We start from the raw sequence: 543,083 nt of genomic DNA on the forward strand, positions 1-543,083 counted from the left end.
CAAGTACAAGATCTGAGTACTTATACTTTTACTCAAGTACAAGATCTGAGTTCTTCTACTTTACTCAAGTACAAGATCTGAGTACTTATACTTTACTCAAGTACAAGATCTGAGTACTTCTACTTTACTCAAGTACAAGATCTGAGTACTTATACTTTTACTCAAGTACAAGATCTGAATACTTATACTTTTACTCAAGTACAAGATCTGAGTACTTATACTTTGACTCAAGTACAAGATCTGAGTACTTCTACTTTACTCAAGTACAAGATCTGAGTACTTATACTTTTACTCAAGTACAAGATCTGAGTACTTATACTTTGACTCAAGTACAAGATCTGAGTACTTCTACTTTACTCAAGTACAAGATCTGAGTACTTATACTTTTACTCAAGTACAAGATCTGAGTACTTATACTTTGACTCAAGTACAAGATCTGAGTACTTATACTTTTACTCAAGTACAAGATCTGAGTACTTCTCCCACCTCTCAGCAAGTGGGATCACTATGTGTGAAATCGCTTAACAAGTTGACGCGCTGCATGATTAAACAAGAGCAGGCACAATCTTTAATTACGCACGAACCTAGCCGACCTCATGATGTGAAATGATGAGTCATGTTGTTTTCTCCGACATACGATCATAAGGGCGAAGAAACCTTAAAATAGGTACCACCTCCAGGGATGTTTTTTTTCAATCATTTATTTTTCTAGACACCACAGCAGCGGCTCATAGGCCTGCAGACTGAGGTAATGCCCTGTGAGAGATTCCTGATGCCTTACCTCATGCCTGTCTGACTTAGAAACGCCTCAGCTATCTCAGCCACTTCCTTCTCTTGACCACATGCATATCAGCTGAGGTAAGGATGGAGTGGCCTGGCTGTGCTGACCTGATTAGATAGGGCCTGGGAGTCAGGTGGCACATGGGGTAAAGTGGATCACATGTACAGACAACATTCTATTTTAATAAGAATATGCTCATTTGCTCCTTATCGCAAAGGCCTTCGGTAAGAGAGGAAAGTTGAGCAGGGAAAACATGTCATATGTCTGTCTGTGTTTAATGGCTGAAGAGCTGCTTCATTGCGTATGTTTTTATTTCAGGACATCATCACTGTGTTTATTTAAGGACAACTTTACATGTTCTGTTAGTGGTTAATTCCCAAACGGTAACAATGTAATTTATTTACTATGAAAGACTATAAACAAAGTAACTTATGCAGCGTTATTTGCCTTAAAATGTTGCTGAACATGTAATAAAGAACTAAATGAAACAACTAAACGTCCATCCTGCAACTTGAATCTGCTCAAACAAGCAGTGCCTCTTTTTGTAATTTTGTATTTTTTACCCTTATTTTTATTTCAAGCACATCCTTTACTCTTTTTTATCAGAAATGTTCTGGTGGCTGTACCTCAGTCTGTCAGGACTTGGCTAGGGAACCTGAGGGCTGCTGGTTAAAATCCCCAAAAACCAATATTTAGTGTAAACTGGTACCTGGAGATATGCAAGTCTGCCTCCTGTGCACTGCTGAAGTGACCTAGAGCAAGGCACGGGACGCTATTTTTACAAAAGCTGCACATAATACTAGGATGGGTTGAAGCAGAGTATACATTTCTGTGTGTGTGCTGGGTACATGTTGTCACACGCTGTTCAATACATAGGGGGGGCAGTGTCTCAGTAGGGCCTTGGCTTGGGAACTGGAATGTCACCTGTCCAAGTCTACAAACTAACCAGGTATGGGGTTTAGATTGGTTCATGGAAAAGTACCAGTTCCTCTCCTGAGACGCCTTTAGCAACACACTGCTTGATTTCCATTTTCTTGATTTCCATTAACGCGTGTTGTAACTAAACCTATAAAATGTTGGGGTAGTAGTGCTTTGATAATTCAATCTATAATTCTAGACTTTCAACATGTTATCTGACCACAATTATCAGAGTCTTGAACAGAAGCTTCAAAGTAGGGGAGACTATGACATAAGCACACGTTTAAAATACTTGCTTGTGATTGGCTAGCGAGCCCATCCATACCTGAATGACAGGCAAATTGCTGCTAAAGAAACAGGGCCGGAGGAACGGATTACATGTGATGGATTTTTTGACATTTAAAGGCTAACCATTGAGTGACAGGTCCAAGAAATCCATATTATCAGCACTTATGTCCTTCCCTTTTTACTTTTAGCAAACCCTATTTTTGTCCTTTTTTGCCTCCTTGTGCCACCAGTGTCCTTACCTGTCCCCTTTTCAGTCTTTGTTTTCCTCCCAGGTGTTTTTCATCCAAGTGTTGCATATAGGACCAGCAGGATTATCCACGGTGAGTAATAGGGTTCTTGCCGGGACAGACCCAGAGGCTTTGCATGCTTTCCCAACACCAACAGGATCAGCGGTAACTGTAGCCCTATTGCGGTAGGCTTCATTGACAATCCCTTGCAATAACAGGGAAGGGTTGTGTTTAAGTCTAACCAAGCGGGAGTAAAGCCACAGGGATTTAACAGAAAACCCACACAAGGGGTATCATCAACATATTAAGCAGCAGCAGTAAGAGAACACCCTCTAACAAATCACAGAGTGGACCTGTTTGGAATGTCCCGGTACTCCTCCGCTGTTGAAGTTAGACCTCTGCACATGAAACTATTATTTTATCTCATTTATATTGAACATATTAATAGCCCTGGTGGTGTGTGTAATTGAGGTCATCCATTGGACATAACTGAAAAAAATAAGTCTTTAAATAGCTTTGAGATATTTACTGGTTTTGATGCTTTCCTGAACCATCCTCATTCTTAGTGTTGACCTTCGACAAAATAAAGTAAGAAACTAAAATGACATAATCTATTATCTATCTTTATCTAAATCTATATATATTGATTTTGTAAAGATACTTTGAGTAACTTGTTTTTCTTTGTTATAAATTGGTTATGATGCGACCCCCAACAACTTCAAAGACCATTCAGACTAGATGTGGTGCTTCCTGTCATATTTGACAGAACTCTGATCCTATTTGTTTTTAAACATTTATTTCTAGGCTCACCTAAATTCACATTTAATCTTTTATGAATCATGTATGCAAATATGTTAGTTGAACTTTAAGTCCTCTTCGTCAAACCCCTAGTCATTGGATTCATACAGTAAGTCATTCCAGACATCAACCATGTTTTGAGTTGAAGTCCTTAAGTGCAAGGATTAAATCGAATCAGAAGTTTTTTAAACTGAAAGTCATCCGAGTCAGGTCTCCTGTCTTCAACTGACAAGCCAAAAAATTCTAGTCTCCAAGTCATCTGAGACACAAGTCATCCAGGTAAAGTCTCAAGTAATAAAGACAAGTCTCTGGTCAAGTCAGTTGTGTCATCTCAATCAATCAATCAATCAATCAATCAATCAATCAATCAATCAATCAATCAATCAATCAATCAAAGTTTATTTATACAGCCCTATATCACAATTGTTTCATTTGTCTCAGTGGACTTTACAGTTTGTGCAGAATATGAATATGACACCCTCTATCCCTGGACCCTCACATCGGACAAGGAACAACGTCCTCAGAAACCCCAGAGTTACGGGGGAAAAATGGAAGAGACCTTGGGGAGAGCAACAGAGGAGGGATCCCTCTCCCAGGACGGACAGAAGTGCAATAGATGTCGTGTTTAAATTAAAGAGATAATACATTTAGCCCAAAATGCTGGAGAATGAATGTGTCTAACTAAGAAGACGATGGATCCATGTGGATGTCAGCAATCCTATGGCAGCCATCAAGGAAGTAGTAAGGTGGGCATCAGGCAGGACCATAGCAACAGAAAGTGCCACGACTCAGGATCCTGGGGTAGACAGACCAAAACTACATTTTGGGGAAGCTGGGTTATTTGGAACATGAGGGTACACAGGTTCAGAGCGAGAGAAGAAAGAAGTAAGGTGTCCCCCGACAATCTAAGCCTATAGAGCAGAACAACTATGGGCTGAATCTAATCATCCATAACTATAAGCTTTTTCAAAAAGGAAAGTGTTAAGCGCACTCTTAAAAACAGTTAGGGTGTCTGCCGAATCTAACTCATGTCAAGTGCTAGGACTTTAAGGGCATGTCCAAATCGAGTCCCAGGTCATCATAAGCAATGTGCCAGCCAATATGCAAGTCTTTCAGGTCTTTATTTGCTAACCATGATCATAAAGTCACGTTTTAAACCATTTCATGCAGGTCCTTTTGATGTACAGTATATGCTGGATAATTATATATTAAAGACTGGCATGTCATTGTTCTGTTGATTTTCTGTTGTTATTATTTTACCAGGTAGAAGTCACAATCAAGGTTTATTATTTAGACTAACAAAGCGAGTATACTTGAGATTGTCTCAAACTGAATTTAAAAGTGATTTCATTATTTTGGTGATTATCTTAAACACACAGTGACTCAGATAACTAGTTGTAATCCCAAGGCTAGACAATCTACAGTGTGTGTATATATGTAGAAGTGCTTGTGTGTGTGAATGAGTAAGTTGGCCTGCAGGTGCTCCACCTCATCGCTTGGAGCAGCTGGCCTCAGACATTTGTCTGGCTGCACACACACACACACCCACACACACACAGAGCATATGAGGTTGCAATGTGGAAACCACTTCACTAACTTGAGCAAAAAGTATGCGTCGGGGAAAGGGAGGGGTTTTGAACAATTAAACCTTATGCTGACAACTCGCAGACAGTCATTTCATAACTCATGCGCGCGGGAGGTCGGCCGGAACGTCTCGTAACGCCAAGGGCACATGGGAAGCAGTCCTTATAAGGTTATACACACACCGCACTGACACACGCCTGGCACAAGACAAAGGTGTGGCCCATTTGGTATTAGCCATATGTTCAGGACCCAGACAGCTGTGGATAAAACACACCTGGATGACATGCTAGTAATAACCTCACCAATGGTTTTTCATTGCAGTGACTGTATGGAGTCTCTGCATGCAAGCTGATTTCACACACTACAATAACCCGCTGATGTCATTTTCTGTGAGTGATGGAAACTATGCTTGGTCCGAATATGAACATCTGTGTAAAAAGTACAGAACATACTTTATATAACAGTATTGTGTAATAAATGCCTTGACCTGATAGATAACTGATGAAGAATGAAGCAAGGCTGGTTATAAGGTGAGAGATCTAACTTTATGGTGGGACAGGATGTACGCCACACATGGGCTTTGACCAATGGAACAATGTCTATCATCTCCTGGGGGCTACTGGGTGGTTTTTCAAGAGGGTTGAACCAGTGGGAGGACAGGGAAAATGTTCAGAAATGGATTATTAAAAGCTGCATGAGACAACTTCTTTCACAAAACACTCACAGTCCATCTGTTAAAAGTAAGAAGAAGAACAAGACCCTTTATTTATCCGCAAGGGGAAATTCAGTTGTTCACCCAGTTGTGATTACACACCATCCAATTCCAATCCACCACACAATACACACAGATACACAGGACCTATATACATTAGGTCTGAATACTAAACAAACACATGGGCTTTTTTGTAGAAGATGAACCTTTATTGATCCTCTTTGGGGGTAATTCAGTTTTCCACTCTGTTTTTATACATTGGTTTTGTTCTAAAGTTACAGACAAATAAACACAGTTATATGAGTGCACACTTTTGTGTACTTTTTTGAGGTACACATACAACACACACAGATGCACACAAGCACATGTATTGAGAGGAGCCTGAGCGGAGCGGCAGCCAGTCTAGCCAGCGCCAGGGAGCAGTTGGGGGTTTGATGCCTTTCTCAAGGGCACTTCAGCAGTGGCCCAGGAGATGAACTGGCTCCCCTCCAGTACCAGTCCACACTTCGTATTCCTTTGGTCCGATCAGGACGTGAACTGGCGACCCTTCGGTCCATAGTCCAAGTCCCTACAGACTGAACCCCTGGAGAGATATCAGAGCAGACAGGCTGTTTTCAGGCGCCAGGATAAACCCCGGTTAAAGGGTTTGGTACCTTTCGAGCTACCAGTCCACACTATCTATTATTTTCGTCTGATTGGGACTTGAACTGGCAACCCTGAGGTTCCCAAGCCATGTCCCTACAGACTGGGAAAGTCAGAGGACAACATCAAGAAATGTAACCATGGTGAACTGTTCAAGGACATTTTATTTTTCTCTTGCAAATCATTTTTGTAAGATTTCTTGTTCCAACCAAGTCCGTATTTGCCATTAGGTTAAATCTTTTCATACAGAACTTAGCTACAGCTCAAGAAAAACAAGAGGAAGCAGAACGGTAATCCAACATGAATGTCAAATTGACCTTCTGCAAGCCAAAAGAGCATGCTAAGTGCTATGCTCTTAGCATCTATCTTTAAACATATGATGTTGTGCATGCACAAGTGGCGTGTTATTATATAGAAATGTAATTCCATCAGTCTTCCTTTTAGCTTTTGTTCAGGAGCCCACTCACAATGCCTCTGAAACAAGGAGAATGGCTAAAGCCTGACTGATGTGTTTATATGCAGTTGGAATGCTTGTAAGCAGCAGGCTTGTTTGCGCCTTTACAGGAGGTCGCACTAGAAAGCCTGCTTGGAAATAAGGCTTTTACGTGTCGCATTATGTTTCCTCGAGTGCTGTGTTTTCTTAGCCTTGCATGTATTAAACTGAGAGGTCAGCAATCACCCCTGTGAGTAAGTCGGTGTGTACCAGCCACCTGAAGATTATCTTGACATTCTTGTTGGAGTCAAGGGGGAGGACAGGCATCCCACCTGATTCATACTTCTCAACACAAATGTAGGTATGGCAGTGAAGAATGGAAAGAGGGAGGGAGGGATGAAAGGGATGGAGAGGTGGAGAGTGGCGGAGCTAGCTGCTACATGTCGAGGCACGTCCATCATGGGTACATTACAGAGAACCTCTGCCATTTAGAGGTGTAAGGCCTCTCTGCAGCCGGCTAATCCGCTGGTTTGAGTGACTTTGTCAGTCAAGGAGGCAAGCATAGGCAGACTGTACGGCGCATTATCAGTAAGGGGCTTATACAAACCCGTGGTGGTGGGAATGGGAATGCGTTTTGAAGACTTACAATGACCCCCTTCCATTCTCTGATCCCCCTGCAGCTTGCTTTAATGTGTGTTTTTAAAACTTCTGTAAGTCACTTTCTAAAGCAAGGCACTTAAGGGACCTTTTAGATAAGGTTGTCAAGGTTCGCCACATCTTGTAAAAAGTTAGCAGCGAGAGTAACGTGTCCTGACACCCGTGGCTTTAAAGGAGCTGCCGGAGAATGCGGTGAATGCCAAGTTTGCGGTGTGTCCTTAAAGTGCCTTAGGTTTCCATGGCCAGAAGCTTCCCCGAAGTTTCTGGGCTTAAGATTGCCAAGCACGATGTCTGGGCCCAGATCCCGTCGTCCTCTCACACTGGCAGGTCAGACTGGATAGGATATATAATAGTATACTATACTCTTTATATAAACTGATTAGTGTAAAGTTCTTTTCAAATCAAATGAAAGCAAACAAAGGTAACACAATGTTTGCTGGTTCCAGACGTCTGAATCCCTGCTTACAGATAATTCAAATAATGAAGTGAAACAAAATAACAATTGAGTCCCTGGACAGAAGGACCTTTGATTCGAGGCTATTTTACAAAGCAGTCAAATCAATTGAGTTTTGATGCTGAACTGTGATACACTTTAAATGATTTGCCTCACCAGTTATAAATCTACCTTATTTGAACTTTTGGAATCAGCAAACTGAATCTCTTGAAGAATGAATCTCCTGGGATAAGCTCTGACAGACAACTCCTTGAGACCTGAGTGAGACTGGCTGCCACGGATGAAGCGAAACAATTAAAGGTGTCTCCTGTAATCTGTGGCGCGGCTGGTCTCATTAGAAGAAGCCAGCCGCTAAAGGTCAATGGACCTGGACAGAGATCTTTGTGTTAAGGTTTGAGTCCTGCTGACATAAAGCAGCTTCAACCAGTCGCCATGATTCCAAAATCTACATACAATACATCCCTTGTAGGTAAAGATTCATTCTATCCTGCTCTTTCATGACTGAAAAGCAGCAGCTGCTCAAAATGTAACTATTACCTCAACATCACACTTTTAAAATTGGTAAACGGAAAACAGGAAAAAATAAATAAAAATGTTGCTTGCTGGTTGGTTTTTAATTTACCTTTATCGTCATGGTTGAAGATGGTTATGATACAATAATACTTTGTATGAATCACAGCAGCTCCACTTACAACATTAAAACACAAATACCAAGACATGATACAGACATTTAACTAAATATTACAATCACTGAAAAAAATGCTCAAGAACATCTAACGTACATTTGATAGGATTTACCTCTGCATTTAATTTGAGGATCAGAATCAATCAGGATTGTTTTATTAGTCCCACAGCAGGGACATTTACAGTGTTACAGCAAAAGTGGAATAGCAGATACAAAAGGAAAAAGCAGACCTTAGTAATAAAATCAAAGACAAATAAGTACACAACCATGGCTCAAGAAATGTGAAGCAGCAATTTAAGAAACAGTAAGGGACATACATTGTTGCGGCCTCAAAATGAGTTTTGGGCATGCATGAAATATGTTGTTGTTTTTTTTACATACATTGATTATAGCACTGTACAATTGCAAACAATTGAATTGTTTAATTCCACATTGCAGGTTTATTACATATCCAGGTTTAGATAGGGACATAATAGGGACTTAAAAATGTACAGTAGAAAGGAAATAGACTGCATGACAGATTTACACTGAACCCCTAATCCAATGTCATGTCAACAAAATACCTCTTCCACCTTTACAAGGTTGACATATGACCCATTTGTGTGTCACCATGCACCAATTCTGCTAAAATTTGGAGATGGCTTGGCTCCCCTTGTGCTTTCTCGACCTGAGCTACTGCAGAGCTTGCCATGAAATAAGCCAGCCCTCCAGTCATGCTTTATTGACTTCAGCAGAGGATAATACAGTGGAAGACAGCAAACATGGCTCAGTTAGGTAATAAACCCTGTTCTCGAAAATGTCAGAGTAGCGTACGTCTCTCAATCCTGGAGGACACTAGAACGTTTCCTGGCAGTGTGTGTGTATGTAGTCATCTGGACATAAAGCACAGCTTTATTTTTCTCCATTCAAAGGTGAGGGGGGCGGGAACCTGAAAAGCACCTCTCAACGAAACCCTTCCTTCTAATGGCTACACTTGACATGCAGGGGACAATTCCCCAGGCAAAGAGTGAAAAGGTGCTGGCCAGCTGAGCGGGACACTCAGCGAAAAGGAAGGAGAGACAGAGAGAGAGGCCTGAGAGAGGAAGCATGAAAGAAAGAGAGGAAGAGAGAGGGAGATATTTGGAGAAGGTGGAAAAGAGGGTGTGATGAAAACATATATAATAATCCAGGAGGAGCGCTGTGGTTTTTGTTGCTACGTCGTTTCTTTGAATAACCTCACTTTCTGTTTGGAGGTAAAAGATAGAGAAAGTAAGTTCAAGGGGTGTGTTTGTTAAAAAAGTGTGGGTTGGGGAGGTGAGTGGGGCCATTAGGAGGGCCTGGGATCTTTAAAAGCATATCCTCTAGAGCCTGGGGCATGCTATGAGAGGAATACCAAGCTCTGGAAACAATGAGGAGAGGGCCGAGTCACGCCTGCCCACCAGCCTTTCACCGCACTGGCCACACAGAGGGCAGCTATACCCACACTGCACTGCTGCTACTGCAAGCTGTCTCTCCGTCGCACTCACTCTGCAACAATTCACATCCTCAGCTAAAGGTCCAATATACATATGTGCAACCAGATTGCTTCTAAGCCTTCTCTGCAAACACTTTAAAATTAACAATTTAGACATGGTACAGGCTACCTGCTGAGATACAGCATACAAAGAGAGCCAATAAAGAAAGTCATTGGTCCCCTTTTCCCACCAAAACAAGCCTGACCTGCTCGATCAAACACACATTTTGAGTTACACTATTGGAAGGAGGATTTTAACTTTCCAATGATTTCCTTATTGTTTTTGTTCTCCACATATTCAGCTTATTATTTCACATGACACAATGACTGTGATCAAGACACAACGATGAGGAAAGGCCTCAAATGTCTGCATGTTTTTAGCCAATATTTAAGAGCGGGCTCCAAGCTTAATATTTTGGGGGCATAGTACCCCTTGCCTTAGGACCGCCATTGCATTTGCTATGATTCTGAAATTGGTTTTATCTCTAGAAAAAAAACCTGGCTGTCCCTCTCAGAGATACATTTGTCATCTGGTATAGGCTAACTCATTTTGAAGTTAGTAGCCTTGAGGGTGTTTTTTTTATAATTGAATGAGTCGTGCGTACGACAGTAGGTGAGTGTGTGTGTTCAGTGTCTATTTTTCCGAGGAAACACACACATCTGTTAAGCTGCTGTTAAGTTGCTTGATTCGTCATCGTACTTTCACAACCGTTGCTGAAATTGTCAAGTCCATCTTTACACACTTCAGAAACAAATGTATCATATTCTGAAAGCCAACACTTTGTTGGTAAACCAACCAAAACACCAGTTTTTACACAACGGACTTATTTGGCAGGTTTTTTGTTGGCTTGTTTTGTCGGCAAGAAATACTGTACAGCTCCATATGAAAGATCATGTCTGTCACTGCTAGATATGTAAGTAGGCCATAATCTGCTTACACGTTAAGCACATGGGCACTTTATAATCCAGTGATAGTGAATAGCCAGGACGGGAAGTCGCTTCATGTGGTCATGCTCAAATTTCCTTTTATGTGACATCATTATGCTTGTGACAAAGGATGCAAGTCATTCAAACTAATTCCACAGCAGTTCAGCGGTTAACAATAAAAACAAGATTTCTGTGAGCAAACAATAGAAAAGTGTTATTGAGAGTGGTTAGAAGAGTTTCAGAAATGATTCACTCTAATGAGAAAGTAGCTTGGATTATTTTTACGTTTGCAATGAGATGGGGAGCAGTCCTCAGGTCTTTTACAAACTGATAACTATCAGGAACTCGTATGTTTTCTTCTCTTAAATGCTTTATCGTCTTCTATACAGTATAGCCAGTGGTGTATACAAATTTAAGGGACTTGTTCCTTACTTGAGTGTTTCAATTTGTAACTACTTTGTCTTCTACCTGACTACAGGAAGTTTAACTTGTACTTTTACTCCACTACATTTATGTAATCCCTGTAGTTACTTTACAGATCTGGATTAATGATGGTAAATATAATCAGCCCTTAAATCAGACTTCAGTTCACCTGCAGTAAATCCAGCAGCTACCCTGCAGTATACAAAGCCATTCAAACTAGCTGCACCTTTACCAGCTCTGAGAACACTTTAATGATCAATCATTATAAAACATATCAGAGATATTATTCTGAAATGGACCAATCAAACAATGACTACTTTTACTGTCGCTACTTTAAGTACATTTAGATGAGAGTACTTTCTACTTTCACTGAGGAACATTTAGAATGCAGGACTTTTACTGTGACAGAGTATTCCTACACTCTGGTACTTCTACTTTACTCAAGTACAAGATCTGAGTACTTCTACTTTTACTCAAGTACAAGATCTGAGTACTTCTCCCACCTCTGAGTGTAACTGAACAGTATCACTTTAATGTTCCCGCTGTCAGTGAAATACATCTGTCTCCTGCTTACTTGTTCTCTTTCCCCTTCATTCTAAACCAAAGACACCATCTCTTTACATTTCCTGAATCCCATGCTGCTTAAAAAGATAAGAGACGCACACAGACAAGCTCTCTGCTGCTCACCAGTACAAAGGGCTCATATTTACATACAAGCCTCTTTATCTCAGCTATGGGCTTGTTTTTTCGATTTGTGGTTAACTCCTCAAAGCCTCCGCAGAGATCCAAGGCTTGTACAGCTTGTACCTAATGAGTGTAATTTCCAACATTAAAAGCTTATGGGTTGCCACTGCAATAATAAAAAGCGTGCTTTGTCAGTCAAGCCTTTTGATCTTGACACTTTTAAAAACCAGCCCCCTAGGATGTTGACAATGAAGCCAATTGACAGCCTGTTTGTAGGCAGCAGAGAAAAGAAGAGTATTGCTCTTTGTAGACACATGACCCCTTTTGTCTTTTGGAGAGGTTTGAGACGTCTAACAGGAATTTGGGGGATGTAAAGTTCTACCCATGTTTTAGATGAAAAAGAACATGCTTTTAACTAAACCCACACATAAAAACACGTCTTTTTTTATTCGGAAGTGATAAAATGAGAGGCCCTCTAGACAATAATCAAAGTGGAAACAAAGCAAAAATGTCAAGTACATTTTACAAGCACTGTTTAAAAGAACGATTTACAAGTTAACATATGTAACAACTTGGAATTATTTTTAACACATCCCCTCTGTCACTGCACGAGAACACAGCATTTCCGAGGCCTGCAGCACAGAATATCTGGACTCAGCAGCTGTCCTTTCGCTCATTGACATTATGCATGCTCGATATTTGCCATGCTGTTTTTTCCCTCTCCACGGGGGTAATTTGGGGCACAAAAAAGCACTCCAGTGGGTAACAGAGCTCTCTTTGTGGCATGGGCCCCTGGGGGCCGCTAATCTCTGCCAAGGAAAACAATGGCTCACTGCTGCACCAGGGCTCGCTCCTGTCAGTTATGCATCAGGTTCAAAAGCATGCACACACACACACACACACACACACACACACACACACACACACACACCCATCCTCGTCCTGACAACCCACAAGAAGCGAGATCCTGGCTCAGAACCACTCTCTTTGGCAGATATCAACGCTTCGTAAACGGGAAAAAAGCAACAGATAGTACAATAAATGTACCCTAACTACCTACGGCCGTGTACAAACAGAGGGCGTTACCCTGTCAGAGCGAAATCAAATTTAAAGCTTGTTACCTAACAAATCTTATTGTCGACACATCAGCCTTTAATGTATAGTGTATGTATCAAATCAATCATACAGCACTGAATTCACACTGCCAACACTCAAAGTCAATCTACAACAGTAAGTTGCTGCCATGTTTCTGAATCGGGAACTAATTAAATACCAGTTTAGAAATAACTGTTTGTCCCACTGCATATACAAGGGGAACTATTATTCAACCTTTTGGCCTTAAAGCAAAAAAATGCCATTAGTGTGAATGAGCATGTCGGAAAACATCTCTCATCCAGACAACTGTCGCAAATCGTTTACAGTAGAGAGATCATATCAATGATGACTCAGGGGTAGAGAAAGTCAACAGTGCTGAAGCCGCTGAGTCATGAATGCAGAGGCATTGTGCAGTTTGAGACTCATCAGCAGACAAACAACTCCAAACCTGTGACCTGAGTTATCATTTCCTACACTCAGGTTCCTCTGAGCTTTTACTTATTCATGTTAAATGGACTGCACTTATAGTTCTTCTCTACCATAGTGGACATAGTGCTTTCCAATGTACTTCTCATTTATCATTCACACACACAAGTTGTTTGCTGATATAAACTCTGAATTATGTTTAGAGTTAAGTCCAGACTTTGTTCAGTCTGCAGGAGGACGGACATGACTCCAATAAATGGTGATCACATAACTGGTTTGTTATTTGGTCCTGAACAGTCTCTTGCTTTTCTCAAAACAAATCAGATTGAAAGTTCAAAAATCCTGTAGTCTACACAGTTTCCATTGGCGTCTTTGTGCAAATGACCCTCTTACTCCTCGGATGTTGGCTTTCTTCATGTTTCACAACGCAAACGTCATGCCCACTCGCTATCTGTGAACTTTCCAGACCATGAACGGCTCTATTCACACATGGGCATAATCAGACATTACATGGACTTTGTACTCCGGAGCTGGCAGGGTAAGATCCGTTTGATATCCGGTTCCAGAAATTCGGATATTTGTGTTCTCACATACAGCTCCTAAGGGGAATGTCTGGATAATTTCAGGGTTGCAGTGCATATGTGAAAGGGGCTACAGCTACTCAATGGCAGCACTGGACTGCCAACTGTGATGTATTTGGGATTCATTGTCCTGCTCAAGGACATTTGACATGTGGACAGGAGGAGAACCAAACTGCCAACCTTGTGATAAGTACATGACCGGCTTTACTTCCTTACTGTCCCGATCATTGTCATATGCATTACCAAACTTTATTAAATCAAACCTTCTTACAACGGGGACCCTCACATTATCACCAGATATTAAATGTTTTTTTAAGTAGTTCAAATAGCTGAGGTGTTATATGGCAGCTGTTTTCTCATTTCAAAAAACAACTGAGTAAATCAGAGCTTAGATAGCAGGGTTAAGAATGGGAACCTGCCCTCTGACAAAGCCAGAAAATTGTGCCAGAAACTAGCAATGACAATGGAAACAAGCATGGGTGCAAAGTATCCCAATTGTTTCATAAATGAATGCCTCTCCAACTTCCACGTTTACTGGAAATGATGCTGCTCTCAATATATTTATATTGTCACATATAACTTATAGAAACCAAAAAGTAAAGAAAAGTGTATGTTATTTCAGTCGGAGGCATATATGAAATGATAAGCAGAATGGAAGCCAAGTCCCTGGGATGTGTCCACAAAGGTTGTTCCTATTTTGAGCTTCATGCCGTGGCTGCTATTAGCAACAGGTAACTGTTTCATCAACAACCAATCCAAAGATTGAATTAACAAGTAGCAGTGTTCTTTAGTCAAGTCCCTTGTCTAATATAGTGTAATACAGAATTGTCTGATATCAGTCTAGATATCAGACAATTATACTTTTGCCACCTTCTCCCATCGTGCTTCTATGTGATCACTAATACTCCTTCATAGAGAAAGCTATTGCTCCTATCTTGTAGATAGAGCTGTGTATGAACAGAGACTTTAGGATCAAACAGCTGCGTCTACACATTATGTTGTAATGGTGCACACAATGATGCAGTGCACTCTTGGATTCAGATACAAGTGGTCCTCAACAACACAAAAGCTTCTCTTTGCAGGTTCAAGATGTCAGTTGAGTTGAAGTGTTTAGCCATCAAATATGACAGAGCAGGGGTAGGTTCTACTAATTAGTAGAATTCTAGCGCTTGGCATAACGGTAAGAAGGTCAACTCTGAAGAGTCTTCACAACTAGTGACTAAAAGCAGCACCCAAAAGAAGTGGTGTCTCTTCAGCCTACAGCCATGGTTTAGTCTAGTTTCCTTCTCCTTTTTGTTCTATTATACTTTATTGATTACGACTTCAGTCATATTTTAAACTGGGGTGTTCGCATTAACCTTTATGGTAAACCACCAAAAAAACTGCTATTGAGGCAATTTTTGGCATATTGGCCTCAGCTGGTAATGCATGCCATGTGACCCACACTGGCCCAAACAATCCAACCTGTAAAGGGTATGTACAAACAAAGTTTCCCATTGATCACCAAACACCCAGAAATTAATTTTATTATCCGATTTCATCTGTTTGGTCCATGAAAAATTATCAAAAAGGACTTATCAGTTACCTATGCAAGTGGTTTCTAGAAGGTTTCTAGACAGATGCTCTTTGATCCCAAACGCAGAAGCCCATAGATCATTGTTGAGCAAATTTCATTGAGAATTATTCAATGAAACATGGCAACTGCAGAGTTGGTTCAAGTATAATTATATTTTGTCTTATTATACTTGAAAAAACTTGAACAAACTCTGCACTCTGCTGTTTTGCACTCCTGGTTACATGCTAACTACATTGTGTTGTCTTAAGTACTTGGACTCTGTGCAAGGACAATAAAGTCACAAAAAAACAAAGTAATCTTATTTAAAACTGGATGCAATCCAATTTTTCCCACGGCACACTGCAATGAAGTTTTTATAATTTTACTGTTGAATGCCTCTCTTTCACATACGTATGTGCCTGTTATAAGAAAGTGCTCTGATCATGTGACTGCTTTCTTACTCTTCTTTAAGAGTTGTTGCTGTGTTCCAAGACTTAGCGATAGCTTTTGATCGCATATATTGGGACTTTACTAGCAAGAAGACCACTGGTAGAATGAATAACATTAACATTGGCTCAGTTCCATTAAATGTCCCAGTACGCTTTTCCAGGAAAACCAGCTCACACAATGGACCTCTGTGTAATGCAGCCATTGTTAAGGTTATTAAATACACCTGCAATTTCCCTGCTATGACACGTCAAAATCTTCTCTGTGAAGAACCTCTTTTCTTTTGGTTTTATTATCACCAATAAGAATGATGGCTAAAGCCAGTAAATAAGAAAACAATTTGTTAAATAAAAATGTCCATTAACGAGCAACTTTCTAAGTGGTTTTGAACACTTGCTGTTGATCATGAGAACTTCAATTTTGAAGACATGCAGCATGACAGCAAACCTATTTAAAAACATCTTAGGTACAATAATGACAGACTAAAAAAATAGCTGTCCACTTCACCAGCCGATGGTAGTGCAGTAAGTTGCATTGGAACAGGATCCGCAGCCTGTAATCTGGATGTCCTTTTTGCATCCAACCTAGATTTGTTTTTTATTGGTTAACCACATGTTCTACAATGGCCAAACCACATGTGAGGGATTGTATCAATAAGAGCAGGTCATCAATCAAGCCAAAGCTCTCAGCATTGTATTTGCTGAGGTTTCCCTGCCTCTAAGTGAAAGGCGGTATCACTGCCTGTCAAACCAGTGGTGGCTTGAAAAACATCAGAGCTTTCTATCATGCATGAAAGGGAGGGATGAGCAGCCAACTGTGACACAATATTTTGGCTCATTTTTCAGATGTATTTCTTAAGTGTCAGAATAAATCTTCCAAGCTAAAAATCAATTAGTTGCTATACTATTTCATTTATTTTATTATCCGTTGAAATCTAAGTTGACAGATTTGATGAGATATGTAATCTTATAGCCAAAAGGGATTCAAAGAGAGGACAGCTATGAAGGGTAGATGAAGTGAGACGGTTATGGATGAAGGAAGAAAAAAAGACAAACCATTCTCCAATTTTCTATTCATCAGGGACAGGCCTAGACAATTGGGCTATGCAAGTACCATAGTAGTCAGAAAGTGATAGGTAGTTTGCTTATTAGCATCATAGATAGATTACTAAACAGGCCTGCCAGTACAGGCTCAGGCCCCTGGTCCATTAACCTCTCTATGAAGAACTGACAAAGGAAACACAAATCATCACAAAAAGAAACTAAATAACAAACAGTTATTTGCAAAACAGCATATAACAAACAAAGGGATGAGTAGCGACACAAAGAAACACAAAACGATTACAAAGAAATACGAAAAAGTGATGAACAACCACAAAGAGACAAAAGACAAAACAACTTCTTCTTTTATAGTAACTTTTTATGGAAACAGTCATTTATAACCAGTGGTGGAAGAAGTACTCAGATGTTTTACTTAAGTGCAAGTAGCAATACTAATAAAACGAAAAGTCCTTCATTCAAAATCATACGTAAAAGCACAAAAGTATCGGCATCAGGTTATATTTAAGTATTAGTAGAATAAGTACTCCTTATGTGTAATGGCCCATTTCAGAACGGTATACACAGCTGCAGAGAAAATTAAGAGACCACTTCCGCATTATCACTTTCACTCATTTTATTATTTATAGGTATGTTTGTGAGTTAAATGATTTTGTTAAATTGTATTATTGCATTCTATAAACTACTGACCATTTGTCTCTGTGCTGGAATTCAACAGACACTGGAATGGCGGCCATACTGTTGTGGTCACAGCAGTCTGCTGTGTTTTTCCTCCTCCTGGGTTTGCCACTCCCCCTGTCGGTCTCACTTCACACCTGGCCGTCATCTGCAATCATGCTCACCTGGTCGTCATCTCCAATCAACTCCCCTTCATAAACCCTTGGATTCCCTGCTGTCGGTGCCAGATCGTACTTCGCTCTACAGTGGTAATGATACGTACCCGGCTCCAGTTTACCTTGTTACCTTGTTACCTTGTTACCTTGTTACCTCGCTACCGAACTCTCGTCTCTTGTTGCCTTTGACCACAACCTAACTCTGTTTCCCTCTGCCTGCAGTTATCCGGATCACGCACTCCAGCTCGCCTGCCTCACCCTCCCCCCGGTTTCCGCGTCCTCTACCTGCTCCTCCACCTCACTCAATAAACCCCCTTGCATCAATTCAACACCGTCTCTTGTCTGCTCTTGGGTTCAGAATCGTTATCTTAACAGAACGATCTGGCCAAGATGGACCCAGCGGACATTGACAGCATCCGCGGAGCTCTCGCCGCCCAAGGCACTCAGGTTGCTGAGCACAGCCAAGCCCTCCGGGAAGCTATGGAAGCCTTTAGGAATCTCGCTACCCGTGTCACTCAGATGGGTGCGCAATTGGACTTACTAGCCCCCCTTACCACAGCGCCTCCACCGTCAGCTTCACCTCCGCCGGCCCCCACTCTCCCGACACACCTGCCACGAGCTCGTGAGCCTCTCATTCCTGCGCCTGAGCGCTACGCTGGGGACATGGGTATGTGCAGAGCCTTTTTGATCCAGTGTTCACTAGTTTTCAGTCAGCAGCCCCTCACCTATCCCACTGAAAAGGCTAAGATCGCCTACATTATGGGGTCACTTAAGGGTAACGCATTAGAGTGGGCTTCAGCATTATGGGACAGTGATTCCCCAGTCAACGATAATTTTGAGCTTTTTGTAGCCGAAATGAGGAAGGTTTTTGATCATCCAGTAGAGGGAGGGGACGCCGCCAAGCGGCTTATTTCCCTTCGTCAGAGCTCCCGCAGTGTAGCTGAGTTCTCCGTCGAGTTCCGGACCCATGCAGCCAGGTCGGGCTGGAACGACAGGTCACTATGTGGGCTTTTTCTTTCCGCTCTCAGCGAGTCAATTAAGGATGAGCTGGCTACTAGGGAGGAGTCTAACACTCTCGATGAACTGATCTCCCTTTCCATCCGGCTGGATAATCGTCTACGCGAGCGGCGTAGGGAGAGGACAGGCAGTTCCGTACCCCCGGCACTCGCTGCTTCCTATTCTCCTCACTTCCCGAGAGCTGCTCTCTCTGCCCCCGTGACACATGCAGTCACTGAAGAGGAGCCCATGCAGCTGGGGCGCACTCGTCTTACCCAAGCGGAGCGGCTTCATCGGATCAAGACCGGAGTGTGTCTGTACTGTGCGCTGCCCGGGCATCTCATCTCCACCTGTCCGTCACGACCAAAAGACAGGGCTCGGCAGTGAGACTCGGGGCCCTGCTGAGCCACGCCCCCTCCGTCCCCGTTCCTCACTATGCACGCTCACCGCTGGATGCCACTCTGCTGTCCCTCGGTCATCCCTTTCCGGTATCGGCCCTTGTGGATTCGGGAGCGGATGAGAACTTCATCGACGCCGGCTTCGCGTCTCAGGTTGGCATTCAGTTGGAACAATTACCCTCTCCATTAAACGCTAATGCCTTAGATGGCCGCCACCTGGCCCTTGTTACTCACTGTACTAAGCCCCTGGAGTTAATTGTTTCTGGTAATCACCACGAGATGCTTCAGTTTCACGTCATCCGGTCTCCCCTTATTCCCCTGGTTCTGGGCCACCCCTGGCTCAAGCGGCACAATCCCCAATTTGACTGGTCTTCTGGCAAGGTGGTGAGTTGGAGCACTTTTTGTCACTCCACCTGCTTACAGTCTGCCCTGTTTCCAACAGAGGGAGGTGTCCCCTTGCCCCAGGAAACCCCCGACCTCTCCTTGGTCCCCCCCATCTATCATGACCTGGGAGAGGTGTTTAGTAAGTGTCGTGCACTCACCCTGCCTCCCCATCGCCCCTATGACTGTGCCATTGATCTCCTCCCCGGCGCCCCTTTGCCCAGTAGTCGCCTGTATAACTTGTCCCGTCCTGAGAGGGAGGCCATGGAGAAGTATATTAAGGATTCTCTTTCGGCTGGCCTCATGAGACCCTCCTCTTCTCCTGTTGGTGCAGGATTTTTTTTTGTTGCCAAGAAGGACAAGTCTCTTCGTCCATGTATTGATTTCAGGGGACTCAATAACATTACAGTCAAAAACAAGTATGCCTTGCCCCTCATCAGTTCCGCATTTGAGCCGCTGCAGGGTGCTACAGTCTTCTCCAAGTTGGATCTACGCAATGCCTACCACCTGGTGCGTATCCGGGAGGGCGATGAGTGGAAGACTGCTTTTAACACCCCCCTCGGCCACTTTGAGTACCTGGTCATGCCCTTCGGCCTCACTAACGCCCCTGCCGTGTTCCAGAACCTGGTAAACGATGTCCTCCGGGATTTTCTCAACCGCTCAGTTTTTGTCTATTTAGACGACATCCTTATTTTCTCTCGCAACCAGGAGGAACACTTCCAGCATGTCAGGCAAGTTCTTCAGCGGCTGTTGGAGAACAAATTATATGTGAAGGCCGAGAAGTGTGAGTTCAGTGTCACCTCTGTATCCTTCCTTGGGTTCATCATTGAGAGCGGGCAAGTGAGGACCTGTCCCGAGAAGGTCAGTGCAGTGACAGACTGGCCCATTCCCGATTCCCGCAAGAAACTGCAGCAGTTCCTGGGATTTGCCAATTTCTACCGGAGGTTCATCCGTGATTACAGTAGGGTTGCAGCACCTCTCACCCGTCTCACCTCTCCTGCCCGCCCATTTGCCTGGACGCCTGAGGCGGAGACTGCCTTCTCTGGTCTTAAAAGACTTTTCTCGTCTGCCCCCATTCTTATCCAACCTGACCCCTCCAGGCAGTTCATCGTGGAGGTCGATGCGTCTGACACGGGGGTGGGGGCGGTCCTGTCCCAGCGCTCAGCTTCTGATGAGAAGATTCACCCCTGCGCCTTTTTCTCTCGCCGGCTGGTACCTGCTGAACGTAACTATGATGTTGGTAACCGCGAGCTGCTGGCTGTGAAACTGGCATTGGAGGAATGGCGGCACTGGCTTGAGGGGGCAGAACAGCCGTTCGTGGTTTGGACCGACCACAAGAATTTGTCATACATCCAGACAGCTAAGCGCTTGAATTCCCACCAAGCCCGGTGGTCCCTGTTTTTTGGGCGGTTTAATTTCTCCCTCACCTACCGTCCCGGATCCCGTAACGTCAAACCTGACGCCCTCTCCCGTCAGTTTAACACTATGAACACACCGGCCTCCCCTGACACTATCCTCTCTCCTTCCTGCCTCAAGGTTGCTGCTGTCACCTGGGAGATAGAGTCCCTCATCCGGAAGGCCCAAGTCACCGAACCAGATCCGGGCAACGGCCCTCCTAACCGTTTCTTTGTCCCCAGTTCGGTTCGCTCTCAAGTTCTGGTGTGGGGCCACACATCGCGCTTTGCCTGTCACCCTGGCGTGGGCCGCACCCTGTCCCTCCTGAAGAGGCACTTTTGGTGGCCAGCGATGGACGCTGACACCCGGGCATTCGTGCTTGCCTGCACGGTGTGTGCTCGGGCCAAGTCCTCCCATCAACCTCCTGCTGGTCTGTTACGCCCTCTCCCTGTTCCTGGTCGGCCCTGGTCCCACATTGGCCTGGATTTTGTGACTGGTCTTCCCCCCTCTAAGGGCCACACTGTAATACTCACCGTTGTGGACAGATTTTCGAAGGCGGTTCACTTCATTGCGCTTCCTAAGCTCCCCACTGCCACAGAGACTGCCCAGCTGCTTGTGCAGCATGTCGTTCGCCTCCACGGGATTCCCGCTGACCTCGTCTCCGACCGTGGTCCCCAGTTCGTTTCCCAAGTGTGGAAGGCCTTCTGCCGAGCGCTGGGGGCCTCTGTCAGCCTGTCATCAGGGTACCAGCCGCAGACTAATGGGCAGGCTGAGAGAGCCAATCAGGACCTCGGAACCGCGCTGCGTTGTGTGGCTGCGCGCAACCCCTCGGCTTGGAGTGACCATCTCTCTTGGATCGAGTATGCCCACAATTCCATGTCCTGTGCTGCCACCGGCATGTCCCCGTTCGAATGCTCCCTGGGATACCAGCCACCCTTGTTTCCTGCTCAGGAGGATTACATCTCCGTCCCCTCGGTCCAGCACCATCTCCGCCGTTGTCGCAGGACGTGGAGGGACGCACGCACCGCTCTGCTGCGCTCCGCAGAGCAGAACCGGCGCATTGCTGATCGCCACCGGGCTCCCGCTCCTGCCTATCGGGTGGGTCAACAGGTGTGGTTGTCCTCTAGGGATCTCCCCTTACGAACTGGCTCCAAGAAGTTAACCCCTCGTTTTGTTGGCCCTTTCCCTATTATTTCCGTCATCAATCCCTCAGCGGTCACACTCAAGCTGCCTCCAGCCATGCACGTCCACCCCACCTTCCATGTCTCTCGTTTAAAGCCAGTCTCCACCAGTCCCCTCTCCCCCCCGGACGTTCCCCCCCCACCTCCCCGTTTGACTGACAACCACCCAGATTACACCGTCCGGCAGTTGCTGGACATTCGTCGTCGGGGCAGGGGGTATCAGTACCTCGTGGATTGGGAGGGTTATGGGCCAGAGGAAAGGAGCTGGGTTTCGCGGGGCCTCATCCTCGACCCCTCCCTCATCCGGGATTTTCATCGGGCTCACCCAGAGAGGCCTAGGCCGCCTGGAGGCGTCCATTGAGGGGAGGGTACTGTTGTGGTCACAGCAGTCTGCTGTGTTTTTCCTCCTCCTGGGTTTGCCACTCCCCCTGTCGGTCTCACTTCACACCTGGCCGTCATCTGCAATCATGCTCACCTGGTCGTCATCTCCAATCAACTCCCCTTCATAAACCCTTGGATTCCCTGCTGTCGGTGCCAGATCGTACTTCGCTCTACAGTGGTAATGATACGTACCCGGCTCCAGTTTACCTTGTTACCTTGTTACCTTGTTACCTTGTTACCTCGCTACCGAACTCTCGTCTCTTGTTGCCTTTGACCACAACCTAACTCTGTTTCCCTCTGCCTGCAGTTATCCGGATCACGCACTCCAGCTCGCCTGCCTCACCCTCCCCCCGGTTTCCGCGTCCTCTACCTGCTCCTCCACCTCACTCAATAAACCCCCTTGCATCAATTCAACACCGTCTCTTGTCTGCTCTTGGGTTCAGAATCGTTATCTTAACACATACATGTAGAGATAAAGATTTAATTCATGTATTTAATAATTGATTTATAATTCGTATAAGCTAATAACCAAAAGCTAAAAAGTAACCAGTAACTTAAAGCTTTCAAATAAATGTAGTGGAGTAAAAAGTACAATTTTGGCTTCTAAATTGTAGTGTCGAATTATGAAGTAAATTGTACTTAAGTAGATGTACTTTGTTACGATAGTTTAAAACATTGAATGAACTATGTAAATAGACCTTAAATTCAGTATTTATGTCAAAAATATTATTTTATACTTTCACGTTACTTTTAAATGTCCCCCTTACTTCAGACGGTGCCATCGTCTGTCCCATTTCCCCAAGTCTCCAAACTCCCCTCTTCTCAAACACACATGTTTCAAATGTGCATTAATGTGGATGTCATGAGTGAGCTTTAAAATTGAAGCGTATTTTTGTAAAAGTCTCCAATGAGATTTGAACATCTTAACACCCTCCCCCATCCGCTGAGCAACTTGAAGTCTTTCATACCCGTATCCCCTCCCTCCTTTTCTATTCTTATCCAAACGGAGAGCTCTGCAGTGTATGGAAAATGTTGATGTATGCAGATCCACCCAGGTCAGGGGCAAATAATAATCTACCCTCATTACCCACATCTAACACACACTTTAGACCCTTGTATGTGTTGTCAACGAACGTTCAATGGAAGGGATTAAACCCCTTTTTCATCCCCTTCTTACGGGTTTTGTGTTGATTCTACGGGTCGTCAAAGCCAGCTGGGAGTCCTCAGTTTGCTTATAACGGCTCCCTGTGTTATGACACAGGCAAAGTACAGACTGAGGAATCAAACTGTTGAATTACTTTGAAGCTCAGCCGCTATTATTCCTCAAGTACCCACATTGTTCTACGCTTGAATTAGTGCACCTGAATCCACTAATCGATGGTTGTTAGTTCTCTGTGCACATGAATGGCATGTGAGGGCTGTTAAGTGATGTTTGAGTGTTTCACGAGGAACGGCTGCCGGCGGTTCAGCAGACCCAGAGGCCTCTGTGAGGGTCGTGAATCCATCACGAGCTAATTTGCAAGCCGTCTCACTCAATGTCAAAAACTGTCCAGTGTAGACGAAATGTAGGAAAAAGAGCAAATGTGATCTTTTAAAAGCGGGGTTGTATTTCTGGGTACTGTTTTCATTCATTGGCGGGTGGATTGTACAATGACCAAACACATTTAATATGACATCACTGCGTGGGCTATTTAACATGTCTTTGCCAATCATATTACCAAATATGCATTAACACCCCCACTCAAAGACATGTTCATAGCTCTCTATAGTGGTAAACAAAAATACATAACTCCAAAATAAAACATTTGGATACTGGCAGTGTTTTAAAAACTTCAAAAACATTTACATCTGCAAGTTCACATTACTCTTCAAACAAATACCCTTTGAACCTCTCAAACTTTACCTTTGTCACTGGCTTGGTAAGGAGGGCAATATTCTATTGATATTTCCCCTTCTGCGTGTGCAGACTGTACAAAGTGATACTTTATGTCTATGTGTTTGCTTCTCTGTCTGCATACTCGGTTCTTTGATAATGCTATCGCCCCCTGGTTGTCCTCATATATCCTGACTGGTACCTGCTGGTTACCATTATCTATCCTTTTTAGTAGTTGTACAAGATACTTTCTAGAGTAGTGGCTGCTAGTGCCATATACTCAGCTTCGCAGGTTGATAGTGCCACAGTTGGCTGTTTCCTACTTTTCCATTAAATAACTGGACCATTCTCAGTTAGGCTGAAACAGTACCCAGTTGTGCTCCTCCTATCATCTGTATCGGCTGCCCAGTCTGCATCGCTATAACCCTCAAGCTGTAGGCTTTCCTCACATTTCTGATAATGTAGTTCTTGATCTATAGTACCCTGTAAGTACCTCAGTAGGTGATTTGCTGTAGCCCAATGTTGTTGTTTTGGTTCTGCTAGGTGTTATGATAGCTTACTTACAACCCAGCTCAGGTCAGGTCTAGTACATGTCATAATGTAAATTAAGCTACCTACTATCTCTCTATATCCTGTTGAGTCAATAACTTCACCCTCACTGTCAAAGTTTAATTTTTGCTCACATGGGGTGGATTTCGGTTTGCATTCCGACATTCCGAACTTTGCTAACATCTTCTCTATGTGTCTCTTTTGAGTCATTTGATCTCTCCCTCACTCTGTGTAAAATCGATACCCAGGAAGTGTTTAAGTGGACCCATATCTTTCATCTTGAACCTTTTCTTCAACATTTCTTTTACATCAATGAGTAAGGTGTTGTTACTTGCCGCTATGATTAAGTCATCTACCCATACTAACAGAATCACTTTCTGGTTCTCAGATTCTCTGCTGTAGACACAATGATCAGCATCATTTGGTACGAAACCATTCCCTGTAAGGTGATCATGCAGTAACATGTTCCAGTTAGGCCCGGACTGTTTTAAACCATACAATGACTTATTGAGTTTACACACTAAGTGTTCTCCTGTTTTTGTGTACTAGCTCTAGTACGGTTGTAGCTTTAGCTTCTGCCTGTCTGTTTCTGCTTTGTGTGAATTTGCCCTGTGTGCATACTTCACAGTTTTGATTGGACTTGTCCCTTTTATCGACATCCCTTTAACCATCTTTTCTAATTTTGCAACATCATCAAAATTACAATGACCAAGTATCCTATGCCACGTTTGAATGTCATGACAACCATACAATTCATCAACATTTTCATCTTCTACTGTGCTAAGGTAATACAGCCTACCATACACATCCATTTTGAACTAGGTACCGCCCTTGTGGACCAGCCAGTCATCACCGTCCCTGAAGCGGGTCTCGGCTCCGTTGGCTGTCGCTGCTTTGACTGAAAATGTGTTTTGTGGAAACGTTGGGATGTAGAGTGCTTGCTTGTCGTCCCTCGCTGTCCAGCAAGTACACTTCGGTGTCTCCCCTCATCTTGGCCATCCCGCTCACCTTTGTTCCGTCGGCAAGCTTGATCATGTGGTCCTCGGGTCTGAAGCTCTTGTTAACTGTTTTGAACTTTGTGGCGTCGTTGATTATGTGTGTTGTAGCGCCGCAGTCGACCATGAGACCCTTCTTGTTTACTCTTTGAGTAGGACAGTCACTCAACTTGAAGAAACAGAAAGATGTAGGCTCTGCCTCCGCCGCTCCGTCAGCTTTCTTCAGTTGGTCACAGCCTCGTCCTCGACCGCGCCCCCTTACTCGCTGTGGTGTGTCCCATTTTCATTCCTCTCTTCTCGACTGGAATTCGTCAGGACATGTCCTGGCCATGTGTCCCTTTTTACCACACATGTAACACTCGACATCAGCCAGCACCATTTTATTTCCTCTTCCACAAAACCTCGTTGCCCTGCTAGTCTTCATCATGTTGTCTTCTTCTACATCACGTCACTCTTCCCATATTTTTCAGTACTCTTATAACTTCGCAGTTTTGTTTTAAACTCGCCGAACGTTACACTGTCATTTGTCTGGGTGATGTGTTCCCATTTCATTGTTAGCCTTATGGAGTGAGGAAAGCTGACAATACAAACTCACAACGCCGGGTTTGTCCTTTCCCGCATAGCGCTCGCGAAGAATCTCCATTGCTTTTCTTCCGTCACGCTTCGCGTCTCTCATTATCAATGACAAAAGCTTGTTGTCTAAACATTGCACTAGCTCTGCATAGGCTATGCGTCGCCGTTCTTTACCTCATTCCGCGCGAGCTGCTTCGTCCTCAACTTCGTCTATCTGGGGGTCTTGCAAGATAACTTCCCTGAGGCCGCGTAACTCCATATGCGCAAGGAACCTCGTTTCCCAGAGTTCGTAATTTTTCTCATCACCGTCGAATAGAAGTCTAAACCATCTTTGTCCTGCATGAGTGGGCCCATAACCTGTAGCATTACATATTTCTGCAGCAGTCTAATGTTATAACAGTCACCAAAGTGGTTAGCTCTCACCTTCTAGTGGCTAATATTCATGGGACAATAATTACAGACCACCATTGTCTCTTTGGTCTTAGAACTCACAGACCTTTTATTCTGCGCATGCTCACGTAGCATCCTAGTGCACGCAGGCACACAAGTTAATTTATCTTTGGTACTTTGTTCTGACAGCTGAACCTGCTGCTCCTCAGTGAGAAGGGGAAAGAGGAGAGAGGCTTTCGTTATTATATATATTCTAAAAAATGGTAAATGACATGGATGTATAAAGAGTAGTTATACCGCAAAATGATTCTCCATGGGGACTTGCAGCAACATGCCGTAATATTGATTCTGATTGGCCAGAAGACTCAAAAAGCATCAGCAAAGGTGTGTTATTGAGAAGATGATCACTACGTGACAGCAGTTTTTTTTTTTAAATCTGTTCTCCGACATTTCCAGTCAAACCACTAATGCACATGCAGCATTAGACATTTCAGCCTTCAAGATAAAAGTGGGCTTCAAAATAAAAGTTAGACTTTTTTCCGTGATTCTTTTTTTCTTTTCGGGATTTTTTTTTTCACTCGCATAACTGCAACCCACTCAAAATGGATCCGCGACCCACTTTTGGGTCGCGACCCACCAGTTCAGAACCACTGCTTTAGAGTATGTACAAAATAACAATATATAGTATTGTTCAGAAATACCATTGGGCCAAAACATTTCCCATTGGACCAAAAGCCTTTTGGTGTGTTAGAATAGTGGGTCGTCAAAAGAAACGAATGGCAGCTTTACATCACAGAAATTAAAATTCAAAATCTTTGCACTATTCATTAGTACTGTTACACCTTTTTAGCGTGCAATGCTTTTCAACCAAACCAATCAATCTCAATGGAAACATACCTAAAATGTATGTTTTATTGGCTTATTTTACCAATGAGATCACATGATTCAGATATTATTGCAGATCTGCTGTAAGCTAGCTAGCTAATATAGCTAAACGTATTTATCTCCACAATAAAAGTACATAAAAATGTAAAAAAAAATGGTCTTGCTTCGCCAAACCAGTGATACCAGTGATATAGTGATGTCATGTTCCATCTTTGGTAAACCATCGCTTCAGTGGTCTTGTTTGAGATTAATAAATGATGCGGCTGTTTTTTTCTGGTGAAGACCATTTTCATCACCACAAACATTATCTGATCATTAAAAAATCTCTAGTCTGAAAAACATGTACTACATGGTAGGGAATATTAGCTGTAAACTACATCATTTGATGTTTAGAAGAGTGAACGTTAAAGCATTCATAAATGTGTTAAATTATAAATTGGAGAGGCAACAGTCGTCTCTAATCCCCGTTCAGTGCAGGATATCATCTACCTTTAAGCTAATATGTCAGCATGGGAGGCGGGGAATGACACATTTCCCTGAGCCGCTGATGAATGTTGTGACAGCTGTCCCCTCGAAGCAACATACTGAGGTGTCTGCAGCCGGACGGTGGGCAGGGCCCAGTAAAGGCTTTACAGGGATCAGCAGGCAGGACCCCGCAGTCTCGCTGAGTAATGACAGTTACACACCTGCTCCATTGGGATCTGATGAGGAGGGGAGGGAGACAGACAGAGGTTGGAATGGAAGAATGATGTGTACTGAGATTCAGCTGCACACCTGCACCAGGGCTGGATTGTGGTTGATGTGACACGGCTGCGGTCATCCTGAGGGGATGATAGATAGACCTTTGGATAGACGCACTGTCAATGGCTGCTTCCAGTGGGAGGTCTGAAGAAGTGGCACAAGTGATAAACTGTGTCATGCTATAAAACAATGACACAACAGATATGAGGTGTCAGCACTGAGAGAGGTCAGACAGGTTAAGGTCTTATGTAATCCTGATCCTTCCACTGTCCCATTTACTGTAGACTACACTCTTTGATGCATAGGGTTTTACAGATTTGATTTGATTTTTGCTGATTCATCTTGTTGGCAATTTCCAGCAGCAGCGGCAGATGTCTTTTTTGTTAAGCTTATAAGGTATAATGTGTAGGTTTTATCACTTGGCGTGAGGGTTGCTGAGGAGGGAGAGCAGTGAAGTGTAGGAAGTTGTTTGGATCAGCAGTTCTGTAGAAAGCTACAAAACCTGGCCTGCCTCTCCGGACTTTAGTTACCAGATGTGTAATAGACGAGCATAAAAATGCAAACAAGAGCATGAGTTTTCTTTTTCACAAAAGGACGTTGTGTGAGAAATGTTGCATTTGCTAGTCAGATTTCGACTAGGAAATGTGAACTCTCCTTCCTAACAGACTGCAAAAGGGAAGGCCCAGAAAAGGGAATTTATGTCAGTATTAATTGATGAAAAAAAAATCTGTATTACATTGGTAAATTTGCTAGGAAATACATGAGTGAAAGTTTACAATCTTTAAAAGACATTTCTTAAGAGCAACCACAATAATTGAAAGGATGTATTGGGCATCATACCCTGGGCATTAAAGGTCTCCTATCATGCTATATTTGAACAATATATTTTAGGGCAATATATACAAAACATGTCTGTGAAGAATTTTGCTCAAAATAGCAAACAGATCCCCCATTGTAGCATGCCTCATCCCCCTCTGTCTCAGCCCTGTTCCTGAAGTGCTGATTCTGTGACTGTAGCTTTAAATGAACTAGCTGCTGCTGGCCACGCCCCTTTGAAGCCGCCACTGGCCACGCCCCTTCGGAGCTGCTGCTGGCCACGCCCCTTTGGAGCGTCATGATCTCCTACCGGGAGAAACTCAGCTAAACGCTGCCGTGATTAAACGCCATATTATGTGCCAAACCACATCCAGCATTATTTCTGAAACACTTCTCAGTGTTTACCACTAGAACAGAGACATTATATGTATTATATATACAGTGATGGGCAAGTTACTTCCAAAATGTAATACAGTACATATTACTTATTACTGTCTTTTTAAAGTAATAAGTTACATTACATTATTACTGTCACTGAACTGTAATGCGTTACACTACTTTTGCATTACTTTGAGTTACTTTCACCAAAATCACCGCAAAAGTATGGCTTTAAATGCTCAAATGTAGTTTATTGCAGCTCATTAATTACAGCTATCTATCTAGCTGGCAGTACATGCTGAAATTAAACGTATGCTCCATTTAAGTGGGCTGAATAATATGTGATACCGGTAACATGACGTCTCTGTGTGTTATTAATAACATGTTAGTGAAGCCTCTGCACGGCCCTGTGACCTGCTGTATATGAACGAGTCTCTATTCAACGTTAGCTCACCTTGGTGTGTTAACGGGGATTTGGCTGACAAGCTTTCTAAAAGCCGGCGATTCCACAGAGGACAGAGGCTGCAGATCTTCAACACTCTGCCACTAGTCTCTGAACTACTTGGGGTTCAAGAGGCAGCCCGAGAGAAAGTGACCCTCTGGTGCTTTGGCCTGCGTGCACTCCTGTCTTTCTCTTTTCTTTTCTCCGAGTCTGCAGCTCTGCATTGTGAGCCTGCAGCTCTGCATTGTGAGCCTGCAGCTCTCAATCACGAATCTGTTTCTGCAGCCCTCTTAACCAATAGTAAACAGGCTTACTGAGTTACTATATTCTACCTGCACAATTATTTCTCTGGTGTCGGAATGTCTCGCGATGTTTGTGAATTCTTAGAAACAAAACACCACATCATTTCAAGTTAAAATGTATTGTAACTGCGTTACTGAGAATTGTAACGGGTATTATATTACCCACATTTCAGAAGTAATGCGTTATATTACTGCGTTACAGCAAAAAGTAATACATTACTGTAACTCCGTTACTTTTGTAACGCGTTAAACCCAACACTGATTATATATACAACAACTCTAAGTCCCTCCTGCAGACATCCTGCTGAACACACAGAGGTGCTACGGAGGGGATTCAGCCTGGGACTGTACATTGCGTACGATAGGTTGGGACGTGTCACGTGGGCGGGACGTTGCCAAGATTCAATGTAAAGCCAGCCCACATTTCTGATATGATGTCGTAACCAAAGCAAATCTGGATCAGCTCGTTTGTACCCCCGTTTTTAGAGATGTGGGTAAGGAGGAAAAGAGAGAGGGTTGTATTTTCTGACACTTTGTGCGTCTCCTTACACACCGGGGACACATATTTATGTATAAAAGACAGCAAAAAGTGCATTGTGCATAATAGGGAACCTTTAACATTTAATGGGGCTTAGACTTTATTGAGGACGTTACTAATGTATCTTAACATAGTGATAAGAAACATATCTCTGAAACGTTTTACTCAAAAGTTCGAGCAGTGGTTATAGAGAAAGATTTCTGATTTACGGTAAACTTTTAACCAAAAATGTCCCCCCATCACATGTTCCCTTTACCTCAGTCCTCTCATCTGTAATGCCTGTGCAACTGCTCGGTTGTTTGTCTTTTTGTGTGTAGATGGTTCTGTAATGTGATTCTGTGTTTTATGAGCTGCAGAACAGGAGTTGCTGTAAACCAGTTTTATCTGATTTAGGCCAGTTTAAATGTCACTTTTACTTTTAATCTTATTTTGCTATCGCAACACACAAAAATAGATCAACTGACAAACCGCCTGCCCCACCCCCACCTGATGTCATTGTGTAGCAGACAAAAAAATTAAGGATTTAAGGGTGATTGATACTAGAGTGCCAGTTTAATCAATAAAATGTGAACGTGACATTTTTCCGTGTGTGTGTGTGTGTGTGTGTGTGTGTGTGTGTGTGTGTGTGTGTGTGTGTGTGTGTGTGTGTGTGTGTGTGTGTGTGTTTTGAAAACTTGCATGAATTACCCTTCAATTCGACAACTCAAATTCTAAATCAACACATATTAATTATCCATTGGTGCGTTTATATACTTGGGTTTAATGATAGACCATCTGCAGTCATGGAAAGACCACATAGCAAAATAATCATAAAATGGTAAAAGATTTTCTGATTTCAGAATTTTTTATTTTTTTGATGCTGTAATTAAAGCGATCCAATGTAGCATTTGTACCTTAAAATAACAGCTTGAAAAAAATTGAGCGGCTAGAATGACTTTTAATATGACGATTTGCCTCTCTTTCATGCCCATCGGGGGTCTGAGGTGAGATAACTGCGCTATGTAACTTTGCTAGACCGGGCCGGGAGATGAGCGGAAGTACATCGACTTGCTTTCTGGCACACCTACCGCAATAACAAATAGACCCCCTCCACGCACCCAGGTATAAGGAGAAGCAAGCGCAGCATTGTCAGTACATCATCATGGCAGAGGCACCGAAGAAAAAGAAGACGTTGACTGATGAAGCAAGGAAGAGAAAGAGAGAGGCCGACAGTGTCGTAAACGTACATTACCTCCAAGCCTGTAGGGGGAGCTCCATAATGGGCTTTTTGACAAGTTCCGTTGGATCGCTTTAAGCTTGTGTTGAGATCAGCGATGAAAGAAACCTGACACAATCTTCCCTTTTACTGCTGCTGTGATGAGGTCTTACAAACAACCCTTGTGAGTTTCACGCTGCTCTTAAAATAAAAATAGAAAAAACAATAGATAGTTTATTCCTTTCATGTGGGATATTGAAGCAGAGTGAGAACTGTGTGGCAGTTCTCCTTAAAAGGGTAATCTGATGAAATAACATTTAGGGATTATCTTTAATTTGAGGCTGTGCCGGGCTCACAGCAGAGTCTGTCATCAGAGTCTCTGGCCTTAGATCAGCTCCTGCTCCCCACTGCCATTACAGGATGAAAGCATGTCTCTTTTTAGATACTCCTTAACTCATCGTGATGCTTCAATACAACATGCAGACTACATCTGCTGACTGCCTTTCAATTTTCCACACCATTTCCCCGGTGATGGGGATGGGGATATCATAGTTAAACGTGTGTTAGTGCTACATTTCAGTTCAAGAACTCAAAAGGGTGTGTTTAGTTCAAGGACATGTTCATTTCTGTCGGCATTTGGCAAAGCAGAAACAAATATTTGGCTTACTTTTTAACACAGCATTAAATCATTTGCAGTATTTAAATAACATGTTGCTGTTAGGAAAGTATGCTGAGATATAAGGTGGGACTGATATGTCAAACGTGGAGCTAAAAGTGGTTCCCAACAAACACACAGTTTGGCTGTTGGCATTGCCTGTTATTATAAATTATGATAAAAGAATCAATGTTTAAGGATCAAAAACAGTTATTAACCGTAGCTTTGAGTTTGAATCCTTAAAATGTTCGATCCATGATGTATTATTTCTGTAAAACATGCCTCTTTTCATCACAATTTATTATCAAAATTCTTTAAATGCAGTCAATTCTGACAATCTCTTAGCCTATCACGTTTGAGCGCTAGCCAACAGAAGCGAAAGTGTTGCATACTGATGTCACTACGTTACCGAAGTAAATAAAGGAGTCCAATGGAGGTGTTTCAAGGAAAGTGGGGAGGGTGGGAGAGAAGCTCACTCTGGAGGGAACTTTGGCTTTTCAGACCATTTATATGCACTTAAACCTATATAACACACTTCAGGAAAGGGAAAACTCCAAAAGCAGATACGGCCTCTTTAATGTCATGTTTACTTTTCTTGGTTTTTTGTTAAAAGTCCATGTAAACACAAATTGATCCAGAACTAAAATGAAACATTATATATTTTTTTCCAAATGTCCCATTTATTTGAACCTTGAATAGTTGATTCATGTACTGGTTCAGATATTGAGTCAAACATATCTTAAGTAAAAACTATGTCAAAAAGAGGATTCTGCATCTACATCAATGGAACATCAACTGGAACATTATTCTTTTCTGTCCGGTTAGTTAAGGGCCTTTTTTTTTAAGCTATGTCAATTTCACAGAGCGTCTATCTTCCCAGGGAATGTGAGAACAACTGTGACACTTTGCGTGCAACAGAAGAAAAACACTGAAAGCCCCCACAAAAAACATACTTTCTCCAAAGACATGCAATGTAATGGGTAAACAGTAACAGTCATATACAATACCAACAGTTAAAACGGTTGAGTGGATGAGTGTGTACACAGCTAAAGGACAGTGTGTGAGGTGTTCTCTAAAGCCCTAAAGCTCTGTAAACAGCTATTAGAAAATAACAATGACTAACCCAAACAGGGCCTGAGATTTAAACAGAAATTAACTGGAACACCCTTCTCCTGCGATGACGTGACGTTATCGATGGCTGAGAGCAGGAATCTTTTTCATATAAACTATAAACATTGAAATTGAGGAGCGTGTTCGCAGTGATGTTGCAATAGCTTGTGTATCATCCGCGTCAAATGAGAAAGCTTCGACATTTGACACCCAATCTTACGCAAGGCAGTAAAGTGTAAAGTTCAAGGGGACAATCGACAATGGACTGCTGAAGAATACTCACTAATGATACATCAGCAGTATCATTTCCAAACCTGTTTAACTGAATTTGTCATCTAATTTATCCCATAAAATAATCCATTGAATTCTTTTGACATCTTCACACGACAAAGGCTGGCACAGAGGCAGAGCAGACTGTACTACATTATATTACTTTGAATGATATCACCTTAATACAGTATGAACAAACAAAATATGTTACATGAAAGTTTGCCCGATCCACTATATCCTGACGGGAGCTCATTGGTTTTCTATAAACATATTTTATTGTATTAACCTTTTTTTGTTCCTGACACTTGACCTTAATCCCGGGATCATCATATGATTGCTTTAAACTTGCAAGGCGAAAGAAAGCAGCGGATATAAAGAGGTATACAAACTTTGAATGAACACTTTGATGGCTATTTCCTGTTTCCCCTCTGACACCCCTCTCATACCAATACATTGTACAGCTCTACCCATAGCCCCACACTTCCTGCTCACACACACATACACACACAACTATGCTTAACATCTGCACAGGTTAGGACATTGAAAGCTCAGTAATCTGCTGTATAATGGTGCTGTACCGAGACAGCTCACAGAAGACAGTGTGAAGAGGGAATGCTCTCACATGCACCTGACAGGTCAGTAACAGTAGTATATCTGCAGTATGAAATCAATTCTATTGAAGTTGGGCTTTCATTTTACACTGATGTTTCATTTCTTTATTTGTTCGCTGAAATTCAATAATAACAACTCAAACCTATAGAGACTTTTCCACATTATCTAAAGGCTCTCACAACAGTGGAGGAGACCAAAATCAGAGCTATTAGAAATACTATTGGACCTGCATTAGTCAGGTGGAAACAAACCTAACGCTAATGCTAATATTGCTAGCTACTGTAGCTACTGCTGGTTAACAAGTTCCCCATATGTGTCCTCAAAGCGTCTTTTTAAGATTAGATGGAAGTGCTAGTGCTCCCCAAGAGCATTTCATTTCACGTTCTTTCATGTCAGCTGAAGAAAATTTACTTAGGTTGTTACTCAAATGATCTTCATGATGTTAGATGACAGAACTCCATTCTACGAGATCCTGATCATTGAGGCCAGGCTGACGACACATTGATTACACTTTAGTGACATTATTTTATCAAGCTGTTATTGAATAATTGTTGTCTTATTGTCATGGCATTGTAACATGACCCTGAAAAACAAAATGATGCAGCATTACTTTTGTTCCTGCAGCTATTGCACTACTAAACACAGCTAGGACACTGTAATAAATCATAATCTGTATTACATTTTCTCTTATTTGTATTGGAACCTTGAAGATACATTTTTTCAATTTTTTATCAGAGTATTTCTGTGTAATTTAAACACACCAGTGCTTGTGTTTTTTATTCATATTTAATACATCATTTTTTATTGTTTCATAGATGCACCTATTTGCAGAAGGTTTATGATGTGGAAGTTTTCCAGTGTCCCGGAAACAAATTCACCAAAGAAGACACAAGCCAGTCTCCAGCAGACCCTGATGGATCCAAACACACAGACACACAGACACAGACACAGACACAGACACACACACACACACACACACACACACACACACACACACACACACACACACACACACACACACACACACACACACACACACACACACACACACACACACACACACACACACACACACACACACACTCATCCTGTGAAGTAATCATGAAGAGGTCCTGACTATAATTGTAGGGTATGAGGATTCTGATCTGTTTTATTACAGTTGCATTTTGTCTTTGTACAGAACTATTCTCATTGCACAGACTTTGTATGAACTTTTTTATCCTTTGCCGCATTCTCTCATTTCCTTGTTGTTTCCTCCCTCTGGCAATGTTCTCTATTGATCACAGTGTTTGGTTCAGTTGCTACAATTGCTTTGAAAAATAAGTGATATTAAACTTTGCTTTATGTTAATAAAACCTTCTCAACCTGCTGTACAGGGTTGGTGAAGGTTGTAAAAAAGTTGAGCAGATTAAATGAACATTGTTCAGAGTTGGTAGTATTTTGCTATATAAAACAACTTGCTCTGAGCGCCCCTAATTCTCATTAACTTGTCAGGTAGGTTTTCTGGTATTGTAATTGTTGTTTGATCATTTTGTATCATGGCATAGCGTCAGTGAATACCTGCAGACAGCTGCTGACTTATGCCAAAGCCAGATGGCTGGTCAGAACCTGTTTGAAGCGCATTGCTGTTTTGCCTATAGATTTAATTTCTAAAAACCCGGCACTCACTAAGTGCAAATAATGCTAATCTTCCCATTCTGTTATGAGCACAGTGGGGTGTTCCTTTCTGCTGTAAACACTGATCAAAAGAAAAGCAGCGGTGAGGGACTCTGAGCGGACATTCAGCCTCAGGGATTCCATCATTTGGCAGGAGCAGCGCTGCCTGGGAGATTGTCCACAGGGAGACATAAACCACACTGAGGAGAACAAAGGTCACGACTCAGAGACCAAGGTCTAAGCCCCCCCACACTATTCAGCCATGGTCATCGTCTTGCTCACTCTTTGGCACCCACTGATCCCAACAAGCTCCCAGCTACAAGTTAGTAACTGAACTCCGTCCTGTGGTGCTGCTCCTGCAAAAAACTCCCAACGCAGGCCTCCCCATTCACATGTCACTGCCCGGTCCCTAAGTGGTGCAACAATGCCAAATGTATGCCAAATGTTTCTCTTTAAAGGCGGGTAATTTATAGACACTGGCACAAGCAAATTTGGACTTGTGGCCAGAGGTGTTGATTACCCTTTTTATCTGGCCGTTTGTTTGGGAGCATGATCAAAGCCATCACCCGTTAGCGATCATGTGTTTTCTCCCCCCCCTCCACTGCTCCCTGCTAAAAACTTTGGCACACAGCCATGCATCGGCCTACTTTTCTTTGTTTTATTACTTCAAAAGGTTGTGGCTCACCCCATTCATCACAGAACACTGCTCCCGTCAAAGCTGTAACAGAGTCAAATTGTTCAGGCATTCCGGCATCTAACAAAGCCCGGTGAGCATCTCCATATCTGATGTAACTCAAGGAGGGATAATTCAACACTCGCAGCCGGCTTTGATCTCTGATCTGTGCCGTATCTGCACCCACGCTCACCTCTTCATCACGCCTCTTGCTTTTGATATCTCATCTGCCCATTGGAACATATCACCGCTAATTAGCATTGTGATGTGGAATACCCCCCAATAACACCTTTGGTTTTCACTGACTGAGAGGCCACTTTGATATGTTTGTTTTTTAGAATTGCTTTTACGTGATATCCTTCTTTTTTTTGTGGTTTTATTATTTTGCTATCAGTTTTACTCTGTGTTTTTAGGTTTATATGCTGTTGTTTAGGTCCCTTGCTCCCTGTGTATTTTTTATGTGAATGTACTTTGTAACTATGTTTTGAAAGGTGCAATATAAATAAAGTTTATTATTATTATTATGATTTACTCTTTACGCACCTCTCTGTTTTGAAGGGCTCATATTTTCACAGGAAAATCATAGAATGGATGGTATCCAGAAGGGCTCATTTACAGGGTTTGAATGACTAATTAATTATTCAAATAAATAATAATTATTTTGTGTTTGTTACTTAAAGAACAACTGCTGCACTTAAAGAAATGCCCCTAACCCTTAGATGACATTGTTCTGGAAACATGTTGAAGCAGTGTGTGCTCTACAATTCAAATATATGTTTTAATGATACATTTTTGATATTACTGAATTTGGGCTGTCATTTTATGGTAATTAAATTGTATTATTTCATTTTCTTAATTCACTGAAATTCTATAATTCTAATTCCATTTTTTGGTTTGACCCTTTTCTACTTTTTTTGATAATGCTAACTGGTGTGTATGATAAAACCAAAGCGCTTTTGTTTTTCCGATCACAGCTGATTTACGGCTGACAGCCATAAAGATCAATCTTTTTCTACACAAAATTATGTTTGGTAAATTCACATGACCAAACTGGAAACAACCCTGTAAAGGATAAGTGTTCACAGATAATGGATGGATGAAATTCACACCTGTTGCTCCCTAAATATAACATTGTGTTGTGATCATCCTCATAATCAGAATAAATGACCATTTTAATTTTACTTTAAGCGGCAATAAACAATATATATATATATATATATATATATATATATATATAACAATATGAAAAGGGTTGCTTGTATATGAACCGAAAGAGAATCATCCACATAATCAAACTTTACTTGGTTCACTTTCCTAACGGTGGAGGAGACCAAACTCAGAGCTATTAGAAATACTATTGGACCTGCATTAGTCAGGTGGAAATAACTGTGAATGAATGCTAATGTTGCTCTGAAAATGCTGGACTTGTGAATTAGCTGCTGTTTGTAATAACATTGTGTCCGATTACGATATAAAAGATGCCTATAAAGTAGGCAGTTATAGAAATCCCCTAACCCTAAGATGACTCTGTTCAGGAGATATGTTGTGTGCTTTCCTGCAGGTTCTTTGAAAGCGGCGTTGCGGCTGGATGGATTTGAGCTTATTTATCTTCCTGTTCTGCCGGCTTTGTGCAAATGTTGGCTGTGAAGGAGAGGAACATGAGGCGGAGGAAGCAACACCGGCTCTGGAGGCTCCCTGCCCCTATCTTGAAGCCTAATCCGATGAGCTCACACTCAGCATGTTCCTCTCGTGAGTTCTGCATGACTTGCGCTGCCCCCAGAGATAAAGGACGGATGGGGTGCTGCTGTCCGCATGGAGAGGCGGGTGGCGTGGTCGGGGAGGGATGGGTGGGGGGGTTGTTAGAAGGAGGTGGGAGGGAACGGGTGGAGAGTCTTGGTAAGGCTGTGGGGAAAGGGGCGGAGAGTGGACATACTAAGGCCTCTGTGTGCATGTGTGGGGGAGTCTCATCATCCACCATCTCTCCCGCCCTCGGACTCTGACCTCTTTGTAGGATTCATATTAAAAACTCTGGCCCTGTGAAGATGACCCCCCGAGACTAATCCTGTGACCTCCAGCGCATTAAAGTGACCGTTAGTGGACATGGCAAGGACAGTCTGTCATTTGGGACTCCCAGTGGAAGCATTGGTGGTGTGTGCGTGTGGTCAGTGTTTGTATGTGAGCGAGTGCAAGGTGGCGTGCAGGGTCTGTTTGTCATGGGGGTGGGGGTTGCATGCAGCATAACAGGACGAGTGTGGGTGAAGCCTGATGTTAGTGAAGGGGAAGGTTTGGGACATGTGATAAATGTAGAAATAGTAATGCAGCAGTTCCAATCTGTCAGCATTGTATGTTTGACCAGTCTGTTTTAACTGCTCTTACATTAACACAAAAACCATGAATCAAAATTTGTATTTAACATCCTTTTAAACTGTTAACAATAAGTTAGAATACTGGTTTATTTGATTCACTCCAGAACATGTATTCTAAAACTAACATTTTGTCAAATTCTGTGCTTTCTGATGGATGAGAACATACATTCATTTCCTATGGCGGTCATTTTTGCCTGGGAACACCATAGTTATTATATATTCAAACGCCTACTGTGGAGGATACCATAATCAAATGTAAACCACAGAGATTATGATTGATGAAAGTAGTAAACCGGTCAGATTTGTCCCGAACACAGGAGGGTTCAAAGAGCACTCTGCACATAAATGCTTAAACTCAGTTCATCATAGTCTCAGAGTCATCCATAAATGTGACTTTCCAGCATGCAACAGCAATCGGGGAACAACAACAACCTTGCTATCTGGAGAATCAAACAATCTTAGTCGGTATAGCTTACAGGCTTTTAAAAAAGTGCTCAGATCTGAGGGAATCCTTTATAGCTTCCGAAGTCTGTAACCGGCCGGCCATTTGCTCGGTAATGTTCAATGACAGCTCAAAGCACCGACTTGTTGTCTCTGGGACCTGTGGACATCTTCTGAGGCTTTCCGAAGCCACTTTATGTGGTGATAAAAAAGAGCCCAATAAAGCCTGCTCACCAGCGGCAGATCCTCCCAACGCAGCAGTCCTTGTTAATCACAGCAAACAGTTGGAGATCCTTTCAAAGGGGATTATATCAGGGTCAGGAGCATTTGGACTTTAATTACCCTTGACATAATGTTTGACCATTCTGTTACCACCGGGGAGGGCAACACTTATTAAGGGGACATGGGCCTGGGGGTCACTAGGGTTACCCGGGTCAACAGTGCAAGCACAGCCCAATCCCAACCATCCCCACCCCAAACTGCACTTTAAAGCAATGCATGTTAGTGTCATACATGTCCTCAGTGGACATTTTTAAACTGCAGCTGAAGACATATCTTTTTAGCTTTTTATCAGCGACAGCCCCCCATTTAAATAGTCTTTTAATCTTTATTATTTATTTTAAATATAAATTGTATAGGTTTTTATTATTATTATTATTATTATTATTATTATTATTATTATTATTATTATTATTATTATTATTAGCTGCATTCTCTTTTAAGTGGGTATTTTAAATTGTATTATTCCTTTAATTTATTTTATTTGTATTATTATAAAGTGGAAAGTGAATTTTCTATAGCTTCCTGTTAGAGAAATGGATCCAGGAGATCCCACTTCACTGTCCCCTTACATAATCCTCCATGTAGATGTACACCAGTGCAACTCCTTTTATTAGACTATTTCACTAGATTTATGATAAGACTGCATTAATAGTCAGGAGACAACATTAATCGTTAACATTTAACATTAACATTTGAGGATATTTATGGAAATTCTGATGTATTTCTCTTTAAAAAGAAGTGGCAGAAGTTTTTTTTATGATGATGACTGTACATGCCATGCTCTCCAAACTGTGCTACTCTTAAAATACCTCTCATAAAAAAAATCTAAAATATGTATTCTCCTTACAGCTGGATTCTGGAAAACCTCTAGATATACAGTATAAAATATGTCTTTCTATGGGTATGGGTGGGTGTGGTGGTCATAGGGACAATATTATTTGATGTTTTTGTAATGTGTCATACTGCCAATGTTATTATATTATGCTTTGGTTCTATCTAAAGCAATACAACAGTTGATCATTAAGAAAGGAAGTGGCGTTAACACTAAAATCACCAAGACACAAATTGTTGACTCACTGAGAGAACATGTGTACTTCTTGTTCAGTCCAGTCAGCAGGATTCTACATACCAACAAGTGTGCAAACTGTTTCAGTGTGATACTTGTAATTTCAGGTGCTTGCTAATTACCTCTTCCTGTGGAGGAAGTCAAACAATGAAACCATTTCAATCACTAATCAATAAGACATTTTCTTAATAATGTGTTCAGTGCACAGCCTCCATGCACAGGACGGAGTGAGAGGTGGGATGCAATCAACAGATGGGAAAGCATTAGCCCCCCCACCCCATTCCACACCCAGAAAACATGTTTCCTCTCTAATCACTGGTCTGTATCTGACACCTTCATTTTGGCAAAGAGCTTCGGTTCAGATATTCAAATGTCAAGCAAACCCTCACCAGCCTGTAAAATACTACTCAGTGTCATCACAGAGGATGCAAAAAAATACCATCTCTCAGTCTATTATCTCCACACACAATAGATAACACAGAAAATAGAATTAGGCTCATACAACCTCAGTCTTGTATCTCTGACAGTGTGAGTTTACAGCATGTACAGAGCAGATACCAAGGAATGAGAGGATAGATGGAATGCAGTCACAACATCCAGTCTCTGGGCGGCTTCACACTGTATACATTCTGTCTGCAGAACAGCACACGTTCTAATGTAAACACATTGCTGTGCTGTGCAACAGAGGAGATTCTCTTTGACTGTTATATTGCAGTTAAATCAGCTTCAAAAAAATGTCTGTGGTCATCGGAAGTGAAAGAAAAAATATTTGATTGTCACGGCTCACCTTTCCTGCTACATTCCAGCACAGTTGGAATGGGTAATGTCATGACTATTGTCTATTATTACCTTTAATCATCAACAAAACAAAAATCCAAGCATTTAAAGATATCGAAATTGCTGTACCTTACAACTATAATATAAAGCAAGTGTTTTATCTAGATACGTGATAAAACACTATATCGTCCCCTCTCGAAATGGGTCTATTTGAAAAATGGTTCACAAAATAATTAAAAGTTAAACTGAAAAACCTAAATCTTTGCCCTTAATTAAATGTATTATCTCATCAAATGTAACATAACTGTATTAGGTTAGTTGAAAACAATAATATTAAGTTGAACCTACAACCTTTTTATTTTAACTTAATATTATTGCTTTCAACTAACCTAATACTATTTAATTAAAGTCATTTTTTTTTTGTTTTTCGTTGTGTGATCAAGACAGCATTATGTCTAATATAAACCCGACCACTCTGCAGCTGCACTAGCCACATGCACTCTCACACACTGAAGTCACAACTGATAGGATAAAAAGCAATGCCCTTACTGCGTGTTGCTGTTTGCCTCCCAAGGTAGAGTGTCTTCAATTATCTTATGGGGCCAAATAGCCTTTGCACATGCTCAATAATTTACCCAGAGTAAACAGTCTTTTGTTCAGTGTCATGCTCCACTAGGCAAGCTCAATATCTCCATCAACACACGCACACAACACAAAATCCCCAGCACCACAACATGTTGTCCGCCTGTCAACGTCATGCTCTCGTGTGTCAAACTAAAAAAGTGTGTGACAACGTGAATCTCTAAATACAAAATAAAAACAACCCCTGCCCCGCCCCCCAACATAAGTGGGAGCACATAATTGGAGGAGTTACTGTAGCTGTAGGGGAGGATTGAGAAAGGATTATGGAAAGGTAGGGAGGGCTGGGAGGAGGAGAATGGAGAGATGGTAATCTGTAATTAGTTCGTAATTGCATCTTAAATGGTTCACTTTGCCATTATTCTGCGATTCATGACTGACAGAGGACTTAAAGCTGCTTTCTGAGGTATGATTTTCACATAAACATGGAAAAAACATGACATATGATTTAAGACCCATTAAGTCCTGTCCTTTAACACCTGCTCATGAGTCTACAATTATTAACATGACCTCATGGTTTGCCTTTTATCTTTTTTTCAGTTGTTGCTACTTAAATGTTCTCACTATCTTTCAAGAACAAAGCGCTGACGTAGCAATAAAAACAAAACTTATAAGAGCAATGAAAAAAAAGATTAACTGTGTAGCTAACCCTATTTACATCTTCAGGGTTGGTCTTAGTTCAACAAGTCGGCGTACTGACCAACAGATTACATTATTTCTCAATACCTTCAAAAATGACATAACCAGCCTAACTGATTGTAGATTTTTGAGGCCAATACTGATTTTGCTATTTGGTAGATTTTAGTTTGTGTTGGTTTTTACTAACTTCCTATGGGGTCATATCAGTCTCATAATACACAAATGCACAAAGAAGGATTCACACTTGTATTTCAGGATCCGCAAAAGCATTCACACTTGTATTTTCAATGCACATACAAATGTGTTCCGTTTCACATACATGTAAATAAAATCCAAATACAGAAAAAAGTTTAACATGTATATTTTTGATCCACACATTTGTTTTCCGTTTCAAACCGCTGAACCTGCAAACACAAACCACTCTCTGTGCATGGATCGCTGTGCATTCGTATGTGGGTTTTTTCAGACTCACCTGACGGTCAACCGATACGTACTTGTAATTTTTTCCATCTGTAGCCAATCAGATGTCTCCTCCATTCTAAGCCAATCACATGAGCGTGCCCCCACGAGGGTATGATTTCTTGCGTTCATGACGTAATGCTTCATATACGCATTTTGCGCTGTCCGGAGCTGACAGGTCAACTTCAACATGGCGTATAAGTCTAACTGATAAGTGTCTGCGTCAGGCCTGGCGCCAGGATAAAATGACTGAGGGGGCTATTAGGCCTATTACTTTTAATGTACCCATGCAAAACGGCTGAACAAATAGAACATACTGTTTCAACATTTAAAACATGTATTAACCAAATTACAAAGACAGTGCTAAATACAATATTGAAAAATCAACGTCAATGTAAATGTGTCAAAGCGGCAGAAAGCAGAATTCATGCAGTTAAGTGGGACAGTGAAGTGCTCTCAGGTACGTGTGTGGGCGATCAAGAAAAGCGAGCGGCGCATTAGAGTTTACCGAGCAGATGAATAGAAACAGAACGACACAAGTAAAAGAACAAGTAGATATATATTTATTTGTCCTTTTACTTTGTAAGTTAACGACAGTTCCAAGAAAATTAAGGCCCCTTAGAATTGGGGGAAGTAATAATGTATAGTTATTTAATAATTGTGACATATTTTGTACTTTTTGATGGATGTACGAGGATCAAACTGAGGGGGCAAAAAAATCAACTGAGGGGCAAAAGGGCGCTGGTCCGCTCTGAGTGAATTATTAAATATATTATAGGTATGAATTCTTGTGACATTAGTTATGTGTTACTGTTAGCATGGAAGTCATATGGGTGGCAAGTTAGCTATATAATGCTAATAGACTACCTAGGACCTTAACCGCTTAATCCTATTTAATGTCAGCTCTAAATGTTCAATTCCACTCCATCATTAAACACAATGGAATATATTTTTGAATAATAATTTGAGCAGGAAACTTTGGATTCATTCTTGCTAAGCTGTCACTAAAAAAGAAAACAAGAGAATGAAAGAAATTCAAACATTTATGGCTAATGTTAGCTATTTAAGGCAATAATCCTAGGTAGTCTATTAGCATTATATAGCTAACTTGCCAGCAAATGCTAGCATTACATGCCACCCATATCCATGCTAACAGTAACACACCACTAACGTCACAATAATTCATACATAAAGCATATTGAATCATTCACGCAGAGACATCACTTAGGCTAGACGCCATGTTGAAGTTGACCTGTCAGCTCCGGACAGCGCAAAATGTGTATATGAAGCGCTACGTCATGAACGCAAGAAATATTACCCCTCGTGGGGGTGCGCTGATGTGATTGGCTTAGAATGGAGGGGACATCTGATTGGCTTTAGATGGAAACAATTACAAGTACGAATCCGGTGAGCGTCAGGGGAGTCTCAAAAAACCCACACATGAATGCACAGCGATCCATGCACAGAGAGGGGTTTGTGTATGCAGGTTCAAAATACACATGTAAAACTTTTTTCTGTATTTTGATTTTATTTACATCCAACACATTTGTGTGTGCATTGAAAATACAAGTGTGAATGCTTTTTTTCGGATCATGAATTACAAGTGTGAATCCTTCTGTGTGCATTCGTGAATTATATTGAACACATTCGAAGGGATATACTGGCTTCTACATCAACATGCAAAGTCGTCCAAATGAAACGCACAACATTTTGTGAATGCTCTCTACAACAACATATATTTTGATAAATATCTCCCAGATTTGTGTTTTTAAATAAGATACATTCTGATCAGGACATTTTACAGTACAAATGTCACTTAACATGTGGGAAAACTCTATCGTTGGTATGGTTTCTAAACACCTAGTTTTGCATTTATGTACTGTAATTACATTTGACCTCCGCTAACACATAATAATACTAAATACCTTTATACGAAATCTCTGCAACCCTAACCCTAAGTCATTAACTGAGTCAATGTTGTTTTTCAGCCGTGACTTGATTGTTCCTTAACTTTAAGCAAGTCTTTATTATTATAGTCATGCCAAATAATCAATTAGTAATAATGTTTATCTAGACTTAACAATATACTTATTTAAACCCAAACCACTATCTTTACCTAGCCAGTGTAGTGACATCATATGAACAGATTTTTCAAGGGTCATTTTTAGAAAGGCATACACCAGATGTTGCTGTCCTGGTGATATGACTCAGATCAGAAAACATTCGATGTGTGGTTCTAGAAAGCATGGACAAAATGTTGTGTTGTTTCATTTGGGCGACTTTGCATGTTGATGTAGAAGCCGGTATATACCTCAGAATGTGTTAAATTGATGTAGTTATATTTGTCTTTTTCATATATTTTTCCATCAAACACAACATCTTTCAACAACCAGACCTGCCGGACCAAACACTTGAATCCTTGGGACAACACTCAAGATCAAAATTGACCCAGGAAGTTGGTCTATAAACTTTGATGGACTGTTTGAGAAATAATTAAACCATGTCAGGTTTATCTGAGCTGGCATTTCAGTATTAACAGAGGTAGTTTTCCTTTGAGAAGTGCCAACATTGACTTGTAGGGTAATGGAAAACAAACAAAAGGCTTCCAGGTCAAAGTCCCAAGCCTTGGTGTCATCTTCAACCCAAGCTCATCACTTACTAAGAAGGTCAAAATTGTTTCTGCAGAACCCTCGCTCACGTTAATTGCCAATGCTTTAACGCAAAGTGGGCTTTCTACAACATCCAAAGTTGGACATCCCTGCATTATCTTACTTCTTATGAGGCTCTCTACTTAATACATTGGCACAGAACGATGGCATTACACCATGTTTACTGAGGTATGGCATGTCGGTATGTTAGCAGTTTCAGTGCTGTATTTGCACCTAGACAGGAAGTGTTCACACGCAGTATTGAGTTTGGTCAACACATAACTTCTCTAGTTACCATCACCTAGCTCACTATGTTTTTTTCCAGTTTTTTGTTAGTCTGTTTGTCAGCAGATTTACTTAAAGGTCTACTTATGCTCATTTATGGCATATACAGTGGGGCAAAAAAGTATTTAGTCAGCCATCAATTGTGCAAGTTTTCCCATTTAAAAAGATGAGAGAGGCCTGTAATTTTTATCATAGGTATACTTCAACTATGAGAGACAGAATGAGAAAACAAATCCAGGAAATCACATTGTAGGATTTTTAATGAATTTATTTTCAAATGATTGTGGAAAATAAGTATTTGGTCAATAACAAAAGTTCATCTCAATCCTTTGTTATATACCCTTTGTTGGCAATGACAGAGGTCAAACGTTTTCTGTAAGTCTTCACAAGGTTTTCACACACTGTTGCTGGTATTTTGGCCCATTCCTCCATGCAGATCTCCTCTAAAGCAGTGATGTTTTGGGGCTGTCACTGGACAACACAGACTTCAACTCCCTCCAAAGATTTTCTATGGGGTTGAAATCTGGAGACTGGCTAGGCCACTCCAGGACCTTGAAATGCTTCTTACGGAGCCACTCCTTCGTTGCTCTGGCGGTGTGTTTGGGATCATTGTCATGCTGAAAGACCCAGCCACGCTTCATCTTCAGTGCCCTTGCTGATGGAAGGAGGTTTTCACTCAAAATCTCACGATACATGGCCCCATTCATTCTTTCCTTTACACGGATCAGTCGTCCTGGTCCCTTTGCAGAAAAACAGCCCCAAAGCATGATGTTTCCACCCCCATGCTTCACAGTAGGTATGGTGTTCTTTGGATGCAACTCTGCATTCTTTCTCCTCCAAACACCACGAGTTGAGTTTTTATCAAAAAGTTCTATTTTGGTTTCATCTGACCATATGACATTCTCCCAATCCTCTTCTGGATCATCCAAATGCCCTCTAGCAAACTTCAGACGGGCCTGGACATGTACTGGCTTAAGCAGGGGGACACGTCTGGAACTGCAGGATGTAAGTCCCTGGCGGCGTAGTGTGTTACTGATGGTAGCCTCTGTTACTTTGGTCCCAGCTCTCTGCAGGTCATTCACTAGGTCCCCCCGTGTGGTTCTGTGGAGATTTTTGCTCACCGTTCTTGTGATCATTTTGACCCCACGGGGTGAGATCTTGCGTGGAGCCCCAGATGGAGGGAGATTAGCAGTGGTCTTGTATGTCTTCCATTTTCTATTAATTGCTCCCACAGTTGATTTCTTCACACCAAGCTGCTTACCTATTGCAGATTCAGTTTTCCCAGCCTGGTGCAGGTCTACAATTTTGTCTCTGGTCTCCTTTGACAGCTCTTTGGTCTTGGCCATAGTGGAGTTTGGAGTATGACTGTTTGAGGTTGTGGACAGGTGTCTTTTATACTGATAACGAGTTCAAAAAGGTGCCATTAATACAGGTAACGAGTGGAGGACAGAGGAGCCTCTTAAAGAAGAAGTTACAGGTCTGTGAGAGCCAGAAATCTTGCTTGTTTGTAGGTGACCAAATACTTATTCTACCGAGGAATTTACCAATTAATTTATTAAAAATCCTACAATGTGATTTTCCTGGATTTTTTTTTCTCATTCTGTCTCTCGTAGTTGAGGTATACCTATGATAAAAATTACAGGCCTCTCTCATCTTTTTAAATGGGAGAACTTGCACAATTGGTGGCTGACTAAATACTTTTTTGCCCCACTGTATTATAGGTCTCAAATATATTTAAAAAAAAAACATGTCTGAGTTGTTTTGCTCAAAATACCAAACAGATAATTGATTTTAGCATGTGCGCTGTCCCTCTGTTTCAGCCCTGTTTTCGAAAGTGCTGATTCTGTGACTATCGCTTTCATGCAAATGAGCTGAAGCTGGCCACGTCCCTTTGGATCGCAGATCTCTGTCTGAAGAGAGAAGTTTCTAATGGAGAAACTCATTTAAACGCTGCCGTGATTAAACGCCATATTATGTTCCAAACCACATCCAGCATTATTTCTGAAACACTTCTCAGAGTTTACCACTAGAACAGAGACATTATATGTATTATATACAACAACTCTAAGTCCCTCCTGCAGACATCCTGCTGAACACACAGACACACAGAGGTGCTGCGGAGGGGAATTCAGCTCGCAGACTGTATATTGCGCTTGATAGGTTGAGACGTGTCACGTGGGCGGGACGTTGCCAGGAGTTCAATGTAAAGCCAGTCCACATTTTGGTTATGACGTCAAGTCTGCAGAAAATCTGGATCAGCTCGTTTGTACCCCCATTTTTAGAGATGTGGGTAAGGAGGAAAAGAGAGAGGGTTGTATTTTCTGACACTCTGTAAGTCTCCTTACACAACGGGGACACATGTAAAAGACAGAAAAAAGTGCATTTTGCATAACAGGGGACCTTTAAAAAACTACCAGCCCATGCTACACACTCAGCAGGTAATGTACAAACTGAAAAAACTGAAACGTTGACTTTAATTAAATGTATTATGTCAACAGATTTAAAATAACTGTGTTAGGTTAGTTTAAAGCAATAATATGAAGTTATACATATTAAATATTAAGTTTAATAAAACATTTGGTTCAACTTTATATTATTGCTTTAAACTAACCTGATACAGTTACAGTATGTGAAATCTGTTGGCATAAATACCTTCAATTACTTCAACGTTTCAGTTCTTTTAGTTTGTACATTACCTGCTGAGTGTGTAGCATGGGCCAAGAAAAAAACTCATTAAATTCTGAATATGATCTGAATCACAGAGCAGATTCACTATTCTTATCCAGTCCTGGAAAAACCTTGGCGAAGGTCTACCAGACCTCCTACCCATGAAGATTTGTGGCTCCATAGAAAAATGTCATTTTACTTTCACCTTTGCTCCAGACAGACAGCAGTCATAATTCACAGAACTGCTAGAGGTCCATGTCAGTTAAACACAAACATTGATCATACTTCAGCATCTGACAGATGATTGACACCGTTGTTTTTTTGGGAACTCCATGTCCTCAGCAGAACGTAGGCCCGTCAATCCATACAACAACAGCTGCCTTTAATCCCACTTTAAGAAAGGCTGTCCTTCTCCTACAGATGGAGGTTATGACCTGATTTATGATAATGATACTTGAGGTGCAGTAACAACACACGTCTGTAACTCTACACTGTATGTACACATGGTAATTTATTGATAGTGCCACATTTGAGGGACACAGTGTATGTCCAGTCATTCCTTAGTCAGTCTTTTGGGAGCAGCCAGCATGTCACATTAATACATTTAAATGAGTGCTGTCACAAATTGCAAACAGCACATAGCGTACTGTTGTTAAAGAAGCTTGATGTTGGAATGCCCTTCCAGACATTTGTCAGGGAATCAAAATGAATAAACGTTTGTATAAACCTAGCAATCAGGGACGGGAAAACACTTGTAACTTTTATGACGGTGCCGGGGGGGACATCGCCCAACATACAAGGCATTCATCACAGCCTCAGGAGCAGTTGCAGAAAAACATTTTCCCCTAGTGAAAATGACAAAAGTGCTAAATGTGTACAGTGTGGTGCTGTTTTAGACGCTGCTTTATGGCCTCCCCTGAGATTAACATGAGACATGGTGGCTACAGGGCACAATGAAATAATGAACAGATACTCGGGCTGCGTTCAACTGAAGCATTTATTTCCACAAATGGCAAGACAAGAAGAGTGGAGCTTTGACTCTTGTCCTCATAAATCTATCACTAGATATGTTAAGTGATCCTAAAACAGGCATGTTGGTGTGCTTTACGGTAGTTGGTGATGCTAGCAAGAAGCAATTTGAGAGGCGGCTAAATTGAGGATTTTATGGACTCTGGTCTGCATGGTTTTATTGCAACAGTGAAAATAAGCATGCTAATGTTTCCAGTGCCACATTCCTTACAGGTTCACAATGGAACAAACCAAATTAGAAATATTAATCTGTGTATTATAAATTCCTTATGGGTTTTTGAGCTAGTGAGGCCAGAACAAAATCACATTTTGTCTTCAGGTTTTCCTTGTAAGTTCACGGGCCAAGAAAACGTAAGCGTGTTAGTGAGAATGGACTTATTGTCCGCCTGCTTGGCATAGCCAGTAATAAATATTTGTCAGGAAAATCCCTCTTTAGGTAGAGTTCAACACTTGTTGTAAGTCAAACATTGAACAGCTAATCCGAGGTAGATGTACTTGATACTACACAGGCAGCACTTTGTAGGCCACAAAGGTCTGAGCATAATGCATCTCTGCAAGAGCACTTCATCACATTATCTTGCTGTTGTACTGTACAGAACCAATAAACAATACCTTACATACTTTCATCTCATCTTTATTTCTGTGCATGTCGGAGTTAAAAGAACATAAATGGATCTTTTGTGCATGCAACCGCAATCACACACACGTGTCCAAACCTCTCCAAAATAAACACAGTGAGTTCATTCAAGCGAGTAACTCCAGTCAAATGTAAAATGATTCTTGAGCTGTTGCCATTTGAATAATTTTAGACACTTTTATGTACTCCTATAAATGGATCGAAACCCTATTGTGATAGTATACTCACCATATTAATATACTTTTTCCTTATATATATGGATAACAAACTGTGAACACACACGTAATTTGTACTGCTCTAACAGTGGAAAAAACGTACCAGTACAAGTACATATCTCTTCACCCACAGTGTAGGGTTCAGCATCTGTTCGGGATTTTTATATTTTTTCTTAGTCTGTGTTCCAGTCTGACATGTGCACCTTTTTACCTTTTTCAGTCAGCAAACTCAGTGAGAAACATAACGTCTGTTACTGACAGCTTTTTAAGGGTTCTCTTAAACATCAAAACTCATCCACTTGGTAAATACTGACAGACATAAAATGAATACATCAGGTAAGGCAAGTTGAGGCAAGATTATTTGTATAGGATTTCAACACAAGGCAGTTCAAAGTGCTTTACAAAAAGAATGCAAACATTAGGATATAGCGCAATAGAAACACATTCGAAAAATACATTAAAGTACATTAAAAAGTCATTAAAAAGCCAAGAGACCTAAAATAGAATAAGGCAGGTATACAATCCAAGAATAAAAGTTTCAGTGCAGTGTAAGATATGAATAGTTATTTGATTTAATCGAAAGCAACGGCAAAAACAAAAGTCTTCCGTCTGGATTTAAAAGTAGTAAGAGTTGCTGCTTTTGAGAGTTTTTTCCAGATATTTGGAGCATTATAGCTGAATGCTGCTTCCCATGTGAAGTTCTGACTCTGGGGACCGAAAGCAAACCCATCCCAGAAGACCTGAGAGTTAGGGATGGTTCATAATGTAGCAGGGGATCCGAAATGTGTTTTACTTAACTGGGCTGATGTGATCACAAGAAAGTGTTCTTAGTGTATTTAGTCTCACTGATGAGATGGTCGTGGCAGATCCCGTCTCAGGAGCTGATTTTGCTGAAGGTCAATGCGACTCCAAGAAGGCCCTGCAAACAGCTTCTCTGATGAGCACACACAAGCAGGAAATAAGGTCTCTAAAGGTTAATGTTCCATTCCATTACTTTCTAGGCTGTTTCTCCCTCAGGTTTTCCTAGTTGTGAGACATGAAATAGGATTACAGCACATCAACACTGAAAAAACAGAAACGTTGAATTTAATTAAATGTATAACTGCATTAGGTTAGTCAAAAGCAATAACATTAAAAGAAGAATATTATTGCTTTAAGCTAACCTAATATACTGTAGTGATATCTCTTGACATAATACATTTAATTAAAGTCAACGTTTCAGGTTTTTGACTTCAGTCAGAGATCCATGATTTTGAAGGCTTATCGGACACCAGTTTAATTTCTTGAGCCAGGTTCAACCATTTCTGTGGATGACCCTGTGGAAACTTTTTGTGGGAAAATCTGAGATGGAAACCTCGCTGGTATTTGCATCAACAGTGAGGAGAACCACAAGAAATACGTTTTCAATGTCAGTTGTCATGCCGACCTCTGCCAAGGTGGTAATATGTTCAGCTTGGTTTGAACATATGTCATGGAATGAAGTCAACATGTTAGACAGTGGGATGGATGGTTAAACCTTTTTATATGTTGTGATTTTTGATGGTTGTTGTGCGCTATTTAGCGATGAACTGTTTTTATTTATAAACCTATGCATGCTTTGTTTAACCTCCCTAACGAACTGTCACAACAAAGACACAGACACTGCAAATTGACACACCAGAAACCAGTGAAAATCAGCGATCCAATTCGCCAGTTGGCAAATCCACTCCCCCATAAATACGCCGATTACCTGTTAGACGGGGCATTTTATTTTCTCCTCACAGTTACTGCCTCAGATCAGATCGGACCGGACCGGATCCCTTAACTGCTACTCTCAAAGGACGGACCCCCCGCAGTTCCTCTTCGCCACTGGACCAGACTGTCGTTCGACCCTTGCGATCCAACGCTTGCAGACTCCAGATTAAGGGAAGTAGCTATTTCTCCTGCTCTCGGCTGTTGGTTTTAAGTAATCAAAGTTATATTGGTGTACACTGAGTCTTTCTCTTATTTGTATATCGAGGGCTCTGCGACCAGAAGCTGACGGACGGTGTGGCAGGCTGGCAAAGTGCAAACTCTGGCACTGGATTAACCGGACTTGAACAGTGAAAGACACTTTCTTCCGGCAAAAAGGGAACCAGAGTGGAGTTCGGTATTAACCGGATTGGACTTTTTAGTATGGTTGAACCCCTTGTCTGAACTGCATTTTGTATTTGAGTAGTTTAGATAAATTGAACATCATTCTAACCATATCTTATTTAAATATCTATACATGGAATGTTTTAAAGTAACTTCGAATTATAAATAAATCATTTTATACACATATTGGTGTCCTTCTCACTGCGTTGGTGTGTCCAGGAATCCGAATCTTTTAATATAAATTTGATGTTAATAGGCCTTAGTAGGCCATTACATTAGTGGCGTTGTCGGCAGGATTCCTTTTCCACACCATACAGTGTAGAATGGCAGATGATGAATATGACGTTGCAAGGCCCAGTGTGTCATCAGAAAATGGGGGCAGGCTAGGAAATAGTCAGCCTGTGGTAAATGCAATGATGATGCCTTGGTTTATGGGTGTTCCATGGATCCCAAAGTTTAATGGTGACAGAGGTGAAATGTGTTTTTCAGAATGGCATGGGCAGGTTCAGGCGATGCTGAGGGCACAGGGATTAAATGAGGAACAGAAAATAGATTTTATTTTTGGGGCACTTGAGGGTAATGCAAAAAGGGAGATGCGGCTTCTTGACCCCACCAAACTCTCAAGTAGCATAGCCATGCTGCAGGAGTTAAAGAGACTGTATGGACGTGTAAGCCCAGTAGCCCAGCTTCGGACACAGTTTTTCAAATGTTACCATCAGGAAGAGGAGACTGCTGCTTCTTTCCTTCTTCGGCTCCGTGAATTATTCCACAAATGGAAAGAAGTGGAACCAGCTGGCTCCGCTCAGGATGAGTTGACTATTCAAGACCAGCTTGTCCTTGGTTTGAGGTCCGGTATGGTACAGCAGGAACTTCAAAGGCAGGTGCGTAGAAATCCTACAATGTCCTTCAGTGAGGTGTGTAGTGAAGTTAGAGCTTTAGAAACTGAACTAAGGATGGAGTCTGCATGTGCATCACGTGTTTCAGTATCACAGCCACGGTCGGCCATGGCATCACCTAGCCTGGAAGAATGGAGAGACACAGTGAGAGCTGAACTCAGGAATGAAATGAAAGACCAACTGTCTATCATTAAAGAAACCCTCACAGAAGAGATCAGACGCCAACTCTCCCCTCAAAATGCCCCAGTTGGGCACAGAGACTCCACCCCACCCTTTAGCAGACTAGTTCAGAGAGGACATAACGCAACAAAGGTCTGAGTGGGACCAACGTGGCCAACCTATTTGCAGAGGCTGTGGGCAGGCTGGTCATATCCAGAGAAACTGCCAGCATGTAAGGGGACAGTTAAAATAACAGCCCCAGTCACTGAGAGCCAAGTGGTTGGGGAGGGGAATAAGGGGAACCAAACAGATAGGCCCTCTATGGTTGGGGAGTGTCCAGGGGTTGAAATACTAGTCTCAGGAGTAAAATTACCCTGCTTGCTCGATACCGGCTCACAAGTTACGCTGTTTAGCGAAAACTACTTTCAGAAATGGTTGAGTGGAGAACAAAAAAGGAGCCCACAAGACCTGCACTGGCTAACTCTCAAGGCAGCCAATGGACTACAGATCCCCTACACCGGGTACGCCATCCTGGATTTCTCAGTGGGAGGAGTCACTGTGCAAGGTAAAGGAGTCATTATTGTCAAAGATGAGTGTCTGAAGGCTGAAAGAGGTATACTAGGGATGAATGTGATTTCACACTGCTGGAAAGAACTGTTTCAGGGAGTCCACCCCGGGCTGACTGCATTCGGAGCCACCATGTCCAAACAAGCTAAAGGAGAGGAGGAACGTGCCTTTGCTGTCTGCCAAAAGGTGTCACAAACAGATTCCTCAGACGTACCGGTGGGAGTGGCCAGGTTGACCCGCCAAGAATCAGTTGTTGTGCCTCCAAACAGCCAGATGGTGCTCTGGACACAGCTGTATGGGGCGAAGACCAAGTCAGATTTTTGTGCCCTAGTGGAAGGACCAGAAAGAGATGACGAGTGGCAGGTAGCCCGCACCGTCGCCTGGGTGGTGAAAGGACGGCTCCCCATAAGGGTATGTAACCTAAATCCTTACCCAGTCGTAATACCCCAACGGCGCCCGCTTGCTAATATCTTCCAGGTTGAACCGAGCCAGATTCGGGGAGAAAGGGACCTTGTGCTGAAAACCTCAGACCCAGGTGTAATAGAGGTGGATGTCCAGGTGAACCGGGTCACCTGTGAAGGCCAGCATCCAGTGAACTTGCTAAAAGGAGAGGGATTGTCGACCGAACAACAGCAGAAAATGGACTCAACGTTGCAACGATGGAGGGATGTCTTTGCAGCAGGGAATGAGGATTTTGGCCAAACAAATGCTGTCCTCCACTCCATCCCCACAGGCTCTGCACCACCTAGCTGGGAGCGCTACAGACCAATCCCACCAAGCCTCTACCCTGAGTTGAGGAGCCTTATCCAAAACATGTTGGACAAAGATGTTATTAAGGAAAGCTCTAGCCCTTGGGCAGCACCCATCGTACTGGTGAAAAAGAAAGATGGATCCTGGCGCTTCTGTGTCGATTACAGAAAGCTCAATGCCCTGACTCACAAAGACGCCTACCCCCTGCCCAGAATTGAAGAATCCCTCAAGTCTAAAACAGGCCACTTGGTACTCCACTCTAGACCTCGCCAGTGGATTTTGGCAGGTGGAAGTGGATCCAAGGGATCGGGAGAAGACGGCCTTCACCACTCCCATGGGCCTCTACGAGTTCCAGAAGATGCCTTTTGGGCTTTGTAATGCCCCTGCCACTTTCCAAAGACTAATGCAGCGCTGCTTGGGAGGACAGGTAAACGAGTCTCTACTGATCTATTTGGATGACGTAGTAATATACTCCCCTGATTTCGATACCCACATTGAACACCTGGAGCAGGTCTTCAAAAAGTTGTCTATCCATGGCCTGAAGTTACAGCCTCATAAGTGCCACTTGTTTCGGAAAAAGGTCAACTACCTTGGACACGTCATCTCAAAGGATGGAGTATCCACAGACCCTGAAAAGACCAATGCTGTAAAGAACTGGACAACCCCTTCAACCGTCAAACAGGTACGGTCATTCCTTGGATTTGTGGGATATTACCGTAGATTTATGAAGGGTTTCTCCAAAATTGCTGCACCCCTTAACGCTCTCCTAGTAGGTTCTGCCAGTATGCGACAAGGGAAGAATGCTGTTGATTGGACTACAGACTGCCAAGTGGCATTCGATGCTCTGAAGACTGCTTTGGTGAGTGCCCCAGTTTTGGCATATGCCGATTTTGCAAAGCCATTCCATCTCTACACTGATGCTAGCCTAGGAGGATTGGGGGCAGTGCTATCACAAGTACAGGATGACAGGGAGAGGGTAATTGCTTATGCCAGCAGAAGCTTACACCCCACTGAAAGGAATGACCAAAACTACAGTTCATTCAAACTGGAGTTTTTGGCCCTCAAGTGGGCTGTCACTGAAAAGTTTAAAGATTATTTGTGGGGCAACAAATTCCTTGCTTTTACAGACAATAACCCACTTGTCCATCTGAATACAGCACACTTGGGTGCCACTGAACAGCTGGGCAGCCCAGCTGGCAAACTTTGACTTTGAATTGAAATATCGCCCTGGCTCTGCAAACAAGAATGCTGATCTTTTGTCCAGGTTATCACAAGATGCAGAACCCACCCAGCAGGTCCAAGCAGAGACCGCAGCGGTGGAATCGGAGAGCACCCCTGAAACTGAAGATCATTGGAAGCACTGTCAAGACGGAGACCAAACACTGGTTCAAATAAAAAGTGGGTGGCAAGAGGACACTTCCCACTAGCTGAGGAAAGCCAGTCAGCCTGCAGTAAAACGCCTCTTGCGAGAATGGAGCCGGTTACACATCCAAGAAGGTGCGTTGAAGTTGAGAACCAAAGAACGCCATACTGGGCTGAACCTCTCCCAAATTGTGGTGCCCGCTAACAAAACGAAGGAGCTGTGGGACAAGTATCACCAAGCCTCAGGGCACATGGGCTTAGCCAAGATCGATGCCCTGCTGAGGAAGACTTTCTACTGGGCAGGGATGGGAACTGACCTACAGACATGGGCATCCAATTGTGCAAGCTGCACCCAACAGAAAAGGGGCCCAGAGGTAAGAGCACCTTTAGTTCCTATCCTAACATCATACCCTTTGGAAATTGTCGCAATTGACTACCTGTCTCTTGGCCGGCCTGGTGACACTTACCCTTATCTATTGGTTATGACTGACCTTTTCACAAAGTATGGATGGGCCATCCCTACAAAGGACCAGACGGCAGCCACCACAGCTCGTGTTCTCTGGCAACACCTCCTCCAACCATGGGGTTGCTCGGAATGTATCCTGTCTGACCAAGGTGCAGCCTTTGAGTCAAACCTAGTGGCACAGCTGTGCAGCCTTTATGGGTGTTACAAAGGTCCGAACCACACCCTACAGGCCCCAAGGAAACGGGGCCTGTGAAAGATTTAACAAGACTCTGCTGTCCCTTCTAGGATCATTGAGCTTGGAAGACCAAGTACACTGGCAAAACCACTTGCCTTCTCTGCTCCAGATGTATAACAATACCACTCATGAGACGACTGGAATGACCCCACATTTTGTAATGTTTGGCCGACATGCCCGTCTGCCTGTTGAAAATGCTGTGGGTGCACCACCACTGACCCAGAGACTTGACCTGGTAGGCTGGGTTCTCCAACATAACCTGACCTTGCATAGAGTCTATAAACAAGTGGCAACAAAGACCAAAGCAAACAGACTGCGAGACAAGGACAGGTATGATCAGAAAGCAAAGCACCTCCCCTTGCTACCCGGAGAGCGGGTGCTGTTGCGAAATTTCCGCCGCAGAGGGCAGGGCAAGTTGGTGCCCCATTGGCAGCCCCAACTCTATGTTGTTCTGGATCAACTACGCCCTGGCCTGCCAGTTTTCTAGATCAGGCCAGAAGGAAAGGAAGGCCCTATTAAGACAATCCATCGTAACCATCTTAGGCCTTGCCCTTTCGATCCACCCCAAGTACCACAAAATGCCCCAGATATCGAAACGAACCCCATCTTCCCCAATGCGCTACTTCATAGGCCCCTGTTGTTGCCTTTGACCCTTGTGCCCACAGTAATTGCCCCTCCCACAGGTCCTGTGGGAGAGGACCCTGTGGCCCCACAAGACCCAAGAAATGCATCACTCCTGCGAAGGTCTCAAAGAAAAAATAGGGGTAGGCCTCCAGACAGGTATGGACAGTAAGATTGTCGGGACGACAACTGTTAAAGGGGGGAGGAGTGTCATGGAATGAAGTCAACATGTTAGACAGTGGGATGGATGGTTAAACCTTTTTATATGTTGTGATTTTTGATGGTTGTTGTGCGCTATTTAGCGATGAACTTTTTTTATTTATAAACCTATGCATGCTTTGTTTAACCTCCCTAACGAACTGTCACAACAAAGACACAGACACTGCAAATTGACACACCAGAAACCAGTGAAAATCAGCGATCCAATTCGCCAGTTGGCAAATCCACTCTCCCATAAATACGCCGATTACCTGTTAGACGGGGCGTTTTTATTTTCTCCAGTTACTGCCTCAGATCAGATCGGACCGGACCGGACCGGATCCCTTAACAGCTACTCTCAAAGGACGGACCCTCCGCAGTTCCTCTTCGCCACTGGACCAGACTGTCGTTCGACCCTTGCGATCCAACGCTTGCAGACTCCAGATTAAGGGAAGTAGCTATTTCTCCTGCTCTCGGCTGTTGGTTTTAAGTAATCAAAGTTATATTGGTGTACACTGAGTCTTTCTCTTATTTGTATATCGAGGGCTCTGCGACCAGAAGCTGACGGACTGTGTGGCAGGCCGGCAAAGTGCAAACTCTGGCACTGGATTAACCGGACTTGAACAGTGAAAGACACTTTCTTCCGGCAAAAAGGGAACCAGAGTAGAGTTCGGTATTAACCGGATTGGACTTTGTAGTATGGTTGAACCCCTTGTCTGAACTGCATTTTGTATTTGAGTAGTTTAGATAAATTGAACATCATTCTAACCATATGTTATTTAAATATCTATACATGGAATGTTTTAAAGTAACTTCGAATTATAAATAAATCATTTTATACACATATTGGTGTCCTTCTCACTGTGTTGGTGTGGCCAGGAATCCAAATCTTTTAATATAAATTTGATATTAATAGGCCTTAGTAGGCCATTACACATATTACCAACTTGGTTTTCACCAGGATTACAAATAATAACTGGCTGGAAGGACGTAGCATGGTCCACAGAATCCATAACATTATGGAGCAGATTCTAATCCTAAGGCGGTGTATACTTACTTTATACATTTCCCACTCACTGATGTCTTTTCTGGAAAACACCACATCTTATCACTGAATAGATGTCAAAGTGTCTGTTAATACAGTAGCCCACATCAGTTTCAAATACCATTCTGCTGCTTCCATGTGACAACCCCTGGACAGAACACTCAGGTCTGGACGTCCACAGCCTTCAACATGTCACATCAGGCACAGGTGAGCCGAGAGACAAAAGGCCGGGGGAGGAATGTAGAATCGGAGAGTGAGCGGGAAAGAGGGAGAGATTGAGAGAAAGCCCTATTTTTTCTCTGTATGCTTTTCATAAAGGCAAGCTCTCTGATTGCCAGCGTCAAAGTGACAGGGTCTTTTATGAGCTCTCGGTGGGTCCCCGCCCTGGTTTGTGTAGCCAGGCAGTGATAGCAGTGCCCATTGTTGGGCTACGGGGAGAGGAGCGGCCCTGTGCTATTGAGAGGGGAGGGGCCCGGACCTGCTTGCCCGCCCTGAGCACTGTGTTGGCTGAATAGGGAGCTAAGGTGTCCATGCCCCCCAGTGCCCTTCAGTGTGGGAAAGCTGGTGCACCTGCAACATCTTGACAGCGGCTGACACAGGATCGCGTGCTAGCATTGGACGCACAGGGCAGCACGAGGTGACACAGCACACTGACGGGGGTGGGGGGGCAGGCGTGTCATACTCCCATGCTGTGTGAACATCTCCTGTCAGAGATCAAATGGATCAGGTTCACATGCACCGTAACGTACAGTACATGCTTCATTGTGCATGCTCGCGCTGAGCACACAGACACCTGGGATAAGGAACACTGAGTGTATATCGGTGCAATATGATGCTCTGCACAGGACAACCAGACTACAATCATAATCACAATCAGGGCCCATGTGTACATGCTATACAACAAATCACAGCACATAAAGCAACCAGCCCATAATGCTTTTGTAAAGTAACACACATACACATACAAATCAGATACGATTATGTTCCCAAAGCTCTTGGGATCAATATAAACAGTTTATACCTGATATATGCATATATATTTAACCGTGCTCACACAGCTGCATATACAGCTCCGGAAAAAATGAAGAGACCACTCCAAATGTTTCTTTAATCTTTATCTCTACATGTATGGTAGCCATTCCAGTGTATGTTGAATTCAAACACAGAGAAATGTTGTCAGCAGTTTATAGAATACAAAAATTAATTTAACTCAAAGACACACCTATGAGTAGCAAAACCAGAGAAACTGATAATGCTGCAGCGGTCTCTTAATCTTTTCCGGAGCTATATGTACATTCACGGATCAGAATTTAATTAATTTTTTTTTTGTTATTTCTATTCATCCTGTTAATACATGTTTATTGTTATTTGATTTACATTTTTTTTTTAAACTTTTATTATTATTATATTGCATGTGTACTATCTGTGTTTCTTTCTTATTCTGTTGCTGCTATGAGACCTGATTTTCCCTATGGGATAAATAAAGGTCCTCTATCTTATCTCATCTTTTTTCTGATTACAAAAATAAAGAAAGCTGAAGATAATATTCTTAATCAAACAATACTCAACCAATACTTTAATCATGGTGTGTCAACCCTTTGACCAGGTTCAGCAACTTAATAAAATGCCATCATCGCTCTTTAATACTGACTGTGGTGCATCAACAGTCTCTCATTTATTGCCTGGCATGTCCCATGTGATGTGTCTGTGTTGCAACGCTGCCATTCCTGGCATTCCTCCGTGGAATGCACAAAAAGGACCCCACAGAATGGGATCAACACTGCAAAACAAGATGGCATTCCTGAGGCAAGTTTTAACAAAAAACACTGTGCTGCTTTACATACTGTAAGTAGCACGTGCATGGGAGACGTGCACGATACTATTCTAGTAAACAGAGGTCAATACAGCTTGAGCTTCTACAGGGGAGCAGCCTTTGTTTTCTAATCTTGTTTAAAGCAGCATCTGTCTTGTGTTCCATTAGCAGTGCAAAGAATCTGCAATAAGTGTTGGAAGAAGAATCCACAAGCTTGACTTCAGTAAGTTACTAATACATTATTGTCAACATTTTTAGTTAAGTCCTGCATTCAAAATCTCACTTAAGTAAAAGTGCAGAAGTATTACCAGCAAAATGTACTTCAAGTATAAAAAGTAAGTAATCATTGAGCCTTTATGTGTGGATATAATTAAATGTATATATATGACCATTCTAGATAATATCGTTGCATCAAGAGCCTTTTACTGTTTTAGACAAACACAGTTCTGATTGATTTAAATAGTTAGACTGTTTTGTGTTACATTTTAAGAGATGCGTATGTTAAAAGAAGTTAATAAAAGCTGTTAATAAATGGAATAAAATGACATAATTTCCCTTTTAAATGTAGTGGAGTAGAAGTACAAAGAGGCATAAAATGGAAATACTTAATGTAATGCATCTCAAAATGTAATTAAGTACAGTACTTGAGTAAAAGTACTGAGTTGCTTCCCAACATAGTGAAGTTATCCTTCACCATGCTGTCAGAGAAAGCCAAAAAGACAACAATATTTCAGTTGACATTTATTTATTCCTCAGTTGCTCAGGTATGATTGTAATCTGTCCGACGACATGCTGAGATGACTCCTGATTAACACTGATTGGCCGCTGCTGTTTCCAGGGACAACAAGTGAGCGGCAAAGCCACTCGACACATGACAAGCAGCTTGAACTAACTTGTTCACTGGGAGGGGGGGGGGTTCCACTGGGTTCACCACAGTGTGGCTGTTGTTCCAGCGCCCAACGATTACAATTAACCAGCCACTCCTGTCGGGGCTTAATGACTGAACACAGCAAAAGCCAGCAGCAGGGACACTTCCTGAACAGCGCCGGGTTAGCCCTAATTGGTTCTGGCACAGCAATCCTTACTGCTTATCTCATAGCCAGCTGAGAAAAATCAGCAGTGAAGTGTAAATCAAAACATGTTGATTACAGGAAATAACATACCCGATGAAAAGGATTATTCTTGTGCTATCAGGCTCTGCCCTTTCATATTGTATTATCCTGTTCTTCATCAGGTCATTATTTTATCGTTTTAAATGTATATTATACTGCTGGACAGATCAATAGTTAGAACATTCGTTAGAAAAAACTGAAATTTTTACTTTGACGAAATGTATTATTTCAACAAATTTCACATAACTGTATTAGGTTAGTTGAAAGCAATTATATTAAGTTGAAGCAAATATTTTTTTAATTAAACGTAATGTTAATGCTTTAAACTAACCTGATACAGTCATGTGAAATCTGTTTACAGAATACATTTAATTAAAGTCAAGGGTTCAGTTTTTTCAGTGTATATTTGTAAATAAATAAATAAGAGGGAATCATGGAATCTCCTTTTTTTTATAATAAGACTGACGCAAGTTCAAGCTCAGAGTCAAATGGGGCAGGTGGGGGGGTTGGATGGGAGGTCCAGCGGATTTGGGTAAACCATCTGTTGACCAAAGCTTTTGGGAAAGAGCACTAATATGGGTTTAGGATATTATTCTCTCTGCAGGTGGGATGGTCAAAACCCCTGTGGATTTCTCTGTGAGGAGGGGGCGAGCCTTAGGAATAGAAAAAGATTTCAAAAGAGGGACAAGGCAAAATAGACGGAACAAAGATGCTGCATTATTAAGCTTTTCCCTAATCTCTCATTTGCGCAGTCAGGTATGAGGGTTCAACAATGGGCGGAACAAGAAAAGGAAAAACTCATCAGAGAAACCATTTTTCCGCATTCCATATAGACACACATGTTTGTGGTGGCATTTCCTTCCTGCCACATTCCAAGCCCAGTCAGAACAGAATAAGAGATGTGAGACCTGGGTGGCTCTCCGCATGAACTCGGACACCATGCAGTGTGGACTTTGGTAAGCCCAGACGCTGACCCTGTGCTGGGAAGAGAAAGAAGGGACTCCGGGAGTAAGAGCACTCTTTGTCTCACTAGCCGCCAGGGTTTATTCCAACAGCAGCCGTCTTTACTGGGCTTAACTGTGATTTGCCCCCTTTTGCTTACTTGTTTGTTTATCGGGATTGTACAACAGAGCTTTAAGCTGCCAGGTGCTTTCACTGCATTACTAGGGGAAGATGCACAGCTGCTCGCATCTGCATCAAGAACAGCGAGTGGCTACCAACAGGCTGGATGGATGTTACAAGTTTTTATTAAAATAATAATCTGCTTAAAGTCCCAGACTAAAGGAAACTGACTACCCTGTGACAGTCAGTTCAAACCGTACCTACAGCAAGCATGCCAAAACAAACCATTTACGGAATTTCTCAAAACAGTTTGGCCCAGGTTTGATTTTACAAATGCAGATCTAAAGCTCAGAATAAGGCATTTGTTATGGAGGCAAATTTTCAGATTTATGTCACATCATGCCCGACAGATGCCCAAAACAACAACTAAACGTTGTATGGAGTCAGGTGAGGAGTGCTCACACTGATAGGTATTCAGGGCCTATAGCACAATAGTATTATCCTGAGACAGATGTTGAGCAACTGTAAATGTATAGAAGCCCATAAAACAGTTATGAGCCATCAAAGCACCATAATGTCAAGTAGACACCCATACAATAGGTGGTGATGATTGGAAGCTCTTTCCCAGCAGTGAATTACATCTTCCCTCTAATCCGGCTCTGAGCCCCCCTCCCACCACTCCATTTCCCAATCTGAGATACTGAGTGAATTTATTCCAGGAAAATGTGTATTAGGAGGATTGTGACATGGTTGTTGACACAGAGCATTGCGGGAATAGAGATGGCTGTCCCACTGTTGGTTAGCTACTGTTTACATCAGAGAACAACACATGTTGCCCTTTCATGATGCTTTTAAATATAGAATATTTTTCCTCACATCTGCACATATACAGATGTTAAAAAGGCTTTACTGAGGCAGCATTGCAGCTAAATGCTCACAGTCGCATTACTGAGTTTGGCGTGCAAACAGTTGCTTTCAGCGCTAAACAAGGTTAAGGTTTGCAGGTACTAAAACCAGATCACTGGAAACATTCGAGTTTGGGGGTGAGGGTGGCGCTAAATGAGAATTCAGGGAATCACCAGAGCTAAAGAAAATTAACAATCGGGCAATATGAATGTCTGTAGAAACCTTCATGAAGATCCATATCAATCGAGATGTTTCACTAAAACCTTCAACTTCATGCTGGTGCTGAAGGAAAACTCCGGGGATCAACATGAGATATGGTTCTAAAACCCAGTATTTCTGATACAAATCTACCGCTAGAGGAAGAGTCACACCCTCTACAAAGTCTGTATGTTTTGTCCTTTAGTGACGATGAATGTCTGCTGTGGGGCGGATGTAGATCAGGTCGTCCACCAATAGAAAAATTGGCGGTTCAAACTCCAGTTCTCACGTTGAAGTGTTCTTACACCGGGTTGCTAAGGCTGATTGGCTGGAAGATTGGAAAGGCTCTACATTAATCCAAGTCATTTACAATTTCCAAGGTTGATATGTAGATATACCAACCTGACTATCAATGTTTGTGCATTGTTGAAATTTAAAATATAAATTGAGGGATAATGTGGGTTACATTCAGCGTTGGAGAAAGAAAGCTCCTGGACGTTTAATGGGTTAATGTTCGAGCAATTAATCTGTCTATATCGGTCAAGTTGTTTGTGGGGGGTCCTTGGAATTAATTCATAGTCAATAAAGACGACTTAAAGCCTGATTAGTGGACTTTGCTCCTATTAGATACAGGATCTGGCTGGGGTGATCCCATGCATAAGGATATGTGAATCCGGCCACTTAAGGGGCTCTGTGGTTTTGGGTTGATTAGTTTCGCGGATGTCCTTCCTGATGCTGTTGGGATATCCTGCTGCTTTCCAGTAAACCACACATATCTGCTCATGTGCTAAAAGAAAGAAAAAGATTGCTTATCCAAGCAAGAGGTTTTAAACAGATTTAACAAGTTTTTAAAATACTTTGTATACTTAAGAATGAAATAAATTCCAGAGATGTTCACTGAAATCTTTTAGTTGATCACAAATTGTATTGCATTTTCGTTCATTTGGATTTTTTGGCAAATTATTAGATGGAATGTTAGCCGTGAAAGACGTACGTTAGACTAGAATGTGAGCTTGATTTAAAGAGATGTGTTGATCAGCGACACATAGGTCACAATTCTTACTGAGAGCCCAGTTCTCATGAAACAAGACAAGGAAATTCAATCTCTCAAACTGTAATTCAGAATAATAGGCCAGCTTCCTCCAGGAACGGTTCCTTTAGATTCTTTAATTGTTTGCAGGCAAGCGGGTGAACTAACTGGAATCTGGTTAGATTTTTCTCCTGGGGATTAATGAGGAGCACGTTGGGAGGAAACCAGAGAAGGCTTTTACAACCTGCACGGAAGAACAGCTTGCTATTGCAGCAGAAAAAAAGATTGACATTGTGTTCAACTGAAGTTTACAGGCACTATATTGGGGAGTATTAGGTATGCATCATTTAATGTAACAGATTGTTAGGTTTTTTCCTTAGGCTTTACACGTTTTAAACTGCACATACCGGCCCTCCATTGGCATATTCTCTTAATATTTCCAGACCGTACATTTTAAATTTCAATCTTAGGGTGATTAAAAGCAGGGAACAGGACTTGCTTGGGTAGCTTGGCTGTTGGGGGGATAGATATCTCAAGCCAGACAGATGCCATTTTTAAATTAAGAAATAACACATTGTTCGTCTCACAAATCAAAAGCTGAATAGAATTAAAATGCACCCTAGACCTATTTTCTCCTTTCTTTTTCTGATGATGAAAAAAATGCATTAAGCCAAAAATAGGTGCAAATGTTTCCTTAGTTAAAAATATGTAAAATTAACACACATGAAACCGAAGCCATTATCAATGCTCTCTTCATCACCACCAAACTCACACAGTAATTTTAAAACTAAATAACACTAATGTAAGCCTTAGCTTTCAAATGTTATTACTCACCATGCGTTCACCATAAGAACAGCAATTGAAAACGATTTTACTAAATGCAAACAGGTTGCACAACTACTACATTTCATGAATCAAAATTAGTGGGGACACAAGAATACATCGAAACTAAATGTCAATTATCTTACTTGAAACAGATTTTTGAACGCTGGCCTTTAATTGGACCATGTTAGTGACTTTGCAGCTGTGTTCAGAGAGTGACATCATGGTCAGCTCAGAACACCACCCTCCTCCTTCATGAGGAAAACACCTGGTGTGTCTCTGTGCTAAACAACATCACCCTGTAAATGTGGTCATCTGACTGCATCAGACCAGCCAGGCTAACATACAGAGCCGAGGGCCTCTGTAATGTGTCATACACAGTGTTCAGTGACTTCATCTACAGACCAACCACAACCATTAGCATAGATACAGGGAATTATTGACTCATTGTTTGTTGCTTTGTGACCAACTTTTTATTGTTTACAGCGGGGCATATATACACTGTAAAACATTTTCCTGTAAAATGACAGTAAAGGGCTGGTGTCTTTGCTGCCAGCCCTTTACTGTTACTTTACGGTACGCTTCTGTCATATTACACTATGTTTCTGTAGTTTAAAATGTAAGAGTAAAAAGCTGGGAGCACAGACGCCAGCTTTATACGGTTAGTTTTTACAGTATATATACAGATACAATGTAAAGGAGAGTACAAAATGAAAGAGAAAGAAAATCAAAGATCAAATAAAAAGATAGGGAGTCCCTTTCCCACACCACCCCATCCCTCATCCCCAATGTTTTGTGCATTGTCACAGGGACTCACATCACATGGGCTTGATTGAGTCATGTGTTTGTCCATGAGGACATCACCTGGATCTCCCTGCTCTCTGACGGGACGTGTCCACACACGTCAGCTCTCCCCTGAGTTTGGGTTACACCAATGCGGCTCTATCTGCGAGTGTTTCCTTGCTTTGAGGTCTCAGGGAGTAAACAGTCAAATGTACAGTTTGAAGGAAGAGAGCAAACCACAGTGCTGGGCGTTTATTAAGTCATATGATGAAAATGAGAGCGCTCAGCCCAGACGCCTGCGTTCTGCTCAGAAAAATATTCCAAAACAGTAAATACTCCTGCCTGACTACAGTCCACCACACTTCCAAATAGAACATGCTTCCACCTAGCAACACTGAGAGATAAGCATTTTGCTATGCAGAAGGTATTTTGTGTATGTGTTATGTACATACTGCTGGATTTAAGCAGACACAAATAGCAGGGCCTCAGGCAGCAGGTTTTGACATTTTGCCATAACCTGTAGACTCTGCTAATTCCTGAGGTTCGCTCATCACATGCCATCACGACACACACACTTAAACACTCCTGATAGAGTGCACAAGTCTCTGTGCTTTAAATCTTTATCATCCCTAAGTGATGTTTGCTGCAGCTCCTGTATGTCTGTGCAACCCAGTCTCACTCAACTGCATTATGAAGTACAGAAAGATAAGAACACAAAATAAATACAGAGATGATTGTGAGTAAAGGTTGACTGAATAAGCGGTTGTAGTATAAAAAACACAACATTCAAAAACAGGGCAAAAAATTGGTAAAAAACAGTGTCCTGAGCTCCCGCTCGTATTGTTATTGTTGACTGAATATCATTTTGTGGTTAAAAAGGAATAACAAATTAAAAGGAAAAAAACAAATTTTGTTAGCCTGGACTTTCACTGATGGCAAATAGACCAACATAATACAATTAAAATATATACTGTAAGTAAAAACGTGAATAACTCTAGCTTGATATTGATTGAGAAAAAGTTGATAAACCACCCTGCTTCCGGGCTCCGGACACCTGACAAAAAGACGTGGGGCAGGAAGGACACTTCCAATAGATATACTTTTTTTTTTATTGTTCTCCATGACACGAAGAAAAAAGTGGGAGTTGGTGTCCGTGTACACGAATAAATAAATTAAATTTTGTGACTAAAACACGACCTGCTGTGAGACTGGGTTGGTCTGTGGCACCGGTGAGAAGCTGTGCTGTGACACTGGATATAGGCAGGAATGTGCATGCTGAAGATTCCTGTCAGCCTCACTGTCATGCACCATTTTCACAAGCTTCTTTCACCATCAGTGTATGATTCGCAATTCAGGAAAATGTCAGTCGCTGACTATGCTTTTTTTGACTCCGGTAGCTCAGCAGCCAACTCAGTATCTAGTAAAAGATAAGCATTGGATAGCCCTCCGATTGTCAACAAAACCTGTGAAAATACAAAAAAGCAAAAGATCTACTAACAACCATCCAAAATCTGATATACTATATCTGTTTCCCCTGTGTCATGGAGCTTCGCTTTCTAATAAGGATTAAAATCACAATGAGGCAGGCTGATGACATGTTCCTTCAAACCATAGTTTATTTTGACTCAATCCCATACACACGCTTCTGCACACACTCACGAAAGCACCACATGTGGATTATTCCCCGAATAATGAACTATTCACTTCTAACTTTATTCTTAAATCCCTCTTTGAATTGTTCTGAAATCCCCCCCCCCCCAAAAAAGATGTAAGTGTACATTATACAATATGTAAACAATCCACAGTTGGTGTTCTGGTTAGTATTTGCTTAGGAGGCCGGTGTATGTTGGATTGAAATCATCACTCATACATACACTCGTGTTTTGAGGCCTATATTCTACAGAAAATCAGATAAAAGGAGTAATAACTGTGTCATTTTCATATAAAAATTAGCTATATGGGTGTAACATAGGTGTAACACGTGTTGTGATACAGGTGTAATAAAGGTGTACAATGTAACATGGATGTAACAGGGTGGAACAAGTATGGACTTATTTTGGGTGTAATATTAGGGGGAAATAAAGGTTAAAGATGGATGTAATATAGGGATAATTTGGGTATAACATTGCTGTATGATGGGGGTTCAGTTTTTCTGTGTATTATTTGTGTAATACACAGAGTCTGAGCCAGGACAGATTAGACAGTCTGTATAATGAACGAGTTAATTAGCATCATCATGAATGCTCCTCTCATGTGAGGGTGATATGGGTGTGTAATGGGAGTAATAAAGGTGTAATATGGGTTGAATATTCAATAAAATGTATACCCTAAATTGGCAATGTATCTTGTGAGATTTAGAGTGTAAGTTGGAGAAAAACGGTCTCAATTTGAATGAAAATATGAATTTTCATTTGTCGCCCATTGAGGTGTTTAAATTAACTGCAGTGTGTGTGTGCAACAGCGTGGCTTACTGTGTTTAGCCCGCTTCTGTCACTCAGACAAACACATTTGGTGTGGTTGCCACCTGAGCAGATAATCTCCCATTATCCTTCCTGGTATCTGCGTTCATACAGTTCACACCTGGAGATAATGTTTCACCACGCACCGTGAAGAGCACAGATGTAATTCAGCACGGAACATGTTTCTGGTCAAAGCCAACTGATCATAATCACCATTTATTGTCATTATATCACTTCGACTAAACATAGAAAGGCTGTGATAATAGGAAACATTTTCCCAGAACTCTAAGAAATAGACGCCTTTTTCCAAGGAATCATCTTTCGGAACAAAGGAGGAGTCTGTGTGTCTGGATGACGTTTAATAGGTTTATTCGGAAGTGACATACTCATGAGATGTGTATCACACTTTCAAATTCAGTTGAAATACTGACTTGACTAGAATAAAAATGTCACAAGGTAATAATAATCAGTTCAAGATTATGGTCCAAAGGTTTGTTTTGCTTTTAGGTATTTCACTTTGGAAGCTGTTACGATGTACAGGGCTGCTACTTGTCTTCTTGGCAACTATTAGAGAGGTCACAGGGTCACCACACGCTGTCACTTTGGCAAATACTCTCAGCACAGGCAACAGCCCAGAAGATGCATGAGTAAGGCACTTTTAATCTCCCAAAATGAAACCTTTTCTCTTTTTTTGACAGGCAAGCTCATAAACAAGAGCACTCTTAGAACGTAAATATAATGGTTATACTCACTCAAAGCTTACATTTACGACTTTATGAATTCATTTGCTCTGGGCACATTTTCCCTCTGCTTTAAAGTGGGAAACAATATAATTTTTTGTGCATTTTTTATACCATCACTTCTAGTTTGGTGAGTATGCATAAAAGGGGTATGTGTAAACAGCGCTGTGCAGTAGGAGGCCCTTTTTAACAATGGAATAAAACAGCTTTGGCCTTCATGTTTTTTTACAGCTGAGGAGGCTGATCCTGAACCCGTGTTTCAAGGCTTCTTGAGTCCCGAACAATCCTCTACCCGCAAAACCCCACCCCCGCTCCTCTGCAGAGTTGCTTACAATAGGCCCTCACTCCCCCTATCTGCTTTTAAACACCAATAAAATCTTTTACATTTCCTCAGAAAGGCAGTTAAAATTGGGCTGACTACCGTGCATTCCCCCTGTACTGTGATCTCAGGACCTCTGCATGTCAAGTTTTGTTGTTCTGTTGATGTTGTTATCGTTACCTTAGATTTAACTTGAGATAAACTTGAGGAGATAAAGCAAGAGAAGAAGAGGCTTATTTTACAATAAGCTTTGGGGGCCTTGTTTGTTTTCCCGTGTCACCTTTTGGCGCTAGGGGGATTCTTTTTGACAACTGAGAAGGATGCCAGAACTAAAATATTTCACAGCTTAGCGGCCATTCGTAAAAAGTTGTTCTGAACACACTTTCCGACTGCCTGGAAGTGTGTTCATCTCATCCTTCCTCACTCGTAACATTGATTCCTTTCGCTGTCCCTTTTTCCATCCCCTTTGTCATGCCCTTCTCTCCCATCTGCCCACTCCTCTTCACCCTCTTTCCTTCACGCTTCCAACTTTCGATTGTCTCTTTGTTGGCACATCTGCCTTGCTTCCTGTCTCCTCACTTCTCTCCTTCTTTTCCTACCTTTTTTTTTTGTTTCTTTGAGTCCCTAAATGTCCCAATCCTAAACCTTCGACTTCTTCCATATAGTTTCCTTAGCTACTTTATTCCTTCCATTTAATCTGATTCCCTTTGTGGTTCTTCCACGTCTATTATGTTCAACTTTATATGCCTTCAACTAACCTAATACAGTTATGTGAAATCATACATTTAATTCAAGTCAACGGTTCAGTTTTTTCAGTGTTCCTCTTTTCCTTCCTTTGCTGTCTTCCTACCTCCTTCCTTTCCTCACACCCTGCATGCTTCCCTCCCCTCCCTTCCTGACTCTCCTCCTTTCCTGGGATGACTTCAGTCTTCACCTCCACCCTCCAGTGCAACACTCCTTTCTTTCCTACATCCTCCCTGCCCTCTTTCGTACTTCCAAATGTTTTATCCTTCAATTTAGGCCTCCACACCCACGGGACCGACATCATGAGATAACTCTCATGACGGTACATTCTGCCTGCTCTGCCATGTGGACTCTTAAAAGGCAGGAGCAAGGAAGTGGTTCAGCACACAGCTCCTCAGGAAGGCCTTATATCTCCCTGCTCAGTTTACTCTGAACCACATATTGACCACTTCCATAGGAAAGTTTCCACATACCTAATAAGATACTTTCTTTAGTATCTTAGGAACTTTCGCTAAGAAATCATATTTCATTTGGACAATTATTGGTATTAATAAAATGACCGCATCAAATCAAAGTTAAATTATATAGCCCAATATCACAAAATACATATGTGTAGAAGACAGTGTTAAATGATAAATTAAATACAAAAATGGCACAGAAAATGTATAAAATAGGACGTGAAATACAAATAAAATAGATACAAATAAAATTAGATAAAAAACACAGTAAAAATACAATAAAAACAACAGACAAAATACCATAGAACGTAGAACAAACATAAGGTGATCTTAAACCAGCTCTAACTATAGGATTTAATGAAAAAGGAAGGTCTTCAGCGCACTCTTTGATGTAAGGATACTCTGGATGTGGCATTTTACTAAACTGAAATGTCATATTAACATAATGGCTATTGAACAACAGGAAAAAAGGTATTCAATGAAGTTCCACATTGGTGTTTGTATAACTTTTAGTGTGCTGTTACTGGTATTAGCATCTTTCAAACGGTAATTGGAATGGATCATTGGAGCGAAACTGTCCGTGACTAGTGGAAATGGCATTTCAAACATTGTTTTTATATATGTTATCAGACTCCTACTATTCAAGATTCTCAAGTTGTCTGGGAACGTAAATTTACACCTTGATATTTTTGTTACTTCATTTCGCTCCAGATGCTCCTTAGCTTCTGAAACTATTGAAACAAAGAGACCTGAGGGTAGGGTTAGGGTTAGGGTTAGGGGCACCTGTAAGCCAGTATCTGTGTTTTTCAGTATGCTCAGGGTTAATGGAATGTGAATTTTTGCTCCTCCAGAAAGGAAATAAAAACATACAGAGAAGATACAGAGACAGAGAAAGTGAATTTACTCAAAATGTCAACATCATCGATTTAAAATGATCTATGTTGGACTTTTAATGAGGCAGTTGTCCTTGGTTGAATAATAATTGCCATCCATCATGATAACAGATGAACAGGGATTACTACTTATTGCATTTTCAGCCCAGTTATTATCATGAGAACATTTAGTAACTGTATTAAGGTTTCCTGGATGTTCTGACAGAATGTGATACAGGACATGCTCCGAGGTGTGGGTGTTAACCTCTGCACGCTGTGAGCACTTCCAACATGAATGCAGCCTACCATTAGCCTAGCAGTGAAGATAATACAACTTCCCCTTTCCACATGTTAAAACCTGACAGCAAATTGGAGCCATAAAAGTCCAGAAGGTTCCCATAGCCAGCAGTTCACACCAGGCAGACTGCTGTTAATGTTAATGAGGTGTGATGGCAGGCTGCTTGGTTGTCAAGGTCAAGGCTAGCACTGCTAACAACACTGTGTGCAGACAAGAGGCTGTTATATCACAAAAACAAAGACTCTGGGTCTGAGGGATGGGTTTGTTTCAATTAATTTGATATAAAAACTTTTTTTTAAATACAAATACAATCATAGGACTTTGTGGAGATATGTGAAATGGGACACCCCAAATAGCTATCTGAAGCTTTGCAATAGGGGCCCAGACAAGGAAAAAAAAAGTATACTATTACAAACACTTCCTTAAATAGAGAGAGTTGATGTACTATACAGACACATTTACAAGCTTTTATTAGTCTAAAGGTTGGTTTTGAAATAGGTGAGATGAAATAAAACATTTAAAATTACCAGGAAAAATAATGGTATAAAGGAAAAAGTTGTTTAGCAGAGCAGGCTAACCCTAAATAAATACGACCAGGGAGGATTTTATGTAATGAAAGTTTTAATTAATTAATTAAAATAATTTAATTAATTCAGATAAATAATTTGTAAAATGAAGAATACATGACCCGTCATTATTTTGTCAAATAAAACAGTAGTGAACTCTCCTCAACCTGCTGCAGATTATGTGCATCATGCTTTATCTCTGCATACTGGGTGGTGGTGGCGAAGTTCGTAGGGTCTTGGCTTGGGAATCAGAAGCTCACCGGTTCAAATCCCTGAAAGACCAAGTTCTACAAAGGTGTCCATTAAGGATTCCTTCTTCTTATTTTCAAACTTTATGTGAGGAAATCACATTGGTCTGAGAGAAGGGTCATTTCTAAGAATAAACTCATATGAGATTATTTCCTGCATTGTAATTATTTGCAATAAGTGATACAAATAATTTGGCATATGAAATATTTTTCATGGCTTTGTTTTTATTGAACCAGAGTGATTAATGTGTATTTCTATCTTTTATATGTATGGTTGGCTTCTGTTTTACTGTTGTCTATTAATGTATTTGCTTTGCATGCTTATAATCAATTTAAATAACTTCTTTATTATTTATCTTGTGTTCTTTTTTTAGCGAGACTATATAACATCTGTCCATTTGCAGCAATGTGATTTATGGGCACTGTCCATTCTATTGAAAAAAACGTAATCATTAATACTGCTTGAAGAATGTCAACAATTCTTAATGGTTTATTACAAAAGGTTGCAGATTGCTTTTCTGTCAATAAAATATTTGATTAATGGATTGTTGGTAGCAGCTCAGGTATTTTAAGGCCTGTCTGCTCACAGCAATGACTACAGTATTAAGCAGCAGAGCCCAGGCTGTGAACCATATAGGGGAAGCATCTCAAGAGCTGTTTACACAAACTCACATACATGTAGGGATTAATACATACAGATCATACTGTATGTATATAAATACTCACTCAGCCAACACAGGCCAGCTTCAGTTAAATCACAGGGCAGAGCCTTATCTGTAGATGAACCCACAGATGCTGACATGAACAGGTCACATATTTAACCTTTGACCTCAGCACCCAGGCTGCGAGGTCTTTCAGGAGACGCTCCATAAGGGAGGAGAGAGAGACACACGCAGGCAGAGAGAGGGACAGACGGAGTGTGTGTGTTTATGTCAGACTCTGTCCAATGTAAACAGCTTGGATGCTGTCTGTCACCACAGCCCAGAAACACGCTTTTTTTTTCTTCAGTTTTTACCGTCCCATTTACAGCTGTTATGGAAGGGCTTTTAGGGGCTGCGGCTGTGGAAGCATACCATATATTGAACGGTTTTATGGCGCTCTGAGGACAGTGAGGTAGTCCGTTGCATTACCTCTGTTTGTGAAAAGGAACAAATTGTGCATGTCTGTGATTTTTAAAGTCTCCAGGGGGGATGACATATGCTCTCATTACTAAGTGAAGATTGAAGATTCAAGGAATGTAAGGAAGCAATTCCTCCTTCTTCAACTAATGTTACCTTAGCAGTCTCCTACAATTTCTAAGATTAAATCTTTGGATGAGCAGACATGTATTCTGCACTATTTCTCATCAGAATCAGAATACTTTATTTACCACATGTGAAATTGGGTTTTGTGACAGTTTCTCCATTTGAGAATAAAATTAAATACAAATTAAATCTTAAAATATATTTAAAGTATGTATTCAAACATAAGAAGTTATTTTTTTCTCCTTCTTTTATTTGTTTTACTGTCCTGTTTTTTTGAGAAAGTCTAAATGGATAATAAGGATTAAAGCTGAGTATTTTGTTGGATAAAAAACGTGATTTTTTGTTAATGTTATTGTTAAAAACAAATGTTATCATTTAAACTGCATTTTCTACCTTCAGCCTGTAGTAAAAACACAGGATAATAATGTAAAAGATATACATATTATGTATATCTTTTACATTATTATCCTGTGTTTTTATCTGCTATCTATCTGCTAAAGATTGGTAGTTACCAAGCTCCAAATAAGGAAAACTGACTCAACATATCACAGTCAGGTTTTGGGGAGGACTGTAGAGTATATAATGAAATGAATTACCCTCTCTCCCTGCTGAGATTGGTGTTTCTTCTGGGAAGTGACAGAACCCAAACACCAAAAACCCTCGCTGTTCACTATTCTACAGTCACATTATTATTCATTAGGATTATTATAACATCATCAGTGTTATTTTCCCACGCTTGATTATACCATCTAAGCATTTATCACAGGCTACTCCCTCCACCCCATGATGTCAAGTCTGACCCCATTTATAAAATCATTGGGGAGCCCCTAAAAAGGGAAACATTGGTATGCTCCCACCTACTTTGCCATGATGTTGAATTTAAGTGTCTAAACGGGACAACAATTTTGGGGGAATTGGTCCATGAGGCATCAACATTGGCATGTGTTTTGTGAAATGCATTGGGAACTTTCTTAGAGTGCATGTTCTGCCTATGTTGAACATCATGCATGAGCATAATCACAGCATGGTACTCGAGGGCCGGCTGTAGAAGGTTGTCCTTCAGTCAGAAGGTCACCAGTTGATCTTTATCTACAGCAGTCAACAACTCTATGTGTTATTGGGTAAGACAATAAACCTGGCAAAGCACCTGCAGATGCACCCCATATACCATTTATTTACACCATCTCCATCTTAATCTGCCTTGGTATTGATATTATTTGCCCCAACAGTTGGTGAGTAATGCCCTGGTTTGTCATCGGCTGTTTGTTCCCTCTCTATATTTCCCGTGTCTATCCACTGACAGCTTCCAACTGATGTTTCATAAACCACACAACACAGGATTAGAATAAAGTGAAATTAAACGCAGAATAAGGTCACTCCAGGTATGTCACTCATCTGAACTTGGATTACATATTATGAAAAAGGTTGTGCATACCTCTTCATCATCTCAAATCTCACTCTGGTCACAATGCCAAAGAATGTTCGCTCGTTTACATGAACCCTCATTTCTAAGTGATGAGACTTGTAAACTGAAACATTCTTTGGCATCGTGGACACTTTCTGAGGTAATATAAGGAGAAGAGTTATATTCTGCTCGTTCTATGAGATAAGACAAAGTGCTGCAGTGATATACTGGGGGTACTGACAAGTATACCTACCTTTATACCCCCTGAATATCAGAAACCGCTTTGGAGATGACTGACAGATACAATCCGTCGTATGCTTCATGTTTTTAGCCTTTCTTTCAGAATAATGAACGTTCTACATAATGTCTGAATATTTACACAGATTTGGGAGAAATGGGGACTCACACTTTAAGAAATCTTTTTACATTTTAAACTTTACAAAAGTACTTCCAAACATAATTTGCTTGTTTTTTTTCTTACAGTGACATCATGAAATTTCTACCTCAAAAAGTAACACACTAAAATGATATAATGCATCAACATGAGGTTAACACAATATGTTTCTGTGGTAGCTTTATATTTGAAAAGGAAATTGTGGATTATTATAAATTGGGTATTACTTTTATAAATGTTGCCATTATTTTTGCTAGTGACAAAGATGTATCCACCAAAGTAAAGGGTCACATCAAAGGATCATGATGACATCACTACAACAAAGTCTGACATTTAAGCATGATTATTAAAACTACATTATGGAGCACTAGTGGAGGTCAAAGGGGAATCAGGAAGTCAGTGTGTACTGTGAAGCATGTTCACAATGTATAGTTTAGTTTAATACCTTCACCCTTATTGTATCTTTAAAATAACTGGTTTTCAAAAGCCTGCAACCCAATGGTTCTCCAAAGTAATGCAGGTAGCTACATTAAAAGGCTTAAAGCTAAAATGAAACCAAAACATGAAATAAGTTTGGAATGCACATTTTTTGTCTTATGGCAGAGATGATCTGTTCTTCCTGTGTCATGCACACTTGCCTTTTGGTTAAATTCCTCCTCCAATCCGCAATGAAAAAAAAAAAAAATATATATATATACATAAATCTCTTTCCAAATGTAAGTCAATGAGAAAAGGTATTTGACAAAGAGGTTGTAGTACCACGGTTTTGCTACAAAAAAATGTTGATTCACAGTCTGGCACTATCCTGGGGGCTCGACTAGGAGAGGCAGAACTTCACCAAAAATTAGAATAACGCATGCATCAATCCTATGATTTTAATCTGCGGCCAAAATGGCTTGGTTTTGCCCCACACCCTTCCATCAAATTTCCTAAAAATCGGGGCACGAGTTTTTCAGTCCTACTGACGAACAAAAAATATTAGAACTCTAATGCCAACACACTTTATAATATTGTAACACGTTTGTGAACGAGTGCTCTACTGGTGCTGAATAACACTGACCACATACACACGTCATCCTTTGCGATCCAGAAAATCCGTTATGTGTGGCAAATGTGGACACCCTTGGTCACATGACAGTATTCAACCAATGAACCACCAAGCGGAGTCAATTTATAAATCCATGGACAAGCTCAGAAGCTAATGAGAGCTAGCTACAGCAGCAGAGAACTATAGCAGGGCGCCATGCACTCTCTGCAGCCGGGCCAAGCTTAATGTCAACACTGTTCTTCCCCAGTGCACATTCCAGCCTAAAGTCCAGGCAACATTCAAAGGAGCAAAGCAATTACAGTGCAGCTGCCTGCGTCACTTTTTTGTTTACTTTCAAAATGTTCAGAAGTCCGTGAGCCTTTTGAAGTCATTTCCTTGTGTTAGTTGGCTCTGCTTTCTATTTGAGAGTAAGGAACTCGTGAGTTATGTGTAAACTTCCAGCTGTGTGCCATGTTCCCAAATTTGTTCCAAATGGGTTACAGGCTTCGTGTAGTCCCCCTGACAGAATGGTCTAAAATGCTGGGTGTACATCAATTTACGAGTCTTTTGTGGTTTGGTATACCAGAATTCCCCTCAAAATGGAATTCAGTAAATGTTTAGATTGACTGGCTGTTCATCCTCTCATTCACAACAGTTTAAAAATAGTTGTGTTTCTTCTGCTCAGGTTTTTGGTTGAATACCTGGACACAAGGTTGGCAGGCCAGTGGATTTGATTGCCAGTTTACCTACCCAGAGGATAGAGCTCTATGAGCACCGCAACTTTCTGGAATAATCCATACATTCTTGCAAAAGTATGACCCAGGAGTATGCTAAACAAATGCTTTAACTGCCACATTTTGATTCAAATACATCCAATGGAAATTCAGATTCTTTCATAAAATGTGATATTATTAAGTGCCCTTGAAATCAAAAGAGCAACACTGCAGATGATCAGCACAGTGACTGAAAAGGAAAGGCATCTTTCAAGTGGATCTGTTACTGAAACAAACCCGCTCTCTGTGAAGCGACTGAAACTGCCCGTGTCATAAAGGCTTTGTTGAGTTTAGGGCCTGCGGGAAGCCCCGGGCCCCCGACCAATTCATGCAAGCTGCTCTCAGAGAGTGAAACCAGAGAAATGGCAACGCTCATGGGAGCAGGGACAGTGACTGAAAGACACCCATTCACCAGCCTTCACTCTCTCCAGGGGTGTAAACCCTACACACACACAACTATACAAGGTGTTACCTATGGAGTTATTAATCTGCAGTTTTCATTGATCATTATCGCCGGCTCAGTAAACTGTTAACACAATCTCTGACTTTATTGACTTTTCAAAGGTTGGTGTTTGCTCAAAAAGAGTCTGCCATTAACCTCTCACTCAGAAATACTTTCATCACATTTTACTGGAGTCATAAAAAATAAAAAAAATGTTTTGCAGTTGCAGCAAAATCAAAAAATGTAAGATAAGTGTTTTGGAGATAATGTGCAAATAACATGAGAAAGGTCACACCAGGACACATCAGAACGTTTAGAGGAGAAAATGTGGGTAAGACTGAACTTCCTCTGGTTGATCACTGAAGATCTCTCCTGGATTACCAGCACCACCGCAGTAGTCAAGAGTAGTCAAGGGGTACAAATGAGCTTTGCTGCTGGCTTTACATTGAACTCCTGGTGACGTCCCGCCCACGTGACACTTCCGAACCTATCGTCCCCCATATACAGTCACGAGCTGAATCCCCTCCGCAGCACCTCTGTGTGTGTGTGTGTTCAGCAGGATGTCTGCAGGAGGGACTTAGAGTTGTTGTTTATAATACATATGATGTCTCTGTTCTAGTGGTAAACACTGAGAAGTGTTTCAGAAATAATGCTGGATGTGGTTTGGAACATAATATAGCGTTTAATCACTGCATCGTTTAGCTGAGTTTCTCCGTAAGAAACTTCTCTCTTCAGACGGAGATCATGTATGAGGCTCCAAAGAGGCGTGGCCAGCAGCAGCTCCAAAGGGGCGTGTCCAGCAGCAGCTCCAAAGGGGCGTGTCCAGTAGCAGCTAGTTCATTTAAAGCGACAGTCACAAAATCAGCACTTCAGGAACAGGGCTGAAATAGAGGGGGATGAGGCATGCTACAATTGGGGATCTGTTTGGTATATTGAAGGAAACACTTCACATATGTAGGTATGCATTGTATACATATTGCCCTACAATACATTGTTCAAATATAGCATAATAGGAGACTTTAAAGTTGCTCAGTCATAGATTGCAACCCTGTAACCCTGTTACCTGGTTTAGACAAAGCACTGGTTAGTATTATAAATATGTGATGCCCACATAGCTTCTTTTTTTCAGCCATATACCCAATGGGGAAATCCCAAGGGTCATTGTTGAGGGAGTGCTTGCAAAGTTAACTTCTTGGTCGGCCGATAGAAATACTGTAAGTCTGCAATACATATCACTAATACAAAAAGGCTATAACTGAGTTCAAACACATTAAAGTTACTGACATAACCAAAAATGGGATTTAATATTATAAATCTACTCCAACACCTTAAAGGTGTTGTGTAAAATAAGTTGGCAACCTCTGTCCTGGCTTTTCCATTGATAATCCGATTTCTCGCCTCTATGTGGATCATAACTGAACTACTGTAGGGGTTACTGCAAATCATGTAAATCCTTAATCTAACTATTACTGTAATCTGGATTGTACAGTGAGAGAGTTGTTTGCGAATGTTCTGTGTGAATATTGCTTTCATGTATTATATGACTCATGTTCAACTGAAACAACCCCAGCGCCGGTGGCCTGTCCCCTGCTGCCCTCCCAACCCAACTCACACACCAATCAATAGAAATATTAAGACACCATAATGTGTGTGTGTGTGTGTGTGTGTGTGTGTGTGTGTGTGTGTGTGTGTGTGTGTGTGTGTGTGTGTGTGTGTGTGTGTGTGTGTGTGTGTGTGTGTGTGTGTGTGTGTGTGTGTGTGTGTGTGTGTGTGTGTGTGCTTTCTCTGCTTGCAGGGGGAAAAGTCCAACTCTCAGTGCCCTATACCTCATTCAGCACACATTTAGCACATTAAACAAGTGGACACACCCCCTTCCCTGTCCCCTGTCCTCATGTCCAACAACAGGACCACACATCAGGGAGGGACATTATGCAGAGAATGAGTGAAAATTAAAACATGACCTAAAGCAGATACACGTATTTTACCTATATATTGGGATGACTTTGCTAAGTTTAAAGACATTACCTGCTGTTTTTACAACTTGTGTGTATACATTTACAAGGCAGGGGGATAACTTAACCATCCTCCTTAGTATTTCCCACTAGTTTGTGTGGTGATGGTATCCGGACCATCCTGTTTTGATCATAAAGTAAAATTCTATATCAATCACCACTGACTCGCAAAATGGTTGAAATGCTTATTTTTTTTAAAGAAATGTCATGTTGTTCCTGATGTGTTGATAAATTGTTATATAATTAAATGTGTACATTTCCAGAATATACTTTTTTGCAATAAAACAAAGGGAAACATTTGGAGATGTGGTTATTTATATGTTATTATAATATGATTTGACTGGTCCGGCCCATTTGAGGTCAAATTTAGCTGCATGTGGCCCCTGACCTATAGAGTACATACACACAACCTGGTTTAACATCAAATGGGAAATGCCAAGAGTAGAGAGAACAAGCAGCCATGGCGGGGGCCGGGGGGGGGGGGGGGGGGGGGGTTTAAGCAGCAGAGAGGGTTTTAGAGCAGCTGCCCAGAGAGCGACGACTGTATGAGAGGGAGGCAGAGAAATAAAGAGGGAGGGTGGGAAGAAGAATGGAGAGAGGGAGGGAGGGACAACAGAGAGAGGGGGACAGGAGTCAGGAAGGAGGCGAGAATGAGTTGTCAATCGAGAAGCTCGGATGAAGAAGAGGAAGCCAGTGATATACAACAATTTTGTTTTAGAAATTGACAATTATTAAGCATTTTTGGTGAAAACTAATCCACTTGGATGACATCAAATGACTAACCGAGGGATCTCTCGATGTAAAATACTAGCTGCCAGTGTTGTATTGTTCTGCTTATGAAATGGTGAATAAATCGCTATCTGACAAAATGTAATTAATTAATATGACTCTTTTTAGCAGGGTTGATGGCTCCTGAGCTCCGGGTACCACCAGCTGCCAGCAGTGTCCCAGGGTTAGCAGGGCCTTGAGCCACACAGATAATCAGCTTTATTAGTGCTGCCGCTAAAACCGATTTAAGAGCAGACTAGAGGGATCAGACGGGCCAGCTGTCCACACCAGCGCCTCGGCAGGCACCCCGGCCCCAGCACACACAAAACACCAAAACAACAACGAGCCAACTGTGTGCGCTGCCAATTCAACTGTGTGGCTTATTACCATATATCTCCAACTCTGGCTCCCAGGATGTAAATAAAACACAAAAAATCTGTTTGCATTGATACATGTGAGATGAGTCATTTAAAAATCATGAACTTTTTAAGATTTATGTTGATCTAAAGTAGGATGCTAATTCATAGAAGTCATTTTTGGGGTTTTTTCTGCTGACATAGCACTGACTCATGTTTTTGTCCTGCCTTGAGATCCAATCACATGGCTTCCAGTTCTTTCTGACAAAGTGATTAGCCGATCAAAACAACAAGTCCCTGACCCTGACAGTGACGTGGCAGCCTCACAGAGTTTCCTCTTCACGTACAGTGCAGTACCAAACATGCTAAATACAGAGCAGCAAAAGGAAGCTAACTCCATGTTAGACAGGGCATGATTTCAAATGTAAATCACGCTTGTGTCTGGTCCGGGAAAGACAATCTGGTCGGGTCACAACCTGAGTCACAGGTCTCCAGGTCTCGCCCACTCAGACAGAGGTTTCATGGCCAGATTAGCCAGGAAAGGGCGAGTGAACAACAGCGCAAACACACTCCCATATCAGGGCACTGGGAGGCTCCCTGAAAATCCTCAGAGTTAATAAAGATATAAAATAGAAATAGAATTAAGAATGGGATATATTACACAATTCTATTCTGGAATTTTCCTGTTGAATAAACATGCAATCTAACACTTTTGTATATGAGGTGTGAAAAACAGAAAACAAAGCAGCTCTCAGCCTCATAGAAAATATGTTCGCACCTATTATATACATTCACTATCCATCAGGGAAACATTACAATCCAACATTTTGGTTACACATGACAGGCTCGTACTCCAGCAGCAATACCCAGGAGGAAAACTGGGCTGTGGGGCATGAATGATCTGTGTGTGTGTGTGTGTGTGTGTGTGTGTGTGTGTGTGTGTGTGTGTGTGTGTGTGTGTGTGTGTGTGTGTGTGTGTGTGTGTGTGTGTGTGTGTGTGTGTGTGTGTGTGTGTGTGTGTGTGTGTGTGTGTCCATGCGCACACATAGTAGCTTGTTTTTCTTGTGTACATGCCATGGTTTCATTCATGTGTGTGTGCACATGCTGTCTTGTTCTCCTGCTCGCGCTGCGTGTGTGAGCAGTGTCTGAACGGCAGATTCTTCTGCAGCAGGAGCAGATCTTACTTAATCTGCAGTTAACGGCTGTTTAAACAACCTCCATAAATGTTTAACGGTGCTGCCCATGCCCTGTTGAATGGGGGGCATTTTACTTCATGCAAAAACAGGCCGCCAGGGTCCTCGAGGGCCACCCCCCCTGACTTGTATTTAACGTGTGTAAGAAGGCAGCCATTATCAGCCTCACAATGACACAATTCACTGTGGCTGTGTCTGCTCTCCCATTTGGTTTGTATCAGGCTCAGTCCTGATGGCTATCTGATGAAGAGTTCATCAAGAGCTAACGTCTGAGGCGTTCATGTGTTCACGCTCTCGGCTTGGACTCTACACAACGTGTTTACGCCATGATGCTTTTATGATTCAATTAAATGATTTAAAACGATCGTTAAGTTTCATTCTTTGGTAAGCTGTCTTGTTTAACGATTTTATAACAGAAATTGTGTTAAAGATGATTTTCATTTTCTAAAAACATCCTATCTCAGAGCTAATAATTTAACTTTAAAAGTAAATAGAACAATTCACAACGGGAATCATTGACTGAGACTTTAATCTTACCGTAATTTTTCCTATTATAGAAATATCCGTTGTTAAGTTTTCCAATTTTAGTAAATAAAGGAATACATGGATGGAAACACTTTTTTTTCTTAGGAGAAAGATATATATATATCTTATATATATATCTTACTGTATAGATCATTATTTAGATATTTTTTCCACAATTATTTTCAGTCTGACTTAAAGTCATACCTGATTTTTGCGAGAATAAGATAAGTAGATAGATATATATAGATAGATAGATATGACAGTCAAAATACTTTAAGGCAATATATTGGTGGATTCATTTAAAGATATGAATTATTTTTACCTTTATCAAGAACAATAAATAACTAAATGAAATGCTTACAACTGGCTCCTTCATTGTTTGTGTTAGTTATAGGAATTTGATCTTCAGGTTTGAAAAATTGAGTGAAACAATGACGTCCTGAAATACCCTAAATGAAAGTGTACTGAAGCAAAGCATTCACACACACACACACACACACACACACACACACACACACACACACACACACACACACACACACACACACACACACACACACACACAAACACACACACACACACACACACACACACAGACACACACACATGAACACACACACACACACATACACACACACACACACACACACACACACACACACACACACACACACACACACACACACACACACACACACACACACACACACAATTGAGTTGCAGCATTATACAGACCACATTCATGGTTTGTAACCCATGATCTTTAGAGACCTTTGAACAGAGGAACAGTAAGAAAACGGGCCTCTGCTGCTGCTCACACACACACACACACACACACACACACACACACACACACACACGCACACACACACACACACACACACACACACACACACACACACACACACACACACACACACACTCGCAAACAAAGTCAATGGTGTGTGTAGAATGATGAGCGGGGCAGTTAACCGGGCAGGACTCCCTGCACTCAGCGCTCTAGGGGAGCACAGTGATTTACTGTTCCTGTTATAAACGCTGCAGCGCTCCCTAATGAGCCTCTGACATGCTGTATGTTTCTCCGTGTTTTCATTTGGCTCAGTGGCGCTGACGCCTGATTGCTGCCCCCATTAAGAGGGCATTGCCTCTGACACCAGCGCGCGCCTTCAGCCATACGCACTCAGGCAGAACAAGTAATCAACCAATGCTAGGTAATATGGGGGAGAAGGGGGGGGGGGGCGGGCAGCACCTGCTGTGCCACTGGTTGAAAACAAACACAACCTCCGGGGCCCAAAGGGTATATATGATACATTGAAAGCAGTCTGGGGAAGAAATGGGAGACATGAAACTGAATGATATAATCAGGATACAGAAGAAAGTAACTTTAAAGTTAAAGAAAATGAAAAAGAGGTAATCTGATTACTGAGGCATTTTTTTTACTAGGATTGTTACCCTGATTACAATGTTTCAATACATTTAAAAAAAATTGTTTAAAAACAATATAATATGAAGAACATGTGCATACATTATAACTTTTCACAAGTTTTACAACATTAAGTCCAACAAGTCTTTAGTGAAACCAGCATGTTTTCCAGTTCGTCATCATGGTCTCTGATAAAAAGTTATTCTTGAAAAGGAAAATGGATATATTTTGGATACAACATGACTTCTCCTCGTCCAAAGTTACATTGTTCATGTAGTCAAGCCAACTCATTGATATGTCATTATTTATTTGAATAAACTGAAAAAAACTGAAATGTTGACTTTAATTAAATATATGTCAACAGATTTCACATATTAAGTTTGAATACAGATAATATTAGGTTGAACTTAATTCTAATACTTCCAACCAACCTAATACAGTAATGTGTCATTGATTGACGTAATACAATTAGTTAAGGTCAATTTTTCAGTTTTAGTAATCTGCCTTCTTTACCCTAAATTGTGCAATATTGTAATGGAATATATTTTTAAGAAACCCTCATAACCCTGATTACAAGTTGGAAGCCTACCAGTCTGAAGTCGTTTTTCATTTAGTTCAGTGTTTTTATGAAAGGGATCATCACATTCTGTGTGTTCCAATCACAAAAGAGGCCAGAAACAGTAACCAGCTTATAATGTGATTATTTGGCCTCTCAATTCTGTCTGCGAACTGTTACCAAACACACTGGAATAAAGTTGACCATCACAACATTGGTTTAAATGCTATGGCGCAGCAGCAGTGACAACACATTCAGAGGAATCTTTGGTCTGGTAAGTGAAATCAGATAAAAACTATAAGACCGATAAGTGATCTACTAGACTTTCACACCCAGAGCAGTCTAAATTAAACACACATTTTGCTCAGACTGTTGCCATATGTATTGGACTCACCCCAGGGTTGTACTGGTACATGCTGATGCTCCAAAGATTATTTTAATCCATAAAAGTCAAATCTCAGTCATGAGTATATACATATAACCTTCTCCCATATGCACAGTTGCAGTCCAAAGACCCTTCTGAACATTTAGTCTAGAAGCCAGTCCAGTGCAAAGACAGGTGGTGCCCAATATCTGAAAGCCACCAGTTGCAGCTGGACCAATGGGATGTGGCAGCCGCTGGGTCGGCCGTGAGGAAGCTAAGGGTCCTCTGAGGAGCACAGATCCCAGTGTGCCCCAGTTTCCCTCTCCTACATGACCAAATCCCCTCTCTCTGTCTGTCTTGACGCCACCCGTCGCGAGATTGCTGACCAGACGCCATACGACGCTCGACTCTCACTCCTCACAAGGCGGGATTATTCTTTTAACCTCCTAGACCTCGGAACAAAGGCACGATGAGCAAGTTTGGAAACCCTCCTCTGGGAATACAATTCTTTCAGGAGGCACATTTATCTTCAATTTAAGGCTTACAATATTGAGATGCATGTGTAAATGAATAAATTAATCTCAGTGTAGTGTACTAATTTATTAGCCGCACCACACAAACATATTCAAGGTTTTTAAAGTATAACATCGTATTTTAAAACTGATGAACAATGTTTGAAGATATTTCCATCATACACTAACCACAACACTCAAGCAAATAAAATGCTCCAAAGCAACCTGACGAAGGGGGGTGTCACCATCATACCCGTGCTACTGTATGTTTGTGTGTTGGTCTGCTTATGTGTGTGTGTGCGTGTTATGATTTGGTTTTCTTGAGATGGGGACTGTGTAATAAGTATTAAGGGATGGACAGTAGAGGGTTCTTTGGCTTAGCCTGCACATGAGCTAATCCCCCCCCCCCCCCGCCCCCCCTGCAGACTGACTGCTGATTAGGTTAATTTGACCTCAAATTTTTGGAGGGAATCAGCAAGCTTCACATGATGATTAGTATTATGGAAAAAAAGAGGACATGTCTCTTAAAACCTGAAGATTTCATAAAAACTCCAACAAGGACCATCAGCCGCAGACATTGGAGACATTTTGGATCTTTATCTTTATCCTCCATATTTCAGCCTCATTCCATGTCTCTCTCTGCCTCATGTGAAAGGTGTGTGCAGCTTTCCCTCTCGCTTCTGTGCGAATGATGTGCTTGAGTTTTATCCTGTGCGAATCCGTTGTTTTTCCAGTCAGGGGGGATCAGGGATCAGTTTGCCAGAACCTGGATGTTGCTGCTCATCCTCCCGCATCATAATCTTTATACAAGGTTTATAATCTATCTAGAAAATGTAAATATCCCGATGACAACATGTTGAACCGAAAGTTACGGATGATAAAGAACACACAACAAAGCACAAGGCATTTAATATAAAAAACTACACCAAAATTTACCTGAAACGTTTCACCACAATTTAGGAATCAAACTAAATAACCACGGACAGCCTAAGTAACAATGTAATGGCAATATATGTATATATCTTTTACATGGCTTTGTTGAATACTGTTTGACATTCAGAGGGGTGTCAAATTCCATTTAATCGCGGGCCACATTAGCATTATGGTTGCCTTCAAAGGGGCAGTTGTAATTTTAAGACTTTATAAATCCATCCATCCATCTTCTCTCGCTTATCCGTCAGGGTCGCGGAGGTCACAGCTCCAGCAGAGAGCCCCAAACTTCTCTTTCCCTGGCCACATCAACCAGCTCTGACTGGGGGATTCCAAGGCGCTCCCAGGCCAGCGAAGAGATATAATCCCTCCACCTGGTCCTAGGTCTACCCCTCGGTCTCTTCCCAGCTGGACGTGCCTGGAACACCTCCCTAGGGAGGCGCCCAGGTGGCATCCTCACTAGGTGCCCGAACCACCTCAACTGGCTCCTTTCAACGCGAAGGAGCAGCGGTTCTACTCCGAGTCCCTCCCGGATGACTGAACTTCTCACCTTATCCCCAAGGGAGATGCCAGCCAGAGAGCTTTGCCTTCTGGCTCAGCTCTCTTTTCGTCACAACGGTGCGGTAAAGCGACTGCAGTACCGCTCCCGCTGCTCCGATTCTCCGGCCCATTTCACGCTCCATTGTTCCCTCACTCGAGAACAAGACCCCGAGATTCTTGAACTCCTTCACTTGGGGTAAGGCCTCATTCCCTACCTGGAGTGGACAGTCCATCGGTTTCCTGCTGAGAACCATGGCCTCAGATTTGGAGGTGCTGATCCTCATCCCAGCCGCTTCACACTCGGCCACAAACCAATTCAGTGAGTGCTGAAGGTCACAGACCGATGAAGCCATTAGGACCACATCATCTGCAAAAAGCAGTGGTGCAATCCTTAGCCCACCGAACTGCAGACCCCCTCCCCCATGACTACGCCTCAAAATCCTGTCCATGAATATCACAAACAGGATTGGTAATAAAGAGCAGCCCTGGCGGAGGCCAACCCTCACCAGAAATCGGTCCGACATGCTACCGTGGACCCGGACACAGGTTTCGCTTTGAGAGTACAGAGATTGGATGGCCCTGAGTAGAAACCCCCTCACCCCATACTCCCGCAGCACCTCCCACAGTATCTCCCTGGGAACCCGGTCATCCCATGAATTTATGAGATTAAGTTAACCTCATCGTATCTCTCATATCTCATCAATCGGAGATTAACATATTTTTTAAGTAAATAACAATGTTGTTGTTTTTTTTTTTAGATCAAGCACTATTTAAGTATAACATGAAGCGGCATTACGCGTATGATAAACGTATGTTACTATTTGCGAGCTCTTGCAGGGTCACATACAATGAGGTGGCGGGCCGGACTTGGCCCGCGGGCCTTGAGTTTTATACCCCTCATCTACACACTTATATCAATCCGTAGAAAGGATTCCAGTCAATTTAACTTCCCCTTTCTGGTGGATGAAAACGTAGACAGAACTTTGGATTCATGATGCCCAAAGGCTTCCCAGTAAAGAAAAGAAAAACAGCGCGAGAAGGAAAGTTGTTAAAAGATAGCACGCTGACCGTCAGAGAAATCAGCAGAACACAGACAGCAAGTAAACACTAACAGCAGAAGAAGACAGACAGCAAGTAAACACTAAAGGGAACAGAAGAAGAAGACGAATTGTCAAAATATCAGCTCCTATCGTCTATTCCTTGACCTTTGCGTGAAACATCACAGAGTTAAGGAATAGTGGATAGGAGAATTCAAAAGCACTTAGGAAAAGAGACTGCGGTGCTTTGAGAATCCTACTGCAGTGACACTATCCCACGTATTTATGATGCGCCAGCAGACGTTATTAATGTGCGTCTGCTTTGGGGAAACTACAGTTTTCTATAAAGCGGACTACTGAAAGTGCATCTACTCTGCACCGTGCTCTCTGATGCTGTTGTTTCATGCTTTATGAACGAGGACAACAGAGAGACATATTCTTCATTACAAAGGTTGGTATAATAAAAAAGGAAAGTGAAACTTACGCTCCCGACCTCACCCTCCGGTCCACACGTATTAATCCAGATGAATCCTAATACGTATGGTTATATGAAATATTTTTAAAATGTTGGTAAAATTTGCGGCCGCAAGGCATTGTGGGACAGCATTTTCTCATTTCCTTTCGTAAAGGAAGGTCCAGTGTTTCCTAAGCTAAAGGAGGTTATAAAGGAAGTTTCAGAGCTCCTTCATCATCATCATCTAGAGCAGGGTTTTCAAATAGGGTGAATGTGAGCCTCCCCGAAAGGACAGCCGAGGCCCCCCTTCCCCAAAATCCCGTCTGCCTGCCCTAACGCACACACACCTCTGCAGTCAATGCCATCTTGTGTGTGTTCCAGGCAATCCATTCATCCATCTTCTCCCGCTTTTCCGTCAGGGTCGCGGAGGTAACAGCTCCAGCAGAGAGCCCCAAACTTTCCTTTCCCTGGCCACATCAACCAGCTCCATTGTTCCCTCACTCGAGAACAAGACCCCGAGATACTTGAACTCCTTCACTTGGTGTAAGGCTTCATTCCCTACCTGGAGTGGACAATCCATCGGTTTCCTGCTGAGAACCATGGCCTCAGATTTGGAGGTGCTGATCCTCATCCCAGCCGCTTCACACTCGGCCGCGAACCGATCCAGTGAGTGCTGAAGGTCACAGACCGATGAAGCCATTAGGACCACATAATCTGCAAAAAGCAGTGGTGCAATCCTTAGCCCACCGAACTGCAAACCCCCTCCCCCACGACTACGCCTCGAAATCCTGTCCATGAATATCACAAACAGGATTGGTGACAAAGCGCAGCCCTGGCAGAGGCCAACCCTCACCGGAAATCGGTCCGACGTGCTGCCGAGGACCCGGACACAGCTCTCGCTTTGGGAGTACAGAGATTGGATGGCCCTGAGCAGAGACCCCCTCACCCCATACTCCCGCAGCACCTCCCAGAGTATCTCCCTGGGAACCCGGTCATATGCCTTCTCCAAATCCACAAAGCACATGTAGACCGGATGAGCGTACTCCCAGGCCCCCTCCAGGATCCTTGCGAGAGTGAAAAGCTGGTCCGTCGTTCCACGACCAGGACGAAAACCGCATTGTTCCTCTTCAATCTGAGGTTCGACAATCGACCGGACCCTCCTTTCCAGCACCTTAGAGTAAACTTTCCCGGGGAGGCTGAGTAATGTGATGCCTCTGTAATTGGCACACACCCTCTGATCCCCCTTTTTAAAGAGAGGAACCACCACCCCGGTCTGCCACTCCTTCGGTACTGTTTCCGACTTCCACGCAATGTTGATGAGACGTATCAACCATGACAGTCCCTCAACACCCAGAGCCTTCAGCATTTTTGGCCGGATCTCATCCACCCCCGGGGCTTTGCCACTGTGGAGCTGTTTAACTACCTCAGTGACTTCCCCCCGTGAGATTGGAATTGATCCCCCTTCATACTCCAGCTCCGCCTCTAACATAGAGTGCGGAGTTGTCGGATTCAGGAGTTCCTCAAAGTGTTCCTTCCACCGCCATAACACACTATCAGTTGAGGTCAACAGCGCCCCATACTTACTGTACACAGCTTGGATGGTACCCTGCTTCCCCCTCCTGAGGTGTCGGACCGTTTTCCAGAACAACTTTGGTGCGGACCGAAAGTCCTTCTCCATGGCTTCTCCGAACTTCTCCCACACCCGCTGCTTTGCCTTGGCCACGGCTGAGGCTGCTGCCCTTCGGGCCTGTCGATACCTTGCAACTGCGTCAGGAGTACCCAGGGATGACATATCCCGGAAGGCCTCCTTCTTCAGTCGGACGGCTTCCCTGACCACCGGTGTCCACCACGAGGTTCGAGGGTTACCGCCCCTTGAGGCACCTAAGACCTTGAGACCACAGCTCCCTGCCGCAGCTTCGGCAATAGAGGCTTTGAACACCGCCCTCTCTGGTTCAATGTCCCCAGCCTCCACAGGGATGCCTGAAAAGCTCCGCCGCAGGTGTGAGTTGAAGGCCTCCTGGACATGGGACTCCTCCAGACGTTCCCAGTTCACCCGCACTACACGTTTGGGCTTACCAGGTCTGTCCAGAGGCTTCCCCCGCCACTCGACCCAACTCACCACCAGATGGTGATCAGTTGACAACTCCGCCCCTCTCTTCACCCGAGTGTCCAAAACATGCGGCCTCAGGTCTGATGATACAATAACAAAATCGATCATGGACCTTCTGCCTAGGGTGCTCTGGTACCACGTACACTTATGAGCATCCTTATGTTCGAACATGGCGTTTGTTATGGCCAATCCATGACTAGCACAGAAGTCCAGTAGCAAACCACCACTCCGGTTCAGTTCAGGGGGGCCGTTCCTCCCAATCACGCCCCTCCAAGTGTCTCCATCATTGCCCACGTGTGCGTTGAAGTCTCCCAGCAAGACTAAGGAGTCCCCTTCAGGAGCTCCATACAGGACTTCTTTCAGGGTCTCCAAGAAGGCCGGATACTCTGAACTGCTGTTTGGTGCATAAGCACACACAACAGTCAGAGTTTTCCCCCCCATGACCCGCAGGCGTAGGGAGGCGACCCACTCGTCCACTGGGGTAAACTCCAACAAAGGGGGCTTGTGAGTATCCCCACACCCGCTCGGCGCCTCACACCTTGGGCAACTCCGGAGAAGAATAGAGTCCAACCCTTATCCAGAAGTAAGGTTCCATAGCCGACGCTGTGCGTAGAGGTGAGCCCCACCAGATCCAACTGGTAACGCTCCACCTCCCGCACAAGCTCTGGCTCCTTCCCCCCCAGAGAGGTGACATTCCACATCCCCAAAGCCAACTTCTGTCGCCTGAGTCTGGTCCGTCGAGACCCTCTGCTTTCACTGCCACCCTTCTGGCAGTGCACCCAACCCCATCGTTGTTTCCTGTAGGTGGTGGGCCCGCGGGACGTGTTCCAGGCAATGAGTTTCATTAACAACTGATAAAATGTAAATATTTTTTAATATTGTATTTGAAGACATTTTATTTTCACAACTTTTTGCAAAGTGCATTCATAAACGATCTTTGCAACAGCAAATACTTTCAAACTTCATGCAGGCCTAATTGAGGCTATACTTTTAAAATCACTGAACATCAGCAGGCCTATCCACAAGTCAGACAATCGGCACAGTGTGTCTGGGCCTTAAGCGCACATTTTGAAGGAGATGCACGTCTCGAACAAAATCAGCAGAATTGATAGCTCTCTGATCAATGAACGACAACGCTGGTTGTTCACGGAACACATAACATTTAACAGTCAGCTGCATTGAGGGCATGTTATCAGCAGATTCACATTTTTTCATCACGTTTTTTCAACGGTTTCAGCCACATAAAGCCTCAGATTTAACCAACAAACAAAATGGCGCCATTTGCGTCATTTGCGCTACAAGAGCAAAATCAACCCTATGGCCCAAGCAATTTATGCATTCAAGACAACACAACTTTCAGTTTCAATTTAATCGTCCATATCAGTTGGAACGATGAGGCTGCGCATCAAAAGCGCAGAGGTGTTCGATGCGGGGCTGCACTGCCGAGAGAAATAAACGCAAGTCTTCCTCCACCTGCAGCCTTGATCTGTATTTGTTTTTAATCAGGGTCAGTGCGGAAAACCCACACTCACACAAGTAGGTGGAGGTAAAGGGGATTAGGACTTTCATAGCCTTTGTGGAGATCTGGGGAAACTCGCTCTCCACAGACAACCAGAAACGCGTGATCGGCGTTTCTCACAGTCTCTGCTTCAAGTCCATATTCGAGATGAGCTCGACCAGGGCCTCCTCCTCCTGCAGGCTCAGTCCATCACGGGCTGTGGCGGGGAAAGAACAGATTTCTCACCCACTGATTTCCCATGGCGTCCTCTCCAAAATACTCGCCAAACTGGTCACGCAACCCATTCAAATGCGCAGTGATGACCGGTTGGACAGACTTGAGAGGCAGCCCTGTCTTCTCCACAACATCCTCCAGGGTTGGGAACATTTCCACCGAACCTCGTTCAACACGAGCACACCACAAGTCCAATTTTTCCTGAACCCAGACACTTGGTCGTGTGCCGAAAAGACGTGGCACTCTTTGCCTGCCAGATGTTTTGCAAGTGGGGAGTTAATCTCGGGGAGGAAGAGGAGGACTTCCTCGCGCCAATCGCACAGCCTGGTGAGGACTTTGCCCCGAGACAGCCACCTGACCTCGGAGTGCAGGAGCAGCTGCTGGAAGTGAGTGCCCATCTCATTGCAGAGGATCGAGAACAGACGGGCGTTTAAGGCACGCGATTAAATCAAGTTCACAATCCTGACAGCCTCATCAAGAACTCCACACAATTCTTGGGGCATCCGTTTTGTTGCTACCCGTTTTGTTGCTAATGCCTGGCGATGGATGATGCAGTGCTTCCAGATAGCAGCAGGGGCAACTGCCTGTACCTGTTTAACGAGACCGCTGTGACGGCCAGTCATTGATCTTGCCCCATCAGTACATATGCCACAACACCGGCCCCAGTCAAGGCAATTAGCCTGGTAAAAATGATTCAAGGCCTTGAAAAGTTTGTAAGCTGTTGTGCGGGCGGGGAGAGTAACGCAAAACAAAAAATCGTCCTGCAACCTGAGCTCTTTCATAAACCGAACGTACACCATCAATTGAACACAGTATGCGACGTCAGTGGTCTCATCTAGTTGAAAAGCGTGAAAGGGGCTTTCACGAACACCGTCCAGGACCTGCTCTTTGACATCACAAGCCATGTCTGATATTCGTCGCTGGATGGTATTGTCAGAGATAGGGATCACGTCAAGTTTAGCAGCACCTGCTTCTCCCAGCATCACTGAACACATCTAGCTGCAGGGAGTAGCAATGTTTCGCGGATGTTATGGGGTTGGCCTGCCTTCGCTATACGTATACGATAAGATGCTTCTGTTGCCTTCATGTTAATAGTGCCAAACGACTGTATTATGCTTTTTTTGTGACTGAAAATCATCACGCTTCCTCTCAAAAAACTCAGATGGCTTGTTCACTAAATTTGTTTGCTTAGTTTCAATGTGACGCCAAAGTTTGCATGTTTATTTTATTTCTCCTTTTTTTGGATCTTATGCAGAATGCCTTTTGGTATAGTGAGGACTTCAATCGAGACCTCATTCAAGTCCCTGTTCAAGACTTATCGCCTGAACAGGGACTTGAACCCTGGGCCCTCAGATTAAAAGTCTGATCAAAGTCAAAGTCCACTTTATTGTCAAAGTTTCCACATGTGTTATACATAAAGAACATTGAAATACCGTTTCTGGCAGTCCCACAGTGCAAATATAAAAGAACATATAACATAACATTCTGTTCATTCTGTTCATGTTTACTTGTTTTGCTGTTTTTGTATTACTTTCTCTTGGAGGAGCTTTTATTTTTGAAATAACGTGACCTCACTTCCTATTGAGTTCGCGGCATTCCCTTCAGTCAGCGTTTCGCTCTCAGAGGACAGGTTTGGCTGTACGAGTGGCTTGTCAATAATTTGTAAAAATGGGATGAAATGTTTGACAGAGTCGCAGTTTTTTGTTGTTGTAACAGTTCACAAATGATGTCCTTTACTTTCATGTTATATATTAGAGTGTGTATGTAATTATTTATCCAGTACAGCACTTTTGTGCAACAGGCTAGGCTACCATTCTCAAGCTGTGCTAAGAGCATGGTAAGGTTTCTCATGCAGTCTGCGGTTGTCTGCTTTTCCCCTTAAAAGATGTGCATGAGTTCAACCTGGCTTGTGAAGATGCTGGCTGTACTGATATTTGATGTTTCACACAGGTATGTGAGCTACTCCATTATGTTTGTTTATGTACATTTGTGTATGGATGATTTCGGGTTTTTTTGTTTTTTTGGTTATACAGCATGAATGCTAATGTATGTTCCCGTTCATTTATTTAATATAATTCATAAAATACAAAATATTGCAGCTGTGAGTGAATACATTCTCACATTAATGTTTTATTTGTAACTATCAGAGATATATTTTTGTTACAGTTATTCAACCGATTGTTGTGACATTGTTATTCTCATTTTAAAATGATTTAATTCGTAGTTTATTTTTCATGGTATTTTATGTTGTTTTAGAAACAGAATTGTAATGACATAGAGTCAGCGTTGAGAGAGGTGCATGACATTAACCTGGCTTGTGAAGTTGCTTGCTGTACTGATATTCCATGTCTCACACAGAGAATTACCTCCCCCGGCTGGCAAAGTGAGCAGTTGTCCACGTCCCTTCATACATTCAAACATAACGCAGAGTTCGGTAGCAGGGTCAGGCCAGACCAGCTACACATGGTCTCCTGCTGTCATTTGCTAGCTCCTCCTTGCAGACCACACTGCGGCAGAGGGTGCAGCCTCGACCCGACCAGGTGAAACCTAACTTCTTTTTTTTGGGGGGCTTTTTGCCTTTAATCGGATAGGAGAAGTAAGGACAATGAACTGATGTATTTTACAGCTAATACAGGCACAAACAATTACCGATCTCAATAGAGCTGCATATAGATGTGTACGTTATTTTTTTCTTCACGCATCGTGCCTCCCCTGTGGCTCTTTGGCGCCCCCCAGGGAAGGCATGCCTCACCTATTGAACACTGCTGATCTAGAGAATTCCAACAGCTCTTATCATGGCGGCCACTGAAGTACTTCGGGTCTTTTCGCTCCGTTAGGAACCTTCCTCAACTAAACAGACTATTCAAACGTAGGCTACCCAGGAAATAAACACTTAAGGGAACAGCAGAAGAAGGCAGACAGGAAGTAAACACTAACATGAACACAGTGTGGGATCTGGCAGTGCTTAAAGATGGGTTAATATAAAAGAAACTGTGAACAGACTTGGACAGTTACGGAAAATGTTGATCGGTGCTTCCGTCATTTTAATTAATGTTGTTGCCGCAGTTCCAGGACGCACTGATACAATAATTTTTTAAGTCATTTGAAAAATATTTAGTTCAATATTGTGACATAAGGCAATGTCACTACTGCACATGTTGCAATGTACTGCAGAAACAGTATATGGTGCAGGCCTAACAAACATGTTGTCAGCTTTCAGTAGAAAGTACAGTAGTTTAAATAACAACACTGATCCCAGTAACTGGGACACTGTTCCTGGAAAGACTTGCTGGTCTTCAATAAAGAGAAAACATATCTATATTTTGTAATTTAGGTAAACCAACCCTTTAAACCTCTCAGCTGCCCAGCTGACGGGTTTTATATTACAGAGCATTGTCTAAGTTATGCAAGAGTCTAAATAAGAAATATTTTAAAAACACAGTATAATCCCAACCTGTGAATGTGTGTGTGCCTATTCAGACCGTAAATGTAGGTGTATGTGTGTGCATACTATAAACGTGTATGCATGAGTGCCTGTGTGTGTGAAAACCTATACCTGCATGTCCTCAGGGGGGTAACTCACACTGCCCTGACACTTCCCTCTGAGGAGTTGCTGATTATTGAGATCTGAAATATGTGGTGCATCAGGACCAAAACAGAGAACAATGCCTTTATAATTCACATGTTAGTGATACTACAGAGGGGCACACGGGAACAAGGAGCCAAATAATCACATTATAGATATGTTTCACAACAGAGACCTTTCTGGCCTCTCACACGATTGGAACAAAGGAACAGAACACAGCACTGCTGGGTAAAAACATTGCACTCGGAAATAATAGCTTTATTGTTATACCGGTTGGCATTCTTTAAAATGTGTGACAGATATTATTGGCCCTTTGAGAGAAGAACATCATTTTATACATAATGGGTAATAGTGGAAAATCCCTTTAAATAACCAGAACTGTAGCACCTGGTATTGCATAACCCTAATGATACAAGGGGGGCCCTGTGCAAATATTTAACCCATCTTTTCTCAGAAAACCTAATGACAATAAAGGAACAATGGTGCATTGCTCCAGCCAATAGAGTGTTGCAGGAATGAGTCCTAAAACCTGGAAAAGCATTTTACCACTTCTAGCTCCCTCGTCACAAAGTTAACGTTCTTTTGTGTGTTTGTGGTTTTAAACCTGAAATAAGTTCTTTGGGAACACAAGCTTACGAGATATTCAAATTTAGTTTTACAACATAAAATACATCAGTAAGGACTCTACTCGCAAAAGTTCAAAGCTTCTATGTGTCATAAAAATGGCGGTTGCTAACAAGTGACCAAATAAACTAATGAATATCTTCACTCACACAAGTCTTCCTTTAGCTTAGCGGTGGTGATGTGCAGTAATGTGACAGTGAATTTTGTTAGCTTTTTACTTCTGCCTACTGCAACAAATTTCAAAAAGTGGAGTAATCATGTGGAGGATATCCTGATGAGCAAAACATGTTAAGTATCATAAACATATTTGACCATATAGCTTATTAGCAATATACCAAAATCCAATAATATCACATTGCTTTTTGTTCGTGGGAGCCATTGGGGTGCTAACATCCAGGTCGGTTCCTTGTCACACACTGCAAGGATGCACCAAACTCAGAGTACTTGTTGGTGGATGTTTTGATGAATATGGAGCTGGTGCAATAATACACAAACAGCGCTACAGCACCTAGTGATTTCAAGTGAGCGGTGCAGCAGCATTCATGGTAGAATAGGAAATGAAGCAGAGTTGAAACCATAAGTTCAGAACTTAAAATGCAAAGCATTCTTCTTTGTTTTCCTACAAACTTATTTTATACAAAGATTATTATTTTTTAAATTATGTTTAATTATGCGCTGTGGATCTCTAGGCATCTTACAAGTTCAATTCAGAAGGCAATGATGTGATTTTTTTAAACAGTTATTTGTGTATGTTGATGCATCGACATGTTTGGTCTCTATACATGATTTATTTTTGTCACTCTGACTATACTAGCTACTTTTGCTATGAACAATTCTGTTGGTCTCGAGGGTATGCAGTATTTATTTGTGCACAAACTTTAAACTTCACTGTATTCACTTAAAATCTTCAATGTCTACGTTAAAACTTTCCTCTGTCAAGCCGCTGCTCTTGCAACACAGCCAAAACGGTTTCTGTATCTACACAGTATCTATGCAAAAAGACGGTCGTTCATCAATGAATATTTCTTTTCCGCCCACCTTTTGTATTTTTTTTTTTTTTATAGAGAGTCAAGCATGTACCGTTCAGGTGTAGCACAGACTTATTTCAAGTCTACAGTACTTGAACTAACTTCCTTCAGTGGTGCAACACTCAAATATGTCTTACAAAACAATTGCATAAAATGCAGGTGATGTAAAGGGCACCAAGATGAATAATTGGACTCAAGAATGTATTCTCTCTACATAAGAGTTTTCCAAATAGCTGAAAAGGGTTTACAAAGCTAAAGATTAAGTTGTTAACTATTGAATATGTGTAATACAAAAATATGCTGACTTTCTTAAAAGAAATAAGGAATACTTGGGTAATATTTTCCATAACATACTGTAGTTTCTCTTGCAGTTGCCTTACAGCTTAATGGTAACTCAAATGCAGCAAAAGACCTTTGTGAAGAAAGATTCTTTGAAACCTTTAAGGCTTATGAGTCTAGTGCATAAGTCCATTCTGTATAATGCAAGTGGTTGTGTTGTGTGTTTCTATCTGGTGTTGACGGTTGTGTCCAGGTTCGGGATGTAAGCAACATGTTCTGTTACAATATCAAAAGGTATGTTCAAACTTAAAGTAAAATAATTAATACATTTTTAGCAAATATTGAGAATCAGGCAACAACTCTTAGTATTAACCACTAAGTCGTTCTAAATTACTTTTCTGTATGACTAGGTGCACGTTGTTATCTGGAATCTCAAATATTGATCAATGGTACGGTAGGAAACAATATTAAAACAAAACAAACATAGTCTCTCTCTCTCTCTCTCTCTCTCTCTCTGTCTCTCTCTCTCTCTCTCTCTCTCTGTCTCTCTCTCTGTCTCTCTCTCTCAGTCAAGTCCAAGGGGTCTGGAACTCAGAGTCTATCAATTGGGCTGTGTGCAAATGGAGCTGGTTATGTGTGGTGGTTGTATTTTTGAAGCATTCATACTCTGCTATCAGGAAGATAGTTAGGTTAGAAAATCTTTCCTCAGGAAGTCTTGACTGGGTTGTCTCACCATCAACTAAAAACATGACCTGCAGTTATTTAAAAATAACATAGTATACATATGACATATCATATTTGTATTTTGTGCTATTACTGTGACTTGACAATGATTTTAGTCCGAAGTAACGCTACTCTGAAATTAGAACAGCATCTAAGCACATTAACAACAGCGTTGGAGACATTATCAAGTTAGCCAAACTAAGTTAAAGTTTGTCACTTTTTGCTTTGGGTGTAATTTGAAATTAATAGAAAATCTAAGCAGGCACAGCAGCATCGGAGTCATTATCAACTTAATAATATCATCTAACTGAATGCCCAATAGCAAGAGAGCCAAGCTAAAGATGCTAGCAAATGTTATCTTACAGCTTGTAACCATACACACCTCTACAGACACTCAAACATGTTTCAGCGTGTTGTGAACATAAAACCATCTCCATATTTATACATCATTTTAAGTAGTTGGTGAGCATACAGCCTATAAGTGCAACAGTTTTATCCCAATAGTGTAAGCTAGCAGCTTAGCCAAGGCAAGTAATGTGTTTGCAACTAAACGTTCACAACGTTCCACTCTTAAACATGTAGTAGTAGCTACAGGTTACTTACAGGTTGGGACTCCGTACGAAGTGGGATCTACCACACCTTTCATCAGTAACTGTTGCAAGTACTCGACCATGAACTGTACATGGTTCTGGAGGAAGTCCTGAAGAATAGTGTTAAAAATGAATTTTAGCTACTTGCTCCTCAACTAGTTTTCCTTTGGTAGTCCATACAGTACAAAGGTCCCAACAAAGTTTCCTTTCGCGTAGCAGAAAAGATGGTCTGGTCAACATGGTGTCACGTAGTTTAAACAAACAACTCCGCTGTAGCTGTGTTGGAGCACTAGCCAATAGAATCGCTTGTGTAAGATAGTGATGTCATGATGTTACGGAAGAAAACAAAGGAGTCAAATCGAGGCGTTTCAGGCAGGGGTGTGTGTGTGTGTGTGTGTGTGTGTGTGTGTGTGTGTATGTGTATTTACATACATGCACAAAACCTATATAACACACTACTGGATAACCAAAACGCCAAATAGCATAAAAGGGCCTCATTACGGCTAACTTTGATATTGTTCAATCTTGAACTTATGTTCCATTATGTTGTGTCTAGGTGTATTATTTGGTCAAGGATTCAGCAAAGGCACTGCAAGATGTGCTGCAATGTTGCTCCGGTGATAAGAGCACTGCCAATGTACATCAACTGAAAGTTATTTTGCATGTGTTCAAAATTAAAGCACTTAATATAAGTAGTTTATTTACACCAAGATCAACCTACAAACATCTCAATCATTCTATAGCTAGCATCAATTCATATAACCACTGAAATAAATTGAAGGCTGAATTAGATACTTGAACTTTGGCTGGATGCTGATGCCCTTCATTTAAGGACAGCATCTTTACGTACAATCAGTGAAAGCACATGTGTTAATGTGACAATATTAACTTCAGCTTGCAGAGAAAATCCAAAACATTTTCATCTGCCTGACCTCGGCTTACAATGTGTCCCTGTGCTCTCTAATCCACGTGTCTGTCTGGAACATTTCCCGCCTCGTGAAGCAGACTTTTAAGCACAATCTACTTTGCAGCAAAAATAGAGGATATATGATAGGGGAGAACAGGGTGAACGCAAAAAAACCAAAAAAATGTCGGTTAATCAACTCAAAGCAGGTCCATACACAAATGAATAGTACAGCTTAGTGCGACCACTCATTACTCTTTCATGCTGTATTTTTAGAAACATCGCAAATCCCCTCTCCCTCTGTCCGATATCATGCAGGGTTATGCCGGGTTTGATTGAGATGGATTATTAGATGTGAGTTGGCTGTGTGTGTGTGTGTGTGGGAGAAATTATGTGAAATACACTAATGTCATTTTTGAGTCATTTGAGTTGATAGTTTAGAGCACTGCACAGATCACGCTGTCTAGACTCTGGTAGTGCTATAATGGGATTCAGCCGGATTACTGTAAATACACTTGTAGTTGTAATATGGGTAGCCAGAAAGCTTCGGTTTCATTCACTGCTGTGTTAGGTCCAATTTTTCAATGGCTCTGACTCATAATTCATACGAGGAGGATTTTCTTCTCTCCTCCTTCTCATAAACATGTCTTCTCAGAGATGCTGGCATGTAACTGAAAGATCACGGGTTTAAATTACTTTAGTTTATCAAATTTGTTTGTCAAGGACCATTATACCACACCATTAATCTCAATTACGTAGAAGAGATGCATTGTACTAGATTTAGCTGTTGGCTAATTACCTCCACCAGGATGTTTATGGTTACTTTTAATTAGTTAGTCTTTTTGTCAGCAGGATTTCCAAAAAACTACGGCTCAGATGGAAGGTATTTTTCACTCATGAAAACTGCTTTGTTGTTATATATGATTTATTCTCAGTAAAAGAAAAAAGTTGTTTGCAAAATATATTTTGCAGTTGGATTCTTTTTTAGTGTCAAAAAAAATATCAACACAAAAGCTGTCATCAAGTCAAATACCCAGACCAATCGTGGCTTGTGGCTGAAAGTTTTGAAGAAAGAGAAACCCGGTGCGTCGTCGCATTATTACACTAATCAGCTACCTATATCTTCCTAATTTCCTTAACGCAGTACAATAATGGCTTTTAAGTCTTTAAAAGCGGTGTTGTAGACCCTAGTGCAAATCCATTCTCCATGTTAGCTTCAAGGCCGCTACAGCAAACTGATGCATTAGCTAACGCAATAAGTTAGCTTAATGAACAAAAGGAAAGGTAACTCTGAAAAGAAAACAAATTGTAGTCTATCAACACTGTTGAATCCTTCCAAATATCTCTCAAAACTCAGGTATTTACTCTAGCTTTCATCTCTAATCATCAGGAAGGATTGTGAGACCTGTTTAACTCTGTGTCAATAGCTGCCTCTACTCTATGGCTCCGCGCTTTAAGGGGAAATATATGTCTTTACTTTCTAGAGAAGCTGCTTCAGGACCATAAAAGATCTTTTGTTTTCTCAGTGTTTGTCCTTAATATACTCAGCTACACACAACACAGCATACTGTTGGGTAATGGGTAATATGATAGGAGGCTAGTGTTCGCTCTTTGGATATGTTTCAGATAGCAATAAGGACTGCTTCTCTCTCAGCCATCAATCACAATCGGCCCTCAAGATGTGTTTTACACCTACATACTTCAAATGTAAAAGTTCCCCAACAACAACTTGTCTATACAGGCATAATGACTTGATACAGAAGACACTGAGTGACATGAAGAGGTGGTCATTTGGGACTTTGTCTCAGGGGGTTTTAAGTGTGCTCTTCAAGCAAATCCCCTTTGTAACTTGCTAAGATACTAAAAGGTGGTTTTACAGCAGGTCTGACACTGCTGACAACACAATAGCTGTTGTCTTTCATCATCACTCATCTGTCTGGGACAATCAGTCACCTGTATTAAAAATGAGCCCTCGCCCCCCTCGCCCTGTCACTTGGAAGCTCTTCTAATGGTACATCAAAGCACCTTAACTTAATCACCAAAGCCTCAGCGAGAGACCACAACAAAAGAAAGAAACAGTTGGGAAACTCCCTGACCTCTGACCTTTTCCCTTATGAGACTTCCCATGAGGAGTTAAAGCGCTCAGATGTGGCACACATGAAGCCCTTCTCCCCAGCCTGCTTCCGCCTCGTGAGCTTGCATTTCGCTGTAGCCGCCGCTATGATGGGGCTGCAGCATGAACCCAGGTGGGGTCATTTATGGCGACTGGATCATATCTGAGAGGGAACAAGTGGATCCTCTGGAGACCACAACACTCGATCTCAGAGAGAAGTGGGAGGCAGAGAGTCTAAGTCCAATTTCCTCGTCTGTCTCGGCGCTCGAGGTTCCCAGACGGTTTTGTCATATGGGAAAAACAGCCAGTTCTTTCAGATGAGAGGAGCCATCAAGCCGGCCAATCATCAAGGTTACTGCGTAATATATCACAGGCCAACTTTAATAAAAACAGAGGGAGGAGGGCATGTCAAAAAAGAATTTCCTTGATCTCATACATCTGCAGAGCGTTGAGGCAACACCATTGGGACAGGTGTTTGAAAGCTCTTAGTAAAGCTCAGGTAGTAAAGGTACTAACGGCATGCTGTGCTACAATTAATTCCATGTTACATTTATATATAATCAGAATACCTTTATTCGTCCAACAGAGGGGAAATTTACGTTGTTACAGCAAAAGTGAAGATAGAGACAAAAAAAAGAAGTAAAATAATTCACTATTAGATAAAAGGACATGTACAAAAAATACAACAATACAAAAATGTTGAAGTTATTCAAATGTACCAGTTACATCGAAGTAGATTCTACTAATCTACATATTGCACATAAGTGTTATTGCACAACAGTGGTGTCATAGTCTTAAATTCTTTGAGTAGGGGTCTACCAGGGACCATGCTGGTTGTGAAGTCTGACTGTAGGAAGGAAGGTATCTCTCTGTGTTGGCGCCGTCTGAAATCCACCACCAGCTCCTTGGTCTTCCCTGCGTTGAGCTGGAGGTGGTTCCTCCGGCACCAGAGGATGAAGACCTGCGTCAGCCCCCTGTACTCCCTGTCGTCCTCGTTGGAGATGAGCCGACGATGGCGGTAACGTCTGAGAACTTCTGCAGGTGACAGGTCGGCGTGTTGTGGGTGAAGTCTGCAGTGTAGAGGGTGAAGAGAAACTGCTCCAACACCGACCCCTGGGGGGCCCCCGTACTGCAGATGATGGGGTTTGACTGACACTCCTTTGTCCTCAAGTACTGTCGACGGTTGCTGGTAACGATTAAGGGTAAAAATTGCACTCTTTTTTGCATTTTAAGAAATAATTTGATTACATACATAACAAAATAAGCATGTAGAAACAAAACAAGTTCATCAACAATCCACAATTAGGAAAAGAGAAGAAAGAAAAATGATGTGTAAGCTATACCTTATAAGTTATAATGAAATTACACTACTTTTATTTCAAATGTATAGTTCACAGATAAGGATTATCCATAGTTTGCTCAATGTATACAATATAATAATAGTTTACACTACTGTGTAAAGTACTACTGTACATAGTACTATAATCATATATTGCCATTACTTCCACCTGAACCTACATATTAAAATGTTTGTGTGTGAAAAATAACAGTCAAACAATTGAACGTTATTGTAATATTAACATATTCTGACGGGCCTTGTGCAGGACAAGCAGCTGGACTTTAGTATTTTTTTCTTGAGGTCTCAATGTGTAAGTATCTTTTTGAAACAAAAACTACATTTTTAGTTATCTTCAGATTCTCATGTTGGGTTATTTCCTATGTTTCTTTGTTTCATTTCCTCATAAGTAAAGACTGTTGGAGCAGGCTACCTGGCTAGGTTTAGTGAAAGGTCATTTAATTATTTTAGCTACCACAATAAATTCAATAAGGCATAGTTTATGGGCACTGTAGGCATAGTTTCAAACATTGTTAATAGTTTACAAACATTTTTTTCTTCTCCCCAATTTACGCCCCCCCCCTGATGGATGGATGCGCCCTTGGCATTCGCCTGTACTGCCTATGCCCAGGGCCGTCCCTGGTTGTAGACTTATATTAATGTGTTGCAAACTCATAGTAGGGTTCATCAAGATAGGCACTTGAAGAGGCCGAAAAGTCACACGGAAACGAAAGAGTTACAAAAAGAGAGTCGGAAAGCCAGCATCGTGGGAGAGAGATTGAGAGATGAGGGAGAGTTTATTCCTTTCCCCTCATCTGCCGTCCTATCCTTCTGCAAGCCTCAGACCCCGATGTGTATCTGGATCTGGCCTGCATATCTTGGACTGATCCCTCCCTGGGGTTCCTCAAACTGCCCCTCTGTGTTTGGGCTAGCTTGAAAGAGAGCTGATAGTATTCAAAGTACCATGACAAGAGAGTGACGCACGCAGTCGCTGACTTTTATCTCCACATCGGCAGCTGGGAGCGCTGCTTGGACACATGTCCGCCGTCTCACGTTTCTGCTGCGGTTGGCCCCAGATGCAAAACGGGCCATGGACGGTGCTTCATAGGTCAATAGCTAGGTGATTTATGAGACAGTGAAGAAGCACACTATAACAATGCACTGCACGGTGTACTCTAGTTTCATCTGACCAGATCCATTGTAGGTATTGAAATTTCATCAGCTGGATCTCTGTTAAAGCTCCTCTAAGCCAGCATAGATGAAGTATAAATCGCTAACTCCTGCAGAAAGCCTTGAGCAGCAGTCAGCTGATAACTTAATCATGTTAATGTGCCAAAGCGCTTGGTCTAATTTCAAACAGAGAACAACAGGATATTGGCCTGTGTTGTAATTTGGACCCACCAAGATGCTGTCCTGCATTACTGTCAGGAAAACTGGCAGATGTAGCGCAGCACACTGAGCGGATGTCACTGAAAGTGCCTTCGGTGAAGATGCGGGTCTAACTCTTCCTCGCCCATATCAGCACCACAGATCACTGCTGCTGGAAGGTTTTTCCCATACAAGGCAGGTCATTGCTCCACTTGCTGCACTCTTAATAAACAATGATTGTGTTTGTTTGATATGCTCATCCGTTTGCACGGCTAAGACATTTTATCTCTCTAGATATTTCAGTAAAAATAAACCTTTTGATCAAATCTGGTCCACTATTTGCTGAATGTGACAAAAAAGGTCATTATAGTTACAGATAGAGTACTTTATAGGGTCTTAAGGACAGTGCATATGGTGTACTTGAGGGAATTTGAACTGGTTTGTGTGCACATGTAGGTAGTGTTCCAGATGAATGCAGTCCCATACATGTAGTGTGTGCTCGTGTAACTAATTTAACAATGCTGATTACCAACTGGGCGAAGTGGAAAATTGCCCAGACTCTCAGGGACCCCTAGGTTTTCTAAATAGCCATTGTTTTTTTTTGTAACTGATTCAATGCAAATTTGTTTGGCATTATCCACCACTAAAGGCATAGAGGGATTAGGATAAGATGGGCCCCCGCACACAGACATGTAGAAAGCTATAGTAGCAAGACGCCTAAACTCAGATACAACCTTAGCCATATTGCGTCTCTACGTTGTAATTTTATAATTTGTTGTGGTTGTTTTTGGGCTTTGCCAATGTTTTGCATCTTTGTAATTTTGGTTGTTTTTATGGACTGAATATACCTTATTGACTTTGCATCTAATTGTCATCCTTTATTATCTCTTCTCTGTGGTTTTGCGGCATATTTTAGTCATGCAACTCTACTGTGTGTTCTTTTGGTTTTTTTTGGACTTGTTTAACTTTTGTTTTCAGTGTAATGTAATGTGGTCGTTTTGTGTCTCTGTAGTCGTCATTGTTCTTTAGGAGTTAGTTTGTGTATCTTTGTGGAAGTTAAACATTATTGTGAGTTGTTTTGCACCTCCTTGTGGACACTTTATGGCTCTTAAGACTATTTTAATTGTTTTATATTCTTTTGAGGTTTTTTTATTTGCATAATTGTGCCTTTCTTTGCAGTCTTTTTCTGGTTGTTTTGCATATCTATATTTTCATTTCTGAATTTTCTGAAGGTTTTACTTCTACTTTCAGTCACTTTGCCAGGTTTTTAGATCATTTTGTAATTATTTATTGTCCTTTTTTGGATCTCTGTGTCTGGATGTTGGTGTTTTTGAATAATTTGTAGTCATGGACATTATCATTCTGTGTCTGTTTTAGTTCTTAATGTCTCTTTGTGGTAGTTTTACTTCTTTTTAGTAATTATTTTATGTGTTTTAGTCATTTTGTGCAGTTTGTAGTTTTGTGATTCTTTTATTATGGTACGTCTTGTGCGTCAGGACCCCTGTCTCCTCGGTCCCTAGGGCCTGTGAAGTTGGATTGTGCCATACCCCACCCGTCACTAAAGCATTATAGGCTAAAAAGATAAGGATGTGAGTACTTGAGACTAACTAGTGCATGCGATGGACTGACTGATCACGTCCAAAGGCAAAAAGTGTTTATCCATACGATGGCCACACACGAAGACGAGTGAAAAACAGTTTGTCACAGAGATCAGGGAGCTGAGTTGATTGCTCAAGCATGGTAATAACACCAGAGAAATAAAAACCTTACTTACTTTCTCACCCCCACAGAGCCGGCCGATCAATGCATTAGTGCTGTTCACGTCCATGGTCTTCCAGAAGGTTATTCCTGCCCTGGTCACATAGCATAATCAGTACAGAGAAAAATGGGGTTGTGTCTATATGCATTTTTTACTGTTAAAATTGATCTTCTACAGGAAGTCATCTTGGCTTCAGGTCTAATGCAGCCAATAGCCACGGTCCTGCTCAAAATCTGATGTGTTTTTCTAACATTTATTGTCCTGGTCTACTTATACCAATTTAAATAGAACACCATTTTTCACATTATCATCCAAGTTATTCACTGTGTTCAGTAAGACCAGATCCTAAAGATTCTGGTGAGTCAAAGCTGGAAGAGCAGCACAGCTAAACAGATTTATGAGTTTAGTGAGGGATTTAATGACAGTCAGTCCTGGGAGAGATTCCCATACATGTTTTAAAAGATGTAGTCTTGAATGTAAAGAGAGGAACATTCCAATAACAGCGATGGTTACATCTATGGCGGACAGGGCAGAGCATCCAACCTGATCTTACCGAGAACAATATGGGGTTAGGGCTTTTGGAGATTTGTTAAATGTTTAAAATGACTATGTCCAACCTGGGTCACTTTAAACCTCAACCATGTCAGATATTTTAAACTTTTACCTGAGCTTATTACTACTTGACCTTTACTTGATCCTTTACTGATCACCATCACCAAACCTTTCTCCCCTTGTCTTTGTACTAAACGTTAGAGCGCGACATAAGGTAGTGGGAGGCCATGGTTGATGGTATTGCTGCATGTTAGACTTATGATCCATTAGCCTTCTGCTCTCTTTACCATAGGCCTACTATAATATGCGACATACTGTTGAACTTTTGATTTACTCACTTTGAAATCAAATACATATTTTTTAAAGTTTCCGTTTAAAAAATATATAAACTATATAAAATGTTGAGATCAATGAGAATATTGTATTGCTCACTCAGTAGTAAGAACTACTGTATGTCCAATGGCTGTGCGTTTGATTTGTTCACCAGTTTAAAACATACGTTTTGGCCAGATAAGAACTTGAATTCTTAAAAATTACATAAAAGTTCACATTGAACAGATCCCTGGTTCCTCCTGGTGTTCACTGAAGGTAATGCACCTGACACCAGCACACAGAGAACTGAATGCAGCACTGATTGTAAAATCCCATTTATTACTTGTTTTTAAAAAGCCTGGCTCCAGCTGTAAAGCTTTCTCTAATGTGTGATTTTGTTGGTCCTCTTTACCGTAACAGTGGGGGAACTTTTACTGGATCATTTGGAAACATCACAGAAGTCCCTCACTGATTCCTCCCCTGAGAGACTGTTAATGTGTGATTAGTGGTCGTGGTGTGTGTTGATGTCTGATGTTTTTCCATGTGCCCCACACGCTACCGTGACATGTAAAGCCAGACTGGGCCTCGAGTCAGAAACGACAGGGCACTTGTGGCCTTGTCTCCAGCTGGATGTGGTGAGGCGCTGGCTGTGGAGAGCTGACAGCTCCTGTATCGGCAGCAATCTGCGGTCAGGAGTCTGGACCTCAAGTGACCAACACTACGTTCTCATGGTCCTCAGAGAGGCGAAGGAGGAAAGTCCCTGACAGAATCATAACCGAGAAAAGCAGCCGTGCAATTCTTTCTGTAGAAAAAGTAGAATTAAGGATGGAGGGGGCTCAGTTTGCTTTTGTAAGTCTTAAAACCAGAGGTGCACTGAAGGAACTGAAACCATCCATCTTCTCCCGATTATCCATGGTCGGGTAGTATTAAGTTTAAATAAATAAAAAAAATTGGTTCACCTTAATATTATTGCTTTATACTAACCTAATACAGTCATTTAAAATGTGTTGACATGAAACATTTAACTAAAGTCAACATTTCAGTTTTTTCAGAGTGGAAGTACTCAGATCTTGTACTTGAGTAAAAGTACAAGTACTCAGATCTTGTACTTGAGTAAAAGTAGAAGTACTCAGATCTTGTACTTGAGTAAAGTAGAAGTACCAGAGTGTAGGAATACTCTGTCACAGTAAAAGTCCTGCATTCTAAATGTTCCTCCAGTGAAAGTAGAAAGTACTCTCATCTAAATGTACTTAAAGTAGTGACAGTAAAAGTAGTGATTGTTTGATTGGTCCATTTCAGAATAATATCTCTGATATGTTTTATAATGATTGATCATTGAAGTGTTCTCAGAGCTGGTAAAGGTGCAGCTAGTTTGAATGGCTTTGTATACTGCAGGGTAGCTGCTGGATTTACTGCAGGTGAACTAAAGTCTGATTTAAGGGAGATTATATTTACCATCATTCATCCAGATCTGTAAAGTAACTAAAGGGATTAAATACATGTACTGCAGTAAAAGTACAGCATTAACCTCTGAACTGTAGTGGAGTAGAATTACAAAGTAGCACAAAATATGGAAATACTCAAGTAAAGTACTAGCTACAAGTAAATGTACTTTACAGTTACTTTACACCACTGCTAACATCTTAGAATTGACTTGTTCCCACCTGCTTGATTCTTAAAACCTCCAACAATGACAGATTCTGGTCCACTTCTTCCAGTAAAGCCAACAAAATGCCCTGAGCGGATGTTACAGAGCGGGTCCTTTGAGGTTGACCGTGAGTCACTGAAAGGGGACAACACCTCCCCCCCTCTTTGGGTCCCCTCCCACAGCTTTGAAGTGGTGGCAGATTGTGCACAAACAACATAAACCTCCCTGTGACAAACGCTGTGATTTACCACCTGAGGCAAGGAAATGGCCACTAAGACAGTTCCATTGAGTTTATAGGGCTGTTTTGTAGCTTTCGTACCTCCGGACGGACGCTCTTTTGTGATGGCCACTTTGAGAATACTGGAAATGAGGATTCCCAAAGCAGAGCCTGGCCAGGCACCTCTCTGAGGCTCACAGGACAACAAAACTCTCACTGCTCTGGTCAAACAACAAATGTCACCTAAGGTCCTATCAGGTTCAGGATCCTCTCTCACATGTGATCCAACTGAACCACTGAAATCATCTAAATTGTACATCGTGTAATTGGATATTTTTAATTTGACTGATTTACCCAATTTAAAATATGGCTATTTTACTCAGATGCATTTCAAGCAGATTGTATCCAATAGATAAAATTAACTATCTGGTAATGTTTATGTTCCACTAATAGTAAACATTAATATATAGTATTTGAATAGTATATTTAATGTTTGATGTGGGAATATGGATATTACCCTTTCACTAACTTCTTCTTTTAAACATTGGATTTTTATTTGGCTTGCTCTTTTTATAGAGCAACCTGTAATACTTAATTATCAAATATTCCTTCTGGTTTATTGATTATAAAAGATAAAGAACTCCTCTACTTTAGTTAAATGGAGAATAAGTTCTTTACATTGAAACTTCTGTTACATGCTAAGACATTTCATAGAGAAATATTGAACTATGTTATGACAGCTATTGTAACCAGCTAATAGTCACACTGAAAAACTGAGACGTTGACTTTAATTAAATGTATTGTATGTCAACAGATTTCACATAACTGTATTAGGTCAATTGAAAGCAATAATAGTAAGTTGAAAACATGTTTTTAGGTTCAACTTAATATTGTTATATTCAATTGACCTAATACAGTTATGTGAAGTTGGTTGCCATAATACATTTAATTAAAGTCAATGTTTCAGTTTCTTCAGTGTATTCAATTCAATTTTTAAAAAAGTGTTCTTAAAGTTTAACTACTCAACATGATTTCACAAACATACAAATTCAGCTTTATTCGCGTAATCACTATTATTATAATAGAAAACTACAAATGCACTCAGAGAGCGCAGAGATACAGTATATATGAAATAAAATGTCTGTGTCCACGCTGTGATTTGGTTCTGCCTCAAACTGACATTAGCTCTTACTTGGCCAATGCTACATGCTTCCACCAAGGTTCATGAAAATCAGGCAAGTAGATTTTCTGTGATCCTGCTGACAAACATCTAAGCCAACTAACCTCACCATAAACACAGCGTCTCTGGTGGGTGTAAGACTGCAGTCCTACTGAACAGCACAAACTACTCACCCAGGTATACACTTACAGGTAGATGAATTCCACTGAATCAATGAAACAGAACATACTCAATGTATAAAGGCAGAATTTATGGCTGAGCTGTTTGATAGCATGTGTGAACAAGTGTTATACGCACACATAAATACATAAGAAATATTGTGTCTAGTAAATAAATCGTGCACTGTCAGTACATTTAGTACTTTTATTTAGGATCACTAATACTTCAATAATTCAGTTGTGAATAAACTTTAATCTACATAATCAAATGTTAACACTCATTGACAAACAAGCTGCAATAGTTACAAATCTCGATAGAGGGCAGCATTTTCTAACAGATGAATGCTGCGGCCCCTGACTGTTTAAACCCAGACTGAACATGTTTTGTTCTCAAGCGTTTTTAACTAATTGTATATCATTTAACTCTTTTCTTTTTTTCTTTGTATTTCTATATTTCATCAGTGAAATTGTATTGTTTTGACAAGGTTAAATGTTGTTTAGCACCCACCGCTGAGGATGAAACAGTGAAACATGCTCAATAAATATATTGGTGTTGCCTTGTGTAATTATTAGTGTTAATGCTGTTCAACAGCATTCCAGAATTGTTCTTCTGTTTCTTTAATCTTATTATTATTATTATTTCAAGCCATTGTATGACACTATTGAAATAATGTCAGTCGCAAAATTAGTCTGGCTTCAATTTATCAAACTGACCCCCCATTCTGGCACTATAGTGATCAGAGGGACAATAGGTCCATCCAGCTTCCAAATAGACTCTGGATCTTTCTTCAGACCAGAAAGAAGTCAACTTTAGACAAACTGCTGCCATGTCCACATTTTACAAACGAAACACCAAAAAGGCACACTCATTTTTTTAAATGATGTCCGTTTTATTTATATTCATATTTATTAAGCGATGTTGGTTAGAGCCTTAGATCTATATACTGTTTTCATGTATTGTGATGCATATGATAAATAAACAACATGAGGATGTATTTTAAGTACAGCATAAAGGCTTTACCTTCAATTAACCTTTAGATTGGTTTAATGCTTCACATGTCAGTAACATAAACTCAAAACTGATTTCAGTAATTAACAAACACTGATATTTATCAGGTAATGCCACCTGGTGGTTGAATGCATGTACCGGTATCAATTAGTACAGAGACACACACTGCCCTCTGATGGACAACAGCACTCACCTCTAAGACATAAATGTTAAAGAACAAGTTAAATATAAGTAAATAAAGTAAAAGATAAAGTAAAGAGAAACATAACTTAATATGAAAAATATATAAAATAAAAAATCATTTTAAAATGACTCAACACACATTTAATTGTATTAAATAACGTATTTTAATGGATATCTTTGTAAATGTATTTTTAAAAATAGATATTTAAAAAAACATCAGATTTTTAAACATCAATTTATTTCTATAAATGTTTTAGTCAATGAATAAATATGTGTAATTAATGTGCCTATATATATATATATATATATATATATATATATATATATATATATAACAATGGCAAACCTCCAGAACAACATGTACTATACTTAAAATGTAAATAAAACCGGGTCGCAAAACGTGAAACTTTCACTTGCAGTTGTTTGACATAACAGTTACTCTACTGTGTTTCTGTGTTGCTGTGTGTGCTCTAAATTTGGATGGACATACACATGAGTAAGGGTACAATCTTGTGTTCCAGATAAAATATGAAGAAATAATACTTAATAGACAATCCATGATAAGTACACCAATGAGACTTTAGTTTTTATTAAATCAAGTGTCTAATTAACATTTTAATTCATATGCCACTTGTTAGCATGGAGAGTAGTCTAGCTTGGATTTTGTTAAATTAAAGTCAATATTTGCAAATGTCAAATAACATCTTCCTTATTGTATTGTATTAACACCTTCCTTATCATTATCCTTATTACCACATTAGGCAGACAAGACAGACAGTATAAAGAACGGCCAGACTTTTTACAGTTTTGCCGAGGCAGAGAAGGGTATTGACATCTGGAGCAAAGATGGATATCATCCCATTCATGTAGAAAGATCAGAAAAGCTTAGTGACAGCAACAAAGAACTCCAAGACAGGAATGTTTACTCCAAAATAACATATTCCTGTGTTCACTTTGGGACAAAGAGAGAGAAAAAGTAAGTAACACCAATCAAAAACAATTGCTTTACATTTTAGGATACTCTTGGCCCTATTTTCATGATGGTTTGGTATTTTCACGGTCTAAACTAAACTGCAATTTTGTTGAGGTTTCAATATAATTGGAATTAGCCAAACATGATAGGTAAAACCCTGTTAAGGTGCCACTTTTTAATAACAATCATCCGGACCAAGACCACCAGACTCAGAGACAGTTTTATACCACAGGCTATAAGACTGCTGAACTCCTGAGCTGTGTGAATGTCTACTCACATCTGTTATAGTACACACACACATATATATTATACACATCTGCCATACATATCTGTTTATAGTACACATACATATATATTATACATATCTGCCATACACATCTGTTATACGTAATATATGCATCAGTCTATACCTCCTCATTCAACAGAGTAAAGTATTTAAATACTCTCAATGTATTCCACATATGTATATATTTCACATCCTCAAATCTGTATTGTTGTTATTGTAAATATTCTTCTCTCTTTTTGCACTATTTTATTTATCTTATTTGCACCATGTATGTTGAGTTGTTGGAGGAGCATGGGACATAAGATTTTCATTGCCAACATATACGCTGTATATGCAGTGCATATGACCAATAAAACCTTGAAACCTTGAAACCTTGAAACCATACTTAATGTATAAGTCTTTACTTAATATTGAAAAATATTGTTTGTAAATGATTAATAAGTGCTATGATAACATATAATAAATGTGTTACAAGTCATCTATAAACCTGTAATAAATCATGTCAAGTCATTTATAAGCCTTTAGCTAATAATGAACTAATCATCAACAAAAACTTTCTAAATAATTAATATGTGCTTTGTTAACATATCACTTGTGTTGTAAGTCATAGTAGTAAATCGTGAAATAATCATAAACAAATCATTAGTCCATGGTAATTCATTAGAAATATCATTAACCTCTGCACATGTTATGACCTGCCAGTGAAGGTCCTCGCATGCAGGTGAAAATAAGCGGCTGGTGACTCCATGATGTGTCAGAGAAGGCATATAGTTGTGTATACCCTCTGTACTATAGTAAACACTACAAATTGGCCATATGTGTTCATTATTAACTAAAGGCATATATATGACATATTAAAATGTTACCAAAGAGGGACACTATTTAGAAGTGCTAACTCATGTCTGTGTTATTTGACTATAGGCAAACATGTGAGGCCATTCCAGCATTATCTGCAGCTGGGGTGTTCCGTGGCCTTTCAGCTTTGATATGACCGGAATAAGGGGAAACTCTGTGTCAGAAGAGTGGAGGATGAACACAACACTCCTATATCTCATCTGCTTTTTCACAAATACCCCAAAAATAGGCGCTCAAATGCAGAAGAAAGAGCTGATATTGAAAGGCTGCTACGGTTGAAGGGGAGTCGGTAACACAAGTACATTTTGTGAGACTAGAAAGTAAATATAATGGTATACTTTTCTTTATTTTTTTTTAATGTTTTTACAATTTTCTTACAAAGTTATGGAAAGCACCTCAAGCTTAAAGACATAAACAACATCAAACAACAAGTTTAAAAAAGTGCACAAAATGACCAAAGTGAAGCTGAAATGATAGTGAATATTGTCAAAAACTTGAAAGAAAAAGGACACACAGCAGAAATATCCATCCATCCATCTTCTCCCGCTTATCCGTCAGGGTCGCGGAGGTAACAGCTCCAGCAGAGAGCCCCAAACTTCTCTTTCCCTGGCCACATCAACCAGCTCTGACTGGGAGATTCCAAGATGCTCCCAGGCCAGCGAAGAGATATAATCCCTCCACCTGGTCCTAGGTCTACCCCTCGGTCTCTTCCCAGCTGGACGTGCCTGGAACACCTCCCTAGGGAGGCGCACAGGTGGCATCCTCACTAGGTGCCCGAACCACCTCAACTGGCTCCTTTCAACGCAAAGGAGCAGCGGTTCTACCCCGAGTCCCTCCCGGATGACTGAACTTCTCACCTTATCCCTAAGGGAGATGCCAGCCACCCTGCTGAGAAATCCCATTTCGGCCGCTTGTATCCGCGATCTCGTTCTTTCGGTCATGACCCATCCTTCATGACCATAGGTGAGGGTAGGAACGAAGATGGCCCGGTAGACAGAGGGCTTTGCCTTCTGGCTCAGCTCTCTTTTCGTCACAACGGTGCGGTAAAGCGACTGCAGTACCGCTCCCGCTGCTGCGATTCTCCTGCCCATCTCACGCTCCATTGTTCCCTCACTCGAGAACAAGACCCTGAGATACTTGAACTCCTTCACTTGGGGTAAGGCTTCATTCCCTACCTGGAATGGACAATACATCGGTTTCCTGCTGAGAACCATGGCCTCAGATTTGGAGGTGCTGATCCTCATCCCAGCCGCTTCACACTCGGCCGCGAACCGATCCAGTGAGTGCTGAAGGTCACAGACCGATGAAGCCATTAGGACCACATCATCTGCAAAAAGCAGTGATGCAATCCTTAGCCCACCGAACTGCAGACCCCCTCCCCCACGACTACGCCTCAAAATCCTGTCCATGAATATCACAAACAGGATTGGTGACAAAGCGCAGCCCTGGCGGAGGCCAACCCTCACCGGAAATCGGTCCGACGTGCTACCGAGGACCCGGACACAGCTCTCGCTTTGAGAGTACAGAGATTGGATGGCCCTGAGTAGAGACACCCTCACCCCATACTCCCGCAGCACCTCCCACAGTATCTCCCTGGGAACCCGGTCATACGCCTTCTCCAAATCCACAAAGCACATGTAGACCGGATGAGCGTACTCCCAGGCCCCCTCCAGGATCCTTGCGAGAGTGAAAAGCTGGTCCGTTGTTCCACGACCAGGACGAAAACCGCATTGTTCCTCTTCAATCTGAGCAGCAGAAATAGTAGCTGACAATTTAGGACTTTTCCAAATGCTTTTTATTCAGTCCCTGGAAGTGTGTCGTGCATTTGAGAGGAAACCTGACATTGTATTTGTAGACTCTACATACAAAACAAGCCGGCAAGGCTAAGTCGTCCAATGTTTAGCAGTGGAAAATGAACATGGTACAGTTGAACAGTATCTTTCTTTCGAAAGAACAAAAGAAAAGTCTTCTGTCCACACTCCGCTCAATACTGTACAGTGAAACAATACAAAGATATGACTCAGGCATACAAGCTGAAAGAGCAATGCCCAGATGAGAGATGTGTGGATTATTTTCTGACCAACTGGGATGCCCTAAGAGAAATGTGGGCTCATGTCTTTAGACAGGACATGCCCACCATGGGAAATAACACAAATAACAGGATTGAAAGCCATTTCCAAAAACTGAAGATGTTCCTTGAACCAAATCTTTTAGTTTCTGAAAGCCTTATTGAATTGATCAGATTCATAGACAGTAAAGAATGTGAGAAGAGTTTCCAGGATTCAACAATGACCATGTATCAGTTGTTGGACACTTGCTGTGACGGCCAGATGGCAATGGATTTATCCAAAATCCTTAGTGACAGAATAGTGGCTGAAGAGCTACAAAAATCTGACAGCAGTCAAATCTGCATTGGAAAGAATCACAAAGACTACTGTGTTTACTGGAAAGGCCAGGGTAGACATAAGACATACACAGTGGACAAAGACATGAAAGGATGCTCTTGTAACTCTTGTGTCATTTGGACTTCCATGTGCCAACATTATTTCCTGCCGGAAATACGAAAATGTGTCCCTTAATGACCCATCATTGTTTCACCCTGGATGGCATTGAGTTGGCGGCCAACCAGTTGCGGTTGGAAATTACCTTTCAGGTTCCTTTCAAACCACATTGAAGCCACCTGAACACAGTGAGAAGCTCAGTGGGAATTACCGATTTAATGCAGTCCATCCTGTGGCCATGGAGGTAACAACTCTGATAGCAAGCTCAGGGGGTAAATAATATGACGGAATGTTCCAGATTCTGAAACAACTGCTTCACAGCTGGAAGCTTAACAGGAAGGTGGCATTACTTGAAATTGGCCAAATGTCTGAAACATCTAGTCTGGAGAGGTTGAAGTCGGATAGAGATGCTGCACATATAGTTGATGATGATGTCATGATGGTGGCAAATGAATGCACCGGAACAGAAAGTGAGCCAAAGAGGCAAGGGGGCCTTTCTTTAATGAATGATGCTGATGACATGAAAGTTACTCTCAAAATCACATCAGTGAAGAACAGACAAGGAAGACCAAAGAGACAAAGAAACTTTACTTTTAAAAAAAGAGGTGAACAGAAATAACTGAAGATCTGTCCCTGCATGCAGGGTGTTTTAAAGTAAATGTTATCAATCTGATTATTCCAGCCAAGAGACCTCGTTGTGATGACCTCTCCTCCCCACCCCACACCCGAGGTGGACGCTTTGCTTTTAATTTCAAAATATTCACCCTTTTTACCCATTATTGTCAGCATGAGATTATATATTTTGCTGGTATCTGTTACACTTTGCCTGATAGCAACAGCCAAGTTACAATTAAATACTGATTAAATTGTATATGAGGGTTTTCTTTTGTATCACATGTAGATAATACATGCCTATATTGGAGTCCTGGCACAAGAATCCACCAAGCAAGTGTGTGTTATTCAGTGTGCCATGGTGAATTTTTGGAACAAGTCTGAGTACATCGTCTGGGATTACAAAAAGGTAAACAAAATAATTTTAGTCATCAACAATGCAGAACTTAATGTTGTTGTTGTGCTCTTATTAAGAACATGTTTTGTTTGAGTGAACTGGTGTGGTTTGAGGAGTATAACTGGATTTTCCTGCCAGTGTGCAGACATGGACACTGGTTCCTTGTTGCTGCAAACGTGGAATCGCGACAGGTCTACATCATGGACTCTCTGCCAAGTCTTGCAAAAGAGCAGCAGTTCTTCTTGCACTTTACTGTAAAATCAGTAAAGCCAATGACATGTTTAACTGATGTTATTCTTTTTAATTATGAATTAGAAACTTCATGAAGGAGAGAAGTGATTCAACAGACGAGTATCTGAATTGATGCACCCGACAGAAAGTCCCAGTTGCCAAACAGCAGGATGGCTAAAGCTGCAGCCTCTTAGTGCTGATGGAAAGTATTGTTTTTCAGAGCACAGATTTTAAAATTGCCTTGTTATTAAGAGTGTATTTGTTTGTGGGTTAAACTTAAAGCCACACAAGGGTTGGGCATGAAATAATTAGTAAAATGTTTAAATGTATTTATACTGTATATTGTAGACGCTATAAGGGGCATGGTTTGTGAGCCACTGAATGTTTTCTAATTGTGTCTTTCAGAATGCTGAAGCCCTGCTCAAAGATGCAGATCCTGCCATGGTCCAGCAGGAGCAGTTGAAGAGCCTCAGGGGGTACATCCGAAATCGGCTGATTGGGGCACAATTACAGAACTAATAAAATAAAAATACTTCCACGTGTTGGTCTCGGTGAACTTAAACACGCTTAACCTGTGAACCTAGAGTGCTGCAGGAATGAGTCCTAAAACCTTGAGATGAGTCAGCATGTTAGCACTTACGGTTCCCTCACCTCAAAGTCAGTGGGGGTTTCTTTTATGGGTTTTTGGTTAGATGTCTAAATTAAGGTCTGTGGTAACACAAGCTTAAGAGATTTTACCGTTCTGTTACGTTCTGTTACTTTCCTCTGTGCGAACACAATTTACATACATGTCAATGTTTCAAAGGGGAATTTTATGACCTGAACTTGACTTTATACATTGGTTCTTGTGACATACATGATTAAATGATATTTCCAAGGCTCAGCATAGATGTGCATGTTATGTGCTAGAAGACCAAGGCCCAAGGTGTAAATACAGTGCTCCTTTGCCATGTTCATGCAAAAAGATTACTTGTAATGGGTAGAACTAATACTAGGTATTCTGGGTGTTTTTTAGTATTAGTGACATAGGCATACAGAGGCTGTAGTAATAAACCTGAAAGTAACAAAGGAGTGTCTACTCATATTGCACTTGTACTCTAAATCTACGGCCTGATGGAAGAGTTTCAAACTCAAAGTGAAGGGATTGGTCTGTGCAACCCAATATAGACCTGGTCTATCGGAGAACCTGTTGGTCAAAGATAGCCATCAGGGGGTTCTGTGGGACACCTATTACTTTACAGCCATGTTCACAATATAACAGGTGGTTTTGGTGTTGATGTTCAGGTTAGCTTGCCAAGTAATCAAAAAAAGTAAGAACATATACAGAAATTAAATTTGATGCATAGCTGGAAGACTGCGCATCCATGCTTGACAAGCCTACGTAATACTTCTTTGTAGTCTAAATCTAACGTTTGGAGTAAGTGACAATGTATCAAGCCCAGAGGAAGCACTTGTTGTCGCAACTTAAAATCAGCTGCTGTCTAGAGAAAATGATGGGTTAGGCAAATATGCAAAGAAACACAATATCGATATAACGTTTTTTAGAGCCATGTTTTAATGCTTGCAAGCATGACGACCCCTTCTGAGTGCCTCATGCTCTGTGTGTCACAGACTCTCTTATAGGGAAACATCAAAGATCATTTACATTACAACACCATTTCACGATCACATACATGCAAAACTCACACCCTACCAAGAACAATTGGGTGTCTGACAGCAAGGCATGATGGGTCATTTGTGATTTGTCTTCATGCGACAATGAGCAGCTCTCATAGGAATGAACGAGGCCCCGCCTCCAATGCTGTGTCCAGTTCTTATTATACATCCATGCAATGTATTCTAGTTAGCTAGCTTAACGATTTATTAAATAATATTTTGCAACATTCCCTACATTCCAACAGCGTTCTGAATTCACCAAAGGTCCAGCCCAAAATATTCAACTTTTTCTGCACTTTCAGCCAAGTTCAGCAACACATTTGCGCAGTTTACAGCATTCACACAGATTTCAATCAGGAAATGCTTTTTTAGTGTGGATGCTGTTCAGCAGCATTCCACTAGTGTTCTTCAAATCGGTATTTTTCCGTCTTCTTCTTCTAATTATCATTTCACCCAATCAAACTCGCCAACTTCAGCATACTTTCAGCTACAGAAACCAGAAAAATGTATAAAAAAAACCAAAATATACACTCTATTCAAATAATTTCAAAAATATTTCAGTAGCACAATTAGTCTGGCTTGCCTCAGTGCCTTGATTTTATCACTGATCTAGCATTTTTGATCAGTGACAAAAACTCCACCCAGCTTCCCAATAGACTCCTATGTTAAATGTGTTCGGATCTTTCTTCAGAGCAGAAAGAAGTACACTTTAGACAAACTGCTGCCATGTCCACATTTTACACACAAAACACAACAAAAAAAAAGCATATACTGTACATTCATTGATCAGGGCTCCCTGATGCTCACGGTCAGGTGATCTTTTGATAGGACCCATCGTTTTTGAACTTGAAGCAAAATTGTCAGCAGTAAACCCCAATGCATTGCGAATGAGCCGCCCTCTGCTGCTGCAGGTGACCACGGTAACCGAGTTACTGGGCAGATTTGGGCAGACACAGCTGAGTGACATCATCCAATCAGAGAAGACACACCAACAGACAAACTCATACACGCACACACAAACACTGGATGATTTTACTACATACAGTATGTTGACTGCCCGACTGACTTACTCACAGACAGAAGGACAGACAGATTCTAATACCCCCAACAATTTACCCCTTCAAAATAAAAGCCCTATAGATTTACTGTATAGTTGCAGTAGGCGTAGGAATAAGTTTTGTTTTTTCAAAATAAAAGCCCAAGAATATCACTATAGGCTACTAGGGCTGCGTACCGGTACTGTACCGTGAAAATCAATTCGGTACAGGTCCAAAATACCGGATCATGAAGTACCGGTACTGTACCGATATCAATTTACACCAAGTAGTATGCTTATTTTGTGACTGAAGATGCGTAAATCCTACCACAAGGACGAACATTTAGCACTGGAAAAGACGTACAGTGCCGCGCTGAAACTTGAAATCAGAGCCATCTTTGATTTGAGATCCTCTCGCCACAGTCTAACGAGACATTGCGAGACCTTGGCTGATCCAGCGTTCTGATTGGTCAAAAAGACTCAAAAGCAGGTCAGCCTTTTTTCCTTTGCTGGCATTGGCGGCCTTTGTTGCTTTGTGTAATTTTTGCGGCGTTAGTTAAAGGACTGCGCAGAGTGAATTTGTTTGTCATGCCACGTGGGAAGACCATTAAGGTCTGGAATCAGTAACAAAGCGTTCAGGGTAGGGCTGCGTACCTAAACGTAACATCAGGTAGATAGAATCGGAGGATGAAACCCTCTTTATTTGTCACATACATGCACACAGCAGAGCACACAGTGAAATTAGTCCTCTGCATTTAACCCATCCTAGTACTAGGAGCAGTGGGTAGCTATCGTGCAGCGCCCGGGGAGCAGGGATTGGAGGTGTCGGTGCCTTGCTCAAGGGCACCACAGCAGGGGACCTCTCCAAGTAGCAGTCCACCTTCCATATTTCAAGTCTGTTCGGGGACTTGAACCGGCGACCCTACGATTCCCAGTCCAAGCCCCTACTTACTGAGCCACTGCTGGAAAGGTACAGCTACAGGTGCGGACCACAAACACACACACACACACACACACACACACACACACACACACACACACACACACACACACACACACACACACACTACTGCAACTACTACTACTACTACAATTCTTACTGCTCCTATTACAACAACTGCTACTACTAATACTGCTACTACTACTACTACTACTACTACTACTACTACTACTACTACTACTACTACTACTACTACTACCACTACTACTACACTTCAGCTATTCATGTATTCAACTATTTCAAGAAATTGAAGCTATTTGTTTTTTTATACAGCTACAGTCACCATTCCGCTATTCAAATATTCAGCTTTTTTTGCATTTTCAGCAAAGTTCATCAACAAATTTGCCCTTTACAGCATTAACATGGATTTTCAGCAGGAAATGCATTTTGTAGTTGCGTCTACATCTGTCTATTCCACATATTTATTACTCTATTTATCTTACTTTGCAGCATAATGTCTATTCCTCTGTTTTGTCTTTTTCTTTAAGGCTAGGTATATAGTGTGTTGCATTGCAGGAGGAGCCTGGGACTTTAATTGCCATAACTTGTGTAACAATTGTGCGTTTGACAAATAAATCCTCTGAATGCTTTAAATCTTACCTGCAGATAGAGAAGGAGTCACTGCTCTGCTGCCCTGCGAGAACCCACAGAGGAGGAACTGACTGTCTGTCGCTCAGTGACGGCAGATAAGAGGACAGAGTCTCCTCTGTTCTCAGAGGCTTTTCCCTCCCCTTCACTCTGCATGGACCTGAGGAGAGTCGGAGAGGTAAGATCGTTTCTCAAAGTCAAGTCATTCATCCAGTTTAAAGACAAAGAGCTACATCTTGTGCAGGCTCTTAAACACTCTGAGGCAAAGTTGTAATTTAAATGGTCCTTCCTTGACTTTGAGAAACAATCTTATCTCTCCGTCCCTTTCAGTAAGTGCTGAACTCTGCAAACTCAACTGTCTCTTCTCTGCGCTGCCACCTCACCCCTTAAAATGGCATGGTTCTTCCACTTAGGGGCAGCATTAGCTCAGTCCTGAAGAACTTGGCTTGGGTTCTAGTCACAGTAAGGACCAAAAAACCTGGGCACTGCAGAGGGGTTCTTGAGCAAGGCACCGCTCCATCAACGTGGGTGTTTATATGTGTGTTTGTAATGCATGTACCCAGAAAGGGAGAACAAAAGTTTCCCTTGTACGATTAATACAAGTAAAAAAGTTATTCTTCATGCTTTAAAATCTGGTAAACTGCTTGTTTTATTTTTCATAGTAATATGACATGTTGTTCTTGTACGCTTGTGTACTCCTTGTAAACATTTCTTTCTCTGGTGTATTTTTTTTATAATAGTTCTGTATTTGATCCTTTTGTACAGCTTAATTCCTCTTACTTTGATTATGTATGCGCCATTATGCACCAAAGCAAATTCATGAAATTGTAAACCTACTAAATAAACCCAATTTTTATTATGATTCTGACATGCCTTAAGGCGTTTACAATAACTCTTTGTGTCATGGAAGTCACTTTTGACAATACAACTTATTAGGTTTTCACGTCCAAAAGTAATATTGATTTTTAAAGCTGAACAGTATATACAACAGTATATTCCACAAATGTCCAGTTTACCCACTATTGGAAGATTTGTTTTATCATTTTTAGGCAGGAGAAATTTCTTTAAACCTCTGCAGTTCGTTTTAACAATTAAAGATTTAGTCTATTATAATTGGATTCTGTAGCAGTACAGGACGAAAAGGATCAACATATTGAATTGAATGAACAGTAAAGATAAACCATATCAATAAATATCAAATGGTTAGGAAGCATAATTTATTAGTTTGCCTTTCATGAATAATTATTTTTGCGTTTAGCGTTGAAAAGCATTTGGATCTTTGTCAAACACTGACATATAAATACTGGCCCCTAAATAAAGAAATACAGTATACAATGAAAAAAACCAATACAGAAACAAATAAAATAAACAATCCGTAACATGTATTGTCTTCCCAATAATTATGGTAACATTAATGATTAATGGTGGCAAATACTCTCTGCCAGATCACATTTAACAAACATCTTCTTTTTTGCTCACAAAGTTATAATGTATGAGAAGAACATCCACATGCACTATATTAAAGACTTGGGTTGCATAATGCAGGCTTATCTAATAAAATAGAAACGGAACAATAGACGTTTTTACATTGCTCAAATTATAACAATGTAGTGTTTGTGTTAGGCTGTGTGAGTTTTTGTGTGTTTTTTTATGTGTCCGTGTAGGGGGGTCCATGTGTCAGTATTGAACACGGGTCAAATCAACCCAACATTTTATGAATGGAAAACGTGTGTGAGTCTATTTGTTTGGTCATTACATACAAGAAGCTAAGGCCATGGAGTTTCAGGTGAAAAACGTAAGTGGGTCAATTTGACCCAAACACCACACAAGTGTTAAATCTCAGTCAAAGTTACAGACACACAGGGTTGATGTGTATTAGTGAGGTATACATTTCTTTTGGATCAGCCACTAAAGCGGGCGATTAGTTTATTCAAACAATATGTTCCCATAAAAATGTGGATAATAATGAGCTGCACAGTCCCCGGCTGCATGAAGTCATCTCAAAGGAATGCGTTTGGTAATACTGTATGATCCAAATATCTAACAGCTTTCCAATCAAACTTCAGATTGGTGGGGTCTCTCCTCCTCACCTTCATTCTCCTCTTTGCTCTGACTCTTTACTGTCTGCACTTACATTTTTTATTCCCATCAGAAAGCTCATTAACATTCCTGTCTGTAGGACGGCAGCAGCACGGAGGAGACCGGCGAGCCTGACACTGGCTCTCACCCTCTGCTGAGGACGTGCACGGGCCTCAAGGTCCACGCAGCCACAGAGGTCGCCCATGTGCATAGGAGCTTTCAGAGAGGCCACTCGGGCATGATGCAGGTTCACAGGGAGACAGCAGGCGGCAGCACCCCCAGCCTGAGAGCAGCCGGGCTGAAGGTCCCTCTGAGTCACTCTCTGTTCTCCATCTTTACTCCACTCTCTGTCCCAGGACGAGTCTGAGTGGAGCACACATGAAATTCACGTTTGTGGAGTTTCCCCCATATTTATCCCTCCTGTGGTCGGGTCAAATCCGACCTATTTCATCAATTATAAATATTGTGTTTTACATTTGATTGCTTCAAGGCCTTATGCTATCCTCCACAGTAGGCATTTGAACATTTAAATTGCTGATCACCACTTTAATTGAATTTTGAGTGGTTCAGTCAACTTTCTAACACCTATGGTTCAAGAATGGCCTCAACAGGAAATGAATGGGTAACCCTATTATGTTCTTCCATCTGATCAACAACCATGTTCATTCAGGAACACATACAGCTCCGGAAAAAATGAAGAGACCACTCCAAATGTTTCTTAAATCTTAATCTCTACATGTATGGCAGCCATTCCAGTGTCTGTTTAATTCACAGAGAAAATGTTGTCAGTAGTTTATAGAATACAATAAAACAGAAAAAATAATAATTTAACTCAGAGACATACCTATAAATAATAAAACAAGAGAAAATGGTGATGCTGAAGTGGTCTCTTCAATTTTTCTGGGGCTGTTTTCAGTGTTTATTCTTTATATATTCACCGTAGGTATTCATGTAAACCAGCAGTCTGATACATTGTTTACAGCTGTTAAATAAAATGCGGTGATGATTAATGGTTTTTGTGTTCATGTAAGAGCAGTTAAAACAAACCGGACACATTTGAGCAGGAACGCCCAAGACAGGAGGGCTAAAACACCAGAGCAGTCTCTTAAAGATGCCAAACACTTCTTAGACTGTGTGAGATTTAATGTGTACAAGGTTGTGCAAAAAACAACAAAACAATGCAGGGATGAAAGATGATGGAGAATGAATGAAGGAAAGAATGTGAGGCCATGAAACCTGTTATGAAGAAGAGAAGGGATGTCCAACTATCTCATCAGGATCATGGTTGCGTTCAAAGTAGCCACATATTCAACAATTACCACAACTTAATGTACAAATTATTTAAAAATTAATTTGGTATCAAAAACCCATCAATATATTATGCATGTACGTAGACACAAAAATACTGTGTGTGGGCACACACTCACATTTATCTGTGTGGTTACTATTACATACAGTAAGACCTATTAATGTATTCCATTACATAACCCTTATCATAACTCATTAATCAAACAGGAAAACATTGCATTTTGTCTACAATGTAGTACATATTGTCTGCCAGGTATACCGGGTAGAGGATATCAACTTAGACACAGTACATTGTAAGGTTATGTTTTTCCATTTTATTCTACTTTGGACTCCTATACCTTTTGATACACTATCCATTATATAAGCAAGTCAAAGGACACAATGTATTTCAATAAACTGCCCAACAGTATATCAATATTGAATGGTTCCTTCTTGTTGGAATAAGTTACCTGTACATTTGCATTATTTGTCATATTATTGCAGATTAAAAATATTTGTTTCTATCTTTTTTGTAATATCATTTTCCCTAATTTATGGATTGATAGTTTTTCCTTTTTATATTCTTGTCATTTGTGCTATTCTTTGTTTTATTTTTGCATGTTTGTTCATCATTGTGTTATACCATATAGTGCCTTTTGCTGTTCTGTCTTCCATTGGTTTATTGAGTGCGTGTTTTGGGTGTTGATACATCTCAAGGTGTTTTATATGATAACTTTTTGACGAGATAAGGGGTTTTAAATTATCTCCACCTGTTAAAATGTTGATTACCCATCAGTGCAAAACAATCCAATATGTTTATTACTACAACACAACGGGAAGAGACCGTTCTATCAAATGACTACTTTTACTTTTGATGCCACTTCTGTGAGTTATAAGAGAGAGAAAATTGTTTTTTATTGTGTTTTTTAAAGAAATGAATATATATATAAATGGGGTAATTCGGTAGAACTAAACATTAAACTTGTAAACATAAATATAAAAGATGGGTGCACTGTTATAATGTGTTGGTAATGTAGAAATAAAAATGTTATACGGTAGTTTTTATAATATGCAGCAATGCTTTGTCTTTCCTTGGAACATGACTGTCAACTGCAGCAGTATATTCATGCATGTGTGTGATATTGTGTTTATGTTATTTATTTCAATGACAAGGGAAAAATCATACCTTCGTTTACACACTCACATCACTTCTCCCATAGTGAAATGCAGGATTTCGATTGAGATTTGTATTGTGGTTAGGTCTCCAACTTGTCCAAATGTTGCTGCCCCGGCCCCCAGAAGACCAGGGGCCCCACAGCTTCAGTCTCACTGTGATTCACCTGTTCTGTGCTATTTTCATTTTATTTTTCTTTATTAATTATTTAAAAATGGATGGAAGTTTGTAAAAGTTTAAAGCCCTTCATCATTTCACGTGTGTGACTTTATGTTGAGTAGCCTATTCCTAAATGAATGTTATAATAATAAAATCACATTTAAAAACCAGTACAGTGAGAATAACAGCAATTATTTTCCGTCTTCAATTTATTTCACTTCGCTTAAAATTAAGGCAGACTTTTAACCCACTGAGTATTTAAATGCACTGGCACGGACAGGGTTACTTGCTATGGATCTACATGCATCCCATAATAAATGCTGTTTGTCCACAACATGTCTGCCTGCTGCACCGCTGCCCTGCTGAATAAAGGGCTCCAGCTCAGATGAAAAGGGATGGGAATAAACACGGCATGAATTATGAAAATTGTTTGCCGTCTACTTTTTAAAACAAGCAGCTCTAACTACAGACTGGATATGTGTGTGTTGGGGAATGTGCGTTTAGATTGTTTAAGGTCTGAGTGTTATGATTATCTGTCCAACCACTCACTGAATCACTTCAGAAAAACAATGCAATTACAGCTTCAAGATCTCTAAAGCAACCATACGGATCCCGATGCAGCGTCAACGCTAGCATCACTGGTGGAGAAGTATTCAGATCTTTACTTGAGTAAAAGTATTAATACACTGAAACGTTGACTTCAATGAAATGTATTATGTCAAAACATTTCACATACTGTATTACGTTAGTTGAAAGCAATAATATTAAGTTGACCGTGATATTCTTTATTTAAACGTAATAGTGGTGCTTTCAACTAACGTAATACAGTAGCCTATGTGAAATGTTTTGACATAATATTTCATTCAAGTCAACGTTTCAGTTTTTTCAATGTACCACATTTAAAAAATACTGAACTTCAAGTAAAAGTAATGCATCGAGAATGGTACTTAAGTAAAATAATTTAAATAATTTAAAGCAAAAGCAACACAATTTCACATTGAATTCATTAATATCACCTTAATAAATATTAATTGTCTGTTAACCCTCTCATGGCAATTTTGGATTAATCTATACCAAATAATCATACTAAACAAAGTTTTTCTAAGTATTGTGTGTGAAAATCCTGAATTTATGAAGTAACGGGTAAATAAATCAATAAAATACATGTAGTGGAGTAAGAAGTACAACATTTGCTTCCAAAATTTGGTAGAGTAAAAGTATAAAGTAAGTAGTAGTAAATTAAAATACTCGGATAAAGTACAAGTAGCCTAACCCAAATGTGTTTTTCAAATCAAAGTGATTTATGCAGCCCAATGTCAGAAACACGTCTCAGGGGGCTTTACAGATGAACAAATAAGTCAAAGTCAAAGTCAAAGTTCACTTTATTGTCAAAGTTTCCACATGTGTTATACAGAACATTGAAATACCGTTTCTGGCAGTCCCACAGTGCAAATATAAACAAATAGATGGCATGATAAAAGATCAATACAAATACAAGATATAATGTGAAATGCAAATACAATGAATACAAATAAAACGACATAAACAACAACAAAAACACAAGAAAAAAGATTTTAAAAGTACTTAAGAACAGTACTTGAGTAAATGTATTTAGTTACTTTCCACCACTGACAAGCATTGGTGTCTGATGCAGAAGTTTGGATCCCCCTGACTGGTAAATCAACCCTGGCTCCACCGCACATTCTCAGCAGTAAAACCCGTGAACAATCGAAGAATAAATGAAACTCTATCTAACTTTTTTTCCCCCGACTGCAACTCTGGATAGAGTTAGCCCGGCCCATCTGGTGCAGCAAATGGCCCATCTCACCAGGGAGCAAGGGAAGGGGGGGGGGGGGAGGCGGTGGTTGTGAAGGGGGGGAGAAGGGGGGGATTGAAAACAGATCAGCAGCCTGAAGATCTCAACACCACCGCATGTCTCTGCAACAACTGCCGAGAGCAGCCAAACCGCTTTTACTTCCAAACTTTGACGCGCACTCGGGACGAAAACAAAGCTTTTACGCACGATGTTAGTTTACTGAAAACGGCGCAAAGCTAACACACGGAGCGCACCTCTGGGAGAAGATGGATTGTAAGAAAAAGTTCCACCCCGCTCCGCACTGAATCTCTCCCCGGGACAGAGAATTCCGTGCGAACTTTGAGCGTTTCCAAACTTTCTCTGAGCTCGGCACATGGAGTTTTCCGTCAAGTCCGGAGAGGCTTGTTTGCGCGTTTTGCCTTCCATGGTGCCAGCTCACTCCTAGTTTACGGGAAGCAGACTCAGGCAAAGTTTTCCTTGGACAAAAAGAGTGCGCGGAAGAGCCTCGGCTTCGCAGTGAGAGCAGCAGCGGAGGTAAGGGACTTTGTTCTGATGCTGACAGACTGAATGTGTCCTTGCGCTTCTGTGTTTCCCTCTGTTCCGCTCTTATGTCCACACTTCAGTGGACTTTAAGTGTTGTTCTACTCTTTCTGTTGCCTTGCGTGTCAACGGCAGATGAAGCTCAGGGCAGCTTCACATCTCATTTGCACTTTGAACTTATCTGACACAGGAATCCGAAAAATGTTCCTCATGCAACTTGATCCATATGGGAAGAGATGTGATCAGAAAGCACGGCGCCGATCCCTCTAACAGCTCTTAATAGTTCAACACCATTTTTATGTTTGAGCTCTACAAACAGGGAGGCTGCTTTTATTATTGTAAGATGTGGCAAAAAAAAAATCATCTAAAATGTCCTTTACATTTCACTTTTACATTCCAAACATCAAAAAAGCCACTTTGCTTTCTTCTCTCCATTCAAGCTTTCTTAGGCTTGAATGAAAAAGTAATAAAACAATTACAAAGTCACACACTGCACTGATGCATTCACACACACACACAAACACACAAACACACACACACACACACACACACACACACACACACACACACACACACACACACACACACACTCAGTGGAGCACTTTACTTCTTTTAATCTCTTAATGCCAGAAAGCAAAGAAACAAACATGAGGCAGAGTGTGAGCATGCATGGACACTGTGACAGGACGGCTGGAGATGTGGACTTATTGTTGAAAGATTCAGAGTTTACTGTTTGCTCTCCGGCCTGAGCAGTCAACAAACACTTGACGCCTTTGTGGGGCCCTTAAGCAGCTATATTTGCTGTTGGCTTTTACTCCTATCCAACAGGCACTGCTAATGATCTCCAAACTCATGTGTGGACATACGAGCCTCACTTTTTTCTTTAGTTGTTTTGGCCTACATAAAAATTAAAAAGGAGCTGTTTTTCTTCCAGCTTTTTCCTTTCACATTTGAAAAGCAAACAGGCTCCTTCCTTGGATGACGTTTCCTTGCATACTGATGAGAAACAGACCTAGTAGAAATGAGAAGAAAAAGCCTTGAAGAATAATTCAAGTATATAAAAAAGGGTTTTACAATATTGGTAATCTTGTTTTTTCTTTTTGAATAAGAATACGTGCAAGTATGTTTTCCGCTTCACATGATGACAACCCCAGTCAGGGCTAAAGGGGATTTGCATGAGAAAAAAGAAAAAAGTTTTAGTGCATTTGGCCATTGTGAGGAATGAAGAGTTCCAACAGTTAGGGCCTACGGAGAGTGAAAGGAGTAAAGAATGGATGAGCCTATTCAGCTCATTCAGCCTCCGTTCGGGGGAGACCCATAGTGGCCATGTCACTTTCATCTCCACAGCCGGGCCCTGTGTGTGTGGTGCTGTGTTGTGTGTGTTGTGTGTGTGTGCTGCTGTAGCCCCTCGTTTTCACACATCGCCTCTGCACAGGCCCCACTTTATTGATCTGCTTCCTTTTTTCTCTTTTCTGGAAGTTCACAGAAAATTTAATGAACCAAATACTGGAAAAGCAGTGACTAGATTGTGTGTGTGTGTGTGTGTGTGTGTGTGTGTGTGTGTGTGTGTGTGTGTGTGTGTGTGTGTGTGTGTGTGTGTGTGTGTGTGTGTGTGTGTGTGTGTGTGTGAAGGGTATAGGCCAAGGAGGAGGAGAAGGAGGAGGGTGGGGGTACAGCTTCTTTTTTTTTTTGAAAGCAAATACCGATGAAGTCTAGCGTACAGGGACATAGAGGAGGGTTGGAGGAGAGGGTGAAGAGGGTGAAGTCTGAGTGACTCTGAGGAGGGGGAGGAGCAGATACCCCCCCCCCAACCCAACCCTCCTCCACCTCAACCACCCACTCCTGCTGAGTAAACTGAAAAGTTGAAAATGCCTTTAAACCTCGACCCATCCCACAGCCACCCTTGTTTCACTGATGCAACTCACTGTACTGTACGGGGGCCGCCTGCCGGGGTGCGGTGGGGTTTGGTTGGGTGGGGGTGCTTCTGAGGACTCTGTGGTTTGGTGGAAAAATGTTTGCGCTGGAGTTTAGTGGCTGTGGATGAAGGGTAGCTGCTCCTTTCCCCCTTATCACTGAGTAAACCTCTGACCTGCCGATCCACACACTGCAGCCCACACTCACTGTTACACCCACTGTGGAGTCCTATCGTCAGGGGAATCCTGGGAGAACACTTTGTTTTTCTCACATGTTGAACAGAGAACATTCAGATTTATGTATTGAAGTTAATCAGGGCCTTTATTAATGATGATGATATTGTTTTGCTGTTGCAAAATTCAATGTGTAACAGGGTTAGTAATTGATATACAAATAATCATATGGCGAATGGCGTATTTCTTTAATATTTTTCTATTATTAGAAGAGTTTTTTTCTTGATGAACTGCTATTTTTGTGTACCAAACGGCTTCTTATTATAATTATGTATTTACATTGTGGAGTGACTTCATTCAAAGCCAAGAGAAAAGATCTGAAACTAAAAAAGTTGCAGTGCATTCTGGTCTGCTGACGGTATAGAAAAGAGTGTCTCTGGTCCTTTTTAAAGTCTTCTGTTTGTCCACTGGCACATATGCAGCACAAAAAAAAAGGTTTGACTCTGATTTGGAGGGAACAGAGAAAGGTGAATAATATATCAGACATTGCATTTTATAATTCTTTAAGAAAAATCACAGTAGCATCGGTATTCAAAACTGAGAAACTGCAAGCAGCAAATGTTCAATAATTAACTTTAACAAATAATAATGACTGGTAATGAATATAATTCTAGTGATCCGATGGGTTTTCCACACAGAGGGCTGTTCTGTGGAGTTAAAATGACTCATGTGCAGGGATGAATTGATGAGACATTAATGGCCATTAAGGGGGCTGTAAAAGGCAGCTATGTGTCGTGCAACAGCGATCGTTCAGTCAGCCTGCACTTGAGATGGAGGGAAAAGTGGGAGAAATGGCCGCTAGCATTCATGTGTAGAGCCCTTCACTGAGCCCCGTCTCTTTGCTTTGGCATGGGGACGGCGCGGGACAATCCCCGCTTGTTTTAGCGCCTGTTGTTTCCCTCCCCTCGAGGCATCCTGCTCACTCTCCCTCAAGTGTGTGAGGTTAAATAGGCTCACATCATATCTGGGTTGGGGCTGCACATTTCACACCCTCCTGCTTCCCCCTTTTTACACTAGAGCAGCCATGAGTGGGCACTCCATTCCCAGAACAGAAACGGAGGTCAGGCCAGATCTTACCGCCGGTTTCGCACCATAAGGCCTCTGAAAACACATGTGGTTGAGAAGCGGCGCAGGGCCTGATGTTCATTTAACAAGCCATTTTAAGGGCTGTACGGTAAAATAACTGACAAGCTTATTACAGGCCGGTTGACCTCATCAATCACCGCTCCCCATCCCCATGAACGCGCAATTACAACGGATATAGGTAGTCTCTGGAATACTGTTTTTCCATGTCACGCACCACAGTCTAACCAGCCTATTCCTACGCTGAAAAACTGAAACATAGCTTATTTGAAAGCAATAATATTGACTTAAAGTTATTTAAACTTAATATTATTGCTTTCAACTAACCTAATACAATTATTTGAAATTAGTAGAAATAATACATTTAATTAAAGTCAACATTTCATTTTTTTCCGTGTTTGATTGTTTAGTCAGTCGGTGCCTCTTTAATTCACAAAGCATAAGACCTTAGCCAGCTCCAATACCTCCAAAAGGGAGTACAGCTTAAACACATCCCGTCTTGTAAACAGTGTACTCTGTGTGATGCATGGTGTGTCAGCACCAAGATCTTCCCATCACATTCTGGCCCAACTCTTCACACACTCCTTCACTCGATACTGACTCATCGGAAACCCAGTTTCCCAAAAGCATTTCAGCAGTAACCTCATCATTGTCTGTGGGCTCACAAAGGAACAATGGAGATGGTGGTTCTGGGGTCTTCTGGAGAAACCCTGCCCAGGTCACAGGAGGTCACTCCATTCGTGTGGAGGGGGTTGGGGGGATGGTGAAGCTAATTTCATTATCTCAACACAACTCCTCGGACAGTGGAAAGTGTCAGGATGTCTATCTTAACACTTTTATTGACCGTCACATCTCAGAGCATGTAGTCATGTGATGACAACTCTAACACAGCATTTTTTGGAGAAAAAAAAAATCCTAGTTAACAGTTAATTGTTGGAATAGTTGGCAGTTATTTTATGCTGATGGATAATCCATTAGTCAACCAATCATGGCAGCTCTACCCAGAACCTCATGGACATTTCAGTCTTTCAGAGGTCCATAACACTTCTCTAAGGAAAGTGGAAGATAGGCTCTCAATGAATGGTAGGCAATCTTGTTTTATATATTTTTAATTACTTTTGAGTGAGTAAACACAATAATATCAATCAATATCAAGACAATATACCATGCACACCTTATTGTTCATTAGAGGGCAGCCCAGCAGCTATGTGATGATGTTCAGAATTAGAATCTCTTGCAAATTGACTGAAATACCAAAGTTCGTGGTTATCCGTCACGGACTGTAAAATATGATCTTATAAGACATTTTGGTCTCTAGCAAGTACTGATTGGTCTTTGTTTGAATCAGTTGAGTGGGATGTTATTTTGGAATACAAGAGAGGGATGCTTTCCATGGCTCCGTCTTCTGGTAAAATCCCTGAGATGTTATCAGAGATATGTCTATAAGGGGAAGGATCACAATGTCCCCTCACTGTATCATTAACACTTCCTCATCACACATGAAACAGGTTTTTGCCGGTGACTGTGAGCTTTGGAGATAGACTCGCACACAATGGAGTATTGTCTGACATGTTTGCCGCGGGCTTTAATCTGATGCAGAGGCAGCGATTGGGGTCCATGCAGAGGCCTCCGACAACAGAATGCAGCCAACAGACCGAGAGCGAACGAGGGGAGGAGGTGGGATCTGTTTGTGCTCCTCACTCTGGGGTTTGTGTTGGGAGGAGAGAGGGTAAGGAGTTTGTAAGTTTTGATTTACACTAGGCCCTCCCATAGCTACAAAGTGCACGCAGCCTCAAGGGCAGGGCGGTTGGGCTCCTTTTTTCTTACGTTTCCATATGATGGGAGATATTAGGTTCCAAATGGTGCTGACTCAGTGCCAGGCCACAGTCTCCTCTCAGATGGAAGCTGGAGACAAGAGCTGGAGAGTTTGGATACAGAGACATGTGGTTTTCTTTAGCGACAAGCTCCGCAACCATTCCCCTTCTCCCTCTCTACATCTCTCCTCTCTCTTCTGCTCCCTCACTTTGGCTAGGGGCCAAGAGGAGGTTTGCTCATGTTTTGTAATCAGCTCATTAGAGAGAGAAAGTGGGATGAAAACCGCGCTGGTTACGTGCGGGGCTCGACTTGCTAATGTCGTGCTGAACTCCACGGTGTCAACAGGTGGTCACAGCACAGCAAAGCATTCCTGGGAAAAAGAGTTGGTGAAGACAGCGGAAAAATCTACATACATGTCATTCTTGTTGGAAGTCTACACGCATACACTGAAAGAACTGAAACGTTGACTTTAATTAATTGCATTAGGTCAGCAGATTTCAAATAACGTTATTAGGTTAGTTAAAAACAATTATATTAAAGTTGAACCTAATTAAAGTTAACATTATTCTGTTCAACTAACCTAATACATTTATGTGGGTTTGTAATCTGGTTCTTGATTGATTATTCACCTTGAGCCACGTGTTAGTGTGTCTGATTAACCTCAGACTGCCTCACTCAACCAGATCAGTTAGAACACACAGCTAGAGCACCTCCATTGATTTCACACGTCAGTTTATCAGTTTGGACTTGGAGACAAACTGTGGTTGTGGAGTTTCAAATATGTTTGGTATTTACTAGCCAGTGAGGGCATTGTTAAAACATACTGTTGGCTGCATTATGGGAAACAGTTTTTCCATATAAACAAAGCTTCAGAGTCCCTGCTTCTTACATTTGGACAATTCTGTTTTGCTTTTTGTAACTGTCTCTTGAGAGTTTGACAACTCAATGTGTGACCTTTTGGGAAAGATCTCCATCTCACTGGAACATCTAAACTGATACAGCACAGTAAGTGTGTGTAATCTCAGCTGGTAACACCTCCTTTGTGTCCCCTCTTTGTTTCCAAAATTACCTTTTAAGGGTTTTAGTACAACCAAACCCAGGATTTAGTTGCCCATTTACAACAGAATTTGTTTTTTAAATACTGAACCATCCTTACTCTAAAAAGGTAACAACATTTTCAAGTTTGGCCGGCGTAGTGTGGCTGTAAATATTCACAATGACCACAAGATCTCACCTGGTGACATGCTCTGACAGCTGCTGCTGACACAAACACACACATACACCGAAAACCCCCCAACTTCAAGGGGAGTCCCCCTCCCGTCACCAACGGTCTGAGATGTGACTTGGACATAGCAGCAGCTGACTGGTGTGGGCCAGCAATGCACAGACGCTCAGACTGTGAACTCTCACATGCACTCCTCCTGGAGCGCTCTGTTCACCGCAACAAAGTGGAAGTCGCACCACAGTGAAACCTGAGTGTAGCAAATGCCAACTTTGATTTGGCCCAATCTTTACTCACTGGCTTGTAGGCATATCCGCTGTAGTTCTGCACACACACACACACACACACACACACACACACACACACACACACACACACACACACACACACACACACACACACACACACACACACACACACACACACACACACACACACACACATAGTTCTGCTTAAGTAGTTGCAAGGTTATTGACAGCTGAAGCGGTGAAGAGTGAGTGCTAACAACACATTTAGGATGAACAACCCAGTCCAAATGCTTCAGAGAGGAAGCTGGCTGGAGTCGGCAGCGTGCAATGTGGCACCAGTGACAGCTGTGGCTTTTACACACAGACACACACACCTCCATTACATGGTTAGAGGGTCAGGCTAGTGTTCATTCAGCTGTGAACCGTCTGCAATAAAATCATCACAGTTTTTGAACTCTAGATTTGTTTTTATTATCAATGAAGCTGTAATTTCTTTAATTGCTAAATATTTTAAGGTATAACATTTTCCAGGACCCAAACTGACATGTTTGTTTTTAATTAACAATGAATCACTGCTGTTATAAGCTGCTAGTGTTCACGCCAAGTTAGCGCCTTGACAGGGGAAAACAGACTATAATATTTCAACAGCTATTGGATGGATGTCATTTTTTCCATACATGCATAGTTCCCAGAGGATGAAACCTACTAGTCTACTTCCGCGCTCATGGAGTCCTATTGTGAAACCGCAAATGTTGAGCACACCAACGTTTTCTGTTAGAAATGTATAGTACTCGTCCCCAGCACATAGAAACTGCCGGATGCTAACTTGGGCAATTAGCACAATTAGCATAAATTGCATTCATTAGCATTATTTAGCAAATGCAGACACTAGTTTAACAAGGCTTGGCTGATTTGGACAATGTTGGAGTGGTTTTGGGAGTAATTGAGGATGTTGAATCAATTTCTGATAATTCAGGATCAAAAATGAGTTTTGAGTCCCCTAAATCTTTATAATTGACCCAAAATGTATCAAAATCTGATTGAACCTGAAACATTTATTAGGTGTCAGCCATTTCTTTTCTGTGAAATGATTTATCAACAGGTTTAGCTCTTCCTCCTGTCACCTCCTTTTGTTTAAATCGTTTATTCCATTCTTTTGCATCAGTATCTGTTCTTTCACTGTAGTTTTTTAGATTCTACAGAGACAAAAATCCATGTATATTCTTCCCGCTCTGCCCGGGACTGCAGAGGCCATGAGCTCCACATCTGTTTTCTGTTGGTCGAGGGAGACGAAGAGATCAACCACAGGATATTGCCTTTACTAGCAGGAAAGGTCAGGTTCAGGGGTGGGGTAAGAACTCATCCACAGGGCTTTCCTCTGCTGTTTTAGATGCTTTTATATTACATCAGTTGTTAGATGCTCATTATTCTCTATCTTCCGCAATCCACTGCATGATTGGGTTTGGGTAAGGGATTCCAGTCCCCATGTGCAGTATGTACATTGTTAATGTTTGGAATGGATAAGACTTGAAAAAGTGTTTTTTAAAAGCTTGAATTTACAAGATTACAAACAAAATATGTATGTTGCTATAGGTCAATATGATAAAATCGCGAAAGCATATTGTGGCAATACACCTCTCCCCGCTTCACTGAGCTGGATCTATACATGTGTGACAGCATGTAGTGATGTTGTTTCAACCTCTGAATCAGACTAATGGCTAATGTGTTTCAGTCCGACCTCTCACAGTATCCTTCATGACCTTTTAGACCTCAGCTTTAAAGACGTTCCTCCAAGGAGTGATTCACTCACGGAGAATGTGTGTTGTCCCAGTCTAAACTTGTCCTCTCCCACAGGTCTCTGCAACCTGCCGTCTATTGCAGAGTATCATCAGTCAACAAAAACATTCTCAGCCTAATGGAACTGCTTTTTCCGATGGAATCAAACTAATTATGGGGGATTTTTTGATTGGAAATGTATGGAAAGTAGGAAGACATTAAATCATCAAGTAAGATGACTGGAAGAGTATATCCTTGAGCTTGTTGTGATTCTCTAAAGGTCTTTAAACCTGCAATAACGGTCACTTGGGGGCATCAGCTAGTTGTTAAATTTGCTTGTCCTCTGCTCAGCAGGTAGCATATGTCGGTATTGGGTTGGGTTGGGTAATAATTCCCAATGAGTTTGTCCCTACGAGCAACACATTTCACATTGCACCGTAACTTTAACAGTTGTCAAAAATAAGTTTTGTAATCCAATGGTTTTTACCAATCACATTTAGAAAACTTCCAGGGAAAAGTGTGATGTACTCAACAATAAATACAACTTAATAGCGGTGAAAAATAACTGTACACCAATTTATTCTTCTTCATGTTATACAGAAGTACAAAAAGCATACAGAGGTTAAGTGGTCTAATAAAGGGTCTTGATTTGTAACCAATTTTTCCTGAGTTTTCTTTCACCTCACCATGACCCAGGGGCTGTGTTAATATTTCATCTCTCTCTCCTGGTTAAGACATTTAAACAATGGAAGTTGGCGGGAGTGTAGTTTCAGATGTGGCAAACCAAGAGTGAAGGTTTTAATGGGTTTGCTGGCTGCTTGACAGGCTGAAATCTGGACTGCATTTCTTCATGTATAGCAGAGAGATGCACAGCAGCGCTTGATAAACGACTGGGAGCTAACCCGCTGTGCAAAGCAGCAGCTGAAGGAGTATTGAGTTTAAATAAGAGTCAAAGGAGAGAGGGGCAACCATTAAATATGTTGTCATCCATAAAAGGACATACACGACTACATGAACCTGAGTTCAAGTTGTGCTGGCACTGTGAGTACAGTTCATTCATTATTGATTAGGATCTTCTCTCTGTAGTCTATTGTCTAAATATCTATATTATTAGAGAGACGGTGCTCGCTGAACATGTCACTATTGGATGTGGTGTAAAAAATATTGGGGTGAAATTACCCTTTTATTTCTTCCCTCTTGTAAAATCAGGTGTCAGTTAACATTGGAGTCAATGTGCACCCCTGTCATAGTGTAGAATGTGCGGCTGAAGTAGCTTTGGTAATTAGTTTTTCTCAATTTTTCTGTATTTCCATAAAAAAAATGTATACGCTTATTATGGAATAGTAGAGTTCACAGAAACATTAAATATATGGTAAAGTACAGAATATGGAACATCAAAAGTCTTCAATGAGCTGAAAAGTGGTGAAGCTTGAAAACAGCCTCTTGATTAAACAGTATGGAAGAACTTTGTTGCCAAAAATATCTTTGGAATAGGAATAAGAGAATCTTAAACATGTTGTTACTGAAGCAGCTGAGATTTTTTTTTTAAAAAGCTGTGTTTTCTGAGGAAGGAAGTATTTGGTAAGCTCGAGAACATTTGGTCAGTTTAAATGAAAGGTTTCTCCTGAAACTGCCCCAGAGTACCGGAGTAAATCCGGCCACGGAGGTTAGAGCTGGCCTTGTGAGGGGGAAAGCAGCTGTATTTGTATGATTTATGCAAGGATCTCTCTGGAGCTGGATAGTGAAGGTACAACTGCAGGACAAGAAACAGGAAGTGTGTGTGGACTCTCAGCATCACCTCCCGCCGCTCCTACACCTGTCCACCTGTAAATTCACTCTGACAGTTCCAGCATTCCTCCCGAGCATTTCATTGTGTTTAGCCCTTTTTCCCACTTAGGGTGCAACTGGAGCGAAGGTTAAGGGCTGCAGCAGTGCTTAGACTAAATGGTTTTATGTGTGTATCACAGCTTAAAAAAGATTTCCATCTTAAAGAAAGAGTTATTAGTCAAGGAGCAAGATATGATCAACCTTGATTATTCTTTGTAGTGAAATAATGTCAGGTGTCAGAGCAGCAACAGCTGTCAGAATGAAACACACAAGAGGAACAGGTTAGATTGCAATCCATACAAATAAAGTATAGATTTAAAAAAAGGATAAAATAAGACACTGGGTTGGTGGATATAGCCATCTGTCCTTCATTCAAATCATCTTATCTCATTAACTGTTAGCAGTGTGTTACCGACACACAGTTAACACTGGTTTACTTTTACCATAGCTACAGTCTATCCCAGTACTTAACCCTGCAAACTGATGTTTGGCTAAAGCATGGCAACAGAACTAACACATTAATATAGGACAACCTTGTAAAGGTTATATGTCAAACTTATTATTTTTCAATTTACACACGTAGCAGATACGCAGCAACATAAGCAACTGTTTACCATCTGGAAAACAATCCACCCCTTTTCTTTTGCCTCAGTGTTTGAGCTCCACCACTCCGTAAAGATAATATATCCAGCTGTCTTTGTGTCCTTTTATTTATACAGTCATATATGGACAAAAACATGTTCTCTTTGTTGGAGGTGGATTTAATTTCCACTACTGTTACATGTATAAAAATCCAACAATTATTCAATATCAGCTTTTTGGTAAAGTGATAAAAAGAAAAACAAATCTTAATCTGCAACCAGCAGTTATAGCTGACAATACACAGGGTTTAATTGTAATATAAATACTATTGTTGGAAAATATGTTAACATTTAGCCCAACAACTAATAGTTGCTAATTTGTTATTTTTTGTGTAATTTCATGCTTTTTATTTACCGACTCAGAATACAAACTCCTGTTTAAGTATAGGCAAAACACAACAGAGTAAAAATTAATGAAAATAAGGGAAATCAAGTATGTAAACACTACTATATTTAAAGTAAATCAAAGCTCTTTACAAGGTCAGCTTGTCAATTTGTTTATACAAGTGTCAGACCGTAGAATTAGCAAAACAGAGGACAAATATTCCTCCCGAAACAATCAATAGCATATACATTTATCCAACCCTCAAGCAAGTAAAGTTACTAACAAAACCTGATACACCCAGTTCAAGCCTGTGATAAAGTCCCAAAAATATGTAAAACAAAGCGCATTTTATCTCCTAATGCTTATTATGTTAACCTGCATGAGTGCACCATGAGTAACCTGAGTAGAGAGGTGCAGCAGACCTCACCTATCTCTCTCTCTGAGTCTGCCAAGTGAGCAGAGTGTGGGACAGCCTGTCATCGTGTGTGTGCGAATCCACCGTGTGTGTGTGTGTGTGTGTGTGTGTGTGTGTGTGTGTGTGTGTGTGTGTGTGTGTGTGTGTGTGTGTGTGTGTGTGTGTGTGTGTGTGTGTGTGTGTGTGTGTGTGTGTGTGTGTGTGTGTGTGTGTGTGTGTGTGTGTGTGTGTGTGCTGCCAGGAAAAAGAGCCTACCAGCATAGGATCACATTGACTGAAAGATAGGAAGGAAGAAAGTAAGAAGAGCAGAGCCTGGACATCTTCACGATGAGAGGGCCTCTTTTGATGTGTGTTTGCATTCCTTTCAGTGTTGGTGAAAGGGGAGATGTTGAACGGTAGTGAAGGAGAGGAACACTTGAAACTGACCGAGGCGCTAAAGAAAACACATGGCAGGTCTCATAACAAAAGTCTTAGGTGGGAGTGGGGTGGCTGAAGGTGAATGAACAGAGACAGGAAGAAGAGTTCAGAGTAGAACATACTGTTGTCTTTCAATGAGAGAAAATCGGATAAATGAATAACATAATCACAAACCTGAACTGTAAATTCATTTTGTCAAGTGATCATTCTGACTTTTTAATATATGAGCATACTCTCATGAAAAACCTTCACAACCCGGTGATTCTGCTCTGGTTTGATCAGAGCTCCTTATGATTTAAGGCCTGACCTTGGCAGATGAAACACACAGACCCTCCCCATTACCTCAGCCTTTTCCTGTGCCTCATGTGGTGCAGTGGCATGTCTGGATGATGTATCAGAGCCAGGGCTGGTGAAAGGAAATCAAGATGTAAAAACTCTTGTGCTATTTCCCCACTAAACGCATAGTTTTTCTCCTACCTCCTTTAGGTCTGAATGATCAAATGTTAGTCAGAACAATGTTAGTGTTTGGCGCGGTCGGACTTAGGGTAATAACAGAACAACATCGGAGAACTTATTGAATTTAAAGGGGCCCTATTTTGTTTTATAGGTTTCTGTGCATATAAATGGTGTGCAAAGGCTGAAATCCCTGTGTTCCCTGCAGAGGGAGTTTCTCTATGTAACAATTGCACTTCTATTGGCTGGTTTCTACATAATAGGGTAAAGGCCAGGAAATAACTAATTGGTTCACCAATCACAACAGAGCCAGCCAGCTAATCAATCAGAGCAGACTGGGCTCTGGTTTCAGACTGAGGGTGAAAAGAGATGCTGCAGCACAGGCAGTATGAGAAGCTTTTTGAACATTAAAGCATGAAGACACGTCCCAGTAGAGGCATTAAATTCAAATATGAACATGAGCATACTTTTAAAAAACACATTATAGATTTCCTGGCATTTGTGTTTTCTTCAAATAAAACTCTTACACTTTAAAAAAGCAGATGAAAACAGATTTCTCACAAAACCTATTTTTTTTAGATTATTCATTAAAGGCAAAGACTGTTCTAAATGGCAGAAAACATCCAGTTGTGTGGCTGTGTGGCCGGAAGGAACAAGAACAAAGCGGCCTCACTGTAAAACTCAAGGGTTAAGGTTTCGGATATGGTTACTCTAGCCTTACAAAAAAAGCAGCTTTGCAGTGAAATCAACCAAATAAATCATGTAAAGTAGTAATCTGTTTGGGGATTTTGCTGCTAGACAGACATTGCTTTGGGGTTTTTGCTTGGCACTTCCCAGAAATCATTTGGTAATCAGACAGTAAAGCAGATCCTGGGCGTCTTACCCATACTTTAAAACTTTTTGAGGTCTGTTCAACATCACTTCCTGCGACAAGCCAAGGCACCAGATGTGGAATTGTTCATGATGTAGCAAGATGGTAAAGAGTTGATGGTCGGTGTTTGCTGTAAATGGGGGTAAATCCTGCCCTGCTCTCAAGTCCCCAGTCTGTGGTCACATGGCACAAGAAGGTGGGGAAAGGAGAGGGTGGAGGGGGTACTTATCCTGTTCGTGCCGCGACGGGCTGCCCAACCAACCAGAAGATGAGAAAAGAAGTGCACCCTTGTTGTTTGTTCGCCTTTGGCCCCGCCATCTGTCCGCCTGGTTCCTGACACCTGTACCAGCCTGTCAGAGTGGGGCTTCCCTGTCATCGGGGGCAGCGCCGGTTTGGCCTGTTGGGAGCCACCGGGGGTGGGGCGGGGGGGGGGGGGATCGGATCGGGGTGAAGTTGGGGCCACTTTTGAGAAATTAACTCAAATCAAGGAGCTTTAATAGGCGAAAGTGGACCGATTGGATTATTTTTAACAATTTTGGGACTTAGATCATTTTATTTTCACCATTGTGAACAGCAAATATCTATTATCGGAGAGGGGGGCTCGCTGAACGTGTCGCTGTAAAATGAGTTCATGGTGTAAAAATGTGGGAGAAATTTCCCCTTTTTTCATCCCTTGAAGTCAATAGGGCAACACTTTGTTTACTCTACTTTTCTTATAAATATAGTCTTGTTTGAATGGGACATTTCACAAAATCAACCCCAAAAGTCATTGAGATGATGTCCTCAATGAGCTGAACAGATTGAAGTTTGAAAAAAAGTTTCTTGATCAAACAGTATGGAAGAACCTTATTGCCAAAAATAACTTAAGAATGTCAAAGAGAAACTGAGAAGATGTTTGGCATTACCAGCGCACGTGTTTACTGGCTTCACTGGCCGTCTGACAGCATGCTATAAGAAACTTCTTAAATGTTCTTTTCACATGCGTACACACTGGAATCTGATATTGGACACAATTTAAAAAACAACGTGAACAGCCGACAAAATAGTTTTTCGCAATGAAACCAAATTGTGCACTGAGGCCTGCAGAGTGGGCGTAGCCAGGTTTGAGATCCAACGTCCCCAAAGCTGCCCCCGCTGATTCAGTATTTTTATTTCTAGGTAAATGAACTTTACAGGTGCTTGTACCCCAAACCCTCTTCTCATCAAAATATTGGCTCGAGGTTCAGAGGCAATTGGAAAGCAAATAGTTGGCATGCAGTAAAAGCATGGAAACAGCTATTAATGCGGTGCCAGATGTTCATCAGACGCCGATGTTAAGGGGAGGATTCTCAGTCATTTCTAAGAGCCAGTCTGCTTGAAAGGCGAACTGTGTTGCTGTGAGCTCTGGTGTGTTCATGGGCACATCTTATCTCTGCCAAGAGGGTTCACTACCAAAAGAGCCGCTCCTCTGGCCAACTCTGAATAAGATAAAAGCCCATGAAAGAGCACATTAAATTCTATCACAAAGGTGATGTCAGAGTGACGGAGTTCTCCAAGAGCAGACTCGAGACGTTCTGGCACCAGAAAAAAAGAAACAGATGCAGCCTAAACCTGTTAGTCACCCACCTTCTAATCGGCTTACATTGGCTCGGTGACAGGCGACTGGCACCTCCGGAGGGTCACAGACATGGCTGCTAATACACACACGTCACAGCAAAGGATGACATGTTGGATATCCACATGAAACCAAAAACAGCACTTCACACATTCGACAGAGAGATCACTGAGCAATCACTTTTTCCTCTCAGTGACGGTATCATTCTCAGCTCGTAATTACGTATTTCCATATTCTCATTCCATCTGGTGTTAAAGTGTGTATGAAGAGTGTGTTTTAATGTCTTTTGACTCATTTTATGGCCTTTCTTGAAGCCAAAAATCATATTTGATTTCCTGAAAATTAATTTCCGCTTAGTTTCTTTCGGTATTGTTTGTCTCCTTTGGGCAAAAATCCAGCCACAAACACTTTAGTTTTACAGGACTGGAGAGTGCAGAATTATTTAGTGAATTTTTTTAACTTCCCGTAGCTCCCAACAGGTGTGAGGAAGGAACTGAAGCTGGTTTGAGATGCCCCAAAGCTTCAGACGCACACTAAAAATGTTTTTAAACTTCTCCAAACATGGAAAGAAGTCCCTTCCCTTGCACCTGTGAAACCCCGCCGCCCCCACCCCCCCAGATTACTTCCGTTGCTCAGTCTTGCCAGAATGTCCTCTCAGCGCTCGGTGGACATTTTCTCGCCAGTGTCTGCAAGCAGGTGTTAAAGCGATGACCACAAGCTAGCAGGAGTGTGTGGAAAACTCCCCCCACACTCCCAGGCCGGGGCCGGGCTCTTGTTTGTTCTCAGCAGAGGATGATCTTGTAGGTCCCACCATGTCAAACAAGTGGCACGTTGCCAAGTCGTCGGGCCTTTCATACAGACATGAGGAGGTATTGACACAGCGTGTGCGGCTGAAACCTCAGCGCTGAGGGCCACTCACACCGACAACAGAACAGAGGAGCGCTGTGAAGGCATTACACCGAGAACCTGTGTGTGTGTTCAGGCTCGACCTGACAGGAGTTACACTCACAGAATAAATACATACAAAGTCACAGAATAAACATTGTAAATCACTTTGATTTTAGAAAGATGCGTTACGGTCTGCTCTTTGAAACAGTTAATAAACCTTTTTTATGTTGTATTTTCAGCTGACTTATTATCCAGGTTATACAATTAGTGTAAGATTAATTGTATAACCTGGATAATTTTAGGAAAGTTTTCTGAAAGGTTGAATATACCCATTTACATTGGAATATAGGATAGTGAAGCCCACAAAAAACACATAGAACCTTTTTTTAAAGACAGATGACAGGAACCCCGATAAGACAAATGGTATTCAATTCAAATAATTATTATAATATTATGTATATACATATATAACTATATAAACCTAAAATATACCTAAAATAAGTCAAAATCACTCCAGTAGCTGTTAAAAAGCTTTTCTTTTTGTTGGGGGGGGTTTAACTATCCCGTAGTCTTAGGTAAGTGTATGCCACGTTTTTGAAAACCTTCATGAAATTAACCAGGTTTAATAATCAAGTAGTTTGGATATAACAAAACTAAACAGCCTCATTACATTTTAACTTATTTGTCACAGCCTAAATGAGGTATTTGATTATCAACGTGTCCCTGTTTCCTCCCCAGGTTGCGGCGGACAGTGAAGAGCAGCATGGAGACTTCAGCTCCAACAGCCACTGAGAAGAAGGAGTGTAAGGGATCAGGTCTGGATGGAAGCAGCTTCTCAGAGCTCCCAAAGAAGCCTTCGCCCACCACTCTGACCAGAGGTAAGCTCTTCTTCATTTACCTTGAAAATACATATTTAACACAGTGGAATTACAGCTGGTTGTAAACGCTCTCCCAGTATAGCTCTCTTGCATCCTTCTGTTTGTCTGTGAGATCCTGTACTCCGCACTGCAGTCTTAAACATTTTGGCTACTTTAAGGAGCTGGGTTGCAAATGAGAGCTAGACCAAGAGATGGGGGCAGCATGTTTCAGAGATGTCAGGGAATGGATGATGAAAAAATGTTATAATGAGGTCGAAAGACCTTGTTCTCACCTCCCGAGTGTACATTTCATGAATTACTAAAGAAGGACGGCACAGCAGTGGACGACATGGTGTATCAGAGTCCTCGGATAAAGGTTGGGCGCAGGGAAGCACCTTTGAAATGCTAAGAAGATATCACATGACATTGTGGCGTTAGCGGTATTTCGGCTTAATGATGGGCTTGGTGGCCTGCCACATGAGAAACCATGAGCAGTAATTGTTTGGGGATGCAGGGTTAGAAACTAGGACGTATCAGTGCGCCCTCCCTGGCACCTCCACAAAGAGGCCGCATGTTTTTCAAACCAACAAGAAAAAATATTGTGCTTGCCATGACATGAATTATTAAGTCATTTACGCTCTTATGACCATTGTGTGTTATGTAGCCAGTGGGGGATGAATTTTCATAACCTTTCAGCGCTGAAAAGAGTAGTCTGCACCCATCAGGGCTTATTTGTGCTTGTGAGGTACTACAGAGGTTGCATATTCCCACTATGAAGGGGTCATAATTAAAAGATGAGAGCTCATGTTTTCATTAGTGAATGTGTGATGAAAACTCCTCGTAACGAGGTTTGAGGACCTCGCTGCATCCTCTGAGGTACCAGGGTTATAAATTACTAACGCCTGCTGGTGGACACTGAAAGCCCTCAGGAAGACGCACTGGTTCATCTGAGGGGCCCCGGCAGGAACATGCCATTCAAGTGGTTTCACTGTTTAATGAAGGGCCTGGTGGCCTGCCATGGCAAAGCTCACTTTGTCACACGGGGGAAGAGAAGAAGTAGGACGTGAGGACGTCATTAGATAGTTTTAATGCTCTGCTTTTGTTTTCATATGATTATTCTGTCTTTTTATCTGAACTGGTTTTCAGATTAGTATGCATGTGGAAACAAAAATGGGGCAAATGTGAATAAATAAAGTTGCTTCTTGGTAAGATGTCACAAACAGGCTAACTTAAAGGTCCTCTTTATCTAGCTCTCTTGTATTTGAAATGGAATTCCAAAGTAGTCCAAAAACTCCAGACTGTTTATCTTTTTTTTTTTTTTTTTTAAGTTTGAAAATGAAGCCGCACTTTACAGTGTAACTTAAGCAGAAACATTCTGGGAACATCTTGTTCACCCTAATCCGCCGTGTCAGCTGGCCACGATTCTCATAACTTGTTTCATGAGAGCTCACTTTGCTTGTGTTTCATGGAGACCTGCCTCGCCTTGTTAAACTTATCTGTGTCTCCGAGTGTGAGGACATAATGGAAGTGTGTCTGGACGCTAAGGCAGAGTGTGTATCAGGGTCCAATGGGAAAGAAAAGTCCAGGGACGATGTCTCAAAAGTGCTGGTCAGGTGCAGTCTGTATTATGGGAATCAGGATTGTTTCTCAGGGCCTTGTTAATGGTTTTAAATGCCCCCCCTTTCTGTGTGACAGCCTGCATCTGTCTGGCAGCAACGGGGCCTGCTTCCACAGGCACGGCCCCTGCAACCTGACACCCGAGCTCGGGGATTTACGAGTCTGTGTCGGCTCTGTGTCAGAGTAACATATGTCCAGATTAGGTACCAGGACTGTAAAACATCTCATGATTTCAAAGGAATACCTGTGATTCATGTACCCCCCCACTCCCTACTTCACACCAAAGACTAGCATATGGACGCTCTGATGTGCTGTTAACTGCGGAAGAACAACGCCTTCCAACACACATCTTCCAACATGTTGTTTTACGGCCCTTGTTATATTCCGGGGAAGTTTGCCAAGGAGAATTTTTTCCATCATCCCTCACGTTGGTGTTGACTGTACGAGGCCAGTGGAGCAGACAAGCTCGCTAACACTCGTGATTATTTCTGCCTAAGCAGTGCGTTATGCTCATATTTCTTAGAGCCGGCTGTAGCTCGCGAGCTCCGGACAGAGATTGATGTTCTTCAGCCTCAGAAACACGTTGTCCACAGATAATTATTCACAGGTTGATGTATGTAAGGAGGATGCCAATGAGAGGCTCTACAGACAAATGTCCTCACCTTTGTCCACACTTGCCGTCCCACTTGTACTCAAATGAGAATGCAGTATTAAATCACCCAACCTCCAGTTTCCCCCCGTGAAAATGGATTGGCCCAGCTCTGACTCCTGTAGGCCTACTGCAGATGGATGAAGAAGAGGAGTGTTTTATAATTAGTTTAGCGGGGAGTTTCTCCGCAATAACGAGCCGTATGTCCCGGCCATCATGGTGAAGTCTTGAAAAAAATCTGCTCCAAAATCATATAAAAGAACAATAAAAACAAAGTGTTTTCACTTGTAATAAGTAGAAAAATGCCTGTCAGTAGAACAAGTGATAATTAGCTTGGTAAGATTCTTGAAATAAAATGGGATATTTAGATATATGAGGTCTTGTAATTAGCTGGGAAAACTAATTTTGAACTATATTTGACCCGGATTAGGAAATAATTCCTACAACATAAGCCAGAAATGCTCCAAAGTTAGAAAGTTGGTGTTTTTCCAATACAAATGTGTTTCCTAAAGTTAATTAAGATGCATTTCTTGAAAAAAGGATCCATCTTTTACAAAAACTAAAGCAGCTTAAAAGAACGTGTTTCATCTCCAACTCAAAGTGAGATGTTTTTAAAGTGTAGATGGAGCTGAAGGGTCTTCACTGGGGTGTCCGCACCGGCCACAAGGCTTTTTTTCTGAAGGGTGCTCTAGAGCGGGTCACGCCCCCGCCAGCAGAGAAAAATGTCCCAGAGCAAAATAGCACCCCCGCCTCCCCCAGCTCACTCCCCGTCCACAGGCCTACTCCAAAGGGACAGCCACTAATCTTCCTGAGAAAGAGATTTCTGCCTTTCTTTCTGCGATCCTAAATGAGGCTCTTACGCTACTGTGGTTCCACAGACAGGGTGAGAGGTGGAGGGGGGGGGAGGATTCTGTGACCAGGGTTATGCAGGGATGACCGCATTCATGCCAGACCCCTTTGCCCCCTTTTGGTTTAACTCCTTAGCCCTCCACCTCATCTGCTGATGCCTGAAGTATTCTACTCCTACAGAAAGGAAACATGACCTTCTAAACAATGGTCTGTAACATCCGGGTGGGTTCATTATGTCTTGACCAATGCAACTAAGCTTGTGCATTGAAGGAATACCTCACCCATAAAATGACAATTGTATATTAATTACTCACCTTGTTTTACCTTTTACTCTTGAAGAAAACGTTGTTTTCCTCGCGTGCAAGCCATGCATGCACAGTAAAACAAAGCAGAGAAAAGTCTTGGAAGTAAATTAAATTCATTACAACAAACTCTATACAATCACTGATCTACAAACTCTCACTCAACCATTGTAGGATATTACAATTTTTATTGATACACGCGTATGCTACATATGTTAAAACCTTAAGACATTTATTCAAAACAGTCTCGCCCATGCAAGTGTCAGCTCTTGTTAAATGCATTCCCAATCGACTTTAGTTCATTAACACTTATCTCAGGTTTCTGATTCTTCATGCACTGAAAAAACTGTTTATGTATCGCAGGCTAACATCAGTGTAATTGATATACAAACCATCATTTTGAGGTCAAAGCATTCCTCTTAGTGAGCAGGGCAACTTTATGTATCTTTGCTGTTTAAAGAAATACTGCAGATCCAGTTACGAGGCTGCACATACAAGAAACACCTCCCATTGCGCCGAAAGACTCCAAACATGTCATGGATTTCATTTTTTAACAGCTAAAAGGACATATTCGATCAGTTGAGAAAGGATGGTTCTCTATCTGGTGTCATCTACAGTAACATGTTGTCACAGCGTATCAATAACGCCTTTCCTGATACTCGAGAAGCTCTGCAAGCAACAAGCTTACAGGAATGCCTATTGACCAAGTCCCAATGTTATTTATTTTCCTGTCAGGGTCTATAGCCGCACACTATCAGGAACTCACTGCTGTCCTCCCAGAACCACTTCAACAGAGAGCGATATGGTTTCTGTCCCGGAGTTACTTTTATTTCATGGCTTCATCCTCTGCACAGTCTGTTTGCACTCAGACGTCCACCAGAGCTGTGATCTGTGGATAATGAACTGGTTTATTGATACAAAATCCTTTATTTTCTTCATCAATAAGTAGTTAAAGGCATTTTTCACTGAGAAACGGCAGAACATTCTTTCAAACATGTTGATTTATAGTTTTATATCAAACCTTATATCATTGGGTTTTAAACTGACACTGGAATGGACTTTTCTTGTGCTTTTTTTTTACATTTTATTGCAGAATTTATTAAGAAAACAATCAGCAATTGTAGCCTCTAATGGATCATTATATCATTGTCCCACATGACATGGCCTGGCTCTTAAAAACTTGGTTGCTTTCTAGGTGACCCCCTCCTCCCCCCCAGCTTCCATCCTCTCATCTCTCTCTCAGTCTGTCTTATCTAGAGTTTCATTTTGTTCACTGCCTGGCTAGAACTGGATCCACAGATTAGATATGCTAAGTGATAGCAGAAGGAGGACATCTTGTGTATCCATTGTTTTGTTTTGTTTCCTTGATGAGTGCTGTGTAAAAGCCCAAAACACAGTTTTAACTCGCTGAAGTAACAGCTTTTATCATCATTCATTACGGGGCGTCCTCATCACAGAGCTGCTGGCCTACATAAAGAAGAGCTCTGCAGTGTGAATCTCCTCCAGTGGTTGGGAGCAATTGTTCACAAGGGTTTTGCAACATACTGTATAGTATCATCATTACTTTATTTAGTTTCTTACATTTGATTTAAATCTGAATTATACATGAGTTTTTCCTGTATTCTTTTTTATGCTAACTTTAAATACATGAGCAGAAAAATCCACAAGCTGAATCCAACCACGAAGTTCAGAGGAATTCTTAACACGAAGAAAGCACTGTGGAGACTTGTCTAACTAGTTTTGAAAAACAATATCTCAAGACAAATGTTTATTTCAGGGACTGCTTAAGACAGTCATAAAGACAAATATTAAGCAGCCTTGTCTTCAAATTGTATTCTGTGAGCCTGAGTGGAGTGCTGACAGCCTCTGAAGCTCTCTTATGTGGTCTGGAAATGTAAATCAGGCTCAAATGAGAGGACATTTCTGATATTGTTTCTTTGGAGCGCTTCAAAGCACCCTGAGTGAAAAAAGGCAACGTGGTATGCTTTGGGCAACGTCTGCGAATATAAATCTCTCTGTTCCAGAGGCGTCTACAGACATAGCGCCCAAAGACAACATGTAACATTCCTTGACGTTTACAAGCAGTGGGAGAGGAGGTGGAGGCAATATATGGATGCTTTAGGGGATTAACCAACACCCCTTCTGCCAGCTTTCTCTCCCTGTCCCTCTGCTCTCTCGCTTGAACTTCCCTTTTTTTCTTTTTGTGCTTCATCCTCTCTTAAACAGAAAGCTCTTTCCCAGCGTGAAGAGTGTAATCCATGCCCCTGCCTCTAAGACACTTCCTGCCTGTTTTGTCTGTCGGACTGATGGGAATCAGAGCAATAAGGTGCCTGGCTCTCCCCTCTTCTCTTAGGTGTCGCCTTAGGCAACCGCTTTCTTTGGACGGGAAGAAGCCGCATGTTATTAAAGAACTTGTTATTAGACCATGCATTTCTGTGCTCTCAATCTCCCTGACCTGGCGTAACCCTCGTCAGACTCCAGCCACCGGTCTGCCAGCTGCTTTCATCTGTTAATTTAGCCCCAACACTCACAGTTCAAGTGAAGCAAAATAAACGTCCGAGGAGTTTAGACGTGGTAAAACAAAAATGTGTGCTAGCTGTAAACACGGCGGGAGGCGCTTATGTAAACAGGCCTGGTTCCTACGGGTGAGTTGGTCTAAAGGCGGACAGTCTGTGGTCAGGCTCTTCCGGTCCGTATTCCCTCAGACCCCCCCCCCCATCACACACACATAACCACCACCACCACCACCCCTCGCCTGCAGACACAGCTGTGGTCCGCCTGTAGACATGCTGCTGGAGAACAAGAATCACTGACAGCGCTGCACAGAGCAAACACCCACTCACCCCCAATGAGAAGTGCCTGTCTGCAGTCACTGAGCCATCGCTCAAGAATATATAAAACTACACGCCTCTAAAAGTTTGCATCAACGTAGATCTCTCCAGGGAGAACCTTTTATTAAATGTTCCACACTTCTACTCCTTAGACCTCGAACAGTTCTGCTGAGTCATACTCAGAGCATGTAACGCATGGGCTAATTGTATCGTAGTTTCCCCAGAAAACAGGAGGAGGAAATAGATTTCTGGCATGACTGCAATTCCTCCTGAGGTGTTGCTTCTTGTAATTACAGATCTGAGATTTCACTGCTGCTGCTCTCCAGCTTTTGGTAGCATTTAGCAGTTAACCACATCACTGTGAGCTATGAGACTCAGTCACATTGAGGCAGACGTATGTACCACCTGCCAGCCGGTGGTTGACTGAGTAAAATCCGCTGGGGTCAATGTTTTGAATAAAATGGTCAGGGCGGGAAACAAAACCAAAGCTTGCCCAGTCCATGGCTAGGTTTTGCAGCCGAGGTAGAGGAATTCTATAAACAATTGCGAAAGAATAGCTTTTACGATATACTTTCATGGCCACATCCTCAGGAGGGGGAATCTTTCTCCAGATGGAGAGTGCGGCCTTGACCGAAGCTGTCCATACAAAGGCCTCCTTCCAAAGGACAGAATGCAGGCCAGTTGCAGTAATGGGTGCGACTGGCAAACATTAGCAGCTAAAGTTGCCTCAGTAAATACAGCGGACGCAGTTAAATCAAACAAAAGCTGCCCATAATTCCTTAACAAAAAGTGAATCAGAAGGGAAAAGTGAAAATGTTGAATGCTCTGCTGTTTGTGTTTCTCAACTCAGTTCCGGTCACTAGTTTTGCAGGACATTCAAACGTAATCTCATAGTCTTCCTCAGAGAATGGTGCTAGCTCCGGTGTCATTGTCATATATAATTCATGACAGCGAATAAACACAGTCAGATGTGTTTTCTGGCTCTGTAGATATTGAGTTTTTTTTTTTTAAATAGAAAACCTGATGCTTTGTTTCCTGCATAATTCCTACGGTACGATTCCTTACTACAAATAAAGGATGTTCTTTTGGCCATAAGCATCCGTTTGCTTAAGAGTCATATTCTTGTGAGACAGAGCTTCTGGGCTGTGCTGCTATTTCTTTCCCTGCTCTGTAATCATAGCAAAGCCTGTCATGAGGCCATCATATGGATGTCATGGTGAACAAAACAAATCTAACAAAATGCTGCCATATGGAAAACTGATTTGAAATGTCATTCATCATACAGCGGCAGGAAACAGGGATAAAGACAGTGGTTCTGTAACAGCTGGGTAGCAACAGATGATGGAGTGCTGACCCCGCCCTGGGTTTGCACGGCCGTTTCTTTTGGTATGAAAAAAAAGCTCTACAGGAACAGGACGTCCGATATTTAAATATTAATCAAAAGATTGCCTTTACACTTTGGATAAAATAAAATAAAATATTTAGTTTCTTTCGGTTATAAACTGAAACTTAAATAAAAAGCTCTCAAAGGATTATTAGATGTCTTGGTTCAGTAACAGATGGACGTAGAATTAGACATGTTTCACATTTAAGCCTAGAGCGTTCATTTCCTCTTAAAATACCAACAATTAAAATACTTTAAAACCCTTTTCTGTTCAAATTAAATCCATTCATAACTCTGGTTTAAGTTTTGTTTCATAAAGTTATAACTACGCCCCTCAGTTTGCGTTCTTCACCTTGTTATATCTCAATTACGTAGGTGGAAGGAGGCGACTGTCTAACCAACAGTCTACAAATGAAAGGGCTTGTTGTTGAGTGAAAGCCTGTGTGTGTGTGTGTGTGTGTGTGTGTGTGTGTGTGTGTGTGTGTGTGTGTGTGTGTGTGTGTGTGTGTGTGTGTGTGTGTGTGTGTGTGTGTGTGTGTGTTTGTGTGAGTGTGTGTGTGTGTGTGTGTGTGTGTGTGTGTTTGTTTGAGTGTGTGTGTGAGTGTGTGTGTGTGTGTGTGTGTGTGTGTGTGTTTGAGTGTGTGTGTGAGTGTGTGTGTGTGTGTGTGTGTGTGTGTGTGTGTGTGTGTGTGTGTGTGTGTGTGTGTGTGTGTTTGTTTGAGTGTGTGTGTGTGTGTGTGTGTGTGTGTGTGTGTGTGTGTGTGTGTGTGTGTGTGTGTGTGTGTGTGTGTGTGTGTGTGTGTGTGTGTGTGTGTGTGTGTGTGTGTTAGTATAGCTTGTAAACCTGTTGTGTTTTGTTTGCCAGGTGATTTCCCCTAACGTTGTTAGCTAAGCAAGAGAATTTTTTGGCGCTGGCTTCAAAGAGCAGCAGGGTCATCCCGTGGCAGCGGCAGATACAGACATGTCCGCCGCAGACGTGCATCTGCAGATCTGCCAGAAAAAAGCAAAACAAAAGGAGATTGATCATGTTACTCTTGAAGATGATCTATTGATTTGTAGATTCAAGAAGAGTCTGTAGATTCAACTATCAAGAAATGTCATGGTTTTCTTTTGTTATTAATCATTTATTAATTGTAAGCTTCACACTGAAACAGAACGGGCGATGTGAGGACACCTTGTCTGTGGGAATTTGTGTTTGTAATTTTCAGATTACATTTTCAGATTTTTCAGAACAGATCACTGAATAAAGAAAACTATCATTAGTGCCAACCCTATACTTTCATTCACACACGTTCACAATGTGCAAAGTGAAACCCTGTCAGAGTACGTCCACACTGGAGCTGTATTTACATTTCATGCAAGGGGTTAGCTGCGGTCCTGCCTCAGATACTTTCAGTCTGCGAGGGTTTTGATTTATAATTCAGTGAGTTTAAAGCACCAAGTTAGGACTGAATGTTTGTATTGCATGGTATACAGTCAGATTGTGTTTTAATTACACTCCCACAGCAACTGTGTTTAAATTTGTTTACATTGTTTCATACTGAGAATGAGACTCTGCCATAATTACATTCTGTCAGTGACACTGTAACGACTTAATGCTCTATAAATCCAGTTTAGATTTGAAAACACATATTTTTCTTTGGATCTTTTGCCTTTCATCCACACTAAGCTGACATTTTTCTCTGCACAATAAGCCTTCTCTAAAACTCTCTAACATATGTATGCTGTGATGCAAAGTGTTGTTGTTGTTGACTTAACAAAAGAATAAGAGATGTGATTGTCTCCCTGTAGTTCAGGCCTTTCAGCGTGGGCAGACATCTTCATGAAAACTGGGGATCCTTTGCATGTTCATCTTCTAATCTGTTATTTTAGGCAACCACCGATGTTTAAAGCAAACCGTGACCTGTGTGTTATCTCATAGTTTCTATTTATTTTTCAATGAATGGAAACAACTTACTAGAAATCAAATACACCACGCGTTTCCCTCCAGGTTGTTTCTGTTCAGATCATGGTGTCTCCACATAAGGCTAAATCCAATTAGACAAAGTGCAAAAATGTCAATGACATCCGCCATTTTTCTGTTGAATTCTTTCAACTCAAGGCATTGGGCTTCTACTGCAAAAACGTAAGGCACATTACAAGATGCTCAGCAATGCAAAAGCAGAAAGCACAAAATCTCAGGCAGCTCTCTGATCGGGCCCTTAATGTAGATAGCCTAGCCTCACAATCACCTGTTGTTCACGGCGGATTGATGCCGCTTGTCTCCAGCGCGTTGTCTTATCAGAGAGCATAAGGCTGGAATCAACTTCCAAAGTAAAAGATGTCTCTATACCTGGCAAGCTGTGGCAAGGTGCTTCTTCTGCAAGCACGCTCAAGACATTTTGTTACCATATGCACAGCAAATCACAGCAGTCAATGCACACCTCCCCGGGGGACTGAAACTCTGTGCAGACTCACAGATATCTTGGTGATTTGTTAATTTTGCAATCGTATTAAGTGCTGCCATCTTGACTTTATAATGACTGTATGTGTAGCTATACCTAGTGAAAGTCACATTTGATAGACATGTCACATGTGGATTTCTCTGCAGATGCTTTCTCCATTGGTGCACATTCTCTGAGTGTTGGCTTTGGCGGAACAGGTCTGAGATGCTTAAGCGATAAAGGTACTGTAAATCCTCTTTATTCAGCAGAGTTGCGGTCTTAGAGACAATCTGGCCCAACTGAATTTCCCACGGAACAAAGAGAGAGGTAGAGGGGAAGGCAGGGGGTGAGGCAGAGGAGGGAGAAGGTACTCAGCTGAAGAGGGGGGGGTTTGTTTACATATCAAGACACTTCCTCTAACTCGCAGGAAAAGCAGTAATTTACCTAGCAAGGTTTTACAGTTTAATTTATCCATTGTGCTGGGGGATCACCCCGTAATTACAGAGGAGGAAGTAGCCCTAAGCCCCGGACAGAGGGTGAGGGCTCACAGAGAGCCTGGGTGAGTTTTGGACCCCCTCTTTCCTCAGGCTCAATCTGTGTTTCTCCCTCCCTTATTGCTGTGGCTGTTTCGCCTGTTCATCAGCACTTTTTTGGGTGTCTGGGCGCCTGCCAATTAGTGCTCCGCTCCGGGTAATATTTCCTTCCCTGAGGCCAGAGCAGCTCCACTGGTGGAGACTCAGAGGCGTCTGGCCCTGAAGGATCAGACCTGGGGGGGGGGGGTTGGCACAAGCTGCCAAAACCATTGGGACCCTCACCCTTTACAGACTGGAAGTCACTTCATAATATCCTCCCGGCTTGTGGAACATGTAATGCAAAAGCCATGTCATAACAACTTTGGCAATTAACACCCAGGTTCTTGCACGGTGACCAAATGATCACAAACATCAGCAAATATTGACCAAACTTATAAAAGGTCAGTGTGTAGGGTCAGATCTATGGATACTGAACAACCCTCCATCAGCAAGTTATTAAATGGTGTAGTCAGTCTCAAAAAGTGTGCAGAGGGTTATGGGTATTCACAATGCAGTTTAAGAGTTCCAAGTACCAAAATACTACATTGAAAAGCTTTTTCTCAAATAGTTTCGGGAAAAAGGTTTGTTTTTTAGTCACGTGAGATTCACTTTTTAACAAAGTACAGCTGAAAAGATGTGTGGTTTGACATAAAAGTGATTAGCAACTCATTTGGATTATTGTTTGAGGCGTTTTTTATGACAAACATTGGTACCACTTTACAATAAGACTACCCTTATAAAGCATCATTAATAACCATTTATAAACCAGCTCTAACATAGTTTTCATACATCAACACAGGGTCACTATTTGGCAAGATGACTTAGCCTTATATTGGCTACCTAGCTAACTTCATCTTCTTCATCAGCCAGCATCGTTGGTATCTGTTGTTCACTGAGTTGATTCTCCCCACCGATCACAGCTGCCCTGTTTATCTGTTGTCTTATAAAAGCTTATTAAGGGAAGAAAGTGTTCACAACCTAATTAATAAATGAATTACAAACTATTCGTAAACCTTTTATAAGGGTAGTCTTATTGTAAAGTGGTACCCAAACATTTGCTAGATGAATCTTCTTTATTATAGGGATTTGACACCTTTCTTAGTGTGAGGTGATCCTCATCTAAATGTGCTTTGGTTTGGCCTTATGAAACCAGATATTTGGCACCCCTACCCTATGACAGTGGTGAACATTGTTTACTTTTGTCCTGACTTATTGTAAACAACACAATGAATCTACAAATAATCTGCATACCAGTCCATGATGAACAAAGGCACAAATAGCCCCATCGCAAGAGACCAATGAATCAACTCATTCAGAACACGAAGCCAAAGTTCCTGTTTGCACGGCAACACGTGAGAAGAAGGTTTTTAATTTTAATTTTAGAATATTCTGACTGATGCTTGATGTTTTTGCCGGTGTGCATTAAGTTAAGTCAATTCCCAGACAGCCGGTGATTTTGTGAAATGAGCCTTGTGCATATGTGTGTGCATGTGTGTGTGTGTGTGTGTGTGTGTGTGTGTGTGTGTGTGTGTGTGTGTGTGCAGCTTGTCATAGCTGTAGAGACTGTAATTGCTGTGTGGCAGATGGAGGAACAACAATAACACAACGGTTTCATCTTGTGTGACTCTCTCTCCTCACACAGAGAAAGTTATGAACATTTCATAGTTCCTTGCTTTATATTTTATGGGTAAAGACTTTATGAAAGATGATATGTGAGTTTCAGCTTAACTGTTGCCTTTGCTACACTCTGGTAAGTAACTCAATGCTTTTTACACATAGGCAATTTGTGCTGCCCATGCCCCTTATGAGAGTGTGCACGGTAGGAGGGGGGTGGGGGGGATGGGGTGGTGGGACAGGGCCGGCTCTGTAGGCTCATGTTCAGCAAAGAATACTGAGAAATATTTTCCTTCATAAAAGTAATGCTCAATTTCAATATTCACTGACTAAAAGTTGTATTTTTATTTAACTGCCGAAATACTTTATGTCTGGATGCAATGATGTTTAGTCACACAGTAGATTTAAGTTAAAGCACGTTCAAGCTCTGTTTATTTTTATACATAAAGCATGATCACAGGTGAGTCACAGATGGACTAACACATGGTTGTTGAGCCTCCACTACAATTCAGAGCTAAATGGTGTACTTGTACTCCACTACATGTATTTAATCCCTTTACAGATCTGGATTAATGATGGTAAATATAATCTCCCTTAAATTAGACTTTAGGTCACCTGGAGTAAATCCAGCAGCTACCCTGCAGTATACAAAGCCATTCAAACTAGCTGCACCTTGTCCGGCAGTGGCTCAGTCAGTAGGGGCTTGGACTGGGAATCGTAGGGTTGCCGGTTCAAGTCCCCAAACAGACTTGAAATATGGAAAGTGGACTGCTACTTGGAGAGGTCCCAGTTCACCTCCTAGGCCCTGCTGTGGTGCCCTTGAGCAAGGCACCGGACACCTCCAATCCCCCCTCCCCATTGCTCCCCAGGCGCTGCATGATAGCTGCCCACTGCTCCTAGTACTAGGATGGGTTAAATACAGAGGACCAATTTCACTGTGTGTGCTCTGCTGTGTGCATGTATGTGACTAATATAGATGAGAGTACTTTCTACTTTTACTGGAGGAACATTTTGAATGCAGTACTTTTACTGTGACAGAGTATTCCTACACTCTGGTACTTCTACCTTTACTCAAGCACAAGATCTGAGTACTTCTACTTTACTCAAGTACAAGATCTGAGTACTTCTACTTTTACTCAAGTACAACACCTGAGTACTTTACTTTTACTCAAGTACAAGATCTGAGTACGTCTACTGTTACTCAAGTACAAGATCTGAGTACGTCTACTGTTTCTCAAGTACAAGATCTGAGTACCTTTACTGTTATTCAAGTACAAGACCTGAGTACTCCCTCTCCTTCATCCATGCTTCAAAGACACATTGCAACAACTTCGATCTCACTGAAAGACCAGCATCCACACCCTTATTAATTTAACCTCTGTCTTTGTCTTCCACCTCTAACTTTCCCTCGGCCTCCTCCTCACTTCTCGCCCTCTGCTGCCACACAGTTACTAGCACCATTTGGCTGTCATAACACGGCACATATAACCTGAGGTGATCCCAGGACTGACTGAAGCGAGCGTCCCCAGGGGGCACGCCGCCGCGGCCAAGCAGGATTGCTACCTCATGGTCGGGGGTGATGGGTACCACATGTAAGCGGAGTCAACCGCTGGCCCTAGTAGGAGCTGAGAAGTGGTGGGCGGACAGGGGGAGATCAGATGGCCTGGAACGGCCTGCCACTATAGAAACAGAGCGCTGTGTCTGTAGGAGCTATGGCAGAGTGGTTTGCTTTAAATATACTCTTTGTACAGAGGAAACACTCCTGCCTCCTCTCCTGCTCTCCATCATTCTAGGGCTGCATGGAGGGACTCAAACGGTCCCGCGTCTTTCACTGATCCTTTTAATTAAAGGGTCCCGTGGAGTTTTAGACCTCTAACAGCACTATGGAGGTGTTTTTCTGTAAGTGGCTCCCATTTTTTGTTAATGCACACTCAAATGCTAGGGAATTCTGGGTATTATTCTACTATTCCACTGATCTACAGGGTTTACTGCAGTGCACCACCAAGAAGACTAGGATGTTTTACAAATATGTATTTAAAAGATTAAATAAATCGGCTTTTTAAAGGTTTTCGAGGAACAAAACACACTTGACACAGTTATAAGACCTCAAAGACACACCCAATGCGATGGATGAAAGGGACTTTTTTCCTTACACGAAAATTCCACATGGCCCCTTTAAATGGATTGCTTGAGTTGCATTATGGTTAATGTAGTCATCAGGTGTTGGCAGAGGTGAGAATGTGTGGAATAAAAAACGACACTTTGTCCATAATGAGTCATACAGTTTAATAGGAGAGCAATGTTGAATCAGGGGAGAGACACGCTAGTCATGACATGTCACGTGTGCTGATTGATGCTTAATGATTGCATTTGTACATCCTTCAAGTCCACTACACATAATAGATATACACTGATTTGATAAGAGCAATTTGTCGGTTAAACAAAAACAAATAATGTCCTTTTCCTTGGCGGGACCCACCTCTTATTATATGGTATTCATCCTCCTTATCAGCTTGTGTTTTGTTGTAAAACGTTATCTTAGTGTTGCTGGGAGTTTGGCTCGACAATGTCCATAAAACACATTAAACATGTTCAGCTCATCCACTGCGACACCACACAAGAAGACATCAGCAATCCATGGGGGAATGTGAAAGAATCACAGCTTTTCGGGAGAGTCAGCTGGTATAAATGTCAAGAAATAGGACAGTGCCATTCCTGACATCTCACGGACTTCAACGCTGTGAGCAAGTCACATTTGAAACTGAATAATGTACAACATTTACGCTGTACACATTTTGTGTGTTTTAGCCACTTATTTTTTGACTTCTTTGCATGACAGGAAGACCTATTGGACCTCAGACATGCCGGGACAAGCGTGTTGAAGTATTGGTTGCTTCAGATAGATAACTGGGTGAAAGCTAATGAAAGCTACATTTCCTTTATTTTGGAGATAGCTGAAGCCACCAAAGTCCCAACAGTTTTCATTGCCTTTACTGAAGCCATGATTGATCCCCCCTCTCCTAAACCACAGCGCACAGTGCGACTTCACATGATGTTTGCTATGAGCGCTTAATGTGGTTTTTTTAAAGAGGGGGATAAGAATAATACAGTGGCAGCATGTGGCACCCTCTCCCCACAGAAAGAACAAGAGTTGGTTGATGAAGATCACAACTGTGCCACATGCAGATCATTATCAAGAGCCAGGCAGGAACAGTTAAACTTCAATGTACTCTCAGATTGGGGCTTTGAAGGGGAAATGCTTTCTAATCAAGGCCTTGGAAAAACAAAAGCCACAATGTCTTAACTGGAAGACGACCATCTCCGAACCTAAAGAGCCGGATGGTTTTTGTTTGTTTGTTTCGATTGAAGAAAAACCTAAACGAATAGTGAGCGAGTCATACGATAACTGCAGTCATCTGTTTGTTAAGTACATAAAAGCTGAGCAAAAATTCCCTTTGGAGATTCTTGAGACAACATTTTCTAGGTTTGATAAATGGAACTCAGCAATGGAAACAGACTCTAAAGCAAATGTACCACTTTTTTCCCCCCTTTTTTGAATGGAGTCAAGATAAGCGTACAAGTCTTTATCCTGGATTTGCTCTGGAGCCTGGAGTTTGGCGTGAGTCCATGCTGTAATTGTTTCACCATGTTGCCGCTCAATTGCGCCGTCAATAAGACGTACCATATGGAACTCTCTCCAGTTTAGAGTGTCTTATTTTAGCCCTCCAAAATGTCAAGGTTTGATCAAATTCCAATGTTATCATCAGTGTTGTAGTTCAAGTTAAACACACTTAAGACGCACTGTCTTCAATTTGTTCCCCACATGTTTCACTTTGTTTGCTCTCTGGCTGTAATTCAGTCTAGAAATGGGCTCAATGAAAGATTAAGATGGACTATGTTTGCTACATGTGGGTATGCCATTAAAATACAGTTAAAAATGTTTTAATTATAGTATGAAAATGTATAGTTTCCATTGTCAATGGTATGATCACACCGATTCACATTATTTCATACATAGATCACGCATAATGAGGCAAATTTAAACAGGTTTAAAAACACCCGCCTTTTATTTAGTATTGCACTTAGACTCACAAGACCTAATTGCAACATTTCAATATTAATCCATCATAGGCTAAGAACACAGTACGCTTCTCTTAATTCAACTAAATATGTATTATGTATATATTTAAGACTTAAGACGTCGCTGCCCACGTCTTTCACCTTTCTTCTGTCCTTGGCCCTGACCACATGACTATGATGTCATCAGGGTTCAATATGAGGTGTGGGTCCCAGAAGACAATCTACACTGGGTTAACACTGGGGTTTGGAAACTGACCCATATGTAGAATGTCCTTTTGTAAATAAACCGTACCTAAAGAATTAAAGAAAAGTATTTGAAATCAATTTTTTATCATTTATACTGAAATGAAGACATCTGTCTCTCACTTACTCCTAACATTGAGATACATTTCTTTTGTAAAACCTTCTTTTCACTTGCACAGAAATGTTGCTTTAAACTGCAGATGAGGCTCTCTCTGTAATCACAGCTCCTGCTCCCAGGTTCAGGTTGCATAGGGACCCTGAGTCCAGGCTTTAATCACAACCTGCATGCTTTACATACATTTCCAACTACCTGATTATATCGCTGTCATCACCACTTCTTTTCTCTTTTTCATTTTGCTTTAACCGCCCCCAGGCGGCCTTTAACTTTTTGATCAAATGCCTCGGTGTGGAATTAGAATCTTTTATTTTGCGTGTTTTGACATGTTTGTTGAAACTCTGGGTTGATGGAGCAAATCAACACAATGCAGTCCAGATGCTGATTCTATAGTCAATGTGAATCCAATGGATTAGTTAGTATAAGATGGTACCTGTTCCATGGTGTAAAAGCAGAAATAGCCCCTATATTTAAGTCCCCATTGACCTAATCTGAGAAGTAATTATACCTGTCATTAATTGTTCAATCGCCAAATGAAAGTGTCTTGTATGACAGGTTCATCTTTTGTGAACTCTAATGGCCTTGATTTGCTTTGATTGAGCCTATTGAACACTTTGAATAACCTTTGGACAGTCCATATTCTTTTAATTATCTTCTTTAAAGACTAAGTGATAATTCATGGTCTATGAATTATCATTAAGTAGGGCTTTTATTACCAAGCTAGTTTGGTTCTATTATGACTCAGACATCTGTTGAATTGAATTGTTGTATAGCGGTCACAGAGTTCTTTAATGAACGCCTTAGTCAGTGTGCGATTGTAGCGTTCGATTTCTAGCGTTTGATTTCTGGCGTTCGATTTCTAGCGTCGAAATACTGTTACTTATGACTCCAAAAAAATCAAGATAGGCAGAAAGCAGAGATGGAGACGTTTGAAAAGTAAGACGTTAAATACCACAATTTCGACTTCAAAACTGACATCCACAAACAAATGGGTAGCATCCATCTCGCCATGTCCCCTTGTTATATCCCTTTATATAATAATAATAATAATAATAATAACAATAATAATAATAATAATAAATAAAGCTTTATTTATATAGCACTTTTCATACATGACATGCAGCTCAAAGTGCTTTACAAAATGGCACACATCACAAGTTAAAAACAACAAGAAATTCCCCTCAGATCAGATGTTAAGACCAATTCAGATTCATGCAGCATAGCAACAAAATATAACATACAATAAATAAATACAACAATAAAATAAATAATGATTCCTCGCAGAAAAATAAGACACAATACTAAGTGAAGCAATGCAAAGATACTGTATAAAACCCTATATAATAAAAGGTAATGTGTACAACAAAATGTAAACCGATGATAGTAATACAACCTTCATAATTATAATAAAGGATAACATTATTAAAAGACCAACTTAAAAGGAAATGTTGTTATTAAAACTGTTAAATAAAAACCATTTAAGATCCATAAATACATTTAAAAATATCAAAGTAGGTTAAGAATAAAGACTAAAAGACCATTTCAAAGGAGGGTGTCGTTTATAAAATGCTCATCTAAAATAATTGGCCTCTCTATATGAAAGTTTTGTACAAAACCGCAGTGCAACTTCCTTATGATGAAGAGCCCTTCCCGACCAAATCCACCGTAGAGTTTGGCAGGTAAAGGAGATTCCCCCACAGGCTTACCCCAAGGTGACTCAACTCTCTCAGTGTCACACAGGGGAAGCAGCTAATTTTATCACACAATGCATGCTGTGTGTCGTTGCAGCACCTGTGACAAATGATGCCTTATCTTTGAGACTGCTGTTTGTTGTTGCTGAGTAATGTCCTGGCTACTCACTGCTGTCTCTGGAGCATTCAGGGGCTTCAGCTGCTGTCAACTGTCAGGAAACACACCCACAGTACAGTCATGTGTTTACGTGTACGCACCTGAGGACACATCATCGCAGGCTCTCAAGTACAGCGCTGCAGAAAAACAAACTTTCTTTGGATCCGTGCACAAACTCAGATGTCATTCCCCCCACAGGCTAACTGTTTTCTGTGTTTGCCATTTCCTCTCTGACTCAAGCTTTCCGCCACTCAGCTGGATGGCTTTTCCATTTGCCTGCATACGATCTAATGAAGACAGACATGTAGACTAACACAGAGCAAGCTCCTTTTCTCTTTCAATGTCACAAATCCCTCTCCTTTATAAACGATTCGACCCCATTGCCAGCAAGGGACTGATGAAAGCGACATGTGTTACTCATAGGGCCCCTTGTTTATTTTGACTTCCATACTTGCATTAAGGCCAAGTAAACACATGAACCGGCCTCCAGGCTGCAGAGAGATGCAAGCGTTCAGATCACTTCCACAGCACACACCCCCACCCCCCACCCCACTCACTGCCAGGCTGAGAGCTCCCTGCCAATGAATGGACGGCTGATTAATGCCATTCAGCACTCATTAAGTACAGGGCATAACTGATTTTGTGCAATTTCTTCAAATCCAATCAAACTTCATTTATATAGCCCTTTCATACAGAAAGGGAACTTAGAGTTCTTCACAAACCAAACAACATTCCACCCCACCCCCCCCCCCCCTTCCAAGGTTATCACATAGCTTTGTGATTTAAAACAACAATTAATACACAAATAAAAAATACAAAAAATAACACAGAAGATAATAAAAAATAAAAATAAAATAAATATGATAGGAAAACAATAAAATAAAATACAATTTTGTTAAACTTTTATATCCAAAAATAATAACTCGCTGAGACACACAATACATCATCCAAATGATTCAACTCAATAACAATGCGGAAGAGGGGCTTCTCTTGTAATCTTGGCAACCTGCGGCAGAGAAACTAAAATCGCATGTTGTTGACCTCCGGATCCCAGAGGTTGGGGCCCTTAAAATGCATTGAGTCCATGACCTCTTCTTCTATTTCCTTTCCTCTTATCACTGTATCAACGGACCCTCTTAATGTCTTCCTATCCTCTAGCGGCCTGAAGCAAGACTGTCTTGTTTTTCTATTTAAACCTTGAGTGACAGGAAACAAAATGCTGTTTTAAATTCACAAATAACCACTAGCGTGCTTTTTTACATGCCACTTAACCTACCCTTACTCCACGCCACTCCCCCGCTGTGAAATTTGAAAAATTCCACTTAATTGTCCCCCGTCACTGCACCTTTTCAGACCACTGGGCCCTCCACTCTGAACCATTGGACTACTTCCTTTCACTCACTCTGTTTAAACCAACCAGGATGCTTCAATAAAGAACCAGAGGGAGAGGGTGGGGGGAGGTGAGGTGGATGGGAAAGTCTCTCCACAGCTCTTTATCGCAGTGGTCATGCAGGGTTTGAAGCTCACCGCTGCGCTGTTAAAATTCTATAAACTGAAGAAGCCGCTTCATAAATCAGTCCTCTGTCGTCACGGTGATAGGTTAGGAGTTGTCTTTTTCGGGTAGCGCTGACAACGGTCCAACTACCTGGAACAACAACAGATGGAAAACGAGTCAGCAAGCATGCCACAGTTTACTGCTAACTGCAGCAGCAGAGACAGGCTTTATGAATTTCTCTGGATTGTGGATGTGTGTAAATACATGCGGCAATCTTACACAAAACCATACAAAACATAATTCCCTACAGATCACAGTAATTTACTGTTAAATTCATATCAGTTTAGGGATAATTGGATTTGATTTGTCCAATTCATGATTGGCTCTTTAAATGAGAAAGGAAGTTCTTGATCTGTGGTGTGCTGGGGCAGTTTTTCTCAATATTGTAAGGGTTTCTGATCAGTTCTTTTAAAATATATTTGTATTATATGACATAATACCTTTGGTTCCTTAAGGGAAGATGAATTCTTTCCCATTCTGAATTCCTTGAAATGATTTTTTTTAATATTAAATCACATATAACAACCACTATCAACTTCCTCTTTTTGTTGTACAAAAGGGACCTTACAATTAGGGTCACTTCAAGAGAGAGAGCAGGGCAGCATTATCAGAGTACAGGGTGGTGGGTGTGTGTGTGTGGGGGGGGGGGAATATCACCTGAGAGTCAATCCCGTTGGTTGGAAGCCCTCTGACCTTTGCAGCTGTTTCTTGTTAGTGCTTTAAAACAAATTCCCAGAGTGAGATGGTTTCCACGCTCAATCCTGCCCTGAAGAAAGAGGCCAGACGGGAAGGGGGTTTATAAGACCATGCTGCCGTGTGTGTGTGTGTGTGTGTGTGTGTGTGTGTGTGTGTGTGTGTGTGTGTGTGTGTGTGTGTGTGTGTGTGTGTGTGTGTGTGTGTGTGCGTGCGTGCGTGCGTGCGTGCGTGTGTGTATAAACAGCTCGGCCTTAACGTTTTATCTTATAGATGACCTGAGAGCGGGGGGGCTGCTCTGGAGATGCTCTGCCCTGTGTTATGAACGCCACCAACAGTCGGCTGAGTTCATTTTTCTTTCCAAATCTATTTCCAGCTTTAAAAGTATCAACAAGAGGATGTTTACAGTCATTTGGTGAGAGTCGACCTTTGATTGAACTGTTGCCAAGTATAAATAAATATTTTACATGGATGGATTTTATATAGATTTGCATTATGTGGAAGGTTCCAAATATTTTTGACAATTTATTCTCACCTGTCTCCAGACTTTTAAAAGACTTAATAAGTGTCCGGCTTTGTAATGCAAACAGACACAAAGAGAATGTGTCCCACAGTTAACTGAAAAATGGGCAACATGGTTTTAGAGCTGTTGTAAACTACGCTGCTATTAATGTCACCATGAAACTAATGGGTATCAACCGTTTATTTAATAAAACCTCCGAGCTGATGGGTATAAACACTTTAAAAGACATGGAATATTTTAAACATGAGTTGTTTTTCCCTCAAGAAGAATCCCCCTCTGACCTGTTTGAGCCTAAATCACCCCGTGTTAAATTGCAGCGGCGTCTTCGCTGTTCAAAAGGAAATGTTCGGTAAGACACATCTTACGGACTCCTTGATATAGACCAGGCCAGGTCCGTCCAGGAGATACTGCTCAGGCCTAGAGAGCCGTCTCCCGGGGGGGGGGGAGAGCTCACCTCATGGTGACCCCCAGCTGAGACGGCTTTAGATTGATGTGCTTTGCCTCCCTCTCCCACACATTGTCTGCTGTTTTAGGGTATTTCCTCTGCCTTTCCCTAAAAAGAAAAAAGCCCTGTTTACAAGTCTTAGAGGGTCTGAGCTTGTGCTGAGGATGCCGTCATAGGGTGCTGAGGAGGCTCTTTGTGTGAACTGGCAGCTTCTCCGTCAGCTGTGTCTCAGAGGTTAAAGGGCTCACGGAAGACAGAGGAGAGCTCCGGGTTCCCGCCGTTTGAAGCTCTTGGCTTGATTGGTGCATTTACACTTTCCAGAAACTGGCAAGTAAATGCTGCTTCCGCCCTGAGAGAACGAGAACAGATGATGAAGTCACACGGATGCTTTGTTATGATGAATGGGTATAGCGGAAAACATAAAGTAGTGCAACGCAATATTTCAAGTATCACTCCTAATTGAGACTAAAGGCTTATTATTGTTCAACGTCGACGCAACGCAAGGTACCTTACGGACCCGTTGCGTCGTTGCGGGCCCTCCTTGCGTCGTTGCGTGCACCTCCCAACAATTGTAACCTTGCGTCGAGGTGACGCAGCCGTAAGGGCTGTGATTGGTCCGCTAAAACGACAAACGTAATTTCGCTTTTCCCCTACAATCCACAAAGACCGCCATTTAAAAAAAAAGCTAGAATGGACCAAGAAGAAGAACGTCTGGTAAATAAATACAACAAGCGACGACGATAGACATCAAAAGAATCTTGGTCAGTCTTTACAAACAACATTGTGCCCCCTACCATTGTGGTGTGGAATTGCATTGCGTCACGTAAACCCAACGCAGAGCTATAAATGTTCACGGCTGCGTCCACGCGTCTGCGTGGTCGTTGCGTTATGTTGACGTTGAACCATAAATCGACCTTAAGGGTTTATCTGGTGTTCCCGGGCATCTTCCTGAATTGAAATGACCACTGTAGCAACAATAACAAACCCATTGCATTAATTACTTGATCAGCCCCACACCTGTGCTCTTAAGAGGCCAGGCGATAAATCAGAAGTCTACACGGGAAGCTGATTATCCTGACACCTCATCTGTCTTCCCAGAGAGGTCTGCAGCCTGGTACAAGGAGAGGTTTGCTGGGCCAAGCTTCCTTTAGCTCAACACACTCATACATGAAGGGTAGACCCCGCAAAATACCCTACTGTCTGGCCCCGTGATGCATGTTGTTGTTAGTTAATTTACTAATACTAGAATACTTTACGTTGACTTGAATTAAATGTATTATGTCTGTATGTATTGCTTTCAATCAACCGAATACAGTTATGTGAAATCTGTTGACATAATACTTTTAATTCAAGTCAACTTTTTCAGTTTTCTAAGTGTAGTCAGATCAATTCTGACATTTTTAAAAGGAAACATACCTTTAGATGGATAGATAGAAGTATTGATCCAAATGTGGGATTTTTTTGCGTTGCAGCAGCATAAAGACGAGGCATTGTACATTAGAGAAAATAAAAGACTAGAAATAAACAATTCAAAATGTAAACAATATCAATAGAAATTAAATTAAATTAAAAAAGTAGAAAATCGGAATACAAATGTACACAAAATGTAAAGCAGGATATTATACATACATTAAGTGTGTAAGGAATGGAATATTAAATAGAATATAAATGTAAAATGTGTGAGTTTAAACCCAGTTATCCAAGAGAAAGAGAAGAGAATTATCTGCCAGCCAGAGGTGATTTGTTATATAGTGCATTTCATTTTAGGATTGACCGGTGCACAAAGGAGTGCTTCAGGCTAACTTTATTCAATCACAGGACATTGTACCTCTGATTTGATGTCAACAATTAATAGTCACTGTTTAGGACATGGTTGGGGACAGAGATTAGGTTGTTGGACAGCCTCAATATGTTGTTATGGTAAGATGATTCTTAGAGTCTCTCACAGGGTTGACCTACAATCTTTGAGCAGATTTTCACCTGGTGGAGTAGTTTGGATTTTAAAGCGTTGGATAAACACTTGTACCATGTAGTATAGCAATACAGTCAATATCCCAGCTGTAAAAAACAAGTTCCAAGAAAAACATCTGAATCTCTGTGGGCTGAGAATGTACAATGCCGCAAAGAGACCCACCGTTTTTAGAAATGCAACATTTTATCAAAGCTCATTGACATTTTGGAGGTGCAAGAGTCTGACAAAAGTAAGAGTCTCTTCCTGCCATGCTACTACCTGTTTCACACTGAATGACCGTTAGAACCGCCAGCTATTGGCAGCCCAGCTGAGATAAGGTCTTGGTCTTTAGAACAATTAGGATTGGCGGTGAAGCCCCTTGTAGCCGAGGTGATGGATAATAGCGGTGGTGGGTTCGCGGGGGTTGATGCTGAGACTAAGGAGTGATAGCTGAGGCCGGCCTATAGTCCTGACAGAGACTGATGGGGGGGGGGGAGAGAGGCCAGCTGGGTCTGAGAAGGATTTGTAAACACGGCGGGAAAAGAACCCCTGCTAGGTGATACAACACATCTGGGGGGATGGATAAGGGCGCCATGTCAACGAGATATACACACTGGCTTTCCGTTATCTAACACTCGCTCGTACAGCACAGCTTATTAGAATATCTTCATTAACTGGAAAGCCCAGACCTCTGCGAAGGCCACGCCCTTACTTGTTTTTGTCAAGGAAAGTAAAACATTAATTGCGTATCCGCCACAAGATTCTGATTCCAACATGTAATGGGCTCTTCCAGCGGCCAATGTTTAACCCTCCCACTGAATATCATAAAAATTAGACCAATCTTTTTTTTGTACAAACATACCCAACCAAAACATTACTTCCTTGGCACGGATAATAAATACAGACTCCAACGAAAATATGCCTGGTAATAATTTCTTTTTGAACCTGTAGTATGAGTCAATCCTTTAGTGTATCCCAGCTCTGAAGTTCTCACCATCTCTATACAGCATCTGAATGTCTTTCAGTCCATTATTTTTGGTCTAACTGTCGACTTCACTGTGTTTCTGCGCTCTCATCAACCATGTCTCTTTCAGCTGTTTCAAAAAAATACTATACTGCTCAGCAGCAAACGTAAGCAACTAGCTGCTGAATATAGTGGAGCGCTTCTCAGGAGTTCGTGGAGAACAAAACCGGGCTAATGCCAACAGTGTTTCAAATACATGTGTGCTCTTTACAGTGGCTTTAATATCAGTCCTTATAGGGAAACTGGATTTCGGTACGTTACAGAGAAAAACAAATATTAACTTATCAGATACATTTAAAAAATACAGTTCTTAAATGTAAATGTTTTTTACAGACACAGCTGCTGTGAGGTGTTCCTAAACAAAGCAGCCCGCAGTCAATTGCTGCAAGAAAACTGGCAAGTAAATCCTACTTCAGCCCTGACAGAACGAGGAACAGATGATGAAGTCACACGGATGCTTTGTTATGATGAACGGGTATAGCGGAAAACATAAAGTAGACCAACGCAGTATTTCAAGTAGCCTATCACTCCTAATTGAGATTAAGTCATATTGTACTTTAAAAGTGTTAAAGTTCACTTCTTATCCCTAGCCACTGTCTAATGGACATTGTTATATTTCAAATATAAACATCTGATTTCATAATGTGCCCTGAAAGAATTCCAGGCTTCAAACACCATGCCCTCCTTACCAGTGATGTCGGTAACTCTAATCTGATCACTTTTTTCAGTAACGAGTAATCTAACGCGTTACTATTTCCAAACCAGTAATCAGTTTAAAGTTACTTATCCAAGTCACTGTGCGTTACTATTGTTGTCATTTTCCTTAGTAAAGATATATTTTTGCTTTCTTCTTGTGTCTCGGGGAGTGACGTCTATGCGACAATTAAGTCACGTTTTCAGCACGAGGACAACTCACGTGTAATACCACGCAGCAACACAAACGTATACAACAAAGGAGGGAGGAGAGAGATGCACGTTTTCTAGCTGGAAATACAGTCACTATTTTTGAGGTTTTGGAGTCAGCTAAAGATGACAACATTAAGGTTCGTTGTTCTCTGTGCTGGAGACAAAGTGCTATCTAGCTTCAAAAACACTACGTCAAATGTGAAGAAACATTTGGAGTCGTAGCACGGCACAGTCAAAGTGACAGAGCAAGTCCCACCAGGTGGAGCGAAGCAGAGAGCTGCGACTAAAGCAGGAGGTCCCCCACCACCCAAACAACAAAAGCTGGATCTCGGTGCAAAACCAGTAGCCTAAGTGGGGGAGAGTTTAAGAAGTTGGTCGGGCAGTATGATGGACTCATTTTTATGTTGAGGCGGCGGAGGCGGGGGGGGGGGGGGGGGGGGTTGTCGGCAGCTGCTGAAAGTAACGAATAAAGTAACTTTTTTTGTACTTTTTAAAGGAGTAATCTGTAATCACTAATCAGATTACTTTTCCGAAGTAACTGTGGCAACACTGCTCCTTACAGTGCTGCCTCCAATCCTCTGGAAAACAGCGGTGTTAGTCTTCCCAGGGAGAGAGTGTTTGATGTGTTCATCATAACATATACACACTTAGCACGAGTTCACAAGGACTAATGAATTTCCGCTCAAACCGTCTTGTGTCATTACAGGGACCACTGGCCTAATCCACTTACCTTCTACCCAAAATCCCCCTATCAATAAAAAAGGTATCATTTTACCCTCCCTCAGGGCTGATAAAAGTAAAGAGCTACTCTGTTAAGACTTCCTTTCATAGATGGCGGTGGTTCCGTGCTCCACTGTAAGCCCCTAATCCCTCTGTCGCCATCACTCGCCCATGTACTGCCCTAGAGGAAGCCACGTCTTGCAAACTAAACCTGCAGGTTTCATGTTGTGTGTGTAGAGCAGGATTCTCGGATTAGGCTAAACATACACTTTTTATTAACCTTGGGCATAGCACTTGCTGTGTGTATGTGTGTGTGTTTAAGAGAGGCATGTCTGTGGAACCTCAAAGTAACACGTCTGTGTTTGTGTCAGTCCCTCTTGATGGTTGCTTACTGAGAGTGAACTGCAGAACAAATCAGTGTCTGTGTGTGTAATTGTGAGTGTGTGAGTGTGTATGCATGCACATGAGCGTTTGTGTATAGCCGTTGGCACAGCGCTGTGTAGTTAGGACCCGGGCCAACTTTTTCTGCTGGAATTTCCTGTTGAATGGAGCACCCCCACCTCTGCTCTTCACTTGCTCTTACTACCCTGTTCTCTCACAGCTCCACAAAAGCTTTTTTTTTCTCACAAAATTCTTCCTGGCCTGACCTGGCCTCTCAGGGCATTATTATTATCGTTGAGTACTTCCTCTAAGACATGAGCCCACTCCACTCTGCACTCCAGCACGGTCCTGATCTGGAGTTTTATTTGGACGTAATGAGAGAGTGCTTTTCCTTCCTTTGTCTCTGAGTCATGAGACTCGGAGGGGCCTTTGTTAACATCCAACACCTGGCATTGTCTTCAGTGAGAGATCAAACCGGGCCGTTAAGATGCAAAGATGTGACAGGATGTTTGGCCGTCTGGAGCGTCATGATGGGGGCTATAGGGGGCAATGATGTGTTCTGTACTGAAACCTGTTGTGAGAGATCTGAGCAGATATAATGCCTGAAAACAACCACCAGTTAGAGGTTCCGGTGGGTTGATGTGATTCATGGTATTAGATGACGGCATCCCAAAGCTTCTTGTATATATCTTTTTTTAGTATCTTGGTGTAACATTAAGCTGTATGTGGCTCTTTCTACTGTAACAATGCAAATTTCCCCTTTGTGGGACTATTAGAGGTATTCTGATTCTGAGACTGTATTCATTACCTCCAGATCTGAATATGACTCGCTGGTAGTTGGCTTATTTTCCACATATATATCACACATATAAGTGGATACATAAAAAATAAAATCAACATGAATTTGGACACATATTATATACTAACTTAACTTTCAAACTATCAACAACTCTGGATTGGTTGAAATTAATCCCAAATTCACGAGTTGAAATGAAATAGCCAAGACATGTTTTACTTAAGTTCTGAGAGAGTGAGGCATCATAGTTATTATATCAAACTTTTCCAAAACATCTGAAATCCATTTTATATTTATTCTAATTAACATTGTTTTTGTTTATATTTTGTGTACATTTTTTGTCCCAAATGTATATTTTTTACTTTGTTCTTTTTAAATGCAATTTTATTGTAATTACATTGCCTTGTTTTTATGCTGCTGCAATGGAAAAAAAATCCCAAATTGGGATCAATAAAGTAATTCTATCCATCCATCCATCCATTCATCCATCCCTCCATCCATCTCTCTATCTCTCTATCTATCTATCTCTCTCTCTCTCTCTTTCTCTCTCTCTCTCTCTCTCTCTCTCTCTCTCTCTCTCTCTCTCTCTCTCTATCTATCTATCTATCTATCTATCTATCTATCTATCTATCTATCTAAATGGCTCCTTCAGTCAGGGTGTGTGGTTCTAGGTACCAGTTAGACTATGAATCTGGAAGCCTAGTTTAAGCTGTAGCTCCATGGCTTGGGAGATTTTTGAGATACCAAGAACACTGCACAGGGGTTCACAGTACCTTAAGACAGGTTTTACAGCTCTTGCTTACTATGAGAATTACTTATCTATCCTCTGTCTCAATGTCACACTCTGTTTTAGTTGTGCAAATGTGTGTCCGAACAGTCCTCAGCACCACTTTGGATACACAGTTCGAGGCCCAGAGGACAGACGGGCGGTAAATCAAGCCACTGAAGTGTGTGAATTGTCCCAGCTGTGTACCTGTCGGTAGCCGTCCCTACAGAACAGGAAACAATGCAGCTGTCCGGGTGATGGAAGGGGCTGCTCCGCTCTTGTCGCCCCCACATGAGCAGCCCCACGCTGGGAGCGGGCAGTGGGGAAATCAGCCTCTGGGGCTTCGGCTGGGGCTGGTTATTCTGGTGTGTTTCTGCCTGCAGCACTAATGGCCATTACATTATTTTCTAATGGGTATACTGGAAGAAAAACGTGAGCAATCTACAACTTTTTCACTAGAATAAACTTCCTAAGTGTGTTAGGTTATTGCTTTCAACTAACCTAACACACTTTTTTTGAAAGTCTTAAAGAAGCTCCTGGTCCGGTCGGACTTCCAGCACATCCTTGCTGTCTCTGTCGTTGTCTTGTTCTCATCTACTCGTCCCTTTGCCCCTCTCTACCCCAGTCCCTTTCCACCAGAGATGTGCCAGGCAACACAAGCAGGGGGCACCTCTCAGACAAAGCCGCAACTTCTGGCTCCACTTGTGGAACAAAGCTCCAACTCCTTTTCCCAGCTCTCACTCCCTCTCACTCATTTAATGGGTGCCTCTCTTGGCTTTGTAACACACAAGTTGACTCAGAATTGGCCGCCTGTCTCACGCACAAAAGCAAGGGAGGGTCACTGGCTGAGATCCAGCGCCGTAGATCTTGATAGAAACACAGAGCCCTTGGCCTTCTGAGCTCAAAGATGAGGAGACAAGCAGCGCGGGGCTCCATCTCTACAACTCACTTTGTCTGCACAGGCCGATGTGACTGTTGGTACAGACATTTTGAGACTTATTTCACCTGCGGACATCCACTGATTTGTAAAGTTTGAAGGGTAGTCATTAGTATTACCACCCTGCAAATCCACCATGTCTGTAATTTCTGCCGAGATGAACTTGGCATGTTTCAAAAAATATCCTCTGGCAATATAATCATAAACTTTTATCAAACATATCTGATTTTCAGGACAGTTTGGACCATTAATTTAAGGAGCAAATGTGAATAACATATTGTTCTTTTTATTAAATACTGTGAGCCATGTTAATATTAATCCTTCTAAATATTATTTCTGCACAGACCTCCACTTTAAATATAATAGAATACACTGTGCTTTGTTGTATATTGTCATATATTTATTGTACCCAGTTTTTTAGTTTCTTATGTATCCTCCTAAGACCCGAGCTGTTTTTTTATATGCATTTTTTATTTCTCTTTGCTATTTGGGCTTATTGGAACCTGATAAGTATAAAAACTAAGTATCATCTTTTGACATGATGTACTTTTAGAGAAAAATGATGTCCACATATGTGGACACTCGGTCTGAATTCCCATAAAACACATTAAAGTCACCTTTTTGTAATAGAGTGAAAAACTATTTTATTTCAACCTTGAACACAGCAGTTTTTCCAACTTTCAACTATTGTATGTGTTTTGAACATCATTGTGAAAAAACACAACAAAATGAAGAAAAACAAAACATTTTTGCCCCCTTTGGAGAGTCACAGTTACAGTATGTGTTATGTGAAATTTTGCATTGCAGCAGTGTGTGTGTGTGTGTGTGTGTGTGTGTGTGTGTGTGTGTGTGTGTGTGTGTTGTGCTGCAGTGTATGTGTGTCTATGTGTGAAAGGCTGTGTAACAGTTGCGATCGCCTTGCAAGCACAAGAACACTTTGCAGGTCACACAACGCACTCGGGTTCTTCCAGTGCAGCCTGCTACCCTGCAGCGCGCCGCGTTCTTCAGGCTGATCATCTCTGGGAGATGGGCATTCGCCCTCCTGCGGACCGAGACATGGGGCACTGCCGTCACAGGACGTTTGTTCCCTTCATTTGAGTTGTCCTCTTCCTCTGACTGTTCAGAGAGGTCTGCATGGCTTCCTTGACCGTGATGCTGGGCCAAGAGGGTCGTAGCAATTTCTGTACGGAACTCAAGGAACTGCATGATGCTCTTCTTTGGTGCAGCACATATTGCGAGGTCTTTGCGGTAGAGTAGCCAGCTGTTACCTAAAGCCAGATCTGTGAAGTGCATTAGCATCCGCATCGTCCACTTCTTAGTACGGGCGCTCATGCGATAGTAGCTAATCATTCTATCGATCAAATCCACTCCACCCATCTTGAGGTTGTACTCACGGACAATGCTTGGTCGCGAGACAGTCACATACTGTTTCAATTTCTTGTCCCAGCGCTGGCAGGTGTCTTCAGGCTCTGTGCCATGAACAACAGACATCATCAATACTGGTTTGTTGTCATACCACTTCACTACACACAACTTTCCGTCTTCAGTGGAAAGTTCTGATGAGGTACCTCTTCCTGTGTTTTTCATGGTTTTGTCAGAGGGTAGCTTCTCCTTCGCGCCAGCGAGTCTGTTCTTCATTATTGTACCAGTAATGTACATCTCCTTCTTCATCATTTGTTCCACACCTCGGATGCTTGTGAAGAACCGGTCACAATACACTTTTGTGCCACGATGCAGAGTTTGACACAGACGAGCCAAGACTAAGCCTCCCAACCCCAGGCCCACCTCTTCTTCGACCTGCTCAAGCAGTGCACCTGTACCTTGATACAGATCAAAGTCCAGCACAATGCCATCTGCTGTAGCACAAACGAAGTTCTTGATGCCAACTGGGTTTGGCTTCATTGGCAGATATTGTCTGCATGGACAGGCTCCTGTGAAAGGAATCATCTGCTCATCAATAGATGCGCATTCAGGTCGATTCTGAGACTTGCAGCCTTGCAGAATCCGATCCAGAAAAGGCCTCACCTTCCAGAATTTGTCCCTCTTCCTCAGATCTTCTGGCACATCATCATCGATTAGCACTTTTATTGATCCCCTCAGTCTGAAGAATCTGTCGCGCGTGAATCTGTCAGTGATGGCAGTGATTCTCAAGGCTTGGGACCAGTACATCCTGATTGTTGGGTATCGGATGCAGGACATCAGAATACAGGCACCAAAAAAGTGGTAAACCTCATCTACAGAGGTGTTGAGTGGGTCCCCACTCCTACACAATGACATAGCATTAGAGCAATCTGAAATTATTTTCATCAAATCTCTATCTATATACTGTTCAAAATAGTTTAGTGGGGTCCAGCCATCTCTGTCAAGCTCAGTTTCGTCCTTATGCTCAAACTGGGCAAGGTCTGGCGTCAATGGAGTAGCCTTCCAGCGCAACCCACGTCCTGCACAACCAGAATCAGAATAAAAATAGTAGTTATTGCAAAGTAAGCTACATATTTTTACCCATGCAAGCAATTCACTGAGGTGTATTGGTGCATAACCTAGTTGAATCTGAGTGGACGTTTATATGAAATTTGAAGATTTACCCTCAAGGCATGCAAAAATAATAACAATTACCTTTATTGGGCTGTCCCTGAGTGCTTGGTCCTGGTGTTGTCTCTTCCGAGTCATCATCTGAGTTATCAGCCTCGATCTGCTGAGTTTGACGGCGCCGTCTGGGAGTGCGGGATGAACCTGTATCTGTCCCTGTCCCTGAACCTGTCAACAAGTGTTGTAAATAAGCATTTTGCTTCCTATCCTTCACCTAGCCCTTAGGCCCTGCCTAAAATAAACAAATATCCACTGGGTCTTGGCTAACCATTATTTGCACCACGGAGACGTTTACGTCCTCTGCTGTGCTCAGTGGGCTGAGGAATGGGGTCCTCATCATCACTACTGTCATCCTCATCCTCACTGCTGCTTCGCTCCTGTGTTCGGGGTTGGTAATTGGCATCCAGGATGGGATCATCGTTGTCAGACAAGTCTTCCAAATCTGAGTTGTCTCCATCATTTAGCCAAAATTGCTCCAATGCTGTTTGCACAGAAAAACGCTCTGGAAATAAAAACATGAAAAAATCAAATACAAACCAATGTCATTTATATATGTATGTATTTCTTTGTTATTTATTTCACTGGGACAGCTTTTCAACTGCACCAGAGATAGCTATAAACAACTCTAGCTATTAGCTATAGCAAGGCACATTTTTACTAGCATATTAACATTTTTAACCCAACTAATTTATGTATTTATGTATGTATTTAGTTATTTAATTGTTATTTATTTCATTGGGACAATGTACAGCTTTTTAGCTGCACCAGAGTTAGCTATAAGCTATTTTACTCGTGCACATTTTTGCTAACATATTAGCATTTTTGACCAACCTAAGTCCCAATGTACACATACGTGTACATCATGTTTAGCAGCATACCAAATTGTTATTTTCACACATTTTTTGTCAAATTTGCATGTCATGACAAACGTACAATGCTTTGATAAATATCTAAATCAGAAAAAGCCTTGAAATATGATAGGACTTCTTACCTTGTCGAGGTTTGTGTTTGGAGCTGCCACTTGAATTATCCCTTGTGTTTGCCGCCATTTTTAATTCTTACCGTAGTGTGTTGTACTCTTCTGACACCACCAGATGACAGTGTAAGTGTCCACATACTTGGCCATGAGGCGACAGTTCAGCAGAATTAACGACTGTGGTCATATGACCAAAAATGTGATGTCCACGTATGTGTACGCCAGGTCCTAGGAGGGTATATCTAAATTTGGCATAAATATATATATTTTTCTATATTCTCTTTTTATAATCGTTATATTTTTGACCTTCCTCTACTTATTTTCTTATGTTGTTTATGTTTGCACCATCATACACTGAAGCAAATCCCTTGATTCTCTTAATCAACTGTATCTTCAGAAATGCACTTTGTAAATGCATGTGTAAAATACAGCAGACAGAAAACTAAATAACATTTCCAGAAGGGAAATGATTGGCTAATGCTTGTTCTTAAACAAATTCCACCGCAGTCACAGTTCAGGGCCGCCTCAGGGAAGCTCTCCTCTCCCAGTCGGGTGTAATCCCATCAGAACAAGATGCTACAACGTCATGACGATTACCACAATCACAATAACAAAAGGCTCAATCAGGGTTAAGTAGCAGTAATGTCTGTCATTGTACTTGGCATTACCTAGAAACAACATTTAGCGTTCTGCCACGGCCTGAAGGCCCGGAGTCCTGTTACACCTTGTTAGCCCCCCTAAGGCACACCTCAAACAGGGAAGTGTTTGAAAAATGCAGACTTTGAAAAGAAAAGCCACACGATATTATAATCTCTGTGATTAAAGTGACAAACACTGGGATTGAATGCAAATTCCATGTATGCAAAAATCAGTTTCCTTGCAGTAAAATAGCAAGCAGATAAAGAAATTCCCTTTCAGTCTCAGAGAAACAGGTTCATTTGTAATACAAGCTTATATTTCGGATATTTTGAGATCTACCTTCCATTAAAAAAATGTTTATTCTATATCTAACTGTCTCGATAAAGTCAGTACAACTTACACTGCACCCAATTACTTATACCAACCATTCATTTGAACTACGGTCAATAAAAAATATTACTGAGATGTGTCACATTCTAAGCCTTCCAGAATATATTTTGCAGTATGAGTGTTTCTTTAAACCCCCTTAAAATGTGTTTTTGTTAAGACGCTGGCATCTCATTGGTTTGATAACATGAGCCCATTTCCCCCCTGCCACCCAGTCCCAGCGGTCCTCTCAGAGATAATGATCTGCTCTCACTGAGCTTTGACCTTTAACCCTGGTGGTCTCCTGCTCCCAGGTCAGCCCAGGTTTACTGGACCGTACAGCCAAAGAATCCTAATAGCATTCTGGACCTACCCAAGGGAGCTGCATTGCACTCTGTCTCTAGCTCTGTCCCTCTATAGAGAACACACAAACACACACACACACACACACACACACACACACACACACACACACACACACACACACACACACACACACACACACACACACATACACACACACACACACACACACACACATCTGAAAATGCTCTGGATAAGAAGTTATTCGTCCTGCATCACACATGTAAAACTGAGAATATGTAGGCTGATGGCAACTCTCCTCCTCCTCCTCCAACCAGGACATAAATGTCTGCTGCTCACCGGTATGATCACAGTTATTAATGACGATCGGCTGTGTTGTCCTAATGAGACTCCCCTCAAGCCATCAGACCATTAATGGCAGGAAATGGTGGACTGGTGCATTCTTAGTCTGACACATAAAAACACATTCATTGTTGTGTAAACCACGCTTTGGTTTCATTGGATGTACAGGGCCATTAATGAACATACAGTTCTCGGAGTAACAGCTTCAGACAGTGTAAAAGCTATCAATTACTGTGGGATTACAGGAACTGTAAAACGCTGCAGTTGCATCTCATGCTGCGTTCAAGGCATTATTCAGGACCTGAACTCCAGCCTTAACATTTGTTCGTCTTTTACTACATTAGTTATATTATATTTCATGCCCTCTTTAGGAAACGTGTCACTGTATTTGCTGCACTGTATTTTGTTGATTTGTGACATTGTCTCTCTTTGCCTTCCCAGGTGCCCCTCACCTCTTCCCCACGTTTCACACGCCCATCCCGATCGACATGAGACACCATGAGGGCCGATACCATTATGAGCCACATCCACTCCACGCCATGCATGGGTGAGTCTCCACAGATATCACTCGTCAATGTTAGAGAATATCTTCCCTCAGAAACACTGTCCCATGTGGTTCCACATCATGTCCATAAGACAGGTTTTTTTTTTTAAATCCACTACCTTTCTTTTTAAATTCATTCTATGTTGAGGGGATCCTAAAGTTTAAAGATACCAAATATCTCAGGCTTGATTTTTAATGAAAATCCCATTGTTTACCTGTAAAATAAGGTATTTACAAAGCAAAAACACAGCAGTCGAACAATAAAAAGGGGTAAAAAAAAACTTGCTTTTCAGCTGATAATACAACGTAAAAAATGAGTCATGTCAATCCTCGTGTCAGCAGTAGTGAACGATCATTGTTTGTTGAAACATCACTTTGAGATTAAGGGCATAAAGAAAAAATAGATCTTGATATAAAACAGTTACTAAATCCACTTGAAGATTTGTGATATGGGATTTAAAAAGATGATACAGAAAAAAGTGGCCTTGTGGAGGTCAGCTGTCACGTTTACTCCGATCTGTCAGAATCAGAGTTGAGACTTAAACCTGCCGCCCTTTCTGAGCTTCATTGACAGAGCGTAGTTAAAATACATTAAAGACAGACAAGATACACAGAGGGAGAGAGACACGACACATTAGCATTCAACTAAACTACACTCTTGACTTTTCTCCTCTTTCTCCAGTTCAGGTTATTTTATCAACCTGCGGAGAAACTTGATTTACAATCAGGTTCACATAACAATACAGAATATATTAATACAAAGTGTTTCTTGTACATATACAATACAGAACTAAACAATACTACAACAAACAATGTTTGAAATGTAGAATAACATGTACACAAATGCTATGTTTTTGGACAAAGGTATTTGAGAGAAAGTGTTGTAAGAAGATTCTTCAGTAAAACTGGGATTTGATACACATCCTAACATCCTTGCATTACTATTGGCTATTAAAACATAAATCTGTTTATTTGTAAAAAGCACTCCATTTAAATCATGAGCTCACAGTTTATTGTTTGGTAGAAACCGGCTGGTCGTCCAGCTGTGTGCTTGGATTTGAAACTTGCATCGACCTACCAAGGAACTAATTGGTTTTCTGACTTTATTATTGTGGCATTACCATAAAAGTCTGGCCTTCCGAACATGGCCCGGCTCTTCTCATGCTTATCTGAAGTGTTTGAAACTAGGGAAAAGAACCCAGCAGTAAGATCAATAGAGGTTTTTGTGAGGAACTGTGCTGTTACATTTAAATTCAGCGAGATCAGGTGATACACAGCGAGGCAGAGCTATTCATCACCTGCAAAGCAAGCGGAGGAGGGGGCGGGGGGGAGCTAGCTTTGCACCCGCTGCTGTTTTTGATTAATGTGATGTGACTCTGACAGAGTGCTCCCACTAATTCATCAACACCTTGATCCGGCTGTCTCTGAGCCGGTTCGCGTCAAATTCACCTAATTACTGCACGGCGTCCCCGGCGAAATGGAGCAGGGTGTCGGCGCGACGTGGCAGCGGTTTGTCAGTAGCTGGTGTCTGCGTGTCAGGGTTGTACTTCCTGTCTGAAGGATCGGGCTAACTCCACATAGAGCGCCCTTCATCACTGTTTGCATGTAACATAATGAGGGCTGCAGGTCACCATGTCGCAGCTGTCAGAATGCAGATCCTGCAGAACTCTCTGCTGTGGTACCTGCGCCCTGCCTGTCAGGGGGATAGACCGTGGAGTATGTGAAACAGTAGGCCTGTTCACGTACCCTATGCGTACAGCAACTTTGAACCAACCTGCAACCTTTGCTACATGTCATTTCCTGACCACCAGAGGTGGAGAAAGTACTCAGATTGTGTGCTTAATTAAAGTAGAAGTACCAGAGTGTAGGAATACTCTGTCACAGTAAAAGTCCTGCATTCTAAATGTTCCTCCAGTGAAAGTAGAAAGTACTCTCATCTAAATGTACTTAAAGTAGCGACAGTGAAAGTAGTCATTGTTTGATTGGTCCATTTCAGAATAATATCTCTGATATGTTTTATAATGATTGATCATTAAAGTGTTCTCAGAGCTGGTAAAGGTGCAGCTAGTTTGAATGGCTTTGTATACTGCAGGGTAGCTGCTGGATTTACTGCAGGTGAACTAAAGTCTGATTTAAGGGCTGATTATATTTACCATCATTAATCCAGATCTGTAAAGTAACTAAAGGGATTACATATATGTAGTGGAGTAAACGTACGCCTTTTACCTTGGAATTGTAGTGGAGTAGAATTACAAAGTAGCAACACATTGAGTTACTTTACACCACTACTGACCATTATGACCATTAAAGATAAATAATCTCATATACACAAATCAATAATTAGCTGGAAAGAAATTCACAAGTTATCTGAGATTGAAGAGACTAATAGTGACTGTTTCTGCTACCTTTGATGTCATTTCCTGACTCTATTTTATGTGTCTTATCAGTATATGCAGTTCAATTCAAATAAAAACTAAATGATTTGATTTGTAAGGCAGTCATTAAAGACTATTGCACTCATCGAGTAACTATTCAAGGAAAGGATCCAAATGTATGAACCTGAGATATTGTCTTTTGTATTTTTGCCGTCCTGTGTCCTGTTAGTTCCCTTTCATTGAGGTTCTTGTTGGACTGTCTAATGCCCTTTTACTCCTTTATTCAAAAGCTGTGGCACGCACATGTGTTTGGCCTAAATGATCTCCTGTGCAGTGTAACAGGTTTTCTTTCATTTCTGATTTCTTGATGTAGGATTTAAAAGTAGCAACCTTCGGGCTGTGGTTTCACTGCCTTTCACGAACTTAGCCGCCCTCAGAGAGCTAGAAAACTTGCCGGGGAATCTTGTGGGATGACAGCACAACTTATGTGCTGCATATTGTGGAGTCGGGCATCTTCTTTGCAAACCCACAAGCCCGGAAAGCCAGCCAGCGTGCCAACATGTTTGACCGGGTAATTAGCATCTGAAATCCAGCCTTCCGTTCCCAGAACCTCAACGACAACGCAACAGATGAGAAAAACAGATCCCCCGCTCATTCCACAGCTTGTATTTATGCTTTTTGAGAGGCAGTCGGGGGGCAAATTGCAGCACAAGAAAAGCTGAAATATGCCCAAGGTTGTTGTGTGGCAGACACCGCCCCTGCACACAAACACATGTGGTCCCACTCAGCAGGAAGTCCGCCGACAGCACGGAATGTGTTGATTTAATACAGTGTACAGATCGGGTCCATGTTGTTTCTTCGCTTCATTGTTTCGGTTTTGGTTAACATGGATGTGCGGGGGTGCCAGATTTTCCACTCTGACGATAGGTTTTCAGTGGTCTCGACAGACGTGTTGTTATCTTATGTTGTTGCTTGTTGGCTCCGGCCCTGGCTCATCGTCACGGCTAATGTCTGAATGTGGACGCTCCCTTGAGTTACAGCCTGGAATGTGCTGCAGAAAAGACAAGAGAGCCGTCAATCAAAAGACTGGGAAGTGGCAAATCAATAGCTCCAAATTGCCACGGTTGATCACACGGTCTCAAAGTAATTTTCTTGCACTCTAAGAAGACTAAATGGTATGTGACAGCAGCCGAGCAGAATAATGGTTAATTACCCTCTGTAAAATCCCGTCTCATTTAAGTATATCATCCCATTGGCTGACATAGTTCCACTGGAGCCCCCCCTTTGTACACAGTCCCTTCCTCTCAGGGAGTACAGTATGAAGTTGTGCCAAATCCTCAGCATCCTGATCAGGGCCCCAAAAACAACCTAGACAGGATCTCAGCGTGTCCCCCTGTGGGGCAGTGTGGTGATTTATCTTGATCGCCGTGGCTGCCCAGAAGTACAGAAGGGAGTGTGTCACATCATAATTCATCCCACCCCGAGCCAGTGGGGAAAATGCCAGAGAGGCAAATTGCGACTTGTTGGTCAGCCAGGAGGGCAGGGAGGCAGGAGGACGGACAGGAAGGGAACTGGAATCAGATTGTTGGTCACCTTAAACACAGGTGAAATGGGCAGCATCTTGTGGCAGTGGGAGCATACGCAGAGTCATCAGCTGCAGGAAGACACTTCAACTTTGTGGATTCGCTCTATAGTGAACAGGGCTGTATTATGACTAGTGTAGGTAAGGCCAAAAGATAGTTATGAAGCTGAGAAGCTGGTTAATATTCTGTCATATATCTAAATCCAAGACTAAAAAAATCATCAATCAATCAATATGCTAGAAAAAAATTCACAAAGTTTCAGTGACTGAAGAGATAATTATGCTCTGCAGAATAATGTTTCTCAACACCTTATTTTTGTAAGTGTAGTTTATTTATATAGCACATTTAAGACACAAGGCAATTCAAAGTACTTTAACTTATGCCTGATACACTGTCGTGGTTGAATTTATAAACACAAAAATAAGCCTTCCTTCCTGGGGTGAACTGGTTCATAGGAATTGTCCAGGGGGTTGAAGTGTTCAGGCCACTCTCCTCTGTATGTTCACTCTGGTATGTACTTACTCATCAGGTTACTCATATGCTCAACAAGCTGTGCCATGTCCCAATCACTTTTTCTCACAGCAGGGATTTAACAATGGAACAACAGAGAGCGTGTAATCACACAGCACAGAACACAGAGACAAAATAGCAATTACCTGCAGTAGTTGAAAGCATGTCATCTCATGACTCCCACTGGATCCCTCCATCTTTTCTCTACTCCTGCTCAAGTATCCGCCCTACAAGGATCCTCCTCTGGCAGCATTGAAGAATTTAGATTTTTTTAGCATAGTTTCTTAGGCTGTTTCCACCCGGCCAGCCACCTATAGTATTCAGGTATGATGGAACTTTCTTTAAATGGCAGCCACTGTGGCCCTCAAAGACCTTCCCATTCAGCATCTGGAAAACACACAGACTTCAAGTAACATCTTGTCAGAAAAAAGGGTGGATCGACAATGCTTCAATAATGGTACCTGCCAGGCAGCACTATTATTTGCAGCCTCCTGACAGACAGCGGCAGTAAATTTCACCTTATTATCGAGGCCTCATGCACACTCGTCGTCTGGGTGATTTACCGCAGCTGGAGTGTTGTGTGTCGACACGCTGGTTTGCTATCGGCCAAGAAAGAAATAACTATTGTTGACAGATGTAGGTTTGAAGTAAAGCATTTCAAAAGGTCTCTGGTAGGTGGAACATGCTGCTGAAGGAGCACATTGATAACAATTAATATGAAATGAAGGACGTTTAAACTTTAAGCTCGGATTATTATTACACATACAGCACGATCATAGGTGTCTCACAGAGGGACTAACACATGCCTTTTGAGCCTGACAGAAAATATGCAATAATGTCATCCCTCTTTTATGACTATACAAATGATTTAGAGCCTACTCTCATCAAACTTGATATGTGGCACAAACTGTGATCCCTTTATCAGCCCAAATAAGAGATCGAGGTCAAGATGCTGATGTTATACTGCATTAAAAGTGTATTCAGCTAAAAGCTAGGCAGTGGGGTGAAGTACATTTACTCAAGTACTGTTCTTAAGTACAATTCTGAGAAACGTGTACAGTACCTTCTACTCCACTACAGTTCAGAGGTAAATAGTGTACTTTTACTCCACTACATGTATCTTATACTTTTTTTTATTTTACAGATCTGGATGAATGATGGTAAATATAATCAGCCTTAAATCAGACTTTAGTTCACCTGCAGTAAATCCAGCAGCTACCCTGCAGTATACAAAGCCATTCAAACTAGCTGCACCTTTACCAGCTCTGAGAACACTTTAATGATCAATCATTATAAAACATATCAGAGATAGTATTCTGAAATGGACCAATCAAACAATGACTACGTTTTACTGTCGCTACTTTAAGTACATTTAGATGAGAGTACTTTCTACTTTCACTGGAGGAACATTTAGAATGCAGGACTTTTACTGTGACAGAGTATTCCTACACTCTGGTACTTCTACTTTACTCAAGTACAAGATCTGAGTACTTCTAATTTTACTCAAGTACAAGACCTGAGTACTTCTACTTTTACTCAAGTACAAGATCTGAGTACTTCTACTTTTACTCAAGTACAAGATCTGAGTACTTCACCCACCACTGATGCTGGGACTGCCATTGTGATTACTTCGCTGAGGTCTGATCAGAAAGAGAGCCAGCAGCAGTGCCAGTTTACCCAGGTAGTTCTTCTCTGATCTGAGGCGGCACTGCCAACTTCTCTGTGTGCTGCTTTGAGTCGGACTGAGGGAAGCGTGTTTTTGTGTATGGAGCGTCTGTTTCTTCTCACTTCTCCGCTCCCACTCAGAACAGAGGGCTCTTTATGGTTGTTTGCAGGGGAAGACTGGGCCTGACGGCAGAAAGTTGGCTCTCAGACAAGGCCAGCAGTCTGCAGGCGCTTACTGGAAACGGAGCGAGGGCCGGGGCTCCGGGTTGGTTGGCTCGGCCTGAGTTTGGGCAGGGCTGAGTGCAGGTTGGCGTCCGCACAGAGGCAGTGAATGAAAAACTGAGAAGGGAAACTCTGGAGAGAGATTTAGGGGGATGGGGGGGTTTCATAAGCCCACCTTTCATTGCCCTAGCCAGTAACTACAACCTAGACCAGTCACACTCATTTCATCAGGGTCAAACCAGCTGACACCTGACTGAAATATTTATGTATGTATTTATTGAATTTGAACTAAACTTAAGGCATCTGTTTTCTGCATTGCTTAGCACTCACACTGAAAACTGAAATGTTGACTGTAATTAAATGTATTATGTCAACAAATGTCACATAACTGTATTAGGTTAGTTGAAAGCAATCATTTTAAGTTGAACCTAATATTTTGTATTTAAACTTATTAGTTTTACTTTAAACTAACCTGATACAGTTATGTGAAATCTGTTGACATAATACATTTAATTTGAGTCAACGTTTCAGTTTTGTTTGGTACAGACTGATACAAAAGCTTTGGATGTAACGACTAATTACATAATTATGTAATAATGTCACTAGCTATTGTGATCCGGGCAGCATTCAACTATCTGTTACACCCTTTTATGACACTTGCAGTTGTTGCTGCCAAGAATCAAAACCACACATATAAACACTCATGTGTTCACCACAGCCATCAGGCTGCTAAACTGTGAGCTTAAGCAGCATTTGCTCTGAAGCACTCATAAAGACAGCTATGCTATGTCCTCTGGTTTGTTTGTCAGTGTGTCCCGTATCACAGAAAACTACTGGCCCAATGTTCAGGAGAGATTATCCATTCAGGAGCTGTACGCTATTACATGACGGATGGAGTCGTTGTTTTTTATTTCATTCACAATGTGAGATAGGACATAGTTCTTTTTTTGTAAATACATCGTGTTTATAATTGTGTGTCAATATGACCATATTTTATACAACAGAATGGCTCCCTATTATGAGATGGATAGGGTAGTGTGTATTATTTGATACCTTCCAATGGGGCCATACAAACACTTGGAATATAAATGTTGATCTGACAGTAGTGACCTCAAACGGGAATTACGTTTTCAAAGAGGCTACCATGCCCAGCATGTAACTCATCTGTTACTCAGGCTCCTTGTGTAGGGGCCTTTTCTACCCCCCTGACATTATTAGTGAGTCATCAGGTTGCTAAATCCTTTTTCTTGTCTTTGTCCGTTTTGCTTCAGAGTTTGACGGATGACCTATAGTTATATATTATATATACGTGTAGGAGAATGTTACTGCTTGTCTTTATGTCTTGTTGCCACATACAGTTTTAATGAAGATAATGTGTGGGGGTCCTTTGGTTCTCATGTGCTTTTTAATTGTAAGCTTATCCATAATATTCCTCATGTTATGCGTTGTTTCACTGAAAAAAACTGAATCGTTAACTTTAATTAAATGTATTATGCCAACACATTTCACATACCTGTAGTAGGTTAGTTGATAGAAATAAAATGAGATTGAACACAATATTTTTTTATTTGAACTCAATATTATTGCTTTTAACTAACCTGATACAGTAATGTGAAATCTGTTGACATGATACATTTAATTACAGTCAACATTTTCGTTAACCTGTATTACTGTAACCTATAACTCTCAGTCCAATCCTAGAGTATTTCAACTAAAAGTCACTGCAGCAGTGAAGATTGACACTTTACGAGCTAAACAGCAAAGTCTTTCAGTCTTCCTCTATTAGTCATCACTCCTCCTGCTTAAGAGTCTTTCTGAGGGATGATCGTCTACCAGGTGTTCCTGCCACACACAGGGCACGTGGGGGTGGGGGGCTCTTATCAGAGCAGGAGCACACTTGGTCGACTTAAGTGCCAGGGCCCCTTCAAAGGGATGTGCCACTGCCAGCGGCCAGCAGACGTTTTTATCTGGAGTTCAGCCCCTCTGGGCGTTTGAGGATTATAACACCCACTTGTCTGTGTTTCTGCAAGCAGAGACGCCAATTACCTGTCAGAGATAACATATTTAGCGTACGGCTCGATTTGATCGGCAGGCTGTCGGAGAACTTCTGACTGTTCTTGCCAACAGTGGCTAGTGACTGCTACTTGAGGTTTTTGAACATCCTATTGTACTCTTTTATCATACACCATGTAACACCTGACAGTGTTCACCCACCCAAACTGAGAGAGAGTACACTTCCTGGGAGCCTTGCAGTGGAAAGCCCTCGGTCTCAACTTGTCTGTGGCTCTAGGGCTTAATAGGAGAAGGCGAACAAAAAGGGATTATTATGTATTAGCTGTGGGACAGGTTGGGGGGGTGTAAGTTGATTGAGACTGTAGAAACTTTAGTGGAATAACAGCAGTTAAGGCTTGTCTATGAACATACCAATGAAGATCACTCATGGTGATAACTGAGCACATTCCAAGTAATTAAATTAACACAGGATGTCTCCAATGTCAACATCCCATCATCTGCTTTCGTTTTTCTCCTTATCTATGACCCATTGCTTTTACTTCCTTATTTTTCCGGTGTCATTTTAGACTGGTCTAACTTTAACTCCCTCCTCACAGACCTCCAGGACTGACGGGCAGTCCAGTCATCTCAGATATTTCCCTGATCCGTCTGTCACCCCACGGGGGGCCCGGATCAGGTGAATCACCGTTTAGCCCTCCACATCCTTACGTGAGCCCCCACATGGAGCACTACCTCCGCTCGGTGCACAGCAGCCCCACCCTCTCCATGATCTCAGCCGCCCGAGGACTGAGTCCTGCTGAAGGTAAGATCTAACCCACCTGTCCGCATTGCAGCATTACCAAGAACTGTGTATAATATCTATAGTTTATCTAAAAATTCTCATCTCACAGTATAACCCTCACAAAACATGGACTTTGAGACACTGGGATTGAAATTTTCCACAATTCATGATATTTTATAGGCGAAAACATGAATTGAGAAAATAAATGGTAGAATCGACAATAATGAAATTAACAGTTAATTGCAGCTCGAACAAAAGAGTACATTTGTGATAACAACACTAGGGTGCAAATACATTTTCGATTATACAAATACAAATGAATCAGTAGGTGAATTTACTTGCTGATATAGATGACTAATGTGTGATTAACTTCTAATGCTGAGCCATACCTGTTAATCCACAAACACTCATAATGTATTACTCCACAACTGGTATGGAAAATCATTTTCATGCAGCTGCTCCGGCCACTTAAAAATAAGGAGGTGGTATTACAGTTGAGCGGGTTCACAATTTATGTTTCCTTCTGAATATAAACCAACTCTGACTGCTTAATTCACACAGTTTATTATTTAACTGACGGTGATAATTACCTTCACACCTTATACATTCCCCTACATGAAGTACATCTTTCATCCAGCATGTTTTGGTGTGTTTGCGTGTGTTTGTGCATGATGGTGATTTGCGAATGTATCCAAGACTTGCTTTGGGGTGCGGGCAACTCTCCTGCTCTTTGTATATGTTTGTGCCGGAGGAACCATAGAAATTAGCACAGAAAGAAACACGCGGCGCCACTGAACTTTTACCCGCTGACAGGCCTGTCCTCGCTGCCTCCTGTTCAAACAACAGGTTGGAGAAGTGAGGAGCCACAGGCCTGCACCCAGCACCGATAAATCACCAAGCACACGCTGCTGGCAACCAATGCCTCCTTGGCTTTCAAGAGAAGCAATGCGGAAGAGATGCTGTCACTGATAAAGTGGCAGGGAAGCATGGCACCAAATGGAGGACACTGTGCAGCTCTGCAGAACATAAATAAAGTCGGTAGGACGACGGAGCTCAGTGGAACATGTGTAAATCCTCCTATAGGGAAACCTGGGTGCTAGGCATGTGGTAAATGTTCTTTGTGAAATATATAAGGTATTTAGAGGTGGAAGGAGTACTGGAATACTGAACTCATAAAGAACGGTTGTTCGAAACAGATTTTACTCTATACAGGTCTGGTAAAACATACTCAGAGTAAATGTTACTGTGATACACTTTTATAGGGAAAAATGGGTATCATAATACAGTATATAATAGTACTGATAGTACAACAACCTCAGATGGCACAAGCTTTGCATACAACTGATTATGCACCATCTCTTTTAATGTCTGCACAGTTTTTTCGTCTGTACATAGTTTTTGGGTACATCTTTATTTCATGTAAATATTTCTCCATATTTTAGTTTTAGTTTTTTTGGTCCCTTTCTTAAAACTCATCTTCTTGTTTATGCACCACATACACACATTCTGATTCTGATATACAGAAACAATTAACCAAAAAGACACAAAACTCTGACAAATAAACCAAAATGAACCAGAAGTAATAATGTTTATGGCCTCAGGGTCATCAAGAGATATTTAGCGACATCCCAAAAACTTCCAACATTTGATATCCCTGTCAAATGTCAGAAGCTCAAAAGTGCCCCAAAATCAAAAGAAAAGATACTGTCAATAATGTACACAACTTCCTGCTAACAAAAAAAAACCGATTTGGCGTATCCTATTCTGCAGTTAAACAGTTAAGACACATTACAGGGGTGCAGATAGTGAGGGGGGCATGCGTGTACGAGTGTACGGTTAATGTAACTTGTGATTGTAAAACAAAGAGTAAGAAATATTGTGAAAATAGTTTCTCTCAGTTTCGTCCCCCCCCCATTTCAAAAATCTCACCAGCGGCCCTGAGACACAATAAGTATGAATTATGATTATATATCTATCAAATCGTTTTTTTGTTTCTAAGAAGAATCTGCTTTGGCAGTGTAACTTTGAGCCTGATTTAATTGGGACCAGTGGAGGTGTGTTCATAAGTAATCGCACAAACACAGAATGCTGCTCTGTGGAGGCGGTAACGTGATCTGGCAGCTGTGGAGAAACCAAAGGAGTATGCTGCTGCTGGAGCACAAACACGCTGCCTGTGCACTGTTACCCCAGCCACGGCCTAACAGGCTCTGATGGATCCAGATTGTTTGGTTTACGGGTGCGCTTAAACACAGGGGTGGGGGGGAGGCTGTGCTTTTCTCTCCCCCAATATCCCACTTGGCCCTGACCCCAACCCCCACATCTCCCTACGTATACCAGCAGCATGCATATTACTCCACCAACAGCCTACACCCCTGTCCCCTCTACACACCCCAACCCACTGTGGGAAGGGGGGGTAGAGCAGGAAATGGAGGAAAAGGGGACACAGTTTGATTAAGTAGAGAGGAAAACCAATCCATCCCTCACTCGTATAGTTCTTGACACTTTTAAACGTGGCGTTACTGGGTGCAGGTGTTAACACGTTTTACGTCAGTGTTACCTCCTCAGCATTATGAGTGTGTCCGCATGCACCTGCACTGTGTGTGACGTCAGCCTGTCACACTGAAATGTGGACTCTAATTAAATGTTGTATGTCAACAGCTTTTGCATGACTGTATTAGGTTAGTTGACAGCAATAACATTACGTTTAAATAAAAATCATAAGGTTCAACTTAATATGTTTGCTTTCAACTAAACTAATGTGAAATCTGTTGACATAACACATTTAATTAAAGTCAATGTTTCAGTTTTTGAGTGCTCACAACAGCAGAGAAGTGCAAGACGGTGGTATTCCTTCCCTCTGAAGCCCCCCCCCCCCCCCCCCCCCCCCATCTGCCTTGCTGCGTTTCTGCTTCCTTTGCTCCTTGGAGATATTTTCTCATAGACCAGCGAGCCTCAAAGACATCAGACATCTTTTATCAAAAGCCTCAGGCCCCGGGGCGAGCACCCCAGCACAAATATTGAGATCTGTAAAGCAGATCACTCGTCTCCTCTGTGGAGTCCGCCTTTCTGTTCATGTCTTTGTTTTGTCATTCTGTCAAAGGGTATTTTATATGTTAAAATCAAAATGTCTTATACTCATCATCTCCGACCTGTCAGAATGTCTAAAGCTTCACTTTGTCAGTTTTTTTTTAATTAGCCTAAATAAAACCCTTAATCTGATTACATCTTTTTTATGTCACTTTAAGGGAATACAGTTACCTTTTTTTTGTATCCCATAATCCCGTTAATCCATTGCTCTCCAAACCTGATTACGAGTGAAGCAATGGTAGGAATCTCTCCAAAATCTAACTTCCTGAATAGTGATTCTGCAATGTTCTATTAAATAAGGTGTCTCCTATTTCTTTCTCTCTTTGCTGCAGTGACCCACGAACACCTGAAGGAAAGGGCCCTGTTCAGTCTCCCCCCTCCACCGCCAGGGGCCAACCCCACAGAGTACTACCACCTTATGGCCAGTGCCAGCCAGAGGAGCCCCTACGGTGATCTGCTGATGCAGAGCAGCGCGGCGGCGGCAGCGGCGGCGGCAGCGGCGGCAGCCCATCTCCCAGAGTACATCAGCCCCATGGATGGTGAGGATAAAACCGCTTGTGATTGTTGAAGTTGGACCAAAGTACAACCTCCCTTCATGTTCGTTTCTCCTCCTTACTTTGGAGTTCCCGGTCGAATTTCACCGGTCTGTTTTAACTGCTCTTACATTACAAATCCCTACATTTTATTTAACACCTTTTAAGCTGTAAACAATGTCTACTGGTTTACATGAATACTTACAGTGAGTATACAAAGAATAGACACTGAAAATGTGTTCCAAAATTAAAATGGTTGTTGTTTTGAGGTTATGTACTGTCTGATGGAAGAACATAATCTAGGGTTACCCATTCATTTCATATGGCGGCCAATTTTGATCAGGAACACCATAGGTGTTACAAAGTTCAATTGAAGAGGTGATCGAAAATGTGTGTGTTCAAGTCTTGAAGCAATCAAATGTAAAACACAATATTTATGATAAATTAAAGTAGTAAACCGGTAAGATTTTACCCGAACACAGAAGGGTTAAGATATTTTACTGTAACTAAACAAACTGACGTATTAACAATCCAGCGTACCAGTTCAGTGACTCTGTGCTATTTGTAATGAGGCTTAAACTATATACATCACATTAGATGTCTAGAGTATTTTTTCATCTTAATCTAGTAACAAAATTCACTTATCTAATTCAAAGCCTGTTTGAATCCACATTTAACTCCTTTTTCAGCATTTTTGGGTTTCACAAATGGAGATTCTGAATCCTTAAATCTTATAGCTAAGCTGTTTTATGAAAAGACTTACCACAACGTTAGTCTTTTTCTAATAACCAATCTTTTAAGAGAAGGAATCAACTTTCAGAGAGTTTAAGGATAAATCACACATCAAGTGTTGTCTCTTGGCGAGCTACTTATGATAACGTTAAAAAGTGAATGCTGACATGATGAAGCCACCAATAGTGTGTGTCATTGAAGAGCGTGGCGGTCATAGCCCGCTTCAAGATATACGCCTGCTACAGTATACCTGAATGATTTGCACGTGGAATGGAAAGAGGAGAGACAGAACATTCAAAAGATCCTTTATATCCTTAAGAGAACCTGTAGTAGAAAAGCTTACTGAATCACAAGCATGTTATGTCAGTGTGATATTTCGATGCCAGAAATGATTAATTATCTCTAATTAACTCCCATCCCAGTTCTACTAAAGCCTAAGCATGCCTTTCATCCCTGGTACAAGAGTAACAGGCAGACTTAACAGCCATCGCTGCCTTTGTTCTCAGCACCAGGCATGTTGATACCATCCTCTCATTCTTCCTCTTGAGGCTCGTTCATGGAAGAGTTCCCCACATCAAAGCGAGTGGAGCTTTTTTAGACTTATAGCATGAGGGCCGAGGCTAGTTGAGGGTGCATTAACACTAAAAGCCCCGAGGCCGGGAGCTCGTAAAATCACGTGTTAACTCAGAGTCTCTCATTCTGATGCTGTTGCAGGTGTGTTTCTACTGTTATTATGGGTAACATCCGACAAAACAAATCCTGGGTAGCCATAAAAAAGAGTGTTACCATGAGAACCGGTGTCTGATCTCTGTGTCAGTTAAGGCAGAGATTAACCTCATGTGCTGCAGACGCTGTCCAGTTAATGACAGTGATGAGGCAGTTTAATACTCATACTCATACACAAACACACACACACACACACACACACACACACACACACACACACACACACACACACACACACACACACACACACACACACACACACACACACACACACACACACACACACACATCAGGTGGAAGAAGTACGCAGATCCTGTTAGATGTTAGAAGTAGAAGTACACTGAGAAAGGCTGACTTTAAGTATTTAACTGTATTATGAATATAACTGTATTAGGTTAGTTGAAAGCAATAATATTAAGTTGAAACTAATATGTTTTATTTAAACCTGATGAAATAATACATTTAATTAAAGTCAACATTTCAGTTATTTCACTCTACAAAAGTATTACTAGCTAAATGAAGTCAAAATACCAAAAGTATAAGTACTCAGGATGCAACATGGCTTTTCACAGAAGATGGTATTATCCTGTCACTAATAAATATGTGGATGAGCATTTTGATGTTGTAGTTTATCTATATGGAGCCAATTTTATATACTTTTATAAGTATACTTGGTTGTGTGTGTACAGTATATAAGAGTACACCATAGTATCTTATATCACATGTTTTTATGAGTGTTAAATAAATGTAAATACTCAAGTACAATTATGTCTAATTACCACTTAAGTATATTACTTGAGTAAATCTACTTATCTACTTTCCAACACAAAGAATTTGGCACACAAAGAAAATGAACAGCCAGGCAGTGCTACATGTGTTTCCACACACACTCACAGAGAGTTTGTTCCAGTTAGAAGTCAGCCTCCTCTATCAAGATGACGGTCAGGCAGCAGAACAGAGGTTTGATTTCCGCAGCGGAACGCTTCCAAGAAAGCTTCAGCCCTTATGAATGGGGAATAGAAAGTGAAGAAACTGTGTGTGAAAGTCAGTTTTTTCGATGCCTGATAATCAAATACTAGCCTTGGCACCAGCGCCCGCCCTGCTCCAGGAGCACTCGCTCTTTCTCTCATCCCGTCCAGCCACCCACCTAGGAAAAAATGGCCCTAATGCTCCACCCCAGTGTCTCAATTGGAGATGAAGTTAAAGCTTGCTTGGGACCATGGCACTGTTGGATATCATTTAAAGCAACTACATAATATATTTTTTGGACTGATTAACTGAAATTGGGCACACCTGGCGATCTCTCATGGCACACTGGTGTTGCTTTTGTTTTTTTTAATTAAAATACAGCGGGAAGGGAAACAGGTCACTCAGATACAGGATTGCTCTGTAATTCATCTTTTCAATCACTTCGTTAAACGCTAAAGGAAAGGCTAGGGGCCTCATTCTCCTCCCAATTTTACTCTACCTCCAACCACCTCAGTGACCGCCGCTGTGCTGCCTCGTCCGCACTTGTTTGGCAAGGCTGTTTGCCCAAATAGCCACAAACCTCCCTCACTCTCAACGCAGCGTCCACACTTGCTGCCATCGTCCCGGGAGCTTTTATTTAGTGTTCGGCCATACTCAGTGATGTGGTCAGGGTAAGGCCACTCCGCAAGTCTCGGGCTCTTCCATCTTCCTCTAGACACAGGGGCCCATATTCACCAAGAAAGCCAGCTAATGGTCGTAGCGGGCAGCCTCGGCCTGAATCAAAGGACTCATTTACTCCCACTGCGGGAGGAGGAGCAGGGGCAGAGGTGGCAAATATGCGCTTCATCCCTCACCGTTAGTTTTGGAAGGCAGAACAGATTAAACCCATATTAAAAATCAATGTATGCATTAATATTCAGCAGACCCACCGCAAAACTGGGAGACCTCGGTGAACCCGTAGTATGAATTGCAAGGCTCAGGGTTGAAACATGAAACACTGTGTTGCTGTGCAGGAGTGTGCTGCTGGAAAAGGACACATGCACCAAGTTCCACTTGTGAATTTTAGGATTTACTGTTGGGCACGCACTGAGCCGGTCACTTAACACAGTAATGTCACTCCATTATAGGGTTAAGACAACATTTAAATGCAATGCTGTGATGTTTTTTGAAGTGCAGGACTTCACAGCATTTGGAGGACTTATTTTTATGTCTATATTTAAAACACAAACCCACAAAGGGTTGTGTGATTGCTCTTGTTTAAAGATCCAGATGATGCTAGCCCTAGCAGTGGCTATAAAAGCCTTGCTCTAAGTCCAAGCTGCTTCTATATGTCACTGTTAGAGTCTGTTGTCTGTTTTCCCATATCCGGGATGAGAAAACTGGACTAAAATTACAAAAACACATTATTGCTACAAAGACACTTTGTTTGCCAAAAGAAATGAAATGTAGAACTTTCCTGGTACTTTCTTGGGTTATAGGTCATTTCAGTTCTCTCTAAAAGAAAAAGCTTTACATTCTTTTGAATCACAAATGTTTGAAGATGGTTATATAATTGAATGTAAGCTATGACTTTTGAAGATTTGCAGTCTTTCAACAAGGCCGATGATAAACCATATCTATATTTCCATCTCTAAATCCAGATAAAAGTGAGAAATAGAATGATTTCAATTTATGTGAAAAAGATTCAAGGTTAGCATTACCTAGGTACACCACCACTACAGTGTGTCCAAATAAAGCCACATTATGTTAGTGCACAGTAGGATTCATTCACAGGACTGTTTGTATATGAGCGGGTAGGTATGTAGAGTGGGTGGGCAGAGAAATATCAGAGGGAAAATGTTGAAGCTCCCACGACAAAAGCAGCGGCCAAAGTAAATGTCTGCCATCCCGAGGAAAAAGATTCCAGTGTTGATGCAGCGGAGGGAGAGAGGGAGATGGATTTGTGTACTGATGTGGTGGTGAGGAGTGAGGGGGCGGGAGGGGGGGCTGATCCCTTCAGACTGCATACACAAACACTTAACTATATGTCGGTTCATGAGCACATGGTTGGAAGTGTGCGCATAAACACATTGGCAAACACAACGGCGGCTTTGGGCTGGACACTGGGGGCTCATAGAGGATTCAGCACGAGCCCCCTCGCTAATAAAATTCACAGTGTTAGTATTAGTGAGATTTAGCAGGGAAAATAAACATTTCCCCACTCCCACAAGCTAGGGGGTGGCTAGGCTGGCTGAAGATGTGGAGGCCTGGGCTCTGCTGGCACTAACTCAAAATGCAGTATGGTGGGGGGGCAACATCATGGAAATAGGGGCTTGAAACTGCTTCACCCCAGCCAGGGTTAAGGTGAACAAGCCAAGGATTATCCACTGAGGCCAACTGCATGGGACATACGGGGGTTAACCAACATGATGAGCTTATTTATCTTGAAAAGCATCTTTTAAAATACATTTGAAAATATAAGTCCTCAAATGCACTCACTTTTATTTTATTTAAGTTAGGGGAACATGAGTAATATTGCTCTGGATCTATACACTGACAAATATGCGAGTGTTGTTTCTTGTAAGGGAGTTAACTGTATTGTGGCTCCCTATTTGCACAGAAATCAATGATTGCCTGCAAAAAACCCATCTATACACCAACCTCAGGCAGAGTACTGTTCATCAGACTACAGTACCACTATACCAGTTCCATTAAAGAAGTACATACACCAAAAGAATACAACATTTGATCATTTTTTATTTCTTCTTCATTCAAAAACCCAACATGTCAATAGAAGCATTCAGTTGTGTTAATTGCCACTAAAACTCCTCCCCCTCCCAATGATTTCCCCACAAATGATTGTATTTCCAGTTTTTCCTGCACTATTCCTCCAATTTATTGGATTTATTTTTATCAGACAGCAATGGTGTGTGGTAGAGACAGATTATCCAACATTTTGGTGTCTTCTCAGCACACTGAACTCTCTAAATCCACTCTCGACAGACTGCACGGGTTGAACCTGTGGAGGGACTTCGTCCAATCACATGTTGCATTAAGGCAAACAATGCTTGCAAGTGAAATACATAAAGTTAATAATCCAGTTATCATTTAACTAAAGAAGCTTTAAATTGATTGGTACTGGTTTATTTTAGTCAATGCCTGAAGGTATCAAGTAAAAAGAGGTTTTGCATACATTTCCTTCCCCTCCACAGACGTTATGAGCGATGAGAGAAAGGTAAAGGACTTATACTCCATGTGCTTGCTAGCAGGATGATACTGAAAGCTAGCTAGCTTCTGAGAATTAGCCCAACCCTCCAATTAAAGTGTTTTCATTTTCCACAAAGCCATTTCACTTAAATCAGCACGGACAAATGCTTAAAATAATCACACACACTCACACACATGCACACTCTTTACTCCCATCTTTTTGAATATATCTTTTTTTTCTGAACTGTATCAATGTGCACTGGAGCGCCTGTAATTATGACTCTATATAAATCCAGATCCCACAATTACAACCAGCCCGTGGTGCAGTCTCACGGATAGACACACACCATATACACACACATACACACACATACCATATTACCACAAACTGCCGTGCTGCCATGGCCTGTGCAACATCTGTTTTCTCACTTGCTGCCGGAACCTGCTCACCCTTTCAATTATAACCGGCACCTATAAAACACTCTTTTACCAAGTGGTGAGAGTTGTGTGTGTACGTTTGTATACAATTGGATTCAGGTAAAATTAGGTTAGACCAAAGACTGGAACAACACTGAGCTAAATAACACTGAGCTAAACAAAACTAGCGTGTCCACAGCCAACCTTTAGAAGAATGGACGTTTAAGTTTGTTGCTAGAGGCGGTCTGAATACTTCTGAGCTTAGGTTGATGTACAGATTGAGGGGGCGGTTTGATGATGGAGGTAGAGGGCGGTGTTTTGGGCACAGTGCCCAGAAGGGTGAGGCAGGCGCCAGGCTAGCAGGCCACCAGCCTGTGAGGCCTGTTTCCTGCTTTATAAAGGGAAATATTAATACACTTATCTCCCATTAAATCTGTTGGCAAGAAAGCAAGCTTGCCTCTCTATGATGCAGTTTTACGCCTGGTATTCAATCAGGCTTTGGGGTTACTTAATCGGGATACAAAAAAAATGGTTACTGTATTCCCTTACAGTTACATAAAAGAATGACGTAATCAGATTACTGTTTAGCGGGTTACCTGCAGGATTACAATGGTACTAAAAAGGAGCATTTTTTGTCATCTTTTATTTCTGCTTTTTGAAAAAATGAAATGTTGACTTTAATTAAATGTATTATGTTAACAGATTTCACACAACTGTAATATGTTAGTTGAAAGCAATAATATCAAGTTTAAATAAAACATATTAGGTTCAACTTAATATTATTGCTTTCAACTAACCTAATACTGTTATCTGATGTACAGTATGTCATTTGGTGACATAATACATTTAATTAAAGTCAACGTTTCAGTTTTTCTTTTGTTCCTCCCATTTAACCATCTCTTCTCTAGTTAACCAAAGAGGACACATTTATTTATTAGCCCTAAAGATTCCTGAGGACCGTTTGTTGATTTTGCCAACTCTTTCATACACATCACTCTGATCTCCAGTAAGCTTTTTTTTACGCTCCCCAACAACTGTTGTTCACCATGGGTCATCCCGGGGGCCTTTTTACTAAGTGCACATGCCACTGCTTTACGACTCGCCACCTCCAAACATAATAGTTTTGGAAGTTAGATCTTGGTTTATGGCTGTAGGTCTGGCACGGTGATTACGGCGGTGCCTGGATTCATTTAGCCCGAGGGTTCTGATTCCAGCAGCACAGAGAGGGATTGGCTGCATATTGACAGCAGTGAAGTTGACGTTTAGCAAATGTGTGCTTAGGTGAGCTGTGATGGGCCTATTATGAGCTTCCTGCCTCTCGCGCCTCTGATGATGTCCGCTGTAAGACCTATTTAAAAGTGAGCACAGAGACACACGCCGGTCCTGCTTTCTGTCCCGTCACACCGCCAAGCAGCACCTGTTGGTTCCAGCCAAGTGATCTGTCTCTGTGGGAGCTACATGCCCCAGAAATGTAAAACAAATAAATACACGTGAATGATGGACTATCAGTATGAATGGAAAAATAAATAGCCTTCTACTAAAGTTCATGGGAAAGTAGATGTTCCCTCCATTTTCTGTGAGAATAAAAAAAAAAGTGTCACAGCCAGGTCTGGCGGAAGGCCGTGAACGCTACCTTTGTGAGTCAGCCTTGTTCTTATTTAATGGTATGCTGAGATCAATTTGTTTAAATTGCCTCCATTTAACTTGCCCAAGTACAGCAGTCTGAAAGAGATTTCTATCAAGGTAATTACTGAGAATGATTGGGGGCGATTCATTATGCATAGGAGGATGAGAATGTTAAATAGGGGAGCTGTGTGTGTGTGTGTGTGTGTGTGTGTGTGTGTGAGTGAGTGTGTTGGGGGAGATGCAGGAGATAGAGTGTTGCTTAGCATGGCTATGACCTCCACTTCAATGGGGGTGAATGTTTCTTCTAACATGGTCCAGGGTAACTGCTGGTTTCTGTTGAGACTAACCCTAACCCTGCAGAAGTTATTTGTTCTCGAATGTGGTGCCGGTGAGCCCTGACAAAAGTGTCTGAAATGTGGTTCAGATGCACTTTAGATATGTATCTCATAGGTGTCAAACTCAGCCAAATTTGATCAGTAATAGTATAGCACAATAATATATTTCTTCCCTTTGTTTGAGTTCAAAAAAGTACATTCTAAAAACATTCACATTTAATGAACTTTTTGTAAACCATTATGAACAACCGGAGATGTCTTAAATTAGTGCAATTTCAACAAATGTATGCCTCGGTTTGTTTTACTTTATAATCAAAACAACTTGATCTAGAAATCATCTCCATTTCTCTGTTGTAATCCTGACCACCTGAACTGACACACCACCATACAAACTGAACTATATTACTAAGGATGAAGGATAAGTTATCCCCCTGCCTTTTACATGTATATTTATACATACACAATACATCAAAGTTGTTCAAATTGTAGTTAATATCTTGTCATTTTTAAACTATGCAAAGTCATCCTGTTCGACACCCCTGATGTATCTATTTTTGAGCAAGCGGTACATTTATTTTTGGGTCGTCCATCATCTTTACCAATGGCCAGATTGCTAAAGTTCCTCTTGTTGTGTTTGTGTGCAGTATCACGTTTCCAAAGTCCAAGGCTGACACCCCGGCTGAGCAGAAAGAGGGCGCTGTCTATTTCCCCTCTATCCGACGCCAGCATCGACCTGCAGACGATGATCCGCACCTCGCCCAACTCCCTGGTTGCCTACATCAACAACTCCCGCTCTAGCTCGGCCGCCAGCAGCTCCTACGGTCACCTTTCAGTCGGAGGGATCAGGTAGTTATATGGTGCACGTGCATACACATCTTACACACATTTGATTTAGCTGACACTTTTATCAAAAGCCATCCAGCCATGAAGAAACCAACTCCAAAGCAATAATCCTGCAGGTACATTACAACCACATTAAGTGCAACTGCAACAGCTTCACTTAAAGGCAAATCCTTTGTATGTGCTATGTAAAGAAGATAGATATTTTCTTTTTTTATTAGATACCCCTGTTTGGTAGATGTGTAGCCTTCATGCTGTCCTGATATCAATGAGGAGCTTGTTCTACCATTTTGGAGCCAGAATAGCAAACAGGCATGTTTTTGTTGAATAGTACCTGGGTCTGCTTCGCAGTGAACGAGTAGCAAACAAAAGTAAAAATCATGTTGGCAAGGTCTGACACGATATTATCCACCTGAGGAAAAGTATCCATTATTTTTTTCGGGATGATAACTTCTTCCCTCTTGCTCAGTCCCTCCTTCAGCTTCCCTCATCCCATCAACCCTTTGGCGTACCAGCAGCTGTTGGCCCAGCAGAGGAGTCTCAACGCCTTCGGACACACTCCTCCTCTCATTCAGCCATCGCCAACCTCTTACTCTGTCCGCCAACACCCCCTCACTGCTTCACCTATGACCACCTCCCACAACAGCTCCAACTCTGAGTCAAACCAGGTAGGAACAGTTGTATTTTGATTGATTCTGAGACACACAATGGTTGACATGCTACTCATTGGGCAATTATGGAGGTGACAGGTGTGCCTTTTTCTGCATTATACAAATGCCTAACACAATAAGTGTCAAAAGGTGATAAATAGATAGTGTGGTCCAAAAACATAGTCCTTAACACAATATATTTAACTACAAAAAGACTTACTGGAAACACCATGTTGGGCATGTTGTGAATTATACATGACTTAAATTATTGGAGGGTAATTTTACGCTGATTAACTAACTGGCACTCTTTCAGACTTGAGGATGAGAGCTTGTACTGTCCTTTTAGCCGAATTGTACAAGTTGTATTGAATGAAGTATATTTTATAAATTGTCTCAGGTCAGAAATATGCAGGAGGCTCCCTCCCAGTTCCATCTGTCTTACTTCCTACTGTCTCCTCGCTCTCTCTTTATCAGCCCGCTGTATACACCACAGCGTAATGTAAAGTAAACTTCCCTCTCAGTGAATCACTCCGCCTCACACTGCTCTGTTTCAGCACGCTGTCCACTGACACACACCAAGAGTATAAGAGTTTGCACTTTTTTGCACGCACACACACACACACACACACACACACACACACACACACACACACACACACACACACACACACACACACACACACACACACACACACACACACACACACACACACACACACACACACACACACACACACACACACACACACACACAAACACACTTAATTGAATTTCAGCAGTGATCACAACCATATTTGCTTCTTGGTTTTCCGCCAACTAGATGAATCATCGAGGCCTCCAGAAACTGCACTGTAGCGTCTGGGTGGGATTATGAGAACCCCCCCCCCCCCCAGCAATAAACCTCAATATACACACACAGTCATTTATCAGCTGCTTTACATTTGATATCTTTCATGTATTTTCGTCTCCGTTAGTGCTTTAAGAGGGCCTTGTGTGTCTTTCTTTTTTTTTGTCATCTCAAGAATCGGTTAGCAGATCAAAGCCCCCCCCACACCCCACCTCCACAAACGCGGACCCTTCCGTCTTCCCCCTCTGTACCGAGGGCAATAACTCCACATCTTTCATATTTCCTTGCAGCTTTCCCGATCATAAAGCAGTCTAAACTGTTTAGTCTCGGCGGCGGGTCTCGGTCTGACTTATGGGCCGTGGTGCCTGGTGCAACATGTACTCCACACATATCTCTGCAGCACGACATCCAGCCAAAAACAATGGCATGTCATCTCCTTGACTCTGTTATCTGATTCACATCTGTCGTACTCTGGGGTTCATGTGTGGGATCTGGTGGTTTATTACAGAATGAGTGGGAGGGCTAATGGAGGGATACAAGGTTTTGCTGCTATGCGTGATTCACTAATAGATGATGAATGACTGGGTTGCTGCATCCGAAAATTATGGGAATGTTAGATTTTTTGTTTCTTACAGTTTATATGCTTGATTTACAAAATAAGCATGGTTGTTGGATGCATCCAAAATGTCATTCACACTGGAAAAACTGAAATGTTAACTTTAATTAAATGTATTATGTGAACACATTTCACATCACTGTATTAGGTTGGTTGAAAGCAATAATATTAGGTTGAACCTTATATGTTTGTATTTAAACTTAATATTATTGCGTTCAACCAACTTTATACAGTTGTGTGGAATCTGTGACATAATACATTTAATTAAAGTCAACGTTTCAGCTTTTCTAAGTGCAGAAAATCTTTACCACTATATTAAAGCCCGGTGTCCATTATTTTCTGTTCTTCAGAATGCCAGTGGAGACCCAGCGGTGAGTAGCACAGTCAACCCATTGACCACCAAGAGGTCAAAGGTAAAGACGGAAGCAGAGGGTCCACTGCCCATCTCACCATCCTCTCATGTAAGAAAATCCAACAATAGTGGACAGAACTCCTGAAATAACAAAAGTAAAATGTAACATTACATATTCCAGACCATGATTGTTTTAGCTTTCTCAAGAGAAATGTACCTCATGACCTCCAAAAAGGCGGAAGTAACTGCATAGATTTTCAGTAATCTCTACAACAGCTTCAGATACGTACAGTGGAAATATCCCCTCTGAAACGGCGGTTGCAAATCTAATTGATTAAAGGTAGCGAATAAAAATGCAGCTTTAATCAATGACAAGAGGTGTTGTCGCACATTGAGATTGAGCATGTTCATTAGGAACAACAAAAAACCCAGATAAGATAAGAGAGATGCTAAATAGTAGAGAATGCCTCTGTAGCATATTGACCACTGATTCTGGTAAAAGATGTAGTCTGTGTTGGCATGTTTTTATTTTGTACATGTCTTAACGGATACCTACATATGTACTGTTTGTTAGCGCTCCTCTGACAATGTGCTGTCCCCTTTCTCCAGGATCATTGTGGGGGGATCTTGGACATGAGTGAGGATCTGGACAAAGACGAGTGCAAGCAGGAGCCTGAGGCCGTATACGAGACCAACTGCCACTGGGAGGGCTGCTCCAAGGAATATGACACCCAGGACCAACTAGTTCATGTGAGTGGTATCCCTTCCACACATACCTCATTTAGTTTGAACTCTACAACTTCATTCAAACAACAATCAGAGGTGTGATTCCTCTCTCAGAACACTGTCTGGACCAAACCTTGGTCTGACTGACAGAGGGTTTCTTTTAATGTAGTTCTGGCAGGCCATAGTCATGTTATAAAGGTAGCTGGGCTCCTAAGTGAAAGAGCTCAATGCATAGTAGAACACAGGAGAGTGACAGTGCATGTGCTTAGAGAAGGCAGGTGTTGGCAGTTGTAATGCTGCATGTATATTTCTCTAATGTGTGCGCTTAATTGCAATTTTGACTGGCTAGATCAAATGTACACAAGGTAACAAAAACAGAAAGCTTGGTTCCCACTTTCAGCTGTGAAAAGGACACAAGTTGCTACAGCAGGTTGACTGTACAACTGGGAATTCCTCTCCAATGTCAAATTTGTTACAGGCATGTCTCTACTTGCTATTCTACACAATGTCATTAACATAGTGAACGCCTCAAACATTGCATTTTGTTGTATGGAAAGTGAAAAGTTCAAACAACTCTTCTGCTCCTCATTAAACCCCTGCAGAAAGCTGTCCACTAACACATCCTTTCCTGTTGGGTTGACACCAGCAACGTTAATGAGCCTGCCGGCTCTCGCCAAATTCAAGCCCAAGCCCTGCAGCTGTGCCCCCCGTCCCACCCCCAACCCTTCAGCCCCATGACCCCTAACCCTTACCCTCTCACTCCCAGCAACACCCCCCGCCTCTAAAGCCCAGAGGGCTGGCCATAAATCCATCGTCATGCCAGAAGCTCTGGAGTTTCAGACCCTCATGCCGCCCTCTTTTCCAGGCCAACTTCTCTTCTTGCTTCTCCACTTTCTGATTGGCCGTCAGTCATGCCAAGTAGTGGCAGGAGGGGCATTTGTCAGGTCCACAGACCCAGAGATGATAGGAAGTGTTGTCAAAAGTCAGGACCGCGGTTACCTATAACAACCTTTGCACCCAAACCAGCTGCCTAGCCACAAACTTTGTGAGAGCTCACCAGAATAATTAGGAAGTCTAGCAGACGATCTGTGGTTTGATCTTGGGTGTGGATGGTCAATGTGAGGCCAACGCATTCTTTAATCCTCACAGGATCATTGAGTTTTTCAAAAGGCTTCTGCTTTCACTCAACATCCAACCAAAAATTCAAGGGTTTACTGTAATGGAAAATTTGTTTGCAAAAACTTGAGACAGCATCTCCCTGAGCACAAGGTTAATATCAGAACAAAAACACACCTTTTCTGGCTTCTGCCTTTACTAAAGTATTCCTGTGTCAAGAGCCACAAAAATTGTTATTAGTTTGCAGCCGTGTGTGAACCTAGAACAGAGGCCTCCACTTGCTTCCATTCCTCCTCCTCACCCAGAATAGATCCCAGAAGAATCAACCGCTGAGCTTCTTGCCGGTGGGGAGTGGCCACATAGCGTTTGAGGGCCTGGATGTCTTCAGGATATGAAGTGGTTCCTCTGGGGATGTGGATATTTGTGTGTGGTGCACAGGATGAGGAGTCTAGGTTTGTGTGTCTTTAAGTCTGAAGAAACCTGTTAAGATAAAACAGGCTAAATTCTAAACATGGAATTACACTAAAAAGGTTCATTTGCTTGTTACGTGTAGATGGACCATTTAAAAAAGAGAATTGTCTGAGATTCCATTATTAGGTTTTCAATTTAGAGGATTTCATTTTAAAAATCACGCAGGAAACATTGTGTGTCTCTTACTGACCTGCTGATCCAGCAAAAATCCAGAGTGGAAGATAAAGTAGGTTAAAAAATCCTCTTCCTGATCACTTTTACTGAGGAAGTTCCTCTTCCTTGAGAAACCAGCACTCAGAGCCTGAAAAAACAAAACAAGCTTTTAATAGTTTTTGTTTCCTGTTGACAGATGCATAATAACTGTCAGCCATAATGGATGGCATCATTACTCAAACTGTGTGTGTGCGTGTGTGTGCGGACAAACCTGTGGACACGTGGAAAATATTCTGGTGGGAAAAGACAAGAGTTTGTTGACTCATTTTTAGTAACACACACTCACACACACACACTTGGTATCTAGTAATGACGTGCGTCTCAGTGTCTCTATCACAAACACATGTTGTGCTCTGCTGTGATGATTTAGTCTTATGATGATATTGTCTCCTCAGCATATCAACAATGACCACATCCACGGGGAGAAGAAAGAGTTTGTGTGTCGCTGGGACGAGTGTTCACGGGAGCAGAAGCCCTTCAAGGCCCAGTACATGCTGGTGGTCCACATGAGGCGTCACACAGGGGAGAAGCCGCATAAATGCACAGTAAGAACCAGTGGACGGTTAGAATACCTGTTTAAATGATCATCTGACTCATTCAATGTTATATTTCTGTTCCATTAGAGTAGGGGACTTCATCAAAATTAAAGCAGCAGAGGCCAAAATAATGTGACTTTGAGTCAAATGTCCTCGGTCCTATGTTTCTCACATTGTGTTTTCACCTCCTTACCTTAATGTCCATGTCTTTGAACCTCAAGACCTACATTTGTACCAAGGATTTTCAAATGTCAACTTACAGACACCATGGACCTTTTATAAATCAGTATTGATATATCTATTTTAAATGTAATGAATGTGTGTGCATAAAAAGATTCAAATAAATGACAAAGCTTGTATAAAATTCCCCATAGACCATGAAGGGGTCCTATTAAGCTATTTGGGGTTTTCCTTTCCTGTAGTGTGATCTATAGGTTTGTGTGCATGTAAATGGTCTGCAAAGGTGAAAATCCCTGTGTTCTCCCACAAATACCCCCACCCCTGAAATGCCTCCATTGGCCTCGTTTGTTTATTTCCATAACATAAAGACATCACTATGTAACACTCGCCCCTCTATTGGCTAGTGCTGCAGCAGATTGTACGTGATGGGTTAGGGGCGGGACATCTCTAAGCGGTTGACCAATCACAATCAGTGCAGACTGGGCTCTGGTTTTAGACAGAGGGTGAAAAGACAGGCAGTATGAGAAAAATAAAGAGCTTTTTTGTCAGGTTTTGGGGAAACAGGACCCAAGTGCAGTAAAATGAACGGGAGGCAGGTATGGGTCCAAACAAAAGGTGAGCTTTATTTAAATTAAAGCTGTACGTTCAACCAAAAAATAACAACACCAACACTAACCAGGGGATACAGGGGCACTGGGAACAGGAGCAGACAGACGGACGGGCAGGAACAGGCAGGTAACATGTCAACATCAGGTGAGAAATGACGACGACCGAACAAGAGACAAAAGGGAAACAGGGACTAAATACAAATGGCTAATCACAAGACGAGAGACAGCTGGAAGGGGGAGGAGAAACACAGGGGCAACAGGTGAACACAATGACACAATCAGACACAAGGAAAACCCAAAGACAGGAAGTAAAACTACACATGACACAACAGAGGGAAAACATTTCAAAATAAAACAGGAAAAAGACACAAAACAAGGATCATGACATTTTTGAACAGTAAAGCATGGAGACATGTCCCAGTAGAGACACAAAATATGATTATGTAACCCTGAAAATGAGCATAATAGGGCCTTTTTAATTGTATTAACTGGTTCCTGGCCTCCTTGGCCATCATTTTGAAAAAGTGACCCCCAGGGAGCAAGTTGAGTATAACTGATTTAAAGTCGCTGAAATCTAAGCTGATATATATATATAATATACAGTATACAGAAAAAACGGTGGCCCAAAAAATTGCGATGGATACTCAACATCACTGGTGCACAAAAAATATATTAGTTGAAATTAGGAAACGAGACCGACCAGTGGTGTAAGTTGATCAGTCGCTCAGTGACTCGCTCAGTGACTCGCTCTGTGACTCGCTCAGTGACTCGCGACTCGCTCAGTGACTCGCTCAGTGACTTCATGCTCATGGGGCTGGCCCCTGCTTTGCTGAAGTCCAGCAAAAACATTCCATGCGATTCTCTTTGTGCTGAGCACCCGTGATATTTTCCATGTTGATTAATCATGAGAGTTTTTATTGAAGGCTTCATTTGCTATGTGAAGATCAAATTGTGGGCCTGTTTGCCCGGCTTCAAAGCTTGCTCTTGTGAATGCATTAAAACAGATGACTTGTTAAGGAGAGAGTGAAGAAAGCTGATTGACAGTACGGGCATGTAATTAAAGCAAGGGGCCATGGGTCCTTATTAAGACCATGCTCTATATTCTCTGCACGAATCCCATGTGTATCTTCTCATAAGACTCTAACTCCCCTTTAGTCTTGTCTTTTAAGGGAGAATCTTCTGACTCTTATATCCAATTTCTGAGCTTGTTTAATTTGATTCTCTTTACATCTCAGAGACAATTACTCACAATGACTACTCAGAAAGAATACCAAATTATAGCTTGTACAGTACAAGTGAACACAAAGGATAAACACAGACCTCTCTTTGTCTCAACAAAGCACAAAGAGCTCTACCACACCTCACACAGTTTGGATATTTTGCATAATAGCCCTTTTTACCAAAGTGTAACACTGCTTTGTGTTTGTGTGGCATGCCACAGTAGGTGGGCACGAGTCCAAGAGTAGATTACATTTGAAACACAGTTTTTTCCCAGCACTTTTCTTTAACCAGCTGCAGACAAACCAACACAGTGCCCAGGCATCCAGTCTCACTGTCTGTCTGTCTGTCTGTCTCTATCTCTTTCTGTCTGCAGTTTGAGGGCTGTTCCAAAGCGTACTCTCGCCTGGAGAACCTCAAGACCCACCTCAGGTCCCACACTGGGGAGAAGCCATATGTGTGTGAACATGAAGGCTGCAACAAGGCTTTCTCCAATGCCTCAGACCGGGCTAAACACCAGAACCGCACACACTCTAATGAGGTATGTCCATTCTAGCACGACTGACTTACTCAATGGAGTTTCATATATTTGAACAGCTTTGTATGTAGTGTAGTGAGGATTGTGCAAAACTACGGGTGTTATCATGAAACCATAAAAATTAAATACAGATTTCCCCTACGTGTTTCTGATGTTTCCTCATGGGAGAACACAGGCTAAATGATATGCAGAGCAGCTATTACGCTCTAACTGGTCTCCTAAAATGAATATGTTACCATACAACTGCATTGTTTATTACCTTTTGAGGGAAACTAGTACATTTAATTACATTTATTTGACGCACTCATGAGATAACTTCCTTTTCCATTGGAAAAAGTGACCAAAAAGGGCCAATGTAATCTGTGTCATTATTTTCTCTTATTGACAATGCAATTTTATTGTGTGGAAATGTGATTTTGTGGGAAACAAGGTTGGCAAAAATGTTACCTCAATGTTATTTGCCCTTTAAATCTTTCTTGGCAGAAACCGTATGTGTGTAAGATCCCGGGCTGTACCAAGCGTTACACGGACCCCAGCTCTCTCAGGAAGCATGTTAAGACAGTCCATGGACCAGAAGCCCACGTCACCAAAAAACAGCGAAGCGACGTACCTCCCAGACAGCAGCCTCCCAAAGGCAATGGGGAGAATGAGGCGAATTCCAAGCTCAGCGGAAGAGGCCTGGACGGCAAGATTGAGGCCAATAGCACCTCTAGAGGAGTGGAGGACTGCCTACAAGTCAAATCCATCAAGACTGAGAATTCTATGGTGGGTCCTCCCTACATGAAATTAGAAAGTTATCCCTCAATATCTTCTTTTGTAAAATATTTGCGGCAAATTATCTTTTGATTTAAACTTTTTGACTGTATCTTGAAGGAAATAAGCTATTGTCGCACAAACAAATGATCAATGTCACTTGATAATGATATTATAGCATGCCTCCGTATGTTTTCCACTGTTTTCCACTTTACTAACATGGCTCTGAAGGTAGATGTGTTGTTCTTGTACTGCCTGCACCCTACCTAACCCACCTCTCTGGTTGTTGCTTGAACTTGCTTTTCTCAAGTTAACTTTTCTAATGGACAGACTTCACTGAGGTGAGCACTAAAACTGTCCCTTCACCACTCAGCATGGAGATGTGTGGATGTGTCCTCATGTTGATGCCACATGGTTGCATTCCTGCATGATGGTAACGGTTCTTTTTGCATGAATACCCATTTTCACTATCTTAAACAGAAATGAATGTATGGAGACGATTAAACTACATTTTTTTGTCCACAAAGATTGCTGGCAGTAGACTCTGTTTTGGGCCAAAGATAAAGCAATTGTAACATTAATATTCACTGGCTGGGAATATAAATAGTGCCAGCATCAAGCTGTGATCAAGACTTTATTTCATTTCAGACCAGTTTGAATTACACTCGCCGCTGGATTGTTGCTCGCAGAACTCATCTATTATCAACTTGTTTTCTGGTTGTAAATAAATCAAAGTGGTTTATAATTAATGACATTATGAAACTCTAGACCTACATTAATTATTAGAAAACACAATCACAATCAGAATTTCCTAAATGCGCTGATTATTTAAACATGAAGAATATATAATGGACTTCTCTGAACTTGGCATGAGACAAAATCTTTAATTATTTTTATCATAATTTTTGGTTTTCATCAGTGTAACATTTTGAATTGTACCACTATCATTTCTTAACGTGTGTTTCCTGTCACGTTCCTAGTCAAATTGGACCGGTGTGTTTTAAGTGCCATTACATTAACACAACATCGATCATCACCAAATTGTATTTAACACCCTTTAAACTCAGAATAATGGTTTACATGAATATCTGCAGTGAATATACAAAGAATAGACAGAGAAAATTTATACCAAAACTAATATTTTCTCGATTGTAGGTGTGTACTATGTGATGAATGAACATAATCTAGGTTAAACTAGCTAACCATAGCTAACCCTAGATTATGTATCTAGGGAGCACCATAGAAGTAACAAAGGTGACTAAACCTCTCAAATTCAATAAAATGGGTGATCAGCAATTGTATACATTCAAATGCCTCCTCTGGAAGATATCATAGGGCCTTGAGGCAATCAAATGTAAATCACAATACTTACAAATGATTAAAGTAGTAAATCAATCAAATTTGACCCGAACATGACAGTAGGGTTAATAAAGCTTCTATAGTTTGATTCATCACCCTTACGCACTTTCCTCCCTGCTGTCCTCCACTAGACGTATCAGTCCAGTCCTGGTGGCCACTCGTCATGTAGCAGTGAGCCATCGCCTCTCAGCAGCGCCAACAACAATGACAGTGGAGTAGAGATGGCCCTGCACAGCGGCGGCAGCTTCGGGGACCTCAGCGCACAGGATGATTGCCCCATGGTCGACTCTACTGTTCCCATCGGGGGATATCAGACTGGGGTGGGGCTTCAGTTGAGGAAAGGTGTGGGTCATGGTGGTGCGGTCACGATCAAACTTGAAAACATTAAGAAGGAAAGGCTAACCACAGTGAGGGACTCCTGCCCCTGGGGCAACTCTGCACCGCAGCCACTGCAGGGCCAACGCAACAGCATGAAGCTGCCTCCCATACCTGCAGTCGGTAAGTGTGGAATGTTGAGGAAATGAGGGGGCACAAAACTTAATTAACATTATGTCCTAGAGTTCAATAGACAAGGTTGTTAAACCTTTATTATTCTTATTATTTATTAATGTATTGTTTTATTTATTTAGTTATTCTATAGGTTTTCATTAATATTTATTTATGTTACAGTTTTATTAGCAACATCCCCTTTTAAATTGTTCTTCTAACATTTATTACTATTATTATTATTTATTATTATTATTATTTATTATTATTTTTGAATAAAAGGTGCACTGCAAATAAAAGCTTATTATCTTATCATTAATATTAGTAGTAGTCGTAGTAGTAGTAGTAGTAGTAGTAGTAGTAGTAGTAGTATTAATTTGCACAACTCCACATTAGTCAGTGTCATTATGTAATAGTGTCCTTTGTTTCTGTCAGGTTCCCTGCTGGAGAGCTCCAACTTGATCACTAACTTAGGCGGTCAGTACCCTGGACAACGCATGGGTGACCTGACTTCTTGTGAAGTAACTCTGCTGAACCAGCTCAATGAGCGGCGTGACAGCACCACCAGCACCATGAGCTCAGCTTACACCATGAGTCGGAGATCCTCAGGCATTTCACCCTGCTATTCCAGCCGCCGCTCCAGTGAGGCGTCCCAGTTTGGCGGTAACCGCCATAACAACATCAGTTCCGCTGATTCCTATGACCCGATCTCCACTGATTTGTCTCGCCGCTCCAGCGAGGCTAGCCAGTGTGGAGGTGGTGGTGTCAGCGGAGGAGGTCTCCCAAGCCTCCTTAGTCTGACCCCAGCTCAGCATTATCGACTTAAGGCAAAGTATGCTGCTGCCACTGGTGGAGCTCCACCTACTCCTCTCCCTAACATGGAGCGGATGAGCCTGAGGACCCGCATGGCTCTTTACAGTGACTCCCAGGAAGGCTCGTCGCACCAATTCCATCAGCACCCCTCTGGAACTGTGCCTCGGAGATGCAGTGATCTTGGATATGGCACGCGGAGTATGATGCCCCATGAAGTACCCCCCCACCTTCCACGTCGTGCCAGCGATCCGGTGCGTCGTTCCACACTGGACCCTCTCTCCTTTCCAAGGGTTCAGCGCTATAACAGCATGAACAGCATGAACCCCATGAATGGTCCATCCTCTGAGCGCCACCAGGCCCTGGCGATGCAGGGCTACACTCGCTCGGATGGCAGCCTGCAGCGCTACCCATTTGCCCCTAGACCACCTAGCATTTCTGAGAATGTAGCCATGGAGAACATGGCAGTAGATGGGATGATGATTGGGCCGGAGCAGAGTGGGGAGGAGGACATGGTGCTTCCAGATGATGTGGTGCAATACCTTAGGACCCAAAATCCTGGCCCCACAAGTCACAACTCTGGGCAAGTGGACTACCATTCCAACAATCAGACTCATGGCTACCAGACAAGCATGGGCCCGCCAGCGTCATTTTACGCACAGAGGAGGATGGCTATGGTTGATGGCACCATGACTCATCAATCAGGTCATCAAATAGGTCCTGTTGGCCCACATCAGCCCTTCCCAGCACCATTGGACAATATGAACAAGAACAGCATGCCAGTGCAGTGGAACGAGGTGAGCTCAGGTACTGTTGACACCACAACCAAGTTCTCCAAACCACAGCAGCATCCTCTTAGGGGGAACCTAACTGTTGTTCAGCAGAGACACAACTTTGGTTCCTTGCAGGGACAAGGTCAGGGCCTTGGCAGCAACCAGCAGGTAGTGCCTATGAGTCAGAACATGTCTATGCAGGGGTATGCAAACCACAACAGCCAGAGGCTGATGAACACCTCGCAAAAGCAGCAGAGGCAGTGCAGTGTGAACTTTAGTGATCAAATGAGTCCTCAGCAAGGATTTGGCCAAGAAGCAATCCCAATTGCTATATCTGGGAGCACAAACATGAGACCTACCCGGAGCACTATGGCAGACCCAGAACTGCAAAGTTACAGAGCTAGGACTCAGGCTGATGGGTATCCTCATGGGAACCAAATGGATCAGCAGCAAAATTACAGCGTTCACTTCCAGCAGCAGCAGCATGTACACAATGCAGGCAGAGAAATGTTACAACCCAGGCCCCCCATGGAGCCTAAGACTAGTGCCAGACAACAAACAGTGACTAGCATGATGCAATCGAGCCGAATACCTAAGTCATCTGATATAAGCCCCAGTCGTGGTAATGGCACCTCAGAGGCAAGCCCAAAGAGGCCCAGTGGCTCAGCAGGCCACAACAGAAGCTCTGAAAATCAGAACTCTGCTATGGTTCACACAGATCAGATTCATATGTTTGAGCCAAATTCTGTCAGTTTTGATGCCCCCATGTCCCCCGGTGCCAGCCAGGCTCCTGCCAGCAACACCACTGCTGCAGCCAACATGGCCTCACCAGGAGTCAATCATGTCTCCAGCAGTACAGTGGATTCTTCTACGGGTGGATCTGGTGGCACGGAGCATGCCCAAATCGACTTTGACACTCTGCTGGATGATGGGGACCACTCTAGCCTAATGTCGGGCACGCTGAGTCCTGGCTTCCTGCAGAGCCTCTCCCAGAGCTCCTCACGCCTCACCACCCCGCGCAACTCCGTCACCTTGGCATCTGTACCGGCAGGGATCGGCAACATGGCCATCGGTGACATGAACTCTATGCTCACAGCCCTGGCTGAAGAAAGCAAATTCCTCAACATGATGAGCTGAGAGCAATCGAACACCTCATTATCCCTCCAGTCTTAACCGCGTCTACATCAGGAATATTTTGTCTACACAAAGCACTGATTGAACAATGCAAACTGGCTATTTCATGCTTTTTTTTTTCTTTTCTTATCTGTCCATAGTTATATGCTTATCTTGTAATATTTGCTCCAGATTATAAGGTGACATTAAAACGTATTCGTAAGTATAGCTAGGGTTAAGGAAGAATTCTATCCTTATTTGTTAAAAAGCCATACATTTTTACCTACAGATATATGATATGGTAACAACTGCCATTCAGTATTTGCTGGTGTAATAGCCCTTTACTAAGTGGTGCGCTGAAGCAGTACACACACACATCTGAGTACGACATGAACACAGGAAATGAACATGATATGTAGATAACAGATAATATTTTCTCATGAAGACTTTTATAGATTATACTATGTGGTACTTGCTTTAAGTTATGCTATAGACTCTTGATGTTTAAACTAGGGCTGTCAAAGTTACAGTAGCATGGGGACACCTACTATTCATTCACAAGGTATAATTAATACATTTTTTATGACATAATAATGTAGAATGAGAAAAATATCATTATATTAGTATGTAACATGAGTGTCGAGACCTGCAGTGGTAAATTGGAAAACACGTGAAAAATATGAATGTCGAAAAATTAATTGAAAATACTCCTTTTTGGTTCCACATCTTTAAAAAAGAATGTATTACATGGCTCAGGCTGAGCTACACTGAAATATATGTAATTTTTAAACAGGCAAACGTGCAGCTAATTGAAAAATTAAACAAACAAAAAACAAACCATGCATTTAGAAATTGATGCATACATGCCCATTATGAAAAAATACATTCAATGTTATTACAATTTATGTATGCACTTATTTCAACACTTGCAGCTTAAGAAGTAGAAGCGCTGTGAGAGGAACCTGTTTTGCTTGTATTGCAATTTTTAAAATAAAGGATATCTGTGGTTCCAAGCAATTCTTCTCAAATTAAACACAGTTTATGACATTTCATTAAATTCAGTATGAATGTCAATCAGAAATGCGTGACTAACTGCGGTTCACAAGATAAAGCATTTGACAGCCCTAGTTTAAACGTGGTTGTACGACGTCATGATCCATAGATATTAGGTGCTTTTTGATCATGGTCCGAGCTATTGGGGACGGCACTGTAAAATCAGATTTCCTTCTTTGCTGGCTGGATCAGAGGCAGAAACTCTCCATGGTCCCTTCTCACAAGGGTAAATGATTGAAAAGGACAAGGATAAGCCTCTGTGTTAGACTATCAGGGCACATGAACCCATGTGTCGACGAGGAGCTTCCTCTAAAAGAATATACAAGTACCTCTGTGTGTTCTCAGTCGAGATCCAATCCTAATTAACACATTCATATCCCCACCCCCACCCCCCGCGCTGCACCACGTACTCTCCCCGGGCTCTGGATGAACTGCTGAGAGCACAGGAAGGGACACTGACTTTGAAAATGGAATCCTGTTTCGGACAGGATTGGCAAACTAGCCCTGCGAATTCCTCAGTTTTATTATGTTGCAGAATTTCTAAGTAGCCTCTAAAATGTTTGTGTGTATGTTACCATTCACGTTTACTATGCTCAGTGTGTGTGGGTTTGTTTGTGTGAGTGTGTGTGTGTGTGTGTATATAGCTTTTGTACATTTCAAATAAACTATCTCCCTTTTTTTTTGTTTTAATCCCTGTGTTGTGTCGTCTTTGAAATAGCACGGCCTCTGTTCCCTGGAGGTCACATGAAAGCATGCTAAAAAATCACATTTGGCCTGTTCTCAGACTGCAGCTCCAAGAGCAAACACCATTCAACTCACTGAAGCCAAATGTACAGTATGAAGGGTGCACACACAGAAAGAGGAAATCAAGAAGCAGATATAAGTGAAAAACAACTAGATTTACACTGCGGTGCCTGCATAATAGGCATGTTTAAAAATATAATACAAATAATCACAATCAAAAATCCTTAATTAGTCCCACATCTTGGAAATGATCATTGGTAAAGCAAAGGGAAAGAGCACAGGGAAAAATATGTAGTAGCCTAGTAGTCTACTCATTAAAGGAGGACATATTCTGCTGATGTTCAGGCGTATATCAGTATGTAGTGTCTCTACTTTAAAGAGTCCTCTCCTGCTGATGTTCAGGTGTATATCAGTATGTAGTGTCTCTACTTTAAAGAGTCCTCTCCTGCTGATGTTCAGGTGTATATCAGTATGTAGTGTCTCTACTTTAAAGAGTCCTCTCCTGCTGATGTTCAGGTGTTTATCAGTATGTAGTGTCTCTACTTTAAAGAGTCCTCTCCTGCTGATGTTCAGGTGTATATCAGTATGTAGTGTCTCTACTTTAAAGAGTCCTCTCCTGCTGATGTTCAGGTGTATATCAGTATGTAGTGTCTCTACTTTAAAGAGTCCTCTCCTGCTGATGTTCAGGTGTATATCAGTATGTAGTGTCTCTACTTTAAAGAGTCCTCTCCTGCTGATGTTCAGGTGTATATCAGTATGTAGTGTATCTACTTTAAAGAGTCCTCTCCTGCTGATGTTCAGGTGTATATCAGTATGTAGTGTCTCTACTTTAAAGAGTCCTCTCCTGCTGATATTCAGGTGTATATCAGTATGTAGTGTCTCTACTTTAAAGAGTCCTCTCCTGCTGATGTTCAGGTATATATCAGTATGTAGTGTCTCTACTTTAAAGAGTCCTCTCCTGCTGATGTTCAGGTGTATATCAGTATGTAGTGTCTCTACTTTAAAGAGTCCTCTCCTGTTGATGTTCAGGTGTATATCAGTATGTAGTGTCTCTACTTTAAAGAGTCCTCTCCTGCTGATGTTCAGGTGTATATCAGTATGTAGTGTCTCTACTTTAAAGAGTCCTCTCCTGCTGATGTTCAGGTGTATATCAGTATGTAGTGTCTCTACTTTAAAGAGTCCTCTCCTGCTGATGTTCAGGTGTATATCAGTATGTAGTGTATCTACTTTAAAGAGTCCTCTCCTGCTGATGTTCAGGTGTATATCAGTATGTAGTGTCTCTACTTTAAAGAGTCCTCTCCTGCTGATATTCAGGTGTATATCAGTATGTAGTGTCTCTACTTTAAAGAGTCCTCTCCTGCTGATGTTCAGGTATATATCAGTATGTAGTGTCTCTACTTTAAAGAGTCCTCTCCTGCTGATGTTCAGGTGTATATCAGTATGTAGTGTCTCTACTTTAAAGAGTCCTCTCCTGTTTTTTACTCTTTAAAATCCTGATGGAAATTTTGGTTTCTTTAAACAGGAAAAGCTCATTCACCAGATAGTGTTTCCGCTGATAAAGTAGAAGTAGTAAGTAAGGTTTTAGAGGTTTAAAATATATATATATATATATATATATATATATATATATATATGTGCTAGCTGCTGGAGATAAAAACACTGCTGTGAGAGATAGGTGAAGTCAGGACAGCTACAATCACCTGAAACACACTCGATCTGTAAATCCTAGTGACGCTTGATAAAAGGTTATTATTAAAATAACTAAATACCTAATAAGTACAGTTACTTTTAGTCTTTCTTAAGTAGTTAGATAGTGAAGTTAGATCTTGTCCTCTAATCCTTTAATGTTAATAGACTATTCCTTTAATGATGTATAATCACTATATTACACCATGTGCAGCAGCTGCTTTAGTGTATCAAGTGATTGCAAATAGACCATGTTGGATTTTAGAAAAATGGCAATGATGGCTTACAATTTATATTAGATTATAAATGTAAATTATTTGCATCAAGATGCATTTTGTTACGCTCCTTTCTGTTGTCTTAGAATGTTTCCTTTGATTGATATTGCTAATAATGGTGTGTGTATATATATATATGAATATGCTTCAATAACCGAGGAGCAACAGGTGGTATGCTTTGAAGCCCTGTCTTTTCTCTGCATACACCTCTTTATCTTTCTTGATGCTCTGCCAATAAAAATACAATGTATTACTTTTAAGTAGCTGCACTTTTTGTCTTTAGTTTTGTATTCTGCATACTCAAAAAATAATAACAAAAAAACCTCCACTTTGAAGACCCAGGTGAAAAAGGATATACCATAGTCACCAAATGCAAACACAGCAGTTTCTAAAGTAAGATTTCATGTTGTCCAAAGTTAACAGTGGCAGGACAGCCTTGAAGAACTGGGTCTGAAGCAACATGAAACAGGAAAGAAGAGAGGAGGCGAGGTGGTGTGAGGAGAAGGAGAGGGCAGGAAAATCTGTAGAGGAAGAGAGGGGTGCTGTCCAGTTGAACACAGCAAAACTGGTGAGAAGCAGGGGAGAGACGAGAAATAAAGGAAGAGGATATGGGTACAAGAGAAGATGCAGAGTGCTGAAAGAAAGAGAACAAATCACTTTTAATTTGAGAGCAAATGCAGCTGGGGACTGGTTAGAAGTGGAGCCCACTGATTGCTTTTGCCACTGGAATTCCTTATTCTCTTAGAGAGAGGATGGGAGAAAAATAGCCCCAGGGTAAGGAGTCTCACCAGAGAGGAGAACAAGAGGTTAGTGAGGCAGAAACGCATGATTAGACAAAGCACACAGATGAGGAGAGATGGTGTGCTGCGACGCACACAGCTTCATACTGTAAACAGGACACAGACAGAAAAGTGTATCCAGATGTGAAAACTCAAAGCAATCACCCTGTTTTGTTAACAAAGTTCAGACCAAATTTTGAATTGTAGGTTGGAATTAACCTTTAAGACACCTGCTCTTTAAGCCCGATGAAGCATTGTTAAGCACTTTGTAGGCAGACTTTTGGAATAAGCTAAAATGACATAACACGTCATGGCCTTCTAAAATGATTATGCTCAGAAGTTAGCAAACAGCAGACGCAGAGCAGGAGTCATTTGGGCAGCGGAGGAAAAAGTACTTGGATCCTTTACTTAAGTAAAAGTAGAAATATTATGGTCTTCAAATATTCCATTAAAAGTGAAAGTCCTGAGTTCAAAATGATACCTCAGTATAGGTATAGAAGTAGCTAAATGTAGTCATTCTGCAGAATGGCTCTTTTGAAATTGTTGTAATATTATTGAGTATATAATATGTAAGAGTTGTAATTTGTCAATGTAGAACACATGTTGTATATATGTGTTTCAGTAGAAGGTCAGGATGCTCTCTATGGTGCACCTGTAGAAGTTTCAGAGTATCCTGGAGTCCATGTTGAACCTCCACAGCCTACGGAGGAAGAAGAGCCGCTGTGGAGCTGTTCTGGTGATGGTGTTTGTGTGATAAGTCCAGGTCGGGTCCTCAGCCATGTGGACACAGTGGAACCTGAAGCTGCTGACTCTCTCCACCGTAGTCCCATTGATGGCAAGGAGGGCGTGTCCCTCTCTCTGCCGCTTCCTGTAATCCACAGTCAGCTCCTTGGTTTTGCTGAGGTTGAGATGGAGGTTGTTATCCTGGCCCAAGATGTGAGGTTTTCGGCTTCCTTTCTGTGCGCCGTCTCGTCGCCGTCGGTGATCAGGCTGATGGCGGCCGTGTCATCAGTAACTTCACAATGGTGTTGGAGCTGTGTGTGGCCACGCAGTTGTGTGTGAACAGGGAGTAGTAATAAAGTAAATAAATGTGTCAGTCAATAGTACAGCATTTGACAAAAATGTGTGGTTTGATGTATTAAGTTGCATTATGTGAATTTACTTAAGGATAGTACAAGTACCTAAAAAATCTACTGTACAGTACTTAAGTTAATCTACTTAGTTACATTACACTACTTCATATAGCTGCACAATAATGCAAGTCTCACTGTTTACCAAGATCTCAGAAATGTGGAGGAGGAAGATTCTACTTCTACTCACATCTATTAAGCAATCCCCTGCTCTCAGCTCAGCTGTCCCGAGTTTGCAAACATGTCTCTAAGGGCTTTAACGTGCCGCTGCATTCGGGGGAAGTCAGCTGTCGGGGACATTCTCTACCCGCATCATGGACACTTCCAGACAAAACAACACGCAGCAGAGGGGCAGGGGGTCAAGTGGATGAAAGAGTGCTATCCCCAGCACACCCACAACATAACAAATGCAAACTGCAACGCTTTAAAATAGATTCTTATACAGTAGAGCGCTGATAGAACAAAGTTCTTGACGAGTAACATTATTATATAAAAAAAAGTAAGTTCCTGCAAGAAAGTAATATTTTTAAAGCATTGATATTACAGAATCATTAAATATTGCTTCCTCACTATTGTTGACATTATCTTGCTCATTTTTATCTCTTTGGCGCTCTCCGCGTGGCTCTATGGACATTAATGATGAGTGTCCTTGTGATGATGTGTTAAGTTAGCCGACCCAAAGGTGCTGATGCTACAACGGCACAAAACATTTCCAATGGGAGGAGAAAATCTGCAGTTTCAAAAACGTTGCAAATATAAAAACACAAATGAGACCAAAGCACGTGCAAAAGTAGAAACATCTTAACCAACTTGACAACACATCAGGGGCCGGAGCGCTCGATGATGTTCCGGGATTATAAGGTTGAGCAAATGTCACTGTACCGCATGATTCCTTCCACTATTATTGCAGGTCTGCTGTAAGCTAGCAAGCTAAGTCGCCAGTCGTTTCAAATAAACTGACGAAACACTTTTGCAATTATGAGACAGGCAACTTCACAATCCTCGAACGTCAACAGGAGCAGTCCTAACGATAGGCTGTGAAGGAACTACCTCACCGACGGATGACTTACCAAAGCTAAGCTAATGTCTCATTTTGTCACCTTTGAGCAACCGCTGTTTTTAGAAGCTTGGACAAACTCCAGTGAGGTGTTAACTGAGGAACAGTATTTTCGTAGAACAAAGCGTGAACATCTCTTAAGCTTGCATTTATACACATATTAGTTATTTAAGTATTAACTCATTCTCAAAAAAAAGTTGACTTGGAGACGAGGGAACTGGAAGCGCTAAAATGCTAACTCCTTTCTGGGTTTTAAGACTCATTCCTGTTATTCCCGGGTTGTGCTCAAATGCCACCAGGAGGTTGCAAGACATTCATGTTTGCCAAAATATGGATTTAAATCATTTTGTTGATCCCCTGACATCATCAGGTCAAACTTTACATGTTTTCCAGAACTTTTCTTTATGACTGAATCTACTGGAAATAAAACTAAAATAATGACATTGCTATTTAGCTTCAAACAGTACTGTATCATTTTATGTTTCCTCACTTGTTCATCTGTTTTTCAAACAAACCAGTTCTATCAGGTCCCCATATCTTTCCCACTTCACTGAGAATTGAGTTATGTGGCCGGTCACCAGGTCCCAGTGGTGAGGGAACAGAAGTTCATTGTTTGATTAAACCAGCTGCTCTTGGGACTTCTCAAATCCTATCTGTTGTGGAAGCGAACCTTGAAGTGGACACCGCCTATTTCTTGCCTCTCTCGCCCTCTGCATACATGTGTACTGTATATACGTATTACTTGTTCTTCTAGTTTTGTTAATAAATCATTGTAACAACTTGATAATAGATTGTTCACCCAGCAACAAAGGTGTTGCTGTGGATGGCTGCTTAGGTGTTGGGGTGCGCTCTGTTTTGTCTTTTTAAATTTGGTGTAAATACTTGACTTTAGCATTTTCTTTTTTAATGCTAAATAGTTCTTGGATTGTTTATGTTCACACCACTAGACACCAAATCAAATTCCTTGAATGTGTAAACTTACCTAGCAATACATTTGATTCTGATTCTGATTCACCACTAAGGCCCCTGCTGTATCAATTAATATGGTCTTCTGATTCCTCAATTTTGCTGCTTTTAATTAATCTAATTTCCTTTATTGAAACAATACCAATGTGCGCCAGGATTCTGTTTGACAGGTACCCCGAAGGTAATTGAGCATATTTGAATAAGTACCGGAGTGTGTCAAATTTTGCTCTTTGACCTTGGAGGTCAGGTCATCATAATAAAGTGATTCACTGGCTGAGGTTGTGGAGCCTTTCTCCCTAGGCTTGGCTCAGTTTCTCATCAAAGGCTTCCTGCATGGAGCTCTGTGCCTACTGAGATCAAAGGGCCGTGACCCGTGTCTGAGTCAGGGTTACCTACAGCTCCTACAGAGCTTTGGCCCATCCTGCTGCTGCTCGCCCAGGGGCAGAGCGTGTCCTGCTAAACTTTGGAAGTGCAAGAATTATGATCATCCCGCACTGAGCCTCGGGGATGTCTGTGATGAAGGCCAGCATTGTGGCCTTCAACGGGGGCGTAAGAGTCCAGGGTCTGTCCTTACCCCGGATTATGACCTCTCCTAGGTTATCCTATTGGCAGCCTGACTGGAGGTCAGATGCTGGGAGAGCTTGGTCATGAGTAGGCCGTTGAGGAATGTCATCGTTTGATTGAAGTCAAAGGAATCTTTTGATTAAAGGCTTATGTGAGTCAGAGTCAGTGCATTGAGTGACCTCGCCTTAGCCCTTGGTCAACAACGTTTTGAGCTTCTATTTCATTTTTTTACATTTTTCCTTTTCCTGTCGTATGTGGGACAAAGAATGTACTCCCACTCTTCTCCCTCGCTGCTGCACTTCTTCTTTGAAATGAACACTGTGACAGCATTCATTCTGATTGTTGAAGCATTTTTCATGTTTTTGTCTTCTAAAAACGATACCATCACAAAAAAAACTTTTAAAACAATTAAGTAAACATGGGTGCATTAAGCACAACCAAGAATGATCTGTTTTTCTGGCAAAGAACAATGTAAGGGGTTATGACCAAAGGGTGTTGGGGCAGCTCAGTTTTTGCTAATGTTCCTTTGGTTTTGGCTCAAGCACATATTCCCCAGGCCACATTGACCCCAGTAACTCCCAAACGCTGTGAAAACCCTCTCCGCGTAGCATTTTTGTTCTTTCTGTTGAAAACCCAGGAGGTTTTCCATCCGAAACCTGAACCCTTGACCTTTAGGCACTAGGAGACCTGGGCTGCAGCTAATGTTGCTACATGAAGCTGTTGTGGAAGGTCTAGTACTTTTGCATCCACAACACTGTAATTATGTACTGAAAATGCCACCTAGAACTACAGTTTGAATAGCTAAGCACAGTTGAGGGCCAGAGGGGGAAAAGTTTACAGAAGAACTTACCCTTACAACCATGCGTACAGATTTTTCAGCATGTTTTATAAATCCTATAGGCCTGGAATTCCTTAAAGAGTCAGCACTGATATGGTTTTCATTACACCATCAATCAATGGAACCAAAAGAATGTTGGTGCCATAAAGCATATTAAAGAAACCAACCACGACACAGAAGGCTGTAGGGTCAGTTACCTTCCACTGCTGAGTCCCAGCTGGTGACTGGAGTTAACACGAGGCATCCCCATCTCACACGTATCATATATTCACCATTCTTTTCCCCAGGGCTGGAGGCAGGAAAGGGGGTCTGATGCAGCAAAAACCATCAGCCCAGACAAAACACAGATTGTTTCCTTCCATACAATGCACAATGGTCCACTTGCCAAATAAAGTTCCTCCTTTTTGCGCACACAGCAGGTCTGTGTAAAATGGTAAACCACTGTGGCGCTGAGAGAAGGAAGGGACGAGTGTTGCATGTATCCGAGACAAAATGCCAGCATGTGGGAGGCTGGCTATTTTTGAGCAACAACTGCTTTTCTCTCTGATATTCTGTCATCTTGTGTTGTTTTAAATCCTCGGCATTCTTTCAGCCTGGATCTAAAAATGAACGCTGCTCATCTCCGTCTACTCCAAGCTCTTGAGATACTGACTTATGCTAACACAGGCACGCTAGTCATCTGTGCTAGTCATTGGAAAAATAAGACTTGAATCATACTGCATGACGTGTTAGAGTTAGTAAATAGATGTTTTAAAGGCCACCTATTATGCAAAATCCACTTTAATATCTTTAATACATAAATATGTGTCGCCAGTGTGTTCAGAGATTAAAGAAAAAAGTTACTTCCAAAATGTAATACAGTACATATTACTTATTACTGTCTTTTTAAAGTAATAAGTTACGTTACATTATTACTGTCTCTGAACTGTAATGCGTTACACTACTTTTGCGTTACTTTGAGTTACTTTCACCAAAATCACCTCTAAAGTATGGCTTTAAATGCTGAAATGTAGTTTATTGCAGCTCATTAATTAAAGCTATCTATCTAGCTGGCAGTACATGCTGAACATTAGGAAAAGAGCTAGATTCTAAACTCATGTTCCGTTTAAGTGGGCTGAATAATATGTGATACCGGTAACATGACGTCTCTGTGTGTTATTAATAACATGTTAGTGGAGCCTCTGCACGGCCCTGTGACCTGCTGTATATGAACGAGTCTCTATTCAACGTTAGCTCACCTTGTCATTGGTGTGTTAACGGGGATTTGGCTGACAAGCTTTCTTAAAGCCGGCGATTCCACAGAGGACAGAGGCTGCAGATCTCCAACACTCTGCCACGAGTCTCTGAACTTCTCGGGGTTCAAGAGGCAGACCCAGAGAAAGTGACCCTCTGGTGCTTTGGCCTGCGCGCACTCCTGTCTTTCTCTTTTCTTTTCTCCGAGTCTGCAGCTCTGCATTGTGAGCCTGCAGCTCTGCATTGTGAATCTGTTTCTTCAGCCCTCTTAACCAATAGTAAACAGGCTTACTGAGTTACTATTCTACCTGCACAATTATTTCTCTGGTGTCGGAATGTCTCGCGATGTTTGTGAATTCTTAGAAACAAAACACCACATCATTTCGGGTTAAAATGTATTGTAACTGCGTTACTGAGAATTGTAACAGGTATTATATTACCCACATTTCAGAAGTAATGCGTTATATTACTGCGTTACAGCAAAAAGTAATACATTACTGTAACTCTGTTACTTTTGTAACGTGTTACACCCAACACTGTCCATCTCTATAAAGCCTGACTGAAAACTGACTGATCAGATATTGGCCACTTTGTGATGTCACAATGTTTTTGTAAGCCAATAATCAACCAAGGTAACCCCTGCCCACCTTATCACCTGAATCTCCTCCTAGAGCACCATTGTTTTTTTAACCAATTATCTCTCAAAGGGGCGTGGCCAGCAGCAGCTCATTAGCATTTAAAGCTACAGAATCAGCACTTTTGGAACAGGGCTGAAACAGAGGGGGTTATGGGATGCTAAAATGATCTGTTTGGTGTTTCAGCCAATCAGAGACATGTTCTGTATATATCTGACACCTATAATACAGTGTGGAAGAAGAGTATGATAGAGCAGTGATTTTCAACCACAGTGCCGCTGCACACTAGTGTGCCGTGAGAGATCGTCAGGTGAGCCGTGAAAAAATATCCATATCAATATTTTTCAAAAATTAACATTTATTAATTATTATCTGCAAATAATAAGCCATCGTGGAGTGTCTATGCTGTAATATAGCTACTGGCAGAGTAATGTAATATTCGTCGGGGTGGCAACAGGTAGCTAATTGCCTCGTTCCTTAGAGACAAGAGAATTAGTGACGCCTGTGACAGGTCGTGGTGACAGTGATGGTGAAGTTTTTAAAAGGGAAAAGTGCAAACTCCGAACTTGGCCCTGGACAAGATTCTGACCCAGATGAAGGCCCTAGTACGAGTGGTGGTAAAAAGAAAGCAAATACGGTGAGCTCGAGGCAATACAACGAGAGCTATCTTTCGTTCGGATTTACTTTCACCGAGGATGAGACGACACTGACTCCATTATGCTTGGTGTGTGGGGAGAAGCTGTCCAACAGTGCCATGATGCCAAGCAAGCTTAAACGCCATCTCCACACTAAACACCCGTTGCTTCTAAACAAGCCGATGGACTATTTTGTTCGCCTGTGTGAAAACACAGCGAAACAGGCAACTTTTATGAGAAAAACCACAAAGGTAAATGAGAAAGCCCTCAAAGCTAGTTACGTAGTTGCTGAACTCGTAGCTAAATCAACAAAGTCCCATACTGTGGCAGAGACATTAATATACCTGCCTGCAAAGCCATAGCCAACGAGATGCTCGGCCCTGACGCGGTTAAAGACATAGCTAAAGTCCCGCTCTCAGATAACACAATTGCCAGACGTATTAATGACATGTCTACAGACATCGAAAGTCATGTTTTGGAAAAGATACGCATCAGTGGGAAATTTGCGTTGCAACTTGATGAGTCTACGGACATTAGTGGCCATGCTCAGCTGTTGGCCAATGTGCGTTTTGTGGATGGAAATGCCATTAGAGAAAACTTCCTATTTTGCAAGACACTGCCAGAGAAAATGACAGGAGAGGAAATGTTCCGGGTCGCATCGGAATATCTGGACCAGGGAGGACTAACGTGGGGAAATTGCACAAGTGTTTGCACTGATGGAGCTGCAGCCATGGTCGGGCGAACCAAAGGCTTCGTTAGCAGAGTGAAGGAAAGAAACCCTGATCTTATTACTACGCACTGTTTTTTGCACCGTGAGGACCTCTTTGCGAAGACTTTAACCGCAGAACTAGTTCCTGTGTTGGATGATGTTGTGCGCATAGTGAACTTTGTAAAGACACGACCTTTGAAAAGTCGTATATTTGCATCTTTGTGTGAGGAAATGGGAGCGGAGCATACAGCCCTATTGCTCCATACGGAGGTCTGATGGTTGTCGCGCGGCAAGGTGCTGGCCCGTGTGTATCAGCTGCGGGAGGAGCTTAAGGTTTTTCTGACAAACGAGAGGTCCGGTTACTCCAATCTGTTTTCAAGTGATGAGTGGTGTGCAAAGCTGGCATACCTGGCAGATATATTTCATCATCAGAATGAACTCAACACCCTGATGCAAGGCCGAAATAAAAACCTGCTTACAAGCACAGATAAAATAAACAGATTCCGTTTAAAGGTGCATCTCTGGCAACAACATGTGCAAAGTGCCAACCTTGAGTTGTTCCCACTCACAGAGAAACGGCAAGATCACACTGCTGCACTGTGCGAGGTAAAAGATACACATTTGAAAACTCTGGAGGAGAAGTTGTCATTTTATTTCTCTTCAGCCTCCACTGAATGTCTCGACTAGGTTAGGGACCCATACAGCTCAGCATCAGTTGTTGGAAAGGACGTGGCTTTACAGGAGCAGGAGGAACCAACTAAACTGAAACAAGATTGTGGGTTAAAGCTAAGATTTTCTGATCTTCCTTTGGACATTTTTTGGCTGACTGCTTCCAAGGAGTTCCCCATTTTGTCCAACAAAGCTGTTCTGACATTGCTCCCATTTTCCACAACATATCTGTGTGAGCTGAGCTTTTCAAGCCTGACTGCGATAAAAACAAAAAACAGAGAGACTGAGAAATGTTGAGGAAGAGCTTTGTGTGTGTCTTTCTTCCATTCCTGCCAGTATATCGGCTTTGTGTTCATCTAAACAGAGTGAGTGTAAATAAATTGAGAAACTACATTGTAATTGAATATACTGTGTTAGGCTACAGAGTGTCATTCTGTAATATTTTTGGTTTGTGGTGTGCCGCAAGATTTTTCCAATGTAAAAAATGTTCCGTGGTTCAACAAAGGTTGAAAAACACTGTGATAGAGGACCTTTAACATGTGTCCCTGCTGTTAAACTCGGCCCTCTCTGTTTACTTCCCTTTCAAGTCTTTCCTCCATTTTGGATTCTTTGTTTACTGTCAGGCAGTTCAAAAACACATTTTCTTCAAGGATTCAAAGTAACACATGCACATGCATGTTAGTAAACAAATGATGAATTTATGGTCAGCATATGATATCACTTTCTACAGTAATCCAATGTTGTAAACATAAAGACAGTAATACAGTAGTTAGCCATGCGTTGGCATTATTTGTCCCCTGTTTCAGTGGAGTGCTTATACTCTTGAAAGGCGTTTCCTTCTACAACAGCCTATACCGCAAATGAAAATATTCTAGTTTCAAAAATCTAGAATTTCTGTCAAAAAAAAACTGCTTGGGATTAGCTTTTAATGCCTTTGAAATGTCGGTTACCTCATGCTCCTTGACACTGTTGGATATGATGAACAATATAAACAGGAAACATGCTTAGAAAGAGTTCTAGGCCTGCACTGCTTATATGAGTGGACCTTAGTGAATCACACACTGCTTATGGAAAGTGCATCAGTAAATCTCAGTGCTTATTGTAAGACGGTTTGTGTCTCTGGCATCATGTTGCAAATGGATACAACCAATAGATGCATGGAGCTGCAGGAGAAAGCACTATTGTTGTTAATCTAACAGTTATTATCGTAACTTGCAAGGCTTTAATATACACAATGATAGATTTGAATAATGGTCGACTCACAATATAACACTAAACCTATCATTGGGTTAGAAATGAGAAGTTTTTTTGTAATGGAATCATAAGACACCTTTCTGATTCTAATTGTGTTTTAATGTTAATATCCATGCACATTCATTTAAGATACAGTATGGCAACATTATTTTATGTAGGTGTCATGTTTGGCTAATATGGTACGCGTGGTTATGCATAGAATGCATGCAAAACAGAACTAGTTGTTTGCTCTAACATGGGATCTAACCCTCCATAGTTGAATTCCACACAAGAATTTTGTTCTTAGTTTTTATTCCTACAAAGTGAACCACACTCACGTCTGGGCTTTTAGTGTTACTCAGGTACAGTGCCAAAGTCCTCACTCGTATCCCTGCATGCTTTTAGCACTCCCAAAGTGTCAAAATGTCCCATTTTAGGTGACAATGCATTATCACACATCTAATCTCCGGCTAAATGGGTGGGGGTGACTAAGAGCATCATTTTGACTGAGCATTTAGCACACATACCCTGCTGTCAGTCAAATAGCCCACATGCAGCCTTAAAGCTGTTCATCACCCTGAAGAGGAAATGCACCATAGAACAGTGATTTAAGAACATCACTAATCCAAAAGTATTATTTGTTCATTTAAAGTAAACCCTTAGTTGTTATTATGCACTTGCATTATCGAAAAGATCAAGAGACGACTTCAGCATTATCAGTTTGATTTGTTTTACTATTTATAGATATGTCTTTGAGTTACATGATTTAAAAAAAATAAATGTTATTGTATTCTTTAAACTACTGAGAACATTTCTCTGTGTTGGAATTCAACAGACACTAAACTGGTTGCCATACATGTAGAGATTGAGATTCAAGAAACTTTTGGAGTGGTCTCTGAATGTTTTCCTGAGCTGTGTCTTCAGGAAAACAGCCATTATATTCTATAATATACTTACAGGTTATACACTTTCGTACCACTACTGTATCAGACAGCTCAGTCAGACCTGGTCTTTTTAATTCAACGGCTCTGGGTGAACATGATAGAACATTTTAAATGAACCAAATGTTGATTCAAACATTTTCTCAGCCTCACCGTACTTCATTACTTTTGTAATTTAAGTCAACTCATATTATATGAGGCGTTTCGTAACTTGCCAGCCAAAAATGTTTATTTATGTTTGTTTCTTTAAACAACATCTCTCTTCAACAGGATGCAACAGAATAACTAAAATAAATAACCCCTTTTTTAAATCATCATTAAGTAACTATTAATAACTTTGGTGACCTTTTCACCATGAGGGTAACATTGCCTGGTACTTTGGTTTTGATCAAAATCCCTCAAACCCCCGAACTTACAGTATGTGACCTCCATCAGTTGTACTGCAAATCATGGAGTACTTTGCGTTTTGTACAAATTAGTAAATGTTATTAAACTAACAAGGTTCAAAAATACAATGGTTAAGATGGTAAATCATCTGAATCAACAATTATTTTTTTCAACTTGTTTGTGTGGGGAGTGAACATTTATTTATGGTCGACTACAATATATCATGGAACCTAGAAATGAGAAGTCCTTTTATAAAAAAATAATAACATGCCTTTATCATTCTAATTCAATTCTAATTATAATATCCAAGCCAATTCATCTTAAATTCAAGCTAACAAATACGATGGGTAACATGGTACACATTCTAACTGCTCTCCTCACAATTTAAAGAAAAAAATGAATTCTCCTACAGTACGTTTGTTTTCCACATACAAGCAAAAACATTTGTTTTATTTACGTCTTTGGGATAAATGACGTAACAAATGATGATGTATTTAAGAACATAACCAAGCAGTTTTGTTGTGTTCTTGTTTCATTACAATGGAATTAAAGAATTTCCCAAAAAAGTATCCATCTGTCCAACTTTAACCACGGGTTTAAACTGAGGCCATAATCTGACAATCTGAAAATGTTTCCCACCAAACAATGACCTGGAGGTTGCAACATTAATGCTCTGCTGATAACATGGCTGTAGCCTGTTAGTCTTCTAAATGCTCTGACCTCAGCTTGTTGTCCAACCGCAGAGAACCATGAGAGGAGGACACAGTTCATGGTCTGACCTTTTCTGTCCACTGTTTGAACAGAGTCTCAGAGGGTTGGGGCTTGCTGGTCCTAAGCCAGTTATCCAGGGGGGGATGGAAGGGGCTTTATAAGGATGATAGTGCTTTAAGTGCATAAGAATGTAATGAGTGTTGGAATCACACAACACACTTAGGAAGCTATGATTTCCCTGAAATTGTTTTTGTAGACATACGAGTTCCCTGCAGTGACTAAAACAGCTCGGAGCTTGCATTATGTTATTCTCTGTCAAAAAGTAAACCAAAGCTAACCAACAGTGCATTTTCCCCTCTCAGATTAGGCTTGTATATAAATCACGGCTGCCACTGTGGTATGAAAGCGGCTGACTGACAGTCCTGATGGAGACGTCATGTGAGCTGGCAGCACCACCGGGCCCCTGAGTGTAAAAGCTGTCCCCTGTGTTCACGCTGAATAACCTGCTTTGTGCTGGATCCAAAAACTCTGGTTTTCCTATTCTCTTCTGGCTGCGTACCTCTGACAGCGGTTTCAGGAGCCAAAACCTCACCATCACCACAATTCCCAACTCCAACCCCCCCACCCCCACCAACACCCTCTCATTTCTGTCCATTAGCAATCCAGAGGGGGAGGTTTTGCTGTAAACAAACAACAACAAACAAAAGACCAAAGTGGGGCGAGGAGAGCGGAACGGGGGTGCAGAGGGAGAACTTCTGTGTGAAATAATTGCGAGGAACAATTTCAAACAGATGTCTGTTTGGAGTTGGCCCTGGGCTCGTGTCCCCGTTAAATATAGTGATTTGATTGGAAAACAAGCAGTGTGAGATGGGCTGGCAGCCAGCCGGACCATTCGGGGCTCTCTAATGACCCCCGAGGGTCGAGGGGTCGTTGGAGTAAAAGCAGATCAGAGAGGATGTGGGGCCGGCGGCCAGCACAGGGCCCATAAATCTAGCGCATTCTCAGAGGAAGCTATCTTTTTTCACTTGTCCATCAGAATTAAAATACAATAACAATCGTCACATTGTGCTCCCACCAGTGTGCAGGGGTTATAATTCAAAGCCAGCAGACAGAGTTGGGAGGGTGGGGCAGGGTGGCATTGGACTTTTGGGAGGAGGGTCAACAGGGTCATGTATTTTAGGCTTGATGAGAACAGAGGGGTGTGGGAACCCGTCCCACAGATCTGTATACTAATCTGTTCGATTACTATGACTAAAAACATTATATTCAGAGAAGTGTAACAGTGAGATGAATTTATACGAACAAGTCCCAGGAATGTTTATTCAGATCCTCTAAATCCATGGCAGTACTGCATCATGAATGGGATGCATTATTACACTGGGAACAACATTTGTGAGGGAAAAATCTCTGATGGCATAGCCGACCGAGAGTTTGTCTTCCAATTTTCAGCCGGCTCAGCTTTTCACAGATGTGTTAATGTCGGGGGGACAGCTGCACTTTATGGCAGAACGGCGCAAAATGATCAGGATCATTTTCATCCCCGCTGACCACTGCAGGAACACACATGCTTTACACTTCGTCAAAAATGTAAACTTCCTCGGGCTTCCAAAGTGGAGAGAATTTTTATTTCGTTCCCGCAACAAAGGGCTTAGTCGGACTGGACTGTGAGATCAGTGTCACAGATCATTACTCTGCTCTGATACACTCTCTGCAGGGGAGAGAGACACACACATTTTGTACGGCCTACATGTACAATTGTAAGTTCAATAATATATTATTATGAACACACTGTTGCTGAAACAAAAATATTTCCCAATTAATGTTGTAGCATTTCACTGTTGCAGACAAACTGAGTTGTGTTAAACAAATGAATGATGTTAAGAACTTTTTGTATTATATTGTATATTTAACTGTTTTGTACCTTAAACACTTCCGATATACATTATGATATGTATTACTTTTATCACATGTTGTTCAATGCAACATCTTCATTTGAAAGGTCATTAAAGCTTAATAGACAATATGTTAATTAATAAATGTAGTTAATAACTAAAAGTATGAAGTAGCATTAGATGGAATTTCTCAAGTAAAGTACAAATACTTCCAAAATGGACTTAACTACAGTTCAGTAAATGTACTTTGTTACTTTCCAGCACAGAATACACCTAGCCTGTGCTTGGAACCCACAGCTCACTTTCACTACAATATGATATAGGAAAGACACACTTATCACCAGTATGACCTTTGACCCCTAAAAGATGACCCTTGGAAGACAGCTTTCAGTCATGTGTTGCTGACTCAATCCATCCTGACCGACGCCGCAGAGAGACAGTCACACTGCATACTAGAGACCAAATAAGCTGGTTGTTGGCATTTGCTCAACCTACCAAACTGAGTGTGACAAAAGCTGTTTAAAGTGAACAGATGCGTTTTAGTGTCTATACGCTCTCTCCTCAAATGCAGACATCCAATCTCTTACAGATGTGTGTCACTTGTTGAGCCATCTGCTGCTCTGACACAGCGTGACACAGACTCTGCCCGTCTCCTGAGGCAGGGAACCTGCGCTCAGAAAGGCCAGAAAGCAGCATACATATTCAGTAAGGGGCTCCACACCCCGCTCATCATCCTGACCCCCATAATAACACGGCATCTGCAGCCCCCCCGCAGGAGCTGGTGAAGTCTGTATTCAATAGAGACGGCTGAGTGAGGAGCTGCCCTGTTGACCATTCAAACCTCAGACGCAGCTCAAGTCACAGTGTCCATCATCCAGGGAAGCGGGACTTCTTCTGTTCGTCGACCCTGTTAGTCCTTCGCCTCGCTCCTCCACCCTCAAGTTCACTTACAAACATCTGTCGGTGGTTATTGTGCATCCTGAATGAGGAGTTTCTCAAGTGTATTCGCACCCTGTGAACGGCTTTTAAATAAGTGGCTCATATTTACATATCTTGTACAATTATTCTGTTCGGTTGAATTCATTTCATTTCAGTAGTGTAGATATATTTTTTCTAAATGTAAATTATTTCTGCATTGTTTGTATTGGTGTCAGACAGCTATCCTAACTATTCCATATGTGGTGTTGTACTATAGGTAGCCACAGACTGGAATAAACACAGGTTTGATCATCTCTGAGGATGTTGCGCCCTCCTGTGTGCGATACTGGTAAAAACATCCCAAAAGTACTCCAACACATACAGCCCCGGAAAAAATGAAGAGAGAGTTTGTCTTGTTTTATTTTTATATAGGTACGCTTTTTGAGTTAAATGTTTTTTTGTTTTTCTTATTGTATTCTATAAACTACTGGCCATTTTTCTCTGTTTTGGAATTCAATAGACACTGGAAGGGCTGCCATACATGTAGAGATAAAGATTTAAGAAACGTTTGGAGTGGTCTCTTAATTTTTTCATCATTACACCATTTTTATGTTTCTGTTCGGTAAAGGTCCTGTGAGAAAGTGTAGGAAAGTGTTTCTACACAAACCTTTATATGAATATGCACAATAAGAGATATTTAAAAGTCGTAGTACATATTGGCACTAACTCACTCCTCAGGTAAAGTTGTAGCCATCTTTACTTCTAGGGGTATGGATGAAGTATATCCTTCTTCATACACACACATCTATATAGACCTGCTTACGCTCAGTTATACAATCTACGTACCTATGTGTTCTTCTGCTTACATTTATCAGCATATCCCAGATATGAAATGCTGTCATGTAGTCCATTTGCTCTTTCTGTTGCATATGATATACAACCTACTTTCTTGAAAAGATTCATCAAACTATTGAATTTGTAGTCAATGTCATTTGATCGCCATGGTTCTACTTCCCTTAAAATAAAGTATTTCACCGATGATATATCCACAGATTTGTAATGCAGGTATGTGAAAAGACAGTGAGCAAAACTCAGGACAAAACTCTTCTGCAGTTTATCTCACACTCAGGCAAGGTGTCATGATCTGTCCTGTTTCCTGTTTTATTTTGAAAAGTCTTCATCCCCGTGTCATGTGTTACTTCCTGTCTCTGTGTTTTCCCGCCTGATGATTAGCTGGTTGTGTTCTCCTGTGTTTTCTTAATAATGCTGCAATCAAGGCTGGATTCTGTGAATTAAAGCTGCAGGAAAGCAAATATAAGCAATGTGTGACTATTGTAATGTATATTAATTGTTGAAGGAAACAATTAATTATTAGTTGATAAAATAACTAATATTTGCTTTGGCTATTGAAACTAAAACTATACCTTAAACTTAGAATACTATTTTATACTGTATGTTGTGTTCAACTGTAGGCAGCCACAGACGGAATAATAGCACAGGTTTGATCATCTCTGAGGATGTTGCACCCTCCTGTGTGCGATACCGGTAAAAACATCCCAAAAGTATCCATGTATTATTCTTGTGTGGGGCGTAATAATATTATAATATTTTTCTGCGTGACTGACTCAAGGAAACTGAGGATTTGTATACATTTCAAAGTATGTCATTTTTGGAGTTATGTGAAAAAGTAATTTTACATGTTTATAACAACATTTATAACTAAAGCCTGGAAAATATAGTAAAGGCAAGCAATTGATTTTTGTGACACCGTTATAACATAGAAATGTTTTTTTTTTTAGTTTGGCTAGATAGCAAAAACATGTGCATTTAAATGTAAATAACTCCTTACATCTTCAAGTTTCACTGCTTCTTTATTAGTTATTGCAAAAAATGAATGCTCATTGTTTTTCATTGAAGGCTTGAACAAAACTCACAACAAAATAGAGTAACTCGAGAGCTAAAATGCATTATTTTTCAAATATCAGATCAGTATATGAATACATGATGAATATTTCATAATGGATACAGAAAAACAGAGAAAAAAATCAACATTTGGATATTAGGTAAATAACGATAGATGTTAGATTAAAGTCAAACATTGTTCAAAGATTATCAAAAGTAAAATAGTTTCAATAAAAAAGAAGTGCCCATTATGGAACGTGAATCCCAGATACCTGATTCAAAACATTTCAAATTCTTACAGACTTAAAAACATGTGTTTTAGTCAATCCAGAACATGCAAAACAGTAATAGTTTCATTCCTTTTCAGGTCATATCATTTAAATCTGGAATTTTGTTTAGATTTCCATCATAGTTAAAAACTCCCTCATATTTACAGTGACCTTAGTACACATTCTAACATAAGACATTTTCAAGAGGTTTGATTTTAAGGTTATACTTCACAATTCATTTTATTTACAAAACAATAGACTCAAAAATGTAATGTCCAGAGCTAGGGATTTTGCATTACATTAAATAGCATTTAGCCAATGCTTTTACCCAAAGCAAATTACAATAACTTTTAGAAACCATAAAGATTCAAACTAAGCACAAGAACAGTGCTGACATATTCACTTCAAACAAGCAATATCATTTTAAGCAGAAAAGTTTAAAAGGGAAAATATACTCATCAATATCCCTAGAAGTCCAGAAGTCTGAATTCTCTCAAGGTTTGATTGCACACTGGGATAAACACAGGACTGTAACATACAGCGTGGAAAAAATTAAGAGAGCACTGTTTCTTAAATCTTTATCTCTACATGTATGGCAGTCATTCCAGTGTCTGTTGAATTCCAACACAGAGAAACATTGTCAGTAGTTTATAGAATACAATAAACTAAAAATAATAATAATTGAACTCAAAGACAAACCTATAAACAATAAAACAAGAGAAAATGATGATGCTGAAGTGGTCTCTTCATTTTTTCCGTGGCTGTAGCTGTGCATTTGTTGATGTTGCATCACATTTTACTTTTAAGTGAGTGTGTATAGAACAGATGGATCCAATGACTAGCTGTTGGAACAGGCTGATTTTGAAGTTTAGTGAATGTCCAGTGCAACAGGGCCTTTCATTGAGAAACCGGTGAAGAACGACACTTTGGACCCCTCTGCATGAGAACAAAGCTGACTTCGAAACATTGGGGTGACTTCAACCTTCAGACCTGGGATACAAGTATCTGCCAGTATCAAGTTGTTCTTCACCTCGCCAGTCACCCTGCAAAGGCACGCCTCCACCTCCTTCTCCTTCCATATTTTGCCATTTTCCCACTTCATAGCAAACTCTGCCTGCCCAGCCTTGACACGCTCTTTGATTTCCCCCAAGTGTACAAGTCGTTCATAGCCCTGCTTCCTCCCCAGGAAGAAATGGACAATGGGCCTCTTTCCATTGTACACTTCCCTCATCTCCTTGTGATAGGAGGTCCTCATCTGTGAGATGAACATCCCCAGACTTCTATGTACAACATCCTGCAGATAGCACTGCTGTGGCCACAACAACACAACTGCAATGAAGTACAGGGACAAAGTCTCACTTAGTGGGATCTGCTCACGGATGACTTGGCAAAGGAGATCTAATAGTTTCGGGTACGGCAGGATGTATTGTGATTCCAGTTTGATACAACTCAACACAATATTGACATAGATGAAGTTGATTCTTTCCCTCACAGTCGGCCTTTGGGGATGTTCGCAAAGGAGCGCATACTGTTTGGCAATCTTTTTCATTGTTTCAGATGAGACCTTGTTTGAGAGACATGTCAGAATCCCAGAGTAGCTGTCAGCTTTTTGCATCTCCAGGTATTGTCTTGACTCGTGGAGTTTCAGCATGTTGAGCATGCCCTTATTCCTTAAAAGATCTGCAGAATCTGTCTTGCAGAACAGATTTGCATAAACTCTGAAACATCTGAAAAGCTCCTTTTGGGCAATTTGGTCACGATTGTCTTTCATTCCATATCTGGAGCCCAAGTTTGCATAAAAGCTTTCAAGGAAGTCGAAGTTCACCTTCATCCTAAATCTGAGGTTGTAAAGCACATCCTCAAACGGCCTGAGAGTCATGTAGAATTGTGTGTGTTTGTGGTGCCATTTATCATTTTTCTCGACATCCTGAAGTTTCATATGTCCAGAGAGAACCCGGCTCATAATGTCATGGCGGACATTGTCGGAAGAAAATACCGGGGTCTTTCCCAGCACTTCAATGACAATTACACCGACCTGAATTTCTCCCAGGCACCCTGCTGTGTTGAAAGGACAGTTGTCTTTCACGTTTTCCAATCGTTGCAATGACTCCTTCTTTGCAAGGCTCTGTGTATCCTTGAACGCATCCATTGCTGACTGGGCCATTTTGAGAAACTCGTCCAATTTTTTAGGACTGATAGGTTCCTCCTTGTAGTTTGCAATGGCATTCTTCAGCTCATGCTTGATAACTTGTGCTGATGTGTCAGCGAAATAGGAGTTGTCCTTGGAGAGTTCCATTGCTCTACGTGCCCAATCTGCTGCCTCTAAGAAGTCCTTCTTTTTTAGGTAATAGTACCTGGCCAGTAACTGAGAGACAACTGCATCTTTTGGAAACCGTTTGGATGCATTTTGAAGCACCATCTCTTCTAGTCCTGGGGTTTCACTTGCAATGTGTAGAAGTAGTGGAGAGAACTGAGATACCTCCTCTGAATGATATCTTTTCACCAAAATGTGGTGAACATCTTGCAGGAGTTGGTCTTTGCCTTGTGTGCTCTCATAAAGCTTTTCTGTGGTCAGCAGGATGTCAGTAATATCAGCTTTACTGACTTTGTGTGTTGTTGTGAGTTCCTGCAAACAGTGCTCAGCAATACTTGGATGGATCATTTTCACGGCTTTAAATACTACCTTACCCGCAACTGAGCAGGTGTCAATTAAAGTGGAAAATTTCCCAAAACCTTCTTCAGCTTTGATGGTCCCACAAACTGGTTTTGGTTGAAGACCAAGAAACTCCTCACACAAGGAGACAGATAGTGAGGAATTTTTGCAGTATACCTTCAACAGGACCAAAACAGCCAGGAGTTGTGCAGGTTTCTGATTTATGTTGAAGCTCTTGAGGGTGTTGCGGGCCACACCTTGAACATACTCTGTCCTGAAGTTCTTCTTCATGATCATGAACCCATAGAACGTTTCTGCATTCTTGTGTGTCTTCTCTATTTCTTTAAGTTTTTTCTCAAACAGTTCCTGCTCCTTCTCAGAGAGATTGTTTCCAATGAATACTGTCTCTTCAGTTTGTTCCGGCAGTTCAGGGGACTCTAACCTCATACAGTTCAGAAGAATGACCTGTGCAGACTTTGACTGAATCTTTTTCTTGGCACACTCTTTTTCGATGAGCTGCTGCAAGTCAAATACTTTTTCCTTATCATCAAAGTCATCTATCATCAGCAAAACAGGGATGCGTGGTAATTTCTCCTCATGTTTGTACATTAAAAGATTGACTACTTGATCAGCAACTTCAGCAAAGTCAGCATTGCTGTCTGTGAGGACTGCACAACGGAATTTTTCCCGGAGAGCCCATAAAGTGTGCATGGCCAAAGTTGTGCCACCACATCCAGGCACATGGATGAGGTTGAAGACCACGCAGGCATTTCTGAGGGAGCACAAGTCTGGTATGACTGTGTCCATGATGAAGTCAAACTTGTCTCGTTTGATGAATGGTGTGGATGCAGGCTGCTCTGAGAAATAGAAGTTCCACCATGAGACTTTTCCTCCTTTGTAGAAGTTCTCCTCTATGACAATTTGGTCATCGTTTCCTCCATCACATTGGTTCACACACAGGACCTCTAAGGAACTCAGGCTACGCTCTACTTTCTTTTCTAAGGAGACTTTGCTTCCCCCCCCACAGGGTAGGAAACGGCTGGATCTACGGTTTTTGGACAAAAGACTTAGGATGGTGCCATTGACTTCAGCAAAGCTGAGATCATATATGCATCTTCCAGAGATATTGATCCCGCACCGAGCATCAATAAGGTCCTTCCAGGAAGTAAATGCTTTCTCGTTGTCACATATGCAAAGTATTTGCTCTGTGCCTCTGAGTTCCTGCCAGAATGTACTGAAAGTCTCAACAAGAGGGTCCATCCTCTCACTCACTGTTGACAAAAGTAAAAAAACAACAAGGAATCTCTTGTTTGGAAGCACATCTTTACGACACAAGAAAGAAATCACATCTCGAATGGAGGCTCCCTTATCCATCAACCACTCATCTATGTCTGAAGGTGTCTCCTCCTCAATACCTCCATTGCAGAACACCCAGCTGGTGTTTCGAGTTAATTTCAACTTGTTTGCAATGTCCTCAACTCCTTCTGTGATTTTATACTTTGCCGGTAAATGGACACTTACTGTACTCTGCTGTTCAAAGTGATGCTGTAATCCATGTTTGGCTGATTCTGGATCGAAGTCCAAAACAGCTGTTGGGTTGAGCTCTACGAGAAATCCTAGAGATTCTAACTGGGTTGAATGTGATTTGTTAGTTACTATTACATATCGCTCAAAGTGTGACTTATCTAAAGAGAGGGTTCCACCAGTTATCATCTGACTGAGTCTGGAGCCTTGGGTACTGCTTTTAATCACATTGAGGTGTTTCTCTTCAGCTTGTTTCCGGAGTTGTGATCGCTGTACCATACTGTCAACAAACTGGTTGTACTCTTCCATCGGTTTGGCAAATGAGGTTAGTGCGAGAAGATTCCTGCTGCTTCCTCCATCACGGACAAAGAGTTGCTTGGATGATTTTGTTTCATTTTCATCGGTTTCTTTACCTTTTCCTTTTTTCTTGGCTTTTTTGGTGTTCAAGTTGAATGTGTGGTAGATGCTTTCTTCACACACCGTAGAGTCAGGAACTATGTCCACCTCTATCACACATTTGTCAGAAGATGTCATATTCTTGTTAAGAACCTCAACAAATCGAGGAGGTTTGATGGAATTCTGAGCAGATTGTTTGTGTTTATAGCCAAAGCAACCATTGATGGCTGATTTTAGTTCCTTTAAATAGGCCTCTTTGTCCTTAACAACCACTCCCAACACTTGCCCATGGCTGAAATCTGGCTCGTCACCTATTCCAAAGTGTATGGTGCCATTCGTGCGGCTATTCATGCAGGCAGCAGCAAAGCGGATAACCTCAGAGGTGAACTTACTCATCTTAGTTTCATCAGTTGTATTAATGAAACCTTTATACTCGTGGCAGGGTTCAATTAAGTCTAAAGCACCTGATTCTGGAATATCAAGAATGTTGCTTTCGATGTATCTATGTGTATCATGCTGCCTACAAAATGGATAAGGCTTGCATGGTCTTCCACGCTGATTTGTAGCATTTGTTGGCTCCTCTTTCTTTAATTTGACTAACTCATCTCTGGCATGAATGAAAAGTTTTGCAGGTCCAAAAGTCACATCCATTAGTTTTAAGTCTTCTCTATCTAAAAGCAAAAGACTCGGCCCATTAATGTCCTGCTCAAACAGGATTTCTGCAACTCCGCCGTCAACATCTTCCAGTGTGAGAGTCCATTCTTTCACTTGGTCTTTACTCCAGTCCTTGATGTCAGGGGGAAAATCCTCCTCCTGAATCTAAAATACAAAGTCCTGTTATTTTTCAAACTCGTATGAATGAACACTTATTTATTGGCCGTATTAAGGTGTTAAAACATTAGGTGGAGTAATACATAACAACTTGAAGTTTTGTTATAGGTTAGAGTACAAAGTTGTTAGTTTGATAAATGGAAATTTAAATGCATGTAATCCAAATTTCCCTTGTTGGACGGTTAAGGTATAGGAGCACCTTCTTTTAAAATGCCGATTGTTTTAACAGTCATTTACCTTGATTTCACCTCGATCTGCCATGGTGGTGCTGGTTCCTTCTTCACAAAAGTATATCACTAGACCTGCAAAAATAATCAAATATTTAAAAGGAGCAAATCACATTACAGGAGTAGACATTGATCAGGAAACTCGTTTGAATAAAATAACATACGTTTGCTCTTTATCTTTATTTTTCCTGCTCATCCATGATAGCTGGATCAAATCTTAACCATGAATGCTGCAACAGAAAGCATAAATATAAACATATTGATGTCTTAACAAATGTTTGAGCCTTATCAGCACTATGCATTGCCTGAAACGCTGCCATTCCTTTGACATTATGTTACATTCGCGCTTCTATTGGCTAGCGCTCCAACACATTGTACGTGATAGGCTAAGGGGCGGGACATCTCTGAGCAGTTGACCAATCAGAACAAAGCCGGCCAACTAACCAACCAGAGCAGACTGGGCTCTGGTTTCAGACAGAGGGTGAAAAGACGTGCTGCAGCACAGGCAGTATGAGAAAAATAAAGAGCTTTCTGAACATTAAAGCATGGAGACATGTCCCAGTCACTACATACTGATATGAAACTTAACAGGGACATTATATGACCTGTTTTGTTAATTTTATTCTTTAATAAAAAACAAAGTTCTATAGTTAAGTTTTGTTATTAATGATTTTAGAGTTGTTTACATTTTATTTTAGGTATTTTTAATAGTGGCACACCATTTCTTACCCAATTTATATTCAAGGCGTATTAAAGGGCCTGGTATGTAAGTTCCTGTTTTTTGGTCTGTAGCCAGGGTTGCTTTGTGCCTGATGTAAAAAAAAAACATTTCCACATCATCTCCTCCCTTTGTGGCAAAACGCTTTGACGTATCACTCAAATAGGTACTGATCATGCTAGATTTCTAGCTCTCTATCCCTGTCTCAAGCTCCTGCTCACTTCATCAGGCCATGTGCTCTCCTCTAACTCCCCTGACCTGCCATCATGGATACTGCACTAGAGGCCCTCAGACCCGGGCCCTTACTCACTCTACACTCTTGTCTGAACTTGTGTTTTTGTGAAATGTCTAAATCGTCAGAAGTGTTATTGACACGCCCGTTTGACAGAGGATGCATCATCTGGTAACTTGTATGAAATTGACAGCAAAGTTTCCCAGCATTAATTTCAGGCTAGCATTAATGTGTGTTGAATTTGCTTTTCTTAATAGGTTATTTATATATATATATTAGAAATGTAGTTCAGAGACATAAACTGTTGTCACATACAGGTAAGACATGTGCTTTTGTATTTAAGACAAAGCATATCATTGTTATTCATTTATTGTTTTATTTAAAACAGGGACAGTGTGCAAAAAATGGTGATTTGATCTGGTATCCTGGAATCCCAATCATTTTTTTTCACCTGACATTAACAGAAACTAAGGGAAAACAGTTTTAAGCTGACTTTAACTGTCTAATATGTGTAGGGATAACATTGCACCGTTTCTTTTGCAGTAACCAAAAGAGCAGTTTGAGCAAATGTAGTTTCTCCTTATTGATGATCTTGTCTTATATCATCAGGAATAAATTGTTAAATCAATTGTAAAACAACCATGCAGTGTAATATGAATTAAACAAACATTGATCATGAGCAAAAACATTTCAATGCTCATTTAGTTCCATTCTTTGATAGTAATGCAACAGTTAGATTTTCTCCATCGCGTTCAGAGATCAGCCGTGTATTAAGACACCGTATGTTGTACAGGCCTGTGACCAGAAGGTGGGACAAAAACACCGATCTCACGAGCACATCATCATAGCTGCAGCTGTATTTAAGTCATTACGAATACATTTGAATTTAATTTGCAATTCAAATTATTATAAAAGCGTCAGAACAAGGCTTCCATCTCAGAATGGCATCTGCTAAATAGTTATTTTTACTTGAAGACAGCTGAAAATGTTCCAAGTATGTAAATACATTTCTGAACCTCCCGTCAGCCCTAATCTGATAACTGTTGCCCCACTCACTCCAGCCAGAACCATCACTATAACCGGTTAAACCTGTGGCAGTTCTTCTGGTGCTCTGCCTGTCACCAGAGGTCACAATAACAGCAGAGAGAGGCCGACTGTCTCACAGTCTGCAATGATGATGCCAGAGTTGGAAGAAGTATTCAGATGCTTTACTTCAGTAAAAGCACAAATAGATTATTGTCAAAATACTAGATTACACACAAAATTCCTGCATTCAAAATCTCACTTAAGCGAAAGTACAAAAGTATTATCAGCAAAACGTACTTCAAGTATAAATAATAAAAGTATTAATTGTGCCTTTATGTGTTTTTATAATTATATTTATACATGTGTCAATTCTACATAATATTATTGCATCAAGTAGCTTTGTACTGTTGGAGACAAACAAAGTTCTGATTTACTTTTTGGCAAATATTGAAATAATTATACTTTTTTGTGACTTAAAGTGTTAGTCCACTAGTTTCATTTTTAAAGATGAATTTTGTTTTAAAGCAGCTAAAGCTGTTAATAAATGTAGTGGAGTATAATCACACGACTTCCCTTTTCAATAAAGTGAAATGTAAAGAAAAAGAGAAAAAATTAAATGGAAACACTCAAGTAAAGTATGAGTCCCTCAAAATTGTACTTAATTGCAGTACTTGAGTAACAGTATTTAGTTACTTCCCACCTCTGGATGAGGCATCACCCTCCTGGAAACAGAAGTAAAGATTAAAGTCCAACCCTAAACGTTATTGGACGATTAATTATTCAAATATATGAACGGACTGGCCTGGTGTTATTTTAGAACTTGTGCATTTCCGGAAGAGGTTACAGAAAAGAAAGAAACAGGAAATGACCCTGAAGTATAATAATGAATTTAGTACATTGAAGGGTTGATGAATTCAATAGTGACACTGTTTACATCAACACTGACCAACACACTGCATTTTTAATCCCTACCCAGTCTGTTTCTCATGGTTTCTGCTGTCATGGTGCACTCAGAGCCACATTTGGAATTATGAAAAAGCTTGTGTTTTTTCACTGTGTTCCCTGGTGCCGACACTGGCTACACACAATCCGGAAGAAGCTGCAGCTCGAACTCTTAATGCGCAATACACCACGGACTGGTGGGTGTGAATCACTGCATTGTCAAAGCAGAAAACAGGAAGTTTCTTAAAAGATTCGGAATCCGACTAACCTATGAGCAGAATGCAGGAAGACACAAGCGACGAGTATAACATACATCATGACACCGGACATGCTGTATTCAGTGATTTAGCTGGCTGTTTTCTAACACTGCGTACATACATGGAACACACACACACACACACACACACACACACACACACACACACACACACACACACACACACACACACACACACACACACACACACACACACACACTCACCATCCCAGAGACTTGTTCCTCCTCTGTCCGATAACTGTCAACCACGCGCAGCTCAAGAGCAGAGTTTAGAGATAAGCAGACTGCATCAAACACACCTTCCTCCTCACCCTCATCCTCCTGTTTGCAGAGGAGAGAGTCAGGCTGAGGAGGAACTGGCGATATAAAAGTGGGCGGTCTGTTCCGAGGAAACGAAAGCTAACACATTGTGTGTGTGTGTGTGTGTGTGTGTGTGTGTGTGTGTGTGTGTGTGTGTGTGTGTGTGTGTGTGTGTGTGTGTGTGTGTGTGTGTGTGTGTGTGTTGGGCATGACAAACGAATCCTTTATGTTCCTGCTTTCTTTTCTTTTTCTCCTCTCCTTTATTCAAGAAAGTTGCATGTATACATGTACGGAGCCACGAATTACTATTTCGTGGGAACGAATTAATATTTCGTGGCCACAACTTATTTTATTTTTTTCCCATGTCATATCTGGGGCTCCGTATACATCAAATATGGTACCTAGAAATGTGCAAACTTTGGTTTCAAGTCCGTCCATTTCTTGTTGTGAATGTACATTTTACCCTATTAAAATAAGTTAAAAACAATGTTTGTATCCAATCCCTCACCTTTATAGTTATAAACATGTCCTCAGGGCCTGAGGAGTGAAGCCAGTGCTAAAGCGCACTGCATTCTGACTGATGACATCAAATATATAGTTTATTGAAAAGTCAATCGTGTTTTACTTTCTAAGGCTTTGGTCCAGATGCTTAGAAAATGGAGGGATGAAGTAAATTTAAATTCTGTATTTTTCTTAATTTTATTCGAAAATCAGACTTTTTAAGGTTATGCAATTTCAGGCAGGAGGAGGAAAACACAGGAGAACACAACCAGAGAATCAACAGGCAGGAAAACACAGAGACAGGAAGTAACACATGACACGGTGGGGGGGGGGGGGGGGGGGGGGGTGAAGAAGAACTTTCAAAATAAAACAGGACAGATCATGACACCTTGCCTGAGTGTGATATAAACTGCAGAAGAGTTTTGTCCTGAGTTTTGCTCACTGTCTTTTCACATACCTGCATTACAAATCTGTGGATATATCATCGGTGAAATACTTTATTTTAAGGGAAGTAGAACCATGGTGATCAAAAGACATTGACTACAAATTCACCTGTTTGATGTTTTCCATCTATCATATGCAACAGAAAGAGCAAATGACAGCATTTCATATCTGGGACAAGCACCAAAAAAGAGCAGGGACATTAAACCGACATAAATTTGTTCATTTGTATTTTCTTTTTGTTGGCATGTCACTCACGCTGCTTTGATATCAGGAAAATCATGCATTTATACGAGTTTGAGCCAAAAATGTACACCTTTTAATTACAAGACACCTGAAGCATGAATCAGTAACTTAACAATACATGAACAATAATGAAACAGAAAAATTCAAGAAAATTCAAGAAAATCATAAAACAGGAGACCGAATGCCTAATTTCCATCTCCTGAATACAGCATGTTACTGTACTGTACATCTTAGGACTTATATACAAGCTGTACAATTCCACTGTTCTCAAGAGTGTGTAGGTCATTTCAACACCACGCGGTATCCATCCGTGCTTTCATCTGGGTGACAGAAAAACAATCCAGTCAACAATCATTAAAAATACGATGGGGTGTTTTTGGACTGGAGAGAGAGGGGCCTACGCTGTATTTCAGATTTGTACATAGATAACACCTTTGTGTCCTTCCCCCTGCTCCAGGCTAGATATCACCTCCCTCAGTCACATTTTTATCGATACTTACAGGTCAGACATTTTGTAAGGCAGCAAGTCTCTGATTTCCCAACAAGACCACACAGTTGTAATTTTTATGATACACCCCTATTACAACCACACTCCAAACATTTGATCTCCCGCTTCATTACTGCTTTTGAGGCACCAGCAAGTACTAGTCATCTCAGGGATACATGGGCAAAAGAACTAGGAGTCCCACTGTCGGAGGAATTATGGGAGGAGGGCCTGTCAAATATACATAAATGCTCTATAAACTCTAGATATCGGTTAATTCAATTTAAAGTCACGCATAGACCGCATTATTCCAAAACTAAACTTACTAGAATATTTGAATCAGTGTCTCCCATGTGTGATAGATGTGGCAGGGCCGAAGGCACACTCTCACATTTATTCTGGCACTGCTCAGTACTGGACAACTTTTGGCGTGATATATTTAATTGGTTCTCTCAGCAATATAAAATAAACATTCATCCAGACTGTACCCTGGCAATTTTCGGCTCTTCTGAGAAGACTTCGACCCTTCCTTCCCACTGTAGGCAGATCCTTAAAACAGGCATGGTAGCAGCTAAAAAATATTTTACTTGACTGGAAGTCTTCATCACCCCCTTGCTTTAAGAGATGGCTTAACGAAATGGTCTTTGTTTCCAGATTGGAACAAATGCGTCTTAGCAGAGGGAATGCACCAAACTACTATGAACAAATGTGGAAACCGTTCTTGACCTTGCTTGATGAGACCTACATAGTTAATGTATGAAGCTGGCTGCTATGTGATATCTGTATTTTATTTTAGTATTTGTTCTGTACTGATCAAAGGTTTGGATTCTCCTCTCAGGGCTTTTTATTTTTATATTTTTATTTTTGTTTCTTTTTCATTATTATTTTCTTTTATTTCATGTGTGTTTGTTTGTTTTTGTTGCAGTTTGTGTTGTCTTATTGTTGTTGTTTTTTTTATTCACTCCTGACGGTATCGTGAGACCGAGAACACTGGACTATTTTGGTTATTGTATACATTTCTGTCATGTGTAGTCTCTGTCTTTTCTTTTATTACTTAAATGATGTTATGTAATACTGTCAGATGTTGTATACTTTGTAACAAAACGCTTAAAAAAGTTAAAATAAAATATTTTAAAAAACAATCATTAAAAATACAACTGGTCCAGCTGCACCGTGTGTGTGTGTGTGTGTGTGTGTGTGTGTGTGTGTGTGTGTGTGTGTGTGTGTGTGTGTGTGTGTGTGTGTGTGTGTGTGTGTGTGTGTGTGTGTGTGTGTGTGTGTGTGTGTGTGTGTGTGTGTTGTGGAATCAGACGTTAACTTTGATAAATGACTACCTCTTATAGTGCTGAGGATGAAGCTTGTTTCCTCCCTGAAGTTCTGCACCATCTGAAACACACAGATCCACGTCAACAGATGTGTTCCATTCCCAGAGCGCTGCATATCACAAGCTAGAAGATCAGATATAATCATCTATAAATCCTCATTCTCCTTCACATTAAGGCTTGTAAAGGTAATAATTAGCTTCTGCTAACCTATGAATGGCTGTGTCAGATGGTCAGCTTCAGATAAAGACTTTAGATTAGAAGCATTTATTGTCATTATATATGTGCAAGAGAGGAAAGCTCCTCCTTTTTAAGGTGCCATCAAAACATACAACAACAAGGACACGCATCATTCATATATACTTAAAATAATAACTAAATGAAGTGCAGGAAAAAATAAACGACCACTCCACATGTTTCTTAACTCTCAATCTCTACATGTATGGCAGCCAGTCCAGTGTCTGTTGAATTCCAACACAAAGAAGTGCTGTCAGTAGTTTATAGAATACAAAAACTAAACTAAACAAACATTTAACTCAAACACATATCTATAAATAGTAAAACCAGAGAATCTGATAATACTGCAGTGGCCTCTTAATTATTTCCAGAGCTGTATGTGTGTATAATTATATATACACATGTATGGGTTATTGCATAGGGGAGGAATGCTAAGCAGAATTAGTGCCATGATTGCTCTGTGGAAGACAACCAGGTTAAATAGAACCCTCGAGGTCAGACCCTTGGTGTGATTCTTTTGGGTCTGTGTGAACGCCGGACTAAAAACCTGGTGCTGACTGAACTGTCGATCTCTTGCCCGCCTCAAGACAGGCCAAGGACTCTTAAGAGATTTTATTGAGCTGTGACATTAAGGATCATGGATTCAAGATTGAATGATTCAAGATTCAAGATTCAAATTCAAATGGTTTCCACGGTCAAAATATATCTGATTTTACAGATGCAACTACAATAAGACTCATCATTGAGGCTAAAACAGACTCCAATCAAAAGCAATATCAACAGGCGATGTAATGTGGTTCAGGGTTTAAGTGTTTCCTTATTATTAGAATCAGAGATGCTGACAGGTGGTGGCTGTTCCTGCTTGACGCCACTGTGCATCATTTGTATCATTATGGGCCATCCAAGAATTGGAGGACCTTTAGACATCAATACTTACTTACTAATACTAATTTTCATGTTCCCTGATGTATTAGGGGGAAAACAGGCATCAAAGGTACATTTTTATAAGATGTTTTATCTGTTGCTTTTTAACAGCGCTCAGTGGGCTAGCACTTTTAAATCAATAGAAATCCATTTCAAAAGTGTCTATTAACCTCTTGATCTAACTATAAGTTAAACACATTTTGAGTTTATTGTTAAGAAAAATGGTTAATTATTGCAGTCTTAACATGGTTATCCAATGTAAAAGAAGGCAATTCATATTCTGGACAAAACAGAAACACTGACAGTGGGCCACACAGCTTCAGTTTAGAGTTTAAAAAGAAATGATGTTTATGATTTTTCACTCTTACAGGAGACATATTAACAGAATACCAAAAGAAGTAAATAAAAGGCAATTCTTTTTTTAAAGGTATTTGTGGGCCAGAGAGCCTTTATTGGAGATGTGAGAGTTGAAAGGGGGGACAGAGGGCGGGACATTCAAACCGGCCTACTATGCAGCAATGACCAATGTTATATTTGACATGCCAGTTGGTCACCAAGAAGGAGGGAGCAGAGAGAAATGCCCTTTTATGAGGAGCTCGAGAGCTATTTGATATTTTAAATAAGATTTTGAAACCAATTTTCCTACAACTGCATTTACAATCTTTCCAAGGACACGTTTATCTAGCAGAACAAGTGCAGTCTTTAGCATTTTGGGCATGGATTATTAGACATTTCATAGGTGGGACAGAAAATGTCCTCTAATTCTAGAATGACCCATATAGTTCTTAGTGTGGACCACCAAGGAGCCCCTTGTGTAAAGTTAGAGATAGTTGATAGGAGACGTAAGGATACCTCGTCAGAGACTAGGATGTGGATCCCGCTGGGCTTCTGTCTGTAGATGTGTGTGATCTGCTGCGGAGGGATGCTGTACAGCATGGCGATCTTCTCAGAGAGGTCCATCAGCGTCAGCTCCTCCAGGTACAGAGCGTGGTAGACTGCAGGGAACACACAGGAGGGAACACATCAACCTGCTTCATGTACAGAACACTACCTAACCTCACTTTTCATTTTAAAGACGTCTTTGCACACTGTGAGACTATAAGCTTGGCTGTGAAAACAGAGTTTTTTAAAGAATGTTCAACTTGCTTTGGCCACCAGCGTTTGACAGATTTGAAAGGGAGGACAGGGTGAATGACCATTTAACATTCATCCAACATTTTATTGTTATTTCTCCAGTCAGAAAAGATTATTTTCCTGTAAATTGACCATCAGGGCCAGACCTGGACATAGGCAGTATAGGCGAATGCTAAGGGCGCATCCATCTATGGGGGGTGCCATACATTTGGGAGAAGAAAAAAATTAAATAAATGTTTTTTTAAAACTATTAACAATGTCTGAAACTATGCCTACATTGCGTATAGTCGACAAACTATAGTGCGCAATTCTATCCCACCAAAAGGGGTGGCGGCATAATGGTCAGAGCCGGTACTGGTGACCATCAGTGTTGAGGGAAAAGGAATCTGAGTAGTTGTAAAGAGAAATGTAACAAAAGTGTATTCATTATTAATATATTACTAATAGTATTAATTATTGTAATGCGTTATTTAGTTATGTTTTTAGTTTATACAATCAATTAAAGAACCTCCCAGTGAAATGCAAACTTCCATAAGATCACTTAATAATAACAACTACAGTCTGACTAGTTACACGGAGGCAACAATGGCTGACATTTGCTATGAGTGTACATAAGGAAGCTAACGGTCGAGTCAATCTATCCAAATGGTGAGCGTACAGTAGCTGAAATGCCCTCTGGACATCAACATTCACCCAATGGTTTTCTTTTGGTGAAACAAAAATACTTTTCTCAGAAGGTTACTCTGTAACGGTACAAGCTACATTTTAAAGATAGTAATGTTGCAGTTACTTTTTAAATGAACACTACCCAACGCTGAAGATCCATTTGTAGAACCTCCTGATATTCATGACTGGAAGCACTTCTGTACGGTGGCCGATAGGTGCAAACACGCAACAACTGCCCTAAACCTTTCCATCAGGAGAAACCTTCCAAAACGGTGTAAATATAAAAACACATGTGCCAAAACAACAGAAAACAGGGACAGTAAAAAGTGGTGGACACACCTGGGACCGGAGCGCTAGGTGTTGTTCAGGATTATAAAGTTGGACAACAGTCTCTGTTGGCAGAGACAGTCTGTCAAAAAAGTGTTTTGGCAATATATCTGAATTGAATAGTTACACATGCTAGTTTACAGCAGATCTGCAATAATATCAAAGGGAATCATGCGACCAGACTGTTCAAACAAACCGCTAAAACATTTTAGGTTAGTTTCCAAAAACAGAGACAGTTGTCCAGTTTTATAATCCTGAACGAACGTAATTGGCTAAAACATAATAACTTAATTAACCTACAATGGAAGAATCTAGTAAATGAAATCAATGGAATGGAGACAACAACTATGAGAATTAGAAACCAGATGCATGTCTTTGAGGAAAGATGGGAAAAAGTATAGAACATCATAATAAAGATTTATAGTATGAATATTGTATCTATTCTTTTATTATTGTTGTTGTTGTTGTTATTATTATTTCCTCTCAGATTTGTCAACTGTTAAGTAGTTAGTTTATGTACCTAGATGTGTTTATTTTGTTATGTATGCGTTGTGATCAATTTCATAAAATGCAAATAAAAAGTAATATAATCCTGAACGCCACCACGCGCTCCGGTCCCATCTGTGTGCGTCACTTTTTAGTGTCCCGCTGTTTTGAGCTTCTTGCTGATTTTTTTTGCATCATTAGTAAGCACTGTGCATGTTTTCTAAACCGCAGCATGTTTCTCCAAATGGAACTGTTTTAGGCCGTTTGCACCCGTCGCCCACTGTGCCTCTCCGTATTCATTGATAGTCCTTTAAAATGTGTTTAGATACTTTAAAGAGCGTACTAAAATATTAAACGTGATTTATAGAGATCACAGGACAATGTATGTGCACTTACTGTCTCCAGCCCCCGGCTTTATGGCAGGTTGGTGTCTGGCCTGCTGCTGACACACATATACGGTGAGACGGGGCTGAATGCACCTGGGAACGTGAGCAGAGCTGTAGGTAAGACACACATCAGCAGTTACATGACTTAGTTTGCCCTCTTACCTCCTCACTAAGGCTAACTTGTCAGACTTAAATGCAGGTAGTGGAATGTTTCTGTTTATCAAAGTTATCTTACTATATCTGTATTCATTATTGACATACGTACTAACACGACCTCTGAAACATCAAGGGCTGAAATATGACTCTGCTTCCTTTAAAAAGCAGTCATGTATAAATAAACACTGGTGATCTTTACCAGTGCATGGTACAGTATATCGAAGTCAACCTTTTTCTTTTTCTTCTTCTTCTGTTCAATTATTTGTTGGTAGTGCACAGTAATTGAAGGAAATAAATGTGAAAATTTTTTTATTAACTTGATCTTGTCTCCTCTGGATTTTAGTTTAGGGTTAGAATACGATGTTTACAGAGTTTTACTAATAAAACTAACCTGCAGTGTGTAAAGTAACTAAGGACCTTTACTCTAGTACTGTACTTCAGAAACATTTGGAGAATTTACATTTTTTGAACCTTTGTACTTTCACTCCACTACATTTATTTACTATAAATATATACTATACTATAAATAATGTATTTGAAAATTCATGTTTTGATCATGAACTTTGAAAAATACAATGATGCACTCAAACTAAAATGAAGTTTCAGGGTATATTGATTCACTTTAGCAATTTTTTGGAATAAATGATCTTTACTCAAATTGACTTTTACTTTGATAGTTGAGTCCTGCTTTCTTTCAGTTCTACAGATGTTATGCTTTCAGATTGAGAAAGAAAACGTGTTTTCAGTTTGAATGAATCATAGTATTTTTTAAAGATCCGGATCAAAACTTACATTTTCAAATAAATGTTATTTTTGTGAATGATCAAAACTGTTGGCCCATATTTAGCTCCATTTATCTTAATGTCTCACCTTCCTTTCATCGTATTGAAGAGGCGAATACCGTCTGCTGGACCGCAGATCTGGATCAGGTCCTCCCTGCTCATCCTCAACAGATCTGCACCTGCAACAACAGCAGAAGATCCACTCTGCTTCCTTCCTGCTCAAAATATTCAGGGATTTCATTTCATATACTTTTTTAAGTCTGAGCCATCAGCTCTGTGCCTGCTCTCTGAATAGTGATTTTTATTTCTGTGCCGTTACCTGAGAAGCTGCAGAAGAGCCTGCAGAAAGGTGAGAACCTGTGGCGCTGCAGCCACTGCTGAGTGTCCTGCGGTGAGGACGATGGCAGGAGGTGCTACATGTCAAAAAGAAGAAGAGCCCTTGAAATGAGTCTCCAAATAATGGCCTAAAAGGGATAAGAGAGCAACATTAACACTTTCACTGCACCGCTGTCCCTTACTTACATCTGAGCAGGCGGGCATTAGCAGCTCCCCTGGCTGGTTTGGAGAACAGTTGCTACGGAAACATCCACACAGGAAGGAAGAGGAGATTAAAGTGATCAGCTGAGTGTTTGTCTGTCCATTTCTAATAGTCTGCTTTTATCTATACACACAGTGAGGAAGTTCACTGATAGTAAATCCTGTTGAGCACCCACAGAGGGAGCTGTTAGCTCCATGTGTTAGCATTACACTAAAGAACGCTCCACAGACTTTAGACCTCTGAAATCACAAACAGAGCTACTGAAACACAAAGTACATAATACCTTTTTACACTTTTATCTTTATTAACCAACGTCATGAACCAACAGTACCTATAGATTAACGTACAGTTTTTCAGAGTTCCATTGACTATACCCACATGCTAACATTGGGCGATAATGCTGACTCACCCATCTGTGAAGCTGCAGGAGGTCGGGAAGCTGTGGTAAACTGGTGATGGAGTGCTGCTGCTGTGGATGCTGAGGTTCAGAGCATCAGGCCAAGGGGAACACTTAGGAGAGAAACACAGTAAATCCCGATTTCATCACAACAAAGGGTCAAATACTTTGTGTAAGGTGCTGCATGAACCTCCAAAGGATTAGCACTGACCCCTGTCAGCTAGATGAAGTCTATTAGTCTATGTCGCCCTGTTTGAGGGTTTTCTTCTCATCAACATTATTTCCAACAGGCAGAAGCTTAAATAAACCCACAGCAGATTAGATACTTCTCTGGTGAGAAGGTGGAGCCCATTGCAGTACCATCTTCAATGTAAGAGACATGGCAGTGTTTTGTTTGCAGCTCACCCTACACCCAAAATATCATAGAAAGGTAGCTTTACAGTTTTAAAAAATACTTTTAAAATCTGTATTTATAATAATAAATATATCTTTTGTTTGTGAAATATTTTGGATAATTGTATTAACCCTAATTACTTCTCAACAGCTGTTTGTATATTAAAGCCTGAATAATAAAAACATATATATACTATATAGCACTAAGAGAGAAACTACGTAATAATTAATGAAAACCATGTGGCTGGTAGCTTTTACCGAATTACATTTTTTAAGGACTTGAACTTAAAGACCTTTATTTTTATTTTAACACTGTGTTATCACTTTCAGTAACAGATCTCAGTTGTTGTTTCAGCACTGTCCTTCAGTGACCTCTCTGAAGTCACACATTATTGTTTCCCTGCTTCAGCTCAGATCCAGTTTGTTTGTCTGCGAGATGAATGCCAAACCAGATTAACACAGAAAGTGCTGAGTCACTGGACACTGAGACACAGAAGAGATGCGACCAATGATTGACAGAGCTGTTGAGCTGCAGCACATGAAGTGAGATTACTGTAGGCTGAGATTAGATATTAGATAAGATCAGATACATTCAGATCAATAAAGTTGCAGCATTACAATGAAAGCAAACAAAGGAATGGAATGTGTCCGGAGACAGAACTGGGGGGGGCTCACCTCTTTGAGCACAGTGCTCTCATGAGACTGTTGGTACTTTTCTCTGTCCTGCAGCGCCTTCTTATCAATCTTCTCCCTGTCCGTCTTCAGTTTGCGATCAGCTCCTTTAGGCTTAAAAGATGGAAGTATAAACACCTGACACAATGTATGTATGCAGAGAAAAATAATCCAGTTTTGTGTGTATGTAATAGATCACATGCTCTAGGAAGCAGGGGTATAAACATTACACACATTAGAGAGCAGTAAGGATGCCAGGACATGTTACTTGTTTCATATCTGTTACTTATTCTCAGTCCCTGTTACTCTCACACCAGAGTGAGTGATTGATAGAAAAGTGGAAAGACCAACAAACAAGTTTCTGATGAGTTTTATTTTGGATAACGTTTGTTTTTACGGGGTTATTGTCAATTGAATCTGCTGGTTTCGAGGAGAGCATACTAATGCATGTTTGTTACATTAGTACATTATAAACAGGTTACTATGAGTATATACTAAGTACTAGCAACAATAACTCAAAGTATCACCTTATAAAACTAATGAAATCTGATTACTTCCCGTTACGTTTGGATTATCTTAATATTAAATGCAAATAAAAAAGAAATACAAAATAGAAGAAATATCAATAAAATGTTTTAGGATCCCTGGTGTACTAAGTAAAAAACAGAACAATGCGACCTTAGAAAAGAACAAACTTTAAACCGTTGGCAAGCCCTGTTTGGTGGTAAGGAACAACGAGTTCAAGGTGTTGACTTGACCTCCAAATTCCCCAGATCTCAATCCGTCGAGCATCTGTGGGATGTGCTGGATGAACAAGTCCGATCCATGGAGGCCCCACCTCGTCACTTACAGGTCTTAAAGGATCTGCTGCTAACGTCCTGGTGTAAGACACTACAGCACACCTTCAGAGGTCTAGTGGAGTCCAGGCCTTGACGGGGCAGGGTGGTTTTGGCCGCAAAAGGGGGACTTACTGAATATGAGGCATTACCAGTAACTTGATAAAGCATTTTTGTCATGTAACTGTCAGGGAAAAGTTACTTTTATTTTGGGTCCTTATTATGAAATTCTGTTGCATGTAATCTGTAAATGTAGAGTGGTACAGAAATGAGTCGATGTTTTTTTTGAATGAGTTTGTGGTTAGCCTGATGATCTGGGGTTAACACGGGTTGAAGAGATGTTCAGGTTCTGTTCTATAACATAAAATACGTCAGAGCTTGAGAATGTTCGAAGCTTCTATGTGTGATAAAAACAACGGGCGCTGACAAATTAAATAGACTACTAAACTTCATCACACTGAACATTAGCCGCCATTAGCTTAGCGGAGGTGTTGCGCAGCCATGTGACCGTGATTTTTGTACTTCTGGTGATCATATTAACACTTCAAAAATCACAAAGTGGTGTCAATATGTAGAAATTATTCTGCTGAAATAAACGGGATATGACTGTGTTTGCCACATAATATTTTTTACCATTTGCAGTGGAAAGATCCCATTGCTTTTTGTGGAGGGAGCCTTTTGCGATGCTAACTCTCAGGTTGGCCTACAAAAAACGTCTTCACTGCACCACTCTGTTCCCTGCTAATATCATGTATTTTATGTTCTGTCAGTGTCTGCCATATAGCATCACACGTCAAACTGATAACAGATAATTATTGCAGTCATAAATCCTGGGAAACCCCCCACTGAGCCAGGTGTTAGTGGTTATCTCTCCAGTTAAAGGGGCTACAGATACCTCTAGGTTATTTTTCTGATGTGTTACCTGGCCCAGTTGTAGGACATAACCTGGTGCAACACACAGATGATGCCAGTGGGCGGGCAGTTTCATACCTTGAAGACTTTAACCTGGCAGCTGGAAGAGCTGACATGCTCCATGTACTCCCCGTGTTCATTGGTGCTGAAAGTGTCCAACTGGATACGAAACGGCACTCCTTTCTCCCCTCCGTGCTTCCTGGGGGTGAACTCAGTGCTGATGCAGTTTACCTGGGAACACACAAGACGACAAAATACTGAGGATACATTTGTTAGCAGGCTTGGGGATTACATGTTACGGGATGATGTTATCAGGAAACAAAAACAGTAACTTTACTCCCTTACAACAACATTAAGAAAATGTGCAATCAGATTACTGTTACATTTAAAAAAATAGGATTTCTAGCAGGATTACAATGGATCAATAAAGATAAACATACTTTATTATAGGTTTACGTACTGCCTGACTTCTTTTTGGTTTCATTTAGGCTACGTTCTTTATTTAAATGTCTTTTTTTAATGCAGTAGGGGAACACCTGATTTATTAATCCACAAGAAAGAGTTTGCTCTTAATTAATTTATTAAAATAAAACAGCATTTATTATCTACTATTCTGTGAGGGCTTGCCAATGATTTAAAGAGGACACATTCTGATCCTAAATCTCTTGGTTTCTTCTTTTCTAAGGTCACATTATTCTGTTTTGTTACATAATACACTTCAATAAAAAAATCTTATTGATATTTTATTAATTTATTTGCATTGCATTTGATATTGAAGTGATCCCAAAGTAATGGAAAGCAATCAGGTTACATTACTTTTATATTGTGATACTTTCTGATTACATTATTTTAACTAGTGATTGTAACAGACTATTTTTGAAAGAACCCTCCCCACTCTGTGTGTGAGTAATGTATTAACCCCTCCTCCTGACGGTGAATCTCTCTGTACCTGGATGAAAACAGAAGCCTTCTTCACAGGATCCCAGAGGAACTCGATTGTGTTGAGATGCATGGGGTGTGAACGGGGCTCCACAATCCCCTCTGACAACGGGATATCTGCAAATCATCACTCAGTCACTTTGCAGTTCTTATAAAGCCCTAAAAGACGGTTTCTAAACGAGTTTCTTGCTATGACCCATGGAGTCCTGACAGAGTGTTCTGTTGGAGCATCTTCAGTTATTTCTCTAAAGGGATTCACATCTAAGTGGAAAAAAAGGTGATGTCACACGTTACACGCACCACAATAATTAAGCAAATGCAATATATGAATAAAAAATTTCAGTTTGGACCGTATCAACAGGTGAGGAAAGGTGTGAAAATGAGCGTGTATGATCACTGTGAGGTAGGTCAAGCTGAAAAATGCAGGGATAACTGCTGAGTCATATGTCTGGAGAATAAATGCTGACTTCCCAATAGAGTAAAATCCTGATTTAATGGGTTTTTGGTCCAGTGGAAATCAGTGATCAGTGATCTTTGACCTTTTTTGTATCACTGAGCTTTGATCTAACAACTCACAGTCATCTCACCTATATCAAGGATCCGGTCTCCAGGTCGGTTCCACCTCCATCCCTCCAGCTGCTGGTGCTCCATGTACTGCAGTCGGCGGTCATGAAACACCACGCGCACAATGCTCTGTGAACAGGCGGGATCAGGAGTTCAGAGCACAGAACAGATACAGCTGGAGCGGGGCCGCCCGCACATGGCCAAACAGCGGGACTGTTGGGCAACGTGCAAACAGGCTCCCCTCTTTTATTCATTGAAGGCAGGTTAAGGAGGAGCAAATGTATCAGATGTCTGCAGTTGATGCAGCACCGACAAAGATCAGGGCTCCCACACTCTCTGACATCTCAACTTAGCATCGTCAAGAAGCTTCTGCTGAGATGTACAAATGTTGGGTGTGAAATAGTCAGAATCGTATCTTATGATCTTAGAAATTATTGTCAAACCAAAAAGAGTGTTTGGTTCTATAATTTAATTTCCAATTCACTATCTTCAAGTGGTGTGGGAACCCTGGACAAATAGCGTCTCTCTGACTGCATGTGCTGCAGAGCCCGGAGCTTCTGGGACTAGCTTATTGACACACTCCGTGCTGGCTATTTAGCATATCGGTCAACATATCAGACAAAACTAAAATATTCCTCTCCCTGCTCCTAAGAGAAGGACCTCATTAAAGAGGCACTCCATCAGATCTGCTTTGGAGAATTAACTTTATTAAAAGAATCCCTGATGTAACCTTTCAACAGAGAGCTTTGTTACAAAGTTTGCATGTTAGCAAGTGGGTCTAACAAGGGGCAATATCCAGTTGCATTAGGGGAAATGTAGGATTTGTGAGAATTGTTGTCATTTCGATAGATATCAGCACATGAAAAGGGGTTTGTTGGTTACGTAACTTAAGAAAATGTAAGTCAATTAGGAAAAATGATGGCGGTATTAGGGACATGAACAGTGGTCTCCTGTGTGTGTTTGACCCGTCCACCCTGACGTCTGTCCACAGACTGTCCCTCTTTTGAGTTGACCATGTTCTCCCCTAACTCCTGTTATTGTAATTCCGGCCATTAGAGGTCACTAGCTAACTATGTGGAACCCCCTCTTGTGGTGATGCAGCTTACCAATAATTGATAACGGCCTACTCAACCAATAAGGAGTTAGAGAGGGGCCATACCACCTTAAATCTCTGCTCTGGACTAAACACTGGCCTCAGCTGCTTTGATTTTCTCCATTCCAATCAAGCCTCTTTATGAAAGCACTGTGGAGCGCCTCTTTAAAAGCAACCTTGTGAAGCCTGCCAGCACATAAAATAAATCAACAAATTAAAGTAACCACCTGCAGAACCATGCATCTGTAGTAAATTTATGGGGGGGCCTCAGGCCTGACTGAGCAGCAGCTCTCAGAAGCCCTGCAGCACGTCATGTGTTTGCAGAGATGCCACCTGTCCCATTCCTGCGTTTCTAGGATGCTACCGCTAACTTTACAGGCCCGTGCTAACGCAGCCTGACCACAGAGACATGTGAAGTGGATGCACTCACATAGAAAGGGAATAAAAGGAGCTCTCCTGACTCTCAAGTGTGTTGACAAATGCCTTAAAACCTCTGAAATCTAGTCACAACCTGTGTACAAAATAACGTTGCATGGCAGAAATGATGCTGCTCCTGGGTTTGATTCAGAAGACATGGCATCAGGAATACAACATTTAATCTTTTTATTTCCATTAAAAAAACATCCAGAAGTAAAACTGATATAATGATGCCAAAGTCTTTCTGAAAACAATCCCAGTGATGCAGACACAAGCAGGTTGTTCATAAGAAGAGTGTTTACTGTAGAGAAGGGAAGGGCAGAGGAGGTGTGTGTGTGTGTGTGTGTGTGTGTGTGTGTGTGTGTGTGTGTGTGTGTGTGTGTGTGTGTGTGTGTGTGTGTGTGTGTGTGTGTGTGTGTGTGTGTGTGTGTGTGTGTGTGTGTGTTAAATCTAGGAAGGAGGAAAAGGCACGTTTGGGTGATGGTACCAAGCTCACCGAGGCGGACACCCCGGCCCCTGAAGTGGAAGGAAGGTTCAGGGACCTGTGACAAACCAGGAAATGGCTACATGAAAACAGACAGGAGCAGAAAGAGGAAGAGGTCATGTGAAGGTAAAAAAAAAGACAAACACAATACCGCACACCTACCTTTACATATTTGCAGCTTATATCTGTATACTCCACTAGTTTTCTGTTAAGCAAACGGATTTCGTAGGACTGACCTACATTTTAAAACATTAAAAAAAACCTGATTAAAATTGAAAAATGAGAAATCAGTCAATCAGAAAAGAGGGGCAGTGGAGATAGAAATTAAATCAAATTAGAAATATATGAAGGCAGATAACACTTTTACCCTTCTGATCAAATATGAAGCTAAGTATTATAATAAAATATCATTCAATAACCACAGGGGGACACTAAGACTAACTGTGAATGCTTTTTAAGGTATAAATACTGATCTGTGGACCCTCATGGCAATTACCTTTTGGTCATTACAGCCATCCTGACATGGCAGAGCAGTAGTGACAGGAAGCTCGCTGTTAATGTGTTTCAAACCAAATTACTGTACAGCAGATATGCAGGGCAAACTTGGAGATGAATAAAGCACAAGTCAAATGTTTCAGAAAAAATCAGAAGATCAGAGGCAGAGCAGGATGTGAGGTCGGAGCACATTTCGGCGAGAAGAAAAGACAAAAGGATAAAAAGAGGGTGAGTTAGTTTAGGAGATGACAGTAGACACATGTAGCAGCTCAGGTAGCACACAGATCAATAATTCATAGCCTTTGATTTGATGGCTTTCAAACCTTGCTACCATGACAACAGTAGGTTGGTTAATCATTTTCATTTATGTTATTATAGTTATGACAGTCCATTGTTATAGGATAGCCAGTGTGTGTGTTTTAACTACTGTCTCCTAAATACTGAAATCTATGGAAGGAAAACATCGTCATATTACATTCAACATATTTTAATGTTGAAAAAGAAATAAAACTGAATCTATCAAATCCGTCCATCTTCATTCATGAGAGTTACATTTCCTGCTTGGAAATTTCAGATTTCAGAAACTTGTTGAGCCTAATAACAGAACACAAATTCAAATCAGCCGAATCAGCAGGCGTGTGCGTCTGTAGACAGTGACATCGCCCTCCCCCCCCCCCCCCCCCCCCCGCCGCCCTTTGCCACACCCCCTTCCTGCCAATCGGCATCATAACATCAACAGAATATTATTTCCAGATTTAAATGTAACCACAGATTGCAATATGAAAGAAAGTAAAATGGTTTATCTTAATAATTCATAAATAATTATGACTAAAAATAACAAATATTCTCCGGCTCTAGCTTCTCAAACATGTCATAAGATGTGTGTGATTTGACATGAAATACACTATCTCCAAGTTTAAATGTTGGTCAGACAAGGAAGTGACTAAATAATAATAAAACATTTGATTAATAAAATAAGAAATCGGAAATAAAACGGCAGATAAATCAATAAGGAAAATGATCATTAGCTGAACAACTAAAAACAATATAGCTATATAACTAAATAATTCATTCATAAAAATAAATAAATATTATGTGTTACTTTGAATCCAAGGAACTTCCAGAGCTGCGACTGCTGCGCACTCTGACTTTACGGTGGCCGCAGGGTGCCAAACTTGGGGTATAAATGTCAATGTATACAAGTGATCTGGATTAAATCGATAAAGATTTAGCCCAACCCCAAGGCACAATGGATTTGAAATCCTGCATCAGCGTTAATGTCAGCTGCAGGGAACATGTGACAAGTGAGCTCCGTCCATTCAATCAGCATGGACATTCACCTCGCAGCGCAGATAGCTACCTTGGTTGAGATAAGTGAGCGTCTCCTCCTGCTGCTTCACAGCCGGCGAGGTGGCAGCACACAGGACGACCTGCAGCGGGGTTTTCTTAGCAACACTTTCAGCCGTGAGCCTCGCTTCTTCATCTTTCAAGAAAGGTGCCAGGGCCTCTCTGAAAGAGCAGAGGGAAGAAGAGGGGCTGAGGACGAGAGGTCACCACCCGGACTCGCTTTTATCGAATCATTTAAGTTTAGAAACAAAGGTTAGAAACACAATGTCACTAATCTGGTTCGAGTTAAGAGGTGGGGTAAAATCCCATTTAATCTAAATTTGTTTCCTTAATATTGATTTTGAATGTACTGCTCCATTAAAGGAGACACAAATCATTTTATAAAAAGTACATTGTTTTTTTTAAATGTTACATGGCGGTGGACATTTTTTTAAATGCTGCTGATGTGCAAATGTGTTGTAAGCACTATGAGCACTTCTACTTCTATATTTTCGTGTGCATGTAAAGTAAACATCGCTGCTTTGCATTGACACTTTGATTTAACCCGTTGTAAATAAAACGTTCCCCCAGTGAAATCCAGATGTTTCCAAAGTTGCTCTGTGCTTTACCTAATGTAACTAGCAGAGTGCTGGTGGTAGGACTCAGGCTGCGGGTGGCAGAACAGCATATTCTCCAGGGCGGTGTCTTCTTGTGTCCCGGGATCACAGCTGAAGGGGGGGAAGTGGTGGTGGAGGCAGACGCAGCTTTGGCTTCCTCAGGTCTCAGCTCAGAGAGGTTTGCGGCTAGACCTCAGCGCCTGCCTGTTATATGGTGTCTGTGATGTCATCAGTACTCCCACTCTCTCTGCATACCTTGGATGACCTTAGAGAGGGGAGTGTGCTACAGCCCCCCCCCCCCTTCCCAATGTTTAGCTTGGTTGATGCATTAATAGCAGCCTCACCTGACCAGCTGTTGACACTGCCAGCAGCTCCCATTGTACTCACTCTCAGTAATGTTGTGTGGAGGTGAAAACAAACATGAGGCGGCTGCAGGATCTGGTATAATATAATATTACAATAAAATGAATATAGTGTATATAAAGTAGTGGATGCTAAATTAAACATATCTGGCAAAATTCTGCTTCATCAGACACTTCAATCCCAAGTGTGGAGGAGCTATTCCGATTGTGGAAACATTACCAGTATTTAAGTCAAGTATTTCAGGAAAATGTTCTTTAAAATTAAAAAATCTGAAAAAAATCTACAAAAAAAACACAAAATTATATATATATATATATATATATATATATATATATATATATATATATATATATATATATAACATAAATCATTTTAGGAAAGCAACGATAAATGGGACTGACGTGGTTTTATCTGCTAATAGTTTCATCTGTACTTCAACAACTATTATATTAACTATTCATATTATGTACGTTAAAGTAATTACAGCTGTCACACATATAGAGTGGAGAAATGAGTGCCATATTTAACTTTAAGATGTAGTGAAGTAAAAGGATAAAGGAGCATTTAGAAACACCATCCATCAGTTCTTCACTCACATTAAACATCCTCTGGAGACACATGGTGAATCAGCAGACAGGAAGGGGATGGAAAAGTGCATTCGAAACGTAATTAAAGCGGTTGAACAAATGTCTCGGAGTTGTGACAGTGTAGTTTTATAAAATGGAAATACTTAAGTTAAGTACCCTGAACACATACTTTAGTACTTTTGTTCAAGTACTTAGTTACATTCCCCCACTGATAGGCACGGTCCACTGGAACATGTGCGCACAGCTGCAGTCTGACCCTGCTGGTTAATGTTCACCCCCTGCACACTCCAGGCAGCGCCCCCTGTGGCCGCAGAGCTGCAGGCAGAAGAAAACAGGAACACACTGACTCTTCTCTGTGTTGATCATTCTGAGAGGAAGAAGCAGAGACACATCCAGATCACTTCTTCGTTGGTTTATTTCTAGAGCAAACCATTTCTTTACATTGTTGCAAACCTATCACAGGTGGAAGTTAACAAAAAAAAACCTTCTGTACAGTTGATGAGAAAACAAAATCAAATCAAATATAAATACAGGTTTGAATATTACATGAGCGACGGAGACAAAAGAAAGACAGTGTACTGGAGAACATGCATAGTGAACAGCTGTTTCTATAGCAGTAATGGGATTACATATGCTCCTTTGAAGATTGGTCGACTCCCCCCTTGTGCCAGGTCTGCATCTGCATCACATGGCTTTAAAATAAAACAGATTGAGAGGATTCAGGAGAAGGAAAGTAAGGTAGAGAGCAGACAGGCATGTTGCAGTGTACAGGGCTGCACTTTGCCAAAACCATTTTCAGCACCTAGACTTCAGATGCTGCCTATTATAACACATAAGTCTGTACATTCATTTACTTAAATAACCCCCGGTCGGCTCACTCGCAGTGGTATGAAACACCACTCAAATAAAACAGTGAGTCACAAACCGTCCCTCCAAGGACTCGGTCACAACAGAATTTAAAAAGGCATAATGAGTCTGATCCCTTTCTACCATAGTGAATCATAGTGAACCAATAATCAGAGCGTGATCAGAGGGAGGAAACCTTTTCCTGATTAGGGATCCACGGCTGGACTCGGAGCAACATCCAACATTGTAAAGCTTCTGGGTTCCTCAATCTTAACACTGCAACAAAAAGAGGTGTGACTTCCACCTGCTTTAATACACGGAACACATGGTTTAAGTACATGTTTTGTACCTTTTACATACATGTGGCTGATGTCTGTGGCCACCTCCTCTGCTCAAATCAGAGAGGAGTCATCTGATGATGTCACAAGTGCACTTTAACAGCCAATAACCCGGGCCCTTTAAAACAGCGTGTTGGCATGAGCTGCAGGCTACATGCAGGGTGTTTTTGCTAGCGTGCAAAAAGGTGGTTGTTTTTTCTTTGACACTATGTAAAACTTTGCGAAGCAATGGTCAAAAAGTGTATGTACAAAATACTGAAATGAATGGATTCAGAGTTATTGCAGAAGCTGTGTGGGGGAAACGGCTAATACCGTAGTTACACGGTCACAGGTCAAACCGGGTCCCGCAGATTCACATCTTTCTGAGAGCCAAGTGCTGTACAGGAGTCCCAGTCAACCTGTGGAGTGAATAAGGCCTAGAAATGTCTTATTGGTGTCTCCGATCACTCGTATCCCAGCAGGAAGCATCTGCAGTATTTACAGCAGGACTTCCTCCTCAACACGGTCTCTGCTGAGCAGCAACCTCAGAGACCTACAGCCTCACACTGGCGTGGGGATAGCGTGTTTAACAGAATGAGTGCAGGAGGTTCTGTGAGAGAGTACAGGCAGCACAGCTTCATCTTCGGCTGATTGTAAATTTCAAGACGAATTTAACAGTGCAGTTTAACAATTTCTTCTTCAATTCGTCTGCACAGTATTTGAAGGACTGTCAATTATGTAGCTGGAAGTTTTCCTGCTGCTTTGTTGAGTGTAACAATGTTTTTGGGAAAGGGGGTTCAATTGCCTTAGCCACTTCATTTAAAATAAGCATTTAAAAAACTGATTAAACAGGAACTAAAAATGATCCTACAGTACGCTTTCAATTGTTTGACTTAACCATCTTTTTTTGTTTAAGTATTCGTTTTTTAAAGCTCCCTAAACCAAAATTCATCCCAAAACATACAGGGCTTATTACCATCACTGGGCCAGCCAAATGACATTACATCCCAAACTGTAGTCCATCTGACACAAGTTCCTCCCCTCTGGTTCTGAATGATTCCTGGCCTCCCCTCTTTACCTTACCTAATGTGAGAGGAAAAACAGGCTGCAACAGGAAAAGGGAGGATGAAAAGAAAGAGATATTTTTCTATTTTCCCAAAGTGATGACTGTTGTTTCCCCCCCCCCTCCCATTTCAACCCAATCCACAGTTACATTCAAAAGTTTCTAGAGCAAAATCAGGGAGGAGGAACTAAAGATTGCTGACAGGATTTCCTGTGTGCGGAGGAGCAGTATGATGAGGAGGAGGAGTCCTTCTGTCCCCTAGCTGTGAGAGGACACGTCTGAGGAGCTGCTGCTGTTGCTGTTGGTGGTCTGCGCTCGCTTGATGTACAGGTTCAGTAACTTCATCTGGAGAAAAAGATAAGAGACGGTCATTGTCCTGGAAATGTATCTTTTAGGTCTCATAGTTCTTTTCTTCTACATCTGTTGCTTCGGCTCACTGGCTCTGACCCAGAGTATCATGCGGAGGGAACCATAACTTGTGACCCTTTGTCTCCTGCTCCTGTATAGATCATTTCTGTTCTGTGTGATTTGGTCAGATGCTGTAACATTAGCTGCTGCAAACATTTGGCCTTCCAGCTAGAAATAAATTCTGTTAACTGTTTTAACTCTTCATTAAATAACACAACTATGGTTTAAACTTGTGAATTTATTTATTTCTTAAAAGGTCCCCTATTATGCAAAATGCACTTTGCTGTCTTTTCTACGTAAATATGTGTCCCCGGTGTGTAAGGAGACTCACAAAGTGTCAGAAAATACAACCCTCTCTCTTTTCCTCCTTACCCACATCTCTAAAAACGGGGGTACAAACAAGCTGATCCAGATTTGCTATGACGTCATATCCGAAATGTGGACTGGCTTTACATTGAACTCCTGGCAACGTCCCGCCCACGTGACACGTCTTAACCTATCGTCCCCCATATACAGTTGGGACCTGAATCCCCTCTGCAGCACCTCTGTGTGTGTGTGTGTTCAGCAGGATGTCTGCAGGAGGGACTTAGAGTTGTTGTATATAATACATATAATGTCTCTGTTCTAGTGGTAAACACTGAGAAGTGTTTCAGAAATAATGCTGGATGTGGTTTGGAACATAATATGGCGTTTAATCACGGCAGCGTTTAGCTGAGTTTCTCCGTTAGAAACTTCTCAGAGATCTGCGATCCAAAGGGGCGTGGCCAGCTTCAGCTCATTTGCATGAAAGCGATAGTCACAGAATCAGCACTTTCGAAAACAGGGCTGAAACAGAGGGACAGCGCACATGCTAAAATCAATTATCTGTTTGGTATTTTGAGCAAAACAACTCAGACATGTTTTTTTATATATTTGAGACCTATAATATATGCCATAAAAGAGCATAATAGGAGACCTTTAACATAATGTGATTAATTTACTAATTCATCTTCCCTTAGTAGCACACATACTGTATAACCAGAAAGACTATAACACCTCTGCTGTGCAATAGCACTTATGTGCAATGTGAATATATACTGCTTTATAATAATAATTGTTATTATTGATGGCTGCTATCTCTTAGTTAGACATTAACTAAACAACTGCAGTATATACTTCCACCTTTAATACTATCACCTGGCAGCTATCACTATATTTATTTAACCAACAGGGACAGTTCACATTAATCAACATTTCTATTGTTCATCTGTAGTCCCTGGACAGATGTTGTAAGTCTCCCTAACAACACATTTCATTTACAAATACTATCAGTAAAACCATGCAACATACATTACATAATACACAGCAGGAAGACAGCTACAGGTTGAGGCACACACAGGGGGGTAGATTGTCTCAGTGTTGACAGCTGATTCCTCACTAACCATGTTTTTAACAGGATTTAAATCAACTGAGGGTATTCTGTTCTCTGATTGTGGCTGGGATTGATTTCCATTGTTGAGCAGTTTATACAGAAACTGTGGATTGACTAAGTTAACTTTTCCTGAGTGGGATAAGGCCGTCTCCTCTCACTGCAGGCCGTGGATGATCATGTACAAGCATTTGCAAATTTAAATGATGTTTTCCAGCTCATCAAGTTGTCTTCTTCATGTTTTGCACAGTGCACAGATTTCTTGTCTAGGGTTTTATACATGATGCACTTTTTTCCTGTATTTACATTTTTATTTTAATATTTTAAGCATGCCTCTTGAATAATGTTAAGCTTTTTTTGGCTCTTAACCTTTGCTGTAATAATGTACATGTGCGCTCTGTGTGGTGAATAAAGGTGGTCTGATTCTAATTCTGATGGCAGATTCCCTACTACATCGACTCCACAGGCTGTGAGCTGGTCAGACTAACAGTGAGGAATTTTTAGATAAACTCTTTAGTAAATAGTTTACACCAGGGGTGTCCAAACTTTTTTCCACCAAGGGCCACATACAGAAAAAGATACGGAAGTCTGCGCCCTCACTAGAGGTGAGGTATATTGCCTTATAGGTTAAGTTATAACTTAGCAAAATCACTCAAATTAATCAAAAAAGGTACATTAGGGTTCAAACTTAAAAACAGCCTACATCACAGTTTTCCAAAGGGTTTCATTAATTCTGTTGGCAGCTCATTCCTTAAAACACAAGCCTCAGACTGCTTAAAATAAGGGGAAATGTGAAGGGTATATTTTAAGCTTGTTACTTAAAATGACGGATTTGACATTGGGCTTTCTAACACATGAATACTACTGTGTAATATATGTTTGGATATATAATTAAGAAGTGCAATATAAGCTAAGCACAAGTTTCATGTGGGGGACATATTCCATTATACTTCCATTATGCTGATTCAAAATGGACCAGAGGCCGTAGTTTGGACACCGCTGGTTTACACCATTATGTCCATCAGTGATTTCCCATTTATCCTAATGTTTCAGACTGGTTTCCTTTGTAAATGAGTGGCTAGATGTACTGGAAGTATTCAAATAAAATAGTAAAGAATCACTGTTTGGTTATAATGATGGTCATATTTTAGAGATTGTAAGTGGACAAGGCATTGCTTTGAGGTGTGACGAGACAGAAATGGGAGACCACTGCTGTATGACATACTGCCATGAATGTTCCACTGTGGAAGTATCAGAGTGGATCTCAGAATACAGGAAGATGGCTCATGGTATACCAAACAGTCCATTCAATTTGTATGAAAGTGTCTCCTTTTCCTCTCCTGTTCCTCTGTTATATTGCTTTCAAAAAGAGGTTCCAATTGATTTTGGATTAAAGAAAAAGCTGCAACGAGTGGAAACGTTTTGTCATTTTTATTCAATTACACCTCGACAGATTTTGATGTGGAGGATCTGATCTAGTTTTAAAGGGCTTGACTGAATTAGTGTCAGAACCGCTGAAGTGTCTTCAGGATGGTTCGGTGTTTCTTACAGGAAGGATATTATCAAAAATGTTGATCAGTATCAATCAGGACATTTTATTACATAATTTGTCAAGTTATTATTTAACTGTGCTCTTTACCTTCCTAATCAGGCTTAATGCCGATTTCTATACCTTTTCAGGGAAAAACATCACACTGCTGGGATAAGTATCTGCTGTGAGACTGCATGCCAAAGCACAAGTTCAGAATGTGGGGACGGTGAATCCATACGGAGTGTGTCAGGCTCCTTTCAGATAAGCAGCTGTCCAACAGATCTGAGAGGAGAGGAGAGGAGAGGAGAGGAGGGGAGGGCCCCCCCCCCCCCCCATCAGACCTCAACCCTTACATAACACAAGGACACATGTCGTAGTGAAGTAGGACAACTATGACCCTTTCTAATTGGTCAACCGGCCGAAACCTGCTGAGAAATAACAGCATGGGAAGGCGATAAGGCTCTGCATCTGCTGAAGAGGTTAAAAAGGTTGTGTGTGTTTGTGTGTGTGTACGCCGCACTTGTTACCTTGCTGCCCGTGAGCAGTGCCAGGTGGGGTTTGAGATCCTCTCCAATCACAGAGTAGATAGCCACCAGACAGAACACGCTGGCCTTGCGAACGCTGCTCTCTGTGTTGTCATAGCCCTGCAGAGGGAAGAGGCAGCATCAGGCACGGTGCGCACAAACACACACACACACATCAGGGGTCAGCAGGAACATGGGCGGAGTCGCAGGAGAGTGCAGAGTACACGCAAACATTTCCAGGGACAAATAAGGCAAATAATCCCAGAGTCCAAATATGTACATTGTCCAAATAAGCCCTTTGGGAGCCGACAGGAATTTTCTCTGCCTTTCCCCGAAAAAAAGCCTTGCTTTTGTGTTATTTACTACACGTTAAGCACTTTTGTGTAGCTAACGATAGTTATTAATGTTGGTTTAATTTGCTTTTCTTAACCCACCTGTTGTGTTCGTTTCTCCCCCCCTTGTTGTGGTGTTCCCGCTCAAATTGACAGGTCTGTTTTAACTGCTCTTACATTAACACAAAAACCTTTAATCATCACCACATTTTATTTACCAGCTGTGAACAATTAATAAACAAAGAATAGACACTGAATATGAGTTCCAAAATGAACATGGTTGTTGATCAGATGGAAGAACACAATCTAGGGTTACCCATTCATTTCCTGTTCAGGCCATTCTTGAACCATAGATGTTAGAAAGTTGACTGAACCACTCAGATCAAGTGTTGATCAGCAATTTAAATGTTCAAATGCCTACTGTGGAGGATAGCATAAGGCCTTGAAGCAATCAAATGTAAAACACAACATGTATGATTGCTGAAAGCAGTGAACCGGTCAGATTTGACCCGACCACAGGAGGGTTCAAAGACTATTTTTGTTTAGCATTTTTGTGAGTTTTATCACATTTACGAAAAATAAATGCCAAGGGTTGTCCAACCCAAATCTCTGCTTCTTTGAAAGCTGTGTCTGAAGTAGCATCTTTCGGTTACACAGACCTGCAGGAGTCCGGGGATGATGTCGGGGAGCAGCAGCAGTAAGGAGTCCTTGGCGATGCGTTCAATGACTTTGGTTTGCATCTTGATGGCGGCCAGGTTGATGGGGTAATCGGCTGTCTGCACGATGGGGCACAGCACCTTGATGCACTGCTCCGGGTGGATGGAGCCGGCCAGGGTGGACGCCGCCTCCTCAGCTGCTCGCACCACCTAAAGGCAAAAACGTACACGATAACATTTCAGATTAAAAGATTTTACACAATTTGAGTGTATCTTCCAACCTTTGTGTTTTCTGTGGTAGATTTATTAATAAACAGAAATTATTTTATGTCTCAGTACTTTAAAACTGTTTATTTCATTTATTATTATTAATATTATTTTCATGTTTAAGTTATTTCCCTCAGGAGTTGGTCAAATCAAGTGGATGATGGACTTGGATTCATCAGGTTGACACAAACCTGACTCCAAATAAAGCTAACGTTGTTGCATGTGTGCCAGATGTATGAGTGGGCAGCAGTTTGCTAATATGCATGATATATTAACGTTGCCTTTCAGCCTGTGCCGCTGCCCCTAAGTGAAGAGGATCCTTGAATGCATCTGCAGGATGCTGTATGTCAGGGTTGGGGAAACAGGACCCAAGTGCAGTCAATCAAGGGGATTAAGGTAAAGGTCAAAAACAAAAAGCGAGCTTTATTCAAAAGCTGTTGATGAAACCACAAAGCAAGGGTAACACAGGACATGAAAAACACTTAACTCCAGACATGAAGGGCGACAGGAACAGGCAGGTATCATGGACTAGATCAGGGAAGAAATGACGACCAAACAACAGACAAAAGGGAAACAGGGACTAAATACACATGGGTAATCACAAGACGAGAGACAGCTGGAAGGGGGAGGAGAAACACAGGGGCAACAGGTGAACACATAGACTGTATATATAGATGGACAGAGTGGCTCCATTCAGCTGTGTTCTATAGAATTGAAGCAACCGAGGCGACGCCATCTTTGAAAATTTGGAGCCAGTTCGAAGTACGCTTGCGAAGTAGAATCTGAAGCATGCGCAGTGAAGAGGAGGTCGCGATCAGACCCGCCCACTCATCGAGTGAAACACGCCCCTTATCGAGTGAAACACGCCCCCTTCTCCGTCCGTTCCCCACCACACACACAGGCCGAGTCCGACTCTCTGGGTTATTAAGGTAAATTAACCTGGTAACGTAACGTAACAGATTGCCAACTAGATCGCTATTCCTGGCACAATGTCAAATAAGATACATAAATAATAACAATAATAACCATCCTTCTACCTAATGTCACTAAGAATAATGTTATTTGTTAATTTCACCTCATGTATTTCACAGAGCACGTCAAACACCCTCATCGCAAAGCCAGCTGTGACAGCCGTCATTAAATATTCAGCCTAGAATATTTAAACGTTAACGTTAACTTTTTTCTCATTAGAAATCTCGATGTTTCGAGCGTCTTCAACATACAAATCTATCTGTTTTTCGTTGGTATATGACCATAATCCTTTCAAGGATGTCCGAAAATCTATAGATTACTGTCAAATTAAGTTAACTTTCTAACGTTAGCGGCTAAGCTATCGCTACCGTCATTTTAATGAGTTCGCTAGCTAATATTAAGTTAATATTCACTTACCGAAAAAACTGCACAGAGCTCCCCTGAGATGGCCTGTTAGTACAATCAACAGCACAACACGACATGACTGTCAATATATAAATGTAAAGTAATAACAGCAAATAAAACAAATATGAGTTGCCTGACAAAAGAACACCACTACAGCCGAGCCTACAGCTACTCTGAATGAAATGAAATGTTGAAGGAGGTTGCAAGCGGCTGCACTGTCAATCAAAGTGTAACCACGCCCCTTTTATATTTATTAAAATAACATTAAAGAAAATAATTTCTCGGGAAAAAGAAAAATGGTGTGATGTGAAGCACCTTGAAAGCTATTTTTCGAATAAAAAGTTGTGGATGCAAAATTTGTTTTAGGTGAGAAAAGTGACATAGAAAGTTGGTTACTTGCCCATTGAAAATACATGGGAATGGGCGGAGCTACGCATTGTACTGCAGCCAGCCACCAGGGGGCTCTGGACTAGCGCTTGCTTCACTTTTAACGGACGAACCTCTGTCCATCAATATATACAGTCTATGGGTGAACACATTACCGCAATCAGGCACAGGAGGGAAGCGCAGACAGGAAGTGAAGCTTAACATGACACAAGAGGGGAAAACATTTAAAAATAAAACACACAACACAAAGATATGACAGATACGAAACACGGATCATGACAGAACCCCCTCTCAAAGGGCGGATTCCAGACGTCCCAACAAAGTCCAAAAAAATCCAACAGGGTGTGTGGAGGGGTTCTGGAGGAGGGACGCATGACCAAGGCCAAAAGGGTGGGTGACGGAACATGAGCTGTTGTCGGCGGGACCCCAGTTGGTACTGGCGTCTGCGGGACCCCCGAAGAGGCAGGAGATGGCTTTGGCGGGAACCTGGGTGGTATTGGTGTCGGCGGGACCCCGGAAGAGGCAGGTGCAGGGGCCGGCAGCACCACCGACGGGACATGAACTAGAGTCGGCGGGACATGAGCTTCAGTCAGCGGGGCCCCCGACTGGACAGGGACATGGATTGGTGGGACAACCAACGGAACAGGTGTCGGAGGGACCACTGACTTTACGGGGTGAGGAGTTGGCGGGACCCCCATCGGAACAGGTGACGGCGGGACCCCCAACAGAACAGGAGCAGATGTTGGCGAGACCCCCATCGGCACAGGTGGCGGCAGGACCCCCAACAGAGCAGGTGCAGGTGTTGGTGGGACCCCCATCAGAACAGGTGACGGCGGGACCCCCAACGGCGAAGGATCAGGTGACGGTGGGACCCCCATCGGAATAGATGTCGGTGGGATCCCCGACTGGACAGGCGAGACTGGAGTCAAGGCTGGGGTCGACTGGACAGGCGAGGCTGGAGTCGACTGGACAGGCGAGGCCGGAGTCGAGGCCGGAGTCGAGGCCGGAGTCAACTGGACAGGCGAGGCCGGAGTCGGGAGGAAAGGCAAGGCTTGTGTCGGCCGGGCCACCGACAGGACAGCAGGCGGGCTGCAGTCGGCCGGGCCGCCGACAGGACAGCAGGGGCTGGAGTCGGCCGGACTGCAGCTGGGAGCATGGCGGCCAGGGCGTGGCCTGGAAACATGGCTGCTAGGGCCGGAACTGCAGCCGGAAGCGTGGCTGCAGGACGCTTGGCTGTAGGAGGTTCGGCAGCAGGAGGCTCGGAAGCAGGAGCACGGGCTGGTAGCCGGACACTGCGCCCCTTAGCAGACTGCTGTAGGCCCCATGGACCTCCAAAGGCCAGGCGGGATCCCAAGAAGGGATTGGTGGCTGCTGTGACACGAGGTTTAAGGAAAGGGTGCAGGCTTTCTGGGGAAGGGACAAATGTCCTTAAATAGTCCGGCAGTGAGCTCTCTAACCATGGCTTATCTGCCAATTCCCGGCGTGCACGAAGAAGAGCTGCATCCTGAGCCTCTTTACAACCTGCTCTCCTCCACTCTCCATAAATACATAAAATGTGGTATGAATACTCCACAATAGAATCCTCAAAAAAATACTGCTGGATCCATATCAGGTTCAGTCGTTCTGTCAGGGTTGGGGAAACAGGACCCAAGTGCAGTAAATCAAGGGGAAGCAGGTAAAGGTCAAAAACAAAAAGCGAGCTTTATTCAAAAGCTGTTGACGACAACACGAAGCAAGGGGAACACAGGACATGAAAAACACTTAGCCCTACACATGAAGGGCGACAGGAACAGGCAGGTAACATGGACTAGATCAGGAAGAAATGACGACGACCGAACAACAGACAAAAGGGAAACACGGACTAAATACACATGAGTAATCACAAGACAAGAGACAGCTGGAAGGGGGAGGAGAAACACAGGGGCAACAGGTGAACACAATGACACAATCAGGCACAGGAGGGAAGCGCAGACAGGAAGTGAAGCTTAACATGACAGAAGAGGGGAAAACATTTCAACATAAAACACACAACACAAAGATATGACTGATACGAAACACGGATCATGACACTGTAGTGTACCTCCTTGTGAGAGTCTTTGTGAGCCTCCAGAGTCTTCATGATGGTGAGCTCAGCGTAGTTTTTAAAGCGTGCCGGCTGATTCCTCAGGATCTCTTTTAGCAGACGCAGAGCAAGGGCCCGGATGGTGTGCTGAGGGGAACAGAGGAAGTGTTCAATGTACAAAGATCCCTGCTGGATATCCATATGCGCCTACAATAAATGACACCTATGACTGCGCAACAACAGTAATGTGCAATATGTTCCCAGCTAATATTATTATTACTACTGGCTGCTACTTCTTAGGTAGTCCACTCCAACAAGAATCTGTTGTGTAAATATATACGTTTACTGCTTACTTACTTATTTCCCCTGAATGTGTACATCTGCATATTTTTAAAATCATTTTATTAAATACTATGCATGACTTTTATCTAATATCTAATCTTTTTTAATATCCCCTCTGTGGGACCAATAAAGGAAGTCTGATTGTGATTCAATAACTCACATGAGATCCACAGTGTCAGTCTAACTGGTACATGTTAGGCTCAGTGTAAATCAATACCTCCCACACATACATACACACAGTCTAATTGTGTGTTAGATCTCTACAGTCAGAGCCGCTGAGTAACTTACGTCTTTATCCCCCAGAGTCTCCAGCAGCAGGAGGAGGATGGTTTTGAAGTGTTCGTCCCACACTGCCACGTTGTCCTCCCGAGTGATCTTCAGCAGCTCCACCAGGGCGCCTTTACGCTCCTCAGAGCGCTCGTTGTGATTGGACAGTTCCTTAAGGAGGTCCGCCACTAGGTCCGAGTGGTCCTGACCGCCTGCTGGAACAGAGAGCAGGAGGGTAAAAATATTAATTACACATTCAATTCACCAACAAGCAATACAGTCACTCACATCTCACCACATAATATCACAATCATTTAACGGTTTTATTTTTATCAACTCAAGAAGAAGAAGGTAATAACACATGTTGTGAACAATGCTAATTAATTGACTTCACCATTTCAAATTGTATTGTAAAACCTACATTATTTTTTAAATTGCATCTCTTTCACTCACTTGTTTAAAAGGGAGAAAAAACCCTTTTATGACATAATATAAAGTTAAGATGCCATAACGCACACTATAGTGCACTGTGTGAGAAATACAACTAAATCTGCAATTAACTTAAATGTTACCGAGCAGAAATGAATTTGTCAGGCAAAATGTTTTAGATTAAAAAGCTTACCTCCGTTTTCAGGTACTGTGTAGGGATGAGCATTCAACTCTAATGGCTGTGGTTCTATGGTATTTCTTTGTGATGTTGGCCTCTAGAAATATTATCTTTGTGTAATATCTTTTTTTTTTACACTCTTCTTGAATATATTATTATGCATATTTCTTCATATATTTATGTTTTCATATTTACTGTTCTTGTATATTGTTATATAATGCACATTTTACTAACTACACATTTTCTTTTCAATGTTTTTATATATATTTATATTCTTTAAAGGTAGAAACTTTTACATTGTCGGAATTTCTGATTCTAATTATTTATCACTGTGCAATATTTACAAGTGTGATTAAGTTAATATAAAGTGTTCTGTAGATTCAAATGTCTAGATATATTAGATCTAGATAAATAGTCAATGACTGAGAATATGCATTTCAATAATAAGAGGGATACATCCTAACATAGGGGTACAGAGAACGGAGGTAAAGGTCCCCTATTATGCAAAATGCACGTTTTGAGAGTGTGACGTTTCAAAGGGGCGTGGCCAGCAGCAGGGCTGAGGTAGAGGGGGATGAGGCATGCTACAATGGGGGATCTGTTTGGTATTTTGATCAAAACACTTCAGACAAGTTTTGTATAGATATGACCCTACAATATATTGTTCAATTATAGCATAATAGGAGACCTTTAAAGAAGTTAGAAGACCATCAAATAAAAGTTGATGAGGAATGATTGAATAATGCAATCACACACAAAGGGTGAGTGGAGTGAGTAAATGTCAGTCAGTTTTCAGGTGTGGCATGTTTACCAGGAGCAAAGACTTTGGGGAGCGTCATCTTGTTTTCACCACTTTCCTGACGTCGGCCTGGAGCGGGGGGGGGGGAATTAAGGTGGAAGTGAGGGACAGAGCAAAAGAATGTGATGACCACAACAAAACACACTACAGCCCCTCTATGGTAAGACAGTGTTTGTGGAGCACATAAGGCAGAGAGAGGTAGACCTTTTGAGTCAACGTTTAGCCCTCCAACGGCTGAGAGGTCAAAGCTGGCTATACAAACTAAAGCCAAACCTGGGGTTGAGCTCATTCTTGTTTCAGATGTCTCAAATGTTTGAAACAGAAGCTGCCTTGCAGGGTGTCATCCTCTATGTTGTCCAATCACATCACACACAACAAAATGAGACTGTGGATAAATACTGAATGATCAGTATGAAGGACAGGAGGAAATGACTGAGTGGTTTTAACAGAATAACAAAAGCCCCTGAAAACTCAACATTAAGGAAGAAATGTAATGATGTAATTGTGAAAACACATCAGTGGTGCATGGGAAGACTGTTCAATAGATAAATGTGTGACTTCTAATTCTCCTAATGCACGTTGGAGTGTGTGCAAAGGACAACACTTCAAAATAAGAGTGCTTCTCACTCTTTGATTGTTCTTTACTGAATATCATAAGTACAGTATAGTACTTTCTGATGTCCCATGATTCTTTTCTGCTGCAATTATCCCCTCCCTCCCATGCACTTTTGCTCCTTGACTATCACATTGACTCACTGTCGCGGAACTGCTCCACGTCATCGTCGAACACGGCCTCCTTCATGGCGCTCTTGTCATATGTGCAAATGGTTTCTCCGTAGCCGTACGGGGCGAACTCACGGCTGCGTGGCCCCAAGAAGGAGCGGGGGTGATGGCGTGTTGAGCAGTGAAGTCTTGTTGTCTAAAGCGGTGCGACCTCCTTCCACCACGTCTAAACCGAGGCGAGCGTCAGAGCCGGGAGAAGACGCTACGCCCTCTCTTCCTGCCTGTAACACAGGGAGGGAGGGGGAGGGACAATATGAGAAAGCATTCTGAAAAGTACCTGCAGCTTTCAAAACATCTGACGTGGACTGAAGCCTGAGAATCTATATACAGAAGCCCAGTTCAGCTTGGGGTGGGACAGTACCCGGATCCTGCTGATCTCACTGCCCTCTGCTAAATTTGGTAGAGACTGTGAGGCTTTATCAGTCTCAGTTAGTCATATCAATTGGGATTCAACCAAAGCTGCATTATTTTTTTGAATATAAAAGCCTCTTTATCTAGTTTTTAACAGGAAGGACCTGGGTTTAATCAGAATTATTGCATTTAAATGTCATTTATTTCAATTCGATGATGTCTTTCTTTAGCCAACGCAGATGCAACACTGCACTGGTAGAGGCATGAAGTAAGAGTATTCAGGAACGTGCTGACTCACTGCGTCGTCCCTCTTGCCCTCCTGTCTGATTGGCTCGTTCAGGTCCTCCTGGCTGCGGTAGCTGAAGCTCTGGATGGCCTCGGTGACGCCGCGCAGCGAGCTGTAGATCTCCTCAGAGTTCATGTTCTCTGTGTCGTACTCCATCATGCTACCACACACAGACACAGGGAGAATACACACAGCGTTTATTAGAAATGCATTTGTGAAGAAGAAACACAAGCATGCAATTGTTTTGTCGCCATGCAAAGGGCTTTTTTGAAAAAGTGATTTGGTTTTAGAAAGAAAAAGGTGTAGGTTAATCTTTTTTCTTCTATTGTGACCATTGTGTATTTGGAATTGGACACACATCCTAGCATTCGGCCCGCTTTGAAGCAATGTCAATGATGTTTTCATTCGATTAGTGATGATGGATTAATATGTGTTCAGTGAGAAAATGAAAGTGTTTTGAAAAAGGAAATTAGGATAAGAAGAAGGATCAGGGTCAGGCGTCCTTGCTGTTGTAATGGCCTCGGAGCCCGCCTCGTTACCTGGGTGAATATGCTCTGCGGAGGACCCTTAGGGAGGGGGCAGCAGGGGTGGAGTGGGGCTGAGGAGGAGGAGGAGGAGGGGCAGGGGGATGCTTTGACAGTCCGTCACCCCATCCCCATAACCGACTGTTGCCACAGCAACCGGGAGGGAAGGATGGACAGACAGGGGTGAGAGAGTGGGGCGAGGCAAATGGAAAGCAAGAACAGGTGGAGACAAGAGAAGGAAGGAGGAGACAAACACGAGTGCAGAAAGAGAAGAGACAAAAAGAAACTAGTCTGAGCTTGTAGGTTAAATGAAAGTGTTAATTTAAAAAAGGAAAGAACTGGAAGGTAGCAGAATCCCAAAGAGTCAGAGCGAGGGGGCATTCACAACTTAGTCATCACAACCAGGAAATGAATCATCTGTGTTCATGGGTTTCTGCTAGCAGGTACAAACACTGTGCCTCAGGGAAGAGCTGCTCAGGGGAGGGGATACAACTCTTCCTACCACTCACTGGCATATTCAACGTACAAAGGCTATAACATTTGATATGAAACAGCCTTCTTCAGGACAGCATCAAAGAGCTTGGTGTCTAAGGCACTACATACACTATACAGACAAAAGTATTGGGACACCTACACGTTACACCTACAGGAGCTTTTATGACATCCCATTCCAAATTCTTAGGCATTAATCTGAAGTGGGTCCCCCCTTTGCAGCTGTGACAGCTTCGACTCTTCTGGGAAGGCTTTCTACAAGATGTTGGAGTGTGTCTGTGGGAACTTCTGCCCATTCATCCAGAAGAGCATTTGTGAGGACAGACACTGATGTTGGACGAGAGGGCCTGGCTCTCCGTTCTAGTTCATCCCAAAGGTGTTCAGTGGGGTTGAGGTCAGGGCTCTGTGGGGGCCAGTCCAGTTCTTCCACACCAAACTCATCCAGCCATGCCTTTATGGACCTTGCATTGTGCACTAGGGCACAGTCATGCTGGAACAGAAACGGGCCTTCCTCAAACTGTTTTCACAGAGATGGAAGCATAGAATAGTCCAGAATGACTCGGTAAGATGAAGCATTAACAATCCCCTTCACTGGAAATACACCTGAATTCAATGATTAACAGGAGTGTTCCAATACTTTTGTCTATGTAGTTTATGTTATCAATCAGCCGAGTGGGTTTTGGAAGAAGTATTTGATCTATGCAAGTTGTAACCTCTCTGAGCCCCTCACACAGTATCATGCTCATACCAACCCATCAGGACAGCAGCAGTATCTACAAAGCCAAACCACAGCCATGCAGTGGGACAGGAGAGGTATGAGTTCAGTAACAGGGGGGAGAGGAACTACCTTGGAGATAGTCCTCCGTGGGAACAGTTTGTTGGAGAGGTGAGGGGGCTGGTTCTGCTGGGTGTGTGGCGTGTCGGCGTCCGGCCAATGGTGTTGCTGGGAGAGCCCTGCAAGAGAGGAAGTCAAGAAGAAATGTGTAAATGCTGACCTACACACGCCTAGCATGGTGTTTCTGTGGGAAGAACTTTGGGATTATTACAATGTCTTTTATCTGAGTTTAGCTTCTGTGTGAATTCAATGGAAGCCCATCTGCCCATGTGATGAAAAATAAATACTGTAATTGATATGATAAGCAAACATACGATGCTTATATCGATGAGTGAACATGAACATAAACTGTGTTCGGATTTATTTTATTGCAAATGTATTTGTTCATGTCTTCTCTGTAAATCTCTTATTTTTGTTTGTTTTCTGTGTTTTTTAATGTCTTGCTGTTGGGACCCCCCTTGAAAATGAGATGGTTCACCTCAAGGGGTTTATCCTATATAAAGACGTTTCAGTTAAAATGCTTTCCTATTATTTTGAAGTAGAAAGTAAAAAATAATGACTTAGCATTTGAAATATTGCCTAGGTCAGCGGATCCCAACCTGTGGTCCACGGCCCGGGCCGCAAAGGCATAGCAAGTGGGCTGCCAAATAATTTGAAAACATTATGATTATTATTTTTATTTTTTTAACGTAATTTATTTTTTCTAAACTTAAATTGAAAGTGGTCCCGTTTTTAGATTCTTAAGTGGGCCCGGAGTCGGGAAAGGTTGGGAAACGCTGGTCTAGGTGTTGTAAAATGCTTGCAGTGAAATCATTTGTTTAAATGCTTACTGACCTGTAGAAAGGTTTAAGCATATTGTTACCTGATTTATTTATATAACTATAAAGGGAAATAATTTTGTTTAATTTTGAAATGCTTGACAGGATGTGCTTTTATTTTGAAATGCAAGGCTCTGTGTTTTCCAGAGATTTCAAGCGCATGTTTTTTTGCAAACTGCTGCATTAATATAAAGCTAAATGGTCAGTTTGGACTAGACCCACTTTGTTCATTATTTGAAGATCCCACTGCACAACACTAGGTCATTATTTTCCGATAATAATCCATTATAATGATGACTCTGTATTATTTTTGTATAACTGGCAGCAACCGGCTTCCATAGGATGCCCTACAGTGTTTGTTCTCACCACACTGCTGCTGGTGTTGCTGGAGTTCTTCAGGTGGTTGTGCAGCAGTTTGGTGGCTCCGTCCTGGAACGTTTTGGGGAGGGCTCCCAGCAGCATTGTGAACTCTGGGGTGTTGAGCTCAAACAAACCGATGAGCACCACCTGTGCCGCCTGCAGGACATTTAGAAGAACGGGTCAGGACTAAGGACACAGCAGCTGAGGAAGCTCAGATGGTTTCCCTGGTTCCTTAACTACCTGGACCATGTGTTTCTGACGGACAGGGGATCAGAGGAGCTGTTCTGACACTTAATAATGATCAAAAAACATAGAGGTAGTTGCGCAGTTATAATTTAATTGTATTTTTAAATATCAGTATTTGGTTGATGAAGGTCAAAACGAGTCTGGAACCATGGAAACCAACTGTTCAGCTCCTCAGTGCATTTTTCAGTAGACTCACTCATTAGCCTGTAGAGAGAAACGGTTAAAAGCTGCATTCAGTGGGAAACTACGGAAGTTAAAAACCATTCAAGGACACTGTTGATATATCAATGTTGCAACATGCAAGTGAGTATAGATCAAACTTGTAGGGGGGTTTAGAATAAACTTGTTAATGCTGCAAACACAGATTTACAGATAGAGACATTTGAGGGATAAGAATCACATAAAGTGTTTTGTTGTATTTCAATCACTGTTCCCATCAGGCTTCAGCTGATGTAAATGTAAACTATACTGCAGCTTTTGGCTTACTCATGGCAACTCAAACTAAGGTTATTAAGATCTACGCTTAATGATAATGATACATACTCAGTCTTTTTTTGTTTATATGCAACTCTATTCTCCTCACTTCTGTAATAATAATAACAATGTACAGTTTCCCATATGAAGGACAAATAAAGGATTTCTGTCTCTGATTCTTAAAATGATTAAATAACAAATAAACTGACGAACAATCTGATACTTACACATTTATTTTGTTCCTATTAAGTTTATGGATACTTGTTGTATGTTGCTTCGGACCACAGTAAATAAATGTAATGTCTTTGAATACTGTTATTGGCCTATAACCTGCGTTAGAGTCATATTTTGAAGCTCTCTTGTACACAAATAGAATGTTAACAACATGCAGGTGTGAAAAAGAAGTTAATGTGAGTCAGAAAAACAAATGTGTTAGGCACTCAGAAGAAGAAAAACAGCATTCCTATCAGTCAAATTGACTTTGAAGTCTGTTCATACAAAGCAACAAGCATTTCCTGTCCTACTGAAAAACACTGAAGGTTAAAGGTCCCACGCTCCGGCTGTGGGTGCACAGCAAGCGGAATCTGTTTGGTGAGTGATCAATTTGCAAGCACAGAGTGGATTTGAAGTTGTTACAGCGGAACAGCTGGAGCTTAAATGCTGGGAGTGAGTGACAGGCACCACATCGGAGCTTTCTCAGTCTGTAGGTGGTGGTTAGGCTCCGGGCAGGCGGGGCATTGCGTGCTTATCGTGTTGTGATTGGCTGCTGGCTCTACCTGCTTACACCTGTCTTCCTGGTTGCCCTCAGTGGACAGTAAGGCAGCAGGGCTGGACCTGCCTGCTAGCTCCTCGCTCACCCAGCTATGAAGGGTCTGGGGCACAGTGGGGGCAATATGGCCGTTACAGAAAGACACAGGACCCCCACGCTCACATGTGGACGCAACACTCAACCAATCCTCCATAGAACTAACCTTTTTGTAGTATGCCAATATGTGTGTGTACTTTATTTCTAAATATAGATTGTATATTGTAGATTATTCAATTTATTCAGTTTTTTCTTCATGTTGCGTATCATTTAGATACCATAGTGATTTGTATTTTTATTACATTTGTACACTGCTGCTGTGAAACAATCATTTCCCAATTTGAGATGAAGAATCTATCTTTTAATCTAGTACAAAACAAACTAAAGGGAGGATTGTTTAAAGCAAAAGCTGTTCTATCATGGTAGATTTTCACACTGGAGGTCCGGCCCTGATATGAAACTAGGTTCAGATTTCATTATGGACAGACAGCAGGGAAACAAACAGCAGGGGGCACAGAGGGAGGACATGTGACACGCGTCAGACAGGGGGGAGATAATGGGCCGTTGACCGAAGGCCGTCCACACTGAGAACCTTTTATCAAAGTTTACTACTGTGGCTGAGCAAACACTACAGGCTGAGTGTGGAGGTTTACAAGATGCCGTAACTCCGGATTATTCCCAACGCAAACACAGAGGATGTATCTACTCACAATCTACTTGTTATTTTAACCTTGTTAAACAACTTTTACTAAACACCTCTAAGAAATTAGTTTTGCATTAAGCTTGCTCCCCAACTTTTAATGTTATTAAAACAGTTTAGTATGGCATTACTTCCTATGGAGATTATATATCAAAAATATTTGATGTAGAGGGAAAGAAACCAAATGTTTTAACCAAGGATCACTCGATCACATCTCTGATCACTCTAATAAATGCTGATAATCTCAATTTGGAACAACAGGAATTTTCATAGAGAAAAATGGGATAAAAACCTTATTCTGGAGGAAAGCGTTTGTACAAGCAAAGATATGTGAACAGTCGGTGCTGGATAACGTGGCCTACCTTCCTGACATCAGAACTCTTGGGTTCAGTGGTCCAGGTGATGATGCGAGAGACGGCCAGGCGCGTCTCACTGGAGTTGACAAAGTCTGTTGGGTCCATCTGCCGGGCCAGGGAATCTATGTACTTCAGAATGGCCACCTTAACCTGGAGAGACAGAACAAAAATTGTTCCATCAATCCCAGTCAGCGATCCAAACCAGGCCTCTGAACAGAACAAGTGTTTACCTTCAGGTTAGGGGTCTGAGTCTGATCCACGATGAACCGCATCAGGATGTTGAACTGCTGATCAAATGGGAAGGAGTCCCTGACACACACAAAGAAAATAGACGTTAACTTTATGCATCTATGAAGGAACATTATTGAACAAGCTCGACTGCTCAATAATAGGGTTGATCACTAATTGAGAGGTATAGGAAGTGTCCTTCAAACCCCTTCAAGTTAAGCATGGGATTATATGAAGATATCATGTCCCGTTAGTCTGGCAAAATGATTGATAAGCACAATATAATCCAGATAACGCGCTTAAAAAGTTTTTAAAGTGGATCTTCCACTAAAAAAAGTTTTTCCCTGTTGTTTTTGACATAAGATAGGTCAATATGAGTTTGTGAACTATGGTAGGTTTGAAAACTATGGAACTTATCTGCTGTATGCAATAGCCAATGAAAGAAAACAGGCGGAAGATATGGGCCAATCTGAAGTCTCCGTCAGTGTGTCGTAGCAAAGCTTATTTATTATTCATGGCTCCGCCCACTTGGTTTGTAACCGCCCATAGAATGTTTGACAGAACCAGGCAGAACGAAATCCGGGGACTAGCAGACCCGCTTTTCAGACGCAGATGAATTGTGGAGCTGTTGTGGGAATTGAGCCGCAAGCACACTGCTAGCCTCAGCAAAGCAGCAAGCTAACGCTATCAACGCTACGCTACCAAGCTTTCAGGCTGTATGCACACTAACTTTACCTGAACTGCAGAAATACGGAGATGGTTTTTCATCACAACACGTTAACCTCTTAAGCCCAGACGCAGCAACCTGTAAGAAACAGCGTCTCAGGGCATGTTAACATGTAACAACCTATTAATGTGGCATACCCACTTAACGGGAAGACACTCAGCTAACAGAACATATTAACCATTTGTACCAAAACGAAACATAATTCCAACACCACAGACGCTGCTGAAGGTCATACAGACGCTGCTGAAGGTCATACAAACGCTGCTGGAGGTCATACAGACGCTGCTGAAGGTCATACAAATGCTGGAGGTTAATCTGATGTATCTGTGTCACTTTGAAATGATTACTGATAATCTATCATTATTATTTGTAATAAACTGGTACGGCGAAACAAGCGATGCCATTTTTTCAGTTTTTTTAAGGGGCGGGACATTTGACAACTCTCTAAGCGGTTGACCAATCACAACAGTCGCCGGCTAACCAATCAGAGCAGAGTGCGCTTTTGCAAAGGTGGGGGCATGGGCTCTTCAGACCGTTTTCAGACGGAGTGAAAAGTGATCATCGTGTGAGGAAAATAAAGCGCTTTTTCAACATTGAAGCATGAAAACATGTCATAGTGGAGCAACAAAACACAGATATGGACCTGAAAAGTAGCATGATAGGGGACCTTTAAAACATATTGAAATCAACTGGACTTATACTTTACTTAAGAACTAGTATATGTGTTGGGTGTAATGGAGTTATAGTAATGTATTACTTGTTGCTGTAACGCAGTAATATAACGCATTACTTCTGAAATGTGGGTAATATAATACCCGTTACAATTCTCAGTAACGCAGTTACAACACATTTTAACCTGAAATTATGTGGTGTTTTGTTTCTAAGAATTCACAAACATCGACTTATTACTTTAAAAAGACAGTAATAAGTAATATGTACTGTATTACATTTTGGAAGTAACTTGCCCAAGACTGGTTGTATCCCAGAATTCTCTTTAGTTTTTTTTGTGAAAAACTATCCAACACTGGGTAATAATATAAAGGGAAAATAATAATAAAATCCAATCTTTTCTACAGGATATTTACTTGACTATAATAAATCTCCAATTATATTTTTAAAAATAATTACTTAATGGTTGTGAGGTTTTTTCACCACAGAGTGAGTGAGAGAAAAGCTGCCCGTTATTCACTGGAAAAGAACAACAGGCACTGATGTTTGTTGTGGCCCCCTTGTGACCACCTGTGTGTTTGAACTGGTTTCAGACCTTGTGATATCCAGGGCCTTCTGGACTTTGGCCTGCACAGAACCCAGCAGGTCGGCCCCCATCTTCTTCAGCAGCTGGGTGAGCAGCACAAAGAGCCAGTCCTGCAGGTCCTCCCTGTGCACCGTGACAAAGTCCACCAGAGTCTCCAGGAACATGCTGAACACCTGAGCACACGCGCACACTCATCACTGATGGGTCTGAATAAGATTAAAGCGCTCATGTTCAGACAGGTTCATGCCTCTAGTAATATGGATAGAAAACACACTTACTCTCTGATGTTAAATCCACAGCAAGGCAGGCCATGCAACAAGAGACACTCGTTAGTTTAAACAGTCACAGCTCCAGCACTGTACTTCAGACACCATGCCTTTACGTGCTTCAGTCAGTACAGTCATATTCCTTACCTTGCTGTGTGGGTCTGCAAACATCCTGGTGAAGATCTCACAGAGTCTCTTCAGCTCCACTCGGCTGCAAGAAAATCATCAAGGCAGGGTTCACATGCAGTCAGAGATAATCAGGATAATGATCACAACATCGTGTCATTTTCCTACAGTAGCCCTGCAAGCTTCTAGATGAATCACATATCTTTATTCATTGCATTCCTCTCAGCTACTGATGGGAGTTATTTAATTGCGAGGATATTACTGCATGTCTGAGTCTACTATCCTATAGATCAGAGGTGTCAAACTCAAGGCCCAGGGGCCAAATCCGGCCCTCCAACTCATTTTAGGTGACCCACGAGAGCCAGCAAACAATTTGTGAAGTTGATCATACGTTTAATCCAGCTTCGTATAAGTATGGTGCCAATGAACTCTGCAGTGAAGCTTCTTAAGATCACCCGTTTAGTGCAGCGGCAAGAAACGGATTACGGGGGTGAGAGAGACAGAGCTCAAGGAACAGAACTCATAGAGGCACTGAGACACGGAACAAGGTCTGCTTTATCCACCGAGCACCACAAGTCCCAGAATGAGACGCTCTGTCAGAGCTAGTCGATTTATGTAAAAAGAAGTCATTCGGGTTATTGATTGATTTTAAAAAACAAGTCTTGGCTTGCAAAGTATGAACGTCAACTGGCTGTATTCAGAGGATAAATACACTTGTAAAGTTGAGGCAGGATGAAAACTTTAGAGATTATCGCCTCCTCTCACTCCGATCACAATTATTCTCTGTAGACTTCTGCTTTTAGATTTAGTTTAAAATGATAATGCTAATGTGGCCCACGATGAAATTGAGTTTGACCCTCCCTTGCTGTAGATCAGGGATTCCCAAAGTGTGGTGCGCGAGCTGCCACCAGGGGGTGCGCGACATGAAACATGTAATGGTGGTCTGGTGTAAAAAATATTACACAGTGTGGTTTTTTAAGTGGGATTTTTTCCATAGGCTACAATAAAAAACAGGAACAATAAACATTTCCTTTGTAATCCCTTTTATTTTAAATCAAAAAACTATCATTTATTAGTTCTTGATAGAAACGTAGAAGAAGACAGCCGTGGAATCAACTCCCAGAAGACTTAGGGACCTCTGCATCCCTCTCAGTCTTTAAGAAAAGCCTCAAGACCCACCTGTTTTTTCACCACGTTTCACTGACTGTCCTTTATTTTAGTTTTTAACCTTTTATGCTCTCAACCTTTTTTCTTTATCTCTTTAACACTTAGCTCCCTAGTTTGATATCTTTATACGCATGTTATTAAATATGTTCCTTAGATAACTTTTTATTTCATTTCTGTTTTTTGTTTTTTTCCTCATAGCATTGTGAAGCACCTTGAGATAACGGTGTTTTTAGTGTGCTATAAAAATACAATGTATTATATTACTTAAAAGCATATGTTTTTTAATCGCCTTATATTATGTGTCACTAATTATTCTCTTTACATATTCTGTCATTCATTTTTCCCGCTTTTAGATTTCTATGTACAGTATATAGCCAAGCAACAAGTCTTTTTTGCACAGTATGTCTGCAATACCTCTAATGTTATAAAGAGACAAGAGACACTGGACATTTATGTCACAATTTCTTCTGTTCCTGTCGACTTCAAAAATAAATAATTTGATGTCATTATACTTTGTCGAAGTATCTGCGTTTCTGCATATGTTTAGAGGTTTGTATTTACTGTGTGATATCACTGTAGGACGATCAAAAAAGTATAACCCCTAATCCACACGTATGTGAGCCAGACACCACAGCTCATATTTCCACTCTGAGGTGAACCCACCTGAGTATCCTCTGGCTCTTGAAGAGGTTCTGCAGGCCCAGCAGGCCCTCCTTCCTCTCGGACCAGTTGGAGCTGGCGCAGTGGTTCAGGACCTCGGCCACGTCCTCCGTCTGCCGCAGGTAGTGGGGGATTCCTCCGTTCCTGGAGCCGTACGAGCGCTCTGAGCAGGCGCTGGATGCGTCGCTGTTGGCGTCGTCGTCAGAGTACATCCCCGGGGACTCATACCTGCGCCTCATCGGCTTCCTCTGCCGGAGGAAGAAGATCGTGAAGGAAATGTGACATACAGTTTGATTTCTAAATGTTGACCAGGCTCTGCAGGGTGTGTGCTAGTTATATCAGGACACATGCACCTTACATCTTTTATTCTGTGGATTATTCTGATCGATTAATTATCGGTTCAATAGGGGATTCAGTACATGTATGTACAAAATTGTGATATTTATTTTCTGTAAATACATATTAGGGCCATAATAGGTTGAAAAATAAAGTAAATACACAGAGCTAGGGAATGGGTAATATTTCAGGGAAAAAAACTAAAAGAATGCTGAATTTCAACATTCAAGACAATAAATTAGAATGATCGATGTGGTTAATAATTCATTAATATGCAAGAGAAATAATAAGAAATTCTGAGATAAGAGTCACAAATGCACTAGATTAAAAAAATGTAATTAGCCAAGGAACACGCACATGATTTCACCTATACTATTGACATACTGTATATCTCAGGGAATTTCTGACTCTTTTCTTGCAAAATTAGGACTTTATATAATAAATAAATTCTTTTCGCTTGTCATTCTGCGACTTTAATCTCAGGATATTCATCCTCTCTGCCGCTTCCTAGTGATCAATTTTAGCTTTGTGTAATGGCTCTGTCATAAATTCCCTTTTGTTTTAAATGAACATCAAAGCCAGTCAAGCAGCGCCATAATAAAGCAAAATGAGTAGAACACTAATGAGGCACACAACAAACAGCAGAGCATATTTAATCTCATGGACTTCATAAACACTAAAAACAACATATGAATAATGTACCAAAACATGAGTTACAGCACAATAATATCTCAATGTTTGCTGTAGATGCACACAGCCGGGATGCAATGGTCCTGAACATTCAAGGTTCATTCAATCAAACCGAAATAAAGAGAGGGGGGTTGGTCATGAACCAGACATTACTGTTCTCTGAAATTGATTAGTGTGTGACAGCATGGATATACAAACAGTGTGTAAAGGGACCATCTACCTTATTCCTGGAGTCTCCTAACAGCTGGAATGGTAACAAACAACCAAGAGGGAAAGATGAGAGAGGGGAGCTTTAAAGAGGGAACAAGAAGTACACACTACACATTTCTCTTTCACTGATCTCTCTGTGTGTGTGTGTGTGTGTGTGTGTGTGTGTGTGTGTGTGTGTGTGTGTGTGTGTGTGTGTGTGTGTGTGTGTGTGTGTGTGTGTGTGTGTGTGTGTGTGTGTGTGTGTGAATAGCAGACAAAGTGGAAATCATATTGAAGTCCACTCAAAGATCTTGATGATATTTAAGCCATTTTAATCTGGACTGGAACTTTGCAGATAGATACAGACATCTGTGTCAGACCAATAATACAAAGAGAGGGGAAGGCTTATGACTCAGAGGCTCTCAAAGTTAAATATGTGTAATAAGTATAACAATTCTGGAAACTTTTCCAAACTTTTCATGCTCATAATGAGTGTCGCCACCTGCAGTCCTGTATCACAGGGTTTCCAGTCTGATCACATTATCTTAATTATAGTCAAAGAGGCCTAAAACCTATTCATTTAACTTCTTGATCCATGTGGATATTAATTTCTGTCAGCAATCCAAGGCTGTATATAACACAAGTTACTAGTATTATACCTAATCATGATTAATTTATTCTGACATGGATCCAAATGAGTGATTCAACAATTATTTTTAGTTAAGCTTGTTGATTAAAAATAATAACTTGCATAATTGCAATATGAGCTGATGAGCTTCCAGGCTGCCGTAGCTACAGGTGTGATGTGTCTGACTGAACTTGATATTACTTTACAAACTTCAGATGCAGTTAACTCATTTGAAAAAATAAAATGTGCACGAACCCTTGCCTAGTGTTTGCTTTAAAAACAATCCCGTGTCAATAACAACATGATTATTAAGCAGTCAGAGCAGCTTACCAGAGCATCAGCCACCGCTGCCTCCACCTCTGTGCCCGTGTTCAGGACCCTCATGGCGTTCACAGAGGCAGAGATCCTTGCTTGGTGGATCAAACCATATCGGTCTACACAGGAAGTGGGATGAGAAAGATAGTAAGTACATCTTAGTTATAACGTACTGGCACTGCAACTTACCTGAATGGACAAAGACACCAGGTGCTGTGATTTATTTTAACTAAGAGCAATGCACTGCAGATGAATGAGCTCAAAAGGAAAATATTCTCTAGTAAAAGAAGAAGAAAATAGAGGATGACCAAGCCCACCAAAGATGCACCATAGGAAATAACACTAAAATGTTCTTAAATGAAAACAAGAGACGCACAACTGACACAGCTCCATGAGAAGTGGACAATGATAAAAAGGAAAGCTAGCTGAGTGAGCTCATAAAAGGCTGACTCAACAAAAACACAGCTATAAATCAAAGAAAATGAGGCAGGTCAAGCAGGTGAAAACATGATGTTTCTGTTTTCATGCTAAACAAAAACCTTTCTTACCTCTCCTGTATGCTAACGCTCAGAAACACTCTACAGTAAAAGGATGGTGGACAACTGAACAAACACTGAGGCATGCTGCTTCAGTGGGCACTATGGCCTCTGAGAACCTGGGGGAACTGACTGGGGGGTCAGGGGGTTCTTGGCATGCAGGTCACCTGACTGGCTGTGGGGGTCGGCTGTGGAGAGAGCGCTGGTTGAACGGGAGTGACGTCGGGAGGCTGCAGGAGAGGTGGGCAACATTCGGGCGGGGGGGTTAGTGACACACACTACAGGTTTAACAACGACCTCTAGAGGTCAGTCTCAGCACTGCTGCACAGGTACACAAACAGAGGAAGTGAATTGCTTGTTTTATAACTTTGAACACTGGTGAAAAGCAAAGTTTCCGGAGGACATTTTTATTTTATTTTGTCAGGATCTATTTTCTTGTAACACTCATTGGGACCCAGAGGGACTGAAGAGCCCGTACTCCTCCGGGTTCTAAAGAGGACTTTAGGTGCTCTTAACACAAGCTTCATATATTTGAAGTTAGCAGTTCAAATAACAAACCTGAAATGTGTTTAGATGTGTTTGAAATATATTTTAAATATCTCAATATGACTTCAGGAATGCTTTTATGCAATTTGGAATAAAGGTGAGTGGTTTACTGCACCCTCTTGTGTCTGAAAGGATTATTACAACAACAGACACTGGAGATCTAAAGAACAAACAAAAAAAATCAAAATGTTTTTCACCTGTTTAATTTAATAATAACTCACACAGTTTATTCTGTCAAAACTACTTATTTTCTTTTAGGTCAGAGCTTAATTTATGTCACCTCATCAGTATGTTATATTTAATTTGGAATTAGTTTTTTTTAAAATTTGATTTGATTTCTTTTGAACGTGTAAAACAATAACACAAATAATAATAATAATAATAATAATGAAACAAAAGGATTTATGATACTGTACAAAAATAAATAAATAAACAAACCATAAACACCCAGTTATGATGAAAAAATGTCATCCCTGTATCTGGTGAAAATCATGTCCTTGTACCTTTTTTTAAACAGTTGTACATTAGGACATCCCCTGAGCTCCTCATTCAAACTTTTCCAAAGCTTTGCCCACAAATGGAAACAGAAAAACCTGGCTTGGTTGTGCGCAGCCTAACATTGGTGAATTTAAATAATCCCCTTAAATTATCTTTCCCTTGTCTTTTCTTGAATTTTGTTTTAATATTATCTGGGAGTTGATTGTTTTTTACCTTTAATATTAATTGCGCAATTTGAAATTCCACTGGAATCTTAATGAAATGGACAGAAAATGTGACTCTTGATTTCAAACCTGAAATTAAAGAATATTAATAATAACCTCTTAGTCCTTCAAACAAGAGCACTTCTTGCTTAAACACCCTTTTTTATAAATAGTGAACTGATTATTTTGAGGCCTTAACAGAGATTTTATCAAGCTCTGCGGTGTGAAAAAGGGTCCCTTCTCCATGTGATATTATTGGATATACAGTAGGGTAGAGACGGAGTTGGCCCATCACTCCTAACCTATACCAGCACTGTATTCCTTACTTTTCCCCTCAGGACATCAAATCATCCCAAAACTAAAGAAGAGGCATGTTTACAAAGGAGTGATCTCAATTCATGTGTGCAGAGTTGAAGAAACGTTCCAAAATCTCCATGTGTTGGATGTATATTGACAGAAACAACAAAAGAAAAAAGTAAAACAGTGCTAAAGCATCTATCCTCATGCTTTAGAGGTTCCGTGATACAGCAATGGCTGCAGGGATATGGTTCAACATGTCGTACGAACTGCAACAGACATCTGTACTGAGATTAAAACCACCAGCCTATTAGTGTGAACATTTCCCCAGCATGCAACAGCAGAATAACGATGAGCTGCTGTACCGTGCATTGTTTGCACGGGCACAATCAGCTGTTGAATTATTAATATTGCTGTCTGTTCATCTTCCTCAACATGTTCACAGATTCGTTCAGAGATCATTCACATACACAATCCAGCTCAAAAACAGTCAGAGACAAAGAAGGTAGATTCCACCATGGTACTTTGTCATTTATACCACCAATTAAAAATAAAGGAGGATTCATAAGTGCAGAGGCAAGAGAGGGAGAAGAGACTCTGGTGATCTATGTAAGTCTGATCTGAATTGTTTTCTCTCCTAATGAAGGTTTGGTCAGGGTTATCACCCTTAGTTCCTAATCCTGCTCTCATTAATATATTTGTTGTCATGGGTTTGCTGTTGTAATCCTCATTAAGGCTAAAAAAAGGCGACAGCCTGTTCTGAATGAATAAAGCATTCATGTTTTCTGAGTCGAGAAATGACAATTTCCCAGATTTGACTTATACATCAAAAGTTAAAGTAAAACAGAACTCTGACACCAACACTTTCCCCACCACCTATGTGTGGATTTAAAAAATGAGGAAATTTATGATAGATAATCCTGCCAAAACTTTATTGTTTTACCTGTTCTTAAGTCATAAGTGCAGGAGTGAGAAAGATTTAGATCAGAATAAAAAAATGGATCACCAGAAAGTTATTTCTCCCTCAGCTCTCAAAGCTTCCCTACGAGAGACTCTGGACACAGCATAGTAAACCTCTCTGGACCCAGGAAGACATCATTAGTGCATGCACAGAGAAAGACAGGCAGACAGAGAGCATGCTGCAGATAATACCAGCAACAGGAGAAGAGAAAGCTGGTGTCTGTGAAAGACTCTCTGGTCGGGACCCTCACTGGGTTACGGGGCCTGAGCGGTACTCACCCAGAGGAGTGAAGCCCCGAGCGGGGCTGGTGTCACGGCTGCTCTCACGACTGGTGTCGCGACTGCAACCCTGACTCATGCTGGGACGGGGGATGCGACTCCGGGCTAGCGTGCGGTAGGGAAGAGCAGCAGGAAGAAGAGCTTTACCACACAGGCTGGCTGTCAGGACAACAAGTTAGGGGGGAAGGTCAGTGCAGTCATGAGGGAGAGACAGGTGTGAGGAGCAGAAGAGGGGGAGAGGTTATGAAAGAAGAAGACCTGCAGACTGTTCTCCACCTCTCTAAAGTCCTGGATCAAAAACAAACATGTGTTTTTGTCAACAGGCTGATTGGTTTTGTATGATTCCCCAGCCGGGTTACTTGGACAAATAACAAAAAAAACACAAATATGTTCGGTTCAAATATTTAGCACCATATTTATTTAAGGGTAGCTGCTGTTCAATTGCTTTCAACTGTTCGAGGAAGGACTGGTGTGTGTTTGAGTGGCAGGAAGTGAGCTGCTTCAGTACATGGAACACATTTAATGCCCTTTTATATCCGGTTCACATAATTAGATGTGGTTAATTGGCTAATGGGTGGACTGGTGTTGAAAAAGGGTATGAATGAACACTAAATGTCATAATGAAATGGAGTACTTCACATTATTTAGTACAAATAATATATCAACATTTAAGGATCAAAGGTAAAAAGCGACTGAGAAGGGAAAAAAACACCCTTCCTGCTTTATTTCTGACATAGCTTATCTACTAGCCAACTAACACGACTACATGTGAGGGGATATCTGCCCAGGCATTTCATGAAGAAATTCCTTTTATAGTATCAACATGGGGGTTTGCATTATGCTGCTGAAACAAGCAAGCAATATCCCTGAAGAGAGGTGCAACTCACCAATGTTGCATAAGGCCGATTTGGCATAGAGGCATAACACATTATTCACAATAAAAATATTATACTCTGTAAACCTTAGGACCCTCACAAATGGATATTCTATGTGAACTAATGCACACGCGGCAGACCGATCAATCAAAAAACGGTCCTCCCTGATGCCCAAGATATAAAGGAGGACAGAAGCGTCTGGAGAGATAAGAAGAAGATAAAGAAGAAGTGAAAGTGAACAGGAAGAGGAACAGAGTCAGAGGCAGGGTCAGAGGCAGGGTCAGGATGCTGGTGAGTGAGCGGGTCAAACAGCATACTGCTAGTACAGGTTAGACTCCACAGGGCAACTCCAGCTCCTGTTAACGCGTCACAAGGAGACCATTCATGAGAAAAGTGTCCTCCTCTCATCTAAACAAACCTGTAAACATTAAGAACCACTATCACGTTTGAAAAAAACAAAAGTGGAGAAACATCAATAAGAAATATTCAACATTGTTGTTAACCCCCAGTGCCTCTCAACCAATCACACATCAGGATGGATCTGTGAGGAATGTGTAGCTGAAAACAAACTATGCTTGAAGAGAAGAGAACTATCCGACATCAGCCTTATTAACTGTGCAAATAATAAGCCCACAATGCTTTGTGACGGACAGAAACAATCTGTGCCTCAGTGTGACCGCTGCAGGGTTCCAAAGAACAGATTAAACACGAGGTTATCTCTGAGAAATGATAGGAAGGTCCAGTTTCACCTGCTTTAGACATCATTCTGTCTAAGGTTTGTATGGCGTGGAGCATGTGAATGGTCAGTTTGACTTGTTGCTTAGTTGCCTCACAATGCCTGCACAGTTAAAGGCCCATTTGACAAGAAGTAGACAAATCAAAACGTCATTAATCACAGTACAGAATCTTACGTTTTTCCTCCATTCTGCAGGTGGTTTCACCAAATTAAACTACTGCTTACACAATTATTACCCTCTATTTGGGATGTGAAATCATTTTAAATGCTTGTTTAAGGGGAGACATGATGTAGCTCATAGATACCACCATGAAGCTTTCATTTATTACTCACAGATTTTTCAGAACTTTGAATATTCATGAAGGCATTCTGTTATTTAGGTGAGAATTGACAACATTTTTCTTAATCTTCATATTATAAAGGAAAACTGGGGAAACTACCTGGCTAAAGAGCCCCGTAAATGCAAGCGAAAAAGAGGCAAAGAGGGAAAAAACATTCTTTCTACTAAATCAGGGATTTACCAGGGCATGGAAAGCAATGTTTTTGTGTCTCGCCTTTGTTTCAGATAGCAGTAAGTTGTGTCACAGTCAATAACTGTTCCAGACCTTCACCCATGACACTAACTGTGTGTGTGCTTGGTGCTGTTCTTACCGAGGCCAAGGCGGGTGGGGCTGGTGTCGCGGCTGCAGCCCTGGCTGCGGGGGATGCGGCTGCGCTTGTCAGCAGGCGTGGTGGAGGCCGACACTGTGGCTCGAGGCACCCGGCCGTAGCTGCTGTGGCCGAGCAGCTTCCCCGGGGAGCTTGAGCGACTGCCGGCTGTCAGGAGAGAGAACACATACCGGGGGTTACACCGAGGGGCTGAGGGAGGAGAGCAACGGAGGGGGACAACCTTCAATAACATGCTTAATCTCAAAACACCATTCCTGTGTCAACAGAGCAGAGGCATATTATAGTGTCTTCTGCTACATGTATTCATCTCAGTCTAAACTATGTCATGGATTCAGAAGGTGAATTTGAAGGTGATTTAATACATTTTAAGGAAAACACTTCTGTTGGATGCAAACAAAACTTCTCAAGAAATGAACACACACGGGGTGAGGGGGTGCTGGAACCACTGCTGTGGAGAGACAATTACCGTGGAAAAACATCAACAGTGAAAACAAAGAATACCAGGACAACAAAATGGCAAACATGTCCGAGTCCATACAGCGCTCAAGCTGTGGGGGAAGGTTATCAGGAATAAAAATGTGATGAAACATCAGCATGCTGCTACCCTACAGGGTTAAACAAAATTACAAAAGTGAACAGAATGGGCGGGCATGCAAAGTCCTAGGAGGGAGGTGCTTTGTGATGAGCTCCTGGATTGTGATTGGATGAAGCTGAGGCCTTACCATTGATGGGATTGGCTGATCTGGATCCTGGGTGATGGAGGCAATAGGCAGGACAGGGTGGAGAACGGTCAAAATGAGACAGAAGGGGTTATGTTTATTGACTTTACCCAGCATGCACTCTGGTTTGTTAGCATGTTAGCTGTGACCTGATTAGCAGCAGAAAGCCCTGAGAGGCAGAGAGAGATCTATTTTCTATGTTTGGTCTCAAATGATTCCTCTCATAAGTTCATTCTGCCAGAAGAATTCTTATTTATGAATTAATATATATATATATATTATTATTATTTATTTTTTGTTATACTTGTTTGGGCAACAAGGAGCTGTATATATGCATATATTGTAGTTAGCAATTTAGATTATGTGAAATAATTGCTATATCTTTTTTTTTAAAGACAATATTAACGCTATTAGTCATATTTAAAACACAGGGTTGTGGTGAACACTAAGTGCAGAAATAAGTTCCCAAACCTAGAAATGAATTAGCTTTTACCACTTCCTGTTCCCTTGTCAACATATTTTAGTTCTGTGTGTTTTGTTTCTACACAAGCTGAAGTTTTCCACCTTTTGTTTTGTGACAAAAGAAAAGTGAATACTGTCGTAGTTAGTTTGTACACAAACAGGCTTATGGCATTTGCATTTACACTTCAAAGTCATTAAAGCGGTGTTAGTATGTGGAGATTATTTTGCTGAACAAAACGCACAAGTATTGTTGGAGCCAGTATTTTGTTTCTATAAAAAAGGACCACCTAAAGTTGACGTATGTAGTCCAAAAGTATAAAGGACTACAATTCCCCCAGCGCCACCCTCTAAGTGACAGATGGGCAACCTGAGGAAAAGATGCCGTCGAGGCACAGTTTTTTTACCTTTAAGTTTCTTAGTTATACAAGCCTATTAATAGAAATAAAGAGAGAAAGAACTACCCTAGTTGTTTTTTATTTTAATTGAGTTTTGCATCTTTTGTTTGATTTGTTTTTGGCTATTGTCAAGGCCTGTTTTCTATGTTGTCTGTGTCAAAACGTTTGTTAATTATGATGAATTGTACCTCTGTTAAGTGTCTTTGAGTTTTTAGAAAAGCACTCTATAAATAAAATAGATTATTATTATTATTTTATTTTAAGCAAACATCGCGCAATATCACCACCATCTGAGGCCAAAACAAGTCAGCACAAATGTATAAATAACAAATACACAGGAAAGAAAAACGCGTTAGTAAATGTCTGTTTAAGGCTTCTCGTGGCTAGAAAGAAAAAGAGAGGAGGCAACCACGCCAAGTATCAAAAACGTGTGTCTGGTAAAGAATGTATGCAATGATAACTTAAGGGTTGGCCTACAAACATCTGTATCCCCATAAACAGCAGAGGAAACAGTTAGATCAGCCAGAAAATGAATCACCAAACATTCTCACTTGCCTCTCAGGGTTTTGTTTAGCGCACTGACCGATCACAAGAATACATAGATGCCATCATACTGTGAATGCAGGCCAGCACAAATACAAACGATTTGTGACCGTCTGGAGGTGGTTTCAGGAGAAACACATTGCACACACAAACAGGAAACAGCAGAACATCTCGTATGATCTCAAAGCCAATGCAGACAAGATCATAAGGGAACATGAGAGCGACAGACTGGTTCCCAGTATGCACACACATAGCTGTGTAATCTCTGATTTAGATCCAGCTTCACTGTTGGATGCATATACATACGCTGGGACTGGGAGACGATTTTGGCCCGGCTGCGTCCCCTACTGTCCACCACTGAAGGGCTGGCTCCGCCCACACTGCCTGAGCTCTGTCTCCTGGTACGAACTCGACCTGGACCACAAGGGAGGGAAGAGAGGCAGAGGGAGTTCAATACATGAATGACTCTCAACCCCAACCCCTGGACAGAGACGCTAGAAAGGGAAAAGTCTGGGGAGACAGGATGAAGAAGACCTGGATGAGGGGAGAAAGCCCCCTGAAACACACGGCAGGGAAACAAACACCTGGGTCTTTAGTTTGCAAATGATTCTCAGCGTGCATTTTGACCTGAGATCATGATGGGAGGGTTTTGCCTGTAAGCACAGTTATGACATGAGCTACAGCACAGCACATAAGTGGCTTTTAAGTACTTTATTCCACTTGTGTGCCTAAAACGCAGAGTGAGAAATATTGGCAAACCTTTTCGACTCTGGTTTGGTGAAGGACAGACAAACATTGAATATAAACTATGCTCAAAAAACCTGCAAAACATGAAGAATACTAGGAAATGTTGAGTTCTTATAATGAGTGGGAAAACATTTTGTATTTGAATATCAGCTAGGAAAATCAGATTGAAACCAGGGGGTGTGGCTAACAGCAAAGGATAGCTTCAGGCTTCAGCTTCACATTGGATATTTTCAATGAGCAGGGAGACAAATCGTTCACTTTGAAACAGCAAAATCAAGCATGTTGTGGATTTGCTACGTTAAACATGCAGTAGGTCATATTTAACAAGCCGTTTCATCATTGTCACTTCACACTACTTGTGAATACAACCCAAAGAAGACTTAAAGGAAAGGGAAAAAAAGAAATATATTTTCAGTTCTGGCCCGTGTCACTTTCCTCTAGAAAACAAGAGAACAAAACACCACATTGAGAAAAAGAAACGTAGAAAAAATGCAAAAAAGGACCAACTTCAAATGTTCTGCTTTTCTGGACTGTAAAACTCAATGCCAAAATATATGTTCATTCTTTTTGAGATAAAACTTTTTTTAAAAATTGTATTACACAGCAAAATAAAATTGAGATGGAGAGAAATTGATATTTGGGGATGCTACCATGTGCAATAATATCCTCCAGTGTATGAGGATGTACCGTACAGAAAGTTGCAGGGATGTGTCCTAAGACCCAGAAATGAGTCAACATGTTTGCGCTTCTGGCTCTAGTGTTTGGAAGTCAATGGGTTTTGTAAATGGCTTTGTGGTTATATGCCAGAAAATAAGCTCTGTGGTTAACACAAGCTTAACAGATATTCAGGCTTGTTCTATGAAATGTCAGTTAATACTCCACTTTTTGAAGCTTTCACTATTCTTTTATTTGCAGTATTATGTGACAAGCTTCTTTTTTTTCAGGTCTTAAAAATGCTGACCATCAGCAGATTAGACTTGTGGATGACTGACAAGAGTGTAAAAACATCGGTAGTGTCAAACTTTAGAAGATACCACAACACAGATGGTCTGATTCTACAGGCAGTAAACCACCTGACCAGATTTAGCTACCATGAGGACACTCCACAAAGCAAAGGACAGTTAAGGTCTTGGCTAAGATGAAACATTTGTTGATGAAACAATGCAATGTGCCGAGTGTTACATCACTTTCTGTGAAGTAAGAGACATCTACAAGAAAAAAAGATTATCACAACCTCCTCTAGTAACTGTTTGAATTAGTAACGCTGGATCTGACCTCTGTGAGGAACGGGGGGGATGGAGACACTAGTTAGGGTTACAGTGAGAAAGAGGAAGTCCATGCAGACAGTCCATGCAGATCCACATAACTGACCACCACTGGGGGGGTAAAGAGAGGAAAAATAGGACGCAGATGAGGAGAGACAGGATGTAGACGTAGAGCCTAGGACAGCTTACAAAAAGACACATTCACACGCCTCAAACACACACACACACACACACACACACACACACACACACACACACACAGACACAAGTCTTACCATCGACTTTACCAGGAGTGCCATCTTTTGGATATTTTAAGAAAGGCAGAGCAGCAGCGAGTGGGAGGAGATGTGTAGAGGGAGACGTTAGTAGCAATTGAAGCAGATGTGAATGGGGGAGCAAGGGGCCTCATCATCTTTAGTAACAGCCATTATCTGTCTAGAGGGACTCAGTGGAGAGGAACAAGGGCGGGGGAGAAGTGTGTGCATGGCCAAAAGAATGACAGTGCATTTCATATATCGGTGGGGGCTTAAACTTTGCCTTAAAAAGTGTCTGGGGTGTTAATCGCGCCGGGAGGCTACTCAGCCTCAGCACATCCATTTGTCTGAAGTGTCAGTGGAGGATTCAAACAGTTCCTGCTGACAGAGCAGTCAAATGACAGCCTCAGCACTCATTAATAACTGCAGTCCGGCCTGTAAAAGCCAGTGACCGCGGGGGGAAGTGTTTTAATACTTCATGATGATGGGAGACTTGGTGAAGAACTTCTTCATTCGGACTCTGGAAAATAACTTGGTTAACTAAAGAGGCTTTTTGTGTGGAAATCTCTTCATATGAAACATTGCAGTTAATTTTTAAACTTGTTGCTTAAAGGTCCCCCATCATGCAAAATGCACTTTTTGATGTCTTTTATACATGAATATGTGTGTCAGAAGTGTCAGAAAATACAACCCTCTTCTCTTTTCCTCCTTACCCACATCTCTAAAAACGGGCCGTTCTTAAGATGTAATAAGGAAAATGTGGGCTGGCTTTACATTCAACTCCTGGCAACGTCCCGCCCACGTGACACGTCCAAACCTATCGTGCACAATATACAGTCGAGCTGAATACCCTCTGTTCTGGAAGTGATATGGTCTGTGTTTACATTAGCAAGCATCGCTAACACTCAGAGCTAACGCTGTGCTGGAGAGACTGTGTGTAATATAAAGGTCCTGTCCTTGTGGTAAACCGAGAGAGAAACGTTTGAGCTCCATACTGTTTCAGAGATAATGCTGGATGAGGTCTGGAACATGATATGGCGTTTAATCACGGCAGCGTTTAGCTGAGTTTCTCCCGGTACAAAACTCTCTTTAGAGGAGAGATCATGACGCTCCAAAGGGGCGTGGCCAGCAGCAGCTCCAAAGGGGCGTGTCCAGCAGCAGCTAGTTCATTTAAAGCTACAGTCACAGAATCAGCACTTCAGGAACAGGGCTGAGATAGAGGGGGATGAGGCATGCTACAATGTTTGCTATTTTGAGCAAAACACTTCATAGGTAAGTTTTGTAGACATGGCCCTACAATATATTGTTAAAATATAGCATAATAGGAGACCTTTAAGAAAATAGTTATCTAACAGTAGCCTATTTAATTCCTGTTTTTCTTACATTCTCTCAACACTATTCAGAGTCCAGTGTGTTATTTCTTGCTGCCTAGTTTTGTTTGTATGTCAGTTTTTCTTAAGTTAAGAGAAAGGTGAGTGATATACCTAATGAGGCGTAGGACCCGGGAGGGAGAGCCGCTGCAGAGCTGAAGGGCGAGGAGGTGGGGACGGTGGACAGCCGGGACTTTGCACTGGAGGCGGCGTTGACATCGATGTCACTGCGGGAACGCTGGAGAGAACCTGATGAAGGAGACACCCTGCTGCCCACCAGCTTACCTACAGCAGCAGGATCAATATCACAGTCTGTTTGAGCAGACTGCATCCCTTACATATACTTCTTCATTTTCTACTTTTCATAAATCAGCATCAGGATATTTTGGCTTTCTGTTTTCTCCCTCAAATATTATAGAAATATTTTTAATTGGATTCATACTGCAGTGGTAAATAGAATAATTCAGTTCATTCTCATTCTATAATTCTAATTGAACACAGTGTCTTTCAGAGGAAACCCCACACCAAGAGAGAGAAAGTCAGGAAGTGTCTTACTCCTCGTCATGCTCCCTCCGATGACACCCTTAACAGACAGAGGCCGGCTGAAAACACAGAAATGAACACTAATTATCCTTTATGTACTTCATATTTTAATCAAAGGAGCACCTGACAACAATCAATATTAATATGAAGTATGAATGTGCAATGTATGGAATGAAAACATATGGGAAAAAAAAAAAAGATCTGTCAGAAAAAATATTTACCTGTCAAAAACAATTCATTTCAGACTTAGAAACCGGATCACCAGAATGATGTGTTTTATAAACTGCCCCACAGGTCTTCCATAAGGGCACTTTTTTATATTATATATTAATAAAGTTAGGATAAGCAGGTCATGTACAACTCTGCCTCAAAAAAACCTTAGCCACACACACACACACACACACACACACACACACACACACACACACACACACACACACACAAACACACACACTGATGGATTGCGTATAAGTTCATTTGTCAACATGCTCCATAGGGAATCTATAAACTGTGTAAATAACAATAATCGATCCAAGAGTGTGTGTGGTCGTGTCTGCAGCCCGTTGGATAATAATTACCAGCGCTTCACAGTCCGTCAATAAGACAGATTAGCATTAATCCATTCCTCCAATCAATTACAGCAAATAGATGCAAAAAGTGTCCAGAATATAGGAAAAGGAGGATAGAGATATGGGTCGAACAGAGAGAGCAGATGGGACACCGGGACAGGGATGGTGACATGGAGAAAGTGAGGGCATCACAGTTCTTACTTCAGACTCTCCTGGGAGGAGGAGGACGAGCGGTCCGACTGCGGCAGAGACACAATGCTGTCAGAGCTCTTCAGGTGGGACTGCAGGGCCTTCTGATAGGGGGACTCCAGCGCCTGGAACAGATGCTCCGCCTCCCGGCTGTAGTGACCATGGAAACTCCAGTAACATCTACAGGTGAGGGCGACGGCAGGCAGAGAAAGACAGATTTTAAAAAGGGAAAGGTGACCCAAAATAAAAAGACATTTGCCTCTCACCTGTCGTGCTTCAGAATACTTTTAAAAATTCCTCAGGAGACACTTTCAACAAATCATGACCCGGTTACTGAAGATAACCCACCAGCTTTGTTCAGAGCAGTTTAATGTGGGAACTATTTCCTCTGATGTGGATGCACGCTTCCTTTAGTGTGGTGGTATAGCTGAGATGAAAGAAAGTAGTTCCTGCTCATATTATCTTGAGTAAGCAGGTCAAGATTCCCTAAACAAATACATTGCTGTTATGATGCTCAAATGTATTTTTTGTAACTTTGAGCATCACAGGATGGACGCCATGAAGAATCAGAATCAGAATTCCTTTATTAGTCCCGCAGCAGGGAGATGTTCAGTGTCAGCCAAAGTGGCATAGCAGCAAAAAAAAAAGGCAAGCGATAATAAAGAGTAAGCTAACTTATTAAATATAGAGAAGGAAAGCACACGGTAATGATAATCAAAATAAATGTTGGCAATGACAGTTATAACAATGAATGTTTTTCACATAAACGTGAATATTGCACTGTAAAAAGTGTCTTAAGTTCCACTCTCATGAAGAAAAGGCAGACCAGTGGATATCTCCAACACTCTGCAACTCACACAAACAGTTGATATGACAAAAGCAATAACAAAGTCTGTCCGGGTGCAATGACACTTACTTCCTTGCGATGGATCTGGCCTCAGAGTCAGCATCGTGTATGCCTTTCTTGATGGTCTCAGTCAGAACAGCCACGTGTCTGGGGTAGTAAGGGAACATAGTGAGGTTAAAGCAGGAAGAAGTCGAGATAACACCAGGAAGAAGAGGCTGCTGTAACCCTGAGACCTCAAGAGCTAAACTAAAACAAGTCCTGAGGATCTCTCTTCCTCTTCCTCTGCTGGTCCACAGGCAGTGTGGCTACCCTCTGGGACTTTCACAAGCTTTTTAAAGACTCTGCTGAGGTTGTCATGGTTACAGTGTGGAAAGTCGCCTGATCACTGGAGGTCCCTGATGATGATGGCTCTCTCAGGACTCATCAATTTAAATGGGCCTCATCAGTGGTGCATCCAACCAGCAGCTAACGCAAATGTTAGCCGACTCAAATGCCATCATGTGAGAGGAGGAAGATGAAGAGGCATTTACCTCCACTCCACACACACACAACCTACACCACTTTATCCGTTCGACACACACTACATGCAGTAAAGCTTAAGGATACATTTATGAAGACATATCTGATCATAAAATTGAACTTTCCATTTACAATGGGTGACTCATTTGAATTGGCGTTGATAAAGGCCATCTTAAATAAATAGAATATCAGGGCATTATGATGTAGAGTTTCAAAATAAAACACCTTTAAAATCCCTTATATGAGCTATTGTCCCTCTGTTTTTAGATAAGAATACAATAAAAACTGTCCATAATCAAAGACTCATTCACTTCAGGGTAGTAGCAGGCTGATGAGACTGATGATCTGTGAGGAATAAACTAGGGGCAGAGCAAAATCATATTATTAAAGACAGCAGCATCATAGAGGCCAACAAGAGGGACAAGGGTGTGTCACTGTGCTAAGGATAGTTGTGAGCAGTATCCAGGCCAGCCTCTGAAGACTTTCCAAGGGGTAAACATGCTGCTGCTGCTGCTGGAGTACTGACTGGAAGCAGTGCTGATATCATGTCTTCATATCCTCCTAAAATACTCTGTCCAACAATATCAGTCTCATGAAGAAATATTTAACACTTAAACTAAAGAAAACATGCATTCTTATTTCAGGAGGGGAATTTGACAGAGGATTACTCAAAATGTATGCAGTAAAAGTACTTCATAGTACTTCTGGGAGTAGTTTCACTAGTACTGAGTCCAACAGTATCAATCTCACCAAGAACTTATATGGCAGAAAGTGGTTTTATCCCTCATCAAACTTAGTAGAAGAGGCTTGATTTTGTTCTCAGGAGGGGACTTTGACAAAGTTTTTGTTTTTAAATACACAGTAAAAGTACTTCATTGTATTTGGTAGTAGGCGTACTACTACAAAGTAAAACAGTATCCATTTCATGAAGAACTAGTGTAAAAATAAAAAACATTTGTATCGCTCATTAAATATAGCAGGGAATAAATGAAGAGCTGCTGATTGGACTGCAGTCAGAATCGCTGTATCATTTTAATTAAAATTTAAAGAGTGTCTTAGCTGTTTTCGTTGTGATGGCAATGAGCCAGCCTAAATTCCCCTTGTTTATAATATGATCATCGTTCCTTCAACCAGATACTGCAGTGCTTTAATGCAATGTATTTAAGCAAGCGAGTGCTTTTGTTTTGAAATAACTTCCGAAAGTTTCGCTCCGCCACTCGCTCCAATGACCATTTGACCATTTAGAAAGGTAAAAAGGAAAAAAGCCTCTCAGAGGTTCTTCTGTTTACTCGTTCAGGAAAGAGAATCAACAGGTCCGTAGACACATGGATTCCCTGTCATTTATATCTTTCTTTCTATTTTTCTATTTCTTTTATCCGTATTGCTTCTAAAACTAAAAACCAGTAAAACAGAGGAAGAATACGACTTACCTTTCCAAGGTGTTAGTGTGCCACTCCTGTAGCATGAGGTCTAGGAACTCAAAGCAGCGTCTGCAGAGGGGAGAGAGACACACCATGACGCAGGGTATATAACATGAGTTCCACTATAAAAAAGACTTTTCATACAGGATGAACATGTTAGTTTATTAAAGCAAATGCAACACACACAGCATAACATGCCTGTGTCTGCAGGGAGAATGTGAAAGAGGGATTTTAGGGCTGCAAAAATAACACTCAAAAAAGTTTTCTGTCAATCAACTAATTCTTGCTGATCTGTTTTAGACTAAACAAGAACTGAACTAAAAATAGTTGATCATTTAAAATAAAAATGTAGTGTAGATGTAGTGTATTTCCAGCAGTTTAATAATAAGACAAATCAATGCTTTATTAAATTCAATGCATTCTTGAAAACCCTCAAAGAAGAAATGAAGTAAAAGAAAAGAAAGGATGTTCAGCAGCTGGAACAGAGGTGCCCTTTTCTTATTACTGCAGCTGCAGTATTGTCCTCTTACCGTCGGACTGCCACTGACTTGGAGATGCAGTTACTGGTGATGATGGGGATGAGACGTGGGTAGTGTGTGCGCTGGAAGAAAAGGTTCAAAAGTAAGGTTTATCTCTGGTTACAATCATCTTCTGCTCACGGGATAATGCCTCTGTGGTCTGCTGGTAACGCCTCGTCTCATAAGGCTGAATGGACACCCCCCTCTGGATGCTTACCCTGAGGATGAGGCGGATCGTGGCGACTCCGGACGTGGCCATGATTTTGGCACTATTGGGCACGAGGTTGAGCAGTGTGGGCATGATGCTCTCTGCTCCGTGGTCAAACTTGTTTCCTAGTATTAAAGACAAATGTCTGCCAGAAGGAGAAGAGGGGAAGAGACTGGTGTTACGCAACAAGTGTGTTTAACTCAAAAGATGATGCGTTCATGGTGATATATATTTTCCCACAATACAAACAGGACTGTGGCATGTGTGTTAAATGGACAGCTGCCCTGACCGTTAGCATATTCCTGTTTAAACTTAGGTGTGACATGCAATTAATGAGAAAATGAAAGTTCAACATAGCAAGGAGAGGTAAACTACACCACCATGGAGAAGCTTCTTCCAGCTCCGCTCCGATCAGATTTGGAGAATCTGCTTTCTCTTTTACGGCTGTCGAACACAGGAATATGCTTCCAGCTGATCTTAAACCCTGCTCAGATTTCCACACCTTTTCCCATAAAAATATATATATATATTTCAGGTAACCAGTCTTACAAACATTATTTGAGATTTCAATTTAAATGAATTGCTAAATTATATATATACAGGCCCAAGGCCACTTTAGCATTATCACTTTCTCTGGTTTTACTATTTACAGGTATTTCTTTTGAGTTAAAATAAATAAATAACGTATATATATATATATACAAACTACTGACAACGTTTCTCTGTGATGGAATTCAACAGACACTGGAATGGCTGCCACACATGTAGAGATAAAGATTTAAGAAACATGTGGAGTGGTCTCTTGTTTTTTTCCGGAGCTGTATATTGACAAATGTCTTAGTATTTATATTTATAAATCTGTATTGTGATCTGTTTGAATTAATAGTGTTATAGGCACTATGAAATGTTTTAATGTTTGCTTATTGTAACGTGTGTTCCTGCCCAGGGAAATGAGCTTTTAGTGATTATCTGGCATCGCTTCTCTTTTTGAGATGAATGTATTTTTATGCATGGTCCAATAAAGACATATTGTAATCATAAAAAATAAAATTGCATTGAAGAGAATTAAATCGGCAGTATTTTTAGAAAATAAAAACACTCCTTCCAGAGCGTAGGAATGTAGCGCAGGATGGACAGGCATGGTGACATTACATGTGATGATTGGATCCATGTATCCATCTATCAAGCTGCTGCTCTTTCTGTGTGTCTGCGCTCTGTTCCATCTCATCAGGGTGTTATTAACATTTGGATGACGGATGTTTTTGGGTAGAGAGCATGCTGCTCGTTTCATACACCAGCAGGGCTCATGTTCATTAGCTTAATTTTGTGGAAAGAAAATATTCCTGGCATCTCTTAATCAGTTAGAGAACTTAAAATCTCTGCTGTCAATCAAAGCCATTAAGGAACCGCTGCCAAGACACCAGATGGTTATAGCTTTCAGAGGACTGACCCAGCCTATCAGCGACTCTTTAGCTTGTTTCTGAAGTTCCTACATTAACTATTTATATTCCAACATAATTTTAAAAAACAAGAGAACTTCCAAACCTTGGTGCCTAGTTCTCAGTAACTGCTGTTTATGAGGCAGAAGCTATCCTGCGCGAGAGTTCTTAATCTGTAACCCTGAACTTAGTTATATTAAGGAGGAAGATGTGAAAGAAGGCTTTAGATAGGAAACATCTGTGAGCAAACAAGAGAAGAAGCAGGAGAAGAAGAGCGCGTCTTCTTCGTTGGTGATAATTAGCAGTGTTGGTTGTAACGCTTTATGAAAAAAAAAGTACAGAGTTACAGTAATGTATTACTTTTTGCTGTAACGCAGTAATATAGCCCATTACTTCTGAAATTTGGGTAATATAATACCCGTTACAATTCTCAGTAACGCAGTTACAACACATTTTAACACAAAATGCTTATTTAAGAATTCACAAACATCGCGAGACATTCCGACACCGGAGAAATAATTGTGCCGGTAGAATAGTAACTCAGTAAGCCTGTTTAATGTTGGTTAAGAGGGCTGCAGAAACAGATTCACAATGCAGAGCTGCAGGCTCACAATGCAGAGCTGCAGACTCGGAGAAAAGAAAAGAGAAAGACAGGAGGGCGCGCAGGCCAAAGCACCAGAGGGTCACTTTCTCTGGGTCTGCCTCTTGAACCCCGAGAAGTCCAGAGACTCGTGGCAGAGTGTTGGAGATCTGCAGCCTCTGTCCTCTGTGGAATCGCCAGCTTTTAGAAAGCTTTTCAGCCAAATCCCCGTTAACACACCAATGACAAGGTGAGCTAACGTTGAATAGAGACTCGTTCATATACAGCAGGTCACAGGGCCGTGCAGAGGCTCCACTAACATGTTGTTAATAACACACAGAGACGTCATGTTACCGGCATCACATATTATTCAGTCCACTTAAATGGAGCATGAGTTTAAAATCTAGCTCTTTTCCTAATGTTCAGCATGTACTGCCAGATAGATAGATAGCTTTAATTAATGAGCTGCAATAAACTACATTTGAGCATTTAAAGCCATACTTTAGCGTTATTTTGGTGAAAGTAACTCAAAGTAACGCAAAAGTAGTGTAACGCATTACAGTTCAGAGACAGTAATAATGTAACGTAACTTATTACTTTAAAAAGACAGTAATAAGTAATATGTACTGTATTACATTAAAAGTTGCTTGCCCAACTATGATAATTATGTATGTAAATAAAAGTTGTGACGAGTGAAGAAAGACAACTGGTGTCTGCACAATTTCTGGCTGCAACACATTATCCACACCAACTTTTTATGTTGGCAAGTTCATGTCTAGAGTTTGTCCTATGTTGGACACAAGCACCAGCCACCCTTTTGGTTTATGTTTCTGTATTGTCCAAAACGAATAGTGTTTAAAATATGTTATATGTTGGCAGATCTTGTGTGATGTATACATTAGGGCTGAACGATTTTGGAAAATAATCTAATTGCGATTTAATATGCAATTATTATGTATTTTTCAACAAACACAAGCAATAAATCAATCGTGATTACAATCGTGAACCTCGTGAGGTAGCAACAGTAGCGAGGCACGTTCTGCACAATACCTGACGTTGCGCAGCATCTTCCTTTTTAAAGCCAAAATACTTCCACACAACTGACGTGCCGCCCCTCTTTGGTACCAAACTTCCAGCCGTGCACTCTTCTGACGAGCCTGAGGCCATTGTGCAACAGGTTCAAGCGCAGCGTTGACTTCTTTCCCTGCCTGCTCGGCTTCGCTCGGCTCACTCGCAAGTCACGTGACCAGTCAAATCGCAGCCTTTGCGGTTGGAAAATCTCGTTTTGTCATATCGCGATATTATCGCAAATGCAATTAATCGTTCAGCCCTAGTATACATCCTGCTCTTACCCCAATGTGATGCAGGCTTCGCGCACCACCTGTGAGCGCAGGTCTTTAGCGGACAGCTTGAGCGGAGCCTCCAGGAGACGCAGTTGCTGAGGGAAGCCCTCATACTCTGTGGCCCCCGCCAGCAGGAGAGAACGCACCTTTTTCAGCTGGAGAAGAGACAAGGACATGCAGTCAGTATTCATCACCTGGATTCATGTAACACCCTGTGTGTGTGTGTGTGTGTGTGTGTGTGTGTGTGTGTGTGTGTGTGTGTGTGTGTGTGTGTGTGTGTGTGTGTGTGTGTGTGTGTGTGTGTGTGTGTGTGTGTTTGTGTGTGTGTGTGTGTGTTTCTGAGTCTTACCGCAACCACACGGTGCTCCCAGTCGTGTTTCTCATCAGAAAGCACTTCTCGGATCTTTGCCAGATGGTCTTCCAGCTCTCTGTTGGAATAGAACTGGACCCAGAGAGACAGGAGCTTTACAATCAGCTGTTCCATTATTTATACAGTGTATCATTTAAAGGTTACAGAGAGGGCAGCTGGTTAGAGTCTACAGCATACAAGCAGCTCAATGTTACAAACTGTAGTACCTCTGACACAGATTCAATTTGTGATAATGGACTTTATAAATACACTTTGATTGATTGAATGTGAACTTGATGGATGCCAGCTGTGTGTGAGTAAATCGGTAGTATAAATTGATGCCTAACCATTGTACAGCAGGTCTTTTAGCTGCTACCACGTTAAAAGACATTATTAGATTAGTGGTACTTGAATGCGTTTGTGGTCACGTCCCAACCTATCGTCCCCCATATAAAGTCGCGAGCTGAACCCACTCTGTTCTGGAAGTAATATGGTCTGTGTTCACATTAGCAAGCATCGCTAACACTGTACTGGAGAGACTGTGTAATATAAAGGTCCTGTCCTTGTGGTAAACCGAGAGAGAGAAACGTTTGTAGATATATTTAAGAAGTACAATATAAGACAAGCACAAGTTGCATGTGTGGGCGATATTCCATTTCACTTTCAGAATTTGCTACTGACAGCCCTGCCTGTGTGTGTTTGAATCCATCTCAGGACAGGAACATGCTTGCCCGTCTCTCAGCCACCTCTGGATTTGACTAACAGAACCAAACAGTGTCAGCATACCTGGACCGAGGGCACGTCTTCAAAAGCTTTGATGAAATCCTCTTCATCAACGGCACCAGCAGCTGCTTCCTTGCCTTTGAAAAATAAAAAGGAATTGGAATTGAAATTCAAACAGCCCTTCTAAAGAAACATGTAGAAAGATAAAGCCTAATCTGAGTTATGTTTTTACATTTCGATGTATTCTTTGTCCCTTTATATATTATCATTTTTTTATTTTTGTTTATTTTAACCAAAATTCATTTTTTATTTTAGATTTTGTATATTTGGTTTATTCCAATCTTAAAATACCTCTTTAGATCTTTCACATTGTCTTTTTGAGTATTGTGAATGTGTATGAGTATTATTTTTAAAATATTAAACAAAATATGCTGTAGGTTTAATCTTCTGTGGCTTAATAAAAACTGTGCTGAAATAATATGAATGATCAAAATGCAGCAAAACATTACTACGTGTATTCGCCAGGAGGTAGATGACAGTATTAATATTGTCACTATTGTTGAAAGTAGTGTACAGTAAGAATATCGCAGCTGTGTGTATCCCTCACTTGTGGGCTTAGTTGTGGAGGCTGAGCTGGGTCTTCTCACAGAGCTGATTACCGTCCTCCTGCCACTGGGGGGCGCTTTGGACGATGAAGAGGAGGAGGACCGGCCTCCATCCACAGAGTCTTCATCCTCAAAATTCTTATCTGCAAACACAGAGGGAGAGAAGTGTCTCAATGACTGTTCCTGTAAGGATCAATACATCATTACTCCTCCATCATCCATGGACACATGTTCCTGGTAACGTTCGGGCGGAGTGGGGAAATGCATCATCACTCTGTCCTCTTTAATCTTTGAGTCACTGTGTTCCTGACCTCAGGGAAACTGTCAGGTTTTGTTTCTGATTCCATTCAACCTTCCATCTTCCAACCATCTATCCATCCATCCGACATGCCCACCCCCACCCCTCGGTCACCTGCTCACACCAAGATTTAGCCTGGAGCGGAGTGAGGGATTGTTGTCAGCTGAGGCAAGGCAACAACAAGGACAAGTAGGGAGATAATTCATTCAAAGATAAACTTCTCAATCTCAATCTTCCTGCAGATAGGCTTAGTATAACTATTGATAAGGAATCAAGTCTGCTACCATTAGCTGCACATAAACATTGCTCTTTATCAATGGAGTCGCATTACTTGATCAATAAAACAAATACAAAATCACAGAACAATGATAAGCTCATACACAAAAAACCAGCTCCCTAAATATCCCTGCTGCTACAACAACCACGACCGTGACACTGCAACTACGACAGACAGGGAGAACACAGGTGGAGGACGAGGACAAAGAGGCAACAGGTTGACACAGGAAAGAGATCCAGAGGATTCAGAGCCATGTCTGGAAGATTAGACGGACAAAGAGCAGGACATCACGGAGAGAGGAGAGAGGAGAGAGGGAAAGAAGGAGAGATTAAAAAAAGGCGTTGCTCTTACGGTCGCAGATTTTCTTGCATATCAGCTTCCTCAGCATGTCTCTGCTGCACCCTCTGAGACGCTCCCTCTTTTTCACCACACATCTGCACCGGATGTGTGTGTGTGTGTCTGTGTGTGTGTGTGTGTGTGTGTGTGTGTGTGTGTGTGTGTGTGTGTGTGTGTGTGTGTGTGTGTGTGTGTCTGCTCTGCATGTACTTCTGTTACACGCTGGGCTCTGACACAGTGCCAGACTAACCACCCCTTCAGCCTTTGTCTCTGAGTTCAGTTATCAGTCGTGTGTGTGTGTGTGTGTGTGTGTGTGTGTGTGTGTGTGTGTGTGTGTGTGTGTGTGTGTGTGTGTGTGTGTGTGTGTGTGTGTGTGTGTGTGTGTGTGTGTGTGTGTGTGTGTGTGTCATCTCTGGTGATGCTGTTGGACTGTAGGGACTCACTATCATGGTGAGAGAGGGAGGGGTCTATTGTTTACCCACTGCACACACTCAAACTGCAGCGATAATAAAACTGAATATTACTACTTTGTTTTATACAACAGTGAGGTCATTACTGCAGACGTTAAAGCAAAGGACCATACTATGGACTATCGAAATATATATATATATATACAGTGGGGCAAAAAAGTATTTAGTCAGCCACCAATTGTGCAAGTTCTCCCATTTAAAAAGATGAGAGAGGCCTGTAATTTTTACCATAGGTACACTTCAACTATGAGAGACAGAATGAGAAAAAAAATCCAGGAAATCACATTGTAGGATTTTTAATGAATTAATTGGTAAATTCCTCGGTAAAATAAGTATTTGGTCACCTACAAACAAGCAAGATTTCTGGCTCTCACAGACCTGTAACTTCTTCTTTAAGAGGCTCCTCTGTCCTCCACTCGTTACCTGTATTAATGGCACCTTTTTGAACTCGTTATCAGTATAAAAGACACCTGTCCACAACCTCAAACAGTCATACTCCAAACTCCTCTATGGCCAAGACCAAAGAGCTGTCACAGGAGACCAGAGACTAAATTGTAGACCTGCACCAGGCTGGGAAAACTGAATCTGCAATAGGTAAGCAGCTTGGTGTGAAGAAATCAACTGTGGGAGCAATTATTAGAAAATGGAAGACATACAAGACCACTGCTAATCTCCCTCGATCTGGGGCTCCACGCAAGATCTCACCCCGTGGGGTCAAAATGATCACAAGAATGGTGAGCAAAAATCCCAGAACCACACGGGGGGACCTAGTGAATGACCTGCAGAGAGCTGGGACCAAAGTAACAGAGGCTACCATCAGTAACACACTACGCCGCCAAGGACTTAAATCCTGCAGTTCCAGACGTGTCCCCCTGCTTAAGCCAGTACATGTCCAGGCCCGTCTGAAGTTTGCTAGAGGGCATTTGGATGATCCAGAAGAGGATTGGGAGAATGTCATATGGTCAGATGAAACCAAAATAGAACTTTTTGGTAAAAACTCAACTCGTCGTGTTTGGAGGAGAAAGAATGCAGAGTTGCATCCAAAGAACACCATACCTACTGTGAAGCATGGGGGTGGAAACATCATGCTTTGGGGATGTTTTTCTGCAAAGGGACCAGGACGACTGATCCGTGTAAAGGAAAGAATGAATGGGGCCATGTATCGTGAGATTTTGAGTGAAAACCTCCTTCCATCAGCAAGGGCACTGAAGATGAAGCGTGGCTGGGTCTTTCAGTATGACAATGATCCCAAACACACCGCCAGGGCAACGAAGGAGTGGCTTCGTAAGAAGCATTTCAAGGTCCTGGAGTGGCCTAGCCAGTCTCCAGATCTCAACCCCATAGAAAATCTTTGGAGGGAGTTGAAAGTCCGTGTTGCCCAGCGACAGCCCCAAAACATCACTGCTTTAGAGGAGATCTGCATGGAGGAATGGGCCAAAATACCAGCAACAGTGTGTGGAAACCTTGTGAAGACTTACAGAAAACGTTTGACCTCTGTCATTGCCAACAAAGGGTATATAACAAAGTATTGAGATGAACTTTTGTTATTGACCAAATACTTATTTTCCACAATCATTTGAAAATAAATTCTTTAAAAATCAGACAATGTGATTTTCTGGATTGTTTCCCCCCATTCTGTCTCTCATAGTTGAGGTATACCTATGATAAAAATTACAGGCCTCTCTCATCTTTTTAAATGCTCTAAATACTCTTAACGTTTATTTTTTGCTGTTTTTGTTTACCTTAAGTTTGTCATTATTTATTGCATTTATTTCGGTTTCATTAAAGTACTTTTTATCCTTTTATTTTGAAGGCAGTTTTGGGCGCTGGGTGATTTAGCAACCTGGTGATATGCATATAAAATAAGAGGTAACCGTGGGGAAATTCAGGAGTTAAAGCAGCAACAGAATAAGAATAAAAAACAGGACAGGACGGTTTCACACAGGATAATAAAATAAGATTAATTGAAATTAAAATGATGTACAGGTAAGTAGTTCTGTTAAAACAAAAAAGGACTTTTAAATGAACATATATAGATTGTTGTGTCCGGATTGTTAAATAATATATTGGAGACAGCTGGTGGTGGGTTCATAGACTGCATATAGAGCTCCGGAAAAAATGAAGAGGCCACTCCAAAACATTTTAAATCTTTATCTTTACATGTATGGCAGCCATTCCAGTGTCAGTAGTTTATAGAATACAATAAAATATATATATATATATATATATATATATATATATATTTAACGCAAAGACATGTCTATAAATAATAAAACAAGAGAAAAGTATAATGTGGTCTCTTCATTTTTTCCACGGCTGTATATAAAGATCAGCGCACCAGTACAGGAAAGGCTGCAGGACAACCATAGCTGAAATCATTTTTCATTTTACTTTCGTTAAGTGGAAATAAAAGTACAAAAAGGAAATCCTTGCCTCGACTTGGATCCTTTCCCCTGTGGAAGTGTCTTTTGAGTTACGTTTTATTTCCCTACAATTTTCCAGCTACAAACACATGAAGACCATAGGAGCTCACAGCCTGATCCCCAATGCTACAAAGAAGCTAACAGAGACACATTGATCAGTCAGTGTTTCAACCTGCAGACCGTTCAGAGGAGCCATTACACTGCATCCAGCAGGCAATCAACAAGTGACACACACAGACACACACACACACACACACACACACACACACACACACACACACACACACACACACACACACACACACACACACACACACACACACACACACACACACACACACACACACACACACACACACACACACACACACACACCACCATATTAATAGTCGCCGTGGGCTAAACATTTCACTAAATCATTTTAAAAAGGAAATATATTCTCGACTCGTCATCATTAAGGGCTGTGAACCTAATGATTATCATGTCATTTCCAATTGGAATCATATCACATTATTAATCTACCCTTTATTTTAGTAATATTTAAAATATGAGGGGGAAAAAAATAATAAAAAGGGCCTAAGCAGTTCCTCAAAGTTCAGGTGATATCCTTAAATATCCGTTTTATGTCAATCCAAAAGGTAGATGGTCAGGTCCATAGAGGAGCGGAGTGTGTGCTGCCTCCTGTGAGCATTAGGTGTCAGGACACACACTGAGGCAGAGTTGCTGAAGCTGCAGGACATCAGCAGTAATCTGTACCTCACATTATATAACAGGGAGGTTTCTCCCAGCGCTCTCCTCTTTAGAAAACAATCAAAGCACAAATCAGGAGAGATTACGAGAACATTTAGGCTGCTTAAGTTCTTCATAATAATGTGGACTGCCTGACAGGGAGGGTGAGACATAGGGAGGGGGGTCTCCTTTTTCTCTTCTCCTTTTCACCTCTGAGCCTGTCCATCACAGTGTTACACAAGAGACCGAAGAGCGGTGATCAGAGTTATGTCATGACAAAGATGTGTTGTTTTGCTGACTAAGCAGAGAGGCTGCTGACAGGGCAGAAACCTTGCCGAGTCATGGCTTGATGAAGCTAACATTACCAGCACTTCTGACTGTTTTTGGTCAAATGTCATGTTCTCCTAAACCAGGGGTGTCCAAATTACGGCATTTTGAATTGGCCCTCAGCTAATTCAAAAAGTAAAATGGAATTTGGCCCACACATGAAACTTGTGCTTTTCTTATGTTGAACTTCTTAAATACTGTATATATGTTGACATACTGTATACTACACAAGATTCATGAGTCAATAAGACCAGTTTTCAAATAAATCAGTCAATTAAAGTTGAAAACTTATCCAAACAAATCTTACTTGAGAAAAAAAACCTATTTACATAACAAGCTTGAAATACACCCTTAATTGTGCCCCTTATTATAGGCAATCTGAGGCTTCCGTTTAAGGAATGAGCTGCCAACAGCTTTTGTAACAAGACGCATGAGACCCTAAGGAGAGCTGGGATATAGGCAGTTGTTTTTTTCTTAAAGCATATTCAAGTTTCAATCATAATTGACTTACATTTGATTGATTTTGCTTAACTTAACATATGAGGCATTATACCTCTGTCTGATGAGAGGACGTTATTTGCTTTTCGCCTAGACCTAAATTTCTTTTTTACTTGTGGTCCTACAGCGGCAATTTGAATAAGAATAAAAAATATATCGATTAGTCATTGATGTCGGGGGAAAGTGCTTTTCAGCTTCTTGAACGTGGATAATATTTCCTGCTTTTCTATTTTTGGATCATATTTAGTTGAATAATGTTAGATTTTTGAAGTGACAAAACATCCCGTTTAAATACTTCCCACTTGGAATACAAATAATTTTTGCAGCCCTACTGAACACCTCTAAATCGAAAGACATCAGAAGGCAGGCTTTGATTGGTTGTAGGCTGTGAATGGATCCTCTGACAGATGCTGCAATCATAAAGTAAAAAAGGTATCTAAAAAAGAGTCACAGCAGAGCATCCAAAGGAGAACATTTTTCAGCTCTTTGTGGATCAGTGGATGTGTTTGCTGGAATAAGGAGGAAAGATCATGACAAAGGCAGCAACAAAAAGGTGTCCAATATGCGTTTATCCTTTCAACACTCCACAGAATAATGTGGAGCCACTCCTGAATATGGTGTGTTATATTTAACAGCAACAGCCTTTTTGCCATCATTAAAAGTGTGTTTCCTTCTGCATCAGTAGAAAAATAAATCCTTTTCCTCAACACAACAACTGAAAGTCCAAAGATATTCAATGTCCAATAGAAAAAAGGAAGGAAAGGCAATCTTTTCAGTATACTGCGCTGAAAAACTCCCTGATTGTGGGGTTGATACGTCCCAGCAGACAGAGAACACATTATTGTAGCCTGTCTCGTTCTGAAGACAATAAGCTGGCTGTCCCACTCACATTACAATGAACTGCAGAGACGAGCAGCAGAAGCAGAGAATGGACTTGTAGAGTTCTCAGCGGCCACAACGCGATTCCTCACAACTTCCTCTCACTCGGCTCCTCATGCAGTTTCTCCTACAGCTTCATACCAGACACATTCCAAACAAGCCTTTCATAAAATAAGGTGTAGGCATCGGCTGTCACTGGCAACATTCACGAGGTTTTAAAGCTCGTCCTCAAAGTTTTAAACATATAAAATATACTTAACTAGATGTGTTGTTTTCTAATTAATGTTTCCGAAATAGTGCAGAGAAATGTTTAACTTGAATGAAAGTAGTATCCCCTTGAGCATAAAGTAGTGCTATCAATCAGATGCTATCATGAGACACATTTTTACAAACACTTTTTAGTGTTTTTAACTATTTTCAACCGGATGTGTAGGAGCCATGAAACGTACAAAGGGATGTATTTTGTTTTAATATGAATGACGTTTGCACTAGTTTATATTTGGGTAATGGTTTGTAATATTAGAAGATATTATTGTGTGATTGCAATGGTTTGTTTGGGTCACAGGGAAATGATCATCTCCCATTCACCTGCATGAGGTGTGTGTGTGTGTGTGTGTGTGTGTGTGTGTGTGTGTGTGTGTGTGTGTGTGTGTGTGTGTGTGTGTGTGTGTGTGTGTGTGTGTGTGTGTGTGTGTGTGTGTGTGTGTCAGAGTGACAGGGTCCTTGTATTTCTTGTTGACCGCAAAGTTTATGATTGATTATTATTACAATTTCTTTGTCTACGTTGTACTAATTTCACCATCTCATTTTTCATTAAATTACATCATTCTTCACCGCATTTTTGATCTTAGCAAGTCATTTTTGTCAGACCATTTGGACCAGGCCCGGCCTGAGCTTCTTAGCTTTGCTGTTTCCTGAAGTCGCTACAGGATGATGCTGAAGTGATGACCCCAACAGCCTCCCTGTGGATCTTAGAACAGAAAACTCCATTTAAATGTTTAAAAGTAAATTAACATGGCTTTTAATTTGGGTTTTCACTGGTATCATTGTCCATGTTTTACTGTATTCTTTCTGTTTTGATTTTATTTTACATTTTTAAATTTTATTTTTTTAATTGTTTTATTTTAACCTATTTTAATTTGTCAGCTTCACTTCAAGAGAACTTCATTTGGATCCCTGTTGATGTTTTAGATTGTTCTTTATTTATTTGAATATTGTTCTGTAAAGCACTTTGGGCTGCTTTGTGCATGAAAGGTGCTATACAAATAAAGTGTATTATTATTATTATTACTATTATTATTATTATTATTATTATTAGAGACACATGCTGAGCAAAAATCTCCTGAACCATGAACAATGAAGCAATCCTAACAAGGAACTGACTGAACTCCCATGATCCCACCTTTATTTTTTGTATTAAAACAAAGATCCCCAGTTGCAGAAACGTACACATCGTGTATAAAATGTGTTCCAAAATAAAATAACATCCTAAATATATGATTATTTAGACCCAGTAAACACAGCTCCCTGATATTATACTATCTTCTTGCCTTTTCAATCCGCTTTCTTTCAATGTTGTCTTTAATCTATATTTCAATCCTGTAACTTTTTATATGATGCTACCATGTTCTTTTCAAAGATTCACATAGAAATGGGTCCAGAACCTAAGCAAGAAACCTAGGCGCACCCTAGCGGTAGCAAATTTAATTTGCAGCCAGGGTTCAGCCTAGAAACTCCTCGTTAGTTCGCGAGCTGCAAAACCCTAACTCTGGTTTGGCCAATCACATCGTGTGATTGTCGGTGGGCGGGCTTAACGTAATGATGACAGAGTTGCGACCGTTCAGCTTGTAGTCCCTGCCGGTCTCTGCTACATGTAAATAAAGAAGATGGCTGCTGCTGGCGAATAGCAGTCTTTCGAATCGGCACCATACACAACACACCATACGCGGAACACTTGCCCATGGACTCTTTCCCGTCGCTCTGACTACGTCACCTTCTTCGTTGCTCTGATTAGTTGTAGCGGTATTCTATTGCGTGCAGAGGGAATTTGATAGACAACCGTTTATCCCGCCCCTCGGATTGAGCCCTGCCAATTGTGTGTGCCCAGACCTACATCTTGATGTCGGTCTGGTTTGCCAGGCTATCCAGAACCAGCTATCCAGAACCAGTGTTGTGGACCCTCAGTGTTCAGCCCTCTCTCACTGAGGCTGCAGTTGGCAGAGATGACCCTGCAGAGAAGCCACAGCTATAGCAGCCCCTCATTGTGCCCCTCAAAGGCCCCCTTCACCCCTCACCCCCCAAGCACAGAGGGGCTGCTCTCAGATCACTGCAGAGAGCAGAGTGAGACAGGTTTATACTCTCCCTCCATCTCTCCCTCACGTTTTCACGAGGAGAACAAACAAATACCAAGGCTTTCTATTTATTCACTCTTAAAAAACATCTGACTGCATTCCAAATTTAAAAAAACATAGAATAGAAAAGCTCTTTCTTCAACACAGCGTTAGCCAATAGCAGCAGATACACCCCCACGCACACAATCCATACGCAGAAGAAAACACGTTAATCTCTCTGCAGAGCAGGGCACTCGTTTTCTGTGTGTGTGTGTGTGTGTGTGTGTGTGTGTGTGTGTGTGTGTGTGTGTGTGTGTGTGTGTGTGTGTGTGTGTGTGTGTGTGTGTGTGTGTGTGTGTGTGTGTGTGTGTGTGTGTGAGATGATCAAAGGGATTTATGAGAAAAAGCATTCAGCCCCCACTAGTGATCACTTTTTCATACATGGTGCATTATATAACACACACTTGCTTGCACACACACAGAGACAGTGGCATCTTCCTGAACCCACGACAGTAGCTGAAATGTGAATCGGGTTTTGACATCCAATAATCCTGGGAACTCATTTCCACCTTCAGAGCTGGAGGAAGTATGCTTCTCTTTTTATACACGTCCCGTTAGTGATGCCCCGGACATGAAAAAAGTATCTTATCATAACGTGGCTGGAGGGGTGTTCCACTTCAGAAATAATCCAGTTAGTGCCAGGAAGATGAAATAACAGCCAAGTCAACTCAGCAGCTTTTTCCACAGAATTATCTGCTCATCTTACATTAGCAAATCGCTGAGAGTGAAGTTGACCTGCAGATCAGCTCCTCTCACAGAACTGGAGAACAGTCCACAATGAGCATCAGAAATTCAGGAAGCTGAAAGTAGCTCTCACACACAAAGCCTCTGGGATTACCGCAATTACAAAGACGTTCTGTGATGAAAAAAGTGAGACGCTACTGGCTGATGTTCCCTTATGACGACAAACCGCGGCCGTCCACTCTGTTGTTATACATACTGCTACTATGTGTGGAGCTTCAGTATGCATTATGCATTGATCTGCTATAAATGGTTCCATGCAGAACCAGACTGACCCACAGGAACTCTGACAACACTCACCGACAGCTTATCAGTAGCCTCACATCCAGACATAAAAAGTGTTACAGAATCATGAACTATTTTTGGGGAACTACAGATGCAACCGTGAGCCGATTAAGAATTTGTCAGGAGGAACGAAGCAGGCAGGACCCAAATGCAGGAAGAACACAGGGTTTAACTGAAAATACCTTTATTTCAAGGCCATGAGAATAAACAGATCGGAACTCTCTCCCTAGAGACCACATCCAAATTCAACGAGGATCTCAGAAACCCAGACCAACAGACAGATCGTGACACAACAAATGTAGAGCACTGCCACTCCTGAGTATGGTGTATTATATTTAACAGCAACAGCCATTTTACCATCATTAATAGCTGCATCAGTAGAAAACTAATCCTTTTCCTCAACACAAAGTCCAAAGATATTGCATTTCTAAGAGAAAAAGGGAAGACAATGCAATCTTTCCAAAATATATAACAATTTGGAAACTATTTTAAACATGTCGCTGGTTTTCAAAATGAGAAAATAATCCTGTTTTTTGATCTTTTTTTTCTGTTGGTGAAAAAAACATCCATATCACCGTGGATACTTGGGATATGTCTTTTCAATATTTGCTGACATTTTACAACCCATTAAGCGATAAAGCAACATAATCCTTTCATTAATGTGTGCATGATGATAACAAATATTAGTCATTTATATTAGTCGATCTTTGGCCATAGAATTCACCACTCAGGGGTACATTCATCTCTTTCAGACTCCACACACCATTTTGTTGAGGAGGAAAACGTGCAATTCTTCAAGGTTATTTGAAAATATAACATTTATTTGTGTAACTGTTTCATTTTGTTCTATGCTACTGACACTAGCATGAATAATAGGTGGTCTGTATGAGTGAATTAAATAATACAACACGTGAGCTGTACAAATACAGATCTGTGCACTTTTGGGGTTTGTATGGCATTACACTAAGAGGCTTATGATGAGAGCAGTTCATTTGTGAGAGTAGTCCTAAATGCTGACAAATACAACTAATTCAGCGGGGAAGAGCCAACTGTTCAGAGGCCAGGTAGAAAATGTATAGGGTTAGATTTGTCTCAATAATATCTGTGTGCAATTAGTCATTTGTAAACGTAAAAGAGCTTCCACATATGCCTTAATAACATTTGCAAACTCACAAAAACACGTTGCAAATGTAAAACAGATCTGCTAAAATAAAAATTGTGAAAACTATAATAAGTTCACAAATAAACATTAAAATGAATTTGTGAGACGTGAGATGCCATCACTTGAGGCTCTCATTTTTTCCACAGCAGATAATTAAGCCAAGAAATACAACATCAGAGTCTTGCGATACCAAACCCACGCAGGAGAGAGACATCACTAGAGACATGAATGAGGGGACAGAAGGAGCCTCCTCACACACTGCTGTATGACGTAGCAAAAGTCCAAATTCAGTTAGCAGCAGAAAATAACAAACTGTACATAAAGAAGATTACATAAAAGTGACATTTCTCTTTCACCATCAGTACTGCGTCACCCCTCCACATGCAACAAACAAACCACTGGGGGGGGGGGGGAATCTCTGAGCCATTACACTCTGTATTACATACATGTGAGGGACCTCAGCGTAGAGGAAACTTGTTCTATTTCCAGTCTTACCTTCTCCAGCTGTCATGGTGCAAAGTCTCCCTCAGAAGCCAGGGAGGAGTGCTGCTGCTCAGCTGATAGCTCTCTCTCTCTCTGCGGCTCTACAGTCTCTGCCCTGTGTCTCTCGCCCACTGTTTACCTCTCAGGGCTGCAACAGAAATGGCTGCTTTGTTTTGCTCTCCGTCCCCCACTCCCTCTCTTCTATCTTTCCCTCTAAAATCCCTCTGCTCTCTCCCCTACCCCTAATGCTCCCCCTCCCTGCCTGTGTGACAGCACTACATCCTTCACATAAGAAGATCTGTGCACATACAGCACATTATGATCTTCTCTTGTTTTACTGGTATCATGGACAAAATGAAAGCTGGCGACTCAACTCATCATGAAAAAAGCTCTGCCGTCAGATACTTATTTCTCAGATATCTCACATCAACCAGCTGTCCTCAGGTCAGACCACGCTATAGTTAGGGCGGCTGTGGCTACGAGGGAGTGTGGCCGCTTTCAACGAGAAGGTTGTGGGTTGAATCCAAGCCCCAGCAGTCAACATGTGGATGTATCCTTGGGAAAGATACTGAACCCCAAGTTGCTCCCGATGGCCAACAGAGTGTGAATGTGTATAAATGAGAGTTCCCTAGAGCAAGGTGCACTGCTGTGTATAAATGGGTGTCACGGTCTTAGTTTCTGTGTTTAGTTTCCTGTCTGATTGCCTTTTCCTACCCTCCCCAGCTGTGTCTTGTCTTGTGATTGGACCCTGTGTATTTAGTCCTGCTTTCCCTTGTGTTCCTTGTCAGTTCGTCGTCGCTTTTGCCTGTATCATGCCTTGGATGTCCCTTGTCTGCCCTCCTTTGTCCTCCTGCGTCCCTCTGTTTTGTTATTGTTCTGTTTTCCATACTTTTCCTTTTTGTTGTACTTTGCCTGCTTCCCCAGCTTTATATTCTTGTAACAGCTTTTGTAAATAAAAGCTCGCTTTTTGTTGCTTAGTATTCCTTCTTCCTTATTCTGTGTGGGGTCTGTTAATCTCCCTCGGAACCTGACAATGGGTGTGAATTGGTGAATGGGTGAATGACTTGAAGTACGTAAAGGAGGGGTCGACTGGATTGGAAAGACTGGATGAAGCTCTATATAAGGAGAGTCCATTTACCATAGGGAGTCCAACAGTCAACAATTGATGGAATGGATGTAACCATTTCTAAAATTCACGACATGTTTTATTTAATGAAATGCTTTGAAATTTCACTGCGGTCAAACTGCACACATTGAAGAGTTACCGTGACTACCGTGACTCTGAGCTGTTTGAACTCCCTCTGGAGGGAACACAGGGATTTTAGCCTTTGCAGACCATTTACATGTACACAAAGCTGTAGCACACTAAAGGAGAGGGAGATAGGGCATCTTTAAACTGAAAAATATATATTTTTAAGATTTCTATATTTTTTTGTTGTTGTTTACATCATTAAATATGATGACAAACATTCAAAGTTTCAGATAATGACGTCAGTAGAAGTTGCTTTATGCTGGGGGTTACTCCTCCTCTGTCAGCTAGACACAGAGTTTGCTTTGGAAATGTCTCACAGCGCAGCCACATTACAGCAGACATTCTTCTCAGCTCTGAGGCAAATGTATTTAAACTGAAATGAGTCGTCAGCCACAAAGTCATTATCAGAGCAGCTGTGGATGAGAAGTGGAGCCATTCAGGAGCCAAGCAGCTGAGTGTGATGGATGCGATAACTGCCAACATGAGTCATGTTTGCCTATTCGTCCTAACAGCATGTTTTACGTCAAATAACATGTCCAGCCATATCACCTACAAGATTCCAATAGTCAATATCTTAAATAAATCAATAGACGGACTCTACCCAGGAGCACATTCTTGGACTTTTCTTGTAGACTCAAAGAAAAATTCTGGTGAATTACAGAAAATACTGAAAAGTATCCATCCCTGTTTCTCAGAGTTCAAGGTGACATCTTTAAACATCTTCTCCTGTTAGTCCACAACACACTTTAACATAATTATTACATGGAAAAAAGAAAAAAAGCCTCCATATTTGAGAGGCTGAAAACAGCCCACTGACATTTTTGCATGAACAATTACTTTAATGATTCATCGGTTGTCAAATAGGTAGTGACTTTCTGTTGTGTGCCACAGAAAGTCTGAGAACTTTAACAGCTAATATATCATCTGACACAAGAGCGTCGGAAAGCACTCCTGCATGTTCCTCAGTAAGTGTGAATGGCATGATTCATTAAGTTGTAGTAGCAGTTGAACTCCACATGTGTTAGGAGTGATAGCTTAAGGCAGGGGTGTCCAAACCACGGTCCGGGGGCCAAATGTGGCCCGCAGGCCATTTTGAATCGGCCCTCTGCAAATTCTAAAAGTATAATGCAATATGGCCCACCAATTGAACTTTTGCTTCTCTTATATTGTACTTCCCAAATATATATGTTCAAATAAATTAATGAGCCCAATTTTCAAATACATTCAGTCATTTAGAATTTAAAACTGTTTCTAACAAATCTTAGTGGATAAAAAATATACCAATAACTTATTTCTATAACCAGCTTTAATGTAACCTTCATATTTACTCTTATTATCAGTATTCTGAGGCTTCTGTTTTAAGGAATGAGCTGCCAACAAAATAAATGAAACCCTAAAGAGAGACGAGATGTAGGCTGTTTTTTCTGAAAGCGTTTTCAAGTATCGCGCATTATTCACCTACATTTGATTTGTTTTGCTAACTTATAACTTATCTTATGAGGCAATGTTCACCTCTATAAGTGGCCCAGCTCTCCGTATATTTTTCTGTATATGGCCCTCGGTGAAAAAAGTTTGGACAACCATGGCTTAAGGTGTTAGAAACATTGGCTATTTTCTCCTGCTCAGCTGCTGCCTCTGCAAACCCAGTGTGGATGCAGTTAGCAGTAATGAGACATAGTCAGCAGTAAAGGGGTCAAACCAGCTCCACCTGCACAGAGGTCACAACAGAAGAGGGCACTACATCTGCCTCTTTATTTAAGGTTCCCATGTGTCTTGTTTAATTTCAAGCATTTAAGTAGCTCACTGCTAGGGCACAACAGGCCCAGGCTGTGATATCCATTTTAGTCTCTAGGTGGCCCCAGACCCTCCTACAGGGGTTGGGTTTTCACCTTTTTCACATGTGGTGAGTTTGCAGGATTGGCTACAAGTCTCCCTTTTTATTTCATACAAGACAAATGTGCCTTTTTCTTTTACACAGTTACATTTTGATTCTAGAAACGTGATGACCATCACCAGTTTAAAAAGCATACTGTAGTTCTGTGAAGGGATATAATCTGCCTAGCATGGCACTAACAATGTTGAGGATGTGGGTTTGTTCCCGTGGACATATACTGAAAATGTATGCACTGTTATATAAATATTATATATATATATATATATATATATATATATATTACGGCACTATTTTTGGTGAAATAAATGTATGTGGTTCAAAGCAATTTATTGACGGAGGAAAAAAGTTGGTCCTGAGGCCTGACGATGTTGAGAAAAACTGTTTTAAAAGGACATTTTAGTTTTAATGTTCCCTTTAATGTTTGTGCTTTGTCTATTTTGGTATATCGATACATTTGGGAGAGAAGCCTCTGGAAGCCTGTTTTGGTCTTTAGCTCCACAGAGGGACATGTGAAGCTCCAGTGTGAGCTCCCCTCCTGTGGATAAATCTCATCTCTAGCAGCAGGCTGTCTGTCTGCTCTGTAAAACCCTGTCTTCCTCCACACACAGCCACACACACACACAACACGGAAAACAAGTCAACACACCACTGGCGATACAGGGGAGAAGTACGTACTAGACATTGATATTGTTGAGACAATGAGAGCTGGCGACATAATGCATCAAGAAAAAAGCTCTGCTGTCAGACACTTTCATATTTCTCCTGCACTGAATAACAACCACCGAGCCGCTGCAGGTCAACAAGCTGTCCTCAGGTCAGACAACGCTATAGTGAGACTACAATAGCCCTGACATGCACTGTGCATCTTTTCCATTTCCCACAGAGCTGGGGGTCAGCAGGGAGGAGAGTAACACACATAATGATGCATGGGAAGAGTGGATAGAGCAGCAGGCTCATAAACACATCCCACAGCTCAGCAAATGTTTCTTAATGACTTGTTATAACCAGATTGATTTTAAACTGTAGCTATACTTTATTGATGGAGTCTCATGAAAAGGCCAGCACACCTAGGAAAATGAAGAAGAACTGACCTGAGCCAGCCGATGGCATCATGTTCCCGGATCTTTGGACTTCATCAAATTTGCTGAAGATTACATTCAACCTGGAAAAAAAGGAGGGAGTGATGAGTATTTAAAGAGGATACAAAATAAAAGGAGAGTAAAGGCAAAGTAGAGAGCAGGGAGAATGATAGTTTGTGGTAAAGGACCCTGCCCTGCACCATCCATCACTTCCTATGTGCTCACTCCCCCTCTGTGCAGCAGGGGAAGGGCAGGACCAAAATAGACGGTGTACAAAGCTGCCACACACATGACAAACTGGCACAACGGCCAGAGGGGGTTGCTGGTGGAATGCATGTATAGTGTTGGAATAAAACAGTACCAAAAGGTAAGAGATAATACAATAACATAACAAAAGTCTCTACATGTGATTAAAAGAAATCCAAACCTGACCTGTGACATTCTGTCGCCCCAGCAACAGATTATGTAGCTGTGTTGCTGAAGAGCAGGAGGACTATAAATCAGATTTAGTGGCTGGAGGGTTATGCCAGGAGTATGTTTCAAATATATCAAAGACATTTAACATGGTTAGCCAGGGTACAGATAGGAATCTCAATCATCCCTACCCAAGGCTGTGTGAAATCACCTGGATGATAGGGAAGTGAAACAGAAATAACTTCACCTCAGTAACTGTTTCTGAACGGTCACCATGGAGCTGCACATGGGGCATGTTTCTTTCAAAATCCTGTACCAGTAAAAGTATTTACACGTGTAATAAGAAAAGTATTGAATAGTGTGCCTTTTTTATGTGCTCTACAAGCAAAAGAAAGAACTTCTCTTATATCTGCAACACTAAATGCAGCCCCCACCCCCCGTAACCACGACACTTTCAAAATGCTGAACTTATAGTTTACAAAGCCACAGATTTCAGATGAAGTGATCCAAATCTGACCGAAAAACGTCTTTTTAGCCATTTTGAAGAAACACAGCAATAATAACATATATTTAATAGAATCTGTGATTAAGCACAGTTGAGGGGAGTTTGGGGAAGCAGACAGGAAACCAGCTGGAAGGTAATGTACTGATGTGAAAGGGGTCAGCAGCTAAATCCATTTTAGACACTTGAAAAAAATCAATATCAGTCTCTGTGTACACTATAATAACAATATTTTCACAACTAACCACCAGACCCCATAGATGCGTTTGAGGCAACCAAATTCCCACAATAACACAAACTAGCAGAGAGAGGCAGTGGTAGAGCAACAGCTTTCTGAAGCACAGATAAAGGCTTCGGTTCTCTGTGAAAAAAGGCTGTCTGACAGGAAGGCAAAGAGGTGAGAATACTCCCAATGTAGCGTAACACCTAAACTGACACAGGTTTCTTAGGTGACCACAATAGGGGTTTGTTGTTTTGTTTGTTGTTGTTGTCCCCAGCATTAGCTTCCTGCTGCTCCTCCAGTCACTTCCTGCCGTTGCATCCATATATTAGTCTGACTGTGGATAGGTTACTAATACAATTGCACATTAAACATCCAAACTATCCGTTTAGCACAGGGGTGTCCGAACTAACTAAACTAACTGTTTTTTTATCAGTTCATTCAATTAAAGTTCAAAATGTTTCGAACAAATCTTAGTTGATAAACAAAATGAGCTGAGGAATGAGCTGCTAACAGTTCATGTTACAATATAAATGAAACCCTACAGAGAGCTGCGATGTGGGCTGTTTGTTTTGTTTATCGAGCATAATTTACCTGTATTTCATTGATTTTGCTAACTTAGAACTTAGTTTGGTTTGGTTTAACTTTGGTTAACGTTTGGTTACCATGGTTTAGATACAAGCGTCCAAATATTTTTAGTTTTTTTGCTATATATGATTGTAAGTCTCCCCAGGGACAGTAGGTCTGTGTTCTCACTGCAATGCCTAATTATGCCACTAGTGGGCGTGCTACAGTGCTGGAGCCTGCTGTTCATGTGTATTAGTAGGAATAAGTGAGAAAGGTAGGAGGCCAAGCAGAAAAGAAGAAGAAAAGAAGAAAAACAAGAAGAACAAGAACAAGAAGAAGAAGAACAAGAAGAACAAGAAGAACAAGAAGAACAAGAAGAACAAGAAGAACAAGAAGAAGAGGATTGAGGGGGGCTCAGCTTCCTGTGGTCGTACCGTGACTGTGGCAGGCCCTTTTTGCTGAGATCCATCCTCACCCTCTCCCCCACATGTCTGTAGATCTCCACCAAGCAGCTCATCGCTCCGTCACGCACCTGAAACCCACAACAATACCAGAAATCTTTAACTTATCATGTTTTTTGTAAATATTTTTCTTTATTTTGCACCTGAGTCTTCGTTCTTACCATAGACTATATGTACAGTACTTTATACATGCATCCTTCTTCTTCCTGATCGGTTTCAACCACTATTTTCATAATCCAATAGCAATCAATCTGTTTATTTCATCTATCGTGTAGTGATGACATTACATTTTATATAAGCATCCAAATCTTACATTTGAAGAATACGTAAGCAGTGGGATCTTAAAGACATTTGTTGTGTTGATTATGAATTAAATATGTTCTAATTAATGTAGCTTTTAATATATTCTCTGGATTTATGAACTTGTATTAAGTTAAATATTCTAAGAATAATTTGGATTTATTGTGACCAGCGGTTATATAAGGAAGGGGTGGGACTGAGCCTTGGAAACAAGGAATCGGTACAGTGACCTCACGTTACACTTAAAGTTTTTGTTTATTTGTTTGTCTAATTTTGTGGAAAAAGAAAATAAATCAGCAAAAGGAAGGCAAAGAAATCAGCGCCTGCAGAGCTTTATTTGTACGTGTGAGTTAAGAATCGGAGCCCTGTTAATGTGGCACAGTTTTAGAACATCCTACGAGAATGTGCGAGACAGGGTGCTATGGTTGTTTTTCCCTTGATAAATGTGTTGATGTTTTTACTTTAGCCCCTTTATAACACAAGAATGAAATAAATGTCACTAAGGTGGTAAAGCAGATTCGGGGGAAAGCATGACTGTGCATACCTGACTTGTGGGGTCCCCCAACAGGTTACATATGTGGGGAACAATCTTACTGAGGGTCAGGCCTTGAGCTCCATATCTGGTAGAGAAGAATGATATCAATTAGCCCAATGAACAGATAAAAGGAGTTATACAGCACCTACAGGACAGGGTAGTGAAAGGAATTCAAGCTGAGCATCATTTAAAATGTAATTTAAAAAAGGCAGTTTTGAAGTGAAATGTCTGCCTAGCTAAAGATGTTGTATTTCATAAAGTGCATGTATCCATTAAACTGTACAAGAATATGTGTATCATCCACATGATAAATATGTATGAAAAGAGGTCTCCTCTGTATGGCAGTGTGCGTGGAATGAGAGAAGGGTTTGACTCACGTGCTCAGTGTGGCAATGAGACAAAGGCACACTCCTTCTCTGGTCCTGTTGTTCTTGTGTTTGAAGCCTCCCAGCATTCTGTCCCACACATACTATAACAACACACACCAAAACAATGTATGAGTCAATTGATGAGTGAAAATACAAACAGTAAAGGAAATGGACCAGTCCAACATGAATGGCTATTCAAAGGTATAAATAATATGAATTACATATTTGCTCTATTTATTTGGTCTACTTGATATGGCATACATTTGACATGTTTTTCTCAGAAATTGGAAGTAAAACCTCAGCTCTTTTAATAATGCAGACATTCAGACCCTTAAAAAGAGCAACAAACATGTTTAAGCAGTTTTTCTCCTCTAAACACATCAGAGCAACTAAAGGTAAAGGGTTAAATATACTGTATATACAGCTCTGGAAAGCATGAAGAGACCACTCCACATGTTTCTTAAATCTCAATCTCTACATGTATGGAAGCCATTCCAGTGTCTGTTGATTTCCAACATTTAGTTTATAGAATACTATAAGAAATATAACAAGAGAAAATGATAATGCTGAAGTGGTCTCTTAATTTTTTCAGGGGCTGTATATATATATATATATATATATATATATATATACAGTGGGGCAAAAAAGTATTTAGTCAGCCACCAATTGTGCAAGTTCTCCCATTTAAAAAGATGAGAGAGGCCTGTAATTTTTATCATAGGTATACCTCAACTATGAGAGACAAAATGAGAAAAAAAAAATCCAGGAAATCACATTGTAGGATTTTTAAAGAATTTATTTTCAAATGATTGTGGAAAATAAGTATTTGGTCAATAACAAAAGTTCATCTCAATACTTTGTTATATACCCTTTGTTGGCAATGACAGAGGTCAAACGTTTTCTGTAAGTCTTCACAAGGTTTTCACACACTGTTGCTGGTATTTTGGCCCATTCCTCCATGCAGATCTCCTCTAAAGCACTGATGTTTTGGGGCTGTCGCTGGGCAACACGGACTTTCAACTCCCTCCAAAGATTTTCTATGCGGTTGAGATCTGGAGACTGGCAAGGCCACTCCAGGACCTTGAAATGCTTCTTACGAAGCCACTCCTTCGTTGCCCTGGCGGTGTGTTTGGGATCATTGTCATGCTGAAAGACCCAGCCACGCTTCATCTTCAGTGCCCTTGCTGATGGAAGGAGGTTTTCACTCAAAATCTCACGATACATGGCCCCATTCATTCTTTCCTTTACACGGATCAGTCGTCCTGGTCCCTTTGCAGAAAAACAGCCCCAAAGCATGATGTTTCCACCCCCATGCTTCACAGTAGGTATGGTGTTCTTTGGATGCAACTCTGCATTCTTTCTCCTCCAAACACGACGAGTTGAGTTTTGACCAAAAAGTTCTATTTTGGTTTCATCTGACCATATGACATTCTCCCAATCCTCTTCTGGATCATCCAAATGCCCTCTAGCAAACTTCAGACGGGCCTGGACATGTACTGGCATAAGCAGGGGGACACGTCTGGAACTGCAGGATTGAAGTCCCTGGCGGCGTAGTGTGTTACTGATGGTAGCCTCTGTTACTTTGGTCCCAGCTCTCTGCAGGTCATTCACTAGGTCCCCCCGTGTGGTTCTGGGATTTTTGCTCACCGTTCTTGTGATCATTTTGACCCCACGGGGTGAGATCTTGCGTGGAGCCCCAGATCGAGGGAGATTAGCAGTGGTCTTGTATGTCTTCCATTTTCTAATAATTGCTCCCACAGTTGATTTCTTCACACCAAGCTGCTTACCTATTGCAGATTCAGTTTTCCCAGCCTGGTGCAGGTCTACAATTTTGTCTCTGGTCTCCTTTGACAGCTCTTTGGTCTTGGCCATAGTGGTGTTTGGAGTATGACTGTTTGAGGTTGTGGACAGGTGTCTTTTATACTGATAACGAGTTCAAAAAGGTGCCATTAATACAGGTAACGAGTGGAGGACAGAGGAGCCTCTTAAAGAAGAAGTTACAGGTCTGTGAGAGCCAGAAATCTTGCTTGTTTGTAGGTGACCAAATACTTATTTTACAGAGGAATTTACCAATTAATTCATGAAAAATCTTACAATGTGATTTCTGGATTTTTTTTCTCATTTTGTCTCTCATAGTTGAGGTGTACCTATGATAAAAATTACAGGCCTCTCTCATCTTTTTAAATGGGAGAACTTGCACAATTGGTGGCTGACTAAATACTTTTTTGCCCCACTGTATACACAGCAAATCAACTTTAGTCTTGGAATTTCCAGGCTGTGTGCTGCAATCCTAAACAGATGGGTTAGATGAGCCACTTGAAGGAAGGCCGGTGTAAGTGTGTGCTGGTACCTGTGGGCTGGCAGCTTGCTCCATGATCTTTAGCAGCACTGTTTGGTCTTGTTCTCGCACTTGGTCTTTAGAATCTCCCAATCGATCGATAAGGCTGGGCAGAACTGAGGGAAAGAGCAGGAGGAAACAGGAATTTAGAAAAGATGTCTGGGTGTCCTATCCTTGTGCTTTATGCGAACAAAGCATTCTATTTACAAAAATTGTGTAAAAAAAATAATAACTTTTAAACATTACAAAAATAAGCAGAATGATTGGAAATTGTTCCTTGGCCCACCAATCTTTCAGCCTTCCACTCAAAAGAGTCATAATAGAAAATGATGAGATTTCACAAAAGATCTGCAAATGGTAAAATTGAAAGAAAATGTGACATTCAAATTTATCTTGACCTTTGAACTCCACATTTCACTTTATTCCTATTAATGTGATTCATTGGCTGAACATTATTTTTCCCCTGTTTGGGATAAATAAAGTATTTCTGATTCTGAATCTTTCAGAGGTTCTAAATGTTCCTCTAAGTTAGTTAGTTATCTACATTAACACAAACATGGTACTGTGTAATGATCATTTATCACAATATCACAGAAAAAACTCTCACCTGTTCCCACATGGGCCCTAAATTTCTCCTGTAACCTTGTCACTAAGGCAGATAGGAGGTCCAAGCCGAGCAGAGCCACCTGGTGGAGACATAATAAAAACACATTTAAACATCTAAATGCTTTTTAAATAACATTTGATCAAAAATAAACCGCATTAATCTCTTTCATTTCCTACGTGTTGTTCTTAATCACACTTTCAGGCAATAACCATTTGCTACAGCCATGGAAATCTTGTGTTGAAGGCTGTTTTGAAAATGTTCTCTTGCAAAGGATTATGGGTAACAGAACATGTTGACGTTTCTGAGCTCCTGCTTCTTTATGGATGACATTAGCCTCTTGCAACCTTCACAACATCACATGTTGATACATTTGGGACACGATAGGAGAATAAAATACGTGTGGAGCCCTGCACCACGACTGAACACCATCTGACCAAACATGGGTGTGAGTGCACCGGCCCACATTCCAGCATCTATCCTTGTCTGGGGGTGAGTGAGCTACTCAATGAACGTATAGTGAGAGCAGCCCTGCTAACACCAGATCAGCACATAAGCATCACCTGGGCTTCTGTCCGGGACATGGTGCAATTTTTGGAAACCCTAATATTGTAAATATAAATCTGGAACCATGAGAAGTTAGAGAGTGGCAATGCTGCCCCCTAGTGTTAGAGAAGTGAACTGACCGAGAGGAACAGCGACGCAATGCAATCCTCTAACAGCATGCAAACATTGATAGAGTCCCTTCACTGATGCCGTTGATATAAGTTGAGGATTGTAGGGAACATATATATTCTGGTGGAACTAAAATACTCAAAGTTTTGTTTTCTAACAAAAATATTAGGACTTCCCCTTCATCTGGGAATGTTTGGTCTATCTAGTTTCTATATTTCTCACTGTACCTCTGTGTTTGAATTTTTTTTTAAATAAAGATTAAACTATATATTGAGCAAGTTTTATGCTATGTGAATGATTCATTTTTTCCTGACATTAAAGCAGATTTACAGCATTCCAGGTGAGCTGTGTCATTACTCCTCAAAGAATGTTATTCTACTCTGTGCCGAGCCTTCCTCCTCAAGTCCATTTACATTTATGTTCCTGCTTGTTCAAATCTCCCACTGGAAGAACAGGTAGGGAACGTCCCAGCAGGCAGAAGCTGGTGGTATTTACAGGCCTAATGCTCAGATCAGTCCCTTTGTTCTCCAACTGGAGGGAATCACAGTCGTTATGTTCATTACAGGGCCCAAACAAAGACCGGCTGAGAGCGGTAAGAGGGATCAGCACAGTTTAACAAGGGGGGTGAATACACTGAAACTCAGTTTGACTTCAAATCTAGCTCTTCTTGGGGTGGAATTAATGCAGGAGGTCTGTCTAACCTTAGTGAAAAAACTGAAGGTAAACACTATTCTCCGCCTTTCTTTTCTCAATTCAGGAGAGCTGAGTTGCAAAGGGACCATGGCAACAACTGCACCCTGTGTTTACATGTTAGATTCAGAGAAAAGACACACATGTGCGATGGATAAACTCCCTCATTGCTGTCATCCACAGCTGGACATCCCCCAAAACACACACACTCACATACATACACTCAAACGACCCCCCACAAAGCTCCAGACCCAAATCTCACACACAACATCTCTTCCCAAATCCCCAAACCAACACTCTCTCTTCATTTCTACTCCCCTTGTCTGTAATATTGTCTCTAGATCAGCAGCAGATACTCAATACTAAAAATATTTCAACTACTTCACCATATGAGATTAAAAATGGTGTACACTAAATATGACCTCCAGAACTGTGGCCTAGAAACCAAGAACCTGAGGCAGGACAGGCCTGCATGATGGAATGAAACTAAACACAGTCTCTCTTTCTGCTCCTCATGTGTTTTAATAAAGAACTCCCCACCCACAGCTTACAGGCTTTCATAACCTGACCTTTTCAAAACATGTGAGGCTCTGGCACTAAGTGTTTCTTTGCTTTTTTTTATTGTTGACTTCACAGCAGGACATGTTGGCAAATAAACATCTTTAAAATGCAACAACAGTACAAATGTTCTCGTTGTTTTGTTATGTCTAATATGCAAGATGTAGCTGTGAAAAAGTAAAAATGGAAAACCGGATGCTGGAAATTCCATTGATTATCATATAGCCATGATATAATTCTGAGGTGGACTTGTGATACAATTAATTAAATGTTCTCAAATTGAAGAACATTTTACTCTACCCAACCTACTGTATATAGAGTCAAATGTACTCCTTTTTTCCGAGTTGTATTTCTAGAGTTCATTTTACTCTATTGTGTGCTTACATTTGACTCTTTTTTGCTTAATGGTTATTTACTCTATGTAGTGTATGTTAAAAACAACTCTACTGCCATTTTACTCATAACAGAAGGTACTTTTACTCAGAATAGAATAAATGACCTTTATACCAAACAAGGTCAATGAACCAAAGTGCTTAACAAAGCCCAATTTATTATCCTGTGCAAGACATAACACAATGATAATCCCTTTGGAAATGTACTGATTTAAAGATATATAAAAGAAAGGGAGGCCTCAGTAAAATGGAAATTAAAACGTTGGCCCCTGTTCACTTTCAAGCCATGTACTGTACATGTTTTAAATCACAGGCGACTGTTTCCAACATGGAACAGCACTGAGGGTGCCGCTAGCAATAAGAACATGACCTTTACGCTGCAATGTATACAAGTTCAAAATTCTCCTCTTATAGTGCGGTCGTCCTTCAATTGGAAGGTTGTGGGTTACACCCCGCAGTCAACATGGCGGTGTATCCTTGGGCAAAACACTGGCTGGCCCACGGTGTGTGAATGTTTGTGGTTGTGAGCTTACTTGAGCCAATGGCACTGCTCTGTATAAAAAGGTGTGAATGGGTGAATGATGAATTGTAGAATGTAAAGCACCCTTGAGGACTGGGTTATACAGCGCTATATAATCACTGTCCATTCAACATTTAAATATGAATAAATGTATCCAGAAACCAGAACAAATCAGACAATGGAAGTATGCAATGATTGAGGGTTGTAATGTTCGACATGTACAGATTAAAATAACATCGACAAACTGGACACGCAAGGAAAAGCAGACATAGTTCTCTGTTTCACCGAGTTCATCGATTCTTTTAACAGTTAAAATATTTGCAAGGCAACAAGCCACATCCAAGCAATAGCTACAGCACACATGTCTCAGTCTCTAGGCTTGAGGCTACCATGTGATCAGACAGAGAGGCAGGCAGGCTGAATCTTGCCTTTGACTTTATCTGTAGCTGCTGGGTATGTATCACAGAGCACTTCATTTACATAATAGCTCGGACTGGGCTGGTTTCGTACTGCGTCGTCTGAATGTGAAGAATCAACAACTTTTCTCATCTCTGTTTACATGCTTCCTGTTGCTCCGTTACATCTTGGAGGTTTCCATTGAGAATGACTGCCATCCTGCTGCTTTTTGTGTCACTGTTTGTCTGGACTTAAACCATACTGTAGATTCTATATTTATTCTACGTAATATTCCACACCTTCACACTGATTGTACATAATCTATTCTGCTTTATATTTTGTTTATATATACTTTCTTTTGAAATGCTATTTTATTTATTGTAATTACATTGACTTGTTTTTATTTTTTAATCATTCTGCTGCAACTAAAACATTTCCCAAATTGGGATCAATAAAGTTATTCTATTCTAGTTAGAGGCTAATGTGTACGTAAACCAACCGGTACATGGAATACAGTAAGTTTCACTACTTCTGTTTATGATTGGGAATATGCCAATTTCCCCCAACATTGCAACAATAGAAATAAGGGGTGGGGGGGATAATGGATACAGCATAGTATCGCGATACTTTGCGTGGCGATATTGTATCGATAAACGGACAGCAAGTATCAACATTTTATTACATAAACTATTCATATTGCAAATCCAAATTAAAGCTCTTGGTAAAAATTGCTTTTTCAATCCACTACATGGTGCTGAGCTTTCTCTTGTGTGGTCATGGCCCAAGCCATGGCTCCGGACTTTGAGGAAAATATTGGTAGTGGCCAAACTCCAGGTACTACCACTTCCGTATCAGTCTGTGACGTCACCGGCGCAGAAAGAGACGTCTGTAAATCGGTGGATCATTGTTTTGAAACCAGATTAACTACCCAGTATGAACCCTGTTATAGCCCTTATTAAATCATTAGGTCCTTAAAGTTCTAAAATGGGCTAAAAGCTGAATCCAGATTTATTTTCTCTCTCCATTCATTCTACTGAGCTGAAGAGGGAGATCGGGGGCGGGGCTTAAGGGAGAAACTCAACTGCGAATGCTCGATGCTCTCGACAGCCAGGCATGATGGGTAATTTGTGACATATTGCTCTCAATAATCTCAGGCCATTTTGTCTTCATGAACCAATGAGCAGCTCTCATAGGAATGAACGAGGCCCCGCCTCCAACGCTGTATCCAGTTCTTATTTTACATGCATGTCATGGCCATGGGTAAAGTCAGTGTGATTGGCAGGAAGTTTGTCAAAAAAAAGATGGGGTCAACGACGAAAGAATTTAGAAATGCGCCATATAGCAATTTATCGTAAGGCAATACGAAGCATATCGTAGAATCGCAATAGTACCGTATCGTGTGGAACCTGGTGATTCCCACTTCTAGTAGAAATGACACATGACTGATGGTTTACAGAACCGACCAGACGTAAGACTTGAGGAGCGGTAACCTTTGATCAAACCAACCCACGAACATTAATCCCAGCTCAATAAAACATATGTGCCTGTTGAGGCTGGAACACTCCATCTGTCTCTGATGTTGAGGAGGCTTTAAATTAAATCAAGGATTTCTCTCTGGTGTCCAGCCTGTCATCTCATTACCAGTGGAAACACCACGCACAGACTCACACACAAAGACATGGAAAGGGAAAGGCAGCGATTTCCCCAAAATGAAGAGAACAGCTGGGTATGCTGTCCTTTTCCACAGGGACTGAATCCACACACACACTACCATCTCAATCACCAACACAAAAAGTCTCAGTTCAGCAAATGAAGCTTGCAAAAAGACAACAGAAAGCCTTTAGATATGTGAACAAGGAAACTGTACACAGAACAGTTTAAAGTCTGCCTCTCCACACAGGCACAGCAGGCTGTAGTTTGTTGCAGCATGCTTTATGATTATGCAGCATACCTGGCCCTCCTTCCTGCCGCATAATACTAACTGGATTCTGATGTCTCAGGCACTTCCATAAAGATCAGGATTTGTCTGGACCGTATCTATTTTCAACTGAAATTACATCAAAACTGTAAATCACAAGCCAATAACTCGACCCTGACTTTCGTAGGCAGCAGAATTGCAGCAACAGATATAAATCCTGCAGGTATGCTTTTAAGCGGTTTGCAGTGATTCAGTAAACTACCTTTAGCCTTCAAACTGACAGAAGAGGTGGACTTTTTCCTGCTGTGCGTTTGTTAGTAGCTCATTCTTTAAGCCACCACACAAGACGAGACATGTGCCTGTGTTTGCAGAGGAGCTGGAAAGCTAATACGAGCTGCAGATCACAGTGGAAAATAGTGGCAGCTTCTTTAAAATGAACAGAGTAAGGACATGCTGACGGGTTAAGGCCAACCAAAATGATTCATCATGTAGTATACTGTACATTTTAAAAAATAATCTGTAATAGTAATTCAGAAATCTGATACGATTTTATACGACAGTCAGAGCTAAGTAAGGAGATGTCAGAATCCAAAAAGCATGAACTATTGGATTGACTTGCTTCTCCAGCGCCAAACACAAATGACAAATGCATAGCTTAGCATTAGAACAGAACAGAAAGTAAGAGGTGAAAATGTTTCCATTTTTTTGTTCAGCTGGATAATCTCCACATATATACAGCAATGTTATAATAGTTGAAGTGTAAATGCAACCATCGGATGTAAATAGCTAACCTTTAAAGGAATTGCATCACTGTTGCATGTAGGGCTGCCCCGATAAGTCGGCTAATCGTTATTCGCCGAAAAAAATATTCATCGACTAATTTCTCATTAGCTGATTAGTCGAAAAAAGAAAAGAAGCTCCATCTGCACGCTGCATGTGCAATGTCACCTGGAAACCCCCTCAGACTTCTTTCAGAGCTGTGCCTGGTCCTTAAGTTATTTTGTCGGGCAGGATATCCAAAGTGTGAGATCCTTCTGAGCATGTAAGGGACGAGCCCCAAAAGGTGAAAAAAAAAAGGTGCCTCCGTATCCACGCCATCATAACAAAACACGGAGCGTTATTATCCCGACAAGGTGTGTTCCTAATCAGATTCGGAGTAAAACAGCAGCAGTGGGTCAGGCAGTAGCCTAGCTTTGTATCAACATATATAAACCTGTAATATAAAATCATTCAGAGCTCAGAAACTATCAATCCAAGCTTTCATTTCAGGATCAGGGCAGAGGGATTTTTGCTGACGAGCATATTTGTCGCTGTATCCATTTCCTGTGTAGTGTGTGACGTGTGAAGCACAACGTACCATCCTGTTATAATAAGGTTCTTTATCAGCCTTTGATACTGAAACAATTTGGGAGAAGAAAACTCTTTTTTCATAAATCATAATAAATCATATCCGAATTGACGACTACTAGTCGACTAGAAAAATCTTTAGTCGAGGGCAGCCCTAGTTGCATGTCACCGCCACTAAGGTAAAGCGATAGTGTCTGGCTTGAAGACCTTTAGTGTTCTCTTTTACTCACTTGTTACCAACTGCCAGTTTTAAGACCCATAAATCTTCAACATCTACAAGTTGCTTTTTTACTGACATGTCTAATAACATTATTTCAGCCATCTAACCAAAAACTCAAAAAAAGTTGGACCTGGGAGCCGGGAAGTGCTAATATGCTAATGAATTTCCTGGTTAAGGCCCCATTTCTGCACCGATCGATACCTTGCTCAAGGACAGGCAGACAATACAGCCATTGTTGCTGGAGAGAAGAGTGTTGGCATGCACAGTCAACATACTGCAGATGTGTGTTGGAACTGGGATGTGTAATTCTGGTCTTCAGCCAGCATGTGGAGTGCAGCAACAGCGTTATCATATTCCTGAGGTGTGATTAGCCAGCAGTGGCCGCACAGTGACTCAGCAGAACCTGAGGCATGGAGTGTACAGTAAACACTCATTATGGTACACAGCCGACAGCGCTGACACACAGCACAGCAGATTCAAATGAATGAAGCACACATAGAAGACTTTGTTGCACACAGACGCACACATGAACACATCAGCGCTTCCCGTTCACTTCCCACAGAGACGGCTCTTCATGCTTGACTACCTGCAGTGAAAACGAGAGCATCCTCCTCCAGACATACTGTTACTGATACTGATACTAATATCTCTCTCTCTCTCTCTCATATTTGATATAGATCAATATAAGATTAATGAGTATGAATAACAGGAGAATAGCCAACAAACAGAGTCTACGTAAAGTTTTGTTCCCAAACCATTTGTTAAACCTTCAAGTGTGTGGAATAACGCTGGAGGAATGGACTGTATCATTTATGGAAACATTAGTGGCGTTGTTGTGCTCTCTAATGCAATTGCTAAAATTTACCCATGATGACTTTGCCAACCTTATCCTTATCCTCCTTGTGTGTTTCTATAGTAAGCATCACAACAGTTGGATATTTTGCTACAACAAGCTAGCTAATGGTCTTCAGAGTAGAGTGGTGCAGGAACGAGTCCTACAACCTGGAAGTGAGTTAGCATTTTACCACTTCCAGTTCCCTCGTCTCAGAATCAGTGAGATTTCTTCGTAGGATTTGGGAAAATAGCTTGAAATAAGGTCTGTGGTTGACACAAGATTAAGAGAGGGATCACGTTTTGTTCCACGACATTAAATCCATCAGCAGTGACCCCCCCCCCCCCCCCCCCCCACGCGTCTGAAAACGATGGTTGTTAACAAGTGGCTGAATAGGACTACAGAAGTTGTTGAGGACGTTGTACGTCATTACTCCGAACACGTAAACACTCCCGCTAAGTTTGTTTGCCCCTGTTCTAGAGCCATGAGTTCCAGTTAAACTCAGTGCGGCTAAAAGGAAAAGCGTTGTTAATATATGCAAGCGTGCGAAAGTCAGTTGAAAAGATGTTAAGTTGGCGTGACGTTGAAGTCCTGCGACCCTGCTGTACTCTGTAGTTCGTTTATAGCATAACGTTAGCATTTTGCTTCTGGCGATTAGATTTATGTTTCGAAAAGGATAAAAGTAGAGTAGACATGTGGAGATTATCCGGCTGAACAAAAAGTGCATTTTTCAAACTGTTTTCCTCAGATCTTATTTTTTACAATATTCCAAAATCCTATGGAGAAATCGCATTGCTTTTTGGAACCCATGCAAAGCTTACTTCTGACCTACAGAATACTTCATCCCTGCACCACTCTGTTATTGCACCATTGCACGGCGCAGTGTTATCATATATGTAGAAAAAATATATATATTTAAGACCTTTTTTTAATATATCATTTCTGGTGGTGTTAAAAAAAATAAACTTACTCACAAAGCTTTCTGTTTGTACTGATATAATTATTTTCTGGGCCAATTTTTCCCTAAATTAAAGCCAAGACTATATGACATGAAGTAGGAGAGAGATGGGGGATGACATGCAGCAGAGGTCCAAAACCATAACCGTGCAGCACATAGACCTTAATACTCAATAGAAGCTGCTCCTTCTGGTTTTGTTTGACGAGCGTTTCAGAAGTGCAACGATGGGAAGCTCATGATGCTGTACTGTAACAGTGAGCAGAGAGCAAAGGATCTGAGATCTGTTGACTGAACCCTCAACATACGATTCCCATCATCTGCAAGCTCAGAGCATTCACTGCCCTGCATGTGCATCCAGATTCCATATATTTAGGTTCCTCTCCTTTAATTTGCCATGCATAAACCACCTGATAAACACATAAACAGTATCTGTTGATGGGGTAATGAGAATCATCTGGGTCCATTCCATAGACTCCGGAGGGAAAAAGATGACTGTACGCAAATGCAACACTTTCTATGCACTTCTTAATATTGTTTGTGTGAACTTCACAAATTCTAAACTAGTAGATATTGTGCTCTACTCGTGCTAAAGCTCCTGTGCAAGATAATAATACTCACCGGCCTAAACACACAGTCAAACCCTGCTCCCTGACTTCATACATCCAGCAGACTGTCCTGATGCCTGAACACAACACAGCTGTGGGGAATGTCACTCAGGCTGCATAATGCTTAGAGGTGAGAAACACACATGTGCATATACGTACACACAGTTTGACACACACCAAGCGCAATCACAGCCCTATCATTAGCTCTGTCTGATAACAGAAGTAAACAAGCACTTCAGCGAAGGCACATTTCTCAGTAGATTAGGCACGCAGAACAGATACGAATTGGAGGGGGAGAAGGACAGAGAAGTTAAGGGACAATAGCATAGTGGTTCATCCATATGGATTACTACAGTAAAAATGTGGCAGGTCAGTAAGAATAAAGCAGTGTCATAGTCTTATTAAAGTGTGGGTTCACTCTGTGTCTGTTTCATTTTGAGCAACCAACTTTAAATGTGTCCTAGAGGTAGAGGTGTGGCCTATCAGACGGTAACCACGGGACGGTTGGTGGCGGAAGCTGAGTCACATTTGTTACGGGCAGATACATAAACACAGCAAATCAGAGAAAACACACCAACTGTGTAGCATCAGATATCACAGGTGAGACAACAACAACATTTGACTGTTTTACAGGAAAGCTGTTGTTACCGTAGGTGATTTTTAAAGAACACAGTGTAGAGAGCAGAGAGAGACTGGGGTCCCGGAGGTCACTGTGACCGCTGTTCACCACATGCATTTCTCTGTCAGTTCGCTTCATCGCAAAAACAAATCCTTGTTCGTACACATATACACACAAAGCTTTGTCTGAATCCATCACAGTTACGTAATACTCAGACAACAGCAGTACTGCAAGGACATTCAAAATGTAAGGAGACTGAAATAAACACGTTGCTGTACAGAATTTTGGTCTATATTGCAATATTTGAGCCTCTGACACAGAGTGAGTGTCTGTTGATAACACACATACACTGCCAGGGCACCTGCCAGACAGGATAGAGGAGGACGTCTCTCTGTAGGCAGACAACAGGCCTAATGAAAGAGGCAGCAAAGCTAACGTGGCTACAAAAACAAGTGGACATCTAAGCAGGGAGACAGCTGACTCAGGATGTCGCCGTTAGACAGAACACACAGCTACACATGAGGGTGGTGGTTTGACCCCATTGGATAAAAGGACAGAGATGCACTCCTTTAGAATATTGTGGTATACATAGGTTTGGGAGGATATGAAAGGAATATTGTTAATATTATCTCAACAGTTACTCAATCTTGATATACTGAATATTTAATCCTACACTACACTAGAATACAATTATTTCTCCACTTCAGTTTATCCATATGTTCGTAACGCTGCGTTGCAGAGCTTGAGCAGAACAGAGACTAGGCCTATATCAAGTTTAAGAAAAAAAAGTCCTAAAGAAAGAGCGTCCTTATAAAGGAAGTGTTGCGACCTGCAGGAGTCATGAGGACAGATTGAAGGAGAACCTCAGGCAGCGCTGGGGGGGAAATACTGCTTGTTTTCCAGAAATCAAAGCAAACATGATATATACATGCGGTGTATATACCACACCCTGCACGGATGCTTGTGAAGACGAAAGAATGCTATTGTCTATGACAGCATTGTTCAGTGCTCACTATGGACCATGACAGAGCATATTATATATCATAGCTGTACAATCCACGGCGAGGCTTCCTTCCTGGGCCTGCTGACTCAGCACAACTAATTGTGATAACATGATATGAGTGTCAGAGCTCCAGAGGGCTGACATGGAAAATGAGAGATCCATGGAAAATTGTGCAAAAATACTCCTTAGAATTTCATAAAGTATAATCACAGGATTATAGCAACAGGGTTGCTTCATCACACATTTCTCTGAAGGGGGGTTTCTGAAAGGAGTCCGAAAATGTGACCAACAGGATGCAGCTTCCTGGGGCAAGTCAGTGTCACTCAAGCCCACGTTAGTGACGGACACACAAACACCTCCTTTCACCGCTAGGACAAAAGAGATTATTTTAATATTAATTAAACACGCAACTGGATCATCCCAACTGCCAGAGGTACTGTAGAGTAATGGAAACACTAGGGATCACACAATCAACAACATTGGATTGATTGTGGTTTTTGTATTATATAGTTCATTTTGAAATCTACATTATTATTTTTTTGCTAGAATTTTCTAACTTTCATACAATAGCCTAGCCTTTTGGATATGGGGATAAATTGACAGAAATGTATCATTATATTTAGGACTTAATAGGTGGTGCAGTGCTCAATAAACGTAAGTGTTGAACTTAAGCTGAAGTGTGCAAGTTATTTCATATCGCTTGACAGTGGGTGAGAGAAGGAGGCGGGGCTATGTGGGCACCGCAGCACTGTGTGTCTGTGTGTCCGATCACAGAGGCGAGCATGTTTGTATATGATGTTCAGAAGAGCAGGGTTTCCCTCTGGGTCTGCCTGGGTGTGAGCATCGGACACATCCAGTAAAGGAACTATGCTTTATTCTGATGCGCCGACACAATACCATCAGAAACAGAATATAGGGCATAACGGGACAATTAACTGAGACATGAAAACACACAAGTTCTGATGAGAACACAGAGTCACACCCTGATGCTCAGCTGATCAGAGCCTGCAGGTTCCATTCTCTGTCACACACACACTGGAACACACCGCTGTGACATGTGTAAAAAGGCTTCTCTTGTCACATCAGTAATGGTTGCAGCAGAATATCATATTAGATATTTCATCAGCCATTTAGAACCACTAAACATGAATATACGTCAGTGTAGGCTGAGGTGTTCTCTCAGTTTAACGACTGCTACTCCTGGCTATCACATCTCTGTATGCCCACAATGCTCTTTTGGTCTCCTGCGTGAGAAAGATATTTTGTCTCCAAATTAAATAATAAATTAAGACTTGAAATATCCAAATAACTATGAGCTAAGCAATAGGCCCCTGGAAACCCAGTTCTAATCATGGAAGACTCTCACATACGCACATGTCCCATCTATGAATGTTGCCAAAGTACGATACAAAGAAACACGCTGAAGCACAACCACAGAGACAGACTGATCGAGCTGTTGTAGTGGATATGTACTGACTGATATGGCCCCAGTGTGGCCCCTCATTCATCTCTCAGCATGCTGTTATGAGAGAAAGGGCTGGCAGAGGCAGGGGAACCAGCCTGAACAGAATTTATCTGCCCTCTCCCTCTGCCACACAGTTGTTCTCATTAATTACCTACCGATTGTTGCTGAATGGAATTTCTGATTCAATTCACTGTTTTTTGGTAGACCAACAGGGAACGAATGCATCACTTTTCAATAAGAATAATCATATGCTTACACATTGGGAAAGAAACAAACTCTATAAAAAATCAGCTGGTCCATTTTAAGATAAATTACATCCATCATTTAATATGATGACAAAACAGGGATTTGCAAACCACAATGAACTGGTAGCCTGACTTATACAAAAGGGAGAAAATCCTCGAGTTGAGCAGATTAAATAAGAGAGCAGATTATGACTATGTGGTTGGACCGCCAAGGATCCCAAACCTGGACAGATTTTTACTAGCAGTGAAGTGGGGGGTCAGGATAAGGGGATTTATGCCTGCTGCTTATGCTGCTGCTGGTGACACACAAAGGAACATTTGTGTTGTTGTTAGAAAAATGCCAGGAAAGCAGAGATAGCATTCTGTCGGAGAAAACAAGAGGGGGGAGGTTTCTCAAGGGTTAAAAATAGGGTGGGATGTATAGAGAGGGAGCAGAGGAAAGGGGCGGCAGAAAAATGTCTGTGGGGAAAAAGATAATATGAATGAACAGATACAAATGGAGCACAGACAAAAAGAGAGCAGAGCAGAGAAAACTTCCAAAGTGTCACTTGGTATAATCCAGGTGATTATGCTTTAACACTGGCTGTACAAACATCAGCAGGAGGTAAATCACTCCCCTCTGCTCCCCCTTCTCCATCTATTGCTGATTCATTTACATCAGTGCTACCTGCCTCTGCTGTTGTTGGACACACACACACATGCACAGCATTAACCTAAAACTCTGTTCCTACGGCCCTGCACAGAACCCACTCGCATGACTGAACAGACATATAAAAGAGAGAAACGTTTTTGAATTTGTGTAGCTGATGGATCTGCAGTAGACAGGTGCGCCCCATTTCTCACCCAGGAACATGGCTGGACAGGCTCCAGACCATAACCTTGTAAGTTTCTATGAATGCTTTGCCTCGTGCATGTGTTTCTCTTCTGTATCGGTAGAGAAACATTGCTGTGCTTAAATCTTGCGGCTTAACCCAATTACGGCAATACTACGACTGCAGCGAATATCACAGAAAGGACTAATTCCAACTCTTAATCCCTAATTTAATTCATTTTTCTTCCTGACACACTAAACATACAGAGGTCAGAGATAGCCAAAACAAACAACTTAAATGATGACAATATAAAAAAATTGAAATACTTGTGTTTTGACTCAGCTGACTGTCTAAAAAATCCTCCAAAACAATGCATAACATAAATCACACCGCTGTACACACCCACAATCACACAACATACCGGAGTGTGACAGGGCTGCTTCATCATAACACACAGAAACCTCCTGACTTTGCACTATAACCATTAGGCCTTAGGCAAAAACCCCCACCTCTCATACTCCTCCCTCACACACACGTCTTTTGTGAAATCAGCCCAACTGGAAAGCAAGGGCAAAATACACCATGTCTGCTGCATCATCTTGAAGGCTCTCTCTCATGCAGCAGAGCGCTGTGTCGCAGCTTTTCATCTGAGCTTTGCACAAATCTCTGCCCTCCAAATTTTCACAAGGATGCATCGGGTTAAGGATTATCATTTGACAGGGGGCTGTGCCAAGGCTCCAAAGTCCCCCTTCAAGCTGAAATGACTGGTTCACTCTGGAAATGGACCTTAACCTGGAGGACAAGCATGCTCAGTGCACACAGGTTTTAGAGTAGGGGGAAACAACCAGGCAACAGCAGGTGTGTGTGTGTGTGTGTGTGTGTGTGTGTGTGTGTGTGTGTGTGTGTGTGTGTGTGTGTGTGTGTGTGTGTGTGTGTGTGTGTGTGTGTGTGTGTGTGTGTGTGTGTGTGTGTGTGCTGTCCAAGGTTGACTGATGCAAAGTGTTAGCACAGGCTTTAGACAAAGGTTACACGGGCTTCTACATGTGTTTGCCACTGTCAATCAAACAGACTTCACACATACACACACTCTACTCCCACAAGGTTCTGATGCAGTAAATGAAGGAGAAACGCTATTGATCAAGGAAGTCCATGAGGGAGAGATGCAGACAGAAACGAAAAGAGTAGCCATCTCTTAAAGAGACAAGACACTGTGTTACCATCTGTCGGTTTCCTGTTTTATTTTGAAAAGTGTTCAGCCCCTTTCTGTCTGGGTTTTGTGGGTTCTTTTTGCATAAAAACGCATGCAACTCTTTTTGCACAGGTCCAGCAGTGGCTCAGTCAGTAGGGGCTTGGACTGGGAATCGTAGGGTCACCGGTTCAAGTCCCCGAACAGACTTGAAATATGGAAAGTGGACTGCTACTTGGAGAGGTCCCAATTCACCTCCTAGACCCTGCTGTGGTGCCCTTGAGCAAGGCACCGGACACCTCCAATCCCCCCTCCCCATTGCTCCCCGGGCGCTGCACAATAGCTGCCCACTGCTCCTAGTACTAGGAGGGTTAAATGCAGAGGACCAATTTCACTGTGTGTGCTCTGCTGTGTATGTGATTAATAAAGAGGGTGTCATCCTCTGATTCTAACTAGTTAGGGAAGTTCTATCACATTTTGCCATTCTCATAGAGCTTATACAAAATGTGCACAACAGTATGTGAAAAAATTGATTATGTGTGTCAAGATTAAAATAGAAGACAAGAGTGAGGGCAAGGGAGGATAAATTGAAGATTTTTTTATGAATTGTTTGGGCGAGATTAGCCTTTAATCAGTGACAGTGTTTAAAGGGGTAGACAGAGGAGATGACATGAGACATCAAACCTAGGTGCTCTGCACGGAAACTGATTCCCAGTACATGGGCCGCCAGCTCTACCAGGTGAGCTAAACAGCTGCCCGATAAATTGAAGATTTAAAAATAATCACGTTAAGTGTTATTTTTTGATATCAGACAATCGCCACTTCTGCTTACCTCATAGCTGACTGACATTTAGCCTTGTCTCAGATTAAAGCCAACAAACGTACACACTTAAAACGTGCCCGGAGGGGAGTAGGTCTCTTGGCTTGCTGAGCCACATCATTTGTTGTGCATTAACCTGTTGAAACATCATATTCCGCTGCAGGGCAACATTTTACGAGTACAACTTCAAAGTGGTGTCATTGAGCTGCAGAACCATACCCCTAATCTGTTCGGTCTTTGGTGAGGCCAGCTGCTCAGTCCTCGCTTCAGCCACTCATCTTTAGGTCCTTGTTTCCCAGCTCCTTGTTCCACATCCAAGTGAACCACCATGATTCAGAAAGTGAAAACATCACATGAAAGTCATCCCTACAGCTTGACAAACTGATGGATGGATCGATGATGGAGTGGGATACACATGCCAACTCCCTCTCAAACCTCTGTGTGTCAGAGACCATAGACCAGCCATCTGTGTTGAAGGAAGGAATAGCATTACCATCCTATGTGAAACCATACCCTGCTCACAAAGGAGCAGTGGAGCCTCCACAGGAAATAAACCAAGGCTCAGACAACTCAATGGCTCCCTAAAGACAGCCCCAGTCCTCTAGTCTGAATTGGAGGAACACAGGCTTGAGCATATTTCACAAACAGCTATAGCTGAGCTGACTGAACCCCTAGGAGGAGCAGCGGGGTCTGCCATCATGCTAGGTTCCTATCTGAAACGAAGATAGAAACTGGGTACTAAGACGCCAAGCTTAACAAATAGAAATGTCTAGTTACTCATCAGGACAAGAGCTTTAAAAGAATATTGTTTTGAATGATTTAATAAGGCACATTTTGTCTGTCAGCCTCACATTGGTGGTCAGAAATGACTCCGCCTGTGGCATGCTCCAGCCACTCTGCCCAGACACGACTGAGCATTACAGTTGGCACCAGGTTGTCTGAGCAATCATTTCAGGGCTCCTCGACCCGGAAACTGGTCCCTCCAGTCTCTATTGATTAAATCAGTAAACCACCTCAGCTCCCAGGCTCATCCCTGCATAGGGAGAGGTGCAGATGAAAATGAAGGAGGGGAGAGGTGATGGATGAATACTGACAAGAGCCTAACTGGTTGCCTGGAGCTGGGAAAGGTGTGAGAAAAGAGGGATGAAGTACACTTCACATGCCTGGTTACTGGGCTTTTGTGGTCCTTCAGCACTGTTAGTTGTACATAGATTTGCAATGCATTGTCTGACCAATCCATTAGTTGATCAACAGAAAAACAATCAAACTGATTAATAGTATATGTTTTCATGCAACAAGGACATTTTTCTTTTGATACACATTTAAAAAGACATCACCTCTGACTATGACAAACTGGGATGAGATGGCTCACTATTTATTAACCAAACGATAAATCCAGTAATCTAGAAGATAATCAGCAGCTTCATCGATAAGGAAAATAGTTTCAAATAGTTGAATGTGGCACTTGAATGGATTAATCAAATGTCATGGTTTTATTTTCTTGCTTTTCAGATGAAATGCCACAATTCTGTTCTGTTCCAATCCAAGCATGAAAATGAATGAGAGGAAGATGAAACCGTTTTCCAGTACTAGTACTTTTGCTTTGCTTAGTTTTCCATTATACAATGGATGACTCTTATCGGCTTTTCCTTAATTATTATTATGTTTAATCAGAATTATAAGGTGGGCGTAGCTTGCTGTGGTACTTTGATATGTGATACATGTTACAGGCTGTGTATGTTTTTCCTTTAAAACAATAAAAAGAAAAAGGCAAACAATTATTGTGAGGTGGGCGTGGTCTGTGGCATTGCACAGCACAAGATGCTCTCTTCATACGTCCAGGAGGCTTGTGCATACAGAAGGAACAGATACACCCAGTGAACTACAGAATATCTACAACCACCACCACAGAGAATCCTGTCAAACACACCCCTCCTCGCTCACTCTTCCAGAACAGCACCACACCTCTGCATTTAGCCCATCATTAGGTGTACATGCACACTTGTTTAGAGTTGATTCAGCAGCTGAAACCACAGCCATGGATGTGGCTGTTGACTTGACACACCCTGAGATGGAGATCACTCTGGAAAAAGACAACTGCACCAGGAGTTGTCCATCTACCGAACGCATGACTCGCTTCGTTTGAAATTGCATGTGCATGAATCATGAAAGTGTGTTAGAAAATGAGAATAGCCCGGCTGATCTTCATGCTTGCTGCTCCATTACTAAGAGTCATTTCCAAGAAACTGCTGATCACTGTCACACAGATATCAGTTTGTTCAATTTCAGCGTGTCATTATTGTGTACAGAACTTTAGGGAAGAGATGTGGTAGCATATTAAACATTGGCTTCACGTTTGTTACAAAGACACTTCAGAAGAGTTTAGCAGGACTTCCAATGTGATAGTAACTTGGCTCTTCAATTAATGATTTGCTTTGATCTGATAGATAATGTTCTGTATATATTAAGGTTTCAACATTACCAATAATAGACAAGTGAGCTTTTCTGTTTTCAAGATCCTGAGACTCATGGCTGAGCAGGAGGTTACTGTGGGTTACCAAGTCCACATGACACTAACAAACCATCCTTATTCAAAGAATACTGTCAGTCAACATAATCAAACATACTTCAAACCATTGAAAGGTAAAGCCTTAAACTTCATAAAACATTCATATAACAAACTGCAAATGCTAAATGTCCACCCTGTGCCCCCAGACTTTGAATAACCGCTTGAGACACAGTTCATGTGTTGCTGTGGAAACAAATGTATTTTGTTTAAGGAAAAATCTAATACTATTGTTATAGACCCAAAGTCAATTGTATTGTTAGCATGAGGAAGTGTTTAATCCCTTTTGGGAAGAGATATACAAGGAAGAGTGCACAGAGTGGTTCTGTTCCTCTGAGAATCTGGGAGTTTTTACCTTCACTTGACCCGTCAGATCACCAGTATGACAGAACAAGCATCCAATGTTTGTTATCCAAACACAAAAGGTATATGCAGCAAGGACTGGCCCTCTGAAGTTTAGGTAAGAAGGGTGTAAAACGCTGTAAAGAACTTTCTTTAAACAGTTGCTTGGTATTAGATGCATCCGCTCAAAGCACCATTTATGGTGAATGAATTCTTCACCCCCTCTCTCAAACTAAATAGTTTCCACATTAGTTGCCAAGTGATCAGCTAGGCCTGTGCTGAGGATACTGTCCCTGTTAGGCCAACTAGAAAAGATGTGTTAGTTTACCAGGCCTTTCAGACCTGCTCTGACAGGCTGGTTCACCTGAGCCTTCACAGACACAGAAAACATAACAATCATAAAGAAAATACTCTTATATATATATAACCTTGCTTCTTTTGACAGTGCTTGAAGAGGTGGTTCATTTTTTTGGGCAATATTACATTCTAAGGAATAAAGAATTGTACATAGCGAGGATAGAGATATGCTTAATCTCAGAAGCTTTGTCTGCAACCCAAAGTATTAACTCCTTTCGGTGAAGCCTCATATCTGACGGTTTGGACCTTCCAGTACCTGGATATGTAACCAAGCCAGATCTAGAGCAGCCTCTAATGCACACACAGCAGTGCAACACATCATTTGAAGCACACAAAAACGAGCATGCACATAGCAACATGGCGTCACAGCAGTGAGACTGCAGTGACAGAGAGGAAAGCCGTGCTGAGCCACAGTATGTAGGGCATTGGGGGCAGGCTTGGCTTTGTTCAGACAGATATCTCTGACACTTTAGGCCCACATAGAGCAAAGCAGCATATCCTGACATGAAATCAGAGCTTTACAAAAACAATATGTTCAAACAGAGAGAGAGCGACCTGTGGCTGGGGCACTGGAAGAACTGCTGTTGTTTTCACAGTCAGGGTCAGTTTAAATGTTGCCCTAGATTGAAGTCCAAAATAAAGCACAATCGATCACAGAAGAAGAATGTGGGCCAGTTCTATAGTACAGGGAAACAATTATGTCATGTGCCTTTCCAGCCTGAGAACATTTTTGCTTTGCTGCACACAAAACAATCACAAAAACTGGAGATTGCACCTTAACACAGCATTATATGACTGTACAATGAGATGGAAGTGCAGTCCAAACACAGAAAATAATTCTGCAAAAAGCTTACACTGTAGTACAGATGTTTGCAAGTTGCTCTATTTCATTCCAATGTATAATATGTGGGAAAAGCTGCCATGTTCTGTCCTTCTCTGACTTTAAAAACAGACCATATCTAACTGACTGATAGACGTTGAATCAGTGATTTAAAACATAGGATTTGTAAGACTGAACCCTTTATCTCAAACAAGAGCATAACACATAGTGGAATGAGCCATAACAGACATTTGCTAATCAACTACCTACTGTACTTTTGTGTAAAACAGAATGCAACTGAGTGGTGCATGGTATTTGGTTAGTAAAGGCCCAACCCAGAGTAGCTGCAGGTGTGTGGAAAGCTATGCAGTGGTGCAGTGAGGATGGCGATTGTAGGCCGACCTGGAATATAGGGCTCCTCATAACAAATGTTCATTTGATTGAGGAAATAACATCTTTCAGGCATCTTACTAAAAGCATGTTGAAAAAAACAACACTTTGAGACAAAGGACCCAAAAGAGGTCAAACGTTGACTTCTTCCCAGGTCTTAGGACTACATTCCTGCACCTGTCCATTGTTTACTACCTCCATGCCCGTGCAGCTCACCTTGAAGTTGCTGCAGTTGACCCAGGAGCTGGCGATGCCGTCGATCATCTTGTCCAGCACTGTCTGGTCCTGTTCCAGGTCATGGGACTTCTCTTTGTCCAGAATATAATCAATGATCTCCTGGCCCACCTGCAGCCGGCGGCCCATGTCCTTCTGCAGGACCTGGGTCAGGCAGTTCTCCATGCTGGGCTCCATCATCCTTGTCTGGGATAACCAACCCCTCTGGCTTCCTCAGTCTGCCTGACTGAGTGATTGACTGACTGGCAATCGTCCACTGCTCAAAGCAGTGGGAATGACAGCTAAACAAAAGGAGCCCCAGTTAACCAATGTTCGGCTGGGTGACCCAGAAAAGGGACAAAAAACAAATCAGCAAGGGTACACAGTCTGCTTGTATTTTTATCCCTGAGGACAGGCCTCGTCTTTGTGCCAAGTGCTAGCTAGCTAGCGAGTGGCCGTGCCCTTTGGATGGATGGAGCAGGGCTTGGGGAATGGCAGCAATGCAGCATGTGTGTGTCTGGACAGCAGCTGGGGAAAGTTTACTACTCCCTCCCACTTGGGTTTTTCTTCCCTCTTTCTCTCTTTGAGGATACTGAGCCAAACCGCTAAAGCAGGGGTAGAAGAGATGGTTTTGGAGAGCAGTGTGCAAGGCAGCAAATAGAGATGGACGGAGAGGGCTGGTTTAGAGCTCCATGTCTTGTCCCGGGATCTGCCCTGGAGAGCCCTAGTGGAACAGGAAGGACAGGAGACAACACATTCATTAAGAAATCTCTTCATTATTGATTACTCCGGGAACAATTATCACTCTAATTTCATTTTAGAATATTGACTTACAGTAAGAAGAGGGTTCAGTACAAAGCGTTATAAAAGCGAACCCAGTGTTATACACTATATCGCCAACAGTATACAGACTCCTAATTAATCCCACACCTAAACAACTCTCCTAAATCTCTGACTGCCCACTACTGCTGTAGAAACACAGGGCGGAGATGTCGAGTTTCGGCAGCAACTCCAGATGTATATGACACAAGGAGGTTACTGTTTACTTGCTCCAGTTCCAAACAGCTCGATCATAATCTGACTGCACTTCTTCTCTTGAAATAACCCCCGGCCTTTGGTGTGACAACATTATCGAAGCAGAAAGGACCGCTTCATCAAACTCCATCAGATGTGGGCCTCTGTTAAGGAGGGGAAAGTCAGATCTGCATGTCTTGAAGCAGCTATATGGGCTACATTCAACAAATTATGACCTTCTTTAAGCCATAACATTCGTTTTTTTAGTGCAATCATATTGTTGAAACAATACCAAGTGTAAGAAGTGTCCCTTTAAATTATTTAGCAAAAATGAAAAAAATGTATGTTAGTTCATTTGCTACGACAACAGAGATAAACATTGCAGGGGCAAGCAGTACAACATATGAAATGTACATGTTCATTTTTCTTATTTATTGTTTTCCTTTCTTTTTTTATTTCTATAAGTGTGTTTTCCCTTCCTGTCTTCACATGTGTTTATATATGTGGAAAAGAAGCACAGCAATACAGTGTCTTGTTGTCTTGAAAATATATGTATTTTACAATGATACAATTGATTTGAAAATGACGTATAGGTATGTACATTTAGCTAAAGATTTGAGGCCCCTGTCCCTGTTTTGAACATGAATATGTGTGCACTGGAATTTAAGTGTGAGAGTAGAGCGGCACAACCTGGAAAAAATAACTTGTTATTATGTTGACTGATGTTGCAATAGCAATATAATTCACAATATTGAAGGATTTTTTTAAACATCCTTATTGTCAATATCATTTACAATTATAATAAGTATTATGGTGTGATCTTCATCCAAAATGGAATTTTAACACATATTTAGCCTTTATCAAATATTGTTCCTTCTCCGATTTGAATATTCCAATAGTCCATTTTGATACAATTCTAATTTGTGTAGCCATATCAGTGTGTGTCTGTGTGACTGCAAGTCCCTAATACATTAGTAACAATGTATTAGGTCCATAATTATGAGCCTCCTTAACTGTCAACATTTCTCGGTCCCTAACGTTGCTTGTAATTGCACCATCGTCTTGTCGGATGTGCACCAGACCTACTCCCACCCTGACAGGCCACTCATCCTGGTCACACACATTTGCTTAGTGTCTACATTGCCACGCACACACGCACGCGCTCACCTTTTTTTTAAACGCTAGCTGAGCTCCTGCTAGCTCAAAGCCTGACCATCACTGCTAGCAATGCCAACCCGAAGGAGCGCAGTGACAGCTACATACTGCTAACGCTAAACAAAAGCGTACCCGGTAATTCTCCCCTGTGACTGGGAAACATGCCTTTTCTTTGTTTCTCTATAACTCATTTAGCCAGTCTTTCTACTGTAGTAGACAGAGTAGGTGTGTACCGTCTGTGGGGAATAAAAGCTAAAGCTAGCCCCTAGCGAAGCCCTTCCTTTCAATGAAACGTCAGTTTAGACAGGCAGCACAAAGAGGAGAAAATGTGACAAGGAGGCCAGGAGGTGTGCTCACAACATTCATTTTCTACTTACCATATCCTTCTTAGACGCTGCGGTGTGTAGGGACATACAGCTCCTTTTTCTTGCTGCAAATATACAGTGTACGGCCTGAAATCTCTTGTCTTTCTCTTTCTCTCACTCACTCTCTCCACCCGGAATGCTGCCTGCAGGACAAGAATGGGATCGTCGTGCGCATGCGCAGTGGATACAGGGATGATGTTGGCACTTGGAAAACTGTCGCATGGCAATGCAAAAAAAAACCTGTCGGAGTCATGGATGTGTATAACTGACCTCTAGCGACATCTACTGGACATGTTGTGTGTCTATATTGTGGACGATGCAACGGCAGTTTCCACTAAAAAAGCCAACTGTTGCATAGATAAAACCCAGAAAGCATTGGTGGAACGTTACCAAGTACTTTTACACAAGTACTGTACTTTGCTGTCGTATATCTATATCTATTTACATTTACCTGACAGCTTTAATTACTTTCAGATCCCACACTGTCCAGTGAAAAGCATGTAGCCATTTGTTTTGATGAACTGAAGAATAACGAATTATTTTTGTTTTGAGAATTCTCCTTGACTGTAAGCTTCATACAATCTTTGTAAAGCCTCTGAATAGGTGGAAAATGCATCGTCACACGGTTTTATGTACTACACAATTAATACTTTCCCTTTAAGAGCATTTTGCCTGTGATACATGCATACTTTTACTCAAGGTTTCAAATGCAGTACTAAAAACTGTATATACTTTCTTAATGTTTGGTATTAGTATTTTTATCGTAGTAAAGGTTCTCTATACTTTTCCAACACTCCACACCTCCAAAACTGAGGATAAGAGAGTTGAAATAGCTTACAATGAACAGCAAAATTAATTCATCCATCATTCATTTACTCTTCTGCACATGCTTTTTTCCCTGCAGCAACATGTTTAAAGGCTTATAGCACTGCCTGTGTGTATGTGGGTGCTTTTTTTGGTCTTGTCTGAAAACTAACACAGAAGAACTGCTCCACAGCACATAATTACATCATTTATTTTTAAAGATCATAGTTTACATATTACAAATTTAACCACGCTTTTAGACACGGGTGCATAAAGCTAACAGAAAAGTAATTGCCCTGTAAGGCATAGGAAACGGCCTGGAAAGGAAGTCCTTTCACAACTGTCCATAACCCAGGCTCATGTGACCACGCTGCAGGCCCCTCCCATGGTCACTCTGATGTAATACCAATTATTATGGTGGAACCCTTCATGCAACCGCCTTTCTCTCCTGTAATGTGACTTCCACATACTGAAAGACAGACTGCAATTTCTGATCACAGTTCAAAGATGAGCCTGATGTATGCAGCCAGAGAACCAAGTCCAGAGTGAAGCAGAGGAAATCACTCTGCCTGCCTGTTCACCAGCATCCTCACTCTCCGAGTCCTCGTGGTCTCCCTCTTCCTCCTCTGAGGAGCCCTGCTCGTCTTGCTCTACAGCCGGCATCCTGATGATGATCTCGTCATCTCCATCATCGTCAATGACCGTGGACTTCCTCCTCTCCAGGACGGAGGGGGTGCAAACTGGGGTGGCGTCCTGAAATAGGAGAGGAGTTCATTAGCATGAAAGGGTTCCTGCATTAGATTTGTCAAATGTGATGAATTTATATAGCCGTTAACTCAACCACTGCTTTCCACAAAAAAAACAAATAGGGTGGATATTTTCATGGATGCTTCTCTCTAATAGAATTGGTAACACTTTGTGTAGCCATTAAGATTTTCTAACAAAACGATCCATACAAGTACACAAAGAATTGTTATTTGTTAAAAAGATGTTTTATGAAATCTAATTCAAGATGAAGCCTACAGTTGATGTTCCTTTTTTTTATTCCGTTTCTCTCTATGGTTCTAAATGCATTTATAGAGTGGTGTCTGCTTTTGTCAGCTTTTGTTTGTGCTTTTTCAATTTTTCTGTTTGGATTTTGCTAAATTATGTTAACTTAATTGTCTTTCTTGCTATTGTTAGTTTTCTTATAAGTCGAGGAAAGTTCTGCTGTTTCAGCCCGTAGCTTATTGACTTTGAGACATTTCCTATATTTTCATTATTTGGATTTAAGGCAGTGTTATGTGTGCAGATACATAAAACAACAACATGCTCATTATGGTACCGAAGGAAACTTTGATTTCCCAGAGTTAATACAGTATGTTGGTACAAGGGTTTTATCACATAGTCACCAGGAGACGCACGCAATAAGCTTAATGCACCAGAGTACTGTAGGCTCAGTTATCTGAACCCAGATCACTGTTACACCTGGGTTCATTTTCAGTCTGTGCCACTATAATGTTCTGATCATACAATATTAGTGGCAGCCTTACATTACTACACGTAGAAGCATTCAGGGAATCTGAAGACTTCTTCTTAGGCACCTGGGCAGCCTGGAAAAGAGAGAGCACTGAAGGTTAACATGATGCCAACAAACGTATGGACACTAGAAGGGTAGCTCTACAACGATGTACACTTATAAATGTTCTGATTGCTTTACAAAAAAAACCCGCATTTGTTTGATGGCATGACATTTCTAGATTTTTAACTTTTACTCTTAATAGAAAATTCCCACAGTCACAGTTCTGGGCTGATATTAAATGAGTCGTTTTACTTGTTAAGCTCAGAGAAATATAAAGTAACTAGCTGCCATGATAAGTTACTATACCAAATCTCAAACACTCACAAATCCAGGGAAGTCGTAGTCGATGCCGTGTGCTGCGATTCTCTTGCGGAGCTTTGCTTCTTTCCGCAGCAGTTTGTCCTTCATCTTGGTAACCTGCTCCTCTGTGTGCGACTTGTTGTAGCGCGACACAGCCGGTAATGAAGGCTTTTGGAATATCTTCTGAGAGCCAACAAACAGCTTCTCGTGCACCTTCTCTGGTGGAACCACATGACCTGGGAAACAACAACATACCCAATTGGTCTGACGAACTTGGAGTAATTTCTATTTACTGTGTATACATTGAGATTATTCATCGTCTGGAATAAAGGGCATGTAATAATATATTTACTGTAAAGAAAAACATTTTATACTGAATTCTAAATTGACATTTGACCAGCATGGCAATGACGTGATCTACTAGATCAGGGGTGGCCAACCCGCGGCTCTCGAGGCCGCATGCGGCTCTTTGCCCAGTCTCATGCGGCTCCTCAGTTCATATGGAATTTTAATTGTGTGTTTTTTTTGCGCATATGTATCCAAGTTCAAAAAGGGTTAACGACACAAGTTCCAGGCCAATTGTTACACAGAGTTTTTGACACTGAAGTGCTTTAGCCAATCAGAATGCAGATCCTGCAGTACAGGAGGCAGGTTCTACTGCACTCGCGATGTGACAGGGAAGGGAGAGATCTGCTTCTGAACGGCGAAAATAAAACTCAGATAAAACCGTAATAACTCAATACAAAGTTGTCAAATCAAAACGGTAACACTTTGCAGTTGTAGATGCGTGTGAGAGGGCCTGATCACGGAAAGCTGGCCACCAACACAGAAGGACTCCTGAGTTGCTGAATCGCGATAACGAAATAAATAAGAGAGAAAGTGCATCTCTGTCAGCAGAGCTTCTGCCAGTCACAGGGTAAGAGTTGAGATAGTTATCATGAGGATAATTAACTAAAATACACTTCATTTATTTTTAAATAACTGTCATGAAGCAGTATTTGAACCAACCTTAGTCATAGGTTTGTTTCAAATACAAACATTTAAATATTGTAAGCCAGATTTGTAAAGGAGTGCTCAACGCAATGAATGCCAACGTAGTTCAAAAAACCAGCATGCATAGTAATACAGAAATAGTTTTCACATGATTAAGTGAGAGTGTGTGTGAGGCAGTGCACACACTCTTAATGGCTGAAAATAACTGGCCTCTGGTCTTAATACTTTCTGTCAATATCATGGTGTGTGACATTTACAAGAAGTCTGGCTGAGCAGAGGTATGTGTGTCTGTGTGACAGAGTGTGTCTCTATTGGAGTGTGTGTCTTTGAGTGTGTGTGTTTGTGTGTCAATTATTGTACATTTTTAGATTTTCTATTTGCTATGTGTGAGAGATAGAGAGGGGCACAGAGGAATAGAGTGAGGGAGCACACCAGTGGCGTAGCTATACCTATTTTAGGTGAACTTCAGCCCACCTAAAAAAATAAATCCCACCCAAATGAACATTTTGAAATTGAAAAGAAAAATGTATATATATTTTTTTTATGTCTCACATTAGTGTTGAGAGTTGTGCCCCCTCCCCTTACCAAGACCACACAGTTCTATTGTGTAGCCTCTTAATTTTGCTCTCAAAGTGCACCAGAAGCATGCAACTCACTTTAAAGTGTTTTTTAAAATCTGCCCGGGGAAGCATGCCCCCGGACCCCCCTAGAGGATGTGAAGTCCACCCAACTCAAACTTCAAAACTAGCTATGCCCCTGGAGCACACAGAAAGGGTGAGAGCAAAAGAGAAAGGGCAAGAGAGAAGTGGGGGGACATACATCCACGATGTGTGTATGATGTGGCTCTTTGCAGTAACACAGTCAAATAATTGTCTCTTCGTCTCTGACTGGTTGGCCACCCCTGGACTAGATAAATCCTAATGTGCTCTAACGGGTGACGGGTCACCCAGCACACATCTTTAAAGCCAATCTGACAGCCCATTTTAAAATAGATTTCCTTTGAATTATTAAATACTGTATAATATTTTATGCTTTTGTTGGCACATGGGTTTTATCGCTCTGCCAATGTATGAGCAGGAAATAAGCTTAATGCGCCTCGATACTTTAGGCTCAGTAATCTGAACTCAGGTCACTGATACACCTGAGATCATTTTCAGTCCGAGCCAAAAATCCTAACTCTAAAATATCACTCAGCAAACTGAGAACATCTAAAAGAATGGAGGTTCACCATCTCACAATAATCTCTTAAATGTTCAACTACAGATGGATTATTTTCTGTACTGTCCAATATTGGGTTCAGGAATCCTGCTGGCCATTTTTAGACTTGTACATGAGCAATACTCACATTTGATGAGTCTCTCTCCCATTAGGTAATTGTTCATAGTCTCTGCAACAATTTTGGCAACTTCATCACAATCGAACTCTACAAACGCGTAGCCTTTGCTGCCTCCTGTCTGAGGAAAGAGACGGAAGACAAATGAATATCACAGCATTCACATACTTCTAATCAAGGCCAGATGACTTCTCTTTGAGATGCATTCCATTTACTGATTATTTTTTTTATACACACATTCATATATATACATACACACACATATATATATATATATACACATATATATATATATATGTATACACACACATATATATATATATATGTGTGTATACATATATATGTATATACATATATATGTATATACATATACATATATATATATACATACATATATATACATATATATATATATATATATGTGTGTATACATATATATGTATATACATATATATGTATATACATATACATATATATATATACATACATATATATACATACATACATATATACATATATATATATACATACATATATATACATACATACATATATACATATATATATATATACATACATATATATATACATATATATATATACATATATATATATACATACATATATATATATATACATATATATATATATACATATATATATATATATATACATACATATATATATACATATATATATATATATATACATACATATGTATATATATATATACATACATATGTATATATATATATACATACACACACACACATATATATGCATGCTTTTGTTGGCACATGGGTTTTATCGCTCTGCCAATGTATGAGCAGGAAATAAGCTTAATGCGCCTCGATACTTTAGGCTCAGTAATCTGAACTCAGGTCACTGATACACCTGAGATCATTTTCAGTCCGAGCCAACATTCTGCAGCGTTACTTCAAAGATTCCTGTCAGCCATCATCATCTCAAACAGCAAACACTGGAAATATTGACCTCTGTCCTTGGATCATTTGTAATGCACAGGATAGAATAAAACTAAAAGTTACCCAGCTTTAAAATATCTTGTTAATTCTTATCAAAATAAACATGATTAAATATACTGAATCAGACTTTGCGTTCGTAGCTTTCATCCGTGTTACCTTTTTACTCCTGGACAGCCGAAGCCTCAGCACTTTCCCAAACTGTTCGAAGTAAGATTTGAGCTGAGGCTCAAAGAGCCCATGAGGGAGGTGACCCACATAAACCACTCCAGGGGCCAAACGGCTCTCCTGTAAAATAAAATGTAAAAAATAATTAATATAATAACAACAAACAAAAGGGCAGGGTTACTAAACTTTACATATCAACATTGCTACACCTGTAATGGAAAGCAAGAGTCAGTTATGCATGCATCAGGGTAGCTACTGTAGGTCCAAGTTCCTGAGCAGGCCGACTGCAGTCTCTTACTGGGACACTTGAAAAAAACCAAGCCTTCACTAATGTCATTAGCAGCATCTGTGAGCTTCATACAAGTTCAAATGCCTGCAGAAAAAGGGGCCCCATTTCTAACTCCCAACTATAGATATCTTTCTTTACTTTTTATTTCTTCAGATTCTTGAGAAAGAGCCTCAAACTGAAGAAATATATGCATCATTCATATTAAGACTTATTTTATTTCCATTTCACTGAAACTCTATTTTTGATATCTGATCTGCTGTTATTGCTGAATATTAGGGTTTTAAAGATGGCTGTCAAAAACATGCAAGTGATATTTTTCTCCAGCAGTCGGCCTCTTCCAAAATACCCAGGAAACGACACCACGCTTTTAATTTGTCATGCAAGTATGAGTGGGGATTATTATCTGATGACATATGTCATCAACTTTGTTGTTCTTAAATTAATGTATTTGTCTTTTTATTTTATTTATTGGGAGGCTGTGACATTTTGTGTCAAACCCTACTTATTCAGTAAAAATACAATTATACATAAAAACAAAGATTCGGTTTATTATTATTTTTAATTTATGATGTAGGAGATAATTATAGCTTAGCTTAATAACATTTTAAAAGTAAATGTTCCAAATAAGGATATTTTAATATCACTGAATCATGTATATAGTAAAGTTTTGATAACCGTTTCTGATAAAGTTTTATCTAAAAAAATAAAAATTAAAAGCGTGTTTCTGCCTCGGCATTTATCAAGTTCAGTTTGTGAACTTGTCTAAAACAAGGCCTAATGTTACGGACATCAATTGTGCGTTACATAACGACGAAGCAATTATGGAAATATCACATTTATCTAAAACAGCAACAAACCATGGTAAAAGAGATAACGTCAGTTCCATAGCGGGGAATGTTTAATTAGGACACAACCCTCTCCTACGGGTACGGAACGTGGTGTAACACCTGTGACATTTAAAAGGTAATGAGACAGTGTAGAATTAAGGAGAAACAGCAGCCTCGTGTCAGCAGGGCCACAGCTCCTCGCACCCACCTTGCTGGATTTGTTCTTCTTCGCCTCCTGCACCTTCTTCTTGAATTCGGACTCTTGTTTGGGGTTCAGAGCCAGCAGCTGTTTGGCGGGCTTCGGAGCCGTTTCTGCTTTTGTCTCAGTCATTTCTAATAATGAATGATACCACACATATATTGTGGAATTAAAAACAACTCCGTCAGACTGCTCTCTGTGAACCACGTTAGTGTCTTCATCCGCTTGGCCATGTGGTAACACCCAAAGAGAGAGCAGAGAGAGTCTGCCGGTGTTATCTGCAGTGTGAGCCGGGCGCAGCGCCCTCTACAGGGGTGGAGGAAGAACTCTGATTAGACAGCAGCAATCAGTGCAGCTGGACGGATGGGAGGCTATTCTGACACATTATCTCCTAATGACAAAATGGTATGCCTTAATTATGCTTTATTACTTGCTGCATGTATAGGAAAGCTGTAGCTTACACGTTTGCATCGACTATATACTGTTTTTCTAATAATACTAGTACTACTACTACTACTACAGCTAATAATAATAACAATAATAATAATAATAATAACAATAATAATAATAATAACAATACTTTGATTTAACAATGATTAGATAATCATTCATCTTTGTGATTATTTGAATCACATTTTTAGTGATTTATTCATTTATTTAACAGGGACATTAATCAACATTTCTGTCACCCTGAAGACACATTTCATTTTATACAATTTAATAACAGTCAATAAAAACATGCAACATACAGTACTGGAAATGTTATTTATACATAACAAATCAAACAAAACAGAAAAATAAGTGGTGGTAGATCTTTTTTTATAGGGATTGAATTGGGCTCACATAAAAAGATAAACAATTGAGAGAAAAACACATTCAAAACAACTACACAAAGAAAACCCAACTTGAGGTTACTTTGAGTGAATTACTATGGTTAGGATTAATAACAGTAGCCTTAAGGATAATGAAGGAGGAGCAGAAGAGGAGGTGGAGAGAATGAAAACAAGGGGGCGGGGTCTTTTAGCAGTGAGGTGATGAGGCAGGGCAGATCAGCGGTGCACTCACAAGTAACTCTGAACTCATGACATGGCAACAAAAATCATCTTCTTCACAGTGAACGGGAGACCGGAGCAGGCGGAGTTCCCCGGGGACTGCCCTGCGCAGGATTTCAAAGGTAGGAGCACAAAATGATCCTCTCCCTCTCCATATCAATGATTTATTTATTTTTTTCATTTTGCACAACTGTCACATATATACTATATATCTGCTAGTGTAATATATTGGTGTTTCATAGAACTGTCTAACTTATTTAGAACATTTAATATATTGTATTATGTGTGGTTCATGTCCTTTCTACGGTATAATAGCCTATACTTGCTGCTGTTTACAGTTTTTATGTTCAATTTTATTTTATTAGGTTTATACCTTTTTTCCACTTTTAAAGTGTTTTAATGCCTGAACACACTGCTGCTACTGTAGCTAATCTATCTATAATAAAAATGATTATCTGCATCCATAACAGGATTTTATTAAATTATAAAATACATTTTCCAAATGTATGGCATGTTTACCATGATTTTTCCCTTATGTGAGAAGGTAAATATAAACTGACGTGGGTTATTATCTTTAACATGTGAGGTGCATTCATTGTCTTAATGACTAACAACTGATCCAGATAAACTAAAGAAGAAAACAACCTTGATGAAGGCTTGGATCAATACAGTCAGTACACCAGCAGATAAAGAACTGTGTGTAGGTGACGGAGGATACAGCTGCCACTGACAGCTCCTCACCCGTCGCATCGGGTGGAGGCTTTGTGATAGCTAGCATGTGGTCTTAATGTGCTTTGTTTAAAGAGAAGAGTAGGGCAGGAGCAAGTCATTGTGGATCTCATATGTAATGGTAATTAGCATAAGTCTTCCAGTAGTAACTGTTATTTTATTGTATTGTTGTTGATGTAACTGTAAAGTTTGCAAACAGTCTTCTATTAAATGTTTCTAACATAACACACCTTTAATGTTTACCTTTTATTTACATTTGTGTTATTAATGTAGAAATGTTTAATTCTTATAGATTAGTAATACACTTTTTTCAATAACCCTTTTTGGGTTTCCTTGTAGCACAACAATGTAATGAAAATGTCATATTATTGGTCTTAAACTGATCAATATATACTAAATCCTTATAATGTAATTATGGAACCCTTTTTAGACTCAATTTAAGTTTTACATATCTGTCAAAAATGAGGACATCATCATTGGTTGTGGGTTTGAATTAAAAGCTTTTGGACAACTGAAAGGATGGGCAAGCCTCAGAGAACACAACAGGCACTTCCTAAGCATGAAGCCCACTTCAAACCCGGTTAGTTGATTAAGCCTTTTAAGACCTTTTGATTTGTGCGGCTCTGCGGGCCTATTCATATTGAGATGATAACCATATTATTGGTTGAGGACATAATTACATTATAAGGATTTAGTATATTTTGATCAGTTTAAGACCAATAATATGACATTTTCATGACATTGTTGTGCTACAAGGAAACCCATAACATACATACAGTATTGCATTTTATTACAATTTTAATATGATTAACTGTAAGTTGTATCACATTGTTACTTTGTATTTCCTTACTCTTTTGTGAATAATTTGTTAACAATTAATAAAGCATTTAGGTACAACGTATAACCAAGTTCCATTTTGAACAAAGTTACCTCAAGCTTTAAAAAAAAAAAAAAAAACTCAGGGATCACTAAATAGTGTGTCCCAGGGCTTTTCAACCACACCACATGGCCTTCCTCAGCTTTCTGATAAAGTATTTCCTCAGGGTTTATTGGTAAATGAACGTTGAGCCTCTCTTTCAGATCTGTTCCGCTCTGCAGCCGAGGCAGGACCCCATGACATCCTGAAGCTGTACAATCCCAAAGGCAACATCATCAACATCTCCCCAGGTCTGGAGCCCAACTCCTGCAGCTCCTGCTACAAGCTGGAGGTGGTGGCTGCCGACAGCAACAGTGAGCCGTTAGGTATCTTTCCCTTTGCACCATGGGAAACGCAGTGCTCGGGTCATTAAAAAAGGTTTCAAGGTTTCAAGTTTCAAGGTTTCAAGGTTTTATTGGTCATATGCACTGCATATACAACGTATATGTTGGCAATGAAAATCTTATATCCCATGCTCCTCCAACAACTCAACATACATGGTGCAAATAAGATAAATAAAATAGTGCAAAAAGAGAGAAGAATATTTACAATAACAACAATAAAGATTGAAGGATGTGAAATATATACATATTTGGAATACATTGAAAGTATTTAAATACTTTACTCTGTTGAATGAGGAGGTATGGACAGATGCATATATTACGTATAACAGATGTATATGGCAGATATGTATAATATATAGATATGTGTACTATAAACAGATATGTATGGCAGATGTGTATAATATATATATATATATATATATATATACAGTGGGGCTAAAATATATTTAGTCAGCCACCAATTGTGCAAGTTCTCCCATTTAAAAAGATGAGAGAGGCCTGTCATTTTTATCATAGGTATACCTCAACTATGAGAGACAGAATGAGTAAAAAAAATCCAGGAAATCACATTGTAGGATTTTTAAAGAATTTATTTTCAAATGATTGTGGAAAATAAGTATTTGGTCAATAACAAAAGTTCATCTCAATACTTTGTTATATACCCTTTGTTGGCAATGACAGAGGTCAAAGGTTTTCTGTAAGTCTTCACAAGGTTTTCACACACTGTTGCTGGTATTTTGGCCCATTCCTCCATGCAGATCTCCTCTAAAGCAGTGATGTTTTGGGGCTGTCGCTGGGCAACACGGACTTTCAACTCCCTCCAAAGATTTTCTATGGGGTTGAGATCTGGAGACTGGCTAGGCCACTCCAGGACCTTGAAATGCTTCTTACGAAGCCACTCCTTCGTTGCCCTGGCGGTGTGTTTGGGATCATTGTCATGCTGAAAGACCCAGCCACGCTTCATCTTCAGTGCCCTTGCTGATGGAAGGAGGTTTTCACTCAAAATCTCACGATACATGGCCCCATTCATTCTTTCCTTTACACGGATCAGTCATCCTGGTCCCTTTGCAGAAAAACAGCCCCAAAGCATGATGTTTCCACCCCCATGCTTCACAGTAGGTATGGTGTTCTTTGGATGCAACTCTGCATTCTTTCTCCTCCAAACACGACGAGTTGAGTTTTTACCAAAAAGTTCTATTTTGGTTTCATCTGACCATATGACATTCTCCCAATCCTCTTCTGGATCATCCAAATGCCCTCTAGCAAACTTCAGACGGGCCTGGACATGTACTGGCTTAAGCAGGGGGACACGTCTGGAACTGCAGGATTTAAGTCCCTGGCGGCGTAGTGTGTTACTGATGGTAGCCTCTGTTACTTTGGTCCCAGCTCTCTGCAGGTCATTCACTAGGTCCCCCCGTGTGGTTCTGGGATTTTTGCTCACCGTTCTTGTGATCATTTTGACCCCACGGGGTGAGATCTTGCGTGGAGCCCCAGATCGGGGGAGATTAGCAGTGGTCTTGTATGTCTTCCATTTTCTAATAATTGCTCCCACAGTTGATTTCTTCACACCAAGCTGCTTACCTATTGCAGATTCAGTTTTCCCAGCCTGGTGCAGGTCTACAATTTTGTCTCTGGTCTCCTTTGACAGCTCTTTGGTCTTGGCCATAGTGGAGTTTGGAGTATGACTGTTTGAGGTTGTGGACAGGTGTCTTTTATACTGCTAATGAGTTCAAAAAGGTGCCATTAATACAGGTAACGAGTGGAGGACAGAGGAGCCTCTAAAAGAAGAAGTTACAGGTCTGTGAGAGCCAGAAATCTTGCTTGTTTGTAGGTGACCAAATACTTATTTTACCGAGGAATTTATAATGAATTCATTAAAAATCCTACAGTGTGATTTCCTGGATTGTTTCCCCCATTCTGTCTCTCATAGTTGAAGTGTACCTATGATGAGATGGAGGTTGTTGTCCTGGCACCAAGATGTCAGGGCTCTGACCTCCTCTCTGTACGCCATTTCGTCGCCGTCTGTGATCATGCCGATGACGGTCGTGTCGTCAGCAAACTTGATGATGGTGTTGGAGCTGTGAGTGGCCACGCAGTTGTGCGTGAACAGGGAGTAGAGGAGAGGGCTGAGCACACAACCCTGAGGGGCTCCGGTGTTGAGGGTCAAGGTGGAGGATGTGATGTTCCCCATCCGCTCTGCCTGGGATCTGCCCGTCAGGAAGCTCAGGATCCAGTCACAGAGTGCGATGTTGAGCCCAAGGTCCCTGAGCTTAATGATGAGCTTGGAGGGCACAATAGTGTTGAATGCTGAACTAGTCAATGAACAGCATTCTCACATAAGTGTTCCTCTGGTCCAGGTGGGAGAGGGCAGTGTGGGGGGTGAGGGAGATGGCATCATCCGTGGACCTGTTTGCTCTGTAGGCAAACTGCAGGGGGTCCAGTGAGTCAGGGAGGGAGGAGGCACTTCATGGTGATGGAGGTGAGTGCAACTGGGCGGTAGTCATTGAGGCAGATGGGTTTGGTCTTTTTGGGGACAGGGACAATGATGGACTCTTTAAAACATGTGGGGACTACAGACTGGAGCAGTGACCTTTTGAAAATGTCTGTGAACACATCTGCCAGCTGAACTGCACAGATGTTTGACACATCTCCCTCTTTTCTTGTCATTTCAGGTGCGGAGCTTGCAGGCGCACTGGGATTTGACCTCTCCTCCATGGAGAAAAGGTAGGCCACGGGGGAGTCAGAACAACAGGACAGACTTTAAGATATATTTAATTTTAGGTCAGTTATATACAGCACCGGAAAAAATTAAGAGACCACTTCAGCATTTCTCCAGTTTTACTATTTATATGTCTTTGAGTTACATGATTTTTTTTTTTGTATTCTATAAAATACTGAGAAGATTTCTCTGTGTTTGAATTCAAAAGACACTGGAATGGCTGCCATACATGTAGAGATTGAGATTCAAGAACAATATGGAGTGCTCTCTTAATTTTCCGGAGCTGTACGTTGATAGTTGTTGGTATATCATACATAAAGCAAACCAGTGTGTGTCAACCCTTCATTGATTGTGTGTGGCCTCAGACTGCAGGGCCTGGAGAAGAAAATCCTGACGGAGGCCGGGGACGCTCCTGCAGTGGTGTACGAGATGAAGAAACAGGTGGATTCATTCAGGGAGAAACTGGAGGTACGGACAAAGTACTCAGTTATTCCTAAAGTTACTTGGGAAAAGTAACATGGAACTTCTTCATACATTAAAAAAGAATTACAATTACCAACTGGGGCTAATCGTCTGAAGTCAGAAGGTGCTTGTTTCATAATAAGTGGGATGGACTTTAAAAGAAGGCCTGCTGTTAAATACAGTAGTTTAATTAAGTTGGTATTTTGACGCTACCCATAATAATGTTTTTTTTATGAATAATATAACAAATTAAAGGAGAGAGTTTATCTAATATACAGAGACATTACAAGCTAAGGAAAAACTATAATAATCCAACCCTAACTACTAAATGGTTCCAAACCATTAAATCCATAAGCCTGAAATTTGTTTAAAATAGATTAAAAAAACGCAGAAATAGGGAAAATAAAGGCTCAAAATACTGGAAAAAGCCACTTAGTGTACAGTTTGCGTGCACACTTTGACATATTTGGTAAACAATGGCTTTCTTAAACTCTTTTCAATGAGAAAAATAGGTTTTATGGTATAATCTATCTCACTCCTGTGGACCTCTGCAGACAATGCCAAAACTGTTACATTAAGTTTAAGTATTTTACCCTTTTATAAGATCCGTATTCCTATAGTCTTATAGGGGAGGAAATAAGGTGGGATACTGTTATGGGATGAATTCACAGGCAGTATTCAGTGGATAGAATGATCACCTGAGTCATCTGTCTCCTCAACTCTGCAAGACTTTTAGCCTCTTTACTGAACATGTTTAGGTTTTATAGGCCACAAAACACAGGCAACAGAGCAGTTTAAGTTCAGTAATGATAATCATTTTAGTGATGATGGGTCAATTTGTTGAAGGGCCAATCTTGGGATTTGATGTGATGTGTTGCTCCATCCTCCATATTTATCCTGATTTATCCTTCAGAGTGTGGAGCACCTGAGCTGGCTGGGGTTGTTTAAAGATCTGTCAGAGGGAACGCACAAGCCCTCCCCCTTCTACCACAAGAGAACCCTGCATAAAACCAGGAAGGAGTGTGAGCATGTACGGGAGAAGTTTCTCCAAATGAGGCACGTTCATACAAAGCTCTCATATTTCACACGTATGTATCATGTCATATCTCCTAATTATTATGATGTCACCGTTGCAGCTCCCTGGAGGTATCAGAGGAAGTGAGGCAGTACCTCAAGACCCCCACCTTTGATAACTGGTGAGCAAGGTTGGGAAGGATCAAAAAGGTGTCCTCTTATAGGATACGCCTACAGAATAGTATAGTTAACAAATTCAGATTTTGTTTAATACATTCATTACAACACAGCAGTTTTGTTTTTATAAATCATTTGTTCACCAACTGCATTTGAAAAACTATATTTAAAATAAAGAAGATTAAAAGTGGCCTGAATGAAAACCATAAAGAATAATCAAGCAGTGCGTCTTCCTACACTATACTATTTACATTTCTATAATGTAACTTTGTAATCCCCATTTATTTTGAAATTTTAAGACTTTTTTTAATGTAACTGTAAGAGAGTGTTTAATTTTTCCTGATGATGTGATCTGTTACTCCCCAAGTCTGCTGATGAGTTTAGATTGGCCATATAAATGTGGAGATGTTGTAATGTCACATACAGCCTCAGTGTTCATCACCGTGATGTGCAGGCTGTCCCTCTGTGATCACCGACAAACAAACACCTGTCCCTTCACACACACACACACACACACACACACACACACACACACACACACACACACACACACACACACACACCGGCGCGTGCTCACTCGCCTAATGACAGTCGTGCCCTTGAAGCACCTCTGATGTGATCTGAAGAGGACACAAAACGTCAGCCTTTTCTTCTGATCGACACACTCATCTCAATATGAATAGGCCTGCGGAGCTGCACAAATCAAAAGGTCTTAAAAGGCTTAATGAACAAACCGGGTTTGAAATGGGCTTCATATTGAGGAAGTGCCTGTTGTATTCACTGAGGCCTGCTCATCCTTTCAGTGGTCCAAAACCTTTTAATTCAAACCCACAATGGTGACATTGGATGCTATGAGGCTATGCACAGAATGAGAACTGAAACCTGGGCGACACATAATCATAATAAATTAGGATTCCTTTGATACCCTGATAAAATATGCTCTCTTTGCTTCCTGCTGTGTGGACATAGATGTGTTATAAAGAATAATGCTCATATTATTTGATTAGTCACTTTTTAATCAGGACTTCCCTACTCTGTCTGTGGCTTGTTTCTGTTAAAGGTCTCCTATTTTGCTATATTTGAACAATATATTGTAGGGCCATATGTACAAAACTTGTCTGTGAAGTGTTTTGCTCAACATAGCAAACAGATCCCCCATTCTAGCATGCCTCATCCCCCTCTATCTCAGCCCTGTTCCCTCTGTGCTGATTCTGTGACTGTAGCTTTAAATGAACTAGCTGCTGCTGGACACGCCCCTTTGGAGCTGCTGCTGGCCACGCCCCTTTGGAGCGTCATGATCTGTCCTCTGAAGAGAGTTTTTGTACCGGGAGAAACTCAGCTAAACGCTGCCGTGATTATGTTCCAGACCTCATCCAGCATTATCTCTGAAACAGTATGGAGCTCAAACGTTTCTCTCTCGGTTTACCACAAGGACAGGACCTTTATATTACACACAGTCTCTCCACTACAGCGTTAGCTCTGAGTGTTAGCGATGCTTGCTAATGTGAACACAGACCATATCACTTCCAGAACAGAGGGGATTCAGCGTTTTACATAATAAGGCTCAGCAATCCCCTCACCAGCTCGGCACGGTTGTTTTCAGACAATGTCTGAAGGATTTTCATACATTTTTTTCAGTAAAGTATTTCCTGCTGTAAAACGGCATGTATCTGGCTTAATATATCAGAATACTTATTTGTGTATTAGAATAGAATATCACACGATTATTGTGGCTAATTTTACTTGAGCAATGAGGATCGTATACAAATACAATCAGTCAAAAGTGTGTGTGTGTGTGTGTGTGTGTGTGTGTGTGTGTGTGTGTGTGTGTGTGTGTGTGTGTGTGTGTGTGTGTGTGTGTGTGTGTGTGTGTGTGTGTGTGTGTGTGTGTGTGTGTGTGTGTGTGTGTGTGTGTGTGTGTGTGTGTGTGTGTGTGTGTGTGTGTGTAGGCAGTGGGAAGACGCAGAGATCATGGTGCTCCTGCAGGTCATGTACACAGATCTAGATTTCATCGCAGCCTTCAACATCGAGCCGGAGGTCCTGCAGCAGTTCCTGTTCGAGGTCTACCGAAGATACAACAACATCCCCTTCCACAACTTCAAGCACTGCTTCTGTGTCACCCAGATGGTGAGTGTGTGTGTGTGTGTGGGGGTGTGTGTGTGTGTGTGTGTGTGTGTGTGTGTGTGTGTTAGTGACAATTCACCAGGGCAAACCATGGAGAGCCTGATTGTGTGTGTAATCATGAGATTATGCCTTCATTTTCTTGATTTGGTGAAGACCATGAGGTCCTCAGGGTGGAGAGGTGACTCATCATCATCAGACAGGTATCTCAGCCCCTCAATGAAGGATTCATTTAAAAAAAACAACACTAATCAATCTGTTACGAAACAATAAATCAGATGCCTCTTTATTACAATCAAGTTTGGCTTATACAATCAAAACCTGAATATGCACCCAGCTTTTCCATTATTTAGTCTGTTCAGCATTTTTTACCTCATTGATTTTGATTAGCATTAAGATGATGGTTTGGTTTAAGCATCTTTCGCTGTAAGCCACCTTTTCAAATAAAAATTGCTTTCAGGAGCACTACACAATTTTCTCAGGAGTCTAAGAAGCCTAAAGCAGCGGAATAAAGAAGACTGGAAATTACTTTTGGTAGAAAGATGGGCAAAAACATAATTTTAAATGATTACTAATGTTGCTCCATGAGTGACTATATTGTGGAATAAAATGACTGTGTATGTAGAAAGGGGACACTTAAGCTATGGAGCGCAAAAGTACTTACAAATTCCCCAGCAGAACTGTTATAAACTTAAAGGAACACATAAATCCGACTGTCCTTTACCTGCTCAGTACCAAACACACTACTAGACTAAAACTGGTCTGATTTAAAAGCACCCCCCCCCCCCCCCCCCCCCCCCCCCCAACCCAACCTCTGCTACATCTATGAAAGGTTTGCAGTCATTTTCATACAGGCATCATTTAAATAGATTCGCCACATACTGGGAATCAAAAATGCTTATCTTCCTGCTGGAGGAATCAAACCAAATTAGTTGACTTAGTCTGGCTCTCACTTTCACATGACTGACAGCTGTGCTGGTGTCAAGGCATCACACAGACCTTGACGGACACTCTGAGATGCAGACTTTTTAATGGCTGTTGGTGGCGTCCTTCATCAGAAATGACAGCGCTGTTCCTGAACTTTTGGAAAGAATAGACCAGGGACTTCAATTAAGACCCTTATCCCTGAAATAAAATCATAACAAGTTCCTAAATTGGTTTCTAATTCTTCAGGTTCAAAAGCAATTATTTCACTGCCAAGTTCTCAAAACAACCAAGTAACTCAACGTTTCATAAGGATAAATGACAGCCTTTTTCCCCACAGTGTGTACATGACAACATCTCTCTCTACTTGATCTCTGTGCAGATGTACGGTTTGATCTGGCTGACGGACCTGAAGAGTAAGATGGACAGCGTAGACCTGCTTATCATGCTGACCTCTGCAGTGTGCCACGACCTTGACCACACAGGGTACAACAATGCCTATCAGGTAGCCTTCATCAACATCAACTCTTTGTGATGATCAGTAAATGTTCCCTGGCTTAAACACACACTGAGATTGCTACTTGCTAATCAGACTGCTGTAGCCTCACATTAGGTTCAGCTAAGACGGTTTTTAACTAAGACTGTCTTCTACTTGAGATTAATTAGACATATTTTTAACAGCTGTGATAGCCTATACAGGGGGGAAAATAACAGTAACCAATAACTTACTTTCTATATTTGTGAGTGATGTATTAATATAGACTTGAAAAATATCAACCTACTCGTTGCATTTCAGTAACAAATTCTTGTTCTTTTTTATAGCTGTAGTTGGATAGTTATGTCACACCTGTTACATTACATACAGCTTCCTGATTCACAACAGCACAGTGTCTGTTTTCTGTCCTATTTTCCAACACTGATCTCCTTTTAGTTAAGGAACACTGCTTTCTCAGGTTGTGAACAGAACACATTGAAATGTGAGTCAAGTTGTGTGGTGTTGTCCATTAAGTCTACAGCGCTAATAACTACAGAACTCTTCTAAATGTCACTCCTGAAGTCTAATGTAATGGTTGTTTCAGATAAATGCTCGGACTGAACTCGCTCTCCGCTACAACGACATCTCTCCGCTGGAGAACCACCACTGTGCCATAGCTTTTGAGATCCTGGAGAAGGTAAGGAGGACAACTCTCTGTCCAAGCTACATGCATTAAGGGTTAGTGATTGGAATTGACCCACTGCATGAGTTTGTCCACTATCAGTGACAAGGAACTGAACGTTATATTTTTCAGACAGAGAGCAACATCTTCAGAAATCTGTCCATGAATCAGTACAAGCGGATTAGAGAAGGGATCATCAAGTGAGTCCATCTTTCAGATTTTCTAAGTAATCCACATTTTACTCATGTAATTCCCTCAGGATGGCAAACAGTATTTCTTTTGTAATTGCAGATGCATCCTGGCCACCGACATGACGAGGCACAATGAGATTCTCAACAAGTTTAAGTCCATCCTGACGGCTTTTGACTTCGCCAACAAGGAGCACAGAGAAGTGGTGAGAGGGCTTTTGTGCCTGCATCTTTTCAGGATTCAACATTGGCTTCTAATTGCCCCCCCTTGTGTTTGCAGTTGATGATGATCCTGATCAAAGTGAGTGACATATCCAACGAGGCGCGGCCCATGGAGGTGGCTGAGCCCTGGTTGGACTGTCTGCTGCAGGAATTCTACAACCAGGTACCTTCACAACTGGATATGTGTTTCAACTATGGACATTTTGTTTTCCAAACACGAGTTGTCCTCCTTCAACCTTCAATTCAATGTGTGGGATGTTCCTATTCAATTCCTTGTAGGTTACAACATGATTCAGCAGCAACACAGTGTATTGAAAGAATTGATGATTAAAAATATAAAAGGTTATGCATGTCTCTACAGGTCTGTTTCCCTCTTCACTCCCTTCCAGTAAATATGACAAATCAGGAATTCATCCAGCTTGACCATAACATTAAAAAGGAATTATTTTGCAGATGCTGTGGTTTAAAAAAGAAGCGCTCTTAGATGTCAGCTTTTGAACCACAACGAAAACTGACCTGAAGGAAATGTTAAACACACATGGCTCCTACTGGCCGTTTAAGAGAATAATGAGTCACTAAATAGGTTTTCAAAAATGGTGAATCACCAAAACCACAACGTCTTTGAGTCATAAATCTAAAAATATTAGTCTGATTGGGTGAGAGCAATGATCTCCCGCAAGCTGAGACCTGTTGGAGACATCATAGGTTACAGAAGACAGTCCTGCAACATGCAGAGACATTAACTCCAGCTGTGTGTTCTCTCCACCTTCAGAGTGATGTGGAGAAGTTAGAGGGTCTTCCAGTCACCCCCTTCATGGATCGGGACAAAGTCACCAAGCCGTCATCTCAAACAGGCTTCATCAGATTTGTCCTTCTGCCTCTCTTCATCGAGCTGGCCAACCTCTTCCCCTGCCTGGAGGTAATTTATTTTGGAAAAAATCCTATAAATCCAGAAGTTACTCTGGGATATGTCATAATAAAGTAAAATAGGTGAAGTTTGAGGGAAGGTTTGGGGTGAAAATGTATGACTTCTTTATTCATTCTGCAGCAACACATAATCAGCCCGGTGCGGAAGGCTCTGGATTACTACACAGAGATGGAGAAGGCGCTGGAGAGGGAGAAAGTGATCCGGGCTCAGAGTAAGGAGGGGACACAGTGTTCCGCTGACTGCCTCTCAGATGCCGGGCCTGACCTAAGAGCTGAGGCGCAGTGAAGAATCTGTGGTGGACCCGGGCCCTCTAAGAGCTGCTATCTAAAGATTGTATGATTTTTAGATTTATTTGAATGTATTTGAACCAAATCAAACTGAATCTAAATGTGTATTTCTTATTATTAGAATTAGAATTTTTATTTATTTTTTGTTTTTCTTACAAGTACTGTATGGTGTACTTACCTTTTTCTTATTGTAGTGTTGGTATATGCAGTTGTCTGTTATGTGATGTAAACTGTAATATATTTGAAAGAGTATGTATAAAATACACAAGAGAAAAAAATATTTTATATCACAAAAGGAAATCAAATCTGTCATGTTGCTGCAAGAAGTGACTCACTTAATTTAAATAGGACTTACATTTTTATGAAGCTTGAACTTAAAAACATTTTGCCCTCACTGTTCTTTCAAGTAATGTTGGAAACATGATTAATCATATTACACTGACATCTCTGGGTGTTGGAATGATGAACATGACATTTAAAGACATCACTTTATGATTTGTCCCAATGTCTGACATTATGGACCATTCTCATTATCGGGCAGATTCACCCATTAGAATCGTGGCAAGTGAAAACACTATGTACAATGTAATGTTGCCACCCTGTGGCGTCAGTGCGTTATAACATACTGGATTTAACCGCACCACAGTTTGTTTTTACATTTTAATAAATAATCTTCAGATTAGGGTTACATCACAGTTCATGGTTTGTTGTAAATATGATATGCGCTTCAGAACCGAGCTACTTTCTTCTGGCTAAAGTAAAAACGCCACAAATGGGCCCTCCTGCTCCTCAGGGTGAAAAACATGTGATCCTTCTTAAATGTATGGAGTGCCTTGGTAGTGGAGTGGTTACAGTGCAAACCACATAACCTGAAGAAAGGCCTTATTGCTGCTGAATCAATGTGACACCTATCAGTGAAGGGACAGCAGGGGATGAGTAATTTCTCTCAAAAAGTGTAAATCCCCACCACAACAATTTATTGAGCTTTCAGACATAGATAATGGTAAATGGACTGTATATAAAACTTTATCAGGTCTTTAAGACCCCTCAGAGCTCTTCTACATACTACAAGTCTTTCCCCCCTTTCACGAGAGCAGTGTATGCTTATATTTATACATTCATTTCATTGGATTTATGTAAATAATTGCTTTTTTATGTCAAAGGGATCTACATAACAAATTCTATTTGTTGAACAGGAACAATGAAATGTTCACTGCTAAATTGAATAAATATGGTGGCTGTAGTAATCTCAATCAGAATGTAACGATTCACCATCAGACTATCAGTGCGTATTTCCAGCTTATTGTGATAAACCCCAGGAAAAGAGCATTCTCAGCCAGGGCAGAGCCATTTATTACCTAATAGAGACATTATTATGATATGATGTGTAATCAGATTATTATTTCTTCAGAACGTTATCACTTTAACAGCTGTGACACCCCCGTCTGTTCCCAGTTAAACTCCAGCCCTAGAGAACGCTTGTTTACATGAATCTCGGGCTGAAATATTTTTGACCATTTGAAAGAAAATAAAGGAGTTTTAATGCAATACAACGTGAGCTATGTGTACTTCAGTATAAAATGTGGACTGATTGCCATTACTGCATTTATTATATTATATGTTTTAAATTGTTCTTTTTTCCATTTCATTAATAAATAAAACAGTTCCTCCATAAATTGATGGTTAAAAGTCACAAATGAAAGCACAGTTTTTGAAATCTCTAATACTGCACTCTTCCTGTTTGAGTCTTGTTCTTAAATTAACTTATACCACAATCAAATAAGTAATGCAGTGATCTTCACAAGGCAAAAGCATCATCAAGTAAACAATCATACAGAAGAAAAGCACAGAAATGCCTTAAACTTCTTGAAAGGGAACTCAAATAAAATAGTCCTTGGAGACAGGAAGGCTTTTTTAGCTTTTAAATGAGATAACCGTTACTTTGAGAAAACTTGGTTTATGGCATCCCATCACATGCTGCCCCCGCGTTCCAAAAATGCTACAAATGGGCCCTCTCGTGCCTTTGAGTGAAAAACATATGATGAAGGTCCTTCTAGGGCCCTGAAAAGGGGTTCATATTTCTAAAACATGTTTGCTTAAGGACCCTAATATCACCAGCAGAGACCTGATTCATAGAAGGGCGGAGAGGGGGTGCTGCAACAGCTGAGTGCTGCAGCAGTACTGTAGCACACTGAGCAGCTGTGTGTGTGTGTGTGTGTGTGTGTGTGTGTGTGTGTGTGTGTGTGTGTGTGTGTGTGTGTGTGTGTGTATGTGTGTGTGTATGTGTGTGTGTGGGAGAAACATTTTTATAAGTTAACAAATGTGAGCCGAACCTGCTTTCAGACTGATTTTGTCAGAGAACCCACAACAATCTGTTCTGTCTGCTGCCGTCTGGCAGACGGTACCGCAGCATCCGGACCAAGACCACCAGACTCAGAGACAGTTTTATACCACAGGCTATAAGACTACTGAACTCCTGAGCTGTGTGAATGTCTACTCACATCTGTTTATAGTACACACATACATATATATATATATATATATTATACACATCTGCCATACATATCTGTTTACACATATCTATATATTATACATATCTGTTTATAGTACACATATCTATATATTATACATATCTGCCATATACATCTGTTATACATAATATATGCATCTGTCCATACCTCCTCATTCCACAGAGTAAAGTATTTAAATACTTTCAATGTATTCCACATATGTATATATTTCACATCCTCAAATCTGTATTGTTGATATTGTAAATATTCTTCTCTCTTTTTCACTATTTTATTTATCTTTTACACCATGTATGTTGAGTTGTTGGAGGAGCATGGGACATAAGATTTTCATTGCCAACATATACGCTGTATCTGCTGTGCATATGACAAATAAAACCTTGAAACCTTGAAACCTTGAAACCTTTTGTCTACCCTAATCAGAAGGAATGTGGTTGGATGAGTTCCAGGGCAGGTTACAGGTTGATACATTTCAATTAAAAAGCTCAGGAACAGGTGATTTCCTAAATTCAAGTCTTCAGGTCTCAGTATTTGCCAGCTGTAAGGGGAGAGGATTCCTGTGAGAGCGTTGTCTGCTTAAATATCGACTTCATCTAACAAGTCGACACAGCCTGTGTTAGGATCGATTATTCTCATTCATCGACTGTAGCCATATAAATAGCGCGACCACCCCTGAGAACGTGCCCCCAAACCTGATTGGCCGGAACGAGGCCCACGCCTTCTGGCGAGCAGCCAATCGCGTTGTCAGCGGCCGGTTCCGGTGACTTCACCTCCTCCTCATACATGCAGGTCTTCTTCTCCTCATACATACATGCTCTGCCCCCTACTGCGCGCCTGCTGACCTACCCCCTCACGAGGAGTGGTGGCTGCTGTTGAAGAGAAACAACACTTCTGAACCCCAGCAGCTGGTAGTGTTAAACGCCTTTTCTGAGTGTTTTAACAACCACGAAAAAAAGTCTTGAGGATGGATCCGCTGGTTGCTGCGATAGACCAGGGCACGAGCTCCACACGGTTTCTGGTGAGTGACGTGGTTCATCCTTGGACGTTTACCCACAGTTCACAGAGAGAGGGCTGTTTATTGATGCAACTCCTCTGATTACTTAATGAGTCGGCATTTGCTATCTTATTTGGCGACATAGCTGATAAAAAAAACACAAAGCCTTCGACTGAAACCAACTTTTTGCAAGTGGTAATGATAACTCCTGTAATAGATAACTTGCTGTCTTCACGCGGCAAAGGTTAGCCCCCTCAATATCTATTTGTTCTATAATATACAGTATATGTGTGGCGTGTTATCTACCGTTAGCTTTAGAAGCCTTTTGGCATGCATTCTCCTAAAGTAAAACAAACATGCTGAGAGTGAATATAAACATAGAAGCCCTCGTGCACTCCTACTGGACTACAGATGCTAGTGTTATTAGCTCTGATTTTATCCTCAGTTTCTATGGCGCTAACCTACACAGTCTGTGCTAACCTACTTATCATCATAGACTGTCCTCATATGAGGCTCAAACTATCATTACGCGTGTGCACTGGGTTAATAACTCTATCAGACCTGGGAATACACCATGTATGGGATTTTCAAAGAACATAACAACGTTATATTGATTTATCAGCAAATATCAATATCAACAAATGATGCAGCAATACAGTGTACAATAGTCACTTTATCAAATATATATTTTTAAATAGTCCAACAGAGATTAATGTAGGCTGTTTTGCTTGGTATGTAGTGCAACTGTTGAAGATTTCACATTATTACAAGCAGTGGTGGGTGACGAGAACATGTAGGCCTACTTAAAATATAAAAAGTAGTTGTACATATTCTGCAGAACAATTATGTGCATAAAGTAACATTTTACTGTCGCAGACAACAACTTTTAAATTGAAATGTTAAAGTAAAACTACTTTAACATTGTAAAAAGTACAGTCGTGACTAAATGTACTTATTACACTCCACCACTGAATACAAGTCAAAGTGATTCTTGTATGCTTTAAGCAGGATGTGCCAAATTGAACTGTTGGTTAGAAATGCATTGCAGTGGATGTGAAGTGATTAATGACCGATGGTCCCCTCTGTAATGTGTGGTAAGACAGCATCAAGTGTTAAAACAATAATATAGCCAGTTAGTGTGGGTATTTGCATTAAGAGTTTTACTCATTGATATTCTGTTCTGAAAAGTTCACAACCGCCTCAAAAGCTACCGATCCCACCAGTCATGTTTCTTGAATTCCCGCCATTTACAGTAGTTGGTGCATACTGATAGCAAAGAGTCTCACCTGCTTGATATCCCATTCGTTCTCCTGATTCTACTTGTGCGAACACTGCACACGCTACTTTAAAAGTTTTCTTTAGCTTTTTTTTCAGTTGAGCAATATGAGTCCTGTTTGGTTAACCATTGTGAACATAATTGGGATTCCTCAAGTAGGTCAGCTGGAAAATGGAGACTTGGCTCAAAATACGTGCAATTAACAAGTTTAACGTGCTGTTAGATCCAAAGGATGGAGTGACAGGGTTTTGAATGGCTGAGTAGATCTGGTAAACATTTCTGTGAAAATTATGGCTTCTGTCTTAAAACCAACTGAGACCACTCTGGAGACACTGGTGTTTGGTCCTAAATTCAAAACAATAGATCAAAATGAACAAATTTTGGGCCTACATTTTAAAGTTGAATAAGTACCAGGACTAGCTATTGTTATCTCATATCCGGTTGGAGACAGAAAAGAGGGTATTTTGTGAGCGATGCCTATGAGAAAATATTTTGAACCATAATCTATACAGAAATACACAGATGTATGATTTAAAATTGTAACCCACCGAAGCCTTTTCCTCATGCTGGAGATTATATCTCAAACCTATGTGGTAAATGAAGTCTGCAGCAAACAAGTACCATAACCTCACCCTGAATGTTTTTCTGTTTAGTGGCTTGTTCTTTCTGAAGAACCATTTGAGAGGTCCCTGACTAAATGCTGGTCAGATGACACAGGTCACTTGGACCAGAAGTTAAACCTCGCAGGTTGTCTGTCAGCTTGATCTCAGGACACCAACAACGATAAGGGAACATGTCTCCGGATAGATAATAAGATAATAATTAAGCCCTTGGCCATGTTGAAATAAATCCTCACAACATAACTGAGCCTTCCCTCCAGCATCCACCTGTATTTCTGCACCTTCCTAAAGTACTTTCATAAAAAGGATCTTGATTGCCTTGAGCCAAAGTATATGATTTTGAGGCAACACTTTATTATTGGATCCACTGTCACAGACCCATGACCGTAGACATCAGGGATCCTACTGGCCAGCTCAGAGGGTCTGTCCATTTTTAAGATGGGGTGAGAATGTTCCTGTTTGCTGTCCAACTGCGTGACCTCAACAGAATGTTACCTCTCTCCTCTGAGTGTCTCTGCTTGTGGCCTGTTTGTTGTGTGTCTGTCCAGTCAGCTGTGAGAGGATCATCAAGTGCAAAGTATTACAAGCTGGTCAAATGTTTCCAAGGGTAATGCGTCCCAGTTTTCCCTCGTGCTGTGTTGAATTGCTCCAGCCAAACCTAATATGACTAAAGTCTGTAGCTGAATTGTGCTGCTGTGCTCGCACTGATTACTCTACTTTCTTATTAGAATAAATGCTAACTTTTGTCTAAATGTAGGTTAAAACTTACAGTTAAATCTTTCCTCTGCCACTTTTTATTATAGTGCCGTTATAGTTTGTTACTGTGCCTGCAGTGTAGCAGTACAAATCCTGTCAGTCATCCTCAATTTTATCACTGGGAAACATTCTGTGCCTCTTCCAGTCCTGTGTTGTGCTAAATTATGTGTCCCCTTATAATTAAGAGAATGTTTCCCAGGCACACCCCTGTGTCCTTTGTTTTATGTGCATTCTTACGAGTTGAACTTCTTCACAGGTGTTCAACGCCAAAACCGCAGAGCTGATGAGTCAACACCAAGTAGAGATCAAGCAGAGTTTCCCCAAGGAGGGGTGAGTTCTTCAATCGTTTCTCACTGATTAACGCTAACATCTTCCCACACACCAAGGTGACTTTGTCAAAGGTCTTGTAGGTGACCCACAGTCCAACTCAAAAGAGAGCTTACCATTGACTCAAACGTTAACTTTTACTACTAAAAGAACTATTCAATTCACTACATGTACTTCAGGTTAACATTGTAACTTGCTCTAAGAAACACCTTTAATCAACAGAACAATATTCTGCAGTCACAACTGGCTTTATACAATATTGACAGTATGAATAGTCAGTCAGTATTATAGCTGTTTGCCTAACATCCAAATAAAGACAATCTCTAATGAACTCACTAACTAAAAGTCCAAAAACTTATTTAAAGATAAAGTGCAAAATCCATACTGCATTCAACAAAAGAGCTGCCTAATGTCTCCACCTTTTATCCTGAACGTTTACTTGGTTACTGAGGTTACAATTTGTCTGTGTTGAGATTATTCTCTGACTTTATTTGGTGTGTGTAAGTCTAAGGTCCAGCTCTTATTTTATTGTACGCACAAACGCTGGCTTGGTTGATATACGTTTATATGGTGCTTTCTACTCTCATGCTTTCTACTAAATGTGGTAGATGATGAACTGTTGTGTAAACTGTAAATATTTTTGCCTGAATGAACATCCTGAAACGACCGAGGATCAGCTGAGGTCATGTTGCATGGTTGCTAAGGAACAGCTGTTTGCTGATACGCATGTTTTAACCATTATAAAATAAACTAGGTGGAAGGATTTGTGAATAAAACGTAAGTATAATTAGGCAATGTCTCTAGATAGAATAGATAGATAGACAGACACAGACAGAATTACTTTATTGATCCCAATATGGGGAATGTATTCGTTGCAGCATCATAAAAACAAGGCATTGTAATTACAATGAGATAAGACAGCATTTAGAAAGAAAGTGAAAAATATACAATTTGCAAAAAAATTCTACAGAAAATATAAACAAAAACAAATATAAAGCAGGATATAATATGTACAATAAGTGTGTACAATTATAAATAAACAGTCAAAAGAAAAATCACAAATAATGAGAATAAAATAGTTAAAAAAGACCAAATCTACAAAACACAGGGAGCTGCTGCCACAACGTAGCACGGCGCCAAGAGCTCGTACAAACATATTTTATATTTTCTTTACGTACGTTAAGTACCGTACATTTCATTGATGATTGTTGATTCAAGCCTTTAATGATCATATCAGTGTAATACCTAGTATACACATTTACTCTATCACAACACAGTGTTTGACCTTATCTCACGGAGTCTGACATCTTCTATTACAATTTCTGAACCTATACTCACTCTGGGGCTTAATGTATTTTGCTCTCTTGAGACTCACACACTCACCCACCTGTTGGTGTGTCTGTGAGAGGGAAGGAGCCGCAGGGGAGTGACACTCAAAAGCAACTGTGACTTGTTAAACTGTGACACATTTTGTACTTAGTGTTGGCAGTACAGCCTTTTACTGTAGCCTTAAGAAGCCACAATACATCCGGTATATACTGTTACTCTATCATAGAAAGCCCCTCTATATCAGAGGGCTACCAACGGTTTGAAGGGAGGCTAAGTAAATGGAAGGGAAATATGTTACATTAGTTATCGAAGGAAGATCACATTAAAGAACCGTAGGGATTTGGTCAAAGAGAAAAGAGTCGTTTTGGGGAATTGAACTGTTTGTTCCAGAGTCAGAGACTAAGAAATATGTTAGGACATTCTATTTTATGTATTTGGTTCAGTCTGACGTAATGCCAAACTATAATATTATTGTATCTTGGCTCAGTTTTTGAGTGTCTATGGATCAAACACCATACTCATGATTCAATAGGTATGCAGGAATTGAGCCAACAGTAAAGCAGGTAACCCATAGAAAGAGCCGCACACAACTATACTTTACGCTGATGACTTTTTGTATTATTCTGGAGTACAAACCAACATGTGTCTGTGCACACACACTCACATGTGGTTCTGTGTGTGTGTTAACATGCTTGTCTGTACACAGCTGGGTGGAGGAGGACCCCAAAGAGATCATGAGGTCGGTCTATGAGTGCATGGAGAGGACATGTGAGAAACTCAGCCTGCTCAACATCGACATCTGCAACATCAAAGGTGGGGAACCGGTACTGAGCTGTGGGGGGAGACATGCTAACACACCTATGGCTGGAGAAGAGAACTGAAACAGAGAGGAACGGGTGGAGTTGGGAGTTTATTGACATTTATGTTGTTGCTGTTTTTTCAGCCGTGGGGGTGACCAATCAGAGAGAGACGACCCTGGTCTGGGACAAAGAGACTGGAGAGCCTCTCTACAACGCCATTGGTGGGTGCACTATACATGTGAATTTACAAGTATCACTCCAAATCTTTTCACAGACATTCAATTGACCTCCGCTGGAATAAGGGGTTATGTCATCTAAATGTCTTTTAAAAAAAAGGATAATTCCAAAGTAAATTCTTTACAAGAAATTTGAATGATCACTACTTTCATTTAAATATTGTTATATTTAAATGAATATCACTTGTTATCATGACATGCTGCAATTATGAAAAAGGTCTCTAAACAGAATCCTAAACAATGACATATACCAGTCCATGATTATCCATCAAAATATGTAGCTCTGATCTTATATAATAATAATAATAATAAATCATTGCATTTTTATTTTGGGCCTTTCCAGGTGCTCAAGGCGCTTTACAATACATATTACATATTCCATATCAATACGGACAATACCCACAGGAGCAATTTCGGATGAAGTGCCCAAGGACACAACGGCATACAGTGGCGGGCAAGGTGGGAATTGAACCATTGTTCAACAGTTCCCCTGTTCTGATGATCGACGCACTATCCCACTGCACCACAGCTGCCCCAATTAATTATTGCATTTCTTTAGTTTTTTAAACTAAAAAATGTAATGTAATTTTGTACAAATGAGGTAAATTGAACCTATAACCAAAAAAGAAAGTTAAATGTGTGGAAATGATTTTTTGAAAGAAGTTGTCTTAAAGGAGAAACACAGAATTGGATAATAAGTTATAGAATATGGTTTATTAACACTCAAAAAGAAGTTGCACAAAATTCCTTTGTTACAACATTTTGAGCTGCATTCAGTCATTTTGATTTGTAAGATCTTTAGTTGAGCAAACAAGAGATTATGTCATCTGGGAATTGGCACAGCGCGTGGCTAGGTTGCATCAGATGGTAGTGGACTACGTCATGTCTGGCCCTGCCCCCCCACCCACCCCCCACGGGTCAGTGCCTGAGTGTAGGAGCTGATCATATGCAGTCTCCTTATATTACTGTCAGAGCTCTCATTGTCACATACTCAGATCCTCCTTGATCTGCATTGTTCACATGCTAGCTGTTCAGCATCCCAGAATGGAATGTGAGTGCTATTATGAGGGAGGGGGTGTCAACCTGTACGTGTGCACAGCAGTTCTTCAAGAGATTAGAATGCTCTATTATCTAGCCTAAAGACAACATGTGTAAACTTTATAAGTTGTTATAAAATATTTTAGATGATTCAAATGACAATTCCAATGACAACCAATCAGTTAATCCAGTAGTTTGAGCTCGCCTATTGTTGCCTGAACCTCCATCAGACTGCTTTGATTACTTCCGTAACAGCGCTCATCTCTAAGCGGTTGACCCATCACTTCTGAGCCAGCCAGCCAATCAGAGCAGACTGGGCTCTGGTTTCAGACAGAGGGTGAAAAGAGGTGCAGCAGCACAGGCAGTATGAGAATAATAAAGAGCTTTCTGAACATTAAAGCATGGAGACATGTCCCAGTAGAGACACTACACACTGAATATGTCCCCTTCAGAACCTCAGAGGGTAATTTGCTTCTGGAGTGAGATGTATTTACTGCTGGAATAACAACAATGTTTTTATATCATCACTACTTTAACTGATCATTTATTGTCAATTGCTCCTGGTCTCAGTATTCAGATTGAGGTCAACATTATTATTAGAAAATTGTTCCTTTTTAAAAACAGGTTTCTTATATGTACTTCCTCTAATATTTGTGCTTCAATGATAATTCACCCCTTAGCTACTTTGCAAATTCTACAAATGTAATACAATCTATTTTCCAAAGGTCTGAGGTTGGCAGAAAGCTGTGAAATGTCATAATTTATTTTGTCAATGGACAACAGTGATCTAATTGAGATATTCCATTGTTCCTATATGTAATCCCTCCTGCTCTGTGTCTGTAGTTTGGCTGGACCTGCGCACACAGTCTACTGTGGAGAGTCTCATCAACAAATCCCCAGGCAAAAACAAGAACCACCTCAAGGTGAGTGTGAGTAAGTAAGGACTTTGAGTGGTTCTCTCTTTTTCTTATGGTTTGAATATCGTAAGGTATTTATTTTCCAAACAAAGACTCTGATCTCTTTTCCTTCTGCTCTCTCTCCAGCACAAGACGGGCCTTCCCATCAGCACCTACTTCAGTGCAGTGAAGCTCCGCTGGCTGCTCGACAACGTGGAGAAAGTGCAGCAAGCCGTGCGGAGTCAGCGCGCAATGTTTGGAACGGTGGATTCCTGGATCATCTGGGTAAGCAACAACATTTTTTTTTAACCTGTTTTGCTGCACTTTATGAAGTCAGTTTACCATCCAGAACATGGGGTTTCCTGTGTGATTCGCAGGGGCTGTTTCATAACCAGATACAGTGAAACAAATAACGAATCTCCATCGCCTTTCAATATACAACATGTGATAATTTCAGTGTTGATTTCCTCAGTGCCTGACGGGGGGCAACAGCGGAGGGGTCCACTGCACAGACGTCTCAAACGCCAGCCGCACCATGCTCTTCAACATCCACAGCATGGACTGGGATCCTGAGCTCTGCAGGTAAACACACTATACTAGTGGAATCAGACCCATTTAACATATCAAACCACATTCAACACTGTCCAAATACAGACAAACTGCTCAATAAAAAGCCTACTACTTGTAGGTACTTTGATGTCCCGATGGAAATCCTCCCCACTGTCAGAAGCTCCTCTGAAATCTATGGCTGGATGGTAAGCTCAGTTAAGCTTCAGTTATACTGTCTGTGTTTTGACATGATACTGTATGCTTCCTGGCATTGATTTATCTTGTAAAAAGTCCTGATCTGTTATTATATTATGTCACTGTATTTATCTAACTGACACTTCTATCTAAAGCGACCTATATATACCTTTATCGTGCAGAAATGCTTATAGGAGCACATTGAGGGTTAGGTTTTTTGCCAGAATCAAACCATTGTCCCTCCAAATTGCTATATGGCCATTGACCCCCTGAGCCAGCAGCTCTACATATTTAGGTTTTTCTAAATGAATCTGGTCATGCCTGTAATGACTTCAAGTACTCTACCCCCTTTCCACATTAAAGGCATTTTTTGCTGTTTTTTATACGTAAATATGTGTCCCCGGTGTGTAAGGAGACTCACAAAGTGTCAGAAAATACAACCCTCTCCCTTTTGCTCCTTACCCACATAACGGGGGTACAAACGAGCTGATCCAGATCGGCTGCCGATATATCGGAAATATGGGCTGTCTTAACATTGAACTCCTGGCAACGTCTCGCCCACATGACACAGTCTACAGTCAGCAAGCTGAATCCCCTCTGTTCTGGAAGTGATATGGTCTGTTTACATTAGCAAGCATTGCTAACACTCAGAGCTAACGCTGTACTGGAGAGACTGTGTGTAATATAAAGGTCCTGTCCTTGTGGTAAACCTAGAGAGAAACGTTTGAGCTCCATACTGTTTCAGAGATAATGCTGGATGTGGTCTGGAACAGAATATGGCGTTTAATCACGGCAGCGTTTAGCTGAGTTTCTCCCGGTACAAAACTCTCTTCAGAGGAGAGAGCGTGACACTCCAAAGGGGCGTGGCCAGCAGCAGCTCCAAAGGGGCGTGGCCAGCAGCAGCTAGTTCATTTAAAGCTACAGTCACAGAATTAGCACTTCAGGAACAGGGCTGAGATAGAGGGGGATGAGGCATGCTACAATGGGGGATCTGTTTGCTATTTTGAGCAAAACACTTCACAGACAACTTTTGTAGATATGGCCCTACACTATATTGTTCAGATATACAGTAGCATAATAGCAGACCTTTAAGTATGTGCTTATTTATGAATACACTTATTAGTTACTGAAACCAACACTTACCCATCATGGTGACTCGTTGGTGCTGTCCCCAGGATAAATGGATGGAAAATGGCTAAACCACAGTCCCTCTGGAAGTAAGTCTAGGAAATGAACTTGCACCTATTTTGTTAGATTTTTAGATCCTTTGATAACACATTAAAGCTCAAAATTTCTCCTTTTGGAACCAAAACCGAACACGGCACTGCCATTGTTTGAATTGATTCAACATAGTACCCATACGTACATACTTCTCCTCTGCTAGCACTCATATGGCCATAGGACAACCTACTGACGGGATAGGCCTCAACTGGACGGCATCTGACAGATCATAAATGGAAATGCTCAGCAATGACTGCTTATTTCAATCTGGATATGACTTGTAACATATAAAAGAAAATTCTAACTATAATCATGATGTTATGCATCCGCCTCAGGAAATATTTTAATCAGCGTAGCGACCATATAAATTGATAAGATTGCAACGTGCTCTTCCACAGAACGGCGATACTGGACTGATAGTGTTGATAGTGACGTACTAAAAGCATTCCAGCTAAGTGTTATTGTCCTGTTGAATTTACTTTGGAATTCCTGCTGGAATTGGATTTCATTTAAATCAGGATTCATGAATAAAGCTATAAAGATTTAGTATTTATAGTCTGATATCAGATGAGGCATAGTATACAAAAAGCCGAGGTAGCAAAAGGCTGCTTTTTTAAAACCGGGTATTTACCTCATCTTGCCTCTTGCGGAACATTATACTTGTAAATATGTTTGCTCTTTGTATTTCTTTAGCACATGCTTACAGAAGTATTTCATGTTATCCGTTGTTCCGGATAGACGGAGTCAGTCATTCAATGATTGTTTGTTGATTCTGAATCCATGGATTACTATGACCTGCTTTCAAGTGAAATGAGATTCCTTTCTAATGGCCTGACTGATACGTTCAAATAGAAACAGGGGTTGTACAGAGCCCACCTCCCAGCTAAATCCCAGTTTATATTACAAAATGCAAGTGTGTGAGTGTTTGGGATTGCTCAGGGCCCGTTATCTTTGTTTGTCTGTCTGTGTTATCTCTTGACCACAACCTGGGTTTGACTTTAAACTTTTTTTTACGCAACACGCCCTTTGCCCCGCAGTCCACAGTCCACAGTTTGTTTTTATGGTTCCGACTTTCATTTACTGTCCTTTTCCCACATCCTCTTAAACCTACCTTTGACATGATAGACTACTAGAAGCCTGCCCTAGTTAGAGAAGAGGCCGCTTCATTGGCTGATAAATCCTGTGTCACTAGTTAGAGAAGAGACCGCTTCATTGGCTGATAAATCCTGTGTCACAACACAGTATTATCCCAATCCTTTACCACAGCACATAGGAGTGTAAAAGTCCATTATTTTTTTTCAAATTGACAAAATATTTCAGCCTGAGAATTATGTAAACAAGCGTTCTGCAGGGCTGGCGTTAAACTGGGACCAGACAGAGGTGTCACAGCTGTTAAATTGATAACGTTCTGAAGAAATAATAATCTGATTACACATCATATCATAATCACGTCTCTATTAGGTAAAAGGTAATTGCTCTGTACCTGTGAATCACATCATGGGAATAAGCTGGAAATACGCACTGATAGTCTGATAGTGTTTCTTTGGATGGTTGCGTTCTTGGCTACAGATACCTATCTCACGTGTTGGATGTCGTTTAGCCCCTTCATGTTGATTAAAATGTCTTGCTGTTTGTTTTGTAACTGGATTACCTAACAGTTGGCATTTTCCTGCAGTCATTTACTTTAACTCTGAACATATGTGTGTTATTTTTCCTGACAGAAATCCGGCTCTCTTGCAGGAGTTCCAATCTCTGGGGTAAGCACGTTAACTTGTCATGTAACCCGCTGGTAATAATGACACCAATACATGCCTTATTTCAGACATGGGGGGATAGATTGGCCCTCCAATTCTTGGCCCAGGCCAATACTAGCCTATATCAGATACCTGTACGTTGTGTTAATGAATCAGCCCTAAAGCAGCAAGAAAGGTTAGGTCAAATTGGTTTAATGCTCACAAAGACATCATACAGCTCTGGGAAAAAAGAAGAAACCACACCAAATGTTTCTTAAATCTTGATCTCTACATGTATGACAACCATTCCAGTGTCTGTTGAATTCCAACACTGAGAAATGTTGTCAGTAGTTTAAAGAATACAATAAAAAAATATAATAATAATTTAACTCAAAGACATACCTATAAATAATAAACAAAAGAGAAAATCTAAATGCTGGATGTCTCTCTGTACTAACTCCTTACTGAAGTTACATTCACCATATTTCTAGACATGTGATTCTTATTCTTTCCAGTTATGTTTCTATTAAGCTGCTTGTTTTTCAATTGTAAAATCTCCTATTCAGTTCACATGTTTATAGCGTCTTTACAGTTCTTTAATAACCTTATTTAAGGCCTCCTTTTCTTAATGATTTGTGTAAAAGAAAAGTCATTTTAGCGCTGTATTGTTGCTAGATTCTATTTCAATATTGATATATTCTCAAAAAGTGCAGGATCGACCCAGCTCCATTTTTTTCGGGGGATCTTGACGCTTTTCGTTTTGGAGTGTAAGACACTGTGTTAATGGGGGTTGTACACACTTGTGTCTGTGTTTGCTTATTAGTGAAACCAGGAGAGGATTATACTGTGTTTTCTCTCTCAGTGTCTTGGCGACCAGTCGGCTGCCCTGGTTGGTCAGATGTGTTTCAACGAAGGCCAGGCAAAAAACACGTAAGCCCCCCATTGGTCTATTCATTACACATCGCTGCTAAAGATAGCATGCTATAGTTGTGTTTGACAACATTTCATAACAATAAAGATGTCTGATGGCTTTAAAACGTCACCTGTGTTCACCACTGAGTTTGAATGGAATGCAGCTAAAGCTTGATTTAAGAGTAGCTAGATTACATCACATACTTTTCTTTGAGTGAGTGATGAAATGCATCAGGGCTCTAATCTGTCTCTGTGTTTCTCCATCATGGTTCTGTGAAGGTATGGGACCGGCTGCTTCATGCTCAGAACTACAGGGACCAAGGTAAGGACAACAAGAAGACCTTACAGTGCTTTCTGTTCTGTTGCTTTACACCTTGCATAACGTATTTCCATGTCCTCCGGTTAGCCTCTGACGTCGCACCACGGCCTGCTGACCACAGTTGCCTACAAACTGGGAAAAGATGAGCCTGCCTGCTATGCACTCGAGGTGTGTGAAGCTTTTTAACAAGGTTTCCACTTCCACATTGAAATAAAGACCTCAACGATGCACCCTGCTGTGAAATGTTCTACCTGCCTCTTGTGTGATTGGGGTCTTATGTTTCTCTTTCCTCCTCCCAGGGTTCTGTAGCCATTGCCGGGGCCGTGGTGCGATGGCTGAAGGACAACCTGGGCATTGTACAGTCCTCCTCAGAGATCGGTACTAACACTCGAGCATTACCTAGTCCTATGTGACATTTTATCATGAACAAATGTGTCTGTTCACACATGGGCTCTATAAATTATATAATGAGTTTGACTAACTTTTCCTTTCTGTTCTCTCTCAGAGAAGCTAGCAGCTGCAGCCGGCACATCTTACGGCTGTTACTTTGTGCCGGCCTTCTCTGGACTCTACGCCCCCTACTGGGAGCCCAGTGCACGAGGGTGAGGCAAGCGGGTGTTTAACTGTTGAGCTATCAGAGACAAGGACACATCTAGTTATAAAGCCATACTGTGACATTACATATTAGTTGACCCTAACCCGAGCTTAGCACCTTAATCATCAACAGTAAAGTATGCATATTAACCCTTTTCTTTTGCTTGTTTTCCAGAATCATCTGTGGGCTCACTCAGTTCACCAACAGGAACCACTTGGCTTTTGCTGCCCTTGAGGCCGTCTGCTTTCAGACCAAAGAGGTGAGACTCTCCTCATGCTCCCTTCAGCAACCAAATACACACCTATTCAGAACATCAGACGAAAAGCAAGGAACATATTTCAGCATATTAAATGTAATGTATTCCCATCCATCCATGCTCAGTGATTTAAAAAATAAATTAACTAATGCAGAAAAACAAAGGGTAAGATAGCACAAAATGTATTTCAGCTGCAGTGGCACGTTCCTTCAGGTTCTAAAGGTGTGTGAAAGGTATTGGCTGCAGTGGGCTTGTATTAAAGGGACAGCCCTGTGTGTGTATCAGATCCTGGATGCGATGAACCAGGACAGCGGCGTCCCTCTGACCCAGCTGCAGGTGGACGGAGGCATGACGTCCAACAGACTCCTGATGCAGCTGCAGGCCGACATCCTCTGCATTCCCGTAGGTAAGAGGACTCTCTCAACTCACACATGCATGTACTACACACACACACACACACAAACACACACACACACACACACACACACACACACACACACACACACACACACACACACACACACACACACACACGTGTTGTTTAACACAGTACTATTATTAATAAACTTAGGATCATTTAATGAAGATAAAATCAAACTCAAGTGTTGTCAGTGTGAAAGGACAGTAAGGCAAAACATGAAGAACATCTGCACTTAAAGGGGTACAGTCCTGGTTTTGCGTGGTACATCTACGTGTGTGGGGAAAAAGGAAGTATAGAGCCTTTAGTGTGTCTAAAAAAGGATTTATGAAGTCTGATAAAGTGATGTCAGTGACGGTTTGGTCTGAAGAAAAAAATCTGCGAGGTGTGAACAGTCTTTAAGGAAGTGAGCTCATCAGATCTCTGTAGTTCCTCATTTCTGCTGCAAGTTGCCGACTCAAGGTTACATTAATAGCTATTAGCAAGACAAACCTGAAGCTCTGAACAGAGGGTTAACTTCAGGTTGCATTGTGGGTAATGCAGACACCAGGTTTTGACCAGAAAGAATGTGGGGATGTAAAATAGGCTCTGTTGGACCTGGCTTACTGAGATACGTTAAACTATGTCTGTGGTCAAATTGAGTATGTGGGGTTAACACTGTATATATAGTATGTGGCGTACGTGTCAGTGACAAATGCCTTGTTTACTAGTCAACATTTAAGTTGTGAGCTTACAAACAATATGTACTGCCCGCAGTCCTTTGCAGCCCATCAGACTGTGGAACAGTGCACTGTGGGCAGACAAAGAAAGAAAAACAAATGATGGTGCAAAATGATCCAAAAAAAGAGGGGCTCACATTTATAATGTACTGTAGAATATATAAGTATATAACACTTGTGTTTTGCAATATTTCTTAAAATAGTACTAGAAAATAATAAATTGAAGGTCAATGGTGCTTTGGTGAAACAGTTTATAATCAACTGTAGTTAGGAAAAGTAAAGTCCAGATGACACATGATCGATTCAGTCATGTGACGTTACTGAGGGAACTTCATGTGAGAAGTCTGATGGTAATGGCAATAACTGAATGGGTCGTAAGTAAGGAATAAATGTTGAGTCTGTAAATATACACTGGCCTTTTCTCTGGTTCAGCTGCATGGATTGTAATCTTTTTTTTTACTGTCCCTATGTAGCAGCATAAAAAAACCTCTGTAGGATAAATAATAAAACACTGTGATCAGCCGCTTCCCCAAAGTCCTCTCTCTAACAACACCTCTCAAGTTTCTCAAAGTGTTTTGTCACTGTGAGTAACCAAGGACTGAACCTGGACTTTAAACCCTCTGACTTTTGTCCCAGTTAAAAGAAAACACACACAGTCACACACAGATGTGGACTTTAAGGCTGTAGATTAGGGTAAGATAACTGATGTGTACTCATTCGTGGGCCCAGATGACATTATTAGTTTAAACTGAATTGACATCACAACGTCCAGCTTCATCCTGGTACCAGAATACATCTCACTTCTGTATCTTGGATTATTATCAAAATGCCTCATTGGAAGATTGCATTACCTGCAAAGTAAAAATAAGAGGCATTTGAACATAGTTCCTCCTTAAATATCTGCCACACCAGAAACATTTGATTAAATAGACTAGTTCACCATTTTTAGCAAAGTAGGATGGATGGATATGATTGGACCTGACTAAAAACATGTCTCCCTGTGTGCCGGCACATGTTGTTCCAGTGCGACCCACCATGTCGGAGACCACAGCTCTGGGTGTAGCCATGGCAGCGGGGGCAGCAGAGGGGGTGGGGGTGTGGAACCTAAGCCCCAGTCATCTGCCAAACGTCACTACTGAGAAATATGAACCTCAGATCAACCCTGACGGTAAGGAGAAACACTGGAGGGAATGTGTGGTACTCGGCATGTGCCTCTCAAAGATGGTGGGATTACTGCTGCCATCTAGTGGATGTTACCATCATGACAGCGTGTCTGCAAAAAGTACCGGGAAAAATGTGTGTGTGAATCTGATCTGACCCTGGTCTGTGTGTCGTCTCACAGAGAGCGAGTTCCGCTTCTCTCGCTGGAAGAAAGCCGTCCAGAGATCCATGAACTGGGAGACCAACGAGCCCTGCTGCAATACCAACGGTACACATCTGCAATACCTGTCCTAAAAAACGTTTTATCATGACTTATTACGATGTCAGTGACATACATTTCCCCCTGAACCTCGGACGGCTAACACGTGCAATATTCTGATGTGATCCCTCCGGCTGCTCTCTTTCTTCTTCACTGACAACAGGTGTAGGCAAGAAGATGAACGGCACTCCCTGGGGGGTGCCTCCCCCTCCCCCCCACATCAGAGCAGACCCCTAAGGTCCGACATTGCTGCCGCTGCATGCTGTGTGTGTGGCTTCCTCTTTGTGTTCTACTAACACTGCTGAAGGGTTTGACGGACCAGTTCTTTCATATTTAATACAGATGTTTTGAATGACAGGTTTATCCTCCGGCTCTTTAAGGAGCAATTTACCTTACCAGCTGAATGGTAAATATATTTGTTCTTAAAGAACTCATTTATATACTACAGCTATTAGACCTCTGAGTAGATTATTGTCAAATGAATGAACTGCGTCGCTGTAGCCCTACTGTGTTGTTTGGGTGTGCATCTAACTTAGTTTATTACTTTCCACACGGTGCTCTTTCATTAGTTGAGCTGCAGTTTAAAGACAGGCTGTCTGGGTAACGTCTTAAAGGGACAGCTCATCCCAAAATATAAATACATATTTTCCACTTATCAATCTGGATTGTTTTGGTGTTGGATGCAGAGTATCTATACAATATAATGTAACTACACATTGTTGTGAGCAGTCTGATGTATGAATATCAAACTACACATACCAATGACTAAGCTGAAGCCTCTTCTGTGTGTAAACAGAAAAAGGGTGTAGTTTGGTATAAATAAAATAGTTCCTACATTAAACTACTCTCAGCAAGGTCTGTGGAGTAACCGGGTCATGATCTCCGGAAGGAGACATTACTGTTGTAGTTGTTGCTTATCTTTTTTTTTTTCTTCTGCCATCTAGGTCTATTATATTGAAAAAATGCAGATAGCTCCACAGTCTGCGACTCACACTAAGACATAGAGATTGAGTTCAGATAAAAGGAAAATATGTAATATATCTTTGAATATCAACCTCTGAGAGTTCTGCCTGAGCTGGACCTGTTCCAATGCTTAGCTGTGCTAAGATGCTAACTGGCAGAGCAAACGCCCACAGGGTTTTGGTTCAAACATTTTCATGGAACTAACCACTTTGCCTGTCACTTTATATCCAACCAAAAACACTAACGTTTGACAATCTATCTGTTGCAGTCTCTCTGAAAATGATCTTCTCTCCCCTGACAGATCCCCAGCTGTAAGTGTGGAACGGAGCCGTGAGGCCACTGGAAGAGGAAATGTGCTCCCAGGGAATAATGGACTTGAAGGCTACTTGATGCAGTCATTTGGGCTGATGTAGCTAGCAGTAGGACCGCACAACTGACTACAGAATCAAGAGCCACACAACCTGGGGAGATTTTGTAGCAACTACGGAACCGTTTTTGGATTTCTGGAATTTTTGTCTTTCTTTTCTGAAAAGAAAGTGTTCTTTAAGTGTCCTTTTTATGAACTATGAATTAGCCTTATTCGACTTGTTAGGCATAGGAAACTCAGGTGTTCGTAGCAAACAGGCACACTACTGTACCTCATCACTGTGACTAAAGAGATACTGTGTTTTTAATTGTTGTGTATCTTAATGTCTTCGTGCCTCTTTAACTTTGGGATGCACAAGATTAGCGGGATTAATTCTTGAAAAAGTTTACTGCTCAGCATCTGTCCTGCTGGTGGGGTTCGTGTTTTGAACTAAAAAGTGACCTATCTCCTGAGTTAAAGGTATCAGGAACTATTCCTTGATGATTTTTCTAGATTGAGGGGAAACTTGCTCAAATGTTAGCACACACATTTGCATTAAGAACTGACGTCTAGCTGCAGGCAATCTCACAACAGCACTTTATAATTTATCCTGTGTATAATGACGATTGTGAGCCAGGCAGGATTTTTAACACAGGGTTTTTAAGCAGATTGTTTAGGAGGGATTTTTAGTTTAAGGAATGGACTTTAAGTTGATCATTTGCATCTGAGACTGAAGGAAGCCCCTTTACAATCTATTAAAACATCATGGTACTACAATTGCTTCCTTGTATTTTAATCTTTAATCAGTTATTAATAAACAGACATCCTGAATGATGACACCTCAAGATGACATTTTCTACAAGTTCATTTATTGGATTTTTTATATATAGCATTTGGGTATTGAATTGCCTGACATACTCCAAGGTGAGATGTGTAAAATATTGCCAGGAAATTAATTTAACACAAACAAACTGAACAGAATGTGAACATAGTGTCCAGATGTCCATGTACGGTTTTCCAGACATTTACCTAAGCTAGCTTGCTAACTGGCTAGCCGTGCCAGTCCTGTAGTACCACTGGTTACTCTAGAGGTGATAAGGAATCTGATTCCAGTGGTCTCATCCGATATGAGGAAGAGGAAGCTGAAGCACGCTTCACGGTGGGGCTGTATGTTTCTAAAATGTGTTCATTTGACTAAATCTGAAGCAGCAGAAAATAGTTTTTATTTGCAAAACAGTTTCCAGGTGGCAACGAAGCTGCTTCTCTCGTTTCTGCTACTTTGGATTTAATACAATAAAGAGACTGTCAAAGCATACAGAGCAGGTAGAGGCACAACGCCGTAGCTAGGCCAGCGTTACAGTCTGACACCACACCTAAAGTTTGAGTTGTTTGTGTACATTTAGGTGGCGTGGTATTACACATTGCATATAAAACATTCCATGTAATATGCTCCTCATAATCAGTCCCCATCAATATGAAGCAAAGTTAACATTTAAAGTCAACAGATTTAATATTCTGGGACAGGAAGTCCACAGTGGAATGCAGCTTTAACACACTACATCCCAATGATGTTTTTTTAACAGTTGTACATTTAGACACACACAGGACAGCTGGAGCCTGCCCTCACAGCAGGAAGTTCATGTATTTAAAAAAGGCAGTTCTTTAAATACACAGGAGGAATCAGTCCAGGAGGAGTTCACTTTTCCATCTTCAGCGGGAAAACTGCCTCTTGTCACCCTTTCCTTTGTTCACATGCTTAAAGACTCTTGACTTTTGCCCAAATTTGGACTTCTGGTATCCAAAGCCGCCTCCACCGCCTCGCTTCTGCATCTTTCCGCCTTTACCGCCGTGCACGTCTGGAGAGGAGCCGGGTTAAGGGAAACTTCAACTGTTTAACATACATTTCTTCTCATTGTAAATGAAATGATACAGAGCATAACTTAACACATTAAACCAACCAAAGCAAAGGATACTCAGATCGACGTATGGAGGCACTTTGAAGCCGAAGGACAGCGCCACCATGGGGAGGTTCAGGGTGTTCACGCTGTAGATCTGTTTGAGCGAGTGGGAGTCGTAAGCCCTCACGTACGACTTGTAGGACTCCTGCGCTGATTTGTGGAGGTAGTAGTTCTTCTCTATCAGCTTCTCCAGCTAGAGAACAGCAGGCAGAGTGTGAGTAAACTGGCACAAAACCAACAATGAGCGTTTTTTCCTTTAAATGTTCTATGGGAGAAAGGAGAGTTCTCACCTGGGACTGGATGTCAGAGATCTTAGCCCAAGAAAAGTCAAACTCACTCAATGGGACCTGGACAGAACAACATTATTCGTACTGACATTACTAAAGGAAGTCCAGGTCCTTTTCTCTTTCTGCTGTAATAATGCAAATGTCCCCTCTGTGGGACTATTAAAGGTATTCTGATTTTCACCAGTGCTCAATCATTTATACCCATTATTATTTTGATATTTTATGTATTTGTTAAATAACTACAAAACCTGCTATATGGTGACAAATATCATTATCAAGATATGAAATGACCCCTATGTGATCCCTAGCCAGCTCTAGTTAGGACAAAAAAGATCTAACAGTAAATGATTGTAAATGAATCAAAACGATTTCTGATCCTCTGATCAACTTAGTGACTTGATGAATACAAAATTGGGTTTGATTTTCTCACTTTAAGCACAAAGTCTAATAACTGGCAGCCATGTAAATAAATGGCCAATCCCATTTGAGGACATGACATGAGGCTGCAAGACGCATCAAATTGACAAAAAATGTAAACAGTAGATTTATGCGAGAGCCTGCACTGTGAATCTGAATGAAGCAGAGCTAGTAAGGTTACCTTGGCCTGCTTCAGAAAGCGCAGGAAGCCCAGCTCCTCGGGGCGGAGGATCAGCAGAGCGTGGCCCCGGCCGTTGATGCCTCTGGCTGTCCTGCCCACCCTGTGGATGTACTCCTGAGGGGGGGAGACACGGGCTTATTAGGATTCCTAACATTTCTTCTGAATCCAAAAGTAAACAAATGTGATATAATGTAGAAGCAGTTTGGATACCTTGGGATCATCTGGGGGGTCGTACTGGACGATCCAGTCCACCTCTGGGATGTCCAGTCCTCTGGCAGCTACGTCAGTACACAGCAGGATGCCCGAGTCAGCATTGCAGAACTGGAAGAAGGTGGTGGTACGTTTGGTCTGCTTCTGCTTGCCCTGGGAAGGAGAAGAGGAAGCGTTGTTACTGCGCTGGCTGTGGAGGCGAGAGAATGAATGTGATGAGCCATGTGGCGCGTCTTACATGGATGGCCATGACAGGCAGGTCAATGTAGTTGAGAAGTTCGTAGTGGAACTTCACAGACATGCAGGAGGAGAAGAAAACCATGAGCTTCTTCTTGCGGTTCTTCTTCAGGAAGGTGAAGAGCAGCAGGAAGCGCTTCTCTGAGGGGCACACCACATAGCCCTGAAACACGAGACATTTCTTTAGAGTGCTGCGGCGCTGCAGGACGGCTCTGCGTTCACAGACACAGCAGCAGAGCGTACCTGCTCCAGCCCGTCCACGGTGGCGTTGTCTTTGTTGTCGTCCACGCCCACGTACAGCGGCTCCTTCTTCAGGGAGATGCGGGCCAGGTCCTCCACCTTCCGGGTCTGCGTGGCTGAAAACAGCATGGTCTGTCTCTTTTCTGGGGACAGCATAGACAAGAAGCAGGGATTCAGGGACAGCAGGTGGATCAGAAGAATGAGGTCCCACAATTCAAACAGACCATGAGGAGAACAGCACACGTGCGTCTCATTGGATAATGTAACCCTGTTGACATGAGTTGTGAGGGGTCTTATAAAAAGACATTATCTAAATGCATAATAGGAAAGATTAGGGTTTATGGGACTAAGAGTAAACATAGTTCTACCTCCTCTGTTCTGAATGTGAGCTTTTTGGTTCAAACTGTCAATCAGTGTCTTAACTGTGGAAGTGCGTTACTGAATTGCTGACATACTCCTTCAACAGCAGTCAGAGGTCAGGTGGATACTTACTTGGCAGCAGTTTGATGATCTGCTTCAGTTCCTCCTCGAAGCCCACCTCTAAGATCCGGTCAGCCTCATCAATGATGAGACACTGCAGGTTCTTGTACATGAACCCGGGCGTGTTCTGAAAACACAACGTTATTTAGTGTGAATAATCTTATCCACACATTCACAGGAAAGAGTCAATAAAACAGTGATCAGATGTTTAGCCAATGTTTCTGCTCTATAAGAATGCGTGATGCTCGGTTCATACGCTTTATCTGGACCCATTAGGGCATCATCATGATACTCAGTACGTGTGGTGGTTCTGCTGTTAAGCTCACCTGCAGGTGGTCCAGCAGTCGGCCCGGTGTTGCCACCACGATGTTGACCCCGTTGGCGAGCCTCTGGGCCTCGGCGGAGCGGTTGCTGCCCCCCATGATCAGCCCGAAGGTGTGCACGTGATGCTGGATCAGCTCCTTTAGCACGCCGTATGTCTGCATCGCCAACTCACGTGTGGGCGTGAGGATCACTACTCCTGTGCCTGGGGGTTGTGGGGAGACATGAAACATCAGATCACAGTTTGATACAAGAAGCAGAATCCTGGAGAACGTGGAGAGTAAATATCATTTAAAAAAGGGACTCTCACCGTTCCTGGGCATGAACTTGAGTTTGTAGATGAGCTCTATAGACGGGATGAGGAAGGCCAGGGTTTTACCACTTCCTGTTTTGGCAGCAGCCAGGACATCCCTACAGAGAGGCAAATAAAGACCGTTTTTATGAAGATAACACAAAAGCTGCTCTAAAATTCACTAATGAAGTTTCCCTGTCAAGTTCAGATGTTATTAAGTTTAACTTGCAAATTGGAATTTCTCTTTTTCTTAAGAAACACAATTAGCTTAAGTATCTAATTTGCAATGTTAATGAAATAAAAATGTATTTATCAGCCTGAATGTTGAAGTGTGTATTATGGTGCATTAACTCCCAGCATCTTCCTGCCTGTTCCACATCTGACAGGATATCATTATTGGGAATTAAATAAATCTATTTCAATCATTTAATCACCTTTTCACATTGGTCTGAATAAGTTGCTTTTAATATATAAAATCTAAAATACATTGTTGGCTACATTGTGTGGACTGGTACTAACCAACAAGCTGATTTGACTGGCACAGAGTCGGGGATATCTTTGACTGATCTGATCCTAGCCGGACGACAGGAGCTTCTCTCTTTCCTGAAATAACCTAACGTCTAAAAGCCTATGATCAAGAAACCTGTCCGTCACAGAGGGATGCTTACCTTCCCTCCAGCAGGGGGCGAATACTTTTGTGCTGGATCTCAGTCATGTGCTCAAAGCCCATCTCCCTCACTGCCTTCAGCGTGTTGTCACTCACGAGCTCCGACAGGGAAGCAAAGGAGGTGTCCTCAAACGCTCCTGTGACAGCAGACAACAGTTCAGAGGAGAGGCACAGAAGAAGCACGAGGACAAAGCATGTCAAGAAACTAATCATACCCAGTGTGCTTGCTGTGAGTCCTGTCAGGAGAATCACCAGGGACCCCCCCCACAAAGACCACCACAAGAGTTTCTGTATGCCTTTGCTGACACCCGCTTCATGACGGAAACACTGAGCGGGCAACACATAAAGGCACCGGCTGAATGCTCCTCAGCTCAGAGTTAAAGACGACTGCTTCCCGCTCAGGTGCTTTGTGTAAAGTGTTTCTATGGAACTCCACACTGGCCCTTTTCATGAATTAAAGACTAAGTGACTGTTTTCTCATCCTCCTCAGACTGCTTTCAAAGTTGTTATATTCTGTGTTGTTATGCAAACAATGACAACAAACAACAATCACATTTAGATATATTCTTATTAATTCACATCCATGAGATAAACAGAGCTATTTCCTCTTTACCTGTTAAACCGGATGGTAATTCAGGTTGATCCTCCTCTTCATCATCTTCCTCTCCAGATTTGTCCTCATCATCATTATCTCCACCCTCTTCATCATCATTATCTCCACCCTCTTCATCATCCTCCTCCTCCTCCTCCGGTTTTTCTGAAGCCTGTTCTCCATCTGCTAATGCTGCTTTCGCCTCCACCTCTTCATCACCATCTGCTTCATTCACTGTTTTGGTCTTCTTCTCAACTGGAATCAGGATTATGACACGTTAGTTAGCCATCACGGGTAAAAAATGTAGTTATTAATGTCAGGTTAGCAGAGTGCTCTGCGGGTTACCTGGTGATCCTGCAGTGTCGACAAGCTTTCTCTTCTTCTTGGTCTTTTTCTTCACAGCAGTGTCCGCTGTGGGGGTCCCATTCAGTGATCCCTCTTTCCGTTTCTGCTGGGGTTTCTTGGGTTTGTCGTCAAGCTTACAGGCAGCTTCGGGTACCTTTTCCAACCCGTTTGAGTTTGCTGTCAACACATTGAAACAAAACACATTCACAACATCAGCCAGATGATATGCACAGGTGGAAAAAGTATTCAAGACTGTGTAATTAATTGCATTCTAAATGTTCCTCCAGTGAAAGTAGAAAGTACTCTCATCTAAATGAACTTAAAGTAGCGACAGTAAAAGTAGTCATTGTTTGATTGGTCCATTTCAGAATAATATCTCTGATATGTTTTATAATTATTGATCATTAAAGTGTTCTCAGAGCTGGTAAAGGTGCAGCTAGTTTGAATGGCTTTGTATACTGCAGGGTAGCTGCTGGATTTACTGCAGGTGAACTAAAGTCTGATTTAAGGGCTGATTATATTTACCATCATTAATCCAGATCTGTAAAGTAAGTAAAGGGATTAAATACATGTAGTGGATTAAAAGCACACCACTGAACACTGTGGGAACATTGGAAAAATGTATTGCAAATGTAACTTTTTATTTAATATGTGCATAGTGGGGTTTTTATTGTCTACATCTTGACTTTTGCTGTAATAATGGACATTTCCCCTATATGGGACATATAGGTACTCTAAATTTTTAACATAATTATAATAAATTATATTATATCATTCTCTAAAAGAAAAAAACATGTCAATGTAGAGCAAAGAGAGAGAGACTTTGTGAAATATTGGGTTTATTAGTAGTACAGTACTGCTTCATTTTAAATAAGTATATCATGGGTTTTGATATATAAATGTAACTAATAAGTGGTAAATAAAAGTAGGGGAATAAAGAGTCCAATATTTGCCTCTAATATGAAGTGGGATATAAGTACAAAGTAGGAAAAAATTGAAATACTACAAGTAAAGTGCAAAGTCCCTAAAAGTTGTACTTAAGTACAAGCCCTTAGAGACTTTACAGCACCGATGATATGGAATTATCTTTGAGCAGTTCTGTTGGACTTCATGATGCTTCATTTTTCTCCAGGGTGTTTAAAACGTTTCTTCAGGTTCATGTAAGGCAGTGAGGGGTGACACTTTTGGGCCTTCTGCTCCTGTATAACATCGGTAAAGAGAACTTTCGTGTGGTCCAGCGCAGGCTAGCAGCATTTAAAACATATTAACAACTTATGGTGGCACACACAGATAATTATCTCGTTATAAATTAAAATCCACTAATGTCATGTCACACGTTAACCGGTGTGACAAGAGTTCCTGGTTGAAATCCATCTCGTGAGAAGCTAACCTAAGCTAGCCTAGCATGAAAGGTTCGATACCTCTTTAGAAACAAAAAACTAAGTAACACAATAATATGTTAAATATTAATATTCGTTCTACAGGACATACCGGTATCTTCATCTTCTGCCTGTGTCTTCAACAGTTTGCGCTCTTTGTCTTTATCACTTCTCTTCTGGATTTTCTTGCGGAGCAGCTTCATCTGTAGGTCCGCCATGGCTGCTGTACACGCACACGTGTGTATGTGTGTGGTGTTCAGGACCCCTCAGGGTAGCAGTCTGCATTGCCTGATCAGAAATTCGAAGGACCTCTCTCCAAATAATTTGAGAAAACACTTTTGGCCAGGAGGAAATATATGAATCTTGATTAGAAACAGTGGTGGAACTACTCAGATCTTTACTTGAGTGAAAGTAGAAACATTATGGAATATAAAATAAAATATAAATAGCAATGATATAACAGCTATTTAAGAAAATATAATTGTAAGACTATTCTAACAAATAGTCTTATAAATAAAGACAATATTTACACAACATATAATTGTGTGAGAAACTGAGTACATTCAAATATAATACATATGAAATCTATTGTATACCATATTCAAATTGGTGTACTGTGCAGATTTGAAAGAGGAAGTGTAGAGGAAATGTGCAACGTGCAGGATTTACTATTTTAAAAGAACAAGATGTTGTTCACATGATCTGCATTAATGCAATGCATAATGTTTTTCTGGGGCGGATAATAGCCAGTGTCAGTGGGGGTCCCGGGCCATGCTACCGGCCTGATCAACAAGGCCCGGGACCCCCACTGACATATGCATTAGTTTAAACTTTCCAGGTATGAATCACCCTGCCTGCGATCTTTGTAAGGCCTCAAGCAGTCAAGTTTCTCTCTGAGCATCTTCTGATTGACAGTCCTGACCCTCTCCGGTTGCCATAGCACCCTCCCGTAAGGAGCATACGGAGAGACCTGGATCTCCTCTCAACATCACACACTGCAAAACGCATAGCTAAAAAAGCTAAATGTGTCATCAAAGCAGTTCTTTTTAATGTTTTTATTTTGTTCTTTGTGTGTGACAGGTAAAAAATTCAATGAAATAAACCTTTAACATAGAGCAAAGTCTATACAAGTTCACATAAAAAGCATAAATAAAATCTAATAAAATCAAAGTTTAGTTATGCAGTCAAATATCACAAAACACTTTGTCTCAGTGGGCTTTACAGACGTACAAACATGAATGACAGTGCTAAAAGATAAAGAAAATGACAAGAAAATGATTGAAATGTAGTAAAAATGTATATATATAAAAAGGAGATAAAATACAACAACAAAAAGACAATAAAAGCAATAAAATAAAATACCATAAAATATACATGTCCAAAATGGAGTAGCATCTCAATCATCTGGTATCCAAACATTTATCATAAATGCATGTCTTTCCCAGAAATAGGGTCAGGACACAGAGTGAGTTGTTTACCTGTTTAATAGGGTCAATAATTAGCGATTAAAATGCTTTACAATGCTATGATATGTGAATTTACTGTATTTACCGCATTGGATGCTGTGTGTAGGACTGTTTATTGTTTTTGAAAGTGGTGATTTTAAATGATAATATTTCCTCTGTCATCTTAAATGAATTCAAGGGGAACATAGTATGTCTGCTCAGCATCATTTTATAACATGTTAGTCTAAATGAATGAGGACGTTGGGGTTTTAGGCTGAGAGATGAAGGCAGGAGGGGTTAAGAAATTCTGGGTACGGGCCAATGTATAGCTCTGTTGGTAGATCTAACGGCCCATGTCTCAGGTGTGGCTCCTCATGTGGTGGACCCAGGTTTGAATCCGGCCCCGGACCATGTGCCACGTGTCATCCCCTCTGTCTTCCCCTTTCATAGCTGTCACTCAAAAGAAAAAATAGGGAGTGCAGCCCCAACATCAGTCCCCATGTCAGTCAATAACCTCATGCTCATTCTACCCAATCAGATCTTCTTCATCCATATACATGTAAAAACAGGATCTTCATCTTATTGAGTTGATTATTTCTGCACTTAGCTAGCGTTCTATATCCAAACAATTCCACAAATGGAAGTAAGATAAGATATTCTTTTATTGATCCCAGTTGGGAAATGATTAGTCACAGCAGCATTTAGACAAACATTGCACATGATAAAAAATAAAATAAACATAATCAGCAAATTTATGTATAAACTGTAAACAGTCAAATAAAAACGAGACAATACCACACATGTACATATTAAAAGTGAAATATGTATAGTATCTACAATGTTCATATACAGACTTTAAGTCATTATACTTTGATATGCCAACCAACAACTGACACAATGTAAACCAATAACATTAAAAGTTAGCAAAATATACTATACGCATTATAAATTAACAAGTAAATTACAATTTAGAATAGATTTGAATGAACAAGGTACAGTTTCGGAACAATACAAATAAGTGAAGGGTTATTGAAAATGAAATCTGGGTAAGAAAGGAGCAACTCAAGAACACCATGCAGCGGGGAGTTCTCTGCAGTCACAGCTCTGCTGTTGTACAGGTTTATGCAGTTGGCAAGTGCTCATACACGTCACAGTGGTACAAACACTATGTTTTCGTAGTACGGTTAAAAGTGAGGATAGACTATAAAGCGTACACTGTTCATGTCATTTTACGTTGCCTCAGCCAATTTATATTTCTTTATACAAACTTGAGCAGCTGGTTTTGCTTGGTTCATATGTCCACTCCCACAGTACCTCCACTCTTTACTCTCACTTCCCGCAGTAGAAACATAGTGCTATTTAACCCAGTGTGATTTATAGATCTTTGTTTTGACTGACTTCTGTAATTTATGATATCCCCTGACACATGTCCATACCTTTCTTCTTAAATCACGGATTTTCCTTCTCCCTTTCCAAGTGGAACGGGTATTGTTATTTATTTTTGCACTGCATCTTTTGCCAATTTATCAGATCAAGTTTAATGTTTTGCTTCTATACTTTTGCTTCACCCAGGATGGAGTTAAACTTTACTCGAGATTACTGCCACCAACTGATCTGGAGTATAGCCATTTGATATAGCGTATTTTGTTTATAATAATTGGGTTCTGAAGTAGTACTCTAAACTAAAGAGTATAATATATTATATCATATAATAATAATAATAATAATAATAATAATAATAATAATAATAATAATAATAATGTTTATCCAGCAGAAGTTATTGTTTAAATTGCTTTAATATAAATCATAAAATTATATGTTTTGTCTTTTTTGTTCAAATGTATGCCCGAAATGCAAATATAACATCTTCATTAATGCATCTTCATATTTATAAATATCAAATGTATTGTATGTCAGTATATTGGCCTAATTTAAGCACATAACAGCTCTGACAAAAACCTTTGAAGTGAGTTGGCTTATTCAGAAATGAAAACTAAACAAAGCGGGGTTGTATTAATACAGGGATATTATAATTCACCCATCACTTCATGCAGATGTAAACTGATCCCGCCTACTCTCTCGATGATTGACAGCTGCACAGACCTGCCTGCGTCGCTCTACCCGGCCTCCGCCATCTTGCCTCGCTCCCTGCCTGCCAGAGGCCGAGTGCGGAAGTTGAAACGGCACTGTGCGGGCTCGGGGTTCCGCCTGTGGACGGCTTTGCATATCTTCCAGCCGACACAGCCTGCTTTCCATCAACTTTAAACGTTCCCAAGCAGCAGAGACCAGGGGAGAGATGGCTTCACGGTTACCGGCGTGTGTTGTCGACTGCGGCACAGGGTAAGCTGTTCAAACCGAACCGCGAACAGAGGGCTCGGTGTCACTGAGAGGCTGAGTGAGACTGTCAGTGTCAGCAGCAGCAGCAGCAGCAGCAACTGGGTGTGTGTCTGTCTGTGGATATGCCGACAGCTAGCCAGCAAGCTAATATGCCAACGAACGGCTAACAATTACATGTTAATACTCTCTCCCGGTTGCATTTAAGACAAGCGCAGTCGGGTAATTGGCGTCCACTTTAACCGTGTATTTTTCATGTCCGTCTTCCTGTTGGTTAGCTAGTGTCATCATGAGCAGGGTTCCATCACTGTGGGTATGTTTTTCTTCCCTGGAAGAGCCCAGTGTAACGTTATGCTAAATCACTGTTCTTTCATTCATTTTGAACAGGGATAACTTTATGGCCAGAATAGTCTAACGTTGAATTTTATTTTGCCAGATTTCCAACAATCATCATGTCCCGTAAAGATATCCGTGACTTTAGCTCTTTCAGAAAGCTTTTGGCTCTAGTCTGGATTTGAGCATGCGCAATACTACTTCCTATCCAGCCAACACTTCCTCATTCACGCTTTTTAGTCCATATATGGTCGTTTCTCGGCATCAGAGCATGCTTTTTTGATTACCTTCTCCAATTTCTATTATTTGCCCGGCTACCGATTATATTCTTTCATGAATTGTGTCAACTGTGGTTACGTTATAAGAATATGCTGAAGCAGCAGATGTTTTAAGGGCACTTTGAGCAATACGAGGCTATATGTTCTCTCAGCTGTCTGCAGTGTTTGTATTGATCGCTGTGCATACTTCCTTCCCTGTTTTTGGTAATAGGAGAGCGTCACCTCTGATTTTGAATCTTTAAACGCTGTTAGACATTTGAAAGAACTTCTTGAGTTGTATTTGTTTTGTTATGCATCCACACAACAGTCATTGTATACTTTTGAGCTATCCTCAGTTTGATGAAGAGAAATGCCTTTTAACCAATGCCGACATTTTTCCAACTAAAGTATGATCGGTATGCTCAGTTAGTTTTGGGGGATAAAAGTGGTTTGCATTGCCTGCATGTAGGGGCTTGAACTCTTTACTCCTCTCATTGCATACCTTTCACCCCCCACCCCCCCCTCCAGGCTGTTAACCAGACTGCTGCTTCTGATCTGCACTGGGACAGCAAAAAGTGCAGCTAGAAATTAGGTTGGCCTGCGCTAGTTTCTTCTCATCAAGCAGATGGCTTCTACATTCTGGCCAAGCCTTAGAATCATGACACTTAAGTTACACTATCAATGAAGAATGGGCAAATGTTATAAAGTGCTGCCAGAGTCCAACAGCTGTTTCTGAGTCAAGATGTCCAAACAGTGACAACTCCACTTCCTTTGACACATCAGTGTTTTAAGCAGCTCGGATGCTATTATTAGAATAGCTTACTTGACCATGCAACAAAAATCCCCACTCACATCCAGATGTAGGTAATGTGGGTTAGGTTTTCTAGGTTGAGATTTGTGTAGCGCTGCTATTAGCAAATATTTTCATTGTCCATTGTGTTCTCGCTTAAGCGATATAAAATAGTGAAAGGTATTGGTCAGTGTTTTCCAAAGGCCAATATGACACCCTGAATCTCTATCTATAGTCAGTGTCGTGTCATAGAGAAGTGAGGAAGCTAGAAAATATTCAGAGTATTAAGACCTTTTGTTCTTCATTCAATGCCTCACACCGATTAATTGATTTTTAAAAAAGTTTGAAAATAACTTCACAGTTGATACCTAATCTTGGCACATAAAGACTTCTTTAGCAGAAACACATGTCAGGTGTTGCAGTTTAGTGCACTCAAACGGCTGGGTGGAGTAACTCTCCACCCAGCCGCATGCTCCTGCTGTCTTGTGCGTAACGTCCCCCTCAGACTGCTGTTCTGTAACTTGTCGAGGCAGGTAAAGGGAGACAAGCTGGGACTGCTCTTTGGTATGAAGGTGTTAACAGCGTAACTGCAAGACTCTGAAACCCTCAGCCCAACCATCAGCTGTTGTGCCTGTCTGTTTTTCTTCTACTTTATTACAAATAAGCTTTGCAATGACACATGAGGCTACAAAAACAAAAACATATTCATTGTTTTATAAGCTTTTTGTCAGTTAAATTAGAAAGTAGTTTCACTATTGCTCAACATTCTGCAGGTAAAAAATGAATAAGGTTTTTAATGATACATTTTAATTAAACCAATCCGTTATAAAACAAAACAATACATATTTCAAAGAAACCCGGACACCAAGCAGTAATGTTAAGTATTTAAAACGTGTTTTTCTAACTGTCATGCACTATTTTTATCACTGAACAGATGTCCTTGTTTTTTATTATTACTATTATTATTATTATTAATAATAATAATAGTAATAATAATAATAATAATAGTAATAAAAAAGCATGCATAAAAATAAATGTATCCCAAAATGAGATAAGATGATTAATGCCATGTTAAAGTGGACATTCATTACATCAATGAACAGAGTAGCAGTGACCCGACTCCTGCAGACACGCCTCTGTCAAACCCAGAGAACTTCAGGAGAGTTAGTCATAAGTGGGATAACTTCCCCATGCTACCAGGCAGTATGCATTTAGACCTTAGAAGTGAACAAATTGAAATAGATGGGCTTTTATTTTTAGTGATCTGCACATTTAGGACCCAGCAACTATTTCTTCCTGGTTTCTGAGGTATTTTTATCTATTGACGCTTCCCATTGAGTTCTTTCTCCTGGCTCTACCTTCAGAAAATCAACATTGGCAGCTCTGTTGGTTTTTCAGTGTGCCTAGCAGATAGCAGAATTGTCAGATTAGATAATATACCTTTTTCCACACACCACGCTGTGACGTGGACAATTGGGGAAGTGGTGGAGTAGTGTGACCTTATTTGACATAGGAAAGCAAGAAATGCATGAAGGTTGTGAGTGTCCAGAGAATGATCCAGCTCCGTTTAATTGTTTTTATTTAATCAAGAGACACTCAGTGGTAAAACAAATTGGAAAACCATCTTCTTGTCAGGTTAACTTTCTTTGCAATGCTCATATACACAAGCAACATGTTGAAGGATAAACGTTACACAGTTCTGTGTGTAGGACAATGAGACATAAGTGCTAATAGGCTGTATATAAATACAGCTTTCTGGTAAATGATGCGCAGAGCAGCTATCTGATTTTTGAGTCGGGGGTTAGTGAGATTCTTCTTTCAGAGTAAGACGGTGCTCCAGTTGAAATGAATGACTCGGAAATTCCAAATCCCGTAAAAATGAAATGGATTGAACCCATTCAATATTTATGCTTCCTTTCTATAGTTATTTTACACAAAAGTTTATTGTCTCCTCTGCATAAAACAGTCAAAATCACCGTTTCCTGTCCATTATGGTTTGGTTTCCAGGAAAAAAAGCCTTTGATGTGTGTCCAGGACACAAAATATAGCTTACATGCTTAATCAAAAACTTTGTTAAATATTACTCATGCAGATCTTACACACTGCACAGGACATTTGTTAATTGTTACAACTGGTATTAAACCCATTTAAGATTAGAATCGCAACACTCCCTTGTATTCTTGAGGGGCTGATGTTCTGCTTCTGTTTTTAAAAGAAACTTGAAATCAAAGAAGCACTATTATGACCAGGATGTGGCCTATTATGCCCACATTGTTTTGGCAGTCGTCAGCAGTGTCCTCTATCAGTCCCCTGGGCCATGTACGCAGGAAGTATGGTAGTCCTGTCTGGGCCTAACCCAGTCAGGTCTACATCTGGTTAGCATGTGCCCCACAAAACACTGTTTGTACCGAGCAGAGAAAGTCTCAGATGCTCAGGATGAAAGTGTCTCACTAACTGTTATTTGAACATGGGGATGGAAATGTGTCTAAATCATATTCGTTTTCTTGCATTGAAAAGAAGCGATGTAGAACTGTATTGCAGTCACAGCTAGTTAATGTTAAGGATGGTCAGTTTATGTACAATGATCCCCCCCCCCCCCCCGCAGGATAAATATGAATAGTGTTCAGTTTTCCAATACTACATGAATGGCTCTTTTAATGGCCTCCCATTAGCAAACTCCAGAGCTACTGCCACTTTTGGCCCCTGACCAGCCCGCCAGAGGACAGTGATGGCATTGATCAAAACGATAGCATAGCAGATGGAAGGCTAAAACAATCTTTACCCAAGTCAACTTTCCTGCATACAAATGTATGCAGGAAAGTTGAGCAGGTGGGAGTTTTTCTATCCTCTATAATAAAATGTGATGTTTCTCTCTTGCAGTTACACCAAACTGGGTTATGCAGGAAACACAGAGCCGCAGTTCATCGTTCCATCATGTGAGTATTTCAATATATTCCCCCTCACACCAAGCAGTGACACTACAATAACCATGATGCATCTTTAAAGAGAAAGACATTATTCAAAAAGAAACTCTTGACACAAGTGAATTAGGTCACCTTCAAGTCCAATATTAAACCTGGATTTTAAATTGTTTCTGATTTTTTGTTGTCTTGTAATGTACAATACATACCTCCACATACTTCTGAAAGTATAACAACAATAATAATGGCATTACAACTACATTTAAAATGGGCTGTAGCACATATGAACTAGATCAAAATAAAACATGACATGGTTATTGATTCCCAGTGTCCCTGCTTGACCTTTATGTTGTTAGTAGATCTAAAAAAAACCAAACAATTCTTTTGACATGTCAAGATCATGTTGGATCAAGTCAAATGTGCATTTCCCTCATCATCACATTGCATTATATTTTAAAGACTTTGTTATTGTTGAAAACAACCTCTATTTAACCACTCTTTGGTTAGTAATACTTTAGATCCATCTCTTAACCTAGGTCCTTAATACAAATATTTGTTTGAATATGCAATTATAAACTGCTTAAGATCGTTATTGATCAATAAAATGAACACACAGTTGTAAGAGAGCTTATCCTCTCTGCTGCTCTATACTGAGTTCTCTATTTTCCTGTCAGGTATTGCCATCAAAGAGTCGGCCAAGGTTGGAGACCAGGCCCAGCGGAGGATGATGAAGGGGGTGGATGACTTGGATTTCTACATTGGAGATGAAGCAGTAGACAAGCCCTCATACTCCACTAAGGTACGTCACCCCGACAGCTCAGCACGCCCACAGAAGGGAATGGCAAAGCAAATGTTTGATTTGCTTTTTTTTAAGACAACCGTTATATCCATCATAGCTGTTATGCATTTAGTGAGTCGTCCACAAGAAGCAGATTAGGGGAGAGACTTGCACTAGTCAAATAAGGTTTTCAATCTCGTATACATTTAATGTGTATTGACCAATAACTATCTGTATTTCTGCAACACTCTGGTGTATTAAAGGATGTGGATTTGAATATATGGGTGAATTGAAATGTAGGAACTACTGGGTACTGCATATAACGCTATATGGAATAGCATAGAGATAAGATGAAGATAAGACTTTATCCAACATAACTTTAAATCCAGTATATGTTCTATAGCGATGCATTATTCCTGGTTGTCTGGGACTCCAGGCATGTAATAAAAGATAAAAGGTTCAGCAGCAGCACACTCAGGCAGTGGGTCCCTCACAGCAGACACGAGTAGTGATGGCACAGGGGCCGCTATTAGCATCAACAATGGCTCTGTTCCCTTTAGCTGTCCCAGTTATCCAGAACTGTGTCCCACTTCTGTACAACAAACCACCACACATTATTCTTGTCACATAGAAAAGCATACACATGTCTACAATGTAAGATACAAAGGAATAGAGGGGGCTTAGCACATCTTGTGAAACTTCTCACTGTAAAATGAAGCAGGTAATGTAAATGTACCTGCTATCTCAGCAATCAGCTTGTTTTTGTTTATTACAGTCAGGTGTGTCAGAGAGATGATATAGAGAAAGATGCTTTCAATCAGGCTGACATTATTTTCTGGAACAACGTTTTGCTGTCCTCTGTGACTTGAAGTTGGCAGTGGCATTCTGAAGTTGCAATTTCATTGACTTCCAATTGCACGGTTATTTATATACCAGTTATAAACGTGACATTTATCAAATAACCTGATCATGTTAATAGTACACATATGATAATATTGTGTAAATCATTATGTCAATAGTCATATACAAATATGTGAATACATACACACACGTAAGTAAATGTACCGATATATATGTGTAAATATATATACTGAAGCAATACGTTTTAATCTGCATCACATGACTACCAATCTCATCCTTACCTCCTTAAATTTCAATTATATATGTAATATTTTAGCATTCAATATGTTTTGTACAGCTCATCATATATGTGAGACTCCTTGTTTTCCTCTTAACTATACTTGCCATAAGTAATTATTATATACAAGCGATACGTAATGTAAACATCTGCCTCACAGTCACATACACAAAGTCCATAAACAAAAAACCTACTGCAGTTCAAACTCACTACAAGCTCAGTTGACGTCATACTTACTATAAAGTATGCTGGTATGCCTTTTGGAACAGAGCCAAAGTATTGTGCAGGAAGGCAACTGCTGACACTGATATAACAGCTGCATGACTTCATCAGATTACTGACATGCTGTGCATTTTAGACATTGTTGTTGGGGTTAATCTGCCATCTGGAAGAGACTGTCACACATGCTGATGGACCTGTTATATATATAAAAAGGGAAGAATTTTAGGGCTCATATGTATCTACCGGTACAACCTTTGTGCAGATATACAAGTATTAACACACATTTGTGGACTACAGTGCAGCTTTTTGGCTTCAGAGGTTTAAAGGTCAACAGTGCAGTGATCCCTCAAAACACAGGTTGAATCATGTAGACAGGAAGTTTAATCAAATCGGAAAAGTTAATGAGATGCAAAGCAGTGTGTTGTTAAAGCACCAACAAGTGCTGTTTTTGTGTCTTATGTTTGTGCTTTTTTGCTGCCGTTGCTTCTCAGTGCAGAGTTTTGATTTTTAAATCCTTATGCCAACAGTGGCCCATCCGTCATGGCATAGTGGAGGACTGGGACCTGATGGAGCGCTTCATGGAGCAGATCATCTTTAAGTACCTCAGGGCTGAGCCCGAGGACCACTACTTCCTGCTGGTAAGAGGCTTAAGAAAGTTCTACGTTTAAACAGATTCTAAGTCTAAGACATTTCAAAGTTAGTTAAGTTAAGCACGCATTGCTCCTCCAAGCAACAGTCACATGTATACTCTTTTTTTAGCTGATACATATTTCTTTCTTTCATTTTTTTAAATGAAACAATCCGGTCATCATAATTTTTAGTTTTCTTCTTCTCACAATGAGAGAAGTATTTAATCATCATGTAACTGTATGTCTGTGTCTGCAGACGGAGCCTCCTCTGAACACACCGGAGAACAGAGAGTACACAGCTGAGATCATGTTTGAGTCCTTCAACGTACCTGGGCTGTACATCGCTGTGCAGGTGAGAGATGTATAGCAGGGAAATGCATGTAGAACTTTTGGTTATTTCTGTCATATGATTTATAATTCTGATACTCGTACTGTTTCATTCAAAAGTCAGTTTAATTTGTACGATCCCTGATAATGGCCCGTTTGTTTTATGGTTGGTGTTTTTTGATTTTGTTTTGTGTCTTCACTCTATCTACCACAATGGGTACAATATGATTGTTTTAATGTTGTTCTATGACGTGTCAGAATTTTCAACAGTATCATCTTCAAATTCAAATATTCAGGATTGAGTATTTTCCAACATTAAAATAGTTGCGTACACAAAAATGTTTCACAGTGTGAATATTCACATTCTGGTGTAGAAATACCCAGAATGTGTTACAGAATATTCGTGGCATGTTTACATGTGAGTATACAGCCAGGATATTAAGTGTGTGTGTGTGTGTGTCAGGCTGTGCTGGCTCTGGCAGCCTCCTGGACGTCCAGACAGGTGGGAGAGAGGACGCTGACAGGCACCGTCATCGACAGCGGGGACGGAGTCACCCACGTCATCCCTGTGGTGGGTTTACACATCCACAGACACACACTCTCCAAATCACACAGCTCCAGGGAATGCTCGCAAATAGTGTAGCTCTCAAAGATCAACGCTGATGAGCCTGGCTAGTTTAGGCTGTAAAGAAAAGGTAGAAGTTAACATTGACATTCACAATCAACATTTAAATGATGTTTTTATTTTTAAAGCCATTTATGGCGGCCAGATCCCCATTTAAATTTGGCTCGCCAAGAGGCTAAGCCAAGCTTTGTACTGTGAAGTGTTTGATAAAAATGTCCATTCAGTTTTGTTTGATTTGATCATGTTTAATATACTTGAGTAGAACAAAAACGTTCAACAGAAAATAAATTGGTTCTAGCTCACCCTCTGTCATTAAGCCCCAGCATGCAACAGGTGATCTATACAAACCACACCCATGTGACAATAGCCGGAAGTGCTCAAGGCTACTCAGGCTAAATAGCATTTTGGCTCCAACACCATTGTTTGTTCTAGGGCTGAACGATTTTAGAAAATAATCTAATTGCGATTTTTTTCCTCAATATTGCAATTGCGATTTAATATGCGATTATTTTTTCAAGGTCCTCTTCACATGTATTGTTCAACAAACACAAGCAATAAATCAATCGTGATTACAATCGTGAACCTCGTGAGGTAGCAACAGTAGCGAGGCACGTTCTGCACAATACCTGACGTTGCGCAGCATCTTCCTTTTTAAAGCCAAAATAATTCCACACAACTGACGTGCCGCCCCTCTTTGGTACCAAACTTCCAGCCGTGCCCTCTTCTGACGAGCCTGAGGCCATTGTGCAACAGGTTCAAGCGCAGCGTTGACTTCTTTCCCTGCCTGCTCGGCTTCGCTCGGCTCTGCTCGGCTCGCTCGCAAGTCACGTGACCAGTCAAATCGCAGCCTTTGCGGTTGGAAAATCTCGTTTTGTCATATCGAGATATTATCGCAAATGCAATTAATCGTTCAGCCCTAGTTTGTTCACAGTTTCAGATAAAGATTAGGCTGCTCTCATATGATTAGCATCATACTCAACAGTCATTGTCAAAGATAATATATCAACTATTATCAAAATTCACAACGTGTTTGTATCCAAACAAATATGGTGCTCTAATGCATATTTGTTGGCATTTAGTTTTTCAAAAACAACATTTCCCCTGCAGTTCAACAGCACACAAAGTATAACAACTATACAAGTTTGCTTTTATAGTACTCAAGTTGTCTTGAAGTTGTTTACAGTGGTATGCTTTTCACTACAAGAACCACAATAACAACAACATCTATTCAAGCTCTAACAGAATCATTTGAAAGTACTTCATTAAGGCGCGGTTATTATTTCATGCCTTATTGAATTGGCCTGCTGTCTACATGTATTTATGTTGACAAAATGAGTTCTTTTCAGAAAAGAAGACTGACTTTATTTTGATGAATATGTTTATTTAATAAAATAGTGGTTTTGTTCAAGGATTTAATGTTAGGGTAATGGCATGAAATATGAACACAGAATGTTCAAACTTCATTTGAAAACCACTGTCAAATGTAAAGAAAAAAAATGCCCGATGACGAGAAAGACTTCCAAATAAAAAAAGTATATTGTTAGAGCAATTTAGGTTAAAAATGTATATCTATATTAAAAAACAAGACAGTGACTAGGTATAACCATTTTAGAGATCCATTTCTTTCTTTACTGATTTAATTTTTGATCGTCAAGGTCATTTATGTTTAGATTTGTATAGAACAGCAGTATCATTGGATTTTGTGTTAATTCCCTCCATGTTTAAACGACTCACAGTTAACCTTAACTAGGTTAAGTTTTATTTGAAAGGTTTTAAGACTGTTCCACCTGTGTGTGTACTTGCTCAGTAACAGGATCGTTTTGATGTCTGAAAGTAGGCCACAGTGTTTCAGAGGCCGGCAGGAATTACTCAGCTTTAGGAAATGTGCTTGCAGAAAACATTTGGAGGCTGAGTGACTGAGTCAGCATGTGTGTAGCCACTGCTGAGCAGAAGCAGCCAAACTCCACAGTATGGGGATATATAAAAGGCCTCGCAGTGACCAGACCTGGTTGTGGAGTATCAAACTATAACAGCTGTATGACACGAAATGAGCTCTTTCTAATCCTCTTCCTGTCTGTGTCTCAGGCTGAAGGCTACGTCATTGGCAGCTGTATAAAGCACATTCCCATCGCAGGACGAGACATCACCTACTTCACCCAGCAGCTCCTGAGGGAGAGGGAGGTTGGCATCCCCCCGGAGCAGTCGCTGGAGACAGCCAAGGCTGTCAAGGTAAATGTTCACTACACTTCCTCTCAGCCTCTTCCTCTGCTGAGGAGCTGGCTGCAGCCACATTAGGAATTCCATGCGTCAGCAATGGGATACAACGCATTGCCCTCTGGGGTCACAACAGTTCAGTAAACTCCGACACAGACGATCTTGCTGGCCCCTCTGATGTGTGTATGTTTGAATATTCTGCTTACACTGTGGCCTGAAAGACCAATATCAAGGTGAACAGACTCCATGAGTAAAATACTGATATCCAGGGTTGGGAGATTTACTTGCATTCTATTGCAATTACTACAGAACATTTGACTACAGAAAATTCAGTGTAATACACACAGTTAAGCTCACACACACTATTTTATGAACACATACAGCTCTCGAAAAAATTAAGAGACCACTCCACAAGTTGAATCTTCATCTTCGTCTTCTTCACATGTTTCTTAAATCTTGATCTCTACATGTATGGCAGACATTCCAGTGTCTGTTGAATTCCAACACAGAGAAATGTTGTCAGTAGTTTGGAGAATACAATAATAAATAAATAAATCATTGAACTCAAAGACATACCTATAAATAATAAAACCAGAGAAACTGATGGTGCTGCACTGGCCTCTACATTTATTCCGGAGCTGTAGTTCACCTGCTGAATTAAAAACAGAACAAATGCACCTAAGAAATTGAAACCATAAAGCAGATTCAGGCAGTAGGCGTATAGATTCACTGTTAAAGTATCAGCCTACAGAGCAGAAGACAGAGGAGAGAGAACACCTGATCCTTCACTACACACACTATATGCTCTTTTTAGCTACAGTATATCTTTTTACTAACATTGTGATCCTGCTAGTTATCCCCAATTTTTACAAATGTTACAGTAATGTGATAACATCTGTTTTATGTCACGGTAAGGGAATACAGTTACCTTTTTTTGTATCCTGATTGCGTTATCCTGTTACATGTATAATTCGTTACATTGGCCACACCAGCAACATGGGTTAGAATAGGATATGATGAAATCAAAACTGAAGGTGGTTAAAATATTGTATATATATATATCTTTTTTACTTACATGCTTTCGGAGAATTGTTTTTTATGTATGTCATCCATAAATATGACACGTTATCTAGCTTATCTAGGGCTTGAAGTAGATGACATGAAGTAGATTTGAATTTTGGTTATATTTGTATGCATTCTTGCTGCTGGGCATAGAATAACACACGACCTATTGAATTGAAATTGATATATAAAGCCGGTCATAAAAAAAACACAAGTTATGGGTGTCAGATTTCAGCTTGATATTTGTTTGTGTGGAGTTTGAGGATAACAATGGATAATGCAGATAAAGTTCTGCTCAGGTCTATTTTATCTGTAGCCATCATTGTTGTGTTGCTTGAGAACAGCAGGGGGCAGCATCGCTCTGCCTGTCACCTGCAGCTGGTTTCCTTCAATCCCCCCTCTTTTGTTTGGCTTTGTTTGTGTACTTTTATATAATTAGCACAGTTCCCCAAACTGAGATTATGCAAAACTATAAACAATTGTATCCCCCATTCTTCACAGGTCACACTTATTTATAACTTTATGTAAATGCCATTTCTTCTGTTATTGTTGTTCCTGCTGTCAGTCAGCACATTTAGCGATTCATCTCAATTCCCCACAAATCACCAATGTTTATTAAATAGCTTGTTATCCAAGACTTTGTTCTCCATGTCAAAGACGATCCTTCATTACCCCGAGACAGACAAACAAAAAAATAATGTGAATTCAAATAATTAGCATTACCATCGAGGGGATGCACGTTGTGCATATTGCCAATCATGTCTGGAAATGTATTCCACTGCTGTATCACAATGTGGACCACGCTTACTGCAAATCTGGCCTGTGACTTCTCTGATTCCACTACACTGTCACGTTGCCCATTCATATTCACTATTACAAAATCAATTACACTCTTAACTTAAGTTTTCAATTTCAATATATTTTTTTTAACTTCCCAACTAGCAGTAGAATACATCAGCCAAGCAACAAAAGAAGCAGTCCCTCCTCTCACTGTCACTCTTGCATTACAACACAATGTATATAAACCCAGTCCATTCACCATGGTATTACCTGTTGGTACCACTTTTTATAAAGGGTTTATAATCAGGTTATTAATTAGGGTTTGAACACTTTATTAACCATTAATAACCATTTATAAACCAGCTCTAACATAGTTTTCATACATCAACACAGGCTCACTATTTGGCAAGATGACTAAGCCTTATATTGGCTACCTAGCTTTCTTCATCTTCTTCATCATCCAGCATCGTTGGTATCTGTTGTTCACTGAGTTGATTCTCCCCACCGGTCACAGCTGCCCTGTTTATCTCTTGTCTTATAAAAACTTATTAAGGGAAGAAAGTGTTCACAACCTAATTAATAAATGAATTACAAACTATTCGTAAACCTTTATAAGGGTAGTCTTATTGTAAAGTGGTACCACCTGTTGACATAGATAGAAGAGGACAGTTCTAACCCAAACAAACGTGTGTGCACAGCAGGAGGAAATAAAAAGGCTGTAATGCAACTATAGCTTCTGAATGGACCTTTACTTTGGAGAGAACAGAACTCCACCAAGTCGGTTTCAATAAATACAAAATAATGTCATTATTGCCAGATATTTGTATCCTTTCCAAAATAACTCATGCAACACTATTCCTTCAACCTTTATTAAAAAGAGCCCATTGTTTTGTTATGTTGCTGACAAGCAATAACGCAACTTGCAAACCAGTTAAATGACTTTGTCGAGGTAAATTTAGCCACATGTCCGCTGCAAATGTGATGCAGGGTGTTTTATTTTTGCCATGCTGAGGCGGATCATACACCTTTGCTCATTCTCTTTCCCACCAGGAGCGCTTCAGCTACGTGTGCCCAGATCTAGTCAAAGAGTTCAACAAGTATGACACAGATGGCTCCAAGTGGATCAAGCAGTACACCGGCATCAACTCCGTCAGCAAGAAAGAGTTCATGATCGATGTGGGCTACGAGCGCTTCCTGGGGCCCGAGATCTTCTTCCACCCAGAGGTTAGTGCTGTGTGAATCCAAGCAGGAAACACACAACATTTATAATGTCCCCACCTTTACTTAGCTTATCAACCTCTGTGTGTGTGCGTGCGTGCGTGCGTGTGGCGCACTTGGACATACATAAGGGCATCACTGCAACACAGCTGTGTACTGTTGGCTAGGCCTATTGAATGGACTTTAACTTGACCTCCTAAACAGATAATTACTGGCCAACAAATGTAACAAAATAAAAGAAAGAGCTTGTACAAAATAATGCAGTTTCCATGTCCTTTAGCATTCCAATGTCCATTACCAACATTACTGTGCATCCCAGATGTGCTTTTACAGCAGCTGCTCATAAGAACTGAGGGCCTCACACACGGCACTGGATCATTAAACTCCCTGCACAGCCTCACATGTTCTCTGCTCTCCTCTGATCCCAGTTTGCCAACCCTGACTTCACCCAGCCTATCTCTGAAGTTGTGGACGAGGTCATTCAGAACTGCCCCATAGACGTCAGGCGTCCTCTCTATAAGGTAAGCTCACAGTCACCATGGTAACAGGTTTGTCACAAATCACTGTGAACAACTGCTGTTGTGACCTGCTCTGTCAACACCTGAAATAATGAGACCTTTAGTGTGGCCCGTTCTGCACAGCCCTCCAAATGTTTACACAAGCTGCCTCATTCAGTTTCCATAACAATATTGCACATGTTTTATTATACTTAGTACTTGGCCATACTATACTCCACGTAGTTCTTTTGTATATCCAGATTAAATATTATAGGTACACCAAGCCAAATTCCTCATATGTGTGAACCCACTTGGCAATAAACCTGATTCTGAGTCTTACCTAACATTCAGGCCTGACAGCTGACAAACAGGGACAACTTTCATGTTTCTCTGTTCATATCCAGGCAGTTTAGAACATCCAACAGCTTTCCTGCATTATTTGTAGCAGCGTTTTTACATAGTTCAGAGTTCCTACAAAGTCTTTGGAAAATGCTTAAATTTAAGGTCAGGAATAGGTACACAATCAGTTCTTTTCATATACACAATCACTCATATTAACCATTAATAAATAAATAAATAAAATCAAAGATGATATTAACACCTTTTAAAATAGAAAGTAAAATCTGCATTGACTGCTAGGTATAAAATCATTCTAAAGGAATTCTGTTAGCTTTATTTCAACCTCTATTTATTGGATCATTTATTTCATTATTTACGATAAAGGTTCTGAAATGTTGATTATTGCACATTATAAGTACCTGAAAAGTGCTTGAATGTTACTTGAATGTTAAGAGTCTGCACCATCATTTTTGCTTGTATTAAAATTCATATGTCTAAAGTGATAAATTGCCTTTTCTGGTAGTGAGTAGGTGTGGAGCTTGGTCTCCTACTATTTTGTGACGATACCCCAGCTTGCTGTAGTTAATTTAACGGCCGAGTAGAGACTGAAATCTAAAAAGGAGTGAGTGTGATTGATGCGTTTCTGTGTTCATCAAGTAATATCTCCCCTCACTGAGTTGTGGCCATTCCACCCCCCACACACACAGCAGAGGGTGTTGTCTCAGACGGGTTGGCCAGCAGCCAGCTGCAGGTCCACCGGTTAAGTGCTTCTCATCCTGCAGCTGTGTAATCCCCATCCCTTTCCTCCCGCAGAACGTGGTTCTGTCAGGAGGCTCCACCATGTTCAGGGACTTCGGCCGGCGTCTGCAGAGAGACCTGAAGCGGTCGGTGGACGCCCGGCTGAAGATGAGTGAGGAACTGAGTGGAGGCAAGCTCAAGGTGAGAGAACGCTTTAATTCATACGCAGCAGATCGATACTGCTCGACAAAACACAATTACTGTGAGGAGGGAAACTGAGGGAAAGTGTCTTTAAAGTTTATGTCCTTTCCTACGACAATTATTGTTGCCACAGATGTGTATTGAATTTAGATTAGTTGATTTCAATTGCAAATGTTTTACCAGGGAGTGTTAAGATGGAATGCACTTGAAGTGTTTCACCCTCAGGGCAGAAGTATAGCTGCTCCCTCTGCCTTCTCCTCACTCTGTCAAACTGTGAAGGCAGCCGCTGTGATTCATCTTGGTGAGATGTTTAATGTCCTCCAGCCCGAGGCTGCGCTGACTTGCATCTGTAACTCCTCCTCGGGCATAGAGGAAGCCAACGGAGTCAATCTGAGTCCACCAAACAAGTAGAAAACCTGCCGAATTTCACTGGTCATTTCAGGGGGTGTGATCTGAAACACAGAATGACTTCTGGATGAAATCACATTTGGGCATATATATACATTTAACCTTTGCCTAATACTAACTATTACCGAAGAGAGCTTGAAAGCATTAACATGTAACTCCCTGGCACCTGACCCCATTAACATGAGCTTTTAGCTCCAAGACCCCAGGATCAGTGCTGGCTTTGAAACACGTTGTGGGCCCAAAAACACTTTTCCCGTAGACTTAACGAGAAAGAGCGCAGGAAATCAGAGAATAGTTTTGTTGTGGAATCTCCACTCCTCAGGTTAAACACTCAACTAGACCCATTTCTAACCATTAGCCTCAGAAGTAAAAAAAAAAAATCTCGTCTGTGTTTTATTTGTTTACCTTAAATATCCTGCAAGCACGTTTAGTTCTATTGTTTGTTATTGATGGTGATGAATGCAGATCCCACTGTTCAGATTGCATTAAGTAAACTCTTTTTACTTTTCTCAGATCTTATACACATGGTGTGATCTTCGAACAATATGCTGTATAATATGCTCTAATAAAACAGGCTGTATCTCTTTGCCTGCAGGTTCTCTGTATCATGACAGTTACCATATCCCCAGCACACAGAAGTGAAACAGGGAAACTGTGACTCCTGTAAAGCACATACTTTAATAATATCTGTAAAACATGGACAGTCTTTATGATTCAAAATGGCATGTCTTTAAAATGCCTTTACATGAATCCACTGTCCTGTCATCCTGTATCTGTAGCGTGACTGATGCCTAACTCTTCTCTCTGTCCACAGCCCAAACCAATCGATGTCCAAGTCATCACTCACCATATGCAGAGATATGCAGTGTGGTTTGGTGGATCAATGTTAGCATCAACTGTAAGTATTTCAATTTCAAACATGCTCCCGTTACATCACATCCGCTCTCAGACTCTCCATGGCTCTCATCTGCTGGGACATGGAAGGGCATGCACTTCTTTTGTTCAGTCTTCATTCCCTCCCCCCCCAATGGGTTATTTATTTGCGTGAGTGAAGCTGATCATTTTAGCAGCAGGAAATATGACCGAGCAAAGGCTTCTGACAGTTGATTCACAAAAGGCTAATTGATGTTAGAATTGAACAGAACTGTTCCCTGATAACAATAATTGCTCTTTTTAGGAGCTCTCAGGTTTCTCAGTCAGGAGGCTTTATGCCCTATATTAACAGCTCCCAAAACCAAAGTCTTCATTTACAGTTCAGTTTGATTTATAGATAAGTCCCAAAATATTGGCAGTAAACCATTCATTACATTTCCATACAGATGGACTTTGCAGCTCTGTATCCCTGCGTGTTACAACACAGTTGCTTTATTATTTATATCACCATTATTGTTTTTCTAATCAACCATCATCTCAAAGGTATTGTGAGATTGTATTGTTAGCTGTATTCAGAAATCCTCCTTTAGCGTTCAGGCCTCTGTGTGGGCGGACACAATGTGTATGATTGGCCGCCGCTGTGCGTTGCCTGGTTACCACACATTGTGTTCTAACAAAAGTTGAGCCCTGTTTAACTTTGAATGCTGTTCCAGGGTTGCTCTCTAACTGAAATGAACAGATCTGTTCTCCTCCTCATCATGCTAATGCCAGCTGTATGAAAGCAATAGATTGATGGAAGGCTATATGTAGAGATATCTCTCTTCTCTGGCTGATGTCGGGGGCTGTCATAAAACAAAGAAAAGAAAATAGACTTGGGAAGTGGAAGTTATTTGAATGAGAAATGAATTTAAAGTTCCAATCGTTATAATTAAGGTGCCTGACCTTTAGCATACCTTAACTTTAAATTCAGTCCGGTGTTTTTATGTTAAGTTAAGCAATTTTCCATCTTATCTGTACCTTTTTTTCCGCCAAGAGAGCAACATATACTTACAGAGCCAACCTGTATGCTTCTGTAGAAAAAAACAAGATTTAAATGTAACACTAACATTTGCTTTCCAAAAACATCTGCCATCCGATATATATCTGCTGAGAAGATCCTGCAGGGCAAAGACACTTTTCCCTCAGCAGCATTTTGTTTTTAATAAATAAAATAACCTCCAGGCCTAAGCAAAGTAAAACAACAACACCTGCAGAAAATACATATGCAGATCATGCAGCTTTTTAAATGATGTTCCCTCTGTGCTCACCTTGCTCTTCCCATCTCCACAGCCTGAGTTCTACCAGGTGTGCCACACCAAGAAGGACTACGAAGAGATCGGGCCGAGCATCTGCCGCCACAACCCCGTGTTCGGAGTCATGTCTTAACTCTGGGTGAGCTGGGGGGGAGTTAGGCGGTGCAAGGACAGGCTCAGGAGGTGCTTTTGATTACTTGTTCAGCTCTGGATGTGTGGGACGAGAATGCAGAATATTAAAAAAAAAAAAGAGAGACCAGACCAAACACAGACCGGCTGGAAATGTATTGTGAATGTTCCTATTTTCTTTCTTTCCGTTTGTTTTTTCTTGTCAAAATGAGGGAAAATGGTTGGTAAAGCCAAAAGCATTTTGGATCTGTTGCGCAACATGCAGTGAGGGATGATGATAAAGTTTATGATAAAGATGGCCTCAGTCTTTCCGTCAGTCCTTGCATGTTGACAAAAATATTGAAAGTAATTTCCTGACAGCAGAACACATTATTTATGTTTATCAAACATGAGTCCAGGCAAGATCCCACGACTCTTGAGACCATTGACAAGTTTAGAACATATTATTGTCTGCTTTTATTTTCTGCACATGTCTGTGTATCATGGCAAGAGCTTGTTTATATTTCATACAAACGTTTTTTATATGTAAAACTTGGGAAATCAGGGGTAAAAAATGAATTGATATCATTATCATCGAAAGACTGTTTTAACCCACGATGCAGCTTTGACACGCAGTATTTTCTTGAGTTTGAGTAGGTGTCTATTATTCTCCACGTCTCATTGCTGTCTCCCCTTTAATTCCTCATACAGTACTTTTAATTCCTATCTGCTTTCACTATGTCAGGATTCCACCTCTGTGATGCAGTGAAAGAGAAGAGAAGAGCTATAAAGATGAAAACAAATAAGAACGACTGTCAGACCAGTATTGTTAGACTAGAAGTTTTTTATAATGAAATGCCAAATTATTAAAAGAATGGGATTTGTGTATTTAATGCCTTGCAACATTCCAATAAAGGCTTAAATTTGTTTCTAAGTGCCAGAGTCTTTGTCTTTCCTTCTTCTCTTCTTTTATCAGGGATGCATTCTGTGATAAATCTCACATGTGTTATCACTCCGTTGTGAATCTTTACAATCTATACAAGTGACTGAACAGTCAAAAAGGAGGCATTGCTTTGAATTGAAAACATTTCTTCTCAGTCTTGGGAATTTACAAGCAGAAAATATAGTTTTTTTACTTCAGATTCCTGCAAACCAGTCCTCAAACTTGGGACTGGAACCATGTTTTAATATTTGCAGCACTGAAACATTTAGCCAATGGTATTGTCTCGAAACATTCCCTAAGGCAAGGATTAACAAGAATCATTGTAGGGGAAAATCCTCCTCATTCCCTTGCATCGCTGAATTTCTATCCACCGGGCAGGAGAGCCCTGTTGCAGAGGAGTGGAAGAAGGCCGAGTGCTTCAAGAGAATAAGCTGCCACTACAGCTGTCTGCACAGGAGATGGTGAGGACGATGAGGTAAAGAGTCCTGTGGGAGACTTTGACCATCGCTGCGTCCTTTCTGCCAGAGCTGTGGCTCAGAGAGGTGAGACTGATGGGAGGAGAGTCTCTCAACAGCAGCCATAGTAAATGAGTTAATGATGTGAAAGGTATTGAAACGTCAACAACGTTCATTACAAGCTGAAACAGTATAAGTGATTTAAGGCCACCTGGATACCACTGACAAGGGTCTGACATCCAATAAACTGGCAGTGAATGTTTTCAAAGGGCACACATTTTAGATTTGCTTTCGAACCTCATGCTTGGTGTTGTATTGGTTATAGTGTACAGTTCTCAGAGTGAAAAACGTAAGGGGCTGTATCAACAGGAGCCAGGAAGCTGCTATTGCGTCAGCACCTGTTCGTTTTTTTTCTAACGTAAGGATGCATGTGAAGTGTTTTCTAAAGGCCTTGCTTGCTCTCCACTAGCTGGTACCTTGCACAATAAAAAATAAGCTGCTATCATTTTGATGAGTCAGTACTCAGAAAAAGGCTTTTCTTACGATACTAACCAGGTTGAGATGAAACAGAAGTTGATGTTCTGCTAAGAGTGGCCCACACTTCTAATCAAAGTGCCAATGTTAGTAATGTAAGGTGCTCAACATTTTAATAATTCATGTATCAGTATTTATATTTTTGAAAAAAGTGTCACTTTGAGTGACAGAATCCACAGCTCTAATCGCAGTTTTACCCTCTTTTAGTTGGTTTTAAAGTCCCTAAATTAATTGCTTGGTTCATTCTTTCAGCCCTTAAGAACTTGAAGGGTTATTGATGCTGCTTTTAATAGAGAACTGTCTAAAAAAACTCAATGTACACAGCCTGCCAAGCACCAAAGGACACACACAGTTAGCATTTAGCTGCTAAAGACACACCACAGGAGTGTAAACAAAACTGAAACAGACAGAGTAAATACTAGGAAGATTTTCATTGCCATAACTACACTGTCGCTACTGTGAACATGACAATACAAATCCTTGAACCTTCATCATCAAACTGCCACAGAAACTACAAAACTAAAAGTGAATGCTAATACTACTTTCTGTTGTTACCTTTTGGCTAACATTGCTTAACTTTAAAAGACCATTATACAGTCTGAATTGGACTTCTGTTAAGTGGCCAAAATAACTGATTGGTCGTGTACAAAAAGTCATTACGACCTCCTGAATAAGACAGAAGCTTGCTTTAATAGAGTGAGTAACAAGTACACATCTATGATTTACTGTCAGAGCACAGAGGGGTTAACAATTACAGAGAGAGCTAGCAAAAGTGATGCTGTCTTGGTAGGAACAAATCTGTCCCTGGAGGTTTTGGATGCTGTTACTATCAAATAGAAATGTGGAAAATGAATAGATGTATTATGAAGCAACCCAAATATTTTTTAGAATATGTGAAATCACAGTTGTTAGAACACCTTGAAAACAAAGGAGTCAGGTTCAATCTGAAGTGGTTAAAGGTGATGATGCCAACAGAGTGTGACATATTAAAGAAGATAAATGTAGATGCAGAGTAATATTTCAGCGTATTAAACATGACATAGTGGTTATGATTGCAGGGAGCAGCACAATGGTGCAGTGCTTAGAACTGTCGCCTCCCAGCAAAAAGCTCTGCCACCAGGAGCTACACTGGAGAGCAATGACCCATGAAGAATCCAGCACCTACCCACCAATCTGTGAAACCCTCCATTGGACCAAAATTGCTGATAAAATGAAAGAAATTAGTGCGTTGTGCATTTGTGATGATACAGCATCAGTCAATGGAACACTTCCTCCCCTTTCAGAAGCTCTTGGATCTTCAGTATTGAAAGATGTCTCACTGTCTTTTGTTCAAACCTAGCAGTGCTTTGTCAGATCAGTTCCTACATTACACGCTTACCTGTCTGTATTACTGTAATCAATGCTTCATACAGTTGGTTTAACGGTGCCTCCTCAGAAACTACATACATTGTTTTAATTTTCAAATTAAACTACAATTTCAGTTTGTTTTTGTCAATCCAAATCAAAATTATGAAGAGACTAAATAAAAAAGATGAATGAGGCATCCTTCTTAGTTTTAAGCAGCACACTTCAGAACCAGTGTTGATAGCATTCATCCTAAGGATTAAGAGCAAAAGCTATAGAAGGTGCTGTGGCTTAGCTGGTCAAAGCCCCTATCTTGTAAACAGGAGATCCTGGGTTCAAATCCCAGCAGCGCCTCTACCAGTTCATCTTCTACATCAGGGGTGTCCACACTTTTCTCACTGAGGGCCACATACACATACTAGTTAAGTTATAAGTTAGCTAAATCAATCAAACGTATGTAAATTATTGTTGATTCTTGAATATGCTTTACAGCTCACATCACAGCTCTCCGTAGGGTTTCATTTATTTAGTTAGCTCATTCCTTAAAACAGAAGCCTCAGATTAATTATAATACGGGTAAATATGAAGAGTATATTTCAAGCTTGTTATGTAAATAAGTCATTGGTCTTTTTCAAGGTTTCAAGGTTTTTCTCATCAAATTAGGTTTAGAAAAGGTTTTCAACTTTAATTGACTGAATTCATTTAAACACATTGGGCTTACTAACACGTGATTACTACTGCGTAATATATGTTTAAATATATATTAAAGAAGTGCAATATAAGACAAACACAAGTTTCAAGTGTGGGCCATATTTCATTATACTTTTAGAATTTGCTGAGGGTCGGTTCAGAATGGACCACGGGCCACATTTGGCCCCCGGGACATAGTTTGGACACCCCTGGACTAAACAATAAGATATACGAGGCAATCTGATTTTGACAACTGGAATGAAAAGATCAAATTAAATATGAGAGGGGAGCAGTGACGCATACAAACGCTTCAGCTCAGTTGTTTATTATGCCTACTGAGACTATATCTCTACTGAAATCACGTGCATTTCAACCACATCCAAACTTCTTAGTCCATGTTTTCCTCTGACCCTTGCTCAGAATCTCTGCTTTCACCATGAGGACGTCTCTTTGTAATAATGTAGTTCCACTCCAGGTCACTAAAGGGTTATGCAGTGTCTACTTTTGTGAATGTTTTCTACAGTCAGCGACATGCTAGGCATGGTGCCCATGGAACGAGTAGAACGCTCTTCTACTAAAAGACAAGGCGATGTCTCTTAGTTGGTCTGAGTGCCTTTCTGATCCTCAATCCTGGGTTCAAATCCCAACAGTACCTGATTGTTACAGATTGAATTTTTGCTGAGGTGTCCATACAGAACTCATCACTGTTCCATCTATGAATCAATTAATTGGCTGCAACCTCAATCTAGAAGACACTTTCATTTAATAAGGTTTATCTATATACTGTATGTGTCCAAGGGCTCTTATCTGAAAGAGCTTTTTGTTCCATTTAGATCTTTCTATCCACTGAGACATACTATGCAACATCCCTTTTTCTTTGTCCCAAGAATTTTCAAAGAGGTGGGATGCACGTCATTTAAAAAAAAGCTCCTTTGGATTGGAATAACCTTCCTCTTTCTGTAAGATCCATAACCTCTTCCCTATGCAACTGTCTGCATGTGTTTTTATAATTTTTTTATTTATGTTTTAGGAACCCCTCTAAAATGAAATGCTACTTCTCAAGGGGCTATCCTTCAATCCATTCTCAAATTGTCTCTCTTTAGACCCAATGCATTTCATGTTAGTCGCTAAATGACAACATTTGTGGCTGCCAAGTTGAAAACAGTCACGCCAAAAGTAAGCTCATGCTTGGAGAAATACACAGTGCATTAATATCGAGGATTTATTATATTTAATCACGTCTATCTAGTTCCACACTCTGATAACACATGTTTTTCTTAAAAGTTACCAACATGAGCCGTTTCACAATTCTCTAATGTTAGCCTCCTCGACTTTTCTACTCCTTGATCAACAGTGTGCCATGTTGAAGGACATGAGGTGAGAATCGAGGATCAAGGAGGCTCGCAGGAGGAGCAATGAGTGAGGATACACTGATGTATCGTCCAGGGATTGTATATAGATAGAATCAGAGGATGAAACCCTCTTTATTAATCACATACATGCACACAGCAGAGCACACACAGTGAAATTGGTCCTCTGCATTTAACCCATCCTAGTACTAGGAGCAGTGGGCAACTATTGTGCAGCGCCCGGGGAGCAATGGGGAGGGGGGATTGGAGGTGTCCGGTGCCTTGCTCAAGGGCACCACAGCAGGGCCTAGGAGGTGAACTGGGACCTCTCCAAGTAGCAGTCCACTTTCCATATTTCAAGTCTGTTCAGGGACTTGAACTGGCGCCCCTACGATTCCCAGTCCAAGCCCCTACTTACTTGGCCACTGCTGGACAACAGTGATGTTTAAAATCAGTGACACACGGCTAGACTTAGCAATGACAGGTCTCTGAGGAGAGGATTTCTAATTTCTTTAATGCCTGTTGCTTCCACTCCTATCTCCTCGGTACTCCTCCTACAGTCCTCCGCTATCATCTCCCGTGGGCAAGACTAAGACGCGAGGCATGGATTCGAGGAGAGGAAAGGGAAAACTGGGACTTGGGAAATTGCTCAGGCCTGTATCTCTCCCCCTATCTTTCCTGAAGACTGCAGGCTACATCAGCGGCAACTAGCGTGTTTGACACAAATCTTTAAGTGAAATTCCACGCATGAGAAGACACGGTGCACATGGTGCACACATGGGTCTTTGGCTAAAGTACAAGGGGAAGACCGCTGAAAACCCATCCCAACCAATTCAGCCCTTGCATCTTTTCAACTGGGTTCGATTCCCAGCCATCGCATATGTTTCTTATATAACTCAACTTTGATTCACGAGAAACCAGTCTGATGGTCGACACTAGGGTCTTTGGCTAAATACATGGGGGAGACTGCCAAAAACCCATTTCCAAAAATTGAGCACCAAGCATCTTTCAGTCTCAGTGCTTGAATGAATTGAACACTTTTCAATGAGAACCTTACCAGTCCAGGCCTCTGTGTTTCTCTGCATATCTATGCTGAAGGCTTCAGGCTACATCAGCGGCGACTAGCATTGCTTGCACAAATCTCTTCAAGTGAATTTCAATACTTTGACTTTGGCTAAAATACTGTCCATAGGGAAACCAATTCCCTCCAAATCAGCCCCTTGCATCTTTTCAAACGCAGGGTTATTTTAAGAATCAACCCTTGGATGTCTTGGCCACTATGCAGTGAGAACCATTTTGCTCAGCGATGTTGTTATAGTGGTGAGCATAGCTATTCCAGGCAGTTGACCTGTGTTTGATTCTCAGCCATCGCACTGACTTCTTAAAGTAAGAGGGTTCAATTTATCAATACATGGGGAACACAAATTGCTATGTTTTCAATGAGAGCCTTACCAGGCCTCTGGATCTCACTGCCTACCTTAGCTGACGGCTCCAGGCTACATTTAGCATCTCCGGAGCTCATGCTCCAAGGCAGGTTATGTTAAGAGTTTAGGCTTGAAAGCGGCCAATACTGCTGTTCACTAACTAGTTCCTTTTAAATAGTGTGCCTTTGTGGTCAATATACAAAAGGGGAATATTCTTGGCTGAGGGAACAGGGAAAATGTTTCTGTGTGGAGCTCTAATGTAACATTTATGCCACCCGCCAAAACCGTACAGTTACAGCAGCACTGTACGCAACACACCACTTGTTTCTCCACGGCAATCAGTGATTGGTGATGCATACCATCAGAACAAGATATTATTTATCAGTGTTAAGGTGACTTGCAGACGGAATGGTGGTTTGGACATTACATTTAGTTTCACAACCTCATTATTCTTCCAGTAGTTTCTGGAAGCTTCCCAGACATCAGAGTAACACATGTAAATACCCAGCTTAGAGTCATTGATTTATCCAGCCGAAATTCATTAACCTCCGCCTTAATCATTATCTGGTAGCACCTGTGTGTCACCTTTGTCAGCTATTGCTATGGGGCACTCTGTTGCGTCATAAGACTCATTCATGGATAGAATGACTATCAATATGTTCCAACATCAGTCGATGTCACAGATTCCTTTCCAAAGTATTACTAGAGTCTCCTTCTGCCTCCACTACAGCCTCAGTCCCCACACTGCTGAGTGTTCTCATGCAACACTATCAAAAGCCTCTACCTCGCAAGGACAACTGTTTTTATGCCAGAAATCTGACAACGTCAATGACAGAAGAATCATAGTTATATAATAGGTTAAATATAAATGAATGAATGTAAGCTAAGTTTGGCTTACTGCTTGGCAATAACTCGTTTGAGGCGGCATGGCTTCGGATTGCCTGTCTGAAAAATATGAGAGATCTATAAAACAACCGTTGCACATTATTAGTTGCCCTGACAGTTTGTCTTGGTTGTCAGTTTGGTCCTTGTTATTAAAGTCTTGTGTTTGATATTTTGATCTCTAATGTATGAATGAACCTGCTGAGGACAGCCTCATCTGAATGGAGCGAGAGTCGCCCCCATGCAGGTAATCAATGCCTACTGAAAGTCAAACGATACAACTCAGCAGCAGGTGGAAATCTGCATTTTAATAGTGTTATCCTCCTGTCAGGAAGTCAATTTGCTAAAAAAAAAAAAAGGCACATTGTTTTGTTGAGTTTTTCAGCAGGCAAGGATAATAAAGCTTTTCACGTGTACATTTAGTTGGCAAATTGTTTCAATTTATCTTTTTAAATCCAAGTTTTTAAAATGTGTCTCTTTATAGGTGATAGCTGTTTTGTTGAGAAGATTTAAATAAACCACAGTAAGCCTTTTATTTTCCATGGTTAGGCCGTACCGTATCACAGTGTTAGAGTGTTCTACATTTTAATACCCTTTTTCTCTTTTCTAAGAATGTTTGAAGTTCTTCATTTGGCCAACAGATGTCCCTCTTTCTGCGTCTGTGAGGAAGCAAACACTCCCTCACTAAGATTTGTTTCTTTGTTAAGAAAGGTAGGCAAATGTTCTAGAATAGTTGTCTTTATTTAAATTAAAGTTCATAATATACATTTACATAGGCAAATAAAGATGCTGGGTATTTAAATGCATTTCATTTAAAAAGCCACACCATCACAATATCATTCACCATTCCCATTGTTCAGACCTGGAGGCCATCTTGTGCCAGTGCTCAAAGGGGGAGCATCTCCAAGCTGCTGCTTATATGTGTTCTGAGTAGGTGGAGACTTGGCTGTGGTTGGTCTAAAATGTGTGTGATGTAAGGTGTGCCAATTAAGTTAAAAACTATCTCTTTTGTTAAGATCTCGTTTGTTTTGAATGTACAGTGTTTTATAAGGTCAGATAATGAATGTACTTAGGCCTTGAGGATTTTGTTAAATGTTGAAAACAATGTTTATTTTTGTTTAACTCTTCACTACCCTTTCAGAGCCACGGCCCGATTGGCCAAACTAGTTTGGGAAGGCGGGCAATCAGCTATAAATGACTGGGAAGAGAAGGGAGAGGGGGCATTTGTTTGCTGGTTGGTGAAAGAGCAGCACCTGTGGAAAGAGCGTTTGACGTTATTCAATTTATGTTCCAGTTCTTGTGAAAGGCTAGGAAATAAAAGGGCCTGGTTTTTGGTTGAAGGAAAACCTTTTCTTCTTGTGATGTTTTTTCACCTGTACCCCACATTGCAACAGCATCTCTGTTGTTTTTATCCTTCTGAAACAGCCATGACTTTTGTACCTTTGTATGAACATGTAACCTCATGGAAAACAATTCATGTGGGTCTTACACGGTGAGCCGTGAGATGCTCCCACGGCTCAGTGACTGTAAAGACATCCACTGAGCGTCTTCATACGTTTTCATAAGCTCCTCTTTCTGCAGCACTGTGGGTGAAAGGTCTAAGGAGTGGGAGGAATTAATTTCCAGAGCAGCCCTGTGTGCACAATGACGTGCAGGCACCATCCACAGAGACTGCAGGAAGGTTAAATACTGATATGTCAAAGCAGGCAGATCAATTTGACACTGCATTTCCTTTTGGAACCTAAATTGCCGTTACTTTTACTCCACACAGCCAAAGTCCTGTTTCATTGGAGGGCTAATGACACATGGACTGCAGTGATTGCTGCTCATTGTGCTTCATGGACGACTGTGATATCTTTTTATTTTCAATAACAGCCTAGAAAAACAGACTGGCTCCCTTCAGTGAGTGACAATCACAGGATGAAGGCTGACACACTTTGTACATGTCTGCGACTGTAGAATAAAGACGTACATCAAGCAAAGCACAGCCGGTTGTTACTGCTTTCCTGCTGATACGGATCCTCTGATCACAGAAGATTTGCAATATATGGCAATTTCTGAACCCATGGATTACACGTCTGGCGGTGATAAGCGTCTGGACAAAGGGGCAATACTTCTGCCAACAGACAGTAAGCCAAGACTTCCTTTTCCATTCGTTGGTCAATGTTTACAGTTCGATTATCAACTTAAAATGCAAAACTGGAGTTAAGAGATAACGTTTACAACCGGTACGTTCAGAAGATGCCAGTTAACAAGTTAATTCTAAATGCTGAAAAGTACAATCATGGTCGGACACATGGGTTCCATGAATACATTTTGGCAAATGCATTCATGCTCTGTCTGCATACAACTCAAACTCGGGTTATACACGTAAACCAAAGTGCTTCTGATACCATATTCCTCTCCTGTTTCTGAAAGGAATACAAATGTAAAGATCAAAAGAAGATTCCTCATTATCATTTTGTAACACAGGGTTGCACAACGATATGCAGTTGTATCTCAGTCCATTATGCTACACACAAACAGAATCAGAATCAGAATACCTTTATTGGTCCCTCAGAGGGCAAATTTGCATTTTTACAGCAAAAAGAGCCAAAGACAACTTAATATTAACCAAGATACAAAATATTTAAAAAAATGAAAAGATAACACAATTTAGAAAAAACCCATCCAGTTACAGTTTTGAGATATAGCAGCCAGGTAGGGGTGGGCGATATACCGGTATGATAGTAAAAACCGGTATTGTACTGCTCCATGATATGAATTTTGAGATATCGTTGATACCGCGGTATTCATAAATTCATAAATTGGCGTTCATATTGGGTCGCATTGTCCAACATTCTTTGTCTTCTGAAGTATATTCAAACGGGCTTCGGAAGATTAACCTAACAACAGTTCTCCGCTGGATTAATGAATGCCTGGACGTGTTCCAAAACAGCCTGTCTGTTCCTAAAACAGCTGTGCACAGAGTTCTCGTGCACCTAATTTCCATACAAAAACGCTCCACGAGCTCCTTATAAGGGCATGCAAGACGTGTGAACAATCCAGACTCCACAGGCAACGCGAAAGCTATTTTAAACGATCAAAATCATGACATTATTTTAGGACATCAGGATGTCTAGTAGAATCATGAGTGTAGATGTGAAACTCAATTTTTTAGCGAAGGACATGGTACCCATCCAAACTGTGGAGAAAGTGGGTTTCAAAAAGTTACTTCAAACTCTGGACCCAAGGTACGAGATCCCGAGCCGCAAGTACTTCAGCCAGAAATGCCTGCCTCAACTTGACTTGGAATGTCGGGAGAGAGTTTACGGCGAAGTAAGCCAAGTCGATTTATGATGTTAAAATACATATTTTGCCTCAACTAATGTCATTTAACTAAGAAGGGCTATTCAAATGTGATTCAGATTTTTTCCCCCTCATATATCGTGATATAATATCGATATCGTCTGGACAGTGAAAAATATCGTGATATGAATTTTACCTCATATCGCCCACCCCTACAGCCAGGTATACTGTATATTGCACAGTCATTATTCATACACCAACAAAACAATTGTGACATATCTTGGCAGATAAAATGGCTAGCATCATTAGCACTAAACAAATTAAACACCAGGGAATCATTGTCCACCATCTTTGACACTTGAGAACCAATGACCCAAAGACAGACCTCCTCCTCTCGTCTCTACAGAGTGGACGGCCAGATCTGGGTGCTACAAGGGAGTCATGTGGTCCTGATACTAAGTCTTACTTTCTTGTGACTAACCATTGGCCAGGAGCGGGCTGGGTAGTGGAATAGCCGTATATGTTCTAGCTGGAATAGCTCACATCCTCTCTCAGCTTCCTTTCCTCTCCCCCTGGGGTGTTGGTCCGGTGCGTCTGGCGGACTGGCAGAGTGGTCAAAAGATTGATTTGCTTGTGAAAAAAAAGGACAATTAACACAAAAATGTGCTAGTTCACTGGAGCTAGGAAAAAAAGATGCCATACAGCTTTAATAAGTTGGTGTCAAACAGAGGTAGCTAAGTATTGACTGTAATTGACACAATTAACCCTTTCAGTGATCAATAATTCAATAATTTACCGCCCTGTATATCACCGTGCACCTGGAGGATTACAACTGTTTCTGTGGCCGAAAAGGACTGAGGAAGTAACTAGCTATTGGGTAGCTAATGTTCATACAACTATCCCACTACATTTAACTCTTTGGTATTAATTGAAAAACTGAGACAGTGTTCTCATTCGATTCTACAACAAAACAAATATATTGGTTGTGTAATAACTAGACACAGTTTCTATTTTCCCTACAATTAGTACTCAATTAAAAAATCCTATTGACATGTTTAGAAAGTAAAATGAAAAGTCACCCTCTCGTGTTCATGAAAAATCGTGTTCTATTGGATTCTTTCCACCCTTTCACACAATTATTGTTGTTTATGGACATCATGGACGTCTTGGGGAAGTGTCCCATTCGTTTCTAAAAAAATAAAACATACATAGGAACATGAGACGCAGTGGCAAACACTCGCTCAAACATCCAACGCGTGTAAAAAGTGAAGATACAAAAAAAGGAATTTTCACCAACAAAATTAAAAATGTGTAAATAGAACAGAAATGAATAGCATTTACAACCTGTTTCAAATAATACTCCAACTGGTTCACACATCCTGCTTTAATATTATACCTAATGTAAAAATCAAGAAATACTTCAATATCACATCAGTCAATCAGACAAAAAAAACAGTTGTTTGATGAATAATAATTTCCCATATTATGTGTAATCATATAGTTTGTCTATTTTAAAAGTCACAGCCCTCCCTCATTACAGACCGATCACGATTCTTTGCCATATACGCCTCCCACACCGGGATCATTGTCGTGTTGGTAATCTTGATGTACTGTAATGGATGTTAGTACATTAAAATGTTGTTTTTCCTGCTGGACCTTTTTCTCCTAACTCTTTTCTATCTATTCCAAATTGTAGAAAATGAGAAATGTTCCAGAGCGACAGATATCATGCTTCCAGGGACTGGTTCTCGCTGTTCTCACTATTCAGCATCCAAAATGAGTTTTTAAAAAAATGTCCTGGTAATAACTGCATGTTGCTGGTTGTGGTCATCATTACTGTCTTTTGAATATTTCATGGCTATGTTACGGACCAAATGGATTTTCAACAAATGCTGCCAAAGCAAAAGTTTTACATTTTGTGAAAAACACGCTCATTAGTTTCTTGTGGCTAGTTAGTCAGGAAGATCCACACCACTATTCATCCAGAGAGAGGCAGAGACAGCCTGGCCGATCACTAAACCCCAATTGAATCTCTCACCTCGATTCACCTTACTCTTCTCTTTTCTTTGTCACATTCATCCACAGTGAAGAGAGAATTCTCAAACAGGGAAAATTCTTTATGAATCTAGGTAAATGAACACCATGTTAATTCACATTAATATTAAAACCAAACATCTGTTTTTAAATCCGTCACATCTTCTGTTATAATCCATGTCTCATTTATCCGTGTTCACTATTTCTATATTTTCTTCAGGATGTCAATGTGACACAAGGTATTGATATTAAAATGATCATTTTAATGGTTTAGCATTCTTTTAAAACACCAGATCAAAAACATTACACAATGACTTCAAATACCTCCCCAAAGTTTAATTTTAGTGTAAAGAAATGCATTCTGAATACGTTCACTGTTAATGAATAATCAGTTGACTGGAAACAGATGATAAACAGCCCGAGGTCTCTGATCTCTCGGAGACTAAAACCAGACTGCTGTTTCCTCAAATCTGCCAACATTATCTCCTTTGTATTTAGTTGTCCTTGAAGGTTGTTGTTTGGATGCTATGATGAGTCTGATAATGGTCCTGAATATTGTATTCTGACTCTGGCCTCACATTTACTGGTACATTTTTTACACCTTACACTTTTCCAATCTTCAACCTTTCTCAAGACATCTTCAATTCACATTTCTCTATGAACAGAGCCAATTTTGCACAGCCTGTATGTAAGCATGTAGTTAAGATAATAGCATCTCAAGCAAAGGGGCTGCTACAAATAGAAACAGCAGGGCATCTTATAGAAAAATTGGAGTTCTTCCAGAGACACTTCCTGCATGTTGATACTTTGTTTTCCAGTTAGGATTTGATCCTTTAGGAGGGCTGGTTTTGGACTTTGGGCCATATGATTGACACTGCTGAAAGGTGTGGTTCTGGTGGTGAGTTTGTTTATTGCAACCTATTGAATGGCTCCGCCCACGCTACCTTTGAGGAATGTAGAGAACCTACGGTGGCATCAGGTAATGTTTTGTCAGTCCTGAGCACCATGTAGAAACGATGCAACATGGCGACTCAGTGAAGAGTATCCACCCTTTTTGAGGAAATAAAGGGTTGATTCTAAGCTTACGTAAAACACAATGATTCTCAGTGTCAGCTGATTATACACTAATGGAGAAAATAGCAAATGGTAATGAATATTATAGTCCGTGTCTGCCAATAGTCCTCTCTTAATCCTACACACTCCTTTTTTTAAGCAACATTGCATGCTCCTCGATATCCTTGTAAAACCTAATGATGCCTTATAAAGCCTCCATTCAGAGGTAGTTGTTGTTGAACCTTTGCAGTGGTATGTTCCCCAAGTGCCTTTAAAATGACATCTTAAAAACAGCCATGCTTTCAATTTACAAAAAGATGAAAAAATCAATAAATTCATTTTTAAATCTTGATTTGGATGTCTTGATAGATGGTTAACAGAGCATTTCACAGTGTGATTGAGAGCAGAACGCTTAATGTGAATCCCTTGCAAAATAAAGAAGATGTTTATTTGAGGAAGTTAAAGGAGTGTTATCCATCAATCGTAAAGTTGTTATTCCACTACAGCCACGCTTTTGTCTGATCTTACTTTAAGTCGATTTTCCTTCAGTGCACTACAAAGAGCATGGACAGGCTGAAGAGTGGAAGGAGGACAAGGTTGTTGGATTTTTTTTATTTTATCATTTTAGGGCTGAACTTAGAGGAGTCAGGAAAGATAGAGTCAGGGGAGAGGAGTGGAGATAAAAGCGGCTGGAGTCTGAGGGTTGTGCAGAAGTGGATAAGATCCAGGAGGACATATCAAGGAGACAGGCAGAGATATGGAGGGCGATTGGAGTTTGAAGGAGGGCAGAATCGTCTCCTTCTGCGGCTGAGAGCAATCAGAAGATAGGAAGAAAAGACAAACTGTCATATTCTCTTCATCATTGCCTCTTTCATCTTTGTCAAGATTATCTCAGTCTTAGATAAGGCTGATAAGCGCTAAAGATACAAATTAAACAAAGTTTCAACATATCGTTCCAATCTTAATGTGAGCAACACTAAGCATCCCAAAACTGCATTAAAAGTAAAGAAACATACTGTATGGCTTCAAATGATGCTCTAGCTGTCGAAGTTCTGCCATAAAGTTGATAACAGAATGCATCATTATTCTCCACAACCTGTTCAAATTCAGCAAGGTAATATCCTTGGCAGAGAGAACGTATTAGCATGAGGATGTTAATATGTGTGTCTACAGTGGGTCGGGCGGGGGCAGCTTCTGAATGTCTCCAGGAGGCAGAGTGTCAGCTTGGATCACTTGGCAAATGTACACATGTTGGACATCACCTCGAGCAGCAGATGGTCAAGCCGACATCAGTGAGCAATTCCAAAAGCTAAAGCTGTGTTTTCCAAACAAAGGACACTATGGGATGTCACATTTTAACAGTACCCATGCCAAATAGGAATATTTGTCTCAGCAATAATCTAATTAACTTTTTTTTAAAAAGGCAGTTGAACACACTGAAGTGCAGAGCTGGTGGTTAGCATGTATTATTGACAACAATTGATCAAAACCAACATTACGTTTCCCCGTTTACTGTTTTTATTTCATTACAAACCTGCTGGTGGAGATATCAGAACTGGATGTAATACCTTCACATTATGTAAAAGGGGTCGCTTGTAGTGAAAAACCCACGTAGAATTATAACTGGACTCCCTCTCAGCTGCCCAGAGCGCTTTTAGCTCATTTAGATTTTCCAGCTTAAATTGACTTTTTTTTTGGTTCAGTGTACTACTTATCAACATCATTTCCAGCAGCAGATTTGTTTTCTCCCAAAAAAGCCCTGAGAAAACCCACAGTACACTCCCTGATCAGGACTGCAGCAGATGACACATTTAGAAACCAGCAGAGCATTTAGCAGAGACCAAAGCAGAGCAACAAGGACAGAGAATATTGGACCTGCAGATGAACAGAAACAACAACAAACAAAGGTTTTGCATATACAAATACAAAATGTATTCTCTCTCTGTTGAATGTAGAATGATTCTCAGTAGTTTGCTAACACGTTCCTCTTAACTTTATGGGAGTGATAGTGTGGTTTAAATGAGGTTTGCAGGTTGCTGCTATGCCTTAATGGCCCCAAATAAAATACAATATATAGTTTCAACTACACATTTGAAAAGGCATTTTGTATGTCATTAGCAGCTTGTTTCAACAATGAAAAGGTCTGGCCATCAGCACTTTTTTTAATAGCAGTTTTAAAGTAATAACAGAAAGCTAACACAGCTCCAAAAATGAGCAATCATCCGTCCACATTGCATGATCGTAGGCCAGAAGAAAAAGAAAGTAGCACTCAAAATCCACGGTGACATATTTAACATAAAACACAGCATGGACAGTTGGACATACTGTATACCTTTTTTTTTCTTTCTAATTGGCAAGTGCTCTAATGTGACTCTTAATTGTAAAAATGTTTGCTGTGGTAATGTATTGATTTAGGATTATTCAAAAGATCGCACATGTATTTCTAGACATAAAAAGATAACGATGCAGCCTAATGAATCATGGCCACAGAAGCATGTTGCTGCTCTATTGTTACATCTGTCAGATCAAAGCTGTTGCATTGACAACAAAAGCCTTTAAGCCAGGCGACAGGTGTGGTAAATAACCCTTGTGGTGACCCTGGCGGTTCCTTTGAGGATGTTGCTTACAGCTAATAAGGTGTTAGGCGAGCTGTAGTGTTGCTGTCAGGACAGCAGGATGTTAAAGCCTGAGTGTCTCACACACTGGTCTCAGGTTGTGATACGAGTGTCAGTGGTTCAAAGGCTCGTGTTGTGACCAGAGAGACAAGAGTAAGACAGCAGGCTAGATGAGCAACCTTCTCTGAGGAGCCGTCTGAGTGCTTGATATGTGCTTGTAAAAATAACAGAGGTTTCAAAGCTGTGACGAAAAAACCACAGTGGAACACAGAGCAAACTGATACCAGTCTTGCATCAATTGGATATAACATAATCATTAATTTGGTCATTTATTCATCTAAAGAACAACAGCATGACTTCTTGAAAACAGCCCAACTCCCTTTATTCCAAAACGCTAAGAGACAGAAAAGAGCCTCAGCGGACTAACCATAAAGCTCATTTATCAACAAAGCCTGACATTTTCCCAAAGCCCTAATTCTTAAAAAAACCCATATATGATATATTTTTCCTACTTCTGTAAAGAGATAACACGCACTACTCTGATTGACATTTCCTACACTTGGTTAGGATGGCAAGGTTTTGGCATGAGGAGTGAGATGGGTTAGGGTGAGGGTCAGAAAATCAGGGCGAGCCATTTAGAGGCTCAATAACCTGCCCTGTGCTTCTGTTAGTTGCAGGGAGATGGTTTTCTATTGGAATAATGGACATTAGTTTTCGGGATAAAGGGCTTTCAGACATATGGGCTATTGGTCCAGTGGGGCTATTGGGCCATCAGACAAATGATCTGTAGGAACAATGCCATATCATTGTCTTCCACTACCCAATCCTTATCCCGAGTTGAAGAAGATGCAAGATGGCAAACTCGTTAGCTACGTCCAGCATCAGATCCAGAAAAATGATTGTCTAAATTCAAAGGTGGAAGCAGCTAGCAAGTGAGCCATCTTTACAAAACCTTTATGTCACATTACATGAATGGTTTTAGGAGGCATGGGTTGTACAGCCATAGTAGTGTTTACTATTTCACATTTATGCTTATTGTGTTTTAAGTCATCACTTTTCTATTTCAATATGTGAATTTCACTCACTTTGAAATACCCCAACATGTGGATTATATAGTGCTGTCAAGCATCTTGCTTATCAGTAGAGAAACAGTCTTTAAGCTTCAGAGTGTGTTGAGAAATGAGAGAAATTGCACCAGGTCTGTGCCTTTCGTCACAATCAGATAACTTGTAACATTGAGAGCTAGATAGATTTGATTTGATCTGATGCTGATGCAATTTGTGGAAGTTCATAAAAATGTGTTGTTCAGGATGCAACCACTGTGCCCCTGCCTACAGATAGGGTAGCCTCAGCTGGTGAAATGTCAATGTGCTGATGTGATGTTTGATCGAAAGAGCAAATGTGTTTGCACTCTCTGTGGGCGTTTTCCTGTCAGTTTAATCAGAGAAACTCAATGTAGAGGAAATTCTACAAATGCTTACATTTATACATACCTTAGTTGCACATGTTTCCCTGCTGGCACACACAAGAATGGTATTAATGGAACATGAAGAGAGTGATTGATGTAAGGGTAAAATGTATTCCCTCCAGTAACACATATCTTGAAGTCATGGGAAATTGAACACAGTTGGCGCGCCTTGTTCCATCCAAACAGGTCAGGCTACACTGCCCTTTTCCCATTCAGGTCTAATCTCAACTTTCCTTCATGTTTCCACGGTAGATGAGAACATTGAACACAGTTTGAGTTGTCTTTAGATAAAAAAAAAAAAGGATTGCTTACAGTTTGAAGGATTACTTTTAGCTGGAAGTGATGTCATATTATTGCCAGCATTTGTAGGTACTGATAGAAGCTGTAACACATTGAATGAAATGCATAGAGGCCAAAATAGAAAAAAAGTCATATTGGATATGTACATTGGATTTAAATGTGTTGGGTGGCCAGTAACTTCAATTTAAATCAAAGCTAATATTGCTGTGTTTCTGCTCGACGTGTAATAGGCAACTCTTAACATGATAGCCATAGCAATTTGCCAAAGTTAGCAGCAAATGATTAGTGGCTCACAAGTAATCAAAGAAATAATAATGATCACGTCACATTCATTTTCCCAGCTCAACAATAACAGATTGTGCAGAACAAAGTTGTACCTGGAGAAGAAGACTGAAGTGGATTGCTTCGATATGTCCTTCAGTCAGGTCATTAAAAGATAATGACAGAAGTATGATTTAAATCTAATCTATAATGTTGCCATAGTGATGAAAACCTTTCACTTCTCTTAAACAGCACCTCCTCTGTAGTCATGTCTGCTGGCATTCATTCATTCAGTCTGGTTAACTTTACACAAAATACATTCAACAACACAGGACCTACTTCTATTGCTAATATGGATTCAATGTTCTTTAAATAAATTGAACTAATCTTTGGGAAGTGTTCTATTTTTGAAAAAGGTTTTTTTTGAAATTGTCTAATATTATATCTTACTGTTTTCGAGGTTATTTGCTCGGCAAAGCACTGGCCTGGGTAAAGCATTTCCCTTTCTGAAATTATTTACATTTTCGTTATTTCATCAAGAGTCAACAGAAAACAAAGTATGCATATTTAATAGGTGCTGTGACTCAAAGCGTAGAGAGTCAATATCTCTCTTGGATTGTACCCAAATTGCTCAGCATAAAACAAAGACATTATTTAATAAATGCATAAAAAGGGCAACCCTGATGTTGTCTTTCAATAACACTACGAGATGATTTCCCCACAGCAGAAGTTTCAATGTAATTGCTCCTCAATGACCTCAGTAATGTTATTAAAGCTGCCTGTCATTTTGTAGTTTTACCACAAAAAAACAGAGTCTTTATCTCAGCATCCAATGTTCCCAGGGTCTGTCAGCTAAATGTGAATGAACTGTTATGGGCTATGGGGCTTGATTGAATCCTGTCACAAGGGGCAGAGCAGTAGGGCAAAGCCGTTTGAGAAAGAAGGGACAATCCATTGTGTCTTCTTGTCAGAGACATGGGCTGTTTATTCAGAGAGAGGGGAAATAAGATAGGTCTCGAGATAGGCCGGAGGAGGCAAAAAACTCTCAGAGGTAATCAGATTTTACCCACATTTCTATACGTGGGAGGCTTTTTTCAGACAAAGCTTATAAGCCAGTAGCTTTGACCTGACTCTGAAATATGATTTTCCCATCTAAAATAAAAAAGGAGTTAAACAAAGGCAGTTTTATTTGAATCCATCAATCTTTAAGTTCCAATTGTAATAGATGAGTATTGTTTGATTTGACAGTCCAAATTTTATGGAAACCCACCCACCACCGATCAAATGTATTTTTGATCGTTCTCACTGAGCAGCTGTAGGTTTTAATTGGTTCAATAAATTTTCCAAGCTCTCTGGTGCAGTATAGAAAAAGTATTGACTACAAAAGATTAGAGAGGGAACAAAACACAAGTCTTACTCTGTCTGCAAGTCAACACTTATGAGCGCATAGGCATGGGTTTGTAAGAACAGAATAAGATGTATGCGCTCATGGGGACAGAACTGTGAGCAATGATTCAAAAAATGTGTAATGCACAGTTTTCCTCATGCTAATACTGATCCAGGCTTTTCATGCTAATTTTTGACGACTGAGTGCAAACTCAAACCTACAGCAGAGCATCATCTGTTCAATTTGACGAGGAAGTGAAGGGTTATCCTGTTAGACCCATCCTCTTACTTTTAAAATAAAATCTAGCCTCATAGGGTTGTTATACCAAGATCTAGATACAATAATGTAGTGGAGTATTTTTCTAAATCATGATCCAAAATGACTAAATTCACATTTTAAAAATATATTTATTGATCAGGTTTTATACAGTGGCTGATATCAGTTGTGTTCTACTGTAGCTGAGATAGCCACATTTCAAATATGAACTTAATGATGTGCGGTGGTGGGCCTTCAGGGCCAGCGAGGCTATCTCTGCGGGCCAACACCGTCAAAATCATTGACTTAACTTATTGATTACCTATACATTTTTTTCCCAAGAATATGTATACATTATTCCCAATACTCTATTCCCTTCATTTAATAGGTTTTCTCTTGGTTGTGCTGCTTCCAATCATGTATGTTAATGTTGGAGCTTTTATCCAATCATATTTCTGCCATCATGTGTTGCCAGGGTAAAATACATCTTTGAGGCCTTCCGAATCAACAGTGCGGTGCCTGTAGCTCAAAATAAAGGGAAATGAAACTTCAACTTTAGCTTTAACCAAACAGTGTTAGAGATGTTGACACCGGGGTCATCTCGCGGATAACAATAACGTTGGCATTTACATTTTTTGATTGGGGGGTCAGAGCTAAAAAAACGCATATTAAGTCACCATGGGTGACTGTGACATGTTGAATATATTTGTGTAGATTTAATAGTAGAACAAATTGATTTGGTTGCAGATATAATTGCAAAGCTTTTTTCAAGACAGAATTGCAAATAGCTTAGTGACTTACTCACGATGACTAGATATTGTGTGGTCGACCAACAGGTGATCAGCACTGTGTCCACTGCTTCTGTGGAGAGGACATTCTTAGCCCAAAAGCAAAAACTTACGATAGAAACACAACTGGACCAAATGGACTTTCAGCATTAACCTCCGAGAGAACAGGACTTATTATTGGAACTGAAAGCTCAGATAATCTGTAACACAGAGTAACTGAACTCTTCTTGAAAGAAAGGAGGATGGATTTTGTGTATAATTAATCCAAATCTTTGGCAAGTATAATTTCTTGCTTTAGTAATAGCATTCATTCTGCTACTTCAGACACCTGTCTGTGATGCACCTGTTATACTGCGTTTCTGTATGTTAGGAACCTTGTTTTGTGTGTGTGTCTCTCTCTCCCCCTTTTGCCCTGATTGTCTTCCTGCAGGAGCAGCCTCTCCCTCAGTTGCTCCCAATCCCCAATCAGGGCCTGCATAAAGGCCTGAGGAAGGCTGCGGTCTCCCTCTTTTTCCTCATCCTGTGATCCACATGGATGGCAGTGGCAGTCTGTGCAGCAGTTTGGCTTTTAGTTGTCCGTTCAACAGCTTTTGATTAGTGTTTTTTGGTTATTGCTGTCACTTTGTTTTATAATGAATTGTTTTGGTGTACCGTTAGTTTGTAAACTCCCTTATTTCAAAATCTCCCAATTTTTGAAAATCAGTTTCTTCTCTCTTTTTTTTCTCCCAGGTATATTACATTTTGATGTTTCCCTTTGTACCCTTAGTTTTTAAGGGAACGTAACACTGTATAATATTAACGGTTTCTATAGCCAGGACTTCATAATAATGGTATTAAAAGGTGGATTTATTTAGATACTTCTGAAGGCCAAGGTGTGGAGGTAAGTAATATCTAAATGATAGAGTTATGTAGGTGCCCATTCTTTAAGATTTTGTTTCATACCATGTCACCTTGCCAACGTTGCTCACAGACAGCAATGGGAGTCTGGCTCTGATTTCTGAGACAAACACAAAGTGAAATGTCGTGCAGGTCTCCAGTCGAGATTTGGTTGGCGTTCAATAGGACCTGCCTCCGATCATCCTGAGTGTCCCCTCTAAACCCCAGGAGGTCGTGGCAGGCTGGATTGTTTACTTGGTCTCATAAAATCTTGTTTGCTTTACAGTTAATTTAATGTCCGGGGCTTTTATGTGCCTGCATGCAATTACATCAGTAAACATGCAGAAGTAAACACCTCAAATCTAATAAGGTAAAATTGGATTTAGACTTTCATTGAATAAAACATCAAGGTCAATTTAAAATAGGTTTTTATGTGGGTTTCCTTTGGGTTTTACAAAATGTAACACCTCATCATGGGAACAACACAGTTACGTAACAATGTAAAGATTCAAGTTTCCATGCAACTGTGTATAACATTTTCATTGGAAAGCAAATTGCTAGAGCTTTCAGTAAAATGGAGAAAACACACAGGAGGAAAGTAAAAAAACGTCTATGCAAATGTTCTTTATAGCAAAGAATTGGTTTAATGCTCCTATTGCTGTGGTTGAATTGCGGAATGATGCAAATAAATAAAGGAGTCAATAAAAGTACAGATGCAAATATGGCAAGTTCGCAGTGAGACTATTATTGCCTGTGTGGAATGGTTATTGCTGTGAAAATGAAGCTTTTGCTCATTCCTCAGCATTATCTTGGCATTTGGTAACCTGCAGGAGAATCAAACGGGAGCAATAGAAATATCATGGGAGCAATACAACCATAATTTATTACAAGAGGGCCAATAAGGAAGAAATGGTGACAGAATATATTTAATATATGATCACATCATATGGGAGTCTAAAAAAACCTGCTGTCATAGCATTATTTTTCACCCCCGCTCATAAACAGCTTGAATGAAATATGTCATAATTACACTTATTTAAGTATTTATTCATATCGTGCACAATATGCACTTCCATATTTGGGTGTGACAAGCATACTCATAATGCCAAGATATATACATAGCCAGGATTATAGACTGGGAATGTTCCTTAATCAATTATGCATAGAGCAAAGTCAGTCCCGAGAGCAGCCGGGCTGTTACCTGCTCTTGCATGAGAAAATAAGATAATTTCACAAAAAAGTGCGTAGACTTTCACACACGAAGCCCGTTTGAAAAACTTCCCTGGAGTAACTTGAACTGGAAGAAGTGATTTACTAAACAAGTGATTTATTTATGACAAGATGAAACTGATATTGTGAAAGATCTAGCACTTAGAATAAGTTGTTGTTGTTTTAAACAATGGGCTTTTGTTTCACAGTGAATTTGATAGATTTGATTTTCTAGTTAGCTAGTGTTTTCTGGTAACCGTACGCTAAAGCATGACATACAGTATATTCCTTTTTGAGTGCAGTGCAGCATCGATGCACGTTAACATATGCCAGCTTATGTGCACCTGCCAATCAACTACTACCACTATTTGAAATCAAAAATCTTTTTATTTGGTTTCAACATTGCATAAGCAGTGTTTGTCATATAGGAATGGTAAATATTATATTTGTAAATACAAATGAGCCAAAGAGAAAAATAAATAAGAAAAACTGAAACAAACAATAACAACAACTACAGTAATCCCCTACATTCACTGCCAGTGAGCCTCGTACACACGAAAACCGCGGGAAACTCCAGTCACTGGTAACACAGAGGGAAGCCAAACATTGTTCATTTGCACATAAAACACACCTACAACAATTGAGGTCCAGTTGGGAATTTTCTGAGTTTCCTAAAATGTCGACACAGTGAGAGAGCATAATGCCAACAAGTTTTTCATCAATGTATTGATGCAGATTGATGAATAAAGCGTTACCATATTCTTTGATAGTTTAATATTATACTAATATAGTAAATGGCTGTATTTTTACAACACTTTTATCCATAGCAGTCACAGTGACACACTCAGACACAATGGTAACAAGCTACCATGCAGGGTGCTGCCCTAACCATTATTGTCGTGCTCAGGGATACATTCCCCAAACAAACTAGCATTAACATAGCTTTCACATTTCTTCAAATTATATGCAGAAGCAATTTTTGCAGCTGTCTCACAACAACTAACCAAAAATGTTTTTATAAGCTGTGGCTGAATGTGTTGCTGGAAAAAGCAGCTGTATGAAACAGAAATGAGTTCCATATTTCTACTGAGGTACAAAAGTCCCTCTGTGGAGCTCTCACACTATTAAAGCATTCAATGTCCATACCTCTTTGGTGGGGAGTTTCTTAGATCCGAGCCTGTCATCTACTGCCTTCCCTCTCTCATACTGCGTTGGAATAATGATTTAAAGTATCACAGCCAAAGTACCATCTACAAAGGGAAGTGAAAATGGAGCCCTATTCTGCAAGCATGGGCTACAAAGCTACAGCCCTGTCCATTTAATGTGATTATACGGTTCTATCTTCCATTACTAGGATGCTATTTCTTATTCAGGAGAGCAGTCAGAGGAAGTCTCTCCCTAGAACAAATACTATTGTTGAACCTACTGGCAGGTGTTATTTTGGCGGGGGTCCTCACATTCAAGTGAGAAAACAGACAATCTGAGAGAGACGGTCCACTTGAAACATTATTGGGGTGTTTCGAGTGAGACATTTGAACTTAATTATTTGACCGTGAACAAACCTGTGAGTTTATTATTATATGAGGAAGAAGATTGTGATTCTCGCTCAATATGATCATTCCATTCATCTTACCGTTCACAGCCGTGTGTGTGTGTGTGTGTGTGTGTGTGTGTGTGTGTGTGTGTGTGTTTTGTTCAGAGTAGCCGTTTTCCACACAGGCACGTTTTGAACAGTCACTGCACTAGTAGAAGTAATAAAATGATAATGAAATAGAACTTTTTTGTATTCTCAAACTGAACACAAGTTATATTTACACTTTACTGACAGTGTTTGACTTTGAACATTTTAATTCACCCATAATGGTATTTCTGCCCATTTTAGAATGTATATGGGTCTATTTAGCCTTTCAGTTATGAGCAGAGTTAGGAGAAGTACTCAGATCTTGTCCATCCATCCATCTTCTCCCGCTTTTCCGTCAGGGTCGCGGCGGTAACAGCTCCAGCAAAGAGCCCCAAACTTTCCTTTCCCTGGCCACATCAACCAGCTCTGACTGGGGGATTCCAAGGCGCTCCCAGGCCAGCGAAGAGATATAATCCCTCCACCTGGTCCTAAGTATACCCCTCGGTGTCTTCCCAGCTGGACGTGCCTGGAACACCTCCCTAGGGAGGCGCACAGGTGGCATCCTCACTAGGTGCCCGAACCACCTCAACTGGCTCCTTTCAACGCGAAGGAGCAGCGGTTCTACTCCGAGTCCCTCCCGCATGACTGAACTTCTCACCTTATCCCTAAGGGAGATGCCCGCCACCCTGTGGAGAAATCCCATTTCGGCCGCTTGTATCCACGATCTTGTTCTTTAGGTCATGACCCATCCTTCATGCCCATAGGTGAGGGTAGGAACGAAGATGGCCCGGTAGACAGAGAGCTTTGCCTTCTGGCTCGTCACAACGGTGCGACTGCAGTACCTCTCCCGCTGCTCCGATTCTCCGGCCCATCTCATGCTCCATTGTTCCCTCACTCGAGAACAAGACCCAGAGATACTTGAACTCCTTCACTTGGGGTAAGGCTTCATTCCCTACCTGGAGTGGACAGTCCCATCGGTTTCCTACTGAGAACCATGGCCTCAGATTTGGAGGTGCTGATCCTCATCCCAGCCGCTTCACACTCGCCTGCAAACCGATCCAGTGAGTGCTGAAGGTCACAGACCGATGAAGCCATTAGGACCACGTCATCTGCAAAAAGCAGTGGTTCAATCCTTAGCCCACCGAACTGCAGACCCCCTCCCCCACGACTATGCCTCGAAATCCTGTCCATGAATATCACAAACAGGATTGGTGACAAAGCGCAGCCCTGGCGGAGGACAACCCTCACCGGAGATCGGTCCGACGTGCTACCGAGGACCCGGACACAGCTCTCGCTTTGAGAGTAAAGAGATTGGATGACCCTGAGCAGAGACCCCCTCACCCCATACTCCCGCAGCACCTCCCACAGTATCTCCCTGGGAACCCGGTCATACGCCTTCTCCAAATCCACAAAGCACATGTAGACCGGATGAGCGTACTCCCAGGCCCCCTCCAGGATCCTTGCTGGAGTGAAAAGCTGGTCCGTCGCTCCACGACCAGGACGAAATGGTTGGATGGTACCCTGCTTCCCCCTCCTGAGGTGTCGGACGGTTTTCCAGAACAACTTTGGTGCCGACCGAAAGTCCTTCTCCATGGCTTCTCCGAACTTCTCCCACACCCGCTGCTTTGCCTCGGCCACGGCTGAGGCTGCTGCCTTTCGAGCCTGTCGATACCTTGCAACTGCGTCAGGAGTACCCAGGGATAACTTATCCCGGAAGGCCTCCTTCTTCAGTCGGTCGGCTTCCCTGACCACCGGTGTCCATCAGGAGGTTCGAGGGTTACCGCCCCTTGAGGCACCTAAGACCTTGAGACCACAGCTCCCTACCGCAGCTTCGGCAATAGAGGCTTTGAACACCGCCCACTCTGGTTCAATGTCCCCAGCCTCCACAGCGATGCCTGAAAAGCTCCGCCGGAGGTGTGAGTTGAAGGCCTCCTGGACATGGGACTCCTCCAGACGTTCCCAGTTCACCCGCACTACACGTTTGGGCTTACCAGGTCTGTCCAGAGGCTTCCCCTGCCACTCGACCCAACTCACCACCAGATGGTGATCAGTTGACAACTCCGCCCCTCTCTTCACCCGAGTGTCCAAAACATGCGGCCTCAGGTCCGATGATACGATAACAAAATCGATCATGGACCTTCTGCCTAGGGTGCTCTGGTACCACGTACACTTATGAGCATCCTTATGTTCGAACATGGTGTTTGTTATGGCCAATCCATGACTAGCACAGAAGTCCAGTAGCAAACCACCACTCCGGTTCAGATCAGGGAGGCCGTTCCTCCCAATCACGCCCCTCCAAGTGTCTCCATCATTGCCCACGTGTGCGTTGAAGTGTCCCAGCAAGACTAAGGAGTCCCCTTCAGGAGCCCCATACAGGACCTCTTTCAGGGTCTCCAAGAAGGCTGAATACTCTGAACTGCTGTTTGGTGCATAAGCACACACAACAGTCAGAGTTTTCCCCCCCATGACCCGCAGGCGTAGGGAGGCGACCCTCTCGTCCACTGGGGTAAACTCCAACAAAGCGGCACTCAACCGGGGGCTTGTGAGTATCCCCACACCCGCTCGGCGCCTCACACCTTGGGCAACTCCGGAGAAGAATAGAGTCCAACCCCTATCCAGAAGTAAGGTTCCAGAGCCGATGCTGTGCGTAGAGGTGAGCCCCACCAGAACCAACTGGTAACGCTCCACCTCCCGCACAAGCTCCGGCTCCTTCCCCCCCAGAGAGGTGGCATTCCACGTCCCCAAAGCCAGCTTCTGTCGCCTGAGTCTGGTCCGTCGAGACCCTCTGCTTTCACTGCCACCCTTCTGGCAGCGCACCCGACCCCATCGTTGTTTCCCGTAGGTGGTGGGCCCGCGGGACGGAGAAGCGGAGGTGTTGCCCACATTGCTTTTTCGGGCTGTGCCCGGCCGGGCTCCATGGCAAGCCCGGCCACCAGACGCTTGCTGACGAGTCCTCCTTCTGGGCCTGGCTCCAGAAGGGGACCCCGGGCTTCCTCCGGGCCGGGTATCCTCGCTTCCAATTGTGTTATTCATGGAGTCTTCTCAGTCTTCTCAGATCTTGTACTTGAGTAAAGTAGAAGTACTCAGATCTTGTACTTGAGTAAAGTAGAAGTACCAGAGTGTAGGAATACTCTGTCACAGTAAAAGTCCTGCATTCTAAATGTTCCTCCAGTGAAAGTAGAAAGTACACTCATCTAAATGAACTTAAAGTAGTGACAGTGAAAGTAGTCATTGTTTGATTGGTCCATTTCAGAATAATATCTCTGATATGTTTTATAATGATTGATCATTAAAGTGTTCTCAGAGCTGGTAAAGGTGCAGCTAGTTTGAATGGCTTTGTATACTGCAGGGTAGCTGCTGGATTTACTGCAGGTGAACTAAAGTCTGATTTAAGGGAGATTATATTTACCATCATTAATCCAGATCTGTAAAGTAACTAAAGGGATTAAATAAATGTAGTGGAGTAAAAGTACATATTTTACCTCTGAACTGTAGTGGAGTAGAAGTATATAGTAGCAGAAAATTGTACTTAAGTACAGTATGTGAGTAAATGTACGTAATTACTTTACACCACTGGTGTTGATGATCACCATAGTGAATGCTACCACAAACAAGCAACTATAAAGCTACAAATATAATCATATTAACATATACTGATTCTAATTCTGGCCCAGTCTATTATATCGTTGTTGTCGTTATTATGAGTGGGTAAGCTGTCCCAGACAATTTAGCTCAAGGCAGGTTAAGATTATACACAAGCAAAATATTCCCTGTTTGACTACATATACAGTATGTCCCTGTTATGTTAACTCATATCATGTCATGCAAACTCATAAAACTTATACATTTAACACAACACATGAAGCATAAAAAATGAACTGCAAATACTAAAACACTACAGGTTGTACATAACATCAGACGTTTTCACTAAAAACTGAGCCATCGTACCTCAGTTATATAATAAACTACTCATAAGATATTATGAGAGGACACTTCATTTTAAGCTCTACATAAGGAAGAAGGAGAAAATATGTTTTTGATTCACTTCTGCAGTGCATGAAACCAGGCTACAGTTCTAAAAAGGCTTGCGTGACCGCAACATTCCTTTTGAAGTAGAAATGTTAGAATTGAAATAGAGCACACACTCTCGTGAAGATAGAAAAAGCAGTGATTCTAAGAGTGATCTCTGTGTTTTGAAAAAGACAAGGCCTTGATTTTAAAGGCCCCTTTTGAGATTCAGCAGCTGGTGAAAAAGAACTAATGTGTGATGTTGAGACTCTTTGAAGAGGGTCAGCACAGTCAGTTGGCGAAGACCTTTCACCAAAGGCAATTCATTCTGTATCACAAAGGCTGCAATAGTATATTTTAAGACAATCACAAACTGTCTGGAAGTCAAAGTAATTCTCTGTCTTTTATCTTTTTATTCGGTCCAATTCTCATAAAACTGAACCACTCGACAGTGTGCTGTGACCAGCAAAGATGAGCGCAGACTGGATGGCACACAACAAAGGTCATAAGTTTAACATTTAACACATCTGCTGCAAACAGAGCAGTGAAATGCAGTGTGATACCACTCTGAAGTCCAATATTTGCATCCAGTTTTTTCTACTGGCTAAGAGTCTTTTCTGTCTGCTAGGATTGTTCTTCCTTTATTGTAAATAAACCCATGTTCCCAGATGGCTGCCAACAATATTCAGATATTCAACACATACATTGTATTACATCATCTCGAAAATAAATACATTTTGTGTCTGAATGCAAACACTTACATTTCATTGGATAGCAAGAGCTCTGTTGCTAAGTATATGCAGAACACATTGCTGCATGTATGAGAGCAGTGAACTCACCTTGATGAATCTGATTTATAACATTTACTTTAACATGCTGATATATTTATTCAAGCCTTACTTTCTAAGTGTATTCTTGGTCCAAGGTGTCCAAGGTGTATGTTATGTAAAGCAGTGGTGGTTTAGTACTCGAGCCCTTGTGCTGACATGCCTCAAGGACCTCCCCCCCAATCACTGTTATCCCCAGCTGCACATTTATGAATCCACCTGCACATGAAAAGTACCTGTGCAGCCACACTCAAGTCATTAAGAGAGTCGAACACATCTGGAATTTAAACTAAGCAGGAGGTGGAGTTATTCAGAGAGAAAATATTAATTTTTCCCTGTTGGTCATGAATAAACTGTATTCAGGGGCGGGGTTTTTTTTTTTGTTATTGTAAATTAGAAAACGCTAAATACTGACAGAACATGTGTGATAGGAAACTATTAAGCTGTTATTTCCTAGGTCATCCATCTCCTTTGCATATTAAAGAACCGATGTTCCTCAGTTTTCATCACTGCTGTTTACACCAGTCATGTATAAAGTACATTACTGCAATTCAAAGCATTTTTTTGATTATTTTCTTCCAACTTATGCACTTAACCACATTGATTTTGTATTGGGCTGTATGGCAGCCGCTAAACACTTGTGATTGCGCAGCAGTACTTCAGATTACCACATACAGTGTGACACTGACAGAGGACTGCTGCTGTTAAGCTGCTGACATGCTGCATCAGCTGTTGTAGACGAGCTGTTGGTTCAGCACCCGGCTGACAGGAATAACTAAGAAAAAGCAAGGGGTTGATTGTTTCTGGTCGTGGCGAGAACATAAAATATGATCCAGGAAAGTCTGCTTGTGTGGGAAAAAAACCTTCTATGAGGTCTGCAACCTTTTTAACAATATGGAGTTCATCAAATGTCACTCCATCCAGCTATTTCTAGTTAGATCATTTGCATATTAATGCTTGGATGGAAACCTGGCTTTGTATATTAACCTTCCAAAATACCATCAGATTAATGAACTGTCTAGAACCACTATTTTGATGTTGGCATACTCACGCTATTTAAAAATAAATCTGTGCAGTACGGGCACATGCACACAATGTAATGATTCATTGACAGTTAGCCAACGACCAAATCATTTCCATGAGCAACCATTGAAACCAAGAGCATGGCTTAAGGGAGTTCTATCTCTGCTGTTGTGGACATTACTCCACTATATCTTGACAAAGCAAACAGTTGTTTGCAGCTATATTAAAGAGGCCCTATAATGATTGTGGGTGTTCTTTTACCGGTAGTGTGCTCTATAGGTTTTGTGCATGTAAATGGCCTGCAAAGGCTAAAAACCCTGTGTTCCCTCCAGAGGGAGTTTCTCTCCCACACCCCACCACACCTAAAACGCCTCCATTGGACTCCTCTGTTTACTTCTGTAACATAGTGACATCACTTTGTAACACCCGCGCTTCTTTAAGCTAGCGCTCCAACACATTGTACTTGATAGGCTTAGGGTGAGGGACCTCTCTAACAGAGCCGGCCAGCTGACCAATCAGAGCAGACTGGGCTCTGGTTTCAGACAGAGGGTGAAAAGAGGTGCTGCAGTACAGGCAGTATGAGAAAAATAAAGAGCTTTTTGAACGTTAAAGCATGGAGACATGTCCCAGTAGAGACACTACACACTGATATGCACTTTTAAATGAGATGAGTCTGTCTATCATCTCATTTAAAGGAGTGGATGATTGGTGCCTGTGTCTTGAGGAATAAAGCCAAACACACATGTAATGTTGAACATGTTTAACAGGGGAACACATTATAAAAGAATATGTCTGAACTTGAACATATATAGAAAGTTTTCTATGGACCCTTTGAAATCCTTACACGCACACACAAAAAAATGGTTAAGAACAAAAGTAAATGAACAATTGAAAACTATTCGGAATTTGCCGTTGGTCTGATGGATGTTCTTATCTTATTAGAAATCAATATGTACTGAAGCATGCTTAAATACATTGGCCTGAAAAACCTGCACTGATTCAAAAAGTAATGAATATGAGCTTGGTGGGTACTGTGTGCAATGGCTGCAAATAATTGTATTTATATGATCCTATCCTGAGCTGTTGATAACATTTTCCCGTGGAACCCCTAAACTAATACTATGTACCACCTATAGGGAATATTTACAGCAGTATATCATCCAGCAAACACTAACTGTGGTTTTCATCCTACACTACAAACCACACTGAAGAGAAGCACATTTTAAAGAATTCAATCTAGGAACCATTTTCACCAAAAGACTGTGGAAAGAAAATGGTTTTGTTTTTAGGACCTCAGACAAGCTCAAAACAGCATAAAGAATGCTGATTACATTAACTGAAACTGTTATTGCCTCAATACTATTACCTCTAACTCCCATGGTGATTTCCTGTTAATAGAAAGGTGTGTCACTCTATTTGTGTGTTATACACGTGTGTGTGTGTGTGTGTGTGTGTGTGTGTGTGTGTGTGTGTGTGTGTGTGTGTGTGTGTGTTTGTTTGGGCGACTACTTACAGCATGCCTACTGCTGGGTGTTTTTTTGCACATATTTGACATCTATATTATTTCCTGACCCCAGGGTTGGCCTACAGAATACCAGTATACCATTTAGTTCTGTGTTAATTATAAACTTATAAAACTTAGATTATTTTTCTGCTTTCTATAAGTAGCGGTCTAATGGGTTAATGGGTAATTGGGGATTTGTGTCATTGACATGCTTTGGAGAAATGAGCTCGGATGTAATGACTTGACAGGTGAAAATGCCAATTTAGTGTAGTGTATCAGAATTGACCTTATCAAGGTTCAAAATGTTATAAATCCACAAGAAATAACTGTTCATTATAAGTTTAATTTGACACTCCAGTGGTGTGTGTCCTGGTGAACTTCTCATTACAGAATCATAATTAATCATATTGTGTGTGCGCATGGGTCTGTGTGTGTGTGTGTGTGTGCGCATGGGTCTGTGTGTGTGTGTGTGTGTGTGTGTGTGTGTGTGTGTGTGTGTGTGTGTGTGTGTGTGTGTTAGTTATAATATTTCCAAATAAGTAATCTTCTTTTTAATGCCATTGTACAAGTGGTTACCTAAACAAAGGTCTCCTGGGTGTTGTTAGGAAGGGGAGTCACGTTACATTATTTGGTTCATCCTCAGTGAAACACACACAATGACATGAGCACTGTCATTCAGGCAGCAGCATGTGGGGGATGTGGTTGCAGGGGTGGAAGGTAACATGAATGTGAACAACTGAAAGACAAAATGCTAAATGCTTGGATCACCGATCAAAGAAAGAAGTGTCTAGATTTTAGAAAGCCTTAAGACCAAAATCCCACATTGTGGCATTACAACACTAATGGCTACTCGATCTTATCCAGGGGATGATTCATCTTTTTATATGGCTAAGCAATGAGACTCCAGTGATGGAGCTGACCTACACAGATCTCCCAGTGATTGGGGCAATTTCACAGATGCTATTAAAGACCGTCATTACAGTTACTTTAATCCTACCTTTAACACCACCAAAAACAGATTTTTGCAGGACGTTTGCAGACCTTAGCAGCCATGTTATGGTCTTGTGGTGGTCTAACATGACATATGTAGCTCTTTTGAGCAGAAAACGAATAGCCAGTGGTGTAAAGTGTGTAATTTACCAAAGAACTGTACTTAACTACCATTTTGAGGTATTTGTACAATACTTGAGTTTTTCTATTTTATGCTACTTTCTACTTGAACCCACAATTCAGAGGTAAATTGTTTACTTTTACTCCACTACAATTATTTATTTATTACCTTTAGTTACTTAGCTGATATGGAATAATAATACAAAAATATATATAAACACTTAAATACAACTTTCTACCTGTAGGAAATTCACATGCTACCTGCAGAAAATAAAGTAATTACATTGTTTCTACCTTTACCAGCTTGATAAAAATATCAATGGATCAATAATTCTAATAAAAACATATAAAATACATGATTGTGAAATGGGCAAATCTGCATAATGAGTACTTTTAGTACTTCAAGTATTGTTTTTATGCTTATTACACGCCCTGGCTAACTAGAATATAGCTATGTGTTAAATAGTCTGCACTTATACAGACTTTCTCTAGTCTTTGCAACCCCTCAAAGTCCTGTTTCCGACACTAGTCAGCATCATTCACAGTCACAGGAAGACTGCCATACAAGCTAACAACTAAATGACAACAAATATGAATGAAATAAGGTTTCTGCAGTCGCTTTACATCTGATCATTGATACACTAAACATATACCAGAGTAGTAAAATAGTCAGTTATTTAGGTGAGAGGCCTACTCGTATTCATTTTGGCCTAATAATATTTTAAGAACATTTAATTTCTTATCATTTTAAATGTTGCTGTATTCAACTTTACTCAACTACACACAATGCTCCTGTTTGTGACTGTCTCTAGATGCGCACTGTTCTGTCCTATGTTCAGGGTATGGAACATTCCCTTGTTAATATTCCTGTGTAATGCTAACATATTGAACATCTGTTCTCATGTGTAGTTGGCTCCTCTTTTTCAGTCTTAGACCCTCTGTACTGTGCTGGAGGAATTGTTAGTTTTATATGCCACTTTTAAGCGCAATGTTTTTGTATTCCTTTTCTTTTGATGAAGCACTTGATGCTTGTTTTAGTGAATAATAGAATAAGCATTGAATGTGATTAATATTTATATACGAGTAGGAAGTCAGTGTGGATCTGTTGCAGGACGGTCTAGATTTAAAGTGACAGTTTCCTCAACGTTAACAAAACAGCAGCTCTTTGTAGAGGTGAGCTCCACCCGTAAAATATCTCTGTAATAGATAGTTTCAAAAGGGCCGTCTTGCTTGCATCATTTACTGCCGCTGGCTGTTATAAAATCTAAGTCTTGATCGCTGTCGTGATGCATGATATAATGCCTTTTGTTGTAATTAAAGTGTGCTTCAGAGAAATGTTGGAGAAGAATATTTCAGGTATTGAAGTTGGTTTATTTCTATTTAGATGTTAGTGTTTTAGTTGATTTGACATGTGCTATATGGCATTGGGCAATATGTTCAAGCTAATGTGCCTGAGAAACATAAAGATATGTTGTTGGAGACATATATTTGAAGATTTTGAATAAAACGAGAACATTTGATACACTAACGTGTGTGACTTCTGAGGCCTGTAGTACGACGAGTATTGTTGACTTATCTGGCTTACAAACGCTATCTCGCTAAGTGGTCCTACGACGCTGGTTATCAACTCGGTTAGTCGACCCACGTTTTCTCTGACAGGCTATGAGCACGTTCACATGAAAGGGGCGGGGTTAACAACATTTGACCAATCACAAACCTGGAGAAGCATACGGACAGCGTAGCCTCATACTTTATGAATGAAAAGTAAACCATCATGTGAGACAAATAAGAAAGTTGAACTTTAAACATACATGACTTAAACACATATTCCGGGATAAAAGCAACACAGCTGCAGCTGCAAGGTGCAGGAAGAACAGCTGGTATAAAAATGCTGTTTGAATGCGTAAATTAACAGGTTTATAATATCACTGCCCCCCCATCTAAGACACAGTGGATCTGACACTTTAATTACACTTGAGTGTTTCGTCAACTTAATGTGTAGCTTAAAATAACTTCTGCATACAGTATGCGCACTGTATGTGTTGCACGGCCAGATACGGCTCGAGAAGCTGACAAATATCAGGAAATATAATATATTATGATGTGATTTGAATAAAGTGCAACACGTAAGCAATGCTCTGAGTTACTTTGCTCCGGTTACTTATGTTATGGCATTACATTAAGCTTGCTTGCCGCAAATGAAATAATAGTCTAATTGCTCTGGAGATGGGCAGTGATATTCTATTAATTTTCAAGTTCACACAGTCGGCCAGTTTGCCTTCCATCGTTCCTGCATGCGGCAGTTTAAACTGTATTTCCTTTAGCCTGTAGTATGACTCATAGCTTTAAACTCCCCACACTGAGCTCTGATTGGTCATTAGGCGGGGTTTCACTGAATTGATCTCTTATCTGGAACATAACCTGCTCCGGAGCAGGTTGGGTGTTCAGCATAAGTTACCATGGAGATCTACCCCGGTAAGGAGTGAACCAGCGTCGTAGGACCGAAAACCCAGAGTTAACCCTGATGTTACCTAGGTAACCCCAAATCCTGCTTCGTCGTACAGGCCTCTGGTCAGGGCCTTTGTTTGAAGTAAATCTTAACCTTTATTTTTCAGAAGTCAATCAAACAGCAACAACGAGACACAGGGAGACACACAAAAGACCAAATCATGGCATAATAGGACACAAAAAGTTGCATGATTACCAGATACAAGACAACCACAATTGCTAAATGACCAAAAAGAAACACAATATTTCCAAATGAATTTTCTAGATGACCACAAAGGCAAAAAAATAATGACCAAAATGATGTCTCTTTCAATCTTGTTCTTATGTAGGAATATGGGGGGGGGGGTCCCAAAGTCTCATAATCCATCTGTGAATGCATGGGTGGAGTTTATGGCTCACCTGTGCACATAATGTCCAGGTTATGTTTATCATAATGGTGTGGATCATTAATCATTATGCTGTTTGTATAAAACATAATAACCTGATTATGTACTGTGTAATGTTGCTTCACCAAAATGTGAGTAAATAAACTGCGGTAGCAAAAAAAGGGATGGCTGGAATGGACTGTGACCGAAAAACAGCCCTGGTCTCTGACCCAGCTCACAACAGCTATGCCAAACATGAGCGCACACACATGGGGCTGGTTTTAAATGTAATGTAACCACTCTCAATTAACACTCTTTAGGCAGAATCAGCACATCTGGAGAGTAAATAAACCAGTCTACATTGATCTATGGCTGAATGTTGGGGTTTCTTACAGAATCTGCTGCCCACAGCGGATTTATAGTATAGGCTCCATCCCTTTATGAAATCCCTGATGCATGTGAAGGCAGAAAGAACGATAAACCTGCAGCCTCTGAGATGTGTCGCACTCTCACGCAGAGCACAGGGCCGTTTGCGTACAGCTGGCCACCATTAACTCCATTAGATCTGCAAAGAAAGAACTCATCAGATTTTTAATCACGCAGCAACGGTGTCAGAATGCCTTAAAGGGGCCCTATAATGCACATTTTGGAGGTTTGTGTGTGGGAGAGAAACTCCTTCTGGAGGGAACAGGGATTTCCCTGGGGGGAAGGAACTGGAGCTTGTGCGGGAGGTGGAGCTTTACCAGTTGGATCTGGTGGGGCTCACCTCTACGCACAGCGTCGGCTCTGGAACCTTACTTCTTGATAGGGGTTGGACTCTATTCTTCTCCGGAGTTGCCCAAGGTGTGAGGCGCCGAGCGGGTGTGGGGATACTCACAAGCCCCCGGTTGAGTGCCGCTTTGTTGGAGTTTACCCCAGTGGAGGATGGTCACCTCCCTACGCCTGCGGGTCATGGGGGGGAAAACTCTGACTGTCTGACTGCAGTTCAGAGTATTCGGCCTTCTTGGAGACCCTGAAAGAAGTCCTGAAGGGGACTCCTTAGCCTTGCTGGGAGACTTCAACGCACACGTGGGCGATGATGGAGACACTTGGAGGGGCCTGATTGGGAGGAACGGCCCCCCTGATCTGACCCGGAGTGGTGGTTTGCTACTGGACTTCTGTGCTAGTCATGGATTGGCCATAACAAACACCATGTTCGAACATAAGGATGCTCATAAGTGTACGTGGTACCAGAGCACCCTAGGCAGAAGGTCCATGATCGATTTTGTTATCGTATCATCGGACCTGAGGCCGCATGTTTTGGACACTCGGGTGAAGAGAGGGGCGGAGTTGTCAACTGATCACCATCTGGTGGTGAGTTGGGTCGAGGGGCAGGGGAAGCCTCTGGACAGACCTGGTAAGCCCAAACGTATAGTGCGGGTGAACTGGGAACGTCTTGAGGAGTCCCAAGTCCAGGAGGCCTTCAACTCACACCTCCGGCGGAGCTTTTCAGGCATCCCTGTGGAGGCTGGGGACATTGAACCGGAGTGGGCGGTGTTCAAAGCCTCCATTGCCGAAGCTGCGGCGGGGAGCTGTGGTCTCAAGGTCTTAGGTGCCTCAAGGGGCGTTAACCCTCGAACCTCGTGGTGGACACCGGTGTTCAGGGAAGCCGTCCGACTGAAGAAGGAGGCCCTCCGGGATATGTTATCCCTGGGTACTCCTGACGGTATCGACGGGCCCGAAGGGCAGCAGCCTCAGTTCGGAGAAGCCATGGAGAAGGACTTTCGGTCGGCACCAAAGTTGTTCTGGAAAACGGTCCGACACCTCAGGAGGGGGAAGCAGGGAACCATCCAGGCTGTGTACAGTAAGGATGGGACGCTGTTGACCTCAACTGATAGTGTGTTAGGGCGGTGGAAGGAACACTTTGAGGAACTCCTGAATCCGACAACTCCGCCCTCTATCTTAGAGGCGGGGCTGGAGTTTGAAGGGGGATCAATTCCAATCTCACGGGGGGAAGTCACTGAGGTAGTTAAACAGCTCCACAGTGGCAAAGCCCCGGGGGTGGATGAGATCCGCCCAGAAATGCTGAAGGCTCTGGGTGTTGAAGGACTGTCATGGTTGACACATCTCATCAACATTGCGTGGAAGTCGGAAACAGTACCGAAGGAGTGGCAGACCGGGTTGGTGGTTCCCCTTTTTAAAAAGGGGGATCAGAGGGTGTGTGCCAATTACAGAGGCATCACATTACTCAGCCTCCCCGGGAAAGTTTACTCTAAGGTGCTGGAAAGGAGGGTCCGGGCGATTGTCGAACCTCAGATTGAAGAGGAACAATGCGGTTTTCGTCCTGGTCGTGGAACGACGGACCAGCTTTTCACACTCGCAAGGATTCTGGAGCGGGCCTGGGAGTACGCTCATCCGATCTACATGTGCTTTGTGGATTTGGAGAAGGCGTATGACCGGGTTCCCAGGGAGATACTGTGGGAGGTGCTGCGGGAGTATGGGGTGAGGGTGTCTCTACTCAGGTCCATCCAATCTCTGTACTCTCAAAGCGAGAGCTGTGTCCGGGTCCTCGGTAGCACTCTGTACCTTATAAGCATCAGGTGTTTACTGCAGTGTGTGCAATCATTTATTTTGGCCTCTGTTCATCAGACTGCACCTGAGGTGACGTCTAACTCGCCCTGACCCTGGCAGGTGACCGTAAGTGTGTGATATTCGGTCATGTTAAATTATTTCTTGGTATTGAACTCTTGTAGCCTTACCTAAAGCGTTCAAGTGCGAGAGCTCCTTGTGCAGCTCGGAGCCTCTTGCTGATAGATATGTGTGGGATGGCAGTATCATTGAAGCACAGAGGTGCAATACAATTATTCTAATACTTGATTTACAGCTTCAATTTTACCCATAGTTTTAGGCCTGAAAGTGATGCATTGTGCATTTGTTTTATTTATTGCCACATAAGATGGACATGAAGTAGTAGCAATTAAAGTACTACATTAATGACAATGGATGATGAAATCATTCCAAACCATTTTAATATGAAGAGCAGTCCAGGGATTCAGTGCATTGCAGAGATGGCCGGACCAGCGGGGGACGGGACTCCTGCTTGACACAGATGTCCTTGGACGTGACTGTTATCCTTATCATTTCTCTCCTTTCGTCCTCCTACCTCTGGCTCTCCCCCTCCCGTTCCTCTTTTCAGGTGTTTTCCTCTCATCTGGCCTAATGATACATGCTAATTGTTTTTAAATGGGTTTTTGTGCTGGTGCACCTTCTCTCCCTTCAACTCTATTATAACTGCTGGACCATGAAAAACAAAAAATTCTCACAGAGGCTGGTCAGACTCACGAATCAATAGATCCAAATACAATTGCAGTGTTACTGGAGGCGCTGTGAGCTTTCTTTTTGCAGCCTCTCTTGGTGCTGTGATGTGCTCAGCTTAGTCTTTAAACTGCTCTGATCCTGCATGCAACGTACAACACTGACATCGCATTGCATGCCAAATAGAACAGGATGCATGGTTAGTTGTTTCTTCCATAGCCAAAGCACATCAAGTAAAAGACGGTAAATAAATATGAACATGAAACACAATAACAGTTGTTTCCTTTGTTTATGACTATCATCTAAGGTATATCCGGCTCCATATGGCACATTGTAACTTTTCCATATCTCCTGCATAGTGCTTGACATTATCCTTTATCACTTGCCTCGTTGGCTCCGAAACTAGACAGCAGCAGTGCCAAGAAACAGTGCCTGGAAACAATGCTTGCAAGATGAAAGAAGCAAGTAAGGTGGGAAAAAAAGAGTGAGAGTTTTTTTCGGCAGCTGTCTACGGCTTTTTAATTTCATCTGAGATTACTGAGCGTGATGAGCTTAGCCACGTTACGAATCCCTACACGCGGGCTTCTCCAACGCACCCCCACGCTCTGATGGAGCTTCATGAATTCCCCTTATTGCTGTTTAATGGAGATGGGTACCCAAACAAATGAGCAGCCTTTGCCTGGCTCAGCACCACGGGTTCTCATTAATCCGGATGCTGCGAAGCTGATGGCACTAATTTTTCAGAGCGAGCATTGTCTGCTTTTCACTGCTTAACGGCACTCCCACAACAAGAGAGTTTCAATCAGAGGCACAGCCCAAAGGCAAACAGGGTGTAGTGTTCGTGCCACACCTGGCCTGTTGAGCGCCCTCCCTCACGGTTGGAAATCTCCTCCTACAGTGCCCATCTGTGTCTGTGGGAAAACACAAAGTGGTGCAGGCATGATGAGTGTGCCTCAGTATGGAAGGGATGCTGAGGAGAGACATAAATGCAAATCACACTTGAAACAAAATGTCTTCAGAATGCAGACCTAATGTTTTAACATTTAACAAAAGAAACTATAGCTGCGTTGGAGGAAAAATGAATTATAATGCTTGTAAAAATTGCAGGGGATAATTTGGCTAAACAGAATGGTAGATCTGAAGTCAAAACCCAGCACAATAGAATATGATTTTTTTCAATATTAACTAGAGGACATAGAAAATAGTTTAAGTCTAAGTAAATGTCTCAGGGACGTGGGGGCATTTCTATAACGTGTATCATATTTCATACATGAGATGTTTTTGGCAGGGACATTTTTGATAATATTGAAAACGTGACAGTAAAAAGGTCTTTCATATTGTTACTGATATTACAATATGAATATTTACTGTGTTGAAGCAAGTTATAATCAGTTTATATTTTGTAGCTTGTATCATAGATACATCATGTTGAAAATGTGTGTATCAAATATGATGCAGCAGGTATGTGAGTCAAGTTGTATGTAAAAAAATAATAATAGATGTCTTGCTTTGCATATCATGATGCAATCTGTATCATGCTAACTTAATTTTGCAATAATTATTTGTAATGATTGGCAGTACTTATTGATTTTTGTTTTGATATTTTGTACAAAATTAGTTGAAATGTTCAAAGTCTTCCAAATATAATATTCAAAATGTGTTTATTAAAACATATATTGTTTTGTTCAGTACATTTCCATAAACGGCTGATGTATCAAAATAATAACCAACATTTTTTTTTTTCATTTTGGTTAAAGGTGCTATAAACACTCCAGCTTCAACAAATTTGAATTGTCTGACTATTATTTGATGTGTCAGGCTTCACAGGGTTTCACTTGTTAGCATTTATGTATATTATGTAGTACTTTTTTACGGGGCTCTAAGGATGGTGATGTGACCCCACTTACTAGGTCCAAAATAAATAACTCTACAGCTTTTGAATTGAATGTTCTGCTGACGTCCATGGTACCCAGGGGATCAAGTAAGTGATGACCCCTTCTTGTACCACCGTGGGGTTGACATTTGTCGGTTTGTGTAAAATGTGCCAATAACTATAGACAAATGGCTTTGACATTGTAACATATGGTTTTGTACAGACATTGATGTTCCCCTGTACATGCATCGTAATAGCTTCGTCGATCCACGGAATTTCATCCAGTGCCAGCATGAGGTAAACATTTCACTTTGATCAATACCTTAGTTATGACCAACTACCTGCAAGTGTAATTATATTGCTATCAGCCTGTTGTTTTTTATGTTTAGGATTGATTAGCCAATGTTAGCATGCTCACACAACACACAAATATGATTAAATTCCTAACCTTATGAAGGTGGCAATAAAAGATAGTTACAATTGTTATACATCTTTTCCAAAGCGGTTAATCTTGTGTGTGAGTGTGAGAAGCTTTTAAACTCACTGAACTCAAACTTTATTATTTCTCAGACAGAAAGTCTTGACATTCGTCAATGCTTTTTTTTTGTAGTTTGAAGACTACTCTATGAATTTTGAAAATGTGTCTTTATTTGCAGATCAGGTTAGAAGGTAACAGCAGAGAAGAGCTTGGGCTCTATGATGGTGATGTAACTCGATTACCTCTGTCAAACACAAATGACTCAACACTCCAATGGATTGCCATGAACTTCTTAAATTGTGTTTCATTAATTTAGCTATTGTTTTAATGTTGGGCTTATTTCTGCTGAAATGCCAGCTCAGTCATGTTTTATAATTCAAAGACCATTATAAAGTATGTGTCTCGCCTGTGGTGAACTTTGAGGAAGTTGAATACTTTTTGTTGCACCAGTAAGAACTGCTCTTCTTCCTCAGGAGGTTGGAAGAGTCAACAATACTCAGGAGGTAAGATGGAAATGCTTTTGTGAGCAACAATACTGGAAAACACAAAGAGGCTGCTGGAAGCTGTAACTGACATCTGACAATTCTGAAGGTTTATTGAAAGGCCTGGCTGAGAACATCAACAATACAAGAAAAGTATGCAGCCATGTTAAGACCATCCATTCTGCTGATTTTTCTGGGGTCTGCATATTATCTGATTCTCAGACTGATCATAAACATGTTGGCTGTAATGAAAACATTTCTACTTTCCACAGGGCAAATACACCCTCCTAATGTTATCTGCCTGGTGTGACCTGTGGCCTACATGAAAATGAAAAAGGACATTTTAAAATCTAAATATATAGAAATGTATGACTGTTAAAAGAGTATTACAAGTATTTACTGACAGATAGGAATTAGCTCAGAAATTAATTAACAGAGAGCGTGTGCTGTGTATTTTTGGTGACGTTTCATCTTCTTTCCTTCTTTCTGGAATGTCAATCATTCATGAGAAAGCTTAAAAATATGAAAGTAATTAATGTTGAAAGACCATGTGGGCTTGGCATAGTTGTATGCTTTATGAATACAATTTAGATTTTTTTCGCCATGGTAAAAACCACTGTAGAGCCGATATGCCTTCTCGTCACTCACTGGGGCTGAAATGACCTCACATTAGCAGCACTTCCTGATGATGTCGGCCTTCTTCCTCTTCTTCCTCAGCCCCAGTCATTGTGGTAATTACGTGCAAATCAGAATTCCCCAGCAGCCCTGTGGGAGTTACATCACTGCTTCAGGATCGCCGAGCAAGGGATTCCCCGGGGGACATGGAGAGTGTCAGCGGGACTGATGGAGCTTTTTCATATTTATTCTGAATTTGCAAAGATTTCAATATGGGATGGGCGCACAAAGAGGTGTGGGGGTGAGATAGTGCTTCCATTTGTAGTGGTGATATGGCCTACTTTGAAAATTCAATATCTTCAGTGTGCTGGAGAGCGGGCGGTATAGATGGAAGGAGGGGGATGATACGACCTAAGCATTGGTACTCATGGGTGATAACCTCCAAAGAATGTGGCAGGGGATGTGCTCTTCAGATGGAGAAGCACAGATTTATTCACCATGGAAACTCACCTATGCTTGTCACTGGTTGGTTCCAACTCTACTGTAAACCCAGGTAGTTAGTCAACTGTTCCACATTGCTAGTTAACGCCCTGCTTTATATGGTATGATGATAAGTAGGTAAGTAAGAAAGTAAAATGTTATTTATATAGCATCCTTCTCAACATGAATGTACAAAGTGCTTTACAGGCAGTACACAATAAAATTCACAATAACAGCTGTAAAATGTACAATAAAAGGCAAAAAACAAACAAAACACAACAGTACAGATTAACACCAGTGTAGGGACAGCTAAAAACCCACCTCCCCTGACACCCCAAAAGCTTGTTCGAAAAGGTGAGTCTTCAGCTGTCCCCATTTCCACTGAGACAGCGGCTCTCAGGCCCTGGGAAAGTTCATTCAAAAGCCTTGGAGCCACCGCTTCAAAGGCACGATCCCCCTTACTTTTTAGCCTGGTCCGTGGCACCCTTAAAAGGCCTTGCTCAGAGGACCTCAGGGCCCGGTCTGTCCTGTAAGGGTGGATCAGGTCGTGAATTTAGGCCGGGGCCTGGCCATGGACAGCTCTATATGTAAAAACAAGAACTTTGAACTGTATTCTGAGATGGACAGGGAGCCAGTGCAGGGCGGAAAGGATCGGAGTGATGCGGCAAGTTTTTTTGGACTGAGTGAGTAATCTGGCTGCAGCATTTTGGACCTGAAACATGTACGGGTCAGAGGTCTGGAGGAATCCCAAGTCCAGGAGGCCTTCAACTCACACCTCCGGCGGAGCTTTTCAGGCATCCTTGTGGAGGCTGGGGATATTGAACCAGAGTAGGCGGTGTTCAAAGACTCCATTGCCAAAGCTGTGGCGGGGAGCTGTGGTCTCAAGGTTTTAGGTGCCTCAAGGAGCGGTAACCTTCGAACCTCCTGGTGGACACCGGTGGTCAGGGAAGCCGTCCGACTGAAGAAGGAGGCCTTCCGGGATATGTTATCCCTGGGTACTCCTGACGCAGTTGCAAGGTATCGACAGGCCCGAAGGGCAGCAGCCTCAGCCATGGCCGAGGCAAAGCAGCGGGTGTGGGAGAAGTTCGGAGAAGCCATGGAGAAGGACTTTTGGTCGGCACCAAAGTTGTTCTGGAAAACCGTCCGACACCTCAGGAGGGGGAAGCAGGGAACCATCCAAGCTGTGCACAGTAAGGATGGTACGCTATTGACCTCAACTGATAGGGTGTTAGGGCGGTGGAAGGAACACTTTGAGGAACTCCTGAACCCGACAACTCCGCCCTCTATGTTAGAGGCAGAGCTGGAGTATGAAAGGGGATCAATTCCAATCTCACGGGGGGAAGTCACTGAGGTAGTTAAACAGCTCCACAGTGGCAAAGCCCCGGGGGTGGATGAGATCCGCCCAGAAATGCTGAAGGCTCTGGGTGTTGAGGGACTGTCATGGTTGACACGTCTCATTAACATTGCGTGGAAGTCAGAAACAGTACCGAAGGAGTGGCAGACCGGGGTGGTGGTTCCTCTCTTTAAAAAGGGGGATCAGAGGGTGTGTGCCAATTACAGAGGCATCACATTACTCAGCCTCCCCGGGAAAGTTTATTCTAAGGTGGTGGACGTCACTCTGGCTGCAACACTGCCCACCTTCAAGCAGTTTGTGGACTGTCCCACCAGGGAAAACAAGACACTGGACCTGCCAATGTTAAGGAGGCATACAGCTCCACTGCCCTTCCTTCACTTGGAAGGTCAGACCACAACCTCATCCACCTTAAGCCCCTGTATAAGCCTCTAGTCCAGCGGCTGCCTGTTACCATCAGGACTGTGAGGAGATGGTCACAGGAGGCTGAGGAGACTTTGCAGGGCTGCTTTTAGTCAACAGACTGGGATTTGCTCTGTGATTCTCATGGGGAGGACATTGATGATCTCACGGACTGCATAACAGGGTACATCAACTTCTGTGTGGACAGTGTTGTTCCCATACAGACTGTACGCTGTTTCCCCAACAACAAGCCATGGGTCACCAGAGACATCAAGGTCCTGCTTAACGAGAAGAAGAGGGCCTTCAGAGACGGGGACAGGGAGCAGATGAGGCGAGTTCAGAGGGAGCTGAAGGAGAAGATACAGCAGGGTAAAGACAGCTACAGGAGGAAGCTGGAGCACAAACTCCAGCAGAACAACCTGCAGGACGTGTGGAGTGGCATGAGGAGCATCACTGGCTACAAACAACCTGGTAGCCAGACAATAGAGGGTGGGCCTGACCGGGCCAACGAGCTGAATCTGTTCTTCAATAAATTTGATGAGAGGGTTCGGTCTACCCCTCCCCCAGCTCCTCTACAACCATCCCCCTTAGAACCTCCAGCCCTGCTGTCCCCCCTCCCACACCGTCCCTCCACAGCTACACCGTACCTGCTCTTTCTCCCCCACCATTACAATTACCTCACCCCTCCCCCATCAACATCAACACAACACAGACTCTTTCTGCCCCCACACATGGCACACCGACCTTCACAGCAGAGCAGGTGAGGAATGTGCTGTGCAGGCTCCGCCCAGGCAAGGCTGCAGGTCCCGACGGCGTCAGCTCGAGGGTCCTCAAAACATGTGCTGCCCAGCTGAGTGGAGTCCTGCAGTACATCTTTAACCTGAGTCTGAGTCTGGAGAGGGTCCCTGTGCTGTGGAAAACTTCCTGCCTGGTTCCGGTACCGAAGAAGGCGCGTCCCAGCACCTCCAACGACTACAGACCGGTGGCGCTGACGTCCCACCTGATGAAGTCCCTGGAGAGGCTGGTCCTGTCACTTCTTCGGCCCCTGGTTAGTTCATCATTGGACCCTCTGCAGTTTGCCTACCAGCCGAAGCTAGGAGTGGAAGACGCCATCATCTTCCTGCTTCACCGTGCCTACGCCCACTTGGACAGACCCGGTAGCACTGTGAGAATCATGTTCTTCGACTTCTCCAGTGCGTTCAACACCATTCGGCCTGACCTGCTGGGGCGTAAGCTGACGGCGATGCAGGTGGACTCCTCCCTGGTTTCCTGGATCACGGACTATTTGACGGGTCGACCACAGTTTGTCAGACTGCAGGACTGTGTATCTGACACTGTGGTCAGCAGCACAGGGGCTCCACAGGGAACCGTTCTGTCTCCCTTCCTGTTCACCCTGTACACCTCAGACTTTCAGTTCCACTCGGAGTCCTGCCATCTGCAGAAGTTTTCAGACGATTCTGCAGTTGTTGGTTGTGTCAGCGAGGGAAATGATGAGGAATACAGGGGCGTCGTGGACTCCTTCGTTGAGTGGTGTGAGCTCAACCACCTGCAGCTCAACACCGCCAAGACAAAGGAGTTGGTGGTGGATTTCCGCAGGAGGAAATCTACCCCCACACCCATTTCCATCAAGGGGGTGACTGCCGACATTGTTCAGGACTACAAATACCTGGGTGTTCACCTGGACAATAAACTGGACTGGGCCAAGAACACTGAGGCTATGTATAAGAAGGGCCAGAGCCGACTCTACTTCCTGCGGAGGCTCCGGTCCTTCAACGTCTGTAATACCATGCTGAAGATGTTCTTCCAGTCGGTGGTAGCCAGTGCCATCTTCTTTGGTGTTGCGTGCTGGGGAAGCAGGTTGAGGTCAGCAGACGCCAACAAGATCAGCAGGATCGTCAGGAAGGCTGGCTCCGTCCTGGGGGTCCAGCTGGACTCTTTGCTGGTGGTGTCTGAGAGGGGGATGCTGCGCAAGCTGCGTAGTATCATGGACAACAACGCTCACCCTCTCCACCAGGTGCTGACCTCATACAGAAGCACCTTCAGCAATAGACTCATTCCACCCCGGTGTACCACAGAAAGCCACAGGAAGTCCTTTCTTCCTGTGGCCATCAGACTCTTTAACTCATCCACCTCAGGTCGTTAGAGGAACATTGGAGACTCAGTGACACTTTATTTCATCGCAATGCTGTCATTTCACTTTACTTTCACTTTCACATGTCACTTTATTCACATGTCACTTTATTTAGTATTTAGTACTCAGCTTAGTGTTATTAGTTATCTTATTACTGTACTGCCATTTGCACTATACGTATTGTTGTATATTGTATATACCTACGTAGTTACTGTAACTATTTCACTATTTCATATTTGCAAAGCTGCTCTTATTGTTGATACATTTAGTTTATATTTAGTTATACTTAGTTTATACTTAGTTATTTTAGTTTATATTTAGTAATATTTGATGTATATTTAGTGTATATTTAGTAGTTTAGTTATATTGAGTGTATATTTCTCCTTCCTTCTTTGTATTGAACTGTTGCACCTCAATTTCCCTCTGGATAAATAAAGCTTCTTGAATCTTGAATCTTGGAAAGGAGGGTCCGGCCGATTGTCGAACCTCAGATTGAGGAGGAACAATGCGGTTTTCGTCCTGGTCGTGGAACGACGGACCAGCTTTTCACTCTCGCAAGGATCTCTGTTCTCTCAAAGCGAGAGCTGTGTCCGGGTCCTCGGTAGCACGTCGGACCAATTTCCGGTGAGGGTTGGCCTCCGCCAGGGCTGCGCTTTGTCACCAATCCTGTTTGTGATATTCATGGACAGGATTTCTAGGCGTAGTCGTGGGGGAGGGGGTCTGCAGTTCGGTGGGCTAAGGATTGAACCACTGCTTTTGCAGATGATGTGGTCCTAATGGCTTCATCGGTCTGTGACCTTCAGCACTCACTGGATTGGTTCGCGGCCGAGTGTGAAGCGGCTGGGATGAGGATCAGCACATCCAAATCTGAGGCCATGGTTCTCAGCAGGAAACCGATGGACTGTCCACTCCAGATAGGGAATGAAGCCTTACCCCAAGTAAAGGAGTTCAAGTATCTCTGGGTCTTGTTCTCGAGTGAGGGAACAATGGAGCATGAGATGGGCCGGAGAATCGCAGCAGCGGGAGCGGTACTGCAGTCGCTTTACCGCACCGTTGTGAAGAAAAGAGAGCTGAACCAGAAGGCAAAGCTCTCTGTCTACTGGGCCATCTTCGTTCCTACCCTCACCTATGGTCATGAAGGATGGGTCATGACCGAAAGAACGAGATTGCGGATACAAGCGGCCGAAATGGGATTTCTCCGCAGGGTGGCGGGCATCTCCCTTAGGGATAAGGTGAGAAGTTCAGTCATCCGGGAGGGACTCGGAGTAGAACCGCTGCTCCTTCGCTTTGAAAGGAGCCAGTTGAGGTGGTTCGGGCACCTAGTGAGGATGCCACCTGGGTGCCTCCCTAGGGAGGTGTTCCAGGCACGTCCAGCAGGGAAGAGACCGAGGGGTAGACCTAGGACCAGGTGGAGGGATTATATCTCTTCGCTGGCATGGGAGCGTCTTGGAATCCCCCAGTCAGAGCTGGTTGATGTGGCCAGGGAAAGGAAAGTTTGGGGCTCTCTGCTGGAGCTGTTACTCTCCCTGACGGAAAAGCGGGAGAAGATGGATGGATGGGTCAGAAGTTTGATGTGTTTGTCTAGTAGCTTAGCATAGATAACCTGTTCCAGGCATTATACAGTACAGTTTGTGTTTGAAGGGGGGTGTGCAACAGCAACCAGCAGGTTTAGAGTGTCATCATCCTCCATCCACTTAGTTTCTCACAGATGAATCATTTTTATTTTGATGGTAGCAAAAGAGGAAGTCCAGTGATGAAACACAAAGACAGATAAAGTCCCTTAGGGTTATAAGGAGCTTTACGTAAATGTAATATTGTTATAATTTAGTTATAGCACATAAACCTAACTTAACCATATGGTTACCTCACTGTCTGTGTCCTGCTTCCTGATTCCATGGAGCGCTGCAGAAGACAGATAATGCATGCTATAAGTGGACCATCTTAATTTGTTGGAAATACAATCCTTGAATTTGGTTCAATCTTTCATGAAGTGTGCAGGTGTGTTCTAAAGAAAACATTCTAGGTATTTTGATGTAGACGATAAAATAAGATGGGAGATAAATGTAAGTGCAGTGAATACCTTGGAGTGCTTTCAGAGATGACCGTGCACTTCGCCTTATCAGACCACAATTGATCACTTTATTTGATGAAGTCTTTTTAAATGTTTGATACTAAAGTCGATTTTCAAATGAGTTAACGTTTTTTGGTTGGTTGAAGACTACACCAAAGGAAATCTTGAGAATCTGCATCTATTTGAACATCAGATAAAAAGTAAAAACAAAAAAAGAATTTTAAGCGTGTACAATAGCTTTGAAGTGCGATGCACAATGAAACAACACTTTCGTTCTCTACACCAGTGAGTCATTTTCTCTACACAACAAAATGACTCACTAGTTACTTTTGACAAAACTTTTAATGATCACCAGAGTCACAGTTAATTGGAGCTATTCATCTCTTATTAACACACAAGTGCAACAGTACATTTTGTTCACTTCTTTAACCTGTCCTTATAACATGGATTATAACACCATCAACATACGGTTGCAAAACACAAACACATCAATTTTTGGCATTGCTCTCCCACTTGCATCCCTTTAATAAAAAATATGCCCTTTGCATGATAACTTTGGAGAACTAGCAGAGATCGCATTGATGAATAAGTTCAGAGATCTCAGTGCCCAGAATCAAAGTAGGCTTATGTCATCCTTGGTTTTTCTCCAAATCAACAAGTCAGTCCTTATTTTCGCAGATAATTTATATCAAAATAGAAACAGAAAGGCTGTAGATTTTTTTTTTAAGGAGGAGCCCCGCAGTGAAAATCAATGGTCATGGAAAATACCATTTTTCTGCTGTGTTCTCATTTAAAAGCTAAATCAACATGCACACTTGTTCTGTTATACAGGTAGCAACATAGTTAGCACATGTTTAACCAAAAGAAACATTGTTTTTTTGTCTCCAGAGCAGCAAAAAAACGTTCATAAAAAACCCTGAAAACACAAATAATAAAAATAAACAGTAGGCAGGGATAGCAGAAGACTGCTGGCTACTTCACAGCCTGCTAGCCAGGTTTTTCCGCTCATACCAATTTGTAGAAAATCCTCTGTGTAGTTCTTCCCCCCCTTTGTAGAAACTTGTTGAATGGTTAAATTTGTTCTTGGAGGTCCTGTTTTAATGCCAATTTATCTGGATTTGCACGCTGACTAAAAGGAATTTCTTTCAAAGACACAATGGAATTGTACTGAACGCTAGCCATCTTGAGAGTAGTAAGTGACTCGATTGAAGAAGCTGCCCGCTTCTTCAATCCCATAGAGATTGCATTGAAAGCTCTGATATTTGAAAAAAATGCATTTTACATGAGAGTCTATGAGAAACCCCTGGGGCGATTTTCAACCGGCCATGTGAAGCACGACTTTGGTCTGATTGGACAATGACGTTTTTGATAGATCTGCTGCTGTGTTAGAAAACAAAAATCCCCTCTTTTTCCCGTTGCCCAAATTGCCCTAATACACAAACCGCCCCTGCTTGAAGGAATGTTGGGGGTTCACCAGAGTTATTCAAATTTAACTCAGAGGAAGGTGCAGAGAAAAAAGCATTCATCCCCAAAGTAAGTACAAAACATTGCCTGGGAACCATTAATGCCTTCATAATCTTCTGTAAATCCATCAGTGGATTTATTTTGTGGACTGACCGAATGGCCCACCAACCAACAAAAGCCGAGCAGCTAGCTAAAACGAGCAATGAAGACAATCTCTCAAAATGTGACATTTTTTAACACAAACACAGGAGGTGTATGAGTATTCATAAAGGCTCTGAATACTTTGTTTGGACAAGTATAATATTATTCAACATGAAATAGCCTGGAGAGGTTTTTCCGATTTGCTGATGCTGTTTTCAGATACTACACTTTCACAACTAGAAGAAATAGCAAGAGTTACATAAATAAAAAACGATTTTTCTGTTATTGGCAGTACTAATACTATAATTAGTAGCAGTAACCAGAGATCAGAATTTAAACATAAACTCCAGAGTCCTGTTCCCAAGCATGAAAACTATTTAAAATCAGTATGAAATATGGAGTAAGGCACATAACTTCAAATTGTTTTCTCAAGCCTATAATGAACAGCATTTCCCAATGGCGCTGCACCATGGGTGTAAGGCTAACAGAACAACGAATGGCTAGGGCCTCTTCAGATACAGTGTATAGCTGACACAAAAGCAAAACCATGGGGACTTATTGTTGTAAATGCTATCATCTAGCAAAGATTAGAGCAAAAAAGTTGACTGATTAGATTAGTGTATATAAAAGATACACTTTTCATTTTTATTTAATTTATTTAAAAGCACCTTTCAAAGCACCAATTACAATAGTTATTTATCCGTTGGCCTTTTTATGTTTTATCGTTTTATCCAAAGTTATCTATAGACATACTTATTTATCTTCGGCCTTTAAGTAGTAAAGGACAGAAACTTATTGTCATTCTGTTAGAAAAAGATCTAAATTTCATAAAGAAGTTAAATTTAAGCTCTGAAGCTGTTGTAGGAGCGGTTATCACAAATACTACTCTGGACTTCAGCTCTCCATATTGAAAGCAAAGTAGAATCCCAAATAGCAGCCGTGGTTTCAGCAGGAGAGGTAATGGAGACGGAGGGAGGTGGTTGTATTTTACTATTGATCTGGTGGGGACAGCAGCACACTGGCTTTAGAAACACGAGGCTCCCTTGAGAAATCTCTGCACTGCTTTGCATTGACAGTTTGTAACTGGAGAAGCATTGAAACACTGATAAATGTCTTGTCACCTGGGGACATACTTAATAAACATTTTATAAGCTCGCGCTAACAGCCCACAGGGGATCAGAGACACGCTTGTTTGACATTTGGATGCATTTGACTGATTGGTAATTCATCATCTTGCTGTACACTATGCAAGGTTGCCCTTCTATTTACAATTTGTCTGTGTATTCATTGAATGCTTTTTAATTTAATGAAGGATCAGGAAAATTGGTTTAGGAAAATCACAATGCCAGTAATCACTTGCTGGTGCTTGGTAGGGAAAGAAATTCAATTAGGATGGCTTTTATTTTGAATGGGATCTTTTGCCCCTTTGTGCTTTTTATTATCAGCCAACACTTCCTGTATGCTTTCAAATGTATACACCTTTCAGTTATGCAGGTATTCAGTGGTGGTGAACTCTAAACTCGGCTAACCTCTGTTCACATTGTCATTAAATGTCATTTTTTTGCGATGCATGGCAAAGAACTGTCAGAAGGACTCCGGCTGGGCTTGACCAGTGTTCAGAAGTCCTCAGCAGAAAATTGTGTTTTCTTGTAAGCGACAGGCTCACATTGTTCAGAAACAGCGAGCTGAGAGTGCTTTTCTATTAAAGATTTTCATATTTCTGCAGACAGGTTTTGTGGAGTGGAATTTTACTGAGAATGTCACGGTGTTTGAGTATGAATGAGGCCTCATACTTTCCACATCCATGAATCTATTATAGCACTAATATATTCCATAATGAGTTCTCTCCTGCTGCATTGCTTTCTGGCCAAGCAATACTGAGAATCTGCGTCATTGTCACCTCTCTTCTAACAGTTCAAGGGGACGAGGAGGGCGAATGTAGCAGAATTTCTAACAGAATAACTTTTACATCCTCAAAAATATCATGATTGTAATTACAAAAAATAACTTTACTTTACATCCGATTATTTTTTAGAGAATTCATTTACTGCATCATCAAATCTGACATTCTGCCAATGATTCTGTCCAATTAAACGTTGTTAGATGAGTTTAGTCCATATATATCAGCCCTTCTGTAATTGAAATAATTACATTTATTAAGATCTTTATTTTTACACTCACTCACAGCTCACTTTGTCTTTTTTCTTATACAAATTTCTATTAGCCACTCTTCCCTGGTTTAGTTCTGCAGAAGCCAAATGGGTAGACATTGTTTCCACGAGAGGGCTTATCTTTAAAGTCTTTTAACAGCTTTAAGTTTACTTTTTGACATTGAATCATTGCATGAAAATGTGTTTTTATGTGCCTAATACACATCAGAGCTTGATGTGTGCTGTTTCACAGTCACAGCCTCAAGATGGAAAGCTTTCTAGGTTTGAAATAAAAGGCTGCATCAGTTTTTGTAACTGCTCTGAAGTTCCCAATTATTTTTCAGCGAGGCTATTCTCCATAATACCCTTTTTTCATATGTCATGTTCTGCATTTAGTGGTATGCCTTCCTGACAACAGGTATAGTAGACATAAACGTGGAAACCATAACTCACTTTGATGATTCGAATCACTTTGTTCAGATCAGTTTACAGTTTTGTCAAATGGTTAGAAAGCACTTTATCGGATACATCAGTAGATGAAAACGTGTTTAACACTTCTCTTTGCTACTGATTCACAACATTTTGAACCTTCCAATGTCATGAGTTATATGAGCTTCTGCTGACAAAACACCCTGCACTGAAAAAACTGAAACGTTGTCTTTAATTAAATGTATCAAGTCAACAGATAACATATACTGTAACTGTATTTGATAAAATACAACTTCTGATGCTGCTGAAAACATCCTCACTGATATAACAAGGAGTCTTTCAACATCATATACCCTCACCCTGGCTACCCAGCCATGGTTGATCAGAACATGACTTGTGTTCAGGTGGCATTAGCTCCTCCCCATGGACCTCCTCTCATGATCCAGAGTAACTAGAGGCTCTCTCTGCTGCCTCAGTGATGGTATTGATGGCTCTCCTCCTCTTTGTACCTGTGATACCCAATGCACGGGCTTTGTAGAGTGATTGCAATGCCCCTACTGTCAACCTCGATGTGCATACACTTTACCTTCCAGCCCTGCCTGTGACAGTCGATGACCAGCTCCTCATACTTCATCCTCTTCCTCTCATGGGCCTCCTCCATGCGTTCCTCCCACGGCACTGTCATTTCCAATATACTGATGGTCTTTGTTTTTTCTCCAAAACCAGGAGGATGTCTGGCCTCAGTTTGGTCCACAAGGAGCTGCCAGTCCTGCGCAGCTCCAAGGATTCCGTAAGGATTCTTGGTTGCAGTGGTGCTTGGGAGCACTCCAGCTTTCACAAAGGAGATTCTTTGAGCGGATGGGCGTACTTGTCTGCAGCTGCTGATTCCCATGCTGATGGCCTCTGCGATGGGTTTCAGAACTTGATCATGGCACAGGTGTACCGGCCCTGGCCAAGAACCCCTGGGCAGCTGCTCAGGATGTGCTCCAACATTCCGCTGCCAGAACATTGCTGGCAAGCCGGGGATTCCACTTTGCTCCAGTATTACATTAGTTGAAAGCTATGATATTAAGTTTAAACAAAAAATATTAGGTTCAACTTAATATTATTGCTTTCAACTAATCTACAATTATGTGAAATGTGTTGCCATTTAATTAAAGTCAATATATATAATATATATAGTGCAATTTCTTCAGTGTGTGCATGTTTCTGTAAGTTCTCATGGGATAAGCCACTGACAGAAAAATCAGGCTCATAAAGTCTAATTAACGGCAATACAATTCTGATCATTGCGTGATGGAATTCATTCTCACATCACTTTGGTCAAGTGGTTTGAAAACTGAAGGTCCAGGGACAGTGTTGATCAGTCAGGCAGCAGGCACAGCTGCAGGTTATTAGGCTGATTAGCATCATAAGATATACAGCCCAGGCATAGGAACAATTACACTCATTTAGTTAAACATGCAATCTAAACACTTACAATGGATTTCAGAAATGGGCAGGTATGATCCTAACACTTCACAGTTTTTTCAGTTTTGGTTTTAAACCCAAACACATTGGCCTCTGGGCACAGAGGGCCCACCTGAAGGAGCAAGACACAAAGACGTTTAGTGGTTTAGCCTCCTTCTGCTAGTTCTTTTTTGTCAGTTGTATTTTGTAACTTTTTTTGTTTTATCATTGTTTGTCATTTGAAGTCGTTTGACTCAGAGGGATCATTTTGAGTCTTTCCTGGTTGTCATGTCTCTTTGAGTGAACTTTTGTAGGTCAGGCTTTGGGGGCTTCCTGACACTTTGGCCAAATGGCACACATACTGTACATACTCTGGTGGCTACATCTTCTGAGCTAAATCCCAAGACACCAAAACCAAGGCTGAAGGATTAGAAAACCAATACATATTTGACTTTTGTGAAGGAATGGAAGATTTGGTATTAATCCTACTTGTGGTCACTTCAATGTACATTTGTCAGATTGCATTATGGGTATGATTGTGGTTGAAGGACAATTCAATGTTACAAAGAAAGCTAACTCAATGTTGGCACTATGGAAAAGGAATTTTGGGTTTTGGTAATAAAACAGATGAAGGTGGATCATGTTTATTAAAAATGGAAATTTATTTTTGTATGAAGCTTTTCTGTCTTGGTTGTTAATTCAAATCTTAATAACATCTTACAAAAATATAATGTGTATCACTGTAATAAGACTCCTCGTATTTCAATGTATAGGTGAACACATTTACATTTTAATCAATGTTCATTAATATCCCTAATAAATAAATGCAAATACTTTGATGAATCAGAAGGCATGAAAAATGAGAGGCTGTGTGTATGCCGGATTTGTGCAGGTAATAACATCTTGATAAACCGACCAACAGATCCATCTTATGGCATCACTGCAGGGGATTCAGGGAGTTACAACTTTAGTCTCATTTTTAAAAATAGATTTTTAATGCATATCATTTGTAAAGTGTCATGATGACGTCGATAGTGAAGAACATTTTAGAACCTGACTATTCTCAGGCAGGTTCTGGAGTTTAAAGGTTAGGCTTTTTTATGATTTCTAATTGAATTTATTTTTATTCTATTGTTATTCCATCATTCATGGTGAACGTGCCTTTATTTATGGAAAAACATATTTTTAAATGAGGTGGCAGGTGACAATTGTAATTATTAAAATGTAATGGAATATAATGTACTGAGGCTCTCAGCTCCCAGCTGAGTCATCACAAACGAAGGCACACTTTTCTTGTCGCTCATCTTTGTTTCTTCTGTTTCGGTGAATATCCTCTTTATATTTGCATAAATTAATGAATTGTAATCCATCTATAAACCCCTGGGCTTTAATTCCTCTTCAGTGTTGCAACAAGATTTCTGCTCATGATCAAAACACACCCGACACATCTGTGATGTCTGAGGAAAAGTAAGAATAAAGTATTAAGTATTTAAAGGAAATAAGAATAAACTATCGGCCTGCCCTCACATTTAAGACAGACTCCTATACATGTCATCTAGAGACTTTTTTAAGATATGGTAGCATAAAGGCAGCTTCTTTTTCAAAAGTGTCCAAGACAATATTTGTGAAAGGTTGATTATGACAATAACAAACAGCATTACAGATTAGCTTTCTAATAACACAATACTTTTTCACCCCTACCTGATTTGTTAAAAAGAGTAAAAAATGACTAAAGGGGAGTACTCACAGCATCAGGGCCGTGTTTTCCTCACTAGCATTCACAGCCAGCTGAGTTGTGTTTCTAACTTGGTGTGGCTACAGCTTCTCACACTTCTGTTGGCGAGAAACAAATGGCAAATCTAATCCTGTTAGTTAAATTGGGTAAGGGAGGCGGTACTTATAGTAGAGAATGAGATCTGTTAACAGTTTATGCACCACCGTGTTTAAAAAGTGTGTTTTGAGCTGGTTTGAAGCCCAGAATTGTGCCTTAGTGCTACAAAAATAACCGAGGCTATGCTTGAGTACTGCACAGAATATAGGCTAACATTCTGCATTATCTAAACTGTGCAAGCAGGAAAGGTCTCACTTTAAAGCAAAATAAAACTTAACAAAATATTGCAGGAAAGCATCCTTTTTAGGCCTTGTGGGTGTAACTCATTAACTTTTAACACAGTAGAACTAATTAAAACTAAGTTTTATAAAGTGTGTAATTAAAAATGTGGCTAGGTGAATATAATAGAATATAATTACTTAATTGATCCCAATTTGGGAAATGTTTACGTTGCAGCAACATAAAAACAAGGCAATACAGTTACAATACAATATATACAGTATATATATATATATATATATATATATATATATATACACAAAAGAAAGAAAATATTAACAAAAACAAAATACAAAATATAAAAACAAAATATAAAGCATGATGTAATATGTACAATAAGTGTGAGAGGTGTGGAATATTAAAATAATAAATATAGAATGTACAATGTAATGATTTAAGTGCAGTGGTCACAGAGAGGCTATGGAGCAGAGAGTTATCTTTCAGCCAGAGATGAGTTGTTATACAGGGTTATTGCAGTGGGCAGGAATGTTCTCCTGTATATTTCCTTGTGACAGTGGAGCTGGAGAAGGAGCTCTAAACTATTTGAATTCTGCTATTTGCATCTCTCTTTTAAAGCATATATATGGATATAAATACTGCAAAACTGGATGATTAAAGGGCTTACATATAAATGTCTAGCATGGATGACTGCTACAAATTACAAGCCAACATACATATAAATCACACCTCAGTCACACCCCCCCCCCCCACACACACACACACACAGACACACAGAGACACACACTCAGTGTATTTTTGTTCGTCAATGCTGTTCTATTTTACCACTAAATGAGTAGGCTGAGCATCTACGAGATTGTCCCTGGTGTTCGTCCTGTTACAGCGTAACTACATGCTCCTAATAATAACAGCTTTCTGTGAGTGTGAGTGTGTGAGGAAGAGATGCTGTTGCAAGAACAGATAAACAAGAGAGAGGGGATATCTGGACCCTCTCTAAACTGATGTAATATTGCCTCAGGGTAGAAGGGGAGAGAACTCGGCCTCTACCATTTGTCCGATTGCCCATTAGCCTCCCTTTAATACAATTTTCCTTTTGGGTTTCTCGCCACCTACACACACATACCGTACACATGCATTTATGCTACATGTAGCTACATGAATTCCTCAACAGTGACACACATGCCTCAAGACTTTGTGTTGTCTAAGATTTTTTTTAAAGAATACAGAAAACATAATGCAGATATAACATCTCTGTTTTTTTCATATTTTATGAGAAGAAGGTTGGATAAGATGTGTGTGGAGCGAAATGGAAAATGTGTTTTAATCTGTCATTTATTAGCAAAGCAGAATCTTGATGTTTTAAGTCACATGCTTTGGGTACGCCATCATAATATAATCCTTACGAAATCTTTACAAATTATGCTCACAATGCGCTTTGCTTCTATTGCTACGCTTACTTTTATACCTCAGCAAACCGTAAAAAGTTAGATGATGAAGAAAAACTGAACTGTTAAAGAATTCTGTACTAATGTGTGACAGGTTGGTATGGTGCATTGATAGAGATAAAAGTTCATTGCTTGTTGTTAAAGCATTTGTTAAAGGGAAAATGATTATATATATATGTAGGGGATGTAGGTGAATTGTAGGATGTTTGTAAAGGAGGAGAAGGTATTCTGTCTGTGCTTGTTTGTGTTAGTTTTGGAGACGTGTGATCTGTTGAACTGTTCTCGACTAGATGGCCTTGATCTGGGAGCGGGCGATCAATTGGTTTTGTCTCCGCCACATATCAGGGAGGTTTCGCGGCACTTAACCCTTGTATTATGTTGAAAAAAAATTACATTGATTATGTTGCGGGTCATTTTGACCCATACTGTGTAAATGCACTCAAAACAGTGAAGAAAACAGGTTAAACCAATAACAACTTTATTTTAGATTACATAAACATTTAGAAAAGTGACATACAATACATTTTTAATTCCAACACTATATTTAAGAACTATTTAGTCTAATCCTCTTGTCCTCCTCCCGGCTCAAAATGATAATTCTTCCCTCCTTCTTTCCTCCTGCCATGCTCTCTCCTTCCTTCTTCTCATCCTGTTTTCCTTCTCTCTGTTCATCCTCCTCTATTCCCTTCTTTTCTCCCTTCCTTCCTTCCTTCATTCTTTCCTCCTTCCTTCCTTCTTCTCTTCCTTCCTTGCTTTCTCCATTCTTTCCTTCCTACCTTCTTTCCTTCCTCCCTTCCTCCTTCCTTGACCAAAGAAAGCACAAGGGCTACGTTTTTCCCTCTTCATGAACACATTTCTTTTTAACTTTGACTTCAACTTTAACTTCATCCCAGCGAACTTCAACTTTTCAATGTTCTCCACGTTTTTCTTCAACATTTTCAATGTTCTCCACATGATGGACAGAATGTTACTGTGTGCTTTCTGCAGATGTAATTCTTGCATTTCACACAAGAGGTACTTGTGTTACTGTCCTCTCGGGAGGGACAGACCTGGCATCTTTTCCTTTTCTTTCCACCTGTGTCCACTGGATGTTGGTTGGGTGAGGTTGGGTTGGGTGAGGCTGCAGGTTGGTCGGGTGACCTGAGCTTGACCTTTTCAATGACAGCTGCAGCTGCTGGGGATCGAGCTGGCCTGGCTCGCGTCTGGATCTTGGGAGTGATAAGTGCTTTGCCGAGATCTTCCAGGAAAAGCCGACGTCTGTACAATTTGCCGGCATTCCATTTCTGGTTGATTGCAGTCCACAGGACATAGGCATTGTAAGCAGACACGTCCACAATGTTGTAGAAAATCACCAAAGGCCAACGGGCTGTCTTGCGCTGGCAGCTGTATGTTGCTGTGACTTTGTCCAGATTGTCAACTCCTCCTTTGGTGGAGTTATAATCCAGGATCATTTGTGGCTTCATGTCTTCTCTTGTGCTCAGAGATGCATCTGTGTGCATTGTACTCATTACAAGAACATTCTTGTTTCTCTTTGGGCAGTATGAAACAACTGTTGCTTTCTCAGTGAAAGCAAATATTGAGGAATGCAGAGGTCTGCCATGCATCTTCAGAATTTCAGTGGGAAGTTCTGGCTTATTTCTTCTGACTGTTCCCAACATGGTCAGCTTTCTCTTCTGAAGTTCATCTCCAAGGCGGTAGGATGTAAAGAAGTTGTCACATGTGATGTTATGACCTTGCAGCCCTTCACTCATTTCCAGCACCACACGCATCCCCTGATTCTTCTCAGATGTTCCTCCAGGTAGCTTTCCAGTGTATACTTGCATATTCCATGCATAGCTGGATTTTGCATCACAGGCTGCCCATATTTTGATGCCATACTTGGCGGGCTTGTTGGGCATGTACTGTCGGAAAGGACAGCGCCCCCTGAATTGAACAAGGCGCTCATCTACAGTAACATGGGGACCAGGATTGTACAACAAAGGTAAAATTTCAACCCATTTATCCCACACATCTCTGATCGCAGCTAGTTTGTCTCTTTCACGTCGACCAGCTCTGGTGTCGTGGTTGTCAAAGCGGATCACACGAGATATCATGTGGAATGTCTCCAGAGACATTGTTGCACGAAAGATTGGCCTTCCATTCTCTTCATTCCATAGACTTGCAGTTGCTTCTCCCTTTGACCTGTACTCTCCAGCTAATAACAGAACTCCAATGTAAGCATGCAAGTCAGTCTGATCCAGTGGCTTCCATTTCTCTTGAAACACACGTCTCCCCTCCAAATTGGTCATTTCCAGTATAATCCTCTCTATTGGTGAGGATATGAAGAGCTGAAATGCTGATTGAATCTCATCAACTCGTGTGACAGCAAATCTTGTAGGACCGGGAGTCATTTTGATCACATTGGAAGATGACAGTCTGCCTCGGCTTGGGTGTGGTGATGTTGACCATTTTATATTACCGTCCTTAGATGCCCATGTCCCCTCTGTGGATGATGATTGCTGCATTCCTTGGTTTTCATCTGTTGGAGGAACAACGGCAGACTCGTCCTCTGAATCCTCCTCATCGTAGGAAAATTGACAATCTGGATCAGCAATAACATTGTCCTCTGTCTCTGAAAGATCCTCTGGTTCTGAAATATCTTCCTCTACATCACTATCCCAGTTCAAAATCTGTGATAAAGCCTCCTCAGCTGCCGTCCTTCTGGAGCTCATTTTTGGTGAGTTTGTCAAAAAGATGACATGAGAACAGTGACAAGGACAAGTGTGAGAAAGTTCCCTCTCTTCACACACCTGGCTCTGGGTCTCAGAGGCAATCAAAATACAAACAATTGTACATCAAAGTAAAAAGTACATCAAAGAGACATGTTTATTTTGGATCTGAACAGCTATTTACCCACATTAAAGGGTCTGGGTCAAAATGACCCGCAACATCATCTTTGTATACAAACTCTGCACAGACATTCCACTACACATCAGAGTGTCCAGATTTTACACACCAGTTCATGACCCTAGATGATGAAAAGTCACCAAATTTCATCAAGAAAAAGAAAGGATAACCAGTACTTTGGTCAACACAAAAACTGAAATGGGTCAAATTGACCCTTAACATAATACAAGGGTTAAGTTCCCGCATCTGAAACATAACTTGACTCATGTCATAATTCTCCCCTTTTATCAGGGGCATAACATTTGTTCACGAAGTTTCTGCATTTTACAGTAAAGTAGTCTGCCATATAAGATATGACATTGGTAAGTGAAATTCCACCACATAATAATCTTTTCCAATGCTGCCACACTGTAAGTGATCGGTGGCCTCCACGGTAGTTGTTAAGCACTCTGATGCAAATGTATCGTATGTTATATATGTCATTTAAATTTGATTGATTGATGATCCATTCAGTTTTGCTTAACGCAACCTTTTCTTTGCAATAGCAAAAGCTTCTCGAAACCATAGTTAATCTCTCTCTCCTTTACAGTTGAAACATATAACCTGTCATTCTACATTATATTTCATTTGGCTGGCGCTTTTATCCAAAGCGACTTACAGTAAGTCTGTCTCATTGTCTAAGGCAGTACCGGTTCACCCAATACGCACACTACGCACGTTGCGTAGGGCCCCGCAAACTCATAGAGGCCCCATGGGGGAAAAAACGAACAAAAACGTGACGACGTCACCGTCCGTCGCGCTGCTCGCGCACGTCAGATTGCCAGTGATGCATGTTCATCAACGGCATCAGCAAGATGAAGAGGAGTTATCCCTCGGGGAGTGAAAAGAGAAAAAAGAGAGTGCATGAAAATGAACAGCAGCAACAGCAGTCAGGTAACTCCCCATCTCCGGGTGGGAGAGTGGGAGAGACGGGGCTAGTCCGTGTTTGACCTACATAACAGGGCGGTGGGCCCTGGGCGAACCCCGGACGGTCTCCGTGTGCGTCTTGCTAGCTTCTGTAATTTAAGTGTTATATCAATCGCTCTGAGTGTAGTTACAACTGCACTTATACAAAATGGAAAGTAATGGATAAATATTTACTAAGATTGAATTGTGTTTGCTTGGATAGCCAACAGGCAAATATAGATGCAGATATATTAGTGAATAAATAAAACTTGTGAAATATTATGACAGTGGTGCTAAATAGGCTAAATAATAATCTAAATCACCAACATTTTAAGTATATGAAGGTAAAACCAGTGCAGTCAATTTGATGGAGCTGAATTAATGGTAGCCTGATCTTTATGTTACAGGTGCTACGCTTAAGTTCCTAACAAGCAGCACAGAGTCCAGTCAGTCAGCCAGTGGAGGGACAGACCCAAATAAGACAGGCACAGATGAGCCACCTTCATACTCAGTGAATAACAACGCTGTGTATTGTATTTGCTGTAAACTCTTTTCCACAAAAAAACACAAAATAATAGGAGAAGGTGTTAATGACTGGTCAAATATCAACGCCATTCTGAAGCAGCATGAGGGTAGTCCTGAACACACAAGCAATATGATTAAGTGGAGAGAATTTGATCTGTGCTTAAGTCGTGGAAAAACACTTGACCACATAGAAATGACAGCTTTGGAGGCTGAAAGAAAGAGATGGTGAGATGTCCTTACACGCCTCATAAGTAACACACAGTCTCTAGCTGAAAGAAACCTAGCATTCAGAGGTTCATCAGATAAGCTCTTCCAACCAGATAATGGAAACTTTCTATTCTAATTATTAGCTGAATTTGACCCTGTTTTGGAAAATCATGTCAGCAGAATTAAAGATGGAGAGACACATGCTCATGACCTTAGTAAGGACATACAGAATGAGCTGATACAGCTTGTGAGTGACAGGATTCTCACAACTATTGTGACTCAAGTGAGAGACTCAAAATACTTCTCCATTATCTTAGACTGTACACCTGACATTAGTCACCAGGAGCAGATGTCCATTATCCTCAGAAGTGTGGCTTTAAAGGGACAGCCAGAGATAAAGGAGCACTTCCTTGGCTTTGTGAATGTTGAGGCTACAACTGGCTTAAGTCTTTCTACAGTCATCTTGGACAAGCTGACTGATCTGAAAATTCCATTTGACAATTGCAGAGGGCAAGCCTATGACAATGGGGCCAATATGAAAGGTAAACACCAAGGAGTACAAGCCGGACTGTTGAGAAGGAATCCCAGAGCTGTGTTTGTTCCATGTGGTGCACACACATTAAACCTCGTCATTGCAGATGCTGCCAAATCCTCCAAAGATGCTGTTGTTTTTTTTGGCTATGAACAAAAGCTGTTCACCTTTTTTCCTGCTGGCACACACAGGTGGAATATCTTGAAACATGTGAACATAACAGTGAAGTCATGGACTGACACAAGATGGGAGGGCAGGCTTCAAAGTGTCCATGCAGTCAGGTATCAGGCCTCTGAGATTCGAGAAGCCTTACTGGAAGCCAGACAGAAGATTAATGATCCTGTGGCGAAAGTGGAGGCACAGTCACTTGCAGAGGCAGTTGGTTCTTACCACTTCTTGATTTGCTGTGTAGTGTGGTGTGAGATACTGTCAAGAACAAATACAGCGAAGAAGCTCCTCCAATCTGCTTCAATGCAGCTTGTCGTTGCTGTGCAGTTAATCTCAAATGCAAAAGCCTCTCTCACTCAATACCGGGACACTGGATTCTCAGATGCCCAGACAACAGCCCGAAGCATTTGTGAGGAAATGAATGTAGAAGCTGTTTTGAAGGACAAGAGGCTGAGAAACGCATTTTAGCTACGAAGCTCCTGATGAGCCAGTGGCTGATGCACTGCGGAATCTTGAGGTCAACTTCTTCAACACTGTGGTTGACTCCACAATAGTATCCATTGATGAACGATTTGAAACTCTGAACCAGGTGAAGACTAAATATGGAGTAGTGCTGAACTTCAGCACTGCATGTCAGATGTCCAGTGACTCCTTAAAGGCTCAGTGTATGGAACTTGAGAAAACTCTGACCTTCAACCAAGACTGTGACATCAGTGGAGTTGATCTGGCAAACGTAATCAAGAATTTACCTGACCTACCATCAGCTAATATGACTGCCTTTGAGCTGCTTTCCCTCCTTTGTGAGAAAGATCTGGAGGAACTCTATCCTAACCTTTGGATAGCCCTGAGAATTGCTGTCACTGTGACAGTTGCCTCAGCTGAGAGGAGCTTCAGCAAGTTAAAAATGATCAAAAACTATCTGAGATCTTCCATGTCCCAGGAACGTCTGAGTGGTTTGGCCATCATGAGCATCAACCATGATGTGGGGAAGCAAATATCATATATCACATTATTGATGATTTTGCATCCAGAAAGTGCAGAAAGGGACACTTTTAATGGTGAGTAATTTGTTACACATTTAGTTCGATTTGATTTGGTCTGTATTTATTTTGAGTTAGAGCAGGGGTCCCCAAACCACGGCCCCCGGGCCACTTCCGGCCCGCCTACACAATTAGAGTGGCCCACTTCACGATCCCAAACTTTTTTAAAATTGCGTTTTCCGATTATAAAACTTAAATTGAGTTTTTATAGTAGTAGCTAATTTTCACCCCCTCACACAGTGGTATATTCCGACGTGACTTTGCTCGTGATCAAACGTCAAGTGCACGGCGCGCGTGGCCGAGACGAGCTAACGGAAGAAAGCTAGACAGCAAAATGTCGAAACTGTTGGGGAAACGGAAAATAGATTCAGAGTACAGAGTTTTTAAACGGCGGTGGACAGATGACTATTTTTTTGTCCAGTGCAAGGAAAAGGCAGTTTGTCTAATCTGCAAAGAAACAGTGGCGGTGTTCAAAGAATTGAATATTCGCCGACACTATGAAACCCGCCACGGAGAGCAGTATGCTAGCTTGCTGGGCCAAGTGAGGCGAGACAAGGTGAAGACGCTAAAAAGTGGATTAGCTGCCCAGCAGAGTACAATGTTACGCCAAACACAGATGAACCTGTCATCCGTTCGGGCCAGCTTCAAGGTAGCTAAACTGATTGCAAGCTGTGGAAAGTCGTTCAGTGATGGGGAGTTTGTCAAGAAGTGTTTGAACGCTGTCGTGGAGGAGGTGTGTCCAGACAAAAAAGATGCCCTGAACGCGGTGAGTCTGTCCGCATCTACAGTCACCAGGCGAATTGAAGAAATGGGGCATAATATACATGTCCAGCTGAAAGAGAAAGCTAAAGATTTTGAGTGTTTTGCATTGGCAATGGATGAGAGCTATGACGTGCAGGACACAGCACAACTGCTGATTTTTATTCGGGGAGTTAATTCATTTTTTGAAGTGTCCGAGGAGCTGGCAGCTCTCCAAAGTCTCACGAGTACTACGACAGGAGAGGATATTTTTTGTGAAGTACGCCAAACGATGGAAGAGTTGGATTTAGACTGGTCTAAGCTGGCTAGCATCACAACGGACGGTGCTCCGAGTATGGTTGGTGCGTCGAGGGGGGTAGTAGGGCGCATAAAAAGCGAAATGGAGGGACGAGGTCTCACCCCCCCACTACAAGTCCACTGCCTGATTCACCAGCAAGCACTGTGCTGCAAAATTTTGAAGTGGGAATCTGTCATGAAGGTGGTTGTGTCCTGCATAAACTTCATCAGAGCAAACAGACTTAAACACAGGCAGTTCCAAGCTTTTCTATCCGAGCTAGAGTCTGCCCATGGAGACGTGCTTTACCACACTGAAGTCCGATGGTTAAAGCCGGGGCAGAGTTTTGAAGCGTTTTTACGAGCTGCTACCCGAAATCAACGCCTTTCTCCTGACAAAGGGAACAACTGTCCCAGAGCTGATTGACACAGAATGGAAATGGGACCTCGCCTTCTTAACAGATGTGACAGAAATTTTAAACGGCCTCAATTTACAGCTCCAAGGCAAGGGAAAATTAATGTGACATGTATTCCCATGTCAAAGCATTTGAGGTTAAACTGGCGCTGCTTGTTGGGCAAGTGCAAACACAAGATTTCACCCATCTCCCTGCTAGTTGAAGCCTCTCAGCTGAGGAACCAGTGGTCCCATTCCCAACCAAGAAGTGCAAGGATGCACTGGAAACGCTGAGGGCGGAGTTCAGTGTGCGGTTCCTTGAGCTTCATGTCCACGCTAAAGAAATTCAAATATTTCAGAACCCTTTTGCTGCCGACATAACTGACACCCTGCCTTCTCTTCAGTTTGAACTGGCTGAGTTGCAGACCTGTGATGTGCTGAAAGACGCATTCAACTCCAACTGTCTCATAGAGTTCTATGCTTCCCTCCCAAACGAGACCTACCCCAACATAAGAAAGCACGCACTGAAGATGTCCACAGTTTTTGGGAGCACATATATCTGTGAGCAAGCTTTTTCACGCATGAAGCTGATAAAAAATCTGATGAGATCAATACTCTCAGATCAACACCTGCACCAGTCTCTGAGACTGGCTGTAACTGGGATAGAACCGGATAGAATCAATCTCCTCACCAGTCAGAAGCAAGCCCACAGCTCACACTGATATGGTAAGCCTGCTGATTTCAATAACTATGCATTTATATTATGAATTGATACATACTATACTATGTCAGTATAGCAATGCTCTTTTTATAGGCAGCATGTTTCTTGAACAGTGATTTCACAGACAAAATGAGACTGCAGCATGTCATCTGCTGATCGGCTGCTAGTGTTTTTTATCTAGCATTCCTGAAGGTCCTGCATGCTTCCAGGACCACGGTGAAGTGAGGAGGAGAGATTGTGGTTGACCGCTCCCATCCTGGAGCCAGGATCCTCATCATCACAGCACAAAAATCTCATCTAAGAGTCATGTAAATACAAAATCAGATCACCTTATATACCTGTTTATTACACTTGTTCTGCATGAATGTTATTTCACTGTAGCCTTAGTAAACAAATATACCTGTGTAGACAACATACTTGTTAACTCACCTTTATCTGGAAATATAGAATCAGCTCACCAAGATAGGACTACCTGATTGTTACCATTATTCTGTATTATTCATATTATTTCACTGTGAGGACTTAAGAAACAAACAAACCAGTAAAGACAAAATATGTACCTGTTGTTAACTCACCTTTACTTTACTCTGTACACATTCACTCAGCTCACTCAGATAAGATTACTTCACCTGATTTTAACTTTTATTCTGTATTAATATAATTTCACTATCTGTAAATACAAAATACCTGCCAATTGTTATTTCACCTGTACCTGTTACAAAATCACATCACCTCATTGTTACCTGGCATCAGCTTGTGTTTTTATTTTCTATAAAATAAAAGGAGTATCTGTGGTACTTCAAATAAACACATGAAGACTTTGTATTAGCCTACTTTTTTTTGCAAACCAACAGGTGGTGCCAAGGCCAAGCAAAGGGCAGCTGCAACAAATGATCATTATATTTCCACAATAATACTGGTTGTCACTTTGGTCCATATTATTTCCTGTTATAGACTGACCCCGGCCCCCATCACAGAAAGGAAAGTTGATGTGGCGACCACCGATAAAAGTTTGGGGACCCCTGAGTTAGACTAACAGGTGGCGACACTAGTGCAATATGTTTAGAGGGGGGATGAGTGGAAGCACTGGGTGTGAGGTGTGACTGTTCAGTTAAGAGGGCCCCTTATAGTGGGGCAGATAACAGCATTTTTTCATAAGAATCGTTCAAATGTGGATACAAGCGCCAAAATTGGCTCAATTACTCTATGGGTATTGCTCTTCCAATAAAGAACGTTAGCCACCGCGAAAAACCCTCATGTCGGCTGCAGCGGCCATTTTGTTTCCGCCATTATCAAAATATGCGTTTTCCATGATATCTTGTGAAAAAAACATCAGAGCACATATAGGATGATGTCTACCCCTATGTTTTGATGGTCAAGGATTACAATGATACCATAGAAAACATAATTGAATGCTTTGTGACATCCACGGCTGCCATTTTGTCTTCCGCCATAACTGAATTCTGTATTTTGCGTTATATCTCTTCAGCCAAACACAATAGATGAAAAGTGGTCTTGTCTACCCCTATGTTTTTATGGTCAAGGATTACAATGAAACCATACACTTTATAAATCTAAAGATAAGTCTCATTGTGAGGTATAATGCTGCATTTCGACTGCTTTTCGTTGTCTCTGTACCTGTACTCTGTGCAATGACAATAAAGTTGAATCTAATCTAATCTAATAATACTGTGGAATGGAAATCATAATATGAATAGACCTATTTCAGCAATTGCTATGGACCAAGCCCATGAACAGGCCAATGCTGTCATCAAGTCAAGTGGGGGAGCCATAGGTATCACTGAAGATCCATCAGCACTGAGGAGGTGGATGATAGCTGGACCTGAGGTCAGCCGCTTGGTTCTTCAATATGAAGCATCATCCAGTGCCAGGGAGGGTGCAAAGCACACCAGTCACCACGAACAGACGGCAAATGCTCAAATATCATTCCTTGATAGAGTCAAGAAGCTAACCAGTGTCCTGGAAGATCTGGGAAATCCTTTTGCTGAGGAGAGCCATGATCTGTTCTCACTTGACACAAAGGATATTGCAAACCCAAGTGTCGCCATGTTTATTCATACTCACTTTGAGAGAGGTAGCGCCCGTTTCCAAGAGTTCATGAAAGGATTAGAGGAAAAAGATCCCAAGATTTATGAGCCCATCAAGAAGAACTACACCAACTTCTTCCATCATGGCTCACCCTCAGTCCATTTTTCAAAAGAGAAAGTGCTGAAGGAGGACTGTCAGCTTTTCTCCAAGCTTTTCATCTCTTGTCAGAGCAGAGAATGTGACCTCAAAGAGTTTTTCAAACATGAGAATCAGCCATTCCCTGCTGCCTTGAGTGATGGTGGGAGGCTTCACACTGCTCAAAAAGCTCAGTTGGCAGCCATACTTGAGTCTCTTGTCCCAATCTATGACACCGAACCAGAAGTGGAAACCTGTATTATTGATGGCTCAGCTCTTATCAACAGTTTGCCCCCACGGAGCTCAAAGACATTTGGCGACTATGCTTCATTTGAGTTTCTCCCAAAACTTGAGGGATACTCTGTGAAATACAAAAGAACAGACATAGTCTTTGACATCTACCGGCAATCAAGTTTGAAAGCAGAGACCAGGTCTAAGAGAGGACATGGAGCCAGAAGGAAAGTGACCTGCAATGGCAAAATACCAACTAACTGGCGGAATTTTCTCAGAAATGATGACAACAAAACTGAGCTGTTCCACTTCCTTGCTGACAAGGTTGCACAAACATTTTCACCAAATGTGCTTATAGTGACCAAAGAGGAGCAGGCGGTCAGCAATCAGTCCATCGACCTTGACGAAGTGAGTTCATGCACACATGAGGAAGCGGACACCAGGATCTTTGTCCATGCCAAGCATGCAGTGAACAATGGCAGCAAAACATCATGGTCAAAGCCAACGATACAGACGTCTTGTTATAGCAGTCAGTGCGTTGCCAGTTCTTCAAGCAGCAGGTTTACAACAGTTATGGATTGCTTTTGGTCAAGGAGTTAACATGAGGTGGATCCCTGTACATGACCTCTGTCAGTGTATAGGAAGAGAGAGGAGCAGAGGAATTCTTTTCTTCCATGCCTTTACAGGCTGTGATGTTGTTTCAGCCTTTCGTGGCAAAGGGAAGAAGACTGCTTGGCAAACATGGGGTGTATTTGATGAAGCCTGTGAAGTCTTCACCAAACTCAGCCACTATCCGCCAAGAATAGGTGACAGTGACCTGAATATTTTAGAAAGGTTTGTGGTCATGATGTATGACAAATCAAGTGAAGCAGCAGGAGTGGATGATGCCAGGTTGGACTTGTTTGCCAGGAAACAACGGTCATACGAAGCCATTCCTCCGACGAAAGCAGCATTGCTTCAGCATATAAAGCGTGCAGCCTTCCAGGCAGGCTGCATTTGGAGTCAGGCAACTGTACTTCAACCAGAACCAGAGAGTCCTTCTGAGTGGGGATGGACCAAGATAGATGACCAGTGGCAGGTCCTCTGGACAGAGCTTTCCCCAATATTAGCAGAATTTTGCCTAGGGCCCCATGGATGTCTGAACCGGCTCTGGTCTAAGGGCCCTTTCATAGTCTATGCAAGCTACGCGGACGCAGTTTTAAACGCAAGGTTCACGTGCGTATTTTTTACTGAACGCCCGTCAGTTGCTGCGCTGTACCTTGTCAGACGCGATACACCGCTCATCCAACAGAGTAGAGTCTCAGTAGTAGCAGAGTCTCCGGTGACTTGTCTGTCTGGTAGAAAAAAGGAAAATGGCTACAAAAGAGGAGTTGCTCATTTTGCTTCTGCTGAATCGCTTGACGTACTCAGCAAGCCAACCCAGACGAGAAAGTATTGCAGGGTAGCCGAAACTCAGCTGCTCCACGCCACTTTTTGCTGCCTGCTTCCATTTTTTCTGGGCTCGCACGAACTGGTCCCTCATCTGCTTCCACTTTTTTTTGGTGGTATCAACATCGATATCTAGGTCCAGTGCTATTTCTCGCCATGCATTTTCAACTAAGTTTCTGTCTGAATGTGAAGCGCTCGCAGTGTCATAAAGATGCTGGTGCACACAAAGTAATTCACAGAGGCGCTCCTCGTTGTCAGCCATGGTAGTACTTCTTCTGTTAATAGCGATTTAGTACAATACAGTACAGTACAGTAATTCTCATCAGCGCCCCTATCGGAAACGCGTGAAATGGCAGTCGTGCTTGCGTGGCGTTACAAAAATCTGGACTACACATTTTGCTACGCAAGTACGCGTCAAACCCTCGTTGCGTAGCTCGATGCGTTCACGTCCGCGTAGCTTGCGTAGACTATTAAAGGGCCCTAAGTCTATTCTACCAAACAGAGATCAAGACCATATACAACAGATCCCCCATAAATCCTCACTCCTCTAAACAACCGGTCATTCTCCCTGATCTCCCTTTCTGAACTCAACAAATTACTGCCTGGCATGAGGGGTGACATTTGCGCCCTGTAAGCCATTCCTTCCACATAAGTCAAAGCCTGTCTCCCCACTGATGCCTGATCATACTACCTGCAATCAACTCCTCCCTGTCTTCTCCTACCTCACTGCATGTTCTGTTTTGCCTTATTCACAGCAGAAAAAAAGTGTACGAACAAGATCACATGATAGTAAAATAAACAAAACTAAAAGAAATTCCAGGCCACAGTAATTGTTTGATTATGAATGTCAATCTGTAAGATAAAGGACATGTTAACCAGTTGATTAAGTGTTGGAAATAGAGTATATGGAACCAAGGTTTACAAGGTTCAACAAAGACGTCGGTTTCAAAACTTATATCACGGCGGATCACAGCACCATGCAATAAACTACAGTTCTATACATTCCGGTACATTTGGTTCCCAAGTTGACACCTCTCCGTCCTATTATGTTAAAAAATGGGTCCCTAGAGCTTAATAAACTTTGGATGGAGACTGGAAATAATGAACTAAATGTCTTCAAGATATAGATCAGAAATCAGGCCACTAAGCTATTTTTCAAAGCAATGAGGGAAAACTGTTTTCCACTCTCTCAGGATATCCTTTTTGCCATGACCATACCAAACAGAAGGTCTATTTGTAAGGCTCGGGGACAAGTCAAAGAGTAATTTGAGATACCCACTATGTAGTTGTCTGCTGTGTATGTCGTACAAATGAAAAATGTGATCCAAGAAACTTTTCAGCCTTGGGCCAAACCAGAAAAAAAAGTCACACTTAGACTGTCGCTAACAGAAATAATGCCTGGGAAAATGCAGCCGCTGGATTACATTACATGTCATTTGTTAGACGCTTTTATTAATTGAACAGGATTTTTGAGGGCTGAGTAGAGTACCGGCAGCCTGTGAGAAGCGCCAGTAAGCCTGGTGAGTACTGGCCCACTTTGAGCACTTTACACCACCAATAATGCCACCATTTGCTCTACCCTCACAATATGTCTCATCTGCATAAAATCCCTCAACATATCCTGTCATGATTTCTCCATCTACATCAATGGCTCCACTCTTCCTGATTCAACACATATCCATAACTTTGGTATGATCTGTGGACGTCATGTTAAATATATTTCTATTATATTTGAAATACAGTGGAGGAAATAAGTATTTGATTCCCTGCCAATATAGGCAGTTTATTTTAACAATGAGAGACAGAATATTAATTTAATTTAATTAAATTTACATTAAAAATAAAGATATTAATTGATTTGCATTTAATTGGGGGAAATAAGTATTTGATCCCCTTTGATCCCCCAACCAAAAATAATTCTGGCTCCCGTTTCGTCCTTGGACTTCGACAGTCCAGACACTTTTCTGCTTGCTCCAGTTTTGCTTACTTTTTTAAAATGATTTTTCCTTTCTGAAAACCTCGAGCAGCGGCTCCTGGACATTAAGTTATCACTGGGAATGTGGGAATAACACCACTCTACCAGTTTTCCAAAAGAATCGACAAGGGCATGCTAACTCACAGCTAGTTAGCAGCTCCAAGGATTCACAGGAACAGGAGGGTTTTGTGCTGGGTGATACATCTACAGGTGGTAGTCCTCCCAGGAACTCTCTGGGTGCAAAGCCTAAGAGTAAATCATCTCCATGGGATTTGGGAGGACGAATAACCGGCAGAGCCCAGCGCTCTGAGGTCTGCGATGCGACTGGCTGGCCTGCATTGATATCACCCAGGCAGAGCGCCTCCTCAACCCCAGTTCATACTAGGAATCAGCCATGGACAGCTGCTAAAGTGAGGACTGCAAACAATCCTCCTAAACAACCAAGCGTGCCACTTCAGAACAGATATGCTCCACTGACACAGAACCCAAGATCTTTTTCTGATGACCTGGATAACCTGTCTTCTTCACACAGCAGGTTAAGGACCAAAAGTTACTCGGAAAGTAAAAGGCTACAGGGAAAGCTAACGACTAGGCCTGAAACTCAGATTGTGGGTGACTCTGCTGTAAGAGATTTAAAAAGTCTAAACAACACCAAAGTACTCTGTTTTCCCAAGGATATGGTCTCTGACTTGGCTAACAAGATCCTGCATATTGGGGCTGAACACCCGACTGAAAAATGTGGTACTGCACATTGGAACAAATGATGTAGTGAAACAACAGTCAGTGGCTGAAAGAAGACTTTAAATGTCTCTTGATGCTGAGGTGTTCATCAGTAGCCCTCTACCGCCAGTGTTTGCACTGAACACTTGGCTCTCAACTGCCTGTACTGACCATTCTGTCCATTTTATAGACAATTTCAACTTGTTCTGGGTCCGCAGACATCTTTTTAAGGCAGATGGACTTTTTCTGAACCAGTCAGGAGTACAATTGTTTATTTCTAACATATTCAACTGCCTGCGTCATCAATCTGCTCCCTATGCCAAGGACAAGCAACAATAGGAATCTAAACAGGAGAAAGACACAACACAGTGCATAGAAAACCTTGAAGACCTATCACTGCACCTGCCTGAGGAGAGTCGTGATTATAGGAGACCTATGAGACAAAAGGAGGGGTCTCGACTGCCACCCATCCCCCTTATCAACGCCTTTGAGGATACTCTCCCTTCAACACCCAAACCGCCATCCAGCTTTCTGAGCCCAGACTCCTTCAAGCAGCAGCTCAGTGACCGCCTACAATCCTGCCTGAACATGGTTCATGAGATTCGCAAGCAGACCCCCGTCCCTCAACTAGAGTCACCGAAGCAGACACGTGCACCAGCTCCCCCGTATTCATCACTATGCCTACCACAATCATCCAAAACAAAACGTGCACCACCTCCTCCCCCTTCGAGACCGAACCAGTCTCCGGAGCCTGATAAGGAGGTGTGTGTAGAAAAGGCAACAAGCCAGGCTCAAGGGCGTATGGCACTCTCAAATCTTTCCAGAACATGCCGGGACCCTGCCTGCCAATAGCTTTGCCGATATCTGTGTTGATAGGTTATAGATTACGAACGGTGAATCAGCTTAGAAACAGAAAGCGCTCACTTGTTATTGTGAATTTATCAAATTTAGCTGCGATTCCACGTCAGTCACAGCTTGTCACACAAAATCAGACTGATAGTGTATTCAACAAGCTTAAACACTCTTTATTAAATGTCAGGTCGTTAGCAGGAAAGACATTTTTAATCAATGATTTTATCACCAAGCACAATCTGGATTTTATGTTTTTAACTGAAACTTGGATAGACCAAAGTAACAGCACAGCTGTTCTTATAGAATCAACCCCTCCCAACTTTAGTTTTGAGTCAGGCTAGAATGCATAAGAAAGGGGGTGGAGTTGCTATTTTGTTTAATGATTCCCTTCAATGCAAGCAGACATCTTATGGAACCTTCCCATCTTTTGAATATGTGGCCCTTCACCTGAAATGCTCCTCTCGAGCTATGTTCCTAAACATCTATAGAGCCCCCAAATACTGTGCAAGCTTTTTTGATGACTTTGCTGAACTGCTGTCTGTAGTGTATTGACTTTGACCGTGTAGTCATTGTTGGCGATTTTAACATCCATGTTGACAAGCCCGAGGACAGAGGGGCTGAAGAACTGTTCTGAGTTCTTGATAACTACGGACTGACTCAGAATGTAACGGTTCCAACGCACAACAAGGGGCACACTCTAGACTTAATCATCTCAAAGGGTCTGAACATCTCTGCGGTTGTGCTGACTGATTGACTGACTGTTGCACTCTCTGATCATTCCTGTGTCTTCTTTGAGAGCTCTATTTCTGTTCACAAAAATGTTCGAAAAGAAATTACCACAAAAACGCACTTCTCTGAAAACACAAGGGAAATGTTTGCTCAGAGGTTTTTCTCCCACACTAGCCCTTGCTAACATCTTAGTAAATGAGCTAGTCGATCTTTTTAATTCAAAAGTTAAAAATGTCATAGATGCCATTGCTCCCACTAAGGTAAAGGAGGCATGTGGCAAGAAAATATCTCCATGGAGAACGGCCATGATCGTGAGAACAGAAAAAGAAAAGCTGAACGCAGGTGGAGAAAAACAAATCTCCAGATTCACTTTGAAATCTATAAAGAAAGACTTGGCTTTTATAATTTGGAATTAGAAAAAGCACGACAGTCTTTCTTCTCTGACATCATTGCCAAAAACGCAAACAACTCACGTGCCTTGTTTGCTACCGTTGAGGGACTAACAAACCCCCCAGTGTCAGTAGCATCAGAATTTCAATCCACCAGGGCATGCAACGAATTTGCTTCCTTCTTCACTGACAAAATTCAGAAAATCTGACGGGCAGTCAGTGTTTCTGTATCAGGTACAGCAAATGTGTTGTCCTTATGTCCACTTAAAATCAATTCAAAAACCATGACACAATTCCATCAGATTAATGATAAAGACCTAGAGGACATTATTCAACATCTGAAGTCCTCCTCCTGCTGCCGTGATATTATACCCACAAGATTTTTCTAAAATGTTTTTCCACTGGCTCAGATGATGAAAAGCAACAAAACAGGTTACCATAGATATGCAGATGACACACACATTTACATTACCATTTCACCAGGAGACTATGCTCCAATTAAAACACATTGTGTAAGTGCATTGAACAAATCAGTGACTGGATGAGTCAGAACTTTCTCCAATTAAACAAAGACAAAACCGAGGTAATTGTTTTTGGAGTGAAGGAGGAACAACAAAAAGTCAGTGCTGAGCTTCAGTCAGCAATGTTCAAAACAACAGCTAACGCCAGAAACCTAGGTGTAGTCATGGACTCTGACCTGAATTTCAACAGTCACATTATTCTTCTCTCTTTTTGCACTACTTTATTTATCTTTTGCACCATGCATGTTGAGTTGTTGGAGGAGCACGCGACATAAGATTTTCATTGCCAACATATACGCTGTATCTGCTGTGCATATGACAAATAAAACCTTGAAACCTTGAAACCTTGAAACATTAAAACAGTTACTAAGTCTGCCTACTACCACCTGAAGAACATATCTAGGATTAAAGGACTAATGTCTCAGCAGGATCTAGAAAAACTTGTCCATGCTTTTATCTTCAGTAGACTGGACTACTGTAACGGTGTCTTTACAGGTCTCACTAAGAAATCCATTAGAAAGCTGCAGCTGATTCAGAACGCTGCTGCTCGAGTCCTCACTAACACTAAGAGAGTGGATCACATCACTCCAGGTCTGAGGTCTTTACACTGGCTTCCTGTCTGTCAAATAATTGATTTCAAAGTTCTGCTACTGGTTTATAAAGCATTGAATGGTTTAGGCCCAAAATACATTTGTGATCTCCTGCTACATTATGAACCATTGAGAACTTTCAGGTCTTCTGGAACGGGTCAACTATCTGTCCCAAGACTTAGAACTAAACAAGGAGAAGGAGCGTTCAGTTATTATGCTCCAAATATCTGGAACAAACTCCCAGAACCCTGCAGGGTCGCTGCAACTCTTACTACTTTTAAATCCAGGCTGAAAACATTTCTTGTTGCCGCTGCTTTTAATTGAACTGTTCTGCAACATTGCACTGTGACTTTTATTCATGTATTTTATACCTGTTGTGTTTGTTCCATTATCTTTGCTCTTAAATGACAGTTTTTAAATGCCTTTTTATAATGTGTTTAAACTGCACTACTATTTTTAACACTCTTAATGTCTTTCATGTTTGTAAAGCACTTTGAATTGCTTTGTGTTGAAAGGTGCTATATAAATAAACTTGCCTTGCCTTGCCGGTTAAATAAGTCCTCTCACTTTAAGAAAGTACTCCTGATGTCAACTCGTTACCTGGATAAAAGACACCTGTCCACAGAATCAATCATTCAGATTCCAACCTCTCCACAATGGGCAAGACCAGAAAGCTGTCTAAGGACATCAGGGACAAAATTGTTGTTCTGCACAAGGCTGGAATAGGCTACAAGACCATCAGCAAGCAGTTTGGTGAGAAGGAGACAACTGTTGGTGCCATTATTAGAAAATGGATGAAGAACGAAATGACCATGACCAGATATCGCCTCTTGAGAAAGGTGAGGGATCAGCCAAGAACTACACGGGAGGAACTTGTTAACGATCTCAAGTCAGCTGGGACCACAGTCACCAAGAAAACTATTGGTAACACACTGCGCCGTAATGGATTAAAATCCTGCAGCGCGGCCCCGGCCGTGGCGCAACTGGCTGGGGCACCTGCACCATACGCCGGCGACCCGGGTTCGATTCCCGACCCGTGGTCCTTTCCGGATCCCACCCCGACTCTCTCTCCCACTTTCCTGTCACTCTCCACTGTCCTATCCGATTAATCCGTGTGTGTTGGATGGCGACACGAGCAGTCGCAGCAGCCCCTCGCAGTCCCAAAAAAACAGCTGCTACTGAAAATGTACTTTGCACAAAGTATTTTTTGGTGGAAAACTTTGACAATAAAGTGGACTTTGACTTTGACTTGAAAGGCAAAAAGCCCCCAAAAAATAACTTAAAAAAAAAAAAAAAAGATCCTGCAGTGCACCGCAAGGTCCCCTGCTCAAGAAGGCACATGTACAGGCCGTCTGAAGTCTGCCAATGATCCTCTGAATGATTCAGATTCAGGTTATGAGGTCGGATAAGACCAAAATAGAGATCTTGGCATCAACTCGACATGTCGTGTTTGAAGGAAGAATACCATCCCCAGCGTCAAGCATGGAGGTGGAAACATGATGCTTTGGGGGTGTTTGTCTGCCAAGGGGACAGGGCAATTTACCACATCGAGGGGAGGATGGAGGGGGGCCATGTACCGTAAAATGTTTTGGCTGATAACCTCCTTCCCTCAGCCAGGACACTGAAAATGGGACATGGATAGGTCTTCCAGCAGCACGACAACGACCCAAAACATATGGCCAAGGCAACAAAGGAGTTGTTAAAGAAGAAGACCTTTAATGTGATGGAGGGGCCTAGCCAGTCTCCGGACCTCCATCTCGTAGAAAATCTGTGGAGGGAGCTGAAGCTCTGGTTGCCAAGCTACAGGCTCCAAACCGTAAGGATTTGGAGAGGATCTGCAGAGAGGACCAAAATCCCTCCTGAGATGTGCGCAAACCTGGTGACCAACTACAAGGAACGTCTGACCTCTGTGCTGTCCAACAAGGCTTTCTCAACCAAGAACTAAGGCATGTTTTGCAAGGGGATCAAATACTTATCTCCCACATTGAATGCAAATGAATTCATATTTTTTGTTGTTGATATTCTGTCTCTCAATGTGAAAATAAACCTTCCATAAAAATGACAGACTGTTAATTTCTTTGTAAGTGGGTAAACTAAGTAAATTGACAGGGGATCAAATACTTATTTCCTCCACTGTATTTTATCTTACAGCAGAAGAAAGAATTTAGTGAAGCAACGTTCCATGTTCCACTTCAACAGATTAACCAGATAAACAAACAAGCTAAGGAGCCCCTCTCCTCATGGACTGTGAACGGTACTGGGCATTAGCAGAGTGTAAAAGGACACGGTTAAGCACAGAACCGCTTCACTGCTGTTAATGCACAGTGTGTGTGTTGATCTGGTTGTTGTTTATCAACCCTTTTGTTGGCTTTATCACATTGCCAATTAAATGTGTTAGCATAGTTTCACTCAGAGTGCTCTGCACACTGACCATATTCTCTAGTGGGCTGCGTTTATTTGATACACATTACTATTTGACATGTACCGCTAATACCAGGCAGAAACGCACACAAACAAACAATTTGGTGTTAAAGTTAGTTGTTCAGATTTGTATGGTGTGTATTTGAGCATTTATTATCCTATCAATGTTTTTTGAAATACACTTGCTGCAAGGCTGCATACTCATACTCTGTACTCATTCTGACTATCCTTTAGATTTTATTAGCAACTTATGTAGCTTTTTGCTTATAGCCATTAACTATAATATTAATCTGAGTTTGTTATTCATAGTCTAGTATATTTTATAGGAAAACATGATGGCTAACATTACCCCACATAAACACCCAAGCTTTCATAAAAACAAATTCCTTCTGATAACAACTCAATGCCTCATTTGTTACTTGGCACCTAAATGAGTGTGGTTATTATCAATCCCTGTAAAGATTTTAACCTTTCATTTTTAATACTGCAAAACCTATTCATACCAATTCTTAACAATGCCTTTCAATGCTTGGAGCATTCAGTTCACCTCCATTATGTTGTGCATGTGGGGCTTCAATTCAATTCATTTACGTTTTCATTAATTTGTTGCTGGAGGTAACTGATTCCACCAGATAAAATAAACCCGCTAAGCAAGCAATCAGAGACAAAAAAATCAACAAATATAAAATAATTGAATTAATAAAAATGTTATTTATGCCAGGGTACAGCTTGACCTGTGACATAACAGTACAGCAATTGGCAAATAAAACTACACTTTTTATTAAGATACAGCTTGGTTTGTGGTAGTAGAAAATTGTTCAAATGAAAACACATAGGCTACATTTGTGCTATAACACGCAAGATCCACTTTCACACAACCTTTATTGTCATTAGGTCACTATGGCTGACCTGGGTGTTTATGTCTATTTCATTTCATATTTTGCTAGCAGTCGTGACTGGCAGTGGGGATGGGGAGCAACTCTTCATGGATAGATGATCACGGTACAAAATATGCTGAGCTGCACAGCCTGTCTGTCACATGGCTTTGCAGTCATACAGTATCTGCCCTGCCCTCATGATCTTACTGACCTGACCGGGTCATATATACAGGTTAGGGAATTTCTGTGTAGTAAAACAAACTAAACATAACATTGTCTCAACAAAAGAAAGCATTCTGATTGTGCCTCTCCCAATACTGAAAGACCTGAGCTTCCTTAAAGGTCTCCTATTATGCTCTTTTATGGCATGTATTATAGGTCTCAAATATATTATAAAAAAACATGTCTCATACCAAACAGATCATTCATTTTAGCATGTCCGCTATCCCTCTGTTTCAGCCCCGTTCTCGAAAGAGCTGATTCTGTGACGCTTCGCTTTAAAATTTTAGCTGAAATGAAGCTGGCCACGCCCCTTTGGATCGCAGCTCTGTCTGAAGAGAGAAGTTTCCAATGGAGAAACTCAGCTAAACGCTGCCATGATTAAATGCCATATTATGTTCCAAACCACATCCAGCATTATTTCTGAAATGCTTCTCAGTGTTTACCAATAGAACAGAGACATTTTACAGTGGCTTACAAAAGCATTCACCCCCCTTGGCATTTTTCATGTTTTGTTGCCTCACAACCTGGAAGTAAAATGGATTGCATCATTTCATTTACAGAACATGCCTACAACTTTGAAGATGTTTTTTTTATTATTATTGTGAAGCAAACAACAAAAAGGACAGAATAACAGAAAACTTCAGCGTGCAGAACTATTCACCCCCCTAATATCAGTACATTGTAGAGCCACTTTCTGCGGCAATTACAGCTGCAAGTCGCTTTTGATAAGTCTCTATGAGCTTGCCACATCCTGCCACTGGGATTTTTGCCCATTCCTCATGGTAAAACTTCTTCAGCTCCTTGATGTTAGATGGTTTCTGCTTGTGAACAGCAGTCTTCAAGTCAAACCAGAGATTCTCAATTGGAATGAGTTCTGGGCTTTGACTAGTCCATTCCAACACATTTAAATTCTTCTGGTTAAACCATTTGAGTGTTGCTTTAGCAGTATGCTTCAGGTCATTGTCCTGCTGGAAGGTGAACCTTCGTCCCAGTCTCAAATCACAGGCAGACTGAAACAGGTTTTGCTCTAGAATGTCCCTGTATTTAGCACCATCCATCTTTCCCTCGACTCGGACCAGTTTCCCAGTCCCTGCTGCTGAAAAACATCCCCACAGCATGATGCTACCACCACCACGTTTCACTGTGGGGATGGTGTTCTTTGGGCGATGGGATGTGTTGGGTTTCTGCCAGACATAGCGTTTCCCTTGGTGGCCGAAAAGTTCAATTTTAGTCTCATCTGACCAGAGCACCTTCCGCCATACATTTAGGGAGTCGGCCACATGCCTTTTGGCAAACTCAAAACGTGCCTTCTTATTTTAACATCAAGTAATGTTTTTTTTTCTGGCCACTGTTCCATAAAGTTCAGCTCTATGGAGTGTACGGCTTATTGTGGTCCTATGCACAGACACTCTGCTGTGGAACTCTGCAGCTCCTTCAGGGTTACCTATGGTCTCTCTGTGGCCTCTCTGATTAATGCCCTCCTTGCCCGGTCTGTGAGTTTTGGTCTTGGCAGGTTTGTTGTGGTCCCATGTTCTTTCCAGTTGAAGATTATGGATTTGATGGTGCTCCGGGGGATCATCAAAGATGTGGATATTTTTTGTAACCCAACCCTGACTTGTATTCCTCAATAACTTTGTCCCTGACTTGTTTGGAGAGCTCCTTGGTCTTCATGGTGTGATGCCTCTCGCTTAGTGGTGTTGCAGCCTATGGGGCCTTTCAGAAAAGCTGTGTTTATACTGACAGATCATGTGACACTTAGATTGCACACAGGTGGACTTCATTTCACTAATCATGTGGCTTAATTTTTTTACCGGCTTCATAGCAAAGGGGGTGAATACCAACATTGGCACATGCCAATGTTCAGTTTTTTATCTAAAAAAAATCTTTTTTCATATATAGTTTTCTCATTTCACTTCACCAATTTAAGACTATTTTGTGCAGATCCATCACATACAATTCAGATTAAAAAAAACATTTAAATTACAGGTTGTAATTTAACAAAACAGACAAAAAGCCAAGGGGGGTGAAGACTTTTGCAAGGCACTGTATGTATTATATATATCTTGAGGTGCTTTGGAATGCAGCTCAGGGCCTGACTCCTCCCCCCAACCACTCCCCTAATTAGGGAAGAGTATAAGTTGCACCTGCTGCAAATGTTCTTTCCCTTGGCTCTGCCTTCATGGTTGGTGGTGCAGGTAGGCTGATTTAGGCTAGATTTAGTTTCTTTTGTTGTATAGACTTTTAAATGTTACATTTTAGATAAAGATTGCAATCCCATTATATAATAAAGATCATTTTAAAACTGAGTAATTCTTGTTGTTTTATAACCCATTATTTTGTCTTTCAGCACCGTTTTCCTAAGTTTCCTTTTTCTTTTGATTTACAATTAATAAAAGTTACTTTATTCTGAAACACGTCTCTGCCCCTCAGTCCTGGACCTTTGTCCTACTCTTTTTATGTTAATATCCTGGGGTGCAAGTCCTGTCATTGTCCGTGTTAGCTGAAATCTTTAAAGCGTTACTCAAACCAACAGCTTATTTTGGTAAAATAAAAAAACAAGCCATGAATAGTCTCCAAAAACAGGTGACCGCTTTTTAAGGAAATATTATTAGTTCCACCTACACTTGAATGTTCTTCACCATTTGTACCTATTTTAAATCATTACAAATACAATACATAGTATGTTACCCTTAAGGTTATATCCCGTGTAATAACGACTTCCTTGGTGATGCATAAAAGCAGTGTTAGGTTGCCCTGCATTGATTATTAGTGTTTATAATGATAATAATAATACATTTTATTTCAAGGTGCCTTTCTCGGCACTCAAGGACACTGTACAAAGATTAAAAACAACAACAATAAAAATATAAAATAAATAAAAAGAATAGAAAGAGAGCGCAATTGGCATCAAATGGAATAGGCAGTTTTAAACAGATGTGTTGGGAGTTGTGATTTGAAATGGGGAAATGAGTCGATATTTCTGAGTTGGGGTGGTAATGAATTCCAGAGATGGGGAGCAGAGTGGCTGAATGCTCTGTTCCGCATGGTGATGAGACGGGCGGAGGGGACAGACAGGTGTATGGAGCAAGAGGATCTGAGGGATCGGGAAGGAGTGGGAACATGGAGGAGGTCAGACAGATATGGGGGGGCGAGGTTGTGGAGGACTGAATGGAATGCTGAACTGAACCGGGAGCCAGTGGAGCTGTTGGAGGACAGGAGTGGTGTGGTGGATGTAGGGCAGTGGTATTCAACTAAAATTCAACGAGGTCCAGTTGGAGGACATTTCCTCAAGCAAAGGTCCGGAACATCAAAATGTCTAACTCACGTTATGAATGAGTGTGATATACATTAGCTGTGACCTAGTAGCTGTGTCAACGTCTGCATGTAATCCACAACTGACTGTCCCATCAAACAAACAAAGGACAATTCAAAAACAACAATATGTATTGTCCCTTGAACTATACAGATATACAGTATAATACTGTAGATCTTTTTAATGTTCCATTCGGGCTGCATTTAAAATAAAATACAGAAAATAAATAAAATAGCTTTAAAAATGTGTGCATCTTAAAAGTACGGAGCCCCTTAGGGGACATGGAGAAAAAAAGTGAAGGGACATGGAGAAAAAAGAAGAAAAGTAGGCTACCTAAGGAAAATCTGTATGTTTTGCGAGATCCCTAAAATGTTCTAGCCTGTCATGCGCCCAGTGAGATCCATAGTAAAGGCTTTTTTAATTTTCGTTTTCTTCAGAGCACTGTTAACAATGATAAAGCATTGATTATCATTTTTAATTTTATTTACGTTTCTGTTTCATTTCGCGGGGCTCTACCTTCGTTAGAGTTCAGTGTGACTGATAGCGCGAGCACCCTCAGCACTGCTGCACCGTCAGAGGGAGCCCGTCGTTTACTGTCTAGAATTACGCAGCTAGATAATCAATTGTCAGAGAGCCCGTCTACGTCGCAGTCAAACATGGAGGATGGTTTGGAAAAGTTCCTTCGTTCCAGAGCGGTCCCAGAAGAGGACATCAGGAGGATGAACAATGACAAGGTGAGCAGAAAATACACCCGATATAGTAGGCTAATGCAATAACATCCCCCTTCACTGTATCACACAAACTGGCGAACGGTTATCTAGCAGTAGATAGAAAGTTGTTAGCGCGCACAACTTTGAGCCTCATGCCTAGTAGTGATTATGTCAATGGAAAGTTGTGCTGTCAGGTGCAAAACCAATAATAAACTAAATCTCATTTTCTCGTTTTTGTGCATTTTACGTGTAGTTCACTACCACTAAATAAATGTGTTTTCCAAGTGTGATGTTGCCAAGGCAGCTAGTGCTACTCAATGTTAGATAGGGTGACCAGACGTAGGTTGGCTAGCTAGCACTACTCTTTATTAGACTCATACAAACATCCATATGTCATTTTCCCAGCAGCAGTAGTGCTACTGGGAAACATTGGTCAGACCCATCTCAATCACCCCTGCCACACCATTGAATTTAACTTATCTGTCCCTAGTAGTGCTACCTAGTAGCAAGGTAGTTGTCAAAAGATGCTGAAGAATCAGCTCACAGACACGTAGCTAATGTCCGGGGGCCGGAATTCACTAATTGAAAGAGGCTTTTAAGCAAATCAGTGTTTTTGTAGAGTGGTAAGTTACTCTATGGCAAAGTTCTGGCACAAACCCAGTCTACAGTGCCTCCAGTGTGATGTGCTGATATGGACACTACCCATGGTTAAATCAAATACACATTTGACATTAATCGGTTTCAATGACTCCCTCATGTCTTTCCTTTATCTCATTGACAATAGCATTTAGCAGGGTTTCCTACCGTACAATCGCCATTATACTCAATAAGGTCCTTGTTTGACAATTTCTTGATCTGTGGGCACATTGAATCTTGTTTCATTGATTCAAGTCCATATTTGTTAACTTTTGACTCAAATTTGCTTTATTGAAAGGCATCAAACTTGGGGTTCACTTACTTTTGCCTCCACCCCTATGAATGTTTGAGGGGTTACTCAACAGAGACATTAAAGACAAAAAAGTTAAAACTATTTAAACTATCTTTTCTGACATGTTCTGTTTGCAGATTGACATGGCAGTGCTGTCAGTTATGACGGATGAACAGCTTGCAAAATATGTGCCATCGTACGGCGACCGATTAGCAGTCCTCGCCTTCTGCAACCAAGATGGTCAATTACCTAGTACCAGCAAGTGGATTTGGTGCCAATGAGGAGAACCTCAGTTTGGTTACCATTTAATTTAAGAAAGTTCAGGGTGCACCAGGTTTGTATTTCAGAGATGCAATCAGTGAGGGAGGTGGGAGGGAGAGTGGACGAGGGTTTAGTGGTGAGGTAGAACTGAGTGTCATCAGCATAACAGTGGAAGTGAATGTTAAATTTGCAGAGGATATTGCAGAGGGGAAGGAGGGAGATGATGAAGAGATGGCGGAAGTGATGGATTTAAAGGACTTGAGTTGAATGAACTGAGTGCGGCCAGAGAGGTAAGATGTGAACCAGTCTAACGGAGTGTGGTTGCCAATGGACAGTCTGTTGAGGAGGGTGGTGTGACAGTTGGTATCAAAGGCTGCACTCAGGTCAAGGAGGATGGTGAGGAGGCCAGAATCAGCTGCCATAAGGAGGTCGTTGGTGATTTTGTTGAGTGCTGTTGTCAGTGCTATGGAGTGGGTGGAAACCGGACTAGAACTGTTAATAAAGGTTATTGTGGGATACGTGAGAATGGAGTTGGGAGGCAATTGTTTTTTCTAGGATTTTGGAGATGAAGGGTAGATTGGAGATAGGACGGAAGTTGTTGAAGTTGGAGGGGTCGCCGCCAGGTTTTTTTCAGAATTGGGGTAATGGCAGCAGTTTTGTAGGATGTAAGGACAGTTCCAGTGGTGAGAGAGGAGTGGATGATGGCAGAAATGAGGGGGACGAGAGAGGGGAGGGAGGCTTTAACAAGTTGTGTGGGGAGGGGGTCCAGTTGATAGGTGGATGGCTTGGATTTCCGGATGACTTCTGTGATTTCTGAGAGAGTGGGGAGCTGGAAGGAGGAGAATGAGTGTGTGGATGGGTGAAAGTCTGCTGAGATGCTGAGGTGAGGAATGGATAGAAGGTGCTGGTGGATGTTCTTAATTTTTGCAGTGAAAAAGGACATAATGGAGTTGCAGAAGGTGGTTGTTTCCACGTGAGGGTGGAGAGAGTCCTGGGGTTTGGTGATATTGTTGAGTAGGGAGAACAGTGACACAGAGTTTCTTTTGTTGGCAGTGATTATACTAGAGTAGTAGTGGGTTTTGGTGCTGGCAATAGAGTCCTTCTAGCGTGAGATGTAGTTATTTCTTTGTGAATAGTGAGACCAGTTTTTCTATGGAGTCGTTCGAGTTTCCGACCATTGGCATTCATGAGACGAAGATCAGGGGTGAACCAAGGGGCAGGGGGGGTGGGGGTAGACAGTAGCAATGATGGTTGGAGTGGGGTCAGACAACTTGCAGACAGTAGATTCAAACGAGCTGGAGACGGGCACAGACACCGGCGGACTTTTCACTTCTCGCGGTGAATTATCGTGAGACCCCCTCCCCGACCTGAGCCACGGGGTTGACAGATGTAAACAAACCAACAAAGTGACTTCATTCAGCTGAGAAAAGTCGTTAGACGGTTGCCATGTCTCGTTTAAACAAAGAAAGTCTAGCTTACGGTCAGTGATGAGGTCCTGGATGAGATGTCCCTTGCTTGTCAGTCAGCGGGTGTTGAGCAGAGCGTAGTTGAGTTTCATATTGACAAATTGCTTGTAGCTGTTCCCAATTGAGAAAAACTGTCATAATTGGCTACAACCTCATCACTGGATGAATAGAGGCATGGTTTGGCAAGGGACTTTATTTATTTGTTGGCTTTCAAATACATGCAGGACAGTAATCTTTGTCCACAGGTGGTTCCCCAACACAAAGGCTGTAATACCAGCTTTTACAAAGCGTGCACTCTTTCTGGAAGAAAAGGGCAAAAAAAAAGAAGATATGCTTTAGGACAGTAGTATAATAAAAACATTACAGAAATCAACTTCAAGTGCTTACCCATTCATCATGGGTGTCAGTGGCGGCTGGCCAATAGAGGGCGCTAGGGCGCAGCCCCACCACTCACCTCTCACCACATTTCACAAGACATAAAAAAATGAAATAAAAATGAAATAATAAAATAAAAATATTTCGAAATATATGTATATATTTTTTTTAGATGTGCAAGATAAATATTTCATAGTTAATGATGAGTAAAGTTGTTTCGTTCGTTGACATTGTCTGATTGGTGACGTATTTCTGCCCTGGGGCGCAGGAATCTTTGCCCATAGACTCTCGTTAAAAGTTGCACATGCGCAGTAGCTCCTCTTCAATACAAGAGATAGGACGATGTTGGGGCGCACCTCTCCTGCGCCCCGAGCTGAATGCAGCTGGATTTGGCGGCGGGGCTGACGTCACAGCCTTCTGTCATAAAGTATGTGTATTGTCCATGTTATATATGATATATATTATTTAAATATATAGAGATAGAGATATATCTAGAGATAGATAGAGAGATATTTATTATATATGTATATTGGCCCTCTGTATAGTAATATAGCACATCTGTATATTTGTTCATACTACATCTGTTTATACTATGCCAATTATTCCCACCTCTTTATACTGCCCTTATCTTTACATAATCACTCTTAACTGCATATACTGTACATACTCTATATATCACACTTGTTTCTCTTTGCACTTCTATCTATCTATCTATAATGTTGTTTTTGTTGTTTTCATTTATGTAAATACACTCGTTTGATACCTTAGTACATGTATGCATGCTTTTTAATTTTTATATATACATTTTGTAGTTATAGCCCCCCCTGGAGAAAACTCCACCAGCCGCCACTGATGGGTGTCATGTTCGCCACGCACCCGACATAGCTCCGACAAATCATCTTCTGATCACAGATAGCCATGTTATTGGCTGAAATAAATAGCACTTGCATGACAATAACAACTGAAAACAAAGTAGAAACCAACCCGTTTCCTTGAAGAGCTGTTGGGCTATGTCCATTCGCAGATGGCTAATCCCCTGCTCATCAAAGGGACCAGCTAGCAGTTTCATCAACAATGGACAAAATATGTCCATAATTACCAGTTTCCAGAGTGTCTGCTTGTATTTCTTGTACTTGTGGAAATGTATGGCTGGACTGAGGTGGGGACGGGGACTGAGGTGGGGATGGGTCAGTAATTGCGGATGGGGAACCAGTTTGCCATGTGTTGTTGGCTCTATGGCCGAATTGGTCTAAGGTCTTGCCCTTCTATGACATTATGTCAGCACTTTTTCCATCCATGCTGACGATTATAAATGGCCCGTCTAAACAGCTATATATATATATATATATATATATCCTTTGCCACCTAATTTGCTAATTGACTTCATCCAGTGATCAATTTCAATGTCATTGTTACTGTTTTTCCCAATTGTTGGGAACAGCTACAAGCAATTTGTCAATATGAAATTCAGTTTGTTGCTTCAACGTCTGAACGGTAGCTCAGGACATTAGCGGTAAGGCAGTGGATTGATACCTTTTGAAAGCATGACTGAGTTCGTATCTCACAGCGGCTATTTTCATAGCGTTTGATATGTGCTTTGTCACTATATGCACTTTTTAGGCAAAAAAACAAAGCAATATCCTTTGAGGTGGCCATGCTTGTGTTTTGTCCGTAACACATGGCTTTTGCATTCGTTTTTGAGGCTTGCATTGGCAGCGTCTGCCTGTGTCATATTGTGGATATCACCAGTTAACATGGTGGGGTTTATTTCATCCATGTTAAATGGTGATTTGTAAACAGCTGACAAGATGTATATGGTTCAAGCACGACGTTGTTTGAGCCGGTCGGTGGGAATGAATGTTGTTTATTTTCATTTTTATTTTTTGGCCAGCATATTTTGTGTTGTTGTCTGTAGGTGATCTCGACATGCGCATTTTACATGAACTAGTGATGTTAACGTATTTTTGCTGAGGTTTTCTCCGTTGTCTGGTCACAATTCAGACACACTAGTAAGGTGAAAATGACGAACCGGGCAACCACAACATCTGGCGGAAAAGGTAAACAAACGCCACCAGTTAAACCTTAATCCAGTTAAACTGGAACACTGGGACACAGACTGTAAATCATGGACATATTCCAAATGAAGGCAATTACACTGTCCGATTAGATCATAAAACCATAGAATAAGTCTGGAAAGTTAAAAAATCACCAGCGAGCAGTGGCAGTAAGTTGTGCCAGCGTGCACTCGTTTAAAAAAAAACATTAACCCCGCTACACTCCCTTCAAGTTTCCACTCCTTCTGCCTCCTTTGACATCCACAATCTATCCACCCCTGATGATCTGGTTTCTCATTATAACACTGGACTCCATAATATTCTCAATTTATGACGTTTATCACTGGTCACTTGAGGTACGCCCCAAAAAAACCAAAAAAAACCTGTAGACCTCTATTATATAAGAAACGTTGCTAATGCTGATGACAAGTCTTCCTCTTTGATGAATATTTCCAAGAGTCTACAAAGGTCATGTTTTACATTATAATGAGGATATGCAGTTCTCCATATATACTGTGGAAGCAAACCAGTAAGAAGATTTTTTGGTGGTAATGCTGCAAACAAAGTGAGCACAAAGAACGCTAAAACACAACTCAATATCAAATCAGACATCAGTGAACAAAATCTGAACTTGTGTGTGTTTGAATGTAAGGTAAGTAGCACCTTTAAAATACCAAGCATTTTAAGGTGTAAATCAGGACAAATGTTGAGTTTCCAGTCATTCCCACCCCCCATCATTAAACAAACAGTAGAACTTTTAATCCAATGCTTACAATGTGTATTGTTAAAACGTGCCTTGTTTCCACTCCATTTCTTTGATAAGGAATTTCTCTGGGCTGGAGTTTTGTCTATTGACTGCTGAGACTGTGCAGGCCTGAAATTATGACTGCACATGCTGTCATTGCTCATTCTGCTTACTGATGGAGCGGAGGAGAAATTACTGGTTGTAATGAATGCAGTAGACTGTAGGTCACACAGACTGTCAGGGAGCACAGAAGTGACATGTAGCCTTGAGGAGAACAGACAAATCTAGCAGGTTCTTAGCTGCTGGGTGACTCATGGCTCAAGATTTGGACACAAAGTGCAGCATTTAGAATTAGTATAGTCTTAATATCCACAGATGAACAGTCATGTATGCTTACCGGAACCATTAAAGTTTAACCATTAAGTCTACCTGGTAACAAATCAGTCATAAAGTCAACCTCAGGAATGTTTATTGCTTTGATTAAGATCTGTAATAGGGTGGTTCTTTATTGATGATGGGTCTTTGCTTTTACAAAATGCCACCACTTTACATGGGAGTTGTCATGATTATAGGCAAGGTAAGGCAAGCTTATTTATATAGCGTCTTTCAGCACACGGCCATTGAAAGTGCTGTACAAAACAAAATAGACAACATTGAAAAGCAAATGCAGCAGAAACACATTATAAAAATGGCATTTAAAAACAGCCATTAAGAAGCAAATATAGTGGGATCAACACAACAGGTATAAAATGCGTTAATAAAAACCACACTGCAGTGTGACAAATGAACAGCTCAAACTAAAGCAGCGGTAAAAAGATACATGTTCAGTCTAGTTTTAAAAATAGCAAGAGTTGTAGCCGACCTGCAGGATTCCGGGAGTTTGTTCCAGATAGTGGGTGCATGAAAGCTAAACGCTGCTTCTCCTGGTTAGGTTTTGACTCTCCAAATCCTGCTGTGTCATTCTTTCAATCCTATATATGTTCTTCAGGTGATGGTAGGCTGATTTAATAATTACTATTATTTGGCTGTTGAAGTTGAGGTCTGAGTCCATAACTACACCTATAGTTCTTGCCTTATTTGTTGTATTGAGCTTTAATGACTGAAGCTCTGCGCTGACTTTTATTTTTTCCTCCTTTGATCCAAAAACCATAAACTCTGTATTGTCTTTGTTTAATTGGAGAAAGTTCTTAAACATAGGATTTTGTTGAGCTTTATTTTGAAATGTATCTTCCTCCTTGTGTCTTGTCTGGTGTCATTTCCTGTGTCTGATTGTCTCATCGTGATCACCTGTTGCCCTGTGTTTCTCCTCCCCTCCCCAGCTGTCTTGTCCTGTGATTACCCTTCTGTGTATTTAATCTTATCTTCACTTTTACTCTTTGTTCGTTCGTCTTCGTTTTCCCCAGTCTGTACCTGAATTCATGTTGTCTCCATGTTTATCCCAGTTATGTTCCCCGGTTTGTAAATGTTAAGTTCCTTCCTCTTTTTTTGGTGATCGGCTTTTTTGGATTAAAGCTCGCCTTTTGTTGAACCCTTTTTTGATTATTTTTACTGCAATTGGGTCCTATTTACCCCATTCTGACAGTCAACAGGTAATGAGACAGTCACACACAGGAGGGCAGGCACAGGAAGTAAGACCAGACAAGACACAAGGAGGATGATACACTTCAAAATAAAACCCAACAAAATCCTATAATCATGACAGGAGTAGATTATTAAACTGTGATGAATGAAATTATGAATACAATGAAAAGGATATGTGATGGAATAAAACATGGATCCAGTTTAAGAGATGCACCACTTCATCTGGGACTTATTGTAAGCTCTCTGATCCGCAATTACATTTAGGATTGAGCCATTCAGTACAAAGAGTAAATAAAAACACAAAAAGTTCTCTCAGTCAGAGCTCAGAGCGCCGTTTCAGACGCCTCTCTCTGTGAAAGAGCACAGCAGGGTGACGATGTGTCAAAGCTACTCGGGGAGAACAGGATAGCAGCACAGTCATTCAAGTTCAGAGGATGATGGCTTAAAATTGAAGCTTTGATCATAGCTGAGTCTTTAATACACCAACGGTGATCCTGAAAGCTCCACATGCTAATATACAAAACACCAGCCTCTGAAGAATTTGACAGCACATGCAGCACTTAGATACAGAAAGGCTCCGCACAACGTTGTGTTTGGTTTCATAAAGAAACCTCCATTAGCATTGTAAGTGGCATTGAGTTGATTCAATGTGAGCAAACAGGTTTTCTAAAACGTACGTATGCATATAACAAAACTGCATTATCAATGTTTGCTAATATTTTGAGGGCAAGATATTTGCCACAAAATGTTGTATTGTATTTGAGCAACCACAACAACATTTCTAACCAAGTCTTGCATATTGAAAAGGGCGATGTTGAACATGAAAATGAACATGGTTTTGTTGCATTGACATATCCAGGTAGTTTGCTTCTGTACTTTTCCTATTAACAAGGTAACCACATTAAAATGGTGAGCATCATCCAGGAGAAAATAGATTATGTTTCCCTAGAAGCATAATCTATAATGCAGAGTATTATAACACACTTTTATAGTAAACAGGGCTGCTGAAAGTGTTGCACAGTTTTATAACAATATTTGCAATCCATAAATGTATCTCCAGACAATAAAACAAATGAATTAATAATAGCATCATAATAGTGAGTAGTGAGAAATATGAAGAGGCTGTGGAATGGGCTCTTCACATTCACAGCAATGATGAATGGTGCACTCTGCAGGGGTCTCCAACTGACAGAGGAAGAGAAAAGGGCCCGGGTGGGAGCTCACCTGGTGTCTGATGGAACTCTAGATAAGGTCTATTTATCAGCCTGCCTCGGTGAGAGATAGTGCTGCCAGCTCATCCAGTGCTCACCACAGGCTCCCTTAAATAAATAATGGAAGATCTGTGTAATAGTGAGGGGGCACCCCTGCAATTGACCACAGCTGAAATAGTATCCTCTGTCACTGAACTGCATGTCCGCTGAATGATGAATTGTTTTCATTGGGCTTTTTTCTCCCTATAAGTGATAGCATGTCCACATGGTTTATACAAAGGGACGGGTGTTTGTTGTGTCGCGTTCTCTTCGTTCCCTTTTGAACAGCTTGAATTTAGGATAACAGTTTATTGTAGACTTGCATTATTAAATGTGTTGACTGTTTATACATGTATTGACAACAACATATATACAGCCTCGGAAGAAATGAAGAGACCTCTCCAAATGTTTCTTAAATCTTTATCTCTACATGAATGACAGCCATTCCAGTGTCTGTTGAATTCCAACACAGAGAAACGTTGTCAGTAGTTTATAGAATACAATACCCAAAAATAATAATAATTGAACTCAAAGACAAACCTATAAACAATAAAACAAGAGAAAATGATGATGCTGAAGTGGTCTCTTCATTTTTTCCGTGGCTGTATATATCATTAAGTAAAACATTACAACTTTTATTATTACTTAGATTACAGTTTACTCAAACAAACATTCTCTGAAGTATCTCTACGTTGAGCTGTTCCCAAGGATATTGAACTGTCAAAAAAGCAACAGATGGATAAAAAACCTGTGAATGTGTTCACACTCTTCAATGAAGTTCAATGGGAATAACAGATCCAAGTGTAAGGGACCACTGGCTCAAACCAAATGCTCATAAATAATGTCCAAAATAAGACAGATTTTATCCCCAGGGAGGATATAAAGCCCTTGAAAAGAGATGGAATGCCCACTTCCTTTTCTTAAAAATCAACTGAAATCAGGCATGTGTTCATGAATCTGCAGATCTGTCTGCTCAAAAAAGAAAACAAGAGATGTCCATTTCAATGTGAACCACTCATTTGGGAACCACCTCTAGCGAAATTAAACATGTTATCTGCAGAAGAGATGAATGTAATCAAAGTATTAGATTCACAGCAATACAAAGTTCCCTAAATGAAACTGCAAACTATGATGCTGAAAAAAATGAGTTAAAGAAAATTACACTTCACTGTTAAAAACCACCACTACTACTTTTTTGTAACGTATAATTAACAGTTTTGGAGGAACCCGAATGAATCTACAACTTAACATAAGTGTGCAGGGAAACGGAGCTGCACAATGGTTTTTGCCAGAAATAGACGGACTGGACTTTCAGCATTAGCCTCCATGGCGATAGAACAGGACTTATTATTGGAACTGAAAACTCAGATAATCTGGACAACAGAGTAACTGAACTCTTCTTGAGGAAAGAAAAGATGGATTTTAGGTACAAATAATCAAACATACTGGTGAGTAAAGGCTAAAATTACTTGTATTTCAATGTTCTAAAATGTTATTGTCATTTCATTAAATCATATTGATGCTTCTGCTACAGATGATGTGTGAGGTGCAGCTGTGGCTGCAGTGAAAGAGACTTGTTGAGTTTTGTTATTTAGGTTTCTTGCTTTGAAATGGCATCACTATAAGATACCTGTCTGTGATAAAAATGGTATTAAGAGGTGGATTTATTCAGATAGGACACTACTGAAGGCCTAGGTGTGAAATGCATGGCCCGCTCCTGATAATACATAAATAAGAGGATTTGAGTAATGGTCCCACTAATTGATTAATTATCTTACCATAAATGGTAAATATATGATTTATTAATGCATCATAAATCATTATTTCTCCATTAATAAGGACACAGAATGAAGTACTGGAATCCCTGACAGGCGGCAACACATGTTTTCAATCATCAGTATTATTCACTGTTCATATTTATACATAAGAAAAGCAATACACTATATTTGTTACATTACCCTAATAATCATGAGAGAGGATGTGCAGGGCTGACTAGTGGGAAGTCAGCTGATTTAGTTTAAATATGACGAGAGTCAAACAAATCCTTTGACTCACAGGATACCCCTCATGCTTTAAATAGTATAAGGAGAAATATTAGTATTTACATTACTTGGATTGTTTAATAAAACCGTTAAAAAAATATCTCAGTTGTTTGGCACAAGATTTTATAAGACCGGGTGTAAGGGAGTTTGGCCTGATCTAAATTCCAAATACAAAAGAAGAAATCCCCAAATGACACTCAGTGTGAAAGAACAAACAAAATGAGTCTGTGTGATTGATGAAACAGAGCGAATCATTTGAGAATAAAAACCCCTTGCTTTAAACACCTTCTTTCTGAATGCTCGGCCTGCTTCCACCTTTTAATCCCAGCTTGAGCTTTCCTTAGTGCTTTGGTGGTTTGGACTGCACCATGATTAATAATGAAACATAAAGTGGCTAAAAGATAGGAGGCAGCCTTCTTACTTGAATACTACTGAAAAAGGCATTCAAACTACAGCGATGAAGGAGACTTGATTAAGCGGCTACAGGTGTGAGTGCTACAACTTATCACAGAACACCTCTAGCTGTTAATCCACTAAATGTGTGATCACACTGTAAAGAGCAGATGCAGTCAAAAATGAGCCTCCATTCCTCAAGGAAGCATTTGTGGTAAAAAAAAAACATCACCACCTGTTGTCTCACCACAATTTATTGTTATCTGACGACATTCAGACAAACTCAGGGTCGCTTTCTTCAGAAATCCTTTATCAGTCCCACAGCGGGAAATGTACATGGTTGCATCAAAAGTGGTAAAGCGGGTAAAAAAAGGCATGTAATAACACAGAATCAGCCAACATATTAATATATAAATCCAAAGATGGCAGAGTCGTCAGAGAACTTCTGCAGGTCTGAATGGCAGTCCATGGTCCTCACGTACTGCGAACGGCTACTGAGGTAGTCCAGAATCCAGGAGGTGAGGTTGGATGGTGTTGAAGGCACTGGAGAAATCCAAGAACATGACCCTAATAGGGCAGCAGCTGGTAGATGACAGCGTCATCCACCCCGATGTCAGGCCGGTAAGCAATCTGGAGCAGATCCATCGACAGTTTCACAATGGGCCGAAGGTGACTGAGGAGCAGCCTTTCCAGGGTCTTCATCAGCTGCGATTTCAGTGCTATCGGCAGGTAGCTGCATAAGTCCTTGAGGTAGGGGGCCATTGGCACAAGTAACACATAGGACGTCAACCCCTTAATTCAGGCTCAGGTTGAAAAGAAACTCCACAAGGATTTTAGGAACTTCAAGCTGATGATGTCTGGACCCGCTGACTTCCGCGCCTAACCTGGTTGGTTGCGAGGGACAAGGTACTGCCAGTGGGTGGGTGGGTTGGTGCAGAAGCAGGAGAAAGGGTGGGTGAGTAGAGTGTCTGTCAGCTGGTGGTTGGTGAAGGGGGTTGAGTGGAGGTGGGAGGGGGGACATTTCCAGGCAGTGGGAACAGTTGGGGGAGCAGCAGGGGGCAATAGGCTGGGATAGGGGCGCCCGACTGATCACATCTATTGAAGAAAATGTTAAAGTCGTTCAGCCACTGTTGGTACCCCTGGACCTGGGAGTATGGCTCTTTGTAGCCAGAGATGGCTTTCAGGCCTCTACAGACTCTGCTGACGTTCCTACATCCTCTTCCTGTAGCTGTTCTTCCCCTCTGATTTTCAACCTCAACTCCTGCTACACAATCCGCAGCTCGTCTCCGTTGCCTGATCTAAAGGCTTGCTATTTGTCCTTGAGACGAGCTTTTATTTCAGGAGTAATCCAGGATTTGTTGTTTGGAAAAAATTGCATGGTCCTGGTAGGTACAATGTTTTCCACACAAAGCCCCAGAGATCAGGAGCAGGGCATTTGGATGCTGTGTCTGTGTTCTGCTAACAGTGGAGTGGATGACGTCCCAAGCTGCATCGATGTTAGCAGAGGGGGGAATATACGCAGCTATTGCGATAACATGCAAGCATTCCCATGGCAGATTTATTTGATTTATGTATATATTTTTGAAGTAATCAATTTCTCTATTATAGAACTAAGCATCTAACCTTTATCAAGCAGGTGCATTATGAGAGGAGTGCTCTGAGGTAATCTCTCAGGCTGTGTACAAACCACCCAACTCTGGCTAAAAAAAAGGCTACACAAAATGGCAAAACAATTGTCAAAGCATACTCATTTTAGAGAAAAATTTTGACACAACCAAAGGTCATGATACATCCATGCAACCCTGTTTTCTATAAAATTATTTTCCTATCCAACTAAAATGCATTCTAAGTTACATTTTGAGGGAAACTGTATTTATGGTACATGCGATCAACACGTGAAATAGAAACGAACCAAACAGAATGCAACCTACTTGTTAATGTTAAGTAAAAGGTCCCTGTTTGGCCATACATCCATCCATCCCCCAACCTCCTTCCAGCAATAAAGCAATACAGTTGCTTACTGAGGGATGCTGACTAACAAGATTTTTAAAATATCAGCGTTTGATGTCTTATCTTTTATTTTGTTACAATTAGAAGTTGGTGTTAGGCTCTCTTCACTGCTTTATGCAAGCAAAGTCCTTAAAACAATAATTCTTCTCTCGCTCTCCTAGAGGACATGAATATATATTCCCTGGAGGCACGGCAGGATGTCCCTGCCATGATAGAACAAGGTAAGCAAAGCATTGACCTGCAGATCAATTTCCCAGCATTCACAGTGGCAGAGCCAGAACCCAGGGGCTTGACCAGCTCATCATCCTTATTCGTCTTCAGATTAATAATCTATAACCCAAGCCATCCTCTTATATAGATTAGATCTCGTTCAGAAGGATACCCTGAAGAAATACATTTCTATACTCTAAGATAAGCACAGAAAAGCTGCAATATAATGTGGGTTTTAGGTTTAGGTCTTTTGCTAAATGTTTGACGGCAGGTAGATTGCTATAAACAAGGTAGAACATGTCTCTTGGTACACATATTGACTAGCCATAACAATGAGTGCAACCTGGCTAACTTGTAAAAGCAAAAAGAACAGCGCATGCCATCTGCAGAAAGCACACACCTGTCATGAAAGAATCTTTTAATTGAAATGAAATGCTCTTCTCTCCCCTTTTTCTAAAATACACACACCATCTAAAACCACTGGTTTGGGCCAAGAATGACATCAGTTCCAAATTGAATAGTTTCTCAAAATGTTAGATTTAAGATGAATATTTGAAAATATCTTCACACAAATATCACACTGAGAATGTTTTAGCTGCTCTAAGTAAAGCTCGGTGTTAACATTTACCAAGCTTTAGAGGCACTGATATTCACACAGCTGTTCTAGCAGCATATGCATAGCAAACAGAACAGCTAACACTGGTCACAACCGGCTCTCTCATTAAGGAATACTATAATACAGTGATCTGTTATTTTCATCATCAAATTGGAAAACATTATATAATACATTTTATTTTTTTTTTTTTATTTTCCATAACCTCTCACTTACTAGTTCTCACCCAGCCCAACAAATTCTCTGTAAGGGATTTAAGAAATTATGAAAGAGAAAGAGACACAAACACTCTTCAAAACGATAATGCATTTTTGATGAAGTGCCCCTTTAAAGCTTAATTTCTGCCACCCTTTGAGACACCAGGCATTTATCAAAGGTACTGAATAATAAATTACCTTTCATGGAGATCATAAAGATAAGCCCAATCTGACTGATCTCTGAAATCATATAGAAAAAATGACTAAATAGACCCTGGTGCATATGTACTGATCCTACTTGAGTGTTTACTTAAATTGATGACTTCTGTTTTAAATACTTCAAAAGAACTGTGCTTTATCCAAGTACAGATGGAATCTATGTTGTAAAAAAAAAATATTTTTGTCTTTATCAAAGGAGATCATTCACTCTTGAGGAAATACATTTAATCATTTTACCTACGAGGTCAGGTGCTATTAATATTACAAAATGACAAATGACAATAAAGAATACATGTATTCATAACTAGTTAATTTTGTCGCAGAGGTAGATAATAGCTAAATGTGTGAGGTTTAACTTGAAGTGTGTGTTTTGCTCTGCTCACCGGTCCGTACCGCGGCGGAGCTGCAGGTCATCGGGCGGAGCAGCATGTTCTCCATCAGCAGCAGCTGATCCTGATCACTGATCCCTCTCTGTCGCGTCAGATCATATTTCACTCGCGTTTATGTCCATATCGACCAGATCTAGCTAATGGTATGACTGCCTGCTTATCAAAGGACACCTTAACTTTAAGCGTTGCTTGGCAACGGGGTGTAGCGGGAAATAATAGCGCAGCATTATGCATACATGAGTGGTCAAAGTGACCCATTCTGGCGGTTCTAGTGTTAATATTCTGAAAGCCAAGACTTTGTTCATTTGAAATCAGATTAAATCAAACTGTAGTATCGATGAGATTGACTACCATGATATGAAGCTTTTTTGTAGCGATTGTGGTATAGTGGTGAGCATAGTTGCCTTCCAAGCAGTTGACCTGGGTTCGATTCCCAGCAATCGCTGGAGTTTCTTCTAAGACTCAACTTTGATGCAACCACATTTTGGTCTTTGGCTAAAATAGGGAAGACCGGAAAGAAAACCTTCCCACTAATTGAGCTCCTTGCATCTTTCAAGTCTGTCCTTGAACAAATGTAAAACTTACCAGGCCTCTGTGTCTTACTCTGGATCTAGGCTCAAGGCTACATTGGCGGCAACTATCATTGCATACCTGATATCCAGACTGAACTTCAGTGGATGAGAAGCCAGTCCGTGTGTGCACACAGGAGGCTTGGGCCAAAATACATGGTGAAACAGGCCGAAACCCATTACCCCCAGCTATGGTGGTAACCTTTAGTTACTTTTAGTATCAATGAGATTGACTACTATGATATGAAGCATTTTTGTAGCGATTGTGGTATAGTGGTAAGCATAGCTGCGTTCAAAGCAGTTGACATGGGTTCGATTCCCAGCAATCGCAGGAGTTTCTTCTAAGACTCAACTTTGATGCATCCAGACGTTTATGGTCCACTCTTGTTGGCTAAAATAGGGAAGCCCGGAAAGAAAACCTTCCCACTTATTGAGCTCCTTGCATCTTTCAAGTCTGTCCTTGAACAAATGTGCAACTTTGTAATGTAAAACTTACCAGGCCTCTGTGTCTTACTCTGGATCTAGGCTCAAGGCTACATTAGCGGCAACTATCATTGCAGACCTGAGATCCAGACTGAACTTCAGTGGATGAGAAGCCAGTCCGTGTGTGCACACAGGAGGCTTTGGCCAAAATACATAGTGAAACCGGCCGAAGAACCCATTACCCCCAGCTATGGTGGTAACCTTTAGTTACTTTAGTATCAATGAGATTTACTACTATGATGTGAAGCATTTTTGTAGCGATTGTGGTATAGTGGCGAGCATAGCTGCCTTCCAAGCAGTTGACCTGGGTTCGATTCCCAGCAATCGCAGGAGTTTCTTCTAAGACTCAACTTTGATACATCCACACTTGTTTGGCTTAAATAGGGAAGCCCGGAAAGAAAGCCTTCCCACTAATTGAGCTCCTTGCATCTTTCAAGTCTGTCCTTGAACAAATGTAAAACTTACCTGGCCTCTGTGTCTTACTCTGGATCTAGGCTCAAGGCTACATTAGTGGACACTATCATTGCAGACTTGAGATCCAGACTGAACTTCAGTGGACGAAAAGCCAGTCCGTGTGTGCACACAGGAGGCTTTGGCGTAAATACATGGTGAAACAGGCCGAAAACCCATTACCCCCAGCTATGGTGGTAACCTTTAGTTAGTTTTAGTAACAATGAGATTGACTACTATGATATGAAGCATTTTTGTAGCGATTGTGGTATAGTGGTGAGCATAGCTGCCTTCCAAGCAGTTGACTTGGGTTCGATTCCCAGCAATCGCAGGAGTTTCTTCTAAGACTCAACTTTGATGCATCCACACTTTGGTCTTTGTCTAAAATAGGGAAGACCGGAAAGAAAACCTTCCCACTAATTGAGCTCCTTGCATCTTTCAAGTCTGTCCTTGAACAAATGTAAAACTTACCAGGCCTCTGTGTCTTACTCTGGATCTAGGCTCAAGGCTACATGAGCGGCAACTAGCATTGCAGACCTGAGATCTAGACTGAACTTCAGTGGATGAGAAGCCAGTCCGTGTGTGCACACAGGAGGCTTGGGCCAAAAAACATAGTGAAACAGGCCGAAAAACCCACTATCCCCAGCTATGGTGGTAACCTTTAGTTACTTTTAGTATCGATGAGATTTACTACTATGATATGAAGCATTTTTGTAGCGATTGTGGTATAGTGGTGAGCATAGCTGCCTTCCAAGCAGTTGACCTGGGTTCGATTCCCAGCAATCGCAGGAGTTTCTTTATGACTCATTTTTGATGCATGTCATGGTCCACACTTGTTGGCTTAAATAGGGAAGCCCGGAAAGAAAACCTTCCCACTAATTGAGCTCCTTGCATCTTTCAAGTCTGTCCTTGAGCAAATCTGGAACTTTTATTGTAAAACTTACCAGGCCTCTTTGTCTTACTCTGGATCTCGGCTCAAGGCTACATTAGCGGACCCTATCATTGCAGACCTGAGATCTAGACTGAACTTCAGTGGATGAGAAGCCAGTCCGTGTGTGCACACAGGAGGCTTTGGCCTAAATACATGGTGAAACAGGCCGAAAACCCATTACCCCCAGCTATGGTGGTAACCTTTAGTTACTTTAGCATCAATGAGATTGACTACTATGATATGAAGCATTTTTGTAGCGATTGTGGTATAGTGGGCAGGAGTTTCTTCTAAGACTAAACTTTAATTTATCCATACTTTGGTCTTTGTCTAAATAGGGAAGACCGGAAAGAAAACCTTCCCACTAATTGAGCTCCTTGCATCTTTCAAGTCTGTCCTTGAACAAATGTAAAACTTAACAGGCCTCTGTGTCTTACTCTGGATCTAGGCTCAAGGCTACATTAGCGGCAACTATCATTGCAGACCTGAGATCTAGACTTAACTTCAGTGGATGAGAAGCCAGTCCGTGTGTGCACACAGGAGGCTTTGGCGTAAATACATGGTGAAACAGGCCGAAAACCCATTACCCCCAGCTATGGTGGTAACCTTTAGTTAGTTTTAGTAACAATGAGATTGACTACTATGATATGAAGCGTTTTTGTAGCGATTGTGGTATAGTGGTGAGCATAGCTGCCTTCCAAGCAGTTGACCTGGGTTCGATTCCCAGCAATCGCAGGAGTTTCTTCTAAGACTCAACTTTAATGCATCCACACTTTGGTCTTTGTCTAAAATAGGGAAGACCGGAAAGAAAACCTTCCCACTAATTGAGCTCCTTGCATCTTTCAAGTCTGTCCTTGAACAAATGTAAAACTTACCAGGCCTCTGTGTCTTACTCTGGATCTAGGCTCAAGGCTACATTAGCGGCAACTATCATTGCAGACCTGAGATCTAGACTGAACTTCAGTGGATGAGAAGCCAGTCCGTGTGTGCACACAGGAGGCTTGGGCCAAAAAACATAGTGAAACAGGCCGAAAAACCCATTATCCCCAGCTATGGTGGTAACCTTTAGTTACTTTTAGTATCGATGAGATTTACTACTATGATATGAAGCATTTTTGTAGCGATTGTGGTATAGTGGTGAGCATAGCTGCCTTCCAAGCAGTTGACCTGGGTTCGATTCCCAGCAATCGCAGGAGTTTCTTCTAAGACTCAACTTTAATGCATCCACACTTTGGTCTTTGTCTAAAATAGTGTGTTGTGTAGTTTTAAGCTTCTAATGATGATCAAACGTTTTCTTTGAACGGAACTTTACTTCCAAATGCACTATTACAGTATTACAAAGAAGTAGTATTTATTTAAACTAAGGCAGGTTGCGACTTGCGACTTCATCTCTGGAATCCTTCATACAACGAATACGCATTACACATTACTTCCTGTTCATCAAAATAAAGGTCTCACATTATCACATTCAAACTAATAATTTTACCATCAGGAAGTAACATTCTCCAAATATCTACTGTAAATAATGTAAATACTTTTCTCCTAACTGTTTTTAAACTAAACAATATAATCATGCCAATTTTACTATTGGATTCAAATAATAATTCACAACATTCCCGCCCAATGAACAATTGTTCATTACTATTCAGTCCACTTAATTAATCTCCAAAGGACATATCAGCTGAACAGGTCTTCTTGACACACTGCCCGTAGAAGTACGAACAGTACAGGAACGAATGAGTCCATCTCTTCCTGGAAACAGCTCTGTTATTCTGCCTATTTTCCAGGTCTGCCGGGGTGCATTGTCTTCTCCGATCAGGATGACATCTCCCACCTTCAGCACAGTGGGTGTAGGTGTCTCACACTTGTGAGCTGATTTCAAGTCTCTGATTTTCGAATCTCTCTTGATGTCTTGACCTGATGTCAGCTGACAAATTTCTTGGCTGAAGCTCTGCTCTTGTGTCATCTTCACCCAGTAGACTTCTGCTGCAGTGAGCTCCTCAGAAGTTAGCTCTCCCTGCGTTTTCAGACTGGAGCGGGCATTAGCTATGAACCTTTTCACCCATGCAGTTATTCTTAACACTGTCTTTAACCTGCTGTACTTGTGTAAGTCTAACAGTGGTTCAACTTGTTCAGTGCTAGCGAGCTGTACTGCTGTCTGGAACTTGGATCTGAGCTCAGTGCTCACCTCATCCGCAACACGGTCCTCATCAATGTTCTCTGCCTCATCAGTTGGTGATAGTGACGGAGGGCCGCTCCACCACAGCCGGCTTTGGATGAGGTTCTCGACGCTCTGGCCTCTGGTGGGTAAATCAGCTGGATTGGTTTTACCCTGGCAGTGAGACCACTGTTCTGGATTGGTGAGACCTTGTATCTCAGTCACTCGGTTTGACACAAACGGCTTCCATTTTTGTGCTGCACTGCGTATCCAATGGAAAACAATCATCGAATCTGTTCTCATACTCAGCTGATTTTTCTCCATGTTCAGAGGCTTGAGAAGATTATTTCCTAACCTTGCTCCAATCAGTGCACCCATAAGCTCTAAGCGTGGTAAAGTCAATTTCTTTAATGGGGCTACCTTTGCCTTGGATGCCACAAAACTTGTCACAATCTCCCCTTCCTTGTTCGGTCCTTGTAGATAGGCAACAGCACCGTATGCCTTCTCACTGGCGTCGCAGAAGACGTGCAGTTTCAGTGTCTGTGAGTTTGGCTGAATGTCAATGTGGTACCATCTCGGAATGGCTAGAAGGTGTAGCTTCGGCAGCTCCGCACACCACTGATTCCATTTTTCAGCCAAATCTGTGGGCAACTGTTCATCCCAACTGATTCCCCTCTCCCACAGCTCTTGAAACAGGCACTTTACCCGTATGGTGAATGGAGTAAGGAAACCAATAGGGTCAAAGATACGAGCTGATGTCTGTAGCACACTTCTCTTTGTGTTCTCTTTGCCCTTTAAAATGTTCAACAGTCCCTTTAAATCAAACACAAACTCATCTTTCTCTGATCTCCATACTAACCCCAACACTTTCAGCACATTTCCACAGGTGTCTGTTTCTGTCGCGTGCTCCACTCCACTCTCTGCCCACTTGGCTCTCAGATGTGGTGAGTTGGTTACCCATTTGCACAGGTTCATGCCGGCATGGGACAGGATCTCCTTTGCTGTTGAGGAAACTGAAAGGGCTTCATTCACATTAATTGAGCTGTAGATCAGATCATCCACGTAGAGAGACTCTCTCAGTGCCTCCACTGCCCTGGGCTGCTCACTGTCATACTGCTTGATGTGGTTTCTTATGGTGGCAGCTAACAGGAATGGGCTGGGCGACACTCCGAAAACTACTCTACTCATCCTCATAATCCGCCGCTCACCTTCAGCATCTTTGGTCAGAGGTCCATGTAGCCACAGGAACCTAACAGCATCTTTGTCCTTCTCTGCTAGAGCTATCTGCAGGAAAGCCTTGGTAATGTCTGCAGTAAAGGCTATCTCATGTAATCTGAATTTGATTAGCACATCTAACAGGTTTGGATTAAGGTTTGGCCCGGTCAGTAAACAGTCATTTAGGGAGGGGCAACCTTCCTCATGTGATGATGCATCAAATACAATTCTCAGTTTAGTTGTTACCTTATCTTCTCGAAGAACAGCATGATGTGGCATGTAGTATCTCACAGCCTCTGGCTGCTCTGCCGCTGACACATCCTCAGGTACATCCTCACAGATGCCTTGCTGCAGATAATCCTGTATGACATCATTGTACCTTGAGTACAGGGTTGCATCCATTTTGAGTCTCCTCTTGAGGCCTTCGAACCGTCCTTTAGCCACTCGGAAGTTGTCTGGGAGTGTCGGTTTGTCAGGTCGCCATGGTAACTCAACTTGGTAGCGGTCATCTTTGTGTGTCACAGTCTGTTCAAAGTTCTGTAGAGCGTCAGTTTCCACTGCACTCTGGGCCTTCTCATTAACAATGCCCAGTGACTCCACCTCCCAAAAGGCATGTAGCTGTTTTGAGATCTGTGTGTCCTCTTCTAGGCTGATGTGCATACAAGTAGCATCAGTTACACTGGATGTTGAAACTGGCCCCTGCAAAGCCCACCCGAAGCTGCTTTCTACGGCCACTAGTGATTCTGTTATTCTCTGGACTTTGCCTGACACCACTTTCCAGTAATAGTCTGCCCCTATGAGCATCGACAGTTCTGGGTCATCAGGGCCGTCCAGTGGAAAATCAGCAAGCTGCAGACCTTTTCTCCTGAGCTCCTCTTGGATGGGTTCACTGGGGACCTTTATCACTGCCGAGCACACTTGAGGGGTTTCCACAGCTTCAATCTCAATCCTTTGCTGTGTGTTCCACACATTTTCCAGAGAGACCTTCACAATGTTACGCTGTGCCTTCACAGGAGCTGTAGATCCAAAGGTGTGTAGATGCAGCGTTTCTTGTCTTACCACTGGTAATCTTAAGGCTTTCACCACACCCTCATGAATGAAGCTTCTCTGGCTGCCTCCATCTAACAGACAGCGTACGATTTTTCTCCCTGCTGGGCCCTCTGTCCATGCTTTCACTGTCTGGAGCAACACTGTGTTCTGTGAATTAGCTTTCTGTTTCGCTGTGCTGGACACAGAGGACACAACAGCCTCTGTGCTGCCACTGTCCACATCTGCCTTTGCTTCACATTGCTCACAAACTGACTGGTGATGTCTGCGACCACACAGAGGGCATGAAACACCTTTAACTTTGCAGAATTTTGCTATGTGTTTTGGGCCAAGGCACACGTAGCATCTTCCAAGCTTTCTTAATTTTTCTTTGCGAGTAGACACAGAATTCTCAGTACAATGTTCTGGTTTATGGTTAGCACTGTCACAATATATGCAGATCTGTGGTGCATTACTTGCTGTGTGCAACGCAGTAGCTGAGGGCACGTTCCATTTTTTAGGTTTGTTTTCATAAGGGGGTGCTGGCCTACTGAATGGTTTATTACTTGGTGGAATGTCTCTTTGAGTGTTACCTGGTCTGGTAAGCTGAAGTGCTCTCTCTCTGCTTTGGACCTCTTTTTGCAGGAACTGGATGAGCTCTGGCACCTTCCATTCGTCATTGGGGTCTGACTTGCGCGTGTAGACTAGTGCTATGTCTTCCGGCAGAAGCTGGAGCAGTACTGGACATAGCAGGCAGCCATATGTGTCACTGTGAACTCCCATGGACTCTAGACTGCGAATCTGTATTTCACATTCGTCGTACAGGTGCCTGAGTGCTGCAACATCTGATGACCTTTTCACAGGGGTTAAGCTCAGTAGTTTGGACATGTGTGCACTAATTACAATGTCTTTCCTTCCAAAACGATTGCGGAGCAATTCAACTGCAGCGTCATAATTGCTATCATTCAAAGTAAGCCCTGCAACAGCTCTTACTGCTGCTCCAGTCAAATAGGATCTCAGATAGGTAAATTTCTCCCTCTTACACAGTGCATCATTCTCATGAATAGCCGTTTCATACTGAGACCAGAATTCTTGCCACTGGCTAATTTCTCCACTGTATTTCTCTATCACCAGCTTCGGTAGTTTAACTGTCTGTCTACTCACTGGTCTCACGGAGTTCGAACTTGCATTGCTCACCCGCACACTCACGTTATCACGTGCAGGCTGAATGAGCCTCGTGGCACGAACCTTCAGCGTGGTAATGCGGTCCTGGTATTCCTGAGTACTAGCAATCTCCGTCTCAAGGTCGTCTGTCGACGTTTCATCTTCAATGCCTTTGTTTAAGTCCATTAAAATATCTTCCTTGGTCGACAATACTGACAGCATTTCACGAAGTTTATCACAGTCGGGCACCTCATTGATCACCTCCTCATCTAAGCGATTCAACAACTTCGTTGTAGATGTGCGTACCGTCTTTCTCTTCTTCTTCATCCGTTCAAAATGCTCGGCCATCTCTGCTGCCAATGTAGCTAGCGTTAGCTTCCAACTTCGACACAGTCAATTCAATCTTCAATTCCCGGGTTTCGGCACCAAAATGTTGTGTAGTTTTAAGCTTCTAATGATGATCAAACGTTTTCTTTGAACGGAACTTTACTTCCAAATGCACTATTACAGTATTACAAAGAAGTAGTATTTATTTAAACTAAGGCAGGTTGCGACTTGCGACTTCATCTCTGGAATCCTTCATACAACGAATACGCATTACACATTACTTCCTGTTCATCAAAATAAAGGTCTCACATTATCACATTCAAACTAATAATTTTACCATCAGGAAGTAACATTCTCCAAATATCTACTGTAAATAATGTAAATACTTTTCTCCTAACTGTTTTTAAACTAAACAATATAATCATGCCAATTTTACTATTGGATTCAAATAATAATTCACAACATAGTGATGACCGGAAAGAAAACCTTCCCACTAATTGAGCTCCTTGCATCTTTCAAGTCTGTCCTTGAACAAATGTGCAACTTTGTAATGTAAAACTTACCAGGCCTCTGTGTCTTACTCTGGATCTAGGCTCAAGGCTACATTAGCGGCAACTATCATTGCAGACCTGAGATCCAGACTGAACTTCAGTGGATGAGAAGCCAGTCCGTGTGTGCACACAGGAGGCTTTGGCGTAAATACATGGTGAAACAGGCCGAAAACCCATTACCCCCAGCTATGGTGGTAACCTTTAGTTAGTTTTAGTAACAATGAGATTGACTACTATGATATGAAGCGTTTTTGTAGCGATTGTGGTATAGTGGTGAGCATAGCTGCCTTCCAAGCAGTTGACCTGGGTTCGATTCCCAGCAATCGCAGGAGTTTCTTCTAAGACTCAACTTTGATGCATCCACACTTGTTGGCTTAAATAGGGAAGCCCGGAAAGAAAACCTTCCCACTAATTGAGCTCCTTGCATCTTTCAAGTCTGTCCTTGAACAAATGTAAAACTTACCAGGCCTCTGTGTCTTACTCTGGATCTAGGCTCAAGGCTACATTAGCGGCAACTATCATTGCAGACCTGAGATCCAGACTGAACTTCAGTGGATGAGAAGCCAGTCCGTGTGTGCACACAGGAGGCTTTGGCCAAAATACATAGTGAAACAGGCCGAAAACCCATTATCCCCAGCTATGGTGGTAACCTTTAGTTACTTTTAGTATCAATGAGATTGACTACTATGATATGAAGCTTTTTTGTAGCGATTGTGGTATAGTGGTGAGCATAGCTGCCTTCCAAGCAGTTGACCTGGGTTCGATTCCCAGCAATCGCAGGAGTTTCTTCTATGACTCATTTTGATGCATGTCATGGTCCACTTGTTGGCTTAAATAGGGAAGCCCGGAAAGAAAACCTTCCCACTAATTGAGCTCCTTGCATCTTTCAAGTCTGTCCTTGAACAAATGTAAAACTTACCAGGCCTCTGTGTCTTACTCTGGATCTAGGCTCAAGGCTACATTAGCGGCAACTATCATTGCAGACCTGAGATCCAGACTGAACTTCAGTGGATGAGAAGCCAGTCCGTGTGTGCACACAGGAGGCTTTGGCCAAAATACATGGTGAAACAGGCCGAAAACCCATTACCCCCAGCTATGGTGGTAACCTTTAGTTACTTTTAGTATCAATGAGATTGACTACTATGATATGAAGCTTTTTTGTAGCGATTGTGGTATAGTGGTGAGCATAGCTGCCTTCCAAGCAGTTGACCTGGGTTCGATTCCCAGCAATCGCAGGAGTTTCTTCTATGACTCATTTTTGATGCATGTCATGGTCCACACTTGTTGGCTTAAATAGGGAAGCCCGGAAAGAAAACCTTCCCACTAATTGAGCTCCTTGCATCTTTCAAGTCTGTCCTTGAGCAAATGTAAAACTTACCAGGCCTCTGTGTCTTACTCTGGATCTAGGCTCAAGGCTACATTAGCGGCAACTATCATTGCAGACCTGAGTTTATCTGTCGTTACCGTGCCCACGACAACGGTAACGACAGATAAACGTAGAACATTTCGACAGATGTGCCTATCGTGCACACGGCGACGGCGTTTTTAGGAGTTGAAAACGGAGAAAACGCAAACGCCCCTCAAAGTGGAGATCTTGAAAACGTTCCAGTCTCTCGTCGCCGTAGGAACAGTTCAAAACGCAGAAGTGCGTTTTTTGCACAGGTTTTTTTTTTTGCACAGGCATCTGGAAGTGACGTTCTAGCGCCAAATTTGAGCCTGCCCTTTGATAAACATGGATGAACGTGTAGCAGTAGCCGCGTTGAATGGTATGCATGCAGGCCAACAAATGGCGAGACTCTTTACCGAGAGTCATTTAGACCATAGGAGACGATACCAACGGATATTGGACATTATTGACGCACCGGAGGAGGAGACACGACGAAGTGAGAGACGAGTGTGGACGAGGCCAGGGAGAAGCTCCGAGTGGTGGGAGAACTTCGTTAATCATGTGGTGGACGAGCAAGCGTGGTACGAAAATTTCCGCATGACCAAAGACTCCCTTTATGCCCTGACTGACCTACTTCGTCCTCACATCGAGGGTCAATCGACTAATATGCGACAGCCAGTGCTGCCTCTGAAGAAGGTGGCATGTACACTGTACTATCTTAGCGATGAGGGGCGCCTCCGCAAAACAGCAAATTCATTTGGTCTGGGGAGATCTACGGTGTCGAGGATCGTACGAGACACGTGCCGTGCAATTACGGTTCATCTCGGACCCAAATATATAAAGCTGCCATTCACTGTCCCGGATACTGAGGAGCTAGTGGCTGGGTTCCTAGAAGACCATGGGATGCCCCAGTGTCTAGGAGCAGTAGACGGGACACACATCGATATCAAACAGCCGCCTGTGAACGCCACTGACTACATAAACAGGAAGAGAAGATACTCGCTGAACGTCCAAGCTGTATGTGACCATAAGTACAGGTAAGGCTACAGGCAGTTTATCACTCCAAAGACATCAGCTATACACCACCATCACTCAATTGGGCACAGAGCAGTCTGTCCCATCCAATAGCCTTGTAACAAAAAAAATTAACAGAATGTAGCCAATATAGCCCAATATACATGTAGTCTATATTAATAAGCCTACAGTACCATATTGACACAACATTTAGCTATATTTACACACCCATTCATTAATCTATTTTTGTTAGAAATGTACATGTTGTGGGGGTTTTCTCTTTTAAAAAAACCTTAAAGTCATGATGCTTCATTTGTGTTGCAGATTCATGGATGTGGTGGTGAAATGGCCAGGTAGTGTGCATGATGCCCGGATGTTCGCCAACTCGAAAGTCAACAGTTTTTTGAAGACTGGGAAGATTCCCTCACTGGAGAAGCAGATAGTGGAGGATGAGGAAGCCATCCCCATCTTCCTGTTGGGAGACCCGGCCTATCCCCTCCTGCCATACCTGATGAAGGAATATGCAAATGGAGGCGCAACCCCTTCTGAGCAGTACTTTGGCCTCTCCCTATGCAAGGCTCGTATGGTCATAGAGTGTGCATTCGGTCGCCTCAAGGCCAGGTTCGCCTGCCTGAAGCGACAAATGGACATAAATCTCAGTGACCTGCCTACTGTGATTTATGCCTGTTTTGTCCTCAACAACTACTGTGAGGCTTGCCACGAGACCGTGAATCACCATGCACAAGAGGAAGCCGTGCAAATGGATCGGGACCAGCAACCTCCCACACAGAGGAACAATTATACCACAGACTGCAACGAGGCAGGTGGAAAGCGGGTGAGGAGAGTCCTCACCAAGTATCTGGACCCATAATATGTTCTTTTAAAATCAGCTTGTTTGCCAGTAAAACAGTTACTGGTGACACCTGTGTTTATGTTTATGCACATTATTTTTTTGGTGTTGATATTGTTTTGTGATCAGTCTACCAGAACTTGTGATGTGTTGTGTTCATGACTTTATGTACTCGTTCTCAGTAATTACAACAGGTAATGAATAAAACCCTTTTTTGTCAAAATAACCTGCATTAATTTACTAAGATTATGATTACTATGTTTAGTGGTTCTGCAATATGACAACTGTTTAAACGTCATATCTCCTATGATTTCAGTTGTAACACTTTCTGTGTAACTACATAGAATTAGCAGACATGATGACAAATGAGGACAACAAGGGGGAGCATTCTGTTGGTAACTGATTGTCCAGTAGATGTTCGTGACCTGTCAAAATGAGGTGTGTAAGACTTTTCTCAATAACACATGCAAATCAGGGGGGAAATCAAGTATTTTATCTTGTTGAAACATAAATACAGAAAACATAAATCCCCCAAAAAATGTATATAGTGCAAATGACAGTTTTACTAAGGTGCAACGCAACATAAAAAACCCTTTTATGTCAAATATTCAGGACAAAGTGCATGTGAACATCATGCAAAGACAGCCATAAACCAAATATACAGTAACACTGTACAAAAATAGAAATATAAAGTACACTCGAAAATCGGCCTGCATAGCCACATGAGGTAGCATCAACGGCAACAACGTTGAACAAGTCATTTGACAGTATGTAAGCACGGCTAGGCTACTTACAATGAAAGAAGATCAACCTGGTCTTCTTCATCAGTGCTTTCTGAAAGCAGCTGGTCTGTGTAGGAGGCGGCCCTGGGTGGTTGTGGTAAGTATTGGTGAGAGGAGGGCATGGGTGATTCTGGTGTCATGAATGGGTGGGAGGGGGGCACATATGTGCTTAAGGAGGCCATGGGTGAGGTGTGCGAGTGAGGTGAGGTGTGCGAGTGAGGTGAGGTGTGCGAGTGAGGTGAGGTGTGCGAGTGAGGTGAGGTGTGCGAGTGAGGTGAGGTGTGCGAGTGAGGTGAGGTGTGCGAGTGAGGTGAGGTGTGCGAGGTGGCCATGTATCGTGTCTGTGTACATGGTGCTGGTGGTGCCGTGTCTGACTGGCATGAGGCTCTAGCTGGTTCTGGTGGTGGCATGTATGGGTTATAGGAGGGCATGTGTGGTTCTTGTGGTATGTATTGGTGGGAGGAGGGCATGGCAGGTGGTAAGTAGCTTGAGGAGGCCATGGGCTGTAGGTATGTGGGCGCGTTGTGTGAGAAAGCCATGTTTGGTCTGTATGAGGGTGAGGTGAAATGTCTCACAAGAGTTTCAAAAGACTGGCTCATCCTGGTTTGGGCAGTCACTAATGCATCCATTCTGGAACTGTGTTCCCTTTCCGAATTCTCCATGATGTCGGCAATCCTCTTTTTAATTTGGAGGGCTTCATGGTGTTCATCGCTCCGCACTTTCTTCTGAAGCCTGCTTGTCTTGTAGCTGTTGAGTTTGGCCTACAAAATAACAGACCAAAGCAAACATTAGTGGACTTATAATAGTGCATCTGTCCTTGTCCTGTACAACATGCATGCACAATCCACCTTCGTGACAATATTACAGGTCTTGTATAGGTCTTGTATGCAGGTCTTGTTGTAGGTCTTGTATGCAATTTCGGTTGTGTGCAAAAGATTGTCTTTAGGCCCACTGCAGCAATGCTGTAGGCGTTTGCGCGCTCTCTCTCTCTGTGTGTGTGTGTGTGTGTGTGTGTGTGTGTGTGTGTGTGTGTGTGTGTGTGTGTGTGTGTGTGTGTGTGTGTGTGTGTGTGTGGGCTATGTGTGTGTGTGTGTGTGTGTGTGTGTGTGTGTGTGTGTTAACGCGATTTCAAATATTGTGCCATTGTCAGTTACAGACCAATAGGGATACCAACTTCAGTGGGCTACACTTCACTTGAATTGTGTCAAAACGGTAGGACTGGAACATTGTGACATCCAAACCATTTCAACATCCAAACAATAACGAGTGTAATTGTGCATCTGGCAAGCACAACTGTCCTTTGTAATTCGTGTAAACAATATTTTTTACTCACTGTCATTATAAAAAAAAAACACACACACACACACCCGGAACAGGACAGGTGCCCCTTACATTGCCATGATGTTTGGGGCTAACACTAGCGTCAAACACATAGTTTTACCTGAAGTAAGTGTCTCCTCCTCGAAAGAGTTTCTCCGCCCGGCTCCGAAGATGAGCTGTCCTCCTGCACCGATTCTTCTGCTTCTGCTAGTTCTACACCGCCCAGCTCTGCTGCCCCATCATTTACGTCTGCCGTTTCGAGGCCATGCTCTACTGTTGTGGAGGCAGGGGTGGTACCCCAAATTTCATCACATAGCTCGAAAAACAAAGACACCACCCTCCCGTGCCCACTACGGCTCTGGGTGTCCACAGCATGCCTATATTTTATGCGCACGGCTTTAATTTTGGTTGCAACATGACCTTTGGTAACCTGGTCCTTAGCATGAGGGTACTTTGGGTCGTTTAGTGGGTAGTTCTCCATGAACGACTCCCATATTTCAGTATATTTGTTTTGGACACTCTCCCAATCAACATTATCCACTGCCTTCCTGGCTTTGTAGTTTAAAGTTGTGTTTAGCAGCAACTGGACCTCCTCATCTGTCCAAACAAAGTTTGAACTAGGCGTACTGTTATTGCCGCCGCGCTTCGCCATTTTCTTCTAACTGACGCGGAGGAAGTAGCCACAAAACAGGCATTTGGTATTGTTGCTACTGCCACCTACGTCCGGGGCGTGCTTACTTCATCGGCAAACTGCGAGTATTATGAGTTTTATACGTTTTCCCTGTTCCCATGGATAGACAGATATCCACCCCCAAAACGCTCGTGAGAACGCAGATAAACGCAGATAAATTGTGGAGGGGAAAAACGGACATCTGCATTTTTGCTAAAGAGCGTTGTCGTGGGCACGTAGCCCTAGACTGAACTTCAGTGGATGAGAAGCCAGTCCGTGTGTGCACACAGGAGGCTTTGGCCTAAATACATGGTGAAACAGGCCGAAAACCCATTACCCCCAGCTATGATGGTAACCTTTAGTTACTTTTAGTATCAATGAGATTGACTACTATGATATGAAGCATTTTTGTAGCGATTGTGGTATAGTGGTGAGCATAGCTGCCTTCCAAGCAGTTGACCTGGGTTCGATTCCCAGCAATCGCAGGAGTTTCTTCTAAGACTCAACTTTGATGCATCCACACTTTGGTTTT

General features: G+C 41.4%; 12 protein-coding genes and 16 non-coding genes across 44 annotated transcripts; 17 read left to right on the forward strand and 11 right to left on the reverse strand.

Annotated features, from left to right (window-relative positions):
* The first annotated feature begins 130,172 nt into the window (after positions 1–130,172).
* Positions 130,173–218,926, forward strand: gli2a (GLI family zinc finger 2a). Its single transcript, XM_063888751.1, has 14 exons — positions 130,173–130,629; positions 147,096–147,235; positions 182,116–182,221; positions 191,183–191,388; positions 194,787–194,993; positions 203,623–203,824; positions 204,288–204,486; positions 206,282–206,392; positions 206,893–207,033; positions 209,205–209,354; positions 211,728–211,892; positions 212,373–212,654; positions 214,133–214,499; positions 214,923–218,926. The coding sequence occupies exons 2-14, from the start codon at positions 147,121–147,123 to the stop codon at positions 217,205–217,207; spliced, it is 4,536 nt and encodes a 1,511-aa protein (XP_063744821.1). The 5' UTR covers positions 130,173–130,629; positions 147,096–147,120; the 3' UTR covers positions 217,208–218,926.
* Positions 177,079–180,238, reverse strand: LOC134866970 (piggyBac transposable element-derived protein 3). The gene is made up of 4 exons (XM_063887211.1): positions 180,019–180,238; positions 179,296–179,529; positions 179,055–179,195; positions 177,079–178,879 (listed from the first exon to the last, which is right to left on the reverse strand). Exons 1-4 carry the CDS (start codon positions 180,074–180,076, stop codon positions 177,321–177,323), a joined length of 1,992 nt encoding a protein of 663 aa, XP_063743281.1. The 5' UTR covers positions 180,077–180,238; the 3' UTR covers positions 177,079–177,320.
* Positions 218,927–238,090: 19,164 nt separating the features above from the next.
* On the reverse strand, positions 238,091–247,600 carry LOC134866914 (sterile alpha motif domain-containing protein 9-like). Of its 2 annotated transcripts, XM_063887127.1 has the most exons (4): positions 247,440–247,600; positions 244,205–244,270; positions 244,051–244,115; positions 238,091–243,801 (listed from the first exon to the last, which is right to left on the reverse strand). In XM_063887127.1, the coding sequence occupies exons 3-4, from the start codon at positions 244,072–244,074 to the stop codon at positions 239,278–239,280; spliced, it is 4,548 nt and encodes a 1,515-aa protein (XP_063743197.1). In that variant the 5' UTR covers positions 244,075–244,115; positions 244,205–244,270; positions 247,440–247,600; the 3' UTR covers positions 238,091–239,277. The 2 variants fall into 2 exon arrangements, with proteins under 2 accessions (XP_063743197.1, XP_063743198.1); XM_063887128.1 differs by lacking the exon at positions 244,205–244,270 and having other exon boundaries at positions 247,440–247,590.
* Positions 247,601–248,381: 781 nt separating this feature from the next.
* Positions 248,382–265,486, reverse strand: tfcp2l1 (transcription factor CP2-like 1). Of its 13 annotated transcripts, none has more exons than XM_063887028.1 (15): positions 265,323–265,486; positions 264,728–264,876; positions 262,885–263,108; positions 260,902–261,007; positions 260,325–260,431; positions 259,454–259,606; positions 257,631–257,741; positions 256,575–256,675; positions 256,150–256,201; positions 255,947–256,040; positions 255,716–255,806; positions 254,700–254,800; positions 252,543–252,685; positions 250,542–250,593; positions 248,382–249,043 (listed from the first exon to the last, which is right to left on the reverse strand). In XM_063887028.1, the coding sequence occupies exons 1-15, from the start codon at positions 265,379–265,381 to the stop codon at positions 249,006–249,008; spliced, it is 1,581 nt and encodes a 526-aa protein (XP_063743098.1). In that variant the 5' UTR covers positions 265,382–265,486; the 3' UTR covers positions 248,382–249,005. The 13 variants fall into 13 exon arrangements, 9 of the variants coding, with proteins under 9 accessions (XP_063743098.1, XP_063743096.1, XP_063743105.1 ...); XM_063887026.1 differs by having other exon boundaries at positions 255,716–255,842; XM_063887035.1 differs by having other exon boundaries at positions 255,716–255,842; positions 262,885–262,951; positions 265,323–265,413.
* Positions 265,487–266,657: 1,171 nt separating this feature from the next.
* clasp1a (cytoplasmic linker associated protein 1a) lies at positions 266,658–358,707 on the reverse strand. The gene is given in 44 exon segments (XM_063887701.1): positions 266,658–268,831; positions 272,361–272,477; positions 273,349–273,555; positions 277,457–277,585; positions 278,069–278,262; positions 279,466–279,522; positions 280,210–280,339; positions 280,341–280,457; positions 280,886–281,033; positions 281,413–281,538; positions 282,737–282,843; positions 283,909–284,058; positions 286,490–286,633; positions 286,714–286,792; positions 288,703–288,866; positions 289,107–289,170; positions 290,916–291,160; positions 292,159–292,182; positions 293,086–293,189; positions 293,774–293,836; positions 296,390–296,548; positions 298,652–298,816; positions 299,392–299,418; positions 301,095–301,202; positions 303,076–303,099; positions 304,539–304,709; positions 304,980–305,026; positions 305,738–305,905; positions 306,642–306,719; positions 308,522–308,581; positions 309,043–309,113; positions 309,248–309,383; positions 312,610–312,755; positions 312,950–313,042; positions 313,736–313,809; positions 314,280–314,420; positions 329,813–329,883; positions 331,938–332,035; positions 332,809–332,884; positions 333,177–333,268; positions 335,518–335,621; positions 336,113–336,191; positions 356,062–356,782; positions 358,605–358,707. Coding segments are annotated over 43 exon segments (4,842 nt in total). The 5' UTR covers positions 356,260–356,782; positions 358,605–358,707; the 3' UTR covers positions 266,658–268,744.
* On the forward strand, positions 336,585–336,711 carry LOC134867906 (U4atac minor spliceosomal RNA). The gene has a single exon (XR_010166212.1). It is a non-coding gene; the product is annotated as a U4atac minor spliceosomal RNA (small nuclear RNA).
* Positions 358,708–359,591: 884 nt separating the features above from the next.
* nifk (nucleolar protein interacting with the FHA domain of MKI67) lies at positions 359,592–366,314 on the reverse strand. Its single transcript, XM_063887702.1, has 6 exons — positions 366,056–366,314; positions 364,723–364,851; positions 363,596–363,704; positions 361,282–361,493; positions 360,929–360,988; positions 359,592–360,149 (listed from the first exon to the last, which is right to left on the reverse strand). Exons 1-6 carry the CDS (start codon positions 366,176–366,178, stop codon positions 359,898–359,900), a joined length of 885 nt encoding a protein of 294 aa, XP_063743772.1. The 5' UTR covers positions 366,179–366,314; the 3' UTR covers positions 359,592–359,897.
* LOC134867910 (small nucleolar RNA ACA64) lies at positions 360,754–360,884 on the reverse strand. The gene has a single exon (XR_010166216.1). It is a non-coding gene; the product is annotated as a small nucleolar RNA ACA64 (small nucleolar RNA).
* On the reverse strand, positions 363,283–363,412 carry LOC134867907 (small nucleolar RNA ACA64). The gene has a single exon (XR_010166213.1). It is a non-coding gene; the product is annotated as a small nucleolar RNA ACA64 (small nucleolar RNA).
* On the reverse strand, positions 364,369–364,498 carry LOC134867909 (small nucleolar RNA ACA64). The gene has a single exon (XR_010166215.1). It is a non-coding gene; the product is annotated as a small nucleolar RNA ACA64 (small nucleolar RNA).
* Positions 366,315–367,131: 817 nt separating the features above from the next.
* si:dkey-219c10.4 (high affinity cGMP-specific 3',5'-cyclic phosphodiesterase 9A) lies at positions 367,132–380,884 on the forward strand. The gene is made up of 14 exons (XM_063888179.1): positions 367,132–367,220; positions 368,908–369,069; positions 371,760–371,811; positions 372,172–372,274; positions 373,182–373,324; positions 373,405–373,464; positions 375,409–375,586; positions 376,887–377,009; positions 377,584–377,676; positions 377,794–377,861; positions 377,953–378,055; positions 378,130–378,234; positions 378,844–378,990; positions 379,120–380,884. The coding sequence occupies exons 1-14, from the start codon at positions 367,133–367,135 to the stop codon at positions 379,282–379,284; spliced, it is 1,590 nt and encodes a 529-aa protein (XP_063744249.1). The 5' UTR covers position 367,132; the 3' UTR covers positions 379,285–380,884.
* Positions 380,885–382,596: 1,712 nt separating this feature from the next.
* Positions 382,597–400,577, forward strand: LOC134867203 (glycerol kinase-like). Of its 3 annotated transcripts, none has more exons than XM_063887599.1 (20): positions 382,597–382,832; positions 385,717–385,790; positions 387,823–387,929; positions 388,060–388,137; positions 390,034–390,119; positions 390,234–390,371; positions 390,559–390,668; positions 390,775–390,841; positions 393,773–393,808; positions 394,647–394,714; positions 394,976–395,018; positions 395,103–395,183; positions 395,315–395,393; positions 395,521–395,617; positions 395,785–395,869; positions 396,152–396,272; positions 398,028–398,171; positions 398,346–398,432; positions 398,587–398,661; positions 399,688–400,577. In XM_063887599.1, the coding sequence occupies exons 1-19, from the start codon at positions 382,779–382,781 to the stop codon at positions 398,658–398,660; spliced, it is 1,629 nt and encodes a 542-aa protein (XP_063743669.1). In that variant the 5' UTR covers positions 382,597–382,778; the 3' UTR covers position 398,661; positions 399,688–400,577. The 3 variants fall into 3 exon arrangements, with proteins under 3 accessions (XP_063743669.1, XP_063743670.1, XP_063743671.1); XM_063887600.1 differs by having other exon boundaries at positions 390,034–390,113; XM_063887601.1 differs by lacking the exon at positions 398,587–398,661.
* ddx18 (DEAD (Asp-Glu-Ala-Asp) box polypeptide 18) lies at positions 400,410–407,627 on the reverse strand. Its single transcript, XM_063887598.1, has 14 exons — positions 407,451–407,627; positions 405,960–406,136; positions 405,636–405,869; positions 405,024–405,159; positions 404,374–404,474; positions 404,069–404,268; positions 403,755–403,869; positions 403,266–403,405; positions 403,024–403,185; positions 402,786–402,938; positions 402,576–402,689; positions 401,981–402,037; positions 401,706–401,883; positions 400,410–401,588 (listed from the first exon to the last, which is right to left on the reverse strand). Exons 1-14 carry the CDS (start codon positions 407,554–407,556, stop codon positions 401,443–401,445), a joined length of 2,019 nt encoding a protein of 672 aa, XP_063743668.1. The 5' UTR covers positions 407,557–407,627; the 3' UTR covers positions 400,410–401,442.
* LOC134867903 (small nucleolar RNA SNORA13) lies at positions 405,239–405,373 on the reverse strand. Its single transcript, XR_010166209.1, has one exon. It is a non-coding gene; the product is annotated as a small nucleolar RNA SNORA13 (small nucleolar RNA).
* A 3,249-nt stretch (positions 407,628–410,876) lies between the features above and the next one.
* LOC134867034 (actin-related protein 3-like) lies at positions 410,877–429,801 on the forward strand. Of its 2 annotated transcripts, XM_063887304.1 has the most exons (13): positions 410,877–411,123; positions 415,378–415,433; positions 416,093–416,217; positions 418,084–418,194; positions 418,442–418,537; positions 418,976–419,083; positions 421,223–421,366; positions 424,244–424,417; positions 424,840–424,932; positions 426,061–426,186; positions 427,409–427,492; positions 428,797–428,898; positions 429,613–429,801. In XM_063887304.1, exons 1-12 carry the CDS (start codon positions 411,080–411,082, stop codon positions 428,890–428,892), a joined length of 1,257 nt encoding a protein of 418 aa, XP_063743374.1. In that variant the 5' UTR covers positions 410,877–411,079; the 3' UTR covers positions 428,893–428,898; positions 429,613–429,801. The 2 variants fall into 2 exon arrangements, with proteins under 2 accessions (XP_063743374.1, XP_063743373.1); XM_063887303.1 differs by having other exon boundaries at positions 428,797–429,801.
* Positions 429,802–432,423: 2,622 nt separating this feature from the next.
* Positions 432,424–432,497, forward strand: trnat-ugu (transfer RNA threonine (anticodon UGU)). Its single transcript has one exon. It is a non-coding gene; the product is annotated as a tRNA-Thr (tRNA).
* Positions 432,498–487,689: 55,192 nt separating this feature from the next.
* Positions 487,690–490,429, reverse strand: LOC134866976 (piggyBac transposable element-derived protein 4-like). The gene is made up of 2 exons (XM_063887222.1): positions 488,088–490,429; positions 487,690–488,012 (listed from the first exon to the last, which is right to left on the reverse strand). Exon 1 carries the CDS (start codon positions 490,020–490,022, stop codon positions 488,250–488,252), a length of 1,773 nt encoding a protein of 590 aa, XP_063743292.1. The 5' UTR covers positions 490,023–490,429; the 3' UTR covers positions 487,690–488,012; positions 488,088–488,249.
* A 37,601-nt stretch (positions 490,430–528,030) lies between these two features.
* trnag-ucc (transfer RNA glycine (anticodon UCC)) lies at positions 528,031–528,102 on the forward strand. The gene has a single exon. It is a non-coding gene; the product is annotated as a tRNA-Gly (tRNA).
* An 864-nt stretch (positions 528,103–528,966) lies between these two features.
* trnag-ucc (transfer RNA glycine (anticodon UCC)) lies at positions 528,967–529,038 on the forward strand. The gene has a single exon. It is a non-coding gene; the product is annotated as a tRNA-Gly (tRNA).
* Positions 529,039–529,418: 380 nt separating this feature from the next.
* Positions 529,419–529,490, forward strand: trnag-ucc (transfer RNA glycine (anticodon UCC)). Its single transcript has one exon. It is a non-coding gene; the product is annotated as a tRNA-Gly (tRNA).
* Positions 529,491–529,875: 385 nt separating this feature from the next.
* On the forward strand, positions 529,876–529,947 carry trnag-ucc (transfer RNA glycine (anticodon UCC)). Its single transcript has one exon. It is a non-coding gene; the product is annotated as a tRNA-Gly (tRNA).
* Positions 529,948–530,750: 803 nt separating this feature from the next.
* trnag-ucc (transfer RNA glycine (anticodon UCC)) lies at positions 530,751–530,822 on the forward strand. The gene has a single exon. It is a non-coding gene; the product is annotated as a tRNA-Gly (tRNA).
* Positions 530,823–531,207: 385 nt separating this feature from the next.
* trnag-ucc (transfer RNA glycine (anticodon UCC)) lies at positions 531,208–531,279 on the forward strand. Its single transcript has one exon. It is a non-coding gene; the product is annotated as a tRNA-Gly (tRNA).
* A 5,505-nt stretch (positions 531,280–536,784) lies between these two features.
* On the forward strand, positions 536,785–536,856 carry trnag-ucc (transfer RNA glycine (anticodon UCC)). Its single transcript has one exon. It is a non-coding gene; the product is annotated as a tRNA-Gly (tRNA).
* Positions 536,857–537,235: 379 nt separating this feature from the next.
* Positions 537,236–537,307, forward strand: trnag-ucc (transfer RNA glycine (anticodon UCC)). The gene has a single exon. It is a non-coding gene; the product is annotated as a tRNA-Gly (tRNA).
* A 384-nt stretch (positions 537,308–537,691) lies between these two features.
* Positions 537,692–537,763, forward strand: trnag-ucc (transfer RNA glycine (anticodon UCC)). Its single transcript has one exon. It is a non-coding gene; the product is annotated as a tRNA-Gly (tRNA).
* A 722-nt stretch (positions 537,764–538,485) lies between these two features.
* On the forward strand, positions 538,486–539,996 carry LOC134866935 (uncharacterized). The gene is made up of 2 exons (XM_063887165.1): positions 538,486–538,952; positions 539,254–539,996. Exons 1-2 carry the CDS (start codon positions 538,513–538,515, stop codon positions 539,798–539,800), a joined length of 987 nt encoding a protein of 328 aa, XP_063743235.1. The 5' UTR covers positions 538,486–538,512; the 3' UTR covers positions 539,801–539,996.
* Positions 539,997–542,964: 2,968 nt separating this feature from the next.
* trnag-ucc (transfer RNA glycine (anticodon UCC)) lies at positions 542,965–543,036 on the forward strand. The gene has a single exon. It is a non-coding gene; the product is annotated as a tRNA-Gly (tRNA).
* Positions 543,037–543,083: the final 47 nt, after the last annotated feature.

The sequence above is a fragment of the Eleginops maclovinus genome, chromosome 7 (genome assembly GCF_036324505.1).
Source record: "Eleginops maclovinus isolate JMC-PN-2008 ecotype Puerto Natales chromosome 7, JC_Emac_rtc_rv5, whole genome shotgun sequence".
Taxonomy (NCBI): Eukaryota; Metazoa; Chordata; class Actinopteri; order Perciformes; family Eleginopidae; genus Eleginops; species Eleginops maclovinus.

Excerpts from the sequence above, each read along its gene's own strand:
- nifk (XM_063887702.1), bottom strand. The coding sequence starts at position 366,178 with ATGACTGAGACAAAAGCAGAAACGGCTCCGAAGCCCGCCAAACAGCTG. Across the intron at positions 363,705-364,722 it reads GGCTGTCCAGGAGTAAAAAG|ACAGGAGGCAGCAAAGGCTA; the intron begins GTAACACGGATG and ends CTCTTTCCTCAG. Across the intron at positions 361,494-363,595 it reads GGGAGAGAGACTCATCAAAT|GTCATGTGGTTCCACCAGAG; the intron begins GTGAGTATTGCT and ends GTTGTTTCCCAG.
- LOC134866914 (XM_063887127.1), bottom strand. The coding sequence starts at position 244,074 with ATGGCAGATCGAGGTGAAATCAAG. Across the intron at positions 243,802-244,050 it reads CAGATCGAGGTGAAATCAAG|ATTCAGGAGGAGGATTTTCC; the intron begins GTAAATGACTGT and ends TTTGTATTTTAG.
- ddx18 (XM_063887598.1), bottom strand. The coding sequence starts at position 407,556 with ATGGCGGACCTACAGATGAAGCTGCTCCGCAAGAAAATCCAGAAGAGA. Across the intron at positions 403,186-403,265 it reads CCGTGGACGGGCTGGAGCAG|GGCTATGTGGTGTGCCCCTC; the intron begins GTACGCTCTGCT and ends CTCGTGTTTCAG. Across the intron at positions 402,038-402,575 it reads GCTTTCTGAAGCAGGCCAAG|GTCCCATTGAGTGAGTTTGA; the intron begins GTAACCTTACTA and ends TGTTCTGTCCAG.
- LOC134867034 (XM_063887303.1), top strand. The coding sequence starts at position 411,080 with ATGGCTTCACGGTTACCGGCGTGTGTTGTCGACTGCGGCACAGG. Across the intron at positions 411,124-415,377 it reads GTTGTCGACTGCGGCACAGG|TTACACCAAACTGGGTTATG; the intron begins GTAAGCTGTTCA and ends TCTCTCTTGCAG. Across the intron at positions 421,367-424,243 it reads AGACAGCCAAGGCTGTCAAG|GAGCGCTTCAGCTACGTGTG; the intron begins GTAAATGTTCAC and ends CTTTCCCACCAG.
- si:dkey-219c10.4 (XM_063888179.1), top strand. The coding sequence starts at position 367,133 with ATGGCAACAAAAATCATCTTCTTCACAGTGAACGGGAGACCGGAGCAG. Across the intron at positions 369,070-371,759 it reads CAGCAACAGTGAGCCGTTAG|GTGCGGAGCTTGCAGGCGCA; the intron begins GTATCTTTCCCT and ends TTGTCATTTCAG. Across the intron at positions 378,991-379,119 it reads ACCTCTTCCCCTGCCTGGAG|CAACACATAATCAGCCCGGT; the intron begins GTAATTTATTTT and ends TTCATTCTGCAG.
- gli2a (XM_063888751.1), top strand. The coding sequence starts at position 147,121 with ATGGAGACTTCAGCTCCAACAGCCACTGAGAAGAAGGAGTGTAAGGGA. Across the intron at positions 147,236-182,115 it reads GCCCACCACTCTGACCAGAG|GTGCCCCTCACCTCTTCCCC; the intron begins GTAAGCTCTTCT and ends TTGCCTTCCCAG. Across the intron at positions 182,222-191,182 it reads CCACTCCACGCCATGCATGG|ACCTCCAGGACTGACGGGCA; the intron begins GTGAGTCTCCAC and ends CCCTCCTCACAG.
- LOC134866970 (XM_063887211.1), bottom strand. The coding sequence starts at position 180,076 with ATGGCGGCAAACACAAGGGATAATTCAAGTGGCAGCTCCAAACACAAA. Across the intron at positions 179,530-180,018 it reads CAAACACAAACCTCGACAAG|AGCGTTTTTCTGTGCAAACA; the intron begins GTAAGAAGTCCT and ends TTTTATTTCCAG. Across the intron at positions 179,196-179,295 it reads TCTCCGTGGTGCAAATAATG|GTTCAGGGACAGGGACAGAT; the intron begins GTTAGCCAAGAC and ends ACTTGTTGACAG.
- LOC134866976 (XM_063887222.1), bottom strand. The coding sequence starts at position 490,022 with ATGAGCTCCAGAAGGACGGCAGCTGAGGAGGCTTTATCACAGATTTTG.
- tfcp2l1 (XM_063887026.1), bottom strand. The coding sequence starts at position 265,381 with ATGCTGTTCTGCCACCCGCAGCCTGAGTCCTACCACCAGCACTCTGCT. Across the intron at positions 261,008-262,884 it reads GGGCCGGGGTGTCCGCCTCG|AGCATTGTGCGCGTGGTGTT; the intron begins GTGAGCTTGGTA and ends GCCTGTTCACAG. Across the intron at positions 259,607-260,324 it reads AGGCTTCTGTTTTCATCCAG|GTAAACTGCATCAGCACTGA; the intron begins GTACAGAGAGAT and ends GTGTGTTCCCAG.
- LOC134866935 (XM_063887165.1), top strand. The coding sequence starts at position 538,513 with ATGACCAAAGACTCCCTTTATGCCCTGACTGACCTACTTCGTCCTCAC. Across the intron at positions 538,953-539,253 it reads GTATGTGACCATAAGTACAG|ATTCATGGATGTGGTGGTGA; the intron begins GTAAGGCTACAG and ends TTTGTGTTGCAG.
- LOC134867203 (XM_063887599.1), top strand. The coding sequence starts at position 382,779 with ATGGATCCGCTGGTTGCTGCGATAGACCAGGGCACGAGCTCCACACGG. Across the intron at positions 393,809-394,646 it reads CAGGAGTTCCAATCTCTGGG|TGTCTTGGCGACCAGTCGGC; the intron begins GTAAGCACGTTA and ends TTTCTCTCTCAG. Across the intron at positions 398,433-398,586 it reads GCCCTGCTGCAATACCAACG|GTGTAGGCAAGAAGATGAAC; the intron begins GTACACATCTGC and ends CACTGACAACAG.